Genomic DNA, 576716 nt, shown 5'->3' on the forward strand with positions numbered 1-576716 from the left:
AACACAATTAACACAATCAGCGCCTCTTCAGCTGGAGCTTTTCATACATCTTCAACCAGCTCTCTCTCTCTCTCTCTCTCACTAGGCCTTAACATTTCTTTGTTTCTACAAAGTCTTTTAAGGAAAATCAAAGCATGAAAACAAGTCTTTCCACCAGGCAACATCTTCCATACTGCCTCTCGATGGTTAATACCACTCAAGTGGGCTTACCTGGTTCACAGGACGAGAAACCTGTTTCCAGTTGACAGTCCTTGGCACTTGACTCGGTTCACCAAGTGTCTCGTACGTCAGCATCACAGGCCTCCTCACTTCTTGAGACGACAGCTTCCTGGTGGGTTGTTCTTCAGATACCACGCATTCTTCAGTAACAGGACTTTCTTCCACCCCACTCATTTCCTGTGTTTCCTCAGATGATCTTGGAGATGCCTTTCTAAGTTCCTGTACTTCTCCTGAGTCACCTGTTTCCGCACGGTCTAGTAATTCCGCTCCTCCTGAGTGTCAATCGGTCTCTTCAGGGGCCGGTGTTCGATCATCAGATCTAAATTGGACTTCATCTGTACGCCTTGGTAAAAACTCTAGAGCCCGGGGACTTAGTTCACTCTCCTGAGGATGGTACATCCCTCTCCTTGCTGGTCTGAGAAATACAGCGGTGTATTTTTCCTCATCAGAAATTTCAAGGTCACTATCCACCTAAGGAGCTTCAGTCTGTGGTGGTCCCTTAATCGATCTCGGACGATGTTGGTCTATTTCTGGGAAGGCTAGTTGTGGTGGGAGATAATCACAGGGTATTAGTAAATTCCGATGGACTATTCTGGTTTTCTTGTCTCCCGTTTCCAATCGGATTCATACACTGGGCTGTCATCAGCTTTCCTCCTTACGACCACATACACTTTGTCTTCCCAGTATGAACAAAGTTTTCCTGGACCGCCTTTCTCAAAAAACGTTCTTCACTAGCGCCCGGCTTCCTAGTGCCACTTCTGCTCCATAACATTTTTTGTCATAGTACTCTTGCTCTGTCCTTGCGTAACCACTTTGGACACTATGTTGTATGCCTCTGCCATCCGTTCCTTCCATTTCCGAATGTACTCCGGATACATTCTGTAAGTCTCTGACACCAAAGTATCGAACATGATGTCTTGGCGATCGTCCATACAATAGGAAAAAGGGTCAGTAACCCGTTGCATCACTCTTTGTACAGTTATAGGCATGTACCACTTTTGACAGAGAACTCTTCCAGTCTTTCTTCTTGTCTAGAGATGAGCGTTGTTCTACTCGAACTGTTCGCCAATCTCAAATTCGAGCTGTTTTGGGCAGTGTTCGAGCCATTCGGCGAACACGAACAATTTGAGAAAAATTCAGCTGTTCGAGGTTATGTTCGATAACTGTTCGTGCACCAAAATCATAACTGGATTTTTTCTCAGTAATGATGAAAATTAATGTTAATACGCAGTTTGAGTGTACAGCGGGGTGGGGGGAGGGGCAGGGGATGGATCTCTGCAGGAACAATGAAGATCTCCATTTTTTTTTCTCTTTCCCGCATTTGCAGTGGGGAGGTGCAATCTGTCAGCCTATCAGCAGCGCACACACCGAGCGAAGTGCTTTTTTTCACACAAGCAAGGACATGTGTCATTGGCAGTGTATGTCACATGTCCTTGCCCTATAAGACCAAGCCATTTTCCCCGTCGCCACCATTTTCTCACTGCTGCAGCTGCGTGTTAGACGGCACCGCTGTTGCTGTGTGCGCTATACCTTGTTAATTTCAAGCCAATTTTCGCACAAATATACAGATAGCTTGGGAGTAGGGAATAGTTGTGATTGCAGTCCTTTTAAGGACTAGGTTACAGCATTTCCTACGACTTTTATCAGGGAGGTCTGTGCTCTTAAATAGACAGGTTGTGGGAGTAAAGACTAATTGTAATTGGAGTCCTTTTCAGGACTAGGTTACATCAGTTCCTATCAGTTTTTGCCAGGCAGGTCTGTGCCAGTGCTGTGCAAGTTTTTTTCACAGCATTTGGCTGAATCTAGCAAAGCTAATCCTTTTTGGCCTATTGCAGAGTGTGTTAGTCAGTGGAGTAGCCTATCTCTGTTGCAAGATATACCACCTGTGTATAGAATACCAATTTTTTTACTGCACCTAGTGAAGTAAAATCTTTTGGGCATAGCATCATTCTATTAGTCCATCTATACTGACCTCCATCAGGTTGCAAATTAAAACAAATTTTTATCTGCATCTACAGTACCTCTGAAAAAATATTTGGGCTTCTACCTGTGTGTGGGACTTGTTGTATTAGTCCATCTATACTGACCTCCATCAGGTTGCAAACTGAATATATTTTTTTCCTGCATCTACCTCTGAAAAAATATTGGGCTTCTAGCTGTGTGTGGGTCTTGTTCTATTAATCCATCTATACTGACCTCCATCAGGTTGCAAACTGAATATAATTTTTTTCTGCATCTAGCTCTGAAAAAATATTTGGCCTTCTAGTAGTGTGTCGGACTTTCTCTATTAGTCCATCTATACTGACCTCCATCAGGTTGCAAACTGAATATAATTTTTTTCTGCATCTAGCTCTGAAAAAATATTTGGCCTTCTAGTAGTGTGTCGGACTTTCTCTTTTAGTCCATCTATACTGACCTCCATCAGGTTGCAAATTAAAACTAATTTTTATCTGCATCTACAGTACCTCTGAAAAAATATTTGGGCTTCTAGCTGTGTGTGGGACTTGTTGTATTAGTCCATCTATACTGACCTCCATCAGGTTGCAAACTGAATATATTTTTTTCTGCATCTACCTCTGAAAAAATATTGGGCTTCTAGCTGTGTGTGGGTCTTGTTCTATTAATCCATCTATACTGACCTCCATCAGGTTGCAAACTGAATATAATTTTTTTCTGCATCTAGCTCTGAAAAAATATTTGGCCTTCTAGTAGTGTGTCGGACTTTCTCTATTAGTCCATCTATACTGACCTCCATCAGGTTGCAAACTGAATATAATTTTTTTCTGCATCTAGCTCTGAAAAAATATTTGGCCTTCTAGTAGTGTGTCGGACTTTCTCTATTAGTCCATCTATACTGACCTCCATCAGGTTGCAAATTAAAACTAATTTTTACCTGCATCTACAGTACCTCTGAAAAAATATTTGGGCTTCTAGCTGTGTGTGGGACTTGTTGTATTAGTCCATCTATACTGACCTCCATCAGGTTGCAAACTGAATATATTTTTTTCTGCATCTACCTCTGAAAAAATATTGGGCTTCTAGCTGTGTGTGGGTCTTGTTCTATTAATCCATCTATAATGACCTCCATCAGGTTGCAAACTGAATATAATTTTTTTCTGCATCTAGCTCTGAAAAAATATTTGGCCTTCTAGTAGTGTGTCGGACTTTCTCTATTAGTCCATCTATACTGACCTCCATCAGGTTGCAAATTAAAACTAATATTTATCTGCATCTACAGTACCTCTGAAAAAATATTTGGGCTTCTACCTGTGTGTGGGACTTGTTGTATTAGTCCATCTATACTGACCTCCATCAGGTTGCAAACTGAATATATTTTTTTCTGCATCTACCTCTGAAAAAATATTGGGCTTCTAGCTGTGTGTGGGACTTGTTGTATTAGTCCATCTATACTGACCTCCATCAGGTTGCAAACTGAATATATTTTTTTCTGCATCTACCTCTGAAAAAATTTTGGGCTTCTAGCTGTGTGTGGGTCTTGTTCTATTAATCCATCTATACTGACCTCCATCAGGTTGCAAACTGAATATAATTTTTTTCTGCATCTAGCTCTGAAAAAATATTTGGCCTTCTAGTAGTGTGTCAGACTTTCTCTATTAGTCTATCTATACTGACCTCCATCAGGTTGCAAATTAAAACTAATTTTTATCTGCATCTACAGTACCTCTTAAAAAATATTTGGGCTTCTAGCTGTGTGTGGGACTTGTTGTATTAGTCCATCTATACTGACCTCCATCAGGTTGCAAACTGAATATATTTTTTTCTGCATCTACCTCTGAAAAAATATTGGGCTTCTAGCTGTGTGTGGGACTTGTTGTATTAGTCCATCTATACTGACCTCCATCAGGTTGCAAACTGAATATATTTTTTTCTGCATCTACCTCTGAAAAAATATTGGGCTTCTAGCTGTGTGTGGGTCTTGTTCTATTAATCCATCTATACTGACCTCCATCAGGTTGCAAACTGAATATAATTTTTTTCTGCATCTAGCTCTGAAAAAATATTTGGCCTTCTAGTAGTGTGTCGGACTTTCTCTATTAGTCCATCTATACTGACCTCCATCAGGTTGCAAATTAAAACTAATTTTTATCTGCATCTACAGTACCTCTGAAAAAATATTTGGGCTTCTAGCTGTGTGTGGGACTTGTTGTATTAGTCCATCTATACTGACCTCCATCAGGTTGCAAATTGAATATATTTTTTTCTGCATCTACCTCTGAAAAAATATTGGGCTTCTAGCTGTGTGTGGGACTTGTTGTATTAGTCCATCTATACTGACCTCCATCAGGTTGCAAACTGAATATATATTTTTCTGCATCTACCTCTGAAAAAATATTGGGCTTCTAGCTGTGTGTGGGTCTTGTTCTATTAATCCATCTATACTGACCTCCATCAGGTTGCAAACTGAATATAATTTTTTTCTGCATCTATCTCTGAAAAAATATTTGGCCTTCTAGTAGTGTGTCGGACTTTCTCTATTAGTCCATCTATACTGACCTCCATCAGGTTGCAAACTGAATATATTTTTTTCTGCATCTACCTCTGAAAAAATATTTGGCCTTCTAGTAGTGTGTCGGACTTTCTCTATTAGTCCATCTATACTGACCTCCATCAGGTTGCAAATTAAAACTAATTTTTATCTGCATCTACAGTACCTCTGAAAAAATATTTGGGCTTCTAGCTGTGTGTGGGACTTGTTGTATTAGTCCATCTATACTGACCTCCATCAGATTGCAAACTGAATATATTTTTTTCCTGCATCTACCTCTGAAAAAATATTGGGCTTCTAGCTGTGTGTGGGTCTTGTTCTATTAATCCATCTATACTGACCTCCATCAGGTTGCAAACTGAATATATTTTTTTCTGCATCTACCTCTGAAAAAATATTGGGCTTCTAGCTGTGTGTGGGTCTTGTTCTATTAATCCATCTATACTGACCTCCATCAGGTTGCAAACTGAATATAATTTTTTTCTGCATCTAGCTCTGAAAAAATATTTGGCCTTCTAGTAGTGTGTCGGACTTTCTCTAATAGTCCATCTATACTGACCTCCATCAGGTTGCAAATTAAAACTAATTTTTATCTGCATCTACAGTACCTATGAAAAAATATTTGGGCTTCTAGCTGTGTGTGGGACTTGTTGTATTAGTCCATCTATACTGACCTCCATCAGGTTGCAAACTGAATATATTTTTTTCTGCATCTACCTCTGAAAAAATATTGGGCTTCTAGCTGTGTGTGGGACTTGTTGTATTAGTCCATCTATACTGACCTCCATCAGGTTGCAAACTGAATATATTTTTTTCTGCATCTACCTCTGAAAAATATTGGGCTTCTTGCTGTGTGTGGGTCTTGTTCTATTAATCCATCTATACTGACCTCCATCAGGTTGCAAACTGAATATAATTTTTTTCTGCATCTAGCTCTGAAAAAATATTTGGCCTTCTAGTAGTGTGTCGGACTTTCTCTATTAGTCCATCTATACTGACCTCCATCAGGTTGCAAACTGAATATAATTTTTTTCTGCATCTAGCTCTGAAAAAATATTTGGCCTTCTAGTAGTGTGTCGGACTTTCTCTATTAGTCCATCTATACTGACCTCCATCAGGTTGCAAATTAAAACTAATTTTTATCTGCATCTACAGTACCTCTGAAAAAATATTTGGGCTTCTAGCTGTGTGTGGGACTTGTTGAATTAGTCCATCTATACTGACCTCCATCAGGTTGCAAACTGAATATATTTTTTTCTGCATCTACCTCTGAAAAAATATTGGGCTTCTAGCTGTGTGTGAGTCTTGTTCTATTAATCCATCTATACTGACCTCCATCAGGTTGCAAACTGAATATAATTTTTTTCTGCATCTAGCTCTGAAAAAATATTTGGCCTTCTAGTAGTGTGTCGGACTTTCTCTATTAGTCCATCTATACTGACCTCCATCAGGTTGCAAATTAAAACTAATTTTTATCTGCATCTACAGTACCTCTGAAAAAATATTTGGGCTTCTAGCTGTGTGTGGGACTTGTTGTATTAGTCCATCTATACTGACCTCCATCAGATTGCAAACTGAATATATTTTTTTCCTGCATCTACCTCTGAAAAAATATTGGGCTTCTAGCTGTGTGTGGGTCTTGTTCTATTAATCCATCTATACTGACCTCCATCAGGTTGCAAACTGAATATATTTTTTTCTGCATCTACCTCTGAAAAAATATTGGGCTTCTAGCTGTGTGTGGGTCTTGTTCTATTAATCCATCTATACTGACCTCCATCAGGTTGCAAACTGAATATAATTTTTTTCTGCATCTAGCTCTGAAAAAATATTTGGCCTTCTAGTAGTGTGTCGGACTTTCTCTAATAGTCCATCTATACTGACCTCCATCAGGTTGCAAATTAAAACTAATTTTTATCTGCATCTACAGTACCTATGAAAAAATATTTGGGCTTCTAGCTGTGTGTGGGACTTGTTGTATTAGTCCATCTATACTGACCTCCATCAGGTTGCAAACTGAATATATTTTTTTCTGCATCTACCTCTGAAAAAATATTGGGCTTCTAGCTGTGTGTGGGACTTGTTGTATTAGTCCATCTATACTGACCTCCATCAGGTTGCAAACTGAATATATTTTTTTCTGCATCTACCTCTGAAAAAATATTGGGCTTCTTGCTGTGTGTGGGTCTTGTTCTATTAATCCATCTATACTGACCTCCATCAGGTTGCAAACTGAATATAATTTTTTTCTGCATCTAGCTCTGAAAAAATATTTGGCCTTCTAGTAGTGTGTCGGACTTTCTCTATTAGTCCATCTATACTGACCTCCATCAGGTTGCAAATTAAAACTAATTTTTATCTGCATCTACAGTACCTCTGAAAAAATATTTGGGCTTCTACCTGTGTGTGGGACTTGTTGTATTAGTCCATCTATACTGACCACCATCAGGTTGCAAACTGAATATATTTTTTTCTGCATCTACCTCTGAAAAAATATTGGGCTTCTAGCTGTGTGTGGGACTTGTTGTATTAGTCCATCTATACTGACCTCCATCAGGTTGCAAACTGAATATATTTTTTTATGCATCTACCTCTGAAAAAATATTGGGCTTCTATCTGTGTGTGGGTCTTGTTCTATTAATCCATCTATACTGACCTCCATCAGGTTGCAAACTGAATATAATTTTTTTCTGCATCTAGCTCTGAAAAAATATTTGGCCTTCTAGTAGTGTGTCGGACTTTCTCTATTAGTCCATCTATACTGACCTCCATCAGGTTGCAAATTAAAACTAATTTTTATCTGCATCTACAGTACCTCTGAAAAAATATTTGGGCTTCTAGCTGTGTGTGGGACTTGTTGTATTAGTCCATCTATACTGACCTCCATCAGGTTGCAAACTGAATATATTTTTTTCTGCATCTACCTCTGAAAAAATATTGGGCTTCTAGCTGTCTGTGGGTCTTGTTCTATTAATCCATCTATACTGACCTCCATCAGGTTGCAAATTAAAACTAATTTTTATCTGCATCTACAGTACCTCTGAAAAAATATTTGGGCTTCTACCTGTGTGTGGGACTTGTTGTATTAGTCCATCTATACTGACCACCATCAGGTTGCAAACTGAATATATTTTTTTCTGCATCTACCTCTGAAAAAATATTGGGCTTCTAGCTGTGTGTGGGACTTGTTGTATTAGTCCATCTATACTGACCTCCATCAGGTTGCAAACTGAATATATTTTTTTATGCATCTACCTCTGAAAAAATATTGGGCTTCTATCTGTGTGTGGGTCTTGTTCTATTAATCCATCTATACTGACCTCCATCAGGTTGCAAACTGAATATAATTTTTTTCTGCATCTAGCTCTGAAAAAATATTTGGCCTTCTAGTAGTGTGTCGGACTTTCTCTATTAGTCCATCTATACTGACCTCCATCAGGTTGCAAATTAAAACTAATTTTTATCTGCATCTACAGTACCTCTGAAAAAATATTTGGGCTTCTAGCTGTGTGTGGGACTTGTTGTATTAGTCCATCTATACTGACCTCCATCAGGTTGCAAACTGAATATATTTTTTTCTGCATCTACCTCTGAAAAAATATTGGGCTTCTAGCTGTCTGTGGGTCTTGTTCTATTAATCCATCTATACTGACCTCCATCAGGTTGCAAACTGAATATAATTTTTTTCTGCGTCTAGCTCTGAAAAAATATTTGGCCTTCTAGTAGTGTGTCGGACTTTCTCTATTAGTCCATCTATACTGACCTCCATCAGGTTGCAAACTGAATATATTTATTTCTGCATCTACCTCTGAAAAAATATTTGGCCTTCTAGTAGTGTGTCGGACTTTCTCTATTAGTCCATCTATACTGACCTCCATCAGGTTGCAAATTAAAACTAATTTTTATCTGCATCTACAGTACCTCTGAAAAAATATTTGGGCTTCTAGCTGTGTGTGGGACTTGTTGTATTAGTCCATCTATACTGACCTCCATCAGGTTGCAAACTGAATATATTTTTTTCCTGCATCTACCTCTGAAAAAATATTGGGCTTCTAGCTGTGTGTGGGTCTTGTTCTATTAATCCATCTATACTGACCTCCATCAGGTTGCAAACTGAATATATTTTTTTCTGCATCTACCTCTGAAAAAATATTTGGCCTTCAAGTAGTGTGTCGGACTTTCTCTATTAGTCCATCTATACTGACCTCCATCAGGTTGCAAATTCAAAATAATTTTTTTCTGCATCTAACCCAGCCAATAGTTTTGGCCTAATACCACAGTTTGGCCACTCAGCTCTGCTCGGTTACCATCCATTGTTTTTTTGTGCAAACAACTCCAGAGTTGTGAATTAGTTAACCACCAAAATGAGTGGAAAAATGCCTGCTGCTGGTGGAAAGGGGAATAAGCGTGTTGGGAAGGGGAAAAAAGGTTGTGTCCGTGGGGTAGGTGTTAAAGCAACAGTAACATCTGCAGAAGAAAGACCATCTTCCAGCCAAACTAAAATGTCTACTTCTTTTAGCGGACAATGTGATAAGATCCCTTTCTTACGGCCACGCCAATCGCTACAAATTCCAGATGAGGCACAAAAACAGCAGGTGCTTCAACGGATATCAAGTGCTCCTTTAAGTGGGCTCTCCTCCACATCAACTTCAACATCACAAATACTCCAGTCCTCAAAGGTGTCACCCAAATCGCACTTGCTTCCTCACAGCTCCCAAATCTCCAGCTGCCCGTCTGAGTATGAGGTAGAACAGATGGTTGAGTCTGCAGAGCTGTTTACTCATACTATAGCCTGGGAATCAGAGGTCGACTCCAGCGCTTCTGTGAATCCAGACGAGGAAATGATCTGCACTGATGCCCAGAATCTTTATGAGTCGGATCCAGGACCAGACGCAGAAGGTTCTGACCATAATGTAGACCCTCATTCCCAAACTGTAACTCCTGTTGGTGGAGACAATGAGGAAGACGATGATAAGACTCAAATACCTGATTGGAGCGACAACTTTAGTTTTTTGTCAGGGCAGGAACAGGTTGGCTCTGAGGACGACGGGTGTGATAACGCACAGGGTGATGATGATGAGGTCGGAGATCCCACTTACTGTCAACCCACAGTCAGCCAAGAGATGAGGTCAGCAGAAGAGGTGGAGGAAGATGCTAGTGACGACGAGGTCAGGTTGCGCCTTCCTGGACAGAGACGTAGTACTGGAAGCACGTCAACAACTGCATCCTCAAACACAACTCTGCCTCTCACCACAAGTCGTGGTGGCTCTTCAGGTCGCATGGGTGCTAAGCCTTGCATAGCCTGGGCATTTTTTCAGATCGATAAAGATGACCCAACTCGTGTTATCTGTAACATTTGTCAACAAAAGCTAAGTAGAGGCCAAAAAATACATAGTTTGAGTACTTCATGCATGAACCGGCACATGGACATGAAGCATAAGTTGCAGTGGGAAGCTCAGTGTGCTACAATGCGGCCTAGCCGGCCGGGCCAACCACCGTCTGCCATATCTTGTGCATCCGTGGCCTCTTCATCCTCTGTGACTGGGGGGACAGCAGTCACACCTGTTTTGGGGCGCAGACCTGCCACCTCTTTACCCGCAACAGCCAGCGTGATTGGCAGGTCATCATTTTCTTTGGAGGTGGTAACACCAGCTGGTGTTGAGCGCTGTCCGACATCGATAGCACCACCTTTGGATCAAGGCAACCTAACATGTCCGCCTGCATCTTCCTCACAGACCGGCAGTTTGCCGGGGACACCCTTATCAACCCCGTCTAAGCACAATAGCCAGCCCTCGGTTCCTCAGATGTGGACAAGTAAAAGACGATTTCCTCCTAGCCATGAGAAAGCTAAGAGGTTGAATTTCACCATCTGCAAGCTCTTGGCTACAGAAATGCTGCCTTTCCGCCTGGTGGACACAGAGGATTTTCGAGACCTTATGTCCGTCGCAGTGCCCCAGTACCAGATGCCCAGTCGGCACTACTTCTCAAAGAAAGGTGTGCCTGCGCTCCACCAGCATGTCGCACATAACATCACCGCTTCTTTGAGAAACTCTGTGTGTGACAGGGTGCATTTCACCACAGACACTTGGACGAGTAGGCATGGACAGGGGCGTTACATGTCGCTGACTGGGCACTGGGTAACTATGGTGACAGCAGGACAAGGGGCTGCTGTCCAAGTCTTGCCGTCCCCACGAGTTGTGCGTCAATCCTCTTTATGTCAAAGTTCCTCCACTGCTTCTGCCTCCTCAACCTCCTCTCGGTCTTCCACCTGCACCCAAAGCCTGTCTGGTCATGCCACAAGCTTTCTAACTGCGCAGAAGGGATCCTGCACACCTCCTTACTATGCTGGCAGTAGGGCTCAACGTCATCAGGCGGTTTTTACATTGAAATGTCTGGGAAATGTGAGTCACACAGCTGAGGAGTTGTGGTCAGCTCTGGAGAACCAATTTCATGAATGGTTGTCTCCACTGGACCTGAAACCAGGGAAGGCCGTGTGCGACAATGCTGCAAACCTGGGTGCGGCCCTTCGCCGGGGCAATGTCACACACGTGCCTTGTATGGCTCACGTGTTGAACCTGGTTGTCCAGCAATTTTTAGCCCACTATCCCAGACTAGATGGCCTTCTGCAGAGGGCACGGTCGCTGTGTGCTCACTTCCGCCGTTCGCATCCCGCAGCTCAGCGACTTACATCTCTACAGAAGTCGTTGGGCCTGCCACTTCACCGGCTAAAATGCGATGTGCCTACCCGGTGGAATTCAACTCTGCACATGTTGCAGCGACTGTGGCAGCACCGACAAGCCCTGGTGCAATACGTTCTGACGTATAGCCTGGGCCAACGAGATTCAGAGGTGGGCAAATCACGCTGGAGGAGTGGTCTCAGATCAGGGACCTATGCACCCTTCTGCACAGTTTTGAAATGGCGACGAAGATGTTTAGTGCTGACGATGCCATTATCAGCATGACTATTCCGGTGATTTACATGCTGGAGCACATGTTAAACAGAATTCTTAGTCAGGTGGTGGCACAAGAGGAGGTGGAGGAAGTAGAGGAGGAGGAGTTGTACGCGGAAGGGCTAACATCTGCAAGGTCCAGACGGTCGGCAGCACCAAGGCGGCAGGCATGTGAGGGTGGGGGAGATGGTTTTACCAGGGCGCATGGTAGCAGCCAAACTAGTGAGGAAGGTGCAGGAGCCCAGGAAGAAGTGGAGGACGAACTGATGGAAGACTCATCAGATGAGGGAGACCTTGATCACATTTCTGTTGTGCGAGGTTGGGGGGAGAGGACAGAGGAAGGAAGCATGATTGTTACCTCGCCACCAACACAACAGGGACTTGGTGCTCCTGGATGCGCAACACACATGAGTGCCTTCTTGCTGCACTACCTGCAACATGACCCTCGAATTGTGAGAATTAGAAATAATCCTGACTACTGGGTTGCCACACTGTTAGATCCCCGGTACAAAAGTAAATTTGCAGAAATTATTCCTGCCATAGAAAGGGATGCACGCATGCAGGAGTATCAGCAGAGACTGTTGCAGAATCTTACATGTGCTTTTCCACAAAATACCAGTGGTGCACGTAGTGAATCTCACAGTTCCAACTTGCCAACCGTGGGACCGTCAAGTGTTCAGCACTCAAACCGTAACAGAACCACAGTATCTGCTGGTAACATCAATTTTGCGGAATCATTTCACAACTTTTTTAGCCCATCCGTTGCAAGGCCACAGGAGACAAGAAGTCTGACACATAGTCAACGCCTAGAGACGATGGTACAGGAGTATCTCCAAGTAAACATTGAAGCCACGACTGTGTCACTGGACCCTTGCTCTTTTTGGGCTTCCAATCTGGATAAATGGCCGGAGCTAGCCACTTACGCCTTGGAGATCTTATCATGCCCCGCAGCCAGCGTTCTGTCTGAACGTGTGTTCAGCGCTGCTGGTGGTGTGCTGACAGATAAGCGCACGCGGCTCTCCACTGATAATGTAGACAGACTCACGTTCATAAAGATGAACAAATCATGGATCCGAAACGACTTTTCTACCCCTGTGTCATCCTGGGGAGAGTAAAAGCTTGATGATTGGTTAAAATCACCCTACCAACCGTTTTAAGCTTTCAAATTACTAATCATGTTTATCTGTATCTTGACTGGAAAATCATTTGGGCTTTGTAGCAGTGTGCAGCACTGATCCTATTAGGCCATCTATACTAAAGCTTCACCAGATTTAAAATTAAAAATAATTTTTAGCTGCATCTAGCCCGGAAAATAATTTTGGGGCTCCGAGATGCGCAAGGCACATAAGTGCCTTCTTGCTGCACTACCTGCAGCATGACCCTCATATTGTCAGAATTCGAAGTAATCATGACTACTGGGTTGCCACACTCTTAGATCCCCCAAACTTTTCGATCAACCTTTTCATTTTAATAAAGACCAAAAAAATGGTCATTTTTGAAATTATAAGCATTAGCAGGTTGTTAGAAACTGAAATCAAACAGTTTTCAACTCAAAACTTTATTCTAGGTGATGTTACATTTTCACATAGGACCCCTTGTTCGAAAGGAGCTTCTGAACTCTCTCGTCATTGAATTTGTCAGGTTTTGGATGGTTTCTGCTTCAATTGTTTTGCATGAGGACAGAATACCCTCCCAGAGCTGTTGCTTAGATGTGAACTGCCTCCCGCCATCATAGACACTCCTTTTAATGATGCTCCAAAGGTTCTGAATGGGGTAGAGGTCAGGGGAGCATGGGGGTCACACCATAAGTTTGTCCCCCTTTATGCCCATATCAGCCAGAGATGCAGATGTTTTATGTGCAGCATGAGATGGTGCATTATCATGCAGAAAAATGATCTTGCTGTGAAATACACGGTTCTTCTTCTTGAACCATGGCAGGAAGTGCTGTTTGAGAAAATCCACATACATTATGGAGTTCATCTTTAGCGCCTTCAGGGATCCTAAAGGGGCCGACAATCTCTCTCCCCATGATTCCAGCCCAAAACATTACTCCACCTCCTCCTTGTTGGCGCTGTAGCCGTGTTTGCGTGGGGTGTCCATCAACCAGCCATCCTCCACTCCATCCATCTGGACCATCGAGCGTTGCACGGCACTCATCCGTGAACAAAACAGTTTTGAAATCAGTCTTCATGTAATGTTTGGCCCACTGGAGCCGTTTCTGCTTGTGTGAAGTGGATAGAGGAGGTCGACAGGATGGCGCATGCACAGCTGCAAACCTCTGAAGGACCCTGCATCTTGTTGTTCGGGGGACGTTGGAGGCACAAGCAGCTTCAAAAACTTGTCTGCTGCTATGACAAGGCTTTTTTGCCGCTGCTCTTTCAACCTGACGTAATTGCCTGTAGGAAAGAGTCCTCAATTTGCCCTTATCAGCACGCACACGTGTGTACTGTGAATCAGCTACATACTTCTTGATTGCCAAGACACTTCATCCTGATCATCGCACAATGTTGATTGCAGTCAGGCCTTGACCTAAACACTCCACAATTTGTTGCTTCTCCGCAGCCGACACATCCTTTTTCTTTCCCATTTTGGCAGAAAATGTAGGCTGCTTAATAATGTGAGAGAGCCTTCTTAAGTAGTCTTGCCTTTCATTGGACACACCTGCCAAACTAATTAGCACAGGTGTCTGCAATTGCTTACAGTGATATAAAGAGCCCTGACACACATCACCATCAATGAGTTTAACTGACAAACAAACAAATTCTTCCCTTATCACTCCTAAACACTTTTTGCATAATAATTTGGAACGCAGTGTACATGTGCTTTTCCACAAAACACCAGTGGTTCACGTAGTGAATCTTACAGTTCTAACTTGCCAACCGTGGTCTGTATGGAGTTGTTCAATAAAGGGCCCAAAATTAAGATAACATAGATGGGAGAGGTCTCTATGAATAGGAATTCCTAAGTATTTGATACCCTGTGAGGGCCAGGCAAAGGGAAAGTTGGACTGGATGGAATCCTATATGGATTTGGGGAGGGAGACATCGAGGGCCTCAGACTTCGCTGCATTGATTTTAAAATTTTACCATGTAACAAAGTGATCTATTTCAGCCATAACAGCATGCATGGATATATGTGATTGAGTAATATATACTAGGACATCATCAGCAAATAGAGAGCACTTGTACTCGGTGCCTCCAACCTCAATCCACCTAATATTGGGGTTATGGCGAATTGATGAGAGCAGGTGCTCCGTCACTAGGATGTATAAGAGAGGGGACAGAGGACATCACTGCCTTGTCCCATTGGTGATTGTGAAAGGTGATGAAAATGTTCTGACGCACCCCCTGGGCCTTGGGACACCTGGAGCCGGACCCTTTTTGGTGGATGCTGGTGGTTGTAGTCTTCGTGGCGGCGACCCGGTTCCGTGGCTCAGGGCGGTCAAACCAGTGGCGGAACTATTTATGTGGTTTTGATGTTTAAATGTCCGACTACGCCACCCGTGGATTGCGGTCAGAGTGAACCGCCGCTACAGGGCAGACCGCTGAGGCTGGTGTTGTGGGTGCAGCAGAGCGTAGCATAACTCCCCACGGGAGGAGTATAGCCTCAGGGCAGTGTATGCGGAGGATGGGGGTGATGGTGCAGGGCAGCAGCAGTAACGACATGGAGTCAGTGATGCAGTTCAGGGCCTTTACTCACAGTTCTTATTATCCAGACCACGTCTGCAGGTAACGGCTGCCCACGTCGTACTGTGCTCACCAGGTGAGGGGCTCCGACAACTCCCAGATAACTTTGGAGCACTTCACAGGACCCCCTTTGTGTGTCCTTTGTCTGTCCTTTCTTACCAACACTTCTGTCCGGCTGCCTCGGGCCTCCTCTTGGTAAACTTGGCGCCAGTTTCCCTGACCCTATGTGGTGCCTTCCTAGCGGGTGTAGCGAGGGGCTGCGCCACATAAAATGTCAGAGCCTCCGGTTTCTAGCTGAGGGTCGTTTCCTGCCTCCACTAGTTCGGGGACCGGTCTCCCCCTTTGGCCTGACCCCTCCACGCAGGTGGATTCGGGCGTGCGGTGGCGACTCGCCCGTCCGCACCCCTGGGATCCCTTCATTCCTCGTTCCTGGAGCCTTCTCCGCTCCTCTTCCTTCCTTCTCCCTCTTCCAGGCCTGGGCCTCTGTTACTAGGCCCGCCTCCGGAGCAGAGCTCATGCAGAGCCCCTGCTCCCTGCCACTTCTGCTCAGACTTCTCTGCACTGAACTAAGATGGTGCCCACCTTTTATACTCCCTTCTCAATGCACCCAGGAACTGCTTCCTCCCTGCTCCTGCACTACAGGGTTCCCCTTCCTCAGTGTTCCCTCCCCCCACTCCAGCCAGGGACAGGGACTGTCGTGCCCATCTCAGGGGCATATTGGTCGCCCTGCCCCACGGCAATGTGGTGTAATGCATGCAGGTGTCGGGTCCTGATCCACACTCCATCCTTACCTGAGAGTGAGATATCACACCTCTGGGTGAGGTGCAATACGTCTGTAGCAACCGAGCCCTCAGGGTGCTACAGTTCCATTTATCTTCAGCCTAGGTGACGTATTGCGATACAGGGCCGTGATTTTGGCTATAAAAGGGTCCCCTAGACCCTACCCCAAGCTTTTTAAGAGAATCATATATGGCGTGCCAGGAGACTCTATGGAATGCTTTCTCAGCATCCAACGAGAGTATCTAATTACAAATTTTTAACTGCATCTAGCCCAGGAAATACTTTGTGCCTACTAGCAGTGTCTGCTAGTCAGCGTATTATCCCGGCTGTTAAGCAAGCTGCACCACCTGTAGTTTAGACACTTAATTTTTTCAAAGGAAATGCTTCGGGACCATGGGATACTTAGTGAAGAGCATCAGGAGGCACCCCAAGGCATAGGGGCTGGGACTGGCAGTAGGATGCCTTGCGGTGGACAGCCGAGCTCGATCCTTATAAAAGCTTTTTAACTGCAGCAGCTTTAGTGGACGCTACTGGAGCTGGAATTACCGCGGCTGCTGGCATGAGACTTGCCCTCCAATAGATCCTTGTAAATGGATTTAAAGTGTATTCATTCAAATTAGAGAGACAATTTAAATTAAAAAGCTTAGAGCTGCCTCCACCACAGGGGGGCTCGCTCGACCCACCAGCGGACAGGCACCAGTATTGGGAGAGGGGGGCTGGCCGTCATGGTTTACCGCGGCTCTGGCACAAACCCGGCGACACGGAGGTGGCACGGGCAGGAGCGGACTGGCCGTGTCGGCTTCTCACTTTTTGGATTTTCGAAGGGCATGACATGCCTATATCTGTGTCTCCCCCTCCTTTTACTCCTCCACCTCTTTTATTTTCGCATGACTATATGTACTTGTCACTTTTCCATGTGTTAGTTATGTCTTCTGAGCAGTTTGTCAGCTTTTGGACACCTTTGAAGGTGTTTTCTATGTGTTTCTATGTGTTTTTGTTTGCCTGCCATTGGTTTTAACGGTGTTCGAAGTTGTTCGACGAACAGTTCGACGAACAGTTCGGCGAACACACGGGTGTTCGACGAGCCAAACCGAACTCGAACACTACGGGGGTGGCTCAACACTATTCTTGTCAGCTGCTAAAGTGCGCAACATCGACAATAATGTCGGGTTAAATTGTTCCACTTGTCCATTACCTTCTGTGTGATAGGGCGTTGTGTGGAATCTCTGAATTCTACAATACTTTTCTGGCTTGGCAAAGAGCTGGTTTTCAAATTCTCTTCCTTGGTCGTGATGTAACCTCGTAGGGAACCCAAATCTCAAAGCAAAATCATTGAAGATCTTCTCTGCCGCTGTTCGACCCGCTTTATTGATGGTGGCATATGCTTGAGCAAATCAAGTAAAATGGTCCATCACCACCAATATGTATTCATAACCACCCTTGCATGTCTCGAGATGTAGAAAGTCTATTGAGACCATCTTAAACAGATACGTAGTTTGGATGTCGCCCATAGGTGCCCGGATGTGTTGGGACGTTTATCTTTCAGACACCCACACTCCATGGTCACATACCTCTCAATATCTCTCTTCATGTATGGCCAGAAGAAACGTTCATAGATTTGTTGTCCTTTCCACTCCCAGGTGTCCCATGTTTTCATGGAGTTCTTTGAAGACCAACCTACGGAATACTCTGGGTATTACCAACTGCCGGTTTTGTCCTCCATTACAATACAGGATACCGTCTTCACTGAGGTAGAGCTTTGTCCATTCTTTAATTAAAACAGAAACTGCTGATGACTCATTGTCTCTCTCCCGTTTACTTGGAAACAAATTTTGGTCCACATAAAGTAGTATTCTACCAATTATCTGATCTTCCCATTGTGCTCTACGGATTTTCCCTTTTGGTAGTTGTTGAATAGATAGGGGGTGATCTTGTTCTCTCGCTTTTATGGTGGTGTCCACTGTCAAGGACAGCACAATGGTATGTCTTCCTCCTGGTAACTTGTACTGCTTGGGTAGTGCTCTCAATTGCTTCCAGATTGACTTCCTCCGAGCATTCTTGCATGGACTCCTCAGGCTCTAGTGATATTCTCGACAATCCGTCAGCATCAGCATTGCATTTTCCTGGCCTGTACTTGATGCTGAAATTGAAGTTGGCTAGTTCAGCGACCCATCTCTGACCCATTGCATTCAGTTTGGCTGTAGTGAGGACATAGGTCAAAGGGTTGTTGTCAGTGTATACCTCAAACTCTTTGCTGTAGTAGAGATAGTCTCTAAATCATTCACAGATAGCCCATTTCAATGCCAGGAACTCCAATTTTCCGGAATGTAGATGGTAATTCTTCTCGGCATCTGTCAACGTTCTAGAACCGTAACCGATGACTCTCAATTTTCCATCTTGATGCTGATACAGGGCAGCTCCCAGTCCAACTTGAGAAGCGTGACAATGAAGAACAAATGGTAAATTGAAATCAGGATATTCCAAGATGGGTGGTTTTACCAGGTAGTCTACTAGTTCTTCCAATACCTCCTGGTGGTCTGCTATCCAGAGAATGGGCTTTTGGGACAAAATGGCGTTGCTTCTTTAAAGCCCGATCCTACCCGCATTCTTCTTTTTCTCCGAGGATGTTGTTGACTCTGTCGTCGTTCCCAAGAGGAGGTATTGTGGGGCGGCAATCCTGGATAAGTTCTGAAAGTAAGTCTGATAGTAGGAGAGGAATCCTAAGATCTGCCTCAAATCCCTGATAGTAGAGGGCCACTTGTATTTTAAGGCCAATTCGGAGCGATTTCTGCTGGGTCCATGGTATATTCTTCTCCAGACACAATTTTCTCTAGATATCAGACTTGCCTTTTGAACACTTCACACTTCTTTGGGGTCAACTTAACTCTGTGTTGTTGATACCGCTGTAATACGGTTCTCACGTGTTCAACATGCTCCCTGAAGGTTTTGCTGTGTACCACATTGTCATCCAAGTACGGCTGGCAGATATCGTCCCTCAATCCTTCTAAACATGTCTCCATGCTCCTCTGGAATTCTGCTGGAGCTGAACTGAGCCCAAACGGTATGCGGATCCACTCATATAATCCCCACGGTGTTATGAATGCTGTCAAGGGTATACTGGACTCTTCGACAAACCCTTGGTGGTATGCCTTACTCTGATCGAGGAGAGAGAACCTGGTACTTCCTGATAGGCTATCCAGCATATCTTGTATCTTTGATACCGGGTGTCGATCAGGTACTGACTTTTGGTTTAGTTCCCGGTAATCTCAACGTACCGTCCTTCCTCCTAAAACAGACAATAGGAGAGGAATAAGATGACTTCGACTTTTGGACCCAACCTCTGTTGATGAGATCTTGTAAATATTCTTTCACTTCACGATGTAATAGTTTTGGCTCAGACATGTAACTTCTGGTTACTGGGGTCATGTCTTTCAAATTTATTTTCAATTGCAATGATGGGATACGGCCTATATCAGAGTCATCTTTAGAGAATGCATGACACTCTTCTCTCAGCATCTGTTTTGCTATCGATATATCTTCAGTAGTGTTGAGCGAGCACTAAAATGCTCGGGTGCTCGAAGCTCGGGCCGAGCTCGCCGTGATACTCGGGTGCTCGACCCGAGCAACGAGCCCAATGTTAGTCTATGGGAGACTCGAGCATTTTTGCGGTTGCACCCCCGGCAGTCTTTTAAAAGCCTAACAAGTGCCCAAAACGATAGTGACAGTGCTCAAATGACATGGGGACAGCATGGGGATTGCCGCAGGAAGCATTTCTGACCCCCAGGTCACTGCTGTCAACAACGTGGTCAGAGGTATTAAGCCACTTTTAAGGGCTCACAATAAAACGTTCATAAACGAAATTGAAACTTTTTTCCTGTGAAATATGTTAAGGATAGTGTTGAGCGATACCTTCCGATATCAGGAAATATCGTATCGGATTGGATCGGACCGATACCCAAAAAGTATCGGATATCGCCGATTCCGATACCAGTAACCAATGCAAGTCAATGGGACACAAATATCGGAATGAAAATAAACCCTTTCTTTCCTTGTAGGTTAATTCTACAGGAAGTAAAACAACTAAGAATAATGTAGAATGTATTACGCGAAAAGCCGGCAATCCATCAGCGGCATACACCGGTACCCGACAATTTACAACAGAAAGAATAGAGCTTCACACATAGATTAGATAGATAGAAACATGTCAGTCACATATATATGAAGTACAGTGACAGTGTTGCTTACTGTACTTGTCATTTAGTGTAAAGGATTTATTTAAAAATATAATAGTGTTTTAAAAAAGCCAGCCGGCAATTCAGCAGCGGTACCTGACAATTTAGAATAGAAGGAATAGAGAATCATACATAGATTAGATAGATAGAAACATGTCAGTCACATATATATGAAGTACAGTGACAGTGTTGATTACTGTACTTGTCATTTAGTGTTAAAATAAAGGATTTATTTAAAAAAAAATTGGTGTGGGGTTCCCCTTAATTTTATTCTCTAGCGGAGGTTAAGCAGACGGCTGGGGCAGATGTTTGAAGCCTGGGAAGGGGGTAATACCCACGGAGCTTCCGAGGCTACTAATATGAGCCCCCAGCTGAATACCTAGCCTTTACTAGCTATTAAAATGGGGGACCCCCTCAAAAAAATGACGTGGGGTCCCCCCTATTTTAATAGCTAGCAAAGGCTAGGCAGACAGCTGGGGGCTGATATTAATAGCCCAGGAAGGGTGCCATGAATATTGGCCCCCTCCCAGGCTAGAAACACCAGCCGTCAGCCGCCCCAGAAATGATGCGCCAATTCTGGCACTTAGCCTCGCTCTTCCCACTGCCCTGTAGCGGTGGCAGTGGGGTAATAGGGTTGGGGTTGATGTCAGCTTATAATGCCAGCTGACATCAAGCCCAGGTTAGTAATGGAGAGGCGTCTATAAGACAACCCCATTACTAACCCCATAGTCAAAGTTAAAAAAAAAACACAAAACACCCAGAATAAAGTCCTTTAATTGAAATAAACACAAAATTCTTTATTGTTCTAAATTAAACTCTACTTACCATCACGCCCATTCCAGCTGAAGCCAACGATCTCCTGCAATAAAAGAAAAATAATAAAGCAACCTCATCCTTACCTTTCCATGGTTCCCAGGACAGCTTCAGCTCTGCTACATCGAGATGACAGGCTGGACCGCAGCAGAACGCTGCCATCCAGCCTGTCATCCCACAGACACTGAGAAGCGCAGGCATGCTTGTGCTCCTCAGTGTCTCTCTGTGACGGCATCCAGATGAGCCGAGTTCATGTCCAATGAACTCAGCTCACCTCATGCACGTCACTGACAGCGTGGGAGAATTCTCCTGCACTCAGCGCTTCAGCGTGAGAATTTTCCCACGCTGTCAGTGACGTGCATGAGGTGAGCCGAGTTCATTGGGCATGACCTCGGCTCATCTTTATGCCGTCACAGAGAGACACTGAGGAGCGCAAGCAAGCCTGCGCTTCTCAGTGTCTGCGGGATGACAGGTTGGATGGTAGCGTTCTGCTGCGGTCCAGCCTGTCATCTCGATGTAGCAGAGCTGAAGCTGTCGTGGGAACCATGGAAAGGTAAGGATGACGTTGCTTTATTATTTTTCTTTTATTGCAAGAGATCGTTGGCTTCAGCTGGAATGAGCGTGATGGTAAGTATAGTTTAATTTAGAACAATAAAGAATTGTGTGTTTATTTCAATTAAAGGACTTTTTTCTGGGTGTTGTGTTTTTTTTAAATACTTTACTAGAAATTCATGGTGGTCATGTCTAATATTGGCGTGACCCCATGAATTTCGGGCTTAGGGCCAGCTGATAATGCCAAGCTGGCCTTAACCCCTTTATTACCCAGTGAGCCACCGCACCAGGGCCCTGGATGAGTTGGGTACAGCGCCAGAGGATGGCGCTTCTATGAACGCGCCATTTTCCGGGGTGGCTGCGGACTGCAATTTGCAGCGGGTGGGGCCCAGAAAGCTTGGGCCTCCCTGCGCTGCGGATTCCAGCCCCCAGCTGCCTAGTTGTACCTGGCTGGACAAAAAAATAGGGCGAAGCCCCACGTATTTTTTTTTTAATTATTTCATGAAATTCATGAAATAATTAAGAAAAAAAGGGCTTCCCTATATTGTTGTGTCCGGCCAGGTACAAATAGGCAGCTGGTGGTTGGGGGCAGCCCGTTCCTGCCTGCTGTACCTGGCTGGACACAAATATAGTGCGAAGCCCCACGTCAATTTTTTTTTAATTATTTCATGAAATAATTTTTTAAAAAAAGGGCTTCCCTATATTGTTGTGTCCGGCCAGGTACAAATAGGCAGCTGGTGGTTGGGCGCAGCCCGTTCCTGCCTGCTGTACCTGGCTGGACACAAATATAGGGCGAAGCCCCACATGAATTTTTTTTTAATTATTTCATGAATTTCCTGAAATAATTAAAAAAAATTGACGTGGGGCTTCGCACTATATTTGTGTCCAGCCAGGTACAGCAGGCAGGAACGGGCTGCGCCCAACCACCAGCTGCCTGTTTGTACCTGGCCGGACACAACAATATAGGGAAGCCCTTTTTTTCTTTATTATTTCATGAATTTCAAGAAATAATTAAAAAAAAAAAATACGTGGGGCTTCTCCCTATTTGTGTGTCCAGCCAGGTACAACTAGGCAGCTGGGGGATGGAATCTGCAGCGCAGGGAGGCCCAAGCTTTCTGCCCCCTCCACCCGATGCAAATTGCAGTCCGCAGCCACCCCGTAAAATGGCGCGTTCATAGAAGCTGGATGCTGTACCTGGCTGGCATACAAAAATATGTCAATGCCCACGTCAAAATTTTTGGGAAAAATTAATTAAAAAATAAATAATAATTTAGGGACTGCATCTTTATTAACTCCTCAAATGTCATTTAGTGTTAAAATAAAGGATTTATTTAAAAAAAAATTGGCGTGGGATCCCCCATAATTTTAGGCTCTAGCGGAGGTTAAGCAGACGGCTGGGGCAGATGTTTGAAGCCTGGGAAGTGGGTAATACCCACGGAGCTTCCCAGACTACTAATATCAGCCCCCAGCTGAATACCTAGCCTTTACTAGCTATTAAAATGGGGGACCCCCCCAAAAAATGACATGGGGTACCCCCTATTTAATAGCTAGCAAAGGCTAGGCAGACAGCTGGGGGCTGATATTAATAGCCCAGGAAGGGTGCCATGAATATTGGCCCCCTCCCAGGCTAGAAACACCAGCCGTCAGCCGCCCCAGAAATGGCGCATCCATAGGATGCGCCAACTCTGGCACTTAGCCTTGCTCTTCCACGCTGCCCTGGTGCGGTGGCAGGGGGTAATAGGGTTGGGGTTCATGTCAGCGCCAGCTGCCATGAAGCCCAGGTTAGTAATGATGGGCGTCTATAAGACACCCCCATTACTAACCTACAAAGTGTTAAAAAGAAAAAACACACTACACCCAGAAAAAAATAATTTATTTGAAATAAAACACACAATTTTATTTAATTCTTAGTTTACTAAAAAAAAATAGTTACCTGTCCACGTTCCTGCGCTGATCTCCCATGCACAGCTGTCACATCTGGAGATGGTGACAGCTGTGCATGGCTGCTGTAAGCTCACACTGCCGGGAACACGTCTGCTCCCGGCAGCGGAAGCCACTGACTGAGGTCACCGGAGTGCATTCAGGCAGCGCAGCTCCGGAGACCTCCTTTACGGCACTGCTGTACCTTGGGAATTTCTCACGATACAGCAGGGCCGTAAAGGAGCTAACCGGAGCAGCGCTGCCTGAACTCCGGCGAACCCGCTTATGCAATGACGGGGCTGCTTTACGGCCCCATCATTCTAGCGGCGGCAGCGGTTCAGAGCGGTCACATTCTATGTGGCTGCTCTAAACTGGAGATCATCGTGGGACACTCGTGGACTACTACGGAGGGGTAAGGATAAGGTTGTGGTTTATTATTTTATATTTTATTACAGGAGATCGATGGCTTCGGGGAATTAGGTGTCTAGGTGAGTATAAGTGTAGTTTTTTATTTTTTACTTTATTTTAGGTGGCGATCGGCGGGGACAGGTAATGTATGAACTAATTTATTGTAGGCAACCACTGGCCACCAATGACATGTATTTAAAATTTATTGGGGACACAGTAGGGCAATTTACATAGCAGGATCAGGCTGATGGGAACTACTGCTCCCATCGAGCTGATCCTGCTGGCACGAGTGGACGGGGGACAGACATAGGCCGATGGGAGTAGTACTGTCACATTGGCCTATGTCTGCCTGCAAACACACACATGCAGACATCGCACATACTCGCAGACATCGCACAGACACCGCACACACCCGCAGACATCGCACACACTCGCAGACATCGCACAGACACCGCGCACACCCGCACACACCCCCACACATCGCACAGACACCGCACAGACACCGCACACACCCGCAGACATCCCGCACACACTCGCAGACACACGCACAGACACCCCGCACACACTCGCAGACACACGCACAGACACCCACACACACCAATCATGACGGGCTGATCGTCTGGGAGGTGAGGCTGACCTGTGCGGCCGTGGGAAAGTTCATGTGAGTTCATGCAATGCAGTCAAGCATGAACTCACGTGAACCCTCTAAGGGCACCGCGGCTACTTCAAATGAACAGCTGATCAGCATCACCTGATACCTCAGCTGTTCATTTGAAATAACCGGCGGGAAAGCGCAGCACAGAACGGGAAAGCCGGCGGTGAAGTCTTTTCACTGCCGGCTTTCCCGCCCCGGTCCTTCGCTCCCCGCTCCTTGGTGCTGCGCTCCCCGCCCGGTCCTAACTTACGATCAGGATGGGAGGTGGCGAGGGGAGCGGAGAATCGGGGTGGGAGGCTGCGGGGAAGCAGTATGGGGCTGTGTGATTGTTTAAAAGCCGGCGGCTTTTTACCGCCCGCCGGCTTTTAAACGATCAGGAGAATTCTCCCACGCTGGGATGGCATTCTGATGACAGGCTGGATCTCAGCTGAGCGCTGCCATCCAGCTTGTCATACTTCAGAGACACTGCAGAGCGCAGGCATTATGGGAACTTCCGATTCCGGTATTCGATATTGTAAAAGTATCGGAATTAAGTATCGGAATTCCGATACCGCGAATATCGGCCAATACCCGATATTTCAGTATCGGAATGCTCAACACTAGTTAAGGAACATCCTTTCCAGGGAAAAGACTTGTGTATAAGTTAAAATAAATGACCAAAAGCAAAAATACTCCTCCACACCTTCGGCTATGTTCACAAGTAGAATTTTTTATGCGTTTTTGCACTTTTGTATTGCTTTCAACTATGACAAATGCATTCACCGTGAAATGTCATTTTAACATTTTACAACCTTATCTGGCCATGTGCTGTGTGACACATGCATAAAGTGCTGAAAAGACAAGGGAACAGCATGGGGAAGACCCCTGGAAGCATATCTGACTCCCAGGTCACTGTCTAAAAGTGTGCCCATCATAAGTGATCCTTACCGCATCAGAAGATGCAGACTTGCAACTATCCCCATGCAAATTCTAGTCCCAGGGCAGTGTTCAATTGTACCTCCCCCATTCCTTGCAATACAAGCTCAAGTATGCTGCCTGCCACCCACCCACCCCCAGGCTGCAATACCATACTGCTTGCTTGCTTGCACTTTAAATTGGGCCTTTTAGGCATGTGGAGGCGGAATCTGGCCACCACGCCATGGCTGTGTCGGCGGTCTGGTATCCATACTCAGTCCCCAGCCTCCTGGTGGCCGGGTGTCCCCGCTTGCTCCCCAGCCTCCAGGGGGTGGCCGGGTGTCCATACTCGGTCCCCAGCCACCCCTATTTGTCCCGGTAACCTTTCCCACACTTTTCTTAGCCTGGCCTGCTTTAGGGCAGCATTGGCCGAGCCAACCGGACTTTCAGACTCCTCCGGTGGGCCCTGGCTTCTCCATCAGGGGAGTTGAGAGTGCCAAGGTGAGGAGCATGATGAGGATGATAGAAGTTAGCATCTGCTTTGTTTTGTTGTAATGCAAGCGCATGTATGTAGTAGCGGCTAGGCCTGAGGTGGTCAGCGTTTTGGCGCATATCCTACCTCCTCCGAGGATTGCTGGATGTTTTCCTGCTACTATTCAATTTCTATGACTCCCGTTAAAACAAAGCTTCAGGTGATAAATGATGGATGAGGTAGTGGCAAAGGAGAAAGAGCAGGAGGAACAGCGACCATTCACATCAATATCAGGCCAGTCAACCAGATATGTCTTGTAGGATATGTTTCTGTAACAAAAGGAGCGGTTCGGCTACACAGTTATAGGGCATACAGTGAGTGCAATGCCTACCAAAAATTTCGAGCCACTCCAATGCCCCTTGGAAATGACATGGAGGTCAGAGGGCATTAACTAAACCTTTTTTTCCATTTATAGCAACTGGGTCTCCCGTGCACTGTTGGCCTAAGCAGTGAATGGAAGGCTTTCCAAAAATTATGAGGAACTGCAATGCCCCTTACAAGAGCCATGTGTGGCACCCCAGGGGTCTGGTCACCACAGTAATAGAGATATTACGTCGGAGAGCAAGTGGGAGGTTTCCTGGTCAGGATCCCTTAAACATGCAACATCCTCCTGCCCCAATCCTGGGAGGGGAGAATTCTGCCCTTATAAACTGGATCTGGGGCGGGGTTGAGTGAGTCAGAGAACAGTCAGAGTCAGAGTGAGAGCAAGGGAAAGTAACAGCAAGGAGCTCTGTAGGAGCTAGGAGCTAAAGACCAGGGGCTGGAAGCTGAGCAGAGCTCGCCCTGGCAGAAGACAATAGGAACCGGACACAGGAGTCCGAAGCTGTGAGGACTTATATATCCAGCAGCAGAAACCAGCCGGCAGGGGATTTCAGGTCCTCTGGCCATAGAAGCCCGGAGGCTCAGTCACAAGCAAGGGACCAGCACCGCCGTCGTGGAGCGGAGGCTAACAGAAGGCCCCAAGTCACCAGCCATATGGGTGAGCACTACACGGTACACTCAGGGATGTGGGCTACTTCTACCCTCTTACAGCAAGGTAGCCAGGAAGAGTGCAGACAGACGGGGAGGCATACAACTCCACCTGGCCAGGGGAACTCCTGCTTGCTCACAGACTGACCAGGCCTCTTATGCTAGCCAGTACTCCCGGGAGGGTCTACATTATAATCATCAGTAAAGACCCTGAACTGCACTGCAAAGACTCTGAGTCATTCCTGCTGCGCTCGTGCACCATCACCCCCATCATCCACACTCACTGCCCTGAGGCTATACTCCTCCCAAGGGGAGTTATCCCATTTTATGCTGCGCACACAACACCAGACTCAGCGGTCTGCCTCACAGCGGTGGTACTCCCTGACCGCAATCCACGGGTGGCGCAGTCGGACACTTAACCTCAAAACCTAAGAAAGATTGCCACTGGTTTGACCAGCCTGAGCCATGGGACCGGGTCACCGCCAGGGAGACTACAGACCCCAGAAACCCGGCACCGGGTATCCCACACACGTGTACACACGGCCCAGGGGGCACGTCACTTGCAGTACAGCATATTAGAAACATAAGTCCCATTATTGGGGAGTGGGTGTCCCATAGTATTTGCTTATGCCTTGCAAGCAAAAGCTGCCAAAAATTAGGACGGAGCAACTTGCAAAGCCCCTTACAAGAGCCATGCAGTACAGCATATTACAAACATAAGTCCCATAATTGGGGAGTGGGTCTCCCATAGTATTTGCTTATGCTTTCCCAGCAAAAGCTGCCAAAAATTAGGACGGAGCAACTTGCAATGCCCCTTACAAGAGCCATGCAGTACAGCATATTACAAACATAAGTCCCATAATTGGGGAGTGGGTCTCCCCATAGTATTTGCTTATGCTTTCCCAGCAAAAGCTGCCAAAAATTAGGACGGAGCAACTTGCAATGCCCCTTACAAGAGCCATGCAGTACAGCATATTACAAACATAAGTCCCATTATTGGGGAGTGGGTGTCCCATGGTATTTGCTTATGCTTTCCCAGCAAAAGCTGCCAAAAATTAGGACGGAGGAACTTGCAATGCTGGCACCCTGGTGGTATAGTGGTGGTGGAGGCTGAGGATAAGGAGAAGAAGATTAAACAGTCGAAACGAGGAAGCGTGTACCCATGTGTGGGTGTGAAGCGGTGCATGTGAATACACCTCCCGAAATAACACAGTGGATTTGACTTTATGTTACTCTGCTGTCATTTGGTGGTGATGAGAAGTCTGGCCCAATCCAGCCCTTGTTCATTTTGGTAAGGGTCAGCTTGTCAGCATTGTCAGTTGACAGGCGAGTGCGCTTATCAGTTATAATTCCCCCAGCGGCACTAAAAACACGCTCCGATAACACGCTAGCGGCAGGGCAGGCCAGGACCTCCAAGGCGTACAGAGCGAGTTCATTCCAAGTGTCCAGTTTGGATACCCAATAATTAAAAGGCACAGAGGAATCACGGAGGACGATTGTACGATCGGCAAGGTACTCCCTCACCATCTTTTGAAACTTTCCACTCCTTGTGAGAGTACCCCGCGCCTCAGGGCCTGTAAGCTGGGCGGGTGTCAGAAAACTGTCCCAGAACGTTGACAGTGTTCCCCTGCCTCTGCTGGATTGGAGTTGCATCTCTCTCGCCTGTACGCCTTGGTTGGGCAACGAACTGTGACCTCTGCCGCTAGCGTGTTCAGATGGGAATTTTTTTAAGAGTTCTGCAGCAAGGGCCTTCTGGTATTGCCCCATTTTTGTAGACCTCTCCACCTCAGGAATAAGAGAGTGAAAGTTCTCCTTGTAGCGGTGGTCTACAAGTGTCACCAACCAGTAATGACTGTCACCCAACATTCTAACAACGCAAGGGTCACGGTTAAGGCAGCGTAACATAAAGTCAGCCATGCGTGCCAGACTGGTAACGGGCAAGATTTCCGTGTCCTCACCAAGATGACGACTGACCATGCTCTCCTCTTCCTCCTCCTCTTCCTCCTCCCCCCTGTCCTCAGGCCACCCACGCTGAACCGACGGTATGACACTTGTACAGGTACTACCGTCTACAACGCATGATAGCAGCTCCTGTTCTTCCTCCTCCTCCTCCTCCTCTCCCTCATTGTCCCCCAATGCATGTTGGGATGAGATGAGGCTGGGCTGTGTGTAATCGCCCGCTATGGCTTCTTGATCCATCTCATCATACTCTGGCTGCAATGCCTCCTCTTTAATTCTCTGCAGAGAGCGTTGCAAAAGACAGACAAGTGGGATGCTGACACTAATGATGGCGTCATCGCCACTCACCATCTTGGTGGCCTCCTCAAAGTTTGTCAGGATGGTACATATGTCAGACATCCAGGTCCACTCCTGATGTCTTATGTGTGGAGTCTGACCTGAATATCAACGGCCTTGTTGCAGCTGGTACTCCACAACTGCTCTCTTCTGCTCACAAATCCTTTGCAACATGTGGAGGGTAGAGTTCCAACGTGTGTGGACATCACACACCAGTCGGTGTGCCGGAAGCTGCAAACGCTGCTGCAACACAGCAAGGGCGACGGAAGCTGTAGCCGACTTACGAAAATGAGCTGACAGGCGGCGTACTTTCACGAGCAGATCTGGCAACTCGGGGTATGATTTAAGAAACCGCTGAACCACGAGGTTAAGCACATGAGCCAGGCATGGTACGTGTGTGATCTCACTTCGCCTCAGAGCCGCCACCAGGTTACGGCCATTGTCACACACGACCATGCCGGGATGTAGGTTCAGCGGTCTCAGCCACAGATCTGCCTGCTCTTTCACAGTTGTCCACAACTCACAAGCAGTGTGAGGTTTATCACCTAAGCTTATGAGTTTCAGCACAACCTGTTGCCGCTTGGCGGAGGCAGTACTGCAATGCTTCCAGCTTGTAACTGATATGGTGATATCTGACATGGAAGCTGAACATGAGGAGGAGGAGGAGGATGCGCAGGAGCTATACACGGTGGGGGCAACTCTGACTGACATAGGGCCCGCAATCCTCGGTGTGGGGAGGATGTGTTCGGTCCCAAGGTCCGACTGGGTCCCGGCTTCCACTATGTTTACCCAGTGTGCCGTCAGAGAGATGTACCATCCCTGGCCACAAGCACTTGTCCACGTGTCCGTTGTCAGGTGGGCTCTCCCAGTAACTGCGTTGTTGAGGGCACGGCAGATGCTTTGGGACACGTGCTTGTGTAGTGCGGGGATGGCACACCGGGCAAAATAGTGTCGGCTGGGGACCGAGTACCGAGGGACGGCCACCGCCATAAGATTGCGGAAGGATTCCGTCTCCACCAGCCTAAAAGGCAGCATTTCCAATGCAAGCAGTCGTGAAATGTGCGAATTTAGGACTGTGGCCTGTGGGGCGTTAGCTGCGAATTTCCGCTTTCGTTCAAAGGTCTGGGATATGGACAATTGAACGCTGCGGTGGGACGTGGACGTGGACGTTGATGCTGTTTCTTGAGAAACTGCCATAACAAGTGAAGACTGAGAGGAGGGGGCATCTTTACATGCAGTATGGACAGGGGATTGCCTTGCACACACAACAGGGGGTTCTATTGCACGCACAACAGTGGAAGAAGCAGTGGTGACACCAGCTGACACTGGTCGTGGACCCTGGGTTTCGCCCCACAAAGTCGGGTGCTTTGCTGCCATGTGCCTGATCATGCTGGTGGTGGTCAGGCTGGAAGTTTTGTCACCCCTGCTGATGCTGGCATGGCAGGTGGAACATATGGCCTTTTTGGGGTTATCAGCAGAGTCTTTAAAAAAATTCCAGACTCTGGAAGACCTACCGCTTGTACTGGCAACGTCCCTCATGTTGGTGTTACGGGGAACGGTTGCCTGCCTTCTGTCTGCGGCCACCACACTGCTTCTTCCTGCCTGTTGGGGTACTCTGCCTCCCTCCCCCTGTGTGCTGCTGGCCTCACTCTGCATGTCCTCCTTCCACGTTGGGTCAGTTACTAGATCATCCACCACCTCCTCGTCTTCCACTTGCGCACCACGATCCTCCTCCTCACTTCCTGGCAATTGTGTCTCGTCATCGTCCACCTCTTGTGACAGATTGCCAACGTCGACTTCCTGTGGCCGTGGCTATTCAAATATTTGGGCATCGCAACATGGGATCTCCTCTTCCACCACTTCAAGCGTATCAGGCGAGGGGCCCAAATATGGAAATGGACCAGTGAACAGCTTTTCAGAGTGTCCAAGTGTGGGATCATTTGCTGTCTGACGACACTCGGCATGGTGGGAGGAAGGAGCATCAGGGTGAGGAGGAGTATGCAGTCGAGACTCACAGCTACTAAGAGTTGACCGGGTGGAAGACAGACCGGAGGTGGTGGTGCCCAGGTAACTGGAAGTATTGTCTGCTATCCAATTAATAACCGGTTCACACTGATCAGTTCTCAATACTGGTGTTGTTCTGTGCTTCCCTAGTAATTCGGTCAAGAAGTGGGAGCGAGAAGATGTGGCTGTTGGTTGTGGCACATTTTCACCTTGGCCACGGCCCCGTCCTCTGCACGAACCATCACCAGAACGTCCACTTCCACGTCCCTTGCCACGCGCCTTGCCCATTGTAAATGAAGTAAAATAGCTTACATTTGCACTATCAATGGAAAAAGGGTAATAAAGAGTAGATTAGAACCGTGGAAGAGGAAAACAACAGTTATTGTTTACTGGGGTATATCACACTTTTTTAAATAGAGATATTTGCGGCTGAACAGTGAGCGACAGACTCAAACTGCTTTTTTTTTAGATACCAAAGGCCCAAAACTGGATAGTACAGCGATTTGACCCGTGGAACTGCGAAACCACACTGGGATGTTGGGCCTACACAAGACTATTTTCAACAGATATATTTTTGTGTCACAACAGTCAGGAGACACTACTGTTTTTCTTTACGGAAAAAACTACGAAAACCTGAATAATATAGATTTTTTACCGCGGAACAGAAAAAAACCACAGTTATAATTTACTGGTGTAAACCAGGTTTTTTAAAATATATATATATTTGCGGCTGAACAGTGAGCGACACACTCAAACTGTTTTTTTTAGATGCAAATGGCCCAAAAGTGGATAATACAGAGGTTTGTACCGTGGAACTGCAAAACCACGCTTGTATTTCTTGGGCCTACACCAGACTATTTTCAACAGCTATATTTGTGTCTGAAAAATCAGGGAGACACAATTTTTTTTTTTTTTACAGCAAAAAATGCAAAAAGCAGGATAATAGAGATTTTTACTGTGGAACAGCAAAAGCACACTTCTGTCTCTCTGGCCTACACCAGACTATTTTCAACAGATATATTTGTGTCTGAAAAATCAGGGAGACACTATTATTATTTTTATACAGCAAAAAATGCCAAAAACAGGATAATAGAGATGTTTTACCGTGGAACATCAAAACCACAGTAATAATTTACTGGTGTATACCAGGCTTTTTAAAATATATATATATTTGCGGCTGAACAGTGAGCGACACACTCAAACTGTTTTTTATAGATACAAATGGCCCATAGAACTGCAAAACCACACTTCTATTTCTCTGGCCTACACCAGACTATTTTCAACAGATATATTTGTGTCTGAAAAATCAGAGGCACACTTTTTTTTGGGGGGGGGGGGGGCACCAAAAGGTTAATAAGATGGGTATTTGTACATTGTGAAGGAGGAAAAAAAAAAGAGGATTTAGATTAAAAAAAAAGAATTTTTCCTGGCCCCCGGGACCTGGAGCTAAGTCCAGCAACTTCAGCAACAGGAGCAGCACACAGGACTGTAATGCAGCGTTTGCTGGTATAACCACTGCGTCTCCTATACAGCCTGCCTGCCTGCCTGATATACCTGGGATGGATATTAGTCCTGAGAAGGACTGTTTGTTTGTTCTGGCAGCCTTTACAGACCCTACATTAACTATTTTGCAGGATATATCTCTCCCTAAATCAGCAGCGCTGTCCCTACACTGTCTGATCCGGAGCGACTGTGTCCAAGATGGCGGCGCCCGGTTTTAAATACTCGAGGTGACGCTGTGCGGCCAGCCAATCACTGTAATGCCACAAACAACATGGCTGCGGCATTACAGTGACTGGCTGGCAATCCCTGCATGTTCATTGGCTCTGTAAAGAGCGCCAAACATGCAGGGCGGAGACCCGAGCTCCCGCCCGAGTAACCCGGAAATGCTCGGTGCTCGCTGAACATCCCGAGTAGCGTGATGCTCGGGCGAGTACCGAGCAGTGTCGAGCATGTTCGCTCAACACTAATCTTCAGCACACAAGTGTTCCAGGGAAACTGGGGGATACAAGGACCCTGAGGTGGGTCGTGCAATTTCCTCCCCTTGGCAACTCCTGTTCCTTGGTGGGGAGACTGAATTCACGGCAAACCCCTGGGCGGGTCTCACACTGGCTGGATATGCCATTTTAGCAGTTTCAATGTGACCTAACACAGTCTTTGGATACAGTCTAATTTCGTGTTTCGTAGTATTCATCACCGGTACTGTCACTAGAGCAAACCCACCAGTAGGAATCGTAAGCACAGTCTCACCTTGAACTAGGCCTTCTTGAAATTCTGAGTAATCTTTTGGCATGAACAGTCTTTTCTGGACTTTTCTTCCCGGTTCTACCCAGACTCCACACCTCACCTCCACCATTTGGTTTGCAGGGATGATGGTTGGGCACCAGCCTACCTTGACTTCTTTTAGGTCCATTGTATTCTGTGCTTTCTTTACCCTATGAATCACATTTTCCACCATGGCATTGGGTATGGCAAGTGATGTGGAAATTGCATCCACCACCAGCGTCCCTGACTTGTGTTTCGTGATGACCTCACTGATTACATTATAACCCAGGATAGGATCCTCTGCCATGTTCTGATCACTGGTGATGAGAAAAGGTACCAAAAGCTCAATGGAGTTGCTGTTCTTCATGGCCCTCAGTTGGAAAGTCACTTCCACCCAGCCTATGAAAGGGATTTCGGTCTGGTTGACAGTTTTGCCGTGGAGTTCCATTGGTCCTAAGAGTTCTTTTAGCGACCGAAGGCAGGTATGTGGCAGGTAGCACCTTCTCCATTCCTCATTTAAAAGGTTTGCTTGGGCTCCTATGTCCCACAGTGCTTTTACCAGGAGTCAATCTAGCTGGCACTGTATAAAGCACCTTTCACAGATTAGGCTGATGATGAGGCCATCTTTACTGACTGAGGAATTCTCCTCCCACGAGTACATCGTTTGACCTCTGCACTGGGCATTAAGTATCTGATGCCCCTGTCTCTCTTGCAGCTGTTGTAGAAGGGAACACACTTGGGAATAGTACTGACACAGCCATTTTACCTCATTCGCCATTCTGGGGTTTGGTGAAATTTGGATTTGCTTCTGGGGCTTCCTCCGTGTGGCAGTTACTGATCGCCCTGCACTGGCAATCTCCTGTCTTTTAACCCAAACGACCATGACCATTGGCACTCCTTGGCATAATGTCCTTCCTCACCACACCTTAGACAGTGGACACATATCGTACTCTGATTTGATGAACGGCACGCTTCACAAGCCGGATATCTTTTGTTTTGGAACCCACTCCTGGGTCTGAGGGATACAGGTTCTGGCATGGAACGTATCAACTTTTTCACCTGAATCAACTCGGTTCGCAGTTCTCCTATTACTTCCTCCCAGTCAGCGCTGGCGGTCCTCTCTTTTGTTGGTGATTTAAGGTTCCCTATCAGAGGTGGCACAGGAGGGTCTTCATGATGATCTTCAGACTGGCCACCGGGGGTCTCCAACTTTAGCTGACTCATTTTGGTGATTTTAGGAGCAGAGCCTTTCTTTAACTTCTGTTCGCTCTCTGACTCCAAACTAGCTGCCTCATTCATTTTTTCAATTAGGACTTTGTCCAGAATCCCAGGATCTTCTATATATTGTTTCAGCTGCAACTTGATGTCTTTGATCATTAACCCCTGTTATGATCTGCTACAAGAACTAAGGAAAGAAAGGGAATCTGTCCCTACAATAAGACTAAGCTGATTCCCTACGTTATAGCGGGCGACCTGTTCCTTGTGAACAGACCTGCCTTCATCCTCAGCTAGTCTGAACGCAGACCTATAGAAAAAAGGGAGAGGTCCCTAAAAGAACTAAGGACTGGGACAAAATTGGACACCTCCTAGCAGAAGTTGTAGCAGAGCAAAAAGACAAACAGACAAAAAGTACTTAGAGGTCCAAAGGACCAAACGAACTAGAGAGATAGGTACAGAAGCACCTGGCTAGATAGAGAGTCAAATAACACTGAAGTCCAGCAAATCCAGAAGGGCGGAGCTGAAATAAATAGGCAGCAGGTCACGTGACCACAAAATAGAAAGAAAACTAACAGGAGGGTTCTAACAGTACCCCCTCTTCTATGAGGATCCTCCGGATCCTCCATGCCCAGGCCTATCAGGAAACCTCCTGTGGAATGCTCTGACAAGTCTAGGGGCAGAGACATCATCCGCCCTTACCCAGGAGTAATCCTCGGGACCGAAACCTTTCCAAGCGACGAGATACTGCAATCTCCCTCTATGCCTTCTGGAATTCAGAATACAAGAAATTTCATACTTGCCGTCTTCCACCACCGGAGGAACTGTGACAGTAGCATCCCTTTCCGATACATCTGCCTTTTTCAATAAGAAAACATGAAACACAGGATTAATCTATCAGCAATAAGGTACTCCCTGAAATAAATACTCCCTTAGAATTCAAACAAGCAATACGGGCGTAACTGACCATTTTTTTTCTTTGCTTAAACGAAGCTCACAGTTCTTAATCAAATGGTCAGATTTACCACAGTAAAAACACAATCCCTTGGAAAACCTGCGGTCTCTTTCCTGAGAGCGGAGTAACATCGCCCCAACCTCCATCGGTTCTCTGCCGTCCGAGCAGACCCTCTGAGGACTAAGAGCTGCCATTGCAGGAATTTTCTCATCATTAACCCTGGCACGCAGTCTCCTGTCCACACGTATAGCTAATTGCATGGCTTCTTGCAAGGTCACAGGTGCAGGGAATGCAATCAGCAGATCTTTAACCCTTTCACTTAGACCGGCAAGAAACAAACATTTTAACGCCGAATCATTCCATTTCACTTCTGAAGACCACCTTCTGAAGTGTGTACAATAATTTTCAACATCACCTGACTCCTACTTCAAATGTCTCAGTTCTGTCTCAGCAGATGAGACTCCATCAGGATCGTCATACAATAACCCCATAGCAGAAAAAAAATCCTCCACTGATCTAAAACATGGATCATTAGGATGGAGAGAAAAGGCCCACCCCTGTGGTTCTTTGCACAAAAGTGACATGATAAACCCAATGCGCTGTGATTCATTCCCAGAGGACCTGGGTCTCAAACGAAAATATAATAAACAAGCATTTTTAAAGAAAAAAAAATCTTGCTGTTTACTATCAAAAATATCAGGCAGTCCTACCTTTGGTTCCACAAAATGCGCTCCAGGACAGCTACTCACGTGTTGCTGGAGCTCGGCCACCTCTAGAGACAATCCCTGCAGGTGTTGAGCCAACTCTTGAACAGACACCATACTGATCCCCGGAATTCTTCCCTAAGTTTTAGTTTGGGCTGGACTTACTGTTATGATCTGCTACAAGAACTAGGGAAAGAAAGGGAATCTGTCCCTACAATAAGACTAAGCTGATTCCCTACGTTGCAGCGGGCGACCTGTTCCTTGTGAACAGACAAACCTTCGTCCTCAGCTAGTCTGAACGCAGACCTATAGAATAAAGGGAGGGGTCCCTAAAAGAACTAAGGACTGGGACAAAATTGGACACCTCCTAGCAGAAGTTGTAGCGGAGCAAAAAGACAAACAGACAAAATGTACTTAGAGGTCCAAAGGACCAAACGAACTAGAGAGATAGGTACAGAAGCACTTGGCTAGATAGAGAGTCAAATAACACTGAAGTCCAGCAAAGCCAGAAGGGCGGAGCTGGAATAAATAGGCAGCAGGTCACGTGACCACAAAATAGAAAGAAAACTAACAGGAGGGTTCTAACAACCCCATTCCCAATGATCTCAAGAACTTCTTCTGGACGAGTCCAGCATCAAACTTCTCCTCCGCTTCTACATCGCTGGATGCAACAACAGTCTATCCTTAAGTTTAATTGCTCTGAACAAGAAACTTTGGAGTGATTCATTATTTTTCTGTGAGATGTTAATGAATCGGTGGAACAATTTTGAATTACTCTCTTCTTTATAGTACCCTGTTAAAATCATCTTCTGCTGTGGAAAGGTCAATTGACTCTTCATTTCTAGCATACTATGGAGGTCCAGTCCTGGGCTGATCACTTTCATCACCCCCTCAATGATCTCATCTGGCTGGTAGCCTTTCTGTAATCCTGCATCGATCTGGTGCAACAAGTTCATATAAGACAGTTTCTCTTTCTGTTCACACTCTCCAATCTGTCCCAGGATCTTGAATTCTTTCCTTATGGTGATTTGTGGTGTTAGAGAGGACTGTCTACCTGATTTATCTAACCCAAGCAGGTTAAAGGTTCTGTCTGAGTCTGTCACCCGTTCAGAGGTTTTGGTCGATTCCTGCAGGGCTGTTATTAGGGCTTTGAGTTGTTCTTTTAATTCCTGTAGTTTTTTCTGCGGACGGAGATTCCCGCTTTTGATATTTTGTACCGCCCCTCCATCCTCCAACTTCTACCCGGTTAGAAACTGTGTTAGCTCCTGGAGGAACATCCCCATGACTTCTTCAGCTTCTTTCTCCCCAGCTCATCCATTTTTGCACTAATGGCAGCTAACAGTTGCCTGCGATTGTGTGCTTTAGAAATCTGTTCTTCTGACATCTTTATATGTTCTGATACTGTTTATTCTGCCACCGATGTACGTGGGGCGAGATGTGTCTGAGGGATGTGACACGGATCTCTGTATAAGCAGTGGCGGATAGCGTCAACTCACTGACCTACGCTCCTGTTCCTCATGAACTGCACGTGGTAATCCGGAATGATGATGCAGTGATGAATTCAACAGATTTATTTACAGTTCTTGATGAGGTGAGATGAGGGAAGTTGAAGGATGAGGAAAGGGTAGGAATTGTAGGTATTAGAAGCGCCAGGTAAAGTGGTAACAAGAGAATCCTTTCTCCAGTCCTGCAGCATGTGTAGTCAGGATGGATGTGATGAAAAAGAAGGAGGTGAGGAGAAGGAGATAGGAGGAGTTACAGACCAAAGGGGTTTGTGGGTAAAACACAAGAATAATACATGTTATAACATACAGTATTATAACAATGGCCAGTAGATGGCAGCAAAGTACAACAATACAATAATCCTGTAACATTAGGTAATACCAAAATGGCTGAAAGTCTTTTCAAACAAAAGCTGGACAGCACACTGTTCTCAATTCTTCACAGGTTAACTGAAGAAGCAGCTCACTAATTCTGTCCATTTGCATTTCCACATCCATTGCTGCCAGTTAGTTTTCTTTAGGGCTTGTCCCCTTTAACTGGTGTAGCAGAGTTGAATTGAGGTGCTGTGCTGCTGTGTTTTTCCAGACACTTTTCCTCTTCTCCCTCTAAACGCTAATTCCTGCTCAGGATTGCCCGCACGGGCCACCAATGTTACACGCACACCGCCTAAGTTCAGATAGGAGTGAGACCGGTTACATGAATTAGCTGGAATCCTGGAGGAACCGTTATTCCAGGCAACCATAGGCTGCAGCTTCTCTCAGGCACAGGACAGATTCAATTGCTGACCAGACCCATTTGACAAGAATCCTCATAAATGGTAGAAGAATAACATTTAATGAGGCACGGCCAGTGCAATATAAATTTCTCTTTGAGCAACAAGCTCCAGTAATAACAGTACAATCTCCTTTGCAGTACAGCAGTACACAGTCTATTATCCTGTAGTACAATACAGCACAGTTTTAATGCATACACAACCACATGATTTTCCTTCACAAGGACTCAATTGTGCACAGCATTCTTTATCCTGCATGGAGATGGACGGGGGTAGGGTGTGATGAGGGAGATTATCTCTGTGACACAATTCCTTCCAGTCCTTATCTTCCTGCGTGATGATAGACTCCCTGAACTAACAGTGCTGGGTATCTGACCTGTGTTGAGCTTCACCCTGGACTTGAATCCTGTTCTCTTTCCTGCACTTCTGTGAGATATAGATCACACACACACCCCTTCTCCCTTTGTCTGCAGCCAGAATAGTAAACAAGCTCCCCACAATCCTCCTGGGGCTCTGCTAACTACTCTATGTTAACTCTTATAGTTGCTGGATGCTTTTGAAGCAACAGCACTACTTCTGCATGTCACACAAATACACAAGATGGTGCAAATGACAGAGGCTCACTCTTCCACTGGCCCGCCGGGAATTAGAACATATGAGACTTCGGGGCTTCTAGAGCCAACTACTCCAATCCATGGCAGCCCATATTTTGCGGGCACCCAAAGAGAGGAGGTAGCGGCAAGCATAGGAAGCTGACAGAATCCATTGAGGTATGTGGCCAGGTGACCTGATGTCCCAACCTGAGTTTTCCAAACATCTCCATGAGTTCAATGATGGGCAGTGGATCAAATCTGTATTTCATGGTGCCTTGGTTGCTGTCCTCTAGAGTCTCTCTTTAGGAGAGAGGTCCCCTTTCATCCTCACAGCTGTCCTGCAGAGCATTATCCATAGCTTTGTGGGGAGGTGGGAGGAGGTCATCTCTCATTGTTCAAAAGTTCAATTTACCACCACATATTATCTTTCAATGTTTGCAGACCAACAAGCTGCATGGATTGATGCAATAGGCAGTCAGCAGGCATTCACCAAATTAACAAACATTGATTGTTCAATTAAGCTGCGGCATTGCCCTCAAGGATAGCACAACAATAAGCTGTAGGGACATATACAATAGGTAGCGAATAGCCAATCAGCAAAGCAGCAAAAATCAATTCAACCTACAAGAGTCAATGTTCAGGCTCATTTGAACAATGGCTTATGTCTCTTGATCTGCTGAATAATATGCGTCTTAATTAAGAATAAATGTGGTGTCATCTCACTTGTCTACTTGAAAAATTCAACATGGACTTCAGCAAAGAGCAGTGGCAATAGGGGAAGGGAGCATTGACTGGTCCTGCAGCTGAGACATGTTAATAACAAGAATTCTGAAAAAATATATATTTTATTTTAAAAAGCTCATTTACAAAGATAACATTTTAACTGCCAACATTAGGAATTTAAGTCCTATCCCTAGGCACATTGGGTACCTTACTAAATCGACCAGGACCATTCATTTTTGATTGGACTTGACTGGGCCCCGTAGCGTTTGCTTCCTGTGACTGTCCAGGAAAAATTGGTACCATTGCCAAGTGAGTAATTTCATGGTGAAAGGAATTTGTAATAAGGGATGATCTAAACTCTTCTATGCAAAAGTTTTTGTATACAGAGATCTGAGTTTTAGTTATAAAACAATAATTGTGTATTTTTAACCCAATGCACTCGATACTACAGTCAACTCATCCTTGTGATGCTAGTCACTACTTACGCACACCATGAGGTGGGAAAGTCAGGAAGTCCAAGGTCAAAGCCAAGAGGGTATAACATAAACAGAGGGGTGAGGCAAATGTGTAGTCAGGTCACAGTTCTGGGTAGTGATGAGCGAGCATGTTTGCTACTGCTCGGTGCTCGCCTGAGCATCTCACTGCTCGACATGCTTGGCGGGATCTTGGTTCTCCTCCCTGCATGTTTGGCGCTCTTTAGAGAGCTAATGAACATGCAGGGATTGCTTGCTACTCACTGTAATGGCCTAGCCATGTTGGTTGTGGCATTACAGTGATTGGCTGGCCGCACAGCTTCATCAGGTTTATATCAGACCTGGCGCCACCATGCTCGTCACAGTCTACCCCGGAATCAGACAGTGTAAGGAGAGGTGCTGCTGAGCTAGGGAGAGATTTGGTTGTTTATTAGGTAGTGTAGGTATTGTACAAGATTGTCTACATATCTGACGCGCCCCCTGGGCCGTGGGGATACCCGGAGCAGGGCCTGTAGATGCTGGAGGTTGTAGTCACCGTGGCGGTAACCCGGTCCGTGACCCAGGGCGGTCAAACCAGGGTAGTCTATGTGTCTCTGTTGTATATGGTCCGACTACGCCACCTGTGGAATGCGGTTATTGGGAACCGCCGCTGCGGAGCAGTCCGCTGAAGCTGGTGGTATGTGCAGCAAGGTAGTGTAACTCCCCACAGGAAGAGTGTAGCTTCAGGACAGCGTGTATGGATGATGGTGGTGATGGTGCCAGGTGTCACGGTGCAAGAATAATCACAGAGTCCACACAATGCAGTCCCAGATGCTTTACTCACAGTTTAAGTAGTTCCAGTTACAGGTCCAGTGTAAGAGCCCATGGCGTCCTGTGCTCACGCAGTAAGGGGCTCGGTCGACCCTCAGGTATCTCTGGAGCATTTAGCAGGACCCCCTTCAGTGTGTCCTCTCTGGCCCCTCTCCTTGTACCTTACACCTAGCGGCACCTCTGTCCAGTGTCCTTGGAAAGTGTCCCAAGAGGTGGTCGATGATGAGACACAATTGCCAGAAAGTCAGGAGGAGAACCAAGGTGCGGAAGTGGAAGACGAGGTGGTAAATGATATAGTAACTGACCCAACCTAGCAGGAGGACATGCAGAGTGAGGACAGCACCACACAGGGGGAGGGAGGCAGAGCACCCCAACAGGCAGGAAGAAGCAGTGTGGTGGCTGCAGAGAGAAGGCAAGCAACTGTTCCCTGTAACACCAACACGAAGGAAGTTGCCAGTACAACTGTTAGGTCTTCCTGAGTCTGGTTCTTTTTTAAGGACTCTACCGATAACCCCAAAAAGGCCATTTGCGCCACCTGCCAGGCCAGCATCAGCAGGGGTGGCCAAATGACCAGCCTGACCACCACCAGGATGACAGCAAACCACCCGACTTTGTGGGCTGAACCCCAGGGTCCAGGAACAGTATCTCCGGGTGGCACCATTGCTTCTTCCTCTGTTGTGCATGCAAGCCAATCATCTGTCCATGGTGCATGCGAAGATGCCTCCTGCCCTGTACCTGTCATTGCACACTCAAGTAGCAGCATCAGGAAGCACGTCCACGTCCTTGTCCCAGCGCAGCGTTCAGTTGTCCATACCCCAGTTCTTGGAACGCAAGCTTAAATACGCAGCCAATGCCGCACAGGCCACAGTACTAAATTCTCACATTTCACGACTACTTGCGCTCAAAATGTTTCCTTTTAAGCTCATGGAGACAGAAGCATTCCGCAACCTGATGGCGGCGGCGGTCCCTCGGTACTCAGTCCCCAGCCGCCACTATTTCTCCTGGTGTGCCGTCCCCGCATTGTACATGAACGTGTCCCAAAACATTAGCCTTGCCCTCAACAACGCAGTTACCGGGAAAGTCCACCTAACCATGTACAAGTGCCTATGGGCAGGGACTGTACATCTCGCTGACGGCACACTGGGTTAACATAGTGGAAGCCAGGACCCAGTCGGACCTTGGGACTGAACACGTCCTCCCGACGCCGAGGATTGCGGGCCCCAGGTCCATCAGGGTTGCCCCCACAGTCTACAGCTCCTGCACCTAATCCTCCTCATCTTCAGCCTCCATCTCAGAAATGACCACATCAGTCACAAGCTGGAAGCACTGCAGCACTGCCTCGGCCATCTGTATTCAGTTCAGACTCCACACATAAGACCTCAGAAGTGGACATGGATGTTAGACATATGTATCATCCTCCAAAACTTTGAGGACTCCACCAAGATAGTGAGCGGCGATGACGCCATAATTAGCGTCACCATCCCGCTTCTTTGTCTTTTGAAACGCTCTCTGCTCACAATCAAAAAGGATGCATTACAGGCGGAGCATGATAATATAGAGCAAGGAACCATACAGAATAGGAGCTAGTTTCATGCGCTAATGACGGTACTACCTGCACAACTGTCATACCGTCTATTTCGCGTGGATGGCCAGAGGACAGAGAGGAGGAAGAGGAGGAGAGCATGGTCAGTCATCCTCTTGGTGAGGACAAGGAAGTCTTGCCTGTTAGCAGTCTGGCATGCATGGCTGAGTTTATGTTAGGCTGCCTTTCCCATAACCCTCGCGTTCTCAAAATTTTAGGTGACAGTCATTAGTGGTTAGTGACACTTCTAGACCCACGCTACAAGGAGAACTTTATATTTCTTATTCCTGAGGCGGACAGGTCTACAAAAATGGGGCAGTACCAGAAGACCCTTGTTATGGAACTATTAAAAAAATTCCCATCTGAAAACGCTGGCGACAGAGGTCACACTTCGTTGGATAACCAAGGAGTACATGCGAGAGAGACACCACTTCAATCCAGCAGAGGCAGGGGAACACTGTCAAAGTTCTGGGAGAGTTTTCTCAGACCCTCCCATCGCACAGGCCCTGAGGCGCGGGGTACTCTCACAAGGAATGCAAAGCTTGGGAAGATGCTGAGGGAGTACCTTGCTGACTGTACCAATGTCCTCCGTGATTCCACTGTGCCTTATAATTATTGGGTATCCAAACTGGATACGTGGGATGAACTGGCTCTCTATGCCTTGGAGGTCCTTGCCTGCCCTGCCGCCAGCGTTTTATCAGAGCCAGTTTTTAGTGCCGCTGGTGGTATTATAACTGATAAGCGCATCCGCCTGTCAACTGAAATTGCTGACAGGCTGACTCTTATAAAAATGAACAAGGGCTGGATTGGGCCAGACTTCTCAACACCACCGAATGATAGCAGCATAACATAAACTCAAATCCAGTGTCTTTTTTTGGGAGGTGTATTCCCATGCACCTCTTCACACCCACACAAGGGTATACTCTTCCTGATTTTGGCTATTTGCTCTTGTCCTCCTCCTTCTCCTCATCCTCCACCACCATATCACCAGGGTGACCGTGGTCCATGATGCAACACCCACATAATATTTTTAAAGGGTGTTTATGATGCCCATAAAAAAAAAAATTATACAGTATGTTCATGTATACCCCCAGGGGTAAATGTTTGTCAGCCCATACACTTGTGAATGGGCATTCCAAGTATAGGAGACCAGCTCCTTTCTAATGGGAACATTTTTTTATGAGGCCCTCTAAGTCTCTTCCAAGGGGCATTAGAGTGCCTCCCAATTTTTGGCAGCCCTTGCATTCACCGCATAGGCCAACACTATGGGAGACCCAATCCTTTCTAATGAGAATTTGTCATTACTGTGGCCCTGCTCTATGTGTCTTTAAATTCTTAGTGGGTTTTTTCCTAAAATTGGTCAGCCGTTGGACTCACTGCATACCCTATAACTGTATAGCAGACCCTCTCCTTTGTAATGGGAACATGTCGTACTTGTTACTATGGCCCTGCTCTGTGTGTCTTTAAATTCTTAGTGGGTTTTTTCCTAAAATTGGTCAGCCGTTGGACTCACTGCATACCCTATAACTGTATAGCAGATTCTCTCCTTTCTAATGGAAATTTGTTGTTACTGTGGCCCTGCTCTTTGTGTCTTTAAATTCTTAGTGGGGTTTTTACTAAAATTGTTTAGCCGTTGGACTCACTGCATACTCTATAACTGTATAGCAGACCCTCTCCTTTGTAATGGGAACATGTCGTACTTGTTACTATGGCCCTGCTCTGTGTGTCTTTAAATTCTTAGTGGGTTTTTTCCTAAAATTGGTCAGCCGTTGGACTCACTGCATACCCTATAACTGTATAGCAGATTCTCTCCTTTCTAATGGAAATTTGTTGTTACTGTGGCCCTGCTCTATGTGTCTTTAAATTCTTAGTGGGGTTTTTCCCAAATTTTGGCAACCCTTGCAGTCACAGCATGGGCATTACCACTATAGGAGACCCGCTCCTTTATAATGGGAACATTTTTTTTACTGAGACCCTCCTCTATGTCTCTTCAAAGGGGTATCTGGTTGCGTCCAAATTTTTGGCAGCCCTTGCAGTCACTGCATATGCAATAACAGTATAGGAGACCTACTTGTAAATAATGTGAACAACAAAGGATAGCCGGCTGATGGCTCTCTAAGAATAGAGAGGGCCGACTGCTGGCCTTTTAAGAATAGTAAGGGACGTCTGATGGCCCTATAAAATTAGGCTTAATGACTTTCAGAGTCTCTCCATCATAAATAAAACAGGATGTGTATGATGATGTGTCACACACCACATTGCCAGATAAGGTTGCAAAATGTTAAAATGACATTTCACGGTGATTGCATTTGTCTTAAAAAATAAAGTGAAAAAAACAAAACAATGGGATCTTTCTTTAGTATAAAAAACAGCGTCACCAATTTAACCTCAATGTAATCACATTGTTCAGCTCCTGCACCTCCACCTCCATCTTCGAAATGACCACATCAGTCACAAGCTGACAGCACTGCAGCACTGCCTTTGCCAAGCGGCAACAGGCTGTGCTGAAGATAACATGCTTAATGCTTAGGTGACAAACCTCTCAGCGCTGCAGAGTTGTTGAAAGCTGTAACACAGCAGCCTGATCTGTGGCTCTCACCACTGAACATACAGCCAGGCATGGTCGTGTGTGACAATGGGCGGAACCTGGTGACGGAGAAATGACAGCAGGAGTAGATACGGTTTACCTCTATGCCTGTCCTTTCACCGAACTAAAGTATATGGCTGTGGTGAAATACAACTCCCACTGAGAAGCTGTTTCAGATTGAAAAACATTGTGCCCACCAGAGGTTTTGAATCTGAGGGCTTACCTTTCATCCTCTCTCAATAGCCCCATAGCAGCTGCAAAGTTAACGCTATCATGAACTCTCCTGAGGTGGAAGCCAAGGCACACCAGAGGATTCTCTGGTGGGACCGCCCAACCCTGCCGAGAAGCAGTCCTGGCTAAGAAAAGTGTGGGATAAGGTTCCCGGACACTATGGCTGCTTTTTTAATGTGGATTGGACGTGCTTATGCATGTTACTTCTCAAGCCGCATTGCAGATCAGGCCATTGCCCAACTCTGTAGTCATGAAATTAAATGCGCAAAGAAAGATGTGTGTGTGTCAAAGCACCACCAACAATTGAAAATTGATGTTGGACAGGCTGCCATTGCTTCTGCAACAAGCTGCATTAGAGGACTTCCTGGGAGAAATGACACCCAGAGTAGATACGGTTTCCCTCTATGCCAGTCCTTTCAGCGAGCTAAATACAACTCAGCAAAAAAAGCTGTGGACTGGCTCCATACTGTCCCTGGCCACATTCACCTGTCCACGTGTTTGTGGTTAGGCAGTCCTTCGCAGTAAGTGCAGTGGGGAGGGCACGGGTAATGTCGTGGGACCCGTGCTTGTGTTTGGCGGAGATGATACCGGGAAAAATAATGGCGGCTGAGGACCGAGTATGGATACCCAGTCGCCGCCGCCATAAGATTGTCGACAGCTTCCGCCTCCACGAGCCTAAAAGGCCACATTTCAAGTGCAAGCAGCTGCCCAGAAATCTAGCAGTTTAATATTGCGGCCTATGGGTGGGCGGGTGGGTGGCTGGCTGCATACTTGTGTGACACCCAAGGCCTGGATGCCACAAATATTAAAGGCTGTGTCTGAAAGCAGGAGGGAGGTTCCCTGGTCAGGGACAATTAGCATACAGCACCTCCTGTCCCAGGCCAGTAGGGGGAGCTGGCTGCCCCTATAAAAGCTGGAACTGGGGGCAGGGTTAGAGAGAACTGGACGACCTAGCTCAGGACTGAGACTGGTCCCAGAGAAGCAGGGACAGTTCAGCTGCAGCTGAGGAGTCGGGGAGGCAGAGGAGGAACAGCGGGCCAGGGACAGAGGCGAAGAGAGCCGGTCCTGGCTGAGAGAGAACTACACAACCGGACACTGGGGTCCGAGGCTGTCAGGGTTGCAAGCCCTGCAGCAGAAAACCAACCCGCAAGGGATTTCAGGTTCCTTGGCCTAAGAAGCCAGGAGGCTCCGCCACACAGAGGGACCGGTACAGCAAGGAGAAGCAACAGGTACCTAAGGCCCCAGTCGCAAGCCATACAGGCGTAGTACACAGCCAGCTCAGGGACATGGGCTATCACACCACGAAAAGGGGGATACTCAGCAAGGGAAGAGAGAGAACGGTAGGCCTACCCACTCACCCTGACCAGTGGGGCTTGCCCGAATGCTCTCAGACACCCAGGCCCATTCCTACCTTGTACTCCTATTTGGTCATTAGTACTAACTACAATAAAGACCCTGGACTGTTTGAAGCAGACTCTGAACCCTTATTATTGCGGCCTGCACCATCACCCCAGCATCATATTACACTGCCCTGAGGCTACACTCTTCCCGTGGGGAGTTATCCTATCCCTGTGCTGCATACCAATATCAGCCTCAGCGGTCTGCCTTGCAGCGGCGGTCATCCCTGACCGCAATCCACGGGTGGCGTAGTCGGATATTCAAAACCCTACAAATAGACTGCCACAGCATTTGGTCTGACCACCCTGAGCCACGGGATCGGGTTGCCACTACTACCCCCAACATTGCACTGAAGCCCGGTTCCGGGTGCCCCACAGCCCTTTGGGCGAGTCACTTGCACTTGCATTCCAAGAAACAGAAAACTAAGCAGATGGTGGTCTCCATCATCATCATGGCCTCACCTCGGCACTTTGAACTCTCCTGAAGGAGAAGCCAGGGCCCGCCTGAGGAGTCTCCGGTTTTCTGGTGGGTCCATCCATCCCTGCTGAGCAGCAGTCCTGGCTAAGAAAAGTGTGGGGGAAGGTTCCCAGACACTATGGCTGCTTTTTCAATGTGGATCGGATGTGCTTATGAATGTTATTTCTCAAACCGCATTGCAGATCAGGCCATTGCCCAACTCTGTAGTCATGAAATTAAATGCGCAAAGAAAGATGTGTGTGTGTCAAAGCACCACTGACAAGTGCGAGTTGATGTTGGGCGGGCTGCTATTGCCTCTGCAACAATCTGCATTAGAAGGCTTCCTGGGAGAAATGACACCCAGAGTAGATACGGTTTCCCTCTATGCCAGTCCTTTCACCGAGCTAAATGCAACTCAGCAAAAAAAAGCTGTGGACTGGCTCCTTACCATCCCTGGCCACATTCACCTGTCCACATGTTTGTGGTTAGGCGGTCCTTCCCAGTAAGTGCACTGGGGAGGGCACAGGTAATGTTGTGGGACCCATGCTTGTGGAAGGTGGAGACGATACCGGGAGAAATAGTGCCGGCTGGGGACAAAGTATGGACACCCGGCCGCCGCCGGCATAAGATTGTGGACAGCTTCCGCCTCCCCAAGCCTAAAAGGCCACATTTCAAGCGCAAGCAGCTGCCCAGAAATCTGGCAGTATAGTATTGCAGCCTGTGGGAGGGTGGGTGGCTGGCTGCATACTTGCGCTTGCATTCCAAGGAATGGGGTACGGACAACTGAACGCTCCACTGGGACAAGAACGTGGACGGTGATTGTTGCAAGTCTGCAATGACAGGTGCATGGCGGGAGGCATCTTTGCATGCGACAAGGATCACTTATGATAGGCACACTTTTAGGCAGTAATCTGGGAGTCAGAAATGCTTCCAGAGGTCTTCCCCATGCTGTGTCTGATGATGTGATGATGTGTCACACACCACATGGCCAGATAAGGTTGTAAAATGTTAAAATGACATTTCCCAGTGAATGCATTTTTCTTTGTTGAAAGCAATGCAAAAGTGCCAAAACGTATCAAAAATGCTACGTGTGAACATAGCCTAAGGTGTGGAGGAGTATTTTTGGTTTTGGTTATTTATTTTGCCTTATATACAAGTCATTACCCTGGAAAGGATGTTCCTTAACATATTTCCCAGGAAAATCCATTTTGGTTTTGTTTTGGTATGTTTTATTGTGAGTCCGTAAAAGTGGCGTAATACTCTGACAATGTTGTTGACAGCAGTGACCTGGGAGTCAGAGATGCTTCCAGGGGTCTTTCCCATGCTGTTCCCATGTCATTTGAGCACTGTTCCCATCGAATTGGGCAATTTTTAAGCCCTCTGCAGACCGCCGGCGGGAGCCATCTGAAAAATGCTGGAGTTTCCTATAGACTTACATTGGGCTCGTTGCTCGGGTTGAGCACCCGAGTATTCCAATTTCCTCGACCCGAGCAACGAGTACCTGAGCATTTTAGTGCTCACTCATCACTAGTTCTGGGTCAAAACTCCAAGAAGGTAGGAAGACAAAGGGGCTAAGCAAGTGGATGGTCAAACACAAATCCAAGATTGTTCAACAAAGATCAAAGTACTAAAACTCAAAGCTCTGGGAAAACACTCCAAATTGAACAGAGCTACAACGGGCAGAGATAAGAGGCATGCAAGAGAAAAAATAGAAATCATTCTTTGTGCAGGTCAACTGGGTAAATCAATAACAGTGAATGTCAGTGCTCACCTGGATTATTTGTGCAGCTGTAATAGTGGGGGAAGGACGTAGCCTTCCCTAGGCATTGAAGTAGTTAAGGAAAGTGTTCCCTTAATTAATCCTCTCTGAACTGTGGTAGGCCAAGCCAAGGGGTTAGCTCTGGCATAGTTCCTTGTGGGCAGCAGTACCTGTAATCAGCCACAAGATGCCACTGTCCTGGGTGCAGATGTCAGGTGGAGTCTGCTAGCAATGTTATAGACAGTGATGGGTTTAAGTTCTGTGATGACAGCTCACAGAGGGTGGGCACATTAGCAAAAAGCCTCTGTTTTAGTGTCCAGAGGGCAGTAAGAGATAGGACAGTGAATTGTACGGGCAGCTAATATATGTGGCTGCTAGGGTAGACGGGAGCTCCATACCCTCAGACAGTGGGATCACCAGTGTGAAAGTCTCCCTACGCAAGAGCAAGAGTCCTGTTAGCCGGCCGGAGAAACTCAACAAAGGTAGTGAGGACCCGGGGCACTTCTAGTCTGCAGGAAGCAGAGGAAGATAAATAGGACTCCAAGCAAAGATGTGGGGGAGAGATATCGGATCCAGATCACTGTTGGTATTTCAGAAGAGTCTCTTGGGCCAGAGATTAGAGTCACAGAGATGCTTCACTTAAAGAGGGAACCAGGGCTGAAGGAGTTGCCAGCGCCTGTGAGAGAGATGATAACCTGTCGGGCCTTATCCATTATATCTGCCTGTAAATATTGTACATATTCCTCTTCCCCAAGTAAAGTTTAAGTTCTGGTTAAGAACCTCGTGTCCTCTGAATTTATTGCTGCCCTGGTCCCAGAAGAGAAATGCCTGGAGACAGCCGCGATCAGATGGTTTGAAGTAAGTGGAGAGCCCCACATACACAGCCACACATCAGAGGGAGGACACGTATTGTCTGTAGGGTGCCAGAGCGAGAGGGGGCTACAGCTCGCCCACGACTACGTCGCTGGGGCACCTTACACGGCGTCAGGCAAAATAGTGATGATCGCAGGAAACACTTCTCTACTGGCTGCAGCTATGCCCACTGGATCCCACGGACTGGGAATCGAGATAAAAAATGGGGAATGGAAAAGTGAATGCTCAGGGCTCCAAAGCAGCACTGCAAATTATTGGAGATAGAAAGTCAACATAAAATTGGTTTCTTTATTCCAGTTATGCATTTCAATGCTGGTCTAGGTCCTTCCTCAGGCTTATCCAGACAAAAAATACACCTTATTTTTTTATATCGTCCACAGCAACGTTACAAATCAGGTTAATCGGTTGCCACATGTAATACAATATACTAAAAAATACTAAAAAACTGTCACGCCAGGGGTGGAAAAGACTTAGTGCAACACAGAGGGAAGAGGGAAAGGGTGCCCAGACTCTAGGGAAAGGGGGAGTGGAGACCTCCTACTCTGGTCTAGTGTCACCCTGTCTCAACTACCGTCCCTATATGGCCTCTTCAGAAATCACCGCACGCATGCTTCACCCTGTCTTTCCCTGGCGTATAGCTAAGGATAGGGATGGGAGGAGATGAGCACTATTCGATCTCCACTAAACTCTATAGACAACAAGGGTAGACAAACAGGGGGAGAATGCTTAGCTTTAGACGACTCCAGACAAATGCGAACTCGGCTTCAAGCTCCAGAGAGGACAAAGTACTGCTCTTGCTAAGCCTTCACAAGTAGAAATTAATATAGAAGGCACCTCCCCCTCAGACACACCAGGAATTTATACACCCAGGCCAGGGAACTAATTAGCCAGAGGGAGGTAGCCGCTGGGTCCTAAAGACAGCCTCTCATCTAAGAAGATATCTGTAATGCCAAAAGCAGAGATCTCCTGCAACCAACTGCAGGGCGACTGTCACTTCTCACATTCCCGTGACAAAAACATCAACAATTAATGTTAGCTATATAATATCAATAGGAATATAAAATACATAGTCAAAGCATATACTAAAAATTTAGTCTGAAGAAAAAAAATCCCCCCCCAAAAAAAAAATCAACCTTATAGCACTGTTCATTGAATATTGTTGTTTATACATTCATTAAGGCCCTCAGGGGTAAATGTGGACAATTTGAATATCCAATAGGATTCTCTGTTAATGAGTCTTTGGAATCTGTTGGGTACATTCTCTAATACTTGTTCAAGGATGATGAGTATTAAGCCACTAGAATCTCTTCTGTCTTCTGTTAGGAAACGCCTTGACAAACTATGACACGTTACACGATTCCTCATGTTGTATCTATGGCTGTTCATCCTTTTATGAATTGCTTATGTTACACGACCAACATATTGAATATTACAATCGCATTGTAATAAATAAATTTGTGAAGTTAGTATTGCAATTCACAAATTAATGAATGTTAAATCCTTCTCCTGTGGTCTTGAAAAAAAAATCAGTATAGCCATGTATAATCATTTTGCAGCAGAGACATTTGTTTGCCCCACAGAGATATGATCACTTGATAGGGACTGATGAACCAGATGTGGGAGATGTCTGCAGTGTATTAGATTTCACCCTACTTGGAGAGATATCATTTTTCAGATTCATGCTCCTGCAATAAATATTAGGTTTATGGCGATATAAAAGGTTAGGGCGTATTATTTGCCTGTATAAGCCTGAGAAAAGAGCTAGACCAGCACTGAAATGTGCAGCTTGAATAAAGAAAACAATTTTATGTAGCCTTTCCCCTTTCCCACTAGATGAGGTAGGTCTTCTAAGCCCAATGTCCGGATGGCCACACAGGTCACAGGCATTGGTATAGCAGAGCAGGCAGATGTTGCACGCAGGAAGCAGGCAGCAGAGTCACTGGAAGCCGCAGGCAAACAGGAGACATCCGGGAGACCGCAGACAAGCAGCAGAGTTTCTGGAAGCAGTAAGCAGACAGGAGACTTCCTTAAGACTACAGACAGGCAGCTGGCGTACTGCAAACCATAAGCAGGCAGGAGACATTCAGCAGACCATGGACAGGCAGCTGGGATACTGGGAACCATAGGCAGGCAGGAGATATATAGGAGACCATGGATAGACAGCTGGAATGCTGGAAACCATAGGCAGACATGAGATGTCTAGGAAACCATGGAAAGGGGGCTGGGATTGTGGAGACTATAGGCAGGCAGGAGATGTCCAGGAGACCTTGTACAGGCTGCATGGATTCTGGAAACCGCAGGCAGGCAGGAGATGTCCTCTAGACTGCAGTCAGCCAGCAAGACAGTTCAATGTATACTGACAAACTCAGTCTTTTGTAGCACTAAAGTCTTAATACCAAGTCACAGGTGTGTGTCCTTATATAAGCCCAGGCAGATTGTCACATGGGAACACGTTGGGTCATCTGTGAAGCCCAACATGGAGCACCACAGAGTTTAGCGGACTGAGATGAGGGAAGCAAAGCATGGATCCGTGACTGGTGCATAACAGTTATTCCTTTAATTTTTTATTGTGGTAGCAGTCAAGTACCTATGATCACAATTCACAACTAGTATTAAGGGGATAATAATGCATGATCACTTGGTTTAGAGAACAATTCATCAGAACATTTTCTATATATATGCACATTGAATTTTCTCTTTTATGATATTTTCCAAATGTACCTTTCAAACATTCTTTTAGTGAATTAATCAGAACTATAGTTAAAGGATTCGGAATGAAAAACTCAACCACATCAATCTTAAAGCATTGTAAGCTTCTGAAGCCGCTTCAGCTCTTACGGTTTAATGTTCTCTAATGAGAAGACGTCATCTATGTAGCGAGTCCATGACCCGGTCTATGTAAAAATAAATACATAGATAAAACAAGAACGCTCAATGAGGTGGATCGCTATTCTAATGTAAACAGACGTGACCTACTTCTATTATAAAGAAAGAACTGTTGAATAATCGAACATATATTATTGTTAATATTTCAATGCAACTTGGTGGAAGAACTAAATCACGATGAAACTGTCAAAACAATTCAACAGAGCGCTCCCTTTGAACATGAATAATTATTGCTTTGGTATGTCTAGATATTAAATGACTGCTTACAATGGCAACCACTCGATACTGAAGCAATGCATTATGTATTGTTCGAAAACAAATCACAATTCATATTTCATCCAGACCATGGTTTATGATTTTATACATATCCCCAACCCATCTGTCGGCTTCAATTAGAAACTATTGTTTCACGGGATCTTGGTAAGAATTTTTCTGACATATGATAGAGGTAGAAAAATAAAATAAATCAACAAAAAAATATATATAAAAAATTAAAATAAAAGTTTGGTTTCTGTGTCAGTGTATATAAGAAGGCGATATTCTGTTATGTATTATGCATAAGCATTTTTGTGTTTAATGTATGAGTTTCATCTGTTGTTTAGCGTCTGTGCTGTTTGCAGTTCATTTGCATAGAATCTCAAATATTTAAAACAAGGTCGTCTTGCCAAGTGCTGTTGGCATTGTTCACATATGCTAAATAACGATGGCAGATACTATCATAAGAAAGAGCCAATGTATTATTTATCGTCTGTTTATAGGTCAGTAACTCAACACACTAAGGGGACTTAGAGAGTTACATCATATAATGACTTATGACTTACAATGACTAATGTAGTTTTATGCTATAGCGGTATAACAAAGCGCTCTTGTAACATTGGAAATAGTTCTGTGAATGTTAATGTATGAATTTGAATAATGCTGAAGAAGAGACGATCATTGCCAGAATCTAAATTGCATGCTTTGTATCGAGATACTTGACTAGGTGTAACAGGTAATACGTGAATGACTTAAGTGATGGTCAATTGCCTGTATACGATAAAGACCTTTTTACATTGGGATTACTTTACATTTGGCAGCATGAAACAACCATGGATTGGTAAATATTTACCAAACGGAAGACGGTTCATAGCCTGATTTGCATGAAGGGTGTGTAAACAGTTTATACAAGGGAACAGACTTAGAAGAAAATTTTGAAGGGGCAAAATGGCAATAGTTAAATAAGAGAGGCGAGGTGATGGGCAGTTTAAAGAAATACATTTTTAGGGCACACTAAAAACTGAGAGTATTGGTGAGTTAATCGATTTGTCCAGGGTAGTGCATTCCAGAGAATTGGCATAGCTCGAGTGAAGTCTTGGAGACGGGAGTGAGAGTTTCGGATTATAGGATGACGTTAATCTTAGGTCATTAGTGGAAGGGAGGGCACAAGTATGGTGATAGACAGAGATGAGGTAGGAGATGTAGGGCAGTGCAGCACTGTGGAGAGGACAGGTAGGATGGTAGACAAAGATGAGGGAGGAAATGTAGGGTGGTGCAGCACTGTGGAGAGGATGGGTAGGGTGGTTGACAAAGAGGAGGGAAGAGATGTAGGGCAGTGCAGCACTGTGGAGAGGATAGGTAGGGTGGTAGACAAAGAGGAGGGAGAAGATGTAGGGCGGTGCAGAACTGTGGAGGGCACAGGTAGGGTGATAGACAGAGATGAGGAGGAGATGTAGGGCGGTGCAGCACTGTGGAGAGGACAGGTAGGATGGTAGACAAAGATGAGGGAGGAGATGTAAGGTGGTGCAGGACTGTGGAAAGGATGGGTAGGATGATAGACAAAGATGAGGAGGAGACTATGGTGGTACAGAACTATGCAGAGCTTTGTGGGTGTGAGAGATAAGTTTATATTGTATTCTACAGGAAATGGGCAACCAGTTCAATGACTGGAACAGTTTGGAGGCATCAGTGTAGTAGCTGGAATATGATCCTGGCTGCTGCATTCAGGATGGATTAGAGAGGGTGAGTTTAGTAAGAGAGAGACTGATTAGTAATTAGTTCAGTAGTCCAGATGAGAATGAATAAGAACAACAGTAAGAGTTTTTGCATTATTACAGATCATGTAGCACGTAGGCTACACAAGTTTTGTTTAACAGGACAATGCACTACCAAAACTAATGATCTTATGTGAAAACCAAAAAATCATTTCACCCGATGTTTTGCTTGTTCTTTGGGCGATCGGCAGCCTGTTTAGAGATCAAATCAACACTCATTCCCTATAACTGGCAAATGTAAATGTGGCACCCCAGGAGTCCGGTTGCCACAGTGGCATTGCCTCCCTCACAAGGGGGTGATGCCATGCCTGGAAGCAAGGAGGGGTCCCCTAATCAGGTTTTGCTAGCATGCAATACTTTCCTGGCTCCAGACCAGCAAGGGGAGCTCCTCCCCTTAGCAACTGGGATTTCGAGGCGGGGTTAGTTAGTGTGAGGAGAACAGACAGGAGTTGAAGTCAGGACATCGACGAGGAAAGACCTAGGGAGTGCAGCTGCATGGCAGTTCACCCCAGAGGGAAGTGCAGAAGAACCGAACACCGGAGTCCGAGGTTGTGGGGCACCGAAAGCCCAGCAGCAGAAACCGGAGGGCTGGAGACTGCAGGTCTCCTGGCCCCATCAGACGCCCGGAGGCTCAGCAGCATGATAGGGCCCATCTCCGCCACCTGGGAGCGACACTCCAGGAAGGCCCGTGCTGCCTGCCATACGGCTGAGCACAAAGACGTTTTACTCAGGGACGAGGGCTGCAGCATAGCTATATGCAGCAGGGCCAAAGAGAATAGCGCAAAGGGAAGACCTACAACTTCACCTGGCGAGATGGATCCCGAAACTTGCTTCCAGGCCGCCCGGACCACTACTACCAGCTAGTACCCGTGCCCCGGTATGACTAACCACCGCAAGTAAAGATAAGAGGAAACCGCCGTTAAGTTGTGGACTAATTATTAACTGCGCCATCCTCTGCACTACACCGCACAGCAACATCTATAAAATCACTACTTCCTGCCCTGGATCTAAGCTCTGCCTGTGGAGAGCTGAACCAACTCTGCTGCATTAACAGAGCAGAGGTTCTGCACCGCAGCGGCGGCTCCACATAGCCGCATACCACAGGTGGCGTCACGAACTGTGTATAAAAACTATAAATCCCCCCTTTTATTGACCGCCCTGGGTCACGGACCGGGTCACCGCCACTGTGACATCTCCGATAGCAACGACCGGCCCGGCACCGAGTACCCCACGGCGCAGGGGGTGCGTCATAAACAGGCCCACTGAACAAATAAATGATAAAATTGCACTGATCGCAGCTTTTATGCACATGTGAAAGCCCCCATTGGTCAGCACTGTGGTGAATGTACCCATCTAAAAAGGGGATGTGTTTCCAACAAGGGTTTCATGTAAAAGATCTCACAAACAAAATTGTAATGAAAAAGGACCATTAGGTCACGCGGAAATGCTGCAGACCATGGTGTATTGCAGTAAAGGATGGTACAGCTTTGTCAGCCTGTAGGAAAGTTTTAAATGTTATTCAAAAATATCCGTAACCAGTATGATATCCAACATAAAGCCGAGGTGTTACTATAACAGTTAAATAACAAGGTTCCCTATTTCCCTGCAGAATCAATCATTCAGGGGTGTAAGAATACAGCTGAACGCGCTTATCAATGCAGCATTAGGCAGCAAATGAACAAATAGGTCCTAAGATTGATGGGTTGGAACCAGGAAAAATGGGGTTTAAGCATCAAAGTGACTTTGACAAGGGTTCAGTTGTGATGGCTAAATGTCTGGGCCCGAGCATCCACTATGGAGTAGATATTACATGCCAAAGTGGACCATGAAGCAATGAGAGAACGTGGCGCGCTCCAATAAATCACATTTTCTTTTACTGCACTTTGGGAAAACAAACAAGCCTGTAGAGTCAATGTGATGGGACCAGATTTGGGCAAGAATCTTGGTTCATGGCAACATGTGGTTGTGACACGTACTACTATCCTAAACTCAGACCAGTCACTCCACTCAAAATTCCCTTTTATTCAGCACCATATGGCAGCACATAAAATGCTAACTATTCTAACATACACAGCAGTAAGATTTTTGGTTTGGCATTATACAAGGTCAATTTAAAGAATCACTCCTCCTTCCATGAAAATCTTCATGCTCTTAAAATATTGCAATAATCATATTAGCAATCATCATATTATACAGCACTGTGCACTTACAATTGCTCATTATCCCTTTCCACCCAGCTAATTCTTTTCTTTTCCATTATGTCCATGATATCATGTGATTAAAAACAGACTAGCTGAATCCTTCTAAGCTCTATATAGAAACAGGAGGTCAATTTCCCCATATGAGTCATCACTGCAAAAGTCCCTGGCAGGGGAGAGGAGGGACCAGCTGGGTCAGGGGCAATGGTGTAACTAGAGTCTGATGGGCCACGGTGCAAGATTTGGACCAGGAGGATGGAGGATGCATATACTGTATATAATTTATCCTGGATGGGGGGCATCAAGGATAAATTATATATATATGCATCCTCCATCCTTTTATATATGCCCCTCATCCTGGCTGCATTCTGTTATATATATAGTTCATTATATATGAAAATAAACTATTATACTCACCAGGGACACACATAGAAGTCATAAGGCTCCATAGAAGAAGTATCTCATAGTCTTCCATATAATATACTGCGCAGCTCATAGTCATCAATGTAGTATAATACACAGCAAAAATCCTGCATAAAGTAAAATGCACAGCCCATAGTCCTCCATAAAGTATAATGCACCCCCAAAGTCATTCATAAAGTATATTACACCCCCATAGTTATTTATAAAGTGTAATTCACCCCAATAGTCACCAATAGTAGTAAAATACAACTCTATAGTCATCCACAGTGGCGTACTGCCAATAGCGGCAGGCCAAGCAGCTGCTATAGGGTCCGTGAGCCTGGGGGGGCAGCATTGGGCCCTCCCCGCTCCGGGCTCCGCCTCCTCCCATTAGCACCCGCACTGCCCGGCCGCACGCACAGAATGATGGAGTGGAAGAGTCTGCTGATGCTCCCTCCTCCATCATAATTGCTGCGCTGATGGCCAGAAGGGGGCCCAGCATGGAGGGGGCATAGAGAGCTGTGTGGGGGTCACAGTTGGGGGATCATACTGTGATGGGGTGACCATACTTTGCCTTGGGAGTTGAGGTGGAGTGGAGTAGGGTCATTATACTCTGCATATGGAGGAATTCACCATGAGTGTATCATACTGTGTTTGGGGGCACTTTTGTTTGCATAATATTTATGGGGCAATCATAGAGGAATCTTGGACTACAGCAGGAGGAAACTTACTATGTAAAAGATGAAAAGTTGTGATATTGTGGCCCTCCAGGGGTCCGGTTGCCACAGTGGCATTGCCTCCCTCACAAGAGGTGATGCCATGCCTGGAAGCAAGCAGGAGTCCCCTAATCAGGTTTTACTAAGCATGCAACACTTTCCTGGCTCCAGACCAGCAAGGGGAGTCCCTCCCCTTGGTAACTGGATCTGGGGGCGGGGTTAGTTAGTCTTAGTGTGAGGAGTTGAAGTCAGGACGTCGAGGAGAGAGGAGCTGGGGACTGGAGCTGCGCTGCAGCTCACCCCAGAAGAACCACCACAGAAGAACCGGACACGGGAGTCTGAGGCTGTGGGGCACTGAAGGCCCAGCAGCAGAAACCAGAGGGCAGGAGACTGCAGGTCTCCTGGCCCCATCAGATGCCCGGAGGCTCAGCAACACAGCAGGGCCCAGCACCGCCACGTGGGAGCGACGCACCAGCAAGGCCCGAGCTGCCTGCCATATGGGTGAGCACAGAAATGTTGCACTCAGGGACGAGGGCCACTGCACAGCTACAAGCAGCAGGGCCAAAGAGTTTAGTGGAAAGGGAAGGCCTGCAACTTCACCTGGTGAGGTGGATTCCTTACTTGCTTCCAGGCTGCCCGGACTTCCACTTCTAGTCAGTACCCTAGTCCCGGCTTGTCTAATCACCACCAGTAAAGCTAAGAGGAAACCGCCATTAAGTTGTGGACTGATTATTGCTGCGCCATCAATCCCTGCACTACAACGCCCAGCATAACCCATAATATCTACACTGCCCTGGAGCTAAGTTCTACCTGTGGAGAGCCACACCATCCCTGCTGCAGTAGCATCAGCTCCAGAGGACCTGCTCTGCAGCGGCGGCTCCCTTAGCCGCATACCACAGGTGGCGCCACAAACTTTATACAATCCCTATAAATCCTCAATCAATAACCCCTTTTAATTGACCGCCCTGGGTCACGGACCAGGTCACCACCACTGTGACATCCCCCAGCATCTACCGGCCCGGCACCGGGTACCCCACGGCCCAGGGGGCGCGTCAACTTGGTGTCACGAACAGGATTCACAAAGCCCGGTATAACCGGGTCCTGTGTGCCATAGACTTTATTGAACTGTGTTATCACGTGGTTTGCCGCCCGCCGAGGGGGAAGAAAGAAGCCCTGATCCGGAACCGCCAGGTAAGAGTTCCTTCCGCCTGCAGAGCAGCATACTGGTACGTCAGGATACGCCCAGGACCTGGCTGAGGTTCACTAGGGGGGAGGAAGATGCCCAACATGGAGAAGAGTTCAGCCGCAGGCACGGCCGCTGCCACTGTAATGCCGTTATCAATGCCATACATACCGGGGAGGCGTGGTTGGCCCAGTACTCAGGAGAGTCGCACACCCTGAACGACTTTGAGGAGAGACTGCGCGGTTTGTTTAAAGTATAGCCCCTGTCGGAGGAGCAGAAAGTCAGCATCCTCATAGTCCAGCTAATCGGTGCAGCCCAGGGAGAAGTGAAGTCCTGGCCGGGCAGAGACAAAGGCACTGTAAAAGAAATACTGGCCCAATTAAAGGATACTTTTGACACATGCACTGCAGCAGAAATTAAAATGAAGTTTTACGGGTGCAAACAAAGAATGCAGGACAGTGTACGGGACTATGCTCTAAACCTGCAGGAGTCGCTGTGGGCCATCAAACAGGTAGACCCTGACAGTGTGCATGATGACGACAGATTGCTAACTGAGCAGTTTATTGAGAGGCTCCTGTCCAGCGCTCACAGGACACAGCTGCGCATTATGGCTCAGGAAAACCATGATCTGGACTTTGCGCAATTTAAAGACAGAGCCATCCGGGTGCTGCGAGAATCAATGCCAAGTGGCACTGCATCCCTCCGGCGTCCAGCTATCACATATCACCAAGAGGTGGCGTCCTTTCCCCAGCACATGTGGAGGCTGATGCGCAGACCCTAGATAATGATCCATCTGCAGACCTACGCCTTCAGGTCCAGGAGCTGACCAAAAGTGTGGCTACACTAACTAAAACCGTGCAGGCCATGCAAGTGTTTCCAAAGGAAAAAATCCAGCTGGCTTCCAGTCCAGATGACGTCCCGTGGCGACGACAGAGAAGAATTCCACCGATCAGAGGGAGGAACAGCGATCGCTACGACAAGGATGGACAACCCATCTGCCGCCGCTGTCAAAAGGCGGGACACTACGCAAGATTCGGCAATGTAAACGAGCAACACCTGGGGCAGAGGGCCAACCCCCAGGAGTAAGATGACCAGGCCCACAAAGTTGGCGAGACAAGTACTTGCTTGATGGCATCCCAATGAACGCGTTGCTGGACACTGGGTCCCAGGTGACCACGATGCCGTATATCCTTTATAAACAATACTGGACTGATTCAGACATTACCCGCCGTCCAGATGATCATCTTAGTGTCTAAGTGTCTAAGTGCCAGCAATGGTCAGCCCTTGCCTCAGGTGGGGTATAAAGAGGTGACCATAAAAGTTGGCAAAGTAGAATTGCCATCACAAGGAATGATTATTATTGTTGATATTGATCGCTGAGAAAGTCATCCCATGATAACCTTAGGCACCAATGTGTTAGAAAATTGTCTTGGAAAAATTATTGTTTTGTTGCAACAGATCACAGAGACTGCCAGTTCCAGTCAGCAGCAAGTTCTGCAGAAGGAGATCAGAGCCGTGATGAAAAGACAACAGGTAGAGCTGTATGGAGGGGAAATTGGCAGTGTCAGGATGAGTGATCCATTCCCCATTGCAATGCCCCCTAGGAGTGAAATGTTGATATGGTGTCGAGCAGCAATTGTTCTCAGGGGTCAATACTATCAGGCCCTGGTAGAACCCGTGTACTCTGACAGTAGGCCCACCATCTTGACAGCCAGGGGGATGGTCGATGTCCGCAAAGGGAGAGTACCGATACGCATCCTGAATTGTTGGGAGAAAGAGGTCCATTTACCCCGGTATGCTACCATTGCTAAGCTGTTCACTGTCAGTAACAATTCTATAAGGACAGTGGAACCCTTGCCTCCATCCAAACCGGCAGAGGATTGGTGTCAGAAGCTACAAGTGAGCACTGTCTCCACCCCGTTGCACCAAAAGCATGGAGTATACCGGGTGGTCCGAGAGTATGAGCGGGTCTTCAGCAAACACCCACTAGATTTTGGGCAGGTAAAAGGGGTCCAACATCATATCCCCACGGGAGATCATCTGCCCAATAAAGAGAGGTACCGGCCTGTACCCCCAGCTCACTATCAATGTGCCAAAGGGATGTTACGGGAGATGAAGGAGGCTGGGGTGAAAAGGGATAGTTGTAGCCCCTGGGCAGCTCCATTAGTTATCGTTAGAAAGAAGGATGGTACAATGAGGATGTGCGTTGACTACAGGCAGATTAACCACATTACACATAAGGATGCCTACCCATTACTCAGAATTGAGGAGTCACTAGCTGCATTAAGATCTGCTAATTATTTCTCCACTTTGAATCTCAGCAGTGGGTACTGGCAGGTTCCTGTGGCAGAGGCGGACAAAGAAAAGACCGCGTTTAGAACACCAATGGGCCTCAGCGAGTTCAACTGCCTGCCATTCGGGCTCTGCAACGACCCAGGAACCTTCCAGCGGTTAATGGAGTGCTGCCTAGGAAACAAGAACTTCGAAACTGTCTTGCTGTACCTGGTCAACGTAATTGTCAACTCGAAAACATATGAAGACCACCTGGAGCACCTGGCCAAGGTGTTCGAAGCCCTATCTGGTTTTGGCCTGAAGGTAAAGCCGTCCAAATGCCACCTGTTGAAGCCCAAGGTGCAATACCTAGGTCATGTGGTAAGCGCCGAAGGTGTAGCGCCAGACGCTGAAAAAGTCACCGTGATCAAGGACTGGCCAAGACCCTCCACTATTAAGGAAGTGCAGCAGTTCCTCGGGCTGGTAGGCTACTACAGAAGACTTGTCCAGGGTTTCACCAAGATAGCAGCACCCATGCAGGACCTCCTAGTAGGCCAGTCCAAGAAGGCCAAGAACCCGAAACCTCCGTTCAAATGGGGTAACCCAGAAGACGAATCTTTCACCCGACTGAAGATGGCTCTGATCGGAGACGAAGTCCTGGCCTACCCCGACTATGGCCAACCCTTTATACTTCATACAGATGCCAGCAACGTGGGATTGGGAGCGGTGCTGTCCGAGGTACAACAAGGCAGAGAGAGAGTGATTGCCTATGCCAGCAGGAAGCTCCGGCCCACGGAGAGGAACCCCGACAACTACAGTTCCTTCAAGTTGGAGTTTCTCGCCATTGTCTGGGCTGTAACAGAGCGCTTCAAGCACTATTTCGCCTCCTCCAAATTAACAGCCTTCACAGATAACAACCCGCTGACGCACCTGGAGACTGCGAAGCTTGGTGCCCTAGAGCAACGATGGATGGCCCGACTGTCTAACTACGAGTTTACCATCAAGTATCGGGCAGGGCATAAAAATGCAAATGCTGATGTGCTGTCCAGGATGCCCAACTTGCCAGATGGGGGAGAAGACCCTGAAGAGTTGGAGGAGATAGAGATACCCACTTTCCATCATCATGGGGTGACCCAGTGCTCCCACTGTGTGAGGGACAAGCGCTCCGCCAACAGAGCGGCCATGTTCAACCCATTGCCCCACCATGGATGGGCAGAGACGCAGGATAGCCACCCGGCTGTCCACCTAGTCAAGGAGTTGCTGATGCAAGCTGACTCGCACCCTGATCCAGATGCTCCACAGGAGACCCAAAAGTTGTGGAAGGAGAAGGGCAAACTGTTCATCTACGAAGGAAAGCTGTGTCGAAGAAGCATCAACTCCCGGACACATGAACTGGTCTGGCAGGTGGTAGTCCCGAGGCGGGATGCTTCAATGGTCTTAGAAGCGTACCACGATGGAGCAGGACACGTCGGGTGGAAGAAGCTGGAAGTCCGGCTACGTGAGCGATTCTACTGGGCTGGCATGAGGAAAGCAATCGAGAGATGGTGTCGAGAATGTGGTCCATGCAACCAGAGACGAAAAGACCGTGACAGCCAGAGGGCTCCCCTGCAGCCCATCATCACCAAACAGCCACTAGAACTGGTAGCCTTGGACCACGTGAAGCTAGCCCCAAGCAGGTCAGGCTATGTCTACGCTCTAACCATAGTAGACCACTACTCCCGGTTCCTGGTAGTAGTGCCAGTGAAAGACCAGACGGCTCAGACGGCAGCCAAAGCATTCCAACAGCACTTTTGTCGCCCGCACGGTTACCCTGAACGGGTACTTACCGACCAAGGTCCTGCCTTTGAAGCAGAGGTGTTCCAGGAATTCTGTAACTTGTACGGCTGCAAGAAAATAAGGACGATGCCGTATCATCCCCAGACCAACGGGCTGTGTGAGAAGATGAACCAGGTGGTAATAGACCTATTGAAGATGTTGCCCCTTGAAGAACGTAGCCTGTGGCCAGAGAAGATACCAGATTTGTTGGACTTATATAACCACATCCCTGTGAAATCCACCAATTGTACACCCGCTTACCTGATGAGAGCAAGACCTGGTAAGCTACCAATCGACTTAGACATGGGAGTCCTAACACCAGAGACCCCGGCACTCACGTGTATTCGATCAGTTCATTTATTCCACATGTAGGAAAACTACAACAAGACGTTTCAGCCCCTCACAGGCTTTTTTCAATTGTGGATAACAAAAAAACTTTCACACATATATAAAGGAATTCAAAGGAAATGACTTCATAAAAAAATTTAACAAAAAAATACAAAAGAATATACAGAAACCACAACAGAATATAACACAAAATACAACATGTACAAAATAATAAAGTATCATAAAAAACAAATAATATCTCCATACTAATACAAAAACAAAAATCAAAATATCCCATTTTAAATAGTCCAATCCACCCAATCAAAATGTATGAGTGAACAATCCACAAATTACTATAAATGGTATAATTTCATAGATATTTTATAACATCGCTAATTATAGTTTATATATAAAAAACTGTCTTTCCATTTTTCCTTATTTTTTATTTTTATTAATTTTATAATTTTTATTATTAATTTTATAATGCTCACTCTATATAATTAGTAGCCCCAACATATTGACTCCAACTCCTAATAGTATTTTTACGATTGGAGTCAATATGTTGGGGCTACTAATTATATAGAGTGAGCATTATAAAATTAATAATAAAAATTATAAAATTAATAAAAATAAAAAATAAGGAAAAATGGAAAGACAGTTTTTTATATATAAACTATAATTAGTGATGTTATAAAATATCTATGAAATTATACCATTTATAGTAATTTGTGGATTGTTCACTCATACATTTTGATTGGGTGGATTGGACTATTTAAAATGGGATATTTTGATTTTTGTTTTTGTATTAGTATGGAGATATTATTTGTTTTTTTATGATACTTTATTATTTTGTACATGCTGTATTTTGTGTTATATTCTGTTGTGGTTTCTGTATATTCTTTTGTATTTTTTTGTTCAAATTTTTTATGATGTCATTTCCTTTGAATTCCTTTATATATGTGTGAAAGTTTTTTTGTTATCCACAATTGAAAAAAGCCTGTGAGGGGCTGAAACGTCTTGTTGTAGTTTTCCTACATGTGGAATAAATGAACTGATCGAATACACGTGAGTGCCGGGATTTCTTTATTTTACTTGTAATTTCTCCACGTGCACCACTATTACTAACGAGGACTACGGAGTGCCGACTATTTCTTTGTATTTCTAACACCAGAGACGACTTCACCAGATGCGGATTGGGATACCGAGCGGCAGCAACAATACCGCAAGGTGCAAGAATGTGTTGAGAGAAGTTTGTCCCATGTGAGACAGAAGCAAGAGAAAACTTACAATCAGCACACACCTGCCATTCCCTTATCACCTGGAGAACAGGCACTTAAGAAGAAGAGACGAGTCCATAAATTAGATGACCAGTGGGAGGTTGAGCCATACACCATCCTACCCTCGAATTACGACAACACCAAAGTGTGCCTCATCAGTAAAGATGGAGGGGAAACTTCAGCGGCAGTCTCAAGAGACCACTTGAAGGTATGTCCGGAACAGTTGAAGCACAAAGAAGATCAGGACAGCGCTCAGCCCACCGAAGAAGTGGAAGAAACGGTCCAAACAGTACTCGGAGAATTTCCCCGGTCTTGGACGCAGGTGAACAGTGCAATTGTAGTACCGGTCCTTACCTTTCTCCAAGCGGCCTCACCGGAAGCTGCAGAAGTCCCAGAACAACTGGAAGACCAGTCGGCCCCATTGACAGATGCTTCCTCATCAGCAGACCAGGAGAATCGACCCTCTGCTACCAGTGAACCTGTTGTGCCCATGGTGAGCCAAAGAATTCGTAGGAGATTACCCAGCCTACCGGTGTTACCTCAGACTACCTGTAGTGTAGTTCTCACTGAACCCACCACACCAGGGGTAGACACTAGGGACCAGTGTAAGGCAGTGACTACCAGGTTCTACGTAGATCAACCAGGAGTACAAAAGGTCAGCTCCCTGCCCGCTGGAGGAAATAAAGTATAAGAGAACTAAAGTGTATGTTGTATATAGTTGTACCCATTAAATAATCTTGGAAAAGTATATTTGTTGAATTTATGGACAATTGGGCCACAGGACTAGGTGTGGTCAGGACAATATTGAAAATAGTTACTAATCGGCCTAGAAAATAAACCGCAGGCGTGGCTGAAGACCAGGCCCAACGAAAGAGTGCCCTGAAGCCACGCCCAGGAACGATTCACAAAGTGGGTTGATGCAGTTCCCACCAGCCAAATTACAGCTACCAGGATTGTGACGTAAGGACTAAGCGCCACAGTGACTGCTTTCAATTTTTGTTGGGTTTTTGTAATTTTTGACTTTGTAACCTGTTTGTAATGTGAATTGTAAATTGTTAATTTTAAAAGGTATCCTCAGTCCAGGAGTACTGAAGTTAACTAGGGGGGAATGTGGCACCCCAGGGGTCCGGTTGCCACAGTGGCATTGCCTCCCTCACAAGAGGTGATGCCATGCCTGGAAGCAAGCAGGAGTCCCCTAATCAGGTTTTACTAAGCATGCAACATTTTCCTGGCTCCAGACCAGCAAGGGGAGTTCCTCCCCTTGGCAACTGGGATCTGGGGCGGGGTTAGTTAGTCTTAGTGTGAGGAGTTGAAGTCAGGACATCGAGGAGAGAGGAGCTGGGGACTGGAGCTGCATGGCAGCTCCCCAGAAGAACCACAACAGAAGTACTGGACATGGGAGTCTGAGGCTGTGGGGCACTGAAGGCCCAGTAGCAGAAACCAGAGGGCAGGAGACTGCAGGTCTCCTGGCCCCATCAGATGCCCGGAGGCTCAGCAACACCGCAGGGCCCAGCACCGCCACGTGGGAGCGACGCACCAGCAAGGCCCGAGCTCCCTTCCATACGGGTGAGCACAGAAACGTTGCACTCAGGGACGAGGGCCACCGCACAGCTACAAGCAGCAGGCCCAAAGAGTTTAGTGGAAAGGGTAGGCCTCCAACTTCACCTGGTGAGGTGGATTCCTTACTTGCTTCCAGGCTGCCTGGACTTCCACTTCTAGCCAGTACCCTAGTCCCGGCTTGTCTAATCACCACCAGTAAAGCTAAGAGGAAACCGCCATTATGTTGTGGACTGATTATTGCTGCGCCATCAATCCCTGCACTACAACGCCCAGCATAACCCATAACATCTACACTGCCCTGGAGCTAAGCTCTACCTATGGAGAGCCACACCATCCCTGCTACAGTAACATCAGCTCCAGAGGACCTGCTCCACAGCGGCGGCTCCCTTAGCCGCATACCACAGGTGGCGTCACGAACTTTATACAATCACTATAAATCCCCAATCAATAACCCCTTTTTAATGGCCGCCCTAGGTCACGGACCGGGTCACCGCCACTGTGACATCCCCCAGCATCTCCCGACCAGGCACCGGGCATCCCACGGCCCAGGGGGCGCGTCAATATATACTCTTCTGTTTTTTTTTGGGGGGTGGGAGGGGGCTCAATTAGAACTTCTGCTATAAGGGCTTCATGATTTCTATGTATGCCCCTGGTCATTTATGAAGTATAATGCACACCCATTGTCATCCTATAAAGCATAATGCACCCTCATAATCATCCATAATAGTATAATGCACCCCATAGTCATCCTATAGTGTATAATGCACCCCATAGACATCCATAAACTATAATGCACCTGCATAGTCATCCATAGTAGTATAATGCACCCTCATTGTCATATATAGTAGTATAGTCCACCCCAATCATCCTAAAGTATAAAGCACACCCATAGTCATCCTGTAAAGTTTAATGATCCATATTAGTATAATTCACCTCATAATCATCCTATAAAGTATAATTTACCCCATAGACATCCATGAAGTATAATGCACTCCCATAGTCATCCTATAAAGTATAATGCACCTCATAGTCATCTTATAAAGTATAATGCACCCTAAACTCATCCATAGTAGTGTAATGCACCCTATAGTCATCCTATAAAGTATAATACACCCCCATAGTCATCCATAAAATATTATGCACCCCCATAATCACCCATAGTAGTATAATGCATCTCCATAGTCATCCTATAAAGTATAATACACCCCCATAGTCATCTCTAAAGTATAATGCAGCAATATAGTCACAAACAGTAGTATAATTCAACCCAATAGTCATCCTATAAAGTATAATGCACCCCATAGTCATTCTATAAAGTATAATGAACCCCATATTAATCCATAGTAGTATAATGCACCCCATAGTCATCCTATGAAGTATAATACGCAGTCTTCCATAAAATATAATGCACCACCATAGTCATCCTATAATAATAATAATAATCATTTTTATTTTTATAGCGCCAACATATTCCGCAGCACTTTACAATTTTAGAGGGGACTTCTACAGACAATACAGAATAAGCATATCTCATATCAAAAGGAGTGAGGGCCCTGCTCGCAACCGCAAGCTTACAGTTTATGAGGAGATGGGGGAGACACAAAAGGTAGAATGTACATATATATTGTATAATGCAGCCTTGATATACTATATAGGATAAATAATAATACATGAACTGGTCGCCAGCCAGTATGTGTACAGTCCAGACCGAGGCTATTAAGTGCATGGTTGTTATGAACCTGAAATTGAAGAAGATTTTAATATGGGCCAAAACTGGGACTGTTAGATAATGTGTTGAGGCGATAGGCCAGTGTAAAGAAATGGGTTTTTAGGGTCCGCTTGAAACTGTGGGTATTGGGAATTAATTGAACAGTTGTGGGGAGTGCATTCCAAAGAATTGGCGCAGCACGTGAGAAATCTTGGATATGGGAGTGAGAAGTTCGGATTATTAGTTCTAAGTCATTGGCAGAACGGAGGGCACGTGTAGGGTGGTAGACTGAGACAAGGGAGGAGATGTAGGGGGGTGCTGAAGCATGGAGTGCTTTGTGGGTAAGCGTGATAAGTTTATATTGAACTCTATATTGCATGGACAACCAATGCAATGAATGGCACAGGGAAGAGGCATCAGTGTAGCGGTTGGTGAGGAATATGATCCTGGCTGTTGCGTTAAGGACAGATTGGAGAGGGGAGAGTTTAGTAAGAGGGAGACCGATAAGTAAAGAGTTGCAGTAGTCCAGACGAGAATGAATAAGAGCTACAGTAAGAGTCAAAGGTAAGAAAAGTCCTGATTCTTGAGATGTTTTTGAGGTGTAGATGACATGAGCGAGTGAGTGATTTGATGTGAGAAGTGAAGGAAAGATCTGAATCAAAAATGACCCCCAAGACAGCAGGCTTGTTGCTGGGGAGTAATGGTTGAGCCACAAACGGAAATAGCAATATCGGGCACAGGTAGGTTAGTGGAGGAAATACGAGTAGTTCAGTTTTTGACAGATTCAGTTTTAGGCAGAGGGAGGACATATTGTTAGACACAGCAGAAAGACAATCACTGGTCTTTTGTAATAATGCAGGGGTGATGTCCGGAGCAGAGGTGTATAATTGGGTGTCATCAGCATAGAGATGGTACTGAAAACTGAATTTGCTGATGGTTTGTCCAATAGGAGCAGTGTATAAGGAGAAAAGAAGGGGGCCTAGGACTGATCCTTGAGGAACCCCGACAGTAAGGGGAAGGAGAGAGGAGGAGGAGCCGGCAAAAGACACAGAGAAGAAGCGGTCAGAGAGATAGGAGGAGAACCAGGAGAGAACAGTGTCTTTGAGGCCAATAGAGTGGAGCATAGTGAGGAGGAGCTGATGATCCACAATGTCGAATGCTGCGGAAAGATCCAGGAGAATCAGCAGTGAGTAGCGACCATTAGATTTAGCTGCTAGTAGATCATGAGAGAGTTTAGTGAGGGCAGTTTCAGTAGAATGTAAAGAGCGGAAACCAGATTGTAGAGGGTCAAGAAGAGAGTTGTCTGAGAGATAGCGGATTAGACGGGAATGGACCAGGTATTCCAGGAGTTTAGAGATAAAGGAAAGATTGGAAACAGGTTTGTAGTTGGCCGTGCAGTTCTGGTCAAGGGATGGTTTTTTAAGTAATGAATGTATGCTGGCGAGTTTAAAAGAAGAGGGAAAGATACCAGATGAGAGGGAGAGGTTGAAAATTTTAGTTAGGTGAGTGGTGACAGCTGGAGAAAGGGACTGAAGGAGATGTGAGGGAATAGGGTCACTGGTGCAGGTGGTATGGCGAGAAGATGCAAGGAGCCTGATCACTTCATCACTTCATCTTCCGTGACTGGTTCGAAGTCAGAAAGTGAGCAAGATACAATGTGGGGGGGGGGATGCATAACATTTGGGGATTGGGAGAAAATTTCCTGTCAGATATGGTCAATTTTTTCTTTCAAATAATGGGTCAGATCGTCAGCGCTGAGGTCGGTGGTCGGGGCCTGTGCTGTTTGATTGAGGAAAGAGTGAAACGTGTCAAAGAGGCGTTTAGGGTTATTGGAAAGTGAGATTATGAGGTTCTTAAAGTAGGTTTGTTTGGAGAGGTGAAGAGCAGATTAACATTTTTTCAGCATAAATTTATAATGGAGGAAATCTTTGGGCAGATTAGATTTTCTCCACAACCTTTCAGCGCACCTGGAGGACCGCTGGAGAAAACGTGTTTGCGGCATGTGCCAGGGTTGTCGCCGTCTATGCCGAATTGTTCTTTGTGTAGGAGGTGCGGCTTCATCCAGGGCGCATAGCAATATTTTGTTAGAATGCTTCAATGCAGCGTTGGGACATGAGAGGGAGAAGAATGGGGCCAATGATGATTGCAACTTTTTCATAAATTTCTGGGTGTTAATGGCCCATATATTTCTATAAGTGAGGAAGGTGGGGTTTTCTTGATTAGAGTCACAGTTCTTGACAGAGAATGAAAGAAGATTTTGGTCAGAGAGTGGAAGGGGAGAGTTGGTTAAGTCATGTACTGAGCAAAGCCGGTAGAAGATCAGGTCCAATGTGTTCCTGTCTTCATGTGTAGGAGAATTAGCAAGCTGTGAAAGGCCGAAGGAGAAGGTTAGCGATAAAAGAGGAGAGGCAGATGGGGAAAGGGGAGCCCCAATTGGGATGTTAAAATCTCCCATGATTAGAGTGGGGATGTCGCAGGATAGAAAATTTGGAAGCCAGGCAGCAAAGTGATCCAGGAACTGACGGGAGGGACCTGGAGGGCGATAGACCACTGCCACTCGCAGGAAGAAGGGCCGGTAGAGTCTGACTGTGTGGGCCTCAAAAGAAGGGAAGATAAGGGAGGGTACTGGGGGATAACCTGAAAAGTACATTTTGTTGAAAGAAGCAGACCAACACCTCCACCTGATCTATTGTTAGGTCTCAGGGTATGAGAGAAGTGTAGGCCACCATTTGAGAGAGCAGCAGTGGCTGTGGTGTCCGACTGCTGGATCCAGGTTTCGGTGAGAGCCAGAAGATTGAGGGAATTAGAGAGGAAAAAGTCATGGATGTAAGAGAGTTCATTACATGCTGAGCGCGCATTCCAAAGGGCACAGATGAAAGAGACAGAAGGCATGCAAGGAATATTAATAAGATTAGCAGGGTTTCTTAATGTAACAGGGAAAGGGTAAGTGTTATTATTACTGGAGGGTCCTGGATTAGGAGAAATATCACCTGCCACTAACAGAAGGAGGATATAGAGAAGGAGCAGATGGTTGAGTGATTTGTGAGAGAGTTTCCTGTGTTGTATTGTGGGAATGAATGGATCTGTGTGGTATAACATTGTGAAGAGAGCATGACAGCTGTACATAGGAGAAGGGAGGAGAGAGGGGTTAATATGGATGAGAACAGTGAATGTGGATGATTGCAGCAGCCAGAACATAAATGGCACAGATACAAATGGTGAATACTATAAAGTGTAATTCATCCCATAGACATCCATAAAGTATAATGCACCCCCATTGTCATCCATAGTAGTATAATGCACCCCCATTGTCATCCATAGTAGTATAATGCATCCTCATTGTCATCCATGGTAGTATAATGCACCCCCATTGTCATCCATAGTTGTATAATGCATCCTTATTTTCACCCTATATAGTATAATGCTCCCCATATTTAAAATGAATAAATACTCACAGTTCCTTCACTCACACACAGTGCGCATCCTCTTGTGAAGCCAGCAGCTGACTCTGGCATGTGACGGGAGCATGTGACATCACTGCCATGTGACCCCATCACGTGCACGTGACGTCATTTGCTAGCTTCTGATTGGCCGGCAGCATGTATTGTGGTGCATGGACGCCCGCTGCAATGCACTTCAACTGTATGTGCATCCTAGGACGCACATTCAGATGAAACTTTTACTGGCTTTGGTGGGCCCTGGCCCTCACGCGCTGGGCCAGGTCACAGCGGTGACCGCTGCGACCACAATCATTATGCCACTGGTCAAGAGTTGAAGAGGGGAAAGATAAATGCAGGGAAAAGAGATTTCCTCTTTCTACATAGAGCAGAGAAAATAGAATAATTAGCTGGGTAGAAAGGCAAAATGAGCAATTGTAAGTACACAGTGCTATATAGTATGATGACTGCAATATATTAAGAGGACAAAAACTTTGATGGGAGGAGGAGGAGTGCTTATTTGATGCATCAATCCTTCGGATAAAGTCCTACTAAGGTTTTTTTTTGAGACTTTCAAATCCAACATGATTTTCAAGAGATATTCACATCAGGAATCCATGTACTTATTGATGAGCTTTTCGGGTCTGATGCAGCTTTTATAGTTTTCTTTGTGCTGTTTTGATTTTTGAGGCATTATTTCAACCTAGATTTTTGGAACCATTTTACTTAAAAGTGTGAAGTTTCCAGCTTTGTTCACAAAACATCTTTTTCAGGTGGATTCCACCATGGAAAGAATGAACATTCTGTAAGCACTTGTATGTGAAAACAACATGCAGTGCATGTGTTCAGGCTTTTGAACATCATGTAACCAACTCAAGTTTCTAAAAACACCATTTAAAAGAAAAGAATCGTTCATTCTTTTGCGTTTTTTGCTCAAAGAAAATCAGTATTTTATAATACAAGTCAATAGGAAAGCTTAAAAGATGCCCAGAAGACACCCGGACATATTTTGAAGGGTTTTGTCATCATTTATGGTTTAGAACTTGCTATCAGTTTCTTATTTATTCAATGCAATGAAAAAAAAAGATGCAACAAGAACCCTCTAAAAAACCCTCTAGAGTGAAAACCCTCTAAATACTGTAGCACTTGCAGCAAAAACCATTGGAAAAATGCTGTGGAAACAACAAAAAAGTGACAAAAATGACGTTTCAGGGAAAAAAATACCATAAATTTCCGAAACGTCTTTAGCTTGGAAATTTCATCGTGTGTGCCTGAATAAAAGGCCTTAGTTGGCAATTTTGGGAGACCATTTTTTTCTTTACTTAAATGTATGTATTTTGGGCTAAAAATAAGTTTTGCATTTGGGTTTCATTACAAATTTTTAACTATTTTTGCTTTTCCAAGCTGTTTGTTTCCCTGCATATTCAACGTTAATAGTCCATGGTCATAATTCAGTTGTGAGGAGCTCAGAAAAAAAACAGATAAAAATGAATTGCAAACTATATTTTTAGCCCAAAATGCATAAATGTAAAAAAATTGTTTCCAAAGATGGCCAACCTCTTTAAGTGGATTTCTCAAGGAATATGCATCAAAAATGCAATGTTATTTATTTTTTCCACAATGAGGACGCCAATAACTTGTTGGAAAAATATCTAAAAAAAAACTAGCTGTGGATTCCCCATTTAAATGAATGGAAAGCGCATTCAAAGAGTATTTTTTTATTTGAATTTTGGAGCAGATCCACTTCAAAAACAATTCAACAAATGTGAACCTAGTCTATTCATGTGGATTTTGTTTTTAAATGCACATCAAAAACTTTTTTGAAACTTGACAAGTCGAAAAAAGAAAAACAGAAAAAGTAAAATATCATGTGGTATAATGGTTCTAATACAGTACTCTTTGATGTAAATTTTAAGAGGATCCACTTAAAAAATCCATTTGAACATACAAAACCACTGAAAAAAAACATAACAAATCTGACCACTTTGTCAAAAACTACATGGATTCCTAAGAGTATGTGCACATGATACAGTTTAAATTCAGGCAAAACTTGACAAGCTTTTCTAGCAGAAGACTTATCAGGAAACTTTGGACTTTTTTATTGCTTTCTTGGTTGTTTCCTGAGCATTTTTCAGTCTTTTTTTTTCAGCTGGCTTTTTTTTCTCATGGTTTTTGTTACGTCTTTTTTTCTTTCATTTTCACTTATTTTTATCACTCCATTGAATATTGAAGAAACTGCTTGTGTGGCGCCCCTGAGGGTTCGGTCGCCACAGAGGTACTGCACCTCACCCAGAGGTGTGGTGTCTCCCTTTCTCTCAGGTAAGGAGGAAGTGCTGCCCGGAACCCCAACACCTGCATCCAACACTACACTGCTCCAGGCCAGCAGGAGGGGCAAGACGCAATGTAGTTTTATGCTGAGCTCTGACCCTGGCTGGGGTGGGGGAAACCCAAAGTTAGGGGGAACCAGTAGTGGGTGTGGGTGGAGGAAGTAGTTCATGGGAGCACTCATACAGTAGATATATAAATAGGTAAACATCTTAACAGTAAGGGAGTTGGTGTAGGGACAGTTCAGAGGAACAGTCTGGGAACAGAGTCTCTGTAGGAGCTCTGCTCCACTACAAGGGCCCAGAACTGAGGCCCAGGAGGGGAGCAGGGAGTAAGCTCAGTTCTACAGAAGGGATCCTAGGGGGTACGGCGAGTGCAGGTGACACCCGTACACCCCGAACCTGCCAAGTGTCAGGAGGATCTAGGCCGCAAGAAGGGGACCGGCCCCTGGCCTAGTCGTGCAGCTCCAGGCCTCGACTGGAAAAACCGGAGGCTTCTGGCTTCTATAGCCACCAGCCAAACCCTCACTTCAATCCAAAAGTAAGGTCAAGCAGGTCTGTGCAACTCCGACGGACAGGGGGGACCTCGCAGCACCCGAACAGGATTCACAGTGGGAAGCGCAGGGCAGGAGGGAGAAAAGACCCAGCGTGAAGTCGGTCTAGGAAGGAACACGAGAAAGTGGGGTTCTGCCAGGCAAACCCGAGCTGCCTGAGGAGGGACTGAACCCCTGCCCAGTGAACGCAGTGCGACGCGGGAGGCTGGCACCAGTACTGTGCACCTGTGGACTAGAGATGAGCGGTGTTCAACTCGAACTGTTCGTCAATCTCAAATTCGAGCTGTTTTGGGCGGTGATCGATCCGTTCGGCGAACACAAACAATTTGAAAAAAATTCGGCTATTCGAGGTTATGTTCGATAACTGTTCGTGCACCCAAATCATAACTGGATTTTTTCTCAGTAATGCTGAAAATTATTGTTAATACGCAGTTTGAGTGTACAGCGGGGTGGGAGGAGGGGCAGGGGATGGATCTCTGCAGGAATAATGAAGATCTTCATTTTTTTTTCTCTTTCCCGCATTTACAGTGGGGAGGTGCAATCTGTCAGCCTATCAGCAGCGCACACACGGAGCGAACTGCTTTTTTTCACACAAGCAAGGGCATGTGTCATTGGCAGTGTATGTCACATGTCCTTGCCCTATAAGACCAAGCCATTTTCCCCGTCGCTACCATTTTCTCACTGCTGCAGCTGCGTGTTAGACCGCACCGCTGTTGCTGTGTGTGCTATACTTTGTTAATTTCAAGCTAATTTTTGCACAAATCTACAGATAGCTTGGGAGTAGGGAATAGTTGTAATTGCAGTCCATTTAAGGACTAGGTTACATCATTTCCTACGACTTATATCTGGCAGGTCTGTGCTCTTAAATAGATAGGTTGGGAGTAAAGACTAATTGTAATTGCAGTCCTTTTCAGGGCTAGGTTACATCAGTTCCTATCAGTTTTTGCCAGGCTTGTCTGTGCCAGTGCTGTGCAAGTTTTTTCACAGCATTTGGCTAAATCTAGCAAAGCAAATCCATTTTGGCCTCTTGCAGTGTGTGTTAGTAAGTGGAGTAGCCTATCTGTGTTGCAAGCTACACCTCCTGTGTAAAGAATACATTTTTTTTTACTGCACCTAGTGAAGTAAAACCTTATGGGCATAACATCATTCTATTAGTCCATCTATACTAACCTCCACCAGGTTGCAAATTCAGTATAATTTTTATCTGCATCTAACCCAGCCAATACTTTTGGGCTAATACCACAGTTTGGCCACTCAGCTCTGCTCGGTTCCCATCCATTGTTTTTTGTGCAAACAACTCCAGAGTTGTCAATTAGTTAACCACCAAAATGAGTGGAAAAAGGCCTGCTGCTGGTGGAAAGGGGAATAGGCGTGTTGGGAAGGGAAAAAAAGGTTGTGTCCGTGGGTTAGGTGTTAAAGCAACAGTAACATCTGCAGAAGAAAGACCATCTTCCAGCCAAACTAAGATGTCTGCTTCTTTTAGCGGACAATGTGATAAGAACCCTTTCTTATGGCCACGCCAATCACTACAAATTCCAGATGAGGCACAAAAACAGCAGGTGCTTCAACGGATATCAAGTGCTCCTTTAAGTGGGCTCTCCTCCACCTCAACTTCAACATCACAAATACTCCAGTCCTCAGAGGTGTCACCCCAATCGCACTTGCTTCCTCACAGCTCCCAAATCTCCAGCTGCCCGTCTAAGTATGGGGTAGAACAGATGGTTGAGTCTGCAGAGCTGTTTCCTCATACTATAGCCTGGGAATCAGAGGTCGGCTCCAGAGCTTCTGTGAATCCAGACGAGGAAATGATCTGATGCCCAGAATCTTTATGAGTCGGATCCAGGACCAGACGCAGAAGGTTCTGACCATAATGTAGACCCTCGTTCCCAAACTGTAACTCCTGTTGGTGGAGACAATGAGGAAGACGATGATGAGACTCAAATACCTGATTGGAGCAACAACTTTAGTTTTTTGTCAGGGCAGGAAGAGGTTGGCTCTGAGGACGACGGGTGTGATAACAGACAGGGTGATGATGACGAGGTTGGAGATCCCACTTACTGTCAACCCACAGTCAGCCAGTCAATGAGGTCAGCAGAGGAGGTGGAGGAGGATGCTAGTGACGACGAGGTCAGGTTGTGCCTTGATGGACAGAGACGTAGTACTGGAAGCACGTCAACAACTGCATCCTCAAACACAACTCTGCCTCTGACCACAAGTCGTGGTGGCTCTTCAGGTCGCATGGGTGCTAAGTAGTGTTGAGCCACCCCCGTAGTGTTCGAGTTCGGTTCGGTTCGTCGAACACCTTCGAACACCGTTAAAACCAATGGCAGGCAAACAAAAACACATAGAAACACATAGAAAACACCTTCAAAGGTGTCCAAAAGCTGACAAACTGCTCAGAAGACACAACTAACACATGGAAAAGTGACAAGTACATATAGTCATGCGAAAATAAAAGAGGTGGAGGAGTAAAAGGAGGGGGAGACACAGATATAGGCATGTCATGCCCTTCTAAAATCCAAAAAGTGAGAAGCCGACACGGCCAGTCCGCTCCTGCCCGTGCCACCTCCGTGTCGCCGGGTTTGTGCCAGAGCCGCGGTGAACCCTGATGGCCAGCCCCCCTCTCCCAATACTGGTGCCTGTCCGCTGGTGGGTCGAGCGAGCCCCCCTGTGGTGGAGGCAGCTCTAAGCTTTTTAATTTAAATTGTCTCTCTAATTTGAATGAATACACTTTAAATCCATTTACAAGGATCTATTGGAGGGCAAGTCTCATGCCAGCAGCCGCGTAATTCCAGCTCCATTAGCGTCCACTAAAGCTGCTGCAGTTAAAAAGCTTTTATAAGGATCGAGCTCGGCTGTCCGCCACAAGGCATCCTACTGCCAGTCCCAGCCCCTATGCCTTGGGGTGCCTCCTGATGCTCTTCACTGAGTATCCCATGGTCCCGAAGCATTTCCTTTGAAAAAATTAAGTGTCTAAACTACAGGTGGTGTAGCTTGCTTAACAGCCGGGATAATCCGCTGACTAGCAGACACTGCTACTAGGCACAAAGTATTTCCTGGGCTAGATGCAGTTAAAAATTTGTAATTAGATACTCTCGTTGGATGCTGAGAAAGCATTCCATAGAGTCTCCTGGCACGCCATATATGATTCTCTTAAAAGCTTGGGGTAGGGGTCTAGGGGACCCTTTTATAGCCAAAATCACGGCCCTGTATCGCAATACGTCACCTAGGCTGAAGATAAATTGAACTGTAGCACCCTGAGGGCTCGGTTGCTACAGACGTATTGCACCTCACCCAGAGGTGTGATATCTCACTCTCAGGTAAGGATGGAGTGTGGATCAGGACCCAACACCTGCATGCACTACACCACATTGCCGTGGGGCAGGGCGACCAATATGCCCCTGAGATGGGCACGACAGTCCCTGTCCCTGGCTGGAGTGGGGGGAGGGAACACTGAGGAAGGGGAACCCTGTAGTGCAGGAGCAGGGAGGAAGCAGTTCCTGGGTGCATTTAGAAGGGAGTATAAAAGGTGGGCACCATCTTAGTTCAGTGCAGAGAAGTCTGAGCAGAAGTGGCAGGGAGCAGGGGCTCTGCATGAGCTCTGCTCCGGAGGCGGGCCTAGTAACAGAGGCCCAGGCCTGGAAGAGGGAGAAGGAAGGAAGAGGAGCGGAGAAGGCTCCAGGAACGAGGAATGAAGGGATCCCAGGGGTGCGGACGGGCGAGTCGCCACCGCACGCCCGAATCCACCTGCGTGGAGGGGTCAGGCCAAAGGGGGAGACCGGTCCCCGAACTAGTGGAGGCAGGAAACGACCCTCAGCTAGAAACCGGAGGCTCTGACATTTTATGTGGCGCAGCCCCTCGCTACACCCGCTTGGAAGGCACCACATAGGGTCAGGGAAACTGGCGCCAAGTTTACCAAGAGGAGGCCCGAGGCAGCCGGACAGAAGTGTTGGTAAGAAAGGCCAGACAAAGGACACACAAAGGGGGTCCTGTGAAGTGCTCCAAAGTTATCTGGGAGTTGTCTGAGCCCCTCACCTGGTGAGCACAGTACGACATGGGCAGCCGTTACCTGCAGACGTGGTCTGGATAATAAGAACTGTGAGTAAAGGCCCTGGACTGCATCACTGACTCCGTGTCGTTACTGCTGCTGCCCTGCACCATCACGCCCATCCTCCGCATACACTGCCCTGAGGCTATACTCCTCCCGTGGGGAGTTATGCTACGCTCTGCTGCACCCACAACACCAGCCTCAGCGGTCTGCCCTGTAGCGGCGGTTCACTCTGACCGCAATCCACGGGTGGCGTAGTCGGACATTTAAACATCAAAACCACATAAATAGTTCCGCCACTGGTTTGACCGCCCTGAGCCACGGAACCGGGTCGCCGCCACGAAGACTACAACCACCAGCATCCACCAAAAAGGGTCCGGCACCGGGTGTCCCAAGGCCCAGGGGGTGCGTCAGAACATTTTCATCACCTTTCACAATCACCAATGGGACAAGGCAGGGATGTCCTCTGTCCCCTCTCTTATACATCCTAGTGACGGAGCACCTGCTCTCATCAATTCGCCATAACCCCAATATTAGGTGGATTGAGGTGGGAGGCACCGAGTACAAGTGCTCTCTATTTGCTGATGATGTCCTAGTATATATCACTCAATCACATATATCCATCCATGCTGTTATGGCTGAAATAGATCACTTTGTTACATGGTAAAATTTTAAAATCAATGCAGCGAAGTCTGAGGCCCTCGATGTCTCCCTCCCCAAATCCATATAGGATTCCATCCAGTCCAACTTTCCCTTTGCCTGGCCCTCACAGGGTATCAAATACTTAGGAATTCCTATTCATAGAGACCTCTCCCATCTATGTTATCTTAATTTTGGGACCTTTATTGAACAATTCCATACAGACCACGGTTGGCAAGTTAGAACTGTAAGATTCACTACGTGAACCGCTGGTGTTTTGTGGAAAAGCACATGTACACCGCGTTCCAAATTATTATGCAAAAAGTGTTTAGGAGTGATAAGGGAAGAATTTGTTTGTTTGTCAGTTAAACTCATTGATGGTGATGTGTGTCAGGGCTCTTTATATCACTGTAAGCAATTGCAGACACCTGTGCTAATTAGTTTGGCAGGTGTGTCCAATGAAAGGCAAGACTACTTAAGAAGGCTCTCTCACATTATTAAGCAGCCTACATTTTCTGCCAAAATGGGAAAGAAAAAGGATGTGTCGGCTGCTGAGAAGCAACAATTTGTGGAGTGTTTAGGTCAAGGCATGACTACAATCAACATTGTGCGATGATCAGGATGAAGTGTCTTGGCAATCAAGAAGTATGTAGCTGATTCACAGTACACACGTGTGCGTGCTGATAAGGGCAAATTGAGGACTCTTTCCTACAGGCAATTACGTCAGGTTGAAAGAGCAGCGGCAAAAAAGCCTTGTCATAGCAGCAGACAAGTTTTTGAAGCTGCTTGTGCCTCCAACGTCCCCCGAACAACAAGATGCAGGGTCCTTCAGAGGTTTGCAGCTGTGCATACGCCATCCTGTCGACCTCCTCTATCCACTTCACACAAGCAGAAACGGCTCCAGTGGGCCAAACATTACATGAAGACTGATTTCAAAACTGTTTTGTTCACGGATGAGTGCCGTGCAGCGCTCGATGGTCCAGATGGATGGAGTGGAGGATGGCTGGTTGATGGACACCCCACGCAAACACGGCTACAGCGCCAACAAGGAGGAGGTGGAGTAATGTTTTGGGCTGGAATCATGGGGAGAGAGATTGTCGGCCCCTTTAGGATCCCTGAAGGCGCTAAAGATGAACTCCATAATGTATGTGGATTTTCTCAAACAGCACTTCCTGCCATGGTTCAAGAAGAAGAACCGTGTATTTCACAGCAAGATCATTTTTCTGCATGATAATGCACCATCTCATGCTGCACATAAAACATCTGCATCTCTGGCTGATATGGGCATAAAAGGGGACAAACTTATGGTGTGACCCCCATGCTCCCCTGACCTCTACCCCATTCAGAACCTTTGGAGCATCATTAAAAGGAGTGTCTATGATGGCGGGAGGCAGTTCACATCTAAGCAACAGCTCTGGGAGGGTATTCTGTCCTCATGCAAAACAATTGAAGCAGAAACCATCCAAAACCTGACAAATTCAATGGACGAGAGAGTTCAGAAGCTCCTTTCGAACAAGGGGTCCTATGTGAAAATGTAACATCACCTAGAATAAAGTTTTGACTTGAAAACTGTTTGATTTCAGTTTCTAACAACCTGCTAATGCTTATAATTTCAAAAATGACCATTTTTTTGGTCTTTATTAAAATGAAAAGGTTGATCGAAAAGTTTGGGGGATCTAAGAGTGTGGCAACCCAGTAGTCATGATTACTTCGAATTCTGACAATATGAGGGTCATGCTGCAGGTAGTGCAGCAAGAAGGCACTTATGTGTCTTGCGCATCTCGGAGCCCCAAAATTATTTTCCGGGCTAGATGCAGCTAAAAATTATTTTTAATTTTAAATCTGGTGGAGCTTATTATAGATGGCCTAATAGGATCAGTGCTGCACACTGCTACAAAGCCCAAATTATTTTCCAGTCAAGATACAGATAAACATGATTAGTAATTTGAAAGCTTAAAACGTTTGGTAGGGTGATTTTAACCAATCATCAAGCTTTTACTCTCCCCAGGATGACACAGGGGTAGAAAAGTCGTTTCGGATCCATGATTTGTTCATCTTTATGAACGTGAGTCTGTCTACATTATCAGTGGAGAGCCGCGTGCGCTTATCTGTCAGCACACCACCAGCAGCGCTGAACACACGTTCAGACAGAACGCTGGCTGCGGGGCATGACAAGATCTCCAAGGCGTAAGTGGCTAGCTCCGGCCATTTATCCAGATTGGAAGCCCAAAAAGAGCAAGGGTCCAGTGACACAGTCGTGGCTTCAATGTTTACTTGGAGATACTCCTGTACCATCGTCTCTAGGCGTTGACTATGTGTCAGCCTTCTTGTCTCCTGTGGCCTTGCAAAGGATGGGCTAAAAAAGTGGTGAAATGATTCCGCAAAATTGATGTTACCAGCAGATACTGTGGTTCTGTTACGGTTTGAGTGCTGAACACTTGACGGTCCCACGGTTGGCAAGTTGGAACTGTGAGATTCACTACGTGCACCACTGGTATTTTGTGGAAAAGCACATGTAAGATTCTGCAACAGTCTCTGCTGATACTCCTGCATGCGTGCATCCCTTTCTATGGCAGGAATAATTTCTGCAAATTTACTTTTGTACCGGGGATCTAACAGTGTGGCAACCCAGTAGTCAGGATTATTTCTAATTCTCACAATTCGAGGGTCATGTTGCAGATAGTGCAGCAAGAAGGCACTCATGTGTGTTGCGCATCCAGGAGCACCAAGTCCCTGTTGTATTGGTGGCGAGGTAACAATCATGCTTCCTTCCTCTGTCCTCTCCCCCCAACCTCGCACAACAGAAATGTGATCAAGGTCTCCTTCATCTGATGAGTCTTCCATCAGTTCGTCCTCCACTTCTTCCTGGGCTCCTGCACCTTCCTCACTAGTTTGGCTGCTACCATGCGCCCTGGTAAAACCATCTCCCCCACCCTCACATGCCTGCCGCCTTGGTGCTGCCGACCTTCTGGACCTTGCAGATGTTAGCCCTTCCGCATACAACTCCTCCTCCTCTACTTCCTCCACCTCCTCTTGTGCCACCACCTGACTCCGAATTCTGTTTAACATGTGCTCCAGCATGTAAATCACCAGAATAGTCATGCTGATAATGGCATCGTCAGCACTAAACATCTTCGTCGCCATTTCAAAACTGTGCAGAAGGGTGCATAGGTCCCTGATCTGAGACCACTCCTCCAGCGTGATTTGCCCCACCTCTGAATCTCGTTGGACCAGGCTATACGTCAGAACGTATTGCACCAGGGCTTGTCGGTGCTGCCACAGTCGCTGCAAAATGTGCAGAGTTGAATTCCTCCGGGTAGGCACATCGCATTTTAGCCGGTGAAGTGGCAGGCCCAACGACTTCTGTAGAGATGTAAGTCGGTGAGCTGCGGGATGCGAACGGCGGAAGTGAGCACACAGCGACCGTGCCCTCTGCAGAAGGCCATCTAGTCTGGGATAGTGGGCTAAAAATTGCTGGACAACCAGGTTCAACACGTGAGCCATACAAGGCACGTGTGTGACATTGCCCCGGCGAAGGGCCGCACCCAGGTTTGCAGCATTGTCGCACACGGCCTTCCCTGGTTTCAGGTCCAGTGGAGACAACCATTCATGAAATTGGTTCTCTAGAGCTGACCACAACTCCTCAGCTGTGTGACTCACATTTCCCAGACATTTCAATGTAAAAACCGCCTGATGACGTTGAGCCCTACTGCCAGCATAGTAAGGAGGTGTGCAGGATCCCTTCTGCGCAGTTAGAAAGCTTGTGGCATGACCAGACAGGCTTTGGGTGCAGGTGGAAGACCGAGAGGAGGTTGAGGAGGCAGAAGCAGTGGAGGAACTTTGACATAAAGAGGATTGACGCACAACTCGTTGGGACGGCAAGACTTGGACAGCAGCCCCTTGTCCTGCTGTCACCATAGTTACCCAGTGCCCAGTCAGCGACATGTAACGCCCCTGTCCATGCCTACTCGTCCAAGTGTCTGTGGTGAAATGCACCCTGTCACACACAGAGTTTCTCAAAGAAGCGGTGATGTTGTGTGCGACATGCTGGTGGAGCGCAGGCACACCTTTCTTTGAGAAGTAGTGCCGACTGGGCATCTGGTACTGGGGCACTGCGACGGACATAAGGTCTCGAAAATCCTCTGAGTCCACCAGGCGGAAAGGCAGCATTTCTGTAGCCAAGAGCTTGCAGATGGTGAAATTCAACCTCTTAGCTTTGTCATGGCTAGGAGGAAATGGTCTTTTACTTGTCCACATCTGAGGGACCGAGGGCTGGCTATTGTGCTTAGACGGGGTTGATAAGGGTGTCCCCGGCAAACTGCCGGTCTGTGAGGAAGATGCAGGCGGACATGTTAGGTTGCCTTCATCCAAAGGTGGTGCTATCGATGTCGGACAGCGCTCAACACCAGCTGGTGTTACCACCTCCAAAGAAAATGATGACCTGCCAATCACGCTGGCTGTTGCGGGTAAAGAGGTGGCAGGTCTGCGCCCCAAAACAGGTGTGACTGCTGTCCCCCCAGTCACAGAGGATGAAGAGGCCGCGGATGCACAAGATATGGCAGACGGTGGTTGGCCCGGCCGGCTAGGCCGCATTGTAGCACACTGAGCTTCCCACTGCAACTTATGCTTCATGTCCATGTGCCGGTTCATGCATGAAGTACTCAAACTATGTATTTTTTGGCCTCTACTTAGCTTTTGATGACAAATGTTACAGATAACACGAGTTGGGTCATCTTTATCGATCTGAAAAAATGCCCAGGCTATGCAAGGCTTAGCACCCATGCGACCTGAAGAGCCACCACGACTTGTGGTGAGAGGCAGAGTTGTGTTTGAGGATGCAGTTGTTGACGTGCTTCCAGTACTACGTCTCTGTCCAGGAAGGCGCAACCTGACCTCGTCGTCACTAGCATCTTCCTCCACCTCCTCTGCTGACCTCATCTCTTGGCTGACTGTGGGTTGACAGTAAGTGGGATCTCCGACCTCATCATCATCACCCTGTGCGTTATCACACCCGTCGTCCTCAGAGCCAACCTGTTCCTGCCCTGACAAAAAACTAAAGTTGTCGCTCCAATCAGGTATTTGAGTCTTATCATCGTCTTCCTCATTGTCTCCACCAACAGGAGTTACAGTTTGGGAATGAGGGTCTACATTATGGTCAGAACCTTCTGCGTCTGGTCCTGGATCCGACTTATAAAGATTCTGGGCATCAGTGCAGATCATTTCCTCGTCTGGATTCACAGAAGCGCTGGAGTCGACCTCTGATTCCCAGGCTATAGTATGAGTAAACAGCTCTGCAGACTCAACCATCTGTTCTACCTCATACTCAGACGGGCAGCTGGAGATTTGGGAGCTGTGAGGAAGCAAGTGCGATTTGGGTGACACCTTTGAGGACTGGAGTATTTGTGATGTTGAAGTTGATGTGGAGGAGAGCACACTTAAAGGAGCACTTGATATCCGTTGAAGCACCTGCTGTTTTTGTGCCTCATCTGGAATTTGTAGCGATTGGCGTGGCCGTAAGAAAGGGATCTTATCACATTGTCCGCTAAAAGAAGTAGACATTTTAGTTTGGCTGGAAGATGGTCTTTCTTCTGCAGATGTTACTGTTGCTTTAACACCTACCCCACGGACACAACCTTTTTTCCCCTTCCCAACACGCCTATTCCCCTTTCCACCAGCAGCAGGCCTTTTTCCACTCATTTTGGTGGTTAACTAATTCACAACTCTGGAGTTGTTTGCACAAAAAAACAATGGATGGTAACCGAGCAGAGCTGAGTGGCCAAACTGTGGAATTAGGCCAAAACTATTGGCTGGGTTAGATGCAGAAAAAAATTATTTTGAATTTGCAACCTGATGGAGGTCAGTATAGATGGACTAATAGAGAAAGTCCGACACACTACTAGAAGGCCAAATATTTTTTCAGAGGTAGATGCAGAAAAAAATATATTCAGTTTGCAACCTGATGGAGGTCAGTATAGATGGATTAATAGAACAAGACCCACACACAGCTAGAAGCCCAATATTTTTTCAGAGGTAGATGCAGAAAAAACTATATTCAGTTTGCAACCTGATGGAGGTCAGTATAGATGGACTAATAGAACAAGTCCCACACACTGCTAGAAGCCCAAATATTTTTTCAGAGGTACTGTAGATGCAGATAAAAATTAGTTTTAATTTGCAACCTGATGGAGGTCAGTATAGATGGACTAATAGAGAAAGTCCGACATACTACTAGAAGGCCAAATATTTTTTCAGAGCTAGATGCAGAAAAAAATTATATTCAGTTTGCAACCTGATGGAGGTCAGTATAGATGGACTAATAGAGAAAGTCCGACACACAGCTAGAAGCCCAATATTTTTTCAGAGGTAGATGCAGAAAAAACTATATTCAGTTTGCAACCTGATGGAGGTCAGTATAGATGGACTAATAGAACAAGTCCCACACACTGCTAGAAGCCCAAATATTTTTTCAGAGGTACTGTAGATGCAGATAAAAATTAGTTTAATTTGCAACCTGATGGAGGTCAGTATAGATGGACTAATAGAGAAAGTCCGACACACTACTAGAAGGCCAAATATTTTTTCAGAGCCAGATGCAGAAAAAAATTATATTCAGTTTGCAACCTGATGGAGGTCAGTATAGATGGACTAATAGAGAAAGTCCGACACACTACTAGAAGGCCAAATATTTTTTCAGAGGTAGATGCAGAAAAAAATATATTCAGTTTGCAACCTGATGGAGGTCAGTATAGATGGATTAATAGAACAAGACCCACACACAGCTAGAAGCCCAATATTTTTTCGGAGGTACTGTAGATGCAGATAAAAATTAGTTTTAATTTGCAAACTGATGGAGGTCAGTATAGATGGACTAATAGAATGATGCTATGCCCAAAAGATTTTACTTCACTAGGTGCAGTAAAAAAATTGGTATTCTATACACAGGTGCTATATCTTGCAACACAGATAGGCTACTCCACTGACTAACACACTCTGCAATAGGCCAAAAAGGATTAGCTTTGCTAGATTCAGCCAAATGCTGTGAAAAAAACTTGCACAGCACTGGCACAGACCTGCCTGGCAAAAACTGATAGGAACTCATGTAACCTAGTCCTGAAAAGGACTGCAATTACAATTAGTCTTTACTCCCACAACCGATCTATTTAAGAGCACAGACCTCCCTGATAAAAGTCGTAGGAAATGCTGTAACCTAGTCCTTTAAAGGACTGCAATCACAACTATTCCCTACTCCCAAGCTATCTGTATATTTGTGCGAAAATTGGCTTGAAATTAACAAGACATAGCGCACACAGCAACAGCGGTGCCGTCTAACACGCAGCTGCAGCAGTGAGAAAATGGTGGCGACGGGGAAAATGGCTTGGTCTTATAGGGCAAGGACATGTGACATACACTGCCAATGACACATGCCCTTGCTTGTGTGAAAAAAAGCACTTCGCTCCGTGTGTGCGCTGCTGATAGGCTGACAGATTGCACCTCCCCACTGCAAATGCGGGAAAGAGAAAAAAAAATGGAGATCTTCATTGTTCCTGCAGAGATCCATCCCCTGCCCCTCCCCCCACCCCGCTGTACACTCAAACTGCGTATTAACATTAATTTTCATCATTACTGAGAAAAAATCCAGTTATGATTTTGGTGCACGAACAGTTATCGAACATAACCTCGAACAGCCGAATTTTTCTCAAATTGTTTGTGTTCGCCGAACGGCTCGAACACCGCCCAAAACAGCTCGAATTTGAGATTGGCGAACAGTTCGAGTAGAACAACGCTCATCTCTAGTGCTAAGCCTTGCATAGTCTGGTCATTTTTTCAGATCGATAAAGATGACCCAACTCATGTTATCTGTAACGTTTGTCAGCAAAAGCTAAGTAGAGGCCAAAAAATCCATAGCTTGAGTACTTCATGCATGAACCGTCACATGGATATGAAGCATAAGTCGCAGTGGGAAGCTCACTGTGCTACAATGCGGCCTAGCCGGCTGGGCCAACCACCGTCTGCCACATCTTGTGCATCCGCGGCCTCTTCATCCTCTGTGACTTGGGGGACAGCAGTCACACCTGTTTTGGGACACAGACCTGCCACCTCTTTACCCGCAACAGCCAGCGTGATTGGCAGGTCATCATTTTCTTTGGAGGTGGAAACACCAGCTGGTGTTGAGCGCTGTCCCACATCGATAGCACCACCTTTGGATCAAGGCAACCTAACATGTCCGACTGCATCTTCCTCACAAACCGGCAATTTGCCGGGGACACCCTTCTCAACCCCGTCTAAGCACAACAGCCAGCCCTCGGTCCCTCAGATGTGGACAAGTAAAAGACCATTTCCTCCTAGCCATGAGAAAGCTAAGAGGTTGAATTTCACCATCTGCAAGCTGTTGGCTACAGAAATGTTGCCTTTCCGCCTGATGGACACAGAGGATTTTTGAGACCTTATGTCCGTCGCAGTGCCCCAGTACCAGATGCCCAGTCGGCACTACTTCTCAAAGAAAGGTGTGCCTGCGCTCCACCAGCATGTCGCACACAACATCACCGCTTCTTTGAGAAACTCTGTGTGTGACAGGGTGCATTTCACCACAGACACTTGGACGAGTAGGCATGGACAGGGGCATTACATGTCACTGACTGGGCACTGGGTAACTATGGTGACAGCAGGACAAGGGGCTGCTGTCCAAGTCTTGCCGTCCCAACGAGTTGTGCGTCAATCCTCTTTATCTCGAAGTTCCTCCACTGCTTCTGCCTCCTCAACCTCCTCTCGGTCCTCCACCTGCACCCAAAGCCTGTCTGGTCATGCCACAAGCTTTCTAACTGCGCAGAAGGGATCCTGCACACCTCCTTACTATGCTGGCAGCAGGGCTCACCGTCATCAGGTGGTTTTTACTTTGAAATGTCTGGGAAATGTGAGTCACACAGCTGAGGAGTTGTGGTCAGCTCTGGAGAACCAGTTTCATGAACGGTTGTCTCCACTGGACTTGAAACCAGGAAAGGCAGTGTGCGACAATGCTGCAAACCTGGGTGCGGCCCTTCGCCGGGGCAATGTCACACACGTGCCTTGTATGGCTCACGTGTTGAACCTGGTTGTCCAGCAATTTTTAGCCCACTATCCCGGACTAGATGGCCTTCTGCAGAGGGCACGGTTGCTGTGTGCTCACTTCCGCCGTTCGCATCCTGCAGCTCAGCGACTTACATCTCTACAGAAGTCATTGGGCCTGCCACTTCACCGGCTAAAATGCGATGCGCCTATCCGGTGGAATTCAACTCTGCACATTTTGCAGCGACTGTGGCAGCACCGACAAGCCCTGGTGCAATACATTGTGACGTAAAGCCTGGACCAATGAGATCCAGAGTTGGGGCAAATCACGCTGGAGGAGTGGTCTCAGATGAGGGACCTATGCACCCTTCTGCACAGTTTTGAAATGGCGACGAAGATGTTTAGTGCTGACGATGCCATTATCAGCATGACTATTCTGGTGATTTACATGCTGGAGCACATGTTAAACAGAATTCTGAGTCAGGTGGTGGCACAAGAGGAGGTGGAGGAAGTAGAGGAGGAGGAGTTGTATGCGGAAGGGCTAACATCTGCAAGGTCCAGACGGTCGGCAGCACCAAGGCGGCAGGCATGTGAGGGTGGGGGAGATGGTTTTACCAGGGCGCATGGTAGCAGCCAAACTAGTGAGGAAGGTGCAGGAGCCCAGGAAGGAGTGGAGGACGAACTGATGGAAGACTCATCAGATGAGGGAGACCTTGATCACATTTCTGTTGTGCGAGGTTGGGGGGAGAGGGCAGAGGAAGGAAGCATGATTGTTACCTCGCCACCAACACAACAGGAACTTGGTGCTCCTGGATGCGCAAGACACATGAGTGCCTTCTTGATGCACTACCTGCAACATGACTCTCGAATTGTGAGAATTAGAAATAATCCTGACTACTGGGTTGCCACACTGTTAGATCCCCGGTACAAAAGTAAATTTGCAGAAATTATTCCTGCCATAGAAAGAGATGCACGCATGCAGGAGTATCAGCACAGACTGTTGCAGAATCTTACATGTGCTTTTCCCCAAAACACTAGTGGTGCACATAGTTAATCTCACAGTTCCAACTTGCCAACAGTGGGACCGTCGAGTGTTCAGCACTCAAAACGTAACAGAAACACAGTATCTGCTGGTAACATCAATTTTGCGGAATCATTTCACCACTTGTTTAGCCCATCCTTTGCATGGCCACAGGAGACAAGAAGTCTGACACATAGTCAACGCCTAGAGACGATGGTACAGGAGTATCTCCAAGTAAACATTGAAGCCATGACTGTGTCACTGGACCCTTGCTCTTTTTGGGCTTCCAATCTAGATAAATGGCCGGAGCTAGCCACTTACGCCTTGGAGATCTTGTCATGCCCCGCAGCCAGCGTTCTGTCTGAACGTGTGTTCAGCGCTGCAGGTGGTGTGCTGACAGATAAGCACACGAGGCTCTCCACTGATAATGTAGACAGACTCACGTTCATAAAGATGAACAAATCATGGGTTCGAAATGACTTTTCTACCCCTGTGTCATCCTGGAGAGAGGAAAAGCTTGATGATTTGTTAAAATCACCTCACCAACCGTTTTAAGCTTTCAAATTACTAATCATGTTTATCTGTATCTTTGCTGGAAAATAATTTGGGCCTTGTAGCAGTGTGCAGTACTGATTCTATTAGGCCATCTATACTAAACTCCACCAGATTTAAAATTACTAATCATGTTTATCTGTATCTTGGCTGGAAAATAATTTGGGCCTTGTAGCAGTTTGCAGTACTGATTCTATTAGGCCATCTATACTAAGCTCCACCAGCTTTCAAATTAATAATAATTTTTATCTGCATATAGCCCGGAAAATAATTTTGGGGCTCCTAGATGCGCAAGACACATGAGTGCCTTCTTGCTGCACTACCTGCAACATGACCCTCAGATTGTCAGAATTCGAAATAATCCTGACTACTGGGTTGCCACACTCTTAGATCCCCCACACTCTTCGATCAACCTTTTCATTTTAATACAGAACAAAAAAATGGTCATTTTTTTAAATTATAAGCATTAGCAGGTTATTAGAAACTGAAATCAGTTTTCAACTCAAAACTTTATTCTAGGTGATGTTACATTTGCACATAGGACTCCTTTTTCAAAAGGAGCTTCTGAACTCTCTCGTCCATTGAATTTGTCAGGTTTTGGATGGTTTCTGCTTCAATTGTTTTGCATGAGGACAGAATACCCTCCCAGAGCTGTTGCTTTGATGTGAACTGCCTCCCGCCATCATAGACACTCCTTTTGATGATGCTCCAGAGGTTCTCAATGGGGTTGAGGTCAGGGGAGCATGGGGGTCACACTATAAGTTTGTCCCCTTTTATGCCCATATCAGCCAGAGATGCAGATGTGTTATGTGCAGCATGAGACGGTGCATTATCATGCATGAAAATGATCTTGGTGCGGAATACACGGTTCTTCTTCTTGAACCATGACAGGAAGTGCTGTTTGAGAAACTCCACATACATTATGGAGTTCATCTTTACCTCTTCAGGGATCCTAAAGGGGCCGACAATATCTCTCCCCATGATTCCAGCCCAAAACATTACTCCACCTACCCTTGTTGGCGCCGTAGCCGTGTTTGTATGGGGTGTCCATCAACCAGCCATCCTCCACTCCATCCATCTGGACCATCGAGCGTTGCACGGCACTCATCGGTGAACAAAACAGTTTTGAAGTCAGTCTTCATGTATTGTTTGGCCCACTGGAGCCGTTTCTGCTTGTGTACCGTGGATAGAGGAGGTCGACAGGATGGCTTCTGCACAGCTGCAAACCTCTGAAGGACCCTGCATCTTGTTGTTCGGGGGACCTTGGAGGCACCAGCAGCTTCAAAAACTTGTCTGCTGCTATGACAAGGCTTTTTTGCCGCTGCTCTTTTAACCTGACGTAATTGCCTGTAGGAAAGAGTCCTCAATTTTCCCTTATCAGCACGCACACGTGTCTACTGTGAATCAGCTACATACTTCTTGATTGCGTGATGATCAGGATGAAGTGTCTTAGCAATGTTGATTGTAGTCATGCCTTGACCTAAACACTCCACAATTTGTTGCTTCTCAGCAGCCGACACATTCTTTTTCTTTCCCATTTTGGCAGAAAATGTAGGCTGCTTAATAATGTGGGACAGCCTTCTTAAGTAGTCTTGCCTTTCATTGGACACACCTGCCAAACTAATTAGCACAGGTGTCTGCAATTGCTTACAGTGATATAAAGAGCCCTGACAGACATCACCATCAATGAGTTTAACTGACAAACAAAAAAATTCTTCCCTTATCACTCCTAAACACTTTTTTGCATAATAATTTGGAACACAGTGTACATGTGCTTTTCCACAAAACACCAGTGGTTCATGTAGTGAATCTTACAGTTCTAACTTGCCAACCGTGGTCTGTATGGAGTTGTTCAATAAAGGGCCCAAAATTAAGATAACATAGACGGGAGAGGTCTCTATGAATACGAATTCCTAAGTATCTGATACCCCGTGAGGGCCAGGCAAAGGGAAAGTTGGACAAGATGGAATCCTGTATGGATTTGGGGAGGTAGACATCGAGGGCCTGAGACTTCGCTGCATTGATTTTAAAATTTGACCATGTAACAAAGTGATCTATTTCAGCCATAACAGCAGGGATGGATATATGTGATTGAGTGATATATACTAGGACATCATCAGCAAATGCAGAGCACTTGTACTCGGTGCCTCCCACCTCAATCCACCTAATATTGGGGTTATGGCAAATTGATGAGAGCTGGTGCTCCATCACTAGGATGTATAAGAGAGGGGACAGAGGACATCCCTGCCTTGTCCCATTGGTGATTATGAAAGGTGATGAAAATGTTCCGTTTATCTTCAGCCTATGTGACGTATTGCGATACAGGGCTGTGATTTTGGCTATAAAAGGGTCCCCTAGACCCCTACCCCAAGCTTTTTAAGAGAATAATATATGGCGTGCCAGGAGACTCTATGGAATGCTTTCTCAGCATCCAACGAGAGTATCTAATTACAAATTTTTAACTGCATCTAGTCCAGGAAATACTTTGTGCCTAGTTGCAGTGTCTGCTAGTCAGCAGATTATCCCAGCTGTTAAGCAAGCTACACCACCTGTAGTTTGGACACTTAATTTTTTCAAAGGAAATGGTTCTGGCCCCCGGGACACTCAGTGAAGAGCATCGGGGAGGCACCCCAAGCATAGGGGCTGGGACTGGCGGTAGGACGCCTTGCGGTGGTCCGCCAAGCTCGATCCTTATAAAAGCTTTTTAACTGCAGCAGCTCTAGTGGACACTACTGGAGCTGGAACTCTTTTTTTTTATAAAAGTACAAAAACACAAAAACAAAACACAAATACAAACATTATACAAGAAAAACCAAAAACCCCAGCAAGACAAGCCCAAATCCAAAATTATACAGAGTCCAACAACTAACACATGACACTTGAACAAAACGTCCTCATTTTTCCAAAAGACCCCCCAGCAAGGGAAGACCTTCCGTACCTACCAGCCAGGCCATGCCCTAAAGCGCACAAGACACCTAACATCCGCAACATTCATACCTGCACATTCACACCTAACCCCTAAAAGGAAAACTAAATAACTGGCCCACCGCCCAAAATAAGAGATGGGCCACCCGGCCAAAACTAACACCCTACACACACAATTTTCTTTTTTTTTTTTTTCTTTTTTTTTCTTTTCTTTTCTTTTTTTTTTTTTTTCCACCACCATTTTTAAACACCCAAGGTCCCACGAAAGTCTGTGGCCTCTTAACACCAACAAGGTCCCACGAAAGTTTGTGGCCATATACACGCAAAAAGGGTCCTTTTTCCCGCATCCCGGAGGACGTCCTTTTACAAAACACCCCTTCCCCCTCCCCCCCTGAAACCCCCCACCCAACCTAAAACTACACCCCCCCACGCGCAATACACATAAATATACATACAATACACATATACATACAATACACAACATAACAAGTCTGTTTTAGCAATATACTTAGCAATGACATGATAATATAAACTAACCACAAAGAATCAACCATAAATCAAAAATCAGACCCAAGTTCAGTGCTTGCAGGCCCTATATTCCGATTCCGATACCGCAAAACAAAAACCTTCAATGTGAGGGGAGCAGCCCACCACCAGGGATCTGGAGACTACAGAGGCTCTCACCCTAATCTAGCACACAACACCCTGTCCCTCCCTATTAAAGAAAAAGAAAACCATGTCCCTACCGCCCTACCAATCTTTCCCTACCTGTCCCTCACTGACCCTCACTACCAACTTAATACTAACTAACTATCCCTAAGGACTGTCCCTATCTGTTCCTCCCTGACCTTACACAACTATCTGACCCTACAAATAAATATAAAATATAGAAAGGGACTAAACTAACCCTATCACAGACACACGTACCCTAACTCTCCCTAGGGCACATTAAATGAGAACCCCCTCCATAGATGGGAAGCCCTCCCTGCACCCAGCCTCTCATGCTCCAGCGAACGCACTTTTGCCTGGTCACCCAGGATGTTCCTAATCACCTCTTCCCGGGGGAGGGCTTTCTGCTGGGTGGACACTAAACACCGTGCATTCCACGTGTAAAACCTAGTCACTAGGCTAACTAAGAAAACAGTGCCCCGATCTCGGCCCCCAAGGGACCTGAATGCCCGATAGGCCCACTCCGCATAGGAAAGGCCTGCCTGCCTGGATCAGCCAATGGATGCACCAACCCTACTGTAGACTTCTGTATTAAAGGGGCACTGAAGCAGGAAGTGCTCCATGCTCTCGAGCATGCCGCCACACTCCTCGCGGGGACAATCCCGGTCATCAGAGTTCCTGTACTTCAGGTTGTCCCTCACATACAATCTCCCATGGAAGCAGCGCCAAGCCAAGTCCCAAAACTTCAAGGGGATCCGCTTAGAGTTCAATAACCCAAGCCCTACCTCCAGATCCCGGCTCGGGCAATCCTTCAGAGCCAGGGGCTTCTGAAAGTGGGTCAACAGGACCCTATTGTCAAGTAACCTCCTTGACAAGGTTCTGATCTCCCACACTCCCAGACCCCACCGGCGGATCTCCTTCAGAACCGGGGTAGCATAAGCCGGAAGATGCCCATGAGGCGTTCGAGGGTCCTTCACCTGCCCTCCTGTCTCCCATTCCTGGAAGAAAGGCCGAAACCACCCCCTACAGGAGAATACCCACGGAGGAGCCCTCTCTAACCAGAGGTTGGCGATGTTTGCCTTAATAAAGGTGTTTACTAGGAACACCACTGGGTTGACCATACCCAACCCTCCTAGTCTCCTCGTGCGGTACGTGACCTCCCTCTTGATTAGGTTCAGCCTATTCCCCCATAATAGTTGGAAGAACAGGCTGTAGACCCATGTCCAAAGAGGCTCTGGCAAGATGCAGACGCTGCCCAGATATATTAATAAAGGGAGCAAATAACCCTTGGGCAGGCTAACCCTTTCCCTCAGGGTCAAGGACCAACCCTTCCACTGATCCACCTTCTGGGCGGCGATCTTAAGTCTGCCCTCCCAATTTTGCTGCGGATAGTCCCCCGGGCCGAAACTGATGCCTAAAATTTTTGCTGTGGCCTGAGGCCCTGGAAGGGTGTCCGGGATATCAAAACTAGGATCTCCCCCTCCCAGCCAGAGACTCTCACACTTATACCAGTTGATCATGGACCCGGATGCCACCGAGTAGCGCTCAACCTCAGACATGACCCAATCTGCCTCCCCTCTCGAGGATACAAAAAGGGAAACATCATCGGCGTACGCCACTACCCTCAAGGTGGCCTCTGGCTCCGCCTGGTCCATCCTGACTCCCACCAATGGTCCACGCTCCACCCTCCTTAGAAGGGGGTCGATCGCGAACACGTATAACAGTGGGCTCAGAGGACAGTCCTGGCGGACACCAGAATTCGCCTCAAAAGGGTGCCCGACCCAACCGTTCACAAGCGGAAAAGTCTCTACCCCATTGTATAACACTCTCAACCAATCAACAAACCTCCCGGGCAGACCGTACCTCAGAAGGACGGACCAGAGGTACTCATGGTTAACCCGGCCAAAGGCTTTCGCCTGGTCTAAGGACAGCAAGTACCCCTTCCAGTGACCTGCCCTGCTCTGCTCCACTGCCTCCCGGACACCGAGCACAGCACTAAATGTACTGCGGCCTGGAACAGAGCAGTGCTGGGCCCCCGAAAGGAGCCGGGGTGCAAAATTTCACCAACCGATTAAAAAGCACCTTTGCCAGAACCTTTCGGTCCGTATTGAGAAGGGACGCCAATTCTCAATACGGGACGAGTCTTTACCCTTTGACAGGATAATCAGGGCTGACTTCCTCATTGAACTGGGCAGAGTGTCCGAGGAGAGACACTCATTAAACACCTCAGTCAAGAGGGGGACCAAAGAGTCATAGAATCATAGAATGGTAGAGTTGGAAGGGACCTCCTGGGTCATCTGGTCCAACCCCCTGCTCAAAGCAGGATTCACTAGATCATCTCAGACAGATGTCTGTCCAGCCTCTGTTTGAAGACGTCCATTGAAGGGGAACTCACCACCTCTCGTGGCAGCCTGTTTCACTCATTAATCACCCTAACTGTCAAAAAGTTTTTTCTAATATCTAATCTGTGTCTCCTCCCATTTAGTTTCATCCCATTGCTTCTAGTCTTTCCTTGTGCAAATGAGAATAAAGATGATCCTTCTACAATGTGACAGCCCTTGACATATTTGTAGACAGCTATTAAGTCTCCTCTCAGTCTTCTTTTTTGCAAGCTAAACATTCCCAAATCCTGCAACCGTTCCTCATAGGACATGGTTTGCAGACCAGTCACCATTCTGGTCGCTCTTCTCTGAACTTGCTCCAGTTTGTCTATGCCTTTTTTAAAATGTGGTGCCCAAAACTGTACACAGTATTCCAGATGAGGTCTGACCAAAGAGGAGTAAAGACCGATAATGACTTCACGTGATCTAGACTGTATGCTTCTGTTAATACATCCCAGAATTGTATTTGCCTTTTTTGCTGCTGCATCACACTGTTGACTCATGTTCAGTCTATGATCTATTAGTATACCTAAGTCTTTTTCACATGTACTGTTGCTTAGCTCTATTCCTCCCATTCTGTATATGCTTTTTTCATTTTTATTGCCCAGATGTAGTACTTTGCATTTTTCCCTGTTAAAAACCATTCTGTTGGTTGCTGCCCACTGCTCCAGTTTATTTAGGTCTTTTTGAATCCTCTCTCTCTCTTCTCTAGTATTAGCTATCCCTCCTAGCTTTGTGTCATCAGCAAATTTAATCAGTTTACCCTCAAGTCCCTAAAGGTCTTGTAAAACTCGGATGTTAAGCCATCCGGACCAGGTGACTTTTTGGGCCGAAGACCATCAATCGCCCGTCTCACTTCCTCTTCCCTGATTACTTCTGCCAAAACATGAAGAGAGGGGTCATCCCCTTGCTCGGGGATGGTTTCAGCCAGGAAAGCCGACATCTCATCCCGATCAGGTACCCTCCTCCCCAAGAGGTGAGAGTAGAAGGATCTGACCGCCTCCAGGATCCCTGATTTGGATCTGTTCAGGGACCCCGTACTGTCGATCAGTCCTATTACCACCTTACAACTCACTGACATCCTGCAGTTCCTGTAAGGGTCGGGCGAGCGGTACCTCCCGAAATCCCTCTCAAAAACCAAGGATGTGTGCCTATCATACTGACACCCCTTGAGCAAGGTCTTCACCCTGGAGATTTCCTCACGGTCCCCTCAAGTCGAGACGAGCTGCTCGAGTTTCCTCCCCAGATCCCGATACAGGCGGTACCTGTTCAGGCCCCTGAGGCTCGAGAGCTGACGGAAGAACCTTGCAACCCTTCTTTTGAAGATCTCCCACCACTCAGACTTAGTACTACAGAGACCCAAAAGAGGTACCTGGCTCTGAAGAAATTCCTCAAAGGATTGTCTTACATCCGCTTCTTCCAACAGGGACGAATTCAGCTTCCATAGGCCTCTCCCCATCCGGGGGGTCTCTGTAACATTCAAGGAAAAGAAAATTAAACAGTGGTCGGAGAATTCCACCTCAACAGCGGACACTGCAGAAGAGACGGCCTCCTCCTTTAAAAAAAACCTATCTATCCTAGACCTACTGCTACCCCTATGAAAGGTGAAACCCCCATGACCTGGGGTGTGCCAGATGTGGACATCCACCAGGCGAGCTTCACTTGCTATGCAATTCAGGGCTATGCTATCATAAGCCAGCCGGTCTCCGGGGCCTCCCCTATCACGGGATCTCGTTATAGTGTTAAAATCCCCACCAAAGACCACCTGCCGGCTCGTAAAAAGATAGGGCTTGACCTTCATGAAGAGACTTTTACAGTCCCACTTAGACTGCGGTCGGTAGATATTAATGAGCCAGAGCTCCTGTCCCCTCATGAAGACGTCAAGAACCAAGCACCTCCCCATTTCTACCTCAATCACCCGTCTGCATTCCACCGAAGCGGCCTTAAAAAGGACCGCTACCCCGCTATACGGCTCGGCCGCAAGAGACCAGTATGAGGGCCCACACCTCCACTCCCTCTTTGCTTTATAAATGGCCCCCATGTCCGTTAGTCTGGTCTCCTGCAAAAATAAAATGTCAGCCTCAAATCGGGTGAAAAAATCAAAGGCCGTAAATCTGGCTGCATCTGACTTTATACTGGCGACATTAATCGACGCCAGAGTCAACGGGGTAGGTTCTGACATCATGGGTGATTGAGTTAGATGGCCTTCTTTTTCACCATACCCCCCTTCTTCCTCTCGCTGTCTGAGGAGGAGCCCGAGTCACCCCTCCTCTTTAGAGATACCGAGGTGTCCATGCCCGCCCCTCCAGCATCGGACACCTCCTTCCCAGCACAGGTTTCCTCACCTCTGGACCCCGGGGCAGTCCCCCCCCCAGGGGCAACCGAGAACCCCGGGGGATGGACCCCGCCGCCCTCTGAAGGCACCTCAGATGTTGTCTCCGGCTCCTTACCCCCGACCTCCGACACAGCAGAGTCATCGAGGGCTTGGAACCGATTGGAGAGGGGGATCAGAGGGGAGCCGGTAAGCCCTTCCGTAGGCACCGTAGCGGTCGGGGGGGGGGGCTTTAGATTTTTTTACCCTTTTCCTGTTCTTTTTCCTCCGACTACTGGTACTTTTGTCACCCAATTTTTTTGGCTGCTCCACCACCTCCTCATCCAGACTTTCATTCTGGGAGGAGTTATCGGAAGCAGCCGCCTCCTCTCTCTCCATCCTCCAGGCCCCCACGGCTCTCCCCCTCCAGGCCAGAGATGGTGTTGGAAAAGGAACAGGGGCAGCGGCTATACGGGTGACCTAGATCACCACACAGGTGACACCTAATGTCACCACAGGCCGCGGCCAGATGACCTACCCCGCCACACAAGGCACATTTCTGCACCTTGCAGCCCGCGCTGAAGTGGCTGGGGTCACCGCACCTGTGGCAGACCTTCGTTTGCCCCTGGTAGAAGATCAGGATTCTGTCCCTCCCCAGAAAAGCTGAGGAGGGGATGTGGGTGACAGTACCACCTGAAACCTTCAACCTCATCATGAAGGTCCAGCCCCCTGACCAAATGCCGAACTCGTCCCTGTTCTTCTTTGGGACCTCCGTGACTTCCCCATAGCGAGAAAGCCACGTCATTATATCGATCCCAGAGAGTGACTCGTTACTTGTTAGAACGGTCACCCTCTTTACGCCATTTTGGCGAGACACTGCCTGCACAGCAAAGTCTCGCCAGCCGGGCTTCCCCTTCACCAGTTCAAAATTTGACCAGAAAAGCTCTAAGCCCTCCGGCCGAACAAAACTGATGTCAAAGATGGGGGTACCAAACGGATGGATCAGGGCAAAGATGTCAGTCGCCCTAAAGTCCATCTTCAGGAGGAGCTCCACGACCCTCGCTCTTGGCGGGCACGCTTCACTGCCCCTCCACCGAAGACGGACCACATTCCTCCTGGCCACCCCCTGCCCGGCTGTTGGGAGGGACCATACCATTTCACCCTCCCTTTTATCTTGGAAGGCAGCCTGGCCATGCCTATCCAGCCAAAAGGCCAGGTCCACCTCTCTTCCCTCTACCATGATCGTCCGTTCTCCCTTTTTGAGAGCCTCCAGGAAACGGCGTCGCAAGTCACCATCCCTGAGGTCCAGGGGCGAGGAAACCCCCCGAGAAGACCCCGAGGCCCTGGCCACTACCCCCGCAAAACTCCGGCGACTCGCGGCCGGGGGGGCAGATGGACCAGCCCCCTCCCCGTGCTCCCCGCTACCCACAGACGCTCCATTCATGCCCCCTACTGCAGACACAGCCACTTCCAAATCCACACCATCACCATTTGTATCCACGATCACCCCACTCGCCCTGCTCCCACTCCCATGCGCTCTGGGGTCAACGTTTTTCTTTTTCTGGGTGCACTTTCTGGGCACAGTTTCACCACCGTCCATATTATCAGTGACAGTACTGCCACCTGCTGGTGGCGTCTTCCCTGCTGGGGGGTTCTGCACACTCAGTGCTGCTGGCCCTTTAAGTACCACACTGCATGGTTTAAGTAGGGCAGCACTACTGCTCCAAGTATGCCTGGAGCTTCCTGTCTTACAGGCAGGAAAAGAGCCAGGTGTAGCTCCTCTCCCTGCACCAACCAGCCCTGCTGCAGCCCTTTTGGAGACCTGCACTGCCGGAGCCCCTGCCCCAGGTAAGCCCCCAGACACAGGGGACCCCGACACGCAGGCACCTGTATTCACCACGGCTGCAGCCCCCCCACTGGCACTGACCGCAGCTGTGGTCTCTGCTGCTCCAGGAGCAGCCACCGGCGCTAAGCCCCGCCCCTGGCCGTGGCCACACCCACATGGGCGGATCCGGCCCAGTAAGCCACGCCCTCAGCATCCAGCAGCACAGTACTGCTCACTGTGGCCACTCCTACATGGGCAGGCCCTGCCCGGGAAGCCACGCCCCCTGCACCCGACAGTGCATTGCGACCCTCTGAGGCCACTCCCACATGGGCGAGGGATGCCAGAGGGGCCACGCCCCCCAAAAACGGGTCTACTCTCAGGGGTCCCCGATCCAGCGGCACCAATTCCCGGAGGCACAGCACCCCCCACTGTCACTCCCTTGGCCACAAAGAGCTTGGCCACAGCAACTCCGGCGGCCGGCCCCAAGCTAGGCCACTCCCCCTCGGCATCCACCGGTGGCGGAGCCCCCAGCACCGACCCATTACTGGGCCCCTGCGCCGGGGGCCCCGACTTTGCCACGGACCCCGCCAGGGGAGCAGGCCCCACCACCTTCCCTTTACGAACCGGCGCTGCCAGAGTCGCCGGCCCAGCACTTTTTGCCCTGCCAGATGCCGTACCAGGTGCCTGGGTCCCCAAAAGCGATCCAGATTTTTTAACGGATCCGTGAGTGAGGGACCCAGACACTTTCCCAGCACACGCCGCCGGAGATGCGGCCCCGGCTGCCGGTGTGCCGCCAGCAGTGCAGATGGCAGTGGCAGTTACGCTCGCCGCCCCCCGCATGCCAGCAGGCACACCAGGTGCCAGGCCAGCCCCCTCTCTCACAGGGGACCCAGCCTGAGCACCACCATGGTTTTTGCCCGCAGCCGGGCCGCCCTCCGTACCATGCTCCATGTCAGACACATCCGACACACCACCTTCATTACTGCAAACAGAGGCGGCGCTCTGCGTGCCATGGCCTATAGTCTCCCCGCTCCCTCGCTGCGGACCCACAACAGGGCCCGAGCCGGGGTGGGTAGCGGGTGCCGCACAACGGGACCGGGGGGCCCCAGAGAGGGGGACAAACACAAATTTATGTGCAACAGATGATATTTTTTTTTTCCTTGCCTTCTTTGTTTTCCTCTTCATCCCCCTCCCGGTTGCCTCCTACTCGCAGATCTCATCCCCGAACATCAGCTGATTAAAACGTACCGGGGACTCGATCTGCCGGATCTGCTTCATGACGAGGCAGCCCCCCTCACTGCTGGTACTACCACCCTCCTCACCTCCCCCTCGCTCCCGCTGCCCTCTGAAGGGCTAGAATCTGACGGGAGAGCCATCTGCACGGGGGCTATCCCGCTATGCGATGCCTGGAGATCACTTACCAGGCCACCAGATGGCGGGTAGGGCGAGACTTCCTTCTCAGAGTCCTCTTCCTCCTCCTCATCCTCTACCGCCACTATCTGGCAGGAGCTCCGTGACCCCTCCAGAGATCCACCAGCCATGGCTCTGAACCGGTCATCATTCACGAGTTTTTCTCGGAATGGCCCGCTGACGGCCAGGATGGTACACCGCCGATTCTCCACCTCCTCAATCGTTTTCTTGATCTTCCTGACCGCAGCGGATAGCTCAGGCTTCTTGCTGCTAGAGGCCCTGTCGGACCTCTCCTGAGCTACCCTCAACTCCCCCCAGAGGGATTTTTGCTTCCTAGAGGCGTCCTCATACTCGCAGAGGTGCGCATGAATGCAGGAGCCATAGCTGACCGTGGACTCCTTCGCCACCTTGGTGCCCCATTCAAGGGGAACCGCTGCAGCACCCCTGCTCGTACTCGGCCTACCTCCGGGGAGAGGAGCCGCCGCGACCGTGGCCTCGGGGGTCCCTCTGGTCTTCATGCTGGACCCCCTGCCTTTTCCGGACCTGGTCATCCCGGCCGGGATGGTATTCCTCCCGCCCCCCTCCGGCTTGGACAAGCCTGCTTTCCTGGGAAGGGGGCAGACAAAAAGTACCAGATGGAAAAGCAAAACCTCCCTTCCCAGGAGCTCTCTCCACACCCCAAGCACAGCAGCACATGGCAGGCTCCACCACTTCCTCTTCCTGCTACCGCGGCTGCTGGCATGAGACTTGCCCTTCAATAGATCCTTGTAAAAGGATTTAAAGTGTACTCATTCAAATTAGAGAGACAATTTAAATTAAAAAGATTAGACCTGCCTCCACCGCAGGGGGGCTGGCTCGACCCACCAGCGGACAGGCACCAGTATTGGGAGAGGGGGGCTGGCCGTCAGTGTCCACCGTGGCTCTGGCACAAACCCGGCGACACGGAGGTCACACGGGCAGGAACGGACTGGCCGTGTCGGCTTCGCACTTTTTTGGTTTTAGAAGGGCATGACATGCCTATATCTGTGTCTCCCCCTCCTTTTACTCCTCCACCTCTTTTCTTTTCGCTTGACTATATGTACTTGTCACTTTTCCATGTGTTAGTTGTGTCTTCTGAGCAGTTTGTCAGCTTTTGGACACCTTTTGAAGGTGTTTTCTATGTGTTTCTATGTGTTTTTGTTTGCCTGCCATTGGTTTTAACGAACAGTTCGGCGAACATACGGGTGTTCGACGAACCGAACCGAACTCGAACACTACGGGGGTGACTCAACACTACTGTGGACTGTCTAAGAATTGTGAGTAAATCTTGGATGACTGCACTGAGCTGCCTCCTCTCATTTATTTCGCCGGTGCCATTTCCCTCCCTGCACTACAACTCCCAGCGCACCTCCTTCATCTATGCTACACTGCCCTGAGGTCTGCTCCACCTGTGGGGAGCCGTTTCATCTCTAGCTGCCCTATCATCTGCCTCAGAGGACTGTCGCAGCGCTGGTGATCCTCACCAGACACCACAGGTGACGTCACGACAAATCCCCTATAAATATCCCCTTTTTGCACTGACCGCCCTTGGTCACGGACCGGGCCAGCCACCGTGATCTCCCCCGAAAGCAGCCATAAGGCCCGGCTGCCGAGCACCCCACGGCCCTAGGGGCGAGTCACTTGCATTCTTTTGAAGCTAACAATGTGGAAAAACTCTCCAAAATACGTCTAGGCATCTGTGCAGTCACAAGGTCTTCCGTGGGCATAATACTACTCAGACAACACAAGGTGCGGGTAAAACAGGGTGGCAATACTTTATTGAACCACCAAACAAATAATAAACATATAGAACGGTCCCAGCAAATACCCAAGATGGTGAAAATTACACAGTCTCACCCTTTCGGCAGCCTGCCGGGAATAGAGCAGCTGAGACTTTGGGACTTCCAGGGCCAACTACTTCAACCAGTGCCTCCCCACTTTGGGTGGACACCCAAAAAGAGGAAGTAGCAGCAAGCTTAGGAAGCTGACAGTCCATTAAAGTATGTGGCAAGGAGACCTGAGGGTTCCAAAATGGCTCCTCCAAACATATCCATAAAACCAGGTAAGCAGATGATTCCAACCTGGCTTTCTTCAAACATATCCATGGAACCAGGTGACCGGATGGTCCCAACCTGGCTTTCTCCGAGCATATCCATGGAACCAGGTGCCCGAATGGTCCCAACTTGGCTTTCTCTGAACATATCAATGGAACCAGGTGACTGGATGGTCCCAACCTGGCTTTCTCCTAACATATCCATTGAACCAGGTGACCGGATGGTCCCAACTTGGCTTTCTCTGAACACCTCCTTGGAACTAGGTGACCGATGGGTCCCAACCTGGCTTTCTCCCAAATATATCCATGGGTTCTGTGATAGTCAATGGAGCAGATCTGTATCCCTCAGGAAGGAGCCATGCTGTCCTGTAGAGCTATCACTTAGGCTGTGTGCCCATGATGCATTTTTTAAGCATTTCCGCAGCGGCAAAAACGCTGCAGAAACACTTAAAAAATGCATGGTAGAAGGCCTGCCATGTTCCCCAATGATAATCCGCATATGCTGTGCACATGCTGCGGAAATTTCCGCTGCGGATTATCATTGCGGAAAAAAACGCAGCACTACCAATTGTTTTGCAGAAGTGCTGAGTTTTCGCCACCATTGACTTGCATTAGAACGCATGGATTACGCATCACTGTATATGTAGATGCGCATTCCATGCGTTCTAATGATGGTACCCAGGTCTAGAGAAGAGGAGACTTTCCTCCGGACCTGGGTATCAGAGAACCTGTAAAAAAAAAAGAATAAAATAAAAAATAAATATATACTTACCTTCTGGCGGCCGCCAATGCGCTCCTCCTCGCATGCCAGCAGTTCGCAATGGACTGAAGGACCTGCGGTGACGTCATAGTCATGTGACAGGTCACACGACGCTGACATCGGCAGGTCCTTCAGTGTATCGCTGCCGGCAAGGGAGAACGGAGCGAAGCAAGACACCGGGGTCATCAGAGGGTAAGTATATATTTATTTTTTTATTTTTTGACATTCTCTCGGGTCACAATATATAAATCCATGCAGTTTGCATGGATTTATATAGTGTGACCAAGTTGACAAGCACTTTCCAAGTGATGCTAAAATCACCTGGAAAGCGCTTGTCAATCCGCATGCAGAAACGCATGTGAAAACGCTTCAAATCCGCTTGTCCATGGCAGGAAAAACGCATGTACAATCCGCATGTACAATCCGCATGTACAATCCGCATGCGTTTTTTTCTGCCAGGGAGATGCAGAAACCCTCAGGAAAAAATCCTGAGCATTTCTGCATCGTGGGCACATAGCCAAAGAGTGTTCCTTTCTGTGGTTTTGTAAAAGAAACCTGATACAGAAGCATAACCCCTTTATATAGTTCACAACTCTCGTTCAAGACATTATCTACAGGTCAGTGGGGAGATGAGATAAGTTTAACTCTCCATTGCTTGAGCATTTAATCCATCTGCATAGCTTATATTCCTCTGCTCTGTGAGTCAACAAACCACAGGGCCCAAACAATGGTTAATCAACATATTTAGCAAGCATTCATTGTTCAAAGACCTTGTGCAAAGATAACAGTAAAATAAACTGTAGGAGTGGATATAAGATGTAAATAACAGCTACTCATCAATTAACAAATATCAACTCAACCTACAGGTGAAGTCAACATTAAAATAATGGCGTATTTCTCCTGGCCTACTTAATTTAGACGTCTGGATAATTAAGATTAAAAGATGTTTCGCCACAGCATCTTTTGTTTTGTTTTTTTATCTTTCCCATTGACTTGTAAAATGTAGAGTGTCTTCCAAGCGGAAAACACCAGAAGACCAGTAAAGTCATTTTTTTATCTGATTAGTATTTTTAAAAACCTGAAGTGGTTAAAAGACAATCAGAAGCCTGAACATGTGCACAGCGAGTCTGTTTTACATAGCAATGCATTTGTTCATTCTTTTGAATGTTTTCTGATAAGATTTTCAGGCGGTTTTCATAGCAGAATCAACCTGAAACAGACATTGTGTGCACATCCTCTTAGACTATGTGCACACTGAGTTTTTCGAGGAGTTTTTTGAGCAGAAACTGTCTACGTGCACTTGACAGATTTTAAACTCAGACGATCTAGGTGAGTTTTTCATGAAGAAAATTCTTCAGGAATTTCAGCAGTATTTTTTTCCTGAAGCATTTTTTGTGTTATTTTTTCCAATCGTTTCCTGAGGTTTTTTTCGACATGTTTGTCAGCCGGCAATTTTTTGGTGGGCTTTCTCTTGGTTTTTGAGAAATCTTTTTTACTGTTATTTTCCGTAGTTTTTTTCACTCCATTGAATAATGAAGAAACTGCTAACATTATTTTAAAGAAAAAAACAATGGAAAAACTCTCCAAAATACATTGGGGCATCTATGACGACCTTTGACTATTGATTTAGGCGAAAAACACCAGAAGACTAATCAGGTCACTTCTTATATCCACCTGGTGTTTTTAGAAACCTGAAGTGGTTAAAAGACGTTCAAGAGCTTGAACAGCACACAGTTCATTCTTTTGAACATTTTCTGATAAGATTTTCAGGCAGAATCCACCTGAAAAAAGAAGTTGTGGGCACATTTCTTAGGTTGTGCGCACGCCGAGTTTTTGGAGCAGAAACTGTGCAGAAATTCTCCAAAACTCCTCAAAATTTGGAGTTTCTGCTCAGTTTCTGCTCTGAAAACTCAGAAAAAGGACTCTGTGTGAACATAGTCCAATGTGGATTTTTCTTGAAAACCAAGTTAAACTTTAAAAAAAAAAACATACCCCTGCCGTTTTCATTGTTTTCTTTAAATCCATCAGTGTTTCTGTATGTCCTATGCAAATAATATTTTTCGTAAAGATGCAGAGATAATTGGCCAATACTTCTTTAAAAATTATATTTTATCTCTTTTCACCTAGAGAACTTTGATGCTTTCAAATTGCCTTTCGTGCTCTCTTAAGAAATGAGTCCTTGTCACGCTGACATCCTTCTAAAAGACCCGGGTCACCTTCTTGTCAAACTCTTGTTAACTACACACTTAAAGTTTGCTGCAAATCAGCAATGATAATAGCAGGTACGGAGTCAGCAGTCTACCCTTTAACATTTGCTCAGCCCTGCTCCATCACAGAAATTGCAACTCTTTGTCAACCAGGAAAATGTCAATACATCTAGTTTTTGTAAAACAAAGAAACCTTCAAGTCATTGTTTGATTGTTATCTATAGAAGACACATCCTTAGGAGATTACATTAAAATAATTGCCAAATGCCATCAGGTTTTATTCTCCACGTCTCTCTGTGCTTAACCTTACGGTTTGAATTGTTTTTTCTTTTCTTTTTTTTCATCTTTCTCCTCTATTCACCACAAAAGCCTTTGCGGAGGCTTTGTTTATGGGATTTCCTGCTGATCCAGGATTATTGGAGAAGAATAGGGCTGGACAATGGGAAAGTTGTGCATCGAATAATTTAGAAATTTCCTTAAGTTTTCGGTGCAGAAAAAAAGTTGATTTGCATCAAAAAACAGGAAAAATTTCAGCGTAACGATAATATTCATCATAAAAGGGTTAGCAAAGGACAACACCGTGACTTGGCCTGAGGAGCGGATGAGCATCAGAGTCTTCCCCAGGAATTGAAAGTCATTCCACACCCTTAGCTGCGTGCTCACTACCTGGAGATTCAGTGTGTGATGAAGTCTTCGCTGCCCTACCTTACCTATTTATTGTGCCCCCCACCTATGTCGATACCATGCCATTTTTTTTTTAGATCTGTCTAATGCAGACCTGGGCAAACTGCGGCCCATGGACCGAGACAGCCATAGGGCTGATGCAGTAGCCAACGAGCCGCACCATGCCCTTTCCCGCCCTCAGTCCATCCGCCACCATCTCTCACTACCATTGCTCTCTGCATCCTCAGGATGCAGACAGTGGTGAATACATTGGTGGAGGATGTTGCCGCCAGCTCCATCTTCCATCAATCAGCATGTGAGACAACTTTATTCTTAACTATGCCTGACGTATTTTCCAGTAGGTCAAGAGACATAAGTCATTGTTCATATGAGCCTGAACGTCGACTCTTAAATTGATATTTGTCGAAATCTTGTTGACTACCTCTTGCATCCACCCCTGCAGCGTATTATTCTGCTATCCTTGGGAAGCAAAGGCATAGGTTAAATGAACAATCAATGTTTGTTAATATGTTGATTACCCATTGTATCAGTCCATGCAGCTTGTTGTTCTGCAAACATTAGAGGACAAAATATGCACTTGAACAATGAGAGATGACCTCCTCTCACCTTCCCTCAATCCTGAGGAAAAATGCCTGATTAAGAGCTGTGAACTATAAAAGGGGATCTGCCTCTGTTTCCAGTGAGAATCTACAGAACAGCAGCCAGGAGACCATGGCACCAACAGGAGGAATAAAGATCTGCTCCATTGACCATCACTGAACCCTCAAAGACATTTGGAGAACCCAGGTTGGGACAATCAAGTCACCTAGCAACACATACTGTATCAATGTACTCTATCAGCTTCCTAAGCTTGCTGCTACCTCCTCTCTGTGGGTGCCCATCAAAAGTGGAGTGCCTCTGATTGGGGTAGTTTGCCCTGGAAGCCCCGAAGACATAGATGCTCCAATTCCCGGTGAGCCAGTGGAAGGATGAGACTCTGTAATTTTCACCATCTTGTGTACTTGCTGAAATTGTACTATAATGTTATTTACTCTTGGTGATCCAATAAAGTATCACGTCATTGTGTTGCCCTCACCCTATGTTATCTGAGTGGTATTATGCCCATGGGGAAGGAGTACCAGGCATTTAGTGGGATGAGCCCTGGTCTATGCAGTCTTTCTAAAGACAGCCAGGCTAGCATACGAGAGAACCCACTGATCCTCATGTTTCCACACATGTATTATATTCCAGAGCTGTGCTCGCTATTCTGCAGATGCAGTCACTGTGAGCATACATTACATTACTGATCCTGTACTGATCCTGAGGTACATCCTATAATATACTCCAGAGCTGCACTCATTATTCTGCTGGTGCAGTCACTGTGTACATACATTACATTACTGATCCTGAGCTACATCCTGTATCATACTCCAGAGCTGCACTCACTATTCTGCTGGTGCAGTCACTGTGTACATACATTACATTACTGATCCTGAGCTACATCCTGTATCATACTCCAGAGCTGCACTCACTATTCTGCTGGTGCAGTCACTGTGTGCATACATTACATTACTGATCCTGTACTGATCCTAAATTACCTCCTGTATTATACTCCAGAGCTGCACTCACTATTCGGCTGGTGCAGCCACTGTGTACATACATTACATTACTGATCATGTACTAATCCTGAGTTACATCTTGTAAAATAATCCAGAGCTGCACTCACTATTCTGCTGGTGCAGTCACTGTGGACATACATTACATTACTGATCCTGAGTTACATCCTGTATTATACTCCAGAGCTGCACTAACGATTCTGCTGGTGTAGTCACTGTGTACATACATTACATTACTGATCCTGTACTGATCCTTAGTTACATCCTGTATTATACTCCAAAGCTGCACTCACTATTCTGCTGCTACAGTCACTGTGCACGTACATTACATTACTGATCTTGTACTGATCCTGAGTTACATCCTATATTATACTCCAGAGCTGCACTCACTATTCTGCTGGTGCAGTCACCGTGTACATACATTACATTATTTATCCTGTACTGATCCTGAATTACATCCTGTATTATACCCCAGAGCTGCACTCACTATTTTGCTTGTGCAGTCACTGTGTACATACATTACATTACTTATCCTGTACTGATCTTTAGTTACATCCTGTATTATACTCCAGAGCTGCACTCACTATTCTGCTGGTACAGTCACTGTGTACATACATTACGTTACTGATCCTGTCCTGATCCTGAGTTACATCCTGTTGTAACAATCCTGGTGGCGTGCTTGCATGGTGCACCACCTCCCACCATGCAAGACCGCGATCTTACCTGTCAGTCCATGCTGCACTCTTTGTTTCAGTTCCGGCTGTGTCCATGTCTCTTGTCTGATTGCTTAGGGCGTCGGCGCGGCTTTCTGCTTGTTTCTTATAGCTACTGTGTGCGCAGTCCTAATGCATCCCCAGCCTATTGCTGTGAGTCACTGGATACTTAAACCTCCTCCACCCAGTAGGAGGTGCCTGAGCAACACCTTCACTAAGTTTGTCTTTGCAACTGAGTTGCCAGGTCCTGTCCTGTATTTAGTCTGTTTCTGCCACCCTGGGGGCTGTATACCCAGACCTGTTACCTGTACTTGTGACTTTAGTCAGTTTCCGCCACCCTGGGGGCTGAGTTCCCAGGCTCGTTCCTGTATCTTGTTCCTGGTTCAGATCCTATCTGAACAGTGTCCTAGTCTGTTACCTGTTTGTCTCTATGTCTGTACCTTTCCCCTTTTCCTGCAGTATCTGATCCTGCACCTAACTCCAACTTGTTGTCTCTGTACTTCTGTTTGTGAGTTTTGTGTCCACTCTCTGCTTCATTGCAAGTACTTTGTGTGTATCTGGTTCTGCTCGTTCTGTTTCCCTGCCTCTGTATCTCTGTAGCTCTGCTTTGCTTGTTCACCGCATCTGCGGATTTTGCTCTGCTTTGCTCGTCTACCGCATCTGCGGTTTTGCTCAGCTTTGCTTGTTCACCGCATCTGCGGGTTTTGCTCTGCTTTGCTTGTCTACCGCATGTGCAGTTTTGCTCTGCTTTGCTTGTTCACTGCATCTGCGGTTTTTCTCTGCTTTGCTTGTCTACCGCATCTGCGGGTTTTGCTCTGCTTTGCTTGTTCACCGCATCTGCGGGTTTTGCTCTGCTTTGCTTGTCTACCGCATCTGCGGTTTTGCTCTGCTTTTCTTGTTCACCGCATCTGCGGATTTTGCTCTGCTTTGCTTGTCTACTGCATCTGCGGTTTTGCTCTGCTTTTCTTGTTCATCGCATCTGCGGGTTTTGCTCTGCTTTGCTTGTCTACCGCATGTGCAGTTTTACTCTGCTTTGTTTGTTCACTGCATCTGTGGTTTTGCTCTGTTTTGCTTGTCTACCGCATCTGCGGGTTTTGCTCTGCTTTTTCACCGCATCTGCGGTTTTGCTCTGCTTCGCTTGTTCACCGCATCTCCGGTTTTGCTCTGCTTTGCTTGTTCACCGCATCTCCGGTTTTGCTCTGCTTTGCTTGTTCACCGCATCTGCGGTTTTGCTCTGCTTTGCTTTTTCACCGCATCTGCGGGTTTTGCTCTGCTTTGCTTGTCTACCGCACCTGCAGCTCCGTTCCTGTATCCCAGTCTGTACTGGTCCCTATCCTGCCTGCATTTCTACCTGCCAGTACCCGCCTCTCTGCATGTCAGCCGTGCCTGCCTGTGCCCACCTGTCTGCATACCAGCTGTGCCTGTCAGTATCCACCTGTCTGCCTACCAGCCGTGTTTGCCAGCACCCATCTGTGTGCATGCCAGTCTAACCTGCCTGTTCCTGCATTCCCTGGTGTGGGTCAACAGCTGTGACCGGGGTCTGACCTGGAGTAGCACCTGGTCCCTCTGCTCGGTTCCTCCCTGGTTCTCGGAGTCGACTGAGCCGCCGTGCGACCTTGGTCGGATCGGGTTGATACTTAGTTACGACCCTCCAGGCACTCCTCAGTTCATGGTACAGTGGGATCCCTAATCACGCTCACACCAGTCAGCCCGGGCGCGAGCATAACAGTTTGCTCAGGCCATGGTTCCAGTTGAGCCCCATGGCCCTTCGCTCTCAGAGACATTTTGAATAATTGTCTGGTGTACACGTGCACCAAGAATTTTTTTTTCTCAAGCTGTGGCCCAGGCGATTTACGCACCAGCCCAAATGGATCTATCAGCACTCATTCCAGCGCATCCACCATGGTACTATGGGGATCCAAAACGAAGCCGTGCATTTGTGGAGCAATGCATGCTGCATTTCAAATTCTATGCTCACTATTTTCCTACTGATCGGGTTAAAGTAGCATTCATGATGTCCTACCTAGTGGGTGATGCCTTGAAATGGATCACACCACTATGGGAAGCATGGGATCCTATCATCTCTGACCTGCAAGCCTTCCTCGTTGCCTTTCTAATGGTCTTCGATGACCCTAACCCTGAGGCTTCTGCTAAAGCTTCCCTTCCCAGTATCCCGGAGCAGACCTGATGGGTAATGTGTGTAGGTAGCCTACCAGTTCTCCAGCCTGAAGAGACTACTGCCCACACAGAATCCACACAGGATGACAATGCTCCACAGAATACTTTCCTTCCCAACCTCAAGAGGCAGTCCAGACGTGCAAGGCATAGAGGTAAACTCTCATGCCAGGTTCTGTCCTCCCGAAGACCTCCTGTTCCCCAGCCTGTAGAGGCAGCTCTCCGCACAGAATCCATGAAGGATGACTATGTTCGTCAGGCAAAGCAGAGGCCAGAACCCAGTCACAAAATCGGATTGCGGTCCTGCTGCGGTTGTTTGGGACCCCCTGACGGTCTTTGTCCAGTAAAGGTTGGAGAATCCCAAGACATTAGGCCTGTAGGAGAGGCTGCCCTTGGCGTCAGTGTTTCCTCTCCACAGATGACCATGACTATCTCCATGGCAAGTGAAGGCCTCGGATAAACCGGAAGTTTCGGGCTTAAAGCCTTGAAGAGTCGGTGACTGATTCCCGTCCGACAATTCCAGAAGCCGGTTTGGGCATTGTCAGCTGAACGACAAGCCCTACTCAGAAACTGTCAAAATATGTCGGTACAAATTAAGCTCCAGATTGTAGCATTACACATGAAGAAGTTCACATTCCAGGTGCTGTCTGGTTTACCCACAGGTCGTCTAGAGCCGAGAGACCTAGTGCCCGCTCAGGTCTGGAGATCCTGTATGGTGTTTCCTGGGGGACTGTTGATGTGTAAAAGGTGTCCAGTCCTTATATCTTCAGGACAGTCAGCAATTTCTTCTTCTTCTTCTGTGAGTCGCTGACTCGCTGTGCGCTGAAGTCTCCGAAGGAAGGGAAGTGGAGGCATTGTTCCCACACAGTCTCGACGATTGTACCAATGATCTGGCTTTAGGCACCGCCCCGCCTCGCAGACATGTCATCTCAGAAACCAGACTGAAGTTGGTCCCTAATCAAGGATCCTCAATCTCTAACAAATCTGGCAATAAGTCCATCAAGGTGATGGCTACCTCCAAGTATCTGCACCCCTCCAACCAGTTGGAGGACCTCCAGTTGCCTCTTGAATCCTCCGGGGTGCTATCTGATAGCAAATGGAGAGAGACTTTTCTGCACCCTGTACCTGGTACTTCGCCCACTTCATCGAATAAGCTTGACAAAGTGTACGTCAAAGCGGTGGTTAACCCCTAGTCTCTGCATCCCTCCAACCTGGTGGAAGACCTCCAGTTGTCCTGTGAATCCTTTGGGGTACTTCCCGATGATAACAAATGGAAAGAGACTTTTCTGCACTCTGTACCTGGTACTTCGCCCACTTCATCCAGTAAGCTTGGCAAAGTGCACGTCAAGGCGGTGGTTTCCCCCGAGTCTTTGCACCCCTCCAAACCGGTGGAGGATTTCCAGTTGTCCTGTGAATCCTTTGGGGTGCTACCCGCTATTAATAAGTGGAGAGAGACTTTCCTGTGTCCTGTTCCTGGTACCTCGCCCACTTCATCTGTTGCTGAGGATGGCCCAGTGGAAGGAAACATCCTAGTTACCAAGATGATGAGACAAGCTTTGATCCCTCTAGTGGACAGAAGAGGAAATCTTCTTGAGGAGAAGGATCGGCCTCCAAATTCTTTGCAGAAAATCCTTGCTGGCTGGAGGAAGAGGTGGCGTAAAGGGGGTGGGGGTACTGTAACATTCCTGGCGGCGTTCTTGCATGGTGCACCACCTTCCACCATGCAAGACCGCGATCTTACCTGTCAGTCCATGCTGCACTCTTTGTTGCAGTTCCTGCTGTGTCCATGTCTCTTGTCTGATTGCTTAGGGCGTCGGCGCGGCTTTCTGCTTGTTTCTTATAGCTACTGTGTGCACAGTCCTAATGCATCCCCAGCCTATTGCTGTGAGTCACTGGATACTTAAACCCCCTCCACCCAGTAGGAGGTGCCTAAGCAAGACCTTCACTCAGTTTGTCTTTGCAACTGAGTTGCCAGGTCCTGTCCTGTATCTAGTCTATTTCTGCCACCCTGGGGGCTGTATACCCAGACCTGTTCCCTGTACTTGTGACTTTAGTCAGTTTCCGCCACCCTGGGGGCTGAGTTCCCAGGCTCGTTCCTGTATCTTGTTCCTGGTTCAGATCTTGCCTGAACAGTGTCCTAGTCCTCTACCTGTTTGTTTCTATGTCTGTACCTTTCCCCTTTTCCTGCAGTGTCTGATCCTGCACCAAACTCCAACTTGTTGTCTCTGTACTTCTGTTTGTGAGTTTTGTGTCCACTCTCTACTTCCTTGCAAGTACTTTGTGTGTATCTGGTTCTGCTCATTCTGTTTCCCTGCCTCTGTATCTAACGCCTATGTTCTAGCTATCTTCTTGTGTTCTCCAGTCTGTTCCATGTGAACAGTGGCCTGTCCTGTCTACTGCATCTGCGGTTTTGCTCTGCTTTGCTTGTTCACCGCATCTGCGGGTTTTGCTTTGCTTTGCTTGTCTACCACATCTGCGGTTTTGCCCTGCTTTGTTTGTTCACTGCATCGGTGGTTTTGCTCTGCTCTGCTTGTCTACCGCATCTGTGGGTTTTGCTCTGCTTTGCTTTTTCACCGCATCTGCGGTTTTGCTCTGCTTCGCTTGTTCACCGCATCTGCGGGTTTTTCTCTGAGATGCTTGTTCACCGCATCTATGGTTTTGCTCTGCTTTGCTTGTTCACCGCATCTGCGGGTTTTGCTCTGCTTTGCTTGTCTACCGCACCTGCAGCTCCGTTCCTGTATCCCAGTCTGCACTGGTCCCTATCCTGCCTGCGTTTCTACCTGCCAGTACCCGCCTCTCTGCATGTCAGCCGTGCCTGCCTGTGCCCACCTGTCTGCATACCAGCTGTGCCTGCCAGTGCCCACCTGTCTGCATACCAGCTGTGCCTGTCAGTATCCACCTGTCTGCCTACCAGCCGTGTTTGCCAGTACCCACCTGTGTGCATGCAAGTCTAACCTGCCTGTTCCTGCATTCCTCGGTGTGGGTCAACAGCTGTGACCAGGATCTGACCTGAAGTAGCACCTGGTCCCTCTGCTCGGTTCCTCCCTGGTTCATGGAGTCGACTGAGCTGCCGTGCGACCTTGGTCGGATCGGGTCGATACTTAGTTACGCCCCTCCAGGCACTCCTCGGTTCATGGTACAGTGGGATCCCTAATTACGCTCACGCCAGTCAGTCCGGGTGCGAGCGTAACACCTGTATTATACTCCAGAGCTGCACTTACTATTCTGCTGGTGCAGTTGTGGCGCCCCTGAGGGTTCAGTCGCCACAGAGGTACTGCACCTCACCCAGAGGTGTGGTGTCTCCTTCTCTCAGGTAAGAGGGAGTGCTGCCCGGAACCCCAACACCCGCATCCAACACTACACTACTCCAGGCCGGCTGGAAGGGCAAGATGCACTGTGTTTCTGCTAAGCCCTGTCCCTGGCTGGAGTGGGAGGAACCAAAAAGAGGGGGAACCAGTACTGGGTGATGGTGGAGGATGTAGAGTAGGGGAGCACCATAATAGGAGGTACATAAAGGGAAGCCATCTTAGGGTGGCCGGTAGAGAGAGAGAGTGTGAGTGTGATTCAGTGAGAGGAGAGGAGGGAGCAGAGTCTCTTCAGGAGCTCTGCTCCAAAACGGGGCCTAGTAATAGAGGCCAAGGAGGGGAGCAGAGGAGACAGGCTCCGGTAACACAAGGGATCCTAGGGGGAACGGTGAGTGCAGGACGGCACCCGTACGCCTGAATCTGCCAAGTGTCAGAGGGATCAGGCCGCAAGAAGGGAACCGGTCCCTGGACCAGCCGTGTTACTCCAGGTCTCGGCTGGAAAACCGGAGGCTTCTGCACTTCCATGGTGCAGTTGCCACAGTCTCACCCTAGTCACCGTGAAGGGCATAAAGTAGGTCTGGGAATTCTAGGTTGCCCAGAGGGACTTCAGAGCACCCGATCGGGACTGTGTGTGGGGAAGCATAGGGCAGGAGGGAGAAGACCCGGCGCAAGAAGTCGGTCTAGTAAGGAACACAAAGAAAGCGGGGTTCCGTCAAGCGCTCCTGATATACTTGAGAAAGTGCTGGACCCCTTGTCTGGTAGACGCAGTGCGATGCGGGAGGCTGACACCCGTACAGTGTACCTGAGGAACTTGAACAGAACTGTGAGTAAACTCGGATGACTGCACTCCATTGCCTCTGTCAGTTATTTCCGCTACGCCATCTCTCCTGCACCACAAGCCCCAGCACCACCATCATCTGCACCTATACTGCCCTGGGGCCGGCTACACTGACAGGCAACTGAACAGGATTCGGATCAGGAGAGAAACTAAACACAGGTCAGATAAACTCCCTGAAATAACAGTGTATTATCGGGCAAGAAGATAAGGACTGGAAGGAATTGTGTCACAGGGATCATCTCCCTCATCAAACCCTCCCCCTCCATCTCCACCCAGGATAAAGAATGCTGTGTACTATTGTGTCCTTCACAAGGAAAAGCCTGTGATTGTGTATGCATAGAAGTGTGCTTCTAAGAGATCTAATCTATGCTGAATTATGCTACTGAAGAGACTTTAATACTGTGCCTTGTGAAGAAACTACTGTATTGTTACTGGAGCCGTTTGCTCAAGAAACTCAGACTGTACTGTAATGAAGATTATTGCTGTAATATCCTGGAATTGCACTGGCCGTGCTTCATATTAAATTCCACTGTTAAACTGTTGAAAAAGACTCTTGTCAGATGTGTCTGGTCAGCAATTGAATCTATCATGTGCCTGAGAGAAGTTGCAGCCTATGGTCACCCTGAGTAACAGTTCCTTCAGGATTCCAAAGAATTCATGAAACCAGTCTCACCCTATCTGAACCTAGTGGCGTGCCTGTAACATTGGTGGCCTGAACGGGGAGTCCTGAGAGGGAATAGAGAGAGAAGAGGAAAAGTGTCTGGAAAAACACAGCAGCACAGCACCTCAATTCCACTCTGCTACACCAGTTAAAGGGGACCAGCCATAAAGAAAACTCACTAGCAGCAATGGATAAGAAAAGAATTTGGGTGAGTCCCAAAAATAATTAAAATCCTCAATTTATTTCAAAATAATCTAAAAGATCATAAATTATTCCCAACCTGTATAATCTTTTAAATTATCTTGAAATAAATTGAGGATTTTAATTATTTTTGGGACTCACCAAAATTATTTTCTCATGTGAAGCCGTAAGTCATGGCTACTGGTTGGAGACCAATAACATTGTAAGACGGACTGAGTTATATAAATAGGACATGGGGAGGCTGCTTTTTTGTTTATTTACCTAACAGCAATGGATGTGGAAATACAAATGGACAGAATAAGTGAGCTGCTTCTTCAGTTAACCTGTGAAGAATTGAGAACAGTAGCAGAACATATGAAGATGTCAGAAGAACAGATTTCTAAAGCACACAACTGCAGGCAACTGTTAGCTGCCATTAATGCAAAAATGGATGAGCTGGGGGAGAAAGAAGCTAAAGACGTCATGGTGACATTCCTCCAGGAGCTAACACAGTTTCTAACCAGGTTGAAGTTGAAGGATGGAGGGGTGGCATCAATTGCCAAAAGCAGGAATCTCCATCCGCAGACAGAACTACAGGAAATGAAAGAATTCAAAGCCCTAACAACAGGGCCAGCAGGAATCAACCAAAACCTCTGAATGGGTGACAGACTCAGACAGTGTAGAACCCTCCTGTTAGTTTTTTCTATCTTGTGTTTTGCGGTCATGTGACCATCTGCCTTTATATTCCAGCTCCGCCCTTCTGGCTGTGCTGGACTTCAGTGTTGTTTGACTGTTTTGCTAGCCTGGTGCTTCGGTGCCCATCTTTGTCAGTTCGCTTGGTCCTCTTGGACCTCTAGTACTTTATGTCAGTTTGTCTTTTGTGTTCTGCAACAACTTCTGTTTAGGAGGTGTCCCATTTTTGTCCCAGTCCTTAGTACTTTTAGAGACCCCTCCATTATTTCTATAGGTCTTCGTTCAGACTAGCCGAGGACTAAGGCGGGTCTTTTCTCAAGGAACAGGCAGCCCGCTACATTGTAGGGATTCAGCTTAGTCTTACTGTAGGGACAGCTTTCCCCTATCTTTCCTTAGTACTTGTTGCAGATCATAACAGTAAGTCCAGCCCAAAAAAACTTATAGGAAAGAAATCCGGGGATCAGTATGGTTTCCGTACAGGATCTGGCTCAATGCCTGCAGGGATTGTTTCTGGAGGTGGCCGAGCTTCAGCAACACGTGAGTAGCTGTCCTGGAGCGCATTTTGTCGAACTCAAGGTAGGACTGCCTGATGTTTTTATGGTAAACCGCAAGATTATTTTTCCTTTAAAAATGCTTGTTTGTTATATTTTCGTTTGAGACCAAGGTCCTCTGGGAATGAATCACAGCGCATTGGTTTTATTATGTCACTTTTGAGCAATGAACCACAGTGGTGGGCCTTTTCTCTCCAGCCTAATGATCTGTGTTTAAGGTCTGTTGAAGAATTTTTTTCTGCTATGGGGCTATTATATGACGATACTGATCGAATCTCATCTGCTGAATCAGAACTCAGATGTTTGAATCAGGGGTCAGATGATGTTGAAATTTATTGCACACACTTTAGAAGGTGGGCTTCAGAAGTTAAGTGGAATGATCCGGCGCTGAGATGTTTATTTCTTGCTGGTCTGAGTGAAAGGGTTAAGGATTTCCTAATTGCATTCCCTGCACCTGAGACTCTGCAGGATGCTATGCAGTTAGCTGTTCCTATTGACAGGAGACTGAGGTGCAGGCTCAATTAAGTAAAAACTCCTGTAACATCAGGTCCTATTCCCCAGAAAATCTGCTCTGATGGCGGAGAACCGATGGAGGTTGGGGCGATGTCACTCCGCTCTCAGGAAAGAGACAAAGGTTTATCGAGGGTTTGTGTCTTTATTGTGGTAAAGCTGACCATTTGAATAAGTATTGTGAGCGTCGTTTAAGTAAAAAAAAAAAAAAAGGTCAGTTACGCCCATATAGCTTGTTTACGCTCTGCAGGAGTATTTCTTTCAGGGAGTACTACTCTGCAGGGAGATTTGATTGAATTTCAGGTTTTTGTGGATTGTGGTTCAACACTTAATGTGATTGATAAAGGGTTTTTGGAAAACCTTAAATTGAAAGCCAAACCTTTATCATCACCTATTTCTGTGATTGCAATTGATAACACTCCTTTGAAATGTATTACTCACAAGACTGCTGCATTTCCTCTCACTATCAATGGAGTTCATCAAGAAATTTTGGACTTGGTTGTTTTGGACAATTTGCCCTCTCCAGTTGTTTTAGGTTTGCCTTGGTTAAAACTGCACAATCCTTTACTGGACTGGTCTACTAATGTGATTAAGTCTTGGAGCCCGAAGTGCTATGATAAATGTTGTAATGGTCGCATTGCGGCTGTGGAAAAAGGGGAATTACCGGAACCTATTCAAGATTTTTGGAGGGTTTTTTCGGAGGAGGTGTCGCAAGTTTTACCTCCTCATAGGGATTATGATTGCGCCATTGAGTTTGTTCCTGGAGCTACTCTTCCCAAGAGTCGCTTGTTTAATCTGACTATCCCTGAAAGAAAGGCCTTGGAGGAGTACATACAGACTAGCCTGGCTGCTGGTCACATTAGACCTTTTAAGTCGCCTGTGGCAGTTGGATTTTTCTTTGTTAAAAGAAAGGACGGCGGTTTACGTCCATGTCTGGATATTCGTGAAATTAATAAGATTACCATACGTAATTCCTACCCATTGCCTTTAATTCCTGACTTGTTTAACCAGTTAGTGGGGGCCAAGTGGTTCTCCAAAATTGATCTCCGGGGGGCATACAATTCGTTACGAGTGAAGGAGGGTGATGAATGGAAAACTGCTTTTAACACTCCGGTAGGTCATTTAGAGAATCTGGTGATGCCTTTTGGTCTTACCAATGCACCTGCATTTTTTCAGAACCTGATTAATGACATCCTGAGACCTTTGATTCGTAATATTGTGGTTGTGTATTTGGATGACATTTTGATTTATTCACTAGATCTGGAGTCCCATTGGCAGAGTGTACGTGAAGTTTTGCAGTTATTGAGTGATAATTCACTCTTTGCTAAGCTGGAGAAATGTGAGTTCACTGTGCAGAAAATTAGTTTTTTGGGCTACATTATCTCCAGCGAGGGCTTTGAGATGGACCCTGTGAAGGTTCAGGCTGTGCAGGATTGGCCTAGGCCTGTTGGCTTGAAATCTATACAGAGATTTTTGCATTTTGCCAATTATTACAGGAAATTCATTAAGAATTTTTCTGTAAATGTTAAACCTCTAACCGATCTCACCAGGAAAGGTGCGAATACGGCCCAGTGGACTACTGAGGCCATTGAAGCATTTGAGTATCTCAAAGAGAGGTTCAGTTCTGCCCCTATCCTTATGCAGCCTGATGAGACCAAGCCTTTTTTGGTCGAGGTCGATGCATCATCGGTGGGGGTCGGAGCAGTTTTGTCTCAGGAGAACAAGGGTGGAGTACACCCTTGTGCCTTCTTTTCGAAAAAAATTTCAGAAACCAAACTGAATTATGATGTTGCAAATCAGAAGTTGCTGGCTATTAAACTTGCATTTGAACATTGGCGTCATTTTTTGAAGGCGCTAGCTTTCCTATTCAGGTTTTCACAGATCATCTGGATGCTGCAAAGCGCTTGAATGCCCGTCAAGCTAGGTGGGCACTTTTTTTTTCTCGGTTTCATTTTTATGTTACCTATATCCCTGGTACTAAGAATGTTAAAGCCAATGCTTTATCTCGCAGCTTCTCTCCTACGGTCGGTGCTGAGGAGGAGGAGAGCATTTTACAGAAAAGAGTTGTGGTGGTGGCATTGGACTCCATTTTGGAGAATGGGATTCTGAAAGCTCAAGATGATGCTCCATCTAACACTCCCCATGGGAGGTTGTTCATGCCTAGAGCCTTTAGGAGAGATTTGTTTGTGGAGTGTCATGAGTCTTGGTTGGCAGGTCATCCAGGAATTTCGGAGCATAAGAGACTTATCAGTCACAGTTTTTGGTGTCCTGGATGGCAGAAGGAAGTCATCAAGTGGGTGCGTCAGGGTACTGTGTGTGCTTGGTCAAAGGCTTCACATACTCCTGCTGCGGGGTTGCTTTGCCCTCTGGAGGTTCCTAGTGCACCTTGGATGCATCTCACAATGGATTTTATTACTGATGTTCCTGTGTCCGAGGGTTTTACTGTCATCTGGGTGGTCGTGGACCGTTTTAGTAAGATGTGTCATTTGGTTCCATTCATTAAGTTGCCCTGCGCCAAAACACTCGCTAAGGCGTTTGTTAAGGAGATTGTCAAGCTCCATGGCGTTCCCACGGATATTGTTTCTGATAGAGGACCTCAGTTTGTGGCTCACTTTTGGCGTGCTTTTTGTGACAGGTTGGGAGTCCATTTGTCATTTTCGTCTGGTTATCATCCTGAGTCTAATGGAAAGACTGAAAGAAAGAACCAGGATGTTGAACAGTTTTTGCGTTGTTTTGTGGCTGACAATCAAGAAGTTTGGTCTGAGTTTCTGCCTCTCGCAGAATTTGCTCTTAACAATCATACATCCTCCTCTGCTGGGTGTTCTCCTTTTTTTTGTTGTACTGGGAGACATCCGTTTTTTGGTTTGTTATCCAAAATGGGGTCGGCGGTGCCGGAGGAGGAGAATTTTTCCGGTGATTTGGAGAGAGTTTGGACTAATGTACAGTACAGACCAAAAGTTTGGACACACCTTCTCATTTAAAGATTTTTCTGTATTTTCATGACTATGAAAATTGTACATTCACACTGAAAGCATCAAAACTATGAATTAACACATGTGGAATTATATACTTAACAAAAAAAGTGTGAAAAAACTGAAAATATGTCTTATATTCTAGGTTGTTCAAAGTAGCCACCTTTTGCTTTGATGACTGCTTTGCACACTCTTGGCATTCTCTTGATGAGCTTCAAGAGGTAGTCACAAGAAATGGTCTTCCAACAATCTTGAAGGAGATCCCTGAGATGCTTAGCACTTGTTGGCCCTTTTGCCTTCACTCTGCGGTCCAGCTCACCCCAAACCATCTCGATTGGGTTCAGGTCTGGTTGATTGTGGAGGCCAGGTCATCGGGCGTAGCACCCCATCACTCTCCTTCTTGGTCAAATAGCCCTTTCACAGCCTGGAGGTGTGTTTGGGGTCATTGTTCTGTTGAAAAATAAATGATGGTCCAACTAAACGCAAACCGGATGGAATAGCATGCCGCTGCAAGATGCTGTGGTAGCCATGCTGGTTCAGTATGCCTTCAATTTTGAATAAATCCCCAACAGTGTCACCAGCAAAGCACCCCCACACCATCACACCTCCTCCTCCATGCTTCATGGTGGGAACCAGGCATGTAGAGTCCATCCGTTCACCTTTTCTGCGTCGCACAAAGACACGGTGGTTGGAACCAAAGATCTCAAATTTGGACTCATCAGACCAAAACACAGATTTCCACTGGTCTAAGGTCCATTCCGTGTGTTCTTTAGCCCAAACAAATCTCTTCTGCTTGTCGCCTTTCCTTAGCAGTGGTTTCCTAGCAGCTATTTTACCATGAAGGCCTGCTGCACAAAGTCTCGTCTTAACAGTTGTTGTAGAGATGTGTCTGCTGCTAGAACTCTGTGTGGCATTGACATGGTCTCTAACCTGAGCTGCTGTTAACCTGCGATTTCTCAGGCTGGTGACTCAGATAAACTTATCCTCAGGAGCAGAGGTGACTCTTGGTCTTCCTTTCCTTGGGCGGTCCTCATGTGAGCCAGTTTCTTTGTAGCGCGTGATGGTTTTTGAAACTGCACATGGGGACACTTTCAAAGTTTTCACAATTTTTCGGACTGACTGACCTTCATTTCTTAAAGTAATGATGGCCACTCGTTTTTCTTTACTTAGATGCTTTTTTCTTGCCATAGTGCAAATTCTAACAGTCTATTCAGTAGGACTATCAGCTGTGTATCCACCTGACTTCTGCACAACACAACTGATGGTCCCAACCCCATTTATAAGGCAAGAAATCCCACTTATTAAACCTGACAGGGCACACCTGTGAAGTGAAAACCATTTCCGGTTACTACCTCTTGAAGCTCATCAAGAGAATGCCAAAAGTGTGCAAAGCAGTCATCAAAGCAAAAGGTGGCTACTTTGAAGAGCCTAGAATATAAAACATATTTTCAGTTGTTTCACACTTTTTTGTTAAGTATATGATTCCACATGTGTTAATTCATAGTTTTGATGCCTTCAGTGTGAATGTACAATTTTCAAAGTCATGAAAATTCAGAAAAATCTGTAAATGAGAAGGTGTGTCAAAACTTTTGGTCTGTACTGTATGTCGCAACCTTCAAGAGGCTAACAAGAAGTCCTAGATCTATTTTGACAGGAAACGTAAAGAGGTTTTGCTTACTGTGGGTGACATGGTTTGGTTGTCCTCGAAGAACCTGCGGTTGAGGATTCCCTCTAAAAAACTGTGTCCTAAGTTTGTGGGTCCATTTAAAGTGCTTCAGGTTGTTAACCCGTCGGTTGTTATGTTGGATGTCCCTACTTCCTGGAAGATTAATCCTGTGTTTCATGTTTCCTTGTTGAAAAAGGCTGACGTATCTGATAGGGACGCCACTGTCACAGTTCCTCCTTTGGTGGAAGATAACGAACTTGAAATTTCGCGTATCTTGAATTCTAGATGGCATAGAGGGAGATTACAGTATCTTGTCTCCTGGAAGGGTTTCAGTCCCGAAGACCACTCCTGGGTAAGGACGGATGATGTCTCTGCTCCTAGGCTTGTTATAGCTTTCCACAGGAGGTTTCCAAATAGGCCTGGGACTGTAGGATCCGGAGGATCCTCATAAAAGAGAAAAGAGGGGGTACTGTTAGAACCCTCCTGTTAGTTTTTTCTATCTTGTGTTTTGCGGTCGTGTGACCATCTGCCTTTATATTCCAGCTCTGCCCTTCTGGCTGTACTGGACTTCAGTGTTGTTTGACTGTTTTGCTAGCCTGGTGCTACGGTGCCTATCTCTGTCAGTTCGCTCGGTCCTCTTGGACCTCTAGTACTTTTTGTCAGTTTGTCTTTTGTGTTCTGCAACAACTTCTGTTTAGGAGGTGTCCCATTTTTGTCCCAGTCCTTAGTACTTTTAGGGACCCCTCCCTTATTTCTATAGGTCTTCGTTCAGACTAGCCGAGGACTAAGGCGGGTCTGTTCACAAGGAACAGGCAGCCCGCTACATCGTAGGGATTCAGCTTAGTCTTACTGTAGGGACAGCTTTCCCCTCTCTTTCCTTAGTACTTGTTGCAGATCATAACAGACAGAACCTTTAACCTACTCGGGTTAGATACATCAGGAAGACAGTCCTATCTAACACCACAAATCACCATAAGGAAACAATTCAAGATGCTGGGACAGATTGGAGAGTGTGGACAGAAAGAGAAACTGTCTTATATGAACTTGTTGCACCAGATCGATGCAGGCTTACAGAAAGGCTACCAACCAGATGAGATCGTTGAGGGGGTGGTGAAAGAGATCAGCCCAGGACTGAACCTCCGTAGTATGTTAGAAATGAAGAGTCAATTGACCCTGCAACAGCTGAAGATGATTTTATATAGGGAACTATAAAGAAGAGAGTACTTCAGAATTGTTCCATTGACTCATTAACCTCTCACAGAAAAATAATGAATCATTCCAAAGTTTCTTGTTCAGAGCAATTGAACTGAAGGATAGACTGTTGTTTGCATCCAGAGATGTAGAAGCGGAAGAGAAGTTTGATGCTGAACTAGTCCAGAAGAAGTTCTTGAGATCATTGGGAATGGGGTTAATCAGCAAAGACATCAGGTTGCAGCTGAAACAGTACCTAGAAGATCATGGCACTCTGGATGAAGTCCTAATTGAAAAAATGAATGAGGCAGCTAGTTTGGAGTCAGAGAGCAAACAGAAGTTAAAGAAAGGCTCTGCTCCTAAAATCACCAAAATGAGTCAGCTGAAGTTGGAGACCCCTGGTGGCCAGTCTGAAAATCATCATGGAGACCCTCTAGTGCCATCTCCGAGAGGGAGGAAGTAATAGGAGAACTGCGAGCCGAGTTGATTGAGGTGAAAAAGTTGATTCGTTCCAGGCTAGAACCTGTATCCCTCAGACCCAGGAGTGGGTTCCAAAACAGAAGATACCCGGCTTGTGAAGCGTGCCGTTCATCAAATCAGAGTACAGTGTGTGTCCACTGTCTAAGATGTGGTGAGAAATGCCAATGGTCACGGTCATTTGGGTTAAAAGACAGGAGGTTGCCACTGCGGGGCTACTGGTAACCGCGACACGGAGGAGGCCCCAAGAGCAAATCCAAATCTCACCAAACCCGAGAACGGCGCATGAGGTAAAACGGCGGTGTCAGTACTATCCCCAAGTGTGTTCCCATCTACAACAGCTCAAGAGAGACAGGGGCATCAGTTACTTAATGCCTAGTGTGGAGGTCAAACGATGTACTCCTGGGAGGAGGATTCCTTGGTCAGTAAAGATAGCCTCATCAGTCTAATCGGTGAAAGGTGCTTTATACAATGCCAGCGAGATGGACTCCTGGTAAAAGCACTGTGCGAACCAGGAGCCCAAGCAAGACTTTTAAATAAAGAATGGAAAAGGCGCTACCTGCCACATTACTGCCTTCGGTCATTAATAGAATTGCCACATCACTTGCCATAACCAACACTGTGGTGGAAAATGTGATTCATAGAGTAAAGAAAGCACAGAATACAATGAACCTAAAAGAAGTCAAGATAGGCTAGCGTCCAACCATCATCACTGCAAACCAAATGGTGGGGGTGAGGTGTGGAGTCCAGGTAGAACCAGAAAGAAAAGTCCAGAAAAGACTGTTCGTGCCAGAAGACTCCTCAGAACTTCCGGAAGGCCTAGTTAAAGGTGACTGTGCTTACGATTCCTACTGGTGGGTTTGCTCGAGTGACAGTACCGATGATGAATACTGCGAAACACGAAATTAGACTGGATCCAAATACTGTGTTAGGTCACATTGAAATAGTTAAAACGGTATATCCAGCCAGTGTAATACCCACCCAGGGGTCTATCATGAATTCAGTCTCCCCACCCAGGAACAGGAGTTGCCCAGGGGAGGAAATAGCACGACCCACCTCAGGGTCCTGGGTTCCCCCATTACCACTGGAACACTTGTGAGCTGAAGATATAGCGATAGTAAAACAGATGCTGAGAGAAGAGTGTCGTGCATTCTCTAAAGATGACTCTGATATAGGCTGTATACCGTCATTGCAAATGAAAATTAATTAGAAAGACATGACCCAGTAACCAGAAGTTACATGCCTGTGCCGAAACCATTACACCATGAAGTGAAAGAATATTTACAAGATCTAATCAGCATAGGTTGGGTCCAAAAGTCAAAGTCATCTTATTCCTCTCCTATTGTCTGTGTTAGAAAGAAGGATGGTACGTTGAGATTCTGTTGTGATTACCGGGAACTAAACCGAAAGTCAATACCTGATCGACACCCGATACCAAAGATACAAGAACTGCTGGATAGCCTATCAGGAAGTACCTGGTTCTCTGTCCTTGTTCAGGGTAAAGCATACCATTATGGGTTTGTTGAAGAGTCCAGTAGATCCTTGACAGCATTCATCACACCGTGGGGTTTATATGCTTGGGTTCGCATACCGTTTGGGCTCAGTTCAGAGCAAGAAGAATTCCAGAGGAGCATGAAGATATGCTTAGAAGGATTGAGGGACAATATCTGTCAGCCGTACTTGGATAACAATGTGGTACAAAATCTTCTGGGAGCATGGTGAACACGAGAGGACCGTATTACAGCGGTATGAATAACACAGAGTTAAGTTGACCCCAAAGAAGTGTGAACTGTTCAAAAGGCAAGTCCGATTTCTAGGGAAAATTGCGTCCGGAGAAGGATATACCATGGACCCAGCAGAAATCGCTCTGGTACTGGCCTTAAAAGACAAGCGGCTCTCTACTGTTGGGGAGTTGAGTCAGATCTTAGGATTCCTCTCCTACTATCGTACTTATGTTCGGAACTTCTCCAGGATTGCCGCCCCACTATACCTCCTCTTGGGGATGACAGAGTCAACAACACCCATGGAGAAAAAGAAGAAAGCGGGAAGGACCGGACAATGCCGTTTCCTCCCAACAGCCCATTCTCTGGACAGCAGACCACCAGGAGCTTTGGAACAACTAATAGATAACCTGGTAGAATCACCCATCTTGGGATATCCTGATTTCAAATTACCATTTGTTCTTCATTGTGACGCTTCTCAAGTTGGACTGGGAGCTGCCCTGTATTAGCATCAAGACAGAAAATTCAGTGTCATCGGTTACAGTTCTAGAACGTTGACAGACGCCGAGAAGAATTACCATCTACATTCCGGAAAATTGGAGTTCCAGGCATTGAAATGGGCTATCTGTGAAAGATTTAGAGATAATCTCTACTACAGCAAAGAGTTTGAGATATACACTGAAAACAACCCTTTGACCTATGTCCTCACTACAGCCAAACAGAATGCAATGGGTCATAGATGGGTCGCTGATGTAGCTGACTTCAAATTCAGCATCAGGTACAGACCAGGAAAATGCAATGCGGATGCTGAGGGATTGTTAAGAATGGCAATAGAGCCTGAGAAGTTCATGTAAGAATGCTCGGAGGAAGTCAGCCTGGAAGCAATTGAAAGCACTACCCAAGCAGTGCAAGCTTATCAAGAGGAGGACACACCATTGTGGTGTTCGTTAACGGTGGAAACCACCATAAAAGTGAGAGAACAAGATTACCCCCTGTCCATTCAACAACTACCAAAAGGAAAAATCCATAGAACACAACGGGAAGATCAGATAATTGGTAGAATACTACTTTATGTGGACCAAAATCGATTTCCAAATAAACGGGAGAGAGATAATGAGTCACCAGCAGTATCTGTTTTAGTTAAAGAATGGACGAAGCTCTACCTCAGTGAAGACGGTATCTTGTATCGTAAAGGGGGACAAAACCGGCAGTTGGTACTACCCAGAGTATTCCGTAGGTTGGTCTTCAAAGAACTCCATGAAAATATGGGACACCTGGGAGTGGAAAGGACAACCAAATTGATCCATGAGCGTTTCTTCTGGCCATACATGCAGAGAGTTATTGAATGGTACATGACCTGGGAGTGTGGGTGTCTTAAAGATAAATGTCCCCACACATCAACCCCGGCACCTATGGGCAACATAAAAACTCTGTATCCATTTGAGATGATCTCAATAGACTTTCTACATCCTGAGAAATGCAAGGGTGGTTACGAATGCATATTGATGGTGATGGACCATTTTACTCGATTTGCCCAAAATATGCCACCACCAATAAAGCTGGTCGAACAGCGGCAGAGAAGATCTTCAATGATTTTGTTTTGAGGTTTGGGTTCCCTATGAGGTTACACCACGACCAAGGAAGAGAATTTGAGAACCAGCTCTTTGCCAAGCTAAGAAAGTACTGTAGAATTCAGAGATCCCACACAACGCCCTATCACCCAGAGGGTAATGAACAAGTGGAACATTTTAACCGGACATTATTGTAGATGTTGCGCACTTTCACAGCTGACAAGAAGAAAGACTGGAAGAATTCTCTTTCAAAAGTGGTACATGCCTATAACTGTACAAAGAACGATGCAACGGGTTACTCAACCTTCTTCTTATTGTATGGAAGACCGCCAAGACTACAAATCGACATCATGTTCGATACTCCGGTGTCAGAAAATTACAGAACTTATCCGGAGTACGTTCAGATATGGAAGGAACGGATGTCAGAGGCATACAACATAGCGTCCAATGTGGTTACGCAAGGACAGAGCAATAGTAAGGAGTACTATGATCAAAAATGTTATGGAGCAGAATTGGCACCGGGAAGCCGGGTGCTAGTCAAGAGCGTATGTGAGAAAGGTGGTCCAGGAAAACTTTGTTCATATTGGGAAGACAAGTTGTATGTGGTGGTAAAGAGGAAAGCCGATGACAGTCCAGTGTATGAAATCTGATTGGAAAAAGGGAACAAGAAAAACAGAATAGTCCATTGGAATTTATTACTACTCTGTGATTATCTTCCACCACAACAAGACTTCCCAGAAGCAGAACGACATCGACCGAGATCGACTAAGAAACCATTACAGATTGAAGCTCCGGTGGTGGATAGTGACCTTGAAAGTTCCAATGAAGAAGAGCACACCGTTGTATTTCTCGGACCGGCATGGAGAGGGATGTACCATCCTCAGGAGGGTGAACTAAGTCCTGAGGCTCCAGAGTTTGTACCAAGGAGTTCATATGGAGTCCAATTCAGGTCTGATAATCGAACATCGGTCACTGGAGAGACCGATCGACACTCAGGAGAAGCAGAATTACCAGACCGTGTGGAACCAGGTGATTCCGGAGAAGTACAGGAACTTACAGAGGCAGTTCCAGGAGCATCTGAGGAAGCACGGGGAATGAATGCGGCGAAAGAAACTTCTGTGACCGAAGAACCCGTGGTATCTGAGGAACAACCCACCAGGAGAATGTCGACTCAAGAAGTGAGGAGACCCGTGATGCTAACGTATGAGACACTTGGTGAACTGAGTCAAGTGCCAAGGACTGTCGACTGGAAACAGGTATCTCCGCCTACGGACCAGAAAAGCCCACTGGAGTGGTATTCACCACCGAGAGGCAGTATGGAAGATGTTGCCTGGTGGAAAGGCTTGTTTTCATGCTTTGATTTTCCCTAAAGGACTTTGAAGAAACAAAGAACTGTTAAGGCCTAGTGAAAGAGAGCTGGTTGAAGACGTACAAAAAGCTACAGCTGAAGAGACGTTGATTGTGTTAATTGTTTATTTCTTACAGGAGTACTGCAAGAAAAAGGTCGTAGAATAGGTTGTTATAAATGTTTACAAATGTTATGCCAATTTGTATATAAAGTTACTCAACTTTCACCACTGTCTCAGAATTGGTCAGATTGACCAATTAATACGAATGTCGAGGACGACATTCAAAATGTATGGAAGAGTGTGACATGCTGAAGTAGTGCTTTTGCTTCAAAAGAATCCAGCAACTGTTACAAATAACACAAGCACAGGAGACAGGAAGTGTTGTGCTTCAGAAGCATCCAGCAACTAGAGTGATTAACACAGTCACAGGAGACAGGGAGTGTTTTAGCAGAGCCCCAGGGGGATTGTGGGGAACTTGTTATTGTATTCTGGCTGAAGCTGAAGAGAAAGGTTGTGTGTTATCTGTATTTAAAAGAAGTCAACTGAACAGGATTCAGATCAGGAGAGAAACTAAACACAGGTCAGATAAACTCCCTGAACTAACAGTGCAGAGTATTATCAGGCAGGTAGATAAGGACTGGAAGGAATTGTGTCACAGGGATCATCTCCTTCATCAAACCCTCCCCCCCATCTTCATGCAGGATATAGAATGCTGTGTACTATTGTGTCCTTCTGAAGGAAAAGCCCGTGGTTGTGTATGCATAGAAGTGTGCTGCTAAGAGATCTAATCAATGCTGAATTATGCTACTGAAAAGACTGTAATACTGTGCATTGTGAAGAAACAACTGTATTGTTACTGGAGCCGGTTGCTCATGAAACTCAGACTGTACTGTAATGAAGATTGTTGCTGTAATATCCCTGAATTACACTGGCCGTGCTTCATATTAAATTCCACTGTTAAACTGTTGAAAAAGACTCTTGTCAGATGTGTCTGGTCAGCAATTGAATCTATCGTGTGCCTGAGAGAAACTGCAGCCTATGTTGGCCCTGAGTAATGGTTCCCCCAGGATTCCAAAGAATTCATGAAATCCGTCTTGTCCTATCTGAACCTAGCAGCGTGCGTTTTACGCTGTTATTATGGGGATTTATTGACTAGGCTAAATGTTCATTTATTCTGCAGTCTCCTCTCCCGGGGAAATGTAGCAGCTCATGATGACCATTCAACCATTAATATGAGTGCACATCCACATATGACATGAATCTGCCATAAGGAAAAGGGTTCTTGTCCTCATAAAACCGCTTTTAATTTATTCTTAGCTAAGTGAAGGATGACCAGATCTGAAATGTCACCTCTGTATCAAATATCTTACTAGTACAATACCATTAATGCTGGAGTATTTAATGGAAAACATTGGCATCTGCAAAAAGTTTGTACGTTCTCCCCATGTTTGTTTGGGTTTTCTCTGGTTTCTTCCCCCACTCCAAAGACATACTGATAGGGGATTTAGATTGTGAGCCCCAATGGGGACAATGATGATGGAATTAATGACGTTATATTAGTGAGTAAAATAAATAAATAAAACAAAGTAGGTACATATTAATCACATACAATACTTAAAACTGCACACTATCTTGTTAAAACATTTTTCTCTTAGTACAAATGTCCTTTGGTTTCCCTTTCCATGAACATCCCATGACCTCTGAGACAATTTTCCAACCATTTTTTGTAAAGTGAGTTCTAAACAAATTCTTGACACCCAACCGCAAAAAGAATAGATCAAAGTCCATCAAAAGACCCTACAGTAGCTGTCGAAGCTGCTTTCATGAAAGTTATGCACCCATGACTCCCGTCCTTAAACTTTTGCCATTGACACCAGCCCTAAAAACTTGTTTGCCTAATGATAGATTCCATCTGTTCTCGAAGTGAAAGATTATTGTTTTGTGAAATTTCCTTAAATGGCTGAAAACGTCTTCCAACATTTGGAGCTTCGAACAGACGCATAATTAATTTGTCCATTTGAATAAAAAGAAAATATGCAATTAAATGTTTGGGTCAAAATCAATCTATTTCACTGTGAAATATTAAATTAGTTCAGTTGTCCCGAGATGTAAACTACAAACTATTACATTGCTGGTCTTTTCAGGTTTATTTTTTTTCCATCCAAATTGAAAACATTTGTGTAGATGCGCACAAACCAGATTTCCTATGCTTACTATCATTACAACTAATTGATGCAATTAAATACAGTTATTGGATCATTCAATAAAGAAATTCATCTTAGGCCAGATGGTCCAGCTCCTCTGTGTCAGCAAAGGAAGTCTGATGTGTTTATAGCTAGAACAGCTTATTTTTCCTGTAGTAATATATTCAACTAGATAGAAAGTGATAGACATGATACCATGTGAGGCGGGAAGGACATACTGCAGAAAACCGAGAGACAGTTTCCTATTGGAGTTTCAACACTGTAAGCTCTAGAGGTTATAGTTACATCCTCGTTGGGGGCTCCATACACAATAAATACTGCAGCTGTTGGCCGAACAATGGTTTGGCCAATTGTTCAGCCATTGCCGCAGCTATCTCTTCTTCTGACTCCTCCATACATGGTCTCGTTCTGCCGAGCACTCCTCTGTTCTCTACGAAAAAGCCATTCCCGTTCTCCATGCTTAGAAAAAAATGCATTGGTGGTTGAAAATCAGACAAGCATTCATTGGGGTCATGGGAGGGTCAGAAGGCAGATCAGATTGTTGGCCGAGTCCTCCAATATCGGTGGGTTCAAATAATGTCAAAAGCTGACAAACTGCTCAGAAGATACAACACATGGAAAAGTGACAAGTACATATAGTCATGCGAAAAGAAAAGAGGTGGAGGAGTAAAAGGAGGGGGAGACACAGATATAGGCATGTCATGCCCTTCTAAAATCAAGAAAGGCTAGAGTAAAAATCTAAAATCAGCCTACCAACACCCGTCATGACAAGAAAATAAAAAAAAGACATATCTTTAGGTAAAATGGCGGTTCCATTCAGAACACTTTCCTTACAAGACGTAGTGGTATCCCCCTTGTGAGTTGTGCCAAAAACGGAACCCAATACATTCGGACTAATCCACCATTTGTCATATCCAAGGGGCCGGTCCGTAAACGACAACAACGACGCAGAACCAAGAACAGTAGTATATGCTGTACATCCTTTGACAAGGGAATCAGGCGGATCAAGAAGTTGGGAAGGTGTTATGTTCTGCTACCAGAGCTAAGGAAAGAGAGGAGATCTGTCCCTACGATAGAACTCAGCTGAATCCCTACGATGTAACAGGGAACCTGATCCTGCGATCAGACCTGCTAAAGTCCTAAGCTAGTCTGTACGGAGACCTATAGATGTGGGGAAGGAATCCCTACAAGTACTAAGGACTGGGAGGAATATGGGACACCTCCTAACAGAAATAGTAGCAGACAAACAAACAGACAAAATATATAGAACATAGAGGTCCGTAGACCAAGCAAACTAACAGAGTAAGATACAGAGAACAGGCTAGCTAGAAAGTAGTTATACAATGAAGTCCAGCAAAGCCAGAAGGGCGGAGCAGGCTTAAATAGGCCAACAAGGTCATGTGACCAGCAAAGGAAAAAAAAACCTAAGAGCAAGGTTCTAACAGTACCCCCCCTTCTAAGAGGATCCTCCGGATCCCCTAGGACCAGGCTTATCAGGAAATCTCCTGTGAAACGCTCTGATAAGTCTGGACGCGGAAACATCATCCGACCTCACCCAAAAGTTATCCTCGGGTCCGAAACCTTTCCAGGCCACAAGATACTGCAAACTACCTCTATACAGTCTAGAGTTAAGGATGCGAGAAATTTCATATTCCCCGTCCTCCACCACCGGAGGAACAGAGGCAGAGGCGTCACAATCCGATACAACAGCTTTTTTCAACAGAGAGACATGAAATACCGGATTAATTCTCCAGGAGGTAGGAACCTCCAACCTAACAGCAGATTGGTTGACAACCTGAAGCACCTTAAAGGGCCCTACAAACTTGGGACCCAATTTCTTAGAAGGAATCCTCAACCGCAGATTCCTAGAGGACAACCAAACCATGTCACCAACAGCGAACAAAACCTCCTGTCGTTTCCTATCAAAGTAGTCCTTAGATTTTCTGTTGGCCTCCTGAAGATTACCACGCACATCCGTCCAAACTCTCTCCAAATCACCGGAAAAATTCTCCTCCTCAGGCACGGCAGATCCCAACTTGGAGAACGACCCAAACGACGGATGTCTACCAGAACAACAAAAAAAAGGCGAACAACCAGCAGAAGAAGATGTATGATTGTTCAGAGCAAATTCAGCAAGTGGCAGAAACTCAGACCACCCCTCTTGATTGTCTGCCACAAAACAACGCAAGAACTGCTCAACATCCTGGTTTTTCCTTTCTGTCTGGCCATTAGATTCAGGATGATATCCGGACGAGAACGATAAATGAACTCCCAACCTGTCACAAAAGGCACGCCAAAAACGAGCCACGAACTGAGGACCCCTATCAGAAACAATGTCAGTAGGAACGCCATGAAGTCTGACAATTTCCTTGACAAAGGCCTTAGCGAGAGTTTTAGCGCAGGGCAGTTTGACAAAGGGAACCAAGTGACACATCTTGCTAAAACGGTCCACGACCACCCAGATGACAGTAAAACCCTCAGAGGGGGGAAGGTCAGTTATAAAGTCCATAGCCAAATGTGTCCAAGGAGCACTGGGAACCTCCAAAGGACAAAGCAACCCCGCAGCAGGAGTATGTGAGGACTTAGATCTAGCACATATAGTACATTGACGCACCCACTTAATGACTTCCTTCTGCCATCCAGGCCACCAAAAACTGCGACCCACCAGTCTCTTGGTCTCAGAGATTCCGGGATGACCTGCCAACCGAGATTCGTGACACTCAACAAATAAATCTCTCCTAAAGGTCCCAGGCACAAACAACCTCCCATGGGGAGTGTTAGATGGGGCATTCTCCTGTGCTTTAAGAATCTCATCTTCCAAAACGGAGTCCAAAGCAGCTATCACAACACCTTCTTGTAAAATGTTCTCCTCTTTCTCAGCACCGACTATGGGAGAAAAACTGCGAGACAAGGCATCCGCCTTAACATTCTTAGTACCAGGGATGTAAGTAACGGAGAAATTAAACCGCGAGAAAAACAGTGCCCACCTAGCCTGACGGGCATTCAGGCGCTTGGCAGCATCAAGATATATCAGATTTTTATGATCCGTAAGAACCTGAACGGGAAATTCCGCACCTTCCAAGAAGTGACGCCAGTGTTCAAATGCGAGTTTAATAGCCAATAATTCCCGATTACCAATATCGTAATTCAGTTCAGTCTCCGAAAAAATTTTTGAAAAAAAGGCACAGGGATGTAATCCATCCCCGTTATCCTGAGACAATACTGCGCCAACCCCCACAGAGGAAGCATCAACCTCAACCAAAAACGGCTTAGTCACATCAGGCTGCATAAGGATGGGAGCAGAGGTGAACCTCTCCTTGAGATACACAAAAGCTTCAATGGCCTCAGAAGACCACTGAACCGCATCAGCACCTTTCCTGGTGAGATCGGTCAGAGGTTTGACAATACTAGAAATTTTTTTTATGAATTTTCTGTAATAATTGGCGAAACCTAAAAACCTCTGTATCGATTTCAAACCAATAGGCCTAGGCCATTCCTGTACAGCTTGAACTTTAACCGGGTCCATCTCAAAACCTTCACTGGAGATAATGTAGCCCAAAAAACTAATTCTCTGTACAGTGAACTCACATTTCTCCAGCTTAGCAAAAAGCGAATTGTCCATTAATAACTGTAATACCTCACGTACGCTCCGCCAATGAGACTCCAGATCCGGCGAATAAATCAAAATGTCATCCAAATACACAACCACATTTTTGCCGATCAAAGGTCTCAGGATGTCATTAATAAGATTCTGAAAAAATGCAGGAGCATTAGTAAGACCAAAAGGCATAACCAGATTCTCAAAATGACCCACAGGAGTGTTAAAAGCAGTCTTCCATTCATCACCCTCCTTCATGCGCAACAGATTGTATGCCCCCTTAAGGTCAATTTTAGAGAACCACTTGGCCCCCATTAACTGGTTAAACAGATCAGGAATCAATGGCAGTGGGTAAGGATTGCGTACAGTAATTTTGTTAATCTCACGAAAATCCAGACAAGGACGTAAACCGCCGTCCTTTTTTTTTACAAAAAAAAATCCAACCGCCACAGGAGACTTAGAGGGCCTAATGTGACCGGCGGCCAAACTTGTCTGTATGTATTCCTCCAAAGCCTTCCTCTCAGGAATAGTAAGGTTAAATAAACGACTTTTAGGAAGAGTCGCTCCAGGGACAAATTCAATAGAACAATCATAGTCTTTATGGGGAGGCAAAACCTGCGATTCCTTCTCAGAAAAAACTCTCCAATAATCCTGAATAGGAACAGGCAATTCTCCCCTATCCAAAGCTGCAATACGCCCGTTACAACACTTGTCATAACATTTATGGCTCCAGGATTTAATTTCATTGGTAGACCAATCCAGTACAGGATTGTGAAATTTTAACCAGGGCAATCCCAATATTACTGGAGAAGGCAAGTTATTCAAAACTACCAAATCCAATTTCTCATGGTGAACACCATTAATAGTGAGAGGAAATTCACAGACCTTGAGAGTAATATTCTTCAAAGGGGAACCATCCACAGAAACCACAGCAATGGGGGATGATAAAGGTTCGGGTTTTAAATTGAGTCTTTCCAAGAATTCCCCATCAATTACATTCAGAGTAGACCCACAATCAACAAACACCCGAAATTCCATTAATTTTTCCTGAGCAATCGTGGAAGCAGCTAAAAATACACCCTTGGAATTTAAACAGGCAATACGGGCATGACTGACCATTTTTTTTTCTTTTTTCATACGAAGCTCACAGCCTTTAATCAAATGACCAGATTTTCCGCAATAGAAACACAAGCCTTCAGAAAATCGACGGTCTTTTTCTTGAGAGCGAGGTGCCACCGATCCAATCTCCATTGGTTCACCACTGTTAGTACACACATTCTCATAACCAGAAACTGACATACCAGAGGATTTGCTCTCATTAACCCTTGCACACAGTCTCCTATCCACCCGTATAGCTAATTGCATAGCCTGTTGCAAATCTTCAGGTGTAGGATAAGCAATTAGCAGGTCTTTAACCCTTTCACTGAGCCCAGCAAGAAATAGACTTTTCAGAGCAGAATCGTTCCACCCTATTTGAGTAGACCAACGACGGAAATGAGTACAATATTTTTCCACATTACCTGATCCCTGTTTCAAACGTCTCAACTCAGTCTCAGCTGATGCGACACGGTCAGGATCATCATATAATAGTCCCAAAGCAGAAAAAAAACTATCCACTGATCTGAAGCATGTATCACTAGGTTTCAAAGAAAAGGCCCACTCCTGAGGCTCTTTGCGCAAAAGTGACATTATGAACCCTATGCGCTGGGATTCATCCCCAGAGGATTTGGGTCTCAAACGAAAATACAATAAGCAAGCAATTTTAAATGAAAAAAATTCTCGATGTTCACCAAAAAATAAATCCGGCAAACATACCTTAGGCTCCAAGAAATGTGCTCCAGGACAGTTACTCACGTGCTGACGGAGCTCGGCCACCTCCAGAGAGAGTCCCTGCAGGCGATGAGCCAAATCCTGAACCGACACCATGATGGAACAGAAAAATCTTTCCTTAGAGAATTTGTAGGCTGGACTTACTGTTATGTTCTGCTACCAGAGCTAAGGAAAGAGAGGAGATCTGTCCCTACGATAGAACTCAGCTGAATCCCTACGATGTAACAGGGAACCTGATCCTGCGATCAGACCTGCTAAAGTCCTAAGCTAGTCTGTACGGAGACCTATAGATGTGGGGAAGGAATCCCTACAAGTACTAAGGACTGGGAGGAATATGGGACACCTCCTAACAGAAATAGTAGCAGACAAACGAACAGACAAAATATATAGAACATAGAGGTCCGTAGACCAAGCAAACTAACAGAGTAAGATACAGAGCACAGGCTAGCTAGAAAGTAGTTATACAATGAAGTCCAGCAAAGCCAGAAGGGCGGAGCAGGCTTAAATAGGCCAACAAGGTCATGTGACCAGCAAAGGAAAAAAAAACCTAAGAGCAAGGTTCTAACAGAAGGGTCACCCTAATGGCCAAAACAGACATTGATGCGGCGTTCCGGTTACTTACTACCTGTGCCTCCGAATAGTTTCCACCTATTGGGCTGCTTCTGGGAAGGAGCATACTATATAGATCGCTGTTTGCCCATGGGGTGCTCCAGATACTGCTCACTATTTGAGGCGTTTAGTTGCATCCTCGAATGGGTTGTAATGGACGTTTCTAAGGGGGCACATATTGTCCATTACCTCGACAACTTCTTATGCCTGGGCCCAAAAGATTCGCCACAGTGTGAATACACACGGTAGTCCACCTGTGAGAAGGAGAGAGCTGGAGGGAGAGCGGACACCACAGAGCCGAGGGGTTAGATGGAGAAAGGAAGAAGGAAAGAGGGCGAGGGAGGTAAGGGAGTACAGTGGAAGGCCGACATGAGCTCCCTCACGTTCCTGCTGGGCGGGGAACAGCCCTGGGAAGAAAAGCCACTTGCGCATCCCTTTGAGGTTACGGGCGCGAGCGGGCAGAGGGACTACGCTGGAGTGCCAAGCCGACACGGCCAGTACGTTCCTGCCCGTGCGATCTCCGTGTCGCCGGGTTGGTGCCAGAGCCGCAGTGGACCCTGACGGCCAGCCCCCCTCTCCCAATACTGGTGCCTGTCCTCTGGTGGGTCGAGCCCCCCCGCGGTGGGGGGGAGTAACATCTGCAGAAGAAAGACCATCTTCCAGCCAAACTAAGATGTCGACTTCTTTTCGTGGATAATGTGATATGATCCCTTTCTTACGGACACGCCCATCGCTACAAATTCCAGATGAGGCACAAAAACAGCAGGTGCTTCAACAGATATCAAGTGCTCCTTCAAGTGGGCTCTCCTCCACCTCAACTTCAACATTACAAATACTCCAGTCCTCAGAGGTGTCACCCCAATCGCACTTGCTTCCTCACAGCTCCCAAGTCTCCAGCTGCCCGTCTGAGTATGGGATAACACAGATGGTTGAGTCTGCACAGCTGTTTACTCATACTATAGCCTGGGAAACGGAGGTCTGCTCCAGAGCTTCTGTGAATCCAGACGAGGAAATGATCTGCACTGAGTCGGATCCAGGACCAGATGAAGAAGGTTCTGAGCATAATGTAGACCCTCGTTCCCAAACTGTAGCTCCTGTTGGTGGAGACAATGATGAAGACGATGATGAGACTCAAATACCTGATTAGAGCGACAACTTGACTTTTCGGTCAGGGCAGGAAGAGGTTGGCTCTGAGGACGACGGGTGTGAGAACACACAGGGTGATGATGACGAGGTTGGAGATCCCACTTACTGTCAACCCACAGTCAGCCAGTCGATGAGGTCAGCAGAGGAGGTGGGGGAGGATGTGACTAGCCCAGGGGATCGGGATGACTCGGTACCCGGGCCTTTGCCTGGCCTTGGGGATGTCGCGGTGGTCCGCTCCCGGGCCCGTACCCTGGGGTCACTCTTTAAAAGGGTGGATAATTGTTAATTTTATAAGAGTTTGTGACGTCACTGTGGTATCTGGTGAGAAGCACCAGCGCTGCAGAAGTCCACTGAGGCCGGTGATAAGGCAGCACGATGGTATAGCTCCCCACAGGTGGAGCTAGGCCTCAGAAAAGCGTATGCAGGGGGAATGCCGGACAGGCGAGACACAGCTGGGTCAGAGCAAGAACGGAAACGGACACGGTAGTCACTTCAGTACCTTTTACCGGTGGAAAATCAGGCACATCTCGGAGCACTGTAGGGTGAAGGGTGCATATCAGGATCCTCCCCAATGAGCGGGTGTAGGGCCTCCTGTTTCTTGCCTCTGCGTAGTAAGTTTCTGACCTGCCTGGAGCTAGGCCTAACTTTGTCTCTGTCCTGCGCTGGCTGACCTTATGGTAGGGCCTTGTCTTGGAGTTCACGCTCCCAGTATGCGGGGCCTAAGCGTCTCCTGGCTCTGTTACGTATCAGCACCTTAGCGATCCTGGGACTTGTAGTTCTCCAGGGATTCCGGCTATGCCTTACTGGGTCATAGAGATCCCGGTAAGCTCGGATCCGGTATCCGGTAAATGCTTCGGGGTGAGCTGGTTAAGCTCCTCTGCCCCCTATGTACTAACTCTCCACTCGCCTTCGGCCTACTCTGGCCCTCACTAGGCTATACACACTAATGGCAGCTTGCCGCGCTTCACCGATCTTATGGCGCTGGCACACCTTAAGCTCTAACTGGGCTCCCTGATTCTAGCTAACAGGAGCCTCGTGCTCCACTGCTGAACTATTAACTGAGTTCTCTAGACTACACTGAGCTCCACTGCAGACTGACCTCTCTTAGGCTTCTCTACTGCAGGAACTCTTCAGAGGAACTGAACTGCCTAGCTCCACCTTCCCTATTTATATCCCTAACGGGCTCCCTCTGCTGGTCTGAGGTGGAAGGTGGAGATGTGTGAATGATTAAGGGGGCCTCTTGTGGAGGATTCCATCAATGCACTCTTCTAGGATCTGTGATACCAAGCGCAGCTGGGCGTCACAGATGCTATTGATAACGAGGTTAGGTTGCGCCTTCCTGGACAGAGAAGGAGTACTGGAAGCACGTCAACAACTGCATCCTCAACCACAATCTGCCTCTGACCACAAGTCGTAGTGGCTCTTCAGGTCGCATGGGCTCTAAGCCTTGCATAGCCTGGGTATTTTTTCAGATCGATAAAGATGACCCAACTCGTGTTATCTGTAATATTTGTCACCAAAAGCTAAGCAGAGGCCAAAAAATCAATAGTTTGAGTACTTCATGCATGAACCGTCACACGGATATGAAGCATAAGTTGCAGTGGGAAGCTCACTGTGCTACAGTGCGGCCCAGCGGGCCGGACCAACCACCGTCTGCCCCATCTTGTGCATCCACGTCCTCTTCATCCTCTCTGACTGGGGGGACAGCAGTCACACATGTTTTTGGACGCAGACCTGCCACCTCTTTACCCCCAACAGCCAGTGTGATTGGCAAGTCATGATTTCATTTGGAAGTGGAAACACCAGCTGGTGTTGAGCGCTCTCCAACATCGAGAGCACCACCTTTGGATCAAGGCAGCCTAACTTTTCCGCCTGCATCTTCCTCACAGACTGGCAAGTTTGCCGGGGACACCCTACTCAACCCCATCTAAGCACAACAGCCAGCCCTCGGTCCCTCAGATGTGGACAAGTAAAAGACCATTTCCTCCTAGCCATGACAAAGCTAAGCGGTTGAATTTCACCATCTGCAAGCTGTTGGCTACTGAAATGCTGCCTTTCCGCCTGGTGGACACAGAGGATTTTGCGAGACCTTATGTCCGTCGCAGTGCCCCAGTACCAGATGCCCAGTCGGCACTACTTCTCAAAGAAAGGTGTGCCTGCGCTCCACCAGCATGTCGCACACAACATCACCGCTTCTTTGAGAAACTCTGTGTGTGACAGGGTGCATTTCACCACAGACACTTGGGCAAGTAGGCATGGACAGGGGCGTTACATGTCACTGACTGGGCACTGGGTAACTATGGTGACAGCAGGACAAGGGGCTGCTGTCCAAGTCTTGCCGTCCCCACGAGTTGTGCGTCAATCCTCTTTATCTAGAAGTTCCTCCACTGCTTCTGCCTCCTCAACCTACTCTATGTCCTCCACCTGCACCCAAAGCCTGTCTGGTAATGCCACCCGCTTTCTAATTGCGCAGAAGGAATCCTGCACACCTCCTTACTATGCTGGCAGCAGGGCTCAACGGCATCAGGCGGTGTTTACTTTGAAATGTCTAGGAAATGTGACTCACACAGCTGAGAAGTTGTGGTCAGCTCTGGAGACCCAGTTTCATGAATGGTTGTCTCCACTGGACCTGCAACCAGGGAAGGCCGTGTGCGACAATGCTGCAAACCTGGGTGCGGGCCTTCGCCGGGGCAATGTCACACAAGTGCCTTGTATGGCTCACGTGTTGAACCTGGTTGTCCAGCAATTTTTAGCCCACTATCCCGGACTAGATGGCCTTCTGCAGAGGGCACGGTCACTGTATGCTAACTTCCGCCGTTCGCATCCCGTAGCTCAACTACTTACATCTCTACAGAAGTCGTTGGGCCTGCCAGCTAACCGGCTGAAATGCGATGTGCCGACAAGGTGGAATTCAACTCTGCACATGTTGCAGCGACTGTGGCAGCACCGACAAGCCCTGGTGCAATACGTTCTGACATATAGCCTGGGCCAACGTGATCCAGAGGTGGGGCAAATCACGCTGTAGGGGTGGTCTCAGATCAGGGACCTATGAAGTTGACACGCCCCCTGGGCCGTGGGGTACCCAGAGCCGGGACGGTAGACGCTGGGGGTTGTAGTCACTGTGGCGGCGACCCGGTCCGTGACCCAGGGCGGTAAATCCAAGGGTAATTTGTATATATGCGTTTTAGAATGTCCGACTACGCCACCTGTGGAGTGCGGCCAAAGGGGCCGCCGCTGCGGAACAGTCCTCTGATGCTGGTGGTTTTGCAGCAATGGTATTATTACTCCCCACAGGAAGAGTGTAGCTTCAGGGCAGTGTGGGTGGATGATGGTGGTTGTAGTGAATGGAGTCAGTAATGAACACAGAGTCCGTGTGATGCAGTCCCAAATCTTTACTCACAGTTGTTGCAGTCCAGATTACAGGTACCAGAGCAATCTCCCCCGTCGTGCTGTGTGTACTCAGTGAGGGGCTCAGTCCACCCCCAGATAGCTCCGGAGTACTTAGCAGGACCCCCTTCTGTGTGTCCTTTCTCTGGCCTTCTCCCTGCACCTCACACCTAGTGACACTTCTTTCCGGTATCCTCTGGCCTTGGCGGGCGACTTGTGTTCCGTCCCCTGGGTCCTATGTGGCTACCTTCTTAGTGAGACTGGTGTGGACTTTGGCCTGCAGTACATGAAATGCTGCAGACTCCGGTTTCTAGTTGAGCCTTGCTGTTTCTCCGCTAGTTGAGGGACCGGTTCCCCTTATCTGGCCTGACCCCTCTACCTCCTCGTAGCAGCGGGCGTACGGGTGGCCTTCTGCACGGCCCGTACCCCTAGGGTCCCTTCGGTTCCTGGAGCCTTCCTGCTTCCTCTCCTCTCTTCTCTCCTTCAGTCCTGGGCCTCCCAGGCTAAGCCTGCCTCCGGAGCAGAGCTCATGCAGAGCCTCTGCTCCTGTCACTTCTCCTCTGACTGGCTTGCTCTTTCTAAGATGGCTTCCTATTTATACTCTCCCTGTCGTGTGCTCCCCTAAGCTGATTTCTCCACCCACACCCACTACATAGGACCCTCCCACCAGCTAGGGACCTGGGACTGTGCTCTCCCTTAGATGCAATCTCGCCCTACCCCCACTGCGGGTATGTGTTGGATGCAGGTGTTAGGGTCCCGAGCCATACTCCTTCCTTACCTGAGGGTGAGATACCACACCTCTGGGTGAGATGCAGTACCTCTGTGGCGACTGAACCCTCAGGGGTGCCACAAAACCCTTCTGCAGAGTTTTGAAATGGCGACGAAGATGTTTAGTGCTGACGACGATGCCATTATCAGCATGACTATTCTGGTGATTTACATGCTGGAGCACACGTTAAACAGAATTCAGAGTCAGGTGGTGGGACAAGAGGAGGTGGAGGAAGTAGAGAAGGAGTCTTATGTGGAAGGGATAACATCTCCAAGGTCCAGACGGTCGGCAGCACCAAGGCGGCAGGCATGTGAGGGTGGAGGAGAGGAATTTGACGCGCCCCCTGGGCCATATTCTTTAGGGGGAATATCCGGAGCCGGATCAGATGGGGGTTGTAGTCTTCCGAGTGGCTGTGACCCGGTCCGTGCCCAGGGTGTCAAACTCAGTTGTATGTGGCAGTCCTACAGATGTTACTAAGTTCTTAATGTCGACTACGCCACCCGTTGTGTTGCGGTCACTGTGGCCGCCGCTGCAGCAGGGTCCGCTGAGGCTGGTGGTGTAGGTGCAGCTTTGGGTGATATAACCCCCAACGGGTGGGGTATAGCCTCAGGGGGATCAGGTGCAGAGGATGGGGGTTGTGGTGATGCAGTGTAGACGGCAATCAGAGACAGAGTCGGGTTATGCAGTTTAGGATGTTTACTCACTGCCGATGTTCCGGTCACTCCAGCTTCGAGTGACCTCCCGAGCCGTGCTGCGTCCACCAGGTTCTGGATCCAGCCAACCCCCAAATAAGTCCGGAGTGTGACCCTGAGCTCTCCTTCTGTCCTTTCTCTGGCCGTCCCCACTATTGATCCACCCAGGTCCAGCTCCCTCGGGCCTTCTGTTGGGAGACCCTTGGCCTTGGGTTCCCTGACCCTCCACGTGGTATGCCTTCGTGGTGGATGTGGTGGGTGGCCGTGGCAAACACTGCCCACGGCCTCCGGTCTCTGGCTGGGGTTTGTTTTTGCCCCCACCAGCTTGGGTTCCGGTACCCTGTGCCGACTCTTCACCCGGGGATTTAATTTGGGTTCTTAGAGTCCTCTTCTTCTGTTTCCCCCTCTGGGTCTCTCTTTCTCCTCTCTCACTCTGGGTCTCTCTTCTCCTCTGCTCGCTGACTTTCTCTCTGCAACTGACCCTGTTCTTAGTTGGTGCCCACCTTATATACACCCTCTATGTGTGAGCTCAGGTGACCAGCACCCAATGAGCTCCTATCTTTACCCAGGCTGCTCCCCCTATCTGCCCCTACACTACTTGGGATGTACCACCCCCCTCCCACTCCAGCCAGGAACAGACTCGGTCGTACCTGCACATTTCTAAGTGGGAGTACCGTCGGTCTGCTCCTCGGAAATGGGATGTGTGTAGTGCATGCAGCCTACCGAGCTCAGTTCCACACTCCTTCCTTACCCGGGAGTGGAATATCACACCTCTGGGTTGAGGTGCAATACCCCTGTAGCAGCCGAATCCTCAGGGTGCTACATTCCCCCCTGGTAAATCACAGCACGTCCTCGGGCTGTAAGACAAAAACATCCAAACATACAAATTTTTTTTCATAAACATATAAAACATATAAAACATATAAAACATTATATAAATTAGCAGCATTAAACATTCTCGTCGTCTCTTGTTCCTCCTCCGGTCACTGGGCAACTGTTGACCGGGCAAAGTGCGACAGTCTTTGGAACTCGTGGCTTTCCTATAAAACCGGTAGGGGGCGCTTTAGGACGCGCAACTATTTACAAGGGACAGTGTGGCCGCTCTCAGTCCTCGGCCAGGTATTGGGGAGGAATGACCGCTCTCAGTCCTCGGTCAGTGGGATTAAGGGTAAACGGGTGAACAGTTCACTTCTCTGGTCCCAACGGGGACTATATTTTAACTAGCAGCAGTAACAGTTCACTGTGCCCCGACGGGCAACTATATACAGCTCTTCACTACCGTGCTCAACGACGGCGTCCTCCTGCTCTTTCTTTGGGGATCTTAGCTTCAGACCCGTCCGGGTCCTCTTGCTCTTCCTCCTCACATCGCAGCTCCTCCTCTGTCAGGCGATGCACATGGAGGGCATAAGGTCCTTTGGCACACTTGTGCCGGGTAAAGGTGACCTCGTCCCCGATGTAAAGGTCACGACCTCTGTGCCCCTCCGGCAGATGGGACTCCACGTCTCTGCGCGTGACAAAGACGTCGCCGGGGGTGTTGTGGTCTCGGATGAAGCCCCACCCGTGCTGCATGTTGAACTTGATTACAGTCCCGGTGGTGCGGGGACTGTGCGCTGCACGGGGGTCCCTCCTGGTCCGGCTCTTCTGCTCGGCGCTCCTTATTTGGGCCTGTTGTTCCCGGACCCGCCTCTCTCTCCGCTCCTTCGCAAACTCCTCGAGCTGCTGTCGGCAGCACTCAGCACGCTCCGCTGCAGCTGCCCGGGTTTCTTGAGTGAACCCCATTAGATCTTCTCCGGTGGGGTCCCACTCAAATTGGGTCTCTTCAAGCGGGGGCGAGATCCTTATCACGGGCTTCGGAGCCGGAATCAGGGGTGCACACATGGCCCCAACCCTCCTCTGGTGCTCCAGTCCATAATATTCCTGGGGCCAGATGAAAGGCTGCCCGTCCGGCCACGTGTGCTGGGCAAACAAGTCCTCTCCCAGACGCGGCACCCTCGGTTTTACGGGCGCGGGCGCGGTGGTGGTGGCGCCCGGGTTGCCCAGGCCTTGCGGCCAGGCCTGGGGCACCTGGAAGGTGAAGGGCACCGTTAGGACGGCGGCGCCCTGGGCTACCTGGCCTTGCGGCCAGGCCGGAGGCTCCGCGGAGGTAGGGGGCGCTGTTGGTGATGCGACGCCCGGGAATTCTAGGCCCTGCGACCAGGCTGGTGTTGCTTCCTGTTTTGCCACGCTCAGGGTCGTTGCGCATGGCGTCACAGGGGTCGCGGCGGCGGCTTCCGGTTGGGGCCTAGTCTGCGTCGGTGACATGGCGTTTTCGGGCACAGCAGGGGGACTTTCGGGCTCTGCGACGGGGAGCTGGGGCAGGTACGCGGTTTCCCGGTCTGGGGTATAGACGTCCCCTTTACCTGCCTCCACTCGTTCGGCTCCCTTCTCGGCGCCGTCTCCGGCCTTCAGTCCTCCCGCGCCATCCTCAGAGGCGGTCTGTCTCCTCATCTTGGCTGGCGTGCTCCGTTGACAGGTCTCGGTCTGCTGGGCCATCTCTCGGCTCCACTCCGCCAATGTCTCTCGCTGTACCCGGGCCATCCTCCGTGCGAGGCCCTCCAGGGCAGTCTGTGCACACTCCCGGTCTCGGGGGAGCTGTGCGAGGACCTCCACTAGGCCTAGTGGGGTCGTGGTTTCCAGCAGGCTCCTGACCAACGGGTCGGTGCTGCTCTGCTCTTCTTCCAGCAGGCTCCTGGCCAGCGGGCCGGTGCTGCTCTGCTCTCCTTCCTCTGTCTCTAGCAGGCTCCTGGCCAACGGGCCGGTGCTGCTCTGCTTTCTGGCCATCTCCGGGTAAGCTCCTCCGATACTCTTCTCCAGGCTTCTTGCCTCCGGGTGCGCTCGCTCCAGACTGCTCCAGGCGGCACCCATCTTTGTTCTCTCCTTTCGTCTCCTCCCACCTCGAGGGCGGTTCCGGGGCCACTTGGTGACTGTCAGCTCCAGGGGCGGTTCTTTCACGCTGACAGACACCTCTAGCATCACAGTCTCTGTTGGTGGGGGCGGTTTCCACTTTTGGCGCCATTTTCGGTCCTGGCCCACGATGGGAGGTGGCCTCTTGCCACCCTCTGGCACGCCCATAATGGCGTCCGCTTTTCCAAGGCGGGAAACCTTTGGAAATGGCGGGAATCGTCTCCCAGTGGCGGGAAACTCTGCAGATGGCGGGAAAAAGCTGTTAATGGCGGACAACCGGCGGGAATTGACCTGTGATGGAGTCCGATGGCGGGGACCCTCCGGAACCGGCAGGAGACTTCTTTTTGAGGTAAACTTGTTCTTTTCTTCAGGCACGCAGTACCCGGGTGTTGCGGGCACGTAATCCTGCCGACTACGCCAAAGTTGACGCGCCCCCTGGGCCATATTCTTTAGGGGGAATATCCGGAGCCGGATCAGATGGGGGTTGTAGTCTTCCGAGTGGCTGTGACCCGGTCCGTGCCCAGGGTGTCAAACTCAGTTGTATGTGGCAGTCCTACAGATGTTACTAAGTTCTTAATGTCGACTACGCCACCCGTTGTGTTGCGGTCACTGTGGCCGCCGCTGCAGCAGGGTCCGCTGAGGCTGGTGGTGTAGGTGCAGCTTTGGGTGATATAACCCCCAACGGGTGGCTTATAGCCTCAGGGGGATCAGGTGCAGAGGATGGGGGTTGTGGTGATGCAGTGTAGACGGCAATCAGAGACAGAGTCGGGTTATGCAGTTTAGGATGTTTACTCACTGCCGATGTTCCGGTCACTCCAGCTTCGAGTGACCTCCCGAGCCGTGCTGCGTCCACCAGGTTCTGGATCCAGCCAACCCCCAAATAAGTCCGGAGCGTGACCCTGAGCTCTCCTTCTGTCCTTTCTCTGGCCGTCCCCACTATTGATCCACCCAGGTCCAGCTCCCTCGGGCCTTCTGTTGGGAGACCCTTGGCCTTGGGTTCCCTGACCCTCCACGTGGTATGCCTTCGTGGTGGATGTGGTGGGTGGCCGTGGCAAACGCTGCCCACGGCCTCCGGTCTCTGGCTGGGGTTTGTTTTTGCCCCCACCAGCTTGGGTTCCGGTACCCTGTGCCGACTCTTCACCCGGGGATTTAATTTGGGTTCTTAGAGTCCTCTTCTTCTGTTTCCCCCTCTGGGTCTCTCTTTCTCCTCTCTCACTCTGGGTCTCTCTTCTCCTCTGCTCGCTGACTTTCTCTCTGCAACTGACCCTGTTCTTAGTTGGTGCCCACCTTATATACACCCTCTATGTGTGAGCTCAGGTGACCAGCACCCAATGAGCTCCTATCTTTACCCAGGCTGCTCCCCCTATCTGCCCCTACACTACTTGGGATGTACCACCCCCCTCCCACTCCAGCCAGGAACAGACTCGGTCGTACCTGCACATTTCTAAGTGGGAGTACCGTCGGTCTGCTCCTCGGAAATGGGATGTGTGTAGTGCATGCAGCCTACCGAGCTCAGTTCCACACTCCTTCCTTACCCGGGAGTGGAATATCACACCTCTGGGTTGAGGTGCAATAACCCTGTAGCAGCCGAATCCTCAGGGTGCTACAGATTAACCAGGGCGCATGGTAGCAGCCAAACTGTTGAGGAAGGTGCAGGAGCCGAGGAAGAAGTGGAGGACGAACTGGCGATGGGCATGTAAGACTCATCAGATGAGGGAGACCTTGATCACATTTCTGTTGTGCGAGGTTGGGGGGAGAGGGCAGAGGAAGGAAGCATGATTCTTACCTCGCTACCAACACAACAAGGACTTGTTCCTCCTGGATGCGCAAGACACATGAGTGCCTTCTTGCTGCACTACCTGCAACATGACCCTCGGATTGTCAGAATTCGAAGTAATCCCGACTACTGGGTTGCCACACTCTTAGATCCCCGGTACAAAAGTAAATTTGCCTAAATAATTCCTACCATAGAAAGGGATTCACGCATGCAGGAGTATCAGCAGAGGCTGTTGCAGAATCTTACATGTGCTTTTCCACAAAACACCAGCGGTGCACGTAGTGAATCTCACAGTTCTAACTTGCAAACCGTGGGACTGTCGAGTCTTCATCACTCAAACCGTAACAGAAACACAGTATCTGCTGGTAACAGCAATTTTGTGGAATCGTTTCAACACTTTTTTAGACCATCTTTTGCAAGGCCACAGGAGACAAGAAGTCTGACACATAGTCAACGCCTAGAGAGGATGGTACAGGAGTATCTCCAAGTGAACATCGAAGCCATGACTGTGTCACTGGACCCTTGCTCATTTTGGGCTTCCAATCTGGAAAAATGGCCAGAGCTCGCCACTCACGCCTTGGAGATCTTGTCATGCCCTACAGCCAGCATTCTCTCTGAATGTGTGTTCAGCGCTGCTGGTGGTGTGCTGACAGATAAGCGCACGCGGCTCTCCACTGATAATGTAGACAGACTCACGTTCATAAATATGAACAAATCATGGATCCACAAGGACTTTTCTACCCATGTGTCATCCTGGGGAGACTAAAAGCTTGAGGATTTGGTAAAATCACCTCACCGACCATTTTAAGCAACTCTGGGGCAATTGATGCCACTTAAGTGGTGTCTGTGCCACAATTTTTGGAAAAAATGGAGACTCTTTTTGGAGCCCCCTTGCTGTGTTTTACGTGACATTGGCATCGTCAATTCCAGGTGGGTTGGGTCGCCCCCCCCCCCTTTAACTGTAATAAACTACATACACTATGCAGGGGCGGACACAGACTGTAGTGGGCCCCTGTGCAAGAATTTTTTGGGGGGCCCCCCCTGCCCTTTATAGGGGGCATGAAGGCCCCCCCCCCCCGTGCATCTCTCATCCCCCCGTGCATCTCTGATTCCCCCGACTCCTAGTTAATTAATTGTATTTAAAAAAAATAAAACTTGTTATACTTACCCCCAGGGATGGCTCCAGGTTTTTGTGGGCCCTGGGCGACAGAGCTTCAGTGGGCCCCTTTAACACATACCATGATTCATGATGCACAGATACCACAGAGAAATATATATATATACATAGTACAAGGATTTCACTTACTACATAACATGAGCGATATCTATTGTAAATTCTACAATAGCTCAGAAACCGGCGAATCCTCACAGCGCACAGTGCAGACCGGACAGTATAGTCCTCCATACAGTATTATGGGCACCATATAATGCTCCATACAGGATACTGACCCCCTTATAATGCTCCATACAGGATACTGATCCCCATATAAAGCTCCATACAGGATACTGGCCCCCATATAACGCTCCATACAGAATACTGCCCCCCATAAAATGCTCCATACAGAATACTGACCCCCATATAACGCTCCATACTGAATACTGGCCCCATATAACGCTCCATACAGAATACTGGCCCCCATATAACGCTCCATACAGAATACTGGCCCCCCATATAACGCTCCATACAGAATACTGACCCCCATATAACGCTCCATACAGAATACTGTCCCCCATATAACGCTCCATACAGAATACTGACCCCCATATAACGCTCCATACAGAATATTGGCTCCCATATAACGCTCCATGCAGGCTGTTTCCCCCTTATAATGCCCCATTACCCGAGCGATATCTATTGTAAATTCTACAATAGCTCAGAAACCGGCGAATCCTCACAGCGCACAGTGCAGACCGGACAGTATAGTCCTCCATACAGTATTATGGGCACCATATAATGCTCTATACAGGATACTGACCCCCTTATAATGCTCCATACAGGATACAGGTCCCCATATAATGCTCCATATAGGATATTGGTCCCCATATAACGCTCCATACAGGATACTGTCCCCCATATAACACTCCATACAGAATATTGGCCCCCATGTAACGCTCAATGCTGGCTGTTCCCCCCTTATAATGCCCCATGCAGGACGACACCCCCCTTTTAATGCCCTATGCAGGATGTCACCTCTACCCCCCATAAAATGCCCCATGCAGGATGTCACCCCCCCATATAATGCCCCTTGCAGGATGTCACTTCCCCCCTTTTCAATGCCCCATGCAGTATGTCAGACCACCCCCTCCCTTATAATGCCCCAATGCAGGAGGTCACACTTCCCCCAACTTATAATGCCCCATGCAGTATGTCACACACACACCCTCCTTATAATGCCCCATGCAGGATGTCAATTCCCCCCTCCCCCTCTTATAATGCCCCATGCAGGATGTCACTTCCCCCCTTCCCCTCTTATAATGCCCCATGCAGGATGTAAATTCCCCCCTCCCCCTCTTAAAATGCCCCATGCAGGATGTCACCCCCCATATAATGCCCCATGCAGTATGTCACTTCCGCCCTTCCCCTCTTATAATGCCCCATGCAGGATGTCAAGCCCACTCTCCCCCCACCATATAATGCCCCATGCGGTATCTCACCCCCCCATATAATGCCCCATGCAGTATGTCACACACACCCCATATAATGCCCTATGCGGTATGTCACCCCCCCATATAATGCCCCATGCAGGACGTCACATTCACTCTCCCCCCACCATATAATGCCCCATGCGGTATGTCACCCCCCCATATAATGCCCCATGCAGTATGTCACACACACCCCATATAATGCCCCATGCGGTATGTCACCCCCCCCATATAATGCCCCATGCAGGACATCACACCCACTCTCCCCCCACCATATAATGCCCCATGCCCCCATACATAAAAAACAAAATCAAATACTCACCTCACTTCTTACCTGATGCTGATCCGGACTCCACAGCGTCGCCCGCGTCTTCCCGCTGTGACAGCTCAGGAGAGATCGCGCGGGCTGTAAACATATCATCTGAGACATCATAGTCAGAGGACGCGGAAGACGCTGAGGAGGCACGGGGAGGGGTAAGTATTGTGCCGGCGCCGTCACATGACCAGAGATGTCCCTGCGCTCAGCATGGGGACGGGGGCCCATGCTGAGCGCAGGGACATCTCCGGTCATGTGACGGCAGGGGGTCCTGCGGGGGGTCCCCCATGAGGAGACGCACAAGACGGGGGCCCCAGCGGGGCTCCGAGGGGGCCCCGACAGCCCGGGTCCCATGCTGGAGTCAGGGCAGTCATGCCCTGATGGCGGCCCTGCTGGAGGCTGGAGGGGCCCCCTCTCCCTCAGGCCCCCATTCAATGATCCGGCTGCACGGGCAGTAGGTCCGCCCCTGACACTATGGCTTGGGGTAACACAGATGGTTGAGTCTGAAGAGCTGTTTACTCAGAGGTCTGATCCAAAGCTTCAGCATCTGCTAGTCAGCGTAGAATTTTTAACTGCATCTAGCCTAGGCAATACTTTGGCCGTAGTAGCCCAGCTGCGAAGCAAGCTGCACCGCCTGTGTATCTAATCAGAATTTTTAAATGCATCTAGCCTAGGCAGACTGTGGGGACCCCCAACCAAACCCAGACGCTCAGCCCCCCTACCGCCCCCCTTTCCTTGACAATACAATAATGTAACTCTTACAACTGGATGGGTGAGGATCGGTCACAGCTTTATTAACTCTTTATACTCATTCCATTAGAAGTGCATTTTATTTCTAAAATAATTCAGCTTGTTGCAGCATGCCCTGGGTCTACACACCGGCAAGTTGGCCAACAAGTGTAACTCTCCAACATGTCCTTTCTATTTCCAAGCCACGGAGGATCCTGCGTACTTGTATGCAGGACTCTGACCCCCATCCATCACTCTTAACGCTTCTTCCACTCCATCCTGGAGTACTGACAGGAATATGTCCAGTCCAATATCCATTAAGTGAACACCGTCGGGCCGTATGAGGCCTGCTTTATCTCCTTCCAGTTGTCGGTGTTGTATCACTACACCGCCTCTGTCTCTTCTAAATTTTGCCATCCGAATATTTATTACCTGCCTTGTCCGTTCGATGGCCGTGATGTCTCGCGCAACTTGCCATACCGCTATCGGCACAATCTCTGACCATACTATAGTTAGTTTTGTGAAAAATTCTCTGAAGCGCTCAGTGTCTAGTTTCATTATTGCCATTAGTTATGCGCTCTTGTGATGACCTAGGTCGTTTCCCCCGGCCTGTATAACTAAGATGACCGGACCTCTTGCCTCTCTCCCTACCTTGATTACCTCCATTAGTACCTGTGGCTATAGCAGGCCTCTAATACCTCTCCAGTTTAATTATGTGTTATGAAACTCTAATTTCCTCCCACCTGGGCGGACTTTCGCCCTTTTTTCTGCCCAATATATATACGAGTGGCCTATCACCCATACTGTTGGCTTAGCGTCACGTGTAAAAGAAACAAACCACGATAGGATAACAAGTCCGGTCTTATGTATCTCGCCAAACACGTGGATCGCCATCTCCCTATCCTCTGAACTTCCGTTTCTGACAGTCCTGCTCTTGCTGCTTCCGTGGCCGCGCCTATGCGGAATGAGTGTGTGCCGTAATCTTTGGGGTGGTTCCCTGCCGATGTTATGCATTTATTAAATATAGCTTGGAACTGGTATCTTGATAATAGCGTTCCATCAATGTGTGATAGGAAGAAATTACTTTGTGATCTGATGGTTAGATATGTTTTTACTATTGTTACCCGACTCAGTGTACCGTTTGTGGGTTGTAGAAGTACCCAAGTGCCCCTGCCCGCTGGAACCGTTTTCGATTGGCGTATGCGTACACGTATTGCATTATTGGCTATGACTACGTCCTGGTGTAATAAGCCTCTACTGGTGGTAATTTTGGATTGAGGGACTAATTCGCTTATGCATAGCGCTCCGAAGAAGGCGATCACAAATGCAGTAGACAGTAGTGTTGCTTCAAATTGTGAGTGTCATGTTAATGGTGTTAGGGATATGATGTGAGAAATCAGTTTTAGCGACACGGGACGGGACGTCTACACTCCTGACTTGGCTGACCCCTTTTCCACCCTTTTATGGATTGTCTGATGATGAATCTCTTTGTCACATCTCCCCAATTCAGTAGTTGGAAGTGAAATGCTACTCCGGTCAGACACCGCTGCGCTGATGCCCCTGATATGCCCCTCATCATTAGCTGGTGGAGAAATTCTATGGTGACTTGTAATCTGGCTTGTTCACATTGGTCAACCCGTCTGCCTGCTACTAGTTATGTCCACTCTTCCCATGCCTTACCGTATGCTTGACACGTCGACGGGGCAACTGACGCTCTGATTAATGGCATCAACTATTCGCCACTAGATCCCATAGGGAGAGTGGGCAACTGTTGCCCGATGGGTGGGCGTTGGGGAGGAGCTCTGTGAAAATCTGCCAATTGAATTGTGATAAAGCGTTAGCAGCAGCTTTAGACCCCTCAGCATTGTGGCTAGCGCGGATCCATACATTGTGTTTTAGGCACAGGAATGCTAGCCGGCGTAGTAGGCCTAGCACTGGGAGAGACGATGATGCCATCTTATTAATGCAGTGTGCTAGGCTGGTGTTTTTTGTTATGAAGCGTATATTTTTGTTAGCCAGGAGCGCGTCCCATATTTCTATTGCTACCACTATTGGGAAGAAAAAAATTTTTCCGGGCTAGATGGAGCTAAAAATTATTATTAATTTCAAAGCTGGTGGAGCTTGGTATAGATGGCTTAATACAATGAGTACCACACACTGCTACTATGCCCAAAATTATTTTCCAGGCAAGATGCAGCTAAAAATTATTAATAATTTCAAAGCTGGTGGAGCTTTATATAGATGGCCTAATACAATGAGTACCACACACTGCTACTAAGCCCAAAATTATTTTCCGGGCTAGATGCAGCTAAAAATTATTTTGAATTTACAACCTGGTGGAGGTTAGTATAGATGGACTAATAGAACAAGTCCCACACACTGCTACAAGCCGAAGCCCAAATATTTTTTCAGAGCTAGATGCAGATAAAAATTATATTGAATTTGCAACCTGGTGGAGGTTAGTATAGATGGACTAATAAAACAAGTCCCACACACTGCTACAAGCTGAAGCCCAAATATTTTTTCAATGCTAGATGCAGATAAATATTCTTTTGAATTTGCAACCTGGTGGAGGTTAGTATAGATGGACTAATAGAACAAGTCCCACACACTGCTACAAGCACAAATATTTTTTCAGAGCTAGATGCAGATAAAAATTATTTTGAATTTGATACCTGGTGGAGGTTAGTATAGATGGACTAATAGAATGATGCTATGCCCAAAAGGTTTTACTTGGCTAGGTGCAGTAAAAAAAATTGTATTCTATACACAGGTGGTGTAGCTTGCAACACAGATAGGCTACTCCACTGACTAACACACACTGCAAGAGGCCAAAAAGGATTTGCTTAGCTAGATTAAGCCAAATGCTGTGAAAAAAACTTGCACAGCACTGGCACAGACCTGCCTGATAAAAGTGATAGGAACTGATGTAACCTAGCCCTCAAAAGGACTGCAATTACAATTAGTCCCTACTCCCAACCTATCTTTTTAAGAGCACAGACCTGCCTGATAAAAGTCGTAGGAAATGATGTAACCTAGTCCTCAAAAGGACTGCAATCACAACTATTCCCTACTCCCAAGCTATCTGTAGATTTGTGCGAAAATTGGCTTGAAATTAACACTGAAAGTATAGCGCACACAGCAACAGCGGTGCTGTCTAACATGCAGCTGCAGCAGTGAGAAAATGGTGGCGACGGGGAAAATGGCTGGGTCTTATAGGGCAAGGACATGTGACATACACTGCCAATGACACATACCCTTGCTTGTGTGAAAAAAAAGCACTTCGCTCCGTGTGTGCGCTGCTGATAGGCTGACAGATTGCACCTCCCCACTGTAAATGCAGGAAAGAGAAAAAAAAATGGAGATCTTCATTATTCCTGCAGAGATCCATCCCCTGCCCCCTCCCCCCACCCCGCTGTACACTCAAACTGCGTATTAACATTAATTTTCAGTATTATTGAGAAAAAATCCTGTTATGATTTTGGTGCACGAACAGTTATCGAACATAACCTCGAACAGCCGAATTTTTTTCAAATTGTTTGTGTTCGCTGAACGGCTCGAACACCGCCCAAAACAGCTCGAATTTGAGATTGGCAAACAGTTCGAATCGAACACCGCTCATCTCTAATCCTGATATATTTGTCATTTCAAGAAATGCTACATTTGTAGATGGCTGCTAAAAGTGATGAAGCTTTGGAGACCTCAGCCAAAAAAAAATCAATATATTTTAGAGATTAGAGTATCAATTTGGGTTGAATGATATGAAATTTGCAGGTCTGAATCAATTACATAAGATAAACATGACTGCCCAGGCTTCTCCATAATGACTTGCATCTGTAATTTCACTAAGTGGAGCACAGCCAATCAGAAAGGACTATTACAGCCTGCATAAAAGCCGAGACAGGGAATGCAGCGGCTATTTTATGGTTAGGATGGTAAAAACATATAAGAGCTTACAGCTCAGCAATAGTGATAGCAAGTGAATGTCTGAAAACAATGAAAAACTGCCAAAGAAAATAAAAGCAGTAGTCTAGAAATAATTGATAACAGAAAAATGAGAGGCATGAGTGGTGCCAACAGCAGTGCTAAACTCAATCTGATTGATTGATTGATTAACAATATGGTGTAGGTGGAATTTGGATTACATACTTCTTTATTCATTCTTCATGCACTAAAAAGCATCAGTGAGACAGCACAATATTTAAAAAAAAAAATTTGACACTGTGCTTGCTTGTCACAAGCAATTTTATTAATACATTGAAAACATTTTTTTTCTTTTTTTGCACATTTGTTTTATTAGTCAAATTTTACATTTGTACATACCATATTAATAAAGCACGCAGTTGCAGGTGCTGATGTTTTGGACATGACCTATGTAGCATTTCTTACTACATCATTTTTGGAAAGGTATTTAATTTTGGTGAAAAAAATATAAAAATGTAGACATGTAACTGTGCATGTCTCTTTTTACACATCCGTTTTACTAGTCTGCAATTTGAGAGCTGTATACTGCCACATTTTGATTTCCCTATGTGTACCTACTTACTTAGTATTTCTTAATATATCCTTTTAGGCAAAGGTTGTATAATTGGAGTTGAAAAGATTGTCAAAAGTTAATTATAGTATTGTACAAAATGTATGGTGAAAGAAAAAGTGTAAAAGAAAAAACCAAAACATTAAGGCTATAAATATGGGAGCTGCTGGAAGCAACATATGCACCACCACTGGCACCAGCCACCTGGGCGTTAGTGATACCAAATGCAGAAAGTAAATTAGCAGCAAGTGTGCCGAGGGCATTATGGAATATGTAGCATGTCAATTATCTCAGTCACAGCAGGATAATGTTACCTCTGACAGAAACACTATCAGCTTGAAATGTGTTCAGCACAGAATGGTCTACTTAATGATAAATTGTTAAAATTGATAATTTTTGGACTGTTTTAAGATAAAAATAAGTATGTTATTTCCTTGTTACCATCTGTTTCTAAGGTGAGTTAACTTTGACATTACTAAGGTTTTGTTCATGCCATAGAGCTTGCAAAGGTTGAATACAGTCTTAAATATCCTCAGAATGTTACACAAGACATTTCATTGAATTTGGAGGCTTTTCAGTATTGCAATTTGCAGTAAATTGGCTCATCAGAAATATAATTATTTGGAAAAAATTTCAAAACTGACAAATTCAAATTTCAAAAGATTTGATTTTTTTTTAGTATACTGTATATGCTTTCGTTTAGTTGGAGTTAAAAAGTTGACTGATATTTTATAATTCATATTCTTTTACATATCGTTAGATACCCGGATACGGGGATCTAAAAATCCATAGTGACTCCCAGGCGCCTGCACAATAGAGAACTGCGGCACTGTGCTCAGCCAAACGGGCCCGGGAGGAAACAAAGTGCACTCCCTGTAAGCCGCACTTTGCTCATTCGCCGAGAGGTGAGGGAAAAAAAGTGCACGTCACAGGGACCTTTGACGTGCAAGGAGGGGGAGAAATAAGGTAAACGTGGATATAGGCGGGCAATTGGTGGAATAATAAGTAAATGGGTGGGGATAGCTTATTGTTCGGGGGACACCAAGCCTGTGAAAAACCAAGAAGATAAAACTACATTTCTCTGAATTCAGACCTCTACCATGGGCCATATAGGTAAGTATAGATTTACTTTTCTATACCCTGTATGCCCATAGTAGAGGTCTGATAACTCCCAGGGGGTGACAGATTCCCTTTAAGCATGCTGTTTGTGAAGTTAGAATTTTACTGTCCCCAGTAGCTCTTGTTAATCAGGACAGCTTCATTCCTGTACTGCTTTCTCTCTTTACAGACTTTTATACCCAGGTACAGTTACTGTGTAATATTCCTTCCTCTGTGCTAACACAGACACTGATGTGATCTCTTTTGCCATGCCTCTAGATACTACTCTCTCTATATTGAAGCAGCCAATGTGATTTCTTCCTCTTCCCAGACTCTGTTGTGGGTGCTCTCCTTCCTTCCCCTTGTACTCTTTGATGACCTTTCTCTCCACGCTGGTATCTCTAAAGATCTCCACATATTTGTTTGCTCCGTCGCTTGTTTGGATGGCGTGTTCTGAATGGAAAAAGTGGAATAAGCCACAGTCAGAAAACTCTGATGGCGGCCTTTCTCCCATGATAACAAAGAACCAGACATATTGATATCTAACCTTAAAAACGAGTGGGTTTTTAAGGTTAGTTGATGGCTGTCAACAATTTTGTCCAGCCCATTTTTGGGGTTTTGTGTAAAATTTTGTCCATTTTGACTTTTTTCAGTTTTTCTTTTTGTGTTGGTCCAATACACACAAAGCAAATAAACATATGAATAACAAAACATGCGGAATTGTGATAATTTTCTGGTAGAAATACTTAATTTTCTGGAACAATTTCAAGGATGCCACTGCCAACACTTTCGGCCATGACTGTATGTAGCACTGGTATCAGTCCATTATATGGCTACTGTCACTGTATGACCCCCATTATTGATAATATTAGTGTTTTTTTGGTGGTAAAAGACCAACTGTACGCGATCTATGTGGATTTAACTATTTCTGTCTTATGTTGGTCTCAACAGTTCAACTCCAGGATCTGCTGCACCAACTTATAGGAAACGTTTTTGTCATTTCAGAATTCTCTCAATAGGAAAATGTGAGGTGATCCCTTTAAATCAGAAGGTTTTGGTAATAACTACACAAAAAAGGCAAGAGTTAGTCCAGCTTTTTCTATTGTAGTCTATGGGAAATCCAAGAACAATAGAGCAAGCAATATAACCTCAAATATTTATGGTCTATCCTTTTAAAATGAATGCCCACCATGAAAATATGAGAATTCACAATCGATGACTCTTCATGAGAATAGTTTTGCCATGACAGTCCATATTGGGCCTGAATAATAATAATAATGATAATTGTATTTATATAGCGCCAACATATTCTGCAGCACTTTACAATTAAGCGGGGACATGTACAGACAATAAAGACATAACAGAGTAACACTTAGGTCACCAGTTACATTAGGAGTGAGGTCCCTGCTCGCAAGCTTACAATCTATAAGGAAATTGGGGGGACACAATAGGTAGAAAGTGCTGTCATGTATGGTCCAGCCATCATTACAATAAATAATATGCAAACTGCCTCTTCAGAGGAAAAGAGGACTTGAACTCAATAGCGCCACCTATTGGAAGCAGCAAACCTACAAGTCACAATAAACCCTTTAACGAGTCTTGTAATATGATTTAGTATAAAAGCCAAATCAGAATCTTAATTTGCAGATACGGTGTTTCAGGCTATTGCCCCTCATCAGTGCACAGTATGAGAACTGATTTGGCTAGGTGAGAGGCTCTGGACTGAAGTCTAAGGGGTAACGTTTCTCCTTGTGGAGAGTGACATACTGGCATGCCAAGATAAGGAGGCTTATTCAATGTACAATGCTCCCCTGGGAAATTTAATATGCAAATTGTGGTTGATTGTGACTTGTAGGATGGCTGCTTCCAATAGGTGGTGCTATAAAGTTCAAGTCCTTTTTCTCTCTGAAGAGGCAATTTGCATATTAAATCTCCCAGAGGAGCATTGCATGGTGAATCAGCCTTCTTACCTTGACATTCCAAAGCCGGTATGTCACTCTCCACAAGGAGAAATGTTACCCCTTAGACCTCAGTCCAGAGCCTCTCACCTAGCCAAATCAGTTCTCATACCTTGCACTGATGAGGGCCAACAGCCAGAAACACTGTGTCTGCAAATTGAGATTCTGATTTCGCTATTTTCCTAAGTCTTATTGAAAGACTCGTTAAAGGGTCGATTGTGACTTCTAGGATGGCTGTTTCCAAAAGGTGGCCCTATAGAGTTCAAGCCCTCTTTCTCTCTGAAGAGGCCATTTGCATATTAAATTTCCCAGAGGAGCATTGCACAGTGAATAAGCCTCCTTACCTTGGCATGCCAGAGCTGGTATGTCACTCTCCACAAGGAGAAACGTTACCCCTTTAGACTATAATAAATAAGCCATTTTATATAAAGCTGCATGTTCTGATCACCAGCCAGTATCTGTTTAAGTACAGATACCATGTGCTATTGGTGCATTGAGGATGTGGAAACACATGAATAGGAAGAAGCAGATTCTGAGGAAAATTTAGAAAGAAGGAACAGAGGAGAGTTAGATTAGTGAAGTGAGGTGATAGGCTTGTCTAAAGAGATGTGTTTTTAAAGCATGCTTAAAAATGTGGGTGCTAGGTATTAGTCTGATCATCTGGGGTAATGCATTCCAGGACACTGGCGCAACACGAGAAAAGTCTTGGAGATGGAGGTGGGAGATTCAGATCATGGAGGATGTTTAGTCATAGATCAGTTGCAGAATGGAGGGCACGGAAAGGATGATAGACAGAGATGAGGGAGGAGATATAGAGTGCAAAAATGAGGAACGATTTGCAGGTGAGAGAGGCAAGTTTATTTTATATTCTGTGAGTAACCAGTGCAATCTCTGGCACAGGGTAGAGGCATCGGTGTAGTGGCTGGACAGAAATACGACCCTGGCTGCTGCATTCAGAATGGATTGGAGAGGAGAAAGTTTGATAAGAGGGAAACCGATCAGTACAAAGTTGCAGTAGTTCAGATGAGAGTGATAAGAGCAACAATAAGAGTTTTTGCATTTTCAACGGTGAGAAAAGGTCGGATTCTGGAGAGCCTAGAAGCCAGAGATAAAAATATAGTGATTTCTTTCTACAATAAGAAAGTGCGGACAAATAATTGGAAATCTGCTGCCTGTTGCTTCACGTTAATATACGTATTTAAATCAAAGTCAGTTCTTGGCACAAAAAGAAGCTCCAAAAACCTCTAATTAAAGTAGCAATGTCTAAGAGAAGGTAATAAACAGCCACCTGCAAAAATAGAGACTGTCAGTCACGGTCGCCCTGTCTGGTCATTCTGACCTTACTCAGTTTGTGTATTCACTATATTCATTATATTCCACATATAATGATGAGAACACAAGGAAGAGAAACAAAGACAATAATTATGCTACAACAGCTCACACTCGATTATGCAGAATTGAAGTATACCCAGATGACAGTGACAACCTTTTTTTCCCAAAATCTTCTTAATTGTTAAAGGCATACTGCACAATTCAGGACAGAATATTAGAAGCTGCATATCATGAAGCACTCACAGGATTCTTACAGCATAACATTGTTTTCTTTTTTGAGGGCCGGTGCAGAGGTCCGTGAATTCTCTAATGCGAGGGAATCAGGCCAATTATGCTAATCACAGTTTGATCAGACTCTGATCAGAGTTTAATCAAATTGTGAGCCCAGTGTGATTCAATTCTCTTGAATGATGGAGAAAAACTGCACTCAGATGTCAGTTGAATGTTTTCACAAACTCATTGACTTGCATGGAAGAGTGCGATTAGAATATCGGATCAAACTCGGGCATGTAGGGATTTCTTCCTTGGACATACTGCCCGAAGAATCAATTGGACATGTGTACGGCCCCATAGACTAATATTGGTCCGAGGTTTTGTCGGATTGCACTTGGACTGAAAATATGATCATTTGCACTTGACCTTAATCTGTTGGATTACTGAGTTATAAAAGTAAAGCCCCTACACACATTAAATTAAAGTTAATTTCTTTTATCCCTAAAGGGGAGTTAAGAGAGAGAGCTGTCTGCAAAATGACCGTTTGGCTGACAGTTTTCTAATATGTAGGGTCTAGAGTTGAGTGAATCTTCCAATCAAGAACTACAATGTTGCTGAGAACGACGTACCTCAAGTCCCTGTTCTTAGCTGGAGAGTGTCTTTTTTTATAATCCCTGCCATCTGTATTTATGGGATGTAAACCTCATAGGTGTAACATCATAAGGAAGTGTCTATTAAAGGGAATCTGTCAACAGGTTTCTTGTATGAAATTGTCATGGCTTGACTCCGGGACACAAGCCGATGATCTCTGGCTGTGGGTTGGTTAACCTCTCTGTTGGACCACAGCCTGTGTTGTCTCTGTCCATCTGCTGATAATACCCTTGTCTTTACTTTTCTGTGATGCTTCTGTGCAGGTCTTTTCTCTTCCTCTTTTGGTTTGTCCTATCACATCTTTGGAGGGGCTATTTATACTCTCCTGCCACAAACAGTCTTTTCTGGCTATATTCCAAGTTAGATGGATCTTGGAGTCCAAGTTCCCCAGCGGAGGATTATCTTGCTTAGGTTTTTTCTATTGCTTTTCCTGCAATTTGTTTGCACATTGCCTTTCTCAGTTATTTTCCCATTTTATTACATTCAGGGTCTGAGGGTTTTCAAGTATACCAAAGATATTTTTGGGGTTTCTTTCTTTTCCTTCCGTCTTTCATTTATATCTTGTTTACCCCTGTGTCTCACTCTCTGTGTGCACTCCATTCTGTTGTTGTGGTTTTGGGTTACACTCTGTGTATAGTTGAGGTTTCAGTTAAGAACACTCGGGGTCAGCCGGGAATGAGTGGGGGCGCCATTGCATAATTTTAGGGTACCAACCTCTGCGGTCTGGATCAAATTAGGATTTGCCTAGTCTGTATACGAACCTGTGCAGGTTTAACATCTCCCCTAGTTTGTTCAACCCGGTGTGAGTGTTAGGGCTCAGTCATAACAGTAATCTGAGGACCGCATGACGTAGGGGATGAGAAACAGATATTGAAGATTTGTCATTTATTAGGATGTGTGCTGCTGTTTACATACAATGAAGATTTTATCACCAGGAGATTATCAATTCCTGGACTACAGCTCACAGGAGCCCTGGTCCAACCACTTCCCCTTCTCTGATTAGCAGCTCACTGTCAATACACAATGTACACAGAAAGCTGTGATGTGGGCTGCGGCAACTTTCTGAGATCTACTGCTTGCTACATCTAAAAACTTTGATTGTTTCACAACTGCTGCGCCCAGTAGACTAAGTGATGCATCATTGGAATTAGGGTCTCTTTTCCTACATTTTGCTGCTCTCACATGAGGTATCAAAAACCTGGTGAAAGATTTCTTCTAATGTTGTATTGTAATCGACAGCTTTGTAATGTTGTCTATCTGCTTTGTATAAAATGTGTATGTTATAGTACACTGTATTGTGCTATGTTTTATAGTATCCCATTTATTCTTTGCATATGAAGTCTGCGGCTTTCAGGGAATGGCAATGAAGCCAAATAACACTAACACAACAAAGTTTGTTATCAGTTAAGGCGTAGGATGCATCTTATTATGGTGTTCAGTAGGTGCATATGTTACTTCACAATACTGGTAGAAGATGGCTCAGCAGAAATTAACTTTCTCTTATGTGTTGATGGCTTGCACTCCAACATACAAGAATTTGTTTTTACTGATTTACCGTAACCAATAAAAGGCTTTATCGCAGTAAATTACGGGGAAAAGATATATTAGGAGGTAGTAGCAGGAAGTAAGGCAATGCGTGGCTGAAGTCACTTCTAGCGGTAAGGGAGCCTGCTCCACCTTTACAAGTGACATAGGTCTTGTTCTAGACACTACAAAGTGTTAAAATGAGATGCAGTTTGTTCATGTGCTGTTTCCGAGAACCTATGGTCAGTAACTATTTGGCCTGGGTTTGTCCATTGTGAAAGCAAGAGTGGCCTGTCGATTGTGGAAATGTTGGTGGTAACGAGGTTCAAAAAAAGGGTGTTTTGAGAAGTCTCTTTGCACTTGGTCACCCAATATTTTGTGTCTATATGTAAACAATAAGTGATAAAAAGATGAAAGAAAGAACTGAAGATCAAGTGGTGAGCTGACAGAGATAACCCTTAGTAGTGAGAGTAGTGCGCTGAGGCCAGAGACATTATGTGGAGCTTCCATGTGGGCTGGTTTTAAGGCAGCATAGCATCAGAGTGTTAAAAGTTCAGTAAGAAGTCAGGTCTGGGGGGTTTGCAGAGGGCTGGAAGATACACCCAGAGGAAACAAAGTAAAATTACATTGTGGAACGTTTCAACTTTGGAGCAGATTGGCCATGCTGAGACATATGAAGGGGTTTGATCCTGTAGTGTAGTAAATGAAAAGGAGAACATTAGGAGTTGGCTCAATTGAGGTTCTCAGAAATAAAACCAGGTTTGGAGATTGAATTCCTCCTGAAACCACAATTACAGTAGATGTATTTTGCAAGTTAAATTCTGAGTTTGTGTTTAACAAGTGGGAAAGGCGTGATGGAAGGAAACCCTGACCTGAAGCATTTGTGAAGTTAACTTTCTACCTGTACAATATAGAAGATCAAATCGAATTTGAGTTGAGTTCAATCACTCTCTGAAACTTTAGGCACAACACCAGGTATAACACAATATGTCGGATTAGTCTGGAATGTTCCTTTAAGTACAAATTTCATGATTACTTTCAAAGAAAGTTCTCTTGAAGTGTTTTTCTTTTTCACATCCAGATACTTTTTTCATATAAACAGTTACTAACCCATCAGATTAGATTTAGAAAATTGGCCTTCCAGCCTTGCTCTATTTTCATTTCTCAGCCAGAAACTGTCTCTTTCAATAAAATGAATGGACCATATGTTAACTTGCTTCGAAAGACGACACAATGGTTAGATGCTTCAGAGACTATAATATATTGATGTATTCATTCAGAAAAGCTTTTAAAAACAAGAATAGGACGCAGGCGATGACAATACGGCTTCTTTATTTTTTTAGGCTGCGAATGAGAATGCATAAGTAACCAAAATCTTATTAAACAAGAAATACCGTACTTTCAACCCAATTGAGTCTTGAATCCCCCTGGCTCCATACTATTTCATTGCCCAAATTCACTGTATTATAATGACCCTAAATAGAGGAAGTTCTGACTGTGTCTGCCACAAAATATTCATATCTGATACATTAAGGCTCAACTTTTTTGACTTTGAAATGTCTTCGATCCCCCGATGCTTTATAAGCTGTAAGCCTTTTGGGATACTTGTCTATCAGTGTCACTTTTGTGCTTCTGTTTTTGGCAAATGTTCTACCTCTAAGTATCTTGCTGTGATAAGAGGTAACTGCTAGGAATCAAAATGAAAAGTATGGCATCATGGCCAAATAATAGCATTAAATTTATTTATGTTCACCGTTTGATACAAAATGTTCAGGAGAAATTGCTAATGTTATTACCATTGACCATACGTGAGAAAGTGAAGTTTTTGTCAGACAAAAACTTTAGATCTAAATATTAAAAAGGAATTATTTATTTGAGTAGTTCTGCTATTTAGAAAACCCATATTCATCTTCCTTATTAGGAAATTATGAATTAATAGAGGCAGGTCCTCTGATCGGGATCCTCATCTCTTGGCCGGAGTGTAGAGCTTCTCTCAGGAGGACCAGCATGACATGGACAACCCACTGATCAGAATGGACATTAAGTAGAGTCGAGCAAAGGTATTTGCTGGACCCTGGTTCACTGTTCATCCATGTCAATAGTCCAAAGCTACCAAATCAGAGCCACGCGAACCTCCTTCTACCTGCCAACATCCCAGTACCTCTTCTGATTGGTATGCCTGGCACCAATGTCAGGAGAAGGAGATTTGCAGTCTATAGTCTTGTGGCCACAAACTACCACCATGGCTGCTGGACCAGAGTCCTGAAAATGATTTTGCTCAACTCTAACACTAAATAATATCTAAATTCCCCTATGGTGGCCCTGTAGGGAAATTGATAACTTTCTGTCAAGTTTTCTCCACAAATTACAGTATTTTCTTTGTTCTTCCTATGTTTTATGTTCCTGTCTCTTCTTTCTTTTCTTCTCACATGGTACTCATGGTACTATTTGGGGTTTTTCTGCTGCAGCACATGGGTAGTTACTATAATTCTTGGTACTTTTGTAGTCCACTAGGCCACACGGGAAAGTTTAGTTTAATATAATTGACTGTGTAGGGTTAGTTTTATTTCTACGGGACCTCAGAATGAACTAAAAATTTGCATTAGCATTGTGGCAAAGGAAGCTCGGCAGGAAGCACCAGTGCTGATGATGATATTCCCAGTGAGTAATGTGAGTCCGAAAATGTGATCAGAATAGTAAATTGTAGTGAATTAAAGAGGTTGTGGACCTTAGGCTACAAGTCTGCAGTCACATTATGTGACTGCACACTTGTGAATCCTCACATTGCACGCTCTGCATGCTGTAAATAATCTAAGGTGCCGGCACTAGGAACGGACCGTCATGTGACCACAAATCTAGGCAATGTTCCAACTAGACACATAGTTTCCCCAACGACGTCAAAGGCGTAATTGGTCAAACTCAATAAACATCTATACACACAAAAATCCTTTTTTGAGTGTATGAATATTCCAACTAGACTGTGTCTGGACTAACTCAATACATTTCCATTGAGGGAGGCCACGCCCATGTAGTAGACACATGACCGCATGTATGCAAATCACATACTTGCGGTCAGGCCCCTGCTGCTCCCAGCTCCGGAACCAGAGACTCCTTGCATCATGTAGAGCGCTGCAAGATTGTCATGCAACGAGCATAACTAGGAACTATATTTCACAATAGTATCATAGAGTAAATGGACATTAAGTCACGAGAGTGTGAAAATTGCCAGATGTGCAACTGCAGGGTATTGCTGCAGGTAACGTTGAAGAGGGGCCATAACCAGTACAGCGTGTGTAAGCTGTTCTGCATTGTGAGAATCTCAGAGTCTGAGCCAAAGTGAAGGAAGTGCTGCTGCAAAGATTGCCAGCATACTAGAACAAGTACAAGTAAAGTGTTGCAAGTGTCAACACATAGCTGTATACCAACTCTACGCCTCTGTTCAAGCTTGTTGCCTCATAGAGAATCTGCAACCATCAAGCCATTTGACTTCCAGTGAAGAAAATTGCTAGAAAAACATAACCATCTTTCTTGGCTTGACCCCATTTTCAGGACGCCAAAGTTTCAAGTAGCTTTCTTATTGTAAATTAAGTCAAGTCTTTCTAAGTTCAGCTCAGTTTACCTCTTTCACAGCGTTTCTCTGTCTGAAAGCAATAAAGATGAGGAAATTTGATAAAAATCCATCCTGTCTTTGTCTAAACAGATTGGTGGAAGCATTATGATGGTAAAGAGCTCTTCAGCAACAGTATTTAAAAGTTCGCCGTGAAAACAAGGCAATCATTTCTAGTCACAATGCGTTCTGGGTATGCATTAGATGATGTTCATTTTATGCAAATAGACAACAGTTGTCTGTTTTAATGGTATCATTAAGTGTCATGAGATTATCTGCAAGAGAAAAGTGTACTCGGGATGAAAAGTACACAGAGACGATTCCAGTCGTAGAGGAAATTCAAGAACACTACTAACAAAATGCTTTGTTTGGATGTAAGGATTTAATGTTTCAGCTGTTTACCCGCTCGGCACCTTCTTTTTTTTGTACAAACCATATGGAATTCCAGATGCTTAAATTAAAAATCCCTTCCGGGGCTCATGAGACATTAGTAAAGGATGATAAACGGTCGGGACACAACGCACAACACACCCCATGTTTGCACTGTTCACGCTGTTTTGTACAATGTAGGTAGAATGGGACTTTCTTGTAAATCACAGAAACTAGGTAGAGATCTTGGCAAAGTCTCTCGCTCAAGGCAGTCACTGTTTTAAACAAAATTTGAAAGAATAAAAAAAAAAAAAATTCAAGCTTGGCAAATCTATACAGGGGGAAATAAAGGTTCCCAATGGAGAAAAAAGAGATTTTTTTTTTCCCAAATTCTCTCTCTGCTCTTTATGCCTCGAGAATAGGTTTGTCTAAAATCGACAAAAAAACATTTTTGCCCCTATTCTGAGAAATTTTAATCTTCTTCCTCTCGGGGATGAATAATACACTGTTATTATTGTCACACTGTCACAAATTACATCAATAGTGCCGAGCTGCTAAATAAAGCACTTGTACATACTGTGCTTGATGTGGAAGACATTTTGACAGATCCACGCGCCTTGTCACTAATCCATCAAACGATCTTTGGGAAATAATAAGACTCCGTTAGAAGTCTTTCTCTTTTTTTTTGTAAAATAATGTATTTTTTGTCATGATTGGTTGATAATCATTTAACACTGTGCTGGAGAGATGGCTTTCAGGCTTGATAGTACCATGTATTTTCTATAAATGGCACAGCACCTAGTGGCAAAGAGCTAATTTCTTCATCCTTATTGCTTTTAGTCAAGGGAACGCTGCGTGAATTTTATCTTAGAAATGTTTTTATTCATTTTTTTTTAGATTCACCAAACAGTTGCATTGTATACCAGGCATACTTTAGCCAACAATTAGCTCACATAATTTAGTATTATAAACACCAATAGATTTGGTATTTATATCACTAAATTATGCTTTTAATCAATATCTAATAAATAATTATTTTTTAAGGTATATTTCTTTGAGCTCTAACTACTTTTTTTAAATTTCTAATTGAAAGTATCAAATTTACAATTCTTAAATGTCGCAGTTTTTTTTATACTTCGTGAAAAAAATGGAACAGGTTGAGTGAACCAAAGATTTAGTAATGATTGATTCTAATGTTTCCTATCAACAGACCCAACATTTTTGTTTTCTTTCACTTTGGTTGCTGTCTTGGTGGTCCTTTCAGTCTTAATTATATCTACCTCCATATCTCCCACAAGCTTAAAAAAATGTGGACAGTCCAAATACAGATCATATACATTTTAAAACATCATTGCAGAGTAAGCAGTGGGATAATGATCATAAAGTTGCAGGAGCAAGAATCTTACTGAAGGCAGAGATGATATATAACCACCTCTGCCTTCCTGATATAGACATTAAAGGAGCACTGTATATACAGTAAAGGAATGGCTTCCTGTCCAGACCCAGTGATTATTGGTGATGGGAGGGAGCAGGAGCTGCAAGGTCCTAACAGAACCAGATCAGCTTTGCTCCAGAGACAGAAGGCTAAATTTGTCCCATAACTGGGGCAAATATACTAGACACTAGACAATTTTGTGATTGATGGAATGGGACCTGTAAAACAACTTGGCTCACAAGGAGTTGTAGGATACACATTGGTTCTTCACTTGAGAATGATGCCAGTATGGTGTGGTATTAAAAAAAACTTTGATTTACTATTGGCCAAATACTTTCCTTTCAGCAGCACAGCCCAATTATGTGAATTGTCCCTTCTGGTCTACAATCTGGTCTAGGATCTCAACCCCAGCCAGGGGGCAGCTAACACCTAACGTTTCCTTAGGAGTTGCGCTTTCCACAACTCTATCAAGTGAGGACAACCTATTATCTCCGTTATCTCCCTCTCTAGGGTTTTACCCTATGTTTGTGCACTTTGTCCCTTTTCAGATTATCCTCACAAGGAGTTGTAGACTTTTTCGAGGCTCCTCACTTGAAGTGTAACAAACTATTCAGTATATTTGTAGCTTTCCCAATGTTGGAGGAAACCTTACAAATATGAGTCCAATATACAAAATGTACAGTAGAAATAGGTCTAGTTGCATTAAACTCATAAAATGAGTGCTGGACCCACACAGTACTACCCAAAATTATGGGGCACATTCATGAAAACTGTTACATGTTTTGGATAAGATCAGGAATTGAAAATTGCCAAGGCACTTCTATGGTCTTACTTGAGAATCTTTTCAAATCTTGGAAGAACAGTCTAGATAATATTCTCGCTTAGACTCTGTTCACGTAAAGGAATCACAAAGTTGTGAAGGTTCTGTTGACATATAGACTCCAGCAAAGACAATGTCTTATAATAAACACTGTCAAGTCCGGCCAAAGAGTCTATATTTTTAACAGAAGTTGTTCTTGATAGGGTGTTATTTTTTTTCTCCAAAAACATTTAATAACAGATAAACCAAAGTCACCAAAAGAAACCATAGATATTTTCCATTTTCCTTCCTTTCAGAGAATTCAGACGTTGCAGAAACGTTGACGACAGCAGAGTAGTTCACCAGATTTAGGGAATGCACAAAACATGGAATACATAGAGAAAGCAGATTTCTTGTCCAAAGTCTTGCTTTTAAGCCTGTACATTTTCTACTTATTAGAAATGAGCAAATCAATTTATAACAAATCAAATTTGTTCCAAATTTCCAGAAACAGTTGGATTTGCTAGAATCTGAACTAAAGAATCCTGTCAGTCGTCTCACTTCCAAAATCATTACGGACTCATGTCTTGGGTGAGAGAATTGGCAAAATATTTGGCTTCCATGGTTTCCTCAAAAATGTTGTTTAATATTATACTTCTCATAATACCTATGAGTTGGTCACATTAAGGATGATAGGAAGGAAACTCATCCTTTTCTTAAATAAACATACTTTTCAAAGTGTTAGGCGTCAGTCTGTGGCTGGATTTGAAATATGTCCAGAAACTTCTGTAGTCTCCCATTTCTGTCCAGCCAGGGCTGATGCTGCTCAGCATCATCATCAGCCCCAACACCTAGCTGGTCCACGAGACGTACAGATTGTCTCCTGTGTATTGGTACCTAGCAATGTTAAGCATAGGTTGCAGAGGGAGACAGGGCGTTTGGAGTCTAAGTCGAGGATTCACCGCACTGAGCATGCCCGTGACCTGGCGGATCATGATTGGTGGTTTGGCACCCATCTGACCCGGTGAACTGGCACCACCTGATTGGTCCACAGGTGGCGTCACCAATGGCATGTCAGTGGGCAGGGCTTAGCCTTTAAAAGGCCCGCCCACAAACATGGCGGCGCGCTATGATCATTGAGCAAATGTTGCTTTGTGTGGACAACTGTGATCCACGTAGTTTCTGTCAGGCAGGCTACTTCCATAGAGGCAGGCTAGTTCCATAGAGGCAGGTAGTTTCGTCTAGCAGTCTGGCTCTGCCAAAGGGGTCGCCTAACACCCCGAGCAGCCTGCAGACGTCCTATCGCCTGTCAGCCATGTGGAGTAGTACCCTTCATTCCGGTAGCACACCGGCGTAGTCACACACGCATCTTAGCGCCGCCACTGTAGTCCCTGGTATGTAACAGGACTACAGATAGCAACTCGAGAGATAGGCGGAGAAAAACTAACAGAGATAGAGTGAACCGCTATACCCATTCCTGTGTGCAGCAACACGGAAGGGTTTACCATTTAAGTTGGTTGCTTTACTTTCCACCCAGAAAGTGTTCGGCAGCTGTCCCCCAGGCTGCATCGCGGACCCCGGGGTCGGTTGCGTTCCATTAAAATAAAGTTGTCTGCAACCACCCTCCTAACAGTATCAGAGTGCCAGGGTCTTGCCGAACATGGCCGACAACCAGCAACTTCAGCGTTACATACAGCAGCTGGAGACCAGACTTAGGTCTCTGGAACAAGCTCCGGTCGCTGATATCACTGCAGTAGCTACCCAGGCGGCTTCGCAGGCAGCCAATCTGGTTACCTCGGCTGCGATAAATGCTGCGACAGCTACAACTGCCCATTACCCCATTTTGCTCTCCCAGACAAATTTTCTGGAGACAGTAAATCCTGCAGGGGTTTTATTAATTTATGCTCCATTCAGTTGGAAATGATGGAGGCATGGTTTCCCTCCGAAAGAGCCAAAGTGGGTTATGTCATCTCATTACTCTCCCACAGGGCTCTGGAGTGAGCTACTCCTCTATGGGAGTGGAATGATCCGGTTGTAGCAAATGCGGGTCTTTTCCTTAAGACTCTAAAAAGTGTATTCCTATGTCCTCAAGTCATGCATGATACAGCTCTTAAGCTTCTTGCGTTGGTCCAGGGTTCAGCCACCACCAGCCACTATGCCATCCAGTTTAGAACCCTAGTGGCTGAATTGGATTGGTCTGAGCGGTCGCTTATCCCGGTGTTCTGGAAGGGTCTGGCTGGGCATATTAAAAATCCTCTATCTACCAGAGAGATTCCAACCTCCCTGGAGGAGTTAATCTCGCTTGCTAACCGAATTGATTTGCGGCATGCAGAGCACAATTTAGAGCTGGAGGTCCCCAGACCCCAGTGTCGGTTGGCACCGTCCTTCTCTAGACCCGTTTCCAAACCCGTGACTCCTGGCCCGGAGCCTGAGGCTATGGATATATCCCAGACTGAGTCTAGTCACTCTCGTTCCCGACCTGCACATCTCTTGGAGTACCCCGTTAATAAGGGTTCCAAGCAGTCGGGAAAACGAGTAGGTCTTACCACCGTTGGAGGAGTGGTGTTATATTCTGGGGCTTCTTCCTCCAAATTATTATATAATGTGACATTGTCCTTTGGTACATCTGCAGTTACTGCCAAGGCGTGAGTGGACTCTGGTGCTGATGGCAATTTTTTATCATCTACGTTTGCCCAGAGGCATGCCATGCCTATAGAGTTACTGTCAAGACGCATGAACATTAGTGTTGTCAATGGTTCACTCCTGGACGCGCAAATCATCCACCAGTCGATTCCCCTCACCATGTCATTTCCTCAGGGCCACCGGGAGGTCATCTCATTTCTTATTATTCCCGGTGGATTAGACGAGGTGTTATTGGGCCTCCCCTGGTTACGTTGTCATACTCAACACATTGACTGGAATACGGGGGAAATTTCTTCCTAGAGTGAGAATTGTGTGTCTCAGTGTATGGTCGCAGTCACCCGAAGAGTAGTCTCTGATCCCTCTACCGTTGTGGCTTCCGGTACAGATTCTTTGTCTGTCCCCAGGACCCGGGTCTTGCCAGACTATGTCAAAAGGAACTGTCAGGTAGAGAGGGTGGCTGCTGTGTACTCTAACCAGGTTCCATCGGGGTGGACGTTTGTTTCCCCTAATCTACAGAATATGGTGCTCTCCTGGGCTCATGCTCTAAGATCGGAGCTCATCTGGGGGTTAAACGTACCACTAAGTCACTTCAACGGTCCTATTGGTGGCCCCGGTGGTGCCAGGACATCATGGACTTTGTTCTCTCATGTCCCGTCTGTGCGAGAGATAAATCTTTCCGCCAAAGTCCGGCGGGTCTCCCCCATCTGTCACCCGTGACGGACTCCACACATAGAGAGTCAGTTGTCACTTCTCATCATCCTGCCCCCGTATTCTATCCAGGCGAAAGAGTGTGCCTCACGGCCCGTAATACTACAGTATGCGGGGAATCTGCCAAGTTTGCACTCCGCTTTAAAAAAGGGTACCCTGTACACCGGAGGGGTCACGGTTCTGTGAATCCCCTCTGTGACCCTGTGGACCACATTTTTGCCCCCCTGCTCATGGAGGAAAATGAGCATCAAGTGGAGGGGGATGTTAGAAGGGGGGATAATGTTAGGCGTTGGTCTGTGGCTGGATTCGAAATGGGTCCAGAACCTTCTGTTGTCTCCCATTTCAGTCTAGCCAGGGCTGACGCTGCTCAGCATCGTTGTTAGCCCCAACGCCTAGCTGGTCCACGAGACTTACAGATTGTCTCCTGTGTATTGGTACCTAGCAATGTTAAGCATAGGTTGCAGAGGGAGACAGGGCGTTTGGAGTCTAAGTCGAGGATTCGCCGCACTGAGCATGCCCGTGACCTGGCGGATCGTGATTGGTGGTTTGGCACCCACCAGACCCGGTGACCTGGCACCGCCTGATTGGTCCACGGGTGGTGTCACCAATGGCGCGTCGGTGGGCAGGGCTTAGTTTTTAAGAGGCCCGCCCACAAACATGGCGGCGCGCTCTGATCATTGAGCAAGTGTTGCTGTGTGTGGACGACTGTGATCCACGTAGTTTCTGTCAGGCAGGCTAGTTCCATAGAGGCAGGTAGTTTCGTCTAGCAGTCTGGCGCTGCCAAAGGGGTCGCCTAACACCCCGAGAAGCCTGCAGATGTCCTATCCACGGCTATCGCCTGTCAGCCACGTGGAGTTGTACCCTTCATTCTGGTAGCACGCTGGCTGGAGGCACGTGTACCCGTCGGCGTAGTCACACACGCATCCTAGCGCCGCCACTGTAGTCCCTGTGATGTAACAGGACTACAGATAGTTTTTCTCCGCCTATCTCTCGTGTTGCTAACGGAGATAGAGCGAACCGCTATACCCGTTCCTGTGTGCAGCAACACGGAAGGGTTTACCATTTAAGTTGGTTGCTTTACATTCCTCCTGGAAAGTGTTCGGCAGCAGTCCTCCAGGCTGCATCGCGGGCCCCGGGGTCGGTTGCGTTCCATTAAAATATAGTTGTCTGCAAACGCCCTCCTAACAAGTGATTAATGAGGGGGAAAACTAGGACTTCGAATGTGTTAAAAATGTTACTGTTAGTTAATGACTAGTGATGAGCGAGCATACTTGCAAGTACTTGGTGCTCGCCCAAGGCATCTGAGTACTCGAGATGCTCGGGTCCCCTCCCTGCATGTTTGGCGCTCAACATGCATGGATTGTCTGCCACTTATTGTAATGCCACAGCCATGTAATGCAGCAGCCAGCCATCAGGCAGTGTAGGGAGAGGTGCTGCTGCGTCAGGGAGAGATTTGCTTGTGTATTAGTTAGTATAGGGAGAAAAACCATACATTACACATATCCATCTTAACAAACAGTCATTCTGAGGACTAATCCATCTGCAGAGATATCAGGCAGGCAGGGTAAATAGACAGGCAGGGTATATAGCAGACTGCAGTGCATATTGCACAAGAGGCTCCATTCCAATTCTGCCTTCTACTGCTGTTAGATATTTCTATACAAAGGCTCAGGTCTCAGGGGCCAGGAATACTTTTCTTTGGATCTTAATCCTCACTATTTGCTTAAAAAGCAAACCAGAGAACAACGTTTTACGCATGCAACGCATAATACAGCAGGTCCTTGCCATATTACAGCGCTAGAAATCAAGCTTTTTAAAACTGTGTTTTCTCCGTCACACGGATCACATATACGTTTTCAGAAAATACTGCCATTTTTGGCCCCCATTCCAATTTTTTTTCACTGTGTCAGCGAAGTTTTTGACACCGGTTTGCTGTTCAAACTACAAACCTACAGGCCAGGTATTTTCTCCATCACACGGCTCACATATGCGTTGTCAGAAAATGCTTCCATTTCTGGCCTCCATTAAAAATTTCGTTCAGTGTGTCAGTGAAGCAATTCACACCAGTTTGCTGTTCAAACTACTTACCTACAGGCCAGGTATTTAAAACTGTATTTTCTCTGTCACACGGATCATGTATAAGTTCGCTCCAAATTCAGTCATTTGTAGTGAGCGGGGAAGATATTGTCCTCCATTTAAAATGGGCAAGGGACGGGGAACTGGACGTGTTGGTGATGGTGCATGCAGAGGCCGAGGACAAGGCCGTGGGCAAGTTGAAATTGTGCCACAACAAACACCCACTACTAATGAACCCAGAGCAGTGTCAAAAGGTTGTTGGTTGGATAGCGGATAATGCTTCCAGTCACTCAGCCACCACCACCACCCTGTTTTCCACACTGTCAAGTCTCAGTATCCGTGAGTCTGGACTGCATATTTCTCACCCTGATTCTCCTTCCTCCCACCATGCCGAGTCCCCGGAGACAACTGATCCCACACTTGGACACTCTGAAGAGCTGTTCACTTTTCCATTTATAGATTCGGGCCTCTTGCCCGGTCCACTTGAAGCAGGGCAAGAGGAGATCGCAAAGGCGACGGTGAGAAAGTGTCACAAGAGGTGGACGATGATGAGACACAATTGCCAGGAAGTCAGGTCAGGAGGAGGACCAGGGTGCGGAAGTGGAAGACGAGGTGGTGGATGATATAGTGACTGACCCAACCTGGCAGGAGGACGTGCAGAGTGAGGAGAGCAGCACACAGGGGGAGGGAGGCAGAGCAGCCCAACAGGCAGGAAGAAGAAGTGTGGTGGCCGCAGACAGAAGGCAGGCAACCGTTCCCCGTAGCACCAACACGAAGGAAGTTGCCAGTACAACTATTAGGTGTTCCCGAGTCTGGTTGCTTTTTAAAGACTCTGCCGATAACCCCAAAAAAGGTCATTTGCACCACCTGCCAGACCAGCGTCAGCAGGGGTGGGAAAACGACCAGCCTGACCACCACCAGCATGATCTGTCACATGGCAGCAAAGCACCCGACTTTGTGGGCCGAACCCCAGGGTCCAGGAACAATGTCTGTGGGTGGCACCATTGCTTCTTCCGCTGTTGTGCATGCAAGCCAATCCCCTGTCCATGGTGCATGCGAAGATGCCTCCTGCCCTGCACCTGTCATTGCACACTCTCAAGTAGCAGCATCAGGAAGCATATCCACATCTTTGTCCCAGCGCAGCGTTCAGTTGTCCATACCCCAGTCCTTGAAACGCAAGCGCAAATATGCAGCCAAGGCCCCACAGGCCACAGTAGTAAATTCTCACATTTCACGACTGCTTGCGCTCGAAATGTTACCTTTTAGGCTCGAGGAGACGGAAGCATTCCGCAACCTGATGGCGGCGGCCGTCCCTCGGTACTTGGTCCCCAGCTGACACTATTTTTCCCGGTGTGCCATCCCCGCATTACACAAGCACGTGTCCAAAACATTAGCCGTGCCCTCAACAACGCAGTTACCAGAAAAGTCCACCTAACCAAGGACACGTGGACAAGTGCTTGTGGGCAGGGATGGTACATCTCGCTGACGGCACACTGGGTTAACAAAGTAGAAGCCGGGACCCAGTCAGACCTTAGGACGGAACACGTCCTCCCGACGCCAAGGATTGCGGGCCCTAGGTCAATCAGGGTTGCCTCCACAGTCTACAGCTCCTGCACCTCATCCTCCTCAGCCTCCTCCTCCTCTTCAGCCTCCATCTCCGAAATGACCACATCAGTCACAAGCTGGAAGCACTGCAGCACTGCATCAGTCAAGCGGCAACAGGCTGTGCTGAAGCTAATATTCTTAGGTGACAAACCGCACAATGCTGAAGAGTTGTGAACAGCTCGGAAAGAGAAGGCAGGTCTGTGTCTCACACCGCTGAACCTACAGCCAGGCATGGTCATGTGTGACAATGGCCAGAACCTGGTGGTGGCTCTGAGGCGAGGCGAGCTCACACACATACCATGCCTGGCCCAAGTGCTTAACCTCGTGGATCAGCTGTTTCTCAAATCTTACCTGGAGCTGCCGGATCTGCTTGTCAAAATACGCCGCCTGTGTGCCTATTTTAGAAAGTCACCTACAGCCTACACCGCCCTTGCTGTGTTTCAGCAGTGTTTGCAGCTTCCGGCTCATAGACTGGTGTGTGATGTTCCCATGCGTTGGAACTCTACACTGCAGATGTTGGGAAGGATTTGTGAGCAGAAGAGGGCAGTTGTTGAGTACCAGCATCAACAAGGCCGTCGGTATTCAGTTCAGACTCCACACATAAGACCTCAGGAGTGGACATGGTTGTCAGACATTTGTACCATCCTCCAAAACTTTGAGGACTCCACCAGGATGGTGAGCGGCGATAACGCCATAATTAGCATCACCACCCCCCTTCTCTGTCTTCGGAAATGCTCTCTGCTCACAATCAAAGAGGATGCATTGCAGGCGGAGCACAATGAGATGGAGCAAGGAACCATACAGGGTGATTACACACAACCCAGCCTCATCTCATCCCGACGTGGATTGGGTGACATTGAGGAAGAGGAGGAGGAAGGACAGCTCCTCAGCTCCTGTCCTGCACAGCTGTCAGACCGTCTGTTCAGCGTGGATGGCCAGAGGACAGAGAAGAGGAGGAGGGGGAGGAGGAGAGCTAGGTCAGTCATCCTCTTGGTGAGGACACGGAAGTCTTGCGTGTTAGTAGTCTGACACGCATGGCTGAGTTTATGTTACGCTGCCTTTCCCATGACCCTTGCATTCTCAAAATTTTGGGTGACAGTCATTACTGATTGGTGACACTTGTAGACCTATGCTACAAGGAGAACTTTATGTCTCTTATTCCTGAGGCGGACAGGTCTACAAAAATGGGGCTGTACCAGAAGGCTCTTGTTGCGGAACTATTAAAAAAATTCCCATCTGAAAACACTGGCGGCAGAGGGCACACTTCGTTGGACAACCAAGGAGTACAGGCGAGAGATACACAACTTCAATCCAGCAGAGGCAGGGGAACACTGTCAAAGTTCTGGGAGAGTTTTCTCAGCCCCTCCCATCGCACAGGCCCTGAGGCGTGGGGTACTATCACAAGGAGTGCAAAGTTTGGGAAGATGCTGAGGGAGTACCTTGCCGACCGTACCAACATCCTCTGTGATTCCTCTGTGCCTTATAATTATTGGGTATCCAAGCTGGATGCGTGGAATGAACTGGCTCTCTATGCCTTGGAGGTCCTGGCCTGCCCTACCGCCAGCGTTTTTTCAGACCGCGACCAATCAGCAGAGCAGTGTTAAAATTTGGCGCCAATATTGCTGATTAGTCGCGGTCGCCGGCCGCGACCAATCAGCAGAGCGGTGTTTAAATTTTGCGCCAACACTGCTGATTGGTCGCGGCCGGCGACCGCAACCAATCAGCAGAGCGGGGTTTAAATTTGGCTCCAAAATTGCTGATTGGTCGCGCCCGGCGGTCGCGACCAATCAGCAGAGCGGAGTTTAAATTTGGCGCCAACACTGCTGATTGATTGCGGCCGGCGGCCGCAACCAATCAGCGTCGTATTAGTGAGGATCGGGGAGCGGCGCTGCCTGTGCGGGTACTTCCGCTGCGAGCAGCTGGGAGATGAGCGGCTGCTCGCAGCAGAAGCATCCCGACCGGTGGCGCCGCTCCTCGGTCCTCCGTTCACACTTGCCGTCGGGAGATCAGAGCGTTGTTTAAATTTGGCGCCAATCTCGCTGATTGGTTGCGGTCGGCTGGCAGCCGCAACCAATCAGCAGAGCGTTGCTTAAATTTGGCGCCAATCTCACTGATTGGTCGCGGCTGGCGTCGGCGACCAATCAGCAGAGCGTTGTTTAAATTTTGCGCCAATCTCGCTGATTGGTCGCGGTCATTTCCCGGCTGCATCTCCGTCCCGCAGATGGCGCCGGCGGTCGGGGTCCTTCTGCTGCTACCGGCCGGGAGATGAGCGTCTCGTGACGGTCATCTCCCGGCTGCATCTCCATCCCGCAGATGGCTCCGGCGGTCAGGGTCCTTCTGCTGCTACCGGCCGGGAGATGAGCGCCTCGCGCCGGTCATCTCCCAGCTGCATCTCCGTCCCGCAGATGAGCCGCCGGCAGTCGGGGTCCTTCTGCTGCTACCAGCCGGGAGATGAGCGCCTCGCGCCGGTCATCTCCCGGCTGCATCTCCTTCCCGCAGATGAGCTGCTAACGGCCGCGATCTTTTTTCAGAAATCCCGCAGCGCTGATTGGCCGCTGCCGGACCAATGAGCGACGCGGGATTTCCAGGACAGACAGACAGAAAGACAGACAGACAGACGGGATAAGACGATTATATATATAGATGTTCAGCACAAAGCTTGATTGTGGCAACAACTTGTTGAAGAACAGTTCTGACGTAAGGTCATACAGATTGGCAAAGGATATTTACATGGACAGATTTTAGTATTTTCTCTATAGCACTGGTAATGTAGCTTCTCTTTGGGTCTTGCTGTTTTCATGTGTTGGCATTCATTGTGCTGCATTTTTCCAATCAGACTAACCATTTGCTGCATTGTCATCTGATGAAAACAGCTTCACTGATCATACAAAGCCTCGTGTTTGCTTGGTGAATAGCACAGCCAGTTTCTCTTTTCAACTCTCTACTTGGCAGGCAACAATAAAACGCGGAATTAAAAAAATATCGCTTTTGCTTTCCATGTGCTTGAATTGAGTTTACGATGGTAATATTTTTCATTGTGGCATTATCACTTCCATTCCTAGACAAGTGACACCACATATCCTCAATTACAGTTGGTCACAATTAGAGGTCATGATATAATGTCACAAGAAGGAAATTCAAAGTGGGCATGTATGCTGACTAGCTGGACTTGTGTTTGGTGGCTTCAGTGTTTGAATTTCGACTGCTTTGTAATAACTCACTGGTGATTTGGTTTTTCCAAGCCCTTGTTAAAGGTGTCCAGTTGTTATTGAGCATAGACAGATGACGTTGATGCAATGAGGTGAACAGGTCGGAGCATTGGAAGTTTTAAACGCAGAAGGGCAACTGGACGAGCAGAATAGTAGACCAAAAGGAAACCGGAGACTCAGCACAGGAAGACTAGTGAAGTAGAGTTGAGAAATTGGCATAGCAGAGTGGACCTTTCAAATGGGCTGCACGGTGGCTCAATGGTTAGTACCTTTGTTGCGCTGGCATCCTAGGTTGAAATCCAACCAAGGACAACATCTGCAAAGGTGTTTGTAGGTTCTTCCCATGTTTGTGTGGGTTTCCTCCCACATTCCAAAGATATACTGATAGGGAATTTAGATTGTGAGCCCCATTGGGGACAGAGATGTTGCTTGTAAAGCGATGCGGAAATTAATGGCTCTGTATAAGGAAATACGACTGAGCTGAGTAGGTATGGAAACTAAATGTAGTGACTGATATACAGTGGGTACGGAATGTATTCAGACCCCTTTAATTTTTTCACTCTTTGTTTCATTGCAGCCATTTGGTAAATTCTAAAAAATTCATTTTTTTCTCATTAAAGTACACTCTGCACCCTATTTTGACTGAAAAAAAAAACAGAAATGTAGAAATGTTTGCTAATTTATTAAAAAAGAAAAACTGAATTATCACATGGTCATAAGTATTCAGACCCTTTGCTCAGACACTCATATTTAAGTCACATGCTGTCCATTTCCTTGTGATCCTCCTTGAGATGGTTCTACTCCTTCATTGGAGTCCAGCTGCGTTTAACTAAACTGATAGGACTTGAATTGGAAAGGCACACACCTGTCTATATAAGACCTCACAGCTCACAGTGCATGTCAGACCAAATGAGAATCATGAGCTCAAAGGAACTGCCCAAGGAGCTCAGAGACAGAATTGTGGCAAGGCACATATCTGGCCAAGGTTACAAAAGAATTTCTGAATTACTCAATGTTCCTAAGAGCACAGTGGCCTCCATAATCCTTAAATGGAAGAAGTTTGGGACCGCCAGAAGTTTTCCTAGACATGGCCATCCCTCCAAACTGAGAGGTCGTGGGAGAAGAGCATTGGTGAGAGAGGTTAAGAAGACCCCCAAGATCACTGTGGCTGAGCTCCAGAGATACAGTAGGGAGATGGGAGAATGTTCCACAAAGTTAACTATCACTGCAGCCCTCCACCAGTTGGGCCTTTATGGCAGAGTGGCCCAACGGAAGCCTCTCCTTAGTGCAAGACATATGAAAGCCCACATAGAGTTTGCTCAAAAACACATGAAGGACTCCCAGACTATGAGAAATAAGATGAGACGAAGATAGAACTTTTTGGTGATAATTCTAAGCGGTATGTGTGGAGAAAACCAGGCACTACTCATCACCTGCCCAATACAATCTCAACAGTGAAACATGGTGGTGGCAGCATCATGCTATGGGGGTGTTTTTCAGCTGCAGGGACAGGACGACTGGTTGCAATTGAAGGAAACATGAATGTGGCCAAGTCCTTGATGAAAACCTCTTCCAGAGTGCCCTGGACCTCAGACTTGACTGAATGTTCACCTTCCAACAAGACAATGACCATCAGCACACAGCTAAAATAACAAAGGAGTGGCTTCAGAACTACTCCGCGACCATTCTTGACTGGCCCAGCCAGAGCCCTGACCTAAACCCAATTGAGCATCTCTGGAGAGACCTAGAAATGGCTGTCCACCAACGTTCACCATCCAACCTGACGGAACTGGAGAGGATCTGCAAGGAAGAATGGCAGAGGATCCCCAAATTCAGGTGTGAAAAACTTGTTGCATCACTCCCAAGAAGACTCATGGCTGTACTAGCTCAAAAGGGGCTTCTACTCAATACTGAGCAAAGGGTCTGAATACTTATAATCATGTGATATTTCAGTTTTTTCCTTTTTTAATAAATTTGCAAAAATGTCTACATTTCAGGTTTTTTTCAGTCAAGATGGGGTGCAGAGTGTACTTTAATGAGAAAAAAAAATAACTTTTTAGAATTTACCAAATGGCTGCAATGAAACAAAGAGTGAAAAATTTAAAGGGGTCTGAATACTTTCCGTACCCACTGTTGCAGAGCCCAGTAATGTAGCAGAGTTAAGTAGGTCAGGAGACTCACTGTAGTAGAGCCCTTTGATTTTTAAAAATGTTTTGATTATGTCATTCATAATAAAGATCTTCTTATATAGATCCCCATTCTGGTATATATGCCCCCCGTTCTGCCACTGTTCTTTAATGAATAGAAACCCCAGTCATTCTATAAAGTATAATGAACCCCCATAGTGATCCATAGTAGTATAATGCACCCCATAATCATCCTATAAAGTATAACACACCAGTATACTCATCCATACACTGTGTTCCAAATTATTATGCAAATAATATTTTCTCAGATTTTCCCAAATTACCTATATGAATTGCAGTCATTGTAATTTTCCAGTCAAATAACTATTAGAGTACAATTGAAAGGTTTTTGTACAATCTGCCTATGATAACAGTATATTTTTATAAAAATAAAACATTTTTTAAATTATAAGCATTAGCAGGTTATTACAAACTGAAATCAAACAGTTTTCAACTCAAAACTTTATTCTAGGTGATGTTACATTTGCACGTAGGACCTCTTGTTCGAAAGGAGCTTCTGAACTCTCTCATCCATTGAATTTGTCAGGTTTTGGATGGTTTCTGCTTCAATTGTTTTGCATGAGGACAGAATACCCTCCCAGAGCTGTTGCTTAGATGTGAACTGCCTCCCGCCATCATAGACACTCCTTTTGATGATGCTCCAGAGGTTCTCAATGGGGTTGAGGTCAGGGGAGCATGGGGCCAACACCATAAGTTTTTCCCCTTTTATGCCCATAGCAGCCAGAGACGCAGATGTGTTATGTGCAGCATGAGACGGTGCATTATCATGCATGAAAATGATCTTGCTGCGGAATGCACTGTTCTTCTTCTTGAACCATGGCAGGAAGTGCTGTTTGAGAAACTCAACATACATTATGGAGTTCATCTTTACCCCTTCAGGGATCCTAAAGGGGCCGACAATCTCTCTCCCCATGATTCCAGCCCAAAACATTACTCCACCTCCTCCTTCTTGGCGACGTAGCCGTGTTTGCATGGGGTGTCCATCAACCAGCCATCCTCCACTGCATCCATCTGGACCATTGAGCGTTGCACGGCACTCATCGGTGAACAAAACAGTTTTGAAGTCAGTCTTCATGTATTGTTTGGCCCACTGGAGCCGTTTCTGCTTGTGTGCAGTGGATAGAGGAGGTCGACAGGATGGCACAGCTGCAAACCTCTGAAGGACCCTGCACCTTGTTGTTCTGGGGACGTTGGAGGCACCAGCAGCTTCAAAAACTTGTCTGCTGCTATGACAAGGCTTTTTTGCCGCTGCTCTTCTAACCTGACCTAATTGCCTGTAGGAAATAGTCCTCAATTTTCACTTATCAGCACGCACACGTGTGTACTGTGAATCAGCTACAAACTTCTTGATTGTGTGATGATCACGATGAAGTGTCTTGGCAATGTTGATTGTAGTCATGCCTTGACCTAAACACTCCACAATTTGTTGCTTCTCAGCAGCCGACACATCCTTTTTCTTTCCCATTTTGGCAGAAAATGTAGGCTGCTTAATAATGTGGGACAGCCTTCTTAAGTAGTCTTGCCTTTCATTGGACACACCTGCCAAACTAATTAGCACAGGTGTCTGCAATTGCTTACAGTGATATAAAGAGCCCTGACACACATCACCATCAATGAGTTTAACTGACAAACAAAAAAATTCTTACCTTATCACTCCTAAACACTTTTTGCATAATAATTTGGAACACAGTGTAGTAGTATAATGCACCACCATAGTCCTTCATATAATATAATGCACCCCATAGTCATCCATAGTAGCATAATGCACTCCTATTGTAATCCATAGTAGTATAATGCACCCACATAGTTATCCTATAAAGTATAATGCACCCCAATGTCATCCATAGTTATATAATGCAATCTCATTGTTATCCATAGTAGTATAATGCACCCTATATTAAAAAAATAAATAAATATTCACGGCTCCTTTGCACCCGCACCCACATGCTTCCTCTTGTGAAGCCAGCAGCTGACTCTGGCATGCGACAGGAGCGTGTTATGTCACTGTTATGTGCGCCGTCATATGCACATGCACCGTGGGGCCATGAGAACCCCTCCAAAATTATAACATTCCAACTTATGATGCTAACCAGACCATGTTTGATCTTCTTGTAACTATGAAATTATGATAAGAAATATGACGTCAATATCTGGAATCTTCAAGTACAAAGATATCCTGTAACTTGGGGATATCATAAAATTCTAACATACTCAGCACATCCCTCAATCAGCCCCCCGTCTGAGCTCATCAAGGGGGGGTATCTGGGCATAACCCTGAGTTTATAAAAGGAGTGTTTGGTTGTGGGTCATTTGTCAGCCTGTAAAAGATATGGTTCACTGTGTGTACGGTCCATTTTCTCCATCAGAGTGCTTCCCTCTGCTAAGCTCTGAGCCTCTTCCGTGACCAGGTTTAGTCGTTTTCTTTCATTATTCCTTTTTAATGCATGTAATTGTATATACCATATTGTTTTGTTCACATTTTGTATATTTTTTATAAACAATGCCTATTTTTCTGGAATAAATAAATAAAAATGTAATAGCTCTGTTCCTCTTGCTCCATAAGCCGCAGCCCTGAAACCATACTCTACCTGTAACAAGTGTTCAATAGGCCTGTATAAATGATTGGTGGTGGCAGCTAATCGTTCTTTTGTTATTGTAGAGCAGACAGTGAGCGTATGGAGGGCATATTCATATATTCAATGCGTTGTAATCGGAGGTATATATACCATACGCTCACTGTTAGTTCCCCAATAACCGGCCTAGTATTAAAGGCAGCCACAGTCTCGTACAGCCAATTGCGCAATTGTTCTGATGATTGGAGGCAGAGCAGTTGCATTTCCTTGACATTGTGGTGACAGCAGTGGGATCTGTGTGATCACTCCAGTGTCATCTGTTATCAAGTGGTAACAGTGATGTGTTTTGTGCGACTCCCCCCCACTCCCCCGACTGCGTATCCTTGATATTCTTTAACTTTATTTTTATAGGTAACCTGTGTAATTTCTAAGTTGTGCACTTGTCATATACTGTAGTTACAAAGTTAATACGGTTGAAAAAAGACAAATGTCCATCAAGTTCAACAGAGGAATGGGAAAGGACAAAGGGAAGGACACATGCATAACCACAATACATTGTCCAATGCACCCCAAAGGAGCTAATCTTTCCCTCATTGTCCCAATCAACTCTAGCAAATATTTAGAAAGAAATTTTACAAATTTGCCTCATTATTTATGTTATTTTCTTAAAAAAAAAGCATCTAAACCTTTTTTGTAACTATCATCAGTTCCCTCTGTGACTAGCTTCTGAGGTAGCTGATTGTCTCCTCTAGAGATTAAATCTTTCATTCTCCACGCATGGCCAGCGTCATGTCACCACAGGTTCTGAGCTATGCAGAAGTCTAGAAGAGCTGAAGAATAGGAGACAGGCTGGTATCCTGACCTCTATAGTGTATGTGAATGTATATGTGTATATGTGTTCAAAGTGCTGCCAGTACAGATAGTGTGCACATACCCTAAAAGTTTGGGCACCATGGTAAAAATTACTGTTATTGTGAACAGTTAAGCAAGTTGAAGATGAAATGATGTCTAAAAAGCCTAATGTTAAAGTCAACACATTTCCTTTGCATTTTGAATGTCTGTATGTATGCGCCCTGTGTATCCATATATGTTCATGTATGTGCTCTGTGTATATATATATATGTTCATGTATGTGCTCTGTGTATACATATATGTGTGCTTTGTGTATAATCCAAGAATCCAATGCACCGGGTAGTTTCCTTCAAAAAAGTTTTATTGGCACCAGTGTACACAGAAAAAAAACGGACATTCGACGTTTTCGGCCACACTGGGCCTTTTTCAAGCCAAAAACAAGGTGTAGATATTTTGGCTTGAAAAAGGCCCCGTGTGGCCAAAACGTCGCATGTCTGTTTTTTTCTGTGTACATTGGTGCCAATAAAACTTTTTTGAAGGATACTACATGGTGCCTTGGATTCTTGGATTATTCATAGTCTTTACAAACCGAGTGGAGGGTTGTACCAAGTCTGCACGTTACATGTAGTGGTGCACGGGATATACTTTTAAATGTAAGTGTGCTCTGTGTACAGCTATATGTGTATGTGCTCCCTGTATACATATATGTGTGTGTATGTGCTCTGTGTCTAAGTGTGTGTACTAGTGATGAGGGAGCACACTTGCAAGTACTCGGAACTCGCCTGAGCATCTCAGTACTCGAGATGCTCGGAACTCGCCGAATACTTGCGAGATGCTCGGGGGGATGCTCGAGTCCCCACTTTAGAGTGCCAATCAACATGCAGGGATTGCCTGCCACTCATTGAAATGCCACAGCCATGGTGGTTGTGGCATTACAGTGACTGGCTGGCTGCACAGCGTTATCAGGTCTATATCAGACCTGGAGCCGCTGTGCTGTCACAGTCATTCCGGAATCAGGCAGAGTAGGGAGAGGTGCCACTGAGCTAGGGAGATATTTGCTTGTGTATTAGGTAGTGTAGGGAGAAAACACGTACATTACACATATCCATCTCAACAAACAGTCCTTCTGAGGACTAATCCATCTGCAGAGATATCAGGCAGGCAGTGTACATAGGCAGGCAGTGTATATAGCAGACTGTTGTGCATATAGCACAAGAGGCTCCATTCCAGTTCTGCCTTCTGCTGCTGTTAGATATTTCTAGACAAAGGCCCAGGTCTCAGGGACCAGGAATAATTTTTTGGGGATCTTAATCCTCATTATTTCCTTCAAAAGCAATCCATAGAACACCATTTTTCTGTGCCATTTGTTTGTTGGCACTCCAGAATACAGCCAGGTCCTTTCCATATTACAGCGCTAAAAATCCAGCTATTTAAAACTGTGTATTCTCCGTCACACGGATCACATATACGTTGTCAGAAAATACTGCCATTTCTGACCTCCATTAAAAATTTGTTTCAGTCTGTCAGTGAAGCAAATGACACCAGATTGCTGTTCAAAATAGTTACCTACAGGCCAGATATTTAAAACTGTGGTTTCTCCGTCACACGGATCACATATAAGTTCAGTCATTTGTAGTGAGTGTGGAAGATATTGTCCTCCATTTAAAATGGGCAAGGCACGTGGCAAGGGACGGGGAACTGGATGTGATGGTGATGGTGCTTGCAGAGGCCGAGACCAAGGCCGTGGGCAAGCTGAAATTGTGCCACAAAAAAACACCCACATCTTCTCGTCGGACCTTTCTGTCCTAATTCCTAGGGAACCGCATCACACCACTATTGAACCCAGAGTAGTGTCAAAAGGTTGTTGGTTGGATAGCTGATAATGCTTCCAGTCACTTAGCCAACACCACCACCATGTCTTCCACATGGTCAAGTCTCAGTAGCGGTGAGTCTGGACCGCATATTCCTCACCCTGATCCTCCCTCCTCCCACTATGCTCAGGGCCCGGAGACAAATAATCCCACACTTGGACACTCTGAAGAGCTGTTCACTTTTCCATTTATAGATTCGGGCATCTCACCTGGTCCACTTGAAGCGAGGTAAAAGGAGATCGCATGAAGGCGATGGTGTGAAAGTGTCACAAGAGGTGGACGATGATGAGACACAATTGCCAGAAAGGCAGGAGGAGGACCAGGGTGCGGAAGTGGAAGACGAGGTGGTGGATGATATAATAACTGACCCAACCTGGCAGGAGGACATGCAGAGCGAGGACAGCAGCACACACTGGGAGGAAGGCAGAGCACCCCAACAGGCAGGAAGAAGCAGTGTGGTGGCCGCAAACAGAAGGCAGGCAACCGTTCCCCGTAACACCAACATGAAGGAAGTTGCCAGTACAACTGTTAGGTCTTCCCGAGTCTGGTTGTTTTTTAAAGACTCTGCCGATAACCCCAAAAAGGCCATTTGCACCACCTGCCCAGCCAGCATCAGCAGGGGTGGAAAAATGACCAGCCTGACCACCACCAGTATGATCAGGCACATGGCAGCAAAGCACCCGACTTTGTGGGCCGAACTCCAGGGTCCAGGATCAGTGTCTGCGGGTGGCACCATTGCTTCTTCCGCTGTTGTGCATGCAAGCCAATCCCCTGTCCATGGTGTATGCGAAGGTGCCTCCGGCCCTGCACCTGTCGTTGCACACTCTCAAGTAGCAGCATCAGGAAACACGTCCACGTCCTTGTCCCAGCGCAGCGTTAAGTTGTCCATACCCCAGTCCTTGGAACGCAAGCGCAAATACGCAGCCAACGCCCCACAGGCCACACTACTAAATTCTCACATTTCACGACTGTTTGCGCTCGAAATGTTGCCTTTTAGTCTCATGGAGACAGAAGCATTCTGCAACCTGATGGCGGCGTCCGTCCCTCGGTACTCGGTCCCCAGCCGCCACTATTTCTCCCGGTGTGCCGTCCCCGCATTACACAAGCACGTGTCCCAAAACATTAGCCTTGCCCTCAACAACGCAGATACCGGGAAAGTCCACCTAACCATGGACACGTGGACAAGTGCTTGTGGGAAGGGGCGGTACATATCGCTGATGGCACACTGGATTAACATAGTGGAAGCCGGGACCCAGTTGGACCTTAGGACGGAACATGTCCTCCCGATGCCAAGGATTGCGGGCCCTAGGTTAATCAGGGTTTCCCCCATGGTGTACAGCTCCTGCACCTCATCCTCCTAAGCCTCCTCCTGCTCTTAAGCCTCCATGTTCAAAATAACTACATCAGTCACAAGCTGGAAGCACTTCAGCACGAAGTGGTGGATAATATAATAACTGACCCAATCTGGCAGGAGGACATGCAGAGCGAGGACAGCAGCACACAGGGGGAGGAAGGCAGAGCACCCCAACAGGCAGGAAGAAGCAGTGTGGTGGCCGCAAACAGAAGGCAGGCAACCGTTCCCCGTAACACCAACATGAAGGAAGTTGCCAGTACAACTGTTAGGTCTTCCCGAGTCTGGTTGTTTTTTAAAGACTCTGCCGATAACCCCAAAAAGGCCATTTGCACCACCTGCCCAGCCAGCATCAGCAGGGGTGGCAAAACGACCAGCCTGACCACCAACAGTATGATCAGGCACATGGCAGCAAAGCACCCGACTTTGTGGGCCGAACTCCAGGGTCCAGGATCAGTGTCTGCAGGTGGCACCATTGCTTCTTCCGCTGTTGTGCATGCAAGCCAATCCCCTGTCTATGGTGTATGCGAAGGTGCCTCCGACCCTGCACCTGTCGTTGCACACTCTCAAGTAGCAGCATCAGGAAGCACGTCCACGTCCTTGTCCCAGCGCAGCGTTCAGTTGTCCATACCCCAGTCCTTGGAACGCAAGCGCAAATACGCAGCCAACGCCCCACAGGCCACACTACTAAATTCTCACATTTCACGACTGTTTGCGCTCGAAAAGTTGCCTTTTAGTCTCATGAAGACAGAAGCATTCTGCAACCTGATGGCGGCGTCCGTCCCTCGGTACTCGGTCCCCAGCCGCCACTATTTCTCCCGGTGTGCCGTCCCCGCATTACAAAGGCACGTGTCCCAAAACATTAGCCTTGCCCTCAACAACGCAGATACCGGGAAAGTCCACCTAACCATGGACACGTGGATAAGTGCTTGTGGGAAGGGACAGTACATATCGCAGATGGCACACTGGATTAACATAGTGAAAGCCGGGACCCAGTCGGACCTTAGGACGGAACATGTCCTCCCGACGCCAAGGATTGCGGGCCCTAGGTTAATCAGGGTTTCCCCCATGGTGTACAGCTCCTGCACCTCATCCTCCTAAGCCTCCTCCTGCTCTTAAGCCTCCATCTTCAAAATAACTACATCAGTCACAAGCTGGAAGCACTGCAGCACTGCCTCGGCCAAGCGGCAACAGGCTGCGCTGAAGCTAATATGCTTAGATGACAAACCACACAATGCTGAAGAGTTGTGGCGGCTCTGAGGCGAGTCGAGCTCACACACGTACCATGCCTGGCCCATGTGCTTAACCTCGTGATTCAGCGGTTTCTCAAATACTACATAGAGCTGCCAGATCTGCTTGTTAAAGTATGCTGCCTGTGTGCCCATTTTAGAAAGTCACCTACATCTTCCGCTGCCCTTTCCGTGTTTCAGTAGCATTTGTAGCTTCTGGCTCACAGAATTTTGTGTGATCTTCCCACACGTTGGAACTCTACATTGCAGATGTTGGGAAGGATTTGTGAGCAGAAGATGGCAGTTGTTGAGTACCAGCATCAACAAGGCCATCGGTATTCAGTTCAGACTCCACACATAAGACCTCAGGAGTGGACATGGATGTCAGACATATGTACCATCCTCCAAAACTTTGAGGACTGCACCAAGATGGTGAGCGGCGATGATGCCATAATTAGTGTCACCATCACGCTTCTCTGTCTCTGAAATGCTCTCTGCTCAGAATCAAAGAGGATGCATTGTAGGCGGAGCATGATAAGATGGAGCAAGGAACCATACAGGATGATTACACACAGCCCAGCCTCATATCATCCCAATGTGGATTGGGGTACAATGAGGAAGAGGAGGAAGAACAGGAGCTAGTTTCATACGTTATAGATGGTACTACCTGCACAGCTGTCATACCATTTGTTCAGCGTGGATGGCCAGAGGACAGAGAAGAGGAGGAGGAGAAGGAGAGCATGGTCAGTCATCCTCTTGGTGAGGACACGGAAGTCTTGCCTGTTAGTAGTCTGGCATGCATGGCTGAATTTATGTTACGCTGCATTTCTTATGACCCTCGCGTTCTCAAAATTTTCGGTGACAGTCATTACTGGTTGGTGACACTTCTAGACTGACGCTACAAGGAGTACTTTATATGTCTTATTCCTGAGGCGGAAAGGTCTACAAAAATGGGGCTGTAGCAGAAGGCCCTTGTTGCGGAACTATTAAAGAAATTCCGATCTGAAAAAGCTGGCGGCAGAGGTCACACTTCGTTGGACAACCAAGGAGTACAGGCAAGAGAGACACAACTTCAATTCTGAAGAGGCAGGGGAACACTGTCAAAGTTCTGGAAGAATTTTCTCAGCCACTCCCATCGCACAGGCCCTGAGTCGCGGGGTACTCTCACTAGGAGTGCAAAGTTTGGGAAGATGCTGAGGGAGTACATTGCCGACCGTACCAGCGTCCTCCGTGATTCCTCTGTGCCTTATAATTATTGAGTATCCAAGCTAGACACGTGGAATGAACTGGCTCTGTATGCCTTGGGGGTCATTGGCCTGCCCTGCCGCCAGCATTTTATGAGAGCGGGTTTTTAGTGCCGCTGGTGGAATTATAACTGATAAGCGCATCCGCCTGTCAACTGAAAATGCTAGCAGGCTGACTCTTATAAAAATAAACAAGGGCTGGATTGGGCCAGACTTCTCAACATCACCGAATGATAGGAGTGTAACATAAGCTCAAATCCAGTGTCTTTTCTTGGGAGGTGTATTCCCATGCACCTTTTCACACCCAGACATAGGTACAGTATATGCTTCATGATTTTGGCTATTTGCTATTGTCCTCCTCCTTCTCCTCATCCTCCACCACCATATCACCAGGGTGAACGTGGCCCGTGATGCAACACCCACATAATTTTTTAAAGGGTGTTTATGATGCCCGTATCAAAAAAAAAAATTATACAGTATGTTCATGTATACCCCCCAGCGGTAAATGTTTGTCAGCTCATATACTTAGTGCATGGGCATTACAAGTATAGGAGGCCCGCTCCTTTCTAATGTGAACATTTTTTTATGAGGCCCTCCTTCACGTCTCTTCCAAGGGGCATTGGAGTGCCTCCAAATATTTGGCAACCCTTGCATTCACTGCATAGGCAAACACAATGGGAGACCCACTTCCTAATAATGGGAACATTGTTTTCAGGAGGCCCTCTCACCTCCACGTCTCTTCCAAGGGGCATTGGAGTGCCTCCAAATTTTTGGCAACCCTTGCATTCACTGCATAGGCAAACACTATGGGAGACCCACTTCGTAATAATGGGAATATTTTTTTATGAGGCCCTCTAGGTCTCTTCCAAGGGGCATTGGAGTGCCTCCAAATTTTTGCAACCCTTGCATTCACTGCATAGGCAAACACAAAGGGAGACCTACTTCTTAATAATGGGATCATTGTTTTCAGGAGGCCCTCCTCTAAGTCTCTTCAAAGGGCTATTGGGGTGCATCCAAATTTTCAAAGTGGTATTGGGGTGCGTCCAAATTTTGGGCAGCCCTGGCACTCATTGCATGCGCAATAACAGTATAGGAGACCCAATCTTTAGTAATGGGATCAATAAAACATAGCCGGCTGATGGCTCTCTAATAATAGTGATGGCCGACTGCTGGCCCTTTAAGAATAGTAAAGGCCGCCTGATGGCCCTATAAAAATAGGCTTTGAGTCCCTCCTTCATAAATGAAACATGATGTGTCTGATGATGTCTCACACACCACATGGCCAGATAACGTTGTAAAATGTTAAAATGGCATTTCCTGGTGAATGCATTTGTCACGGTTGAAAGCAATGCAAAAGTGAAAAAATGCATCAAAAACGCTACGTGTGAACATAGCCCATGGTGTGGAGGGGCATTTTTGTTTTTGGTTATTTATTTTGCTTTTGCTTTAACAGCAGTGATCTGGGAGTCAGAAATGCTTCCAGGGGTCTTCCCCATGCTGTCCCCATGTCATTTGAGCACTGTTCCTGTCGATTTGGGCAATTTTTAGGCCCTCTGCAGACCGCCGGGGGCAACCGCCTGAAAAATGCTCGAGATTCCCATAGACTTACATTGGGCTCGTTGCTCGGGTCGAGCACCCGAGTATTCCAATGTGCTTGACCCGAGCATCGAGCACCCGAGCATTTTAGTGCTCGCTCATCACTACTGTGTACTAAGTGTAAATACATATGTGTGTGCAACATGCAGTGTGTGTAACATACAATGTTTGTGTCACATGTAGAGATGAGCGTTGTTCGACTTGAACTGTTCGCCAATCTCAAATTCGAGCTGTTTTGGGCGGTGTTCGAGCCGTTCGGCAAACACGAACGAGTTGAAAAAAATTCGGCTGTTCGAGGTTATGTTTGATAACTGTTCGTGCACCAAAATCATAACTGGATTTTTTCTCAGTAAGGATGAAAATTAATGTTAATACGCAGTATGAGTGTACAGCGGGGCGGGGGGAGCGACAGGGGATGGATCTCTGCAGGAATAATGAAGATCTCCATTTTTTTTTCTCTTTCCCGCATTTACAGAGGGGAGGTGCAGTCTGTCAGCCTATCAGCAGCGCACATGTAGCACCCCGAGGGCTCGGCTGCTACAGGGGTATTGCACCTCAAACCAGAGGTGTGATATTCCACTCCCGGGTAAGGATGGAGTGTGGACCAGGACTCGTTTAGCTGCATGCACCACACACACCCCATTTCCGAGGGACAGGTCAACGGTGCTCCCACTAGACAGAAGTGCAGGCACAACAGCATCTGTCCCTGGCCGGAGTGGGGCGGGGGGTGGAATACCCAGTGGTGTAGGAGCAGATAGGGGTGGGTCTCTGGGCATAGGTAGGAGCCCATTGGTTGCTAGTCACCTGGGCTCGGGTGTTAGAAGGAGGTATTTAAGGTGGGCACCATCTTAGGACAGTAGCCAGTTCAGTCAGTGCAGAGAGTGAGAGGAGAAGACAGGAAGCAGAGCCTCTGCATGGGCTCTGCTCCGCAGGCAGGCCTTGTCAGAAGGCTGGAGCCTGGGAGAGAGAAGAAAGGACAGAAAGGAAAGTAAGAAAGGAACTGGAACAGAGGAGAAAGGAAGCAAGGAACACAGAGAAAGGCCCAGAGACACGAGGACAGAAGGAACCCCATACGCCCAGGAGATACAGGGTGAAGGGTTGGCAGAACAGGGTACCGGAGCCCAAATTGGTGGAGGCAATAGATTCCTCAGCCAAAGACCGGAGGTTGTTACCACATCTTGGTGCGACCCCTCACTACATCCACCAGGAAAGCATACCGCATAGGGTGAGGGAAACCGGAGATAGGTTTCGCCAAGAGAAGCCCGATGGAGCTGGACAAAGGTGGGTCACTTGTGAAGACGGCCAGAGAAAGGAAAGGAAGGGAGCCCTGTGCCACGCTCTGGAATTGCCTGGGTGTTGGTCGAGCCCCTTGCCTGGTGAACGCAGCACGGCTCAGGCGGTCCTTCATGTGCACAAGTGACCTGGATGAGAACTGTGAGTAAAGCATTGGAAACTGCACCACACGTCTCTGTGTTTCATCGCCGCACCAGCACCATTAGTACTGGGACGCTCACACCATCATTCCCAGCATCCACAGTAGCTGCCCTGAGGCAATACTTCTCCCGTGGGGAGTTATTCCATACTCGGCTGCGCAAACTACATCAGCCTCAGCGGTCTGCAGCGCAGCGGCGGTCCCCACTGACCGCAATCCACGGGTGGCGTAGTCGGACACTTAGTATAACACCAATAGACTGCCACTGGTTTGACCACCCTGGGCACGGACCGGGTCGCCGCCACACGGAGACTACAACCCCCAGCATCTTACAGAAGGCCCGGCTCCGGGTATCCCCCTGCACAGCACAGGCCCAGGGGGCGCGTCAACTTTTGGCGTAGTCGGCAGGATCTTTACCAACCCGCCACAAGCGGGTATTGCGTGCCTGAAGAAGATTGTGCATGTACCTTGAAAAGAAGTCTCCCGCCATTTCCAGAAGTTTCACACCGTCCGGAGTCGTTTCCCGCCATCCGGAGCCGATTCCCGCCATCAGATGCCATCTTGGACCGTTTCCCGCCATCTTCATCCGTTTTTCCCGCCCTGGCAGAGCGGACGCCATTATGTGCGCACCAAAAGACAGCAGGAAGCCACCTCCCATCGTGGGCCAGGTCCCAGAATGGCGCCAAAGAAGGAGCCCGCCACCACCAGCCATGAATGCAGCAGTGGAGATGTCCATCAACGTGGGGGGGCTGCCCCTAAAGGTGATTGTCAGCAGATGCCCCCAAGACCACCCCCCATGGGGGCGGATAGGAAAGAAAACTGTGGGGCCGGGCACGGCCTGGATCAGTCTGGACCTGCTGCACCCGGAGATGGAGGGAGCAGCGAACCCCACCAGCACCCTGGCCCGCAGCCTGCTGCAAGCTGAGCCACCCTGCAGCCTGACAGAGTTGCTGGCCCAGCTGCCTAGAGACCCGGACTGCGCGCGCGCGCGGCGCTGGAAGACCTGAACAGGAGGATGGTCCGGGCGCAGCGGGATGTGTTTGCCGGGTGGAGAGAGGAGATGGCCCGGCAGCACGTAGGCAGCCAGCGGAGGACCCCGCCGGGACCGGGCAGCGTGCTTACCGCTGGGCGCGGAGAAGAGGGACCGGCAGCTGCAGACGACGCCGCGGAGGAGGCCACGGAGACCGAGGCAGGTAATGGGGACGCCATCACCCCAAGCCCTGGGAACCCCAGCCTGCCCTTACCCTCCACTGCGGGACCCGAAGCCCCGGGGACCGTACCTGACATCATGCCTCCACCGCCGCCAGCCAGGCCTCAGGCTGCAGACGTCGCTGTCACGCCTCGCCCCGCGCTGTGCCCTCTGAACCCAGGCGCTGTAAAGCAGGAGACGTCACAGGCCATGACGCAAGGCCTAGTACACCCGGGCACCGCTGCCTCACCAGCGCCCCCTGCCTTAGCGGTACCACTCGGACCCCAAGTACCAAGAGGGCCCGGACGGGTCTGAAGATTACGAGCATCAGGAGGACACCGTTACCAGTAAATGGTAAAATGGAACTGTTCCCGTTTGTGAAAGTGTGGTCCCCGTTGGGACAAATAGTGAACTGATGACTGTTTAAAAATTGCCCCTTCCTAAGTTACCAGGCTGAGGACTGTGAGCAGCCATTCCCCTATCCCCACTGGCCGAGGACTGAGAGCGGCCAATCCCTTGTAAATAGTTGCGCTTCTTAAAGCGCCCCCTACTGGTTTTATACAAAAACCGCAACGTCTACCTCAAGGCGGATTAAATGGACTGTTGCACTTAAAAGAAGAGTCAACACCTGGTCGCAAGTTGCACAGCGGCCAGAGCTCAAGAATGTGTTTTTGAAGAAAATGTTTTACTTGAAAATGTCTTAAATTGGAAAGTTTAATATGCTGCTAAAATAATAATGCCAAAGTTTTATATAGTGTTCTATAAAAGAGTTCCGGTGGCATTAATAAAATGTTTTATACCTGTAACGTTAAAAAGAGAAGAATACCTCCCATAAAGGGATGAGTGAAAAGTTAATGTCTTATATGCGAATGCATTCTAAAAATTTGTATGTTTTAAAATTGTTTTATTCTATTCCAGCCCGAGGACGTGCTGTGATTTACCAGGGGGGAATGTAGCACCCCGAGGGCTCGGCTGCTACAGGGGTATTGCACCTCAAACCAGAGGTGTGATATTCCACTCCCGGGTAAGGATGGAGTGTGGACCAGGACTCGTTTAGCTGCATGCACCACACACACCCCATTTCCGAGGGACAGGTCAACGGTGCTCCCACTAGACAGAAGTGCAGGCACGACAGCATCTGTCCCTGGCTGGAGTGGGGCGGGGGGTGGAATACTCGGCTGCGCAAACTACATCAGCCTCAGCGGTCTGCAGCGCAGCGGCGGTCCCCACTGACCGCAATCCACGGGTGGCGTAGTCGGACACTTAGTATAACACCAATAGACTGCCACTGGTTTGACCACCCTGGGCACGGACCGGGTCACTGCCACACTGAGACTACAACCCCCAGCATCTTACAGAAGGCCCGGCTCCGGGTATCCCCCTGCACAACACTGGCCCAGGGGGCGTGTCACACACACGGAGCGAAGTGCTTATTTTCACACAAGCAAGGGCATGTGTCATTGGCAGTGTATGTCACATGTCCTTGCCCTATAAGACCCAGCCATTTTCCCCGTCGCCACCATTTTCTCACTGCTGAAGCTGCGTGTTAGACGGCACCGCTGTTGCTGTGTGCGCTATACCTTGTTAATTTCAAGCCAATTTTCGCACAAATCTACAGATAGCTTGGGAGTAGGGAATAGTTGTGATTGCAGTCCTTTTAAGGACTAGGTTACAGCATTTCCTACGACTTTTATCAGGCAGGTCTGTGCTCTTAAATAGATAGGTTGTGGGAGTAAAGACTAATTGTAATTGCAGTCCTTTTCAGGACTAAGTTACATCGTTCCTATCAGTTTTTGCCAGGCAGGTCTGTGCCAGTGCTGTGCAAGTTTTTTTCACAGCATTTGGCTAAATCTAGCAAAGCTAATCCTTTTTGGCCTATTGCAGAGTGTGTTAGTCAGTGGAGAAGCCTATCTGTGTTGCAAGCTACACCACCTGTGTATAGAATACCAATTTTTTTACTGCACCTAGTGAAGTAAAACCTTTAGGGCATAACATCATTCTATTAGTCCATCTATACTGACCTCCATCACGTTGCAAATTGAATATAATTTTTTTCTGCATCTAGCTCTGAAAAAATATTTGGGCTTCTAGCAGTGTGTGGGACTTGTTCTATTAGTCCATCTATACTGACCTCCATCACGTTGCAAACTGAATATAATTTTTTTCTGCATCTACCTCTGAAAAAATATTTGGGCTTCTAGCAGTGTGTGGGACTTGGTCTATTAGTCCATCTATACTGACCTCCATCAGGTTGCAAATTGAATATAATATTTTTCTGCATCTAGCTCTGAAAAAATATTTGGCCTTCTAGCAGTGTGTGGGACTTGTTCTATTAGTCCATCTATACTGACCTCCATCAGGTTGCAAACTGAATATAATTTTTTTCTGCATCTACCTCTGAAAAAATATTTGGGCTTCTAGCAGTGTGTGGGACTTGGTCTATTAGTCCATCTATACTGACCTCCATCAGGTTGCAAACTGAATATAATTTTTTTCTGCATCTAGCTCTGAAAAAATATTTGGGCTTCTAGCTGTGTGTGGGACTTGTTCTATTAGTCCATCTATACTGACCTCCATCAGGTTGCAAATTCAATATAATTTTTATCTGCATCTAACCCAGCCAATAGTTTTGGCCTAATACCACAGTTTGGCCACTCAGCTCTGCTCGGTTCCCATCCATTGTTTTTTTGTGCAAACAACTCCCGAGTTGTGAATTAGTTAACCACCAAAATGAGTGGAAAAAGGCCTGCTGCTGGTGGAAAGGGGAATAGGCGTGTTGGGAAGGGGAAAAAAGGTTGTGTCCGTGGAGTAGGTGTTAAAGCAACAGTAACATCTGCAGAAGAAAGACCATCTTCCAGCAAAACTAAAATGTCTACTTCTTTTAGTGATAAGATCCCTTTCTTAAGGCCACGCCAATCGCTACAAATTCCAGATGAGGCACAAAAACAGCCGGTGCTTCAACGGATATCAAGTGCTCCTTTAAGTGGGCTCTCCTCCACATCAACTTCAACATCACAAATACTCCAGTCCTCAGAGGTGTCACCCTAATCGCACTTGCTTCCTCACAGCTCCCAAATCTCCAGCTGCCCGTCTGAGTATGAGGTAGAACAGATGGTTGAGTCATCAGAGCTGTTTACTCATACTATAGCCTGGGAATCAGAGGTCGGCTCCAGCGCTTCTGTGAATCCAGACGAGGAAATGATCTGCACTGATGCCCAGAATCTTTATGAGTCGGATCCAGGACCAGACGCAGAAGGTTCTGACCATAATGTAGACCCTCATTCCCAAACTGTAACTCCTGTTGGTGGAGACAATGAGGAAGATGATGATGAGACTCAAATACCTGATTGGAGCGACAACTTTAATTTTTTGTCAGGGCAGGAACAGGTTGGCTCTGAGGACGACCGGTGTGATAACGCACAGGGTGATGATGATGAGGTTGGAGATCCCACTTACTGTCAACCCACAGTCAGCCAAGAGATGAGGTCAGCAGAGGAGGTGGAGGAGAATGCTAGTGACGACGAGGTCAGGTTGCGCCTTCCTAGACAGAGACGTAGTACTGGAAGCACGTCAACAACTGCATCCTCAAACACAACTCTGTCTCTGACCACAAGTCGTGGTGGCTCTTCAGGTCGCATGGGTGCTAAGTACTGTTGAGCGATACCTTCCGATATCGGGAAATATCGGATCGGATTGGATCGGACCGATACCGAAAAAGTATCGGATATCGCCGATTCCGATACCGGAAACCAATGCAAGTCAATGGGACAGAAATATCGGAATGAAAATAAACCCTTTCTTTCCTTGTAGGTTAATTCTACATGAAGGAAAACAACTAAGAATAATGTAGAATGTATTGGGGGAGGTGGGGGAGACAATAAAGGCATAGAGGTTTAGCCCAATCAAATGGAATAGCAGGAATTAATATTTTTTTTAAGACGTTCTGAGTTACGGAAATATTGACTATGTTAAGTATTTTTATATTTTGTCAGATATTTATGTTTCACTACTTCGTTGCTCTTCACCTTCTTTTTTACTTCTCCCACACTTTCTCCTTCATCATCCTCAGCATCTTTTTCATCCTCTTCTTCTTCACCTTCTTCATCTTCTTCTTCTTCACCTTCTTCGTATTATTCTTTTTTTTTACATTCTTCATATTCTACTCCTTCATCTTCTTCATATTCTTCTTCTTCATCATATTCTTATTTGTGACAGGCATTCCTGTAGTTGTTATCTATAAAAGGTTGGACATTACACCTTTCGTTCTGCCCGTCACAAAAGATTTACAACAGGATTTGTCCGCGTTCAGTTTGGCCTGCAGCAGCAGGTCTTTTCCAGGGGCACCACGAGGAGGAACGGACTCACCCCCATACACTGCTTAGTCATCTTCTGCTTATAATTTAGATATTATCTTTTGCTCTGATTTTTAGTCTTATGCTTAATGTTCTTCCGCTTTTTGTTCTGCAGCTTCTTGTATTTCTGCTTCTTGGTTTTCTGTCTCTTGTTCTTCTGTATCTTGGTGCTTGTCTCCTCTTCTTTGTCCTCTTGGTCAACTTCTTCAGGGTCATCTTCTTGGTCTTCTTCGGGGTGGTCTTCAGGGTCGTCGTCTTCGGGGGTCCTCGTCTTCGGGGTCCTCGTGTTCTTCGGGTTGGTCTTCTGGGTCCTCGTCTTCGGGGTCCTCGTCTTCTTCGGGGTGGTCTTCAGGGTCCTCGTCTTCTTCGGGGTGGTCTTCAGGGTCCTCGTCTTCTTTGGGGTGGTCTTCAGGGTCCTCGTCTTCTTCGGGGTGGTCTTCAGGGTCCTCGTCTTCTTCGGGGTGGTCTTCAGGGTCCTCGTCTTCAGGGTCGTTGTCTTCGGGGTCCTCGTCTTCTTAGGGTTGGTCTTCAGGGTCCTCGTCTTCAGGGTCCTCGTCAGGGAGATCCAGAGTGATTACCAAGAACCATTTCAAAAAGCTTGAACTTGGAAATGTAGCAGAAGGTACAAGAAAGCTGAGGAACTAACGAGAACCAGCTGACGGTACTGGAACCCGGATGGGTAGTAGAAGGTACAAGAGCCAATGGAACTGCCGAAGACCAGCTGACGGTACTGGAACTCGGTTACTAAGCAGGAGGTACCTGTGCCAGAAAGCACTACCAAGGACCAGCAGACGTTGGTGGAACTTGGATACCGAGAAGGAGGCACCTAATCAAAAGGCACTGCCGAGAACCAGCTGATGGTACTGGTACCCGGATGGGTAGCAGAAGGTACCCATGTAAAAAAAAGTTCAAGGCCGCGAGCCGGCCGCAGTTACCAAAACCCACAGTCCTACAGGGGGTGCTTGTCCTATTGGCACTATGGAACCAGCCTTCATTGCCTGATCCCGCAGCCCACATAGGAGTCACCTAAACTGCAGGCACCATGGAGTCGGCTAACCCGACCGCAACACGACAGGACAACGCATTGGAGGCAAAGTGACGTTGCCAATACCCGGAAACAGCTGGCGTGCTGGAACCAGGCTGGGCAGGAGGGAGTACCCATGGCAAAGTCACTGCCGAGAACCAGCTGACGGTACTGGAACCCGGATGGGTAGTAGAAGGTACAAGAGACAATGGAACTGCCGAAGACCAGCTGACGGTACTGGAACTCGGTTACTAAGCAGGAGGTACCTGTGCCAGAAAGCACTACCAAGGACCAGCAGACGTTGGTGGAACTTGGATACCGAGAAGGAGGCACCTAATCCAAAGGCACTGACAAGAACGAGCTGACGGTACTGGAACCCGGATGGGTAGCAGAAGGTACCCATATAAAAAAAAGTTCAAGGCCACGAGCCGGCCGCAGTTACCAAAACCCACAGTCCTACAGGGGGTGCTTGTCCTATAGGCACTATGGAACCAGCCTTCATTGCCAGATCCCGCAGCCCACATAGGAGTCACCTAAACTGCAGGCACCATAGAGTCGGCTAACCCGACCGCAACACGACAGGACAACGCATTGGAGGCAAAGTGACGTTGACACTACCCGGAAACAGCTGGCGTGCTGGAACCAGGTTGGGCAGGAGGGAGTACCCGTGCCAAAGTCACTGCCGAGAACCAGCTGACGGTACTGGAACCCGGATGGGTAGTAGAAGGTACAAGAGCAAATTGAACTACCGAGGACCAGCTGACGGTACTGGAACCCGGATGGGTAGCAGAAGGTACAAGAGCCAATGGAACTGCCGAAGACCAGCTGACAGTACTGGAACTCGGTTACTAAGCAGGAGGTACCTGTGCCAGAAAGCACTACCAAGAACCAGCAGACCTTGGTGGAACTTGGATACCGAGAAGGAGGCACCTAATCCAAAGGCACTGCCGAGAACCAGCTGACGGTACTGGAACCCGGATGGGTAGTAGAAGGTACAAGAGCAAATGGAACTACCGAGAACCAGCTGGCGGTGCTGGAACCCAGGGTAAATACTAAAAACAGAGTGGAGCCAGAGGTGTAATTGGAGCAAGTTTTAAATCAGTAGTACAGTGGATGAGGACAAAGCAGGAGAATTTGCCGGACACACAGCAGGGGAACAGCTGACGTTACCGAACCCCAATAACATGGCAGCAAGTGTTGACTGTGCAGACGGCACTTCCGAGTGCCAACTGGCGGTGTTGGAGCTCAGGGATAATACTGAAAACAGAGGAGCCAGAGGTGTATTTGGAGGAGGTTTTAAATCAGTAGTACAGTGGATGTGGACAGAGCAGGAGAAATTGCCGTCCGCACAGCAGGGGAACAGCTGACATTACTGAACCCCAATAACACGGCAGCAAGTGTTGACTTGTGAAGACGGCACTTCCGAGCACCAACTGGCGGTGTTGGAGCTCAGGGATAATACTGAAAACAGAGGAGCCAGAGGTGTAATTGGAGCAACTTTAAAATCTGTAGTAGTGAGAATGTTGACAGAGCGGGAGAAATTGCCGTCCGCACAGCAGGGGAACAGCTGACGTTACTGAACCCCAATGACATGGCAGCAAGTGTTGACTGTGCAGACGGCACTTCCGAGCGCCAACTGGCGGTGTTGGAGCTCATCGATAATACTGAAAACAGAGGAGCCAGAGGTGTAATTGGAGCAACTTTAAAATCTGTAGTAGTGAGAATGTGGACAGAGCAGGAGAAATTGCCGTCCGCACAGCAGGGGAACAGCTGACGTTACTGAACCCCAATAACATGGCAGCAAGTGTTGACTGTGCAGACGGCACTTCCGAGCGCCAACTGGCGGTGTTGGAGCTCAGGGATAATACTGAAAACAGAGGAGCCAGAGGTGTATTTGGAGGAGGTTTTAAATCAGTAGTACAGTGGATGTGGACAGAGCAGGAGAAATTGCCGTCCGCACAGCAGGGGAACAGCTGACGTTACTGAACCCCAATAACATGGCAGCAAGTGTTGACTGTGCAGACGGCACTTCCGAGCGCCAACTGGCGGTGTTGGAGCTCAGGGATAATACTGAAAACAGAGGAGCCAGAGGTGTAATTGGAGCAACTTTAAAATCTGTAGTAGTGAGAATGTGGACAGAGCAGGAGAAATTGCCATCAGCACAGCAGGGGAACAGCTGACGTTACTGAACCCCAATAACACGGCAGCAAGTGTTGACTGTGCAGACGGCACTTCCGAGCACCAACTGGCGGTGTTGGAGCTCAGGGATAATACTGAAAACAGAGGAGCCAGAGGTGTAATTGGAGCAACTTTAAAATCTGTAGTAGTGAGAATGTGGACAGAGCAGGAGAAATTGCCGTCCGCACAGCAGGGGAACAGCTGACGTTACTGAACCCCAATGACATGGCAGCAAGTGTTGACTGTGCAAACGGCACTTCCGAGCGCCAACTGGCGGTGTTGGAGCTCAGGGATAATACTGAAAACAGAGGAGCCAGAGGTGTAATTGGAGCAACTTTAAAATCTGTAGTAGTGAGAATGTGGACAGAGCAGGAGAAATTGCCGTCCGCACAGCCGGGGAACAGCTGACGTTACTGAACCCCAATGACACGGCAGCAAGTGTTGACTGTGCAGACGGCACTTCTGAGCACCAACTGGCGGTGTTGGAGCTCAGGGATAATACTGAAAACAGAGGAGCCAGAGGTGTAATTGGAGCAACTTTAAAATCTGTAGTAGTGAGAATGTGGACAGAGCAGGAGAAATTGCCGTCCGCACAGCAGGGGAACAGCTGACGTTACTAAACCCCAATGACATGGCAGCAAGTGTTGACTGTGCAGACGGCACTTCTGAGCGCCAACTGGCGGTGTTGGAGCTCAGGGATAATACTGAAAACAGAGGAGCCAGAGGTGTAATTGGAGCAACTTTAAAATCTGTAGTAGTGAGAATGTGGACAGAGCAGGAGAAATTGCCGTCCGCACAGCAGGGGAACAGCTGACGTTACTAAACCCCAATGACATGGCAGCAAGTGTTGACTGTGCAGACGGCACTTCTGAGCGCCAACTGGCGGTGTTGGAGCTCAGGGATTACAGTTCAGGTGGTAGAAACATGAACAGAACAGGAGACCTGGATACTTTTGCCAACAATTATTTATTCTGGAAGAGGACTGGCAAATATATGAGAGATCCAGGCCTTGTTCATTTTGAGAAAAGTAAGCCGGTCAACGTTATCGGAGGGTAGTCGCATGCGACGGTCTGTTAGTACACCACCAGCGGCACTAAAGACGCGTTCCGATAATACACTAGCAGCAGGGCAAGCTAGCACCTCCAATGCCTACTGACTTAGCTCTGGCCATGTATCTAGCTTACAGACCCAAAACTTGAAGGGAGAAGAGCCGTCTGGGAGTACACTAAGAGGGCAAGACATGTAGTATGTCACTATCTGACGGAAACGTTGCCTCCTGCTGACTGGAGCCGTCTGTGATGGTGCAGACATTTGTGGCGGCGGGGACACAAAACTTTGCCACATTTCGGCCATACTGGTCTTGCCTTGTGCTGAGTCGCTGCTTCTGCTCTCTCTTTGTGCAGAGCTTCCTCCACTGCCTCGACGCACTGAGCTGCTTTGTAAAGCACTAGCACCACTGCTCTCGGTTGGAATGGAGAACATGATGGAATGCACCAGTGCGTCTTGGTACTCCCGCATTTTACGCTCCCGGTTCAACGGTGTTATGAGGCTTTGTAAGTTGTCCCGGTAGCGAGGATCTAGGAGGGTGGACACCCAATAATCAGCCGTGTTGAGAATGTGGGCGATGCGGCGGTCGTTTCTCAGGCACTGCAGCATGAAATCAACCATGTGCTGCAGACTGCCAACTGGCCAAGAAACGCTGTCCCCTGCTTGAGGCGTGATCTCTGCCTGCTCTGCATCACCCCACCCTCGCTCTAGATACTGACTACTAGAGCATTGTGTACCTCCCTCCTCTGGACAGATGTCTTCCTCATCCATTGACTCCTCCTCATCCTCCTCACAAAGTGTCCCCTGCCTAGGCCTTTGTGAGGAACCACGTTGCGCAGACTGTAGAGAAGCAGATGGCATTTGTGACTCCTCATCCTCTACCTCTTCCAAAACCTCGTCCCTTAGTGCTTGCAGTGTTTTTTCAAGCAGGCAGATAAGGGGGATAGTCATGCTGACTAGTGCATCATCTGCACTCGCCATCCGTGTGGAATAATCGAAGGCACGCAAAACGTGGCAAATGTCCTTCATAGAGGCCCACTCAGTGGTGGTGAAGTGTGAACGGCGCGCACTGCGACTTGTTTGCGCCTGCTGCAGCTGGTACTCCATTACTGCTGCCTGCTGCTCACACAACCTCTCCAACATATGTAACGTTGAATTCCACCTGGTGGGTAGGTCACATATGATGCGATGTTCCGGAAGACGTAATCGGCGCTGCAGAGCTGCAATACGTTACCTTGCATTGCTGGAACGCCGCAAGTGAGCGCACTCTATGCGGACCTTGTGAAGCTGTGCATCAAGATCCGGATAGTCCCTCAAAAAACTCTGCACGACCAAGTTGAGCACATGTGCCAGACATGGGATGTGAGTGAGGTTGCCTAGGCCCAGAGCTGCCACCAGATTTCGGCCATTGTCACACACTACCATGCCTGGCTGGAGATTCGCTGGCACAAACCACACGTCGCTCTGCTGCTTGATGGCATTCCAGAGCTCCTGCGCTGTGTGGCTTCGATTCCCCAAAGAAATTAATTTTAATACGGCCTGTTGACGTTTGGCCACGGCTGTGCTCATATTGGTCACCATAACAGGTAACCGTTCACGGGTCAATGTGGAGGTAGACCGTGACGGCTCCTGCAGCGCTGATTCAGAGGAACTGGAGTATGAGGAGGAGTCAATGTGTACAGACTGGATTCCTGCAATCCTTGGAGTTGGCAGAACACGTACAGCGCCACTCTCAAGATCTGTACCCGGCTCCACAACATTTACCCAATGGGCAGTGAGGGAAAGGTATCGTCCCTGTCCATGCTTACTGGTCCACGCATCGGTGGTCAGGTGGACCTTGCTACTGACGGCGTTTTGTAGCGCATGTTTAATATTTCCCTCCACATGATGTTGCAGGGCAGGGACGGCTTGCCTGCTGAAATAAAATCGGCTGGGCACGTTGTATTGTGGGACTGCCAATGCCATAAAGTTACGGAATGTGTCAGTCTCCACCAGCCTGAATGATAGCATTTCAAGGGCCAGTAGTTTAGCAATGCCAGCATTCAGAGCCTGTGCTCGGGGGTGGTTTGCCGAGTATGGGCGCCTTTTCTCCCATGCCTGTGCTAACGATGGCTGTAGACTGGCCTGGGAGTGTGAGGATGACTGGGAAAGTGGTGCTGTGGGTGGAATTACACTGTGTCTCTGTACAACAGTGCCAGAGATTCTTCCATGGCGATCCTGTGAGGAAGCCGAACCAGCTGTGTGTGAGCTGGAGGAAGAGGCTACAACACGAGCTGAAGAGGTGGTAGGTGGCGCTGTAGGTTGGCCTAGGTCTTCAGTGTGTTTTTGTAACTCCACCACGTGCTTGGTCCGCACATGTTTCCACATATTTGTGGTATTGAGGTTGCTGACACTTTTCCCTCTTTTCACCTTCTGATTACACAGCTTGCATTTGACAAAGCAAATGTCATCTGCAACTGTGTCAAAAAAGGACCAGGCACTGCAAGTCTTGGGAGCACCCGCTTTGGATTTTGGAAGAGCCATGCTCCTAATGGGTGCCGAAGTGGAGGCTACAGGCAACCAAGTCTGCCCCCTCCCTCTCCCTCCTTTTTGGACTGTTCGGGGAATCTCTTCCTCAGAGCTGCTCCCACCACCTTCCTGTCCCTCACGCCATGATGGGTCAAGGACCTCATCATCTACACCACCCTCTTCAAACAACTGCTTCTCCTGGGTAGTCTCGACAGCACAGTACGCACCAGAAAGTGGCACCTGAGTCTCATCATCAGATGCGTACTGAGGTGTGCTGCTGACCATAGGCACTGGCCCACCCGCCTCTTCAGATTCAGAGAGACAAAACGGTTGCGCATCACTGCATACTACTTCTTCTTCAAATTCTCGAATTCTGCTTGGCTGGCCCCCTCTTTCCAAGCCAAGAGATTCAGAGAACAGAAGTAGAGATGGCTCCTGTCCAGGGCTCTCTTAATGCCTGGGAAATTTGGCAGGTGGTGAAGAGACAGATGGGTGCTCTTCAGTGCTCAGGACCTGAGAGGATCTGGAACTAATTGAAGTCGATGCGTTAGCTGCCATCCATCTGACAACGGCTTCAATTTGGTCCTCCCGCAGCAGTGGGGTACGGCTAGCTCCTACAAAGCTGCGCATAAAGGACTGTTCCCTGGTAAAACTAGGGGATGCTGAGTCACTGGTGCCCGCAGCAGGCACAGAATCCCCATGTCCTCTCCCTGCAGGCACAGAATCCTCACGTCCTCTGCCTGCAGAAACTCCACGCCCACGCCCACGACCACATGCCTTACTCCCTGCCTTCTTCATCTTGGTAGACTGATAAAGATAGGCAGAAAAGTACTAAGGGCTTAGTGTGCTTATTCCTGAACAGCTGCTAACAGGTATAAGAAACACTAATTTTATAAAGTGTGGACTAGACTTTAATATGAGCTAATGTGGCCTACACAACTGTAAAGTGGAGTGTTTGGTGAACTTTATTTAGGTTTTTTTTGTCACAAAAAGACACTGGATGTGCCTAAAGATGTAATAACGATAGTATCACAAACTTTTTGTAGCTATTACAATGTAGGAAGGTAACCTACAATGCAATAGATGAGGCTGCAAAAAATAGGCTAATACTAATCTGGCTGGGGCTGCAGGGCCCAATGCTGCAGAAAGGCTCCTCTAACTACTCCTATATAGTGTGTTTGGAACCAATTTAGCTGAATATGGATGGAACCACCACACTAATAGGAGAAATCAGGAAAAATTTTGAATTGGCAAAAAAGGACAATGTATGAGGCAGTGACACACACTGAGTGCACTACAACCAGACGTGGTTGAAGCACACACTACAGGGTGAGCTGCACTCACACACCAGACCTTGCAGACAGCGGTGAACAGTACAGATGCAGAGCACTGTGCACTAGCGCTGCAAGACCAAAAAAATTTCTCTATCTACTCCAATATAGTGTGTTTGGAACCAATTTAGCTGAATACGGATGGAACCACCACACTAATAGGAGATATCAGGAAAAATTATGAATTGGCAAAAAAGGACAATGTATGAGGCAGTGACACACACTGAGTGCACTACAACCAGACGTGGTTGAAGCACACACTGCAGGGTGAGCTGCACTCACACACCAGACCTTGCAGACAGCGGTGAACAGCACAGAGAACTGTGCACTAACACTGCAAGGCACAGCGATTTATAAAGTAGCTTGGGTAAAGCAGAATAGACCAAATAGGTAGCTAAAACTGTCCCTCAGAACAACAGCATCCTATCCCTAACTGAATTCACAGCAGAGTGAGCTCAAAATGGCGGCGGCGGCTTTTATAGTGCATCATGACATCATTTCAGCAGCCAATCACAGCCATGCCATCAGTTAAGATGCCTACATGCCTAACAGGATGTGCCCACACTTCTTAGGATCCTCATTGGCTGAATAAAATGAAAATGGCTCATTGCATTATGGGAACTTCCGATTCCGGTATACGATATTGCAAAAGTATCGGAATTAAGTATCGGAATTCCGATACCGCGAATATCGGCCGATACCCGATATTTCAGTATCGGAATGCTCAACACTAGTGCTAAGCCTTGCATAGCCTGGGCATTTTTTCAGATCGATAAAGATGACCCAACTCGTGTTATCTGTAACATTTGTCAGCAAAAGCTAAGTAGAGGCCAAAAAATACATAGTTTGAGTACTTCATGCATGAACCGGCACATGGACATGAAGCATAAGTTGCAGTGGGAAGCTCACAGTGCTACAATGCGGCCTAGCCGGCCGGGCCATTCGCCGTCTGCCCCATCTTGTGCATCCGCAGCCTCTTCATGCTCTGTGACTGGGGGGACAGCAGTCACACCTGTTTTGGGACGCAGACCTGCCACCTCTTTACCCGCAACAGCCAGCGTGATTGGCAGGTCATCATTTTCTTTGGAGATGGTAACACCAGCTGGTGTTCAGCGCTGTCCAACATCGATAGCACCACCTTTGGATCAAGGCAACCTAACATGTCCGCCTGCATCTTCCTCACAGACCGGCAGTTTGCCGGGGACACCCTTCTCAACCCCGTCTAAGCACAACAGCCAGCCCTCAGCCCCTCAGATGTGGACAAGTAAAAGACCATTTCCTCCTAGCCATGAGAAAGCTAAGAGGTTGAATTTCACCATCTGCAAGCTCTTGGCTACAGAAATGCTGCCTTTCCGCCTGGTGGACACAGAGGATTTTCGAGACCTTATGTCCGTCGCAGTGCCCCAGTACCAGATGCCCAGTCGGCACTACTTCTCAAAGAAAGGTGTGCCTGCGCTCCACCAGCATGTCGCACACAACATCACCGCTTCTTTGAGAAACTCTGTGTGTGACAGGGTGCATTTCACCACAGACACTTGGACGAGTAGGCATGGACAGGGGCGTTACATGTCGCTGACTGGGTACTGGGTAACTATGGTGACAGCAGGACAAGGGGCTGCTGTCCAAGTCTTGCCGTCCCCACGAGTTGTGCATCAATCCTCTTGATGTCAAAATTCCTCCACTGCTTCTGCCTCCTCAACCTCCTCTCGGTCCTCCACCTGCACCCAAAGCCTGTCTGGTCATGCCACAAGCTTTCTAACTGCGCAGAAGGGATCCTGCACACCTCCTTACTATGCTGGCAGCAGGGCTCAACGTTATCAGGCGGTTTTTACATTGAAATGTCTGGGAAATGTGAGTCACACAGCTGAGGAGTTGTGGTCAGCTCTGGAGAACCAATTTCATGAATGGTTGTCTCCACTGGACCTGAAACCAGGGAAGGCCATGTGCGACAATGCTGCAAACCTGGGTGCGGCCTTTCGCCGGGGCAATGTCACACACGTGCCTTGTATGACTCACGTGTTGAACCTGGTTGTCCAGCAATTTTTAGCCCACTATCCCGGACTAGATGGCCTTCTGCAGAGGGCACAGTCGTTGTGTGCTCACTTCCGCCGTTCGCATCCCGCAGCTCAGCAACTTACATCTCTACAGAAGTCGTTGGGCCTGCCACTTCACCGGCTAAAGTGCGATGTGCCTACCCGGTGGAATTCAACTCTGCACATGTTGCAGCGACTGTGGCAGCACCGACAAGCCCTGGTGCAATACGATCTGACGTATAGCCTGGGCCAACGGGATCTAGAGGTGGGGCAAATCACGCTGGAGGAGTGGTCTCAGATCAGGGACCTATGCACCCTTCTGCACAGTTTTGAAATGGCGACGAAGATATTTAGTGCTGACGACGCCATTATCAGCATGACTATTCCGGTGATTTACATGCTGGAGCACATGTTAAACAGAATTCGGAGTCAGGTGGTGGCACAAGAGGAGGTGGAGGAAGTAGAGGAGGAGGAGTTGTATGCGGAAGGGCTAACATCTGCAAGGTCCAGACGGTTGGCAGCACCAAGGCGGCAGGCATGTGAGGGTGGGGGAGATGGTTTTACCAGGGCGCATGGTAGCAGCCAAACTAGTGAGGAAGTTGCAGGAGCCCAGGAAGAAGTGGAGGACGAACTGATGGAAGACTCATCAGATGAGGGAGACCTTGATCACATTTCTGTTGTGCGAGGTTGGGGGGAGAGGACAGAGGAAGGAAGCATGATTGTTACCTCGCCACCAACACAACAGGGACTTGGTGCTCCTGGATGCGCAAGACACATGAGTGCCTTCTTGCTGTACTACCTGCAACATGACCCTCGAATTGGGAGAATTAGAAATAATCCTGACTACTGGGTTGCCACACTGTTAGATCCCCGGTACAAAAGCAAATTTGCATAAATTATTCCTGCCATAGAAAGGGATGCACGCATGCAGGAGTATCAGCAGAGACTGTTGCAGAATCTTACATGTGCTTTTCCACAGAACACCAGTGGTGCACGTAGTGAATCTCACAGTTCCAACTTGCCAACCGTGGGACCGTCGAGTGTTCAGCACTCAAACCGTAACAGAAACACAGTATCTGCTGGTAACATCAATTTTGCGGAATCATTTCACCACTTTTTTAGCTCATCCTTTGCAAGGCCACAGGAGAAAAGAAGTCTGACACATAGTCAACGCCTAAAGACGATGGTACAGGAGTATCTTCAAGTAAACATTGAAGCCATGACTGTGTCACTGGACCCTTGCTCTTTTTGGGCTTCCAATCTGGATAAATGGCCGGAGCTCGCCACTTACGCCTTGGAGATCTTGTCATGCCCCGCAGCCAGCGTTCTGTCTGAACGTGTGTTCAGCGCTGCTGGTGGTGTGCTGACAGATAAGCGCACGCGGCTCTCCACTGATAATGTAGACAGACTCACGTTCATAAAGATGAACAAATCATGGATCCGAAACGACTTTTCTACCCCTGTGTCATCCCGGGGAGAGTAAAAGCTTGATGATTGGTTAAAATCACCTCACCAACCATTTTACGCTTTCAAATTACTAATCATGTTTATCTGTATCTAGGCTGGAAAATAATTTGGGCTTTGTAGCAGTGTGCAGTACTGATTATATTAGGCCATCTATACTAAGCTCCACCAGATTTAAAATTAATAATAATTTTTAGCTGCATCTAGCCCGGAAAATAATTTTGGGGCTCCGAGATGCGCAAGACACATGAGTGCCTTCTTGCTGCACTACCTGCAACATGACCCTCAGATTGTCAGAATTCGAAGTAATCCTGACTACTGGGTTGCCACACTCTTAGATCCCCCACACTCTTCGATCAACCTTTTCATTTTAATAAAGACCAAAAAAAATGGTCATTTTTGAAATTATAAGCATTAGCAGGTTATTAGAAACTGAAATCAAACAGATTTCAACTCAAAACTTTATTCTAGGTGATGTTACATTTGCACATAGGACCCCTTGTTCGAAAGGAGCTTCTGAACTCTCTCGTCCATTGAATTTGTCAGGTTTTGGATGGTTTCTGCTTCAATTGTTTTGCATGAGGACAGAATACCCTCCCAGAGCTGTTGCTTAGATGTGAGCTGCCTCCCGCCATCATTGACACTACTTTTGATGATGCTCCAGAGGTTCTGAATGGGGTAGAGGTCAGGGGAGCATGGGGGTCACACCATAAGTTTGTCCCCTTTTATGCCCATATAAGCCAGATATGCAGATGTGTTATGTGCAGCATGAGACGGTGCATTATCATGCATGAAAATGATCTTGCTGTGGAATACACGGTTCTTCTTCTTGAACCACGGCAGGAAGTGCTGTTTGAGAAACTCCACATACATTATGGAGTTCATCTTTACCCATTCAGGGATCCTAAAGGCGCTGACAATCTACCATGATTCCAGACCAAAACATTACTCCACCTCCTCCTTGTTGGCGCTGTAGCAGTGTTTGCGTGGGGTGTCCATCAACCAGCCATCCTCCACTCCATCCATCTGGACCATCGAGCGTTGCATGGCACTCATCCGTGAACAAAACAGTTTTGAAATCAGTCTTCATGTAATGTTTGGCCCACTGGAGCCGTTTCTGCTTGTGTGCAGTGGATAGAGGAGGTCGACAGGATGGCGTACGCACAGCTGCAAACCTCTGAAGGACCCTGCATCTTGTTGTTCGGGGGACGTTGGAGGCACCAGAAGCTTCAAAAACTTGTCTGCTGCTATGACAAGGCTTTTTTGCCGCTGCTCTTTTAACCTGACGTAATTGCCTGTAGGAAAGAGTCCTCAATTTGCCCTTATCAGCACGCACATGTGTGTACTGTGAATCAGCTACATACTTCTTGATTGCCAAGACACTTCATCCTGATCATCGCACAATGTTGACTGTAGTCATGCCTTCACCTAAACACTCCACAATTTGTTGCTTCTCAGCAGCCGACACATCCTTTTTCTTTCCCATTTTGGCAGAAAATGTAGGCTGCTTAATAATGTGGGACAGCCTTCTTAAGTAGTCTTGCCGTTCATTGGACACACCTGCCAAACTAATTAGCACAGGTGTCTGCAATTGCTTACAGTGATATAAAGAGCCCTGACACACATCACCATCAATGAGTTTAACTGACAAACAAACAAATTCTTCCCTTATCACTCCTAAACACTTTTTGCATAATAATTTGGAACACAGTGTACATGTGCTTTTCCACAAAACACAAGAGGTTCACGTAGTGAATCTTACAGTTCTAACTTGCCAACCGTGGTCTGTATGGAGTTGTTCAATAAAGGGCCCAAAATTAAGATAACATAGACGGGAGAGGTCTCTATTAGTGTTGAGCGAGCACTAAAATGCTCGGGTGCTCGAAGCTCAGGCCGAGCTCGCCGTGATACTCGGGTGCTCGACCCGAGCAACGAGCCCAATGTTAGTCTATAGGAGACTCGAGCATTTTTGCGGTGGCACCCCCGGCAGTCTTTTAAAAGCCAAACAAGTGCCCAAAACGATAGTGACAGTGCTCAAATGACATGGGGATCGCCCCAGGAAGCATTTCTGACCCCCAGGTCACTGCTGTCAACAACGTGGTCAGAGGTATTAAGCCACTTTTACAGGCTCACAATAACACGTTCAAAAACAAAAGTGAAACTTTTTTCCTGTGAAATATGTTAAGGAACATCCTTTCCAGGGTAAAGACTTGTGTATAAGTTAAAATAAATGACCAAAAACAAAAATACTCCTCCACACCTTCGGCTATGTTCACAAGTAGCATTTTTTACGCGTTTTTGCACTTTTGTATTGCTTTCAACATTTTACAACCTTATCTGGCCATGTGCTGTGTGACACATGCATAAAGTGCTGAAAAGACAAGGGAACAGCATGGGGAAGACGCCTGGAAGCATCTCTGACTCCCAGGTCACTGTCTAAAAGTGTGCCCATCATAAGTGATCCTTACCGCATCAGAAGATGCAGACTTGCAACTATCCCCATGCAAGTTCTAGTCCCAGGGCAGTGTTCAATTGTACCTCCCCCATTCCTTGCAATGCAAGCTCAAGTATGCAGCCTGCCACCCACCCACCCCCAGGCTGCAATACCATACTGCTTGCTTGCTTGAACTTGAAATTGGGCATTTTAGGCATGTGGAGGCGGAATCTGGCCACCACGTCATGGCTGTGTTGGCGGCGTGGAATCCATAATCAGTCCCCAGCCGCCCGGCGGCCGGGTGTCCATACTCGGTCCCCAGCCGCCCCGCGGCCGGGTGTCCACACACGGTCCCCAGTCGCCTGGGGGCAGCCGGGTGTCCATAAACGGTCCCCAGCCGCCCCTATTTCTCCTTGGAACATCCCCCACACACTTTTCTTAGCCCGGCCTGCTTTAGGCAGCATTGGACGAGCCCACCAGAGAACCAGACTCCTCCAGTGGGCCCTGACTACTCCATCGGTGGAGTTGAGAGCGCCAAGGTGAGGAGCATGATGATGATGACAGAAGTTAGCATCTGCTATGTTTTCTTTTAATGCAAGTGTAAGTGTGCAGCCTGCCACCCACCCCCAGACTGCAATTCCATACTGCTAGCTTGCACTTGAAATGGGGCCTTTTAGTTTGGAGGAGGCCGAAGCTGGCCACTACCTCATGGCTGCTTCGGCAGCGAGGTATCCATACTCAGTCCCCAGCCGCCCATATTTGTCCTGGTGTGCCTTATACATAAGATTAAGCGCCAGACAATGTGAACTGAGGTCTAAGATGGCAGACATACAAGAAACAGAGGCATGTTCACACTAGCAAAAAAGAAGCAAGACAAAAATATATCTCATACCCTACCATAATTCTATATAAATGTAAAGCAAAATTGCATAATAAATATAGGGTACTTAGTGAACTATTTTTGATCAAAAAAAGTATACAAGCCGTCCCACCAGCGGCAAGGTGACCCTAAATTGGGACGGTACCTATACTGCCTATATTAAAAACCTTACTGTATATCAAAGTTGAAGTAATGCATATAAAAGGGTAGACAAATAGGACCGGGTCCCAACTCCAGACCACCTAGGCCCGTGGTAAGCTACATATATACCAATCAGCTCAACAAAGGGCATGCCACACCCTTAAATTGCACAGAATGCAAACAAGTCAAAAAACCAGACAATGTGAACTGAGGTCTAAGATGGCAGACATACAAGAAACAGAGGCATGTTCACACTAGCAAAAAAGAAGCAAGACAAAAATATATCTCATACCCTACCATAATTATATATAAATGTAAAGCAAAATTGCATAATAAATATAGGGTACTTAGTGAACTATTTTTGATCAAAAAAAGTATACAAGCCGTCCCACCAGCGGCAAGGTGACCCTAAATTGGGACGGTACCTATACTGCCTATATTAAAAACCTTACTGTATATCAAAGTTGAAGTAATGCATATAAAAGGGTAGACAAATAGGACCGGGTCCCAACTCCAGACCACCTAGGCCCGTGGTAAGCTACATATATACCAATCAGCTCAACAAAGGGCATGCCACACCCTTAAATTGCACAGAATGCAAACAAGTCAAAAAACCAGACAATGTGAACTGAGGTCTAAGATGGCAGACATACAAGAAACAGAGGCATGTTCACACTAGCAAAAAAGAAGCAAGACAAAAATATATCTCATACCCTACCATAATTATATATAAATGTAAAGCAAAATTGCATAATAAATATAGGGTACTTAGTGAACTATTTTTGATCAAAAAAAAGTATACAAGCCGTCCCACCAGCGGCAAGGTGACCCTAAATTGGGACGGTACCTATACTGCCTATATTAAAAACCTTACTGTATATCAAAGTTGAAGTAATGCATATAAAAGGGTAGACAAGTAGGACCGGGTCCCAACTCCAGACCACCTAGGCCCGTGGTAAGCTACATATATACCAATCAGCTCAACAAAGGGCATGCCACACCCTTAAATTGCACAGAATGCAAACAAGTCAAAAAACCAGACAATGTGAACTGAGGTCTAAGATGGCAGACATACAAGAAACAGAGGCATGTTCACACTAGCAAAAAAGAAGCAAGACAAAAATATATCTCATACCCTACCATAATTATATATAAATGTAAAGCAAAATTGCATAATAAATATAGGGTACTTAGTGAACTATTTTTGATCAAAAAAAGTATACAAGCCGTCCCACCAGCGGCAAGGTGACCCTAAATTGGGACGGTACCTATACTGCCTATATTAAAAACCTTACTGTATATCAAAGTTGAAGTAATGCATATAAAAGGGTAGACAAATAGGACCGGGTCCCAACTCCAGACCACCTAGGCCCGTGGTAAGCTACATATATACCAATCAGCTCATCAAAGGGCATGCCACACCCTTAAATTGCACAGAATGCAAACAAGTCAAAAAACCAGACAATGTGAACTGAGGTCTAAGATGGCAGACATACAAGAAACAGAGGCATGTTCACACTAGCAAAAAAGAAGCAAGACAAAAATATATCTCATACCCTACCATAATTATATATAAATGTAAAGCAAAATTGCATAATAAATATAGGGTACTTAGTGAACTATTTTTGATCAAAAAAAGTATACAAGCCGTCCCACCAGCGGCAAGGTGACCCTAAATTGGGACGGTACCTATACTGCCTATATTAAAAACCTTACTGTATATCAAAGTTGAAGTAATGCATATAAAAGGGTAGACAAATAGGACCGGGTCCCAACTCCAGACCACCTAGGCCCGTGGTAAGCTACATATATACCAATCAGCTCAACAAAGGGCATGCCACACCCTTAAATTGCACAGAATGCAAACAAGTCAAAAAACCAGACAATGTGAACTGAGGTCTAAGATGGCAGACATACAAGAAACAGAGGCATGTTCACACTAGCAAAAAAGAAGCAAGACAAAAATATATCTCATACCCTACCATAATTATATATAAATGTAAAGCAAAATTGCATAATAAATATAGGGTACTTAGTGAACTATTTTTGATCAAAAAAAGTATACAAGCCGTCCCACCAGCGGCAAGGTGACCCTAAATTGGGACGGTACCTATACTGCCTATATTAAAAACCTTACTGTATATCAAAGTTGAAGTAATGCATATAAAAGGGTAGACAAATAGGACCGGGTCCCAACTCCAGACCACCTAGGCCCGTGGTAAGCTACATATACACCAATCAGCTCAACAAAGGGCATGCCACACCCTTAAATTGCACAGAATGCAAACAAGTCAAAAAACCAGACAATGTGAACTGAGGTCTAAGATGGCAGACATACAAGAAACAGAGGCATGTTCACACTAGCAAAAAAGAAGCAAGACAAAAATATATCTCATACCCTACCATAATTATATATAAATGTAAAGCAAAATTGCATAATAAATATAGGGTACTTAGTGAACTATTTTTGATCAAAAAAAGTATACAAGCCGTCCCACCAGCGGCAAGGTGACCCTAAATTGGGACGGTACCTATACTGCCTATATTAAAAACCTTACTGTATATCAAAGTTGAAGTAATGCATATAAAAGGGTAGACAAATAGGACCGGGTCCCAACTCCAGACCACCTAGGCCCGTGGTAAGCTACATATATACCAATCAGCTCAACAAAGGGCATGCCACACCCTTAAATTGCACAGAATGCAAACAAGTCAAAAAACCAGACAATGTGAACTGAGGTCTAAGATGGCAGACATACAAGAAACAGAGGCATGTTCACACTAGCAAAAAAGAAGCAAGACAAAAATATATCTCATACCCTACCATAATTATATATAAATGTAAAGCAAAATTGCATAATAAATATAGGGTACTTAGTGAACTATTTTTGATCAAAAAAAGTATACAAGCCGTCCCACCAGCGGCAAGGTGACCCTAAATTGGGACGGTACCTATACTGCCTATATTAAAAACCTTACTGTATATCAAAGTTGAAGTAATGCATATAAAAGGGTAGACAAATAGGACCGGGTCCCAACTCCAGACCACCTAGGCCCGTGGTAAGCTACATATATACCAATCAGCTCAACAAAGGGCATGCCACACCCTTAAATTGCACAGAATGCAAACAAGTCAAAAAACCAGACAATGTGAACTGAGGTCTAAGATGGCAGACATACAAGAAACAGAGGCATGTTCACACTAGCAAAAAAGAAGCAAGACAAAAATATATCTCATACCCTACCATAATTATATATAAATGTAAAGCAAAATTGCATAATAAATATAGGGTACTTAGTGAACTATTTTTGATCAAAAAAAGTATACAAGCCGTCCCACCAGCGGCAAGGTGACCCTAAATTGGGACGGTACCTATACTGCCTATATTAAAAACCTTACTGTATATCAAAGTTGAAGTAATGCATATAAAAGGGTAGACAAATAGGACCGGGTCCCAACTCCAGACCACCTAGGCCCGTGGTAAGCTACATATATACCAATCAGCTCAACAAAGGGCATGCCACACCCTTAAATTGCACAGAATGCAAACAAGTCAAAAAACCAGACAATGTGAACTGAGGTCTAAGATGGCAGACATACAAGAAACAGAGGCATGTTCACACTAGCAAAAAAGAAGCAAGACAAAAATATATCTCATACCCTACCATAATTATATATAAATGTAAAGCAAAATTGCATAATAAATATAGGGTACTTAGTGAACTATTTTTGATCAAAAAAAAGTATACAAGCCGTCCCACCAGCGGCAAGGTGACCCTAAATTGGGACGGTACCTATACTGCCTATATTAAAAACCTTACTGTATATCAAAGTTGAAGTAATGCATATAAAAGGGTAGACAAGTAGGACCGGGTCCCAACTCCAGACCACCTAGGCCCGTGGTAAGCTACATATATACCAATCAGCTCAACAAAGGGCATGCCACACCCTTAAATTGCACAGAATGCAAACAAGTCAAAAAACCAGACAATGTGAACTGAGGTCTAAGATGGCAGACATACAAGAAACAGAGGCATGTTCACACTAGCAAAAAAGAAGCAAGACAAAAATATATCTCATACCCTACCATAATTATATATAAATGTAAAGCAAAATTGCATAATAAATATAGGGTACTTAGTGAACTATTTTTGATCAAAAAAAGTATACAAGCCGTCCCACCAGCGGCAAGGTGACCCTAAATTGGGACGGTACCTATACTGCCTATATTAAAAACCTTACTGTATATCAAAGTTGAAGTAATGCATATAAAAGGGTAGACAAATAGGACCGGGTCCCAACTCCAGACCACCTAGGCCCGTGGTAAGCTACATATATACCAATCAGCTCATCAAAGGGCATGCCACACCCTTAAATTGCACAGAATGCAAACAAGTCAAAAAACCAGACAATGTGAACTGAGGTCTAAGATGGCAGACATACAAGAAACAGAGGCATGTTCACACTAGCAAAAAAGAAGCAAGACAAAAATATATCTCATACCCTACCATAATTATATATAAATGTAAAGCAAAATTGCATAATAAATATAGGGTACTTAGTGAACTATTTTTGATCAAAAAAAGTATACAAGCCGTCCCACCAGCGGCAAGGTGACCCTAAATTGGGACGGTACCTATACTGCCTATATTAAAAACCTTACTGTATATCAAAGTTGAAGTAATGCATATAAAAGGGTAGACAAATAGGACCGGGTCCCAACTCCAGACCACCTAGGCCCGTGGTAAGCTACATATATACCAATCAGCTCAACAAAGGGCATGCCACACCCTTAAATTGCACAGAATGCAAACAAGTCAAAAAACCAGACAATGTGAACTGAGGTCTAAGATGGCAGACATACAAGAAACAGAGGCATGTTCACACTAGCAAAAAAGAAGCAAGACAAAAATATATCTCATACCCTACCATAATTATATATAAATGTAAAGCAAAATTGCATAATAAATATAGGGTACTTAGTGAACTATTTTTGATCAAAAAAAGTATACAAGCCGTCCCACCAGCGGCAAGGTGACCCTAAATTGGGACGGTACCTATACTGCCTATATTAAAAACCTTACTGTATATCAAAGTTGAAGTAATGCATATAAAAGGGTAGACAAATAGGACCGGGTCCCAACTCCAGACCACCTAGGCCCGTGGTAAGCTACATATACACCAATCAGCTCAACAAAGGGCATGCCACACCCTTAAATTGCACAGAATGCAAACAAGTCAAAAAACCAGACAATGTGAACTGAGGTCTAAGATGGCAGACATACAAGAAACAGAGGCATGTTCACACTAGCAAAAAAGAAGCAAGACAAAAATATATCTCATACCCTACCATAATTATATATAAATGTAAAGCAAAATTGCATAATAAATATAGGGTACTTAGTGAACTATTTTTGATCAAAAAAAGTATACAAGCCGTCCCACCAGCGGCAAGGTGACCCTAAATTGGGACGGTACCTATACTGCCTATATTAAAAACCTTACTGTATATCAAAGTTGAAGTAATGCATATAAAAGGGTAGACAAATAGGACCGGGTCCCAACTCCAGACCACCTAGGCCCGTGGTAAGCTACATATATACCAATCAGCTCAACAAAGGGCATGCCACACCCTTAAATTGCACAGAATGCAAACAAGTCAAAAAACCAGACAATGTGAACTGAGGTCTAAGATGGCAGACATACAAGAAACAGAGGCATGTTCACACTAGCAAAAAAGAAGCAAGACAAAAATATATCTCATACCCTACCATAATTATATATAAATGTAAAGCAAAATTGCATAATAAATATAGGGTACTTAGTGAACTATTTTTGATCAAAAAAAGTATACAAGCCGTCCCACCAGCGGCAAGGTGACCCTAAATTGGGACGGTACCTATACTGCCTATATTAAAAACCTTACTGTATATCAAAGTTGAAGTAATGCATATAAAAGGGTAGACAAATAGGACCGGGTCCCAACTCCAGACCACCTAGGCCCGTGGTAAGCTACATATATACCAATCAGCTCAACAAAGGGCATGCCACACCCTTAAATTGCACAGAATGCAAACAAGTCAAAAAACCAGACAATGTGAACTGAGGTCTAAGATGGCAGACATACAAGAAACAGAGGCATGTTCACACTAGCAAAAAAGAAGCAAGACAAAAATATATCTCATACCCTACCATAATTATATATAAATGTAAAGCAAAATTGCATAATAAATATAGGGTACTTAGTGAACTATTTTTGATCAAAAAAAGTATACAAGCCGTCCCACCAGCGGCAAGGTGACCCTAAATTGGGACGGTACCTATACTGCCTATATTAAAAACCTTACTGTATATCAAAGTTGAAGTAATGCATATAAAAGGGTAGACAAATAGGACCGGGTCCCAACTCCAGACCACCTAGGCCCGTGGTAAGCTACATATATACCAATCAGCTCAACAAAGGGCATGCCACACCCTTAAATTGCACAGAATGCAAACAAGTCAAAAAACCAGACAATGTGAACTGAGGTCTAAGATGGCAGACATACAAGAAACAGAGGCATGTTCACACTAGCAAAAAAGAAGCAAGACAAAAATATATCTCATACCCTACCATAATTATATATAAATGTAAAGCAAAATTGCATAATAAATATAGGGTACTTAGTGAACTATTTTTGATCAAAAAAAGTATACAAGCCGTCCCACCAGCGGCAAGGTGACCCTAAATTGGGACGGTACCTATACTGCCTATATTAAAAACCTTACTGTATATCAAAGTTGAAGTAATGCATATAAAAGGGTAGACAAATAGGACCGGGTCCCAACTCCAGACCACCTAGGCCCGTGGTAAGCTACATATATACCAATCAGCTCATCAAAGGGCATGCCACACCCTTAAATTGCACAGAATGCAAACAAGTCAAAAAACCAGACAATGTGAACTGAGGTCTAAGATGGCAGACATACAAGAAACAGAGGCATGTTCACACTAGCAAAAAAGAAGCAAGACAAAAATATATCTCATACCCTACCATAATTATATATAAATGTAAAGCAAAATTGCATAATAAATATAGGGTACTTAGTGAACTATTTTTGATCAAAAAAAGTATACAAGCCGTCCCACCAGCGGCAAGGTGACCCTAAATTGGGACGGTACCTATACTGCCTATATTAAAAACCTTACTGTATATCAAAGTTGAAGTAATGCATATAAAAGGGTAGACAAATAGGACCGGGTCCCAACTCCAGACCACCTAGGCCCGTGGTAAGCTACATATATACCAATCAGCTCAACAAAGGGCATGCCACACCCTTAAATTGCACAGAATGCAAACAAGTCAAAAAACCAGACAATGTGAACTGAGGTCTAAGATGGCAGACATACAAGAAACAGAGGCATGTTCACACTAGCAAAAAAGAAGCAAGACAAAAATATATCTCATACCCTACCATAATTATATATAAATGTAAAGCAAAATTGCATAATAAATATAGGGTACTTAGTGAACTATTTTTGATCAAAAAAAGTATACAAGCCGTCCCACCAGCGGCAAGGTGACCCTAAATTGGGACGGTACCTATACTGCCTATATTAAAAACCTTACTGTATATCAAAGTTGAAGTAATGCATATAAAAGGGTAGACAAATAGGACCGGGTCCCAACTCCAGACCACCTAGGCCCGTGGTAAGCTACATATACACCAATCAGCTCAACAAAGGGCATGCCACACCCTTAAATTGCACAGAATGCAAACAAGTCAAAAAACCAGACAATGTGAACTGAGGTCTAAGATGGCAGACATACAAGAAACAGAGGCATGTTCACACTAGCAAAAAAGAAGCAAGACAAAAATATATCTCATACCCTACCATAATTATATATAAATGTAAAGCAAAATTGCATAATAAATATAGGGTACTTAGTGAACTATTTTTGATCAAAAAAAGTATACAAGCCGTCCCACCAGCGGCAAGGTGACCCTAAATTGGGACGGTACCTATACTGCCTATATTAAAAACCTTACTGTATATCAAAGTTGAAGTAATGCATATAAAAGGGTAGACAAATAGGACCGGGTCCCAACTCCAGACCACCTAGGCCCGTGGTAAGCTACATATATACCAATCAGCTCAACAAAGGGCATGCCACACCCTTAAATTGCACAGAATGCAAACAAGTCAAAAAACCAGACAATGTGAACTGAGGTCTAAGATGGCAGACATACAAGAAACAGAGGCATGTTCACACTAGCAAAAAAGAAGCAAGACAAAAATATATCTCATACCCTACCATAATTATATATAAATGTAAAGCAAAATTGCATAATAAATATAGGGTACTTAGTGAACTATTTTTGATCAAAAAAAGTATACAAGCCGTCCCACCAGCGGCAAGGTGACCCTAAATTGGGACGGTACCTATACTGCCTATATTAAAAACCTTACTGTATATCAAAGTTGAAGTAATGCATATAAAAGGGTAGACAAATAGGACCGGGTCCCAACTCCAGACCACCTAGGCCCGTGGTAAGCTACATATATACCAATCAGCTCAACAAAGGGCATGCCACACCCTTAAATTGCACAGAATGCAAACAAGTCAAAAAACCAGACAATGTGAACTGAGGTCTAAGATGGCAGACATACAAGAAACAGAGGCATGTTCACACTAGCAAAAAAGAAGCAAGACAAAAATATATCTCATACCCTACCATAATTATATATAAATGTAAAGCAAAATTGCATAATAAATATAGGGTACTTAGTGAACTATTTTTGATCAAAAAAAGTATACAAGCCGTCCCACCAGCGGCAAGGTGACCCTAAATTGGGACGGTACCTATACTGCCTATATTAAAAACCTTACTGTATATCAAAGTTGAAGTAATGCATATAAAAGGGTAGACAAATAGGACCGGGTCCCAACTCCAGACCACCTAGGCCCGTGGTAAGCTACATATATACCAATCAGCTCAACAAAGGGCATGCCACACCCTTAAATTGCACAGAATGCAAACAAGTCAAAAAACCAGACAATGTGAACTGAGGTCTAAGATGGCAGACATACAAGAAACAGAGGCATGTTCACACTAGCAAAAAAGAAGCAAGACAAAAATATATCTCATACCCTACCATAATTATATATAAATGTAAAGCAAAATTGCATAATAAATATAGGGTACTTAGTGAACTATTTTTGATCAAAAAAAGTATACAAGCCGTCCCACCAGCGGCAAGGTGACCCTAAATTGGGACGGTACCTGGCCTGCTTTAGGGCAGCATTGGCCGAGCCCACCGGACTATCAGACTCCTCCGGTGGGCCCTGGCTTCTCCATCAGGGGAGTTGAGAGTGCCAAGGTGAGGAGCATGATGAGGATGATAGAAGTTAGCATCTGCTTTGTTTTGTTGTAATGCAAGCGCATGTATGTAGTAGCGGCTAGGCCTGAGGTGGTCAGCATTTTGGCGCATATCCTACCTCCTCCGAGGATTGCTGGATGTTTTCCTGCTACTATCCAAGTTCTATGACTCCCGTTCAAACAAAGCTTCAGGTGATAAATGATGGATGAGGTTGTGGCAAAGGAGAAAGAGCAGGAGGAACAGGGACCATTTGTAACGGGTCTGGGAGGCGGAACCTCTGAGCAACTATACAAGGGGGCGGTCCTTGTAAGGAAGCGGGTGGCTCCCAGGGAAGATGGGCAGGTAGTCACGGCAAGTGACAGGGACAGTCTCTGGGTAGAAGGGCAGGTAGTCACGGCAAGTGACAGGGACAGTCTCTGGGTAGAAGGGCAGGTAGTCACGGCAAGTGACAGGGACAGTCTCTGGGTAGAAGGGCAGGTAGTCACGGCAAGTGACAAGGACAGTCTCTGGGTAGACTAGCAGACAGGTAGCAGGTAGACGCTCCCAGGTGAGCGGGCAAGAGTCTCTGGACGGGCAGGTGGTCACGGCAAGTGACGGCAGAGCCTCCAGGTAGGCTAGCAGGCAGGTTGCAGGTGAGCGCTCCCAGGTGAGCGGGCAAGAGTCTCTGGACGGGCAGGTGGTCACGGCAAGTGACGGCAGAGCCTCCAGGTAGGCTAGCAGGCAGGTAGCAGGTGAGCGCTCCCAGGTGAGCGGGCAAGAGTCTCTGGACAGGCAGGTGGTCACGGCAAGTGACGGCAGAGCACAGCGGCCGGGAAGCAGCGCGCGCTGCCAGCAGAGCGGGAGGAGGACGCCGGGCACGGAGCGGAGAGGTGAGGGGAACAGCGTCCCTGCCTAGCAGGAGGCAGGGACGCCGACGCTTCACCATTCACATCAATATCAGGCCAGTCAACCAGATATGTCTTGTAGGATATGTTTCTGTAACAAAAGGAGCGGTTCGGCTACACAGTTATAGGGCATACAGTGAGTGCAATGCCTACCAAAAATTTCGAGCCACTCCAATGCCCCTTGGAAATGACATGGAGGTCAGAGGGCGTTAACTAAACCTTTTTTTCCATTTATAGCAACTGGGTCTCCCGTGCACTGTTGGCCTAAGCAGTGAATGGAAGGCTTTCCAAAAATTATGAGGAACTGCAATGCCCCTTACAAGAGCCATGTGTGGCACCCCAGGGGTCTGGTCACCACAGTAATAGAGATATTACGTCGGAGAGCAAGTGGGAGGTTTCCTGGTCAGGATCCCTTAAACATGCAACATCCTCCTGCCCCAATCCTGGGAGGGGAGAATTCTGCCCTTATAAACTGGATCTGGGGCGGGGTTGAGTGAGTCAGAGTCAGAGTGAAAGCAAGGGAAAGTAACAGCAAGGAGCTCTGTAGGAGCTAGGAGCTAAAGACCAGGGGCTGGAAGCTGAGCAGAGCTCGCCCTGGCAGAAGACAATAGGAACCGGACACAGGAGTCCGAAGCTGTGAGGACTTTTATATCCAGCAGCAGAAACCAGCCGGCAGGGGATTTCAGGTCCTCTGGCCATAGAAGCCTGGAGGCTCAGTCACAAGCAAGGGACCAGCACCGCCGTCGCGGAGCGGAGGCTAACAGAAGGCCCCAAGTCACCAGCCATACGGGTGAGCACTACACGGTACACTCAGGGACGTGGGCTACTTCTACCCGCTTACAGCAAGGTAGCCAGGAAGAGTGCAGACAGACGGGGAGGCCTACAACTCCACCTGGCCAGGGGAACTCCTGCTTGCTCACAGACTGACCAGGCCTCTTATGCTAGCCAGTACTCCCGGGGGGGTCTACCTTATAATCATCAGTAAAGACCCTGAACTGCACTTCAAAGACTCTGAGTCATTCCTGCTGCGCTCGTGCACCATCACCCCCATCATCCACACTCACTGCCCTGAGGCTATACTCCTCCCGAGGGGAGTTATCCCATTCTATGCTGTGCACACAACACCAGCCTCAGCGGTCTGCCTCGCAGCGGTGGTACTCCCTGACCGCAATCCACGGGAGGCGCAGTCGGACAATTAACCTCAAAACCTAAGAAAGAGTGCCACTGGTTTGACCAGCCTGAGCCACGGGACCAGGTCACCACCACGGAGACTACAGACCCCAGAGACCCGGCACCGGGTATCCCACACACGTGTACACAAGGCCCAGGGGGCGCGTCACATGCAGTACAGCATATTACAAACATAAGTCCCATTATTTGGGAGTGGATGTCCCATGGTATTTGCTTATGCTTTCCAAGCAAAAGCTGCCAAAAATTAGGACGGAGCAACTTGCAATGCCCCTTACAAGAGCCATGCAGTACAGCATATTACAAACATAAGTCCCATTATTGGGGAGTGGGTGTCCCATAGTATTTGCTTATGCTTTCCAAGCAAAAGCTGCCAAAAATTAGGACGGAGCAACTTGCAATGCCCCTTACAAGAGCCATGCAGTACAGCATATTACAAACATAAGTCCCATTATTGGGGAGTGGGTGTCCCATAGTATTTGCTTATGCTTTCCAAGCAAAAGCTGCCAAAAATTAGGACGGAGCAACTTGCAATGCCTCTTACAAGAGCCATGCAGTACAGCATATTACAAACATAAGTCCCATTATTGGGGAGTGGGTGTCCCATAGTATTTGCTTATGCTTTCCCAGCAAAAGCTGCCAAAAATTAGGACGGAGCAACTTGCAATGCCCCTTACAAGAGCCATGCAGTACAGCATATTATAAACATAAGTCCCATTATTGGGGAGTGGGTGTCCCATGGTATTTGCTTATGCTTTCCAAGCAAAAGCTGCCAAAAATTAGGACGGAGCAACTTGCAATGCCCCTTACAAGAGCCATGCAGTACAGCATATTACAAACATAAGTCCCATTATTGGGGAGTGGGTGTCCCATAGTATTTGCTTATGCTTTCCAAGCAAAAGCTGCCAAAAATTAGGACGGAGAAACTTGCAATGCCCCTTACAAGAGCCATGCAGTACAGCATATTACAAACATAAGTCCCATTATTGGGGAGTGGGTCTCTCATAGTATTTGCTTATGCTTTCCAAGCAAAAGCTGCCAAAAATTAGGACGGAGCAACTTTCAATGCCCCTTACAAGAGCCATGCCCCTTACAAGAGCCATGCAGTACAGCATATTACAAACATAAGTCCCATTATTGGGGAGTGGGTGTCCCATAGTATTTGCTTTTGCCTTACAAGCAAAAGCTGCCAAAAATAAGGACGGAGGAACTTGCAATGCTGGCACCAGGGTGGTATAGTGGTGGTGGAGGCTGAGGATAAGGAGAAGAAGATTAAACAGCCGAAACGATGAAGCGTATACCCATGTGTGGGTGTGAAGCGGTGCATGTGAATACACCTCCTGAAATAACACAGTGGATTTGACTTTATGTTACTCTGCTGTCATTTGGTGGTGATGACAAGTCTGGCACAATTCAGCCCTTGTTCATTTTGATAAGGGTCAGCTTGTCAGCATTGTCAGTTGACAGGCGAGTGCGCTTATAAGTTATAATTCCCCCAGCGGCACTAAAAACACGCTCCGATAACACGCTAGCGGCAGGGCAGGTCAGGACCTCCAAGGCGTACAGAGCGAGTTCATTCCAAGTGTCCAGCTTGGATACCCAATAATTTAAAGGCACAGAGGAATCACAGAGGACGCTGGTACGATCGGCAAGGTACTCCCTCACCATCTTTTGAAACTTTCCACTCCTTGTGAGAGTACCCCGCGCCTCAGGGCCTGTAAGCTGGGCGGGTGTCAGAAAACTGTCCCAGAACGTTGTCAGTGTTCCCCTGCCTCTGCTGGATTGGAGTTGCATCTCTCTCGCCTGTACGCCTTGGTTGGGCAACGAACTGTGACCTCTGCCGCTAGCGTGTTCAGATGGGAATTTTTTTTAAGAGTTCTACAGCAAGGGCCTTCTGGTATTGCCACATTTTTGTAGACCTCTCCACCTCAGGAATAAGAGAGTGAAAGTTCTCCTTGTAGCGGGGGTCTACAAGTGTCACCAACCAGTAAGGACTGTCACCCACATTTTGACAACGCGAGGGTCACAGTTAAGGCAGCGTAACATAAAGTCAGCCATGCGTGCCAGACTGGTAACGGGCAAGATTTCCGTGTCCTCACCAAGATGACGACTGACCATGCTCTCCTCCTCCTCCTCTTCCTCCTCCCCCCTGTCCTCAGGCCACCCACGCTGAACCGACGGTATGACACTTGTACAGGTACTACCGTCTACAACGCATGATAGCAGCTCCTGTTCTTCCTCCTCCTCCTCCTCCTCTCCCTCTTTGTCCCCCAATGCACGTTGGGATGAGATGAGGCTGGGCTGTGTGTAATCACCCGCTACAGCTTCTTGATCCATCTTATCATACTCTGGCTGCAATGCCTCCTCTTTAATTCTCTGCATAGAGCGTTGCAAATGACAGACAAGTGGGATGCTGACACTAATGATGGCGTCATCGCCACTCACCATCTTGGTGGCCTCCTCAAAGTTTGTCAGGATGGTACATATGTCAGACATCCAGGTCCACTCCTGAGGTCTTATGTGTGGAGTCTGACCTGAATATCGACGGCCTTGTTTCAGTTGGTACTCCACAACTGCTCTCTTCTGCTCACAAATCCTTTGCAACATGTGGAGGGTAGAGTTCCAACGTGTGGGGACATCACACACCAGTCGGTGTGCCGGAAGCTGCAAACGCTGCTGCAACACAGCAAGGGCGGCGGAAGCTGTAGCCGACTTGCGAAAATGAGCTGACAGGCGGCGTACTTTCACGAGCAGATCTGGCAACTCGGGGTACGATTTAAGAAACCGCTGAACCACGAGGTTAAGCACATGAGCCAGGCATGGTACGTGTGTTATCTCACCTCGCCTCAGAGCCGCCACCAGGTTACGGCCATTGTCACACACGACCATGCCGGGATGTAGGTTCAGCGGTCTCAGCCACAGATCTGCCTGCTCTTTCACAGCTGTCCACAACTCACAAGCAGTGTGAGGTTTATCACCTAAGCTTATGAGTTTCAGCACAGCCTGTTGCCGCTTGGCGGAGGCAGTACTGCAATGCTTCCAGCTTGTAACTGATGTGGTTATATCAGAGATGGAGGCTGAACATGAGGAGGAGGAGGAGGAGGATACTCAGGAGCTGTACACTGTGGGGGCAACTCTGACTGACATAGGGCCCGCAATCCTCGGTGTGGCGAGGATGTGTTCCGTCCCAAGGTCCGACTGGGTCCCGGCTTCCACTATGTTTACCCAGTGTGCCGTCAGAGAGATGTACCATCCCTGGCCACAAGCACTTGTCCACGTGTCCGTTGTCAGCTGGACTCTCCCAGTAACTGCATTGTTGAGGGCACGGCAGATGCTTTGGGACACGTGCTTGTGTAGTGCGGGGATGGCACACCGGGCAAAACAGTGTCGGCTGGGGACCGAGTACCGAGGGACGGCCACCGCCATAAGATTGCGGAAGGATTCCGTCTCCACCAGCCTAAAAGGCAGCATTTCCAATGCAAGTAGTCGTGAAATGTGCAAATTTAGGACTGTGGCCTGTGGGGCGTTAGCTGCGAATTTCCGCTTTCGTTCAAAGGTCTGGGATATGGACAATTGAATGCTGCGGTGGGACGTGGACGTGGACGTTGATGCTGTTTCTTGAGAAACTGCCATAACAAGTGAAGACTGAGAGGAGGGGGCATCTTTACATGCAGTATGGACAGGGGATTGCCTTGCACACACAACAGGGGATTCTATTGCACGCACAACAGTGGAAGAAGCAGTGGTGACACTGTTAGAACCTTGCTCTTAGGTTTTTTTTCCTTTGCTGGTCACATGTCCTTGTTGGCCTATTTAATCCTGCTCCGCCCTTCTGGCTTTGCTGGACTTCATTGTATATCTACTTTCTAGCTAGCCTGTGCTCTGTATCTTACTCTGTTAGTTTGCTTGGTCTACGGACCTCTATGTTCTATATATGTTGTTTGTTCGTCTGTCTGCTACTATTTCTGTTAGGAGGTGTCCATTTTCCTCCCAGTCCTTAGTACTTGTAGGGATTCCTTCCCCACATCTATAGGTCTCCGTACAGACTAGCTTAGGACTTTAGCAGGTCTGATCGCAGGATCAGGTCCTCTGTTACATCGTAGGGATTCAGCTGAGTTCTCTCGTAGGGACAGATCTCCTCTCTTTCCTTAGCTCTGGTAGCAGAACATAACAGACACCCGCTGACACTGGTCGTGGACCCTGGGTTTCGCCCCACAAAGTCGGGTGCTTTGCTGCCATGTGCCTGATCATGCTGGTGGTGGTTAGGCTGGTAGTTTTGTCACCCCTGCTGATGCTGGCATGGCAGGTGGAACATATGGCCTTTTTGGGGTTATAAACAGAGTCTTTAAAAAAATTCCAGACTCTGGAAGACCTACCGCTTGTACTGGCAACGTCCCTCGTGTTGGTGTTACGGGGACCGATTGCCTGCCTTCTGTCTGCGGCCACCACACTGCTTCTTCCTGCCTGTTGGGGTACTCTGCCTCCCTCCCCCTGTGTGCTGCTGGCCTCACTCTGCATGTCCTCCTTCCACGTTGGGTCAGTTACTAGATCATCCACCACCTCCTCCTCTTCCACTTGCGCACCACGATCCTCCTCCTCACTTCCTGGCAATTGTGTCTCGTCATCGTCCACCTCTTGTGACAGATTGCCAACGTCGACTTCCTGTGGCCGTGGCTGTTCAAATATTTGGGCATCGCAACATGGGATCTCCTCTTCCACCACTTCAAGCGTATCAGGCGAGGGGCCCAAATATGGAAATGGACCAGTGAACAGCTCTTCAGAGTGTCCAAGTGTGGGATCACTTGCTGTCTGACGACACTCGGCATGGTGGGAGGAAGGAGCATCAGGGTGAGGAGGAGTATGCGGTCGAGACTCACGGTTACTAAGAGTTGACCGTGTGGAAGACAGACCGGAGGTGGTGGTGCCCAGGTAACTGGAAGTATTATCTGCTATCCAATTAATAACCTGTTCACACTGATCAGTTCTCAATACTGGTGTTGTTCTGTGCTTCCCTAGTAATTCGGTCAAGAAGTGGGAGCGAGAAGATGTGGCTGTTGGTTGTGGCACATTTTCACCTGGGCCACGGCCCCGTCCTCTGCACGAACCATCACCAGAACGTCCACTTCCACGTCCTTTGCCACGAGCCTTGCCCATTGTAAATGAAGTAAAATAGCTAACACTTGCACTATCAATGGAAAAAGGGTAATAAAGAGTAGATTAGAACCGTGGAAGAGGAAAACTACAGTTATTGTTTACTGGGGTATACCCTATTTTTTTTACATAGAGATATTTGCGGCTGAACAGTGAGCGACACACTCAAACTGCTTTTTTTTTAGATACCAAAGGCCCAAAACTGGATAGTACAGCGATTTGACCCGTGGAACTGCGAAACCACACTGGGATGTCGGGCCTACACAAGACTATTTTCAACAGATATATTTTTGTGTCACAACAGTCAGGAGACACTACTGTTTTTCTTTACGGAAAAAACTACCAAAAGCTGAATAATAGAGATTTTTTACCGTGGGATGGCAAAACCACAGTTATTGTTTACTGGGGTATACCACACTTTTTTAAATAGAGATATTTGCGGCTGAACAGTGAGCGACACACTCAAACTGCTTTTTTTTTAGATACCAAAGGCCCAAAACTGGATAGTACAGCGATTTGACCCGTGGAACTGCGAAACCACACTGGGATGTCGGGCCTACACAAGACTATTTTCAACAGATATATTTTTGCGTCACAACAGTCAGGAGACACTACTGTTTTTCTTTACGGAAAAAACTACCAAAAGCTGAATAATAGAGATTTTTTACCGTGGGATGGCAAAACCACAGTTATTGTTATTGGGGTATAGCACACTTTTTTAAATAGAGATATTTGCGGCTGAACAGTGAGCGACACACTCAAACTGCTTTTTTTTTTAGATACCAAAGGCCCAAAACTGGATAGTACAGCGATTTGACCCGTGGAACTGCGAAACCACACTGGGATGTCGGGCCTACACAAGACTATTTTCAACAGATATATTTTTGCGTCACAACAGTCAGGAGACACTACTGTTTTTCTTTACGGAAAAAACTACCAAAAGCTGAATAATAGAGATTTTTTACCGTGGGATGGCAAAACCACAGTTATTGTTTACTGGGGTATACCACACTTTTTTAAATAGAGATATTTGCGGCTGAACAGTGAGCGACACACTCAAACTGGTTTTTTTTTTAGATACAAATGGCCCAAAATGGATAATACAGAGGTTTGAACCGTGGAAGTGCAAAACAACACTTCTGTTTCTCTAGCCTACACCAGACTATTTTCAACAGTTATATTTGTGTCTGAAAAATCAGAGACACGCTTTTTTTTGGGGGGGGGGTTACACCAAAAGGTTAATAAGACGGGTATTTGTACAGTGTGAAGGAGGAAAAAAAAAAGGAGGATTTAGATGAAAAAAAAAGGATTTTTCCTGGCCCCCGAGACCTGATGCTAAGTCCAGCAATTTCAGCAACAGGATCACACAGGACTGTAATGCAGCGTTTGCTGGTATAACCACTGTGTCTCCTATACAGCCTGCCTGCCTGGTATCTGGGATGGATATTAGTCCTGAAAAGGACTGTTTGTTTGTTCTGGCAGCCTTTACAGACCCTTCACTAACTATTTCGCAGTTTATATCTCTCCCTAAATCAGCAGCGCTGTCCCTACACTGTCTAATCCGGAGCGACTGTGTCCAAGATGGCGGCGCCCCGTTTTAAATACTCGAGGTGACGCTGTGCGGCCAGCCAATCACAATAATGCCCACAACCAACATGGCTGCAGCATTACAGTGACTGGCTGGCAATCCCTGCATGTTCATTGGCTTTGTAAAGAGCGCCAAACATGCAGGGCGGAGACCCGAGCTCCCGCCCGAGTAACCCGGAAATGCTCGGTGCTCGCCGAACATCCCAAGTAGCGTGATGCTCGGGCGAGTGCAGAGCCGTGTCGAGCATGTTCGCTCAACACTAGTCTCTATGAATAGGAATTCCTAAGAATTTGATACCCTGTTAGGGCCAGGCAAAGGGAAAGTTGGACTGGATGGAATCCAGTATGGATTTGGGGAGGGAGACATCGAGGGCCTCAGACTTCGCTATATTTATTTTAAAATTTGACCATGTAACAAAGTGATCTATTTCAGCCAAAACAGCTTGCTGATGGATATATGTGATTGACATAATCAGCAAATGCAGAGAACTTGTACTCGGTGCCTCCCACCTCAATCCACCTAATATTGGGGTTATGGCGAATTTATGAGAGCAGGTGCTCCGTCACTAGGATGTATAAGAGAGGGGACAGAGGACATCCCTGCCTTGTCCCATTGGTGATTATGAAAGGTGATGAAAATGTTCTGACGCGCCCCCTGGGCCTTGGGACATCCGGAGACGGACCCTTTTTGGTGGATGCTGGTGGTTGTAGTCTCCGTGGCGGCGACCCAGTTCCGTGGCTCAGGGCGGTCAAACCAGTGGCGGAACTATTTATGTGGTTTTGATGTTTAAATGTCCGACTACGCCACCCGTGGTTTGCGGTCAGAGTGAACCGCCGCTGCAGAGCAGACCGCTGAGGCTGGTGTTGTGGGTGCAGCAGAGCGTAGCATAACTCCCCACTGGAGGAGTATAGCCTCAGGGCAGTGTATGCGGAGGATGGGGGTGATGGTGCAGGGCAGCAGCAGTAACGACACGGAGTCAGTGATGCAGTCCAGGGCCTTTACTCACAGTTCTTATTATCCAGACCACTTCTGCAGGTAACGGCTGCCCACTGTGCTCACCAGGTGAGGGGCTCAGACAACTCCCAGATAACTTTGGAGCGCTTCACAGGACCCCCTTTGTGTGTCCTTTGTCTGGCCTTTCTTACCAACCCTTCTGTCTGGCTGCCTCGGGCCTCCTCTTGGTAAACTTGGCGCCAGTTTCCCTGACCCTATGTGCTGCCCTCCTAGCGGGTGTAGCGAGGGGCTGCGCCACATAAATTGTCACAGCCTCCGGTTTCTAGCTGAGGGTCGTTTCCGGCCTCCACTAGTTTCGGGGACCGGTCTCCCCCTTTGGCCTGACCCCTCCACGCAGGTGGATTCAGGCGTGCGGTGGCGACTCGCCCATCCACACCCCTGGGATCCCTTCGTTCCACGTTCCTGAAGCCTTCTCCGCTCCTCTTCCTTCCTTCTCCCTCTTCCAGGCCTGGGCCTCTGTTACTAGGCCCGCCTCTGGAGCAGAGCTCATGAAGAGCCCCTGCTCCCTGTCACTTCTGCTCAGACTTCTCTGCAATGAACTAAGATGGTGCCCACCTTTTATACTCCCTTCTCAATGCACCCAGGAACTGCTTCCTCCCTGCTCCTGCACTACAGGGTTCCCCTTCCTCAGTGTTCCCTCCCCCCACTCCAGCCAGGGATAGGGACTGTCGTGCCCATCTCAGGGGCATATTGGTCGCCCTGCGCCACGGCAATGTGGTGTAATGCATGCAGGTGTCGGGGTCCTGATCCACACTCCATCCTTACCTGAGAGTGAGATATCACACCTCTGGGTGAGGTGCAATACCTCTGCAGCAACCGAGCCCTCGGGGTGCTACAGTTCCATTTATCTTCAGCCTAGGTGACGCATTGCGATACAGGGCCGTGATTTTGGCTATAAAAGGGTCCCCTAGACCCCTACCCCAAGCTTTTTAAGAGAATAATATATGGCATGCCAGGAGACTCTATGGAATGCTTTCTCAGCATCCAACGAGAGTATCTAATTACAATTTTTTAACTGCATCTAGCCCAGGAAATACTTTGTGCCTAGTAGCAGTGTCTGCTAGTCAGCGGATTTACCCGGCTGTTAAGCAAGCTACACCACCTGTAGTTTGGACACTTAATTTTTTCAAAGGAAATGCTTAGGGACCACGGGATACTCAGTGAAGAGCCTCAGGAGGCACCCCAAGGCATAGGGGCTGGGACTGGCGGTAGGACGCCTTGCAGTGGACAGCCGAGCTCGATCCTTATAAAAGCTTTTTAACTGCAGCAGCTTTAGTGGACGCTACTGGAGCTGGAATTACGCGGCTGCTGGCATGAGACTTGCCCTTCAATAGATCCTTGTAAAAGGATTTAAAGTGTATTCATTCAAATTAGAGAGACAATTTAAATTAAAAAGCTTAGAGCTGCCTCCACCACAGGAGGGCTCGCTCGACCCACCAGCGGACAGGCACCAGTATTGGGAGAGGGGGGCTGGCCGTCAGGGTCCACCGCGGCTCTGGCACAAACCCGGCGACACGGAGGTGGCACGGGCAGGAACCGACTGGCCGTGTCGGCTTCTCACTTTTTGGATTTTAGAAGGACATGACATGCCTATATCTGTGTCTCCCCCTCCTTTTACTCCTCCACCTCTTTTCTTTTCGCATGACTATATGTACTTGTCACTTTTCCATGTGTTAGTTATGTCTTCTGAGCAGTTTGTCAGCTTTTGGACACCTTTGAAGGTGTTTTCTATGTGCTTCTATGTGTTTTTGTTTGCCTGCCATTGGTTTTAACGGTGTTCGAAGGTGTTCGACGAACAGTTCGACGAACAGTTCGGCGAACACAAGGGTGTTCGACGAACCGAACCGAACTCGAACACTACGGGGGTGGCTCAACACTAGTCACATGTGTATGTCGCATTCACATTTATAAATACCAGCAGTGCAGATGAGAGATCATAGGTGTAAACATGTCAGCAATTGCCCAACGAATGAGCAAAATGCTGCTTATTCATCGGGTGATTGAATTGTTTATGTCGGAACAAAAATGATTGTTCTCTGCAGCACATCGCCCAGTGTAAACTGTAGATGTGCTGTCGATAACATGATATGTATGGGGACAGACTAATCTACTAGTGATCATTTTGGGGCCATCATTCTTTGTCAGCTGATGTAATGAGGCTGGTAAACAAGCACCGAATGACTTGAATATTGTCGATCACTCTCATTTAACGGCCGAAATTTTGCGCATATAAATGCAACCTAAATGTTTGTGTGTGATGGTGAAATATTCAAGCATAAAGGGCCTCACTTTCCACTTTTGCCCAGGGCTCCACTTTGTCTAAAATCGGCCCTGTCACCAGGTGGAGAGAATGGCCTCTTGACTTTTTACATAAAGCAGCTTTTAGCCTTACTTTTTATGTACAAGTTATTCATGTTCACCGTTGTTTATGTCTTCTCAAAACTAAATAAATGTAATTAATTTAGTCTTTACTCATAACCAAGATCCTTCAAGCCCCTTTCCAGTTTTGTGGCTCTTCTTTGTATCTTTTCTAACTCCAGGGCTTCCTATCTTTGAACTAGTGCCCAGAACTGAATTGCAAATTGCAAATATGGCTACATTAATGCTTTATAATGTGTTAGTACTAGACCCATGTCCCATTTGTCCATTAATAATCTATACTGTCCTGCTGGTTTTAGAATCTGCTGATTGACACTGCATAGTGTAACTAAGTCTGAGATCTTAAAGTACACAAAGATCCTTCTTTACAAGTGACTCTCCTAGTTTTTTTCCATGTAGACTAAAGGTGCACAGACTTTTTTAGTCCAGGGCCACATTTTCATAGTGAATCAATCTGGGGGCCACACTGGAAATTAAAGTGGTATTACCTTCCGTGACATTTATAGCATATCAAAAACACATACAATTAATGTCTGATAGGTACAAATAATACTTACAGGACTGTTACCTCCACCAATCAGCACTCTAAGGCTTCATTCCCACAATGAGCTTTTGATTAGTTTTTGATATTGCAGATTTTCTGCACCTATTAAATAAAATAGGTTACTTGCAGTTCTTCAAAAATATGCAGCATAAAAAAATCATCAAAATCTCATCGTGAGAACTTTGCCTAAGGCTGTGTGCCCAAGATGAGTTTTTGGCGAGCTTTTGACATTGTGCATTTTTGGTGCATCAGAAGTGCAGCGTTTTAAAGGTCCAGAAAAGTGGATAAGTGGATGGGATTTATAGAGATGCAAGAGATATAAGGAGGGCTACAGATATATTATACATATTTAACAAAAACACACCAGAAAAGTGTCCCCATAATATAATAATTATGCAAAAACCCATTGCTGCCCGCTCACAATAATAATGGAAGCTATCCTACTCCTAATATTTGTTGTGATAGCAAACTAATATATTTTTCATTTATATTTTGATAAGTAATTTTTATATCTCATCTAGCAAGTATATATTCTATATTTTGGGGCTCATCCAATGATGTGATGGTATCACTACTAGTATGGTATGTGGACCCATTTGCGTGGCTTTCCGATATTCTCGGCATATTTATGCGCCTGTGCAATGATTACATTTATTCGTAGAATCAGCCAGTTATTAACGTTCACTTGCACGCCTATGGTGACCTTCGAAAATTCATGCGTATCGATAATGTTTGCATGTAGCCTTGCTGTTTTTGGCGCAAGTTTTTGCATCCATATTATTAAAGACATGATGTTAAATGTTTTTCATGCATTTCATCACTATATATTTCAATAAATAATTTTTTAAGTCACTCCTAATTCTTCAGGTGTGTTTCAAATCTGCAACACGTCAATTTCTCTTGCCAGTACGCTGAGTTTTATGCACAGATTTTTCTCATAGAATTGCATTAGATGAGACAATTTACAGGTTAAAAACACAAACAATCCGCACACGACTGTGTCAATAAAGTTTTGTCAAAGCCTAAGTCAAAAAGTAGAGAGAAGAAAAAACAATGCAACTTTATTTAAAACATTATAAATCAAAAAATGGGAGGGTCCAGATACAGTTACAGTGTCGCAAGAAACAGTCAGTTGTAAAGAGCCGCTACAGGTAGGCAATGTGACAACTTGGATAATCTTAAAAAGTTAAATTTTATTGATAACATATATCAGAAGAACATAACAAGAAAAAATAAAAGATTAGGTGTCTCCCATGTGACCAGCCCGACTAACACGTATCTCAAGTATTTTTGATTATACATAGATTTTTAGTACATAGGGTACAAAATTAGCATCAAATTAGAACAAGCACCAAGGTATAAGAGAAAACATTACTTGATATCGTATTGGAAAGTTACTATCTATAGCAGCAACAGGACAAAAGGTCATATACAATGAAGAAAGTCTCCGTGCATATTAGCAGCAAGTCCAGCAAGTTCAACTATAAAGTGTCAAAACAACAGTTAATAAATCAGATATTCAAATCCCCATGTAAACTATAATATAGGGTCACTCTTAATATCAGCAATCAGGTAGTGAATTTATACATTGTAAATAAAGTTCCCTGAGGAAGGATTCACGAAACGTGCGTTGGGGTAGAGGGATGCCTGACTGACAGAGTTCATGCATATACTGATTTGTAGCCCCATACAGGTAGCAATATGGCTATGGACATGCTTCTATTCCTAAATACATGATTATTTAATGCTTTGTGTTGGCATTTTTCATCTGTACGTGCTGCTATTATGCACGGACACTTTATTTACAATGTATAAATTTGTCATCTGATTGCTGACATTAAGAGTGAGCCTATATTATAGTAGTACCAGCCATTTGGTAAATTCTAAAAAGTTCATTTTTTTCTCATTAAAGTACACTCTGCACCCCATCTTGACTGAAAAAAAACAGAAATGTAGAAATTTTTGCAAATTTATTAAAAAAGAAAAACTGAAATATCACATGGTCATAAGTATTCAGACCCTTTGCTCAGACACTCATATTTAAGTCACATGCTGTCTATTTCCTTGTGATCCTCCTTGAGACGGTTCTACTCCTTCATTGGAGTCCAGCTGTGTTTAATTAAACTGATAAGACTTGATTTGGAAAGGCTCACACCTGTCTATATAAGACCTCACAGCTCACAGTGCATGTCAGACCAAATGAGAATCATGAGCTCAAAGGAACTGCCCAAGGAGCTCAGAGACAGAATTGTGGCAAGGCACAGATTTGGCCAAAGTTATAAAATAATTTTTGCATTGCTCAAGGTCCCTAAGAGTACAGTGGGCATCCTTAATCCTTAAATGGAAGAAGTTTGGGACCACCAGAAGTCTTCCTAGACCTGGCTGTCCAGCCAAAATGAACAGTCGTGGGAGAAGAGCCTTGGTGAGAGAGGTAAAGAAGAACCCCAAGATCACTGTGGCTGAGCTCCAGAGATGCAGTAGGGAGATGGGAGAAAGTTCCACAAAGTCAACTATCACTGCTGCCCTCCACCAGTCGGGCACTGCAGTCCTCCACCAGTGGCCCGACGGAAGCCTCTCCTCAGTGCAAGACATGTGAAAGCCCACATAGAGTTTGCTCAAAAACACATGAAGGACTCCCAGACTATGAGAAATAAGATTATTTGGTCTGATGAGATGAAGATAGAACTTTTTGGTGATAATTCTAAGCGGTATTTGTGGAGATAACCAGGCACTGCTCATCACCTGCCCAATACAGTCCCAACAGTGAAACATGGTGGTGGCAGCATCATGCTATGGGGGTGTTTTTCAGCTGCAGGGACAGGATGACTGGTTGCAATTGAAGAAAACATTATTGTGGCCAAGTATAGAGATATCCTGGATGAAAACCTCTTCCAGAGTGCTCTGGACCTCAGACTTGGCCAAAGGTTCACCTTCCAACAAGATAATGACCCTAAGCACACAGCTAAAATAACAAAGGAGGTTCTTCAGAACAACTCTGTGACCATTCTTGACTGGCCCAGCCAGAGCCCTGACCTAAACCCAATTGAGCATCTCTGGAGAGACCTGAAAATGACTGTCCACCAACGTTCACCATCCAACCTGACGGAACTGGAGAGGATCTGCAAGGAAGAATGGCAGAGGATCCCCAAATCCAGGTGTGAAAAACTTGCTGCATCATTCTCAAAAAGACTCATGGCTGTACTAGCTCAAAAGGGGGCTTCTACTCAATACTGAGCAAAGGGTCTGAAAACTTATGACCATGTGATATTTCAGTTTTTATTTTTTAATAAATTTGCAAAACTTTCTACATTTCTGTTTTTTTCAGTCAAGATGGGGTGCAGAGTGTACTAGAAAAAAAAATGAACTTTTTAGAATTTACCAAATGGCTACAATGAAACAAAGAGTGAAAAATGTAAAGGGGTCTGAATACTTTCCGTACCCACTGTAGTAACGTCAGATAATGTTTTAAGGATTGTGTCACAAGATCAAAGGCGGATGTTTTTGGGTGGGTTCATGGCTATCAGTGAATGAGCTACAGTCTGAATTTTCTCAGGTAAAATAATATCTGAGACTAAGAGGTTCTGGCAAATCTTTTCTAATGGACACAGACAACTAACAAGGTACCAATTTTCACCTATCTTTAAGGCAGGGATAAAATAATTAGGCCTAGTTCCTACAGAATTTGGGATGCACTCGATCCATCTAGGAGCAGTTACGACAGCAGACGTCGTAATTTGACAATGATATACTTTAATTAAAGATTTTAAATTATTAAGTTTCAATGTTTTGTCTTGCAGGTCACTTACAGAAAAGAGAGTCAGTGGCTGACCTGGAGTGCTTAATTTAGGTAAGTCGCAGTTGTCAGTTTTATGGAAAGGGGTTAGAGGTCTTCGATGGACTCAGGTTCTCCCAATGATGGTGGAATGTAGCAAGCAGTTTGCTGGTAATGTTATACTGATAATCCATGTGGGTGGCAATGACTTATGCAAGGTAAAAGCTGGGTAAAAGTTGTAAATTTGTTTACCCTAATAAAAAAGGATCTATCAACATGGGTTGAGTTTTTTAACAAAGTCACCATAGTGAGGTCAGTGATAGCCCCCAGCAGAAAGGAGTTTAACAGGAATTTAGAGAGTCAGAAGGCTTTTGAATGTACGGGTGTCTAAACACGTACATTCCATGGGTGGAGTAGTTATGAGACACAAGGCACTGGAAGGAGTCAATATGGATGTACTGCGGAAAGACTGCGTACATTTGAACGACATCAGCACAGATATTTTTTTTGGGCAGGTCTACAGGATGGTCTTGAAAAAGCTCTGATTATTTCTATTGAGGCTGGTCAGAATACAGCGTAGGGATACATTGTTTTCCTTGATTGCAGTTCTCTACCATGGCCTGTTATGTTTCGTTTGCCCGCAGTATAGCAGAGGTTGGCTTTCTGTCAGTAAGAAGAATGGTTTAAAGTTAAAAATAAAGGGGCATGGAGAGAGGTTATCTTTTTTATGTATTTTGTTTAATAAAGCTGTGGCCAACCCAATTAACCCCAAATTTATTTATTTATTTATTTATTTTACTCACTTATATAGCGACATTAATTCCGCAGCGATTTACAGACATCATCATCACTGTCCCAATTGGGGCTCACAATCTAAATTCCCTATCAGTATGTTTTTGGAGCGTGGGAGGAACCGGAGTATCTGGTATGTGTTTGTTGCATTGCAGGTGGGGCCAAAGTAGCCCATTATAAGCATTTTGGTGGGAAAGTTTTAGTTTATGCACAATAGAGGGAGCTGACTGGAGCAGGCAAAAATTGTAGATAGTGGGACAGGAGCTGGGACAGGTAAGCATTCATCAAATTTTTCTAGTTCATGAACAACTTTGGTTTTGTGCAAGCAGTATAGGGTGCAACAGGTAACAATGCCCTGTGTGGGCCCCAATAGATAGACAGATAGATAGATAGATAGATAGATAGATAGATAGATAGATAGATAATAGATGATAAATACATAGATAGAAAGATAGATGGATAGACAAACAGACATACCCAGACTTGTCAAGGTGGGATTCCAAGTCCAACAGAAATATTCCACCTGTAATTCAGTAAGCACCTTCTCCAGGTCCATCGGAGCACCTACAGCACTACCTGTGGGAGAGCTGGGCAGGTTTTCTCTACATCTAACAGTTCTGGAGAGGGCTGTCATTCAGGGCTCACCTACATAGTAGCAATCCAAGCTCCCATCAGCGGAAAGCTGTCACGCACATTGAAGGAAAGACAAAGTGCAAAACGAAGGGATGAGGGGAAGGGAGCCCAGACACTAGGGAAAGGGGGAGTGGATACCTTCTAGGCTGATCTAATACCATCCTGTCTCTCCTACTGTCTATATATTGATTCTTCACCAATCGCTTAAGCCCTGTAAATCCCTAGAGCTAGGCCCTGGATAGGAAAGGGGGGTGGGTGAGCACTGGTCAATCCCCACTATAAACTAAAGACAACAATGGAGACAAACACAGGGGGAAGAAACTTAGCTTGAGACAATTTCAAAGAGATCACACCAAATGTCCTCAAAGCATCAGAGAGAAAGTAAGCATACTGCAATAGGTCCAAGCCTTCATAAGGGAACATGTGAATATCACCAGCCCCTCCCTACAGCAAACTGAAAGTATTTTAACACACAGGCCAGGAGGTCAATCAGAGCAGGAGGGAGGTAGTTGCTGGGTCCTAAAGTAAGACAAATTTAAGAAGGCGTCTATAATGCCAAACGAAGTGACCTTCTGCAACCAGCTGCAAAATGACTGCTACATCTGATACACCCATCACAAAAGCCCACACTTTAACCTGGAGGCCCCTGAGGATGAGACCCACTTCCTGCTACACTGTTCCAAATACTCAGCAGTGAGGGACACTCACTTCAGGAGACTCTCCAATATTTTCTCGAATTTCAGTTCCATGAAGGAGGAAGAGTAAACATATATTCTGCAATAGAGATACAGTAGCTGCTCAGTATGTGAGCGCATGCCATAAGCTGCGAGAAACAGAGATATGATATGCCTTGGACTTCCCTAGTCCCCACCCTGGATGTGCCCCCATCCATCAATCCTACACTCCCTTCTCATTATCACCATAATCCCTATCCCTATTGTCTACTTGCTTTGGCAAAACTAATGTGTATTTAGTCCTGCCAATAAAGCTTCTTTGAATTAAATTGAATTGATATAGGGTAGATTAGATAGATAGATAGATAGATAGATAGATAGAGATAGACGGAACCCCTTTTGCTATGAAGCCCCTAAAAATTTCTGGTGGAAGAAATTCCCTTCATAAGTCCCATGTTTAGTAACAGGAAGTTCACCTGTGTGCAATCTAAGAGTCACATGTCTGTCAGTATATACACTTTACCTTTTCTGAAAGGCCACAGAGGCTGCAACACCATTAACAAGAGGCACCACTAACCAAACAACACCATGAAGACCAAGGAGATCTCCAAACAAGTCAGGGTTCAAGTTATTGAGAAGCACAAGTCAAGGTTGGGTTATAAAAAAATATCCCAATTTCTGATGATCCCCTAGAGACCACGAAATCCATTATCATCACATGGAAAGAACATGGTACCACAACAAATCTGCCAAGAGAGGGCGCTCACCAAAACGCTCAGCCCGGGCAAGGAGGGCATTAATCAAGCAGCAAGCTCGCTGTCTTGGAGTCATGTTTGACACAACTTTCCTTTATTCCCCATATACAATCACTCACTTGCTCATGTCACCTGCACCTTAAAAACATTTCCAGAATCCAACCTTTTCTCACCTTTAATACTGCAAAAACTCTTAGGGTATGTGCACACGATGCAGAAATGAAGCAGAAATTTCAGCATCATTTCTGCATCTCCCTGGCAGAAAAAACGCATGCAGATTGTGCATGCGTTTTTCCTGCGGAATACATGCGGATTCACATGCGTTTCCACATGCGTTTCCGCATGTGGATTGACAAACGCATTCCAGGCGATTTTAGCATCACTTGGAAAGTGCTTGACAATTAGGTCACACTATATAAATCCATGCAGCCGACATGGATTTATATAGTGTGACCTGAGAGAGTGTATATTAGAGATGAGGGGTGTTCGACTAGAACTGTTCGCCAATCTCAAATTCGAGCTGTTTTGGGCGGTGTTCGAGTTGTTCGACGAACCCGAACGATTTGCAAAAAATTCGGCTGTTCGAGGTTATGTTCGATAACTGTTCGTGCACCAAAAGCGTGTCCTGCATGTCTGGCGCTATTTAGAGCACCAATCATGCAGGGATTGTCTGCCACTCACTGTAATGCCACAGCCATGGTGGTTGTGGCATTACAGTGATTGCCCAAATCGATGGGAACAGTGCCAACAGTGAAACATGAAAAGCCGGCAATTCAGCAGCGGCATACACCTGTACCCGACAATTTAGAACCGAAAGAATAGAGCTTCACACATAGATTAGATAGATATAAACATGTCAGCCACATATATACGAAGTACAGTGACAGTGTTACTTACTGTACTTGTCATTTAGCGTAAAGGATTTATCAAAAAAAATAATAGTGTTTTCATGCACCGTCTCTTTAAAAAAGCCGGCCGGCAATTCAGCAGCGGTACCCGACAATTTATAACAGACAGAATAGAGCTTCACACATAGATTAGATAGATAGAAACATGTCAGCCACATATATACGAAGTACAGTGACAGTGTTGCTTACTGTACTTGTCATTTAGCGTAAAGGATTTATCAAAAAAAATAATAGTGTTTTCATGCACCGTCTCTTTAAAAAAGCCGGCCGGCAATTCAGCAGCGGTACCCGACAATTTATAACAGACAGAATAGAGCTTCACACATAGATTAGATAGATAGAAACATGTCAGTCACATATATATGAAGTACAGTGATAGTGTTGGTTACTGTACTTGTCATTTAGTATTAAAATAAAGGATTTATTATTAAAAAAATTGGCGTGGGGTTCCCCTTAATTTTAGGCTCTAGCGGAGGTTAAGCAGACGGCTGGGGCAGATGTTTGAAGCCTGGGAAGGGGGTAATACCCACGGAGCTTCCCAGGCTACTAATATCAGCCCCCAGCTGAATACATAGCCTTTACTAGCTATTAAAATGGGGGACCCCCCAAAAAAAATGACGTGGGGTCCCCCCTAATTTAATAGCTAGCAAAGGCTAGGCAGACAGCTGGGGGCTGATATTAATAGCCCAGGAAGGGAGCCATGAATATTGGCCCCCTCCCAGGCTAGAAACACCAGCCGTCAGCCGCCCCAGAAATGGCGCATTCATAGGATGCGCCAATTCTGGCACTTAGCCTCGCTCTTCCACGCTGCCCTGGTGCGGTGGCAGGGGGTAATAGGGTTGGGGTTGATGTCAGCTTATAATGCCAGCTGACATCAAGCCCAGGTTAGTAATGGAGAGGCGTCTATAAGACACCCCCATTACTAACCCCATAGTCAAAGTTAAAAAAAACACAAACACCCAGAATAAAGTCCTTTAATTGAAATAAAGACACAATTCTTTATTGTTCTAAATTAAACCATACTTACCATCACGCCCATTCCAGCTGAAGCCAACGATCTCCTGCAATAAAAGAAAAATAATAAAGCAACCTCATCCTTACCTTTCCATGGTTCCCACGACAGCTTCAGCTCTGCTACATCGAGATGACAGGCTGGACCGCAGCAGAACGCTGCCATCCAGCCTCTCATCCCGCAGACACTGAGAAGCGCAGGCTTGCTTGCGCTGCTCAGCGTCTCTCTGTGACGACATCCAGATGAGCCGAGTTCATGTCCAATGAACTCGGCTCACCTCATGCACGTCACTGACAGCGTGGGAAAATTCTCACGCTGAAGCGGTGAGTGCAGGAGAATTCTCCCACGCTGTCAGTGACGTGCATAAGGTGAGCTCATGTCCAATGAACTCAGCTCACCTCCTGCACGTCACTGACAGCGTGGGAGAATTCTCCTGCACTCAGCGCTTCAGCGTGAGAATTCTCCCACGCTGAAGCGCTGAGTGCAGGAGAATTTTCCCACGCTGTCAGTGACGTGCATAAGGTGAGCTCATATCCAATGAACTCAGCTCACCTCCTGCACGTCACTGACAGCGTGGGAGAATTCTCCTGCACTCAGCGCTTCAGTGTGAGAATTCTCCCACGCTGAAGCGCTGAGTGCAGGAGAATTTTCCCACGCTGTCAGTGACGTGCATGAGGTGAGCCTGCGCTTCTCAGTGTCTGCGGGATGACAGGCTGGATGGCAGCGTTCTGCTGCGGTCCAGCCTGTCATCTCGATGTAGCAGAGCTGAAGCTGTCATGGGAACCATGGAAAGGTAAGGATGATGTTGCTTTATTATTTTTCTTTTATTTCAGGAGATCGTTGGCTTCAGCTGGAATGGGCGTGATGGTAAGTATGGTTTAATTTAGAACAATAAAGAATTGTGTGTTTATTTCAATTAAAGGACTTTTTTCTGGGTGTTGTGTTTTTTTTAAATACTTTACTAGAAATTCATGGTGGTCATGTCTAATATTGGCGTGACCCCATGAATTTCGGGCTTAGGGCCAGCGGATAATGCCAAGCTGGCCCTAACCCCTTTATTACCCAGTGAGCCACCGCATCAGGGCCCTGGATGAGTTGGGTACAGCGCCAGAAGATGGCGCTTCTATGAACGAGCCATTTTCCGGGGTGGCTGCGGACTGCAATTTGCAGCGGGGGTGGCCCAGAAAGCTTGGGCCTCCCTGCGCTGCGGATTCCAGCCCCCAGCTGCCTAGTTGTACCTGGCTGGATACAAAAACAGGGCGAAGCCCCACGTCAATTTTCTTTAAATTATTTCATGAAATAATTAAGAAAAAAAGGGCTTCCCTATATTGTTGTGTCCGGCCAGGTACAAATAGGCAGCTGGTGGTTGGGGGCAGCCCGTTCCTGCCTGCTGTACCTGGCTGGACACAAATATAGTGCGAAGCCCCACGTCAATTTTTTTTTAATTATTTTATGAATTTCCTGAAATAATTTAAAAAAATTGAAGTGGGGCTTCGCACTATATTTGTGTCCAGCCAGGTACAGCAGGCAGGAACGGGCTGCCCCCAACCACCAGCTGCCTATTTGTACCTGGCCGGACACAACAATATAGGGAAGGCCTTTTTTTCTTAATTACTTCATGAATTTCATGAAATAATTAAAAAAAAAGTACGTGGGGCTTCGCCCTATTTTTGTGTCCAGCCAGGTACAACTAGGCAGCTGGGGGCTGGAATCTGCAGCGCAGGGAGGCCCAAGCTTTCTGGGCCCCCCCCCGCTACAAATTGCAGTCCGCAGCCACCCCGGAAAATGGCGCGTTCATAGAAGCGCCATCTTCTGGCGCTGTACCCAACTCATCCAGGGCCCTGGTGCGGTGGCTCACTGGGTAATAAAGGGGTTAGGGCCAGCTTGGTATTATCAGCTGGCCCCAAGCCCAAAATTCATGGGGTCACGCCAGTATTAGACATGACCGCCATGAATTTCTAGTAAAGTATTTAAAAAAAACACAACACCCAGAATAAAGTCCTTTAATTGAAATAAAGACACAATTCTTTATTGTTCTAAATTAAACCATACTTACCATCACACCCATTCCAGCTGAAGCCAATGATCTCCTGCAATAAAAGAAAAATAATAAACCAACCTCATCCTTACCTTTCCATGGTTCCCACGACAGCTTCAGCTCTGCTACATTGAGATGACTGGCTGAACCGCAGCAGAACGCTGCCATCCAGTCTGTCATCCCGCAGACACTGAGAAGCGCAGGCATGCTTGCGCTCCTCACTGTCTCGCTGTGACGGCATTCAGATGAGCCGAGGTCATGTCCAATGAACTCGGCTCACCTCATGCACGTCACTGACAGCGTGGGAAAATTCTCACGCTGAAGTGCTGAGTGCAGGAGAATTCTCCCACGCTGTCAGTGACGTGCATAAGGTGAGCTCATATCCAATGAACTCAGCTCACCTCCTGCACGTCACTGACAGCGTGGGAGAATTCTCCTGCACTCAGCGCTTCAGTGTGAGAATTCTCCCACGCTGAAGCGCTGAGTGCAGGAGAATTTTCCCACGCTGTCAGTGACGTGCATGAGGTGAGCCTGCGCTTCTCAGTGTCTGCGGGATGACAGGCTGGATGGCAGCGTTCTGCTGCGGTCCAGCCAGTCATCTCGATGTAGCAGAGCTGAAGCTGTCATGGGAACCATGGAAAGGTAAGGATGATGTTGCTTTATTATTTTTCTTTTATTTCAGGAGATCGTTGGCTTCAGCTGGAATGGGCGTGATGGTAAGTATGGTTTAATTTAGAACAATAAAGGATTGTGTCTTTATTTCAATTAAAGGACTTTATTCTGGGTGTTTGTGTTTTTTTTAACTTTGACTATGGGGTTAGTAATGGGGGTGTCTTATAGACGCCTCTCCATTACTAACCTGGGCTTGATGTCAGCTGGCATTATAAGCTGACATCAACCCCAACCCTATTACCCCCTGCCACCGCACCAGGGCAGCGTGGAAGAGCGAGGCTAAGTGCCAGAATTGGCGCATCCTATGAATGCGCCATTTCTGGGGCGGCTGACGGCTGGTGTTTCTAGCCTGGGAGGGGGCCAATATTCATGGCTCCCTTCCTGGGCTATTAATATCAGCCCCCAGCTGTCTGCCTAGCCTTTGCTAGCTATTAAATTAGGGGGGACCCCACGTCATTTTTTTTGGGGGGTCCCCCATTTTAATAGCTAGTAAAGGCTATGTATTCAGCTGGGGGCTGATATTAGTAGCCTGGGAAGCTCCGTGGGTATTACCCCCTTCCCAGGCTTCAAACATCTGCCCCAGCCGTCTGCTTAACCTCCGCTAGAGCCTAAAATTAAGGGGAACCCCACGCCAATTTTTTTAATAATAAATCCTTTATTTTAATACTAAATGACAAGTACAGTAACCAACACTATCACTGTACTTCATATATATGTGACTGACATGTTTCTATCTATCTAATCTATGTGTGATGCTCTATCTTTCTGTTCTAAATTGTCGGGTACCGCTGCTGAATTGCCGGCCGGCTTTTTTAAAGAGACAGTGCATGAAAACACTATTATTTTTTTAAATAAATCCTTTACACTAAATGACAAGTGCAGTAACCAACACTGTCACTGTGCTTCTTATATGTGTGACTGACATGTTTCTATCTATCTAATCTATGTGTGATGCTCTATTCCTTCTTGTCTAAATTGTCGGGTACCGGTGTATGCCGCTGCTGAATTTGCCGGCCGGCTTTTTTAAAGAGAGTGTCTTCTGAGCAGTTTGTCAGCTTTTGGACACCTTTGCAGGTGTTTTCTATGTGTTTCTATGTGTTTTTGTTTGCCTGCCATTGGTTTTAACGGTGTTCGACGGTGTTCTAAGGTGTTCGACGAACAGTTCGACGAACAGTTCCTCGAACATCCCGGTGTTCGACGAACCGAACCGAACCCGAACACTACGGGGGTGGCTCAACACTAGTGTATATACTTACCTCCGATGGCCCGCGCTGTCCTGCTCAATCCATTCTCCCTCGCCGGCAACTTTGAATTGAAAGACCTGCCGACGTCAGCGTCACGTGACCCGTCACATGACTCTGACGTCAGCGCAGGTCCTACAACTCACGGCTAGTGCCGGGAACCAAGAAGGAGCGGTGCGCGGGCCGACAGAAGGTAAGAATACATTTATTTTTTATTTTATTCTTTTTTTACAGCTTTTTTAATGGTACCTGGGTGTGGATGAGACTCTCCTCTCCTCCACACCCGGGTACCATCCACACATTAGGACACGCCAATTACGCAAGTACAGATGCAGTCTTGCGGAATTGGCGCGCTCTAATGCAAGTCAATGGCAGTGAAAACGCCGCGTTTACGCAAAATTAATTGACATGCTGCGGATTTTTGAGCGCAGCGTTTACGCTGCGGAAAAATCCGCATCATGGGCACAGCACATGCGCATTTCAATTGGGGAACATTGCTGCCCTTCTACCATGCGTTTTTAATGCGTTTCCGCTGCGTTTACGCAACTGCAAAAACGCTGCGGAAACGCATTAAATACGCATCGTGTGAACTCAGCCTTACTGTCGCTCTTATTCACTCTCGTCTGGACTACTGCAACTCTCTTCTAATCGGTCTCCCTCTAAACAAAGTGTCTCCTCTCCAATCCATTCTGAATGCAGCAGCCAGGGTCGTATTTCTATCAGGCCACTTCACCGACGCCTCTACCCTGTGCCAGTCATTGCACTGGTTACCCATTCACCACAGAATACAATACAAACTCATATCTCTCACCCACAAAGCTCTCCACAGTTCTGCATCGCCCTATATCTCATCCCTCATTTCTGTCTATCACCCCTCCCGCGCCCTCCATTCTGCAATTGATCTAAAACTAACATCATCCTTAATCCAAACCTCACACCCCCGTCTTCAAGACTTCTCTCGTGCCGCTCCAGTTTTCTGGAATGCACTGCCCAAACGATCCGACTGATATCTAGCCCCCATGTCTTCAAACACGCTTTAAAAAAAAAACACATCTGTTTAGACAAGCCGATCACCTCAACTCACCAACCTAACTCTCCTCTGTCCCCTCCTAAATGTTCATCTTAATCTGCCCCTGCATATTCATCTGCCTCCACATCCTCCATGCACCAAATACCACTCGGTAACTGCTCTTAGACAGATACTGGCTGACGACCATGTTCTACCTATTGTGTCCCCCCATTTCCATATAGATTGTAAGCTTGCGAGCAGGGACCTCACTCCTCATGTAACTGTTGAAATGTGATACATTGTATTGTTTATATTGTCTGTACATGCCTCTACTTAATTGTAAAGTGCTGCGGAATATGTTGATGCTATATAAATAAAAAATATTATTATTATTATTATTATTATTATTATTATTGTCAGAGAAGCAGCACAGAGACCAAAGATAACCCTGGAGGAGCTGCAGAGTTCCCAAACAGACACTGGAGTATCTGTCCATATGACCACAATAATCCATACACTCCATAGAGGTGGCCTTTATGTAAGAATGGACAGATAAAAGCCTTTCCTTACACACAGTAAGGCTTGTTTTGAGTTTGCTAAAAGACATGTGGGAGTCTTGCTACCCACAGTAAAATTTGGTGGAGGTTCCATCATGCTTTGAGGCTGTGTGGCCAATGCCGGCATCGGGAATCTTGTTAAAGTTGAGGGACGCATGGATTCCACTCAGTATCAGCAGATTCTTGACAATAATGTTCAAGAATCAGTGATAAAGTTGAAGTTACGCAGGGGATGGATCTTTCAGCAAGACAATGATCCAAAACACCGCTCCAAATCTACTCAGGCATTCATGCAGAGGAACAATTACAATGTTCTGGAATGGCCATCCCAGTCCCCAGACCTGAATATCATTGAACATCTGTGGGATCATTTGAAGAGGGCTGTCCATGCTCGGCGACCATCAAACTTAACTGAACTGGAATTGTTTTGTAAAGAGGAATGGTCAAAAATACCTTCATCCAGGATCCAGGAACTCATTAAAAGCTACAGGAAGCGACTAGAGGCTGTTATTTTTGCAAAAGGAGGATCTACTAAATATTAATGTCACTTTTCTAGTGAGGTGCCCATACTTATGCACCTGTCAAATTTTGTTTGAATGCAGATTGCACATTTTCTGTTTGTACAATAAACCTCATTTCAAGGCAGAAACATTACTGTGTCCAACAGTTATTACATATATCAAACTGAAATAGCTGCTGCAAAAACACAAATTTTTATAATACATTAAGCTTAAGATTAATAGGGGTGCCCAAACTTTTTCATATAACTGTATATATATGGATAGATAGATGATAGACAAAAGATAGATATATGCAGTGAAGGAAATAATTATTTGATCCCTTGCTGTTTTTGTAAGTTTGCCCACTGACAAAGACATGAAAAGTCTTTCATTTTAAGGGTCGGTTAATTTTAACATTGAGAGATAGAATATCCGAAAAAAATCAAGAAAATCACATTGTATAAATTAGATAAATTGATTTGCATTTTGCAGTGAGAAATAAGTATTTAATCCCTCTGGCAAATAACACTTAATACTTTGTGGCAAAACCCTTGTTGGAAAGCACAGCAGTCAGACGTTTTTTGTAATTGATGATGAGGGTTGTGCACATGTCAGGAGGAGTTTTGGTCCACTCCTCTTTGCAGATCATCTCTAAATCATTCAGATTTTGAGGCTGTCACTTGGCAACTCGGAGCTTCAACTCCCTCCATAAGTTTTCTATGGGATTAAGGTCTGGAGACTGGCTAGACCACTCCATGGCCTTACTGTGCTTCTTTTTGAGCCACTCCTTTGTTGCCTTGGCTGTATGTTTTGGGTCATTGTCTTGCTGGAAGACCAAGCCACAACCCATTTTTAATGTCCTGGCGGAGGGAAGGAGGTTGTCACTCAGGATTTTACGGTACATGGCTCCATCCATTCTCCCATTGATGCAGTGAAGTAGTCCTGTGCTGTTAGCAGAGAAACACCCCCAAAACATAATATTTCCACCTCCATGCTTGACAGTGGGGATGGTGTTCTTTGTGTCATAGGCAGCATTTCTCTTCCTCCAAACACGGCGAGTTGAGTTAATGCCAAAAAGCTCAATTTTTATCTGATCTCACCACAGCACCTTCTCCCAATAACTCACAGAATCATCCAGGTGTTCATTGGAAAACTTCAGACGGGCCTGCACATGTGCCTTCTTGAGCAGGGGGACCTTGCGGGCACTGCAGGATTTTAAACCTTCAAGGCGTAATGTGTTACCAATGGTTTTCTTGGTGACTGTGGTCCCAGCTGCCTAAGTCATTTTGTATTTCTTCCATTTTCTTACTATTGCACCATCAGTTGTCTCCTTCTCACCCTGCGTCTTACTTCTGGTTTTGTAGCCCATTCCAGCTTTGGGCAGGTCTATGATCTTGTCCCTGACATCCTTAGAAAGCGCTTTGGTCTTGCCCATGTTGTAGAGGTTAGAGTCTGACTGATTAATTGAGTCTGTGGACAGGAGTCTTTTATACAGGTGACTATGTAAGATAACTGTCATTAATGCAGGTAACGAGTTGATTAGGAGCGTCTAACTGGTCTGTAGGAACCAGAACTCATAATGGTTTGTAGGGGATCAAATACTTATTTCTCACTGCAAAATGCAAATAAATTTATCTAATGTGATTTTCTTGATTTTTTGGGGGGATATTCTATCTCTCAATGTTAAAATTAACCTACCCGTAAAATTATAGACTGTTCATGTCTTTGTCAGTGGGCAAACTTACAAAAACAGCAAGGGATCAAATAATTATTTCCTTCACTGTAGTTAATAGATAGATGATAGATAAAAAGATAACAGATAGATAATAGATAGATAATAAATAGATGATAGATAATAGATAGATAGATGATAGATAAAAGATAGATAGATAATAGATAGATAGATAATAGATAGATAATAGATACTAGATAGATAATAGATAGATAATAGATACTAGATAGATAGATAATAGATAGATAATAGATAGATAGATAGATAGATAATAGATAGATGATAGATAATAGATAGATAGAGGGATAGATGATAGATAGATGATAGATAGATAATAGATAGATGATAGATAATAGATAGATAGATGATAGATAAAAGATAGATGATAGATAGATAATAGATAGATAAATAATAGATAGATAATAGATAGATAATAGATACTAGATAGATAGATAATAGATAGATAGATAATAGATAGATAATAGATAGATAGATAATAGATAGATAATAGATAGATGATAGATAATAGATAGATAATAGATAGATAATAGATAGATAGATAATAGATAGATAGATAGATAGATAGATAGATAGATGATAGATAGATAGATAGATGATAGATAAAAGATAGATGATAGATAGATAATAGATAGATAGATAATAGATAGATAATAGATAGATAATAGATAGATAGAGGGATAGATGATAGATAGATGATAGATAGATAATAGATGATAGATAGATAGATAATAGATAGATGATAGATAGATAATAGATAGTAGATAGATAATAGATAGATGGATAGATAATAGATTTTGTACACTGTGTCATCTATTATGGGAGCATTAGATATCTGCGCTCTCCGCCTGTCTCACTAATGAGCTGCCTAGTTTCTTTAACTGACTATAGTGATTAGTACAATATATAAGATTTATGGAAAAGACAAGAGGAAAATTGTGAGCGGCGTGTAGGACATCCGTGTGCTTTTACCATTTCATGCTGAGTCTCTTTGTATTTTCAGCTTTTTCATCCAGACGTCATCCTCTATTAGGTTTGATGCAAGTAGGCCATCTAGTGGTGAGAGGGGATGCAGCATGTGATGAGCCTTGGGGAGGATTTGTTGTACTTTTCTCATTGTTACAATCTTTTTAACATATAATATAGATGAAACGCATTAATACAGATCCTTACTTCAACATCTATTGCAATACGTGAGAGAAAAACAGAAATATTGGACATTTACAAATCTTCTTGACTCTAGTATCTCAATTACAGATGTATATGCGACTTTCAAGTTATTCAGGTCTTGTCATTTTTTTTTTGCTCTCCATAGAGCTCAATGCAGAACTGATCCTAATGTTACCAAAGCTGCAGCGGATCCCGATCCCCTGCTATAAATCAGTGTCTTGTAGTTGCCGACTTTCTGGTTTTTATGATTGTGTGTTAGGCTTAAAATCTGTCTTTGTTTTCAGAGCTCTTTAGAAATTATGCCCATTTCCCTATGATTTGTATGTCAGAAAAAGTGGCACCGAGGTCCTGTAAATATGGCACCCATAAAGACATTGTTAAATCTGCATCAGGCAGCCCCAAATCCCCTACATCCTTCAACATAAAATAAGCTAAAAGGCTGACAATCTGAAAACACCACTAGGGGGTTCTCTGTACTTATGTATTCATATAATTACCCTCTTATAGAACTCATTGGAAACTGGAAAAGCCATTGTGTAATCAGAGCCCCCCTAGTGGCGCACTGTAGAACTCAATGGAGATTGGAAAAGACAATATGTAGTCAGAGCCACCTAGTGGCGCACTATAGTACTCAATGGAGACTGGAGAAGCCAATATGTAGCCAAAGCCCCCTAGTGGCGCACTATAGTACTCAATGGAGACTGAAGAAGCCAATATGTAGTCAAAGCCCCCGAATGGCACATTATAGAACACAATGGAGACTGGAAAAGCCAATATGTAGTCAGCACCCCCTAGTGGCCCACTATAGAACTCAATGGAGACTGGAAAAGCCACTATGTAGTCAGAGCCCCCTAGTGGCACACTATAGAACTCAATGGAGACGGGAAAAGCCAATATGTAGTCAGAGCCCCCTAGTGGCACACTATAGAACTCAATGGAGACAGGAAAAGACATTATGTAGTCAGAGCCCTCTAGTGGCCCACTAGAGAACTCAATGGAGACTGGAAAAGCCAATATGTAGTCAGAGCCCCCTAGTGGCACACTATAGAACTCAATGGAGACTGGAAAAGCCATTGTGTAGTCAAAGCCCCCTAGTGGCGCACTATAGTACTCAATGGAGACTGAAGAAGCCAATATGTAGTCAAAGCCCCCTAGTGGCCCACTATAGAACTCAATGGAGAATGGAAAAGCCATTATGTAGTCAGTGCCCCCTAGTGGCCCACTATGAAACTCAATGGAGACTAGAAAAACCATCATGTTGTCAGAGATCCTCATTTGCACTCTGTACAACTTAATGGAAACTGGAAAAACCACTATGCAATGAGAACCTCCTAGTGGCACACTGTTGGATTCAATTGTAGTCAGCACCCCCTAGTGGCCCACTATAGAACTCAATGGAGACTGGAAAAGCCACTATGTAGTCAGAGCCCCCTAGTGGCACACTATAGAACTCAATGGAGACTGGAAAAGCCAATATGTAGTCAGCACCCCCTAGTGGCCCACTATAGAACTCAGTGGAGACTGGAAAAGCCACTATGTAGTCAGAGCCCCCTAGTGGCACACTATAGAACTCAATGGAGACTGGAAAAGCCAATATGTAGTCAAAGCCCCCTAGTGGCACACTATACAACTCAATGGAGACTGGAAAAGCCATTATGTAGTCAGAGCCCCCTAGTGGCTCACTATAGAACTCAATGGAGAATGGAAAAGCCATTATGTAGTCAGTGCTCCCTAGTGGCCCACTATGAAACTCAATGGAGACTAGAAAAACCATCATGTTGTCAGAGATCCTCATTTGCACTCTGTACAACTTAATGGAAACTGGAAAAACCACTATGCAATGAGAGCCTCCTAGTGGCACACTGTTGGATTCAATTGACACTGGAAAAATCATTAAGCAGTGAGAGCCCCCTAGTGACACATTGTAGAACTTAATAAATACTGTAAAAAAAATTATGCAGTGAGAGCCCTCTAGTGGTATAACTTAGAAATCAATGGAGACTGGAAAAGCTTTATGCCCTCAAAGCCCACTAATGTCGCACTTTAGTACTCATTAGAGACTGGAAAGACCAATATGAAGTGAAATCCCCCTGATGGCTTACTGTAGAACTTACTGGAAATTGTAAAAACCACTAAGTAGTCAAAGCCCTCTAGTGGCGTATTAGTGAACTCAATGGAAACTGTTTACAGATCTAGGCAGTGAGAGCCCCTAGTGGCAGCTGCGCAATAACTACATCAAGAAACAGGAGAATTAGTTTTGTGCCTATAATGGGGCTCTTTGTAGTTTACACAATTCCCACAAACATATATCACATGGTCCTCCATTCATTTGTATGGTCGCTATATATTATTACATTGCCCTTGCCCATCCTGGCATTTGGCATCATGTGCAGTTCTAAGACGTCTGCTGTATGCAGTAATTTTGCAGTATAATTTTGATTCAACTGGCCTTATTCTGCAGAACTAGCAATTTTCCCTACAGTGCCTCTGCAGGTGAAAATTTGTATTACATCTTGGACAGTCAAATGAATATGAATATCTGCTTATGTAATTTATGGAGAGCATGAATCCACTATAAGGGACTTTCTTGTACACAGGGGTCCTGAGCTGGAGACCACCTCTCTGTAAAATTCATACACCCTTTAGAGTTTCTCTTTAAAAATGTTGATATATTCACTTGCAATACTACAGCTGACCACAAGGTGTGCTGTAATACCAAGTGGCAAAATATTCCAATTTGTTCTTTTTACATTAAACAATAAATATGTTTTTTTTCCTTAATCTGCTTCCATCAAACATTATATTACAGAGCTACTCTCCTCAAGGAGCATTATTGATTCTAAGGAAAAAAAATGCTTCTCAATAGGGTGCAATACGGTGGAAATATATGGAGGTACATGGAATAGATTCATGTCCCAATATAACTTTGTGCAATAAAATCTAATTAATGAATAAATTAATAAGTTACACATTAAAAGAAAATAATTAAAAATTGCTTTTTTTTTTGCATTTAGCTCTAAACCCAATTTTTATGAAAATAATTTATTTATTTTTATTTTTTTTTTTGCAATCTATGATGTAGTATCCCAAAAGAGGGGTTATCAGAAAAACCTGGAGTAAATGTCACATGTGTTCAGCGACAACAATGCTTCTAATAGATGACATGCGTTCTCACTTGTTTTTTTTTTGTTTTTTTCTGTTTTCCTAAATGTTCTGACCTTTTCATAAAACAAACATTTCTGATTAATTTTTTTTTCTTTTTCCTTCATCGGTGAACAGGTTTTTTCATCAGAAAAGGGTAAAATGAAATACATAACGTGCAACCTTTTCACAGTGCCTTGATGTATTTATTTATGTTTTTTTTTATTATTATTATTTTTTACTATTTTTTTTTTAGCTGTGATATTTTTTTTGCAAGAGCTCGATTGCAAAAAAAAAAAAAAGTGCTTTGTTTCAGAAATAGGATCTGATTATAACTGCAAATTATCCAGATATGGAAATAACGCCTCTGTTATCTTATTAACATATAACCCAGATATTATAGGAATACATTAAATGGAGCTTCTAGATTTAGTATCAATTTTTTTTTCCAAGTTTAAAATTCCATTTCCTGAGGCTTTTTTACTCTTCGATAAGTCCTGAAAAACAAATTATCAACGCGATATTCTGTATTTGCATTGAAAGTTACGACCCTAATAGATGTAAGCTATGAAGGTAATCATAATGTACAGAACTTATGAAAAAAAATAAATAAATTCCGTTCAGGTGAATAAATGCCTCCTACACACGCCAGACCCATGGACAGAAATAATAAGGGTCTGAGAGTGACCCCCAGAATGTCTATATGATAATGTCGGTAAAGCGTTGTGGAAATGAATGGTTCTCTATAAGTCAAATAAATAAAGTTTAATTCGTTCCCGTCATTTCAGTTGACTCTTCAGAATAAGAGGTAAAGTATGTTTGCATGACACATAATATTATTTCTGACCATGATATGACTTGTATCCTGCATCTTTCTTCAGTTTTCCCCTCTGTAGGCTCTTTCTTTAAGTTTCAGTTGTCTCTGAGCTGGTGGGTAGGGACTAGCTGCTATGTTGTCTCCCATACACAGCACATACAGACATGAGGGATTCCTGCTCTCCTGTCTCTATGTAATGCATGTTCCAAAGAAGCAGAGCAGCAGCACAGAGGAGAAAATAAAACTGTACTGAGCAGTGTAGCTGTGAATGCAGCTCTGAATTAAGATAAAATACTTATTAGATGCAGCAGAGGCTTCTCCTATGTCCCAAGACCCCAATGCACTGTGGCAGTCAATATGTAGCTTTATTTCTCAACATTTTTTTTTGCTCCCTGGTGATTATTTGTAACAAAAAGTTTGCTGTTTCTCTGATCAGCCCAATATCTGACAATCTTAGGAGCGGCATCCTCTGTAGACTGGGAACAATTTTTGACTTTTCAAAGTTGGTTAAGTCTCTTTTTTGGTCCATTTTGGTCTGAAAAAAAAAGAAGCTTTTAACAGTTCTGTACACTCTGATAAAGGGTGAGGCATCCTGAGGCTGCACCCTCTCATTACAAAAATACACATCACCTGAGCTGCTTCATTCAATCAGCATTCGCCTTTAAACAGTGCAGAGCTGGAAAATCTGCATAAATGATGATCTGGTCACGAACCACAGTTCTTCAAAGTGTGAGGAGTCCAGGAGGTACGGGAGGAGAAAAAGTTTCTCAAAAGTGGAAAAAGAAGCAGGTTTCTTTGATAAGATAGATAAAAGTTTATATATTAGTTTATATAAAGTTTTTATATTGTTTCTGATATTGTCTTGTATGTACTATCTCTATGTGACTGCAGACTTGTGAGTCCTCACATCACGCGCATCTCTGGTGTCAGCGACTCAAGTATGTGATTAGCATACATGCGGTCATGTGCCTACTAGACATGCGCGGCCTCGCTCAATGCCAGTGTATTGAGTGATACCGGACATGTCTAGTCGGAATGTGGCTGAGAGTCTGCATATCACATACTTGCGGTCACTCGCCCGCCGCTCTGGTTGCCGGCACCAGTGCACATTCTATGAGTGCAGACTTGTAGATTAAGACTAGAAGACCCCTTTAAGACTTGCTGATTTATACTTATCCTTGGCCAGTTTTTGATATTTGAAGAACCATACAGTACGTGTAAATGGTAACCCCATATTCCAGAAACTTTTGTTGAATGAGGTGGATACTGTTGCTTCAGAGGCTTTTGGTCATCCAGCTTTTGGTTTACTGGTGACAAAACTTGTTTCTTGGAACTTATTAAGAAGTTACTACTGCAATGTGACTATTGGGAGGGAAGTATGACAGTTTATTGCTTTTTCATCTTCTTTCCAATCCTCGGAATCTAGCAAAAGGTTTGACATTTTGAAAGATTTGTGCAAAATCGAACTCCAAAAATGCTTGGTACATTCATAAAGAACTTGATTCGTTATGAATTAGAATTCATTTGCTCATCTTAAGCTGAATCAAAAATGGCAAACTTTAAGATTTCTCTCTTTCCCCGAAAGAGTTGGGGTGTTTTCTTACTTTTGAGATTCCAAATATAAATTTTAGCTCTAAAAGTTCACTTAAAGTGCCAATTTCATTTTTATTTTATTGCCGGAGTGGAATAACTAATGTAAGGTCCCTACTAGTGTTGAGCATTCCGATACTGAGATATCGGGTATCGGCCGATATTCGCGGTATCGGAATTCCGATACTTTTGCAATATCGTATACCGAAATCGGAAGTTCCCATAATGCAATGAGCCAGTTTCATTTTATTCAGCCAATGAGGATCCTAAGAAGTGTGGGCACATCCTGTTAGGCATGTAGGCATGTTAACTAAAGGCATGGCTGTGATTGGCTGCTGAAATGAGGTCATGATGCACTATAAAAGCCGCCGCCGCCATTTTGAGCTCACTCTGCTGTGAATTCAGTTAGGGATAGGACGCTGTTGTTCTGAGGGACAGTTTTAGCTACCTATTTGGTCTATTCTGCTTTACCCAAGCTGCTTTATAAATCGCTGTGCCTAGCAGCGCTAGTGCGCAGTTCTCTGTGCTGTTCACCGCTGTCTGCAAGGTCTGTGTGTGTGAGTGCAGCTCAATCTGTAGTGTGTGCTTTAGCCAAGTCTGGTTGTAGTACGCTCAGCGTGCGTCACTGCCTCATACATTGTCCTTTTTTCCTAATTCATAATTTTTCCTGATATCTCCTATTAGTGTGGTGGTTCCATCCGTATTCAGCTAAATTGGTTCCAAACACACTATATAGGAGTAGATAGAGAAGTTTTTTTTGTCTTGCAGCGCTAGTGCACAGTTCTCTGTGCTGTTCACCGCTGTCTGCAAGGTCTGTGTGTGTGAGTGCAGCTCACCCTGTAGTGTGTGCTTCAGCCACGTCTGGTTGTAGTGCACTCAGCGTGCGTCACTGCCTCATACATTATCCTTTTTTGCTAATTTAACATTTTTCCTGATTTCTCCTATTAGTGTGGTGGTTCCATCAGTATTCAGCTACATTGGTTCCAAACACACTATATAGGAGTAGTTAGAGGAGCCTTTCTGCAGCATTGGGCCCTGCAGCCCCAGCCAGATTAGTATTAGCCTATTTTTTTGTAGCCTCATCTATTGCATTGTAGGTTACATTCCTACATTGTAATAGCTACAAAAAGTTTGTGATACTATCAGTATTACATCTTTGGGCACATCCAGTGTCTTTTTGTGACAAAAAAAACCTAAATAAAGTTCACCAAACACTCCACTTTACAGTTGTGTAGGCCACATTAGCTCATATTAAAGTCTAGTCCACACTTTATAAAATTAGTGCTTCTTATACCTGTTAGCAGCTGTTCAGGAATAAGCACACTAAGCCCTTAGTACTTTTCTGCCTATCTTTATCAGTCTACCAAGATGAAGAAGTCAGGGAGTAAGGCATGTGGTCGTGGTCGTGGGCGTGGAGTTTCTGCAGGGAGAGGACGTGAGGATTCTGTGCCTGCAGGGAGAGGACGTGGGGATTCTGTGCCTGCTGCGGGCACCAGTGACTCAGCATCCCCCAGTTTTACCAGGGAACAGTCCTTTATGCGCAGCTTTGTAGGAGCTAGCCATACCCCACTGGTGCGGGAGGACCAAATTGAAGCCGTTGTCAGATGGATGGCAGCTAACGCATCGACTTCAATTAGTTCCAGATCCTCTCAGGTCCTGAGCACTGAAGAGCACCCATCTGTCTCTTCACCACCTGCCAAATTGCCCAGGCAGTCAGAGAGCCCTGGACAGGAGCCATTTCTACTTCTGTTCTCTGAATCTCTTGGCTTGGAAAGAGGGGGCCAGCCAAGCAGAATTCGAGAATTTGAAGAAGAGGTAGTATGCAGTGATGTGCAACCGTTTTGTCTCTCTGAATCTGAAGAGGCGGGTGGACCAGAAGGTGGTGGGAGCAGCTCTGAGGAAGAGATTCCCCGAACGGCCCAAAAAGGAGGGAGAGGGAGGGGGCAGACTTGGTTGCCTGTAGCCTCCACTTCGGCACCCATTAGGAGCATGGCTCTTCCAAAACCCAAAGTGGGCGCTCCCAAGACTTGCAGTGCCTGGTCCTTTTTTGACACAGTTGCAGATGACATTTGCTTTGTCAAATGCAATCTGTGTAATCAGAAGGTGAAAAGAGGGAAAAGTGTCAGCAACCTCAATACCACAAATATGTGGAAACATGTGCGGACCAAGCACGTGGTGGAGTTACAAAAACACACTGAAGACCTAGGCCAACCTACAGCACCACCTACCACCTCTTCAGCTCGTGTTGTAGCCTCTTCCTCCAGCTCACACACAGCTGGTTCGGCTTCCTCACAGGATCGCCATGGAAGAATCTCTGGCACTGTTGTACAGAGACACAGTGTAATTCCACCCACAGCACCACTTTCCCTGTCATCCTCACACTCCTAGGCCAGTCTACAGCCATCGTTAGCACAGGCATGGGGGAAAAGGCGCCCATTCTCGTCAAACCACCCCCGAGCACAGGCTCTGAATGCTGGCATTGCTAAACTACTGGCCCTTGAAATGCTATCATTCAGGCTGGTGGAGACTGACACCTTCCGTAACTTTATGGCATTGGTAGTCCCACAATACAACGTGCCCAGCCGCTTTTATTTCAGCAGGCAAGCCGTCCCTGCCCTGCAACAGCATGTGGAAGGAAAAATTAAACATGCGCTACAAAACGCCGTCAGTAGCAAGGTCCACCTGACCACTGATGCGTGGACCGGTAAGCATGGACAGGGACGATACCTTTCCTTCACTGCCCATTGGGTAAATGTTGTGGAGCCGGGTACAGATCTTGAGAATGGCGCTGTACGTGTTCTGCCAACTCCAAGGATTGCAGGAATCCAGTCTGTACACATTGACTCCTCCTCATACTCCAGTTCCTCTGAATCAGCGCTACCTCCACATTGACCCGTGAACGGTTATCTGTTATGATGACCGATATGAGCACAGCCGTGGCCAAACGTCAACAGGCCGTATTAAAATTAATTTCTTTGGGGAATTGAAGCCACACAGCGCAGGAGCTCTGGAATGCCATCAAGCAGCAGAGCGACGTGTGGTTTGTGCCAGCGAATCTCCAGCCAGGCATGGTAGTGTGTGACAATGGCCGAAATCTGGTGGCAGCTCTGGGCCTAGGCAACCTCACTCACATCCCATGTCTGGCACATGTGCTCAACTTGGTCGTGCAGAGTTTTTTGAGGGACTATCCGGATCTTGATGCACTGCTTCACAAGGTCCGCATAGAGTGCACTCACTTGCGGCGTTCCAGCAACGCAAGATCGCGCATTGCAGCTCTGCAGCGCCGATTACGTCTTCCGGAACATCGCATCATACGTGACTTACCCACCAGGTGGAATTCAAAATTACATATGTTGGAGAGGTTGTGTGAGCAGCAGGCAGCAGTAATGGAGTACCAGCTGCAGCAGGCGCAAACAAGTCGCAGTGCGCGCCGTTCACACTTCACCACCACTGAGTGGGCCTCTATGAAAGACATTTGCCTTCGATTATTCCACGCGGATGGCGAGTGCAGATGATGCCCTAGTCAGCATGACTATCCCCCTTATCTGCCTGCTTGAAAAAACACTGCAAGCACTAAGGGAGGAGGTTTTGGAAGAGGTGGAGGATGAGGAGTCACAAATGCCATCTGCTTCTGTACAGTCTGCGCAAAGTGGTTCCTCACAAGGCCTAGGCAGGGGACACTTTGTGGGGAGGATGAGGAGGAGTCAATGGAGGAGGAAGACATCTGTCCAGAGGAGGGAGGTACACAATGCTCTAGTAGTCAGTATCTAGAGTGAGGGTGGGGTGATGCAGAGCAGGCAGAGATCACGCCTCAAGCAGGGGACAGCGTTTCTTGGCCAGTTGGCAGTCTGCAGCACATGGTTGATTTCATGCTTCAGTGCCTGAGAAACGACCGCCGCATCGCCCACATTCTCAACACGGCTGATTATTGGGTGTCCACCCTCCTAGATCCTCGCTACCGGGACAACTTACAAAGCCTCATAACACCGTTGAACCAGGAGCGTAAAATGCGGGAGTACGAAGACGCACTGGTATATTCCATCATGTTCTCCATTACAACCAAGAGCAGTGCTGCTAGTGCTTTACAAAAGCAGCTCAGTGCATCGAGGCAGTGGAGGAAGCTCTGCACAAAGAGGGAGCAGAAGCAGCGCCTCAGGACAAGGCAAGACCAGTATGGCCCAAATGTGGCAAAGTTTTGAGTCCCCGCCGCCACAAATGTCTACACCATCGCTGACGGCTCCAGTCAGCAGGAGGCAACGTTTCCGTCTGATGGTGACAGACTACATGTCTTGCCCTCTCAGTGTACTCCCAGATGGCTCTTCTCCCTTTAAGTTTTGGGTCTGTAAGCTGGATACATGGCCAGAGCTTAGCCAGTATGCATTGGAGGTGCTAGTTTGTCCTGCTGCTAGTGTATTATCGGAACACGTCTTTAGTGCCGCAGGTGGTGTACTAACAGACCGTCGCATGCGACTATCCTCCGATAACGTTGACCGGCTTACTTTTCTCAAAATGAACAAGGCCTGGATCTCGCATGAATTTGCCAGTCCTCTTCCAGAATAAATAATTAGTTGGCAACAGTATCCAGGTCTCCTGTTGTGTTCATGTTTCTACCACCTGAACTGTAATCCCTGAGCTCCAACACCGCCAGTTGCTGCTCAGAAGTGCCGTCTGTACAGTCAACGCTTGCTCCAGTGTTATTGGCGTTCAGTAATGTCAGCTGATCCCAAGCTGTGTGTCTGGCAATTTCTCCTGCTCTGTCCACATTCACCACACTACTACAGATTTTAAAGTTGCTCCAATTACACCTCTGGCTCCTCTGTTTTCAGTATTATCCCTGAGCTCCAACACCGCCAGTTGGTGCTCAGAAGTGCTGTCTGTACAGTCAACACTTGCTGCCGTGTTATTGGGGTTCAGTAACGTCATCTGTTCCCCTGCTGTGCGGACGGAAATTTCTCCTGCTCTGTCCACATTCACACTACTACAGATTTTAAAGTTGCTCCAATTACACCTCTGGCTCCCCTGTTTTCAGTATTATCCCTGAGCTCCAACACCGCCAGTTGGCGCTCAGAAGTGCTGTCTGCACAGTCAACGCTTACTCCAGTGATATTGGGGTTCAGTAACGTCAGCTGTTCCCCTGCTGTGTGTCCAGCAAATTCTCCTGCTCTGTCCACATTCACACTACTACAGATTTTAAAGTTGCTCCAATTACGCCTCTGGCTCCACTCTGTTTTTAGTATTTACCCTGGGTTCCAGCACCGTCAGCTGTTTCCCAGCATTGTCTTTGGCACGGGTACTCCCTCCTGCCCAGCCTGGTTCCAGCACGCCAACTGTTTCCGGGTAGTGTCAACGTCACTGTGCCTCCAATGCGTTGTCCTGTCGTGTTGCGGTCGGGTTAGCCGACTCTATGGTGCATGCAGTTTAGGTGACTCCTATGTGGGCTGCAGGATCTGGCAATGAAGGCTGGTTCCATAGTGCCAATAGGACAAGCACCCCCTGTAGGACTGTGGGTTTTGGTAACTGCGGCCGGCTCGCGGCCTTGCAACTTTTTTTTACATGGGTACCTTCTGCTACCCATCCGGGTTCCAGTACCATCAGCTGGTTCTCGGCAGTGCCTTTGGCTTAGGTGCCTCCTTCGCAGTATCCAAGTTCCACCAACGTCTGCTGGTCCTTGGTAGTGCTTTCTGGCACAGGTACCTCCTGCTTAGTAACCGAGTTCCAGTACCATCAGCTGGTGCTCGGTAGTTCCATTGGCTCTTGTACCTTCTGCTACCCATCCGGGTTCCAGTACCGTCAGCTGGTCCTCGGTAGTTCCATTTGCTCTTGTACCTTCTACTACCCATCCGGGTTCCAGTACCGTCAGCTGGTTCTCGGCAGTGCCTTTGTCTTAGGTGCCTCCTTCTCGGTATCCAAGTTCTACCAACGTCTGCTGGTCCTTGGTAGTGCTTTCTGGCACAGGTACCTCCTGCTTAGTAACCGAGTTCCAGTACCATCAGCTGGTCCTTGGTAGTTCCATTGGCTCTTGTACCTTCTGCTACCCATCCGGGTTCCAGTACCATCAGCTGGTTCACAGCAGTTCCTCAGCCTTCTTGTACCTTCTGCTACATTTCCAAGTTCAAGCTTTTTGAAATGGTTCTTGGTAATCACTCTGGATCTCCCTGATGAGGACCCTGAAGATGTGGACCCTGAAGATGAGGATTCTGAAGACCACCCCGAAGAAGACGAGGACCCTGAAGATGACAACCCTGAAGACGACGACCTTGATGACCACCCCGAAGAAGACGAGGACCCCGAAGACGACGACCCTGAACACGAGTACCCTGAAGACCACCCCGAAGAAGACGAGGACCCCGAAGAAGACGACCCTGAACATGAGGACCCTGAAGACCACCCCGAATAAGACGAAGATCCCAAAGACGACGACCCTGAAGACGAGGACCCTGAAGGCCACCCCGAAGAAGACGAGGACCCCGAAGATGACGACCCTGAAGACGACGACCCTGAAGACCACGAAGAAGACCAAGAAGATGACCCTGAAGAAGTTAACCAAGAGGACAAAGAGCAAGAAGACAACCACCAAGATACAGAAGAACAAGAGACAGAAAACCAAGAAGCAGAAGTACAAGAAGTTGCAGAACAAAAAGCGGAAGAACATTAAGCATAAGACTAAAAATCAGAGCAAAAGATATTATCTAAATTATAAGCAGAAGATGACTAAGCAGTGTTTGGGGGTGAGTCCGTTCCTCCTCGTGGTGCCCCTGGAAAAGACCTGCTACTGCAGGCCAAACTGAACGCGGACAAATCCTGTTGTAAATCTTTTGTGACGAGCAGAACGAAAGGTGTAATGTTCAAACTTTTATAGATAACAACTACAGGAATGCCTGTCACAAATAAGAATATGATGAAGAAGAAGAATATGAATAAGATGAAGTAGTAGAATATGAAGAAGAATAATAGTTGAATAAGAAGAATATGAAGAATGTAAAAAAAAAGAATAATGCGAAGAAGGTGAAGAAGAAGAAGATGAAGAAGGTGAAGAAGAAGTTGATGAAAAAGATGCTGATGCTGAGGATGATGAAGGAGAAAGTGTGGGAGAAGTAAAAAAGAAGGTGAAGAGCATGGAAGTAGTGAAACATAAATATCTGACAAAATATAAAAAAGCTTAACATAGTCAATATTTCCGTAACTCAGAACGTCTTAAAAAAAATAGTAATTCCTGCTATTCCATTTGATTGGGCTAAACCTCTATGCCTTTATTGTCTCCCCCACCTCCCCCAATACATTCTACATTATTCTTAGTTGTTTTCCTTCATGTAGAATTAACCTACAAGGAAAGAAAGGGTTTATTTTTATTCCGATATTTCTGTCCCATTGACTTGCATTGGTTTCCGGTATCGGAATCGGCGATATCCGATACTTTTTGGGTATCGGTCCGATCCAATCCGATCCGATATTTCCCGATATCGGAAGGTATCGCTCAACACTAGTCCCTACCCCTAGTAAAATACGTCTTCTCCTCTTCACAGCACCACTAAAGCCCCCTTTTGACATCATGTGACTGCAGATCCTGACTTACCGGATGTCAGTCTATTTTACTGTCTTCAGCTGCATTGATATCAGAACATGCTCATTTGGAGTACAGATGATTGCAGTGATGGGTCAGCCCCTGTCTCCTCCTCTGAGTGTTGTGCAAATCACTGCAATCTCCTGTAGCAGCTTATCTCCAGAATCAATGAGCACATGTGCTGAGCTGACCCATCACTGCAATCATCCGCACTCCAAATGAGTATGTTCTGATTTTAATGCAGCAAAAATTTTGGAGAAAAGCATGGGTTTGGATGCCACTTACATGCAAATTTTTCACAGATACGAAGAGAAATCTGTACATAAAGTGATTTGTAAAGTTTCCTAACTTTTGATGCTGAGAAATCCCCTAAATAGGTGATTTGCAAAGTTTACTAACGTTTGATGCTGAGAAATTCCCTAAATAGGTGATTTGCAAAGTTTCCTAACGTTTGATGCTGAGAAATCCCCTATATAGGTGATTTGCAAAGTTTCCTAACTTTTGATGCTGGACAAACTTATTAAAAAAAAGTTTAGTTACTATATATATTTACAGGTTTCCAGGAACCGGCATTCACAACATGGGACAAAAAGTTGATGGTCAAAAATGTATCTTTTATGCTGCTGCATTATTTGGGAGGACAGGGGGTGTAATAAAAATTTTTACAAAAATCGCAACGTTCAGCGTTAGGCTTCACCTTCCAAAAAAATCAGATTACTGTTTGTATGGAATAAGAGCAACTAAAGTGATATGGATCCAAGGCGACAGAAAGAAGCTTCCCTGTCTTTGCAGGCCTGAATTTCTTTATGATTGCATGAGTGATCAGCAACAGAATGCCAGTAGATCTGGCGTGAAAGACACAAGGGGGAAACTGAAATATCTGTGAAGAATCATCTCTTTGTCTGGATGGAGGATGTCGGCGTGCGCTGTGAGTGACATGCTCTGAAATTAGTAGATTTCAAGCACACAGTTCCTGTCATAACAACTCATGTCTCCAAACCACAGTGGGACATTTACCCTTGTCAGGGAATTCTTAGAGGCAAATAGAAAGTGAATGGGTCAGTTTTCTTTTTTTTATTGTAAATTCTATTATATTTTGTAATTTTTTATTATTATTTTGTTTATGTATTTTCTGTTGTATTTTTTTTTTTTTTTATGGTTTACATTTTACACTTTTCTTTATAGTTATTTCAGAATTCAGTTTCTCGAATGTATAATCCGACTTAGAAATAACTCCAAAAGTTACTGTCAAAAGTGGAGAAAAAACGGTCCACTGAATAAGCAGCGATTAGATTTTATTTTTACTAAGTCTACTCCAAATCCTAATCTGGAAGACAATGAAGGATTGTCAGAACTATTTTTTTAATACGTTGTGCGAAGAATATGGGGGATGTAATTTCATACTAATCGACTCTATCATATCTGGTCCGAGATGATAGACCTTCTTTAAAGTGTGAAGCTGAGTTAGGACACCTGGCTCAGCTGGTGGTCCAACGTCAACAGCTCCAAGTGGAAAAGCGCAAACCCCAACAGCCTAGCTGGTAGGAATGCTTTTCTGGCAGGATGAACCCTTGCTTGGAGCCCAAGCTGCTTAACACAAATTCCCCACAAGATGTATGGGAGCCTTAATTTCAGAAGGAGTTATCAACTTATCATATGTCTTAGCCATATATCATATACCAGTTACATTTTCGAGATATTAAGAATCGGCTGAATGTCCTTCGGGGTCTCGACCTGTTCTAGCACCCCAGGGTGGGGAGATTAATAGAATGGCTAGTAGAACCCAGGTGGAAAAGCCGTGTTTACTTTTCAAGCATAACGGGGGCCCGGCTGGTCAGATGGTGCCAAAACTGCCTCCCTATAACATTCTGTGGAGAAGTTATGATTAGTCATGAGCGAGTAAGTTCGGTTATCCCTTTCGCCGAGTATGCTCGGCCGAGCACCGAGTATTTATAGAATGCTGGGGTTTTAAGTTTTCGTCGCTCCGTGAACATAATTTGCAACTGTGTGACAGATTTAATACATGTGAGGAATGTTGGAAAAACAGGCATTCCTCACATGTATTAAATCTGTCAAACAGTTGCAAATCATGTTCACGGAGCGACGAAAACTTAAAGCCCTAGCATTCTATAAATACTCGGTGCTCGGCCGAGTATACTCAGCGAAAGGGTTAACCGAACATACTCGCTCATCACTAGTTATGTTCCATTATAGGTTTTGGAGTTATAGCTACCAGACCCGAGGGGAGCAAATTAGGTCCATCCGGAGGCGGATGTTGTCTTCTAAGGGAAATCATGCTGTGTATCTTGGTGGAAGAAACTGCAAACCATTGGATCCCCACACCTCCAATGTGGCTACCAGCACCAAAACCTAACAACCAATGAGTAACTGACTTTTGTATCATCTGCTTATACTCATTATACTACCACCTGAATTTGCAAATATGACCATTATATATGTATATCCATTGTCAAGAAAGTATTTTGTCTAGTGTGTCCTTAAGGTCATTAAATATCAAATTTAACCTTGATCTGCTCTTTTATTTTGATCTACAAATCCACACGTCCGTGCTCTTGGTTTAAAATCACATGCTACTGCGACTGGTTTCAGACCCAACAAAATCCCATTAATGGACCATGCTTATATCTAATGAGGAACTGGTGGCAGTCCTACCGGTCTGGAAAGGCTCTGTTTCACTGGTGCTTGTGAAAGAAAGGGGTTTATTAGCCTGTCAGGGTTGTGAGTGAGTGTTGTACCAGGCCGGTGGTCACGTGGGCCACCCTCTCTCACTATCCATGTCTCCCTGTGCCCGTATGAACAGGGGGTGTCTGTGGAAAACTGTGCCAAGCTGATCTTACGTATTCTAGGGGATGCAGAAAGTCACATTGGTGAAAGTGGGGAGACCGTAACGCGTGACCCCTGATGTATTAGTGACGTCAAGCGGGGCTGCGAGATGCGGTTCATGAAATGTGGTATTTATTATTACTTATCTTGGTCAGGGGGAAAGGGTTTTTACATGACTGGACGGCATTTGGTATTGAAAAAACAGTGACACTAGGTAGCTCTGTACTGTAAGAGCGTTCACACTATGGAGCTCTGTACTGTAAGAGCGGTCACACTATGGAGCTCTGTACTGTAAGAGCGGTCACACTATGGAGCTCTGTACTGTAAGAGCGGTCACACTATAGAGCTCTGTACTGTAAGAGCGGTCACACTATGGAGCTCTGTACTGTAAGAACGGTCACACTATGGAGCTCTGTACTGTAAGAGCGGTCACACTATGGAGCTCTGTACTGTAAGAGCGGTCACACTGTGGAGCTCTGTACTGTAAGAGCGGTCACACTGTGGAGCTCTGTACTGTAAGAGCAGTCACACTATGGAGCTCTGTACTGTAAGAGCGGTCACACTATGGAGCTCTGTACTGTAAGAGTGGTCACACTGGAGCTCTGTACTGTAATAGCGGTCACACTATGGAGCTCGGTACTGTAAGAGCGGTCACACTATGGAGCTCTGTACTGTAAAAGCGGTCACACTATGGAGCTCTGAACTGTAAGAGCGGTCACACTATGGAGCTCTGTACTGTAAGAGCGGTCACACTGTGGAGCTCTGTACAGTAAGAGGGGTCACAGTGTGGAGCTCTATACTGTAAGAGCGGCCACACTATGCAGCTCTGTACTGTAAGAGCGGTCACACTATGGAGCTCTGTATTGTAAGAGCGGTCACACTATAGAGCTCTGTACTGTAAGAGCGGTCACACTATGGAGCTCTGTACTGTAAGAGCGGTCACACTATGGAGCTCTGTACTGTAAGAGCGGTCACACTATGGAGCTCTGTACTGTAAGAGCGGTCAAACTATGGAGCTCTGTACTGTAAGAGCGGTCACACTATGGAGTTCTGTACTGTAAGAGCGGTCAAACTATGGAGCTCTGTACTGTAAGAGCGGTCACACTATGGAGCTCTGTACTGTAAGAGCGGTCACACTATGGAGCTCTGTACTGTAAGAGCGGTCACACTATGGAGCTCTGTACTGTAAGAGCGGTCAAACTATGGAGCTCTGTACTGTAAGAGCAGTCACACTATGGAGCTCTGTACTGTAAGAGCGGTCACACTATGGAGCTCTGTACTGTAAGAGCGGTCACACTATGAGTTCTGTACTGTAAGAGCAGTCACACTATGGAGCTCTGTACTGTAAGAGCAATCACACTATGGAGCTCTGTACTGTAAGAGCGGTCACACTATAGAGCTCTGTACTGTAAGAGCGGTCACACTATAGAGCTCTGTACTGTAAGAGCGGTCACACAATGGAGCTCTGTACTGTAAGAGCGGTCACACTATGGAGGTCTGTACTGTAAGAGCGTTCACACTGTGGAGCTCTGTACTGTTAGAGCGGTCACACTTTGGAGCTCTGTACTGTAAGAGCGGTCACACTTTGGAGCTCTGTAATGTAAGAGCGGTCACACTATGGAGGTCTGTACTGTAAGAGCGGTCACACTATGGAGCTCTGTACTGTAAGAGCGGTCACACTATGGAGCTCTGTACTGTAAGAGCGGTCACACTATGAGTTCTGTACTGTAAGAGCGGTCACACTATGGAGTTCTGTACTGTAATAGAAGTCACACTGTGGAGCTCTGTACTGTAAGAGCGGTCACACTGTGGAGCTTTGTACTGTAAGAGCGGTCACACTATGGAGCTCTGTACTGTAAGAGCGGTCACACTATGGAGCTCTGTACTGTAAGAGCGTTCACACTATGGAGCTCTGTACAGTAAGAGCGGTCACACTATGGAGCTCTGTATTGTAAGACCGGTCACACTATGGAGGTCTTTAGTGTAAGAGCGGTCACACTATGAAGGTCTGTACTGTCAGAGCGGTCACACTATGGAGCTCTGTACTGTAAGAGCGGTCACACTATGAGTTCTGTACTGTAAGAGCGGTCACACTATGGAGCTCTGTACTGTAAGAGTGGTCACACTATGGAGCTCTGTACTGTAAGAGCGGTCACACTATGAGTTCTGTACTGTAAGAGCGGTCACACTATGGAGCTCTGTACTGTAAAAGTGGTCACACTATCGTGGTCTGTACTGTAAGAGCGGTCACACTATGGAGGTCTGTACTGTTAGAGCGGTCACACTATGGAGCTCTGTACTGTAAGAGCGGTCACAATATGGAGCTCTGTACTGTAAGAGCGGTCACACTATGGAGCTCTGTATTGTAAGAGCGGTCACACTATGGAGGTCTGTACTGTAAGAGCGGTCACACTATGGAGCTCTGTACTGTAAGAGCGGTTACACTATGGAGGTCTGTACTGTAAGAGCGGTCACACAATGGAGTTCTGTACTGTAATAACAGTCACACTATGGAGCTCTGTACTGTAAGAGCGGTCACACTGTGGAGCTCTGTACTGTAAGAGCGGTCACACTGTGGAGCTTTGTACTGTAAGAGCGGTCACACTATGGAGCTCTGTACTGTAAGAGCGGTCACACTATGGAGCTCTGTACAGTAAGAGCGGTCACACTATGGAGCTCTGTATTGTAAGACCGGTCACACTATGGAGGTCTTTAGTGTAAGAGCGGTCACACTATGAAGGTCTGTACTGTCAGAGCGGTCACACTATGGAGCTCTGTACTGTAAGAGCCGTCACACTATGGAGCACTGTTCTGTAAGAGCGGTCACACTATGGAGCTCTGTACTGAAAGAATGGTCACACTGTGGAGGTCTGTACTGTAACAGCGGTAACATTATGGAGCTCTGTACTGTAAGAGCGGTCACACTATGGGAATCTGTACTGTAAGAGCGGTCACACTATGGGAATCTGTACTGTAAGAGCGGTCACACTATGGGAATCTGTACTGTAAGAGCGGTCACACTATGGAGCTCTGTACTGTAAGAGCGGTCACACTATGGAGCTCTGTACTGTAAGAGCGGTCACACTATGGAGCTCTGTATTGTAAGAGCGGTCACACTATGGAGCTCTGTACTGTAAGAGCGGTCACACTATGGAGCTCTGTACTGTAAGAGCGGTTACACTATGGAGGTCTGTACTGTAAGAGCGGTCACACAATGGAGTTCTGTACTGTAATAACAGTCACACTATGGAGCTCTGTACTGTAAGAGCGGTCACACTCTGGAGCTCTGTACTGTAAGAGCGGTCACACTATGGAGCTCTGTACTGTAAGAGCGGTCACACTATAGAGCTCTGTACTGTAAGAGCGGTCACACTATGGAGCTCTGTACTGTAAGAGCGTTCACACTATGGAGCTCTGTACAGTAAGAGCGGTCACACTATGGAGCTCTGTATTGTAAGACCGGTCACACTATGGAGGTCTTTAGTGTAAGAGCGGTCACACTATGAAGGTCTGTACTGTCAGAGCGGTCACACTATGGAGCTCTGTACTGTAAGAGCGGTCACACTATGAGTTCTGTACTGTAAGAGCGGTCACACTATGGAGCTCTGTACTGTAAAAGTGGTCACACTATGGTGGTCTGTACTGTAAGAGCGGTCACACTATGGAGGTTTGTACTGTAAGAGCGGTTACACTATGGAGGTCTGTACTGTAAGAGCGGTCACACAATGGAGTTCTGTACTGTAATAACAGTCACACTATGGAGCTCTGTACTGTAAGAGCGGTCACACTATGAAGCTCTGTACTGTAAGAGCGGTCACACTATGGAGCTCTGTACTGTAAGAGCGGTCACACTATGGAGCTCTGTATTGTAAGAGCGGTCACACTATGGAGGTCTGTACTGTAAGAGCGGTTACACTATGGAGGTCTGTACTGTAAGAGCGGTCACACAATGGAGTTCTGTACTGTAATAACAGTCACACTATGGAGCTCTGTACTGTAAGAGCGGTCACACTATGAAGCTCTGTACTGTAAGAGCGGTCACACTATGGAGCTCTGTACTGTAAGAGCGGTCACACTATGGAGCTCTGTATTGTAAGAGCGGTCACACTATGGAGGTCTGTACTGTAAGAGCGGTCACACTATGGAGGTCTTTAGTGTAAGAGCGGTCACACTATGGAGCTCTGTACTGAAAGAATGGTCACACTGTGGAGGTCTGTACTGTAACAGCGGTAACATTATGGAGCTCTGTACTGTAAGAGCGGTCACACTATAGAGCTCTGTACTGTAAGAGCGGTCACACTCTGGGAATCTGTACTGTAAGAGCGGTCACACTATGGAGCTCTGTTCTGTAAGAGCGGTCACACTATGGAGCTCTGTACTGTAAGAGCGGTCACACTATGGAGCTCTGTACTGTAAGAGCGGTCACACTATGGAGGTCTGTACTGTAAGAGCGGTCACACTATGGAGCTCTGTACTGTAAGAGCGGTTACACTATGGAGGTCTGTACTGTAAGAGCGGTCACACAATGGAGTTCTGTACTGTAATAACAGTCACACTCTGGAGCTCTGTACTGTAAGAGCGGTCACACTATGGAGCTCTGTACTGTAAGAGCGGTCACACTATAGAGCTCTGTACTGTAAGAGCGGTCACACTATGGAGCTCTGTACTGTAAGAGAGGTCACACTATGGAGCTCTGTACAGTAAGAGCGGTCACACTATGGAGCTCTGTATTGTAAGACCGGTCACACTATGGAGGTCTTTAGTGTAAGAGCGGTCACACTATGAAGGTCTGTACTGTCAGAGCGGTCACACTATGGAGCTCTGTACTGTAAGAGCGGTCACACTATGAGTTCTGTACTGTAAGAGCGGTCACACTATGGAGCTCTGTACTGTAAAAGTGGTCACACTATGGTGGTCTGTACTGTAAGAGCGGTCACACTATGGAGGTCTGTACTTTTAGAGCGGTCACACTATGGAGCTCTGTACTGTAAGAGCGGTCACACTATGGAGCTCTGTACTGTAAGAGCGGTCACACTATGGAGGTCTGTATTGTAAGAGCGGTCACACTATGGAGTTCTGTACTGTAAGAGCAGTCACACTATGGAGCTCTGTATTGTAAGAGCGGTCACACTATGGTGGTCTGTACTGTAAGAGCGGTCACACTATGGAGCTCTGTACTGTAAGAGCGGTCACACTGTGGAGCTCTGTACTGTAAGAGCGGTCACACTGTGGAGCTTTGTACTGTAAGAGCGGTCACACTATGGAGCTCTGTACTGTAAGAGCGGTCACACTATGGAGCTCTGTACAGTAAGAGCGGTCACACTATGGAGCTCTGTATTGTAAGACCGGTCACACTATGGAGGTCTTTAGTGTAAAAGCGGTCACACTATGAAGGTCTGTACTGTCAGAGCGGTCACACTATGGAGCTCTGTACAGTAAGAGCGGTCACACTATGGAGCACTGTTCTGTAAGAGCGGTCACACTATGGTGCTCTGTACTGAAAGAATGGTCACACTGTGGAGGTCTGTACTGTAACAGCGGTAACATTATGGAGCTCTGTACTATAAGAGCGGTCACACTATAGAGCTCTGTACTGTAAGAGCGGTCACACTATGGGAATCTGTACTGTAAGAGCGGTCACACTATGGAGCTCTGTACTGTAAGAGCGGTCACACTATGGAGCTCTGTACTGTAAGAGCGGTCACACTATGGAGCTCTGTATTGTAAGAGCGGTCACACTATGGAGGTCTGTACTGTAAGAGCGGTCACACTATGGAGCTCTGTACTGTAAGAGCGGTTACACTATGGAGGTCTGTACTGTAAGAGCGGTCACACTATGGAGCTCTGTACTGTAAGAGCGTTCACACTATGGAGCTCTGTACAGTAAGAGCGGTCACACTATGGAGCTCTTTAATGTAAGACCGGTCACACTATAGAGGTCTTTAGTGTAAGAGCGGTCACACTATGGAGCTCTGTACTGTAAGAGCGGTCACACTATGAGTTCTGTACTGTAAGAGCGGTCACACTATGGAGCTCTGTACTGTAAAAGTGGTCACACTGGTGGTTTGTACTGTAAGAGCGGTCACACTATGGAGGTCTGTACTTTTAGAGCGGTCACACTATGGAGCTCTGTACTGTAAGAGCGGTCACACTATGGAGCTCTGTACTGTAAGAGCGGTCACACTATGGAGCTCTGTATTGTAAGAGCGGTCACACTATGGAGGTCTGTACTGTAAGAGCGGTTACACTATGGAGCACTGTACTCTTAGAGCAGTCACACTATGGAGCTCTGTATTGTAAGAGCGGTCACACTATGGAGGTCTGTGTGTAAGAGCGGTCACACAATGGAGTTCTGTACTGTAATAACAGTCACACTATGGAGCTCTGTACTGTAAGAGCGGTCACACTGTGGAGCTCTGTACTGTAAGAGCGGTCACACTGGAGCTTTGTACTGTAAGAGCGGTCACACTATGGAGCTCTGTACTGTAAGAGCGGTCACACTATGGAGCTCTGTACAGTAAGAGCGGTCACACTATGGAGCTCTGTATTGTAAGACCGGTCACACTATGGAGGTCTTTAGTGTAAGAGCGGTCACACTATGGAGCTCTGTTCTGTAAGAGCGGTCACACTATGGAGCTCTGTACTGAAAGAATGGTCACACTGTGGAGGTCTGTACTGTAACAGCGGTAACATTATGGAGCTCTGTACTGTAAGAGCGGTCACACTATGGGAATCTGTACTGTAAGAGCGGTCACACTATGGAGCTCTGTACTGTAAGAGCGGTCACACTATGGAGCTCTGTACTGTAAGAGCGGTCACACTATGGAGCTCTGTACTGTACGAGCGGTCACACTATAGAACTCTGTACTGTAAGAGCGGTCACACTATGGAGCTCTGTACTGTAAGAGCGGTCACACTATGAGTTCTGTACTGTGAGAGCGGTCACACTATGGAGCTTTGTACTGTAAAAGCGGTCACACTATGGAGGTCTGTACTGTAAGAGCGGTCACACTATGGAGGTCTGTACTGTTAGAGCGGTCACACTATGAGTTCTGTACTGTAAGAGCGGTCACACTATGGAGCTCTGTACTGTAAAAGCGGTCACACTATGGAGCTCTGTATTGTAAGAGCGGTCACACTATGGAGTTCTGTACTGTAAGAGCGGTCACACAATGGAGTTCTGTACTGTAAGAGCGGTCACACTGTGGAGCTATGTTCTGTAAGAGCGGTCACACTGTGGAGCTCTGTACTGTAAGAGCGGTCACACTGTGGAGCTCTGTACTGTAAGAGCGGTCACACTATGGAGCTCTGTACAGTAAGAGCGGTCACACTATGGAGCTCTGTATTGTAAGACCGGTCACACTATGGAGGTCTTTAGTGTAAGAGCGGTCACACTATGAAGGTCTGTACTGTCAGAGCGGTCACACTATGGAGCTCTGTAGTTTAAGAGCGGTCACACTATGGAGCTCTGTACTGTAAGAGCGGTCACACTATGGAGCTCTGTACTGAAAGAATGGTCACACTGTGGAGGTCTGTACTGTAATAGCGGTAACATTATGGAGCTCTGTACTGTAAGAGCGGTCACACTATAGAGCTCTGTACTGTAAGAGCGGTCACACTATGGGACACTGTACTGTAAGAGCGGTCACACTATGGAGCTCTGTACTGTAAGAGCGGTCACACTATGGAGCTCTGTACTGTAAGAGCGGTCACACTATAGAACTCTGTACCTTAAGAGCGATCACAGTATGGAGCTCTGTACTGTAAGAGCGGTCACACTATGGAGCTCTGTACTGTAAAAGCGGTCACACTATGGAGGTCTGTACTGTAAGAGCGGTCACACTATGGAGGTCTGTACTGTTAGATCGGTCACACTATGGAGCTCTGTACTGTAAGAGCGGTCACAATATGGAGCTCTGTACTGTAAGAGCGGTCACACTATAGAGCTCTGTATTGTAAGAGCGGTCACACTATGGGGGTCTGTACTGTTAGAGCGGTCACACAATGGAGTTCTGTACTATAATAGCAGTCACATTATGGAGTTCTGTACTGTAAGAGCGGTCACACTGTGGAGCTCTGTACTGTAAGAGCAGTCACACTATGTAGCTCTGTACAGTAAGAGCGGTCACACTATGGAGCTCTGTACTGTAAGAGCGATCACACTATGGAGCTCTGTATTGTAAGAGCGGTCACACTATGGAGGTCTTTAGTGTAAGAGCGGTCACACTATGAAGGTCTGTACTGTCAGAGCGGTCACACTATGGAGCTCTGTACTGTAAGAGCGGTCACACTATGGAGCTCTGTACTGTATGAGCGGTCACACTATGGAGCTCTGTACTGTAAGAGCGGTCACACTATGGAGCTCTGTTCTGTAAGAGCGGTCACACTATGGAGCTCTGTACTGAAAGAATGGTCACACTGTGGAGGTCTGTACTGTAACAGCGGTAACATTATGGAGCTCTGTACTGTAAGAGCGGTCACACTATAGAGCTCTGTACTGTAAGAGCGGTCACACTATGGGAATCTGTACTGTAAGAGCGGTCACACTATGGAGCTCTGTACTGTAAGAGCGGTCACACTATGGAGCTCTGTACTGTAAGAGCGGTCACACTATGGAGCTCTGTTCTGTAAGAGCGGTCACACTATGGAGCTCTGTACTGAAAGAATGGTCACACTGTGGAGGTCTGTACTGTAACAGCGGTAACATTATGGAGCTCTGTACTGTAAGAGCGGTCACACTATAGAGCTCTGTACTGTAAGAGCGGTCACACTATGGGAATCTGTACTGTAAGAGCGGTCACACTATGGAGCTCTGTACTGTAAGAGCGGTCACACTATGGAGCTCTGTACTGTAAGAGCGGTCACACTATAGAACTCTGTACTGTAAGAGCGGTCACACTATGGAGCTCTGTACTGTAAGAGCGGTCACACTATGAGTTCTGTACTGTAAGAGCGGTCACACTATGGAGCTTTGTACTGTAAAAGCGGTCACACTATGGAGGTCTGTACTGTAAGAGCGGTCACACTATGGAGGTCTGTACTGTTAGAGCGGTCACACTATGAGTTCTGTACTGTAAGAGCGGTCACACTATGGAGCTCTGTACTGTAAAAGCGGTCACACTATGGAGCTCTGTATTGTAAGAGCTGTCACACTATGGAGGTCTGTACTGTAAGAGCGGTCACACAATGGAGTTCTGTACTGTAATAACAGTCACACTATGGAGCTCTGTTCTGTAAGAGCGGTCACACTGTGGAGCTCTGTACTGTAAGAGCGGTCACACTGTGGAGCTCTGTACTGTAAGAGCGGTCACACTGTGGAGCTCTGTACTGTAAGAGCGGTCACACTATGGAGCTCTGTACTGTAAGAGCGGTCACACTATGGGAATCTGTACTGTAAGAGCGGTCACACTATGGAGCTCTGTACTGTAAGAGCGGTCACACTATGGAGCTCTGTACTGTAAGAGCGGTCACACTATAGAACTCTGTACTGTAAGAGCGGTCACACTATGGAGCTCTGTACTGTAAGAGCGGTCACACTATGAGTTCTGTACTGTAAGAGCGGTCACACTATGGAGCTTTGTACTGTAAAAGCGGTCACACTATGGAGGTCTGTACTGTTAGAGCGGTCACACTATGAGTTCTGTACTGTAAGAGCGGTCACACTATGGAGCTCTGTACTGTAAAAGCGGTCACACTATGGAGCTCTGTATTGTAAGAGCGGTCACACTATGAGTTCTGTACTGTAAGAGCGGTCACACTATGGAGCTCTGTACTGTAAAAGCGGTCACACTATGGAGCTCTGTATTGTAAGAGCTGTCACACTATGGAGGTCTGTACTGTAAGAGCGGTCACACAATGGAGTTCTGTACTGTAATAACAGTCACACTATGGAGCTCTGTTCTGTAAGAGCGGTCACACTGTGGAGCTCTGTACTGTAAGAGCGGTCACACTGTGGAGCTCTGTACTGTAAGAGCGGTCACACTGTGGAGCTCTGTACTGTAAGAGCGGTCACACTATGGAGCTCTGTACTGTAAGAGCGGTCACACTATGGGGCTCTGTACAGTAAGAGCGGTCACACTATGGAGCTCTGTATTGTAAGACCGGTCACACTATGGAGGTCTTTAGTGTAAGAGCGGTCACACTATGAAGGTCTGTACTGTCAGAGCGGTCACACTATGGAGCTCTGTACTGTAAGAGCGGTCACACTATGGAGCTCTGTACTGAAAGAATGGTCACACTGTGGAGGTCTGTACTGTAAGAGCGGTCACACTATGGGACACTGTACTGTAAGAGCGGTCACACTATGGAGCTCTGTACTGTAAGAGCGGTCACACTATGGAGCTCTGTACTGTAAGAGCGGTCACACTATAGAACTCTGTACCTTAAGAGCGGTCACAATATGGAGCTCTGTACTGTAAGAGCGGTCACACTATGAGTTCTGTACTGTAAGAGCGGTCACACTATGGAGCTCTGTACTGTAAAAGCGGTCACACTATGGAGGTCTGTACTGTAAGAGCGGTCACACTATGGAGGTCTGTACTGTTAGAGCGGTCACACTATGAGTTCTGTACTGTAAGAGCGGTCACACTATGGAGCTCTGTACTGTAAAAGCGGTCACACTATGGAGCTCTGTATTGTAAGAGCTGTCACACTATGGAGGTCTGTACTGTAAGAGCGGTCACACAATGGAGTTCTGTACTGTAATAACAGTCACACTATGGAGCTCTGTTCTGTAAGAGCGGTCACACTGTGGAGCTCTGTACTGTAAGAGCGGTCACACTGTGGAGCTCTGTACTGTAAGAGCGGTCACACTGTGGAGCTCTGTACTGTAAGAGCGGTCACACTATGGAGCTCTGTACTGTAAGAGCGGTCACACTATGGGAATCTGTACTGTAAGAGCGGTCACACTATGGAGCTCTGTACTGTAAGAGCGGTCACACTATGGAGCTCTGTACTGTAAGAGCGGTCACACTATGGAGCTCTGTTCTGTAAGAGCGGTCACACTATGGAGCTCTGTACTGAAAGAATGGTCACACTGTGGAGGTCTGTACTGTAACAGCGGTAACATTATGGAGCTCTGTACTGTAAGAGCGGTCACACTATAGAGCTCTGTACTGTAAGAGCGGTCACACTATGGGAATCTGTACTGTAAGAGCGGTCACACTATGGAGCTCTGTACTGTAAGAGCGGTCACACTATGGAGCTCTGTACTGTAAGAGCGGTCACACTATAGAACTCTGTACTGTAAGAGCGGTCACACTATGGAGCTCTGTACTGTAAGAGCGGTCACACTATGAGTTCTGTACTGTAAGAGCGGTCACACTATGGAGCTTTGTACTGTAAAAGCGGTCACACTATGGAGGTCTGTACTGTAAGAGCGGTCACACTATGGAGGTCTGTACTGTTAGAGCGGTCACACTATGAGTTCTGTACTGTAAGAGCGGTCACACTATGGAGCTCTGTACTGTAAAAGCGGTCACACTATGGAGCTCTGTATTGTAAGAGCTGTCACACTATGGAGGTCTGTACTGTAAGAGCGGTCACACAATGGAGTTCTGTACTGTAATAACAGTCACACTATGGAGCTCTGTTCTGTAAGAGCGGTCACACTGTGGAGCTCTGTACTGTAAGAGCGGTCACACTGTGGAGCTCTGTACTGTAAGAGCGGTCACACTGTGGAGCTCTGTACTGTAAGAGCGGTCACACTATGGAGCTCTGTACTGTAAGAGCGGTCACACTATGGGGCTCTGTACAGTAAGAGCGGTCACACTATGGAGCTCTGTATTGTAAGACCGGTCACACTATGGAGGTCTTTAGTGTAAGAGCGGTCACACTATGAAGGTCTGTACTGTCAGAGCGGTCACAGTATGGAGCTCTGTACTGTAAGAGCGGTCACACTATGGAGCTCTGTACTGAAAGAATGGTCACACTGTGGAGGTCTGTACTGTAAGAGCGGTCACACTATGGGACACTGTACTGTAAGAGCGGTCACACTATGGAGCTCTGTACTGTAAGAGCGGTCACACTATGAAGCTCTGTACTGTAAGAGCGGTCACACTATAGAACTCTGTACCTTAAGAGCGGTCACAATATGGAGCTCTGTACTGTAAGAGCGGTCACACTATGAGTTCTGTACTGTAAGAGCGGTCACACTATGGAGCTCTGTACTGTAAAAGCGGTCACACTATGGAGGTCTGTACTGTAAGAGCGGTCACACTATGGAGGTCTGTACTCTTAGAGCGGTCACACTATGGAGCTCTGTACTGTAAGAGCGGTCACACTATGGAGCTCTGTACTGTAAGAGCGATCACACTATGGAGCTCTGTACTGTAAGAGCGGTCACACTATGGAGCTCTGTACTGTAAGAGCGGTCACACTATGGAGCTCTGTATTGTAAGAGCGGTCAAACTATGGGGGTCTGTACTGTAAGAGCGGTCACACAATGGAGTTCTGTACTGTAATAGCAGTCACATTATGGAGCTCTGTACTGTAAGAGCGGTCACACTGGAGCTCTGTACTGTAAGAGCGGTCACACTATGTAGCTCTGTACAGTAAGAGCGGTCACACTATGGAGCACTGTACTGTAAGAGCGATCACACTATGGAGGTCTGTACTGTCAGAGCGGTCACACTATGTAGCTCTGTATTGTAAGAGCGGTCACACTATGGAGGTCTTTAGTGTAAGAGCGGTCACACTATGAAGGTCTGTACTGTCAGAGCGGTCACACTATGGAGCTCTGTACTGTAAGAGCGGTCACACTATGGAGCTCTGTACTGTAAGAGCGGTCACACTATGGAGCTCTGTACTGTAAGAGCGGTCACACTATGGAGGTCTGTACTGTAATAGTGGTCACACTATGGAGCTCTGTACTGTAAGAGCGGTCACACTATGGAGCTCTGTACTGTAAGAGCGGTCACACTATGGAGCTCTGTAATGTAAGAGCGGTAACACTATGGAGCTCTTTACTGTAACAGCGGTAACATTATGGAGCTCTGTACTGTAAGAGCGGTCACACTATGGAGCTCTGTTCTGTAAGAGCGGTCACACTATGGGGCTCTGTACTGTGAGAGCGGTCACACTATGGGGCTCTGTACTGTAAGAGCGGCCACACTATAGAGCTCTGTACTGTAATAGCGGTGACACTATAGAGCTCTGTACTGGAAGAGCGGTCACACTATGGAGCTCTGTACTGTAAGAGCGGTCACACTATGGAGCTCTGTACTGTAAGAGCGGTCACAGTATGGAGGTCTGTACTGTAATAGTGGTCACACTATGGAGCTCTGTACAGTAAGAGCGGTAACACTATGGAGCTCTGTACTGTAAGAGCGGTCACACTATGAAGGTCTGCACTGTAAGAGCTGTGACACTATGGAGCTCTGTATTGTAAGAGCGGTCACACTATGGAGCTCTGTACTGTAAGAGCGGTAACACTATAGAGCTCTGTACTGTAAGAGCGGTCACACTATGGAGCTCTGTACTGTAAGCGCGGTCACACTATGGAGGTCTGTAATGTAAGAGCGGTCACACTATGGAGCTCTGTACTGTAAGAGCGGTCACACTATGGAGCTCTGTACTGTAAGAGCGGTCACACTATGGAGCTCTGTACTGTAAGAGCGGTCACATTATTGAGCTCTGTACTGCAAGAGCGGTCACACTATGGAGCTCTGTATTGTAAGAGCGGTCACACTATGGAGGTCTGTATTGTAAGAGCGATCACACTATGGAGCTATGTACTGTAAGAGCGGTCACACTATAGAGCTCTGTACTGTTCGAGCGGTCACATTATTGAGCTCTGTACTGCAAGAGCGGTCACACTATGGAGCTCTGTATTGTAAGAGCGGTCACACTATGGAGCTCTGTACTGTAATAGCGATCACACTATGGATGTCTGTACTGTAAGAGCGGTCACACTATGGAGCTCTGTACTGTAAGAGCGGTCACATTATAGAACTCTGTACTGTAAGAGCGGTCACACTATGGAGCTCTGTACTGTAAGAGCGGTCACACTGTGGAGGTCTGTACTGTAACAGCGGTCACACTGTGGACCTCTGTACTGTAAGAGCGGTCACACTATGGGGCTCAGTACTGTAAGAGCGGTCACACTATAGAGCTCTGTACTAGAAGAGCGGTCACACTATGAAGCTCTGTACTGTAAGAGCTGTCACACTATGGAGGTCTTTACTGTAATAGTGTCACACTATGGAGGTCTGTACTGTAAGAGCGGTCACACTATGGAGCTCTGTACTGTAAGAGCGGTCACACTATGGAGCTCTGTACTGTAAGAGCGGTCACACTATAGAACTCTGTACTGTAAGAGCGGTCACACTATGGAGCTTTGTACTGTAAGAGCGGTCACACTATGAGTTCTGTACTGTAAGAGCGGTCACAATATGGAGGTCTGTACTTTAAGAGCGGTCACACTATGGAGCTCTGTACTGTAAGAGCGGTCACACTATGGAGCTCTGTATTGTAAGAGCGATCACACTATGGAGGTCTGTAGTGTAAGAGCGATCACACTATGGAGCTCTGTACTGTAAGAGCAGTCACACTATAGAGCTCTGTACTGTAAGAGCGGTCACACTATAGAGCTCTGTACTGTAAGAGCGGTCACACTATGGAGGTCTGTACTGTAAGAGCGGTCACACTATGGAGGTCTGTACTGTAAGAGCGGTCAAACTATGGAGCTCTGTACTGTAAGAGGGGTCACACTATGGAGCTCTGTACTGTAAGAGCGGTCACACTATGGAGCTCTGTATTGTAAGAGGGGTCACACTATCCAGGTCTGTACTGTAAGAGCGGTCACACTATGGAGCTCTGTACTGTAAGAGCGGTCACACTATGGAGCTCTGTACTGTAAGAGCTGTCACACTATGGAGCTCTGTACTGTAAGAGCAGTCACACTAAAGAGCTCTGTACTGTAAGAGCGGTCACACTATGGAGCTCTGAACTGTAAGAGCAGTCACACTATGGAGCTCTGAACTGTAAGAGCAGTCACACTATGGAGCTCTGTACTGTAATAGCGGTCACACTATGGAGCTCTGTACAGTAAGAGCGGTCACACTATGGATCCCTGTACTGTAAGAGCGGTCACACTATGGAGCTCTGTATTGTAAGAGCGGTCACACTATGGAGGTCTGTACTGTAAGAGCGGTCACACTATGGAGCTCTGTAGTGTAAGAGCGGTCACACTATGGAGCTCTGTAATGTAAGAGCGGTAACACTATGGCGCTCTTTACTGTAACAGCGGTAACATTATGGAGCTCTGTACTGTAAGAGCGGTCACACTATGGAGCTCTGTTCTGTAAGAGCGGTCACACTATGGGGCTCTGTACTGTAAGAGCGGTCACACTATGGGGCTCTGTTCTGTAAGAGCGGCCACACTATAGAGCTCTGTACTGTAATAGCGGTGACACTATAGAGCTCTGTACTGGAAGAGCGGTCACAGTATGGAGGTCTGTACTGTAATAGTGGTCACACTATGGAGCTCTGTACAGTAAGAGCGGTAACACTATGGAGCTCTGTACTGTAAGAGCGGTCACACTATGAAGGTCTGCACTGTAAGAGCTGTCACACTATGGAGCTCTGTATTGTAAGAGCGGTCACACTATGGAGCTCTGTACTGTAAGAGCGGTAACACTATAGAGCTCTGTACTGTAAGAGCGGTCACACTATGGAGCTCTGTACTGTAAGAGCGGTCACACTATGGAGCTCTGTACTGTAAGAGCGTTCACACTATGGAGCTCTGTAATGTAAGAGCGGTCACACTATGGAGCTCTGTACTGTAAGAGCGGTCACACTATGGAGCTCTGTACTGTAAGAGCGGTCACACTATGGAGCTCTGTACTGTAAGAGCGGTCACACTATGGAGCTCTGTACTTTAAGAGCGGTCACATTATTGAGCTCTGTACTGCAAGAGCGGTCACACTATGGAGCTCTGTATTGTAAGAGCGGTCACACTATGGAGGTCTGTATTGTAAGAGCGATCACACTATGGAGCTCTGTACTGTAAGAGCGGTCACACTATAGAGCTCTGTACTGTTCGAGCGGTCAAAGTACAGAGCTCTATAGTGTGACCGCTCTTACAGTACAGAGCTCCATAGTGTGACCGCTCTTACAGTACAGACATCCATAGTGTGATCGCTATTACAGTACAGAGCTCCATAGTGTGACCGCTCTTAAAGTACAGAGGTCTATAGTGTAAGAGCGGTCACACTATGGAGCTCTGTACTGTAATAGCGATCACACTATGGATGTCTGTACTGTAAGAGCGGTCACACTATGGAGCTCTGTACTGTAAGAGCGGTCACATTATAGAACTCTGTACTGTAAGAGCGGTCACACTATGGAGCTCTGTACTGTAAGAGCGGTCACACTGTGGAGGTCTGTACTGTAACAGCGGTCACACTGTGGACCTCTGTACTGTAAGAGCGGTCACACTATGGGGCTCAGTACTGTAAGAGCGGTCACACTATAGAGCTCTGTACTAGAAGAGCGGTCACACTATGAAGCTCTGTACTGTAAGAGCGGTCACACTATGAAGCTCTGTACTGTAAGAGCTGTCACACTATGGAGGTCTTTACTGTAATAGTGTCACACTATGGAGGTCTGTACTGTAAGAGCGGTCACACTATGGAGCTCTGTACTGTAAGAGCGGTCACACTATGGAGCTCTGTACTGTAAGAGCGGTCACACTATGGAGCTTTGTACTGTAAGAGCGGTCACACTATGAGTTCTGTACTGTAAGAGCGGTCACACTATGGAGCTCTGTACTGTAAGAGCGGTCACACTATGGAGCTCTGTACTTTAAGAGCGGTCACATTATTGAGCTCTGTACTGCAAGAGTGGTCACACTATGGAGCTCTGTATTGTAAGAGCGGTCACACTATGGAGGTCTGTAGTGTAAGAGCGATCACACTATGGAGCTCTGTACTGTAAGAGCAGTCACACTATAGAGCTCTGTACTGTAAGAGCGGTCACACTATAGACCTCTGTACTGTAAGAGCGGTCACACTATGGAGGTCTGTACTGTAAGAGCGGTCACACTATGGAGGTCTGTACTGTAAGAGCGGTCACACTATGGAGGTCTGTACTGTAAGAGCGGTCAAACTATGGAGCTCTGTACTGTAAGAGGGGTCACACTATGGAGCTCTGTACTGTAAGAGCGGTCACACTATGGAGCTCTGTATTGTAAGAGGGGTCACACTATGCAGGTCTGTACTGTAAGAGGGGTCACACTATGGAGCTCTGTACTGTAAGAGCTGTCACACTATGGAGCTCTGTACTGTAAGAGCAGTCACACTATGGAGCTCTGTACAGTAAGAGCGGTCACACTATGGAGCCCTGTACTGTAAGAGCGGTCACACTATGGAGCTCTGTATTGTAAGAGCGGTCACACTATGGAGCTCTGTATTGTAAGAGCGGTCACACTATGGAGGTCTGTACTGTAACAGCGGTAACATTATGGAGCTCTGTACTGTAAGAGCGGTCACACTATGGAGGTCTGTACTGTAACAGCGGTAACATTATGGAGCTCTGTACTGTAAGAGCGGTCACACTATGGAGCTCTGTACTGTAAGAGCGTTCACACTATGGAGCTCTGTACTGTAAGAGCGTTCACACTATGGAGCTCTGTATTGTAAGAGCGGTCACACTGTGGAGCTCTGTACTGTAAGAGCGGTCACACTATGGAGCTCTGTACTGTAAGAGCGGTCACACTATGGAGGTCTGTACTGTAAGAGCGGTCACACTATGGAGCTCTGTACTGTAAGAGCTGTCACACTATGAAGCTCTGTACTGTAAGAGCTGTCACACTATGGAGGTCTTTACTGTAATAGTGTCACACTATGGAGCTCTGTATTGTAAGAGCGGTCACACTGTGGAGCTCTGTACTGTAAGAGCAGTCACACTATGGAGCTCTGTATTGTAAGAGCGGTCACACTATAGAGGTCTGTACTGTAAGAACGGTCACACTATGGAGTTCTGTACTGTAATAGAAGTCACACTATGGAGGTCTGTACAGTAAGAGTGGTCACACTATGGAGCTCTGTACTGTAAGAGCGGTCACACTATGGAGCTCTGTATTGTAAGAGCGGTCACACTATGGAGGTCTGTACTGTAAGAGCGGTCACACTATGGAGCTCTGTATTGTAAGAGCGGTCACACTATGGAGGTCTTTAGTGTAAGAGCGGTGACACTATGAAGGTCTGTACTGTCAGAGCGGTCACCCTATGGAGCTCTGTACTGTAAGAGAGGTCACACTATGGAGCTCTGTACTGTAAAAGCGGTCACACTATGGAGGTCTGTACTGTAAGAGCGGTCACACTATGGAGGTCTGTACTGTTAGAGCGGTCACACTATGGAGCTCTGTACTGTAAGAGCGGTCACACTATGGAGCTCTGTACTGTAAGAGCGGTCACACTATGGAGCTCTGTATTGTAAGAGAGGTCACACTATGGAGGTCTGTACTGTAAGAGCGGTCACACTATGGAGCTCTGTACTGTAAGAGCGGTTACACTATGGAGCACTGTACTGTAAGAGCGGTCACACTATGAGTTCTGTACTGTAAGAGCGGTCACACTATGGAGCTCTGTATTGTAAGAGCGGTCACACTATGGAGGTCTGTACTGTAAGAGCGGTCACACAATGGAGTTCTGTACTGTAATAGCAGTCACACTATGGAGCTCTGTACTGTAAGAGCGGTCACACTGTGGAGCTCTGTACTGTAAGAGCGGTCACACTATGGAGCTCTGTACAGTAAGAGCGGTCACACTATGGAGCTCTGTACTGTAAGAGCGGTCAGACTATGGAGCTCTGTATTGTAAGAGCGGTCACACTATGGAGGTCTTTAGTGTAAGAGCGGTCACACTATGAAGGTCTGTACTGTCAGAGCGGTCACACTATGGAGCTCTGCACTGTAATAGCGGTCACACTATGGAGCTCTGTACTGTAAGAGCGGTCACACTGTGGAGGTCTGTACTGTAACAGCGGTAACATTAAGGAGCTCTGTACTGTAAGAGCAGTCACACTATAAAGATCTGTACTGTAAGAGAGGTAACACTATGGAGCTCTTTACTGTAACAGCGGTAACATTATGGAGCTCTGTACTGTAAGAGCTGTCACACTATGGAGCTCTGTATTGTAAGAGCGGTCACACTATGGGGCTCCGTACTGTAAGAGCGGTCACACTATGGGGCTCTGTACTGTAAGAGCGGTCACACTATAGAGCTCTGTACTGTAAGAGCGGTGACACTATAGAGCTCTGTCCTGGAAGAGCTGTCACACTATGGAGCTCTGTACTGTAAGAGCGGTCACAGTATGGAGGTCTGTACTGTAATAGTGGTCACACTATGGAGCTCTGTACTGTAAGAGCGGTAACACTATGGAGCTCTGTACTGTAAGAGCGGTCACACTATGGAGCTCTGTATTGTAAGAGCGGTCACACTATGGAGCTCTGTATTGTAAGAGAGGTCACACTATAGAGCTCTGTACTGTAAGAGCGGTCACACTATGGAGCTCTGTACTGTAAGAGCGGTAACACTATGGAGCTCTGTACTGTAAGAGCGGTCACACTATGGAGCTCTGTACTGTAAGAGCGGTCACACTATGGAGCTCTGTACTGTAAGAGCGGTCACACTATGGAGCTCAGTACTGTAAGAGCGGTCACACTATGGAGCTCAGTACTGTAAGAGCTGTCACACTATGGAGCTCTGTACTGTAAGAGCGGTCACAGTATGGAGGTCTGTACTGTAATAGTGGTCACACTATGAAGCTCTGTACTGTAAGAGCGGTAACACTATGGAGCTCTGTACTGTAAGAGCGGTCACACTATGAAGGTCTGTACTGTAAGAGCGGTCACACTATGGAGCTCTGTATTGTAAGAGCGGTCACACTATGGAGCTCTGTACTGTAAGAGCGGTAACACTATGGAGCTCTGTACTGTAAGAGCGGTCACACTATGGAGCTCTGTACTGTAAGAGCGGTCACACTATGGAGCTCAGTACTGTAAGAGTGGTCACATTATTGAGCTCTGTACTGTAAGAGCGGACACACTATGGAGCTCTGTAATGTAAGAGCGGTCACACTATGGAGGTCTGTACTGTAAAAGCGGTCAAACTATGGGGGTCTGTACTGTAATAGCAGTCACACTATGGAGCTCTGTACTGTAAGAGCGGTCACACTATGGAGCTCTGTACTGTAAGAGCGGTCACACTATGGAGCTCTGTACTGTAAGAGCGGTCACACTATGGAGCTCTGTACTGTAAGAGCGGTCACACTATGGAGGTCTGTACTGTAAGAGAGGTCACACTATGGAGCTCTGTACTGTAAGAGCGGTCACACTATAGAGCTCTGTACTGTAAGAACGGTCACACTGTGGAGGTCTGTACTGTAACAGCGGTCACACTGTGGAGCTCTGTACTGTAAGTGCGGTCAAACTATGAAGCTCTGTACTGTAAGAGCAGTTACACTATGGAGCTCTGTACTGTAAGAGCGGTCACACTATGGAGCTCTGTACTGTAAGAGCGGTCACACTATGAGTTCTGTACTGTAAGAGCAGTCACACTATGGAGCTCTGTACTGTATGAGCAGTCACACTATGAGTTCTGTACTGTAAGAGCGGTCACACTATGATTTCTGTACTGTAAGAGCGGTCACACTATGGAGCTCTGTACTCTAAGAGCGGTCACACTATGGAGGTCTGTACTGTCAGAGCGGTCACACTATGGAGCTCTGTACTGTAAGAGCGGTCACACTATGAGTTCTGTACTGTAAGAGCGGTCACACTATGGAGCTCTGTATTGTAAGAGCGGTCACACTATGGAGGTCTTTAGTGTAAGAGCGGTAACACTATGGAGCTCTGTACTGTAAGAGCGATCACACTATGGAGCTCTGTACTGTAAGAGCGGTCACACTATGGAGCTCTGTACTGAAAGAATGGTCACACTGTGGAGGTCTGTACTGTAACAGCTGTAACATTATGGAGCTCTGTACTGTAAGAGCGGTCACATTATGGGGCTCTGTACTGTAAGAGCGGTCACACTATGGAGCTCTGTACTGTAAGAGCGGTCACACTATGGAGCTCTGTACTGTAAGAGCGGTCACACTATGGAGCTCTGTATTGTAAGAGCGGTCACACTATGGAGGTCTGTACTGTAAGAGCGGTCACACTATGGAGCTCTGTATTGTAAGAGCGGTCACACTATGGAGGTCTTTAGTGTAAGAGCGGTCACACTGAAGGTCTGTACTGTAATAGTGGTCACACTATGGAGCTCTGTACTGTAAGAGCGGTCAAACTATGGAGCTCTGTACTGTAAGAGCGGTCACACTATGGAGCTCTGTACTGAAAGAATGGTCACACTGTGGAGGTCTGTACTATAACAGCGGTAACATTATGGAGCTCTGTACTGTAAGAGCGGTCACACTATAGAGCTCTGTACTGTAAGAGCGGTCACACTATGGGGCTCTGTACTGTAAGAGCGGTCACAGTATGGAGCTCTGTACTGTAAGAGCGGTCACACTATGGAGCTCTGTACTGTAAGAGCGGTCACACTATGGAGCTCTGTACTGTAAGAGCGGTCACACTATGAGTTCTGTACTGTAAGAGCGGTCACACTATGGAGCTCTGTACTGTAAATGCGGTCACACTATGGAGGTCTGTACTGTAAGAGCGGTCACACTATGGAGGTCTGTACTGTTAGAGCGGTCACACTATGGAGCTCTGTACTGTAAGAGCGGTCACACTATGGAACTCTGTACTGTAAGAGTGGTCACACTATGGAGCTCTGCATTGTAAGAGCGGTCACACTATGGAGGTCTGTACTGTAAGAGTGGTCACACTATGGAGCTCTGTACTGTAAGAGAGGTTACACTATGGAGCACTGTACTCTAAGAGCAGTCACACTATGGAGCTCTCTACTGTAAGAGCGGTCACACTATGGAGCTCTGTACTGTAAGAGCGGTCACACTATGAGTTCTGTACTGTAAGAGCGGTCACACTATGGAGCTCTGTATTGTAAGAGCGGTCACACTATGGAGGTCTGTACTGTAAGAGCGGTCACACAATGGAGTTCTGTACTGTAATAGCAGTCACACTGTGGAGCTCTTTACTGTAAGAGCGGTCACACTGTGGAGCTCTGTACTGTAAGAGCGGTCACACTATGGAGCTCTGTACAGTAAGAGCGGTCACACTATGGAGCTCTGTACTGTAAGAGCGGTCACACTATGGAGCTCTGTACTGTAAGAGCGGTCACACTATGGAGCTCTGTACTGTAAGAGCGGTCACACTATGGAGCTCTGTATTGTAAGAGCGGTCACACTATGGAGGTCTTTAGTGTAAGAGCGGTCACACTATGAAGGTCTGTACTGTAAGAGCGGTCACACTATGGAGGTCTTTAGTGTAAGAGCGGTCACACTATGGAGCTCTGTACTGTAAGAGCGGTCACACTATGGAGCTCTGTACTGTTAGAGCGGTTACACTGTGGAGGTCTGTACTGTAACAGCAGTAACATTATGGAGCTCTGTACTGTAAGAGCGGTAACACTATGGAGCTCTTTACTGTAACAGCGGTAACATTATGGAGCTCTGTACTGTAAGAGCGGTCACACTATGGAGCTCTGTACTGTAAGAGCGGTCACACTATGGGGCTCTGTACTGTAAGAGTGGTCACACTATAGAGCTCTGTACTGTAAGAGCGGTGACACTATAGAGCTCTGTACTGGAAGAGCTGTCACACTATGGAGCTCTGTACTGGAAGAGCGGACACAGTATGGAGGTCTGTACTGTAATAGTGGTCACACTATGGAGCTCTGTACTGTAAGAGCGGTAACACTATGGAGCTCTGTACTGTAAGACCGGTCACACTATGAAGGTCTGTACTGTAAGAGCGGTCACACTATGGAGCTCTGTACTGTAAGAGCGGTCACACTATGGAGCTCTGTACTGAAAGAATGGTCACACTGTGGAGGTCTGTACTGTAACAGCGGTAACATTATGGAGCTCTGTACTGTAAGAGCGGTCACATTATGGGGCTCTGTACTGTAAGAGCGGTCACACTATGGAGCTCTGTACTGTAAGAGCGGTCACACTATGGAGCTCTGTACTGTAAGAGCGGTCACACTATGGAGCTCTGTATTGTAAGAGCGGTCACACTATGGAGGTCTGTACTGTAAGAGCGGTCACACTATGGAGCTCTGTATTGTAAGAGCGGTCACACTATGGAGGTCTTTAGTGTAAGAGCGGTCACACTGAAGGTCTGTACTGTAATAGTGGTCACACTATGGAGCTCTGTACTGTAAGAGCGGTCAAACTATGGAGCTCTGTACTGTAAGAGCGGTCACACTATGGAGCTCTGTACTGAAAGAATGGTCACACTGTGGAGGTCTGTACTATAACAGCGGTAACATTATGGAGCTCTGTACTGTAAGAGCGGTCACACTATAGAGCTCTGTACTGTAAGAGCGGTCACACTATGGGGCTCTGTACTGTAAGAGCGGTCACAGTATGGAGCTCTGTACTGTAAGAGCGGTCACACTATGGAGCTCTGTACTGTAAGAGCGGTCACACTATGGAGCTCTGTACTGTAAGAGCGGTCACACTATGAGTTCTGTACTGTAAGAGCGGTCACACTATGGAGCTCTGTACTGTAAATGCGGTCACACTATGGAGGTCTGTACTGTAAGAGCGGTCACACTATGGAGGTCTGTACTGTTAGAGCGGTCACACTATGGAGCTCTGTACTGTAAGAGCGGTCACACTATGGAACTCTGTACTGTAAGAGTGGTCACACTATGGAGCTCTGCATTGTAAGAGCGGTCACACTATGGAGGTCTGTACTGTAAGAGTCGTCACACTATGGAGCTCTGTACTGTAAGAGAGGTTACACTATGGAGCACTGTACTCTAAGAGCAGTCACACTATGGAGCTCTCTACTGTAAGAGTGGTCACACTATGGAGCTCTGTACTGTAAGAGCGGTCACACTATGAGTTCTGTACTGTAAGAGCGGTCACACTATGGAGCTCTGTATTGTAAGAGCGGTCACACTATGGAGGTCTGTACTGTAAGAGCGGTCACACAATGGAGTTCTGTACTGTAATAGCAGTCACACTGTGGAGCTCTTTACTGTAAGAGCGGTCACACTGTGGAGCTCTGTACTGTAAGAGCGGTCACACTATGGAGCTCTGTACAGTAAGAGCGGTCACACTATGGAGCTCTGTACTGTAAGAGCGGTCACACTATGGAGCTCTGTACTGTAAGAGCGGTCACACTATGGAGGTCTGTACTGTAACAGCGGTAACATTATGGAGCTCTGTACTGTAAGAGCGGTCACATTATGGGGCTCTGTACTGTAAGAGCGGTCACACTATGGAGCTCTGTACTGTAAGAGCGGTCACACTATGGAGCTCTGTACTGTAAGAGCGGTCACACTATGGAGCTCTGTATTGTAAGAGCGGTCACACTATGGAGGTCTGTACTGTAAGAGCGGTCACACTATGGAGCTCTGTATTGTAAGAGCGGTCACACTATGGAGGTCTTTAGTGTAAGAGCGGTCACACTGAAGGTCTGTACTGTAATAGTGGTCACACTATGGAGCTCTGTACTGTAAGAGCGGTCAAACTATGGAGCTCTGTACTGTAAGAGCGGTCACACTATGGAGCTCTGTACTGAAAGAATGGTCACACTGTGGAGGTCTGTACTATAACAGCGGTAACATTATGGAGCTCTGTACTGTAAGAGCGGTCACACTATAGAGCTCTGTACTGTAAGAGCGGTCACACTATGGGGCTCTGTACTGTAAGAGCGGTCACAGTATGGAGCTCTGTACTGTAAGAGCGGTCACACTATGGAGCTCTGTACTGTAAGAGCGGTCACACTATGGAGCTCTGTACTGTAAGAGCGGTCACACTATGAGTTCTGTACTGTAAGAGCGGTCACACTATGGAGCTCTGTACTGTAAATGCGGTCACACTATGGAGGTCTGTACTGTAAGAGCGGTCACACTATGGAGGTCTGTACTGTTAGAGTGGTCACACTATGGAGCTCTGTACTGTAAGAGCGGTCACACTATGGAACTCTGTACTGTAAGAGTGGTCACACTATGGAGCTCTGCATTGTAAGAGCGGTCACACTATGGAGGTCTGTACTGTAAGGGTCGTCACACTATGGAGCTCTGTACTGTAAGAGAGGTTACACTATGGAGCACTCTACTGTAAGAGCAGTCACACTATGGAGCTCTCTACTGTAAGAGCGGTCACACTATGGAGCTCTGTACTGTAAGAGCGGTCACACTATGAGTTCTGTACTGTAAGAGCGGTCACACTATGGAGCTCTGTACTGTAAGAGCGGTCACACAATGGAGTTCTGTACTGTAATAGCAGTCACACTGTGGAGCTCTTTACTGTAAGAGCGGTCACACTGTGGAGCTCTGTACTGTAAGAGCGGTCACACTATGTAGCTCTGTACAGTAAGAGCGGTCACACTATGGAGCTCTGTACTGTAAGAGCGGTCACACTATGGAGCTCTGTACTGTAAGAGCGGTCACACTATGGAGCTCTGTACTGTAAGAGCGGTCACACTATGGAGCTCTGTATTGTAAGAGCGGTCACACTATGAAGGTCTGTACTGTAAGAGCGGTCACACTATGGAGGTCTTTAGTGTAAGAGCGGTCACACTATGGAGCTCTGTACTGTAAGAGCGGTCACACTATGGAGCTCTGTACTGTTAGAGCGGTCACACTGTGGAGGTCTGTACTGTAACAGCAGTAACATTATGGAGCTCTGTACTGTAAGAGCGGTAACACTATGGAGCTCTTTACTGTAACAGCGGTAACATTATGGAGCTCTGTACTGTAAGAGCGGTCACACTATGGAGCTCTGTACTGTAAGAGCGGTCACACTATGGGGCTCTGTACTGTAAGAGCGGTCACACTATAGAGCTCTGTACTGTAAGAGCGGTGACACTATAGAGCTCTGTACTGGAAGAGCTGTCACACTATGGAGCTCTGTACTGGAAGAGCGGACACAGTATGGAGGTCTGTACTGTAATAGTGGTCACACTATGGAGCTCTGTACTGTAAGAGCGGTAACACTATGGAGCTCTGTACTGTAAGAGCGGTCACACTATGAAGGTCTGTACTGTAAGAGCGGTCACACTATGGAGCTCTGTATTGTAAGAGCGGTCACACTATGGAGCTCTGTACGGTAAGAGCGGTAACACTATGGAGCTCTGTACTGTAAGAGCGGTCACACTATGGAGCTCTGTACTGTAAGAGTGGTCACACTATGGAGCTCTGTATTGTAAGAGCGGTCACACTATGGAGGTCTGTAATGTATGAGCGGTCACACTATAGAGCTCTGTACTGTAAGATCGGTCACACTATGGAGCTCTGTACTGTAAGAGCGGTCACATTATTGAGCTCTGTACTGTAAGAGCGGTCACACTGTGGAGCTCTGTACTGTAAGAGCGGTCACACTATGGAGCTCTGTACTGTAAGAGCGGTCACACTATGGAGGTCTGTACTGTAAGAGCGGTCACACTATGGAGCTCTGTACTGTAAGAGCTGTCACACTATGAAGCTCTGTACTGTAAGAGCTGTCACACTATGGAGGTCTTTACTGTAATAGTGTCACACTATGGAGCTCTGTATTGTAAGAGCGGTCACACTGTGGAGCTCTGTACTGTAAGAGCAGTCACACTATGGAGCTCTGTATTGTAAGAGCGGTCACACTATAGAGGTCTGTACTGTAAGAACGGTCACACTATGGAGTTCTGTACTGTAATAGAAGTCACACTATGGAGGTCTGTACAGTAAGAGTGGTCACACTATGGAGCTCTGTACTGTAAGAGCGGTCACACTATGGAGCTCTGTATTGTAAGAGCGGTCACACTATGGAGGTCTGTACTGTAAGAGCGGTCACACTATGGAGCTCTGTATTGTAAGAGCGGTCACACTATGGAGGTCTTTAGTGTAAGAGCGGTGACACTATGAAGGTCTGTACTGTCAGAGCGGTCACCCTATGGAGCTCTGTACTGTAAGAGAGGTCACACTATGGAGCTCTGTACTGTAAAAGCGGTCACACTATGGAGGTCTGTACTGTAAGAGCGGTCACACTATGGAGGTCTGTACTGTTAGAGCGGTCACACTATGGAGCTCTGTACTGTAAGAGCGGTCACACTATGGAGCTCTGTACTGTAAGAGCGGTCACACTATGGAGCTCTGTATTGTAAGAGAGGTCACACTATGGAGGTCTGTACTGTAAGAGCGGTCACACTATGGAGCTCTGTACTGTAAGAGCGGTTACACTATGGAGCACTGTACTGTAAGAGCGGTCACACTATGAGTTCTGTACTGTAAGAGCGGTCACACTATGGAGCTCTGTATTGTAAGAGCGGTCACACTATGGAGGTCTGTACTGTAAGAGCGGTCACACAATGGAGTTCTGTACTGTAATAGCAGTCACACTATGGAGCTCTGTACTGTAAGAGCGGTCACACTGTGGAGCTCTGTACTGTAAGAGCGGTCACACTATGGAGCTCTGTACAGTAAGAGCGGTCACACTATGGAGCTCTGTACTGTAAGAGCGGTCAGACTATGGAGCTCTGTATTGTAAGAGCGGTCACACTATGCAGGTCTTTAGTGTAAGAGCGGTCACACTATGAAGGTCTGTACTGTCAGAGCGGTCACACTATGGAGCTCTGCACTGTAATAGCGGTCACACTATGGAGCTCTGTACTGTAAGAGCGGTCACACTGTGGAGGTCTGTACTGTAACAGCGGTAACATTAAGGAGCTCTGTACTGTAAGAGCAGTCACACTATAAAGATCTGTACTGTAAGAGAGGTAACACTATGGAGCTCTTTACTGTAACAGCGGTAACATTATGGAGCTCTGTACTGTAAGAGCTGTCACACTATGGAGCTCTGTATTGTAAGAGCGGTCACACTATGGGGCTCCGTACTGTAAGAGCGGTCACACTATGGGGCTCTGTACTGTAAGAGCGGTCACACTATAGAGCTCTGTACTGTAAGAGCGGTGACACTATAGAGCTCTGTCCTGGAAGAGCTGTCACACTATGGAGCTCTGTACTGTAAGAGCTGTCACAGTATGGAGGTCTGTACTGTAATAGTGGTCACACTATGGAGCTCTGTACTGTAAGAACGGTAACACTATGGAGCTCTGTACTGTAAGAGCGGTCACACTATGGAGCTCTGTATTGTAAGAGCGGTCACACTATGGAGCTCTGTATTGTAAGAGAGGTCACACTATAGAGCTCTGTACTGTAAGAGCGGTCACACTATGGAGCTCTGTACTGTAAGAGCGGTAACACTATGGAGCTCTGTACTGTAAGAGCGGTCACACTATGGAGCTCTGTACTGTAAGAGCGGTCACACTATGGAGCTCTGTACTGTAAGAGCGGTCACACTATGGAGCTCAGTACTGTAAGAGCGGTCACACTATGGAGCTCAGTACTGTAAGAGCTGTCACACTATGGAGCTCTGTACTGTAAGAGCGGTCACAGTATGGAGGTCTGTACTTTAATAGTGGTCACACTATGAAGCTCTGTACTGTAAGAGCGGTAACACTATGGAGCTCTGTACTGTAAGAGCGGTCACACTATGAAGGTCTGTACTGTAAGAGCGGTCACACTATGGAGCTCTGTATTGTAAGAGCGGTCACACTATGGAGCTCTGTACTGTAAGAGCGGTAACACTATGGAGCTCTGTACTGTAAGAGCGGTCACACTATGGAGCTCTGTACTGTAAGAGCGGTCACACTATGGAGCTCAGTACTGTAAGAGTGGTCACATTATTGAGCTCTGTACTGTAAGAGCGGACACACTATGGAGCTCTGTAATGTAAGAGCGGTCACACTATGGAGGTCTGTACTGTAAAAGCGGTCAAACTATGGGGGTCTGTACTGTAATAGCAGTCACACTATGGAGCTCTGTACTGTAAGAGCGGTCACACTATGGAGCTCTGTACTGTAAGAGCGGTCACACTATGGAGCTCTGTACTGTAAGAGCGGTCACACTATGGAGCTCTGTACTGTAAGAGCGGTCACACTATGGAGGTCTGTACTGTAAGAGAGGTCACACTATGGAGCTCTGTACTGTAAGAGCGGTCACACTATAGAGCTCTGTACTGTAAGAACGGTCACACTGTGGAGGTCTGTACTGTAACAGCGGTCACACTGTGGAGCTCTGTACTGTAAGTGCGGTCAAACTATGAAGCTCTGTACTGTAAGAGCAGTTACACTATGGAGCTCTGTACTGTAAGAGCGGTCACACTATGGAGCTCTGTACTGTAAGAGCGGTCACACTATGAGTTCTGTACTGTAAGAGCAGTCACACTATGGAGCTCTGTACTGTATGAGCAGTCACACTATGAGTTCTGTACTGTAAGAGCGGTCACACTATGATTTCTGTACTGTAAGAGCGGTCACACTATGGAGCTCTGTACTCTAAGAGCGGTCACACTATGGAGGTCTGTACTGTCAGAGCGGTCACACTATGGAGCTCTGTACTGTAAGAGCGGTCACACTATGAGTTCTGTTCTGTAAGAGCGGTCACACTATGGAGCTCTGTATTGTAAGAGCGGTCACACTATGGAGGTCTTTAGTGTAAGAGCGGTAACACTATGGAGCTCTGTACTGTAAGAGCGATCACACTATGGAGCTCTGTACTGTAAGAGCTGTCACACTATGGAGCTCTGTACTGAAAGAATGGTCACACTGTGGAGGTCTGTACTGTGACAGCGGTAACATTATGGAGCTCTGTACTGTAAGAGCGGTCACATTATGGGGCTCTGTACTGTAAGAGCGGTCACACTATGGAGCTCTGTACTGTAAGAGCGGTCACACTATGGAGCTCTGTACTGTAAGAGCGGTCACACTATGGAGCTCTGTATTGTAAGAGCGGTCACACTATGGAGGTCTGTACTGTAAGAGCGGTCACACTATGGAGCTCTGTATTGTAAGAGCGGTCACACTATGGAGGTCTTTAGTGTAAGAGCGGTCACACTGAAGGTCTGTACTGTAATAGTGGTCACACTATGGAGCTCTGTACTGTAAGAGCGGTCAAACTATGGAGCTCTGTACTGTAAGAGCGGTCACACTATGGAGCTCTGTACTGAAAGAATGGTCACACTGTGGAGGTCTGTACTATAACAGCGGTAACATTATGGAGCTCTGTACTGTAAGAGCGGTCACACTATAGAGCTCTGTACTGTAAGAGCGGTCACACTATGGGGCTCTGTACTGTAAGAGCGGTCACAGTATGGAGCTCTGTACTGTAAGAGCGGTCACACTATGGAGCTCTGTACTGTAAGAGCGGTCACACTATGGAGCTCTGTACTGTAAGAGCGGTCACACTATGAGTTCTGTACTGTAAGAGCGGTCACACTATGGAGCTCTGTACTGTAAATGCGGTCACACTATGGAGGTCTGTACTGTAAGAGCGGTCACACTATGGAGGTCTGTACTGTTAGAGCGGTCACACTATGGAGCTCTGTACTGTAAGAGCGGTCACACTATGGAACTCTGTACTGTAAGAGTGGTCACACTATGGAGCTCTGCATTGTAAGAGCGGTCACACTATGGAGGTCTGTACTGTAAGAGTGGTCACACTATGGAGCTCTGTACTGTAAGAGAGGTTACACTATGGAGCACTGTACTCTAAGAGCAGTCACACTATGGAGCTCTCTACTGTAAGAGCGGTCACACTATGGAGCTCTGTACTGTAAGAGCGGTCACACTATGAGTTCTGTACTGTAAGAGCGGTCACACTATGGAGCTCTGTATTGTAAGAGCGGTCACACTATGGAGGTCTGTACTGTAAGAGCGGTCACACAATGGAGTTCTGTACTGTAATAGCAGTCACACTGTGGAGCTCTTTACTGTAAGAGCGGTCACACTGTGGAGCTCTGTACTGTAAGAGCGGTCACACTATGGAGCTCTGTACAGTAAGAGCGGTCACACTATGGAGCTCTGTACTGTAAGAGCGGTCACACTATGGAGCTCTGTACTGTAAGAGCGGTCACACTATGGAGCTCTGTACTGTAAGAGCGGTCACACTATGGAGCTCTGTATTGTAAGAGCGGTCACACTATGGAGGTCTTTAGTGTAAGAGCGGTCACACTATGAAGGTCTGTACTGTAAGAGCGGTCACACTATGGAGGTCTTTAGTGTAAGAGCGGTCACACTATGGAGCTCTGTACTGTAAGAGCGGTAACACTATGGAGCTCTGTACTGTTAGAGCGGTCACACTGTGGAGGTCTGTACTGTAACAGCAGTAACATTATGGAGCTCTGTACTGTAAGAGCGGTAACACTATGGAGCTCTTTACTGTAACAGCGGTAACATTATGGAGCTCTGTACTGTAAGAGCGGTCACACTATGGAGCTCTGTACTGTAAGAGCGGTCACACTATGGGGCTCTGTACTGTAAGAGCGGTCACACTATAGAGCTCTGTACTGTAAGAGCGGTGACACTATAGAGCTCTGTACTGGAAGAGCTGTCACACTATGGAGCTCTGTACTGGAAGAGCGGACACAGTATGGAGGTCTGTACTGTAATAGTGGTCACACTATGGAGCTCTGTACTGTAAGAGCGGTAACACTATGGAGCTCTGTACTGTAAGAGCGGTCACACTATGAAGGTCTGTACTGTAAGAGCGGTCACACTATGGAGCTCTGTACTGTAAGAGCGGTCACACTATGGAGCTCTGTACTGAAAGAATGGTCACACTGTGGAGGTCTGTACTGTAACAGCGGTAACATTATGGAGCTCTGTACTGTAAGAGCGGTCACATTATGGGGCTCTGTACTGTAAGAGCGGTCACACTATGGAGCTCTGTACTGTAAGAGCGGTCACACTATGGAGCTCTGTACTGTAAGAGCGGTCACACTATGGAGCTCTGTATTGTAAGAGCGGTCACACTATGGAGGTCTGTACTGTAAGAGCGGTCACACTATGGAGCTCTGTACTGTAAGAGCGGTCACACTATGGAGCTCTGTACTGTAAGAGCGGTCACACTATGAGTTCTGTACTGTAAGAGCGGTCACACTATGGAGCTCTGTACTGTAAATGCGGTCACACTATGGAGCTCTGTACTGTAAGAGCGGTCACACTATGAGTTCTGTACTGTAAGAGCGGTCACACTATGGAGCTCTGTATTGTAAGAGCGGTCACACTATGGAGGTCTTTAGTGTAAGAGCGGTCACACTGAAGGTCTGTACTGTAATAGTGGTCACACTATGGAGCTCTGTACTGTAAGAGCGGTCAAACTATGGAGCTCTGTACTGTAAGAGCGGTCACACTATGGAGCTCTGTACTGAAAGAATGGTCACACTGTGGAGGTCTGTACTATAACAGCGGTAACATTATGGAGCTCTGTACTGTAAGAGCGGTCACACTATAGAGCTCTGTACTGTAAGAGCGGTCACACTATGGGGCTCTGTACTGTAAGAGCGGTCACAGTATGGAGCTCTGTACTGTAAGAGCGGTCACACTATGGAGCTCTGTACTGTAAGAGCGGTCACACTATGAGTTCTGTACTGTAAGAGCGGTCACACTATGGAGCTCTGTACTGTAAATGCGGTCACACTATGGAGGTCTGTACTGTAAGAGTGGTCACACTATGGAGGTCTGTACTGTTAGAGCGGTCACACTATGGAGCTCTGTACTGTAAGAGCGGTCACACTATGGAACTCTGTACTGTAAGAGTGGTCACACTATGGAGCTCTGCATTGTAAGAGCGGTCACACTATGGAGGTCTGTACTGTAAGAGTGGTCACACTATGGAGCTCTGTACTGTAAGAGAGGTTACACTATGGAGCACTGTACTCTAAGAGCAGTCACACTATGGAGCTCTCTACTGTAAGAGCGGTCACACTATGGAGCTCTGTACTGTAAGAGCGGTCACACTATGAGTTTTGTACTGTAAGAGCGGTCACACTATGGAGCTCTGTATTGTAAGAGCGGTCACACTATGGAGGTCTGTACTGTAAGAGCGGTCACACAATGGAGTTCTGTACTGTAATAGCAGTCACACTGTGGAGCTCTTTACTGTAAGAGCGGTCACACTGTGGAGCTCTGTACTGTAAGAGCGGTCACACTATGGAGCTCTGTACAGTAAGAGCGGTCACACTATGGAGCTCTGTACTGTAAGAGCGGTCACACTATGGAGCTCTGTACTGTAAGAGCGGTCACACTATGGAGCTCTGTACTGTAAGAGCGGTCACACTATGGAGCTCTGTATTGTAAGAGCGGTCACACTAAGGAGGTCTTTAGTGTAAGAGCGGTCACACTATGAAGGTCTGTACTGTAAGAGCGGTCACACTATGGAGGTCTTTAGTGTAAGAGCGGTCACACTATGGAGCTCTGTACTGTAAGAGCGGTCACACTATGGAGCTCTGTACTGTTAGAGCGGTCACACTGTGGAGGTCTGTACTGTAACAGCAGTAACATTATGGAGCTCTGTACTGTAAGAGCGGTAACACTATGGAGCTCTTTACTGTAACAGCGGTAACATTATGGAGCTCTGTACTGTAAGAGCGGTCACACTATGGAGCTCTGTACTGTAAGAGCGGTCACACTATGGGGCTCTGTACTGTAAGAGCGGTCACACTATAGAGCTCTGTACTGTAAGAGCGGTGACACTATAGAGCTCTGTACTGGAAGAGCTGTCACACTATGGAGCTCTGTACTGGAAGAGCGGACACAGTATGGAGGTCTGTACTGTAATAGTGGTCACACTATGGAGCTCTGTACTGTAAGAGCGGTAACACTATGGAGCTCTGTACTGTAAGAGCGGTCACACTATGAAGGTCTGTACTGTAAGAGCGGTCACACTATGGAGCTCTGTATTGTAAGAGCGGTCACACTATGGAGCTCTGTACGGTAAGAGCGGTAACACTATGGAGCTCTGTACTGTAAGAGCGGTCACACTATGGAGCTCTGTACTGTAAGAGCGGTCACACTATGGAGCTCTGTATTGTAAGAGCGGTCACACTATGGAGGTCTGTAATGTATGAGCGGTCACACTATAGAGCTCTGTACTGTAAGATCGGTCACACTATGGAGCTCTGTACTGTAAGAGCGGTCACATTATTGAGCTCTGTACTGTAAGAGCGGTCACACTATGGAGCTCTGTATTGTAAGAGCGGTCACACTATGGAGGTCTGTACTGTAAGAGCGATCACACTATGGAGCTCTGTACTGTAAGAGCGGTCACACTATAGAGCTCTGTACTGTAAGAGCGGTCACACTATGGAGCTCTGTACTGTAATAGCGATCACACTATGGATGTCTGTACTGTAAGAGCGGTTACACTATGGAGCTCTGTACTGTAAGAGCGATCACACTATGGAGCTGTGTACTATAATAGTGGTCACACTATGGAGCTCTGTACTGTAAGAGCAGTCACACTATAGAGCTCTGTACTGTAAGAGCAGTCACACTATGGAGTTCTGTACTGTAAGAGCGGTCACACTATAGAGCTCTGTACTGTAAGAGCGGTCACACTATGGAGCTCTGTACTGTAAGAGCGGTCACACTATGGAGCTCTGTACTGTAAAAGCAGTCACACTATGGAGCTCTGTACTATAAGAGCGGTCACACTATGGAGCTCTGTACTGTAAGAGCGGTCACACTATGGAGCTCTGTACTTTAAAAGCGGTCAAACTATGAAGCTCTGTATTGTAAGAGCGGTCACACTATGGAGCTCTGTACTGTAAGAGCGTTCACAATATAGAGCCCTGTACTATAAGAGCGGTCACACTATGCAGGTCTGTATTGTAAGAGCGATCACACTATGGAAGTCTATACTGTAAGAGCGGCCACGCTAATGAGCTCTGTACTGTAAGAGTGGTCACACTGTGGAGCTCTGTGCTGTAAGAGAGGTCACACTATGGAGCTCAGTACTGTAAGAGTGGTCACACTGTGGAGCTCTGTACTGTAAGAGCGGTCACACTATGGAGCTCTGTCCTGTAAGAGCGGTCACACTATGGAGGTCTGTACTGTAAGAGCGGTCACACTATGGAGCTCTGTACTGTAAGAGCGGTCACACTATGGAGCCCTTTACTATAAGAGCGGTCACACTATGGAGGTCTGTATTGTAAGAGCGGTCACACTATGGAGCTCTGTACTGTAAGAGCGGTCACACTATGGAGCTCTGTACTGTAAGAGCGGTCACACTATGGAGCTCTGTACTGTAAGAGCGGTCACACTATGGAGCTCTGTACTGTAAAAGCAGTCACACTATGGAGCTCTGTACTATAAGAGCGGTCACACTATGGAGCTCTGTACTGTAAGAGCGGTCATACTATGGAGCTCTGTACTGTAAGAGCGGTCACACTATGGAGATCTGTACTATAAGAGCGGTCACACTATGGAGCTCTGTACTGTAAGAGCGGTCACACTATGGAGCTCTGTACTGTAAGAGTGGTCACACTATGGAGCTGTGTACTGTAAGAGCGGTCACACTATGGAGCTCTGTACTATAACAGCGGTCACACTATGAGTTCTGTACTGTAAGAGCGGTCACCGTATGGAGCTCTGTATTGTAAGAGCGGTCACACTATGGAGGTCTGTACTGTAAGAGCAGTGACACTATGGAGGTCTGTACTGTAAGAGAGGTCACACTATGGAGCTCTGTACTATAAGAGCGGTCACACTATGGAGCTGTCTACTGTAAGAGCGGTCACACTATAGAGCTCTGTACTGTAAGAGCCGTCACACTATTGAGCGCTGTACTGTAAGAGAGTTCACATTATTGAGCTCTGTACTATAAGAGCGGTCACACTATGGAGCTCTGTACTGTAAGAGCGGTCACACCATGGTACTATGTACTGTAAGAGCGGTCACACTAGGGAGCTCTGTACTGTAAGAGCGGTCACACTGTGGAGGTCTGTACTGAAAGAGCGGTCACACTAGGGAGCTCTGTACTGTAAGAGCGGTCACACTATAGAGCTCTGTACTGTAAGAGCGGTCACACAATGGAGCTCTGTACTGTAAGAGCGGTCACACTATAGAGCTCTGTACTGTAAGTGCGGTCACACTATAGAGCTCTTTACTGTAAGAGCGGTCACACTATGGAGCTCTGTACTGTAAGAGCGGTCACACTATGGAGCTCTGTACTGTAAGAGCGGTCACACTATAGAGCTCTGGACTGTAAGAGCGGTCACACTATGGAGCTCTGTACTGTAAGAGCGGTCACACTATGGAGCTCTGTACTGTAAGAGCGGTCAAACTAAGGAGCTCTGTACTGTAAGAACGGTCACACTATGGAGCTCTGTAATGTAAGAGCAGTCACACTATGGAGCTCTTTACTGTAAGAGCGGTAACACTATGGAGCTCTGTACTGTAAGCGCGGTCACACTATAGAGGTCTGTACTGTAAGAGCGGTCACACTATGGAGGTCTGTACTGTAAGAGCGGTCACGCTATTGAGCTCTGTACTGTAAGAGCGGTCACACTGTGGAGGTCTGTACTGTAAGAGCGGTCACACTATGGAGGTCTATACTGTAAGAGCGGTCACACTAGGGAGCTCTGTATTGTAAGAGCGGTCACACTATGGAGCTCTGTACTGTAAGAGCGTTCACAATATAGAGCCCTGTACTATAAGAGCGGTCACACTATGGAGGTCTGTATTGTAAGAGCGATCACACTATGGAAGTCTATACTGTAAGAGCGGCCACGCTAATGAGCTCTGTACTGTAAGAGTGGTCACACTGTGGAGCTCTGTACTGTAAGAGAGGTCACACTATGGAGCTCAGTACTGTAAGAGTGGTCACACTGTGGAGCTCTGTACTGTAAGAGCGGTCACACTATGGAGCTCTGTCCTGTAAGAGCGGTCACACTATGGAGGTCTGTACTGTAAGAGCGGTCACACTATGGAGCTCTGTACTGTAAGAGCGGTCACACTATGGAGCCCTTTACTATAAGAGCGGTCACACTATGGAGGTCTGTATTGTAAGAGCGATCACACTATGGAGGTCTATACTGTAAGAGCGGTCACGCTATTGAGCTCTGTACTGTAAGAGTGGTCACACTGTGGAGCTCTGTACTGTAAGAGAGGTCACACTATGGAACTCAGTACTGCAAGAGCGGTCACACTATAGAGCTCTGTACTGTAAGAGAGGTCACACTATAGAGCTCTGTACTGTAAGAGCGGTAACACTATAGAGCTCTGTACTGTAAGAGCGGTCACACTGGAGCTCTGTACTGTAAGAACGGTCACAATATGGAGCTCTGAAGTGTAAGAGCGGTCAGGCTATTGAGCTCTGTACTGTAAAAGTGGTCACACTTTGGAGCTCTGTACTGTAAGAGCGGTCACACTATAGAGCTCTGTACTATAAGAGCGGTCACACTATAGAGCTCTGTACTGAAAGAGCGGTCACACTATAGAGCTCTGTACTGTACGAGCAGTCACACTATGGAGCTCTGTACTGTAAGAGCGATCACACTATAGAGCTCTGTACTGTAAGAGCGGTCACACTATAGAGCTCTGTACTGAAAGAGCGGTCACACTATGGAGCTCTGTACTGTAAGATCGGTCACATTATGGAGGTCTGTACTGTAAGAGCGGTGACACTATGGAGCTCTGTACTGCAAGATTAGTCACACTATAGAGCTCTGTACTGTAAGAACGGTCACACTAAGGAGCTCTGTACTGTAAGAGCTGTCACACTATGGAGCTCTGTACTGTAAGAGCGGTCACACTATAGAGCTCTATACTGAAAGAGCGGTCACACTATGGAGCTCTGTACTGTAAGAGCAGTCACACTATGGAGCTCAGTACTGTAAGAGCGGTCATACTATGGAGCTCTGTACTGTAAGAGCGGTCAAACTATAGAGCTCTATACTGTAAGAGTGGTCACACTATGGAGCTCTGTAGTGTAAGAGCGGTCACACTATGGAGATCTGTACTGTAAGAGAGGTCACACTATGAAGCACTGTACTGCAAGAGCGGTCACACTGTAGAGGTCTGTACTGTAAGAGCGGTCACACTATGGAGGTCTGTACTGTAAGAGCGGTCACGCTATTGAGCTCTGTACTGTAAGAGCGGTCACACTGTGGAGCTCTGTACTGTAAGAGCGGTCACACTATGGAGCTCAGTACTGTAAGAGTGGTCACACTGTGCAGCTCTGTACTGTAAGAGCGGTCAAACTATAGAGCTCAGTACTGTAAGAGTGGTCACACTGTGGAGGTCTGTACTGAAAGAGCGGTCACACTATGGAGGTCTATACTGTAAGAGCAGTCACATTATGGAGCTCTGAAGTGTAAGAGTGGTCACGCTATTGAGCTGTGTACTGTAAGAGCGGTCACACTGTGGAGCTCTATAGTGTTAGAGCGGTCACACTATGGAGCTCTGTACTGTAAGAGCGGTCACACTCTGGGAATCTGTACTGTAAGAGCGGTCACACTATGGAGCTCTGTACTGTAAGAGCGGTCACACTATGGAGCTCTGTACTGTAAGAGCCGTCACACTATGGAGCTCTGTACTGTAAGAGCGGTCACACTATGGAGGTCTGTACTGTAAGAGCGGTCACACTATGGAGCTCTGTACTGTAAGAGCGGTTACACTATGGAGGTCTGTACTGTAAGAGCGGTCACACAATGGAGTTCTGTACTGTAATAACAGTCACACTATGGAGCTCTGTACTGTAAGAGCGGTCACACTATGGAGCTCTGTACTGTAAGAGCGGTCACACTATGGAGCTCTGTACTGTAAGAGCGGTCACACTATGGAGCTCTGTACTGTAAGAGCGTTCACACTATGGAGCTCTGTACAGTAAGAGCGGTCACACTATGGAGCTCTGTATTGTAAGACCGGTCACACTATGGAGGTCTTTAGTGTAAGAGCGGTCACACTATGAAGGTCTGTACTGTCAGAGCGGTCACACTATGGAGCTCTGTACTGTAAGAGCGGTCACACTATGAGTTCTGTACTGTAAGAGCGGTCACACTATGGAGCTCTGTACTGTAAAAGTGGTCACACTATGGTGGTCTGTACTGTAAGAGCGGTCACACTATGGAGGTCTGTACTTTTAGAGCGGTCACACTATGGAGCTCTGTACTGTAAGAGCGGTCACACTATGGAGCTCTTTACTGTAAGAGCGGTCACACTATGGAGCTCTGTACTGTAAGAGCGTTCACACTATGGAGCTCTGTACAGTAACAGCGGTCACACTATGGAGCTCTGTATTGTAAGACCGGTCACACTATGGAGGTCTTTAGTGTAAGAGCGGTCACACTATGAAGGTCTGTACTGTCAGAGCGGTCACACTATGGAGCTCTGTACTGTAAGAGCGGTCACACTATGAGTTTTGTACTGTAAGAGCGGTCACACTATGGAGCTCTGTACTGTAAATGTGGTCACACTATGGTGGACTGTACTGTAAGAGCGGTCACACTATGGAGGTCTGTACTTTTAGAGCGGTCACACTATGGAGCTCTGTACTGTAAGAGCGGTCACACTATGGAGCTCTGTACTGTAAGAGCGGTCACACTATGGAGCTCTGTATTGTAAGAGCGGTCACACTATGGAGGTCTGTACTGTAAGAGCGGTCACACTATGGAGCTCTGTACTGTAAAAGCGGTTACACTATGGAGCTCTGTACTGTAAGAGCAGTCACACTATGGAGCTCTGTATTGTAAGAGCGGTCACACTATGGAGGTCTGTGTGTAAGAGCGGTCACACAATGGAGTTCTGTACTGTAATAACAGTCACACTATGGAGCTCTGTACTGTAATAACAGTCACACTGTGGAGCTCTGTACTGTAATAACAGTCACACTGTGGAGCTTTGTACTGTAAGAGCGGTCACACTATGGAGCTCTGTACTGTAAGAGCGGTCACACTATGGAGCTCTGTACAGTAAGAGCGGTCACACTATGGGAATCTGTACTGTAAGAGCGGTCACACTATGGAGCTCTGTACTGTAAGAGCGGTCACACTATGGAGCTCTGTACTGTAAGAGCGGTCACACTATGGAGCTCTGTATTGTAAGAGCGGTCACACTATGGAGGTCTGTACTGTAAGAGCGGTCACACTATGGAGCTCTGTACTGTAAGAGCGGTTACACTATGGAGGTCTGTACTGTAAGAGCGGTCACACTATGGAGCTCTGTACTGTAAGAGCCGTCACACTATGGAGCTCTGTACTGTAAGAGCGGTTACACTATGGAGGTCTGTACTGTAAGAGCGGTCACACAATGGAGTTCTGTACTGTAATAACAGTCACACTATGGAGCTCTGTACTGTAAGAGCGGTCACACAATGGAGTTCTGTACTGTAATAACAGTCACACTATGGAGCTCTGTACTGTAAGAGCGGTCACACTATGGAGCTCTGTACTGTAAGAGCGGTCACACTATAGAGCTCTGTACTGTAAGAGCGGTCACACTATGGAGCTCTGTACTGTAAGAGCGGTCACACTCTGGATCTCTGTACTGTAAGAGCGGTCACACTATGAAGGTCTGTACTGTCAGAGCGGTCACACTATGGAGCTCTGTACTGTAAGAGCGGTCACACTATGAGTTCTGTACTGTAAGAGCGGTCACACTATGGAGCTCTGTACTGTAAAAGTGGTCACACTATGGTGGTCTGTACTGTAAGAGCGGTCACACTATGGAGGTCTGTACTTTTAGAGCGGTCACACTATTTAGCTCTGTACTGTAAGAGTGGTCACACTATGGAGCTCTGTACTGTAAGAGCGGTCACACTATGGAGCTCTGTACTGTAAGAGCGGTCACACTATGGAGCTCTGTACTGTAAGAGCGGTCACACTATGGAGCTCTGTACAGTAAGAGCGGTCACACTATGGAGCTCTGTATTGTAAGACCGGTCACACTATGGAGGTCTTTAGTGTAAGAGCGGTCACACTATGGAGGTCTGTACTGTCAGAGCGGTCACACTATGGAGCTCTGTACTGTAAGAGCGGTCACACTATGAGTTCTGTACTGTAAGAGCGGTCACACTGTGGAGCTCTGTACTGTAAGAGCGGTCACACTGTGGAGCTTTGTACTGTAAGAGCGGTAACACTGTGGAGCTTTGTACTGTAAGAGCGGTCACACTATGGAGCTCTGTTCTGTAAGAGCGGTCACACTATGGAGCTCTGTACTGAAAGAATGGTCACACTATGGGAATCTGTACTGTAAGAGCGGTCACACTATGGAGCTCTGTACTGTAAGAGCGGTCACACTATGGAGCTCTGTACTGTAAGAGCGGTCACACTATGGAGCTCTGTACTGTAAGAGCGGTCACACTATAGAACTCTGTACTGTAAGAGCGGTCACACTATAGAACTCTGTACTGTAAGAGCGGTCACACTATGAGTTCTGTACTGTGAGAGCGGTCACACTATGGAGCTTTGTACTGTAAAAGCGGTCACACTATGGAGGTCTGTACTGTAAGAGCGGTCACACTATGGAGGTCTGTACTGTTAGAGCGGTCACACAATGGAGTTCTGTACTGTAATAACAGTCACACTATGGAGCTATGTTCTGTAAGAGCGGTCACACTGTGGAGCTCTGTACTGTAAGAGCGGTCACACTATGGAGCTCTGTACTGTAAGAGCGGTCACACTATGGAGCTCTGTACTGTAAGAGCGGTCACACTACAGAACTCTGTACTGTAAGAGCGGTCACACTATAGAACTCTGTACTGTAAGAGCGGTCACACTATGAGTTCTGTACTGTGAGAGCGGTCACACTATGGAGCTTTGTACTGTAAAAGCGGTCACACTATGGAGGTCTGTACTGTAAGAGCGGTCACACTATGGAGGTCTGTACTGTTAGAGCGGTCACACAATGGAGTTCTGTACTGTAATAACAGTCACACTATGGAGCTATGTTCTGTAAGAGCGGTCACACTATGGAGCTCTGTACTGTAAGAGCGGTCACACTATGGAGCTCTGTACAGTAAGAGCGGTCACACTATGGAGCTCTGTATTGTAAGACCGGTCACACTATGGAGGTCTGTACTGTAAGAGCGGTCACACTATGGAGCTCTGTACTGAAAGAATGGTCACACTGTGGAGGTCTGTACTGTAATAGCGGTAACATTATGGAGCTCTGTACTGTAAGAGCGGTCACACTATAGAGCTCTGTACTGTAAGAGCGGTCACACTATGGGACACTGTACTGTAAGAGCGGTCACACTATGGAGCTCTGTACTGTAAGAGCGGTCACACTATGGAGCTCTGTACTGTAAGAGCGGTCACACTATAGAACTCTGTACCTTAAGAGCGGTCACACTATGAGTTCTGTACTGTAAGAGCGGTCACACTATGGAGCTCTGTACTGTAAAAGCGGTCACACTATGGAGCTCTGTACTGTAAGAGCGGTCACACTATGGAGGTCTGTACTGTTAGAGCGGTCACACTATGGAGCTCAGTACTGTAAGAGCGGTCACACTATGGAGCTCCTTACTATAAGAGCGGTCACACTATGGAGCTCTGTATTGTAAGAGCGGTCACACTATGGGGGTCTGTACTGTTAGAGCGGTCACACAATGGAGTTCTGTACTGTAATAGCAGTCACATTATGGAGCTCTGTATTGTAAGAGCGGTCACACTATGGAGGTCTTTAGTGTAAGAGCGGTCACACTATGGAGCTCTGTACTGTAAGAGCGGTCACACTATGGAGCTCTGTACTGTAAGAGCGGTCACACTATGGAGCTCTGTACTGTAAGAGCGGTCACACTATGTAGCTCTGTTCTGTAAGAGCGGTCACACTATGGAGCTCTGTACTGAAAGAATGGTCACACTGTGGAGGTCTGTACTGTAACAGCGGTAACATTATGGAGCTCTGTACTGTAAGAGCGGTCACACTATAGAGCTCTGTACTGTAAGAGCGGTCACACTATGGGAATCTGTACTGCAAGAGCGGTCACACTATGGAGCTCTGTACTGTAAGAGCGGTCACACTATGGAGCTCTGTATTGTAAGAGCGGTCACACTATGGGGGTCTGTACTGTTAGAGCGGTCACACAATGGAGTTCTGTACTGTAATAGCAGTCACATTATGGAGCTCTGTATTGTAAGAGCGGTCACACTATGGAGGTCTTTAGTGTAAGAGCGGTCACACTATGAAGGTCTGTACTGTCAGAGCGGTCACACTATGGAGCTCTGTACTGTAAGAGCGGTCACACTATGGAGCTCTGTACTGTAAGAGCGGTCACACTATGGAGCTCTGTACTGTAAGAGCGGTCACACTATGTAGCTCTGTTCTGTAAGAGCGGTCACACTATGGAGCTCTGTACTGAAAGAATGGTCACACTGTGGAGGTCTGTACTGTAACAGCGGTAACATTATGGAGCTCTGTACTGTAAGAGCGGTCACACTATAGAGCTCTGTACTGTAAGAGCGGTCACACTATGGGAATCTGTACTGCAAGAGCGGTCACACTATGGAGCTCTGTACTGTAAGAGCGGTCACACTATGGAGCTCTGTACTGTAAAAGCGGTCAAACTATGGAGCTCTGTATTGTAAGACCGGTCACACAATGGAGTTCTGTACTGTAATAACAGTCACACTATGGAGCTCTGTTCTGTAAGAGCGGTCACACTGTGGAGCTCTGTACTGTAAGAGCGGTCACACTGTGGAGCTCTGTACTGTAAGAGCGGTCACACTATGGAGCTCTGTACTGTAAGAGCGGTCACACTATGGAGCTCTGTACAGTAAGAGCGGTCACACTATGGAGCTCTGTATTGTAAGACCGGTCACACTATGGAGGTCTTTAGTGTATGAGCGGTCACACTATGAAGGTCTGTACTGTCAGAGCGGTCACACTATGGAGCTCTGTACTTTAAGAGCGGTCACACTATGGAGCTCTGTACTGTAAGAGCGGTCACACTATGGAGCTCTGTACTGAAAGAATGGTCACACTGTGGAGGTCTGTACTTTAACAGCGGTAACATTATGGAGCTCTGTACTGTAAGAGCAGTCACACTATAGAGCTCTGTACTGTAAGAGCGGTCACACTATGGGACACTGTACTGTAAGAGCGGTCACACTATGGAGCTCTGTACTGTAAGAGCGGTCACACTATGGAGCTCTGTACTGTAAGAGCGGTCACACTATAGAACTCTGTACCTTAAGAGCGGTCACAATATGGAGCTCTGTACTGTAAGAGCGGTCACACTATGAGTTCTGTACTGTAAGAGCGGTCACACTATGGAGCTCTGTACTGTAAAAGCGGTCACACTATGGAGGTCTGTACTGTAAGAGCGGTCACACTATGGAGGTCTGTACTGTTAGAGCGGTCACACTATGGAGCTCTGTACTGTAAGAGCGGTCACACTATGGAGCTCTGTACTGTAAGAGCGGTCACACTATGGAGCTCTGTATTGTAAGAGCGGTCAAACTATGGGGGTCTGTACTGTAAGAGCGGTCACACAATGGAGTTCTGTACTGTAATAGCAGTCACATTATGGAGCTCTGTACTGTAAGAGCGGTCACACTGTGGAGCTCTGTACTGTAAGAGCGGTCACACTATGTAGCTCTGTACAGTAAGAGCGGTCACACTATGGAGCTCTGTACTGTAAGAGCGATCACACTATGGAGCTCTGTATTGTAAGAGCGGTCACACTATGGAGGTCTTTAGTGTAAGAGCGGTCACACTATGAAGGTCTGTACTGTCAGAGCGGTCACACTATGGAGCTCTGTACTGTAAGAGCGGTCACACTATGGAGCTCTGTACTGTAAGAGCGGTCACACTATGGAGCTCTGTACTGTAAGAGCGGTCACACTGTGGAGGTCTGTACTGTAACAGCGGTAACATTATGGAGCTCTGTACTGTAAGAGCGGTCACACTATAGAGCTCTGTACTGTAAGAGCGGTCACACTATGGGGCTATGTACTGTAAGAGCGGTCACACTATGGGTCTCTGTACTGTAAGAGCGGTGACACTATAGAGCTCTGTACTGGAAGAGCGGTCACACTATGGAGCTCTGTACTGTAAGAGCGGTCACACTATGGAGCTCTGTACTGTAAGAGCGGTCACACTATGGAGCTCTGTACTGTAAGAGCGGTAACACTATGGAGCTCTGTACTGTAAGAGCGGTCACACTATGGAGCTCTGTAGTGTAAGAGCGGTAACACTATGGAGCTCTGTAATGTAAGAGCGGTAACACTATGGAGCTCTTTACTGTAACAGCGGTAACATTATGGAGCTCTGTACTGTAAGAGCGGTCACACTATGGAGCTCTGTTCTGTAAGAGCGGTGACACTATAGAGCTCTGTACTGGAAGAGCGGTCACACTATGGAGCTCAGTACTGTAAGAGCGGTCACAGTATGGAGGTCTGTACTGTAATAGTGGTCAGACTATGGAGCTCTGTACAGTAAGAGCGGTAACACTATGGAGCTCTGTACTGTAAGAGCGGTCACACTATGAAGGTCTGCACTGTAAGAGCTGTCACACTATGGAGCTCTGTATTGTAAGAGCGGTCACACTATGGAGCTCTGTACTGTAAGAGCGGTAACACTATAGAGCTCTGTACTGTAAGAGCGGTCACACTATGGAGCTCTGTACTGTAAGCGCGGTCACACTATGGAGCTCTGTACTGTAAGAGCGGTCACACTATGGAGCTCTGTACTGTAAGAGCGTTCACACTATGGAGCTCTGTAATGTAAGAGCGGTCACACTATGGAGGTCTGTACTGTAAGAGCGGTCACACTATGGAGCTCTGTACTGTAAGAGCGGTCACACTATGGAGCTCTGTACTGTAAGAGCGGTCACATTATTGAGCTCTGTACTGCAAGAGCGGTCACACTATAGAGCTCTGTACTGTAAGAGCGGTCACACTATAGAGCTCTGTACTATAAGAGCGGTCACACTATGGAGTTCTGTACTGTAAGAGCGGTCACACTATGGAGGTCTGTACTGTAAGAGCGGTCACACTATGGAGGTCTGTACTGTAAGAGGGGTCACACTATGGAGCTCTGTACTGTAAGAGGGGTCACACTATGGAGCTCTGTATTGTAAGAGGGGTCACACTATGCAGGTCTGTACTGTAAGAGCGGTCACACTATGGAGCTCTGTACTGTAAGAGCTGTCACACTATGGAGCTCTGTACTGTAAGAGCAGTCACACTAAAGAGCTCTGTACTGTAAGAACGGTCACACTATGGAGCTCTGAACTGTAAGAGCAGTCACACTATGGAGCTCTGAACTGTAAGAGCAGTCATACTATAGAGCTCTGTACAGTAAGAGCGGTCACACTATAGAGCTCTGTACTGTAAGAGCGGTCACACTATGGAGCTCTGTACTGTAATAGCGGTCACACTATGGAGCTCTGTACAGTAAGAGCGGTCACACTATGGAGCCCTGTACTGTAAGAGCGGTCACACTATGGAGCTCTGTATTGTAAGAGCGGTCACACTATGGAGGTCTGTACTGTAAGAGCGGTCACACTATGGAGCTCTGTATTGTAAGAGCGGTCACACTATGAAGGTCTGTACTGTCAGAGCGGTCACACTATAGAGCTCTGTACTGTAAGAATGGTCACACTGTGGAGGTCTGTACTGTAACAGCGGTAACATTATGGAGCTCTGTACTATAAGAGCGGTCACACTATGGAGCTCTGTACTGTAAGAGCGGTCACACTATGGAGCTCTGTACTGTAAGAGCAGTCACACTATGGAGCTCTGAACTGTAAGAGCAGTCACACTATAGAGCTCTGTACAGTAAGAGCGGTCACACTATAGAGCTCTGTACTGTAAGAGCGGTCACACTATGGAGCTCTGTACTGTAATAGCGGTCACACTATGGAGCTCTGTACAGTAAGAGCGGTCACACTATGGAGCCCTGTACTGTAAGAGCGGTCACACTATGGAGCTCTGTATTGTAAGAGCGGTCACACTATGGAGGTCTGTACTGTAAGAGCTGTCACACTATGGAGCTCTGTACTGTAAGAGCAGTCACACTAAAGAGCTCTGTACTGTAAGAGCGGTCACACTATGGAGCTCTGTACTGTAAGAGCGGTCACACTATAGAGCTCTGTACTGTAAGAGCGGTCACACTATGGAGCTCTGTACTGTAAGAGCAGTCACACTAAAGAGCTCTGTACTGTAAGAGCGGTCACACTATGGAGCTCTGTACTGTAAGAGCGGTCACACTATAGAGCTCTGTACTGTAAGAATGGTCACACTGTGGAGGTCTGTACTGTAACAGCGGTAACATTATGGAGCTCTGTACTGTAAGAGCGGTCACACTATGGAGCTCTGTACTGTAAGAGCGGTCACACTATGGAGCTCTGTACTGTAAGAGCGTTCACACTATGGAGCTCTGTATTGTAAGAGCGGTCACACTGTGGAGCTCTGTACTGTAAGAGCGGTCACACTGTGGAGCTCTGTACTGTAAGAGCGGTCACACTATCGAGCTCTGTACTGTAAGAGCGGTCACACTATGGAGGTCTGTACTGTATGAGCGGTCACACTATGGAGCTCTGTACTGTAAGAGCTGTCACACTATGATTTCTGTACTGTAAGAGCGGTCACACTATGGAGCTCTGTATTGTAAGAGCGGTCACACTATGGAGGTCTGTACTGTAAGAACGGTCACACTATGGAGTTCTGTACTGTAATAGAAGTCACACTATGGAGCTCTGTACTGTAAGAGCGGTCACACTATAGAGCTCTGTACTGTAAGAGCGGTCTCACTGTAGAGCTCTGTACTGTAAGAGCAGTCACACTATGGAGCTCTGTACTGTAAGAGCGGTCACACTATGGAGCTCTGTATTGTAAGAGCGGTCACACTATGGAGGTCTGTACTGTAAGAGCGGTCACACTATGGAGCTCTGTATTGTAAGAGCGGTCACACTATGGAGGTCTTTAGTGTAAGAGCGGTGACACTATGAAGGTCTGTACTGTCAGAGCGGTCACACTATGGAGCTCTGTATTGTAAGAGCGGTCACACTATGGAGCTCTGTACTGAAAGAATGGTCACACTTTAGAGGTCTGTACTGTAACAGCGGTAACATTATGGAGCTCTGTACTGTAAGAGCGGTCACACTATAGAGCTCTGTACTGTAAGAGCGGTCACACTATGGGGCTCTGTACTGTAAGAGCGGTCACACTATGGAGCTCTGTACTGTAAGAGCCGTCACACTATGGAGCTCTGTACTGTAAGAGCGGTCACACTATGGAGCTCTGTACTGTAAGAGCGGTCACACTATAGAACTCTGTACTGTAAGAGCGGTCACACTATGGAGCTCTGTACTGTAAGAGCGGTCACACTATGAGTTCTGTACTGTAAGAGCGGTCACACTATGGAGCTCTGTACTGTAAAAGCGGTCACACTATGGAGGTCTGTACTGTAAGAGCGGTCACACTATGGAGGTCTGTACTGTAAGAGCGGTCACACTATGGAGCTCTGTACTGTAAGAGCGGTCACACTATGGAGCTCTGTACTGTAAGAGCGGTCACACTATGGAGCTCTGTATTGTAAGAGCGGTCACACTATGGAGCTCTGTACTGTAAGAGCGGTTACACTATGGAGCACTGTACTGTAAGAGCGGTCACACTATGAGTTCTGTACTGTAAGAGCGGTCACACTATGGAGCTCTGTATTGTAAGAGCGGTCACACTATGGAGGTCTGTACTGTAAGAGCGGTCACACAATGGAGTTCTGTACTGTAATAGCAGTCACACTATGGAGCTCTGTACTGTAAGAGCGGTCACACTGTGGAGCTCTGTACTGTAAGAGCGGTCACACTATGGAGCTCTGTACAGTAAGAGCGGTCACACTATGGAGCTCTGTACAGTAAGAGCGGTCACACTATGGAGCTCTGTACTGTAAGAGCGGTCACACTATGGAGCTCTGTATTGTAAGAGCGGTCACACTATGGAGGTCTGTACTGTAAGAGCGGTCAGACTATGGAGCTCTGTATTGTAAGAGCGGTCACACTATGGAGCTCTGTACAGTAAGAGCGGTCACACTATGGAGCTCTGTACTGTAAGAGCGGTCAGACTATTGAGCTCTGTATTGTAAGAGCGGTCACACTATGGAGGTCTTTAGTGTAAGAGCGGTCACACTATGAAGGTCTGTACTGTCAGAGCAGTCACACTATGGAGCTCTGCACTGTAATAGCGGTCACACTATGGAGCTCTGTACTGTAAGAGCGGTCACACTATGGAGCTCTGTACTGTAAGAGCGGTCACACTGTGGAGGTCTGTACTGTAACAGCGGTAACATTAAGGAGCTCTGTACTGTAAGAGCAGTCACACTATAAAGATCTGTACTGTAAGAGAGGTAACACTATGGAGCTCTTTACTGTAACAGCGGTAACATTATGGAGCTCTGTACTGTAAGAGCTGTCACACTATGGAGCTCTGTATTGTAAGAGCGGTCACACTATGAAGGTCTGTACTGTAAGAGCGGTCACACTATGGAGCTCTGTATTGTAAGAGCGGTCACACTATGGAGCTCTGTACTGTAAGAGAGGTCACACTATAGAGCTCTGTACTGTAAGAGCGGTCACACTATGGAGCTCTGTACTGTAAGAGCGGTAACACTATGGAGCTCTGTACTGTAAGAGCGGTCACACTATGGAGCTCTGTACTGTAAGAGCGGTCACACTATGGAGCTCTGTAATGTAAGAGAGGTCACACTATGGAGCTCTGTACTGTAAGAGCGGTCACACTATAGAGCTCTGTACTGTAAGAACAGTCACACTGTGGAGGTCTGTACTGTAACAGCGGTCACACTGTGGAGCTCTGTACTGTAAGAGCAGTTACACTATGGAGCTCTGTACTGTAAGAGCGGTCACACTATGGAGCTCTGTACTGTAAGAGCAGTCACACTATGGAGCTCTGTACTGTATGAGCAGTCACACTATGAGTTCTGTACTGTAAGAGCGGTCACACTATGGAGCTCTGTATTGTAAGAGCGGTCACACTATGGAGGTCTTTAGTGTAAGAGCGGTAACACTATGGAGCTCTGTACTGTAAGAGCGATCACACTATGGAGCTCTGTACTGTAAGAGCGGTCACACTATGGAGCTCTGTACTGAAAGAATGGTCACACTGTGGAGGTCTGTACTGTAACAGCGGTAACATTATGGAGCTCTGTACTGTAAGAGGGGTCACACTATGGGGCTCTGTACTGTAAGAGCGGTCACACTATGGAGCTCTGTATTGTAAGAGCGGTCACACTATGGAGGTCTGTACTGTAAGAGCGGTCACACTATGGAGCTCTGTATTGTAAGAGCGGTCATACTATGGAGGTCTTTAGTGTAAGAGCGGTCACACTGAAGGTCTGTACTGTAATAGTGGTCACACTATGGAGCTCTGTACTGTAAGAGAGGTCAAACTATGGAGCTCTGTACTGTAAGAGCGGTCACACTATGGAGCTCTGTACTGTAAGAGCGGTCACACTATGGAGCTCTGTACTGTAAGAGCGGTCACACTATGGAGCTCTGTACTGTAAGAGCGGTCACACTATGAGTTCTGTACTGTAAGAGCGGTCACACTATGGAGCTCTGTACTGTAAATGCGGTCACACTATGGAGGTCTGTACTGTAAGAGCGGTCACACTATGGAGGTCTGTACTGTTAGAGCGGTCACACTATGGAGCTCTGTACTGTAAGAGCGGTCACACTATGGAACTCTGTACTGTAAGAGTGGTCACACTATGGAGCTCTGCATTGTAAGAGCGGTCACACTATGGAGGTCTGTACTGTAAGAGCGGTCACACAATGGAGTTCTGTACTGTAATAGCAGTCACACTATGGAGCTCTTTACTGTAAGAGCGGTCACACTGTGGAGCTCTGTACTGTAAGAGCGGTCACACTATGGAGCTCTGTACAGTAAGAGCGGTCACACTATGGAGCTCTGTACTGTAAGAGCGGTCACACTATGGAGCTCTGTATTGTAAGAGCGGTCACACTATGGAGGTCTGTACTGTAAGAGCGGTCACACTATGGAGCTCTGTATTGTAAGAGCGGTCACACTATGGAGGTCTTTAGTGTAAGAGCGGTCACACTATGGAGCTCTGTACTGTAAGAGCGGTCACACTATGGAGCTCTGTACTGTAAGAGCGGTCACACTCTGGAGCTCTGTACTGTAAGAGCGGTCACACTGTGGAGGTCTGTACTGTAACAGCAGTAACATTATGGAGCTCTGTACTGTAAGAGCAGTCACACTATTGAGCTCTGTACTGTAAGAGCGGTAACACTATGGAGCTCTGTACTGTAACAGCGGTAACATTATGGAGCTCTGTACTGTAAGAGCGGTCACACTATGGAGCTCTGTACTGTAAGAGCGGTCACACTATGGGGCTCTGTACTGTAAGAGAGGTGACACTATAGAGCTCTGTACTGTAAGAGCGGTGACACTATAGAGCTCTGTACTGGAAGAGCTGTCACACTATGGAGCTCTGTACTGTAAGAGCGGTCACAGTATGGAGGTCTGTACTGTAATAGTGGTCACACTATGGAGCTCTGTACTGTAAGAGCGGTAACACTATGGAGCTCTGTACTGTAAGAGCGGTCACACTATGAAGGTCTGTACTGTAAGAGCGGTCACACTATGGAGCTCTGTATTGTAAGAGCGGTCACACTATGGAGCTCTGTACGGTAAGAGCGGTAACACTATGGAGCTCTGTACTGTAAGAGCGGTCACACTATGGAGCTCTGTACTGTAAGAGCGGTCACACTATGGAGCTCTGTATTGTAAGAGCGGTCACACTATGGAGGTCTGTAATGTATGAGCGGTCACACTATGGAGCTCTGTGCTGTAAGATCGGTCACACTATGGAGCTCTGTACTGTAAGAGCGGTCACATTATTGAGCTCTGTACTGTAAGAGCGGTCACACTATGGAGCTCTGTACTGTAAGAGCGGTCACACTATAGAGGTCTGTACTGTAAGAGCGATCACACTATGGAGCTCTGTACTGTAAGAGCGGTCACACTATAGAGCTCTGTACTGGAAGAGCGGTCACACTATGGAGGTCTGTACTGTAAGAGCGATCACACTATGGAGCTCTGTACTGTAAGAGCGGTCACACTATAGAGCTCTGTACTGTAAGAGCGGTCACACTATGGAGCTCTGTACTGTAATAGCGATCACACTATGGATGTCTGTACTGTAAGAGCGGTTACACTATGGAGCTCTGTACTGTAAGAGCGATCACACTATGGAGCTGTGTACTATAATAGTGGTCACACTATGGAGCTTTGTACTGTAAGAGCGGTCACACTATGGAGCTCTGTACTGTAAGAGCGGTCACACTATGGAGCTGTGTACTATAATAGTGGTCACACTATGGAGCTTTGTACTGTAAGAGCGGTCACACCATGGAGCTCTGTACTGTAAGAGCAGACACACTATAGAGCTCTGTACTGTAAGAGCGGTCACACAATGGAGCTCTGTATTGTAAGAGCGGTCACACTATGGAGCTCTGTACTGTAAGAGCAGTCACACTATAGAGCTCTGTACTGTAAGAGCAGTCACACTATGGAGTTCTGTACTGTAAGAGTGGTCACACTGTGGAGCTCTGTATTGTAAGAACGGTCACACTATGGAGGTCTGTACTGTAAGACCGGTCACACTATGGAGATCTGTACTGTAATAGCAGTCACACTATGGAGCTCTGAACTGTAACAGCGGTCACACTATGGAGCTCTGTACTGTAAGAGCGGTCACACTATGGAGCTCTGTATTGTAAGAGCGGTCACACTATGGAGCTCTGTACTGTAAGAGCAGTCACACTATGGAGCTCTGTACTGTAATAGCGATCACACTATGGATGTCTGTACTGTAAGAGCGGTCACACTATGGAGCTCTGTACTGTAAGAGCTGTCACACTATGGAGCTCTGTATTGTAAGAGCGGTCACAATATGGAGCTCTGTACTGTAAGAGCGGTCACACTATAGAGCTCTGTACTGTAAGAGCGGTCACACTATGGAGCTCTGTACTGTAAGAGCGGTCACACTATGGAGCTCTGTACTGTAAAAGCAGTCACACTATGGAGCTCTGTACTATAAGAGCGGTCACACTATGGAGCTCTGTACTGTAAGAGCGGTCACGCTATGGAGCTCTGTACTTTAAAAGCGGTCACACTATGAAGCTCTGTACTGTAAGAGCGGTCACACTATGGAGCTCTGTACTGTAAGAGCGGTCACACTATGGACCTCTGTACTGTAAGAGCGGTCACACTATAGAGCTCTGTACTGTAAGAGAAGTCACACTATGGAGCTCTGTACTGTAAGAGCGGTCACACTATGGAGCTCTGTACTGTAAAAGCAGTCACACTATGGAGCTCTGTACTATAAGAGCGGTCACGCTATGGAGCTCTGTACTGTAAGAGCGGTCATACTATGGAGCTCTGTACTGTAAGAGCGGTCACACTATGGAGATCTGTACTATAACAGCGGTCACACTATGAGTTCTGTACTGTAAGAGCGGTCACCGTATGGAGCTCTGTATTGTAAGAGCGGTCACACTATGGAGGTCTGTACTGTAAGAGCAGTGACACTATTGAGGTCTGTACTGTAAGAGAGGTCACACTATGGAGCTCTGTACTATAAGAGCGGTCACACTATGGAGCTGTCTACTCTAAGAGCGGTCACACTATAGAGCTCTGTACTGTAAGAGCCGTCACACTATTGAGCGCTGTACTGTAAGAGAGTTCACACTGTGGACCTCTGTACTGTAAGAGCGGTCACACTATAGAGCTCTGAACTGTAAGAGCGGTCACACTATAGAGCTCTGTACTGTAAGAGCGGTCACACTATGGAGGTCTGTTCTGTAATAGTGGTCACAATATGGAGCTCTGTACTGTAAGAGCGGTCACACTATTGAGCTCTGTACTGTATGAGCGGTCACACTATTGAGCTCTGTACTATAAGAGCGGTCACACTATGGAGCTCTGTACTGTAAGAGCGGTCACACCATGGTACTATGTACTGTAAGAGCGGTCACACTATAGAGCTCTTTACTGTAAGAGCGGTCACACTATGGAGCTCTGTACTGTAAGAGCGGTCACACTATGGAGCTCTGCACTGTAAGAGCGGTCACACTATGGAGCTCTTTACTGTAAGAGCAGTCACACTATGGAGCTCTGTACTGTAAGAGCGGTAACACTATAGAGCTCTGTACTGTAAGAGCGGTCACAATATGGAGCTCTGTACTGTAAGAGTGGTCACACTATGGAGCTCTGTACTGTAAAAGCGGTCACACTATGGAGCTCTGTACTATAAGAGCGGTCACACTATGGAGGTCTGTACTGTAATAGCGGTCACACTATGGAGCTCTGTACTGTAAGAGCGGTCAAACTAAGGAGCTCTGTACTGTAAGAACGGTCACACGATGGAGCTCTGTAATGTAAGAGCAGTCACACTATGGAGCTCTTTACTGTAAGAGCGGTAACACTATGGAGGTCTGTACTGTAAGAGCGGTCACGCTATTGAGCTCTGTACTGTAAGAGCGGTCACACTGTGGAGGTCTGTACTGTAAGAGCGGTCACACTATGGAGGTCTACACTGTAAGAGCGGTCACACTATAGAGCTCTGTGCTGTAAGAGTGGTCACACTATGGAGCTCTTTACTGTAAGAGCGGTCACACTAGGGAGCTCTGTATTGTAAGAGCGGTCACACTATGGAGGTCTGTTCTGTAATAGTGGTCACAATATAGAGCTCTGTACTGTAAGAGTGGTCACACTATGGAGCTCTGTACTGTAAGAGCGGTCACACTATGGAGCCCTGTACTATAAGAGCGGTCACACTATGGAGGTCTGTATTGTAAGAGCGATCACACTATGGAAGTCTATACTGTAAGAGCGGCCACGCTAATGAGCTCTGTACTGTAAGAGCGGTCACACTATGGAGCTCTGTACTGAAAGATCCGTCACACTATAGAGCTCTGTACTGTAAGAGCGGTCACAATAGTGAGCTCTGTACTGTAAGAGCGGTCACACTATAGAGCTCTATACTGAAAGAGCGGTCACACTATGGAGCTCTGTACTGTAAGATCGGTCACATTATGGAGGTCTGTACTGTAAGAGCGGTCACACTATGGAGCTCTGTACTGCAAGATTAGTCACACTATAGAGCTCTGTACTGTAAGAACGGTCACACTAAGGAGCTCTGTACTGCAAGAGCTGTCACACTATGGAGCTCTGTACTGTAAGAGCGGTCACACTATAGAGCTCTATACTGAAAGAGCGGTCACACTATGGAGCTCTGTACTGTAAGAGCAGTCACACTATGGAGCTCAGTACTGTAAGAGCGGTCATACTATGGAGCTCTGTACTGTAAGAGCGGTCACACTATAGAGCTCCGTACTGTAAGAACGGTCACACTATGGAGCTCTGTACTGTAAGAGCGGTAACACTATGGAGCTCTGTACTGTAAGAGTGGTCACACTATGGAGCTCTGTAGTGTAAGAGCGGTCACACTATGGAGATCTGTACTGTAAGAGAGGTCACACTATGAAGCACTGTACTGTAAGAGCGGTCACACTGTAGAGGTCTGTACTGTAAGAGCGGTCACGCTATTGAGCTCTGTACTGTAAGAGCGGTCACACTGTGGAGCTCTGTACTGTAAGAGCGGTCACACTATGGAGCTCAGTACTGTAAGAGTGGTCACACTGTGCAGCTCTGTACTGTAAGAGCGGTCAAACTATAGAGCTCAGTACTGTAAGAGTGGTCACACTGTGGAGGTCTGTACTGAAAGAGCGGTCACACTATGGAGGTCTATACTGTAAGAGCGGTCACGCTATTGAGCTCTGTTCTGTAAGAGCGGTCAAACTGTGGAGCTCTGTACTGTAAGAGCAGTCACATTATGGAGCTCTGAAGTGTAAGAGCGGTCACGCTATTGAGCTGTGTACTGTAAGAGCGGTCACACTGTGGAGCTCTATAGTGTTAGAGCGGTCACACTATGGAGCTCTGTACTGTAAGAGCGGACACACTATGGAGCTTTGTACTGTAAGAGCGGTCACACTATGGAGCTCTGTACTGTAAGAGCGTTCACAGTATAGAGTTCTGTACAGTTAGAGCGGTCACACTATGGAGCTTTGTACTGTAAGAGCGGTCACACTATGGAGCTCTGTAGTGTAAGAGCGTTCACAATATAGAGCTCTGTACTGAAAGAGCGGTCACACTATAGAGCTCTGTACTGAAAGAGCAGTCACACTATAGAGCTCTGTAGTGTAAGAGCGGTCACACTATACAACTCTGTACTGTAAGAGCAGTCACACGATGGAGCTCTGTACTGTAAGAGCGGTCAAACTATAGAGCTCTGTACTGTAAGAGCGGTCACAATATGGAGCTCTGTTCTGTAAGAGCGGTCACACTATAGAGCTCTATACTGTAAGAGCGGTCACATTATGGAGCTCTCTTCTGTTGAAGCGGTCACAATATAGAGCTCTGCACTGAAAGAGCAGTCACACTATAGAGCTCTGTACTGTAAGAGCAGTCACACTATAGAGCTCTGTACTGTAAAAGAGGTCACAATATGGAGCTCGGTACTGTAAGAGCGGTCACACTATGGAGCTCTGTACTGTAAGAGCGGTCTCAAAATGGAGCTCAGTTTTGTAAGAGCAGTCACACTATGGAGCTCTGTACTGTAAGAGCGGTAACACTATAGAGCTCTGTACTGTAAGAGCGGTCACAATATGGAGCTCTGTACTGTAAGAGTGGTCACACTATGGAGCTCTGTACTATAAGAGCGGTCACACTATGGAGCTCTGTACTGTAAAAGCGGTCACACTATGGAGCTCTGTACTATAAGAGCGGTCACACTATGGAGCTCTGTACTGTAAGAGCGGTCACACTATGGAGCTCTGTACTGTAAGAGCGGTCACACTATGGAGCTCTGTACTGTAAGAACAGTCACACTATGGAGCTCTGTACTGTAAAAGCCGTCACACTATGAGCTCTGTACTATAAAAGCTGTCACACTATGGAGCTCTGTACTGTAAGAGCGGTCACACTATGGAGCTCTGTAATGTAAGAGCTGTCACACTATGGAGCTCTGTATTGTAAGAGCGGTCACAATATGGAGCTCTGTACTGTAAGAGCGGTCACACTATGGAGCTCTGTACTGTAAGAGTGATCACACTATGGAGCTCTGTACTGTAAAAGCGGTCACACTATGGAGCTCTGTACTATAAGAGCGGTCACACTATGGAGCTCTGTACTGTAAGAGCGGTCACACTATGGAGATCTGTACTGTAAGAGTGGTCACACTATGGAGCTCTGTACTATAAGAGCGGTCACACTATGGAGCTCTGTACTGTAAGAGCGGTCACACTATGGAGCTCTGTACTGTAAGAGCGGTCACACTATGGAGCTCTACTGTAAGAGCGGTCACACTATGGAGCTCTGTACTGTAAGAGTGGTCACACTATGGAGCTCTGTACTATAACAGCGGTCGCACTATGAGTTCTGTACTGTAAGAGCGGTCACCGTATGGAGCTCTGTATTGTAAGAGCGGTCACACTATAGAGCTCTGTACTGTAAGAGCGGTGACACTCTGGAGGTCTGTACTGTAAGAGAGGTCACACTATGGAGCTTTGTACTATAAGAGCTGTCACACTATGGAGCTCTGTAATGTAAGAGCTATCACACTATGGAGCTCTGTATTGTAAGAGCGGTCACAATATGGAGCTCTGTACTGTAAGAGCGGTCACACTATAGAGCTCTGTACTGTAAGAGCGGTCACACTATAGAGCTCTGTACTGTAAGAGCGGTCACACTATAGAGCTCTGTACTGTAAGAGTGGTCACACTATGGAGCTCTTTACTGTAAGAGCGGTCACACTAGGGAGCTCTGTATTGTAAGAGCAGTCACACTATGGAGGTCTGTTCTGTAATAGTGGTCACAATATGGAGCTCTGTACTGTAAGAGCGGTCACACCATGGTACTATGTACTGTAAGAGCGGTCACACTAGGGAGCTCTTTACTGTAAGAGCGGTCACACTGTGGAGGTCTGTACTGTAAGAGCGGGCACACTATAGAGCTCTGTACTGTAAGTGCGGTCACACTATAGAGCTCTGTACTGTAAGAGCGGTCACACTATGGAGCTCTGTACTGTAAGAGCGGTCACACTATGGAGCTCTGCACTGTAAGAGCGGTCACACTATGGAGCTCTGTACTGTAAGAGCGGTCACACTATGGAGGTCTGTACTGTAAGAGCGGTCACACTATGGAGCTCTGTACTGTAAGAGCGGTCACACTATGGAGCTCTGTAATGTAAGAGCAGTCACACTATGGAGCTCTTTACTGTAAGAGCGGTAACACTATGGAGCTCTGTACTGTAAGCGCGGTCACACTATAGAGGTCTGTACTGTAAGAGCGGTCACAATATGGAGGTCTGTACTGTAAGAGCGGTCACGCTATTGAGCTCTGTACTGTAAGAGCGGTCACACTGTGGAGCTCTGTACTGTAAGAGCGGTCACACTATAGAGCTCAGTACAGTAACAGTGGTCACACTGTGGAGGTCTGTACTGTAAGAGCGGTCACACTATGGAGGTCTATACTGTAAGAGTGGTCACACTATGGAGCTCTTTACTATAAGAGTGGTCACACTAGGGAGCTCTGTATTGTAAGAGCGGTCACACTATGGAGGTCTGTTCTGTAATAGTGGTCACAATATAGAGCTCTGTACTGTAAGAGTGGTCACACTATGGAGCTCTGTACTGTAAGAGCGGTCACACTATGGAGCCCTGTAGTATAAGAGCGGTCACACTATGGAGGTCTGTATTGTAAGAGCGATCACACTATGGAAGTCTATACTGTAAGAGCGGCCACGCTATTGAGCTCTGTACTGTAAGAGTGGTCACACTGTGGAGCTCTGTACTGTAAGAGAGGTCACACTATGGAGCTCAGTACTGTAAGAGTGGTCACACTGTGGAGCTCTGTACTGTAAGAGCGGTCACACTATGGAGCTCTGTCCTGTAAGAGCGGTCACACTATAGAGCTCTGTACTGTAAAAGCGGTCACACTATGGAGCTCTGTATTGTAAGAGCGATCACACTATGGAGGTCTATTCTGTAAGAGCGGTCACGCTATTGAGCTCTGTACTGTAAGAGCGGTCACACTGTGGAGCTCTGTACTGTAAGAGCGGTCACACTATAGAGCTCTGTACTGTAAGAGCGGTCACACTATAGAGCTCTGTACTGTAAGAGCGGTCACGCTATTGAGCTCTGTACTGTAAGAGCGGTCACACTGTGGAGCTCTGTACTGTAAGAGCGGTCACACTATGGAGCTCTGTACTGTAAGAGCGGTCACACTATGGAGCTCTGTACTGTAAGAGCGGCCACACTATAGAGTTCTGTACTGTAAGAGCGATCACACTATGGAGCTCTGTACTGAAAGATCCGTCACACTATAGAGCTCTGTACTGAAAGAGCGGTCACACTATAGAGCTCTGTACTGTAAGAGCAGTCACAATAAGGAGCTCTGTACTGTAAGACCGGTCACACTATGGAGCTCTGTACTGTAAGAGCGGTCACACTATAGAGCTCTATACTGAAAGAGCGGTCACACTATGGAGCTCTGTACTGTAAGAGCAGTCACACTATGGAGCTCTGTACTGTAAGAGCGGTGACACTATGGAGCTCTGTACTGTAAGAGCGGTCACACTATAGAGCTCTGTACTGTAAGAACGGTCACACTATGGAGCTCTGTACTGTAAGACCGGTAACACTATGGAGCTCTGTACTGTAAGAGCGGTCAAACTATAGAGCTCTATACTGTAAGAATGGTCACACTATGGAGCTCTGTAGTGTAAGAGCGGTCACACTATGGAGATCTGTACTGTATGAGAGGTCACACTATGAAGCACTGTACTGTAAGAGCGGTCACACTGTAGAGGTCTGTACTGTAAGAGCGGTCACGCTATTGAGTTCTGTACTGTAAGAGCGGTCACACAGTGGAGCTCTGTACTGTAAGAGCGGTCACACTATGGAGCTCAGTACTGTAAGAGTGGTCACACTGTGGAGGTCTGTACTGTAAGAGCGGTCACACTATGGAGGTCTATACTGTAAGAGCGGTCACGCTGTTGAGCTCTGTTCTGTAAGAGCGGTCACACTGTGGAGCTCTGTAGTGTAAGAGCGCTCACACTATAGAGCTCTGTACTGTAAGAGCTGTCACATTATGGAGCTCTGTACTGTAAGAGTGGTCACGCTATTGAGCTGTGTACTGTAAGAGCGGTCACACTGTGGAGCTCTATACTGTAAGAGCGGTCACACTATGGAGATTTGTACTGTAAGAGCGGTCACACTATGGAGCTCTGTACTGTAAGAACGTTCACAGTATAGAGTTCTGTACTGTTAGAGCGGTCACACTATGGAGCTTTGTACTGTAAGAGCGGTCACACTATGGATCTCTGTAGTGTAAGAGCGTTCACAATATAGAGCTCTGTACTGAAAGAGCGGTCACCCTATAGAGCTCTGTACTGTAAGAGCAGTCACACTATAGAGCTCTGTACTGTAAGAGCGGTCACACTATAGAACTCTGTACTGTAAGAGCAGTCACACTATGGAGCTCTGTACTGTAAGAGCGGTCACACTATAGAGCTCTGTACTGTAAGAGCGGTCACAATATGGAGCTCTGTTCTGTAAGAGCGGTCACACTATAGAGCTCTATACTGTAAGAGCGGTCACACTGTGGAGCTCTGTACTGTAAGAGCGGTCACATTATGGAGCTCTCTTCTGTTGAAGCGGTCACACTATAAAGCTTTGTACTGTAAAATTGCTCACAGTATAGAGTTCTGTACTGTAAGAGCGGTCACACTATGGATCTTTGTACTGTAAGAGCGTTCACACTATGGAGCTCTGTACTGTAAGATCGGTCACACTCTGGAGCTCTGTACTGTAAGAGCGGTCACACTATAGAGCTCTGTACTGTAAGAGCGGTCACAATATAGAGCTCTGCACTGAAAGAGCGGTCACACTATAGAGCTCTGTACTGTAAGAGCGGTCACACTATAGAGCTCTGTACTGTAAGAGCGGTCTCAATATGGAGCTCAGTACTGTAAGAGCATTCACACTATGGAGCTCTGTACTGTAAGAGCGATCACACTATAGAGCTCTGTACTGTGAGAGCGGTCACACTATAGAGCTCTATACTGTAAGAGCGGTGACACTATGGAGCTCTGTACTGTAAGATCGGTCACATTATGGAGCTCTGTAAAGTAAGATCGGTCACACTATGGAGCTCTGTACTGTAAGAGCGGTCACACTATGGAGCTCTGTACTGTAAGAGCGGTCATACTTTGGAGCGCTGTACTGTAAGAACGGTCACATTATGGAGCTCTGTACTGTAAGAGCAGTCACACTATGGAGCTCTGTGCTGTAAGAGCGGTCACACTATGTAGCTCTGTACTGTAAGAGCGGTCACAATAAGGAGCTCTGTACTGTAAAAGCGGTCACACTATAGAACTCTATATTGTAAGAGATGTCACACTATGGAGCTCTGTACTGTAAGATCGGTTACATTATGGAGCTCTGTATTGTATGATCGGTCACACTATAGAGCTCTGTAATGTAAGAGCGGTCACACTATGGAGCTCTGTACTGTAAGAGCGGTCACACTATGGAGCTCTGTACTGTAAGAGCGGTCACACTATGGAGCTCTGTACTGTAAGAGCGGTCACAATATGGAGCTCTGTACTGTAAGAGCAGTCACACTATTGAGCTCTGTACTGTATGAGCGGTCACACTATGGAGCTCTGTAGTGTAAGAGAGGTCACACTATGAAGCACTGTACTGTAAGAACGGTCACACTGTAGAGGTCTGTACTGTAATAGTGGTCACACTATGGAGCTCTGTACTGTAAGAGCGGTAACACTATGGAGCTCTGTACTGTAAGAGCGGTCACACTATGGAGCTCTGTACTGTAAGAGCGGTCACACTGTGGAGCTCTGTACTGTAAGAGCGGTCACACTATAGAGCTCTGTACTGTAAGAGCGGTCACACTATGGAGCTCTGTACCTTAAGAGCGGTCACACTATGGAGCTGTGTACTATAATAGTGGTCACACTATGGAGCTTTGTACTGTAAGGGCGGTCACACTATGGAGCTCTGTAATGTAAGGGACGTCACACTATGGAGCTCTGTATTGTAAGAGCGGTCACTCTATGGAGCTCTGTACTGTAAGAGCGGTCACACTATGGAGGTCTGTACTGTAAGAGCGGTCACACTATGGAGCTCTGTACTGTAAGAGCGGTCACACTATGGAGCTCTGTACTGTAAGAGAGGTCACACTATGGAGCGCTGTACTGTAAGAGCGGTCACACTGTGGACCTCTGTACTGTAAGAGCAGTCACACTATAGAGCTCTGAACTGTAAGAGCGGTCACACTATGGAGCTCTGTACTGTAAGCAGTCACACTATATAGCTCTGTACTGTAAGAGCGGTCACACTATAGAGCTCTGTACTGTAAGAGCGGTCACACTATGGAGCTCTGTACTGTAAGAACGGTCACACTATGGAGCTCTGTACTGTAAGAGCGGTCACACTATGGAGCTCTGTACTGTAAGAGCGGTCACACTGTAGGGCTCTGTACTGTAAGAGCGGTCACACTATAGAGCTCTGTACTGTAAGAGTGGTCACACTAAGGAGCTCTGTATTGTAAGAGCGGTCACACTCTGGAGGTCTGTAGTGTAAGTGCGGTCACACTATGGAGCTCTGAACTATAAGAGCGGTCGGTCACACTATGGAGCTCTGTACTGTAAGAGCGGTAACACTATGGAGCTCTGTACTGTAAGAGCGGTCACACTATAAAGCTCTGTACTGTAAGAGCGGTCACACTATGGAGATCTGTACTGTAAGAGCGGTCACACTATGGTGGTCTGTACTGTAAGAGCGGTCACACTATGGAGCTCTGTACTGTAAGAGCGGTCACACTATGGAGTTCTGTACTGTAAGAGCGGTCACACTATGGAGCTCTGTTTTGTAAGAGCGGTCACACTATGGAGGTCTGTACTGTAAGAGCGGTCACACTATGGAGATCTGTACTGTAAGAGAGGTCACACTATGGAGCTCTGTACTGTAAGAGAGGTCACACAAAGGAGCTGTGTATGGTAAGAGTGTGTCACCCTGGCCTGGATGCCACAAAATGTATTAAAGCTGTGTCTGAGAGCAAGGGGGAGGTTCTCTAGTCAGGGGAACATTAGCATGCAATGCCTCCTGTCTCAGGCCAGTAGAGGGAGCTGGCTGCCCCTATAAAAGCTGGTACTGAGGGCAGGGTTAGAGAGAACTTGATGGCCTGTCTCAGCACTGAGACTTGTCCCAGAGCAGAGCAGGGACAGACAGTTGCACTGCACCTAAGAGGAAGCGTGGCAGGAGGAGAGCCACAAGCCAGAGACAAGAGGCAAAGAGAGCCTGTCTTGGCAGAAAGAGGACTTCATTTACCAGACTTTGGTGTCTGAGGCTGGAAGGATTCCACATCCCCCAGCAGATAACCAGTCCGCAAGGGACTGTATATTCCTTGGCCTAAGAAGCCTGGAGGCCCTGCCACAACCGAAGGGACCAGTAAAGCCGTACAAGGCTGGGAGCAGAAAGGAACCCACGTCGCAGGCCATACAAGCGAGAATACAGGGAAAGCTCGGAAACGTGGGCTGCTACCCTATCAGGAGGAAATAGCCAGAAGGAGTGCAGAAAGCACGGTAGGCCTACACCCTCACCCTGACCAGGGCCAATTTCCCCGTTGCTCTCAGACATCCAGGTCCCCCTCCTAGCCGGGACTGTTTATGGGTCAATTTACCTGTTCTAGTAAAGACCCTGGACTGCAACCTGTTGTCTGTGTGCTCCTTGCTTCTCCAGCACTATCAGCACTGGGACCCTCACTACCATCACTCCCACCATCCACTATACTGCCCTGGGGCCGCACTCTTCCCGTGGGGAGTCACACTACCCTAGCTGCACACCTCATCAGCCCCAGCGGTCTGCATGCAGCGGCGGTTCCTAATAACCGCAAATCCACGGGTGGCGTAGTCGGACAAAACCAACAGCACAAAACGGACTACCACTGGCCTGACCACCCTGAGCCACGGAACCGGGTTGCCACTACTACTCCCATCGTTCCCCCTATTTCCCCCTATTGCCCGGATCCGAGTGCCCCACGGCCCAGGGGGCGAGTCAGCTTTGGCGTAGTCAGCAGGATTTCGTGCCCGCAACCACCGGGTACTGCGTGCCTGAAAAAGACTTTTGTAACTTACCTGTGGCGAAGTTTCCCGCCGTCCGGAGTCGTTTCCCGCCATCCGGAGCCGATTCCCGCCATCAGACGCCATCTTGAACCGTTTCCCGCCGTCTTCTGCCGTCTTCCCGCCGTCCGCAGCTGTTTCCCGCCATCGGACGCCATCTTCAGGACGCCGCGCGGGAAGAAGAGGGGCGTGGACGTCAAAACCGCGCGAGATCCGAAGCTCCGCCCCACGCACCGACGCTGTGCAAGGTCCGGGAAGGGAGAGAGACCGACACTGACGTCATCAGGACGCGACGCCAGGTCCTCGTCCATAGCAGCAGCAGCGGAGCCGCGGCCTACAGAAGAGGATCATCGGAAGGTAGGCCACGCTTAACTAGGGGGGAGGAAGATGTCGGACACAGAGGCGCCCACTACCACCAACGCAGCTGCAGCAGCGGTGATGCCCTTTTCCCTGCCCTACATCCCTGGAGCGGCCTGGCTGCCCAAGTACTCAGGGGAGCCCCATGCCCTAACTGACTTTAAGGAAAGGCTGTACAGTTTGTTCCAGGTTTATCCCCTGACAGAGGAACAGAAGGTCAGCATACTAGCAGGGCAGTTAACTGGCGCAGCCCAAAGGGAGGTAAAATCATGGCCCACTGAGGAGAAAAGGACTGTGAAGGGTATTCTGGCCCAGCTGCGGGGTACCTTTGACACACGTACCTCCGCTGAGATTAAAATGAGGTTCTATGGATGTAAGCAGCGGGCACAGGACAGCATCAGAGACTATGCCCTAAATCTGCAGGAAGCCTTGAGAGCTATTCAACAAACTGACCCTGGCAGTGTGCAGGAAACGGATAGACTACTAACAGAGCAATTCATAGAAGGTCTGCTGTCTAGTGCCCACAGGGCCCAGCTGCGCCTCATGTTCTTTCAGAACCCCGACCTGACCTTTGCCCAATTTAAGGACAGGGCCATTAGGGTGCTCCGTGAACCTGCAACCAGATGCCCTATAAACCCCCGGCGCCTTGCTCTCACCTACCACCAGGAGGCGGCGCCCTCCTCTATGGACCCCGTGGGGGCTGATGCACAGGCCCTGAACCAAGCCCCGTCGAAAGACCTGCACCATCAAGTCCAGGAGCTGACCAGGAGCGTCGCGGCGTTGACCAGGACCATCCAAGCGTTGCAAGTGGACCCGTCAAGACCCATCGAGCTGGCTTCAAGTCCGGAGGATGTCCCATGGTGTCGACAAAGGAGGATCCCGTCATTCCGAGGGAGGCCCACAGACCGCTACGTAGAGGATGGACAGCCCATTTGCCGTCGATGCAACCAGCCCGGACACATTTCCAGGTACTGTAATTTAAACGGGTCCAACCTGGGGCAGAGGGCCAACCCCCAGGCATAAGATCACCAGGCCCTTATAATTGGCGTGATAAGTACGTTGGGGGGCGCCCGGTTTTACCCGTGGTGCTGGACGGTATCCCCATGAGCGCCTTGCTGGATACTGGGTCGCAAGTAACCACTATCCCTTATGTACTTTTTAAGCAGTATTGGACTGATGCTGATATCACACGGTATCCAGACAGTCACTTGAGCATCATCGCCAGTAATGGCTTACCCATGCCGCAGATGAGGTTCAAGGAGATGACCATTAAAATTGGTAAAGTTGAACTGCCGGCACAGGGAGTGATTATTGTGGACATTGACCGACGTGAAAGTCACCCTAAAATAACTGTGGGAACTAACGTAATTGAAAATTGTCTTTCAGAGGTAATTGTAATTCTACAACAGGTGGCGGTGAATGCTAGTTCCAGCCAACAGAGAGTCCTCAACAAGGAGATAAAAGCCCTGATGAGACGGCAGCAGGTAGAACTGTCTGGTGGTGAGATCGGTAGCGTAAGACTGAGTGACCCATTCCCCATTTCCATGCCTCCCAAAAGTGAAATGATGATCTGGTGTCGGATTGCAATCGGGTTGAGAGGTAGAGACTACCAAGCCATGGTAGAACCCGTGTACTCAGACAGCAGGCCCACCATTTTGACAGCCCGGGGGGTGGTTGATGTCCGTCATGGGAGGGTGCCCGTCCGCATCCTCAACATTGGGGAGAGGGAGGTACACTTACCCAGGTACGCTACACTCGCCAAACTGTTTGTTGTCGAACACAAAGCTATCAGGGCTGTGGAACCCTTGCCTCCATCTCCTCAGGCGGAGGGTAATGGCTCCCAGAAACAAAAAGAGGACTGGTGCCAGAAACTCCATGTGGGTGCTGACTCCACTCCCCTGCACCAAAAACAAGGAGTCTACCGGGTGGTACAGGAGTACGAGAGAGTCTTTAGTAAGCACCCGCTAGACTTCGGCAGAGTAAAAGGGATAGAACACCACATCCCCACAGGGAGCCACCCACCAATAAAAGAGAGACACAGGCCTGTACCCCCTGCACATTATCAGAACGCCAAGGGTATGCTGCGGGAAATTAAAGAAGCTGGGGTCATTAGAGATAGCTGTAGCCCCTGGGCAGCCCCCCTGGTTCTGGTAAAAAAGAAAGACTGCACCATGAGAATGTGCGTGGACTATAGACAAATCAACCGTATCACCCAAAGACGCATATCCGCTGCCTAGAATAGAGGAGTCTTTAGCCGCACTAAAATCTGCTAACTTCTTTTCTACTTTGGACCTTACTAGCGGGTACTGGCAGGTTCCTGTGGCAGAGGCTGACAAGGAGAAGACCGCCTTCACCACCCCGATGGGACTGAGTGAGATCAACTGTATGCCCTTCGGGCTCTGCAACGCACCAGGGACCTTCCAGCGGCTGATGGAATGCTGTCTAGGGCACCGAAACTTCGAGACGGTCCTCCTTTACCTGGACGACGTGATCGTCTATTCGAAGACCTACGAGGACCAACTAAAGCACCTGGCCGAGGTGTTCGAAGCCCTGGCAGGCTATGGCCTGAAGGTAAAACCATCGAAGTGTCACCTGCTGAAACCAAAGGTCCAGTACCTAGGGCACGTGGCAAGCGCGGAAGGCGTGGCCCCCGACCCTGACAAGGTCACGGCAATCAAGAGCTGGCCAAGCCCCTCGAACATCAAAGAGGTGAGACAGTTTCTCGGGTTGGTAGGCTACTACCGAAGGTTCATCCCCGGGTTCACTAAGATGGCGGCTCCTATGCAGGACCTCCTGATTGGACAGTCTAAGTCCCGAAGTCAAAAGCCACCCTTCAAGTGGGATCAACCGGAAGAGGAGTCCTTCCGCCAGTTGAAGATGGCCCTTACGGGGGAAGAGATCCTGGCCTACCCCGATTATGGCCAGCCTTTTATCCTCCACACAGACGCCAGTAATGTGGGACTGGGAGCCGTACTGTCCCAAAACCAACAGGGCAGAGAACGGGTGATCGCGTACGCCAGCCGGAAGCTGAGGCCCACCGAGAGGAACCCGGAGAATTACAGCTCCTTCAAGCTAGAATTCTTGGCGGTGGTGTGGGCCGTGACGGAACGCTTCAAGCATTACCTGGCCTCCGCGAAGTTCACCGTGTACACGGACAACAACCCGTTGACACACCTGGACAATGCAAGACTGGGTGCCCTAGAACAGCGGTGGATGGCCCGTCTCTCCAACTATGACTTCGTGATCAAGTACCGGGCAGGCAAAACCAATGCCAACGCGGACGCCCTATCAAGGATGCCTCACTTACCTGAAGGTGACGAAGACCCAGAAGAGCTGGAGGAGGTAGAACTCCCCGCGTTTCACCGGTAGGGAGCTGCTCAACACTCTCACCGTGTGAAGGAGGAGGATCTAACAACTGTGATGATCAATCCCCTACCTCACCACAGCTGGGCCGAGACCCAAGATAGTGACCCTGCAGTCCGCCTGGTGAAAGATCTGCTGACCCGGGAAGACGCCCGCTTAGATCCAGATGCCCCAGAGGAAGCCAAGCAGCTATGGAAGGAGAAGAGCAAGCTGTTCCTCTACGAAGGCAAGTTGTGCAGAAGGATTGTCAACCACCGGACGCACAAGCTGACCTGGCAAGTCGTGGTCCCAAGGAGGGATGCAGCTATGGTCCTGGGGGCTTACCATGACAGAGCGGGACACTTCGGTTGGAAGAAACTGGAGTTCCTACTAAGAGGAAGATTCTTTTGGGTCGGCATGAGAGGAGCTGTAGAAAAATGGTGCAGTGACTGTGGCCCTTGTCACCTAAGGAGGAAGGACCGTGCCAGCCAGAAGACACCCTTGAGGCCCACCGTCACCACGCAGCCTCTTGAGCTGGTAGCTCTGGACCACGTCAAATTGGCTCCCAGCCAGTCAGGATACATCTATGCCCTGACAATCGTGGACCACTATTCCCGTTTTCTAGTGGTGGTCCCGGTAAAGGACTTGACAGCCCAAACAGCGGCCAGAGCCTTCCAGCAATACTTCTGCCGTTCACACGGGTATCCGGAACAGGTCCTGACAGACCAGGGTCCAGCGTTCGAGGCTGAAATCTTCCAGGAGTTCTGCAACCTCTATGGCTGTAAGAAGATTCGGACAACGTCTTACCATCCACAAATTAACGGGATGTGTGAGAAGATGAACAATATAGTTATCGATCTCCTGAAGACGTTGCCCCTGGAGGAACGCAGCCTGTGGCCAGAAAAACTGCCGGACCTGATAGACCTATACAACAATATCCCGGTGAATGCTACAAACTGCTCCCCGGCTTACCTGATGCGAGCTAGACCAGGTAAGCTGCCCGTAGACCTGGAGATGGGAGTCCTAATACCTGAGGACACCTCCCCGGATGCGGACTGGGATACGGAAAGGCAACTGCAGTACAAGAAGGTACAGGAGAGTGTGGAGAAGAGCCTGGCCCAGGTGAGAGAAAGGCAAGAAAGACTCTTCAACCAACACGCCCCTGCTGGTACCCTAGAACCTGGTGAGCAAGTCCTAAAGCGAAAAAGAAGGCTACATAAGTTGGACGACCAGTGGGAAAGGGAACCCTACACCGTACTGCAGTCTGACCACGACAACCCAAAGGTGTGCGTGATCACCAAGGACGGAGGAGAAACCACTAGTACAGTCTCCAGAGACCACCTCAAAAGGTGCCCCGAGCAACTCCGTAGTGCAGAAGAGGACCAGAGTGACCTTGAACCCGCAGAGGACAAGGAAGAAATGATCAGCACCATTCTCAGAGAGTTCCCTCAGTCCTGGACTCGCATAAATGATGCCATAGTGGTACCCGTCCTGCATTTCCTGCAACCGGCACAGCAACAAACAACACCAGAGCCGGAAGGTGAAGAGGAGCAAGCGGTTCCAGAGGCAGAAGAGCCTGTACCAGCAGCCCAGGAGAGTCAACCCTCTGCTGACAGTGAGCCTGCCATGCCTGCGGTAAGCCAGAGGACCCGCAGACAGCTGCCTGCCCTACCTGTACACCCAGCTGGTAGCTGTACCCCTAACGCTAGTGGGGAAAGCCAGGTTGGTCCACCACCAGACAGTGGGTTAAGGAGGTCAACCAGGAGCACAAAGGGGCAGATACCCGCTCGCTGGAGAATATAGAGTGTACTAAGATTGTAAATAACCTGTAACGTTCTGGGAGGCGGAACCTCTGGGCTACTATACAAGGGAGCGGTCCTTGTAAGGGAGCGGGTGGCGACCAGGCAGGCAGTCACAGCAGGTGACCGGGACAGTCTCTGGGTGTACGGGCAGGAGGTCACGGCAAGTGATCAGGGCAGTCTCTGGAAGAACGGGCTGGAGGTCACGGCAAGTGACCGGGGCAGTCTCTGGAAGAACGGGCTGGAGGTCACGGCAAGTGACCGGGGCAGTCTCTAGGTAAAGGGTAGGTACGACCTGTGATGGCTGAACCTCCAGGTAGGCTAGCAAGGCAGATGGAGGATGTGTGCTCCCAGGTGAGCAAGCGAGAGTCTCTGGAATAGCAGGTGGTCACAGCACGTGACGGCGGAGCCTCCAGGTAGGCAAGCAGGCAGGTAGCGGAGAAGAGCTCCCAGGTGAGCGGGCAAGAGTCTCTGGAATAGCTGGTGGTCCCAGCACGTGACAGCGGAACCCCCGGGCAGGCAAGCAGGCAGGTAGTGGAGAAGCGCTCCCAGGTGAGCGGGCAAGAGTCTGGAATAGCAGGTGGTCACAGCACGTGACAGCGGAGCCTCCGGGCAGGCAGGTAGCGGAGAAGCGCTCCCAGGTGAGCGGGCAAGCTGGTTCATAGACAGACTGACCGGAGTTGTAAGGCAGACCGTCGGACCTCAGGCAAGCAGGCAGGTAGCTGATGTGCGCTCCCAGGTGAGCGGGCAAGTTGGTCCTTAGACAGACTGACCGGAGTTGTAAGGCAGACCGTCGGACCTCAGGCAGGCAGGCAGGTAGCTGATGTGCGCTCCCAGGTGAGCGGGCAAGTTGGTCCTTAGACAGACTGACCGGAGTTGTAAGGCAGACCGTCGGACCTCAGGCAAGCAGGCAGGTAGCTGATGTGCGCTCCCAGGTGAGCGGGCAAGTTGGTCCTTAGACAGACTGACCGGAGTTGTAAGGCAGACCGTCGGACCTCAGGCAGGCAGGCAGGTAACAGGAAATCAGGCAGGATTAGGACAGCAAGCTGGCAGGAATCTGGCAGGAATCTGGCAGGTAACTGGCAGGTAACTGGCAACGGGACATGAGGGCTGAAGCAGAGTAGAACGGTGCAACAACATTGCTCGGGCACCTCCATTTTGGAGGAGGTGCCTAATATATGGTAAAGTCCTCCGGCCATTGGCCGGGGACTCCTTAGGACGGCGCGCGCGGCCCCTTTAAGAGGGAGGGAGGGCGCGCGCGCGCGCCCTAAGCACAGTGGCCGGGAAGGAGCGCGCGCTGCCAGCAGAGCGGGAGAGGGACGCCGGGCACGGAGCAGAGCGGTGAGGGGAACAGCGTCCCTGCCTAGCAGAGGGCAGAGACGCCGGCACTACAGTACCCCCCCCTTTAGGCCCCCCCTTTTTTAGACCAGATAGAAATTTAGCTAGGATGAGAGGGGCATGGATGTTCTCCCGGGGCTCCCACGTTCTCTCCTCAGGACCAAACCCCTTCCAATCTACCAGAAAAAAGGTCTTTCCTCTTACCCTTTTGGTGGCAAGAATGTTCTCTACCTCAAACTCGTCCTCAGCAGAAACCGGAGCAGGAGGCGTACCTGTAGACTTGGAAAAAGAGTTAAGCACCACGGGTTTGAGGAGAGATACATGGAAGGAGTTAGGGATCCGTAAGTTGGCCGGGAGTTTCAATTTATAGGCCACCGGGTTGATCTGACTGATGACCTCCAGAGGACCGATGAACCGAGGCCCTAACTTGTAAGAAGGTATCTTGAGTCGAACATATTTAGATGAGAGCCAGACTTTATCTCCTGGACGAAATTGTGGAGGATCCAGGCGTTTTTTGTCAGCGTGTCTTTTCATACGCTCTGATGACAGAAGGAGTGCGGACCGGGTACTCTCCCATATGGAGGAAAATTTGCTAACGAGAGATTCCGCAGCCGGGTTGTCCACAGAGGTGGAGACAGGAAAATGAATCCGAGGATGCTGACCAAACACTACAAAAAACGGGGATTTGGAGGAGGATTCGCTCTCGTGATTATTATAAGAGAACTCGGCCCATGGCAGGAGATCCACCCAGTCAGAATGGTGGGCATTAACGAAGTGCCGGAGGTAACTGGTCAGGTTCTGATTGATCCGCTCCACTTGACCATTGGACTGTGGGTGGTAAGCGGAAGAGAAGTCCAGGGTGACGTCTAGTAGTTTACAAGTGGCTCTCCAGAAACGTGAGGTGAACTGTACCCCACGATCCGACACGATGTGGAGGGGCAGGCCATGAAGACGGAAGATGTGGCGGATAAAGTCTTTAGCCAGCTCGGGTGCAGACGGAAGGCCTGGCAGGGGAATAAAGTGAGCCATCTTGGAAAAGCGGTCAGCGACCACCCAAATGACCGTACAACCGGCAGAGACGGGGAGATCAGTTATAAAGTCCATTGCTATATGCTGCCAGGGGGCAGCAGGTACAGGAAGCGGAAGGAGGCGTCCGGCTGGCAGATGTCTCGGGACTTTGTTGCGGGCGCAGGACACACAGGCAGAAACAAAGTCTATTATGTCCTTGTGCAGGGTAGGCCACCAATAGTGCCGGGCAATAAGCTGGAGGGTCTTTTTCTGACCGGCGTGGCCAGCTAGTTTAGACGAATGGCCCCAGTGTAGGATCTTCTCCCGATCAGGTACTGAAACAAACGTCTTACCGGGAGGGAGACGATTTAGACTCACGGGAGCCACCTGCATTACTCTGGCGGGATCGATGATATGTTTAGGTTCTTCCTCGAGATCGGACACCAGAAAGGATCGGGACAAGGCGTCTGCTTTGACGTTTTTGTCAGCCGGGCGAAAATGAAGAACAAAATCAAAGCGAGCAAAAAACAAGGACCACTGGGCTTGGCGCGGGTTAAGTCTCTGGGCATGCTGGAGGTAAGCCAAGTTCTTGTGGTCAGTGTAAATTATTACCGGATGAAGAGCCCCCTCGAGTAGGTAACGCCACTCCTCCAACGCCAGCTTGATGGCCAATAACTCTCGGTCTCCTATGGAATAGTTGCGCTCAGAAGAGGAGAAGAGTTTGGAGAAGAAGCCACAAGTTACCATTCTCCCGGAAGATGATTTTTGAGTAAGTACCGCTCCGGCTCCAGAGGAGGAGGCGTCAACTTCCAGGAAGAACTGCTTGTTGCCGTCCGGGCGATGCAGCACCGGGGCGGAAGAGAAGGCCTGTTTTAGGGAAAGAAAGGCCTCCTCTGCTTCGGGCGGCCACTCTTTGGGATTAGTACCCTTACGGGTGAGCGCGGAAATTGGGGCAGTCCGGGAAGAGAAGTGCGGGATGAAGAGGCGGTAATAGTTGGCGAAGCCCAGGAACCGTTGAATAGCCTTCAACCCCTCTGGTCGGGGCCATTTCTCGATGGCAGACAGTTTCTCAGGATCCATTTGTAGGCCGGTCTGAGAGATAATGTAGCCCAGAAACGGAAGCGAGGTCTGCTCAATGAGGCACTTCTCATATTTAGCGTAGAGATGGTTCTGCCTGAGCCTGAGCAGGACCTGACGAACATCTCTCCGGTGAGTCTGGAGATCCGGAGAGAAGACCAAGATGTCGTCCAGGTACACCACTACGCAGGAGTCGAGAAGGTCCCGGAAGAGGTCATTGACCAACTCTTGAAAGACGGCAGGAGCGTTACAGAGGCCAAAGGGCATTACCAGATATTCAAAGTGGCCGTCCCGGGTGTTGAATGCCGTCTTCCATTCATCCCCCTGACGGATACGAACCAGGTTGTACGCCCCACGGAGGTCCAGTTTGGTGAAGATTCTAGCCCCCCTCAGACGATCAAATAACTCCGGAATGAGCGGAAGGGGGTACTTATTCTTCACCGTGATCTGGTTAAGGCCTCTATAGTCTATACAGGGACGGAGAGAGCCGTCCTTCTTTTTGACGAAAAAGAAGCCTGCTCCCGCCGGGGAGGTAGATTTCCGGATGAATCCCCTGGCCAGATTCTCCTCAATATATTCGGACATCGACCGGGTCTCAGCAGCGGATAATGGATAAATACGCCCACGGGGAGGAGAAGTACCAGGTAACAGGTCGATAGGGCAGTCGTATGGTCTATGAGGGGGTAGTGTCTCTGCCTCCTTTTTATTAAAGACATCAGCATAAGACCAATAAGGAATCGGAAGTCCAGGTAGATTAGCTGGGGTAGGAGAAGGACGGACGGGATGAACGGGAACCAGACAGGTCTTATGGCAGCCCTGTCCCCAGCGAAGGACTTCTCCGGTCTGCCAGTCAAGAACGGGTACATGTTTCTGGAGCCAAGGTAGGCCTAGCAAGAGGGCGTGAGAGAGTCCAGGCAGAACATGGAAGGAGATACTTTCAGAATGCAGCATTCCCACCTGCAGAGTAATGGATTCGGTGATGAGTTGGATGGGGCGTGGTAAGAGCCCCCCATCCACGGCAGCAACAGACAAGGGTACAGCCAGAGGTTTGGTGGGGATGCGGTATTTCTCTACCAGGGACTGTGAAATAAGATTCCCGGCTGCTCCAGAGTCCAGTTGGGCTAGTTCGAAATAACGGTTCTCCCCGTAGACGATTGAAACTGACAACAGCAGGAATGGAGAGGATTTATTCTTGTCTAGGTGGTCCTCTCTGAGCGAACCTAGACACAGGCGTTTCCCGACCTCTCCGGGCAGGCACGGATCCGGTGCTCCTTACTGCCACAGTAGAAGCAGGTCCCCTCGGCACGGGTCTTGACCATCTTGGTTTGGTCGACCTGCATAAGCTCAGGAGGGTGTACCTGGTTAGAGACAGAAGGAGTGACGGGTTTCTGAAAAGTAGGAGCTAGACGTGGTAACCTCCTCTCACGGGTGACCTCTCTGGCACGCTCATGGAACCGTAGGTCAATCCGGGTGGCAAGAGTTATTAAGTCATCGAGAGTGGTAGGAATGTCCCGACCGGCAAGTTCATCTTTAATACGGCCGGACAGACCCTCCCAGAAGACGGAAACCAGAGCGTCGTTATCCCAGGCCAGCTCCGAGGCAAGGGTACGGAACCGTATGGCATATTGGCCCACGGTGAGACTTTCCTGACGGAGGCGTAGCAACGATGATGCGGATGAGGTCTTCCGTCCGGGTTCGTCGAAGACTTTCCGGAAGGCCGTGAGAAAAGCAGGCAAGTTGGACACCAGGGGGTCTCCTCTCTCCCATAGAGGATTTAGCCAGGCCAGGGCCTCCCCGGTGAGATGGGACATGATGAATGCAATTTTGGCTCGGTCGGAGTTAAACTGGTGGGACAATAGTTCAAAGTGCAGGGTGCACTGATTTATGAAGCCCCGAGCCTGGGCTGAGTTGCCTCCGAAGCGAGGAGGTGCAGAAAGCCGAGGTCCGGGGTAGGATATCATGGTGTTAGTGGACAGCGGAGCTGCCGGATTGCGAGACATGGCACTGGCGGAGGTTGTTGGTGGAACAGTCAGAGTGTCCAGGCGAGTATTGACATTCCGCAGGTGACCCAGGATGGACTCCTGTTGGGATCTTTGACGGGACAGTTCATGACACAGGTCCGAGAGCGAGGGAGCTTGGGTGCCACCGGGTTCCATGGCCCGAGCAAACTGTAACGGGTCTGGGAGGCGGAACCTCTGGGCTACTATACAAGGGAGCGGGTGGCGACCAGGCAGGCAGTCACAGCAGGTGACCGGGACAGTCTCTGGGTGTACGGGCAGGAGGTCACGGCAAGTGATCAGGGCAGTCTCTGGAAGAACGGGCTGGAGGTCACGGCAAGTGACCGGGGCAGTCTCTGGAAGAACGGGCTGGAGGTCACGGCAAGTGACCGGGGCAGTCTCTAGGTAAAGGGTAGGTACGACCTGTGATGGCTGAACCTCCAGGTAGGCTAGCAAGGCAGATGGAGGATGTGTGCTCCCAGGTGAGCAAGCGAGAGTCTCTGGAATAGCAGGTGGTCACAGCACGTGACGGCGGAGCCTCCAGGTAGGCAAGCAGGCAGGTAGCGGAGAAGAGCTCCCAGGTGAGCGGGCAAGAGTCTCTGGAATAGCTGGTGGTCCCAGCACGTGACAGCGGAACCCCCGGGCAGGCAAGCAGGCAGGTAGTGGAGAAGCGCTCCCAGGTGAGCGGGCAAGAGTCTGGAATAGCTGGTGGTCACAGCACGTGACAGCGGAGCCTCCGGGCAGGCAAGCAGGCAGGTAGCGGAGAAGCGCTCCCAGGTGAGCGGGCAAGCTGGTCCATAGACAGACTGACCGGAGATGTAAGGCAGACCGTCGGACCTCAGGCAAGCAGGCAGGTAGCTGATGTGCGCTCCCAGGTGAGCGGGCAAGTTGGTCCTTAGACAGACTGACCGGAGTTGTAAGGCAGACCGTCGGACCTCAGGCAGGCAGGCAGGTAACAGGAAATCAGGCAGGATTAGGACAGCAAGCTGGCAGGAATCTGGCATGAATCTGGCAGGTAACTGGCAGGTAACTGGCAACGGGACCTGAGGGCTGAAGCAGAGTAGAACGGTGCAACAACATTGCTCGGGCACCTCCATTTTGGAGGAGGTGCCTTATATATGGTAAAGTCCTCCGGCCATTGGCCGGGGACTCCTTAGGACGGCCCCCTTAAGAGGGAGGGAGGGCGCGCGCGCGCGCCCTAAGCACAATGGCCGGGAAGGAGCGCGCGCTGCCAGCAGAGCGGGAGAGGGACGCCGGGCACGGAGCAGAGCGGTGAGGGGAACAGCGTCCCTGCCTAGCAGAGGGCAGGGATGCCGGCACTTCATAACCCTGTTGCCAAATGTTGAATTGTTTGCCAAGTTACATGCATGTTTGGTAATTCTGTGTTTCAGTTTCTTGCAGCTACCATAAGGACTCAAAGGTTATGGACTTTTTTATAACCACTACCTTGTATGGACTGCATTCAGGGCCTAACCCAGGAATGAACTAAGACTGTGAAGGACTTGGGGTAGGACAGACCCCCACCTGGTTAAGGCTCCCCGTTGTATTGGTGATATGGACACCCGGTCACAGGCCACACTGTGATCTTAAGAACTCAATCTGTGCGTCGTCTGTCTATTAATGTTTTATGGTTATGCATATTGTCTTTGTTTATTGTTTAGTCCCGGAGTACTAAATTTCACTAGGGGGGAATGTGTCACCCTGGCCTGGATGCCACAAAATGTATTAAAGCTGTGTCTGAGAGCAAGGGGGAGGTTCTCTAGTCAGGGGAACATTAGCATGCAATGCCTCCTGTCTCAGGCCAGTAGGGGGAGCTGGCTGCCCCTATAAAAGCTGGTACTGAGGGCGGGGTTAGAGAGAACTTGATGGCCTGTCTCAGCACTGAGACTTGTCCTAGAGCAGAGCAGGGACAGACAGTTGCACTGCACCTAAGAGGAAGTGTGGCAGGAGGAGAGCCACAAGCCAGAGACAAGAGGCAAAGAGAGCCTGTCTTGGCAGAAAGAGGACTTCATTTACCAGACTTTGGTGTCTGAGGCTGGAAGGATTCCACATCCCCCAACAGATAACCAGTCCGCAAGGGACTGTATATTCCTTGGCCTAAGAAGCCTGGAGGCCCTGCCACAACCGAAGGGACCAGTAAAGCCGTACAAGGCTGGGAGCAGAAAGGAACCCACGTCGCAGGCCATACAGGCGAGAATACACGGAAAGCTCGGAAACGTGGGCTGCTACCCTATCAGGAGGAAATAGCCAGAAGGAGCGCAGAAAGCACGGTAAGCCTACACCCTCACCCTGACCAGGGCCAATTTCCCCGTTGCTCTCAAACATCCAGGTCCCCCTCCTAGCCGGGACTGTTTATGGGTCAATTTACCTGTTCTAGTAAAGACCCTGGACTGCAACCTGTTGTCTCTGTGCTCCTTGCTTCTCCAGCACTATCAGCACTGGGACCCTCACTACCATCACTCCCACCATCCACTATACTGCCCTGGGGCCGCACTCTTCCCGTGGGGAGTCAAACTACCCTAGCTGCACACCTCATCAGCCCCAGCGGTCTGCATGCAGCGGCGGTTCCTAATAACTGCAAATCCACGGGTGGCGTAGTCGGACAAAACCAACAGCACAAAACGGACTACCACTGGCCTGACCACCCTGAGCCACGGAACCGGGTTGCCACTACTACTCCCATCGTTCCCCCTATTGCCCGGATCCGAGTGCCCCACGGCCCAGGGGGCGAGTCAAGAGCGATCACACTATGGAGCTCTGTACTGTAAGAGCGGTCACACTATGGAGGTCTGTACTGTAAGAGCGGTCACACTATGGAGGTCTGTACTGTAAGAGGGGTCACACTATGGAGCTCTGTACTGTAAGAGAGGTCACACTATGGAGCTCTGTACTGTAAGAGAGGTCACACAAAGGAGCTGTGTATGGTAAGAGCGGTCACACTATGGAGGTCTGTACTATAATAGTGGTCACACTATGGAGCTCTGTACTGTAAGAGCGGTCACACTATGGAGCTCTGTACTGTAAGAGCGGTCACACTATGGAGCTCTGTACTGTAAGAGCGGTCACACTATAGAGCTGTGTACTGTAAGAGCGGTCACACTATGGAGCTCTGTACTGTAAGAGCGGTCACACCATGGAGCTCTGTAATGTAAGAGCTGTCACACTATGGAGCTCTGTATTGCAAGAGCGGTCACAATATGGAGCTCTGTACTGTAAAAGCGGTCAAACTATGAAGCTCTGTACTGTAAGAGCGGTCACACTATGGAGCTCTGTACTGTAAGAGCGGTCACACTATGGAGCTCTGTACTGTAATAGCGGTCACACTATGGAGGTCTGTACTGTAAGAGGGGTCACACTATGGAGCTCTGTACTGTAAGAGAGGTCACACTATGGAGCTCTGTACTGTAAGAGAGGTCACACAAAGGAGCTGTGTATGGTAAGAGCGGTCACACTATGGAGGTCTGTACTATAATAGTGGTCACACTATGGAGCTCTGTACTGTAAGAGCGGTCACACTATGGAGCTCTGTACTGTAAGAGCGGTCACACTATGGAGCTCTGTACTGTAAGAGCGGTCACACTATAGAGCTGTGTACTGTAAGAGCGGTCACACTATGGAGCTCTGTACTGTAAGAGCGGTCACACCATGGAGCTCTGTAATGTAAGATCTGTCACACTATGGAGCTCTGTATTGTAAGAGCGGTCACAATATGGAGCTCTGTACTGTAAAAGCGGTCAAACTATGAAGCTCTGTACTGTAAGAGCGGTCACACTATGGAGCTCTGTACTGTAAGAGCGGTCACACTATGGAGCTCTGTACTGTAATAGCGGTCACACTATGGAGCTCTGTACTATAACAGCGGTCACACTATGAGTTCTGAACTGTAAGAGCGGTCACCGTATGGAGGTCTGTACTGTAAGAGAGGTCACACTATGGAGGTCTGTACTGTAAGAGCGGTCACACTATGGAGGTCTGTACTGTAAGAGAGGTCACACTATGGAGCTCTGTACTATAAGAGCTGTCACACTATGGAGCTCTGTACTGTAAGAACAGTCACACTATTGAGCTCTGTACTGTAAGAGCGGTCACACTATGGACCTGTCTACTGTAAGAGCGGTCACACTATGGAGATCTGTACTGTAAGAGCGGTCACACTATGGAGCTCTGTACTGTAAGAACAGTCACACTATGGAGCTCTGTACTGTAAGAACAGTCACACTATTGAGCTCTGTACTGTAAGAGCGGTCACACTATGGAGGTGGGTACAGTAAGAGCGGTCACACTGTGGAGCTCTATACTATAAGAGCGGTCACACTATAGAGCTCTGTACTGTAAGAGGGGTCACACTTGGGAGCTCTGTATTGTAAGAGCAGTCACACTATGGAGGTCTGTTCTGTAATAGTGGTCACAATATGGAGCTCTGTACTGTAAGAGCGGTCACACTATTGAGCTCTGTACTGTAAGAGCGGTCACACCATGGAACTATGTACTGTAAGAGCGGTCACACTAGGGAGCTCAGTACTGTAAGAGCGGTCACACTGTGGAGGTCTGTACTGTAAGAGCGGTCACACTCTGGAGGTCTGTACTGTAAGTGAGTTCACACTATGGAGCTCTGAACTATAAGAGCGGTCGGTCACACTATGGAGCTCTGTACTGTAAGAGCGGTCACACTATATTGCTCTGTACTGTAAGAGCAGTCACACTATGGAGCTCTGTACTGTAAGAGCGGCCCACTATAGAGCTCTGTACTGTAAGAGCGGTCACACTATGGAGCTCTGTACTGTAAGTGCGGTCACACTATAGAGCTCTGTACTGTAAGAGCGGTCACACTATAGAGCTCTGTACTGTAAGAGCAGTCACACTATAGAGCTCTGCACTGTAAGAGCTGTCACCGTATGGAGCTCTGTATTGTAAGAGCGGTCACACTATGGAGGTCTGTACTGTAAGAGCGGTGACACTATGGAGGTCTGTACTGTAAGAGTGGTCACACTATGGAGCTCTGTACTATAAGAGCGGTCACACTATGGAGCTCTGTACTGTAAGAGCGGTCACACTATGGAGCTGTCTACTGTAAGAGCAGTCACACTATGGAGCTCTGTACTGTAAGAGCGGTCAAACGATGAAGCTCTGTACTGTAATAGTGGTCACACTATGGAGCTCTGTAATGTAAGAGCGGTCAAACGATGAAGCTCTGTACTGTAAGAGCGGTAACACTATGGAGCTCTGTACTGTAAGAGCGGTCACACTATGGAGCTCTGTACTGTAAGAGCGGTCACACTATGGAGCTCTGTACTGTAAAAGCAGTCACACTATGGAGCTCTGTACTATAAGAGCGGTCACACTATGGAGCTCTGTACTGTAAGAGCGGTCACACTATGGAGCTCTGTACTATAACAGCGGTCACACTATGAGTTCTGTACTGTAAGAGCGGTCACCGTATGGAGCTCTGTATTGTAAGAGCGGTCACACTATGGAGGTCTGTACTGTAAGAGCGGTGACACTATGGAGGTCTGTACTGTAAGAGAGGTCACACTATGGAGCTCTGTACTGTAAGAGCGGTCACACAATGGAGCTGTCTACTGTAAGAGCGGTCACACTATGGAGCTCTGTATTGTAAGAGCGGTCACACTATGGAGGTCTGTACTGTAAGAGTGGTCACACTATAGAGCTCTGTACTGTAAGAGCGGTCAAACTATGAAGCTCTGTACTGTAAGAGCGGTCACACTATGGAGCTCTGTACTGTAAGAGCGGTCACACTATGGAGCTCTGTACTGTAAGAGCGGTCACACTATGGAGCTCTGTACTGTAAGAGCGGTCACACTATGGAGCTCTGTACTGTAAGAGCGGTCACACTATAGAGCTCTGTTCTGTAAGAGCGGTCACACTATAGAGCTCTGTACTGTAAGAGCGGTCACACTATGGAGCTCTGTACTGTAAAAGCAGTCACAATATGGAGCTCTGTACTATAAGAGCGGTCACACTATGGAGCTCTGTACTGTAAGAGCGGTCACACTATGGAGCTCTGTACTGTAAGAGCGGTCACACTATGGAGATCTGTACTATAACAGCGGTCACACTATGAGTTCTGTACTGTAAGAGCGGTCACCGTATGGAGCTCTGTATTGTAAGAGCGGTCACACTATGGAGGTCTGTACTGTAAGAGAGGTGACACTATGGAGCTCTGTACTGTAAGAGCGGTCACACTATGGAGCTCTGTACTGTAAGAGCGGTCACACAATGGAGCTGTCTACTGTAAGAGCGGTCACACTGGAGCGCTGTACTGTAAGAGCGTTCACACTGTGGACCTCTGTACTGTAAGAGCGGTCACACTATAGAGCTCTGTACTGTAAGAGCGGTCACACTATAGAGCTCTGTACTGTAAGAGCGGTCATACTATGGAGCTCTGTGCTGTAAGAGTGGTCAAACTATGAAGCTCTGTACTGTAAGAGCGGTCACACTATGGAGCTCAGTACTGTAAGAGCGGTCACACTATGGAGCTCTGTACTGTAAGAGCGGTCACACTATGGAGCTCTGTACTGTAAGAGCGGTCACACTATGGAGCTCTGTACTGTAAAAGGGGTCACACTATGGAGCTCTGTACTATAAGAGCGGTCACACTATGGAGCTCTGTACTGTAAGAGCGGTCACACTATGGAGGTCTGTACTGTAAGAGCGGTCACACTAAGGAGCTCTGTACTATAACAGCGGTCACACTATGAGTTCTGTACTGTAAGAGCGGTCACACTATGGAGATCTGTACTGTAAGAGCGGTGACACTATGGAGGTCTGTACTGTAAGAGAGGTCACACTATTGAGCTCTGTACTATAAGAGCTGTCACACTATGGAGCTCTGTACTGTAAGAACAGTCACACTATGGAGCTCTGTACTGTAAGAACAGACACACTATTGAGCTCTGTACTGTAAGAACAGACACACTATGGAGGTCTGTACAGTAAGAGCGGTAACACCATGGAGCTCTGTAATGTAAGAGCTGTCACACTATGGAGCTCTGTATTGTAAGAGCGGTCACAATATGGAGCTCTGTACTGTAAAAGCGGTCAAACTATGAAGCTCTGTAATGTAAGAGCTGTCACACTATGGAGCTCTGTATTGTAAGAGCGGTCACAATATGGAGCTCTGAACTGTAAGAGCGGTCACCGTATGGAGCTCTGTATTGTAAGAGCGGTCAGACTATGGAGGTCTGTACTGTAAGAGCGGTGACACTATGGAGGTCTGTACTGTAAGAGAGGTCACACTATGGAGCTCTGTACTATAAGAGCTGTCACACTATGGAGCTCTGTACTGTAAGAGCGGTCACACTATGGACCTGTCTACTGTAAGAGCGGTCACACTATGGAGATCTGTACTGTAAGAGCGGTCACACTATGGAGCTCTGTACTGTAAGAACAGTCACACTATGGAGCTCTGTACTGTAAGAACAGTCACACTATTGAGCTCTGTACTGTAAGAGCGGTCACACTATGGAGGTGGGTACAGTAAGAGCGGTCACACTGTGGAGCTCTATACTATAAGAGCGGTCACACTATAGAGCTCTATACTGTAAGAGGGGTCACACTTGGGAGCTCTGTATTGTAAGAGCAGTCACACTATGGAGGTCTGTTCTGTAATAGTGGTCACAATATGGAGCTCTGTACTGTAAGAGCGGTCACACTATTGAGCTCTGTACTGTAAGAGCGGTCACACTATGGAGCTCTGTACTATAAGAGCGGTCACACTATGGAGCTCTGTACTGTAAGAGCGGTCACACCATGGAACTATGTACTGTAAGAGCGGTCACACTAGGGAGCTCAGTACTGTAAGAGCGGTCACACTGTGGAGGTCTGTACTGTAAGAAAAGTCACACTATGGAGGTCTGTACTGTAACAGCGGCCCACTATAGAGCTCTGTACTGTAAGAGCGGTCACAATATAGAGCTCTGTACTATTAGAGCGGTCACACTATGGAGCTCTGTACTGTAAGAGCGATCACACTATAGAGCTGTGTACTGTAAGAGCGTTCACACTATGGAGCTCTGTACTGTAAGTGCGGTCACACTATAGAGCTCTGTACTGTAAGAGCGGTAACACTATGGAGCTCTGTACTGTAAGTGCGGTCACACTATAGAGCTCTGTACTGTAAGAGCGGTAACACTATGGAGCTCTGTTCTGTAAGAGCAGTCACACTATAGAGCTCTGCACTGTAAGAGCGGTCACACTATGGAGCTCTGTACTGTAAGAGCGGTAACACTATGGAGCTCTGTACTGTAAGCGCGGTCTGGTCACACTATAGAGGTCTGTACTGTAAGAGCGGTCACACTATGGAGGTCTGTACTGTAAGAGCGGTCACACTATGGAGCTCTGTACTGTAAGAGCGGTCACACTATGGAGCTCTGTACTGTAAGAGCGGTCACACTATGGAGCTCTGTACTGTAAAAGCAGTCACACTATGGAGCTCTGTACTGTAAGAGCGGTCACACTATGGAGCTCTGTACTGTAAGAGCGGTCACACTATGGAGCTCTGTACTATAACAGCCGTCACACTATGAGTTCTGTACTGTAAGAGAGGTCACCGTATGGAGCTCTGTATTGTAAGAGCGGTCACACTATGGAGGTCTGTACTGTAAGAGCGGTGACACTATGGAGGTCTGTACTGTAAGAGAGGTCACACTATGGAGCTCTGTACTATAAGAGCGGTCACACTATGGAGCTCTGTACTGTAAGAGCGGTCACACTATGGAGCTGTCTACTGTAAGAGCGGTCACACTATAGAGCTCTGTACTGTAAGAGCGATCACACTATAGAGCTCTGTACTGTAAGAGCGGTCACACTATGGAGCTCTGTACTGTAAGAGCGGTAACACTATGGAGCTCTGTATTGTAAGAGCGGTCACACTATGGAGGTCTGTAATGTAAGAGCGGTCACACTCTGGAGGTCTGTACTGTAAGTGAGGTCACACTATAGAGCTCTGTACTGTGAGAGCGGTCACACTATGGAGCTCCGTACTGTAAGAGAGGTCACACAAAGGAGCTGTGTACTGTAAGAGCGGTCACACTATAGAGCTCTGTACTGTAAGAGCGGTCACACTATGGAGGTCTGTACTATAATAGCGGTCACACTACGGAGCTCTGTACTGTAAGAGTGGTCACACTATGGAGCTCTGTACTGTAAGAGCGGTCACACTATGGAGCTCTGTACTGTAAGAGCGATCACACTATAGAGCTCTGTACTGTAAGAGCGGTCACACTATGGAGCTCTGTACTGTAAGAGCGGTCACACTATGGAGCTCTGTACTGTAAGAGCGGTCACACTATGGAGCTCTGTACTGTAAGAGCGGTCACACCATGGAGCTCTGTAATATAAGAGCTGTCACACCATGGAGCTCTGTAATATAAGAGCTGTCACACTATGGAGCTCTGTATTGTAAGAGCGGTCACAATATGGAGCTCTGTACTGTAAAAGCGGTCAAACTATGAAGCTCTGTACTGTAAGAGCGGTCACACTATGGAGCTCTGTACTGTAAGAGCGGTCACACTATGGAGCTCTGTACTGTAAGAGCGGTCACACTATGGAGCTCTGTACTGTAAGAGCGGTCACACTATGGAGCTCTGTACTATAACAGCGGTCAAACTATGAGTTCTGTACTGTAAGAGCGGTCACCGTATGGAGCTCTGTATTGTAAGAGCGGTCACACTATGGAGGTCTGTATTGTAAGAGCGGTGACACCATGGAGGTCTGTACTGTAAGAGAGGTCACACTATGGACCTGTCTACTGTAAGAGCGGTCACACTATGGAGATCTGTACTGTAAGAGCGGTCACATTATGGAGCTCTGTACTGTAAGAACAGTCATACTATGGAGCTCTGTACTGTAAGAACAGTCACACTATTGAGCTCTGTACTGTAAGAGCGGTCACACTATGGAGGTCTGTACAGTAAGAGCGGTCACACTGTGGAGCTCTATACTGTAAGAGCGGTCACACTATAGAGCTCTGTACTGTAAGAGTGGTCACACTATGGAGCTCTTTACTTTAAGAGCGGTCACACTTGGGAGCTCTGTATTGTAAGAGCAGTCACTCTATGGAGGTCTATACTGTAAGTGAGGTCACACTATGGAGCTGTGTACTGTAAGAGCGGTCACACTATAGAGCTCTGTACTGTAAGAGCGGTCACACTATGGAGGTCTGTACTATAATAGCGGTCACACTACGGAGCTCTGTATTGTAAGAGCGGTCACACTATGGAGCTCTGTACTGTAAGAGCGGTCACACTATGGAGCTCTGTACTGTAAGAGCGGTCACACTATGGAGCTCTGTATTGTAAGAGCGGTCACACTATGGAGCTCTGTACTGTAAAAGCGGTCAAACTATGAAGCTCTGTACTGTAAGAGCGGTCACACTATGGAGCTCTGTACTGTAAGAGCGGTCACACTATGGAGCTCTGTACTGTAAGAGCGGTCACACTATGGAGCTCTGTACTGTAAGAGCGGTCACACTATGGAGCTCTGTACTATAACAGCGGTCACACTATGAGTTCTGTACTGTAAGAGCGGTCACCGTATGGAGCTCTGTATTGTAAGAGCGGTCACACTATGGAGGTCTGTACTGTAAGAGCGGTGACACCATGGAGGTCTGTACTGTAAGAGAGGTCACACTATGGAGCTCTGTACTATAAGAGCTGTCACACTATGGAGCTCTGTACTGTAAGAGCGGTCACACTATGGACCTGTCTACTGTAAGAGCGGTCACACTATGGAGATCTGTACTGTAAGAGCGGTCACACTATGGAGCTCTGTACTGTAAGAACAATCATACTATGGAGCTCTGTACTGTAAGAACAGTCACACTATTGAGCTCTGTACTGTAAGAGCGGTCACACTATGGAGGTCTGTACAGTAAGAGCGGTCACACTGTGGAGCTCTATACTGTAAGAGCGGTCACACTACAGAGCTCTGTACTGTAAGAGTGGTCACACTATGGAGCTTTTACTGTAAGAGCGGTAACACTTGGGAGCTCTGTATTGTAAGAGCAGTCACACTATGGTGGTCTGTTCTGTAATAGTGGTCACAAAATGGAGCTCTATACTGTAAGAGCGGTCACACTATTGAGCTCTGTACTGTAAGAGCGGTCACACTATGGAGCTCTGTACTGTAAGAGCGGTCACACTATGGAGCTCTGTACTGTAAGAGCGGTCACACTATGGAGCTCAGTACTGTAAGAGCGGTCACACTAGGGAGCTCAGTACTGTAAGAGCGGTCACACTAGGGAGCTCAGTACTGTAAGAGCGGTCACACTGTGGAGGTCTGTACTGTAAGAGCGGTCACACTATGGAGCTTTGTACTGTAAGAGCGGCCCACTATAGAGCTCTGTACTGTAAGAGCGGTCACAATATAGAGCTCTGTACTGTTAGAGCGGTCACACTATGGAGCTCTGTACTGTAAGAGCGGTCACACTATAGAGCTCTGTACTGTAAGAGCGGTCACACTATGGAGCTCTGTACTGTAAGAGCGGTCACACTATGGAGCTCTGTACTGTAAGAGCGGTCAAACTATGGAGCTCTGTAATGTAAGAGCAGTCACACTATGGAGCTCTGTACTGTAAGAGCGGTAACACTATGGAGCTCTGTACTGTAAGAGCGGTCACACTATGGAGGTCTGTACTGTAAGAGCGGTCACACTATGGAGCTCTGTACTGTAAGAGCGGTCACACTATGGAGCTCTGTACTGTAAGAGCGGTCACACTATGGAGCTCTGTACTGTAAAAGCAGTCACACTATGGAGCTCTGTACTATAAGAGCGGTCACACTATGGAGCTCTGTACTATAAGAGCGGTCACACTATGGAGCTCTGTACTATAAGAGCGGTCACACTATGGAGCTCTGTACTGTAAGAGCGGTCACACTATGGAGCTCTGTACTGTAAGAGCGGTCACACTATGAGTTATGTACTGTAAGAGCGGTCACCGTATGGAGCTCTGTATTGTAAGAGCAGTCACACTATGGTGGTCTGTACTGTAAGAGAGGTCACACTATGGAGCTCTGTACTATAAGAGCGGTCACACTATGGAGCTCTGTACTGTAAGAGCGGTCACACTATAGAGCTCTATACTGTAAGAGCGGTCACACTATGGAGCGCTGTACTGTAAGAGCGGTCATACTATGGAGCTCTGTACTGTAAGAGCGTTCACACTGTGGACCTCTGTACTGCAAGAGCGGTCACACTATAGAGCTCTGTACTGTAAGAGCGATCACACTATAGAGCTCTGTACTGTAAGAGCGGTCACAATATGAAGCTCTGTACTGTAAGTGTGGTCACACTATGGAGCTCTGTACTGTAAGAGCGGTCACACTATAGAGCTCTGTACTGTAAGAGCGGTCACACTATAGAGCTCTGTACTGTAAGAGCGGTAACACTATGGAGCTCTGTATTGTAAGAGCGGTCACACTATGGAGGTCTGTACTGTAAGAGCGGTCACACTCTGGAGGTCTGTACTGTAAGAGCGGTCACACTCTGGAGGTCTGTACTGTAAGTGAGTTCACACTATGGAGCTCTGAACTATAAGAGCGGTCGGTCACACTATGGAGCTCTGTACTGTAAGAGCGGTCACACTATATTGCTCTGTACTGTAAGAGCGGTCACACTATGGAGCTCTGTACTGTAAGAGCGGCCCACTATAGAGCTCTGTACTGTAAGAGCGGTCACACTATGGAGCTCTGTACTGTAAGTGCGGTCACACTATAGAGCTCTGTACTGTAAGAGCCGTCACACTATAGAGCTCTGTACTGTAAGAGCAGTCACACTATAGAGCTCTGCACTGTAAGAGCGGTCACACTATGGAGCTCTGTACTGTAAGAGTGGTCACACTATGGAGGTCTGTACTGTAAGAGCGGTCACACTATGGAGCTCTGTACTGTAAGAGCGGTCAAACTATGGAGCTCTGTACTGTAAGAGCGGTCAAACTATGGAGCTCTGTAATGGAAGAGCAGTCACACTATGGAGCTCTGTACTGTAAGAGCGGTCACACTATGGAGCTCTGTACTATAACAGCGGTCACACTATGAGTTCTGTACTGTAAGAGCGGTCACCGTATGGAGCTCTGTATTGTAAGAGCGGTCACGCTATGGAGATCTGTACTGTAAGAGAGGTCACACTATGGAGCTCTGTACTATAACAGCGGTCACACTATGAGTTCTGTACTGTAAGAGCGGTCACCGTATGGAGCTCTGTATTGTAAGAGCGGTCACGCTATGGAGATCTGTACTGTAAGAGAGGTCACACTATGGAGCTCTGTACTATAAGAGCGGTCACACTATGGAGCTCTGTACTGTAAGAGCGGTCACACTATAGAGCTCTATATTGTAAGAGCGGTCACACTATGGAGCGCTGTACTGTAAGAGCGGTCACACTATGGAGCTCTGTACTGTAAGAGCGCTCACACTGTGGACCTCTGTACTGTAAGAGCGGTCACACTATAGAGCTCTGTACTGTAAGAGCGATCACATTATAGAGCTCTGTACTGTAAGAGCGGTCACACTATGGAGCTCTGTAATGTAAGAGCGGTCACACTATGAGTTCTGTACTGTAAGAGCGGTCACACTATAGAGCTCTGTACTGTAAGAGCGGTAACACTATGGAGCTCTGTATTGTAAGAGCGGTCACACTATGGAGGTCTGTACTGTAAGAGCGGTCACACTATGGAGGTCTGTAATGTAAGAGCGGACACACTATGGAGCTCTGAACTATAAGAGCGGTCGGTCACACTATGGAGCTCTGTACTGTAAGAGCGGTCACACTATAGAGCTCTGTACTGTAAGAGCGGTCACACTATAGAGCTCTGTACTGTAAGAGTGGTCACACTATGGAGCTCTTTACTGTAAGAGCGGTCACACTTGGGAGCTCTGTATTGTAAGAGCAGTCACACTATGGAGGTCTGTAATGTAAGAGCGGTCACACTATGGAGCTCTGTACTGTAAGAGCGGTCACACTATAGAGCTCTGTACTGTGAGAGCGGTCACACTATGGAGCTCCGTACTGTAAGAGAGGTCACACAAAGGAGCTGTGTACTGTAAGAGCGGTCACACTATAGAGCTCTGTACTGTAAGAGCGGTCACACTATGTAGGTCTGTACTATAATAGCGGTCACACTACGGAGCTCTGTACTGTAAGAGTGGTCACACTATGGAGCTCTGTACTGTAAGAGCGGTCACACTATGGAGCTCTGTACTGTAAGAGCGGTAACACTATGGAGCTCTGTACTGTAAGAGCGGTCACACTATAGAGCTGTGTACTGTAAGAGCGGTCACACTATGGAGCTCTGTACTGTAAGAGCGGTCACACTATGGAGCTCTGTATTGTAAGAGCGGTCACAATATGGAGCTCTGTACTGTAAAAGAGGTCAAACTATGAAGCTCTGTACTGTAAGAGCGGTCACACTATGGAGCTCTGTACTGTAAGAGCGGTCACACTATGTAGCTCTGTACTGTAAGAGCGGTCACACTATGGAGCTCTGTACTGTAAGAGCGGTCACACTATGGAGCTCTGTACTGTAAGAGCGGTCACACTATGGAGCTCTGTACTATAACAGCGGTCACACTATGAGTTCTGTACTGTAAGAGCGGTCACCGTATGGAGCTCTGTATTGTAAGAGCGGTCACACTATGGAGGTCTGTACTGTAAGAGCGGTGACAACGTGGAGGTCTGTACTGTAAGAGAGGTCACACTATGGAGCTCTGTACTATAAGAGATGTCACACTATGAAGCTCTGTACTGTAAGAGCGGTCACACTATGGACCTGTCTACTGTAAGAGCGGTCACACTATGGAGATCTGTACTGTAAGAGCGGTCACACTATGGAGCTCTGTACTGTAAGAACAGTCACACTATTGAGCTCTGTACTGTAAGAGCGGTCACACTATGGAGGTCTGTACAGTAAGAGCGGTCACACTATGGAGCTCTATACTGTAAGAGCGGTCACACTACAGAGCTCTGTACTGTAAGAGTGGTCACACTATGGAGCTCTTTACTGTAAGAGCGGTCACACTTGGGAGCTCTGTATTGTAAGAGCAGTCACACTATGGAGGTCTGTTCTGTAATAGTGGTCACAATATGGAGCTCTATACTGTAAGAGCGGTCACACTATTGAGCTCTGTACTGTAAGAGCGGACACACTATGGAGCTCTGTACTGTAAGAGCGGTCACACTATGGAGCTCTGTACTGTAAGAGCGGTCACACTATGGAGCTCAGTACTGTAAGAGTGGTCACACTATGGAGGTCTGTACTGTAAGAGCGGACACACTATGGAGCTCTGTACTGTAAGTGCGGTCACACTATAGAGCTCTGTACTGTAAGAGCGGTCACACTATGGAGCTCTGTACTGTAAGAGTGGTCACACTATGGAGGTCTGTACTGTAAGAGCGGTCAAACTATGGAGCTCTGTAATGTAAGAGGAGTCACACTATGGAGCTCTGTACTGTAAGAGCGGTAACACTATGGAGCTCTGTACTGTAAGAGCGGTCACACTATAGAGGTCTGTACTGTAAGAGCGGTCACACTATGGAGCTCTGTACTGTAAGAGCGGTCACACTATGGAGCTCTGTACTGTAAGAGCGGTCACACTATGGAGCTCTGTACTGTAAGAGCGGTCACACTATGGAGCTCTGTATTGTAAGAGCGGTCACACTATGGAGCTCTGTACTGTAAGAGCGGTCACACTATGGAGCTCTGTGCTGTAAGAGAGGTCACACAAAGGAGCTATGTATGGTAAGAGCGGTCACACTACGGAGGTCTGTACTATAATAGTGGTCACACTACGGAGCTCTGTACTGTAAGAGTGGTCACACTATAGAGCTCTGTACTGTAAGAGCGGTCACACTATGAAATTGTACTGTAAGAGCGGTCACACTATAGAGCTCTGTACTGTAAGAGCGGTCATACTATAGAGCTCTGTACTGTAAGAGCGGTCACACTATGGAGCTCTGTACTGTAAGAGCGGTCACACTATGGAGGTCTGTACTGTAAGAGCGGTCAAACTATGGAGCTCTGTAATGTAAGAGGAGTCACACTATGGAGCTCTGTACTGTAAGAGCGGTAACACTATGGAGCTCTGTACTGTAAGCGCGGTCACACTATAGAGCTCTGTACTGTAAGAGCGTTCACACTGTGGACCTCTGTACTGTAAGAGCGATCACACTATAGAGCTCTGTACTGTAAGAGCGGTCACACTATGGAGCTCTGTACTGTAAGAGTGGTCACACTATGGAGCTCTGTACTGTAAGAGCGGTCACACTATGGAGGTCTGTACTGTAAGAGCGGTCACACTCTGGAGGTCTGTACTGTAAGAGCGGTCACACTCTGGAGGTCTGTACTGTATGTGAGGTCACACTATGGAGCTCTGAACTATAAGAGCGGTCGGTCACACTATGGAGCTCTGTACTGTAAGAGCGGTCACACTATAGAGCTCTGTACTATAAGAGCGGTCACACTATGGAGCTCTGTAATGTAAGAGCGGTCACACTATAGAGCTCTGTACTGTAAGAGCGGTCACACTATGGAGCTCTGTACTGTAAGAGCGGTCACACTATAGAGCTCTGTACTGTAAGAGCGGTCACACTATGGAGTTCTGTACTGTAAGAGCGGTCACACTATGGAGGTCTGTACTGTAAGAGCGGTCACACTATGGAGCTCTGTACTGTAAGAGCGGTCACACTATGGAGTTGTGTACTGTAAGAGCGGTCACACTATGGAGCTCTGTACTGTAAGAGCGGTCACACTATGGAGGTCTGTACTGTAAGAGCGGTCACACTATGGAGCTCTGTACTGTAAGAGCGGTCACACTATGGAGGTCTGTACTGTAAGAGCGGTCACACTATGGAGCTCTGTACTGTAAGAGCGGTCACACTATGGAGCTCTGTACTGTAAGAGCGGTCACACTATGGAGCTCTGTACTGTAAGAGAGGTCACATTATGGAGCTCTGTACTGTAAGAGAGGTCACACAAAGGAGCCGTGTATGGTAAGAGCGGTCACACTACGGAGGTCTGTACTATAACAGTGGTCACACTACGGAGCTCTGTACTGTAAGAGTGGTCACACTATAGAGCTCTGTACTGTAAGAGCGGTCACACTATGAAACTCTGTACTGTAAGAGCGATCACACTATGGAGCTGTGTACTATAAGAGGGGTCACACTATGGAGCTCTGTACTGTAAGAGAGGTCACACTATGGAGCTCTGTACTGTAAGAGCGGTCACACTATGGAGCTCTGTACTGTAAGAGCGGTCACACCATGGAGCTCTGTACTGTAAGAGCGGTCACACCATGGAGCTCTGTACTGTAAGAGCGGTCACACCATGGAGCTCTGTACTGTAAGAGCGGTCACACTATGGAGCTCTGTACTGTAAGAGCGGTCACACTATGGAGCTCTGTACTGTAAGAGCGGTCACACTATGGAGCTCTGTACTGTAAGAGCGGTCACACCATGGAGCTCTGTACTGTAAGAGCGGTCACACTATAGAGCTCTGTACTGTAAGAGCGGTCACACTATGGAGCTCTGTACTGTAAGAGCGGTCACACTATGGAGCTCTGTACTGTAAGAGCGGTCACACTATGGAGCTCTGTACTATAACAGCGGTCACACTATGAGTTCTGTACTGTAAGAGCGGTCACCGTATGGAGCTCTGTATTGTAAGAGCGGTCACACTATGGAGGTCTGTACTGTAAGAGCGGTGACACCATGGAGGTCTGTACTGTAAGAGAGGTCACACTATGGAGCTCTGTACTATAAGAGATGTCACACTATGAAGCTCTGTACTGTAAGAGCGGTCACACTATGGACCTGTCTACTGTAAGAGCGGTCACACTATGGAGATCTGTACTGTAAGAGCGGTCACACTATGGAGCTCTGTACTGTAAGAACAATCATACTATGGAGCTCTGTACTGTAAGAACAGTCACACTATTGAGCTCTGTACTGTAAGAGCGGTCACACTATGGAGGTCTGTACAGTAAGAGCGGTCACACTGTGGAGATCTATACTGTAAGAGCGGTCACACTACAGAGCTCTGTACTGTAAGAGTGGTCACACTATGGAGCTCTTTACTGTAAGAGCGGTCACACTTGGGAGCTCTGTATTATAAGAGCAGTCACACTATGGAGGTCTGTTCTGTAATAGTGGTCACAATATGGAGCTCTATACTGTAAGAGCGGTCACACTATTGAGCTCTGTACTGTAAGAGCGGTCACACTATGGAGCTCTGTACTATAAGAGCGGACACACTATGGAGCTCTGTACTGTAAGAGCGGTCACACTAGGGAGCTCTGTACTGTAAGAGCGGTCACACTAGGGAGCTCTGTACTGTAAGAGCGGTCACACTATGGAGCTTTCTACTGTAGGAGCGGTCACACTATGGAGCTCTGTACTGTAAGAGCGGCCCACTATAGAGCTCTGTACTGTAAGAGCGGTCACAATATAGAGCTCTGTACTGTAAGAGCGGTCACACTATGGAGCTCTGTACTGTAAGAGCGGTCACACTATAGAGCTTTGTACTGTAAGTGCGGTCACACTATAGAGCTCTGTACTGTAAGAGCGGTCACACTATGGAGCTCTGTACTGTAAGAGCGGTAACACTATGGAGCTCTGTACTGTAAGAGCGGTAACACTATGGAGCTCTGTACTGTAAGAGCGGTCACACTATAGAGGTGTGTACTGTAAGAGCGGTCACACCATGGAGCTCTGTAATGTAAGATCTGTCACACTATGGAGCTCTGTATTGTAAGAGCGGTCAAAATATGGAGCTCTGTACTGTAAAAGCGGTCAAACTATGAAGCTCTGTACTGTAAGAGCGGTCACACTATGGAGCTCTGTACTGTAAGAGCGGTCACACTATGGAGCTCTGTACTGTAAGAGCGGTCACACTATAGAGCTCTGTACTGTAATAGCGGTCACACTATAGAGCTCTGTACTGTAAGAGCGGTAACACTATGGAGCTCTGTACTGTAAGAGCGGTCACACTATGGAGGTCTGTACTGTAAGAGCGGTCACACTATGGAGGTCTGTACTGTAAGAGCGGTCACACTATGGAGCTCTGTACTGTAAGAGCGGTCACACTATGGAGTTCTGTACTGTAAGAGCGATCACACTATGGAGGTCTGTACTGTAAGAGCGGTCACACTATGGAGCTCTGTACTGTAAAAGCGGTCACACTATGGAGTTCTGTACTGTAAGAGCGGTCACACTATGGAGCTCTGTACTGTAAGAGCGGTCACACTATGGAGGTCTGTACTGTAAGAGCGGTCACACTATGGAGCTCTGTACTGTAAGAGCGGTCACACTATGGAGGTCTGTACTGTAAGAGCGGTCACACTATGGAGCTCTGTACTGTAAGAGCGGTCACACCATGGAGCTCTGTAATGTAAGAGCTGTCACACTATGGAGCTCTGTATTGTAAGAGCGGTCACAATATGGAGCTCTGTACTGTAAAAGCGGTCAAACTATGAAGCTCTGTACTGTAAGAGCGGTCACACTATGGAGCTCTGTACTGTAAGAGCGGTCACACTATGGAGCTCTGTACTGTAAGAGCGGTCACACTATGGAGCTCTGTACTCTAAAAGCGGTCACACTATGGAGCTCTGTACTATAAGAGCGGTCACACTATGGAGCTCTGTACTGTAAGAGCGGTCAAACAATGGAGCTCTGTACTGTAAGAGCGGTCACACTAAGGAGCTCTGTACTATAACAGCGGTCACACTATGAGTTCTGTACTGTAAGAGCGGTCACCGTATGGAGCTCTGTGTTGTAAGAGCGGTCACACTATGGAGATCTGTACTGTAAGAGCGGTGACACTATGGAGGTCTGTACTGTAAGAGAGGTCACACTATGGAGCTCTGTACTATAAGAGCTGTCACACTATGGAGCTCTGTATTGTAAGAGCAGTCACACTATGGACCTGTCTACTGTAAGAGCGGTCACACTATGGAGATCTGTACTGTAAGAGCGGTCACACTATGGAGCTCTGTACTGTAATAACAGTCACACTATGGAGCTCTGTACTGTAAGAACAGTCACACTATTGAGCTCTGTACTGTAAGAGCGGTCACACTATGGAGGTTTGTACAGTAAGAGCGGTCACACTGTGGAGCTCTATACTGTAAGAGCGGTCACACTATAGAGCTCTGTACTGTAAGAGTGGTCACACTATGGAGCTCTTTACTGTAAGAGTGGCCACACTAGGGAGCTCTGTATTGTAAGAGCAGTCACACTATGGAGGTCTGTTCTGTAATAGTGGTCATAATATGGAGCTCTGTACTGTAAGAGCGGTCACACTATTGAGCTCTGTATTGTAAGAGCGGTCACACTATGGAGCTTTGTACTATAAGAGCGGTCACACTATGGAGCTCTGTACTGTAAGAGCAGTCACACCATGGAACTATGTACTGTAAGAGCGGTCACACTAGGGAGCTCTGTACTGTAAGAGCGGTCACACTGTGGAGGTCTGTACTGTAAAAGCGGTCACACTATGGAGCTTTGTACTGTAAGAGCGGTCACACTATGGAGATCTGTACTGTAAGAGCGGTCACACTATAGAGCTCTGTACTGTAAGAGCGGTCACAATATAGAGCTCTGTACTGTTAGAGCGGTCACACTATGGAGCTCTGTACTGTAAGAGCGGTCACACTATAGAGCTCTGTACTGTAAGTGCGGTCACACTATAGAGCTCTGTACTGTAAGAGCGGTCACACTATGGAGCTCTGTACTGTAAGAGCAGTCACACTTTAGAGCTCTGCACTGTAAGAGCGGTCACACTATGGAGCTCTGTACTGTAAGAGCGGTCACACTATGGAGGTCTGTACTGTAAGAGCGGTCACACTATGGAGCTCTGTACTGTAAGAGCGGTCAAACTATGGTGCTCTGTTCTGTAAGAGCGGTCACACTATGGAGCTCTGTAATGTAAGAGCAGTCACACTATGGTGCTCTGTACTGTAAGAGCAGTCACATTATGGAGCTCTGTACTGTAAGAGCGGTAACACTATAGAGCTCTGTACTGTAAGCGCTTTCACACTATAGAGGTCTGTACTGTAAGAGCGGTCAAACTTTGGAGCTCTGTACTGTAAGAGCGGTCACACTATGGAGCTCTGTAATGTAAGAGCAGTCACACTGTGGAGCTCTGTACTGTAAGAGCGGTCACACTATGGAGGTCTCTACTGTAAGAGCGGTCACGCTATTGAGCTCAGTACAGTAACAGTGGTCACACTGTGGAGGTCTGTACTGTAAGAGCGGTCACACTATGGAGGTCTATACTGTAAGAGCGGTCACACTATAGAGCTCTGTGCTGTAAGAGTGGTCACACTATGGAGCTCTTTACTGTAAGAGCGGTCACACTATGGAGCTCTGTACTGTAAGAGCGGTCACACTATGGAGCCCTGTACTATAAGAGCGGTCACACTATGGAGGTCTGTATTGTAAGAGCGATCACACTATGGAGGTCTATACTGTAAGAGCGGTCACGCTATTGAGCTCTGTACTGTAAGAGTGGTCACACTGTGGAGCTCTGTACTGTAAGAGAGGTCACACTATGGAGCTCAGTACTGTAAGAGTGGTCACACTGTGGAGCTCTGTACTGTAAGAGCGATCACACTATAGAGCTCTGTACTGTAAGAGCGGTCACACTATGGAGCTCTGTAATGTAAGAGCAGTCACACTATTGAGCTCTGTATTGTAAGAGCAGTCAAATTATGGAGCTCTGTACTGTAAGAGCAGTAACACTATAGAGCTCTGTACTGTAAGCGCTTTCACACTATAGAGGTCTGTACTGTAAGAGCGGTCAAACTATGGAGCTCTGTACTGTAAGAGAGGTCACACTATGGAGCTCTGTACTGTAAGAGCAGTCACACTGTGGAGCTCTGTACTGTAAGAGCGGTCACACAATGGAGGTCTGTACTGTAAGAGCGGTCACGCTATTGAGCTCAGTACAGTAACAGTGGTCACACTGTGGAGGTCTGTACTGTAAGAGCGGTCACACTATGGAGGTCTATACTGTAAGAGCGGTCACACTATAGAGCTCTGTGCTGTAAGAGTGGTCACACTATGGAGCTCATTACTGTAAGAGCGGTCACACTATGGAGCTCTGTACTGTAAGAGCGGTCACACTATGGAGCCCTGTACTATAAGAGCGGTCACACTATGGAGGTCTGTATTGTAAGAGCGATCACACTATGGAGGTCTATACTGTAAGAGCGGTCACGCTATTGAGCTCTGTACTGTAAGAGTGGTCACACTGTGGAGCTCTGTACTGTAAGAGAGGTCACACTATGGAGCTCAGTACTGTAAGAGTGGTCACACTGTGGAGCTCTGTACTGTAAGAGCGGTCACACTATGGAGCTCTGTCCTGTAAGAGCGGTCACACTATAGAGCTCTGTACTGTAAGAGCGGTCACACTATGGAGCTCTGTACTGTAAGAGCGGTCACACTATGGAGCCCTGTACTATAAGAGCGGTCACACTATGGAGGTCTGTATTGTAAGAGCGATCACACTATGGAGGTATTTACTGTAAGAGCGCTCACGCTATTGAGCTCTGTACTGTAAGAGTGGTCACACGGTGGAGCTCTGTACTGTAAGAGAGGTCACACTATAAAGCTCTGTACTGTAAGAGAGTTCACACTATGGAGCTCAGTGCTGTAAGAGCGGTCACACTATGGAGCTCTGTACTGTAAGAGCGGTCAAACTGGAGCTCTGTACTGTAAGAGCGGTCATACTATAGAGCTCTGTACTGTAAGAGCGGTCACAATATGGAGATCTGAAGTGTAAGAGCGGTCACGCTATTGAGCTCTGTACTGTAAGAGTGGTCACACTATGGAGCTCTGTACTGTAAGAGCTGTCACACTATGGAGCTCTGTACTGTAAGAGCGGTCACACCATAGAGCTATGTACTATCAGAGCGGTCACACTAAAGAGCTCTGTACTGAAAGAGCGGTCACACTATAGAGCTCTGTACTGTACGAGCAGTCACACTATGGAGCTCTGTACTGTAAGAGCGGCCAAACTATGGAGCTCTGTACTGTAAGAGCGATCACACTATAGAGCTCTGTACTGTAAGACCGGTCACACTATGGAGCTCTGTACTGTAAGAGCGATCACACTATAGAGCTCTGTACTGTAAGAGCGGTCACACTATGGAGCTCTGTACTGTAAGAGCGATCACACTATAGAGCTCTGTACTGTAAGAGCGATCACACTATAGAGCTCTGTACTGTAAGAGCTGTCACACTATGGAGCTCTGTATTGTAAGAGCGGTCACAATATGGAGCTCTGTACTGTAAAAGCGGTCAAACTATGAAGCTCTGCACTGTAAGAGCGGTCACACTATGGAGCTCTGTACTGTAAGAGCGGTCACACTATGGAGCTCTGTACTGTAAGAGCGGTCACACTATGGAGCTCTGTACTCTAAAAGCAGTCACACTATGGAGCTCTGTACTGTAAGAGCGGTCACACTATGGAGCTCTGTACTGTAAGAGCGGTCACACAATGGAGCTCTGTACTGTAAGAGCGGTCACACTAAGGTGCTCTGTACTATAACAGCGGTCACACTATGAGTTCTGTACTGTAAGAGCGGTCACCGTACGGAGCTCTGTGTTGTAAGAGCGGTCACACTATGGAGATCTGTACTGTAAGAGCGGTGACACTATGGAGCTCTGTACTGTAAGAGCGGTCACACTATGGAGCGCTGTACTGTAAGAGCGGTCACACTATGGAGCTCTGTACTGTAAGAGCGTTCACACTCTGGACCTCTGTACTGTAAGAGCGGTCACACTATAGAGCTCTGTACTGTAAGAGTGATCACACTATAGAGCTCTGTACTGTAAGAGCGGTCACACTATGGAGCTCTGTACTGTAAGAGTGGTCACACTATGGAGCTCTGTACTGTAAGAGTGGTCACACTATGAGTTCTGTACTGTAAGAGCGGTCACACTATAGAGGTCTGTACTGTAAGAGCGGTCACACTATAGAGCTCTGTACTGTAAGAGCGGTAACACTATGGAGGTCTGTACTGTAAGTGAGGTCACACTATGGAGCTCTGAACTATAAGAGCGGTCGGTCACACTATGGAGGTCTGTACTGTAAGTGAGGTCACACTATGGAGCTCTGAACTATAAGAGCGGTCGGTCACACTATGGAGCTCTGTACTGTAAGAGCGGTCACACTATGGAGCTCTGTACTGTAAGAGCGGTCACACTATGGAGGTCTGTACTGTAAGAGCGGTCACACTATGGAGCTCTGTACTGTAAGAGCGGTCACACTATAGAGCTCTGTACTGTAAGAGCGGTCACACTATGGAGCTCTGTAATGTAAGAGCGGTCACACTATAGAGCTCTGTACTGTAAGAGCGGTCACACTATGGAGCTCTGTACTGGAAGAGAGGTCACACTATGGAGCTCTGTACTGTAAGAGCGGTAACACTATGGAGCTCTGTACTGTAAGAGCGGTCACACTATAGAGCTGTGTACTGTAAGAGCGGTCACACTATGGAGCTCTGTACTGTAAGAGCGGTCACACTATGGAGCTCTGTACTGTAAGAGCAGTCACACAATGGAGCTCTGTAATGTAAGAGCTGTCACACTATGGAGCTCTGTATTGTTAGAGCGGTCACAATATGGAGCTCTGTACTGTAAAAGCAGTCAAACTATGAAGCTCTGTACTGTAAGAGCGGTCACACTATGGAGCTCTGTACTGTAAGAGTGGTCACACTATGGAGCTCTGTACTGTAAGAGCGGTCACACTATGAGTTCTGTACTGTAAGAGCGGTCACACTATAGAGCTCTGTACTGTAAGAGCGGTCACACTATAGAGCTCTGTACTGTAAGAGCGGTAACACTATGGAGCTCTGTATTGTAAGAGTAGTCACACTAAGGAGGTCTGTACTGTAAGAGCGATCACACTCTGGAGGTCTGTACTGTAAGTAAGGTCACACTATGGAGCTCTGAACTATAAGAGCGGTCGGTCACACTATGGAGCTCTGTACTGTAAGAGCGGTCACACTATAGAGCTCTGTACTGTAAGAGCGGTCACACTATGGAGCTCTGTAATGTAAGAGCGGTCACACTATAGAGCTCTGTACTGTAAGAGCGGTCACACTATGGAGCTCTGTACTGTAAGAGCGGTCACACTATAGAGCTCTGTACTGTAAGAGCGGTCACACTATGGAGCTCTGTAATGTAAGAGCGGTCACACTATGGAGGTCTGTACTGTAAGAGCGGTCACACTATGGAGCTCTGTACTGTAAGAGCGGTCACACTATGGAGTTCTGTACTGTAAGAGCGATCACACTATTGAGCTCTGTTTTGTAAGAGCGGTCACACTATGGAGGTCTGTACTGTAAGAGCGGTCACACTATGGAGCTCTGTACTGTAAGAGCGGTCACAATATGGAGCTCTGTACTGTAAGAGAGGTCACACTATGGAGCTCTGTACTGTAAGAGCGGTAACACTATGGAGCTCTGTACTGTAAGAGCGGTCACACTATAGAGCTGTGTACTGTAAGAGCAGTCACACTATGGAGCTCTGTACTGTAAGAGCGGTCACACTATGGAGCTCTGTACTGTAAGAGCGGTCACACCATGGAGCTCTGTAATGTAAGAGCTGTCACACTATGGAGCTCTGTATTGTAAGAGCGGTCACAATATGGAGCTCTGTACTGTAAAAGCGGTCAAACTATGAAGCTCTGTACTGTAAGAGCGGTCACACTATGGAGCTCTGTACTGTAAGAGCGGTCACACTATGGAGCTCTGTACTGTAAGAGCGGTCACACTATGGAGCTCTGTACTCTAAAAGCGGTCACACTATGTAGCTCTGTACTATAAGAGCGGTCACACTATGGATCTCTGTACTGTAAGAGCGGTCAAACAATGGAGCTCTGTACTGTAAGAGCGGTCACACTAAGGAGCTCTGTACTATAACAGCGGTCACACTATGAGTTCTGTACTGTAAGAGCGGTCACCGTATGGAGCTCTGTATTGTAAGAGCGGTCACACTATGGAGATCTGTACTGTAAGAGCGGTAACACTATGGAGGTCTGTACTGTAAGAGAGGTCACACTATGGAGCTCTGTACTATAAGAGCTGTCACACTATGGAGCTCTGTATTGTAAGAGCGGTCACACTATGGACCTGTCTACTGTAAGAGCGGTCACACTATGGAGATCTGTACTGTAAGAGCGGTCACACTATGGAGCTCTGTACTGTAATAACAGTCACACTATGGAGCTCTGTACTGTAAGAACAGTCACACTATTGAGCTCTGTACTGTAAGAGCGGTCACACTATGGAGGTTTGTACAGTAAGAGCGGTCACACTGTGGAGCTCTATACTGTAAGAGCGGTCACACTATAGAGCTCTGTACTGTAAGAGTGGTCACACTATGGAGCTCTTTACTGTAAGAGTGGCCACACTAGGGAGCTCTGTATTGTAAGAGCAGTCACACTATGGAGGTCTGTTCTGTAATAGTGGTCATAATATGGAGCTCTGTACTGTAAGAGCGGTCACACTATTGAGCTCTGTATTGTAAGAGCGGTCACACTATGGAGCTTTGTACTATAAGAGCGGTCACACTATGGAGCTCTGTACTGTAAGAGCAGTCACACCATGGAACTATGTACTGTAAGAGCGGTAACACTAGGGAGCTCTGTACTGTAAGAGCGGTCACACTGTGGAGGTCTGTACTGTAAAAGCGGTCACACTATGGAGCTTTGTACTGTAAGAGCGGTCACACTATGGAGATCTGTACTGTAAGAGCGGTCACACTATAGAGCTCTGTACTGTAAGAGAGGTCACAATATAGAGCTCTGTACTGTTAGAGCGGTCACACTATGGAGCTCTGTACTGTAAGAGCGGTCACACTATAGAGCTCTGTACTGTAAGTGCGGTCACACTATAGAGCTCTGTACTGTAAGAGCGGTCACACTATGGAGCTCTGTACTGTAAGAGCAGTCACACTTTAGAGCTCTGCACTGTAAGAGCGGTCACACTATGGAGCTCTGTACTGTAAGAGCGGTCACACTATGGAGGTCTGTACTGTAAGAGCGGTCACACTATGGAGCTCTGTACTGTAAGAGCGGTCAAACTATGGTGCTCTGTTCTGTAAGAGCGGTCACACTATGGAGCTCTGTAATGTAAGAGCAGTCACACTATGGTGCTCTGTACTGTAAGAGCAGTCACATTATGGAGCTCTGTACTGTAAGAGCGGTAACACTATAGAGCTCTGTACTGTAAGCGCTTTCACACTATAGAGGTCTGTACTGTAAGAGCGGTCAAACTTTGGAGCTCTGTACTGTAAGAGCGGTCACACTATGGAGCTCTGTAATGTAAGAGCAGTCACACTGTGGAGCTCTGTACTGTAAGAGCGGTCACACTATGGAGGTCTGTACTGTAAGAGCGGTCACGCTATTGAGCTCAGTACAGTAACAGTGGTCACACTGTGGAGGTCTGTACTGTAAGAGCGGTCACACTATGGAGGTCTATACTGTAAGAGCGGTCACACTATAGAGCTCTGTGCTGTAAGAGTGGTCACACTATGGAGCTCTTTACTGTAATAGCGGTCACACTATGGAGCTCTGTACTGTAAGAGCGGTCACACTATGGAGCCCTGTACTATAAGAGCGGTCACACTATGGAGGTCTGTATTGTAAGAGCGATCACACTATGGAGGTCTATACTGTAAGAGCGGTCACGCTATTGAGCTCTGTACTGTAAGAGTGGTCACACTGTGGAGCTCTGTACTGTAAGAGAGGTCACACTATGGAGCTCAGTACTATAAGAGTGGTCACACTGTGGAGCTCTGTACTGTAAGAGCGATCACACTATAGAGCTCTGTACTGTAAGAGCGGTCACACTATGGAGCTCTGTAATGTAAGAGCAGTCACACTATTGAGCTCTGTATTGTAAGAGCAGTCAAATTATGGAGCTCTGTACTGTAAGAGCGGTAACACTATAGAGCTCTGTACTGTAAGCGCTTTCACACTATAGAGGTCTGTACTGTAAGAGCGGTCAAACTATGGAGCTCTGTACTGTAAGAGAGGTCACACTATGGAGCTCTGTACTGTAAGAGCAGTCACACTGTGGAGCTCTGTACTGTAAGAGCGGTCACACAATGGAGGTCTGTACTGTAAGAGCGGTCACGCTATTGAGCTCAGTACAGTAACAGTGGTCACACTGTGGAGGTCTGTACTGTAAGAGCGGTCACACTATGGAGGTCTATACTGTAAGAGCGGTCACACTATAGAGCTCTGTGCTGTAAGAGTGGTCACACTATGGAGCTCTTTACTGTAAGAGCGGTCACACTATGGAGCTCTGTACTGTAAGAGCGGTCACACTATGGAGCCCTGTACTATAAGAGCGGTCACACTATGGAGGTCTGTATTGTAAGAGCGATCACACTATGGAGGTCTATACTGTAAGAGCGGTCACGCTATTGAGCTCTGTACTGTAAGAGTGGTCACACTGTGGAGCTCTGTACTGTAAGAGAGGTCACACTATGGAGCTCAGTACTGTAAGAGTGGTCACACTGTGGAGCTCTGTACTGTAAGAGCGGTCACACTATGGAGCTCTGTCCTGTAAGAGCGGTCACACTATAGAGCTCTGTACTGTAAGAGCGGTCACACTATGGAGCTTTGTACTGTAAGAGCGGTCACACTATGGAGCCCTGTACTATAAGAGCGGTCACACTATGGAGGTCTGTATTGTAAGAGCGATCACACTATGGAGGTATTTACTGTAAGAGCGCTCACGCTATTGAGCTCTGTACTGTAAGAGTGGTCACACTGTGGAGCTCTGTACTGTAAGAGAGGTCACACTATAAAGCTCTGTACTGTAAGAGAGGTCACACTATGGAGCTCAGTGCTGTAAGAGCGGTCACACTATGGAGCTCTGTACTGTAAGAGCGGTCAAACTGGAGCTCTGTACTGTAAGAGCGGTCATACTATAGAGCTCTGTACTGTAAGAGCGGTCACAATATGGAGATCTGAAGTGTAAGAGCGGTCACGCTATTGAGCTCTGTACTGTAAGAGTGGTCACACTATGGAGCTCTGTACTGTAAGAGCTGTCACACTATGGAGCTCTGTACTGAAAGAGCGGTCACACCATAGAGCTATGTACTATCAGAGCGGTCACACTAAAGAGCTCTGTACTGAAAGAGCGGTCACACTATAGAGCTCTGTACTGTACGAGCAGTCACACTATGGAGCTCTGTACTGTAAGAGCGGCCAAACTATGGAGCTCTGTACTGTAAGAGCGATCACACTATAGAGCTCTGTACTGTAAGACCGGTCACACTATGGAGCTCTGTACTGTAAGAGCGATCACACTATAGAGCTCTGTACTGTAAGAGCGGTCACACTATGGAGCTCTGTACTGTAAGAGCGATCACACTATAGAGCTCTGTACTGTAAGAGCGGTCACACTATGGAGCTCTGTACTGTAAGAGCGATCACACTATAGAGCTCTGTACTGTAAGAGCAGTCACACTATGGAGCTCTGTACTGAAAGATCGTTCACACTATAGAGCTCTGTACTGTAAGAGCGGTCACAATAGGGAGCTCTGTACTGTAAGAGCGGTCACACTATAGAGCTCTGTACTGTAAGAGCGGTCACACTATAGAGCTCTATACTGAAAGACTGGTCACACTATAGAGCTCTGTACTGTAAGAGCGGTCACACTATGGAGCTCTGTACTGTAAGATCGGTCACATTATGGTGCTCTATACTGAAAGACTGGTCACACTATAGAGCTCTAAACTGAAAGACTGGTCACACTACAGAGCTCTGTACTGTAAGATTAGTCACACTATAGAGCTCTGTACTGTAAGAACGGTCACACTATGGAGCTCTGTACTGTAAGAGCTGTCACACTATGGAGCTCTGTACTGTAAGAGCGGTCACACTATAGAGCTCTGTACTGAAAGAGCGGTCACACTATAGAGCTCTGTACTGTAAGAGCAGTCACACTATAGAGCTCTGTACTGTAAGAGCAGTCACAATAAGGATCTCTGTACTGTAAGACCGGTCACACTATGGAGCTCTGTACTGTAAGAGCGGTCACACTATAGAGCTCTATACTGAAAGAGCGGTCACACTATGGAGCTCTGTACTGTAAGATCGGTCACGTTATGGAGCTCTGTACTGTAAGAGCGGTCACACTATAGAGCTCTGTACTGTAAGAGCGGTCACACTACAGAGCTCTGTACTGTAAGAGCGGTCAAACTATAGAGCTCTATACTGTAAGAGTGGTCACACTATGGAGCTCTGTAGTGTAAGAGCGGTCACACTCTGGAGCTCTGTCCTGTAAGAACGGTCACATTATGGAGCTCTGTACTGTAAGAGCAGTCAAACTATGAAGCTCTGTACTGTAAGAGCGGTCACACTATGTAGCTCTGTACTGTAAGAGCGGTCACAATAAGGAGCTCTGCACTGTAAAAGCGGTCACACTATAGAGCTCTATATTGTAAGAGCTGTCACACTATGGAGCTCTGTACTGTAAGATCGGTCACATTATGGAGCTCTGTAATGTAAGATCGGTCACACTATAGAGCTCTGTGCTGTAAGAGCGGTCACACTATGGAGCTCTGTACTGTAAGAGCGGTCACACTATAGAGCACTGTAATGTAAGAGCGGTCACACTATGGAGCTCTGTACTGTAACAGCGGTGACACTATGGAGCTCTGTACTGTAAGAGCGGTCACACTATGGAGCTCTGTACTGTAAAAGCGGTCACACTATTTAGCTCTGTACTGTAAGAACAGTCACACTATGGAGCTCTGTACTGTAAGAGCGGTAACACTATGAAGCTCTGTACTGTAAGAGCGGTCACACTATGGAGCTCTGTAGTGTAAGAGCGGTCACACTATGAAGCACTGTACTGTAAGAACGGTCACACTGTAGAGATCTGTACTGTAGGAGCAGTCACACTATGGAGGTCTGTACTGTAAGAGCGGTCAGGCTATTGAGCTCTGTACTGTAAGAGCGGTCACACTGTGGAGCTCTGTACTGTAAGAGCGGTCACACTATAGAGCTCAGTACTGTAACAGTGGTCACACTGTGGAGGTCTGTACTGTAAGAGCGGTCACACTATGGAGGTCAATACTGTAAGAGCGGTCATGCTATTGAGCTCTGTACTGTAAGAGTGGTCATACTGTGGAGCTCTGTACTGTAAGAGCGGTCACACTAAAGAGCTCAGTACTGTAAGAAAGTGGTCACACTGTGGAGCTCTGTACTGTAAGAGCGGTCACACTAAAGAGCTCAGTACTGTAAAAAAGGTCACACTATGGAGCTCAGTACTGTAAGAACGGTCACAATATGGAGCTCTGAAGTGTAAGAGAGGTCACGCTATTGAGCTCTGTACTGTAAGAGCGGTCACATTGTGGAGCTCTGTACTGTAAGAGCTGTCACACTATGGAGCTCTGTACTGTAAGAGCGGTCACACTATAGAGCTCTATACTGTAAGATTGGTCACACTATAGAGTTCTGTACTGTAAGAGCGGTCACACTATGGATCTCTGTACTGTAAGAGCTGTCACACTATGGAGCTCTGTACTGTAAGAGCGGTCACACTCTAGATCTCTGTACTGAAAAAGCGGTCACACTATAAAGCTCTGTACTGTAAGAGCAGTCACACTTTGGAGCTCTGTACTGTAAGAGCGGTCACACTATAGAGCTCTGTACTGTAAGAGCGGTCACAATAAGGAGCTCTGTACTATAAGAGCGGTCACACTATGGAGCTCTGTACTGTAAGAGCGGTCACACTATAGAGCTCTATACTGAAAGAGCGGTCACACTATGGAGCTCTGTACTGTAAGAGCGGTCACAATATGGAGCTCTGAAGTGTAAGAGAGGTCACGCTATTGAGCTCTGTACTGTAAGAGCGGTCACATTGTGGAGCTCTGTACTGTAAGAGCGGTCACACTATGGAGCTCTGTAATGTAAGAGCGGTCACACTATGGAGGTCTGTACTGTAAGAGCGGTCACACTATGGAGCTCTGTACTGTAAGAGCGGTCACACTATGGAGTTCTGTACTGTAAGAGCGATCACACTATTGAGCTCTGTTTTGTAAGAGCGGTCACACTATGGAGGTCTGTACTGTAAGAGCGGTCACACTATGGAGCTCTGTACTGTAAGAGCGGTCACAATATGGAGCTCTGTACTGTAAGAGAGGTCACACTATGGAGCTCTGTACTGTAAGAGCGGTAACACTATGGAGCTCTGTACTGTAACAGCGGTCACACTATAGAGCTGTGTACTGTAAGAGCAGTCACACTATGGAGCTCTGTACTGTAAGAGCGGTCACACTATGGAGCTCTGTGCTGTAAGAGCGGTCACACCATGGAGCTCTGTAATGTAAGAGCTGTCACACTATGGAGCTCTGTATTGTAAGAGCGGTCACAATATGGAGCTCTGTACTGTAAAAGCGGTCAAACTATGAAGCTCTGTACTGTAAGAGCGGTCACACTATGGAGCTCTGTACTGTAAGAGCGGTCACACTATGGAGCTCTGTACTGTAAGAGCGGTCACACTATGGAGCTCTGTACTCTAAAAGCGGTCACCCTATGGATCTCTGTACTATAAGAGCGGTCACACTATGGAGCTCTGTACTGTAAGAGCGGTCAAACAATGGAGCTCTGTACTGTAAGAGCGGTCACACTAAGGAGCTCTGTACTATAACAGCGGTCACACTATGAGTTCTGTACTGTAAGAGCGGTCACCGTATGGAGCTCTGTGTTGTAAGAGCGGTCACACTATGGAGATCTGTACTGTAAGAGCGGTGACACTATGGAGGTCTGTACTGTAAGAGAGGTCACACTATGGAGCTCTGTACTATAAGAGCTGTCACACTATGGAGCTCTGTATTGTAAGAGCGGTCACACTATGGACCTGTCTACTGTAAGAGTGGTCACACTATGGAGATCTGTACTGTAAGAGCGGTCACACTATGGAGCTCTGTACTGTAATAACAGTCACACTATGGAGCTCTGTACTGTAAGAACAGTCACACTATTGAGCTCTGTACTGTAAAAGCGGTCACACTATGGAGGTTTGTACAGTAAGAGCGGTCACACTGTGGAGCTCTATACTGTAAGAGCGGTCACACTATAGAGCTCTGTACTGTAAGAGTGGTCACACTATGGAGCTCTTTACTGTAAGAGTGGCCACACTAGGGAGCTCTGTATTGTAAGAGCAGTCACACTATGGAGGTCTGTTCTGTAATAGTGGTCATAATATGGAGCTCTGTACTGTAAGAGCGGTCACACTATTGAGCTCTGTATTGTAAGAGCGGTCACACTATGGAGCTTTGTACTATAAGAGCGGTCACACTATGGAGCTATGTACTATAAGAGCAGTCACACCATGGAACTATGTACTGTAAGAGCGGTCACACTAGGGAGCTCTGTACTGTAAGAGCGGTCACACTGTGGAGGTCTGTACTGTAAAAGCGGTCACACTATGGAGCTTTGTACTGTAAGAGCGGTCACACTATGGAGATCTGTACTGTAAGAGCGGTCACACTATAGAGCTCTGTACTGTAAGAGCGGTCACAATATAGAGCTCTGTACTGTTAGAGCGGTCACACTATGGAGCTCTGTACTGTAAGAGCGGTCACACTATAGAGCTCTGTACTGTAAGTGCGGTCACACTATAGAGCTCTGTACTGTAAGAGCGGTCACACTATGGAGCTCTGTACTGTAAGAGCAGTCACACTTTAGAGCTCTGCACTGTAAGAGCGGTCACACTATGGAGCTCTGTACTGTAAGAGCGGTCACACTATGGAGGTCTGTACTGTAAGAGCGGTCACACTATGGAGCTCTGTACTGTAAGAGCGGTCAAACTATGGTGCTCTGTTCTGTAAGAGCGGTCACACTATGGAGCTCTGTAATGTAAGAGCAGTCACACTATGGTGCTCTGTACTGTAAGAGCAGTCACATTATAGAGCTCTGTACTGTAAGAGCGGTAACACTATAGAGCTCTGTACTGTAAGCGCTTTCACACTATAGAGGTCTGTACTGTAAGAGCGGTCAAACTTTGGAGCTCTGTACTGTAAGAGCGGTCACACTATGGAGCTCTGTAATGTAAGAGCAGTCACACTGTGGAGCTCTGTACTGTAAGAGCGGTCACACTATGGAGGTCTGTACTGTAAGAGCGGTCACGCTATTGAGCTCAGTACAGTAACAGTGGTCACACTGTGGAGGTCTGTACTGTAAGAGCGGTCACACTATGGAGGTCTATACTGTAAGAGCGGTCACACTATAGAGCTCTGTGCTGTAAGAGTGGTCACACTATGGAGCTCTTTACTGTAAGAGCGGTCACACTATGGAGCTCTGTACTGTAAGAGCGGTCACACTATGGAGCCCTGTACTATAAGAGCGGTCACACTATGGAGGTCTGTATTGTAAGAGCGATCACACTATGGAGGTCTATACTGTAAGAGCGGTCACGCTATTGAGCTCTGTACTGTAAGAGTGGTCACACTGTGGAGCTCTGTACTGTAAGAGAGGTCACACTATGGAGCTCAGTACTGTAAGAGTGGTCACACTGTGGAGCTCTGTACTGTAAGAGCGGTCACACTATGGAGCTCTGTCCTGTAAGAGCGGTCACACTATAGAGCTCTGTACTGTAAGAGCGGTCACACTATGGAGCTCTGTACTGTAAGAGCGGTCACACTATGGAGCCCTGTACTATAAGAGCGGTCACACTATGGAGGTCTGCATTGTAAGAGCGATCACACTATGGAGGTATTTACTGTAAGAGCACTCACGCTATTGAGCTCTGTACTGTAAGAGTGGTCACACTGTGGAGCTCTGTACTGTAAGAGAGGTCACACTATAAAGCTCTGTACTGTAAGAGAGGTCACACTATGGAGCTCAGTACTGTAAGAGCGGTCTCACTATGGAGCTCTGTACTGTAAGAGCGGTCACACTGGAGCTCTGTACTGTAAGAGCGGTCATACTATAGAGCTCTGTACTGTAAGAGCGGTCACAATATGGAGATCTGAAGTGTAAGAGCGGTCACGCTATTGAGCTCTGTACTGTAAGAGTGGTCACACTATGGAGCTCTGTACTGTAAGAGCTGTCACACTATGGAGCTCTGTACTGTAAGAGCGGTCACACCATAGAGCTATGTACTATCAGAGAGGTCACACTAAAGAGCTCTGTACTGAAAGAGCGGTCACACTATAGAGCTCTGTACTGTACGAGCAGTCACACTATGGAGCTCTGTACTGTAAGAGCGGCCAAACTATGGAGCTCTGTACTGTAAGAGCGATCACACTATAGAGCTCTGTACTGTAAGACCGGTCACACTATGGAGCTCTGTACTGTAAGAACGATCACACTATAGAGCTCTGTACTGTAAGAGCGGTCACACTATGGAGCTCTGTACTGTAAGAGCGATCACACTATAGAGCTCTGTACTGTAAGAGCGGTCACACTATGGAGCTCTGTACTGTAAGAGCGATCACACTATAGAGCTCTGTACTGTAAGAGCAGTCACACTATGGAGCTCTGTACTAAAAGATCGTTCACACTATAGAGCTCTGTACTGTAAGAGCGGTCACAATAGGGAGCTCTGTACTGTAAGAGCGGTCACACTATAGAGCTCTGTACTGTAAGAGCGGTCACACTATAGAGCTCTATACTGAAAGACTGGTCACACTATAGAGCTCTGAACTGTAAGAGCGGTCACACTATGGAGCTCTGTACTGTAAGATCGGTCACATTATGGAGCTCTATACTGAAAGACTGGTCACACTATAGAGCTCTATACTGAAAGACTGGTCACACTATAGAGCTCTGTACTGTAAGATTAGTCACACTATAGAGCTCTGTACTGTAAGAACGGTCACACTATGGAGCTCTGTACTGTAAGAGCTGTCACACTATGGAGCTCTGTACTGTAAGAGCGGTCACACTATAGAGCTCTGTACTGAAAGAGCAGTCACACTATAGAGCTCTGTACTGTAAGAGCAGTCACACTATAGAGCTCTGTACTGTAAGAGCAGTCACAATAAGGAGCTCTGTACTGTAAGACCGGTCACACTATGGAGCTCTGTACTGTAAGAGCGGTCACACTATAGAGCTCTATACTGAAAGAGCGGTCACACTATGGAGCTCTGTACTGTAAGATCGGTCACGTTATGGAGCTCTGTACTGTAAGAGCGGTCACACTATAGAGCTCTGTACTGTAAGAGCGGTAACACTACAGAGCTCTGTACTGTAAGAGCGGTCAAACTATAGAGCTCTATACTGTAAGAGTGGTCACACTATGGAGCTCTGTAGTGTAAGAGCGGTCACACTATGGAGCGCTGTACTGTAAGAGCGGTCACACTCTGGAGCTCTGTCCTGTAAGAACGGTCACATTATGGAGCTCTGTACTGTAAGAGCAGTCACACTATGAAGCTCTGTACTGTAAGAGCGGTCACACTATGTAGCTCTGTACTGTAAGAGCGGTCACAATAAGGAGCTCTGTACTGTAAAAGCGGTCACACTATAGAGCTCTATATTGTAAGAGCTGTCACACTATGGAGCTCTGTACTGTAAGATCGGTCACATTATGGAGCTCTGTAATGTAAGATCGGTCACACTATAGAGCTCTGTGCTGTAAGAGCGGTCACACTATGGAGCTCTGTACTGTAAGAGCGGTCACACTATAGAGCACTGTAATGTAAGAGCGGTCACACTATGGAGCTCTGTACTGTAAGAGCGGTGACACTATGGAGCTCTGTACTGTAAGAGCGGTCACACTATGGAGCTCTGTACTGTAAGAGCGGTCACACTATTTAGCTCTGTACTGTAAGAACAGTCACACTATGGAGCTCTGTACTGTAAGAGCGGTAACACTATGGAGCTCTGTACTGTAAGAGCGGTCACACTATGGAGCTCTGTAGTGTAAGAGCGGTCACACTATGAAGCACTGTACTGTAAGAACGGTTACACTGTAGAGGTCTGTACTGTAGGAGCTGTCACACTATGGAGCTCTGTACTATAAGAGCGGTCACACTATGGAGCTCTGTACTGTAAGAACGGTCACACTATGGAGCTCTGTACTGTAAGATCGGTCACACTATGGAGCTCTGTACTATAACAGCGGTCACACTATGAGTTCTGTACTGTAAGAGAGGTCACCGTATGGAGCTCTGTATTGTAAGAGCGGTCACACTATGGAGGTCTGTACTGTAAGAGCGGTGACACTATGGAGGTCTGTACTGTAAGAGAGGTCACACTATGGAGCTCTGCACTATAAGAGCGGTCACACTATGGAGCTCTGAACTGTAAGAGCGGTCACACTATGGAGCTGTCTACTGTAAGAGCGGTCACACTATAGAGCTCTGTACTGTAAGAGCGGTCACACTATGGAGCGCTGTACTGTAAGAGCGGTCACACTATGGAGCTCTGTACTGTAAGAGCGTTCACACTCTGGACCTCTGTACTGTAAGAGCGGTCACACTATAGAGCTCTGTACTGTAAGAGCGATCACACTATAGAGCTCTGTACTGTAAGAGCGTCACACTATGGAGCTCTGTACTGTAAGAGTGGTCACACTATGGAGCTCTGTACTGTAAGAGCGGTCACACTATGAGTTCTGTACTGTAAGAGCGGTCACACTATAGAGCTCTGTACTGTAAGAGCGGTCACACTATAGAGCTCTGTACTGTAAGAGCGGTAACACTATGGAGCTCTGTATTGTAAGAGTAGTCACACTAAGGAGGTCTGTACTGTAAGAGCGGTCACACTCTGGAGGTCTGTACTGTAACAGCGGTCACACTATGGAGCTCTGTACTGTAAGAGCGGTCACACTATGGAGCTCTGTACTGTAAGAGCGGTCACACTATGGAGCTGTCTACTGTAAGAGCGGTCACACTATAGAGCTCTGTACTGTAAGAGCGGTCACACTATGCAGCGCTGTACTGTAAGAGCGGTCACACTATGGAGCTCTGTACTGTAAGAGCGTTCACACTCTGGACCTCTGTACTGTAAGAGCGGTCACACTATAGAGCTCTGTACTGTAAGAGCGATCACACTATAGAGCTCTGTACTGTAAGAGCGTCACACTATGGAGCTCTGTACTGTAAGAGTGGTCACACTATGGAGCTCTGTACTGTAAGAGCGGTCACACTATGAGTTCTGTACTGTAACAGCGGTCACACTATAGAGCTCTGTACTGTAAGAGCGGTCACACTATACAGCTCTGTACTGTAAGAGCGGTAACACTATGGAGCTCTGTATTGTAAGAGTAGTCACACTAAGGAGGTCTGTACTGTAAGAGCGGTCACACTCTGGAGGTCTGTACTGTAAGAGCGGTCACACTATGGAGCTCTGTACTGTAAGAGCGGTCACACTATGGAGCTCTGTACTATAACAGCGGTCACACTATGAGTTCTGTACTGTAAGAGAGGTCACCGTATGGAGCTCTGTATTGTAAGAGCGGTCACACTATGGAGGTCTGTACTGTAAGAGCGGTGACACTATGGAGGTCTGTACTGTAAGAGCGGTCACACTATGGAGCTCTGTACTGTAAGAGCGGTCACACTATGGAACTGTCTACTGTAAGAGCGGTTACACTATAGAGCTCTGTACTGTAAGAGCGGTCACACTATGGAGCGCTGTACTGTAAGAGCGGTCACACTATGGAGCTCTGTACTGTAAGAGCGTTCACACTCTGGACCTCTGTACTGTAAGAGCGGTCACACTATAGAGCTCTGTACTGTAAGAGCGATCACACTATAGAGCTCTGTACTGTAAGAGCGGTCACACTATGGAGCTCTGTACTGTAAGAGTGGTCACACTATGGAGCTCTGTACTGTAAGAGCGGTCACACTATGAGTTCTGTACTGTAAGAGCGGTCAAACTATAGAGCTCTGTACTGTAAGAGCGGTCACACTATAGAGCTCTGTACTGTAAGAGCGGTAACACTATGGAGCTCTGTATTGTAAGAGTAGTCACACTAAGGAGGTCTGTACTGTAAGAGCGGTCACACTCTGGAGGACTGTACTGTAAGTGAGGTCACACTATGGAGCTCTGAACTATAAGAGCGGTCGGTCACACTATGGAGCTCTGTACTGTAAGAGCGGTCACACTAAAGAGCTCTGTACTGTAAGAGCGGTCACACTATGGAGCTCTGTACTGTAAGAGCGGTCACACTATGCAGCTCTGTACTGTAAGAGCGGTCACACTATGGAGCTCTGTACTGTAAGAGCGGTAACACTATGGAGCTCTGTACTGTAAGAGCGGTCACACTATAGAGCTGTGTACTGTAAGAGCGGTCACACTATGGAGCTCTGTACTGTAAGAGTGGTGACACTATGGAGCTCTGTACATTAAGAGCGGTCACACCATGGAGCTCTGTAATGTAAGAGCTGTCACACTATGGAGCTCTGTATTGTAAGAGCGGTCACAATATGGAGCTCTGTACTGTAAAAGCGGTCAAACTATGAAGCTCTGTACTGTAAGAGCGGTCACACTATGGAGCTCTGTACTGTAAGAGCGGTCACACTATGGAGCTCTGTACTGTAAGAGCGGTCACACTATGGAGCTCTGTACTCTAAAAGCGGTCACACTATGGAGCTCTGTACTGTAAGAGCGGTCACACTATGGAGCTCTGTACTGTAAGAGCGGTCACACAATGGAGCTCTGTACTGTAAGAGCGGTCACACTAAGGAGCTCTGTACTATAACAGCGGTCACACTATGAGTTCTGTACTGTAAGAGCGGTCACCGTATGGAGCTCTGTGTTGTAAGAGCGGTCACACTATGGAGATCTGTACTGTAAGAGCGGTGACACTATGGAGCTCTGTACTGTAAGAGCGGTCACACTATGGAGCGCTGTACTGTAAGAGCGGTCACACTATGGAGCTCTGTACTGTAAGAGCGTTCACACTCTGGACCTCTGTACTGTAAGAGCGGTCACACTATAGAGCTCTGTACTGTAAGAGTGATCACACTATAGAGCTCTGTACTGTAAGAGCGGTCACACTATGGAGCTCTGTACTGTAAGAGTGGTCACACTATGGAGCTCTGTACTGTAAGAGTGGTCACACTATGAGTTCTGTACTGTAAGAGAGGTCACACTATAGAGGTCTGTACTGTAAGAGCGGTCACACTATAGAGCTCTGTACTGTAAGAGCGGTAACACTATGGAGGTCTGTACTGTAAGTGAGGTCACACTATGGAGCTCTGAACTATAAGAGCGGTCGGTCACACTATGGAGGTCTGTACTGTAAGTGAGGTCACACTATGGAGCTCTGAACTATAAGAGCGGTCGGTCACACTATGGAGCTCTGTACTGTAAGAGCGGTCACACTATAGAGCTCTGTACTGTAAGAGCGGTCACACTATGGAGCTCTGTAATGTAAGAGCGGTCACACTATAGAGCTCTGTACTGTAAGAGCGGTCACACTATGGAGCTCTGTACTGTAAGAGCGGTCACACTATAGAGCTCTGTACTGTAAGAGCGGTCACACTATGGTGCTCTGTACTGTAAGAGCGGTCACACTATGGAGGTCTGTACTGTAAGAGCGGTCACACTATGGAGCTCTGTACTGTAAGAGCGGTCACACTATAGAGCTCTGTACTGTAAGAGCGGTCACACTATGGGGCTCTGTAATGTAAGAGCGGTCACACTATAGAGCTCTGTACTGTAAGAGCGGTCACACTATGGAGCTCTGTACTGGAAGAGAGGTCACACTATGGAGCTCTGTACTGTAAGAGCGGTAACACTATGGAGCTCTGTACTGTAAGAGCGGTCACACTATAGAGCTGTGTACTGTAAGAGCGGTCACACTATGGAGCTCTGTACTGTAAGAGCGGTCACACTATGGAGCTCTGTACTGTAAGAGCAGTCACACAATGGAGCTCTGTAATGTAAGAGCTGTCACACTATGGAGCTCTGTATTGTTTGAGCGGTCACAATATGGAGCTCTGTACTGTAAAAGCAGTCAAACTATGAAGCTCTGTACTGTAAGAGCGGTCACACTATGGAGCTCTGTACTGTAAGAGTGGTCACACTATGGAGCTCTGTACTGTAAGAGCGGTCACACTATGAGTTCTGTACTGTAAGAGCGGTCACACTATAGAGCTCTGTACTGTAAGAGCGGTCACACTATAGAGCTCTGTACTGTAAGAGCGGTAACACTATGGAGCTCTGTATTGTAAGAGTAGTCACACTAAGGAGGTCTGTACTGTAAGAGCGATCACACTCTGGAGCTCTGTACTGTAAATAAGGTCACACTATGGAGCTCTGAACTATAAGAGCGGTCGGTCACACTATGGAGCTCTGTACTGTAAGAGCGGTCACACTATAGAGCTCTGTACTGTAAGAGCGGTCACACTATGGAGCTCTGTAATGTAAGAGCGGTCACACTATAGAGCTCTGTACTGTAAGAGCGGTCACACTATGGAGCTCTGTACTGTAAGAGCGGTCACACTATAGAGCTCTGTACTGTAAGAGCGGTCACACTATGGAGCTCTGTAATGTAAGAGCGGTCACACTATGGAGGTCTGTACTGTAAGAGCGGTCACACTATGGAGCTCTGTACTGTAAGAGCGGTCACACTATGGAGTTCTGTACTGTAAGAGCGATCACACTATTGAGATCTGTTTTGTAAGAGCGGTCACACTATGGAGGTCTGTACTGTAAGAGCGGTCACACTATGGAGCTCTGTACTGTAAGAGCGGTCACAATATGGAGCTCTGTACTGTAAGAGAGGTCACACTATGGAGCTCTGTACTGTAAGAGCGGTAACACTATGGAGCTCTGTACTGTAAGAGCGGTCACACTATAGAGCTGTGTACTGTAAGAGCAGTCACACTATGGAGCTCTGTACTGTAAGAGCGGTCACACTATGGAGCTCTGTACTGTAAGAGCGGTCACACTATGGAGCTCTGTACTGTAAGAGCGGTCACACTATGGAGCTCTGTACTGTAAGAGCGGTCACACTATGGAGCTCTGTACTCTAAAAGCGGTCACACTATGGAGCTCTGTACTATAAGAGCGGTCACACTATGGAGCTCTGTACTGTAAGAGCGGTCAAACAATGGAGCTCTGTACTGTAAGAGCGGTCACACTAAGGAGCTCTGTACTATAACAGCGGTCACACTATGAGTTCTGTACTGTAAGAGCGGTCACCGTATGGAGCTCTGTGTTGTAAGAGCGGTCACACTATGGAGATCTGTACTGTAAGAGCGGTGACACTATGGAGGTCTGTACTGTAAGAGAGGTCACACTATGGAGCTCTGTACTATAAGAGCTGTCACACTATGGAGCTCTGTATTGTAAGAGCGGTCACACTATGGACCTGTCTACTGTAAGAGCGGTCACACTATGGAGATCTGTACTGTAAGAGCGGTCACACTATGGAGCTCTGTACTGTAATAACAGTCACACTATGGAGCTCTGTACTGTAAGAACAGTCACACTATTGAGCTCTGTACTGTAAGAGCGGTCACACTATGGAGGTTTGTACAGTAAGAGCGGTCACACTGTGGAGCTCTATACTGTAAGAGCGGTCACACTATAGAGCTCTGTACTGTAAGAGTGGTCACACTATGGAGCTCTTTACTGTAAGAGTGGCCACACTAGGGAGCTCTGTATTGTAAGAGCAGTCACACTATGGAGGTCTGTTCTGTAATAGTGGTCATAATATGGAGCTCTGTACTGTAAGAGCGGTCACACTATTGAGCTCTGTATTGTAAGAGCGGTCACACTATGGAGCTTTGTACTATAAGAGCGGTCACACTATGGAGCTCTGTACTGTAAAAGCAGTCACACCATGGAACTATGTACTGTAAGAGCGGTCACACTAGGGAGCTCTGTACTGTAAGAGCGGTCACACTGTGGAGGTCTGTACTGTAAAAGCGGTCACACTATGGAGCTTTGTACTGTAAGAGCGGTCACACTATGGAGATCTGTACTGTAAGAACGGTCACACTATAGAGCTCTGTACTGTAAGAGCGGTCACAATATAGAGCTCTGTACTGTTAGAGCGGTCACACTATGGAGCTCTGTACTGTAAGAGCGGTCACACTATAGAGCTCTGTACTGTAAGTGCGGTCACACTATAGAGCTCTGTACTGTAAGAGCGGTCACACTATGGAGCTCTGTACTGTAAGAGCAGTCACACTTTAGAGCTCTGCACTGTAAGAGCGGTCACACTATGGAGCTCTGTACTGTAAGAGCGGTCACACTATGGAGGTATGTACTGTAAGAGCGGTCACACTATGGAGCTCTGTACTGTAAGAGCGGTCAAACTATGGTGCTCTGTTCTGTAAGAGCGGTCACACTATGGAGCTCTGTAATGTAAGAGCAGTCACACTATGGTGCTCTGTACTGTAAGAGCAGTCACATTATGGAGCTCTGTACTGTAAGAGCGGTAACACTATAGAGCTCTGTACTGTAAGCGCTTTCACACTATAGAGGTCTGTACTGTAAGAGCGGTCAAACTTTGGAGCTCTGTACTCTAAGAGCGGTCACACTATGGAGCTCTGTAATGTAAGAGCAGTCACACTGTGGAGCTCTGTACTGTAAGAGCGGTCACACTATGGAGGTCTGTACTGTAAGAGCGGTCACGCTATTGAGCTCAGTACAGTAACAGTGGTCACACTGTGGAGGTCTGTACTGTAAGAGCGGTCACACTATGGAGGTCTATACTGTAAGAGCGGTCACACTATAGAGCTCTGTGCTGTAAGAGTGGTCACACTATGGAGCTCTTTACTGTAAGAGCGGTCACACTATGGAGCTCTGTACTGTAAGAGCGGTCACACTATGGAGCCCTGTACTATAAGAGCGGTCACACTATGGAGGTCTGTATTGTAAGAGCGATCACACTATGGAGGTCTATACTGTAAGAGCGGTCACGCTATTGAGCTCTGTACTGTAAGAGTGGTCACACTGTGGAGCTCTGTACTGTAAGAGAGGTCACACTATGGAGCTCAGTACTGTAAGAGTGGTCACACTGTGGAGCTCTGTACTGTAAGAGCGATCACACTATAGAGCTCTGTACTGTAAGAGCGGTCACACTATGGAGCTCTGTAATGTAAGAGCAGTCACACTATTGAGCTCTGTATTGTAAGAGCAGTCAAATTATGGAGCTCTGTACTGTAAGAGCGGTAACACTATAGAGCTCTGTACTGTAAGCGCTTTCACACTATAGAGGTCTGTACTGTAAGAGCGGTCAAACTATGGAGCTCTGTACTGTAAGAGAGGTCACACTATGGAGCTCTGTACTGTAAGAGCAGTCACACTGTGGAGCTCTGTACTGTAAGAGCGGTCACACAATGGAGGTCTGTACTGTAAGAGCGGTCACGCTATTGAGCTCAGTACAGTAACAGTGGTCACACTGTGGAGGTCTGTACTGTAAGAGCGGTCACACTATGGAGCTCTGTACTGTAAGAGCGGTCACACTATAGAGCTCTGTGCTGTAAGAGTGGTCACACTATGGAGCTCTTTACTGTAAGAGCGGTCACACTATGGAGCTCTGTACTGTAAGAGCGGTCACACTATGGAGCCCTGTACTATAAGAGCGGTCACACTATGGAGGTCTGTATTGTAAGAGCGATCACACTATGGAGGTCTATACTGTAAGAGCGGTCACGCTATTGAGCTCTGTACTGTAAGAGTGGTCACACTGTGGAGCTCTGTACTGTAAGAGAGGTCACACTATGGAGCTCAGTACTGTAAGAGTGGTCACACTGTGGAGCTCTGTACTGTAAGAGCGGTCACACTATGGAGCTCTGTCCTGTAAGAGCGGTCACACTATAGAGCTCTGTACTGTAAGAGCGGTCACACTATGGAGCTCTGTACTGTAAGAGCGGTCACACTATGGAGCCCTGTACTATAAGAGCGGTCACACTATGGAGGTCTGTATTGTAAGAGCGATCACACTATGGAGGTATTTACTGTAAGAGCGCTCACGCTATTGAGCTCTGTACTGTAAGAGTGGTCACACTGTGGAGCTCTGTACTGTAAGAGAGGTCACACTATAAAGCTCTGTACTGTAAGAGAGGTCACACTATGGAGCTCAGTACTGTAAGAGCGGTCACACTATGGAGCTCTGTACTGTAAGAGCGGTCACACTGGAGCTCTGTACTGTAAGAGCGGTCATACTATAGAGCTCTGTACTGTAAGAGCGGTCACAATATGGAGATCTGAAGTGTAAGAGCGGTCACGCTATTGAGCTCTGTACTGTAAGAGTGGTCACACTATGGAGCTCTGTACTGTAAGAGCTGTCACACTATGGAGCTCTGTACTGTAAGAGCGGTCACGCCATAGAGCTATGTACTATCAGAGCGGTCACACTAAAGAGCTCTGTACTGAAAGAGCGGTCACACTATAGAGCTCTGTACTGTACGAGCAGTCACACTATGGAGCTCTGTACTGTAAGAGCGGCCAAACTATGGAGCTCTGTACTGTAAGAGCGATCACACTATTGAGCTCTGTACTGTAAGACCGGTCACACTATGGAGCTCTGTACTGTAAGAGCGATCACACTATAGAGCTCTGTACTGTAAGAGCGGTCACACTATGGAGCTCTGTACTGTAAGAGCGATCACACTATAGAGCTCTGTACTGTAAGAGCGGTCACACTATGGAGCTCTGTACTGTAAGAGCGATCACACTATAGAGCTCTGTACTGTAAGAGCAGTCACACTATGGAGCTCTGTACTGAAAGATCGTTCACACTATAGAGCTCTGTACTGTAAGACCGGTCACAATAGGGAGCTCTGTACTGTAAGAGCGGTCACACTATAGAGCTCTGTACTGTAAGAGCGGTCACACTATAGAGCTCTATACTGAAAGACTGGTCACACTATAGAGCTCTGTACTGTAAGAGCGGTCACACTATGGAGCTCTGTACTGTAAGATCGGTCACATTATGGAGCTCTATACTGAAAGACTGGTCACACTATAGAGCTCTATACTGAAAGACTGGTCACACTACAGAGCTCTGTACTGTAAGATTAGTCACACTATAGAGCTCTGTACTGTAAGAACGGTCACACTATGGAGCTCTGTACTGTAAGAGCTGTCACACTATGGAGCTCTGTACTGTAAGAGCGGTCACACTATAGAGCTCTGTACTGAAAGAGCGGTCACACTATAGAGCTCTGTACTGTAAGAGCAGTCACACTATAGAGCTCTGTACTGTAAGAGCAGTCACAATAAGGAGCTCTGTACTGTAAGACCGGTCACACTATGGAGCTCTGTACTGTAAGAGCGGTCACACTATAGAGCTCTATACTGAAAGAGCGGTCACACTATGGAGCTCTGTACTGTAAGATCGGTCACGTTATGGAGCTCTGTACTGTAAGAGCGGTCACACTATAGAGCTCTGTACTGTAAGAGCGGTCAAACTATAGAGCTCTATACTGTAAGAGTGGTCACACTATGGAGCTCTGTAGTGTAAGAGCGGTCACACTCTGGAGCTCTGTCCTGTAAGAACGGTCACATTATGGAGCTCTGTACTGTAAGAGCAGTCACACTATGAAGCTCTGTACTGTAAGAGCGGTCACACTATGTAGCTCTGTACTGTAAGAGCGGTCACAATAAGGAGCTCTGTACTGTAAAAGCGGTCACACTATAGAGCTCTATATTGTAAGAGCTGTCACACTATGGAGCTCTGTACTGTAAGATCGGTCACATTATGGAGCTCTGTAATGTAAGATCGGTCACACTATAGAGCTCTGTGCTGTAAGAGCGGTCACACTATGGAGCTCTGTACTGTAAGAGCGGTCACACTATAGAGCACTGTAATGTAAGAGCGGTCACACTATGGAGCTCTGTACTGTAAGAGCGGTGACACTATGGAGCTCTGTACTGTAAGAGCGGTCACACTATGGAGCTCTGTACTGTAAGAGCGGTCACACTATTTAGCTCTGTACTGTAAGAACAGTCACACTATGGAGCTCTGTACTGTAAGAGCGGTCACACTATGGAGCTCTGTAGTGTAAGAGCGGTCACACTATGAAGCACTGTACTGTAAGAACGGTCACACTGTAGAGGTCTGTACTGTAGGAGCTGTCACACTATGGAGGTCTGTACTGTAAGAGCGGTCACGCTATTGAGCTCTGTACTGTAAGAGCGGTCACACTGTGGAGCTCTGTACTGTAAGAGCGGTCACACTATAGAGCTCAGTACTGTAACAGTGGTCACACTGTGGAGGTCTGTACTGTAAGAGCGGTCACACTATGGAGGTCAATACTGTAAGAGCGGTCATGCTATTGAGCTCTGTACTGTAAGAGTGGTCACACTGTGGAGCTCTGTACTGTAAGAGCGGTCACACTAAAGAGCTCAGTACTGTAAGTAAGTGGTCACACTGTGGAGCTCTGTACTGTAAGAGCGGTCACACTAAAGAGCTCAGTACTGTAAAAAAGGTCACACTATGGAGCTCAGTACTGTAAGAGCGGTCACAATATGGAGTTCTGAAGTGTAAGAGAGGTCACGCTATTGAGCTCTGTACTGTAAGAGCGGTCACATTGTGGAGCTCTGTACTGTAAGAGCTGTCACACTATGGAGCTCTGTACTGTAAGAGCGGTCACACTATAGAGCTCTATACTGTAAGATTGGTCACACTATAGAGTTCTGTACTGTAAGAGCGGTCACACTATGGAGCTCTGTACTGTAAGAGCTGTCACACTATGGAGCTCTGTACTGTAAGAGCGGTCACACTCTAGATCTCTGTACTGAAAAAGCGGTCACACTATAAAGCTCTGTACTGTAAGAGCAGTCACACTTTGGAGCTCTGTACTGTAAGAGCGGTCACACTATAGAGCTCTGTACTGTAAGAGCGGTCACAATAAGGAGCTCTGTACTATAAGAGCGGTCACACTATGGAGCTCTGTACTGTAAGAGCGGTCACACTATAGAGCTCTATACTGAAAGAGCGGTCACACTATGGAGCTCTGTACTGTAAGAGCGGTCACAATATGGAGCTCTGAAGTGTAAGAGAGGTCACGCTATTGAGCTCTGTACTGTAAGAGCGGTCACATTGTGGAGCTCTGTACTGTAAGAGCGGTCACACTATGGAGCTCTGTAATGTAAGAGCGGTCACACTATGGAGGTCTGTACTGTAAGAGCGGTCACACTATGGAGCTCTGTACTGTAAGAGCGGTCACACTATGGAGTTCTGTACTGTAAGAGCGATCACTCTATTGAGCTCTGTTTTGTAAGTGCGGTCACACTATGGAGGTCTGTACTGTAAGAGCGGTCACACTATGGAGCTCTGTACTGTAAGAGCGGTCACAATATGGAGCTCTGTACTGTAAGAGAGGTCACACTATGGAGCTCTGTACTGTAAGAGCGGTAACACTATGGAGCTCTGTACTGTAAGAGCGGTCACACTATAGAGCTGTGTACTGTAAGAGCAGTCACACTATGGAGCTCTGTACTGTAAGAGCGGTCACACTATGGAGCTCTGTACTGTAAGAGCGGTCACACCATGGAGCTCTGTAATGTAAGAGCTGTCACACTATGGAGCTCTGTATTGTAAGAGCGGTCACAATATGGAGCTCTGTACTGTAAAAGCGGTCAAACTATGAAGCTCTGTACTGTAAGAGCGGTCACACTATGGAGCTCTGTACTGTAAGAGCGGTCACACTATGGAGCTCTGTACTGTAAGAGCGGTCACACTATGGAGCTCTGTACTCTAAAAGCGGTCACACTATGGAGCTCTGTACTATAAGAGCGGTCACACTATGGAGCTCTGTACTGTAAGAGCGGTCAAACAATGGAGCTCTGTACTGTAAGAGCGGTCACACTAAGGAGCTCTGTACTATAACAGCGGTCACACTATGAGTTCTGTACTGTAAGAGCGGTCACCGTATGGAGCTCTGTGTTGTAAGAGCGGTCACACTATGGAGATCTGTACTGTAAGAGCGGTGACACTATGGAGGTCTGTACTGTAAGAGAGGTCACACTATGGAGCTCTGTACTATAAGAGCTGTCACACTATGGAGCTCTGTATTGTAAGAGCGGTCACACTATGGACCTGTCTACTGTAAGAGTGGTCACACTATGGAGATCTGTACTGTAAGAGCGGTCACACTATGGAGCTCTGTACTGTAATAACAGTCACTCTATGGAGCTCTGTACTGTAAGAACAGTCACACTATTGAGCTCTGTACTGTAAAAGCGGTCACACTATGGAGGTTTGTACAGTAAGAGCGGTCACACTGTGGAGCTCTATACTGTAAGAGCGGTCACACTATAGAGCTCTGTACTGTAAGAGTGGTCACACTATGGAGCTCTTTACTGTAAGAGTGGCCACACTAGGGAGCTCTGTATTGTAAGAGCAGTCACACTATGGAGGTCTGTTCTGTAATAGTGGTCATAATATGGAGCTCTGTACTGTAAGAGTGGTCACACTATTGAGCTCTGTACTGTAAGAGCGGTCACACTATGGAGCTTTGTACTATAAGAGCGGTCACACTATGGAGCTCTGTACTGTAAGAGCAGTCACACCATGGAACTATGTACTGTAAGAGCGCTCACACTAGGGAGCTCTGTACTGTAAGCGCGGTCACACTGTGGAGGTCTGTACTGTAAAAGCGGTCACACTATGGAGCTTTGTACTGTAAGAGCGGTCACACTATGGAGATCTGTACTGTAAGAGCGGTCACACTATAGAGCTCTGTACTGTAAGAGCGGTCACAATATAGAGCTCTGTACTGTTAGAGCGGTCACACTATGGAGCTCTGTACTGTAAGAGCGGTCACACTATAGAGCTCTGTACTGTAAGTGCGGTCACACTATAGAGCTCTGTACTGTAAGAGCGGTCACACTATGGAGGTCTGTACTGTAAGAGCGGTCACACTATGGAGCTCTGTACTGTAAGAGCGGTCACACTATGGAGCTCTGTAATGTAAGAGCAGTCACACTATGGTGCTCTGTACTGTAAGAGCAGTCACATTATGGAGCTCTGTACTGTAAGAGCGGTAACACTATAGAGCTCTGTACTGTAAGCGCTTTCACACTATAGAGGTCTGTACTGTAAGAGCGGTCAAACTTTGGAGCTCTGTACTGTAAGAGCGGTCACACTATGGAGCTCTGTAATGTAAGAGCAGTCACACTGTGGAGCTCTGTACTGTAAGAGCGGTCACACTATGGAGGTCTGTACTGTAAGAGCGGTCACGCTATTGAGCTCAGTACAGTAACAGTGGTCACACTGTGGAGGTCTGTACTGTAAGAGCTGTCACACTATGGAGGTCTATACTGTAAGAGCGGTCACACTATAGAGCTCTGTGCTGTAAGAGTGGTCACACTATGGAGCTCTTTACTGTAAGAGCGGTCACACTATGGAGCTCTGTACTGTAAGAGCGGTCACACTATGGAGCCCTGTACTATAAGAGCGGTCACACTATGGAGGTCTGTATTGTAAGAGCGATCACACTATGGAGGTCTATACTGTAAGAGCGGTCACGCTATTGAGCTCTGTACTGTAAGAGTGGTCACACTGTGGAGCTCTGTACTGTAAGAGAGGTCACACTATGGAGCTCAGTACTGTAAGAGTGGTCACACTGTGGAGCTCTGTACTGTAAGAGCGGTCACACTATGGAGCTCTGTCCTGTAAGAGCGGTCACACTATAGAGCTCTGTACTGTAAGAGCGGTCACACTATGGAGCTCTGTACTGTAAGAGCGGTCACACTATGGAGCCCTGTACTATAAGAGCGGTCACACTATGGAGGTCTGTATTGTAAGAGCGATCACACTATGGAGGTATTTACTGTAAGAGCACTCACGCTATTGAGCTCTGTACTGTAAGAGTGGTCACACTGTGGAGCTCTGTACTGTAAGAGAGGTCACACTATAAAGCTCTGTACTGTAAGAGAGGTCACACTATGGAGCTCAGTACTGTAAGAGCGGTCACACTATGGAGCTCTGTACTGTAAGAGCGGTCACACTGGAGCTCTGTACTGTAAGAGCGGTCATACTATAGAGCTCTGTACTGTAAGAGCGGTCACAATATGGAGATCTGAAGTGTAAGAGCGGTCACGCTATTGAGCTCTGTACTGTAAGAGTGGTCACACTATGGAGCTCTGTACTGTAAGAGCTGTCACACTATGGAGCTCTGTACTGTAAGAGCGGTCACACCATAGAGCTATGTACTATCAGAGCGGTCACACTAAAGAGCTCTGTACTGAAAGAGCGGTCACACTATAGAGCTCTGTACTGTACGAGCAGTCACACTATGGAGCTCTGTACTGTAAGAGCGGCCAAACTATGGAGCTCTGTACTGTAAGAGCGATCACACTATAGAGCTCTGTACTGTAAGACCGGTCACACTATGGAGCTCTGTACTGTAAGAACGATCACACTATAGAGCGCTGTACTGTAAGAGCGGTCACACTATGGAGCTCTGTACTGTAAGAGCGATCACACTATAGAGCTCTGTACTGTAAGAGCGGTCACACTATGGAGCTCTGTACTGTAAGAGCGATCACACTATAGAGCTCTGTACTGTAAGAGCAGTCACACTATGGAGCTCTGTACTGAAAGATCGTTCACACTATAGACCTCTGTACTGTAAGAGCGGTCACAATAGGGAGCTCTGTACTGTAAGAGCGGTCACACTATAGAGCTCTGTACTGTAAGAGCGGTCACACTATAGAGCTCTATACTGAAAGACTGGTCACACTATAGAGCTCTGTACTGTAAGAGCGGTCACACTATGGAGCTCTGTACTGTAAGATCGGTCACATTATGGAGCTCTATACTGAAAGACTGGTCACACTATAGAGCTCTATACTGAAAGACTGGTCACACTATAGAGCTCTGTACTGTAAGATTAGTCACACTATAGAGCTCTGTACTGTAAGAACGGTCACACTATGGAGCTCTGTACTGTAAGAGCTGTCACACTATGGAGCTCTGTACTGTAAGAGCGGTCACACTATAGAGCTCTGTACTGAAAGAGCGGTCACACTATAGAGCTCTGTACTGTAAGAGCAGTCACACTATAGAGCTCTGTACTGTAAGAGCAGTCACAATAAGGAGCTCTGTACTGTAAGACCGGTCACACTATGGAGCTCTGTACTGTAAGAGCGGTCACACTGTAGAGCTCTATACTGAAAGAGCGGTCACACTATGGAGCTCTGTACTGTAAGAACGGTCACGTTATGGAGCTCTGTACTGTAAGAGCGGTCACACTATAGAGCTCTGTACTGTAAGAGCGGTCACACTACAGAGCTCTGTACTGTAAGAGCGGTCAAACTATAGAGCTCTATACTGTAAGAGTGGTCACACTATGGAGCTCTGTAGTGTAAGAGCGGTCACACTATGGAGCGCTGTACTGTAAGAGCGGTCACACTCTGGAGCTCTGTCCTGTAAGAACGGTCACATTATGGAGCTCTGTACTGTAAGAGCAGTCACACTATGAAGCTCTGTACTGTAAGAGCGGTCACACTATGTAGCTCTGTACTGTAAGAGCGGTCACAATAAGGAGCTCTGTACTGTAAAAGCGGTCACACTATAGAGCTCTATATTGTAAGAGCTGTCACACTATGGAGCTCTGTACTGTAAGATCGGTCACATTATGGAGCTCTGTAATGTAAGATCGGTCACACTATAGAGCTCTGTGCTGTAAGAGCGGTCACAATATGGAGCTCTGTACTGTAAGAGCGGTCACACTATAGAGCACTGTAATGTAAGAGCGGTTACACTATGGAGCTCTGTACTGTAAGAGCGGTGACACTATGGAGCTCTGTACTGTAAGAGCGGTCACACTATGGAGCTCTGTACTGTAAGAGCGGTCACACTATTTAGCTCTGTACTGTAAGAACAGTCACACTATGGAGCTCTGTACTGTAAGAGCGGTAACACTATGGAGCTCTGTACTGTAAGAGCGGTCACACTATGGAGCTCTGTAGTGTAAGAGCGGTCACACTATGAAGCACTGTACTGTAAGAACGGTCACACTGTAGAGGTCTGTACTGTAGGAGCTGTCACACTATGGAGGTCTGTACTGTAAGAGCGGTCACGCTATTGAGCTCTGTACTGTAAGAGCGGTCACACTGTGGAGCTCTGTACTGTAAGAGCGGTCACACTATAGAGCTCAGTACTGTAACAGTGGTCACACTGTGGAGGTCTGTACTGTAAGAGCGGTCACACTATGGAGGTCAATACTGTAAGAGCGGTCATGCTATTGAGCTCTGTACTGTAAGAGTGGTCACACTGTGGAGCTCTGTACTGTAAGAGCGGTCACACTAAAGAGCTCAGTACTGTAAGAAAGTGGTCACACTGTGGAGCTCTGTACTGTAAGAGCGGTCACACTAAAGAGCTCAGTACTGTAAGAAAGGTCACACTATGGAGCTCAGTACTGTAAGAGCGGTCACAATATGGAGCTCTGAAGTGTAAGAGAGGTCACGCTATTGAGCTCTGTACTGTAAGAGCGGTCACATTGTGGAGCTCTGTACTGTAAGAGCTGTCACACTATGGAGCTCTGTACTGTAAGAGCGGTCACACTATAGAGCTCTATACTGTAAGATTGGTCACACTATAGAGTTCTGTACTGTAAGAGCGGTCACACTATGGAGCTCTGTACTGTAAGAGCTGTCACACTATGGAGCTCTGTACTGTAAGAGCGGTCACACTCTAGATCTCTGTACTGAAAAAGCGGTCACACTATAAAGCTCTGTACTGTAAGAGCAGTCACACTATGGAGCTCTGTACTGTAAGAGCGGTCACACTATAGAGCTCTGTACTGTAAGAGCGGTCACAATAAGGAGCTCTGTACTATAAGAGCGGTCACACTATGGAGCTCTGTACTGTAAGAGCGGTCACACTATAGAGCTCTATACTGAAAGAGCGGTCACACTATGGAGCTCTGTACTGTAAGATTGGTCACATTATGGAGCTCTCTACTGTAAGAGCGGTCACACTATAGAGCTCTGTACTGTAAGAGCGGTCACAATAAGGAGCTCTGTACTGAAAGAGCAGTCACACTATAGAGCTCTGTACTGTAACAGTGGTCACACTGTGGAGGTCTGTACTGTAAGAGCGGTCACACTATGGAGGTCAATACTGTAAGAGCGGTCATGCTATTGAGCTCTGTACTGTAAGAGTGTTCACACTGTGGAGCTCTGTACTGTAAGGGCGGTCACACTAAAGAGCTCAGTACTAGTGGTGAGCCACCCCCGTAGTGTTCGAGTTCGGTTCGGTTCGTCGAACACCCGTGTGTTCGCCGAACTGTTCGTCGAACTGTTCGTCGAACACCTTCGAACACCGTTAAAACCAATGGCAGGCAAACAAAAACACATAGAAACACATAGAAAACACCTTCAAAGGTGTCCAAAAGCTGACAAACTGCTCAGAAGACACAACTAACACATGGAAAAGTGACAAGTACATATAGTCATGCGAAAAGAAAAGAGGTGGAGGAGTAAAAGGAGGGGGAGACACAGATATAGGCATGTCATGCCCTTCTAAAATCCAAAAAGTGAGAAGCCGACACGTTCAGTCCGCTCCTGCCCGTGCCACCTCCGTGTCGCCGAGTTTGTGCCAGAGCCGCGGTGAACCCTGACGGCCAGCCCCCCTCTCCCAATACTGGTGCCTGTCCGCTGGTGGGTCGAGCGATCCCCCCTGTGGTGGAGGCAGCTCTAAGCTTTTTAATTTAAATTGTCTCTCTAATTTGAATGAATACACTTTAAATCCATTTACAAGGATCTATTGGAGGGCAAGTCTCATGCCAGCAGCCGCGTAATTCCAGCTCCAGTAGCGTCCACTAAAGCTGCTGCAGTTAAAAAGCTTTTATAAGGATCGAGCTCGGCTGTCCACCGCAAGGCATCCTACTGCCAGTCCCAGCCCCTATGCCTTGGGGTGCCTCCTGATGCTCTTCACTGAGTATCCCGTGGTCCCGAAGCATTTCCTTTGAAAAAATTAAGTGTCCAAACTACAGGTGGTGTAGCTTGCTTAACAGCCGGGATAATCCGCTGACTAGCAGACACTGCTACTAGGCACAAAGTATTTCCTGGGCTAGATGCAGTTAAAAATTTGTAATTATATACTCTCGTTGGATGCTGAGAAAGCATTCCATAGAGTCTCCTGGCACGCTATATATGATTCTCTTAAAAAGCTTGGGGTAGGGGTCTAGGGGACCCTTTTATAGCCAAAATCACGGCCCTGTATCGCAATACGTCACCTAGGCTGAAGATAAATGGAACTGTAGCACCCTGAGGGCTCGGTTGCTATAGAGGTATTGCACCTCACCCAGAGGTGTGATATCTCATTCTCAGGTAAGGATGTAGTGTGGATCAGGACCCGACACCTGCATGCATTACACCACATTGCCTTGGGGCAGGGCGACCAATATGCCCCTGAGATGGGCACGACAGTCCCTGTCCCTGGCTGGAGTGGGGGGAGGGAACACTGAGGAAGGGGAACCCTGTCGTGCAGGAGCAGGGAGGAAGCAGTTCCTGGGTGCATTGAGAAGGGAGTATAAAAGGTGGGCACCATCTTAGTTCAGTGCAGAGAAGTCTGAGCAGAAGTGGCAGGGAGCAGGGGCTCTGCATGAGCTCTGCTCCGGAGGCGGGCCTAGTAACAGAGGCCCAGGCCTGGAAGAGGTAGAAGGAAGGAAGAGGAGCGGAGAAGGCTCCAGGAACGAGGAACGAAGGGATCCCAGGGGTGCGGACGGGCGAGTCGCCACCGCACGCCCGAATCCACCTGCGTGGAGGGGTCAGGCCAAAGGGGGAGACCGGTCCCCGAAACTAGTGGAGGCAGGAAACGACCCTCAGCTAGAAACAGGAGGCTGTGACATTTTATGTGGCGCAGCCCCTCGCTACACCCGCTAGGAAGGTACCACATAGGGTCAGGGAAACTGGCGCCAAGTTTACCAAGAGGAGGCCCGAGGCAGCCGGACAGAAGGGTTGGTAAGAAAGGCCAGACAAAGGACACACAAAGGGGGTCCTGTGAAGCGCTCCAAAGTTATCTGGGAGTTGTCTGAGCCCCTCACCTGGTGAGCACAGTACGACGTGGGCAGCCGTTACCTGCAGACGTGGTCTGGATAATAAGAACTGTGAGTAAAGGCCCTGGACTGCATCACTGACTCCGTGTCGTTACTGCTGCTGCCCTGCACCATCACCCCCATCCTCCGCATACACTGCCCTGAGGCTATACTCCTCCCGTGGGGAGTTATGCTACGCTCTGCTGCACCCACAACACCAGCCTCAGCGGTCTGCCCTGGAGCGGCGGTTCACTCTGACCGCAATCCACGGGTGGCGTAGTCGGACATTTAAACATCAAAACCACATAAATAGTTCCGCCACTGGTTTGACCGCCCTGAGCCACGGAACCGGGTCGCCGCCACGGAGACTACAACCACCAGCATCCACCAAAAAGGGTCCGGCTCCGGGTGTCCCAAGGCCCAGGGGGCGCGTCAGAACATTTTCATCACCTTTCACAATCACCAATGGGACAAGGCAGGGATGTTCTCTGTCCCCTCTCTTATACATCCTAGTGACGGAGCACCTGCTCTCATCAATTCGCCATAACCCCAATATTAGGTGGATTGAGGTGGGAGGCACCGAGTACAAGTGCTCTCTATTTTCTGATGATGTCCTAGTATATATCACTCAATCACATATATCCATCCATGCTGTTATGGCTGAAATAGATCACTTTGTTACATGGTCAAATTTTAAAATCAATGCAGCGAAGTCTGAGGCCCTCGATGTCTCCCTCCCCAAATCCATATAGGATTCCATCCAGTCCAACTTTCCCTTTGCCTGGCCCTCACAGGGTATCAAATACTTAGGAATTCCTATTCATAGAGACCTCTCCCATCTATGTTATCTTAATTTTGGGCCCTTTATTGAACAACTCCATACAGACCACGGTTGGCAAGTTAGAACTGTAAGATTCACTATGTGAACCACTGGTGTTTTGTGGAAAAGCACATGTACACTGTGTTCCAAATTATTATGCAAAAAGTGTTTAGGAGTGATAAGGGAAGAATTTGTTTGTTTGTCAGTTAAACTCATTGATGGTGATGTGTGTCAGGGCTCTTTATATCACTGTAAGCAATTGCAGACACCTGTGCTAATTAGTTTGGCAGGTGTGTCCAATGAAAGGCAAGACTACTTAAGAAGGCTGTCTCACATTATTAAGCAGCCTACATTTTCTGCCAAAATGGGAAAGAAAAAGGATGTGTCGGCTGCTGAGAAGCAACAAATTGTGGAGTGTTTAGGTCAAGGCATGACTACAATCAACATTGTGCGATGATCAGGATGAAGTGTCTTGGCAATCAAGAAGTATGTAGCTGATTCACAGTACACACGTCTGCGTGCTGATAAGGGCAAATTGAGGACTCTTTCCTACAGGCAATTACGTCAGGTTGAAAGAGCAGTGGCAAAAAAGCCTTGTCATAGCTGCAGACAAGTTTTTGAAGCTGCTGGTGCCTCCAACGTCCCCCGAACAACAAGATGCAGGGTCCTTCAGAGGTTTGCAGCTGTGCATACGCCATCCTGTCGACCTCCTCTATCCACTTCACACAAGCAGAAACGGCTCCAGTGGGCCAAACATTACATGAAGACTGATTTCAAAACTGTTTTGTTCACGGATGAGTGCCGTGCAGCGCTCGATGGTCCAGATGGATGGAGTGGAGGATGGCTGGTTGATGGACACCCCACGCAAACACGGCTACAGCGCCAACAAGGAGGAGGTGGAGTAATGTTTTGGGCTGGAATCATGGGGAGAGAGATTGTCGGCCCCTTTAGGATCCCTGAAGGCGCTAAAGATGAACTCCATAATGTATGTGGATTTTCTCAAACAGCACTTCCTGCCATGGTTCAAGAAGAAGAACCGTGTATTTCACAGCAAGATCATTTTTTTGCATGATAATGCACCATCTCATGCTGCACATAAAACATCTGCATCTCTGGCTGATATGGGCATAAAAGGGGACAAACTTATGGTGTGACCCCCATGCTCCCCTGACCTCAACCCCATTCAGAACCTTTGGAGCATCATTAAAAGGAGTGTCTATGATGGCGGGAGGCAGTTCACATCTAAGCAACAGCTCTGGGAGGGTATTCTGTCCTCATGCAAAACAATTGAAGCAGAAACCATCCAAAACCTGACAAATTCAATGGACGAGAGAGTTCAGAAGCTCATTTCGAACAAGGGGTCCTATGTGAAAATGTAACATCACCTAGAATAAAGTTTTGAGTTGAAAACTGTTTGATTTCAGTTTCTAACAACCTGCTAATGCTTATAATTTCAAAAATGACCATTTTTTTGGTCTTTATTAAAATGAATAGGTTGATCGAAAAGTTTGGGGGATCTAAGAGTGTGGCAACCCAGTAGTCATGATTACTTCGAATTCTGACAATATGAGGGTCATGCTGCAGGTAGTGCAGCAAGAAGGCACTTATGTGTCTTGCGCATCTCGGAGCCCCAAAATTATTTTCCGGGCTAGATGCAGCTAAAAATTATTATTAATTTTAAATCTGGTGAAGCTTTAGTATAGATGGCCTAATAGGATCAGTGCTGCACACTGCTACAAAGCCCAAATTATTTTCCAGTCAAGATACAGATAAACATGATTAGTAATTTTAAATCTGGTGGAGCTTATTATAGATGGCCTAATAGAATCAGTGCTGCACACTGCTACAAAGCCCAAATTATTTTCCAGCCAAGATACAGATAAACATGATTAGTAATTTGAAAGCTTAAAACGGTTGGTAGGGTGATTTTAACCAAACATCAAGCTTTTACTCTCCCCAGGATGACACAAGGGTAGAAAAGTCGTTTCGGATCCATGATTTGTTCATCTTTATGAACGTGAGTCTGTCTACATTATCAGTGAAGAGCCGCGTGCGCTTATCTGTCAGCACACCACCAGCAGCGCTGAACACACGTTCAGACAGAACGCTGGCTGCGGGGCATGACAAGATCTCCAAGGCGTAAGTGGCTAGCTCCGGCCATTTATCCAGATTGGAAGCCCAAAAAGAGCAAGGGTCCAGTGACACAGTCATGGCTTCAATGTTTACTTGGAGATACTCCTGTACCATCGTCTCTAGGCGTTGACTATGTGTCAGACTTCTTGTCTCCTGTGGCCTTGCAAAGGATGGGCTAAAAAAGTGGTGAAATGATTCCGCAAAATTGATGTCACCAGCAGATACTGTGGTTCTGTTACGGTTTGAGTGCTGAACACTTGACGGTCCCACGGTTGGCAAGTTGGAACTGTGAGATTCACTACGTGCACCACTGGTATTTTGTGGAAAAGCACATGTAAGATTCTGCAACAGTCTCTGCTGATACTCCTGCATGCGTGCATCCCTTTCTATGGCAGGAATAATTTCTGCAAATTTACTTTTGTACCGGGGATCTAACAGTGTGGCAACCCAGTAGTCAGGATTATTTCTAATTCTCACAATTCGAGGGTCATGTTGCAGGTAGTGCAGCAAGAAGGCACTCATGTGTGTTGCGCATCCAGGAGCACCAAGTCCCTGTTGTGTTGGTGGCGAGGTAACAATCATGCTTCCTTCCTCTGTCCTCTCCCCCCAACCTCGCACAACAGAAATGTGATCAAGGTCTCCCACATCTGATGAGTCTTCCATCAGTTCGTCCTCCACTTCTTCCTGGGCTCCTGCACCTTCCTCACTAGTTTGGCTGCTACCATGCGCCCTGGTAAAACCATCTCCCCCACCCTCACATGCCTGCCGCCTTGGTGCTGCCGACCGTCTGGACCTTGCAGATGTTAGCCCTTCCGCATACAACTCCTCCTCCTCTACTTCCTCCACCTCCTCTTGTGCCACCACCTGACTCCGAATTCTGTTTAACATGTGCTCCAGCATGTAAATCACCGGAATAGTCATGCTGATAATGGCATCGTCAGCACTAAACATCTTCGTCGCCATTTCAAAACTGTGCAGAAGGGTGCATAGGTCCCTGATCTGAGACCACTCCTCCAGCGTGATTTGCCCCACCTCTGGATCTCGTTGGCCCAGGCTATACGTCAGAACGTATTGCACCAGGGCTTGTCGGTGCTGCCACAGTCGCTGCAACATGTGCAGAGTTGAATTCCACCGGGTAGGCACATCGCATTTTAGCCGGTGAAGTGGCAGGCCCAACGACTTCTGTAGAGATGTAAGTCGCTGAGCTGCGGGATGCGAACGGCGGACGTGAGCACACAGCGACCGTGCCCTCTGCAGAAGGCCATCTAGTCTGGGATAGTGGGCTAAAAATTGCTGGACAACCAGGTTCAACACGTGAGCCATACAAGGCACGTGTGTGACATTGCCCCAGCGAAGGGCCGCACCCAGGTTTGCAGCATTGTCGCACACGGCCTTCCCTGGTTTCAGGTCCAGTGGAGACAACCATTCATGAAATTGGTTCTCCAGAGCTGACCACAACTCCTCAGCTGTGTGACTCACATTTCCCAGACATTTCAATGTAAAAACCGCCTGATGACGTTGAGCCCTACTGCCAGCATAGTAAGGAGGTGTGCAGGATCCCTTCTGCGCAGTTAGAAAGCTTGTGGCATGACCAGACAGGCTTTGGGTGCAGGTGGAAGACCGAGAGGAGGTTGAGGAGGCAGAAGCAGTGGAGGAACTTTGACATAAAGAGGATTGGCGCACAACTCGTGGGGACGGCAAGACTTGGACAGCAGCCCCTTGTCCTGCTGTCACCATAGTTACCCAGTGCCCAGTCAGCGACATGTAACGCCCCTGTCCATACCTACTCGTCCAAGTGTCTGTGGTGAAATGCACCCTGTCACACACAGAGTTTCTCAAAGAAGCGGTGATGTTGTGTGCGACATGCTGGTGGAGCGCAGGCACACCTTTCTTTGAGAAGTAGTGCCGACTGGGCATCTGGTACTGGGGCACTGCGACGGACATAAGGTCTCGAAAATCCTCTGTGTCCACCAGGCGGAAAGGCAGCATTTCTGTAGCCAAGAGCTTGCAGATGGTGAAATTCAACCTCTTAGCTTTCTCATGGCTAGGAGGAAATGGTCTTTTACTTGTCCACATCTGAGGGACCGAGGGCTGGCTATTGTGCTTAGACGGGGTTGATAAGGGTGTCCCCGGCAAACTGCCGGTCTGTGAGGAAGATGCAGGTGGACATGTTAGGTTGCCTTGATCCAATGGTGGTGCTATCGATGTCGAACAGCGCTCAACAACAGCTGGTGTTACCACCTCCAAAGAAAATGATGACCTGCCAATCACGCTGGCTGTTGCGGGTAAAAAGGTGGCAGGTCTGCGCCCCAAAACAGGTGTGACTGCTGTCCCCCCAGTCACAGAGGATGAAGAGGCCGCGGATGCACAAGATATGGCAGACGGTGGTTGGCCCGGCCGGCTAGGCCGCATTGTAGCACACTGAGCTTCCCACTGCAACTTATGCTTCATGTCCATGTGCCGGTTCATGCATGAAGTACTCAAACTATGTATTTTTTGGCCTCTACTTAGCTTTTGCTGACAAATGTTACAGATAACACGAGTTGGGTCATCTTTATCGATCTGAAAAAATGCCCAGGCTATGCAAGGCTTAGCACCCATGCGACCTGAAGAGCCACCACGACTTGTGGTGAGAGGCAGAGTTGTGTTTGAGGATGCAGTTGTTGACGTGCTTACAGTACTACGTCTCTGTCCAGGAAGGCGCAACCTGACCTCATCGTCACTAGCATCTTCCTCCACCTCCTCTGCTGACCTCATCTCTTGGCTGACTGTGGGTTGACAGTAAGTGGGATCTCCAACCTCATCATCATCACCCTGTGCGTTATCACACCCGTCGTCCTCAGAGCCAACCTGTTCCTGCCCTGACAAAAAACTAAAGTTGTCGCTCCAATCAGGTATTTGAGTCTCATCATCGTCTTCCTCATTGTCTCCACCAACAGGAGTTACAGTTTGGGAATGAGGGTCTACATTATGGTCAGAACCTTCTGCGTCTGGTCCTGGATCCGACTCATAAAGATTCTGGGCATCAGTGCAGATCATTTCCTCGTCTGGATTCACAGAAGCGCTGGAGTCGACCTCTGATTCCCAGGCTATAGTATGAGTAAACAGCTCTGCAGACTCAACCATCTGTTCTACCTCATACTCAGACGGGCAGCTGGAGATTTGGGAGCTGTGAGGAAGCAAGTGCGATTGGGGTGACACCTTTGAGGACTGGAGTATTTGTGATGTTGAAGTTGATGTGGAGGAGAGCCCACTTAAAGGAGCACTTGATATCCGTTGAAGCACCTGCTGTTTTTGTGCCTCATCTGGAATTTGTAGCGATTGGCGTGGCCGTAAGAAAGGGATCTTATCACATTGTCCGCTAAAAGAAGTAGACATTTTAGTTTGGCTGGAAGATGGTCTTTCTTCTGCAGATGTTACTGTTGCTTTAACACCTACCCCACGGACACAACCTTTTTTCCCCTTCCCAACACGCCTATTCCCCTTTCCACCAGCAGCAGGCCTTTTTACACTCATTTTGGTGGTTAACTAATTCACAACTCTGGAGTTGTTTGCACAAAAAAACAATGGATGGGAACCGAGCAGAGATGAGTGGCCAAACTGTGGTATTAGGCCAAAACTATTGGCTGGGTTAGATGCAGAAAAAAATTATATTCAATTTGCAACCTGATGGAGGTCAGTATAGATGGACTAATAGAACAAGTCCCACACACAGCTAGAAGCCCAAATATTTTTTCAGAGGTAGATGCAGAAAATTTTTTTATTCAGTTTGCAACCTGATGGAGGTCTGTATAGATGGATTAATAGAACAAGTCCCACACACAGCTACAAGCCCAATATTTTTTCAGAGGTAGATGCAGAAAAAAAATATATTCAATTTGCAACCTGATGGAGGTCAGTATAGATGGATTAATAGAGAAAGTCCCACACACAGCTAGAAGGCCAAATATTTTTTCAGAGGTAGATGCATACAAAAAATTATTTTGAATTTGCAACCTGATGGAGGTCAGTATAGGTGGACTAATAGAACAAGTCCCACACACTGCTAGAAGGCCAAATATTTTTTCAGAGCTAGATGCAGAAAAAAATGATATTCAGTTTGCAACCTGATGGAGGTCAGTATAGATGGATTAATAGAACAAGTCCCACACACAGCTAGAAGCCCAAATATTTTTTCAGAGGTAGATGCAGATAAAAATTATTTTTAATTTGCAACCTGATGGAGGTCAGTATAGATGGACTAATAGAGAAAGTCCCACACACTGCTAGAAGGCCAAATATTTTTTCAGAGCTAGATGCAGATAAAACTTATTTTTAATTTGCAACCTGATGGAGGTCAGTATAGATGGACTAATAGAGAAAGTGCCACACACTGCTAGAAGGCCAAATATTTTTTCAGAGCTAGATGCAGATAAAAATTATATTCAATTTGCAACCTGATGGAGGTCAGTATAGATGGACTAATACAACAAGTCCCACACACAGCTAGAAGCCCAAATATTTTTTCAGAGGTACTGTAGATGCAGATAAAAATTATTTTTAATTTGCAACCTGATGGAGGTCAGTCTAGATGGACTAATACAACAAGTCCCACACACAGCTAGAAGCCCAATATTTTTTCAGAGGTAGATGCAGAAAAAAATATATTCAGTTTGCAACCTGATGGAGGTCAGTATAGATGGAGTAATAGAACAAGTCCCACACACAGCTAGAAGCCCAAATATTTTTTCAGAGGTAGATGCAGATAAAAATTATTTTTAATTTGCAACCTGATGGAGGTCAGTATAGATGGACTAATAGAGAAAGTCCCACACACTGCTAGAAGGCCAAATATTTTTTCAGAGCTAGATGCAGATAAAAATTATATTCAATTTGCAACCTGATGGAGGTCAGTATAGATGGACTAATAGAATGATGCTATGCCCAAAAGATTTTACTTCACTAGGTGCAGTAAAAAAATTGGTATTCTATACACAGGTGGTATATCTTGCAACACAGATAGGCTACTCCACTGACTAACACACTCTGCAATAGGCCAAAAAGGATTAGCTTTGCTAGATTCAGCCAAATGCTGTGAAAAAAACTTGCAAAGCACTGGCACAGACCTGCCTGGCAAAAACTGATAGGAACTGATGTAACCTAGTCCTGAAAAGGACTCCAATTACAATTATTCTTTACTCCCACAATCTATCTATTTAAGAGCACAGACCTGCCTGATAAAAGTCGTAGGAAATGCTGTAACCTAGTCCTTAAAAGGACTGCAATCACAACTATTCCCTACTCCCAAGCTATCTGTAGATTTGTGCGAAAATTGGCTTGAAATGAACAAGGTATAGCGCACACAGCAACAGCGGTGCCGTCTAACACGCAGCTGCAGCAGTGAGAAAATGGTGGCGACGGGGAAAATGGCTTGGTCTTATAGGGCAAGGACATGTGACATACACTGCCAATGACACATGCCCTTGCTTGTGTGAAAAAAAGCACTTCGCTCCGTGTGTGCGCTGCTGATAGGCTGACAGATTGCACCTCCCCACTGTAAATGCGGGAAAGAGAAAAAAAAAAATGGAGATCTTCATTGTTCCTGCAGAGATCCATCCCCTCCCCTCCCCCCGCCCCGCTGTACACTCAAACTGCGTATTAACATTAATTTTCATCATTACTGAGAAAAAATCCAGTTATGATTTTGGTGCACGAACAGTTATCGAACATAACCTCGAACAGCCGAATTTTTCTCAAATTGTTCGTGTTCGCCGAACGGCTCGAACACCGCCCAAAACAGCTCGAATTTGAGATTGGCGAACAGTTCGAGTAGAACAACGCTCATCTCTACTCAGTACTGTAAGAGTGGTCACACTATAGAGCTCTGTACTGTAAGAGCGGTCACACTATGGATGTCTGTTCTGTAAGAGCGGTCACACTATGGAGCTCTGTACAGTAAGAGCGGTCACACTATGGAGCTCTGTACTGTAAGAGCGGTCACACTATAGAGCTCTGTATTGTAAGAGCGGTCCCACTGTGGAGCTTTGTACTGTAAGAGCGGTCACTCTATAAAGCTCTGTACTGTAAGAGCGGCCACACTATGGAGCTCTGTACTGTAAGAGCGGTCACACTATGGAGCTCTGTACTGTAAGAGCGGTCACACTATGGAGCTCTGTACTGTAAGAGTGGTCACACTATAGAGCTCTGTACTGTAAGAGCGGTCACACTATGGAGCTCTGTACTGTAAGAGCGGTCACACTATGGAGCTCTGTACTGTAAGAGCGGTCACAATATGGAGCTCTGAAGTATAAGAGCGGGCACGCTATTGAGCTCTGCACTGTAAGAGCGGTCACATTGTGGAGCTCTGTACTGTAAGAGCTGTCACACTATGGAGCTCTGTACTGTAAGAGCGGTCACACTATAGAGCTCTATACTGTAATATTGGTCACACTATAGAGTTCTGTACTGTAAGAGCGGTCACACTATGGAGCTCTGTACTGTAAGAGCGGTCACACTCTAGAGCTCTGTACTGAAAGAGCGGTCACACTATAGAGCTCTGTACTGTAAGAGCGGTCACAATAAGGAGCTCTGTACTGTAAGAGCGGTCACACTATGGATCTCTGTACTGTAAGAGCGGTCACACTATAGAGCTCTATAATGAAAGAGCGGTCACACTATGGAGCTCTGTACTGAAAGATCGGTCACACTATAGAGCTCTGTACTTTAAGAGCTGTCACACTATGGAGCTCTGTACTGTAAGAGCTGTCACACTATAGAGCTCTGTACTGTAAGAGCGGTCACACTATAAAGCTCTGTACTGTAAGAGCGGCCACACTATAGAGCTCTGTACTGTAAGAGCTGTCACACTATGGAGCTCTGTACTGTAAGAGCGGTCACACTATGGAGCTCTGTACTGTAAGAGCGGTCACACTATAGAGATCTGTACTGTAAGAGCGGTCACACTATGGAGCTCTGTACTGTAAGAGCGGTCACACTATAGAGCTCTATACTGTAAGATTGGTCACACTATAGAGTTCTGTACTGTAAGAGCGGTCACACTATGGAGCTCTTTACTGTAAGAGCGGTCACACTCTAGAGCTCTGTACTGAAAGAGCGGTCACACTATAGAGCTCTGTACTGTAAGAGCAGTCACACTATGGAGATCTGTACTGTAAGAGCGGTCACACTATAGAGCTCTGTACTGTAAGAGCGGTCACAATAAGGAGCTCTGTACTGTAAGAGCGGTCACACTATGGAGCTCTGTACTGTAAGAGCGGTCAACTATAGAGCTCTATACTGAAAGATCGGTCACACTATGGAGCTCTGTACTGTAAGATCGGTCACATTATGGAGATCTGTACTGTAAGAGCGGTCACACTATAGAGCTCTGTACCGTAAGAGCGGTCACAATAAGGAGCTCTGTACTGTAAGAGCGGTCACACTATGCAGCTCTGTACTGTAAGAGCGGTCACACTATAGAGCTCTATACTGAAAGAGCGGTCACACTATGGAGCTCTGTACTGTAAGAGCGGTCACACTATTGAGCTCTGTACTGTAAGAACGGTCACACTATAGAGCTCTGTACTGTAAGAGTGGTCACACTATAGAGCTCTGTACTGTAAGAGCGGTCACACTATGGAGCTCTGTACTGTAAGAGCGGTCACACTCTAGAGCTCTATACTGAAAGAGCGGTCACACTATGGAGCTCTGTACTGTAAGAGCAGTCACACTATGGAGCTCTTTACTGTAAGAACGGTCACACTGTAGAGCTCTCTACTTTAAGAGCGGTCACACTATAGAGCTCTGTACTGTAAGAGCGGTCACACTATAGAGCTCTGTACTGTAAGAGCGGTCACACTATAGAGCTCTGTACTGTAAGAGCGGTCACACTATAGAGCTCTGTACTGTAAGAGCGGTCACACTGTGGAGCTCTGTGCTGTAAGAGCTGTCACACTATGGAGCTCTGTACTGTAAGAGCTGTCACATTATGGAGCTCTGTACTGTAAGAGCGGTCACACTATGGAGCTCTGTACTGTAAGAGCGGTCACACTATGGAGCTCTGTACTGTAAGAGCGGTCACACTATAGAGCTCTGTACTGTAATAGCGATCACAATAAGGAGCTCTGTACTGTAAGAGCGGTCACACTATAGAGCTCTGTACTGTAAGAGCACTCACACTATGGAGCTCTGTACTGAAAGATCGGTCACACTATAGAGCTCTGTACTTTAAGAGCTGTCACACTATGGAGCTCTGTACTGTAAGAGCTGTCACACTATAGAGCTCTGTACTGTAAGAGCGGTCACACTATAAAGCTCTGTACTGTAAGAGCGGCCACACTATAGAGCTCTGTACTGTAAGAGCTGTCACACTATGGAGCTCTGTACTGTAAGAGCGGTCACACTATGGAGCTCTGTACTGTAAGAGCGGTCACACTATAGAGATCTGTACTGTAAGAGCGGTCACACTATGGAGCTCTGTACTGTAAGAGCGGTCACACTATAGAGCTCTGTATTGTAAGAGCAGTCACAATATGGAGCTCTGTACTGTAATAGCGATCACACTATGGAGCTCTGTACTGTAAGAGCGGTCACACTATGGATCTCTGCATTGTAAGAGCGGTCACACTATGGAGCTCTGTACTGTAGGAGCGATCACACTATGGAGCTCTGTACTGTAAGAGCGTTAACACTATGGAGCTCTGTACTGTAAGAGCGGTCACACTATGGAGCTCTGCACTGTAAGAGCGGTCACACTATATAGCTCTGTACTGAAAGATCGGTCACATTATAGAGCTCTGTACTGTAAGAGCGGTCACAATAAGGAGCTCTGTACTGTAAGAGCGGTCACACTATGGAGCTCTGTACTGTAAGAGCGGTCACACTATAGAGATCTATACTGAAAGAGCGGTCACACTATGGAGCTCTGTACTGGAAGAGCAGTCCCACTATAGAGCTCTGTACTGTAAGAGCGGTCACACTATGGAGCTCTGTACTGTAAGAGCTGTCACACTATAGAGCTCTGTAGTGTAAGAGCGGTCACACTATGAAGCACTGTACTGTAAGAGCGGTCACACTGTAGAGGTCTGTACCGTAAGAGCGGTCACACTATGGAGGTCTGTACTGTAAGAGCGGTCACACTATAGAGCTCTATACTGTAAGAGCGGTGACACTGTGGAGCTCTGTACTGTAAGATCGGTCACATTATGGAGTTCTGTACTGTAAGAGCGGTCACATTATAGAGCTCTATACTGTAAGAGCGGTCACACTATAGAGCTGTGTACTGTAAGAGCGGTCACACTATAGAGCTCTATACTGTAAGAGCTGTCACAATATGGAGCTCTGTACTGCAAGATAGGTCACACTATAGAGCTCTGTACTGTAAGAGAGGTCACACTATGGAGTTCTGTACTGTAAGAGCGGTCACACTATGGAGCTCTGTACTGTAAGAGCGGTCACACTATAGAGCTCTGTACTGTAAGAGCGGTCACACTATGGAGCTCTGTACTGTAAGAGCTGTCACACTATAGAGCTCTGTATTGTAAGAGCAGTCACACTATGGAGCTCTGTACTGTAAGAGCGGTCACACTATGGAGCTCTGTACTGTAAGAGCGGTCAAACTATGGAGCACTGCATTGTAAGAGCAGTCACACTATGGAGCTCTGTACTGTAGGAGCGATCACACTATGGAGCTCTGTACTGTAAGAGCGGTCACACTATGGAGCACTGTACTGTAAGAGCGATCACACTATGGAGCTCTGCACTGTAAGAGCGGTCACACTATATAGCTCTGTACTGAAAGATCGGTCACACTATAGAGCTCTGTACTGTAAGAGCGGTCACAATAAGGAGCTCTGTACTGTAAGAGCGGTCACACTACGGAGCTCTGTACTGTAAGAGCGGTCACACTATAGAGCTCTATACTGAAAGAGCGGTCACACTATGGAGCTCTGTACTGGAAGAGCAGTCACACTATGGAGCTCTGTACTGTAAGAGCGGTCACACTATGGAGCTCTGTACTGTAAGAGCGGTCACACTATAGAGCTCTGTACTGTAAGAGCGGTCACACTATGGAGCTCTGTACTGTAAGAGCGGTCACACTATAGAGCTCTGTACTGTAAGAGCGGTCACACTATAGAGCTCTGTACTGTAAGATCGGTCACACTATGGAGCTCTGTACTGTAAAAGCGGTCACATTATGGAGCTCTGTACTGTAAGAGCGGTCACACTATAGAGCTCTGTACTGTAAGAGCGGTCACACTATGGAGCTCTGTACTGTAAGAGCTGTCACACTATAGAGCTCTGTAGTGTAAGAGCGGTCACACTATGAAGCACTGTACTGTAAGAGCGGTCACACTGTAGAATTCTGTACCGTAAGAGCGGTCACACTATGGAGGTCTGTACTGTAAGAGCGGTCACACTATAGAGCTCTATACTGTAAGAGCGGTGACACTGTGGAGCTCTGTACTGTAAGATCGGTCACATTATGGAGCTCTGTACTGTAAGAGCGTTCACACTATAGAGCTCTGTACTGTAAGAGCGGTCACACTATAGAGCTTTGTACTGTAAGAGCGGTCACACTATAGAGCTCTATACTGTAAGAGCTGTCACAATATGGAGCTCTGTACTGCAAGATAGGTCACACTATAGAGCTCTGTACTGTCAGAGAGGTCACACTATAGAGCTCGGTACTGTAAGAGCGGTCACACTATAGAGCTCAGTACTGTTAGAACGGTCACACTATGTAGCTCTGTACTGTAAGAGCGGTCACATTATAGAGCTCTGTACTGTAAGAGCGGTCACACTATGGAGCTCTGTACTATAAGAGCGGTCACACTAAGGAGCTCTGTACTGTAAGAGCAGTCACACTATGGAGCTCTGTATTGTAAGAGCGGTCACACTATGGAGCTCTTTACTGTAAGAGCGGTCACACTCTGGAGCTCTGTACTGTAAGAGCTGTCACACTATGGAGCTCTGTACTGTAAGAGCGGTCACACTATGTAGCTCTGTACTGTAAGAGCGGTCACACTATGGAGCTCTGTACTTTAAGAGCGGTCACACTATGGAGCTCTATACTGTAAGAGCGGTCACACTATGGAGCTCTGTACTGTAAGAGCAGTCACACTATGGAGGTCTGTACTGTAAGAGCGGTCACACTATGGAGCTCTGTACTGCAAGAGCGGTCACACTATGGAGCTCTGTACTTTAAGAGCAGTCACACTATGGAGCTCTGTACTGTAAGAGCGGTCACACTATAGAGCTCTGTACTGCAAGAGCAGTCACACTATGGAGGTCTGTACTGTAAGAGCGGTCACACTATAGAGCTCTGTACTGTAAGAGCTGTCACACTATAGAGCTCTGTATTGTAAGAGCAGTCACACTATGGAGGTCTGTACTGTAAGAGCGGTCACACTATAGAGCTCTATACTGTAAGAGCGGTCACACTATAGAGCTCTGTACTGTAAGAGCAGTCACACTCTGGAGCTCTGTACTGTATGAGCGGTCACACTATAGAGCTCTGTACTGTAAGAGCAGTCACACTCTGGAGCTCTGTACTGTAAGAGCGGTAACACTATAGAGCTCTGTACTGTAAGAGCAGTCACACTATAGAGCTCTGTACTGTAAGAGTGGTCACACTATGGAGCTCTGTACTGTAAGAGCGGTAACACTATAGAGCTCTGTACTGTAAGAGCGGTCACACTAAAGAGCTCTGTATTGTAAGAGTGGTCACACTATAGAGCTCTGTATTGTAAAAGCGGTCACACTATAGAGCTCTGTACTGTAAGAGCGGTCACACTAAGGAGCTCTGTACTGTAAGAGCGGTCACACTATGGAGCTCTGTATGGTAAGAGCGGTCACACTATGGAGGTTTGTACTGTAAGAGCGGTCACACTATGGAGCTCTGTACTGTAAGAGCAGTCACACTATGGAGCTCTGTACTGTAAGAGCGGTCACACTATAGAGCTCTGTACTGTAAGAGCAGTCACACTATGGAGGTCTGTACTGTAAGAGCGGTCACACTATAGAGCTCTGTACTGTAAGAGCTCTCACATTATGGAGCTCTGTACTGTAAGAGCTGTCACATTATGGAGCTCTGTACTGTAAGAGCGGTCACACTATGGAGCTCTGTACTGTAAGAGCGGTCACACTATGGAGCTCTGTACTGTAAGAGCGGTCACACTATAGAGCTCTGTACTGTAATAGCGATCACAATAAGGAGCTCTGTACTGTAAGAGCGGTCACACTATAGAGCTCTGTACTGTAAGAGCACTCACACTATGGAGCTCTGTACTGAAAGATCGGTCACACTATAGAGCTCTGTACTTTAAGAGCTGTCACACTATGGAGCTCTGTACTGTAAGAGCTGTCACACTATAGAGCTCTGTACTGTAAGAGCGGTCACACTATAAAGCTCTGTACTGTAAGAGCGGCCACACTATAGAGCTCTGTACTGTAAGAGCTGTCACACTATGGAGCTCTGTACTGTAAGAGCGGTCACACTATGGAGCTCTGTACTGTAAGAGCGGTCACACTATAGAGATCTGTACTGTAAGAGCGGTCACACTATGGAGCTCTGTACTGTAAGAGCGGTCACACTATAGAGCTCTGTATTGTAAGAGCAGTCACAATATGGAGCTCTGTACTGTAATAGCGATCACACTATGGAGCTCTGTACTGTAAGAGCGGTCACACTATGGATCTCTGCATTGTAAGAGCGGTCACACTATGGAGCTCTGTACTGTAGGAGCGATCACACTATGGAGCTCTGTACTGTAAGAGCGTTAACACTATGGAGCTCTGTACTGTAAGAGCGGTCACACTATGGAGCTCTGCACTGTAAGAGCGGTCACACTATATAGCTCTGTACTGAAAGATCGGTCACACTATAGAGCTCTGTACTGTAAGAGCGGTCACAATAAGGAGCTCTGTACTGTAAGAGCGGTCACACTATGGAGCTCTGTACTGTAAGAGCGGTCACACTATAGAGATCTATACTGAAAGAGCGGTCACACTATGGAGCTCTGTACTGGAAGAGCAGTCCCACTATAGAGCTCTGTACTGGAAGAGCGGTCACACTATGGAGCTCTGTACTGTAAGAGCTGTCACACTATAGAGCTCTGTAGTGTAAGAGCGGTCACACTATGAAGCACTGTACTGTAAGAGCGGTCACACTGTAGAGGTCTGTACCGTAAGAGCGGTCACACTATGGAGGTCTGTACTGTAAGAGCGGTCACACTATAGAGCTCTATACTGTAAGAGCGGTGACACTGTGGAGCTCTGTACTGTAAGATCGGTCACATTATGGAGTTCTGTACTGTAAGAGCGGTCACATTATAGAGCTCTATACTGTAAGAGCGGTCACACTATAGAGCTGTGTACTGTAAGAGCGGTCACACTATAGAGCTCTATACTGTAAGAGCTGTCACAATATGGAGCTCTGTACTGCAAGATAGGTCACACTATAGAGCTCTGTACTGTAAGAGAGGTCACACTATGGAGTTCTGTACTGTAAGAGCGGTCACACTATGGAGCTCTGTACTGTAAGAGCGGTCACACTATAGAGCTCTGTACTGTAAGAGCGGTCACACTATGGAGCTCTGTACTGTAAGAGCGGTCACACTATAGAGCTCTGTATTGTAAGAGCAGTCACACTATGGAGCTCTGTACTGTAAGAGCGGTCACACTATGGAGCTCTGTACTGTAAGAGCGGTCAAACTATGGAGCACTGCATTGTAAGAGCAGTCACACTATGGAGCTCTGTACTGTAGGAGCGATCACACTATGGAGCTCTGTACTGTAAGAGCGGTCACACTATGGAGCACTGTACTGTAAGAGCGGTCACACTATGGAGCTCTGCACTGTAAGAGCGGTCACACTATATAGCTCTGTACTGAAAGATCGGTCACACTATAGAGCTCTGTACTGTAAGAGCGGTCACAATAAGGAGCTCTGTACTGTAAGAGCGGTCACACTATGGAGCTCTGTACTGTAAGAGCGGTCACACTATAGAGCTCTATACTGAAAGAGCGGTCACACTATGGAGCTCTGTACTGGAAGAGCAGTCACACTATGGAGCTCTGTACTGTAAGAGCGGTCACACTATGGAGCTCTGTACTGTAAGAGCGGTCACACTATAGAGCTCTGTACTGTAAGAGCGGTCACACTATGGAGCTCTGTACTGTAAGAGCGGTCACACTATAGAGCTCTGTACTGTAAGAGCGGTCACACTATAGAGCTCTGTACTGTAAGAGCGGTCACACTATGGAGCTCTGTACTGTAAAAGCGGTCACATTATGGAGCTCTGTACTGTAAGAGCGGTCACACTATAGAGCTCTGTACTGTAAGAGCGGTCACACTATGGAGCTCTGTACTGTAAGAGCTGTCACACTATAGAGCTCTGTAGTGTAAGAGCGGTCACACTATGAAGCACTGTACTGTAAGAGCGGTCACACTGTAGAATTCTGTACCGTAAGAGCGGTCACACTATGGAGGTCTGTACTGTAAGAGCGGTCACACTATAGAGCTCTATACTGTAAGAGCGGTGACACTGTGGAGCTCTGTACTGTAAGATCGGTCACATTATGGAGCTCTGTACTGTAAGAGCGTTCACACTATAGAGCTCTGTACTGTAAGAGCGGTCACACTATAGAGCTGTGTACTGTAAGAGCGGTCACACTATAGAGCTCTATACTGTAAGAGCTGTCACAATATGGAGCTCTGTACTGCAAGATAGGTCACACTATAGAGCTCTGTACTGTAAGAGAGGTCACACTATGGAGTTCTGTACTGTAAGAGCGGTCACACTATGGAGCTCTGTACTGTAAGAGCGGTCACACTATAGAGCTCTGTACTGTAAGAGCGGTCACACTATGGAGCTCTGTACTGTAAGAGCGGTCACACTATAGAGCTCTGTATTGTAAGAGCAGTCACACTATGGAGCTCTGTACTGTAAGAGCGGTCACACTATGGAGCTCTGTACTGTAAGAGCGGTCAAACTATGGAGCACTGCATTGTAAGAGCAGTCACACTATGGAGCTCTGTACTGTAGGAGCGATCACACTATGGAGCTCTGTACTGTAAGAGCGGTCACACTATGGAGCACTGTACTGTAAGAGCGGTCACACTATGGAGCTCTGCACTGTAAGAGCGGTCACACTATATAGCTCTGTACTGAAAGATCGGTCACACTATAGAGCTCTGTACTGTAAGAGCGGTCACAATAAGGAGCTCTGTACTGTAAGAGCGGTCACACTATGGAGCTCTGTACTGTAAGAGCGGTCACACTATAGAGCTCTATACTGAAAGAGCGGTCACACTATGGAGCTCTGTACTGGAAGAGCAGTCACACTATGGAGCTCTGTACTGTAAGAGCGGTCACACTATGGAGCTCTGTACTGTAAGAGCGGTCACACTATAGAGCTCTGTACTGTAAGAGCGGTCACACTATGGAGCTCTGTACTGTAAGAGCGGTCACACTATAGAGCTCTGTACTGTAAGAGCGGTCACACTATAGAGCTCTGTACTGTAAGAGCGGTCACACTATGGAGCTCTGTACTGTAAAAGCGGTCACATTATGGAGCTCTGTACTGTAAGAGCGGTCACACTATAGAGCTCTGTACTGTAAGAGCGGTCACACTATGGAGCTCTGTACTGTAAGAGCTGTCACACTATAGAGCTCTGTAGTGTAAGAGCGGTCACACTATGAAGCACTGTACTGTAAGAGCGGTCACACTGTAGAATTCTGTACCGTAAGAGCGGTCACACTATGGAGGTCTGTACTGTAAGAGCGGTCACACTATAGAGCTCTATACTGTAAGAGCGGTGACACTGTGGAGCTCTGTACTGTAAGATCGGTCACATTATGGAGCTCTGTACTGTAAGAGCGTTCACACTATAGAGCTCTGTACTGTAAGAGCGGTCACACTATAGAGCTTTGTACTGTAAGAGCGGTCACACTATAGAGCTTTATACTGTAAGAGCTGTCACAATATGGAGCTCTGTACTGCAAGATAGGTCACACTATAGAGCTCTGTACTGTAAGAGAGGTCACACTATAGAGCTCGGTACTGTAAGAGCGGTCACACTATAGAGCTCAGTACTGTTAGAACGGTCACACTATGTAGCTCTGTACTGTAAGAGCGGTCACATTATAGAGCTCTGTACTGTAAGAGCGGTCACACTATGGAGCTCTGTACTATAAGAGCGGTCACACTAAGGAGCTCTGTACTGTAAGAGCAGTCACACTATGGAGCTCTGTATTGTAAGAGCGGTCACACTATGGAGCTCTTTACTGTAAGAGCGGTCACACTCTGGAGCTCTGTACTGTAAGAGCTGTCGCACTATGGAGCTCTGTACTGTAAGAGCGGTCACACTATGTAGCTCTGTACTGTAAGAGCGGTCACACTATGGAGCTCTGTACTTTAAGAGCGGTCACACTATGGAGCTCTATACTGTAAGAGCGGTCACACTGTGGAGCTCTGTACTGTAAGAGCAGTCACACTATGGAGGTCTGTACTGTAAGAGCGGTCACACTATGGAGCTCTGTACTGCAAGAGCGGTCACACTATGGAGCTCTGTACTTTAAGAGCAGTCACACTATGGAGCTCTGTACTGTAAGAGCGGTCACACTATAGAGCTCTGTACTGCAAGAGCAGTCACACTATGGAGGTCTGTACTGTAAGAGCGGTCACACTATAGAGCTCTGTACTGTAAGAGCTGTCACACTATAGAGCTCTGTACTGTAAGAGCAGTCACACTATGGAGGTCTGTACTGTAAGAGCGGTCACACTATAGAGCTCTATACTGTAAGAGCGGTCACACTATAGAGCTCTGTACTGTAAGAGCAGTCACACTCTGGAGCTCTGTACTGTAAGAGCGGTCACACTATAGAGCTCTGTACTGTAAGAGCAGTCACACTCTGGAGCTCTGTACTGTAAGAGCGGTAACACTATAGAGCTCTGTACTGTAAGAGCAGTCACACTATAGAGCTCTGTACTGTAAGAGTGTTCACACTATGGAGCTCTGTACTGTAAGAGCGGTAACACTATAGAGCTCTGTACTGTAAGAGCGGTCACACTAAAGAGCTCTGTATTGTAAGAGTGGTCACACTATAGAGCTCTGTATTGTAAAAGCGGTCACACTATAGAGCTCTGTACTGTAAGAGCGGTCACACTAAGGAGCTCTGTACTGTAAGAGCGGTCACACTATGGAGCTCTGTATGGTAAGAGCGGTCACACTATGGAGGTTTGTACTGTAAGAGCGGTCACACTATGGAGCTCTGTACTGTAAGAGCAGTCACACTATGGAGCTCTGTACTGTAAGAGCGGTCACACTATAGAGCTCTGTACTGTAAGAGCAGTCACACTATGGAGGTCTGTACTGTAAGAGCAGTCACACTATAGAGCTCTGTACTGTAAGAGCTCTCACATTATGGAGCTCTGTACTGTAAGAGCGGTCACACTATGGAGCTCTGTACTGTAAGAGCGGTCACACTATGGAGCTCTGTACTGTAAGAGCGGTCACACTATAGAGCTCTGTACTGTAATAGCGATCACAATAAGGAGCTCTGTACTGTAAGAGCGGTCACACTATAGAGCTCTGTACTGTAAGAGCACTCACACTATGGAGCTCTGTACTGAAAGATCGGTCACACTATAGAGCTCTGTACTTTAAGAGCTGTCACACTATGGAGCTCTGTACTGTAAGAGCTGTCACACTATAGAGCTCTGTACTGTAAGAGCGGTCACACTATAAAGCTCTGTACTGTAAGAGCGGCCACACTATAGAGCTCTGTACTGTAAGAGCTGTCACACTATGGAGCTCTGTACTGTAAGAGCGGTCACACTATGGAGCTCTGTACTGTAAGAGCGGTCACACTATAGAGCTCTGTACTGTAAGAGCGGTCACACTTTGGAGCTCTGTACTGTAAGAGCGGTCACACTATAGAGCTCTGAATTGTAAGAGCAGTCACAATATGGAGCTCTGTACTGTAATAGCGGTCACACTATGGAGCTCTGTACTGTAAGAGCGGTCACACTATGGATCTCTGCATTGTAAGAGCGGTCACACTATGGAGCTCTGTACTGTAGGAGCGATCACACTATGGAGCTCTGTACTGTAAGAGCGTTAACACTATGGAGCTCTGTACTGTAAGATCGGTCACACTATGGAGCTCTGCACTGTAAGAGCGGTCACACTATATAGCTCTGTACTGAAAGATCGGTCACACCATAGAGCTCTGTACTGTAAGAGCGGTCACAATAAGGAGCTCTGTACTGTAAGAGCGGTCACACTATGGAGCTCTGTACTGTAAGAGCGGTCACACTATAGAGATCTATACTGAAAGAGCGGTCACACTATGGAGCTCTGTACTGGAAGAGCAGTCCCACTATAGAGCTCTGTACTGTAAGAGCGGTCACACTATGGAGCTCTGTACTGTAAGAGCTGTCACACTATAGAGCTCTGTAGTGTAAGAGCGGTCACACTATGAAGCACTGTACTGTAAGAGCGGTCACACTGTAGAGGTCTGTACCGTAAGAGCGGTCACACTATGGAGGTCTGTACTGTAAGAGCGGTCACACTATAGAGCTCTATACTGTAAGAGCGGTGACACTGTGGAGCTCTGTACTGTAAGATCGGTCACATTATGGAGTTCTGTACTGTAAGAGCGGTCACATTATAGAGCTCTATACTGTAAGAGCGGTCACACTGTAGAGCTGTGTACTGTTAGAGCGTTCACACTATAGAGCTCTATACTTTAAGAGCTGTCACAATATGGAGCTCTGTACTGCAAGATAGGTCACACTATAGAGCTCTGTACTGTAAGAGAGGTCACACTATGGAGTTCTGTACTGTAAGAGCGGTCACACTATGGAGCTCTGTACTGTAAGAGCGGTCACACTATAGAGCTCTGTACTGTAAGAGCGGTCACACTATGGAGCTCTGTACTGTAAGAGCGGTCACACTATAGAGCTCTGTATTGTAAGAGCAGTCACACTATGGAGCTCTGTACTGTAAGAGCGGTCACACTATGGAGCTCTGTACTGTAAGAGCGGTCACACTATGGAGCACTGCATTGTAAGAGCAGTCACACTATGGAGCTCTGTACTGTAGGAGCGATCACACTATGGAGCTCTGTACTGTAAGAGCTGTCACACTATGGAGCACTGTACTGTAAGAGCGGTCACAATATGGAGCTCTGCACTGTAAGAGCGGTCACACTATATAGCTCTGTACTGAAAGATCGGTCACACTATAGAGCTCTGTACTGTAAGAGCGGTCACAATAAGGAGCTCTGTACTGTAAGAGCGGTCACACTATGGAGCTCTGTACTGTAAGAGCGGTCACAATATAGAGCTCTATACTGAAAGAGCGGTCACACTATGGAGCACTGTACTGGAAGAGCAGTCACACTATGGAGCTCTGTACTGTAAGAGCGGTCACACTATGGAGCTCTGTACTGTAAGAGCGGTCACACTATAGAGCTCTGTACTGTAAGAGCGGTCACACTATGGAGCTCTGTACTGTAAGAGCGGTCACACTATAGAGCTCTGTACTGTGAGAGCGGTCACACTATAGATCTCTGTACTGTAAGAGCGGTTACACTATGGAGCTCTGTACTGTAAGAGCGGTCACACTATGGAGCTCTGTACTGTAAGAGCGGTCACACTATAGAGCTCTGTACTGTGAGAGCGGTCACACTATAGAGCTCTGTACTGTAAGAGCGGTCACACTATGGAGCTCTGTACTGTAAGAGCTGTCACACTATAGAGCTCTGTAGTGTAAGAGCGGTCACACTATGAAGCACTGTACTGTAAGAGCGGTCACACTGTAGAGGTCTGTACCGTAAGAGCGGTCACACTATGGAGGTCTGTACTGTAAGAGCGGTCACACTATAGAGCTCTATACTGTAAGAGCGGTGACACTGTGGAGCTCTGTACTGTAAGATCGGTCACATTATGGAGCTCTGTACTGTAAGAGCGGTCACACTATAGAGCTCTGTACTGTAAGAGCGGTCACACTATAGAGCTTTGTACTGTAAGAGCGGTCACACTATAGAGCTCTATACTGTAAGAGCTGTCACAATATGGAGCTCTGTACTGCAAGATAGGTCACACTATAGAGCTCTGTACTGTAAGAGAGGTCACACTATAGAGCTCGGTACTGTAAGAGCGGTCACACTATAGAGCTCAGTACTGTTAGAACGGTCACACTATGTAGCTCAGTACTGTAAGAGCCGTCACATTATAGAGCTCTGTACTGTAAGAGCGGCCACACTATGGAGCTCTGTACTATAAGAGCGGTCACACTAAGGAGCTCTGTACTGTAAGAGCAGTCACACTATGGAGCTCTGTATTGTAAGAGCGGTCACACTATGGAGCTCTTTACTGTAAGAGCGGTCACACTCTGGAGCTCTGTACTGTAAGAGCTGTCACACTATGGAGCTCTGTACTGTAAGAGCGGTCACACTATGTAGCTCTGTACTGTAAGAGCGGTCACACTATGGAGCTCTATACTGTAAGAGCGGTCACACTATGGAGCTCTGTACTGTAAGAGCAGTCACACTATGGAGGTCTGTACTGTAAGAGCGGTCACACTATGGAGCTCTGTACTGCAAGAGCGGTCACACTATGGAGCTCTGTACTTTAAGAGCAGTCACACTATGGAGCTCTGTACTGTAAGAGCGGTCACACTATAGAGCTCTGTACTGTAAGAGCAGTCACACTATGGAGGTCTGTACTGTAAGAGCGGTCATACTATAGAGCTCTGTACTGTAAGAGCTGTCACACTATAGAGCTCTGTACTGTAAGAGCAGTCACACTATGGAGGTCTGTACTGTAAGAGCGGTCACACTATAGAGCTCTATACTGTAAGAGCGGTCACACTATAGAGCTCTGTACTGTAAGAGCAGTCACACTCTGGAGCTCTGTACTGTAAGAGCGGTCACACTATAGAGCTCTGTACTGTAAGAGCAGTCACACTCTGGAGCTCTGTACTGTAAGAGCGGTAACACTATAGAGCTGTGTACTGTAAGAGCGGTCACACTAAAGAGCTCTGTATTGTAAGAGTGGTCACACTATAGAGCTCTGTATTGTAAAAGCGGTCACACTATAGAGCTCTGTACTGTAAGAGCGGTCACACTAAGGAGCTCTGTACTGTAAGAGCGGTCACACTATGGAGCTCTGTATGGTAAGAGCGGTCACACTATGGAGGTTTGTACTGTAAGAGCGGTCACACTATGGAGCTCTGTACTGTAAGAGCAGTCACACTATGGAGCTATGTACTGTAAGAGCGGTCACACTATAGAGCTCTGTACTGTAAGAGCAGTCACACTATGGAGGTCTGTACTGTAAGAGCGGTCACACTATAGAGCTCTGTACTGTAAGAGCTGTCACACTATAGAGCTCTGTACTGTAAGAGCAGTCACATTATGGAGGTCTGTACTGTAAGAGCGGTCACACTATAGAGCTCTGTACTATAAGAGCCGTCACACTATAGAGTTCTGTACTGTAAGAGTGGTCACACTCTGGAGCTCTGTACTGTAAGAGTGGTCACACTATATAGCTCTGTACTGTAAGAGTGGTCACACTATGAAGCTCTGTACTGTAAGAGCGGTCACACTATAGAGCTCTGTACTGTAAGAGCGGTCACACTATAGAGCTCTGTATTGTAAGAGTGGTCACACTATAGAGCTCTGTATTGTAAGAGCGGTCACACTATGGAGCTCTGTATTGTAAGAGCGGTCACACTGTGGAGATCTGTACTGTAAGAGCGGTCACATTATAGAGCTCTGTACTGTAAGAGCTGTCACACTATAGAGCTCTGTACTGTAAGAGCGGTCACACTATGGAGCTCTGTACTGTAAGAGCAGTCACACTATAGAGCTCTGTACTGTATATGCGGTCACACTATCGAGCTCTGTACTGTAAGAGCAGTCAGACTATAGAGCTCTGTACTGTTAGAGCGGTCACAATATAGAGCTCTGTACTGTAAGAGCAGTCACACTATGGAGCTCTGTACTGTAAGAGTGGTCACACTATGGAGCTCTGTACTGTAAGAGCGGTCACACTATAGAGCTCTGTACTGTAAGAGCTCTCACACTATGGAGCTCAGTACTGTAAGAGTGGTCACACTATAGAGCTCTGTACTGTAAGAGCGGTCACACTATGGAGCTCTGTACTGTAAGAGCGGTCACACTATGGAGGTCTGTACTGTAAGAGCGGTCACACTATGGAGCACTGTACTGTAAGAGCGGTCACACTATGGAGCTCTGTACTGTAAGAGCGGTCACACTATAGAGCTCTGTATTGTAAGAGCGGTCACACTGTGGAGCTCTGTACTGTAAGAGCGGTCACTCTATAAAGCTCTGTACTGTAAGAGCGGCCACACTATGGAGCTCTGTACTGTAAGAGCGGTCACACTATGGAGCTCTGTACTGTAAGAGCGGTCACACTATGGAGCTCTGTACTGTAAGAGTGGTCACACTATAGAGCTCTGTACTGTAAGAGCGGTCACACTATGGAGCTCTGTACTGTAAGAGCGGTCACACTATGGAGCTCTGTACTGTAAGAGCGGTCACACTATAGAGCTCTGTACTGTAAGAGCGGTCATACTATAGAGCTCTGTACTGTAAGACCGTTCACACTATAGAGCTCTGTACTGTAAGAGCGGTCACACTATGAAGCTCTGTATTGTAAGAGCGGTCACACTATGGAGGTCTGTACTGTAAGAGCGGTCACACTATGGTGCTCTGTACTGTACGAGCGGTGACACTGTGGAGCTCGGTACTGTAAGAGCGGTCACACTATAGAGCTCTCTACTGTAAGAGCGGTCACACTATGGAGCTCTGTATTGTGAGAGCGGTCACACTATGGAGGTCTGTACTGTAAGAGCGGTCACACTATGCGCTGTACTGTAAGAGCGGTCACACTATGGAGCTCTGTACTGTAAGAGCGGTCACACTATAGAGCTCTGTATTGTAAGAGCGGTCACACTGTGGAGCTCTGTACTGTAAGAGCGGTCACTCTATAAAGCTCTGTACTGTAAGAGCGGCCACACTATGGAGCTCTGTACTGTAAGAGCGGTCACACTATGGAGCTCTGTATTGTAAGAGCGGTCACACTGTGGAGCTCTGTACTGTAAGAGCGGTCACACTATAAAGCTCTGTACTGTAAGAGCGGCCACACTATGGAGCTCTGTACTGTAAGAGCGGTCACACTATGGAGCTCTGTACTGTAAGAGCGGTCACACTATGGAGCTCTGTACTGTAAGAGCGGTCACACTATAGAGCTCTGTACTGTAAGAGCGGTCACACTATAGAGCTCTGTATTGTAAGAGCGGTCACACTGTGGAGCTCTGTACTGTAAGAGCGGTCACTCTATAAAGCTCTGTACTGTAAGAGCGGCCACACTATGGAGCTCTGTACTGTAAGAGCGGTCACACTATGGAGCTCTGTACTGTAAGAGCGGTCACACTATGGAGCTCTGTACTGTAAGAGTGGTCACACTATGGAGCTCTGTACTGTAAGAGCGGTCACACTATGGAGCTCTGTACTGTAAGAGCGGTCACACTATGGAGCTCTGTACTGTAAGAGCGGTCACACTATAGAGCTCTGTACTGTAAGATCGGTCATACTATAGAGCTCTGTACTGTACGACCGTTCACACTATAGAGCTCTGTACTGTAAGAGCGGTCACACTATGGAGCTCTGTATTGTAAGAGCGGTCACACTATAGAGGTCTGTACTGTGAGAGCGGTCACACTATGGAGCTCTGTACTGTAAGAGCGGTGACTCTATGGAGCTCTGTACTGTAAAAGCGGTCACACTGTAGAGCTCTCTACTGTAAGAGCGGTCACACTATGGAGCTCTGTATTGTGAGAGCGGTCACACTATGGAGGTCTGTACTGTAACAGCGGTCACACTATGGAGCTCTGTACTGTAAGAGCGGTCACACTATGGAGCTCTGTACTGTAAGAGCGGTCACACTATAGAGCTATGTATTGTAAGAGCGGTCACATTGTGGAGCTCTGTACTGTAAGAGCGGTCACTCTATAAAGCTCTGTACTGTAAGAGCGGCCACACTATAGAGCTCTGTACTGTAAGAGCGGTCACACTATGGAGCTCTGTATTGTAAGAGCGGTCACACTGTGGAGCTCTGTACTGTAAGAGCGGTCACACTATAAAGCTCTGTACTGTAAGAGCGGCCACACTATGGAGCTCTGTACTGTAAGAGCGGTCACACTATGGAGCTCTGCACTGTAAGAGCGGTCACACTATGGAGGTCTGTACTGTAAGAGCGGTCACACTATAGAGCTCTGTACTGTAAGAGCGGTCACACTATGGAGCTCTGTCCTGCAAGAGCGGTCACACTATAGAGCTCTGTATTGTAAGAGCAGTCACACTATGGAGCTCTGTACTGTAAGAGCGGTCACACTATGGAGCTCTGTACTGTAAGAGCGGTCACACTATGGAGCTCTGCACTGTAAGAGCGGTCACACTATAGAGCTCTGTACTGAAAGATCGGTCACACTATAGAGCTCTGTACTGTAAGAGTGGTCACAATAAGGAGCTCTGTACTGTAAGAGCGGTCACACTATGGAGCTCTGTACTGTAAGAGCGGTCACACTATAGAGCTCTATACTGAAAGAGCGGTCACACTATGGAGCTCTGTACTTTAAGAGCAGTCCCACTATGGAGCTCTGTACTGTAAGATCGGTCACTTTATGGAGCTCTGTACTGTAAGATTAGTCACAATATAGAGCTCTGTACTGTAAGAACGGTCACACTATGGAGCTCTGTACTGTAAGCGCGGTCAAACTACAGAGCTCTGTAGTGTAAGAGCGGTCACACTATGGAGCTCTGTAGTGTAAGAGCGGTCACACTATGAAGCACTGTACTGTAAGAGCGGTCACACTGTAGAGGTCTGTACCGTAAGAGCGGTCACACTATGGAGGTCTGTAGTGTAAAAGCGGTCACACTATAGAGCTCTATACTGTAAGAGTGGTGACACTGTGGAGCTCTGTACTGTAAGATCTGTCACATTATGGAGTTCTGTACTGTAAGAGCGGTCACACTATGGAGCTCTGTACTGTAAGAGCGGTCACACTATGAAGCTCTGTACTGTAAGAGCGGTCACACTATGGAGATCAATACTGTAAGAGCGGTCACACTATGGAACTCTGTACTGTAAGAGCAGTCACACTATGGAGGTCTGTACTGTAAGAGCGGTCACACTATGGAGCTCTGTACTGTAAGAGCGGTCACACAATGGAGCTCTGTACTGTAAGAGCAGTCACACTATGGAGCTCTGTACTGTAAGAGCGGTCACACTATAGAGCTCTGTACTGTAAGAGCAGTCACACTATGGAGGTCTGTACTGTAAGAGCGGTCACACTATAGAGCTCTGTGCTGTAAGAGCTGTCACACTATAGAGCTCTATACTGTAAGAGCGGTCACACTATGGAGCTCTGTACTGTAAGAACGGTCACACTATGGAGCTCTGTACTGTAAGAGCGGTCACACTATGGAGCTCTGTACTGTAAGAGCGGTCACACTATGGAGCTCTGTACTGAAAGAGCGGTCACACTATAGAGCTCTGTACTGTAAGAGCAGTCACACTATGGAGGTCTGTACTGTAAGAGCGGTCACACTATAGAGCTCTGTACTGTAAGAGCGGTCACTCTATAAAGCTCTGTACTGTAAGAGCGGCCACACTATGGAGCTCTGTACTGTAAGAGCGGTCACACTATGGAGCTCTGTACTGTAAGAGCGGTCACACTATGGAGCTCTGTACTGTAAGAGTGGTCACACTATGGAGCTCTGTACTGTAAGAGCGGTCACACTATGGAGCTCTGTACTGTAAGAGCGGTCACACTATGGAGCTCTGTACTGTAAGAGCGGTCACACTATAGAGCTCTGTACTGTAAGATCGGTCATACTATAGAGCTCTGTACTGTACGACCGTTCACACTATAGAGCTCTGTACTGTAAGAGCGGTCACACTATGGAGCTCTGTATTGTAAGAGCGGTCACACTATGGAGGTCTGTACTGTGAGAGCGGTCACACTATGGAGCTCTGTACTGTAAGAGCGGTGACTCTATGGAGCTCTGTACTGTAAAAGCGGTCACACTGTAGAGCTCTCTACTGTAAGAGCGGTCACACTATGGAGCTCTGTATTGTGAGAGCGGTCACACTATGGAGGTCTGTACTGTAACAGCGGTCACACTATGGAGCTCTGTACTGTAAGAGCGGTCACACTATGGAGCTCTGTACTGTAAGAGCGGTCACACTATAGAGCTATGTATTGTAAGAGCGGTCACACTGTGGAGCTCTGTACTGTAAGAGCGGTCACTCTATAAAGCTCTGTACTGTAAGAGCGGCCACACTATGGAGCTCTGTACTGTAAGAGCGGTCACACTATGGAGCTCTGTATTGTAAGAGCGGTCACACTGTGGAGCTCTGTACTGTAAGAGCGGTCACACTATAAAGCTCTGTACTGTAAGAGCGGCCACACTATGGAGCTCTGTACTGTAAGAGCGGTCACACTATGGAGATCTGTACTGTAAGAGCGGTCACACTATGGAGGTCTGTACTGTAAGAGCGGTCACACTATAGAGCTCTGTACTGTAAGAGCGGTCACACTATGGAGCTCTGTCCTGCAAGAGCGGTCACACTATAGAGCTCTGTATTGTAAGAGCAGTCACACTATGGAGCTCTGTACTGTAAGAGCGGTCACACTATGGAGCTCTGTACTGTAAGAGCGGTCACACTATGGAGCTCTGCATTGTAAGAGCGGTCACATTATGGAGCTCTGTACTGTAGGAGCGATCACACTATGGAGCTCTGTACTGTAAGAGCGGTCACACTATGGAGCTCTGTACTGTAAGAGCGGTCACACTATGGAGCTCTGCACTGTAAGAGCGGTCACACTATAGAGCTCTGTACTGAAAGATCGGTCACACTATAGAGCTCTGTACTGTAAGAGCGGTCACAATAAGGAGCTCTGTACTGTAAGAGCGGTCACACTATGGAGCTCTGTACTGTAAGAGCGGTCACACTATAGAGCTCTATACTGAAAGAGCGGTCACACTATGGAGCTCTGTACTTTAAGAGCAGTCCCACTATGGAGCTCTGTACTGTAAGATCGGTCACTTTATGGAGCTCTGTACTGTAAGATTAGTCACAATATAGAGCTCTGTACTGTAAGAACGGTCACACTATGGAGCTCTGTACTGTAAGCGCGGTCAAACTACAGAGCTCTGTAGTGTAAGAGCGGTCACACTATGGAGCTCTGTACTATAAGAGCGGTCACACTAAGGAGCTCTGTACTGTAAGAACAGTCACACTATGGAGCTCTGTATTGTAAGAGCGGTCACACTATGGAGCTCTGTACTGTAAGAGCGGTCACACTATGGAGCTCTGTACTGTAAGAGCTGTCACACTATGGAGTTCTGTACTGTAAGAGCGGTCACACTATGGAGCTCTGTACTGTAAGAGCGGTCACACTATGAAGCTCTGTACTGTAAGAGCGGTCACACTATGGAGATCAATACTGTAAGAGCGGTCACACTATGGAACTCTGTACTGTAAGAGCAGTCACACTATGGAGGTCTGTACTGTAAGAGCGGTCACACTATGGAGCTCTGTACTGTTAGAGCGGTCACACAATGGAGCTCTGTACTGTAAGAGTAGTCACACTATGGAGCTCTGTACTGTAAGAGCGGTCACACTATAGAGCTCTGTACTGTAAGAGCAGTCACACTATGGAGGTCTGTACTGTAAGAGAGGTCACACTATAGAGCTCTGTGCTGTAAGAGCTGTCACACTATAGAGCTCTATACTGTAAGAGCGGTCACACTATGGAGCTCTGTACTGTAAGAACGGTCACACTATGGAGCTCTGTACTGTAAGAGCGGTCACACTATGGAGCTCTGTACTGTAAGAGCGGTCACACTATGGAGCTCTGTACTGAAAGAGCGGTCACACTATAGAGCTCTGTACTGTAAGAGCAGTCACACTATGGAGGTCTGTACTGTAAGAGCGGTCACACTATAGAGCTCTGTACTGTAAGAGCGGTCACACTATGGAGCTCTGTACTGTAAGAGCTGTCACATTATAGAGCTCTGTAGTGTAAGAGCGGTCACACTATGAAGCACTGTACTGTAAGAGCGGTCACACTGTAGAGGTCTGTACCGTAAGAGCGGTCACACTATGGAGGTCTGTACTGTAAGGGCAGTCACACTATAGAGCTCTATACTGTAAGAGCGGTGACACTGTGGAGCTCTGTACTGTAAGATCGGTCACATTATGGTTTTCTGTACTGTAAGAGCGGTCACACTATAGAGCTGTGTACTGTAAGAGCGGTCACACTATAGAGCTCTGTACTGTAAGAGCGGTCACACTATAGAGCTCTATACTGTAAGAGCGGTCACAATATGGAGCTCTGTACTGCAAGATAGGTCACACTATAGAGCTCTGTACTGTAAGAGAGGTCACACTATGGAGCTCTGTACTGTAAGAGCGGTCACACTATAGAGCTCGGTACTGTAAGAGTGGTCACACTATAGAGCTCAGTACTGTTAGAACGGTCACACTATGTAGCTCTGTACTGTAAGAGCGGTCACATTATGGAGCTCTGTACTGTAAGAGCGGTCACACTATGGAGCTCTGTACTATAAGAGCGGTCACACTAAGGAGCTCTGTACTGTAAGAACAGTCACATTATGGAACTCTGTATTGTAAGAGCGGTCACACTATGGAGCTCTGTACTGTAAGAGCGGTCACACTATGGAGATCTGTACTGTAAGAGCTGTCACACTATGGAGCTCTGTACTGTAAGAGCGGTCACACTATGTAGCTCTGTAATGTAAGAGCGGTCACACTATGGAGCTCTGTACTGTAAGAGCGGTCACACTATGGAGCTCTATACTGTAAGAGCGGTCACACTATGGAGCTCTGTACTGTAAGAGCGGTCACACTGTGGAGTTCTGCACTGTAAGAGCGGTCACATTATAGAGCTCTGTACTGTATGAGCGGTCACACTATAGAGCTCTGTACTGTAAGAGAGGTCACACTATGGAGCTCTGTACTGTAAGAGAAGTCACACTATAGAGCTCTGTACTGTTAGATCGGTCACACTATAGAGCTCTGTACTGTAAGATCGGTCACACTATGGAGCTCTGTACTGTAAGAGCAGTCACAATATGGAGCTCTGTATTGTAAGAGCGGTCACACTATGGAGGTTTGTACTGTAAGTGCGGTCACACTATGGAGCTCGGTACTGTAAGAGCAGTCACACTATGGAGCTCTGTATTGTAAGAGCGGTCACACTATGGAGGTTTGTACTGTAAGAGCGGTCACACTATAGAGCTATGTTCTGTAAGAGCAGTCACACTATAGAGCTCTGTACTGTAAGAGCGGTCACACTATAGAGCTCTGTACTGTAAGAGCGGTCACACTATGGAGCTCTGTACTGTAAGATCAGTCACACTATGGAGCTCTGTATTGTAAGAGCGGTCACACTATGGAGGTTTGTACTGTAAGAGCGGTCACAATATGGAGCTCTGTACTGTAAGAGCAGTCACACTATGGAGGTCTGTACTGTAAGAGCGGTCACACTATGGAGCTCTGTACTGTAAGAGCGGTCACACTATGGAGCTCTGTACTGTAAGAGCAGTCACACTATGGAGCTCTGTACTGTAAGAGCGGTCACACTATAGAGCTCTGTACTGTAAGAGCAGTCACACTATGGAGGTCTGTACTGTAAGAGCGGTCACACTATAGAGCTCTGTACTGTAAGAGCTGTCAAACTATAGAGCTCTGTACTGTAAGAGCAGTCACACTATGGAGGTCTGTACTGTAAGAGCAGTCACACTATAGAGCTCTGTACTGTAAGAGCGGTCACACTATGGAGCTCTGTACTGTAAGAGCGGTCACACTCTGGAGCTCTGTACTGTAAGAGTGGTCACACTATAGAGCTCTGTACTGTAAGTGTGGTCACACTATGGAGCTCTGTACTGTAAGAGCGGTCACACTATTGAGCTCTGTACTGTAAGAGCGATCACACTATAGAGCTCTGTATTGTAAGAGTGGTCACACTATAGAGCTCTGTATTGTAAGAGCGGTCACACTATGGAGCTCTGTATTGTAAGAGCGGTCACACTGTGGAGCTCTGTACTGTAAGAGCGGTCACATTATAGAGCTCTGTACTGTAAGAGCGGTCACACTATAGAGATCTGTACTGTAAGAGCGGTCACACTATGGAGCTCTGTACTGTAAGAGCAGTCACACTATAGAGCTCTGTACTGTTAGAGCGGTCACACTATGGAGCTCTGTACTGTAAGAGCGGTCACACTATAGAGCTCTGTACTGTATGAGCGGTCACACTATGGAGCTCTGTACTGTAAGAGTGGTCACACTATAGAGCTCTGTACTGTAAGAGCGGTCACACTATGGAGCTCTGTACTGTAAGAGCGGTCACACTATGGAGCTCTGTATTGTAAGAGAAGTCACACTATGTAGCTCTGTACTGTAAGAGCGGTCACACTCTAGAGCTCTGTACTGTAAGAGCGTTCACACTATGGAGCTCTGTACTGTAAGAGCGGTCACACTATGGAGCTCTGTACTTTAAGAGCGGTCACACTATGGAGCTCTGTACTGTAAGAGCGGTCACACTATGGAGCTCTATAATGTAAGAGCGGTCACACTATGGAGCTCTGTACTGTAAGAGCAGTCACACTATGGAGGTCTGTACTGTAAGAGCGGTCACACTATGGAGCTCTGTACTGTAAGAGCGGTCACACTATGGAGCTCTGTTCTGTAAGAGCAGTCCCACTATGGAGCTCTGTATTGTAAGAGCTGTCACACTATAGATCTCTGTACTGTAAGAGCAGTCACACTATGGAGGTCTGTACTGTAAGAGCGGTCACACTATAGAGCTCTGTACTGTAAGAGCGGTCACACTCTGGAGCTCTGTACTGTAAGAGTGGTCACACTGTAGAGCTCTGTACTGTAAGAGTGGTCACACTATGGAGGTGTGTACTGTAAGAGCGGTCACACTATTGAGCTCTGTACTGTAAGAGCGGTCACACTATAGAGCTCTGTATTGTAAGAGTGGTCACACTATAGAGCTCTGTACTGTAAGAGCGGTCACACTATGGAGCTCTGTATTGTAAGAGCGGTCACACTGTGGAGCTCTGTACTGTAAGAGCGGTCACATTATAGAGCTCTGTACTGTAAGAGCGGTCACACTATAGAGCTCTGTACTGTAAGAGCGGTCACACTATGGAGCTCTGTACTGTAAGAGCAGTCACACTATGGAGCTCTGTATTGTAAGAGCGGTCACACTATGGAGGTTTGTACTGTAAGAGCGGTCACAATATGGAGCTCTGTACTGTAAGAGCAGTCACACTATGGAGGTCTGTACTGTAAGAGCGGTCACACTATGGAGCTCTGTACTGTAAGAGCGGTCACACTATGGAGCTCTGTACTGTAAAAGCAGTCACACTATGGAGCTCTGTACTGTAAGAGCGGTCACACTATAGAGCTCTGTACTGTAAGAGCAGTCACACTCTGGAGCTCTGTACTGTAAGAGTGGTCACACTATAGAGCTCTGTACTGTAAGTGTGGTCACACTATGGAGCTCTGTACTGTAAGAGCGGTCACACTATTGAGCTCTGTACTGTAAGAGCGATCACACTATAGAGCTCTGTACTGTAAGAGTGGTCACACTATAGAGCTCTGTATTGTAAGAGCTGTCACACTATGGAGCTCTGTATTGTAAGAGCGGTCACACTGTGGAGCTCTGTACTGTAAGATCGGTCACATTATAGAGCTCTGTACTGTAAGAGCGGTCACACTATAGAGGTCTGTACTGTAAGAGCGGTCACACTATGGAGCTCTGTACTGTTAGAGCGGTCACACTATGGAGCTCTGTACTGTAAGAGCGGTCACACTATAGAGCTCTGTACTGTAAGAGCGGTCACACTATGGAGCTCTGTACTGTAAGAATGGTCACACTATAGAGCTCTGTACTGTAAGAGCGGTCACACTATGGAGCTCTGTACTGTAAGAGCGGTCACACTATGGAGCTCTGTATTGTAAGAGAAGTCACACTATGTAGCTCTGTACTGTAAGAGCTGTCACACTCTAGAGCTCTGTACTGTAAGAGCATTCACACTATGGAGCTCTGTACTGTTAGAGCGATCACACTATGGAGCTCTGTACTGTAAGAGCGGTCACACTATGGAGCTCTGTACTGTAAGAGCGGTCACACTATGGAGCTCTATAATGTAAGAGCGGTCACACTATGGAGCTCTGTACTGTAAGAGCAGTCACACTATGGAGCTCTGTACTGTAAGAGCGGTCACACTATGGAGCTCTGTTCTGTAAGAGCAGTCCCACTATGGAGCTCTGTACTGTAAGAGCTGTCACACTATAGATCTCTGTACTGTAAGAGCAGTCACACTATGGAGGTCTGTACTGTAAGAGCGGTCACACTATAGAGCTCTGTACTGTAAGAGCGGTCACACTCTGGAGCTCTGTACTGTAAGAGTGGTCACACTATAGAGCTCTGTACTGTAAGAGTGGTCACACTATGGAGCTCTGTACTGTAAGAGCGGTCACACTATTGAGCTCTGTACTGTAAGAGCGGTCACACTATAGAGCTCTGTATTGTAAGAGTGGTCACACTATAGAGCTCTGTATTGAAAGAGCGGTCACACTATGGAGCTCTGTATTGTAAGAGCGGTCACACTGTGGAGCTCTGTACTGTAAGAGCGGTCACATTATAGAGCTCTGTACTGTAAAAGCGGTCACACTATAGAAGTCTGTACTGTAAGAGCGGTCACACTATGGAGCTCTGTACTGTAAGAGCAGTCACACTATAGAGATCTGTACTGTTAGAGCGGTCACAATATGGAGCTCTGTACTGTAAGAGCGGTCACACTATAGAGCTCTGTACTGTAAGAGCGGTCACACTATGGAGCTCTGTACTGTAAGAGTGGTCACACTATAGAGCTCTGTACTGTAAGAGCGGTCACACTATGGAGCTCTGTACTGTAAGAGCGGTCACACTATGGAGCTCTGTATTGTAAGAGAAGTCACACTATGTAGCTCTGTACTGTAAGAGCGGTCACACTATAGAGCTCTGTACTGTAAGAGCGGTCACACTATGGAGCTCTGTACTGTAAGAGCGGTCACACTATGGAGCTCTGTACTGTAAGAGCGGTCACACAATGGAGCTCTATACTGTAAGAGCGGTCACACTATGGAGCTCTGTACTGTAAGAGCAGTCACACTATGGAGGTCTGTACTGTAAGAGCGGTCACACTATGGAGCTCTGTACTGTAAGAGAGGTCACACTATGGAGCTCTGTTCTGTAAGAGCAGTCCCACTATGAAGCTCTGTACTGTAAGAGCGGTCACACTATAGAGCTCTGTACTGTAAGAGCAGTCACACTATGGAGGTCTGTACTGTAAGAGCGGTCACACTATAGAGCTCTGTACTGTAAGAGTTGTCACACTATAGAGCTCTGTACTGTAAGAGCGGTCACACTATGGAGCTCTGTACTGTAAAAACGGTCACACTATGGAGCTCTGTACTGTAAGAGCGGTCACACTATGGAGCTCTGTACTGTAAGAGCGGTCACACTCTGGAGCTCTGTACTGTAAGAGTGGTCACACTATAGAGCTTTGTATTGTAAGAGTGGTCACACTATGGAGCTCTGTACTGTAAGAGCGGTCACACTATAGAGCTCTGTACTGTAAGAGCGGTCACACTATAGAGCTCAGTATTGTAAGAGTGGTCACACTATAGAGCTCTGTGTTGTAAGAGCGGTCACACTATGGAGCTCTGTACTGTAAGAGCGGTCACACTGTGGAGCTCTGCACTGTAAGAGCGGTCACATTATAGAGCTCTGTACTGTAAGAGCGGTCACACTATAGAGCTCTGTACTGTAAGAGCGGTCACACTATGGAGCTCTGTACTGTAAGAGCAGTCACACTATAGAGCTCTGTACTGTTAGAACGGTCACACTATGGAGCTCTGTACTGTAAGAGCGGTCACACTATAGAGCTCTGTACTGTAAGATCGGTCACACTATGGAGCTCTGTACTGTAAGAGTGGTCACACTATAGAGCTCTGTACTGTAAGAGCGGTCACACTATGGAGCTCTGTACTGTAAGAGCGGTCACACTATGGAGCTCTGTATTTTAAGAGCGGTCACACTATGGAGGTTTGTACTGTAAGAGCGGTCACACTATGGAGCTCTGTACTGTAAGAGCAGTCACACTATGGAGGTCTGTACTGTAAGAGCGGTCACACTATGGAGCTCTGTACTGTAAGAGCGGTCACACTATGGAGCTCTGTACTGTAAGAGCAGTCACACTATGGAGCTATGTACTGTAAGAGCGGTCACACTATAGAGCTCTGTACTTTAAGAGCAGTCACACTATGGAGGTCTGTACTGTAAGAGCGGTCACACTATAGAGCTCTGTACTGTAAGAGCTGTCACACTATAGAGCTCTGTACTGTAAGAGCAGTCACACTATGGAGGTCTGTACTGTAAGAGCGGTCACACTATAGAGCTCTGTACTGTAAGAGCGGTCACACTATAGAGCTCTGTACTGTAAGAGCGGTCACACTCTGGTGCTCTGTACTGTAAGAGTGGTCACACTATAGAGCTCTGTACTGTAAGAGTGGTCACACTATGGAGCTCTGTATTGTAAGAGCGGTCACACTATAGAGCTCTCTACTGTAAGAGCGGTCACACTATAGAGCTCTGTATTGTAAGAGTGGTCACACTATAGAGCTCTGTATTGTAAGAGCGGTCACACTATGGAGCTCTGTATTTTAAGAGCGGTCACACTGTGGAACTCTGTACTGTAAGAGCGGTCACATTATAGAGCTCTGTACTGTAAGAGCGGTCACACTATAGAGCTCTGTACTGTAAGAGCGGTCACACTATGGAGCTCTGTAGTGTAAGAGCAGTCACACTATAGAGCTCTGTACTGTTAGAGCGGTCACACTATGGAGCTCTGTACTGTAAGAGCGGTCACACTATAGAGCTCTGTACTGTAAGAGCGGTCACACTATGGAGGTCTGTACTGTAAGAGCGGTCACACTATAGAGCTCTGTACTGTAAGAGTTGTCACACTATAAAGCTCTGTACTGTAAGAGCGGTCACACTATGGAGCTCTGTACTGTAAGAACGGTCACACTATGGAGCTCTGTACTGTAAGAGCGGTCACACTATGGAGCTCTGTACTGTAAGAGCTGTCACACTATAGAGCTCTGTACTGTAAGAGCAGTCACACCATGGAGCTCTGTAATGTAAGAGCCGTCACTCTATAAAGCTCTGTACTGTAAGAGCGGCCACACTATGGAGCTCTGTACTGTAAGAGCGGTGACACTATGGAGCTCTGTACTGTAAAAGTGGTCACACTATGGAGCTCTGTACTGTAAGAGCGGTCACACTATGGAGCTCTGTACTGTAAGAGCTGTCACACTATGGAGCTCTGTACTGTAAGAGCGGTCACACTATGGAGCTCTGTACTATAAGAGCTGTCACACTATAGAGCTCTGTACTGTAAGAGCAGTCACACTATGGAGCTCTGTACTGTAAGAGCGGGCACACTATAGAGCTCTGTACTGTAAGAGCGGTCACACTATGGAGCTCTATACTGTAAAAGCGGTCACACTATGGAGCTCTGTACTGTAAGAGCTGTCACACTATAGAGCTCTGTACTGTAAGAGCAGTCACACTATGGAGTTCTGTAATGTAAGAGCTGTCACACTATAGAGCTCTGTACTGTAAGAGCGGTCACACTATGGAGCTCTGTACTGTAAGAGCGGTCACACTGTGGAGCTCTGTACTGTAAGAGCGGTCACACTATGGAGCTCTGTACTGTAAGAGCGGTCACACAATGGAGCTCTGTACTGTAAGAGCGGCCACACTATGGAGCTCTGTACTGTAAGAGCGGTCACACTATGGAGCACTGTACTGTTAGAGCGGCCACACTATAAAGCTCTGTACTGTAAGAGCGGTCACACTGTGGAGCTCTGTACTGTAAGAGCGGTCACACTCTGGAGCTCTGTACTGTAAGAGTGGTCACACTATAGAGCTTTGTATTGTAAGAGTGGTCACACTATGGAGCTCTGTACCGTAAGAGCGGTCACACTATAGAGCTCTGTACTGTAAGAGCGGTCCCACTATAGAGCTCAGTATTGTAAGAGTGGTCACACTATAGAGCTCTGTATTGTAAGAGCGGTCACACTATGGAGCTCTGTACTGTAAGAGCGGTCACACTGTGGAGCTCTGCACTGTAAGAGCGGTCACATTATAGAGCTCTGTACTGTAAGAGCGGTCACACTATAGAGCTCTGTACTGTAAGAGCGGTCACACTATGGAGCTCTGTACTGTAAGAGCAGTCACACTATAGAGCTCTGTACTGTTAGAGCGGTCACACTATGGAGCTCTGTACTGTAAGAGCGGTCACACTATACAGCTCTGTACTGTAAGATCGGTCAAACTATGGAGCTCTGTACTGTAAGAGTGGTCACACTATAGAGCTCTGTACTGTAAGAGCGGTCACACTATGGAGCTCTGTACTGTAAGAGCGGTCACACTATGGAGCTCTGTATTGTAAGAGTGGTCACACTATGGAGGTTTCTACTGTAAGAGCGGTCACACTATGGAGCTCTGTACTGTAAGAGCAGTCACACTATGGAGGTCTGTACTGTACGAGCGGTCACACTATGGAGCTCTGTACTGTAAGAGCGGTCACACTATGGAGCTCTGTACTGTAAGAGCAGTCACACTATGGAGCTCTGTACTGTAAGAGCGGTCACACTATAGAGCTCTGTACTGTAAGAGCAGTCACACTATGGAGGTTTGTACTGTAAGAGCGGTCACACTATAGAGCTCTGTACTGTAAGAGCTGTCACACTATAGAGCTCTGTACTGTAAGAGCAGTCACACTATGGGGGTCTGTACTGTAAGAGCGGTCACACTATAGAGCTCTGTACTGTAAGAGCGGTCACACTATAGAGCTCTGTACTGTAAGAGCGGTCACACTATAGAGCTCTGTATTGTAAGAGTGGTCACACTATAGAGCTCTGTATTGTAAGAGCGGTCACACTATGGAGCTCTGTATTTTAAGAGCGGTCACACTGTGGAGCTCTGTACTGTAAGAGCGGTCACATTATAGAGCTCTGTACTGTAAGAGCGGTCACACTATAGAGCTCTGTACTGTAAGAGCGGTCACACTATGGAGCTCTGTAGTGTAAGAGCAGTCACACTATAGAGCTCTGTACTGTTAGAGCGGTCACACTATGGAGCTCTGTACTGTAAGAGCGGTCACACTATAGAGCTCTGTACTGTAAGAGCGGTCACACTATGGAGCTCTGTACTGTAAGAGTGGTCACACTATAGAGCTCTGTTCTGTAAGAGCAGTCCCACTATGGAGCTCTGTACTGTAAGAGCGGTCACACTATAGAGCTCTGTACTGTAAGAGCAGTCACACTATGGAGGTCTGTACTGTAAGAGCGGTCACACTATGGAGCTCTGTACTGTCAGAACGGTCACACTATGGAGCTCTGTACTGTAAGAGCGGTCACAATATGGAGCTCTGTACTGTAAGAGCTGTCACACTATAGAGTTCTGTACTGTAAGAGCAGTCACACCATGGAGCTCTGTAATGTAAGAGCTGTCACTCTATAAAGCTCTGTTCTGTAAGAGCGGCCACACTATGGAGCTCTGTACTGTAAGAGCGGTGACACTATGGAGCTCTGTACTGTAAAAGTGGTCACACTATGGAGCTCTGTACTGTAAGAGCGGTCACACTATGGAGCTCTGTACTGTAAGAGCTGTCACACTATGGTGCTCTGTACTGTAAGAGCTGTCACACTATAGAGCTCTGTACTGTAAGAGCAGTCACACTATGGAGCTCTGTACTGTAAGAGCGGGCACACTATAGAGCTCTGTACTGTAAGAGCGGTCACACTATGGAGCTCTATACTGTAAAAGCGGTCACACTATGGAGCTCTGTACTGTAAGAGCTGTCACACTATAGAGCTCTGTACTGTAAGAGCAGTCACACTATGGAGTTCTGTACTGTAAGAGCTGTCACACTATAGAGCTCTGTACTGTAAGAGCGGTCACACTATGGAGCTCTGTACTGTAAGAGCGGTCACACTGTGGAGCTCTGTACTGTAAGAGCGGTCACACTATGGAGCTCTGTACTGTAAGAGCGGTCACACAATGGAGCTCTGTACTGTAAGAGCGGCCACACTATGGAGCTCTATACTGTAAGAGCGGCCACACTATAAAGCTCTGTACTGTAAGAGTGGTCACACTATGGAGCTCTGTACTGTAAGAGCGGTCACACTCTGGAGCTCTGTACTGTAAGAGTGGTCACACTATAGAGCTTTGTATTGTAAGAGTGGTCACACTATAGAGCTCTGTACTGTTAGAGCGGTCACACTATGGAGCTCTGTACTGTAAGAGCGGTCACACTTTAGAGCTCTGTACTGTAAGATCGGTCAAACTATGGAGCTCTGTACTGTAAGAGTGGTCACACTATAGAGCTCTGTACTGTAAGAGCGGTCACACTATGGAGCTCTGTACTGTAAGAGCGGTCACACTATGGAGCTCTGTATTGTAAGAGTGGTCACACTATGGAGGTTTGTACTGTAAGAGCGGTCACACTATGGAGCTCTGTACTGTAAGAGCAGTCACACTATGGAGGTCTGTACTGTACGAGCAGTCACACTATGGAGCTCTGTACTGTAAGAGCGGTCACACTATGGAGCTCTGTACTGTAAGAGCAGTCACACTATGGAGCTCTGTACTGTAAGAGCGGTCACACTATAGAGCTCTGTACTGTAAGAGCTGTCACACTATGGAGGTTTGTACTGTAAGAGCGGTCACACTATAGAGCTCTGTACTGTAAGAGCTGTCACACTATAGAGCTCTGTACTGTAAGAGCAGTCACACTATGGGGGTCTGTACTGTAAGAGCGGTCACACTATAGAGCTCTGTACTGTAAGAGCGGTCACACTATAGAGCTCTGTACTGTAAGAGCGGTCACACTCTGGAGCTCTGTACTGTAAGAGTGGTCACACTATAGAGCTCTGTACTGTAAGAGTGGTCACACTATGGAGCTCTGTACTGTAAGAGCGGTCACACTATAGAGCTCTGTACTGTAAGAGCGGTCACACTATAGAGCTCTGTATTGTAAGAGTGGTCACACTATAGAGCTCTGTATTGTAAGAGCGGTCACACTATGGAGCTCTTTATTGTAAGAGCGGTCACACTGTGGAGCTCTGTACTGTAAGAGCGGTCACATTATAGAGCTCTGTACTGTAAGAGCGGTCACACTATAGAGCTCTGTACTGTAAGAGCGGTCACACTATGGAGCTCTGTACTGTAAGAGCAGTCACACTATAGAGCTCTGTACTGTTAGAACGGTCACACTATGGAGCTCTGTACTGTAAGAGCGGTCACACTATAGAGCTCTGTACTGTAAGAGCGGTCACACTATGGAGCTCTGTACTGTAAGAGTGGTCACACTATAGAGCTCAGTACTGTAAGAGCGGTCACACTATGGAGCGCTGTACTGTAAGAGCGGTCACACTATGGAGCTCTGTATTGTAAGAGAAGTCACACTATGTAGCTCTGTACTGTAAGAGCGGTCACACTATGGAGCTCTGTACTGTAAGAGCGGTCACACTATGGAGCTCTATACTGTAAGAGCGGTCACACTATGGAGCTCTGTACTGTAAGAGCGGTCAAACTGTGGAGCTCTGCACTGTAAGAGCGGTCACATTATAGAGCTCTGTACTGTAAGAGCGGTCACACTATAGAGCTCTGTACTGTAAGAGCGGTCACACTATGGAGCTCTGTACTGTAAGAGCAGTCACACTATAGAGCTCTGTACTGTTAGAGCGGTCACACTATGGAGCTCTGTACTGTAAGAGCGGTCACACTATAGAGCTCTGTACTGTACGATCGGTCAAACTATGGAGCTCTGTACTGTAAGAGTGGTCACACTATAGAGCTCTGTACTGTAAGAGCGGTCACACTATGGAGCTCTGTACTGTAAGAGCGGTCACACTATGGAGCTCTGTATTGTAAGAGTGGTCACACTATAGAGGTTTGTACTGTAAGAGCGGTCACACTATGGAGCTCTGTACTGTAAGAGCAGTCACACTATGGAGGTCTGTACTGTACGAGCGGTCACACTATGGAGCTCTGTACTGTGAGAGCGGTCACACTATGGAGCTCTGTACTGTAAGAGCAGTCACACTATGGAGCTCTGTACTGTAAGAGCGGTCACACTATAGAGCTCTGTACTGTAAGAGCAGTCACACTATGGAGGTTTGTACTGTAAGAGCGGTCACACTATAGAGCTCTGTACTGTAAGAGCTGTCACACTATAGAGCTCTGTACTGTAAGAGCAGTCACACTATGGAGGTCTGTACTGTAAGAGCGGTCACACTATAGAGCTCTGTACTGTAAGAGCGGTTACACTATAGAGCTCTGTACTGTAATAGCGGTCACACTCTGGAGCTCTGTACTGTAAGAGTGGTCACACTATAGAGCTCTGTACTGTAAGAGTGGTCACACTATGGAGCTCTGTACTGTAAGAGCGGTCACACTATAGAGCTCTGTACTGTAAGAGCAGTCACACTATGGAGGTTTGTACTGTAAGAGCGGTCACACTATAGAGCTCTGTACTGTAAGAGCTGTCACACTATAGAGCTCTGTACTGTAAGAGCAGTCACACTATGGGGGTCTGTACTGTAAGAGCGGTCACACTATAGAGCTCTGTACTGAAAGAGCGGTCACACTATAGAGCTCTGTACTGTAAGAGCGGTCACACTATAGAGCTCTGTATTGTAAGAGTGGTCACACTATAGAGCTCTGTATTGTAAGAGCGGTCACACTATGGAGCTCTGTATTTTAAGAGCGGTCACACTGTGGAGCTCTGTACTGTAAGAGCGGTCACATTATAGAGCTCTGTACTGTAAGAGCGGTCACACTATAGAGCTCTGTACTGTAAGAGAGGTCACACTATGGAGCTCTGTAGTGTAAGAGCAGTCACACTATAGAGCTCTGTACTGTTAGAGCGGTCACACTATGGAGCTCTGTACTGTAAGAGCGGTCACACTATAGAGCTCTGTACTGTAAGAGCGGTCACACTATGGAGCTCTGTACTGTAAAAGTGGTCACACTATAGAGCTCTGTTCTGTAAGAGCAGTCCCACTATGGAGCTCTGTACTGTAAGAGCGGTCACACTATAGAGCTCTGTACTGTAAGAGCAGTCACACTATGGAGGTCTGTACTGTAAGAGCGGTCACACTATGGAGCTCTGTACTGTCAGAACGGTCACACTATGGAGCTCTGTACTGTAAGAGCGGTCACAATATGGAGCTCTGTACTGTAAGAGCTGTCACACTATAGAGTTCTGTACTGTAAGAGCAGTCACACCATGGAGCTCTGTAATGTAAGAGCTGTCACTCTATAAAGCTCTGTTCTGTAAGAGCGGCCACACTATGGAGCTCTGTACTGTAAGAGCGGTGACACTATGGAGCTCTGTACTGTAAAAGTGGTCACACTATGGAGCTCTGTACTGTAAGAGCGGTCACACTATGGAGCTCTGTACTGTAAGAGCTGTCACACTATGGTGCTCTGTACTGTAAGAGCTGTCACACTATAGAGCTCTGTACTGTAAGAGCAGTCACACTATGGAGCTCTGTACTGTAAGAGCGGGCACACTATAGAGCTCTGTACTGTAAGAGCGGTCACACTATGGAGCTCTATACTGTAAAAGCGGTCACACTATGGAGCTCTGTACTGTAAGAGCTGTCACACTATAGAGCTCTGTACTGTAAGAGCAGTCACACTATGGAGTTCTGTACTGTAAGAGCTGTCACACTATAGAGCTCTGTACTGTAAGAGCGGTCACACTATGGAGCTCTGTACTGTAAGAGCGGTCACACTGTGGAGCTCGGTACTGTAAGAGCGGTCACACTATGGAGCTCTGTACTGTAAGAGCGGTCACACAATGGAGCTCTGTACTGTAAGAGCGGCCACACTATGGAGCTCTATACTGTAAGAGCGGCCACACTATAAAGCTCTGTACTGTAAGAGCGGTCACACTATGGAGCTCTGTACTGTAAGAGCGGTCACACTCTGGAGCTCTGTACTGTAAGAGTGGTCACACTATAGAGCTTTGTATTGTAAGAGTGGTCACACTATAGAGCTCTGTACTGTTAGAGCGGTCACACTATGGAGCTCTGTACTGTAAGAGCGGTCACACTATAGAGCTCTGTACTGTAAGATCGGTCAAACTATGGAGCTCTGTACTGTAAGAGTGGTCACACTATAGAGCTCTGTACTGTAAGAGCGGTCACACTATGGAGCTCTGTACTGTAAGAGCGGTCACACTATGGAGCTCTGTATTGTAAGAGTGGTCACACTATGGAGGTTTGTACTGTAAGAGCGGTCACACTATGGAGCTCTGTACTGTAAGAGCAGTCACACTATGGAGGTCTGTACTGTACGAGCAGTCACACTATGGAGCTCTGTACTGTAAGAGCGGTCACACTATGGAGCTCTGTACTGTAAGAGCAGTCACACTATGGAGCTCTGTACTGTAAGAGCGGTCACACTATAGAGCTCTGTACTGTAAGAGCTGTCACACTATGGAGGTTTGTACTGTAAGAGCGGTCACACTATAGAGCTCTGTACTGTAAGAGCTGTCACACTATAGAGCTCTGTACTGTAAGAGCAGTCACACTATGGGGGTCTGTACTGTAAGAGCGGTCACACTATAGAGCTCTGTACTGTAAGAGCGGTCACACTATAGAGCTCTGTACTGTAAGAGCGGTCACACTCTGGAGCTCTGTACTGTAAGAGTGGTCACACTATAGAGCTCTGTACTGTAAGAGTGGTCACACTATGGAGCTCTGTACTGTAAGAGCGGTCACACTATAGAGCTCTGTACTGTAAGAGCGGTCACACTATAGAGCTCTGTATTGTAAGAGTGGTCACACTATAGAGCTCTGTATTGTAAGAGCGGTCACACTATGGAGCTCTTTATTGTAAGAGCGGTCACACTGTGGAGCTCTGTACTGTAAGAGCGGTCACATTATAGAGCTCTGTACTGTAAGAGCGGTCACACTATAGAGCTCTGTACTGTAAGAGCGGTCACACTATGGAGCTCTGTACTGTAAGAGCAGTCACACTATAGAGCTCTGTACTGTTAGAACGGTCACACTATGGAGCTCTGTACTGTAAGAGCGGTCACACTATAGAGCTCTGTACTGTAAGAGCGGTCACACTATGGAGCTCTGTACTGTAAGAGTGGTCACACTATAGAGCTCAGTACTGTAAGAGCGGTCACACTATGGAGCGCTGTACTGTAAGAGCGGTCACACTATGGAGCTCTGTATTGTAAGAGAAGTCACACTATGTAGCTCTGTACTGTAAGAGCGGTCACACTATGGAGCTCTGTACTGTAAGAGCGGTCACACTATGGAGCTCTATACTGTAAGAGCGGTCACACTATGGAGCTCTGTACTGTAAGAGCGGTCAAACTGTGGAGCTCTGCACTGTAAGAGCGGTCACATTATAGAGCTCTGTACTGTAAGAGCGGTCACACTATAGAGCTCTGTACTGTAAGAGCGGTCACACTATGGAGCTCTGTACTGTAAGAGCAGTCACACTATAGAGCTCTGTACTGTTAGAGCGGTCACACTATGGAGCTCTGTACTGTAAGAGCGGTCACACTATAGAGCTCTGTACTGTAAGATCGGTCAAACTATGGAGCTCTGTACTGTAAGAGTGGTCACACTATAGAGCTCTGTACTGTAAGAGCGGTCACACTATGGAGCTCTGTACTGTAAGAGCGGTCACACTATGGAGCTCTGTATTGTAAGAGTGGTCACACTATAGAGGTTTGTACTGTAAGAGCGGTCACACTATGGAGCTCTGTACTGTAAGAGCAGTCACACTATGGAGGTCTGTACTGTACGAGCGGTCACACTATGGAGCTCTGTACTGTGAGAGCGGTCACACTATGGAGCTCTGTACTGTAAGAGCAGTCACACTATGGAGCTCTGTACTGTAAGAGCGGTCACACTATAGAGCTCTGTACTGTAAGAGCAGTCACACTATGGAGGTTTGTACTGTAAGAGCGGTCACACTATAGAGCTCTGTACTGTAAGAGCTGTCACACTATAGAGCTCTGTACTGTAAGAGCAGTCACACTATGGAGGTCTGTACTGTAAGAGCGGTCACACTATAGAGCTCTGTACTGTAAGAGCGGTTACACTATAGAGCTCTGTACTGTAATAGCGGTCACACTCTGGAGCTCTGTACTGTAAGAGTGGTCACACTATAGAGCTCTGTACTGTAAGAGTGGTCACACTATGGAGCTCTGTACTGTAAGAGCGGTCACACTATAGAGCTCTGTACTGTAAGAGCAGTCACACTATGGAGGTTTGTACTGTAAGAGCGGTCACACTATAGAGCTCTGTACTGTAAGAGCTGTCACACTATAGAGCTCTGTACTGTAAGAGCAGTCACACTATGGGGGTCTGTACTGTAAGAGCGGTCACACTATAGAGCTCTGTACTGAAAGAGCGGTCACACTATAGAGCTCTGTACTGTAAGAGCGGTCACACTATAGAGCTCTGTATTGTAAGAGTGGTCACACTATAGAGCTCTGTATTGTAAGAGCGGTCACACTATGGAGCTCTGTATTTTAAGAGCGGTCACACTGTGGAGCTCTGTACTGTAAGAGCGGTCACATTATAGAGCTCTGTACTGTAAGAGCGGTCACACTATAGAGCTCTGTACTGTAAGAGAGGTCACACTATGGAGCTCTGTAGTGTAAGAGCAGTCACACTATAGAGCTCTGTACTGTTAGAGCGGTCACACTATGGAGCTCTGTACTGTAAGAGCGGTCACACTATAGAGCTCTGTACTGTAAGAGCGGTCACACTATGGAGCTCTGTACTGTAAAAGTGGTCACACTATAGAGCTCTGTTCTGTAAGAGCAGTCCCACTATGGAGCTCTGTACTGTAAGAGCGGTCACACTATAGAGCTCTGTACTGTAAGAGCAGTCACACTATGGAGGTCTGTACTGTAAGAGCGGTCACACTATGGAGCTCTGTACTGTCAGAACGGTCACACTATGGAGCTCTGTACTGTAAGAGCGGTCACAATATGGAGCTCTGTACTGTAAGAGCTGTCACACTATAGAGCTCTGTACTGTAAGAGCAGTCACACCATGGAGCTCTGTAATGTAAGAGCTGTCACTCTATAAAGCTCTGTTCTGTAAGAGCGGCCACACTATGGAGCTCTGTACTGTAAGAGCGGTGACACTATGGAGCTCTGTACTGTAAGAGCTGTCACACTATGGAGCTCTGTACTGTAAGAGCGGTCACACTATGGAGCTCTGTACTGTAAGAGCTGTCACACTATAGAGCTCTGTACTGTAAGAGCAGTCACACTATGGAGCTCTGTACTGTAAGAGCGGGCACACTATAGAGCTCTGTACTGTAAGAGCGGTCACACTATGGAGCTCTATACTGTAAAAGCGGTCACACTATGGAGCTCTGTACTGTAAGAGCTGTCACACTATAGAGCTCTGTACTGTAAGAGCAGTCACACTATGGAGTTCTGTACTGTAAGAGCTGTCACACTATAGAGCTCTGTACTGTAAGAGCGGTCACACTATGGAGCTCTGTACTGTAAGAGCGGTCACACTGTGGAGCTCTGTACTGTAAGAGCGGTCACACTATGGAGCTCTGTACTGTAAGAGCGGTCACACAATGGAGCTCTGTACTGTAAGAGCGGCCACACTATGGAGCTCTATACTGTAAGAGCGGTCACACTATGGAGCTCTGTACTGTAAGAGCGGCCACACTATAAAGCTCTGTACTGTAAGAGCGGTCACACTATGGAGCTCTGTACTGTAAGAGCGGTCACACTCTGTAGCTCTGTACTGTAAGAGTGGTCACACTATAGAGCTTTGTATTGTAAGAGTGGTCACACTATAGAGCTCTGTACTGTTAGAGCGGTCACACTAGGGAGCTCTGTACTGTAAGAGCGGTCACACTATAGAGCTCTGTACTGTAAGATCGGTCAAACTATGGAGCTCTGTACTGTAAGAGTGGTCACACTATAGAGCTCTGTACTGTAAGAGCGGTCACACTATGGAGCTCTGTACTGTAAGAGCGGTCACACTATGGAGCTCTGTATTGAAAGAGTGGTCACACTATGGAGGTTTGTACTGTAAGAGCGGTCACACTATGGAGCTCTGTACTGTAAGAGCAGTCACACTATGGAGGTCTGTACTGTACGAGCGGTCACACTATGGAGCTCTGTACTGTAAGAGCGGTCACACTATGGAGCTCTGTACTGTAAGAGCAGTCACACTATGGAGCTCTGTACTGTAAGAGCGGTCACACTATAGAGCTCTGTACTGTAAGAGCAGTCACACTATCGAGGTTTGTACTGTAAGAGCGGTCACACTATAGAGCTCTGTACTGTAAGAGCTGTCACACTATAGAGCTCTGTACTGTAAGAGCAGTCACACTATGGGGGTCTGTACTGTAAGAGCGGTCACACTATAGAGCTCTGTACTGTAAGAGCGGTCACACTATAGAGCTCTGTACTGTAAGAGCGGTCACACTCTGGAGCTCTGTACTGTAAGAGTGGTCACACTATAGAGCTCTGTACTGTAAGAGTGGTCACACTATGGAGCTCTGTACTGTAAGAGCGGTCACACTATAGAGCTCTGTACTGTAAGAGCGGTCACACTATAGAGCTCTGTATTGTAAGAGTGGTCACACTATAGAGCTCTGTATTGTAAGAGCGGTCACACTATGGAGCTCTTTATTGTAAGAGCGGTCACACTGTGGAGCTCTGTACTGTAAGAGCGGTCACATTATAGAGCTCTGTACTGTAAGAGCGGTCACACTATAGAGCTCTGTACTGTAAGAGCGGTCACACTATGGAGCTCTGTACTGTAAGAGCAGTCACACTATAGAGCTCTGTACTGTTAGAACGGTCACACTATGGAGCTCTGTACTGTAAGAGCGGTCACACTATAGAGCTCTGTACTGTAAGAGCGGTCACACTATGGAACTCTGTACTGTAAGAGTGGTCACACTACAGAGCTCAGTACTGTAAGAGCGGTCACACTATGGAGCGCTGTACTGTAAGAGCGGTCACACTATGGAGCTCTGTATTGTAAGAGAAGTCACACTATGTAGCTCTGTACTGTAAGAGCGGTCACACTATGGAGCTCTGTACTGTAAGAGCGGTCACACTATGGAGCTCTATACTGTAAGAGCGGTCACACTATGGAGCTCTGTACTGTAAGAGCGGTCAAACTGTGGAGCTCTGCACTGTAAGAGCGGTCACATTATAGAGCTCTGTACTGTAAGAGCGGTCACACTATAGAGCTCTGTACTGTAAGAGCGGTCACACTATGGAGCTCTGTACTGTAAGAGCAGTCACACTATAGAGCTCTGTACTGTTAGAGCGTTCACACTATGGAGCTCTGTACTGTAAGAGCGGTCACACTATAGAGCTCTGTACTGTAAGATCGGTCAAACTATGGAGCTCTGTACTGTAAGAGCAGTCACACTATGGAGGTCTGTACTGTACGAGCGGTCACACTATGGAGCTCTGTACTGTGAGAGCGGTCACACTATGGAGCTCTGTACTGTAAGAGCAGTCACACTATGGAGCTCTGTACTGTAAGAGCGGTCACACTATAGAGCTCTGTACTGTAAGAGCAGTCACACTATGGAGGTTTGTACTGTAAGAGCGGTCACACTATAGAGCTCTGTACTGTAAGAGCTGTCACACTATAGAGCTCTGTACTGTAAGAGCAGTCACACTATGGAGGTCTGTACTGTAAGAGCGGTCACACTATAGAGCTCTGTACTGTAGGAGCGGTCACACTATAGAGCTCTGTACTGTGAGAGCGGTCACACTCTGGAGCTCTGTACTGTAAGAGTGGTCACACTATAGAGCTCTGTACTGTAAGAGTGGTCACACTATGGAGCTCTGTACTGTAAGAGCGGTCACACTATAGAGCTCTGTACTGTAAGAGCGGTCACACTATAGAGCTCTGTATTGTAAGAGTGGTCACACTATAGAGCTCTGTATTGTAAGAGCGGTCACACTATGGAGCTCTTTATTGTAAGAGCGGTCACACTGTGGAGCTCTGTACTGTAAGAGCGGTCACATTATAGAGCTCTGTACTGTAAGAGCGGTCACACTATAGAGCTCTGTACTGTAAGAGCGGTCACACTATGGAGCTCTGTACTGTAAGAGCAGTCACACTATAGAGCTCTGTACTGTTAGAGCGGTCACACTATGGAGCTCTGTACTGTAAGAGCGGTCACACTATAGAGCTCTGTACTGTAAGAGCGGTCACACTATGGAGCTCTGTACTGTAAGAGTGGTCACACTATAGAGCTCAGTACTGTAGGAGCGGTCACACTATGGAGCGCTGTACTGTAAGAGCGGTCACACTATGGAGCTCTGTATTGTAAGAGAAGTCACACTATGTAGCTCTGTACTGTAAGAGCGGTCACACTATGGAGCTCTGTACTGTAACAGCGGTCACACTATGGAGCTCTATACTGTAAGAGCGGTCACACTATGGAGCTCTGTACTGTAAGAGCAGTCACACTATGGAGGTCTGTACTGTAAGAGCGGTCACACTATGGAGCTCTGTACTGTAAGAGCGGTCACACTATGGAGCTCTGTTCTGTAAGAGCAGTCCCACTATGGAGCTCTGTACTGTAAGAGCGGTCACACTATAGAGCTCTGTACTGTAAGAGCAGTCACACTATGGAGGTCTGTACTGTAAGAGCGGTCACACTATAGAGCTCTGTACTGTAAGAGTTGTCACACTATAGAGCTCTGTACTGTAAGAGCGGTCACACTATGGAGCTCTGTACTGTAAGAACGGTCACACTATGGAGCTCTGTACTGTAAGAGCGGTCACACTATGGAGCTCTGTACTGTAAGAGCGGTCACACCACGGAGCTCTGTACTGTAAGAGCGGTCACACTATAGAGCTCTGTACTGTAAGAGCAGTCACACTATGGAGGTTTGTACTGTAAGGGCGGTCACACTATGGAGGTCTGTACTGTAAGGGCGGTCACACTATAGAGCTCTGTACTGTAAGAGAGGTCACACTATAGAGCTCTGTATTGTAAGAGTGGTCACACTATGGAGCTCGGTACTGTAAGAGCGGTCACACTATAGAGCTCAGGACTGTTAGAACGGTCACACTATGTAGCTCTGTACTGTAAGAGCGGTCACATTATGGAGCTCTGTACTGTAAGAGCGGTCACACTATGGAGCTCTGTACTATAATAGCGGTCACACTAAGGAGCTCTATACTGTAAGAACAGTCACACTATGGAGCTCTGTATTGTAAGAGCGGTCACACTTTGGAGCTCTGTTCTGTAAGAGCGGTCACACTATGGAGCTCTGTACTGTAAGAGCTGTCACACTATGGAGCTCTGTACTGTAAGAGCGGTCACACTATGTAGCTCTGTACTGTAAGAGTGGTCACACTATAGAGCTCTGTATTGTAAGAGTGGTCACACTATAGAGCTCTGTATTGTAAGATCGGTCACACTATAGAGCTCTGTACTGTAAGAGCGGTCACACTATGGAGCTCTGTACTGTAAGAGTGGTCACACTATAGAGCTCTGTACTGTAAGAGCGGTCACACTATGGAGCTCTGTACTGTAAGAGCGGTCACACTATGGATCTCTGTATTGTAACAGCGGTCACACTATGGAGGTTTGTACTGTAAGAGCGGTCACACTATGGAGCTCTGTACTGTAAGAGCGGTCACAGTATAGAGCTCTGTACTGTAAGAGCGGTCACACTATAGAGCTCTGTACTGTAAGACCGTTCACACTATGGAGCTCTGTACTGTAAGAGCGGTCACACTATGGAGCTCTGTATTGTAAGAGCGGTCACACTATGGAGGTCTGTACTGTAAGAGCGGTCACACTATGGAGCTCTGTACTGTAAGAGCGGTGACACTATGGAGCTCTGTACTGTAAGAGCGGTCACACTATAGAGCTCTGTACTGTAAGAGCGGAAACACTATGGAGCTCTGTATTGTAAGAGCGGTCACACTATGGAGGTCTGTAGCGGTCACACTATGGAGCTCTGTACTGTAAGAGCGGTCACACTATGGAGCCCTGTACTGTAAGAGCGGTCACACTATAGAGCTCTGTATTGTAAGTGCGGTCACACTGTGGAGCTCTGTACTGTAAGAGCGGTCACACTATGGAGCTCTGTACTGTAAGAGCGGTCACACTATGGAGCTCTGTACTGTAAGAGCGGTCACACTATGGAGCTCTGTACTGTAAGAGCAGTCACACTATAGAGCTCTGTACTGTAAGAGCAGTCACACTATGGAGCTCTGTACTGTAAGAGCGGTCACACTATGGAGCTCTGTACTGTAAGAGCTGTCACACTATAGAGCTCTGTACTGTAAGAGCAGTCACACCATGGAGCTCTGTAATGTAAGAGCTGTCACTCTATAAAGCTCTGTACTGTAAAAGCGGCCACACTATGGAGCTCTGTACTGTAAGAGCGGTGACACTATGGAGCTCTGTACTGTAAGAGCGGTCACACTATGGAGCTCTGTACTGTAAGAGGGGTCACACTATGGAGCTCTGTACTGTAAGAGCTGTCACACTATGGAGCTCTGTACTGTAAGAGCGGTCACACTATGGAGCTCTGTACTGTAAGTGCTGTCACACTATAGAGCTCTGTACTGTAAGAGCAGTCACACTATGGAGCTCTGTACTGTAAGAGCGGGCACACTATAGAGCTCTGTACTGTAAGTGCGGTCACACTATGGAGCTCTGTACTGTAAAAGCGGTCACACTATGGAGCTCTGTACTGTAAGAGCTGTCACACTATTGAGCTCTGTATTGTAAGAGTGGTCACACTATAGAGCTCTGTATTGTAAGAGCAGTCACACTATAGAGCTCTGTACTGTAAGAGCGGTCACACTATGGAGCTTTGTACTGTAAGAGCAGTCACACTGTGGAGCTCTGTACTGTAAGAGCGGTCACACTATGGAGCTCTGTACTGTAAGTGCGGCCACACTATAAAGCTCTGTACTGTAAGAGCGGTCACACTATAGAGCTCTGTACTGTAAGAGCGGTCACACTATGGAGCTCTGTACTGTAAGAGTGGTCACACTATAGAGCTGTGTACTGTAAGAACGGTCACACTATAGAGCTCTGTACTGTAAAAGCGATCACACTATAGAGCTCTGTACTGTAAGAGCGGTCACACTATGGAGCTCTATACTGTAAGAGCTGTCACACTATGGAGCTCTGTACTGTAAGAGCGTCACACTATGGAGCTCTGTACTGTAAGAACGGTCACACTATGGAGCTCTGTACTGTAAGAGCGGTCACACTATAGAGCTCTGTATTGTAAGAGTGGTCACACTATAGAGCTCTGTATTGTAAGAGCAGTCACACTATGGAGCTCTGTATTGTAAGAGCGGTCACACTGTGGAGCTCTGTACTGTAAGAACGGTCACATTATAGAGCTCTGTACTGTAAGAGCGGTCACACTATAGAGCTCTGTACTGTAAGAGCGGTCACACTATGGAGCTCTGTACTGTAAGAGTGGTCACACTATAGAGCTCAGTACTGTAAGAGCGGTCACACTATGGAGCTCTGTATTGTAAGAGAAGTCACACTATGTAGCTCTGTACTGTAAGAGCGGTAACACTATGGAGCTCTGTACTGTAAGAGCGGTCACACTATGGAGCTCTATACTGTAAGAGCGGTCACACTATGGAGCTCTGTACTGTAAGAGCAGTCACACTATGGAGGTCTGTACTGTAAGAGCGGTCACACTATGGAGCTCTGTTCTGTAAGAGTAGTCCCACTATGGAGCTCTGTACTGTAAGAGCGGTCACACTATAGAGCTCTGTACTGTAAGAACGGTCACACTATGGAGCTCTGTACTGTAAGAGCGGTCACACCACGGAGCTCTGTACTGTAAGAGCGGTCACACTATAGAGCTCTGTACTGTAAGAGCAGTCACACTATGGAGGTTTGTACTGTAAGGGCGGTCACACTATGGAGGTCTGTACTGTAAGGGCGGTCACACTATAGAGCTCTGTACTGTAAGAGAGGTCACACTATAGAGCTGTCTATTGTAAGAGTGGTCACACTATGGAGCTCGGTACTGTAAGAGCGGTCACACTATAGAGCTCAGTACTGTTAGAACGGTCACACTATGTAGCTCTGTACTGTAAGAGCGGTCACATTATGGAGCTCTGTACTGTAAGAGCGGTCACACTATGGAGCTCTGTACTATAAGAGCGGTCACACTAAGGAGCTCTATACTGTAAGAACAGTCACACTATGGAGCTCTGTATTGTAAGAGCGGTCACACTATGGAGCTCTGTTCTGTAAGAGCGGTCACACTATGGAGCTCTGTACTGTAAGAGCTGTCACACTATGGAGCTCTGTACTGTAAGAGCGGTCACACTATGTAGCTCTGTACTGTAAGAGTGGTCACACTATAGAGCTCTGTATTGTAAGAGTGGTCACACTATAGAGCTCTGTATTGTAAGATCGGTCACACTATAGAGCTCTGTACTGTAAGAGCGGTCACACTATGGAGCTCTGTACTGTAAGAGTGGTCACACTATAGAGCTCTGTACTGTAAGAGCGGTCACACTATGGAGCTCTGTACTGTAAGAGCGGTCACACTATGGATCTCTGTATTGTAAGAGCGGTCACACTATGGAGGTTTGTACTGTAAGAGCGGTCACACTATGGAGCTCTGTACTGTAAGAGCGGTCACACTATAGAGCTCTGTACTGTAAGAGCGGTCACACTATAGAGCTCTGTACTCGAAGACCGTTCACACTATGGAGCTCTGTACTGTAAGAGCGGTCACACTATGGAGCTCTGTATTGTAAGAGCGGTCACACTATGGAGGTCTATACTGTAAGAGCGGTCACACTATGGAGCTCTGTACTGTAAGAGCGGTGACACTATGGAGCTCTGTACTGTAAGAGCGGTCACACTATAGAGCTCTGTATTGTAAGAGCGGTCACATTATGGACCTCTGTATTGTAAGAGCGGTCACACTATGGAGGTCTGTAGCGGTCACACTATGGAGCTCTGTACTGTAAGAGCGGTCACACTATGGAGCCCTGTACTGTAAGAGCGGTCACACTATAGAGCTCTGTATTGTAAGTGCGGTCACACTGTGGAGCTCTGTACTGTAAGAGAGGTCACACCATGGAGCTCTGTAATGTAAGAGCTGTCACACTATGGAGCTCTGTACTGTAAGAGCGGGCACACTATGGAGCTCTGTAATGTAAGAGCTGTCACTCTAAAGCTCTGTACTGTAAGAGCGGTCACACTATGGAGCTCTGAACTGTAAGAGCGGTCACACTATCGAGCTCTGTACTGTAAGAGCGGGCACACTATAGAGCTCTGTACTGTAAGTGCGGTCACACTATGGAGCTCTGTACTGTAAAAGCGGTCACACTATGGAGCTCTGTACTGTAAGAGCTGTCACACTATTGAGCTCTGTATTGTAAGAGTGGTCACACTATAGAGCTCTGTATTGTAAGAGCAGTCACACTATAGAGCTCTGTACTGTAAGAGCGGTCACACTATGGAGCTTTGTACTGTAAGAGCAGTCACATTGTGGAGCTCTGTACTGTAAGAGCGGTCACACTATGGAGCTCTGTACTGTAAGTGCGGCCACACTATAAAGCTCTGTACTGTAAGAGCGGTCACACTATAGAGCTCTGTACTGTAAGAGCGGTCACACTATGGAGCTCTGTACTGTAAGAGTGGTCACACTATAGAGCTGTGTACTGTAAGAGCGGTCACACTATAGAGCTCTGTACTGTAAAAGCGATCACACTATAGAGCTCTGTACTGTAAGAGCGGTCACACTATGGAGCTCTATACTGTAAGAGCTGTCACACTATGGAGCTCTGTACTGTAAGAGCGTCACACTATGGAGCTCTGTACTGTAAGAACGGTCACACTATGGAGCTCTGTACTGTAAGAGCGGTCACACTATAGAGCTCTGTATTGTAAGAGTGGTCACACTATAGAGCTCTGTATTGTAAGAGCAGTCACACTATGGAGCTCTGTATTGTAAGAGCGGTCACACTGTGGAGCTCTGTACTGTAAGAACGGTCACATTATAGAGCTCTGTACTGTAAGAGCGGTCACACTATAGAGCTCTGTACTGTAAGAGCGGTCACACTATGGAGCTCTGTACTGTAAGAGTGGTCACACTATAGAGCTCAGTACTGTAAGAGCGGTCACACTATGGAGCTCTGTATTGTAAGAGAAGTCACACTATGTAGCTCTGTACTGTAAGAGCGGTAACACTATGGAGCTCTGTACTGTAAGAGCGGTCACACTATGGAGCTCTATACTGTAAGAGCGGTCACACTATGGAGCTCTGTACTGTAAGAGCAGTTACACTATGGAGGTCTGTACTGTAAGAGCGGTCACACTATGGAGCTCTGTTCTGTAAGAGTAGTCCCACTATGGAGCTCTGTACTGTAAGAGCGGTCACACTATAGAGCTCTGTACTGTAAGAACGGTCACACTATGGAGCTCTGTACTGTAAGAGCGGTCACACCACGGAGCTCTGTACTGTAAGAGCGGTCACACTATAGAGCTCTGTACTGTAAGAGCAGTCACACTATGGAGGTTTGTACTGTAAGGGCGGTCACACTATGGAGGTCTGTACTGTAAGGGCGGTCACACTATAGAGCTCTGTACTGTAAGAGAGGTCACACTATAGAGCTGTCTATTGTAAGAGTGGTCACACTATGGAGCTCGGTACTGTAAGAGCGGTCACACTATAGAGCTCAGTACTGTTAGAACGGTCACACTATGTAGCTCTGTACTGTAAGAGCGGTCACATTATGGAGCTCTGTACTGTAAGAGCGGTCACACTATGGAGCTCTGTACTATAAGAGCGGTCACACTAAGGAGCTCTATACTGTAAGAACAGTCACACTATGGAGCTCTGTATTGTAAGAGCGGTCACACTATGGAGCTCTGTTCTGTAAGAGCGGTCACACTATGGAGCTCTGTACTGTAAGAGCTGTCACACTATGGAGCTCTGTACTGTAAGAGCGGTCACACTATGTAGCTCTGTACTGTAAGAGTGGTCACACTATAGAGCTCTGTATTGTAAGAGTGGTCACACTATAGAGCTCTGTATTGTAAGATCGGTCACACTATAGAGCTCTGTACTGTAAGAGCGGTCACACTATGGAGCTCTGTACTGTAAGAGTGGTCACACTATAGAGCTCTGTACTGTAAGAGCGGTCACACTATGGAGCTCTGTACTGTAAGAGCGGTCACACTATGGATCTCTGTATTGTAAGAGCGGTCACACTATGGAGGTTTGTACTGTAAGAGCGGTCACACTATGGAGCTCTGTACTGTAAGAGCGGTCACACTATAGAGCTCTGTACTGTAAGAGCGGTCACACTATAGAGCTCTGTACTCTAAGACCGTTCACACTATGGAGCTCTGTACTGTAAGAGCGGTCACACTATGGAGCTCTGTATTGTAAGAGCGGTCACACTATGGAGGTCTATACTGTAAGAGCGGTCACACTATGGAGCTCTGTACTGTAAGAGCGGTGACACTATGGAGCTCTGTACTGTAAGAGCGGTCACACTATAGAGCTCTGTATTGTAAGAGCGGTCACACTATGGACCTCTGTATTGTAAGAGCGGTCACACTATGGAGGTCTGTAGCGGTCACACTATGGAGCTCTGTACTGTAAGAGCGGTCACACTATGGAGCCCTGTACTGTAAGAGCGGTCACACTATAGAGCTCTGTATTGTAAGTGCGGTCACACTGTGGAGCTCTGTACTGTAAGAGCGGTCACACCATGGAGCTCTGTAATGTAAGAGCTGTCACACTATGGAGCTCTGTACTGTAAGAGCGGGCACACTATGGAGCTCTGTAATGTAAGAGCTGTCACTCTAAAGCTCTGTACTGTAAGAGCGGTCACAATATGGAGCTCTGAACTGTAAGAGCGGTCACACTATGGAGCTCTGTACTGTAAGAGCGGTCACACTATAGAGCTCTGTACTCTAAGAGCGGTCACACTATGGAGCTCTGTACTGTAAGAGCGGTCACACTATGGAGCTCTGTACTGTAAGAGCGGTCACACTATAGAGCTCTGTATTGTAAGAGTGGTCACACTATAGAGCTCTGTATTGTAAGAGCGGTCACACTATGGAGCTCTGTATTGTAAGAGCGGTCACACTGTGGAGCTCTGTACTGTAAGAACGGTCACATTATAGAGCTCTACTGTAAGAGCGGTCACACTATAGAGCTCTGTACTGTAAGAGCGGTCACACTATGGAGCTCTGTACTGTAAGAGCAGTCACACTATAGAGCTCTGTACTGTTAGAGCGGTCACACTATGGAGCTCTGTACTGTAAGAGCGGTCACACTATAGATCTCTGTACTGTAAGAGCGGTCACACTATGGAGCTCTGTACTGTAAGAGTGGTCACACTATAGAGCTCAGTACTGTAAGAGCGGTCAAACTATGGAGCGCTGTACTGTAAGAGCGGTCACACTATGGAGCTCTGTATTGTAAGAGAAGTCACACTATGTAGCTCTGTACTGTAAGAGCGGTAACACTATGGAGCTCTGTACTGTAAGAGCGGTCACACTATGGAGCTCTATACTGTAAGAGCGGTCACACTATGGAGCTCTGTACTGTAAGAGCAGTCACACTATGGAGGTCTGTACTGTAAGAGCGGTCACACTATGGAGCTCTGTACTGTAAGAGCGGTCACACTATGGAGCTCTGTTCTGTAAGAGCAGTCCCACTATGGAGCTCTGTACTGTAAGAGCGGTCACACTATAGAGCTCTGTACTGTAAGAGCAGTCACACTATGGAGGTCTGTACTGTAAGAGCGGTCACACTATAGAGCTCTGTACTGTAAGAGTTGTCACACTATAGAGCTCTGTACTGTAAGAGCGGTCACACTATGGAGCTCTGTACTGTAAGAACGGTCACACTATGGAGCTCTGTACTGTAAGAGCGGTCACACTATGGAGCTCTGTACTGTAAGAGCGGTCACATCAAGGAGCTCTGTACTGTAAGAGCGGTCACACTATAGAGCTCTGTACTGTAAGAGCAGTCACACTATGGAGGTTTGTACTGTAAGGGCGGTCACACTATGGAGGTCTGTACTGTAAGGGCGGTCACACTATAGAGCTCTGTACTGTAAGAGAGGTCACACTATAGAGCTCTGTATTGTAAGAGTGGTCACACTATGGAGCTCGGTACTGTAAGAGCGGTCACACTATAGAGCTCAGTACTGTTAGAACGGTCACACTATGTAGCTCTGTACTGTAAGAGCGGTCACAATATGGAGCTCTGTACTGTAAGAGCGGTCACACTATGGAGCTCTGTACTATAAGAGCGGTCACACTAAGGAGCTCTATACTGTAAGAACAGTCACACTATGGAGCTCTGTATTGTAAGAGCGGTCACACTATGGAGCTCTGTTCTGTAAGAGCGGTCACACTATGGAGCTCTGTACTGTAAGAGCTGTCACACTATGGAGCTCTGTACTGTAAGAGCGGTCACACTATGTAGCTCTGTACTGTAAGAGTGGTCACACTATAGAGCTCTGTATTGTAAGAGTGGTCACACTATAGAGCTCTGTATTGTAAGATCGGTCACACTATAGAACTCTGTACTGTAAGAGCGGTCACACTATGGAGCTCTGTACTGTAAGAGTGGTCACACTATAGAGCACTGTACTGTAAGAGCGGTCACACTATGGAGCTCTGTACTGTAAGAGCGGTCACACTATGGATCTCTGTATTGTAAGAGCGGTCACACTATGGAGGTTTGTACTGTAAGAGCGGTCACACTATGGAGCTCTGTACTGTAAGAGCGGTCACACTATAGAGCTCTGTACTGTAAGAGCGGTCACACTATAGAGCTCTGTACTGTAAGACCGTTCACACTATGGAGCTCTGTACTGTAAGAGCGGTCACACTATGGAGCTCTGTATTGTAAGAGCGGTCACACTATGGAGGTCTATACTGTAAGAGCGGTCACACTATGGAGCTCTGTACTGTAAGAGCGGTGACACTATGGAGCTCTGTACTGTAAGAGCGGTCACACTATAGAGCTCTGTATTGTAAGAGCGGTCACACTATGGAGCTCTGTATTGTAAGAGCGGTCACACTATGGAGGTCTGTAGCGGTCACACTATGGAGCTCTGTACTGTAAGAGCGGTCACACTATGGAGCCCTGTACTGTAAGAGCGGTCACACTATAGAGCTCTGTATTGTAAGTGCGGTCACACTGTGGAGCTCTGTACTGTAAGAGCGGTCACACCATGGAGCTCTGTAATGTAAGAGCTGTCACACTATGGAGCTCTGTACTGTAAGAGCGGGCACACTATGGAGCTCTGTAATGTAAGAGCTGTCACTCTATAAAGCTCTGTACTGTAAGAGCGGTCACACTATGGAGCTCTGTACTGTAAGAGCGGTCACACTATCGAGCTCTGTACTGTAAGAGCGGTCACACTATGGAGCTCTGTACTGTAAGAGCTGTCACACTATAGAGCTCTGTACTGTAAGAGCAGTCACACTATGGAGCTCTGTATTGTAAGAGCGGTCACACTATGGAGGTCTGTAGCGGTCACACTATGGAGCTCTGTACTGTAAGAGCGGTCACACTATGGAGCCCTGTACAGTAAGAGTGGTCACACTATAGAGCTCTGTACTGTAAGAGTGGTCACACTATAGAGCTCTGTACTGTAAGAGCGGTCACATTATGGAGCTCTGTACTGTAAGAGCGGTCACACTATGGAGCTCTGTACTATAAGAGCGGTCACACTAAGGAGCTCTATACTGTAAGAACAGTCACACTATGGAGCTCTGTATTGTAAGAGCGGTCACACTATAGAGCTCTGTATTGTAAGAGTGGTCACACTATAGAGCTCTGCATTGTAAGAGCAGTCACACTATGGAGCTCTGTATTGTAAGAGCGGTCACACTGTGGAGCTCTGTACTGTAAGAACGGTCACATTATAGAGCTATGTACTGTAAGAGCGGTCACACTATGGAGCTCTGTACTGTAAGAGCAGTCACACTATAGAGCTCTGTACTGTTAGAGCGGTCACACTATGGAGCTCTGTACTGTAAGAGCGGTCACACTATAGAGCTCTGTACTGTAAGAGCGGTCACACTATGGAGCTCTGTACTGTAAGAGTGGTCACACTATAGAGCTCAGTACTGTAAGAGCGGTCACACTATGGAGCTCTGTATTGTAAGAGAAGTCACACTATGTAGCTCTGTACTGTAAGAGCGGTAACACTATGGAGCACTGTACTGTAAGAGCGGTCACACTATGGAGCTCTATACTGTAAGAGCGGTCACACTATGGAGCTCTGTACTGTAAGAGCAGTCACACTATGGAGGTCTGTACTGTAAGAGCGGTCACACTATGGAGCTCTGTTCTGTAAGAGTAGTCCCACTATGGAGCTCTGTACTGTAAGAGCGGTCACACTATAGAGCTCTGTACTGTAAGAACGGTCACACTATGGAGCTCTGTACTGTAAGAGCGGTCACACCACGGAGCTCTGTACTGTAAGAGCGGTCACACTATAGAGCTCTGTACTGTAAGAGCAGTCACACTATGGAGGTTTGTACTGTAAGGGCGGTCACACTATGGAGGTCTGTACTGTAAGGGCGGTCACACTATAGAGCTCTGTACTGTAAGAGAGGTCACACTATAGAGCTGTCTATTGTAAGAGTGGTCACACTATGGAGCTCGGTACTGTAAGAGCGGTCACACTATAGAGCTCAGTACTGTTAGAACGGTCACACTATGTAGCTCTGTACTGTAAGAGCGGTCACATTATGGAGCTCTGTACTGTAAGAGCGGTCACACTATGGAGCTCTGTACTATAAGAGCTGTCACACTAAGGAGCTCTATACTGTAAGAACAGTCACACTATGGAGCTCTGTATTGTATGAGCGGTCACACTATGGAGCTCTGTTCTGTAAGAGCGGTCACACTATGGAGCTCTGTACTGTAAGAGCTGTCACACTATGGAGCTCTGTACTGTAAGAGCGGTCACACTATGTAGCTCTGTACTGTAAGAGTGGTCACACTATAGAGCTCTGTATTGTAAGAGTGGTCACACTATAGAGCTCTGTATTGTAAGATCGGTCACACTATAGAGCTCTGTACTGTAAGAGCGGTCACACTATGGAGCTCTGTACTGTAAGAGTGGTCACACTATAGAGCTCTGTACTGTAAGAGCGGTCACACTATGGAGCTCTGTACTGTAAGAGCGGTCACACTATGGATCTCTGTATTGTAAGAGCGGTCACACTATGGAGGTTTGTACTGTAAGAGCGGTCACACTATGGAGCTCTGTACTGTAAGAGCGGTCACACTATAGAGCTCTGTACTGTAAGAGCGGTCACACTATAGTGCTCTGTACTGTAAGACCGTTCACACTATGGAGCTCTGTACTGTAAGAGCGGTCACACTATGGAGCTCTGTATTGTAAGAGCGGTCACACTATGGAGGTCTATACTGTAAGAGCGGTCACACTATGGAGCTCTGTAATGTAAGAGCGGTGACACTATGGAGCTCTGTACTGTAAGAGCGGTCACACTATAGAGCTCTGTATTGTAAGAGCGGTCACACTATGGAGCTCTGTATTGTAAGAGCGGTCACACAATGGAGGTCTGTAGCGGTCACACTATGGAGCTCTGTACTGTAAGAGCGGTCACACTATGGAGCCCTGTACTGTAAGAGCGGTCACACTATAGAGCTCTGTATTGTAAGTGCGGTCACACTGTGGAGCTCTGTACTGTAAGAGCGGTCACACCATGGAGCTCTGTAATGTAAGAGCTGTCACACTATGGAGCTCTGTACTGTAAGAGCGGGCACACTATGGAGCTCCGTAATGTAAGAGCTGTCACTCTATAAAGCTCTGTACTGTAAGAGCGGTCACACTATGGAGCTCTGAACTGTAAGAGCGGTCACATTATGGAGCTCTGTACTGTAAGAGCGGTCACACTATAGAGCTCTGTACTCTAAGAGCGGTCACACTATGGAGCTCTGTACTGTAAGAGCGGTCACACTATGGAGCTCTGTACTGTAAGAGCGGTCACACTATAGAGCTCTGTATTGTAAGAGTGGTCACACTATAGAGCTCTGTATTGTAAGAGCGGTCACACTATGGAGCTCTGTATTGTAAGAGAGGTCACACTGTGGAGCTCTGTACTGTAAGAACGGTCACATTATAGAGCTCTGTACTGTAAGAGCGGTCACACTATAGAGCTCTGTACTGTAAGAGCGGTCACACTATGGAGCTCTGTACTGTAAGAGCAGTCACACTATAGAGCTCTGTACTGTTAGAGCAGTCACACTATGGAGCTCTGTACTGTAAGAGCGGTCACACTATAGAGCTCTGTACTGTAAGAGCGGTCACACTATGGAGCTCTGTACTGTAAGAGTGGTCACACTATAGAGCTCAGTACTGTAAGAGCGGTCAAACTATGGAGCGCTGTACTGTAAGAGCGGTCACACTATGGAGCTCTGTATTGTAAGAGAAGTCACACTGTATCGCTCTGTACTGTAAGAGCGGTAACACTATGGAGCTCTGTACTGTAAGAGCGGTCACACTATGGAGCTCTATACTGTAAGAGCGGTCACACTATGGAGCTCTGTACTGTAAGAGCAGTCACACTATGGAGGTCTGTACTGTAAGAGCGGTCACACTATGGAGCTCTGTACTGTAAGAGCGGTCACACTATGGAGCTCTGTTCTGTAAGAGCAGTCCCACTATGGAGCTCTGTACTGTAAGAGCGGTCACACTATAGAGCTCTGTACTGTAAGAGCAGTCACACTATGGAGGTCTGTACTGTAAGAGTTGTCACACTATAGAGCTCTGTACTGTAAGAGCGGTCACACTATGGAGCTCTGTACTGTAAGAACGGTCACACTATGGAGCTCTGTACTGTAAGAGCGGTCACACTATGGAGCTCTGTACTGTAAGAGCGGTCACACCACGGAGCTCTGTACTGTAAGAGCGGTGACACTATGGAGCTCTGTACTGTAAGAGCGGTCACACTATAGAGCTCTGTATTGTAAGAGCGGTCACACTATGGAGCTCTGTATTGTAAGAGCGGTCACACTATGGAGGTCTGTAGCGGTCACACTATGGAGCTCTGTACTGTAAGAGTGGTCACACTATGGAGCCCTGTACTGTGAGAGCGGTCACACTATAGAGCTCTGTATTGTAAGTGCGGTCACACTGTGGAGCTCTGTACTGTAAGAGCGGTCACACCATGGAGCTCTGTAATGTAAGAGCTGTCACACTATGGAGCTCTGTACTGTAAGAGCGGGCACACTATGGAGCTCTGTAATGTAAGAGCTGTCACTCTATAAAGCTCTGTACTGTAAGAGCGGTCACACTATGGAGCTCTGTACTGTAAGAGCGGTCACACTATCGAGCTCTGTACTGTAAGAGCGGTCACACTATGGAGCTCTGTACTGTAAGAGCTGTCACACTATAGAGCTCTGTACTGTAAGAGCAGTCACACTATGGAGCTCTGTATTGTAAGAGCGGTCACACTATGGAGGTCTGTAGCGGTCACACTATGGAGCTCTGTACTGTAAGAGCGGTCACACTATGGAGCCCTGTACTGTAAGAGCGGTCACACTATAGAGCTCTGTACTGTAAGAGTGGTCACACTATAGAGCTCTGTACTGTAAGAGCGGTCACATTATGGAGCTCTGTACTGTAAGAGCGGTCACACTATGGAGCTCTGTACTATAAGAGCGGTCACACTAAGGAGCTCTATACTGTAAGAACTGTCACACTATGGAGCTCTGTACTGTAAGAGCGGTCACACTATGTAGCTCTGTACTGTAAGAGTGGTCACACGATAGAGCTCTGTATTGTAAGAGTGGTCACACTATAGAGCTCTGTATTGTAAGATCGGTCACACTATAGAACTCTGTACTGTAAGAGCGGTCACACTATGGAGCTCTGTACTGTAAGAGTGGTCACACTATAGAGCACTGTACTGTAAGAGCGGTCACACTATGGAGCTCTGTACTGTAAGAGCGGTCACACTATGGATCTCTGTATTGTAAGAGCGGTCACACTATGGAGGTTTGTACTGTAAGAGCGGTCACACTATGGAGCTCTGTACTGTAAGAGCGGTCACACTATAGAGCTCTGTACTGTAAGAGCGGTCACACTATAGAGCTCTGTACTGTAAGACCGTTCACACTATGGAGCTCTGTACTGTAAGAGCGGTCACACTATGGAGCTCTGTATTGTAAGAGCGGTCACACTATGGAGGTCTATACTGTAAGAGCGGTCACACTATGGAGCTCTGTACTGTAAGAGCGGTGACACTATGGAGCTCTGTACTGTAAGAGCGGTCACACTATAGAGCTCTGTATTGTAAGAGCGGTCACACTATGGAGCTCTGTATTGTAAGAGCGGTCACACTATGGAGGTCTGTAGCGGTCACACTATGGAGCTCTGTACTGTAAGAGCGGTCACACTATGGAGCCCTGTACTGTAAGAGCGGTCACACTATAGAGCTCTGTATTGTAAGTGCGGTCACACTGTGGAGCTCTGTACTGTAAGAGCGGTCACACCATGGAGCTCTGTAATGTAAGAGCTGTCTCACTATGGAGCTCTGTACTGTAAGAGCGGGCACACTATGGAGCTCTGTAATGTAAGAGCTGTCACTCTATAAAGCTCTGTACTGTAAGAGCGGTCACACTATGGAGCTCTGTACTGTAAGAGCGGTCACACTATCGAGCTCTGTACTGTAAGAGCGGTCACACTATGGAGCTCTGTACTGTAAGAGCTGTCACACTATAGAGCTCTGTACTGTAAGAGCAGTCACACTATGGAGCTCTGTACTGTAAGAGCGGTCACACTATGGAGCTCTGTACTGTAAGAGCTGTCACACTATAGAGCTCTGTACTGTTAGAGCAGTCACACCATGGAGCTCTGTAATGTAAGAGCTGTCACTCTATAAAGCTCTGTACTGTAAGAGCGGCCACACTATGGAGCTCTGTACTGTAAGAGCGGTGACACTATGGAGCTCTGTACTGTAAGAGCGGTCACACTATGGAGCTCTGTACTGTAAGAGCGGTCACACTATGGAGCTCTGTACTGTAAGAGCTGTCACACTATGGAGCTCTGTACTGTAAGAGCGGTCACACTATGGAGCTCTGTACTGTAAGTGCTGTCACACTATAGAGCTCTGTACTGTAAGAGCAGTCACACTATGGAGCTCTGTACTGTAAGAGCGGGCACACTATAGAGCTCTGTACTGTAAGAGCGGTCACACTATGGAGCTCTGTACTGTAAAAGCGGTCACACTATGGAGCTCTGTACTGTAAGAGCTGTCACACTATAGAGCTCTGTACTGTAAGAGCAGTCACACTATGGAGCTCTTTACTGTAAGAGCTGTCACACTATAGAGCTCTGTACTGTAAGAGCGGTCACACTATGGAGCTTTGTACTGTAAGAGCAGTCACACTGTGGAGCTCTGTACTGTAAGAGCGGTCACACTATGGAGCTCTGTACTGTAAGAGCGGTCACACTATGGAGCTCTGTACTGTAAGAGCGGCCACACTATGGAGCTCTGTACTGTAAGAGCGGTTACACTATGGAGCTCTGCACTGTAAGAGCGGCCACACTATAAAGCTCTGTACTGTAAGAGCGGTCACACTATAGAGCTCTGTACTGTAAGAGCGGTCACACTATGGAGCTCTGTACTGTAAGAGTGGTCACACTATAGAACTGTGTACTGTAAGAGCGGTCACACTATAGAGCTCTGTACTGTAAGAGCGATCACACTATAGAGCTCTGTACTGTAAGAGCGGTCACACTATGGAGCTCTATACTGTAAGAGCTGTCACACTATGGAGCTCTGTACTGTAAGAGCGGTCACACTATGGAGCTCTGTACTGTAAGAGCGGTCACACTATGGAGCTCTGTACTGTAAGAGCTGTCACACTATGGAGCTCTGTACTGTAAGAGCGGTCACACTATGGAGCTCTGTACTGTAAGAGCGGTCACACTATAGAGCTCTGTAATGTAAGAGCGGTCACACTATGGAGCTCTGAACTGTAAGAGCGGTCACACTATGGAGCTCTGTACTGTAAGAGTGGTCACACTATAGAGCTCTGTACTCTAAGAGCGGTCACACTATGGAGCTCTGTACTGTAAGAGCGGTCACACTATGGAGCTCTGTACTGTAAGAGCGGCCACACTATAAAGCTCTGTACTGTAAGAGCGGTCACACTATAGAGCTCTGAACTGTAAGAGCAGTCACACTATGGAGGTCTGTACTGTAAGGGCGGTCACACTATGGAGGTCTGTACTGTAAGGGCGGTCACACTATAGAGCTCTGTACTGTAAGAGATGTCACACTATAGAGCTCTGTATTGTAAGAGTGGTCACACTATGGAGCTCGGTACTGTAAGAGGGGTCACACTATAGAGCTCAGTACTGTTAGAACGGTCACACTATGTAGCTCTGTACTGTAAGAGCGGTCACATTATGGAGCTCTGTACTGTAAGAGCGGTCACACTATAGCGCTCTGTACTATAAGAGCGGTCACACTAAGGAGCTCTGTACTGTAAGAACAGTCACACTATGGAGCTCTGTATTGTAAGAGCCGTCACACTATGGAGCTCTGTACTGTAAGAGCGGTCACACTATGGAGCTCTGTACTGTAAGAGCTGTCACACTATGGAGCTCTGTACTGTAAGAGCGGTCTCACTATGTAGCTCTGTACTGTAAGAGTCGTCACACTATAGAGCTCTGTATTGTAAGAGCGGTCACACTATAGAGCTCTGTACTGTAAGAGCGGTCACACTATGCAGCTCTGTACTGTAAGAGTGGTCACACTATAGAGCTCTGTACTGTAAGAGCGGTCACACTATGTAGCTCTGTACTGTAAGAGCGGTCACACTATGGAGCTCTGTATTGTAAGAGCGGTCACACTATGGAGGTTTGTACTGTAAGAGCGGTCACACTATGGAGCTCTGTACTGTATGAGCGGTCACAGGTCACACTATAGAGCTCTGTACTGTAAGAGCGGTCACACTATGGAGCTCTGTATTGTAAGAGCGGTCACACTATGGAGGTATGTACTGTAAGAGCGGTCACAATACGGAGCTCTGTACTGTAAGAGCGGTGACACTATGGAGCTCTGTACTGTAAGAGCGGTCACACTATAGAGCTCTGTACTGTAAGAGCGGTCACACTATGGAGCTCTGTATTGTAAGAGTGGTCACACTATGGAGATCTGTACTGTAAGAGCGGTCACACTATGGAGCTCTGTACTGTAAGAGCGGTCACACTATGGAGCTCTGTACTGTAAGAGCGGTCACACTATAGAGCTCTGTATTGTAAGAGCAGTCACACTGTGGAGCTCTGTACTGTAAGAGCGGTCACACCATGGAGCTCTGTAATGTAAGAGCTGTCACACTATGGAGCTCTGTACTGTAAGAGCGGGCACACTATGGAGCTCTGTAATGTAAGAGCTGTCACTCTATAAAGCTCTGTACTGTAAGAGCGGTCACACTATTGAGCTCTGTACTGTAAGAGCTGTCACACTATGGAGCTCTGTACTGTAACAGCGGTCACAATATGGAGCTCTGTACTGTAAGAGCTGTCACACTATAGAGCTCTGTACTGTAAGAGCAGTCACACCATAGAGCTCTGTAATGTAAGAGCTGTCACTCTATAAAGCTCTGTACTGCAAGAGCGGCCACACTATGGAGCTCTGTACTGTAAGAGCGTTGACACTATGGAGCTCTGTACTGTAAGAGAGGTCACACTATGGAGCTCTGTACTGTAAGAGCGGTCACACCATGGAGCTCTGTAATGTAAGAGCTGACACACTATGGAGCTCTGTACTGTAAGAGCGGGCACACTATGGAGCTCTGTAATGTAAGAGCTGTCACTCTATAAAGCTCTGTACTGTAAGAGCGGTCACACTATTGAGCTCTGTACTGTAAGAGCTGTCACACTATGGAGCTCTGTACTGTAAGAGCGGTCACACTATGGAGCTCTGTACTGTAAGAGCTGTCACACTATAGAGCTCTGTACTGTAAGAGCAGTCACACCATGGAGCTCTGTAATGTAAGAGCTGTCACTCTATAAAGCTCTGTACTGTAAGAGCGGCCACACTATGGAGCTCTGTACTGTAAGAGCGGTGACACTATGGAGCTCTGTACTGTAAGAGCGGTCACACTATGGAGCTCTGTACTGTAAGAGCTGTCACACTATGGAGCTCTGTACTGTAAGAGCGGTCACACTATGGAGCTCTGTATTGTAAGAGCGGTCACACTATGGAGGTATGTACTGTAAGAGCGGTCACAATACGGAGCTCTGTACTGTAAGAGCGGTGACACTATGGAGCTCTGTACTGTAAGAGCGGTCACACTATAGAGCTCTGTACTGTAAGAGCGGTCACACTATGGAGCTCTGTATTGTAAGAGTGGTCACACTATGGAGATCTGTACTGTAAGAGCGGTCACACTATGGAGCTCTGTACTGTAAGAGCGGTCACGCTATGGAGCTCTGTACTGTAAGAGCGGTCACACTATAGAGCTCTGTATTGTAAGAGCAGTCACACTGTGGAGCTCTGTACTGTAAGAGCGGTCACACCATGGAGCTCTGTAATGTAAGAGCTGTCACACTATGGAGCTCTGTACTGTAAGAGCGGGCACACTATGGAGCTCTGTAATGTAAGAGCTGTCACTCTATAAAGCTCTGTACTGTAAGAGCGGTCACACTATTGAGCTCTGTACTGTAAGGGCTGTCACACTATGGAGCTCTGTACTGTAAGAGCGGTCACAATATGGAGCTCTGTACTGTAAGAGCTGTCACACTATAGAGCTCTGTACTGTAAGAGCAGTCACACCATGGAGCTCTGTAATGTAAGAGCTGTCACTCTATAAAGCTCTGTACTGTAAGAGCGGCCACACTATGGAGCTCTGTACTGTAAGAGCGTTGACACTATGGAGCTCTGTACTGTAAGAGCGGTCACACTATGGAGCTCTGTACTGTAAGAGAGGTCACACCATGGAGCTCTGTAATGTAAGAGCTGACACACTATGGAGCTCTGTACTGTAAGAGCGGGCACACTATAGAGCTCTGTACTGTAAGAGCGGTCACACTATGGAGCTCTGTACTGTAAAAGCGGTCACACTATGGAGCTCTGTACTGTAAGAGCTGTCACACTATAGAGCTCTGTACTGTAAGAGCAGTCACACTATGGAGCTCTTTACTGTAAGAGCTGTCACACTATAGAGCTCTGTACTGTAAGAGCGGTCACACTATGGAGCTTTGTACTGTAAGAACAGTCACACTGTGGAGCTCTGTACTGTAAGAGCGGTCACACTGTGGAGCTCTGTACTGTAAGAGCGGTCACACTATGGAGCTCTGTACTGTAAGAGCGGCCACACTATGGAGCTCTGTACTGTAAGAGCGGTTACACTATGGAGCTCTGCACTGTAAGAGCGGCCACACTATAAAGCTCTGTACTGTAAGAGCGGTCACACTATAGAGCTCTGTACTGTAAGAGCGGTCACACTATGGAGCTCTGTACTGTAAGAGTGGTCACACTATAGAGCTGTGTACTGTAAGAGCGGTCACACTATAGAGCTCTGTACTGTAAGAGCGATCACACTATAGAGCTCTGTACTGTAAGAGCGGTCACACTATGGAGCTCTATACTGTAAGAGCTGTCACACTATGGAGCTCTGTACTGTAAGAGCGGTCACACTATGGAGCTCTGTACTGTAAGAGCGGTCACACTATGGAGCTCTGTACTGTAAGAGCTGTCACACTATGGAGCTCTGTACTGTAAGAGCGGTCACACTATGGAGCTCTGTACTGTAAGAGCGGTCACACTATAGAGCTATGTAATGTAAGAGCGGTCACACTATGGAGCTCTGTACTGTAAGAGCGGTCACACTATGGAGCTCTGTACTGTAAGAGCGGTCACACTATAGAGCTCTGTACTCTAAGAGCGGTCACACTATGGAGCTCTGTACTGTAAGAGCGGTCACACTATGGAGCTCTGTACTGTAAGAGCGGCCACACTATAAAGCTCTGTACTGTAAGAGCGGTCACACTATAGAGCTCTGAACTGTAAGAGCAGTCACACTATGGAGGTCTGTACTGTAAGGGGGGTCACACTATGGAGGTCTGTACTGTAAGGGCGGTCACACTATAGAGCTCTGTACTGTAAGAGATGTCACACTATAGAGCTCTGTATTGTAAGAGTGGTCACACTATGGAGCTCGGTACTGTAAGAGGGGTCACACTATAGAGCTCAGTACTGTTAGAACGGTCACACTATGTAGCTCTGTACTGTAAGAGCGGTCACATTATGGAGCTCTGTACTGTAAGAGCGGTCACAATATAGAGCTCTGTACTATAAGAGCGGTCACACTAAGGAGCTCTGTACTGTAAGAACAGTCACACTATGGAGCTCTGTATTGTAAGAGCCGTCACACTATGGAGCTCTGTACTGTAAGAGCGGTCACACTATGGAGCTCTGTACTGTAAGAGCTGTCACACTATGGAGCTCTGTACTGTAAGAGCGGTCTCACTATGTAGCTCTGTACTGTAAGAGTGGTCACACTATAGAGCTCTGTATTGTAAGAGTCGTCACACTATAGAGCTCTGTATTGTAAGAGCGGTCACACTATAGAGCTCTGTACTGTAAGAGCGGTCACACTATGCAGCTCTGTACTGTAAGAGTGGTCACACTATAGAGCTGTGTACTGTAAGAGCGGTCACACTATGGAGCTCTGTACTGTAAGAGCGGTCACACTATGGAGCTCTGTATTGTAAGAGCGGTCACACTATGGAGGTTTGTACTGTAAGAGCGGTCACACTATGGAGCTCTGTACTGTATGAGCGGTCACAGGTCACACTATAGAGCTCTGTACTGTAAGAGCGGTCACACTATGGAGCTCTGTATTGTAAGAGCGGTCACACTATGGAGGTATGTACTGTAAGAGCGGTCACAATACGGAGCTCTGTACTGTAAGAGCGGTGACACTATGGAGCTCTGTACTGTAAGAGCGGTCACACTATAGAGCTCTGTACTGTAAGAGCGGTCACACTATAGAGCTCTGTATTGTAAGAGTGGTCACACTATGGAGATCTGTACTGTAAGAGCGGTCACACTATGGAGCTCTGTACTGTAAGAGCGGTCACGCTATGGAGCTCTGTACTGTAAGAGAGGTCACACTATAGAGCTCTGTATTGTAAGAGCAGTCACACTGTGGAGCTCTGTACTGTAAGAGCGGTCACACCATGGAGCTCTGTAATGTAAGAGCTGTCACACTATGGAGCTCTGTACTGTAAGAGCGGGCACACTATGGAGCTCTGTAATGTAAGAGCTGTCACTCTATAAAGCTCTGTACTGTAAGAGCGGTCACACTATTGAGCTCTGTACTGTAAGAGCTGTCACACTATGGAGCTCTGTACTGTAAGAGCGGTCACAATATGGAGCTCTGTACTGTAAGAGCTGTCACACTATAGAGCTCTGTACTGTAAGAGCAGTCACACCATGGAGCTCTGTAATGTAAGAGCTGTCACTCTATAAAGCTCTGTACTGTAAGAGCGGCCACACTATGGAGCTCTGTACTGTAAGAGCGTTGACACTATGGAGCTCTGTACTGTAAGAGCGGTCACACTATGGAGCTCTGTACTGTAAGAGCGGTCACACCATGGAGCTCTGTAATGTAAGAGCTGACACACTATGGAGCTCTGTACTGTAAGAGCGGGCACACTATGGAGCTCTGTAATGTAAGAGCTGTCACTCTATAAAGCTCTGTACTGTAAGAGCGGTCACACTATTGAGCTCTGTACTGTAAGAGCTGTCACACTATGGAGCTCTGTACTGTAAGAGCGGTCACACTATGGAGCTCTGTACTGTAAGAGCTGTCACACTATAGAGCTCTGTACTGTAAGAGCAGTCACACCATGGAGCTCTGTAATGTAAGAGCTGTCACTCTATAAAGCTCTGTACTGTAAGAGCGGCCACACTATGGAGCTCTGTACTGTAAGAGCGGTGACACTATGGAGCTCTGTACTGTAAGAGCGGTCACACTATGGAGCTCTGTACTCTAAGAGCGGTCACACTATGGAGCTCTGTACTGTAAGAGCTGTCACACTATGGAGCTCTGTACTGTAAGAGCGGTCACACTATGGAGCTCTGTACTGTAAGAGCTGTCACACTATAGAGCTCTGTACTGTAAGAGCAGTCACACTATGGAGCTCTGTACTGTAAGAGCGGGCACACTATAGAGCTCTGTACTGTAAGAGCGGTCACACTATGGAGCTCTGTACTGTAAAAGCGGTCACACTATGGAGCTCTGTACTGTAAGAGCTGTCACACTATAGAGCTCTGTACTGTAAGAGCAGTCACACTATGGAGCTCTGTACTGTAAGAGCTGTCACACTATAGAGCTCTGTACTGTAAGAGCGGTCACACTATGGAGCTCTGTACTGTAGGAGCGGTCACACTGTGGAGCTCTGTACTGTAAGAGCGGTCACACTATGGAGCTCTGTACTGTAAGAGCGGTCACACTATGGAGCTCTGTACTGTAAGAGCGGCCACACTATGGAGCTCTGTACTGTAAGAGCGGTCACACTATGGAGCTCTGTACTGTAAGAGCGTCCACACTATAAAGCTCTGTACTGTAAGAGCGGTCACACTAGAGAGCTGTGTACTGTAAGAGCTGTCACACTATAGAGCTCTGTACTGTAAGAGCGATCACACTATAGAGCTCTGTACTGTAAGAGCGGTCACACTATGGAGCTCTATACTGTAAGAGCTGTCACACTATGGAGCTCTGTACTGTAAGAGTGGTCACACTATGGAGCTCTGTACTGTAAGAGCGGTCACACTATAGAGCTCTGTACTGTAAGAGCGGTCACACTATGGAGCTCTGTACTGTATGAGCGGTCACACTATGGAGCTCTGTACTGTAAGAGCTGTCACACTATGGAGCTCTGTACTGTAAGAGCGGTCACACTATGGAGCTCTGTACTGTAAGAGCAGTCACACTTTAGAGCTCTGTAATGTAAGAGCGGTCACGCTATGGAGCTCTGAACTGTAAGAGCAGTCACACTATGGAGCTCTGTACTGTAAGAGCGGTCACACTATAGAGCTCTGTACTCTAAGAGCGGTCACACTATGGAGCTCTGTAATGTAAGAGCGGTCACACTATGGAGCTCTGTACTGTAAGAGCGGTCACACTATGGAGCTCTGTACTGTAAGAGCGGTCACACTATAGAGCTCTGTACTGTAAGAGCGGTCACACTATGGAGCTCTGTACTGTAAGAGCGGTCACACTATAGAGCTCTGTACTGTAAGAGCGGTTACACTATGGAGCTCTGTACTGTAAGAGCGGTCACACTATGGAGCTCTGTACTGTAAGAGCAGTCACACTATAGAGCTCTGTAATGTAAGAGCGGTCACGCTATGGAGCTCTGAACTGTAAGAGCAGTCACACTATGGAGCTCTGTACTATAAGAGCGGTCACACTATAGAGCTCTGTACTCTAAGAGCGGTCACACTATGGAGCTCTGTAATGTATGAGCGGTCACACTATGGAGCTCTGTACTGTAAGAGCGGTCACACTATGGAGCTCTGTACTGTAAGAGCGGTCACACTATAGAGCTCTGTACTGTAAGAGCGGTCACACTATGGAGCTCTGTACTGTAAGAGCGGTCACACTATAGAGCTCTGTATTGTAAGTGCGGTCACACTGTGGAGCTCTGTACTGTAAGAGCGGTCACACCATGGAGCTCTGTAATGTAAGAGCTGTCACACTATGGAGCTCTGTACTGTAAGAGCGGGCACACTATGGAGCTCTGTAATGTAAGAGCTGTCACTCTATAAAGCTCTGTACTGTAAAAGCGGTCACACTATGGAGCTCTGTACTGTAAGAGCGGTCACACTATCGAGCTCTGTACTGTAAGAGCGGTCACACTATGGAGCTCTGTACTGTAAGAGCTGTCACACTATAGAGCTCTGTACTGTAAGAGCAGTCACACTATGGAGCTCTGTACTGTAAGAGCGGTCACACTATGGAGCTCTGTACTGTAAGAGCTGTCACACTATGGAGCTCTGTACTGTAAGAGTGGTCACACTATGGAGCTCTGTACTGTAAGAGCGGTCACACTATAGAGCTCTGTACTGTAAGAGCGGTCACACTATGGAGCTCTGTACTGTAAGAGCGGTCACACTATGGAGCTCTGTACTGTAAGAGCTGTCACACTATGGAGCTCTGTACTGTAAGAGCGGTCACACTATAGAGCTCTGTATTGTAAGTGCGGTCACACTGTGGAGGTCTGTACTGTAAGAGCGGTCACACCATGGAGCTCTGTAATGTAAGAGCTGTCACACTATGGAGCTCTGTACTGTAAGAGCGGGCACACTATGGAGCTCTGTAATGTAAGAACTGTCACTCTATAAAGCTCTGTACTGTAAGAGCGGTCACACTATGGAGCTCTGTACTGTAAGAGCGGTCACACTATCGAGCTCTGTACTGTAAGAGCGGTCACACTATGGAGCTCTGTACTGTAAGAGCTGTCACACTATAGAGCTCTGTACTGTAAGAGCAGTCACACTATGGAGCTCTGTACTGTAAGAGCGGTCACACTATGGAGCTCTGTACTGTAAGAGCTGTCACACTATAGAGCTCTGTACTTTAAGAGCAGTCACACCATGGAGCTCTGTAATGTAAGAGCTGTCACTCTATAAAGCTCTGTACTGTAAGAGCGGCCACACTATGGAGCTCTGTACTGTAAGAGCTGTGACACTATGGAGCTCTGTACTGTAAGAGCGGTCACACTATGGAGCTCTGTACTGTAAGAGCGGTCACACTATGGAGCTCTGTACTGTAAGAGCTGTCACACTATGGAGCTCTGTACTGTAAGAGCGGTCACACTATGGAGCTCTGTACTGTAAGTGCTGTCACACTATAGAGCTCTGTACTGTAAGAGCAGTCACACTATGGAGCTCTGTACTGTAAGAGCGGGCACACTATAGAGCTCTGTACTGTAAGAGCGGTCACACTATGGAGCTCTGTACTGTAAAAGCGGTCACACTATGGAGCTCTGTACTGTAAGAGCCGTCACACTATAGAGCTCTGTACTGTAAGAGCAGTCACACTATGGAGCTCTTTACTGTAAGAGCTGTCACACTACAGAGCTCTGTACTGTAAGAGCGGTCACACTATGGAGCTTTGTACTGTAAGAGCAGTCACACTGTGGAGCTCTGTACTGTAAGAGCGGTCACACTATGGAGCTCTGTACTGTAAGAGCGGTCACACTATGGAGCTCTGTACTGTAAGAGCGGCCACACTATGGAGCTCTGTACTGTAAGAGCGGTTACACTATGGAGCTCTGCACTGTAAGAGCGGCCACACTATAAAGCTCAGTACTGTAAGAGCGGTCACACTATAGAGCTCTGTACTGTAAGAGCGGTCACACTATGGAGCTCTGTACTGTAAGAGTGGTCACACTATAGAGCTGTGTACTGTAAGAGCGGTCACACTATAGAGCTCTGTACTGTAAGAGCGATCACACTATAGAGCTCTGTACTGTAAGAGCGGTCACACTATGGAGCTCTATACTGTAAGAGCTGTCACACTATGGAGCTCTGTACTGTAAGAGCGGTCACACTATGGAGCTCTGTACTGTAAGAGCGGTCACACTATGGAGCTCTGTACTGTAAGAGCTGTCACACTATGGAGCTCTGTACTGTAAGAGCGGTCACACTATGGAGCTCTGTACTGTAAGAGCGGTCACACTATAGAGCTCTGTAATGTAAGAGCGGTCACACTATGGAGCTCTGAACTGTAAGAGCGGTCACACTATGGAGCTCTGTATTGTAAGAGCGGTCACACTATAGAGCTCTGTACTCTAAGAGCGGTCACACTATGGAGCTCTGTACTGTAAGAGCGGTCACACTATGGAGCTCTGTACTGTAAGAGCGGCCACACTATAAAGCTCTGTACTGTAAGAGCGGTCACACTATAGAGCTCTGAACTGTAAGAGCAGTCACACTATGGAGGTCTGTACTGTAAGGGCGGTCACACTATGGAGGTCTGTACTGTAAGGGCGGTCACACTATAGAGCTCTGTACTGTAAGAGATGTCACACTATAGAGCTCTGTATTGTAAGAGTGGTCACACTATGGAGCTCGGTACTGTAAGAGGGGTCACACTATAGAGCTCAGTACTGTTAGAACGGTCACACTATGTAGCTCTGTACTGTAAGAGCGGTCACATTATGGAGCTCTGTACTGTAAGAGCGGTCACACTATAGAGCTCTGTACTATAAGAGCGGTCACACTAAGGAGCTCTGTACTGTAAGAACAGTCACACTATGGAGCTCTGTATTGTAAGAGCCGTCACACTATGGAGCTCTGTACTGTAAGAGCGGTCACACTATGGAGCTCTGTACTGTAAGAGCTGTCACACTATGGAGCTCTGTACTGTAAGAGCGGTCTCACTATGTAGCCCTGTACTGTAAGAGTGGTCACACTATAGAGCTCTGTATTGTAAGAGTCGTCACACTATAGAGCTCTGTATTGTAAGAGCGGTCACACTATAGAGCTCTGTACTGTAAGAGCGGTCACACTATGAAGCTCTGTACTGTAAGAGTGGTCACACTATAGAGCTCTGTACTGTAAGAGCGGTCACACTATGGAGCTCTGTACGGTAAGAGCGGTCACACTATGGAGCTCTGTATTGTAAGAGCGGTCACACTATGGAGGTTTGTACTGTAAGAGCGGTCACACTATGGAGCTCTGTACTGTATGAGCGGTCACAGGTCACACTATAGAGCTCTGTACTGTAAGAGCGGTCACACTATGGAGCTCTGTATTGTAAGAGCGGTCACACTATGGAGGTATGTACTGTAAGAGCGGTCACAATACGGAGCTCTGTACTGTAAGAGCGGTGACACTATGGAGCTCTGTACTGTAAGAGCGGTCACACTATAGAGCTCTGTACTGTAAGAGCGGTCACACTATGGAGCTCTGTATTGTAAGAGTGGTCACACTATGGAGATCTGTACTGTAAGAGCGGTCACACTATGGAGCTCTGTACTGTAAGAGCGGTCACACTATGGAGCTCTGTACTGTAAGAGCGGTCACACTATAGAGCTCTGTATTGTAAGAGCAGTCACACTGTGGAGTTCTGTACTGTAAGAGCGGTCACACCATGGAGATCTGTAATGTAAGAGCTGTCACACTATGGAGCTCTGTACTGTAAGAGCGGGCACACTATGGAGCTCTGTAATGTAAGAGCTGTCACTCTATAAAGCTCTGTACTGTAAGAGCGGTCACACTATTGAGCTCTGTACTGTAAGAGCTGTCACACTATGGAGCTCTGTACTGTAAGAGCGGTCACAATATGGAGCTCTGTACTGTAAGAGCTGTCACACTATAGAGCTCTGTACTGTAAGAGCAGTCACACCATGGAGCTCTGTAGTGTAAGAGCTGTCACTCTATAAAGCTCTGTACTGTAAGAGCGGCCACACTATGGAGCTCTGAACTGTAAGAGCGGTGACACTATGGAGCTCTGTACTGTAAGAGCGGTCACACTATGGAGCTCTGTACTGTAAGAGCGGTCACACCATGGAGCTCTGTAATGTAAGAGCTGACACACTATGGAGCTCTGTACTGTAAGAGCGGGCACACTATGGAGCTCTGTAATGTAAGAGCTGTCACTCTATAAAGCTCTGTACTGTAAGAGCGGTCACACTATTGAGCTCTGTACTGTAAGAGCTGTCACACTATGGAGCTCTGTACTGTAAGAGCGGTCACACTATGGAGCTCTGTACTGTAAGAGCTGTCACACTATAGAGCTCTGTACTGTAAGAGCAGTCACACCATGGAGCTCTGTAATGTAAGAGCTGTCACTCTATAAAGCTCTGTACTGTAAGAGCGGCCACACTATGGAGCTCTGTACTGTTAGAGCGGTGACACTATGGAGCTCTGTACTGTAAGAGCGGTCACACTATGGAGCTCTGTACTCTAAGAGCGGTCACACTATGGAGCTCTGTACTGTAAGAGCTGTCACACTATGGAGCTCTGTACTGTAAGATCGGTCACACTATGGAGCTCTGTACTGTAAGAGCTGTCACACTATAGAGCTCTGTACTGTAAGAGCAGTCACACTATGGAGCTCTGTACTGTAAGAGCGGGCACACTATAGAGCTCTGTACTGTAAGAGCGGTCACACTATGGAGCTCTGTACTGTAAAAGCGGTCACACTATGGAGCTCTGTACTGTAAGAGCTGTCACACTATAGAGCTCTGTACTGTAAGAGCAGTCACACTATGGAGCTCTGTACTGTAAGAGCTGTCACACTATAGAGCTCTGTACTGTAAGAGCGGTCACACTATGGAGCTCTGTACTGTAGGAGCGGTCACACTGTGGAGCTCTGTACTGTAAGAGCGGTCACACTATGGAGCTCTGTACTGTAAGAGCGGTCACACTATGGAGCTCTGTACTGTAAGAGCGGCCACACTATGGAGCTCTGTACTGTAAGAGCGGTCACACTATGGAGCTCTGTACTGTAAGAGCGTCCACACTATAAAGCTCTGTACTGTAAGAGCGGTCACACTAGAGAGCTGTGCACTGTAAGAGCTGTCACACTATAGAGCTCTGTACTGTAAGAGCGATCACACTATAGAGCTCTGTACTGTAAGAGCGGTCACACTATGGAGCTCTATACTGTAAGAGCTGTCACACTATGGAGCTCTGTACTGTAAGAGCGGTCACACTATGGAGCTCTGTACTGTAAGAGCGGTCACACTATAGAGCTCTGTACTGTAAGAGCGGTCACACTATGGAGCTCTGTACTGTAAGAGCGGTCACACTATGGAGCTCTGTACTGTAAGAGCTGTCACACTATGGAGCTCTGTACTGTAAGAGCGGTCACACTATGGAGCTCTGTACTGTAAGAGCAGTCACACTTTAGAGCTCTGTAATGTAAGAGCGGTCACGCTATGGAGCTCTGAACTGTAAGAGCAGTCACACTATGGAGCTCTGTACTGTAAGAGCGGTCACACTATAGAGCTCTGTACTCTAAGAGCGGTCACACTATGGAGCTCTGTAATGTAAGAGCGGTCACACTATGGAGCTCTCTACTGTAAGAGCGGTCACACTATGGAGCTCTGTACTGTAAGAGCGGTCACACTATAGAGCTCTGTACTGTAAGAGCGGTCACACTATGGAGCTCTGTACTGTAAGAGCGGTCACACTATAGAGCTCTGTACTGTAAGAGCAGTCACACTATGGAGCTCTGTACTGTAAGAGCGGTCACACTATGGAGCTCTGTACTGTAAGAGCAGTTACACTATAGAGCTCTGTAATGTAAGAGCGGTCACGCTATGGAGCTCTGAACTGTAAGAGCGGTCACACTATAGAGCTCTGTACTCTAAGAGCGGTCACACTATGGAGCTCTGTAATGTAAGAGCGGTCACACTATAGAGCTCTGTACTCTAAGAGCGGTCACACTATGGAGCTCTGTAATGTAAGAGCGGTCACACTATGGAGCTCTGTACTGTAAGAGCGGTCACACTATGGAGCTCTGTACTGTAAGAGCGGTCACACTATAGAGCTCTGTACTGTAAGAGCGGTCACACTATGGAGCTCTGTACTGTAAGAGCGGTCACACTATAGAGCTCTGTACTGTAAGAGCGGTCACACTATGGAGCTCTGTACTGTAAGAGCGGTCACACTATGGAGCTCTGTACTGTAAGAGCAGTCACACTATAGAGCTCTGTAATGTAAGAGCGGTCACGCTATGGAGCTCTGAACTGTAAGAGCAGTCACACTATGGAGCTCTGTACTGTAAGAGCGGTCACACTATAGAGCTCTGTACTGTAAGAGCGGTCACACTATAGAGCTCTGTACTGTAAGAGCGGTCACACTATGGAGCTCTGTACTGTAAGAGCGGTCACACTATAGAGCTCTGTACTGTAAGAGCGGTCACACTATGGAGCTCTGTACTGTAAGAGCGGTCACACTATGGAGCTCTGTACTGTAAGAGCAGTCACACTATAGAGCTCTGTAATGTAAGAGCGGTCACGCTATGGAGCTCTGAACTGTAAGAGCAGTCACACTATGGAGCTCTGTACTGTAAGAGCGGTCACACTATAGAGCTCTGTACTCTAAGAGCGGTCACACTATGGAGCTCTGTAATGTAAGAGCGGTCACACTATGGAGCTCTGTACTGTAAGGGCGGTCACACTATGGAGCTCTGTACTGTAAGAGCGGTCACACTATAGAGCTCTGTACTGTAAGAGCGGTCACACTATGGAGCTCTGTACTGTAAGAGCGGTCACACTATAGAGCTCTGTACTGTAAGAGCAGTCACACTATGGAGCTCTGTACTGTAAGAGCGGTCACACTATAGAGCTCTGTACTGTAAGAGCGGCCACTCCATGGAACTCATTAAGTTTCACTGTTATTATTACTTTTTTATCTTACTGCTGGCTTCCCATTGATTGATATCAGGGACATCCCCACATTTTATCCTAATTGTGTATAACTTAAATGGGTATTTCTTATTTTCTTTGAGTTCATGGGGAGAAATATTTATTCCAATTGTCTATTTTTAATAATTAAAATATTATGTATTGATAATATCATTTAAAAAAATATAATTTTTAAATTTTACTTAAACAAAATGAGCACCTGTCTTTTCAGAAAACCTTTGTGGCATTTATTGGCAACCCCAGTGCCAAGGCTATCACCAACTGTTTAAAAGAAGAGTAAAACGCATAGAAAGGTCACTGACGCCGACAATTTGAAAGGTTTTTATATCGACAGTTACACTTTGAAGTCTGCAAATCAGTAAAAATTTTAAAATCGGATTTCACCCCTAACTTTTGTAAATAAGTTGAAAAATAATAGGTGATGACATACGATAAAACAAGCAAAATTTATATGTCTTAGAAATGTTAAAAGTCCAATTAGAAGGAAGTAGTCTGTGTGGTGGGTGACAAGAAAAGCGAGCAAAGTTCGGAGATGTACAGAAAATTTCACTTCTAATGTAGGGGTGACGTTATTTTTGCCCACAAAATACCAGAAGCTTTCACAATAATAAATTAAATGAACCGTTAAAAAAAGGCAATAAAATATATATATATATTTAATCGCAAAAAAGATTTCTTGACAATGGTTCTGTGAGCTATCAAAGCTGACGGCACAGCAAGGGCCCAGAGTTCAGTACTTTATAAAAATGCAACATATAGATCAATAAGGTGAAGACTCATACTTAAAATGTGAGCATGGGGTGTGGAGATCACGACCTCTGATCCACAGCTCCGCCAGCCATGACAGCAGATGATTGATCAGAGACCGGTAGACTTCAATAATGTCAATCTGCAGGATGATTTTAATAATGAAGGACTCTTAAAGTCAATGTGAGCAGAAAAGATTAATGGATTTTTTTTGTTTCTTTCTTTATTTCACTCCATTTTTAAATATTTGTCAGTTGTGCGTGGCAGAGATCTCGTCATAAGTTTGATTTTGTATAAATATTTTAAGGTCAAGCAGGAGCCTGTTAACATGGAGTCTGTTTGTAAATTGAAAAAAAAAAAAATTGCCGAAAATTATTAGAAATAATGCTGAATTTAAAAAAATAAATACGCAAAAATATTTTGGAAACCTAAATAAGATTTAATAAAATAAAAATTGCAGGAAATGATATTACAAATTGCAGGAGATTTTACTAGGAGTAAGTCATCTCCATTCTGTAACTGAGGTTAGACTAACATCCTCCATAATCCCAAACTCCCATTTCTGTCTGCAAGCCTTCTCTCGTGCTGCGCCAGTTTTCTGGAATGAACTACCTCGGGCAATCCGACTAATACCTAGCCCCCACATTTTTATGTATGCTTTAAAAACATACTTTTTTAGACAGGCCTATGACTAGCCCCAAGGGCCGTGGGGTACTCGGCAGCCGGGCCTTATGGCTGCTTTTGGGGGGAGATCACGGTGGCTGGCCCGGTCCGTGATCCAGGGCGGTCAGTGAAAAAAGGGGATATTTTATAGGGGATTTGTCGTGACGCCACCTGTGGTGTCTGGTGAGGATCACCAGCGCTGCGACAGTCCTCTGAGGCAGGTGTTAGGGCAGCTTGCGATGGAACGGCTCCCCACAGGTGGAGCAGGCCTCAGGGCAGTGTAGATAAATGGAGGTGCGCTGGGCGTTGTAGTGCAGGGAGGGAGAAGCCACCGACGAAAGAAAGGAGCGTAGGCAGCTCAATGCAGTAATCCAAGATTTACTCACAGTTCTTAGACAGTCCACAGGTGCACTGTACTGGTGCGAGCCTCCCGCGTCGCGCTGCGTTCACCGGGCAGGGGTTCAGTCCTTCCTCAGGCAGCTCGGGTGTACCTGGCAGAACCCCACTTTCTTATGTACCTCTCTAGACCGACTTCATGCTGGGTCTTACTCCCTCCTGCCCTGCGCTTCCCACTGTGAATCCTGTTCGGGTGCTGCGAGGTCCCCCCTGTCCGTCGGAGTTGCACAGACCTGCTTGACCTTACTTGGATTGAAGTTGGGGTTTTGCTCCTGGCTGTAGAAGTCAGAAGCCTCCGTTTTTTTCCAGCCGAGGCCTGAAGCTGCACGACTGGGCCAGGGGCCAGTCCCCTTCTTGCGGCCTAGATCCTCCTGACACTTGGCAGGTTCGGGGTGTATGGGTGCCGCCTGCACTCGCCGTACGCCCCTAGGATCCCTTCTACAGAACGGAGCTTACTCCCTGCTCCCCACCTGGGTCTCAGTCCTGGGCCCTTGTAGTGGAGCAGAGCTCCTACAGAGACTCTGTTCCCAGACTGTTCCTCTGAACCACACTCTCTCCAACTACCGTTAAGATGTCTACCTTTTATATATCTACTATATGAGTGCTCCCATAAACTGCATCCTCCACCGACACCCACTACTGGTTCCTCCTAACTTTGGGTTCCCGTCACCCCAGCCAGGGTCAGGGCTCAGCAGAAAACTACATTGCGTCTTGCCCCTCCTGCTGGCCTGGGGTAGTGTAGTGTTGGATGTAGGTGTTGGGGCCCCGTGCAGCACTCCCGCCTTACCTGAGAGAAGGGAGACACCACACCTCTGGGTGAGGTGCAGTACCTCTGTGGCGACCGAAAACTCAGGGGCGCCACACCTATCATCTCAATTCACTAGTCTAGCTCTTCCCTATCCCTATTCCCCCTTTTTAAATTTTCCTCAAAATCCTCTCTCTCCTATTCATCAGTGTTTACATTTTCCATGCACCCAGTAGCACTTGGTAGCTGTACTTAGACCAATACTGGGTGGTGACCGGATCATGCAGCTTATTTATTATTATGATGGCTAGTAGAGATGAGCGGTGTTCGACTCGAACTGTTCGCCAATCTTAAATTCGAGCTGTTTTGGGCGGTGTTCGAGCCGTTCGGCAAACACGAACGATTTGAAAAAAATTCGGCTGTTTGAGGTTATGTTCGATAACTGTTCGTGCACCAAAATCATAACTGGATTTTTTCTCAGTAATGCTGAAAATTAATGTTAATACGCAGTTTGAGTGTACAGCGGGGCGGGGGGAGGGGCAGGGGATGGATCTCTGCAGAAATAATGAAGATCTCCATTTTTTTTTCTCTTTCCCGCATTTACAGTGGGGAGGTGCAATCTGTCAGCCTATCAGCAGCGCACACACGGAGCAAACTGCTTTTTTTCACACAAGCAAGGGCATGTGTCATTGGCAGTGTATGTCACATGTCCTTGCCCTATAAGACCCAGCCATTTTACACTTAGCCACCATTTTCTCACTGCTGCAGCTGCGTGTTAGACGGCACCGCTGTTGCTGTGTGCGCTATACTTTGAGTGTTAATTTCAAGCTAATTTTCCCACAAATCTACAGATAGCTTGGGAGTAGGGAATAGTTGTGATTGCAATCCTTTTGAGGACTAGGTTACATCATTTCCTACGACTTTTATCAGGCAGGACTGTGCTCTTAAATAGAAAGGTTGGGAGTAGGGACTAATTGTAATTGCAGTCCTTTTGAGGGCTAGGTTACATCAGTTCCTATCACTTTTTGCCAGGCAGGTCTGTGCCAGTGCTGTGCAAGTTTTTTTCACAGCATTTGGCTAAATCTAGCAAAGCTAATCCTTTTTGGCCTCTTGCACTGTGTGTTAGTCAGTAGAGTAGCCTATCTGTGTTGGAAGCTACACCACCTGTGTATGGAATACAATTTTTTTACTGCACCTAGCCAAGTAAAATCTTTTGGGCATAGCATCATTCTATTAGTCCATCTATACTAACCTCCACCAGGTTGCAAATTAAAAATAATTTTTATCTGCATCTAGCTCTGAAAAAATATTTGGGCTTGTAGGAGTGTGTGGGACTTGTTCTATTAGTCCATCTATAATAACCTCAACCAGGTTGCAAATTAAAAATGATTTTTATCTGCATCTAGCTCTGAAAAAATATTTGGGCTTGTAGCAGTGTGTGGGACTTGTTCTAATAGTCCATCTATACTAACCTCCACCAGGTTGCAATTTAAAAATAATTTTTATCTGCATCTAGTTCTGAAAAAATATTTGGGCTTGTAGCAGTGTGTGGGACTTGTTCTATTAGTCCATCTAAACTAACCTCCACCAGGTTGCAAATTAAAAGTAATTTTTATCTGCATCTAGCTCTGAAAAAATATTTTGGCTTGTAGCAGTGTGTGGGACTTGTTCTCTTAGTCCATCTATACTAACCTCCACCAGGTTGCAAATTAAAAATAATTTTTATCTGCATCTAGCTCTGAAAAAATATTTGGGCTTGTAGCAGTGTGTGGGACTTGTTCTATTAGTCCATCTATACTAAACTCCACCAGGTTGAAAATTAAAAATAATTTTTATCTGCATCAAGCTCTGAAAAAATATTTTGGCTTGTAGCAGTGTGTGGGACTTGTTCTATGAGTCCATCTATACTAACCTCCATCAGGTTGAAAATTAAAAATAATTTTTATCTGCATCTAGCTCTGAAAAAATAATTGGGCTTTTAGCAGTGTGTGGGACTTTTTCCATTAGTCCGTCTATACTAACCTCCACCAGGTTGCAAATTAAAAATAATTTTTATCTGCATCTAGCTCTGAAAAAATATTTCGGCTTGTAGCAATGTGTGGGACTTGTTCTATTAGTCCATATATACTAACTTCCACCAGGTTGCAAATTAAAAATAATTTTTATCTGCATCTAGCTCTGAAAAAATATTTTGGCCTGTAGAAGTGTGTGGGACTTGTTCTATTAGTCCATCTATACTAACCTCCACCAGGTTGCAAATTAAAAATAATTTTTATCTGCATCTAGCTCTGAAAAAATATTTGGGCTTGTAGCAGTGTGTGGGACTTGTTCTATTAGTCCATCTATACTAAACTCCACCAGGTTGCAAATTAAAAATAATTTTTATCTGCATCTAGCTCTGAAAAAATATTTTGGCTTGTAGCAGTGTGTGGGACTTGTTCTATGAGTCCATCTATACTAACCTCCATCAGGTTGCAAATTAAAAATAATTTTCATCTGCCTCTAGCTCTGAAAAAATATTTGGGCTTTTAGCAGTGTGTGGAACTTTTTCTATTAGTCCGTCTATACTAACCTCCACCAGGTTGCAAATTAAAAATAATTTTTATCTGCATCTAGCTCTGAAAAAATATTTCGGCTTGTAGCAATGTGTGGGACTTGTTCTATTAGTCCATATATACTAACTTCCACCAGGTTGCAAATTAAAAATAATTTTTATCTGCATCTTGCTCTGAAAAAATATTTCGGCTTGTACCAGTGTGTGGGACTTGTTCTATTATTCCATCTATACTAACCTCCACAAGGTTGCAAATTAAAAATAATTTTTATCTGCATCTAGCTCTGAAAAAATATTTTGGCTTGTAGCAGTGTGTGGTACTTGTTCTATTAGTCCATCTATACTAACCTCCATCAGGTTGCAAATGAAAAATAATTTTTATCTGCATCTAGCTCTGAAAAAATATTTTGTCTTGCAGCAGTGTGTGGGACTTGTTCTCTTAGTCCATCTATACTAACCTCCACCAGGTTGCAAATTAAAAATAATTTTTATCTGCATCTAGCTCTGAAAAAAATATTTGGGCTTGTAGCAGTGTGTGGGACTTGTTCTATTAGTCCATCTATTCTAAACTCCACCAGGTTGCAAGTTAAAAATAATTTTTATCTGCATCTAGCTCTGAAAAAATATTTTGGCTTGTAGCAGTGTGTGGGACTTGTTCTATTAGTCCATCTATACTAACCTCCACCAGGTTGCAAATTAAAAATAATTTTTATCTGCATCTAGCTCTGAAAAAATATTTGGGCTTGTAGCAGTGTGTGGGACTTGTTCTATTAGTCCAGCTATACTAAACTCCACCAGGTTGCAAATTAAAAATATTTTTTATCTGCATCTAGCTCTGAAAAAATATTTTGGCTTGTAGCAGTGTGTGGGACTTGTTCTATGAGTCCATCTATACTAACCTCCATCAGGTTGCAAATTAAAAATAATTTTTATCTGCCTCTAGCTCTGAAAAAATATTTGGGCTTTTAGCAGTGTGTGGAACTTTTTCTATTAGTCCGTCTATACTAACCTCCACCAGGTTGCAAATTAAAAATAATTTTCATCTGCCTCTAGCTCTGAAAAAATATTTGGGCTTTTAGCAGTGTGTGGAACTTTTTCTATTAGTCCGTCTATACTAACCTCCACCAGGTTGCAAATTAAAAATAATTTTTATCTGCATCTAGCTCTGAAAAAATATTTCGGCTTGTAGCAATGTGTGGGACTTGTTCTATTAGTCCATATATACTAACTTCCACCAGGTTGCAAATTAAAAATAATTTTTATCTGCATCTTGCTCTGAAAAAATATTTCGGCTTGTACCAGTGTGTGGGACTTGTTCTATTATTCCATCTATACTAACCTCCACAAGGTTGCAAATTAAAAATAATTTTTATCTGCATCTAGCTCTGAAAAAATATTTTGGCTTGTAGCAGTGTGTGGTACTTGTTCTATTAGTCCATCTATACTAACCTCCATCAGGTTGCAAATGAAAAATAATTTTTATCTGCATCTAGCTCTGAAAAAATATTTTGTCTTGCAGCAGTGTGTGGGACTTGTTCTCTTAGTCCATCTATACTAACCTCCACCAGGTTGCAAATTAAAAATAATTTTTATCTGCATCTAGCTCTGAAAAAAATATTTGGGCTTGTAGCAGTGTGTGGGACTTGTTCTATTAGTCCATCTATTCTAAACTCCACCAGGTTGCAAGTTAAAAATAATTTTTATCTGCATCTAGCTCTGAAAAAATATTTTGGCTTGTAGCAGTGTGTGGGACTTGTTCTATTAGTCCATCTATACTAACCTCCACCAGGTTGCAAATTAAAAATAATTTTTATCTGCATCTAGCTCTGAAAAAATATTTGGGCTTGTAGCAGTGTGTGGGACTTGTTCTATTAGTCCAGCTATACTAAACTCCACCAGGTTGCAAATTAAAAATATTTTTTATCTGCATCTAGCTCTGAAAAAATATTTTGGCTTGTAGCAGTGTGTGGGACTTGTTCTATGAGTCCATCTATACTAACCTCCATCAGGTTGCAAATTAAAAATAATTTTTATCTGCCTCTAGCTCTGAAAAAATATTTGGGCTTTTAGCAGTGTGTGGAACTTTTTCTATTAGTCCGTCTATACTAACCTCCACCAGGTTGCAAATTAAAAATAATTTTTATCTGCATCTAGCTCTGAAAAAATATTTGGGCTTGTAGCAGTGTGTGGTACTTGTTCTATTAGTCCATCTATACTAACCTCCATCAGGTTGCAAATGAAAAATAATTTTTATCTGCATCTAGCTCTGAAAAAATATTTTGTCTTGCAGCAGTGTGTGGGACTTGTTCTCTTAGTCCATCTATACTAACCTCCACCAGGTTGCAAATTAAAAATAATTTTTATCTGCATCTAGCTCTGAAAAAAATATTTGGGCTTGTAGCAGTGTGTGGGACTTGTTCTATTAGTCCATCTATTCTAAACTCCACCAGGTTGCAAGTTAAAAATAATTTTTATCTGCATCTAGCTCTGAAAAAATATTTTGGCTTGTAGCAGTGTGTGGGACTTGTTCTATTAGTCCATCTATACTAACCTCCACCAGGTTGCAAATTAAAAATAATTTTTATCTGCATCTAGCTCTGAAAAAATATTTGGGCTTGTAGCAGTGTGTGGGACTTGTTCTATTAGTCCAGCTATACTAAACTCCACCAGGTTGCAAATTAAAAATATTTTTTATCTGCATCTAGCTCTGAAAAAATATTTTGGCTTGTAGCAGTGTGTGGGACTTGTTCTATGAGTCCATCTATACTAACCTCCATCAGGTTGCAAATTAAAAATAATTTTTATCTGCCTCTAGCTCTGAAAAAATATTTGGGCTTTTAGCAGTGTGTGGAACTTTTTCTATTAGTCCGTCTATACTAACCTCCACCAGGTTGCAAATTAAAAATAATTTTTATCTGCATCTAGCTCTGAAAAAATATTTCGGCTTGTAGCAATGTGTGGGACTTGTTCTATTAGTCCATATATACTAACTTCCACCAGGTTGCAAATTAAAAATAATTTTTATCTGCATCTTGCTCTGAAAAAATATTTCGGCTTGTACCAGTGTGTGGGACTTGTTCTATTAGTCCATCTATACTAACCTCCACAAGGTTGCAAATTAAAAATAATTTTTATCTGCATCTAGCTCTGAAAAAATATTTTGGCTTGTAGCAGTGTGTGGTACTTGTTCTATTAGTCCATCTATACTAACCTCCATCAGGTTGCAAATGAAAAATAATTTTTATCTGCATCTAGCTCTGAAAAAATATTTTGTCTTGCAGCAGTGTGTGGGACTTGTTCTCTTAGTCCATCTATACTAACCTCCACCAGGTTGCAAATTAAAAATAATTTTTATCTGCATCTAGCTCTGAAAAAAATATTTGGGCTTGTAGCAGTGTGTGGGACTTGTTCTATTAGTCCATCTATTCTAAACTCCACCAGGTTGCAAGTTAAAAATAATTTTTATCTGCATCTAGCTCTGAAAAAATATTTTGGCTTGTAGCAGTGTGTGGGACTTGTTCTATTAGTCCATCTATACTAACCTCCACCAGGTTGCAAATTAAAAATAATTTTTATCTGCATCTAGCTCTGAAAAAATATTTGGGCTTGTAGCAGTGTGTGGGACTTGTTCTATTAGTCCATCTATACTAAACTCCACCAGGTTGCAAATTAAAAATAATTTTTATCTGCATCTAGCTCTGAAAAAATATTTTGGCTTGTAGCAGTGTGTGGGACTTGTTCTATGAGTCCATCTATACTAACCTCCATCAGGTTGCAAATTAAAAATAATTTTTATCTGCATCTAGCTCTGAAAAAATAATTGGGCTTTTAGCAGTGTGTGGGACTTTTTCCATTAGTCCGTCTATACTAACCTCCACCAGGTTGCAAATTAAAAATAATTTTTATCTGCATCTAGCTCTGAAAAAATATTTCGGCTTGTAGCAATGTGTGGGACTTGTTCTATTAGTCCATATATACTAACTTCCACCAGGTTGCAAATTAAAAATAATTTTTATCTGCATCTAGCTCTGAAAAAATATTTTGGCTTGTAGCAGTGTGTGGGACTTGTTCTATTAGTCCATCTATACTAACCCCCACCAGGTTGCAAATTAAAAATAATTTTTATCTGCATCTAGCTCTGAAAAAATATTTGGGCTTGTAGCAGTGTGTGGGACTTGTTCTATTAGTCCATCTATACTAAACTCCACCAGGTTGCAAATTAAAAATAATTTTTATCTGCATCTAGCTCTGAAAAAATATTTTGGCTTGTAGCAGTGTGTGGGACTTGTTCTATGAGTCCATCTATACTAACCTCCATCAGGTTGCAAATTAAAAATAATTTTTATCTGCCTCTAGCTCTGAAAAAATATTTGGGCTTTTAGCAGTGTGTGGAACTTTTTCTATTAGTCCGTCTATACTAACCTCCACCAGGTTGCAAATTAAAAATAATTTTTATCTGCATCTAGCTCTGAAAAAATATTTCGGCTTGTAGCAATGTGTGGGACTTGTTCTATTAGTCCATATATACTAACTTCCACCAGGCTGCAAATTAAAAATAATTTTTATCTGCATCTAGCTCTGAAAAAATATTTCGGCTTGTACCAGTGTGTGGGACTTGTTCTATTAGTCCATCTATACTAACCTCCACAAGGTTGCAAATTAAAAATAATTTTTATCTGCATTTAGCTCTGAAAAAATATTTTGGCTTGTAGCAGTGTGTGGTACTTGTTCTATTAGTCCATCTATACTAACCTCCATTAGGTTGCAAATGAAAAATAATTTTTATCTGCATCTAGCTCTGAAAAAATATTTTGTCTTGCAGCAGTGTGTGGGACTTGTTCTCTTAGTCCATCTATACTAACCTCCACCAGGTTGCAAATTAAAAATAATTTTTATCTGCATCTAGCTCTGAAAAAATATTTGGGCTGGTAGCAGTGTGTGGGACTTGTTCTATTAGTCCATCTATACTAACCTTCACCAGGTTGGAAATTAAAAATATTTTTTTTCTGCATCTAGCTCTGAAAAAATATTTGGGCTTGTAGCAGTGTGTGGGACTTGTTCTATTAGTCCATCTATACTAACCTCCACCACCTGTGTATGTAATAAAATTGTTTTGCTGCATCTAACCCAGCCACTTTTGGGCTAGTACCACAGTTTGGCCACTCAGCTCTGCTCGGTTCCCATCCATTGTTTTTTGTGCAAACAACTCCAGAGTTGTAAATTAGTTAACCACCAAAATGAGTGGAAAAAGGCCTGCTGCTGGTGGAAAGGGGAATAGGCGTGTTGGGAAGGGAAAAAACGGTTGTGTCCGTGGGGTAGGTGTTAAAGCAACAGTAACATCTGCAGAAGAAAGACCATGTTCAAGCCAAACTAAGATGTCTACTTCTTTTAGCGGACAATGTGATAAGATCCCTTTCTTACGGCCACGCCAATCGCTACAAATTCCAGATGAGGCACAAAAACAGCAGGTGCTTCAACGGATATCAAGTGTTCCTTTAAGTGGGCTCTCCTCCACATCAACTTCAACATCACAAATACTCCAGTCCTCAAAGGTGTCACCCCAATCGCACTTGCTTCCTCACAGCTCCCAAATCTCCAGCTGCCCGTCTGAGTATGGGGTAGAACAGATGGTTGAGTCTGCAGAGCTGTTTACTCATACTATAGCCTGGGAATCAGAGGTCGGCTCCAGAGCTTCTGTGAATCCAGACAAGGAAATGATCTGCACTGATGCCCAGAATCTTTATGAGTCGGATCCAGGACCAGGCGCAGAAGGTTCTGACCATGATGGAGACCCTCATTCCCAAACTGTAACTCCTGTTGGTGGAGACAATGAGGAAGACGATGATGAGACTCAAATACCTGATTGGAGCGACAACTTGAGTTTTTTGTCAGGGCAGGAACAGGTTGTCTCTGAGGACGACGGGTGTGATAACACACAGGGTGATGATGATGAGGTTGGAGATCCTACTTACTGTCAACCCACAGTCAGCCAGTCAATGAGGTCAGCAGAGGAGGTGGAGGAGGATGCTAGTGACGATGAGGTCAGGTTGCGCCTTCCTGGACAGAGATGTAGTACTGGAAGCACGTCAACAGCTGCATCCTCAAACACAACTCTGCCTCTGACCACAAGTCGTGGTGGCTCTTCAGGTCGCATGGGTGCTAAGCCTCGCATCGCCTGGGCATTTTTTCAGATCGATAAGGATGACCCAACTCGTGTTATCTGTAACATTTGTTAGCAAAAGCTAAGTAGAGGCCAAAAAATGGAAAGTTTGAGTACTTCATGCATGAACCGGCACATGGATATGAAGCATAAGTTGCAGTGGGAAGCTCACTGTGCTACAATGCGGCCTAGCGGGCTGGGCCTACCACCGTCTGCCACATCTTGTGCATCCATGGCCTCTTCATCCTCTGTGACTGGGGGGACAGCAGTCACACCTGTTTTGGGACGCAGACCTGCCACATCTTTACCGGCAACAGCCAGCGTGATTGGCACATCATCATTTTCTTTGGAGGTGGAAACACCAGCTGGTGTTCAGCGCTGTCTGACATCGATAGCACCACCTTTGGATCAAGGCAACCTAACATGTCCGCTTGCATCTTCCTCACAGACCGGCAGTTTGCCGGGGACACCCTTCTCAACCCCGTCTAAGCACAACAGCCAGCCCTCGGTCCCTCAGATGTGGACAAGTAAAAGACCATTTCCTCCTAGCCATGAGAAAGCTTAGAGGTTGTATTTCACCAGCTGCAAGCTCTAGGCTACAGAAATGCTGCCTTTCCGCCTGGTGGACACAGAGGATTTTCGAGACCTTATGTCCGTTGCAGTGCCCCAGTACCAGATGCCCAGTCGGCACTACTTCTCAAAGAAAGGTGTGCCTGCGCTCCACCAGCATGTCGCACACAACATCACCTCTTCTTTGAGAAACTCTGTGTGTGACAGGGTGCATTTCACCACAGACACTTGGACAAGTAGGCATGGACAGGGGCGTTATATGTCGCTGACCGGGCATTGGGTAACTATGGTGACAGCAGGACAAGGGGCTGCTGTCCCAGTCTTGCCATCCCCACGAGTTGTGCGTCAATCCTCTTTATCTCGAAGTTCCTCCACTGCTTCTGCCTTCTTAACCTCCTCTCGGTCCTCCACCTGCACCCAAAGCCTGTCAGGTCATGCCACAAGCTTTCTAACTGCGCAGAAGGGATCCTGCACACCTCCTTACTATGCTGGCAGCAGGGCTCAACATCATCAGGCGGTTTTTACTTTGAAATGTCTGGGAAATGTGAGTCACACAGCTGAGGAGTTGGGGTCAGCTCTGGAGAACCAGTTTCATGAATGGTTGTCTCCACTGGATCTGAAACCAGGGAAGGCCATGTGCGACAATGCTGCAAACCTCGGTGCGGCCCTTCGCTGGGGCAATGTCACACACGTGCCTTGTATGGCTTACGTGTTGAACCTGGTTGTCCAGCAATTTTTAGCCCACTATCTCGGACTAGATGTCCTTCTGCAGAGGGCATGGTCACTGTGTGCTCACTTCCGTCGTTCGCATCCCGCAGCTCAGCGACTTACATCTCTACAGAAGTCGTTGGGCCTGCCACTTCACCGGCTAAAATGCGATGTGCCTACCCGGTGGAATTCTACTCTTCACATGTTGCAGCAACTGTGGCAGCACCGACAAGCCCTGGTGCAATACGTTCTGACGTATAGCCTGGGCCAACGAGATCCAGAGGTGGGGCAAATCACGCTGGAGGAGTGGTCTCAGATCAGGGACCTATGCACCCTTCTGCACAGTTTTGAAATGGCGATGAAGATGTTTAGTGCTGAGGATGCCATTATCAGCATGACTATTCCGGTGATTTACATGCTGGAGCACATGTTAAACAGAATTCAGAGTCAGGTGGTTGCACAAGAGGAGGTGGAGGAAGTAGAGGAGGAGGAGTTGTATGCGGAAGGGCTAACATCTGCAAGGTCCAGACGGTCGGCAGCACCAAGGCGGTAGGCATGTGAGGGTGGGGGAGATGGTTTTACCAGGGCGCATTGCAGCAGCCAAACTAATGAGGAAGGTGCAGGAGCCCAGGAAGAAGTGGAGGACGAACTGATGGAAGACTCATCGGATGAGGGAGACCTTGATCACATTTCTGTTGTGCGAGGTTGGGTTGAGAGGGCAGAGGAAGGAAGCATGATTGTTACCTCACCACCAACACAACAGGGACTTGGTGCTCCTGGATGCGCAACACACATGAGTGCCTTCTTGCTGCACTACCTGCAACATGACGCTCTAATTGGAAGAATTAGAAATAATCCTGACTACTGGGTTGCCACACTGTTAGATCCCCGGTACAAAAGTAAATTTGCAGAAATTATTCCTGCCATAGAAAGGGATGCACGCATGCAGGAGTATCAGCAGAGACTCTTGCAGAATCTTACATGTGCTTTACCACAAAACACCAGTGGTACACGTAGTGAATCTCACAGTTACAACTTGCCAACCGTGGGATCATCGAGTGTTCAGCACTAGTGTTGAGCCACCCCCGTAGTGTTCGAGTTCGGTTCGGTTCGTCGAACACCCTTGTGTTCGCCGAACTGTTCATCGAATTGTTCGTCGAACACTTTCGAACACCGTTAAAACCAATGGCAGCCAAACAAAAACACATAGAAACACATAGAAAACACCTTCAAAGGTGTCCAAAAGCTGACAAACTGCTCAGAAGACATAAATAACACATGGAAAAGTGACAAGTACATATAGTCATGCGAAAAGAAAAGAGGTGGAGGAGTAAAAGGAGGGGGAGACACAGATATAGGCATGTCATGCCCTTCTAAAATCCAAAAAGTGAGAAGCCGTCACGGCCAGTCCGTTCCTGCCCGTGCCACCTCCGTTTGTGCCAGAGCCGCGGTGGACCCTGACGGCCAGCCCCCCTCTCCCAATACTGGTGCCTGTCCGCTGGTGGGTCGATCGAGCTCCCCTGTGGTGGAGGCAGCTCTAAGCTTTTTAATTTAAATTGTCTCTCTAATTTGAATGAATACACTTTAAATCCTTTTACAAGGATCTATTGAAGGGCAAGTCTCATGCCAACAGCCGCGTAATTCCAGCTCCAGTAGCGTCCACTAAAGCTGCTGCAGTTAAAAAGCTTTTATAAGGATCAAGCTCGGCTGTCCACCGCAAGGCGTCCTACCGCCAGTCCCAGCCCCTATGCCTTGGGGTGCCTCCTGATGCTCTTCACTGAGTATCCCGTGGTCCCTAAGCATTTCCTTTGAAAAAATTAAGTGTCCAAACTACAGGTGGTGTAGCTAGCTTAACAGCCGGGATAATCCGCTGACTAGCAGACACTGCTACTAGGCACAAAGTATTTCCTGGGCTAGATGCAGTTAAAAATTTGTAATTAGATACTCTCGTTGGATGCTGAGAAAGCATTCCATAGAGTCTCCTGGCACGCCATATATTATTCTCTTAAAAAGCTTGGGGTAGGGGTCTAGGGGACCCTTTTATAGTCAAAATCACGGCCCTGTATCGCAATGCGTCACCTAGGCTGAAGATAAATGGAACTGTAGCACCCCGAGGGCTCGGTTGCTGCAGAGGTATTGCACCTCACCCAGAGGTGTGATATCTCACTCTCAGGTAAGGATGGAGTGTGGATCAGGACCCCGACAACTGCATGCATTACACCACATTGCCGTGGCGCAGGGCGACCAATATGCCCCTGAGATGGGCACGACAGTCCCTGTCCCTGGCTGGAGTGGGGGGAGGGAACACTGAGGAAGGGGAACCCTGTAGTGCAGGAGCAGGGAGGAAGCAGTTCCTGGGTGCATTGAGAAGGGAGTATAAAAGGTGGGCACAATCTTAGTTCAGTGCAGAGAAGTCTGAGCAGAAGTGACAGGGAGCAGGGGCTCTGCATGAGCTCTGCTCCAGAGACGGGCCTAGTAACAGAGGCCCAGGCCTGGAAGAGAGAGAAGGAAGGAAGAGGAGCGGAGAAGGCTCCAGGAACGAGGAACGAAGGGATCCCAGGGGTGTGGACGGGCGAGTCGCCACCGCACGCCCGAATCCACCTGCGTAGAGGGGTCAGGCGAAAGGGGGAGACCGGTCCCCGAAACTAGTGGAGGCGGGAAAAGACCCTCATCTAGAAACCGGAGGCTGTGACATTTTATGTGGCGCAGCCCCTCGCTACACCCGCTAGGAGGGCAGCAGATAGGGTCAGGGAAACTGGCGCCAAGTTTACCAAGAGGAGGCCCGAGGCAGCCGGACAGAAGGGTTGGTAAGAAAGGCCAGACAAAGGACACACAAAGGGGGTCCTGTGAAGCGCTCCAAAGTTATCTGGGAGTTGTCTGAGCCCCTCACCTGGTGAGCACAGTATGACGTGGGCAGCCGTTACCTGCAGAAGTGGTCTGGATAATAAGAACTGTGAGTAAAGGCCCTGGACTGCATCACTGACTACGTGTCGTTACTGCTGCTGCCCTGCACCATCACCCCCATCCTCCGCATACACTGCCCTGAGGCTATACTCCTCCCGTGGGGAGTTATACTACGCTCTGCTGCACCCACAACACCAGCCTCAGCGGTCTGCCCTGCAGCGGCGGTTCACTCTGACCGCAATCCACGGGTGGCGTAGTCGGATATTTAAACATCAAAACCACATATATAGTTCCGCCACTGGTTTGACCGCCCTGAGCCACGGAACCGGGTCGCCGCCACGGAGACTACAACCACCAGCATCCACCAAAAAGGGTCCAGCTCCGGATGTCCCAAGGCCCAGGGGGCGCGTCAGAACATTTTCATCACCTTTCATAATCACCAATGGGACAAGGCAGGGATGTCCTCTGTCCCCTCTCTTATACATCCTAGTGACGGAGCACCTGCTCTCATTAATTCGCCATAACCCCAATATTAGGTGGATTGAGGTGGGAGGCACCGAGTACAAGTGCTCTCTATTTGCTGATGATGTCCTAGTATATATCACTCAATCACATATATCCATCCCTGCTGTTATGGCTGAAATAGATCACTTTGTTACATGGTCAAATTTTAAAATCAATACAGCGAAGTCTGAGACCCTCGATGTCTCCCTCCTCAAATCCATACAGGATTCCATCCAGTCCAACTTTCTCTTTGCCTGGCCCTCACAGGGTATCAAATTCTTAGGAATTCCTATTCATAGAGACCTCTCCCGTCTATGTTATCTTAATTTTGGGCCTTTTATTAAACAACTCCATACAGACCACGGTTGGCAAGTTAGAACTGTAAGATTCACTACGTGAACCACTGATGTTTTGTGGAAAAGCACATGTACACTGTGTTCCAAATTATAATGCAAAACGTGTTTAGGAGTGATAAGGGAAGAATTTGTTTGTTTGTCAGTTAAACTCATTGATGGTGATGTGTGTCAGGGCTCTTTATATCACTGTAAGCAATTGCAGACACCTGTGCTAATTAGTTTGGCAGGTGTGTACAATGAAAGGCAAGACTACTTAAGAAGGCTGTCCCACATTATTAAGCAGCCTACATTTTCTGCCAAAATGGGAAAGAAAAAGGATGTGTCGGCTGCTGAGAAGCAACAAATTGTGGAGTGTTTAGGTCAAGGCATGACTACAATCAACATTGTGCGATGATCAGGATGAAGTGTCTTGGCAATCAAGAAGTATGTAGCTGATTCACAGTACACACGTGTGCGTGCTGATAAGGGCAAATTGAGGACTCTTTCCTACAGGCAATTTCGTCAGGTTAAAAGAGCAGCGGCAAAAAAGCCTTTTCATAGCAGCAGACAAGTTTTTGAAGCTGCTGGTGCCTCCAATGTCCCCCGAACAACAAGATGCAGGGTCCTTCAGAGGTTTGCAGCTGTGCGTACGCCATCCTGTCGACCTCCTCTATCCACTGCACACAAGCAGAAACGGCTCCAGTGGGCCAAACATTACATGAAGACTGATTTCAAAACTGTTTTGTTCACGGATGAGTGCCGTGCAACGCTCGATGGTCCAGATGGATGGAGTGGAGGATGGCTGGTTGATGGACACCCCACGCAAACACGGCTACAGCGCCAACAAGGAGGAGGTGGAGTAATGTTTTGGGCTGGAATCATGGGGAGAGAGATTGTCAGCCCCTTTAGGATCCCTGAAGGGGTAAAGATGAACTCCATAATGTATGTGGAGTTTCTCAAACAGCACTTCCTGCCATGGTTCAAGAAGAAGAACCGTGTATTCCGCAGCAAGATCATTTTCATGCATGATAATGCACCGTCTCATGCTGCACATAACACATCTGCATCTCTGGCTGATATGGGCATAAAAGAGGACAAACTTATGGTGTGACCCCCATGCTCCCCTGACCTCTACCCCATTCAGAACCTCTGGAGCATCATCAAAAGGAGTGTCTATGATGGCGGGAGGCAGTTCACATCTAAGCAACAGCTCTGGGAGGGTATTCTGTCCTCATGCAAAACAATTGAAGCAGAAACCATCCAAAACCTGACAAATTCAATGGACGAGAGAGTTCAGAAGCTCATTTCGAACAAGGGGTCCTATGTGCAAATGTAACATCACCTAGAATAAAGTTTTGAGTTGAAAACTGTTTGATTTCAGTTTCTAATAACCTGCTAATGCTTATAATTTCAAAAATGACCATTTTTTTGTTCTTTATTAAAATGAAAAGGTTGATCGAAGAGTGTGGGGGATCTAAGAGTGTGGCAACCCAGTAGTCAGAATTACTTCGAATTCTGACAATCTGAGGGTCATGTTGTAGGTAGTGCAGCAGGAAGGCACTTATGTGTCTTGCGCATCTCGGAGCCCCAAAATTATTTTCCGGGCTAGATGCAGCTAAAAATTATTATTAATTTTAAATCTGGTGGAGCTTAGTATAGATGGTGTAATAGAATCAGTACTGCACACTGCTACAAAGCCCAAATTATTTTCCAGCCAAGATACAGATAAACAAGATTAGTAATTTGAAAGCTTAAAATGGTTGGTGAGGTGATTTTAACCAATCATCAAGCTTTTACTCTCCCCAGGATGACACAGGGGTAGAAAAGTCGTTTCTTATCCATGATTTGTTCATCTTTATGAACGTGAGTCTGTCTACATTATCAGTGGAGAGCCGCACACCACCAGCAGCGCTGAACACACGTTCAGACAGAACGCTGGCTGCGGGGCATGACAAGATCTCCAAGGCGTAAGTGGCGAGCTCCGGCCATTTATCCAGATTGGAAGCTCAAAAAGAGCAAGGGTCCAGTGACACAGTCATGGCTTCAATGTTTACTTGGAGACACTCCTGTACCATCGTCTCTAGGCCTTGACTATGTGTAAGACTTCATGTCTCCTGTGGCCTTGCAAAGGATGAGCTAAAAAAGTGGTGAAATGATTCCGCAAAATTGATGTTACCAGCAGATACTGTGTTTCTGTTACGGTTTGAGTGCTGAACACTCGACGGTCCCACGGTTGGCAAGTTGGAACTGTGAGATTCACTATGTGCACCACTGGTGTTTTGTGGAAAAGCACATGTAAGATTCTGCAACAGTCTCTGCTGATACTCCTGCATGCGTGCATCCCTTTCTATTGCAGGAATCATTTCTGCAAATTTACTTTTGTACCGGGGATCTAGCAGTGTGGCAACCCAGTAGTCAGGATTATTTCAAATTCTCCCAATTCGAGGGTCATGTTGTAGTTAGTGCAGCAAGAAAGCACTCATGTGTGTTGATCATCCAGGAGCACCAAGTCCCTGTTGTGTTGGTGGCGAGGTAACAATCATGCTTCCTTCCTCTGTCCTCTCCCCCCAACCTCGCACAACAGAAATGTGATCAAGGTATCCCTCATCTGATGAGTCTTCCATCAGTTCGTCCTCCACTTCTTCCTGGGCTCCGGCACCTTCCTCAATAGTTTGGCTGCTACCATGCGCCCTGGTAAATCCATCTCGCCCACCCTCACATGCCTGCCGCCTTGGTGCTGCCGACCATCTGGACCTTGCAGATGTTAGCCCTTCCGCATACAACTCCTCCTCCTCTACTTCCTCCACCTCCTCTTGTGCCACCACCTGACTCCGAATTCTGTTTAACATGTGCTCCAGCATGTAAATCACCGGAATAGTCATGCTGATAATGGCATCGTCAGCACTAAACATCTTCGTCGCCATTTCAAAACTGTGCAGAAGGGTGCATAGGTCCCTGATCTGAGACCACTCCTCCAGCGTGATTTGCCCCACCTCTGGATCCCATTGGCCCAGGCTATACGTCAGAACGTATTGCACCAGGGCTTGTCGGTGCTGCCACAGTCGCTGCAACATGTGCAGAGTTGAATTCCACCGGGTAGGCACATCGCATTTTAGCCGGTGAGGTGGCAGGCCCAACGACTTCTGTAGAGATGTAAGTCGCTGAGCTGCGGGATGCGAACGGCGGAAGTGAGCACACAGCGACCGTGCCCTCTGCAGAAGGCCATCTAGTCCGGGATAGTGGGCTAAAAATTGCTGGACAACCAGGTTCAACACGTGAGCCATACAAGGCACGTGTGTGACATTGCCCCAGCGAAGGGCCGCACCCAGGTTTGTAGCATTGTCGCACACGGCCTTCCCTGGTTTCAGGTCCAGTGGAGACAACCATTCATGAAATTGGTTCTCCAGAGCTGACAACAACTCCTCAGCTGTGTGACTCACATTTCCCAGACATTTCAAAGTAAAAACCGCCTGATGACGTTGAGCCCTACTGCCAGCATAGTAAGGAGGTGTGCAGGATCCCTTCTGTGCAGTTAGATAGCTTGTGGCATGACCAGACAGGCTTTGGGTGCAGGTGGATGACCGAGAGGAGGTTGAGAAGGCAGAAGCAGTGGAGGAACTTTGACATAAAGAGGATTGATGCACAACTAGTGGGGACGGCAAGACATGGACAGCAGCCCCTTGTCCTGCTGTCACCATAGTTACCCAGTGCCCCTGCCCATGTCAGCGACATGTAACGCCCCTGTCCATGCCTACTCGTCCAAGTGTCTGTGGTGAAATGCACCCTGTCACACACAGAGTTTCTCAAAGAAGCGGTGATGTTGTGTGCGACATGCTGGTGGAGCGCAGGCACACCTTTCTTTGAGAAGTAGTGCCGACTGGGCATCTGGTACTGGGGCACTGCGACGGACATAAGGTCTCGAAAATCCTCTGTGTCCACCAGGCGGAAAGGCAGCATTTCTGTAGCCAAGTGCTTGCAGATGGTGAAATTCAACCTCTTAGCTTTCTCATGGCTAGGAGGAAATGGTCTTTTACTTGTCCACATCGAGGGACTGAGGGCTGGCTGTTGTGCTTAGACGGGGTTGATAAGGGTGTCCCCGGCAAACTGCCGGTCTGTGAGGAAGGTGCAGGCGGACATGTTAGGTTGCCTTGATCCAAAGGTGGTGCTATCGATGTCGGACAGTGCTCATCACCAGCTGGTGTTACCACCTCCAAAGAAAATGATGACCTGCCAATCATGCTGGCTGTTGCGAGTAAAGAGGTGGCAGGTCTGCGTCCCAAAACAGGTGTGACTGCTGTCCGCCCAGTCACAGAGGATGAAGAGGCCGCAGATGCACAAGATGGGGCAGACGGTGGTTGGCCCGGCCAGCTAGGCCACATTGTAGCACAGTGAGCTTCCCACTGCAACTTATGCTTCATATCCATGTGCCGCTTCATGCATGAAGTACTCAAACTATGTATTTTTTGGCCTCTACTTAGCTTTTGTTGACAAATGTTACAGATAACACGAGTTGGGTCATCTTTATCTATCTGAAAAAATGCCCAGGCTATGCAAGGCTTAGCACCCATGCGACCTGAAGAGCCACCACGAATTGTGGTCAGAGGCAGAGTTGTGTTTGAGGATGCAGTTGTTGACGTGCTTCCAGTACTACGTCTCTGTCCAGGAAGGCGCAACCTGACCTCGTCGTCACTAGCATCCTCCTCCACCTCCTCTGCTGACCTCATCTCTTGGCTGACTGTGGGTTGACAGTAAGTGGGATCTCCAACCTCATCATCATCACCCTGTGTGTTATCACACCCGTCGTCCTCAGAGACAACCTGTTCCTGCCCTGACAAAAAACTCAAGTTGTCGCTCCAATCAGGTATTTGAGTCTCATCATCGTCTTCCTCATTGTCTCCACCAACAGGAGTTACAGTTTGGGAATGAGGGTCTACATTATGGTCAGAACCTTCTGCGTCTGGTCCTGGATCCGACTTATAAAGATTCTGGGAATCAGTGCAGATCATTTCCTCGTCTGGATCCACAGAAGCGCTGGAGGCGACCTCTGATTCCCAGGCTATAGTATGAGTAAACAGCTCTGCAGACTCAACCATCTGTTCTACCTCATACTCAGACGGGCAGCTGGAGATTTGGGAGCTGTGAGGAAGCAAGTGCGATTGGGGTGACACCTCTGAGGACTGGAGTATTTGTGATGTTGAAGTTGATGTGGAGGAGAGCCCACTTAAAGGAGCACTTGATATCCATTGAAGCACCTGCTGTTTTTGTGCCTCATCTGGAATTTGTAGCGATTGGCGTGGCCGTAAGAAAGGGATCTTATCACATTATCCGCTAAAAGAAGTAGACATTTTAGTTTTGCTGGAAGATGGTCTTTCTTCTGCAGATGTTACTGTTGCTTTAACACCTACACCACGGACACAACCTTTTTCCCCTTCCCAACACGCCTATTCCCCTTTCTACCAGCAGCAGGCCTTTTTCCACTAATTTTGGTGGTTAACTAATTCACAACTCTGGAGTTGTTTGCACAAAAAAACAATGGATGGGAACCGAGCAGAGCTGAGTGGCCAAACTGTGGTATTAGGCCAAAACTATTGTCTGGGTTAGATGCAGAAAAAAATTATATTCAGTTTACAACCTGATGGAGGTCAGTATAGATGGACTAATATAAGAAGTCCCACACACAGCTAGAAGCCCAAATATTTTTTCAGAGGTAGATGCAGAAAAATATTATATTCAATTTGCAACCTGATGGAGGTCAGTATAGATGGACTAATAGAACAAGTCCCACACACAGCTAGAAGCCCAAATATTTTTTCAGAGGTAGATGCAGAAAAAAATTATATTCAATTTGCAACCTGATGGAGGTCAGTATAGATGGACTAATAGAGAAAGTCCCACACACTGCTAGAAGCCCAAATATTTTGTCAGAGGTAGATGCAGAAAAAAATTATATTCAATTTGCAACCTGATGGAGGTCAGTATAGATGGACTAATAGAACAAGTCCCACACACTGCTAGAAGGCCAAATATTTTTTCAGAGCTAGATGCAGAAAAATATTATATTCAATTTGCAACCTGATGGAGGTCAGTATAGACGGACTAATAGAATGATGCTATGCCCAAAAGGTTTTACTTCACTAGGTGAATTGGTATTCTATACACAGGTGGTGTAGCTTGCAACACAGATTGGCTCCACTGACTAACACACTCTGCAATAGGCCAAAAAGGATTAGCTTTGCTAGATTTAGCCAAATGCTGTGAAAAAAACTTGCACAGCACTGGCACAGACCTGCCTGGCAAAAACTGATAGGAACTGAAGCAACTTAGTCCTGAAAAGGACTGCAATTACAATTAGTCTTTACTCCCAACCTATCTATTTAAGAGCACAGACCTGCCAGATAAAAGTCGTAGGAAATGCTGTAACCTAATCCTTAAAAGGACTGCAATCACAACTATTCCCTACTCCCAAGCTATCTGTAGAATTGTGCGAAAATTGGCTTGAAATTAACAAGGTATAGCGCACACAGCAACAGCGGTGCCGTCTAACACGCAGCTGCAGCAGTGAGAAAATGGTGGCGATGGGGAAAATGGCTGGGTCTTATAGGGCAAGGACATGTGACATACACTGCCAATGACACATGCCCTTGCTTGTGTGAAAAAAAGCACTTCGCTCCGTGTGTGCGCTGCTGATAGGCTGACAGATTGCACCTCCCCACTGTAAATGCGGGAAAGAGAAAAAAAAAAGGAGATCTTCATTATTCCTGCAGAGATCCATCCCCTGCCCCTCCCCCCACCCCGCTGTACACTCAAACTGCGTATTAACATTAATTTTCATCATTACTGAGAAAAAATCCAGTTATGATTTTGGTGCACGAATAGTTATCGAACATAACCTCGAACAGCCGAATTTTTTTCAAATCGTTCGTGTTCGCCGAACAGCTCGAACACCGCCCAAAACAGCTCGAATTTGAGATTGGCGAACAGTTCAAGTCAAACACCGCTCATCTCTATTCAGCACTCAAAACGTAATAGAAACACAGTATCTGCTGGTAACATCAATTTTGCGGAATCATTTCACCACTTTTTTAGCCAATCCTTTGCAAGGCCACAGGAGACAAGAAGTCTAACACATAGTCAACACCTAGAGACGATGGTACAGGAGTATATCCAAGTAAACACTGAAGCCATGACTGTGTCACTGGACCCTTGCTCTTTTAGGGCTTCCAATCTGGATAAATGGCCGGAGCTCGCCACTTACGCCTTGGAGATCTTGTCATGCCCCGCTGCCAGCATTCTGTCTGAACGTGTGTTCAGCGCTGCTGGTGGTGTGCTGACAGATAAGCGCACGCGGCTCTCCACTGATAATGTAGACAGACTCACGTTCATAAAGATGAACAAATCATGGATCCGAAATGACTTTTCTACCCCTGTGTCATCCTGGGGAGAGTAAAAGCTTGATGATTTGTTAAAATCACCTCACCAACCATTTTAAGCTTTCAAATTACTAATCATGTTTATCTGTATCTTGGCTGGAAAATAATTTGGGCCTTGTAGCAGTGTGCAGTACTGATTGTATTAGGCCATCTATACTAAACTCCACCAGATTTAAAATTACTAATCATGTTTATCTGTATCTTGGCTGGAAAATAATTTGGGGCTTGTAGCAGTTTGCAGTACTGATTCTATTAGGCCATCTATACTAAACTCCACCAGATTTAAAATTACTAATCATGTTTATCTGTATCTTGGCTGGAAAATAATTTGGGCCTTGTAGCAGTTTGCAGTACTGATTCTATTAGGCCATCTATACTAAGCTCCACCAGCTTTCAAATTAATAATAATTTTTAGCTGCATCTAGCCTGGAAAATAATTTTGGGGCTCCTAGATGCGCAAGACACATGAGTGCCTTCTTGCTGCACTACCTGCAACATGACCCTCAGATTGTCAGAATTAGAAATAATCCTGACTACTGGGTTGCCACACTCTTCGATCCCCCACACTCTTCGATCAACCTTTTCATTTTAATAAAGAACAAAAAAATGGTAATTTTTGAAATTTTAAGCATTAGCAGGTTATTAGAAACTGAAATCAAACAGTTTTCAACTCAAAACTTTATTCTAGGTGATGTTACATTTGCACATAGGACCCCTTGTTCGAAAGGAGCTTCTGAACTCTCTCGTCCATTGAATTTGTCAGGTTTTGGATGGTTTCTGCTTCAATTGTTTTGCATGAGGACAGAATACCCTCCCAGAGCTGTTGCTTAGATGTGAACTGCCTCCCGCCATCATAGACACTCCTTTTGATGATGCTCCAGAGGTTCTGAATGGGGTTGAGGTCAGGGGAGCATGGGGTTCACACCATAAGTTTGTCCCCTTTTATGCCCATATCAGCCAGAGATGCAGATGTGTTATGTGCAGCATGAGACGGTGCATTATCATGCATGAAAATGATCTTGCTGAGGAATACACGGTTCTTCTTCTTGAACCATGGCAGGAAGTGCAGTTTGATAAACTCCATATACATTATGGAGTTCATCTTTACCCCTTCAGGGATCCTAAAGGGGTCGACAATCTCTCTCCCCATGATTCCAGCCCAAAACATTACTCCACCTCCTCCTTGTAGGCGCCGTAGCCGTGTTTGCATGGGGTGTCCATCAACCAGCGATCCTCCACTCCATCCATCTGGACCATCGAGCATTGCACGGCACTCATCCGTGAACAAAACAGATTTGAAGTCAGTCTTCATGTATTGTTCGGCCCACTGGAGCCGTTTCTGCTTGTGCACAGTGGATAGAGGAGGTCGACAGGATGGCTTACGCACAGCTGCAAACCTCTGAAGGACCCTGCATCTTGTTGTTCGGGGGACGTTGGAGGCACCAGCAGCTTCAAAAACTTGTCTGCTGCTATGACAAGGCTTGTTTGCCGCTGCTCTTTTAACTTGACGTAATTGCCTGTAGGAAAGAGTCCTCAATTTTCCCTTATCAGCACGCACACGTGTGCACTGTGAATCAGCTACATACTTCTTGATTGTGCGATGATCAGGATGAAGTGTTTTGGCACTGTTGATTGTAGTCATGCCTTGACCTAAACACTCCACAATTTGTTGCTTCTCAGCAGCAGACACATCCTTTTTCTTTCCCATTTTGGCAGAAAATGTAGGCTGCTTAATAATGTGGGACAGCCTTCTTAAGTAGTCTTGCCTTTCATTGGACACATATGCCAAACTAATTAGCACAGGTGTCTGCAATTGCTTACAGTGATATAAAGAGCCCTGACACACATCACCATCAATGAGTTTAACTGAGAAACAAAAAAATTCTTACCTTATCACTCCTAAACACTTTTTGCATAATAATTTGGAACACAGTGTACATGTGCTTTTCCACAAAACACCAGTGGTTCACGTAGTGAATCTTACAGTTCTAACTTGCTAACCGTGGTCTGTATGGAGTTGTTCAATAAAGGGCCCAAAATTAAGATAACATAGACGGGAGAGGTCTCTATGAATATGAATTCCTAAGTATTTGATACCCTGTGAGGGCCAGGCAAAGGGAAAGTTGGACTGGATGGAATCCTGTATGGATTTAGGGAGGAAGACATTGAGGGCCTCAGACTTCGCTGCATTGATTTTAAAATTTGACCATGTAACAAAGTGATCTATTTCAGCCATAACAGAAGGGATGGATATATGTGATTGAGTGATATATACTAGGACATCATCAGCAAATGCAGAGCACTTGTTCTCGGTGCCTCCCACCTCAATCCACCTAATATTGGGATTATGGCGAATTGATGAGAGCAGGTGCTCCATCACTAGGATGTATAAGAGAGGGGACAGAGGACATCCCTGCCTTGTCCCATTGGTGATTATGAAAGGTGATGAAAATGTTCCATTTATCTTCAGCCTAGGTGACGTATTGCAATACAGGGTCATGATTTTGGCTATAAAAGGGTCCCCTAGACCCCTACCCCAAGCTTTTGGAGAGAATAATATATGGCGTGCCAGGAGACTCTATGGAATGCTTTCTCAGCATCCAACGAGAGTATCTAATTACAAATTTTTACCTGCATCTAGCCCAGGGAATACTTTGTGCCTAGTAGCAGTGTATGCTAGTCAGCGGATTATCCCAGCTGTTAACCAAGCTACACCACCTGTAGTTTGGACACTTAATTTTTTCAAAGGAAATGCTTCGGTCCCCCGAGACACTCAGTGAAGAGTATCGGGAGGCACCCCAAGGCACAGGGGCTGGGACTGGCGGTAGGACGCCTTGCAGTGGACCCCCAAGCTCGATCCTTATAAAAGCTTTTTAACTGCAGCAGTTTTAGTGGACGCTACTGGAGCTGGAATTCCCGCAGCTGGTGGTATCAGACTTGCCCTCCAATAGATCCTTGTAAAAGGATTTAAAGTGTACTCATTCAAATTAGAGAGATAATTTAAATTAAAAAGCTTAGACCTGCCTCCACCGCAGGGGGGCTGGCTCGACCCACCAGCGGACAGGCACCAGTATTGGGAGACGGGGGCTGGCCGTCAGGTTCCACCGCAGCTCTGGCACAAACCCGGCGACACGGAGGTCGCATGGGCAGGAACGGACTGGCCGTGTCGGCTTCTCACTTTTTTGGTTTTAGAAGGGCATGACATGCCTACATCTGTGTCTCCCCCTCATTTTACTCCTCCACCTCTTTTCTTTTCGCATGATTATATGTACTTGTCACTTTTCCATGTGTTAGTTGTGTCTTCTAAGCAGTTTGTCAGCTTTTGGACACCTTTTGAATTGTTTTCTATGTGTTTTCTATGTGTTCCTATGTGTTTTTGTTTGCCTGCCATTGGTTTTAACGGTGTTCGAAGGTGTTCGACGAACAGTTCGGCGAACATTCGGTTTTTCGACGAACCGAACCAAACTCGAACACTACGGGCGTGGCTCAACACTAATGGCTAGACCATACAGGAAAGGCACTTTGTCCCCAGTGTTTGAAAAACCCTCACTGTCTCTCTTATTCATTCTTGTCTGGACAACTGTAACTCTCTATGGATCGGTCTTCCTCTAATCAAACTTTCTCCTTTCCAATCTGTCCTGAATTAAGGAGCCAGGGTCAAATTTCTGTCCAGCCTCTACACCAATGCCTCCACCCTGTACCAGTCATTGCACTAGTTGCCCATCTGCTACAGAATACAATATAAACTTATCTCTCTCACTCACAAAGCTCTCCACAGTTCAGCACCACCCTACATCTCCTCATTCATCTCTGTCTATCACCCTACCCGTGCCCTCTGCTCTGCAACTGATCTAAGACTAACGTCTTCCATAATCTGAACCTCCCAACGCTGTCTCCTAGATTTCTTTAGTGCAGCACTAGTTTTTTGGGATGCACTTCTCCGAAAAATCTGACAAATACCTAGCACCCATCTTTTTAAGCGTGCTTTAAAAACACATCTCTTTAGACAAGCCTATCACCTAAATTCACTAACCTAACTCTACCCTGCTCCCTCTTTCTAAACTTTCCTCAGAATTTGCTCCCTCCTTTTCATCTGTCCCCATGCCCATGCACCAAATAGCATTTGGTAACTTTCCTTCGGCACAAACTGGCTGGTGATCGGATCATGTTGCATTAAGAGAAATGCCCTATTTATCATAATGATGGATGGGCTGTAGATAAAAATCACTTTATACCTATTGTGTACCCCCAATTTCCTTTTTATTGTCTGTATATGTCCATGCATAATTTTAAAGAGGAGCAGAATATGTTGGCGCTGTAGAAATAAAATTATTATTATTATCTCAGATTTCTTTATATCTTAAGGCTATATGAGCATTGATTTTTTTTTTGCTGAGTTTTCATTGAAGAACCTTAGGGTATATGCACCTGTTGTCTTTTTTTCTGGCAAATTCCGCAAGGAAACTGCATGAAAATAGTGCTGCAAAAGCATCCCATAAACTGGACATAATGCACAGCAATGTCGAAACGACCTGCTGTGCACATGTTCCGTCTTATGTCAATTCTTCAAATCGCTTCAGGGTTCGGAAACCTGATTAAAAGAAGTAACTTGCTCATTCTTCGGGTTCCTCTCACTAAAAAGCTGCCTAATATCTATACTTAACAGTACAGAGTGGAAGTCGCCGCGAGAATGTTGGTGAAGGCACTCTCAGGAAAACGACTATCACTTTTTTACTGAAGTGACCTTGCCTGGGAAAACTCTTCGGCTGTGCCAGCTCCAAAATTACGCTGTCTGTATGTTCCCTGAGTGGAAACCAGAGGCATAGCTTGGGGTTCACCTCAGGGAGGGCGAAGCATCTGAGTGGGCACCTAACTGGTAACTCTGATTACAACTATGATGGCGCAGCCTAAATGTGAGTATAGGGGAACATCAGATGATGACCGCACTGTTACTGGATATAATTCTTTACACAAAGGCCAACACTGATATTACTGCCATATGGTTACCATATTGTGGTAGATACCAGCTCTGGAGAACATATAAGAGATTACAGTACAGTGATAGATAGTGACTTACAGCTAACATTCTTTCTGATGGAGTTGTTCACTTTTCCTGTTTTTTCCATCTAGCCCAGACCGACATGACAACTTCTTACAGCCAGGACTCATCGGCAGAGATTACATCAAATACACATTCCACTTCTCACTTTCCCAGCCCCGTCCCCATCTATTCCCAACCTGCACAACCTCCTCATCCTGCTGGTACCCCAATACTGAGCCACTGCGGCCAGATGTGTAATATATATACATATAATAGTCCTGCATTATCCCCCAAACTGTATAATGACCCCCACAATAGCCCTAAACTATATAATGACCCCCCACAGTAGTTCACAAACTATAACAGCCCCTGCCTTTGCTCCCAAACTGTCTAATGACCTCCCACATTAGCCCCCAAACTGTATAACGGCCTTCATATTAGTCCCCAAACAGGATAATTGCCACCACATTAGCCCCCAAACTGTATAACGGCCTTCATATTAGTCCCCAAACAGGATAATTGCCACCACATTAGTCCTCAAACTGTTTAATGACCCCCACATTAGCCCTCAAACTGTATAATGGTATTAGGAATAGTGATTCTGTGCTCCCACCTGGGAATGGATCAGTTCAAGCTTTCTCATTTTCTCTTCTGGTTTCACTTCCTATGGTTCTTGCAGAGGTACTCACCTGGTTCTTGATTAGGCACCAGCCACGCCACCAGACGCCAGCCATCCGGCGACAGTGAGCCTGGGAAGGGCTCTGCCAAAGTCCCAATCCACTTACTTGGAGCTGGGTGAAGAGAATTCCCAGCCCTCAAGGGCTTGCCTAGTTGGGCAGCTTGAGCCAAGTGCGTCTGTGCTTTTGCTGGTTTGGTACAAGTCTTGCTTTGTCCCTCTGCAAAGTGCATAACAAATGGCCCCCACATTAGCCCCCAAACTGTACAATGGTCCCACATTAGACCCCAAACTAATGTGGGGTCCCCAAACTGAATAATGGCCCTAACATTTTATAAGGGCCCCCACAGTACTCCCTACATTTGTACACAATCAGAACCATGGTCAGTATATAAATCCATTACCAGATCAATAATCAGTGCATAAATCCAACTTCTCCATACTGAGCCCCCACTTCTTCATATTGTCCCCTATGTTCCCACCTCTCCATACTGTCCCCTGACTTATTCATATTGTACCCCTACTTCTCCATATGGTCCCCCCATGCTCCCTTTTCTCCATACGATCCTCTCACATCTCCATATTATCCCCTATATCTCCATACTGTCCACCCACTTCTCCATACTATGCCTCCACTTCTCCATATGGTCCCCCCCCACTCCTCCATGTTGTCCACCATGCTTCCACTTCTACATACTCTGACCCCGCTTCTCCACATGGTCTACCCATTCCCACGCTGCTCTCTCTCCCAATTTTACCCATTGCTCCATAATGTGCACTCTCAGCAATACTACAAGCTACAATTTACAAACTCTGTACAGTGACTTTTTGTCACCATAGAGTTCCCCGACACGTCATTTCTGACTCTGCGACATAGCGATCACATGTAGCAGAGTGATGACGTCAGCAGCCTGCTACCCTCAAAAATAAATGGCACGTCGAGCGCTCCCCTTCCTCCCAGAGCCACATTGTGGTTGAAATATATTCACATCTGAGAGACGTGGATACATCTGAATACATGGAAAAAGGACCCGGTCGCAAGAGATCCTCTGGCGGACCGTATGTTGTGCATGCCTGGCTTAACTATATCGATGTCCTGAGCACGCAGATATAGTTAAGGGTGATGTAACGCCGGGTGGGCCCCCCTGAGCATGGGGCCTGAGGCAACCGTCCCTCTGCCCCCCCCGGGTAGTTACGCTACTGATGAAAACTCAAAGTTTTTAGTAGTTTTGATATTTTGAGAAAGTTTTAAAGATTTTCTGCTTAGTTTCTGCTTCAAAAACTCTTTCATAAACTCTGTGTCTTTACCCCTACTCAGCAGCGTAATATGATTCCTAGGGTTTGACATATCATTGGTGCAACCTGTGCAGTTGCACAGGGGCCCAAGATGTAAGGAGGCCACTACCAGCTCCAAAGCAGGTGAAGTTGTACATTATGATGATAATCTGATACCTGCATTTTTTGCTGCATTTTTGCACTTACTCATTGCTTTCTATGGGTGAAAAACTGCAAAACTCTGCAAAAACGCTGAAAGAAGTGACATGCTGCAGTTTTCAAAAACGCAGCTCTTTTCCAATTCAGGAAAAGAAAACAATGTGTTTTCTGAAATCTCCTAGCTTTTGCTAGTGTGTCACCCTACCTGGATGCCACAAGTGTAATTAAAGCTGTGTCTGAGAGCAAGGGGGAGGTTCTCTGGCCAGGGGAACATTAGCATGCAATGCCTCCTGTCTCAGGCCAGTAGGGGGAGCAGGCTGCCCCTATAAAGCTGGTACTGGGGGCAGGGTTAGAGAGAACTGGATTGCCTGTCTCAGCTTTGAGACGTGTCCCAGAGTGGAGCAGGGACAGAAAGTTGATTGCACCTAAGAGGAAGTGTGGCAGTAGGAGAGCCACAAGCCAGAGACAAGAGGCGAAGAGAGCCTGTCTTGGCAGAGAAAAGACTTAATTTTACCAGACTTTGGTGTCTGAGGCTGGAAGGATTCCACATCCCCCAGCAGAGAACCAGCCCGCAAGGGACTGTACATTCCTTGGCCTAAGAAGCCTGGAGGCCCTGCCACAACCGAAGGGACCAGTAAAGCCGTACAAGGCTGGGAGCAGAAAGGAACCCACGTCGCAGGCCATACAGACGAGAAAGCACGGAAGCTCGGAAACGTGGGCTGTTACCCTATAACGAGGAGATAGCCAGAAGGAGCGCAGAAAGCACGGTAGGCCTACACCCTCACCCTGACCAGGGCCAATTTCCCCGTTGCTCTCAGACATCCAGGTCCCCTCCTAGCTGGGACTGTTTGTGGGTCAGTTTACCTGTTCAAGTAAAGACCCTGGACTGCAACCTGTTGTCTGTGTGCTCCTTGCTCCTCCAGCACTATCATCACTGGGACTCTCACTACCATCACTCCCACCATCCACTATACTGCCCTGGGGCCGCACTCTTCCCGTGGGGAGTCACACTACCATAGCTGCACATCTCATCAGCCCCAGCGGTCTGCATGCAGCGGCGGTTCCTAATAACCGCAAATCCACGGGTGGCGTAGTCGGACATAATCAATATAACGGACTACCACTGGCCTGACCACCCTGAGCCACGGAACCGGGTTGCCACTACTACTCCCATTGTCCCCTATTGCCCGGATCCGAGTGCCCCACAGCCCAGGGGGCGAGTCACTAGTACTGTAAAATGCAGCTTAAAGCTTGTGTAACGAAAACGCAGCAAAAACGCAATGTATAAACATAGCCTTAGACTGCAAAGGGAGCATGTACTGTCCTTGCACAGGAGCCTTCTTCTGTCTGTGCCAGTGGATTATTCGCTCATTCAGACATTGTTTTTTGCATGCAAATAAAGCCAGACACATTTTTAAAAATATGCTGGACCCGATTTTCACCCATTTTTGATCCGTTTCCCTGTCACATCCAATTTTCTCGCATGCAAAAAAAAAAACCTCGAAGCTTCTTTTATCCAGCTGAACAGTTGAAATACAGACAGCACTAGGACGACACATGGTTGACTTTGCAGTCTGCTTTTCCACAGACCCATTGGTTTGAATGGGTGATTAGAATCTGCAAATTAGATCATAATCGGACATGTGTCCATTTTATTTTTGGAGACACTTGGCCCACAAAAAACTCCAAATGTGAACATGTTCATAGACTTTAAAGAGTACGTGTTATATCTGTGAACAAACCGCATTTTTAAATGAGACTAACTAGCAAGAGTTGTTAAAAGCTTATTTGCTTCTTGTATACGGAGAGTCTGAGACATAGGGATAATTTCCTTTAATCCATTTTTACAAATGTCCACATGGGTAAAACTGTAAGTCTGTGCTCGAATAAGCTTTACCTTAAAGTCATCCCTCTGAAATCAATTTACTCAGTCTTAAGACAGTTTCCAATTATATCAGGTAGTCATTTGTGGGGTCAGCTTGTAGAGTCTCATATGTATTTCTATCCTTTAGCAAAGCCATCACCATTCGTTTATAGTCCTCCATATCCATGATGACCACATTGCCCCCTTTTTACCTATTGGTCACCAAAGTTTTGAATTGGTAAGATCATTTTGTTTGGTCATCGTGTTATATGATGTCACAAGCTAACCTTTAAAAGATCTGCTTGTTCAGAAGATTATAAGTCTCATTCTCCTGAAGACACCAGTGTGGTGAAGCACATTGAAGAGGTTAATAATTGCTAAATTGTAGGATTAGCATTGAGTGAGGACATGCCTATTTACTACAGTATGTAGCTATAGAAATACTGATATTATTCTATTAAGATTCAAATGATAGAAATCAATTTTACAGATAGCTTCTATCCCATTTATCAGTTATTGTGGTTTTATTATCGATGCGTTTTGAAGTTGACACACTTCTTCTTCAGGGTATAACCACTTGTAAAAAATGTGATTATATCCTGAAGAAGTGTGTCAACGCTGACACTTGTCAAACATGTGGTTTAATCCTGAAGAAGTGTGTCAACTTCGAAACTTGACAATCATGTGGTTATATCTAGTGATGAGCGAGCATACTCGCAAGTACTCGGTACTCGCCCGAGGATCTCAGTACTCGAGATGCTCGGAGCTCGCCGAGTACGTGCGTGATGCTCAGGCGGATGCTCGGGTCCCCTCTCTGCATGTCTGGCGCTCTTTAGAGTGCCAATCAACATGCAGGGATTGCCTGCCACTCATTGTAATGCCGCAGCCATGTTGGTTGTGGCATTACACTGATTGGCTGGCCGCACAGCGTCATCAGGTCTATATCAGACCTGGCACGGCCATGCTCGTCACAGTCTACCCCGGAATCAGGCAGTGTAGGGAGAACTGCTGCTGTATCAGGGAGAAATTTGGTTGTGTATTAGGTAGTGTAGGGAGAAAACACGTACATTACACATATCCATCTTAACAAATAGTCCTTCTGAGGACTAATCCATCTGCAGAGATATCAGGCAGTGTATATAGGCAGGCAGGTAGGGTATATAGCAGACTGCAGTGCATATAGCACAAGAGGCTCCATTTCAGTTCTGCCTTCTTCTGTTGTTAGATATTTCTACACAAAGGCCCAGGGGGTCTCAGGGGCCAGGAATTATTTTTTTGGGATCTTAATCCTCATTATTTGCTTAAAAAGCAATCCAAAGAACACCATTTTTCTGCGCCATTTGCTTGTTGGCGCTGCAGTATACAGCTAGGTCCTTTCCATATTACAGCGCTAAAAATCCAGCTATTTAAAATTGTGGTTTTCAGAAAATACTGCCATTTTTGGCCTCCATTCAAATTTTTTTTCAGTGTGTCAGCGAAGTTTTTGACACCGGTATGCTGTTAAAAATAGTTACCTACAGGCCAGGTATTTAAAACTGTGTTTTCTCCGTCACACGGATCACATATACGTTTTCAGAAAATACTGCCATTTCTGGCCTCCATTAAAAATTTGTTTCAGTGCGTCAGTGAAGCAATTGACACCAGATTGCTGTTCAAAATCGTTACCTACAGGCCAGATATTTAAAACTGTGGTTTGTCCGTCACATGGATCACATATAAGTTCGCTCCAAATTTAGTCATTTGTAGTGAGCGTGGAAGATATTGTGATGGTGATGGAGCATGCAGAGGTGGAGGACAAGGCCGTGGGCAAGCTGAAATTGTGCCACAACAAACACCCACATCTTCTCGCCCGACCTTCCTGTCAAAATTCCTAGGGGACCGCAGCACACCACTATTGAACCCAGAGTAGTGTCAAAAGGTTGTTGGTTGGATAGCGGATAATGCTTACAGACACTTAGCCACCACCACCTTGTCTTCCACACGGTCAAGTCTCATTAGCCGTGAGTCTGGACCGCATATTCCTCACCCTGATTCTGCTTCCTCCCATCATGCCAAGTGCCCGGAGACAAATGATCCCACACTTGTACACTCTGAAGAGCGGTTCACTTTTCCATTTATAGATTTGGGCCTTTCTCCCAGTCCACTTGAAGCGAGGCAAGAGGAGATCGCATTTAGCGATGTCCAAATATTTGAGCAGCCACGGTCACACGAAGGTGACAGTGGGAAAGTGTCACAAGAGGTGGACGATGATGAAACACAATTGGCAGAAAGTCAGGAGGAGAACCAGGGTGCGGAAGTGGAAGATGAGGTGGTAGATGATATAGTAACAGACCCAACCTGGCAGGAGGACATGCAGAGAGAGGAGAGCAGCACACAGGGAAGGGAGGTAGAGCACCCCAACAGGCAGGAAGAAGCAGTGTGGTGGCTGCAGAAAGAAGGCAGGCAACCTTTCCCCGTAACACCAACACGAAGGAAGTTGCCAGTACAATTGTTAAGTCTTCCCGAGTCTGTTTTTTAAAAACTCTGCCGATAACCTCAAAAAGGCCATTTGCACCACCTGCCAGGCCATCATCAGCAGGGGTGGCAAAACGACCAGCCTGACCACCACCAGCATCATCAGGCTCATGGCAGCAAAGCACCCGACTTTGTGGGCTGAACCCCAGGGTCCAGGAACAGTGTCTGCGGGTGGCACCATTGCTTCTTCTGCTGTTGTGCATGCAAGCCAATCCCCTGCCCATGGTGCATGCGAAGATGCCTGCTGCCCTGCACCTGTTGTTGCACACTCTCAAGTAGCAGCATCAGGAAGCACGTCCACATCCTTGTCCCAGCGCAGTGTTCAGTTGTCCATACCACAGTCCTTGGAAAGCAAGCGCAAATGCGCAGCCAATGCCCCACAGGCCACACTACTAAATTCTGACATTTCACGACTGCTTGCGCTCAAAATGTTACCTTTTAGGTTCGTGGAGACGGAAGCATTCCACAATCTGAAGGCGGCAGTCGTCCCTCGGCACTCAGTCCCCAGCTGTCACTTTTTCTCCCGGTGTGCAGTCCCCGCATTACAAAAGCACGTGTCCCAAAACATTAGCCGTGCCCTCAACAACGCAGTTACCGGGAAAGTCCACCTAACCATAGATACGTGGACAAGTGTTTGTGGGCAGGGATGGTACATCTCGCTGACGGTGCACTGGGTTAACATAGTGGAAGCCGGGACCCAGTCGGACCTTGGGATGGAACATGTCCTCCCGACGCCAAGGATTGCGGGCCCTAGGTCAATCAGGGTTGCCCACACGGTCTACAGCTCCTGCACCTCATCCTCCTCAGCCTCCACCTCCTCTCCAGTCTCCATCTCCGAAATGACCACATCAGTCACAAGCTGGAATCACTGCAGCACTGCCTCGGCCAAGCGGCAACAGGCTGTGCTGAAGCTAATATACTTAGGTGACAAACCACACAATGCTGAAAAGTTGTGGACAGCTCTGAAAGAGCAGGCAGATCTGTGGCTGACACCGCTGAACCTACAGCCAGGCATGGTCGTGTGTGACACTGACCGGGACCTGGTGGTGGCTCTGAGGCGAGGCGAGCTCACACAGGTACCATGCCTGGCCCATGTGCTTAACCTCGTGGTTCAGCGGTTTCTCAAATCCTACCCAGAGCTGCCGGATCTGCTTGTCAAAGTGCGCCGCCTGTGTGCCCATTTTAGAAAGTCACCTACAGCTTCCGCCTCCCTTGCCGTGTTTCAGCAGCATTTGCAGCTTCCGGCTCACAGATTGATGTGTGATGTCCCCACATGTTGGAACTCTACACTGCAGATGTTGGGAAGGATTTGTGAGCAGAAGAGGGCAGTTGTTGAGTACCAGCATCAACAAGGCCGTCGGTATTCAGTTCAGACTTCACACATAAGACCTCAGGGGTGGACATGGATGTCAGACATATGTACCATCCTCCAAAACTTTGAGGACTCCACCAAGATGGTGAGCGGCGGTGACGCCATAATTAGCGTCACCATCCCACTTCTCTGTCTTTGGAAATGCTCTCTGCTTACAATCAAAGAGGATGCATTGCAGGCGGAGCACAATGAGATGGAGCAAGGTACCATACAGGGTGATTACACACAGCCCAGCCTCATCTCATCCCAACATGGATTGAGAAAGAGGAGGAGGAGGAAGAACAGGAGCTAGTTTCATGCTCTATAGATGGTACTACCTGCACAGCTGTCATACCGTCTGTTCAGCGTGGATGGCCAGAGGACAGAGAGGAGGAGGAGAGCATGGTCAGTCATCCTCTTGGTGAGGACACGGAAGTCTTGCCTGTTAGTAGTCTGGCACGCATGGCTGAGTTTACGTTACGCTGCCTTTCCCATGACCCTCGTGTTCTCAAAATTTTGGGTGACAGTAATTACTGGTTGGTGACACTTCTAGACCCACCCTACAAGGAGAACTTTATATCTCTTATTCCTGAGGAGGACACGTGTACAAAAATGGGGCTGTACCAGAAGGCCCTTGTTGCTGAGCTATTAAAAAAAATTCCCATCTGAAATCAATGGCGGCAGAGGTCACATTTCATTGCACAACCAAAGAGTACAGGCGAGAGAGACACAACTTCAATCCAGCAGAGGTAGGGGAATACTGTCAAAGTTCTGGGAGAATTTTCTCAGCCCCTCCCATTGCACAAGCCCTGAGGCACAGAGTACTCTCACAAGGAGTGCAAAGTTTGGGAACATGTAGAGGGAGTACCTTGCCGACCATACCAAAGTGCTCAGTGATTCCTCTGTGGCTTATAATTATTGGGTATCCAAGCTGGATACGTGGAATGAACTGACTCTCTATGCCTTGGAGGTCCTGGCCTGTCCTGCCGCCAGCGTTTTATCAGAGCGGGTTTTTAGTGCCGCTGGTGGAATTATAACTGATAAGCGCATCTGCCTGTCAACTGAAAATGCTGACAGGCTGACTCTTATAAAAATGAACAAGGGCTGGATTGGGCCAGACTTCTCAACACCACCGAATGAGAGCAGCGTAAGATAAACTCAAATCCAGTGTCTTTTCTTGGGAGTTGTATTCCCATGCACCTTTTCACACCCAGACATGGGTATATGCTTCCTGATTTTGGCTAATTCCTCTTGTCCTCCTCCTTCTCCTCATCCTCCACCACCATATCACCAGGGTGACAGTGGTCCATCATGCAACACCCACATAATTTTTTTTAAAGGGTGTTTATGGTGCCCGTAAAAAATATTTTTTATACAGTATGTTCATGTATACCCCCCAGGGGTAAATGTTTGTCAGCCCATACACTTAGTGCATGGGCATTACAAGTATAGGAGGCCCGCTCCTTTCTAATGGGAACTTTTTTTATGGGGCCCTCCTCCACGTCTCTTCCAAGGGGCATTGGAGTGCCTCCAAATTTTTGGCAACCCTTGCATTCTCTGCATAGGCAAACATAATGGGAGACCCACTTCTTAATAATGGGAACATCGTTTTCAGGAGGCTCTCTGACCTCCACGTCTCTTCCAAGGGGCATTGGAGTGCCTCCAAATTTTTGCAACCCTTTCATTCACTGCATAGGCAAACACAATGGGAGACCCACTTCCTAATAATGGGAACATTGTTTTCAGTAGGCCCTCCTCTAAGTCTCTTCAAAGGGGTATTGAGGTGCATCCAAATTTTCAAAGTGATATTGGGGTGCATCAAATTTTGGGCAGCCCTGCCACTCACTGCATACGCAATAACAGTATAGGAGACCCACTCTTTAGTAATGAGAACAATAAAACATAGCCCGCTGATGGCTCTCTAAGAATAGTGTGGGCCGACCGCTGACCCTTTAAGAATAGTAAAGGCCGCCTGATGGCCCTATAAAACAGGCTTTGTGACTTTCAAAGTCTCTCCTTCATAAATGAAACATGATGTTTCTGATGATATCTCACACCACATGGCCAGATAAGGTTGTAAAATGTTAAAATTACATTTCCTGGTGAATGCATTTGTCACGCTTGAAAGCAATGCAAAAGTGAAAAAACGCTACGTGTGAACATAGCCCATGGTGTGGAGGATCATTTTTGGTTATTTATTTTGCTTTATATACAAGTCATTAGCCTGGAAAGGATGTTCCTTAACATATTTCCCAGGAAAATCCATTTTGGTTTCGTTTTGGTATGTTTTGTTGTGAGTCCGTAAAAGTGGCGTAATACCTCTGACAACGTTGTTGACAGAAGTGACCTGAGAGTCAGAAATGCTTCCAGGGGTCTTTCCCATGCTGTCCCCATGTCATTTGAGCACTGTTCCCATCGATTTGGGCAATTTTTAGGTTCTCTGCAGACCGCCGGGGGGAGCCGCCTGAAAAATGTTTCCCATACACTTACATTGAGCTCTTTGCTCGGGTCGAGCACCTGAGTATTCCAATGTGCTCAACCCGAGCATTGAGCACTTGAGCATTTTAGTGCTCGCTCATCACTGGTTATATCCTGAAGAATTGTCAACTTCGAAACTTGTCAACCATGCGGTTTAATCCTGAAGAAGTGTGTCAACTTCGAAACTTGTCAATCATGTGGTTATTTCCTGAAGAAGTATGTCAACTTCGAAACTTGTCAACCATGTGGTTTAATCCTGAAGAAGTGTGTCAACTTCGAAACTTGTCTACCATGTGGTTATATCCTGATGAAGAATTGTGTCAAATTCAAAATGTGTCAAACATGTGGTTTCACCGTGAAGAAGTATGTCAACTTGGAAACTTGTCAATCATGTGGTTTAATCCTGAAGAATTGTCAACTTCAAAACTTGACAATCATGTGGTTATATCCTGAAGAAGTGTGTCAACTTCGACATTTGTCAGTCATGTGGTTATATCCTGAAGGAGTATGTCAATTTTGAAACTTTTCAAACATGTGGTTCAATCCTGAAGTAGTGTGTCAACTTCGACACTTGTCAAATGTGTGACTTTATCCAGAAGAACTGTCATCTTCGAAACTTGTCAACCATGTGGTTATATCCTGATGAAGAAGTGTGTCAAATTCAGAATGCGTCAAACATGTGGTTTAATCCTGAAGAAGTATGTCAACTTTGAAACTTTTCAATCATGTGGTTTAATCCTGAAGAAGTGTGTCAACTTCAAAACTTTACAATCATATGGTTATATCCTGAAGAAGTGTGTCAACTTCGACATTTGTCAATCATGTGGTTATATCCGGAAGGAGTGTGTCAACTTTGAAACTTTTCAAACATGTGGTTTAATCCTGAAGAAGTGTGTCAACTTCGACACTTGTCAAACGTGTGACTTTATCCTGAAGAACTGTCAACTTCGAAACTTGTCAACCATGTGGTTACATCTAGTGTTGAGTGAGCACTAAAATGCTCGGATGCTCAAAGCTCAGGCCGAGCTCACCGTGATACTCGGGTGCTCGACCGGAGCAAAGAGCCCAATGTTAGTCTATGGGAAACCTGAGCATTTTTGCGGCGGCACCGCCGGCAGTCTGTAGAAAGCCTAAAAAGTGCCCAAAACGATAGTGACAGTGCTCAAATGACATGGGGACAACATGGGGATCGCCCCAGGAAGCATTTCTGACCCCCAAGTCAACAACGTGGTCAGAGGTATTAAGCCACTTTTACGGGCTCACAATAAAACATTCAAAAACTAAACTGAAACTGTTTTCCTGTGAAATATGTTAAGGAACATCCATTCCAGGGTAAAGACTTGCGTATAAGGTAAAATAAATAACCAAAAACAAAAATACTCCTCCACACCTTGGGCTATGTTCTCAAGTAGCATTTTTTATGCGTTTTTGCACTTTTGTATTGCTTTCAACCGTGACAAATGCATTCCCCGGGAAATGTCATTTTAACATTATACAACCTTATCTGGCCATGTGCTGTGTGACACATGCATACTGTGCTGAAAAGACTTGGGAACAGCATGGGGAAGACCCCTGGAAGCATCTCTGACACCCAGGTCACTGCCTAAAAGTGTGCCCATCAGAAGTGATCCTTGCCGCATCAGAAGATGTAGACTTGCATCTAACCCCGTGCAAGTCCTTGTCCCTGGGCAGTGTTCAATTGTACCTCCCCCATTCCTTGCAATGCAAGCGCGAGTATGCAGCCTGCCACCCACCCACCCCCAGGCTGCAATACCATACTGCTTGCTTGCACTTGAAATTGGGTTTTTTAGGCATGTGGAGGCGGAATCTGGCCACCACGTCATGGCTGCGTTGGCGGCCTGGTATCCATACTCAGTCCCCAGCCACCTGGCGGCCGGGTGTCTACGCTTGGTCCCCAGCCGCTAAGGGGCAGCCGGGTGTCCATAAACGGTCCCCAGCCGCCCCTATTTGTCCCGGTGCACCTTATACACAAGCGCGCATACCAAAACATTACCTGTACCCTCCCCAGTGCATTTAGTGGGAAGGACAGCCTAAACACAAACATGTGGACAAGTGAATGTGGCCAGGGATGGTCCATCTCACTGACGCCTTCACACTGGGTTAATATTGTGGAAGCCGGGACACAGTTGGACACTGGGATGCAACACGTCCTCTAGACATAGAGGATTGCGGGTCCTGGGTCAATCAGGCTTCAACACAAAGTTCAGAAGTTAGACATCAGTAGTGGTCTGCCTCCTACACAACGAGTAAATTACTCATGATCATGAGGCCATCCATCTCCTTAGCTTTCTGTTCCTTGGAATGCAAGCGCAAGTATGTAGTAGCGGCTAGGCCTGAGGTGGTCAGCGTTTTGGCGCATATCCTACCTCCTCCGAGGATTGCTGGATGTTATCCTGCTACTATCCCAGTTCTATGACTCCCGTTAAAACAAAGCTTCAGGTGATGAATGATGGATGAGGTGGTGGCAAAGGAGAAAGAGCAGGAGGAACAGGGACCATTCACATCAATATCAGGCCAGTCAACCACACATGTCTTGTAGGATATGTTTCTGTACCAAAAGGAGTGGTTCGGCTACACAGTTATAGGGCATACAGTGAGTGCAATGCCTACCAAAAATTTTGAGGCACTCCAATGCCCCTTGGAAGTGACATGGAGGTCAGAGGGCCTTAACTAAACCATTTTTTCTATTTATAGCAACTGGGTCTCCTGTACACTGTTGGCCTAAGCAGTGAATGGAAGGCTTTCCAAAAATTATGAGGAACTGCAATGCCCCTTGAAACAGAAGTGGATTACAGCGTACTAAAAATACCCATTATTGGGGAGTGGGTCTCCCTTAGTGTTCGCCTATGCATTGAAAAGCAAAAGCTGACTAAAATTAGGAGGAAATGCAATGCCCGTTGGAAGAGTCGTGAAGGTTAGAGGTAATTAAAAACAACATTTCAATGTCCCTTGGAAGAGCTGTGGAGTTCAGAGTGGTTTAACAAGACGGTTTTAATGCCCTTTGGATGAGACATGGAGGTTACAGTAGCTTAACAAAATGGTTTTAATGCCCCTTGGAAGAGACGTGGAGGTCCCTGGGAAAAAAAAGACAATATCAATGCCCCTTGGAAGAGTGGTGGAGGTCCCAGTGGAATAAAAATACAATATCAATGCCCCTTGGAAGAGTGGTGGAGGTTACAGTGGAATAAAAAGACAATATCAATGACCCTTGGAAGAGACGTGGAGGTCACAGTAGCTTAACAAGACGATTTTAATGCCCCTTGGAAGAGACGTAGAGTTCAGAGTGGTTTAACAAGACGGTTTTAATGCACCTTGGAAGAGACGTGGAGGTCACAGTGGAATAAAAATACAATATCAATGACTCTTGGAAGAGACGTGGAGGTCACAGTAGCTTAACAAGACAATTTTAATGCCCCTTACAAGAGCCATGCAGTACAGCATATTAAAAACATTATTCCAATAATTGGGGAGTGGGTCTCCCATAGTCTTTGCCTATGCCTTCCAAGCAAAAGTTGCCAAAAATTAGGACGGAGGAACTTGCAATGCCCCTTACAAGAGCCATGCAGTACAGCATATTAAAAACATTATCCCCATTATTGGGGAGTGGGTCTCCCATAGTCTTTGCCTATGCCTGCCAAGCAAAAGCTGCCAAAAATTAGGACGGAGGAACTTGCAATGCCCCTTACAAGAGCCATGCAGTACAGCATATTAAAAACATTATTCCCATTATTGGGGAGTGGGTTTCCCATAGTCTTTGCCTATGCCTTCCAAGCAAAAGCTGCCAAAAATTAGGACGGAGGAACTTGCAATGCCCCTTACAAGAGCCATGCAGTACAGCATATTAAAAACATTATTCCCTTTATTGGGGAGTGGGTCTCCCATAGTCTTTGCCTATGCCTTCCAAGCAAAAGCTGACAAAAATTAGGATGGAGGAACTTGCAATGCTGGCAACACGGACCATGGTCACCCTGGTGGAAGAGTAGTGGTGGAGGCTGAGGATAAGGAGAAGAGCAAAAAACAGCCGAAATGAGGAAGCGAAGACCCATGTGTGGTTGTGAAGTGGTGCATGGGAATACACCTCCCGAAATAACACAGTGGATTTGACTTTATGTTACTCTACTGTCATTTGGTGGTGATGAGAAGTCTGGCCCTATCCAGCCCTTGTTCATTTTGATAAGGGTCAGCTTGTCAGCATTGTCAGTTGACAAGCGAGTGCGCTTATCAGTTATAATTCCCCCAGTGGCACTAAAAACGCGCTCCGATAACACGCTAGCGGCAGGGCAGGCCAGGACCTCCAAGGCGTACAGAGCGAGTTAATTCCAAGTGTCCAGCTTGGATACCCAATAATTAAAAGGTACAGAGGAATCATGAAGGACGCTGGTACGGTCGACAAGGTACTCCCTCACCATCTTTTGAAACTTTCCACTCCTTGTGAGAGTAACCCGCGCCTCAGGGCCTGTAAGCTGGGCGGGTCTCAGAAAACTGTCCCAGAATGTTCACAGTGTTCCCCTGCCTCTGCTGGATTAGAGTAGCGTCTCTCTCGCCTGTACGCTTTAGTTGGGTAATGAACTGTGACCTCTGCCGCTAGCATGTTCAGATGGGAATTTTTTTAACAGTTCTGCAGCAAGGGCCTTCTGGTACTGCCCCATTTTTGTAGACCTCTCCACCTCATGAATAAGAGAGTAACAGTTCTCCTTGTAGCGGGTGTCTAAAAGGGTCACCAACCAGTAATGACTGTAACCCAACATTTTGACAATGCGCGGGTCACGGTTAAGGCAGCGTAACATAAAGTCAGCCATGCGTGCCAGACTGGTAACGATCAAGACTTCCGTGTCCTCACCAAGATGACGACTGACCATGCTCTCCTCCTCCTCCTCCTCCCCTGTCATCAGGCCACCCACACTGAACCGACGGTATGATAGTTGTAGAGGTACTACCGTCTACAGCGCATGATACCAGTTCCTGTTCTTCCTCCTCCTCTCCCTCATTGTCCCAATGCACGTTGGGATGAGATGAGGTTGGGCTGTGTGTAATCGCCCGCTACGGCTTCATGATCCATCTCATCATACTCTGGCTGCAATGCCTCCTCTTTAATTCTCTGCAGAGAGCGTTGCAAAAGACAGACAAGTGGTATGCTGACACTAATGATGGCATCATTGCCACTCACCATCTTGGTGGACTCCTCAAAGTTTGTCAGGATGGTGCATATGTCAGACATCCAGGTCCACTCCTGAGGTCTTATGTGTGGAGTCTGACCTGAATATCGACAGCCTTGTTGCATCTGGTACTCCACAACTGCTCTCTTCTGCTCACAAATCCTTTGCAACATGTGGAGGGTAGAGTTCCAACCTGTGGGGACATCACACACCAGTCGGTGTGATGGAAGCTGCAAACGCTGCTGCAACACAGCAAGCGCGGCGGAAGCTGTAGCCGACATCCAAAAATGAGCTGACTTGCGGCGCACTTTGATGTGCAGATCTGGCAACTCGGGGTACGATTTAAGAAACCGCTGAACCACGAGGTTAAGCACATGAGCCAGGCATGGTAAGTGTGTGATCTCGCCTCGCCTCAGAGCCGCCACCAGGTTACGGCCATTGTCACACACGACCATGCCTGGATGTAGGTTCAGTGGTCTCAGCCACAGATCTGCCTGCTCTTTCACAGCTGTCCACAACTCACAATCAGTGTGAGGTTTATCACCTAAGCTTATGAGTTTCAGCACAGCCTGTTGCCCTTGGCTGAGGCAGTACTGCAGTGCTTCCAGCTTGTAACTGATGTGGTGATATCTGAGATGGAGGTTGAACATGAGGAGGAGGAGGAGAATGATGCACAGGAGCTGTACACTGTGGGGCAACTCTAACTGACATAGGACCCGCAATCATCGGTGTGGGGAGGATGTGTTCCGTCCCAAGGTCCGACTGGGTCCCGGCTTCCACTATGTTTACCCTTTGTGCCGTCAGGTAGATGTACCTTCCCTGGGCACAAGCACTTATCCACGTGTCCGTTGTCAGGTGGACTCTCCCAGTAACTGCATTGTTGAGGGCACGGCAGATGTTTTGGCACACCGGGCAAAATAGTGTCGGCTGGGGACCGAGTACCAAAGGACGGCCACCGCCATAAGGTTGCGGAAGGATTCTGTCTCCACCAGCCTAAAAGGCAGCATTTCCAACGCAAGCAGTCGTGAAATGTGTGAATTTAGGACTGTGGCCTGTGGGGCATTGGCTGCGAATTTGCGCTTTCGTTCAAAGGTCTCGGATATGGACAATTGAACGCTGCAGTGGGACGTGGACGTGGACGTTGATGCTGTTTCTTGAGAAACTGCCATAACAAGTGAAGACTGAGAGGAGGGGGCATCTTTGCATGCAGTATGGACAGGGGATTGCCTTGCACGCACAACAGGGGGTTCAGTTACATGCACAACAGCGGAAGAAACAGTGGTGACACCCGCTGACACTGGTTGTGGACCCTGGGGTTCGCCCCACAAAGTCGGGTGCTTTGCTGACTTGTGCCTGATCATGCTGGTGGTGGTCAGGCAGGTAGTTTTGTCACCCCTGCTGATGCTGGCCTGGTAGGTGGTACAAATGGCCTTTTTGGGGTTATCAGCATAGTCTTTAAAAAAATTCCAGACTTTGGCAGACCTACCGGTTATACTGGCAACGTCCCTCGTGTTGGTGTTACGGGGAACGGTTGCTCGCCTGCTGTCTACAGCCACCACACTGCTTCTTCCTGCCTGTTGGGGTACTCTGCCTCCCTCCCCCTGTGTGCTGCTGGCCTCGCTCTGCGTGTCCTCCTGCCACGTTGGGTCAGTTACTAGATCATCCATCACCTCCTCCTCTTCCACTTCCGCACCACGGTCCTCCTCCTCACTTCGTGGCAATTGTGTCTCGTCATCGTCCACCTCTTGTGACAAATTTCCAGGGTCGCCTTCCTGTGGCCGTGTTTGTTCAAATATTTGGCCATCGCTAGATGGGATCTCCTCTTCCACCACTTCAAGCGGAGCAAGCGAGGGGCCCAAATATGGAAATGGACCAGTTAACAGCTCTTCAGAGTGTCCAACTGTGGGATCAGTTGCTGTCTGATGACACTCAGCATGGTGGGAGGAAGGAGCATCAGGGTGAGAAGGAGTAAGCGGTCGAGACTCACGGCTACTAAGACTTGACCGTATGGAAGACAGACCAGAGTTGGTGGTGCACAGGTGACTGGAAGTATTATCTGCTATCCAATTAATAACCTGTTCACACTGATCAGTTCGCAATAGTGGTGTTGTTGTGTGCTTCCCTAGTAATTCGGTCAAGAAGTGGGAGCGAGAAGATGTGGCTGTTGGTTGAGGCACATTTTCACCTTGGCCACGGCCCCGTCCTCTGCACGCACCATCACCAGAACGTCCAGTTCCACGTCCCTTGCCACGCGCCTTGCCCATTGTAATTGAAGTAAAATAGCTTACACTCGCAATATCAATGGCAAAAGAGTAATAAAAAGGAGATTAGAACCGTGGAAGAGGAAAACCACAGTTCTAGTTCTCTAGCCTACCCCAGAATCTATTAAACAGATATATTTGTGTCTGAACAGTCAGTGAGACACTCAAACTTTTATTTTTTATGTAAAAAAGGCAAAAAGGTGGATTACACCCAGATTTGAACCGTGGAAGAGGAAAACCACAGTTCTATTTCTCTCGCCTACACCAGAATCTTTTAAATAGATATATTTGTGTCTGAACAGTCAGCGAGACACTCAAACTGTTTCTTTTCATGGAAAAAAGGCAAAAAAGTGGATAATACAGAGATTTGAACCGTGGAACTGCAAAACCACAGTTCTAGTTATCTGGCCGAAACCAGACTCTTTTAAACAGATATATTTGTGTCTGAACACTCACAGACACACTCAATTTTTTTTACCAAAAGGTAAATAAGATGAGTATTTGTACAGTCTGACTGAGGGGAAAAAAAAAAGGATTTAGATGAAAAAAAAAGGATTTTTCCTGGCCCCTGGGACCTGGGGCTAAGTCTAGCAATTTGAGCAGCAGCAGCACACAGGACTGTAATGCAGTGTTTGTTGGTATAACCACTGCGTCTCCTATACAGCCTGCCTGCCTGATATCTGGGATAGATATTAGTCCTCAGAAGGACTGTTTGTTTGATTTTGCAGGCTTTACCTATTTCGCAGTATAAATCTCTCCCTAGCTCAGCAGCACTCTCCCTACACTGTCTGATCCAGAGCGACTGTGTCCAAGATGGCGGCGCCCGGTTTTAAATACTCAAGGTGACGTTGTGCAGCCAGCCAATCACTGTACGGCCCACAACCAACATGGCTGCGGCATTACAGTGACTGGCTGGCAATCCCTGCATGTTCATTGGCTCTGTAAAGAGTGCCAAACATGCAGGGTGGAGACCCGAGCTCCCGCCCGAGTAACCCGAAAATGCTCGGTGCTCGCCGAACATCCCGAGTAGTGAGATGCTCGGGCGAGTACCGAGCAGTGTCGAACATGCTCGCTCAACATTAGCTATATCCTGATGAAGAAGTGTGTCAAATTCAGAATGCGTCAAACATGTGGTTTAATCCTGAAGAAGTATGTCAACTTTGAAACTTGTCAATCATGTGGTTTAATCCTGAAGAAGTGTGTCAACTTCAAAACTTGACAATCATGTGGTTATATCCTGTAGAAGTGTGTCAACTTTGACATTTGTCAATCATGTGATTATATCCTGAAGGAGTGTATCAACTTTGAAACTTTTCAAACATGTGGTTTAATCCTGAAGAAGTGTGTCAACTTCGACACTTGTCAAACATGTGACTTTATACTGAAGAACTGTCAACTTCAAAACTTGTCAATCATGTGGTTATATCCTGAAGAAGAAGTGTGTCAACTTTGAAACTTGTCAAACGTGGTTTTATCCTGAAGAAGTGTGTCAAATTCGATACGCGTCAATCATGTGGTTTCATCCTGAAGAAGAAGTGGGTAAACTTCGACATTTGTCAAATGTGTGGTTATAGCCTGAAGAAATGTGTCAACTTTGAAACTTGTCAATCATATGGTTATATCCTGATTTAGAAGTGTGTTAATTTCGAAATGCGTTGATAATAAAACCACAATAATTACATTTCTTGTGTATCCTAGACCCTTTCATCAGTTCACCAGCAGCTCAGAAAAGTAATTTTTTTTCCTTCATCGCTCCTAATATCAGCAATGTAACCTCAACTTTCTTTTTTTAAAAAAAGTAAAAAATAGCCTAACATTTATTGCAAAAAGCCGTCATGGTCAGATTTTAAATTTTTTTGCTTTGGTCACACTTTTTTTTCCATTGACTTATATGATTATGATTTTACCAGCGTGTCAGATAATGTGTTGTTGTGAAGTCCGTGACTTAGCGCACACAAGACTGAAAGCGTATCACTGCGTCCATAATAAGGGAAACCAATGCACGATGGCCATTTGATGTGTGCTACATCTGTACCTGCTGCATCAGGCCGATTCTTACAAAAGCTCTCAGATGTAATCGGTTTTTATTTCTGGATTTCCCATAAGGCTTTGATAGTTCTTTTCTTTCAGATTGAAAATAGTTGAAAAGGCTTTCTCCGGTGTAAAGAACAAAGCGTGAATCATCGGAAAGATCTAGAGAAGAGCAAATGATCTAAAGATAGTCCAAAATGAAATGTGAGCCTGAGATTAGACGATATTGATCACTAGATCTAACTTCAATGCAAAGGAAATTAATAGAAACAGTCACAGACTAAATAATTGATAAAGAGTAAGACCTGAAATAGTTGTTTTCTTTGTTTTCTCTCCTTTTTATTTTTTTCTCAGCCAACTGGGATTTAAAAGAGAAACATCTTCGCAGAAATCTGATTGATTGCTCTGACCGCTGTAGAGCAAGGAGGGATCAGCATGATGTCCTGTTTTCCAATGTGTTGCAATATTTAGTCTTGTCTCCCGTGGAGTTACCGTCCATGTGTTGCACACTGTCCGGAGGGCACCGAACAAATTTAACACAAAAAGTTGACTCAACTCAAAAGTATAAAATTGGAATTGTTATATTATTTTAAGAATATTTCGTAGTGACCATTTCCAGCAATGGTTTGCACTGAAAAATGTCTTTGCTTTTAAATATTTGTTAACAAATTTGGATGTTTGTGCCAAAATCAATAAGGCCTAAAAAGGAATTGTCAAGGCAATAAAAATCCAGCGTCAAGGAATTAATAAAGTCTTCAAACTTATTTAGTGCATTCCATAAAGTTAATGGAAAATGGAGTTTGGAACGCATTTGTCCCTTACTCATAGCGGTCCTAATTTAAATTTAGAAACTTTGCGATTCGATTTGCAAAGATCGAAAAAAAAATTGTCTGGCGCCATTTCACACACTGCTGAAAACTGCAGCAACTACACAGTGGACTAATGACATCAGCCGGCTCACCCCTAATGGCTGGCTCAGTCAATCATGAGGGGTTATTACTAGTGATGAGCGAGCACTAAAATGCTCAGGTACTCGTTGTTCGAGTCGAGCAAATTTGGAAGCTCGAGTGCTCAGTCCGAGTAACGAGTAGAGATGAGCGTTGTTCTACTCGAACTGCTCACCAATCTCAAATTCGAGCTGTTTTGGGCGGTGTTCGAGCCGTTCGGCGAACACGAACAATTTGAGAAAAATTCGGCTGTTCGAGGTTATGTTCGATAACTGTTCGTGCACCAAAATCATAACTGGATTTTTTCTCAGTAATGATGAAAATTAATGTTAATATGCAGTTTGAGTGTACAGCGGGGTGGGGGGAGGGGCAGGGGGTGGATCTCTGCAGGAACAATGAAGATCTCCATTTTTTTTCCTCTTTCCCGCATTTACAGTGGGGAGGTGCAATCTGTCAGCCTATCAGCAGCGCACACACGGAGCGAAGTGCTTTTTTTCACACAAGCAAGGGCATGTGTCATTGGCAGTGTATGTCACATGTCCTTGCCCTATAAGACCAAGCCATTTTCCCCGTCGCCACCATTTTCTCACTGCTGCAGCTGCATGTTAGACGGCACCGCTGTTGCTGTGTGCGCTATACCTTGTTAATTTCAAGCCAATTTTCGCACAAATCTACAGATAGCTTGGGAGTAGGGAATAGTTGTGATTGCAATCCTTTTAAGGACTAGGTTACAGCATTTCCTACGACTTTTATCAGGCAGGTCTGTGCTCTTAAATAGATAGATTGTGGGAGTAAAGACTAATTGTAATTGGAGTCCTTTTCAGGACTAGGTTACATCAGTTCCTATCAGTTTTTGCCAGGCAGGTCTGTGCCAGTGCTGTGCAAGTTTTTTTCACAGCATTTGGCTGAATCTTGCAAAGCTAATCCTTTTTGGCCTATTGCAGAGTGTGTTAGTCAGTGGAGTAGCCTATCTGTGTTGCAAGATATACCACCTGTGTATAGAATACCAATTTTTTTACTGCACCTAGTGAAGTAAAATCTTTTGGGCATAGCATCATTCTATTAGTCCATCTATACTGACCTCCATCAGGTTGCAAATTGAATATAATTTTTTTCTGCATCTAGCTCTGAAAAAATATTGGGCTTCTAGCTGTGTGTGGGACTTGTTGTATTAGTCCATCTATACTGACCTCCATTAGGTTGCAAACTGCATATATTTTTTTCTTCATCTACCTCTGAAAAAATATTGGGCTTCTAGCTGTGTGTGGGTCTTGTTCTATTAATCCATCTATACAGACCTCCATCAGGTTGCAAACTGAATATAATTTTTTTTCTGCATCTACCTCTGAAAAAATATTGGGCTTCTAGCTGTGTGTGGGACTTGTTCTATTAATCCATCTATACAGACCTCCATCAGGTTGCAAACTGAATATATTTTTTTCTGCATCTACCTCTGAAAAAATATTGGGCTTCTAGCTGTGTGTGGGACTTGTTCTATTAATCCATCTATACAGACCTCCATCAGGTTGCAAACTGAATATATTTTTTTCTGCATCTACCTCTGAAAAAATATTGGGCTTCTAGCTGTGTGTGGGTCTTGTTCTATTAATCCATCTATACAGACCTCCATCAGGTTGCAAACTGAATATAATTTTTTTTCTGCATCTACCTCTGAAAAAATATTGGGCTTCTAGCTGTGTGTGGGACTTGTTCTATTAATCCATCTATACAGACCTCCATCAGGTTGCAAACTGAATATATTTTTTTCTGCATCTACCTCTGAAAAAATATTGGGCTTCTAGCTGTGTGTGGGACTTGTTCTATTAATCCATCTATACAGACCTCCATCAGGTTGCAAACTGAATATATTTTTTTCTGCATCTACCTCTGAAAAAATATTGGGCTTCTAGCTGTGTGTGGGACTTGTTGTATTAGTCCATCTATACTGACCTCCATCAGGTTGCAAACTGAATATATTTTTTTCTGCATCTACCTCTGAAAAAATATTGGGCTTCTAGCTGTGTGTGGGACTTGTTCTATTAATCCATCTATACAGACCTCCATCAGGTTGCAAACTGAATATATTTTTTTCTGCATCTACCTCTGAAAAAATATTGGGCTTCTAGCTGTGTGTGGGACTTGTTCTATTAATCCATCTATACAGACCTCCATCAGGTTGCAAACTGAATATATTTTTTTCTGCATCTACCTCTGAAAAAATATTGGGCTTCTAGCTGTGTGTGGGACTTGTTCTATTAATCAATCTATACAGACCTCCATCAGGTTGCAAACTGAATATATTTTTTTCTGCATCTACCTCTGAAAAAATATTGGGCTTCTAGCTGTGTGTGGGACTTGTTCTATTAATCCATCTATACAGACCTCCATCAGGTTGCAAACTGAATATATTTTTTTCTGCATCTACCTCTGAAAAAATATTGGGCTTCTAGCTGTGTGTGGGACTTGTTGTATTAGTCCATCTATACTGACCTCCATCAGGTTGCAAACTGAATATATTTTTTTCTGCATCTACCTCTGAAAAAATATTGGGCTTCTAGCTGTGTGTGGGACTTGTTGTATTAGTCCATCTATACAGACCTCCATCAGGTTGCAAACTGAATATATTTTTTTCTGCATCTAACCCAGCCAATAGTTTTGGCCTAATACCACAGTTTGGCCACTCAGCTCTGCTCGGTTCCCATCCATTGTTTTTTTGTGCCAACAACTCCAGAGTTGTTAATTAGTTAACCACCAAAATGAGTGGAAAAAGGCCTGCTGCTGGTGGAAAGGGGAATAGGCGTGTTGGGAAGGGGAAAAAAGGTTGTGTCCGTGGGGTAGGTGTTAAAGCAACAGTAACATCTGCAGAAGAAAGACCATCTTCCAGCCAAACTAAAATGTTTACTTCTTTTAGCGGACAATGTGATAAGATCCCTTTCTTATGGCCACGCCAATTGCTACAAATTCCAGATGAGGCACAAAAACAGCAGGTGCTTCAACGGATATCAAGTGCTCCTTTAAGTGGGCTCTCCTCCACATCAACTTCAACATCACAAATACTCCAGTCCTCAAAGGTGTCACCCCAATCGCACTTGCTTCCTCACAGCTCCCAAATCTCCAGCTGCCCGTCTGAGTATGAGGTAGAACAGATGGTTGAGTCTGCAGAGCTGTTTACTCATACTATAGCCTGGGAATCAGAGGTCGACTCCAGCGCTTCTGTGAATCCAGACGAGGAAATGATCTGCAATGATGCCCAGAATCTTTATGAGTCGGATCCAGGACCAGACGCAGAAGGTTCTGACCATAATGTAGACCCTCATTCCCAAACTGTAACTCCTGTTGGTGGAGACAATGAGGAAGACGATGATAAGACTCAAATACCTGATTGGAGCAACAACTTTAGTTTTTTGTCAGGGCAGGAACAGGTTGGCTCTGAGGACGATGGGTGTGATAACGCACAGGGTGATGATGATGAGGTTGGAGATCCCACTTACTGTCAACCCACAGTCAGCCAAGAGATGAGGTCAGCAGAGGAGGTGGAGGAAGATGCTAGTGACGACGAGGTCAGGTTGCGCCTTCCTGGACAGAGACGTAGTACTGGAAGCACGTCAACAACTGCATCCTCAAACACAACTCTGCCTCTCACCACAAGTCGTGGTGGCTCTTCAGGTCGCATGGGTGCTAAGCCTTGCATAGCCTGGGCATTTTTTCAGATCGATAAAGATGACCCAACTCGTGTTATCTGTAACATTTGTCAGCAAAAGCTAAGTAGAGGCCAAAAAATACATAGTTTGAGTACTTCATGCATGAACCGGCACATGGACATGAAGCATAAGTTGCAGTGGGAAGCTCAGTGTGCTTCAATGCGGCCTAGCCGGCCGGGCCAACCACCGTCTGCCATAACTTGTGCATCCGCGGCCTCTTCATCCTCTGTGACTGGGGGGACAGCAGTCACACCTGTTTTGGGGCGCAGACCTGCCACCTCTTTACCCGCAACAGCCAGCGTGATTGGCAGGTCATCATTTTCTTTGGAGGTGGTAACACCAGCTGGTCTTGAGTGCTGTCCGACATCGATAGCACCACCTTTGCATCAAGGCAACCTAACATGTCCGCCTGCATCTTCCTCACAGACCGGCAGTTTGCCGGGGACACCCTTATCAACCCCGTCTAAGCACAATAGCCAGCCCTCGATCCCTCAGATGTGGACAAGTAAAAGACCATTTCCTCCTAGCCATGAGAAAGCTAAGAGGTTGAATTTCACCATCTGCAAGTTCTTGGCTACAGAAATTCTGCCTTTTCGCCTGGTGGACACAGAGGATTTTCGAGACCTTATGTCCGTCGCAGTGCCCCAGTACCAGATGCCCAGTCGGCACTACTTCTCAAAGAAACGTGTGCCTGCGCTCCACCAGCATGTCGCACACAACATCACCGCTTCTTTGAGAAACTCTGTGTGTGACAGGGTGCATTTCACCACAGACACTTGAACGAATAGGCATGGACAGGGGCGTTACATGTCGCTGACTGGGCACTGGGTAACTATGGTGACAGCAGGACAAGGGGCTGCTGTCCAAGTCTTGCCATCCTCACGAGTTGTGCGTCAATCCTCTTTATGTCAAAGTTCCTCCACTGCTTCTGCCTCCTCAACCTCCTCTCGGTCTTCCACCTGCACCCAAAGCCTGGCTGGTCATGCCACAAGCTTTCTAACTGCGCAGAAGGGATCCTGCACACCTCCTTACTATGCTGGCAGTAGGGCTCAACGTCATCAGGCGGTTTTTACATTGAAATGTCTGGGAAATGTGAGTCACACAGCTGAGGAGTTGTGGTCAGCTCTGGAGAACCAATTTCATGAATGGTTGTCTCCACTGGACCTGAAACCAGGGAAGGCCATGTGCGACAATGCTGCAAACCTGAGTGCGGCCCTTCGCCGGGGCAATGTCACACACGTGCCTTGTATGGCTCACGTGTTGAACCTGGTTGTCCAGCAATTTTTAGACCACTATCCCAGACTAGATGGCCTTCTGCAGAGGGCACGGTCGCTGTGTGCTCACTTCCGCCGTTCGCATCCCGCAGCTCAGCGACTTACATCTCTACAGAAGTCGTTGGGCCTGCCACTTCACCGGCTAAAATGCGATGTGCCTACCCGGTGGAATTCAACTCTGCACATGTTGCAGCGACTGTGGCAGCACCGACAAGCCCTGGTGCAATACGTTCTGACGTATAACCTGGGCCAACGAGATCCAGAGATGGGGCAAATCACGCTGGAGGAGTGGTCTCAGATCAGGGACCTATGCACCCTTCTGCACAGTTTTGAAATGGCGACGAAGATGTTTAGTGCTGACGATGCCATTATCAGCATGACTATTCCGGTGATTTACATGCTGGAGCACATGTTAAACAGAATTCGGAGTCAGGTGGTGGCACAAGAGGAGGTGGAGGAAGTAGAGGAGGAGGAGTTGTATGCGGAAGGGCTAACATCTGCAAGGTCCAGACGGTCGGCAGCACCAAGGCGGCAGGCATGTGAGGGTGGGGGAGATGGTTTTACCAGGGCGCATGGTAGCAGCCAAACTAGTGAGGAAGGTGCAGGAGCCCAGGAAGAAGTGGAGGACGAACTGATGGAAGACTCATCAGATGAGAGAGACCTTGATCACATTTCTGTTGTGCGAGGTTGGGGGGAGAGGACAGAGGAAGGAAGCATGATTGTTACCTCGCCACCAACACAACAGGGACTTGGTGCTCCTGGATGCGCAACACAAATGAGTGCCTTCTTGCTGCACTACCTGCAACATGACCCTCGAATTGTGAGAATTAGAAATAATCCTGACTACTGGGTTGCCACACTGTTAGATCCCCGGTACAAAAGTAAATTTGCAGAAATTATTCCTGCCATAGAAAGGGATGCACGCATGCAGGAGTATCAGCAGAGACTGTTGCAGAATCTTACATGTGCTTTTCCACAAAATACCAGTGGTGCACGTAGTGAATCTCACAGTTCCAACTTGCCAACCGTGGGACCGTCAAGTGTTCAGCACTCAAACCGTAACAGAACCACAGTATCTGCTGGTAACATCAATTTTGCGGAATCATTTCACCACTTTTTTAGCCCATCCTTTGCAAGGCCACAGGAGACAAGAAGTCTGACACATAGTCAACGCCTAGAGACGATGGTACAGGAGTATCTCCAAGTAAACATTGAAGCCACGACTGTGTCACTGGACCCTTGCTCTTTTTGGGCTTCCAATCTGGATAAATGGCCGGAGCTAGCCTCTTACGCCTTGGAGATCTTGTCATGCCCCGCAGCCAGCGTTCAGTCTGAACGTGTGTTCAGCGCTGCTGGTGGTGTGCTGACAGATAAGCGCACGCGGCTCTCCACTGATAATGTAGACAGACTCACGTTCATAAAGATGAACAAATCATGGATCCGAAACGACTTTTCTACCCCTGTGTCATCCTGGGGAGAGTAAAAGCGTGATGATTGGTTAAAATCACCCTACCAACCGTTTTAAGCTTTCAAATTACTAATCATGTTTATCTGTATCTTGGCTGGAAAATAATTTGGGCTTTGTAGCAGTGTGCAGCACTGATTCTATTAGGCCATCTATAATAAGCTCCACCAGATTTTAAAATTACTAATCATGTTTATCTGTATCTTGACTGGAAAATAATTTGGGCTTTGTAGCAGTGTGCAGCACTGATCCTATTAGGCCATCTATACTAAAGCTTCACCAGATTTAAAATTAATAATAATTTTTAGCTGCATCTAGCCCGGAAAATAATTTTGGGGCTCCGAGATGCGCAAGACACATAAGTGCCTTCTTGCTGCACTACCTGCAGCATGACCCTCATATTGTCAGAATTCGAAGTAATCATGACTACTGGGTTGCCACACTCTTAGATCCCCCAAACTTTTCGATCAACCTTTTCATTTTAATAAAGACCAAAAAAATGGTCATTTTTGAAATTATAAGCATTAGCAGGTTGTTAGAAACTGAAATCAAACAGTTTTCAACTCAAAACTTTATTCTAGGTGATGTTACATTTTCACGTAGGACCCCTTGTTCGAAAGGAGCTTCTGAACTCTCTCGTCCATTGAATTTGTCAGGTTTTGGATGGTTTCTGCTTCAATTGTTTTGCATGAGGACAGAATACCCTCCCAGAGCTGTTGCTTAGATGTGAACTGCCTCCCGCCATCATAGACACTCCTTTTAATGATGCTCCAAAGGTTCTGAATGGGGTAGAGGTCAGGAGAGCATGGGGGTCACACCATAAGTTTGTCCCCTTTTATGCCCATATCAGCCAGAGATGCAGTTGTTTTATGTGCAGCATGAGATGGTGCATTATCATGCAGAAAAATGATCTTGCTGTGAAATACACGGTTCTTCTTCTTGAACCATGGCAGGAAGTGCTGTTTGAGAAAATCCACATACATTATGGAGTTCATCTTTAGCGCCTTCAGGGATCCTAAAGGGGCCGACAATCTCTCTCCCCATGATTCCAGCCCAAAACATTACTCCACCTCCTCCTTGTTGGCGCTGTAGCCGTGTTTGCGTGGGGTGTCCATCAACCAGCCATCCTCCACTCCATCCATCTGGACCATCGAGCGCTGCACGGCACTCATCCGTGAACAAAACAGTTTTGAAATCAGTCTTCATGTAATGTTTGGCCCACTGGAGCCGTTTCTGCTTGTGTGAAGTGGATAGAGGAGGTCGACAGGATGGCGTATGCACAGCTGCAAACCTCTGAAGGACCCTGCATCTTGTTGTTCGGGGGACGTTGGAGGCACAAGCAGCTTCAAAAACTTGTCTGCTGCTATGACAAGGCTTTTTTGCCGCTGCTCTTTCAACCTGACGTAATTGCCTGTAGAAAAGAGTCCTCAATTTGCCCTTATCAGCACGCACACGTGTGTACTGTGAATCAGCTACATACTTCTTGATTGCCAAGACACTTCATCCTGATCATCGCACAATGTTGATTGTAGTCATGCCTTGACCTAAACACTCCACAATTTGTTGCTTCTCAGCAGCCGACACATCCTTTTTCTTTCCCATTTTGGCAGAAAATGTAGGCTGCTTAATAATGTGAGACAGCCTTCTTAAGTAGTCTTGCCTTTCATTGGACACACCTGCCAAACTAATTAGCACAGGTGTCTGCAATTGCTTACAGTGATATAAAGAGCCCTGACACACATCACCATCAATGAGTTTAACTGACAAACAAACAAATTCTTCCCTTATCACTCCTAAACACTTTTTGCATAATAATTTGGAACACAGTGTACATGTGCTTTTCCACAAAACACCAGTGGTTCACGTAGTGAATCTTACAGTTCTAACTTGCCAACCGTGGTCTGTATGGAGTTGTTCAATAAAGGGCCCAAAATTAAGATAACATAGATGGGAGAGGTCTCTATGAATAGGAATTCCTAAGTATTTGATACCCTGTGAGGGCCAGGCAAAGGGAAAGTTGGACTGGATGGAATCCTATATGGATTTGGGGAGGGAGACATCGAGGGCCTCAGACTTCGCTGAATTGATTTTAAAATTTGACCATGTAACAAAGTGATCTATTTCAGCCATAACAGCATGGATGGATATATGTGATTGAGTGATATATACTAGGACATCATCAGCAAATAGAGAGCACTTGTACTCGGTGCCTCCCACCTCAATCCACCTAATATTGGGGTTATGGCGAATTGATGAGAGCAGGTGCTCCGTCACTAGGATGTATAAGAGAGGGGACAGAGAACATCCCTGCCTTGTCCCATTGGTGATTGTGAAAGGTGATGAAAATGTTCTGACGCGCCCCCTGGGCCTTGGGACACCCGGAGCCGTACCCTTTTTGGTGGATGCTGGTGGTTGTAGTCTCCGTGGCGGCAACCCGGTTCCGTGGCTCAGGGCGGTCAAACCAGTGGCGGAACTATTTATGTGGTTTTGATGTTTAAATGTCCGACTACGCCACCCGTGGATTGCGGTCAGAGTGTACCGCCGCTCCAGGGCAGACCGCTGAGGCTGGTGTTGTGGGTGCAGCAGAGCGTAGCATAACTCCCCACGGGAGGAGTATTGCCTCAGGGCAGTGTATGCGGAGGATGGGGGTGATGGTGCAGGGCAGCAGCAGTAATGACACGTAGTCAGTGATGCAGTCCAGGGCCTTTACTCACAGTTCTTATTATCCAGACCACGTCTGCAGGTAACGGCTGCCCACGTCGTACTGTGCTCACCAGGTGAGGGGCTCAGACAACTCCCAGATAACTTTGGAGTGCTTCACAGGACCCCCTTTGTGTGTCCTTTGTCTGGCCTTTCTTACCAACCCTTCTGTCCGGCTGCCTCGCGCCTCCTCTTGGTAAACTTGGCGCCAGTTTCCCTGACCCTATGTGGTGCCTTCCTAGCGGGTGTAGCGAGGGGCTGCGCCACATAAAATGTCACAGCCTCCTGTTTCTAGCTGAGGGTCGTTTCCTGCCTCCACTAGTTTCGGGGACCGGTCTCCCCCTTTGGCCTGACCCCTCCACGCAGGTGGATTCGGGCGTGCGGTGGCGACTCGCCCGTCCGCACTCCTGAGATCCCTTCGTTCCTCGTTCCTGGAGCCTTCTCCGCTCCTCTTCCTTCCTTCTCCCTCTTCCAGGCCTGGGCCTCTGTTACTAGGCCCGCCTCCGGAGCAGAGCTCATGCAGAGCCCCTGCTCCCTGCCACTTCTGCTCAGACTTCTCTGCACTGAACTAAGATGGTGCCCACCTTTTATACTCCCTTCTCAATGCAACCAGGAACTGCTTCCTCCCTGCTCCTGCACTACAGGGTTCCCCTTCCTCAGTGTTCCCTCCCCCCACTCCAGCCAGGGACAGGGACTGTCGTGCCCATCTCAGGGGCATATTGGTCGCCCTGCCCCACGGCAATGTGGTGTAATGCATGCAGGTGTCGGGTCCTGATCCACACTACATCCTTACCTGAGAGTGAGATATCACACCTCTGGGTGAGGTGCAATACCTCTGTAGCAACCGAGCCCTCAGGGTGCTACAGTTCCATTTATCTTCAGCCTAGGTGACGTATTGCGATACAGGGCCGTGATTTTGGCTATAAAAGGGTCCCCTAGACCCCTACCCCAAGCTTTTTAAGAGAATCATATATGGCGTGCCAGGAGACTCTATGGAATGCTCAGCATCCAACGAGAGTATCTAATTACAAATTTTTAACTGCATCTAGCCCAGGAAATACTTTGTGCCTAGTAGCAGTGTCTGCTAGTCAGCGGATTATCCCGGCTGTTAAGCAAGCTACACCTCCTGTAGTTTGGACACTTCATTTTTTCAAAGGAAATGCTTCGGGACCACGGGATACTCAGTGAAGAGCATCAGGAGGCACCCCAAGGCATAGGGGCTCGGACTGGCAGTAGGATGCCTTGCGGTGGACAACCGAGCTTGATCCTTATAAAAGCTTTTTAACTGCAGCAGCTTTAGTGGACGCTACTGGAGCTGGAATTACGCGGCTGCTGGCATGAGACTTGCCCTCCAATAGATCCTTGTAAATGGATTTAAAGTGTATTTATTCAAATTAGAGAGACAATTTAAATTAAAAAGCTTAGAGCTGCCTCCACCACAGGGGGGCTCGCTCGACCCACCAGCGGACAGGCACCAGTATTGGGAGAGGGGGGCTGGCCGTCAGGGTTCACCGCGGCTCTGGCACAAACCCGGCGACACGGAGGTGGCACGGGCAGGAGCGGACTGAACGTGTCGGCTTCTCACTTTTTGGATTTTAGAAGGGCATGACATGCCTATATCTGTGTCTCCCCCTCCTTTTACTCCTCCACCTCTTTTCTTTTCGCATGACTATATGTACTTGTCACTTTTCCATGTGTTAGTTGTGTCTTCTGAGCAGTTTGTCAGCTTTTGGACACCTTTGAAGGTGTTTTCTATGTGTTTCTATGTGTTTTTGTTTGCCTGCCATTGGTTTTAACGGTGTTCGAAGGTGTTCGACGAACAGTTCGACGAACAGTTCGGCGAACACGCGGGTGTTCGACGAACCGAACCGAACTCGAACACTACAGGGGTGGCTCAACACTAGTAACGAGCCCAATGTAAGTCAATGGGAAACTTGAGCATTTTTCCGGCGGCTCCCCCCGGCAGTCTGCAGCGGGCCTAAATCTATGGGAACAGTGCTCAAATGACATGGAAAAGCATGGGGAAGACCCCTGGAAGCATTTGTGACTCCCAGATCACTGCTGTCAACAATGTTGTCAGAGGTATTGCGCCATTTTTACGGACTCGCAATAAAACATACAAAAACGAAACCAAAATGGATTTTTCTGGGCAATATGTTAAGGAACATCCTTTCTAGGGTAATGACTTGTATATAAGGCAAAATAAATCACAGATACATCCTGTTTCATTTATGATGGAGGTACTCTGAAAGACAAAAAACCTATTCTTATAGGGCCATCAGGCAGCCCTTACTATTCTTAAAGGGCCAGCAGTTCGCCCTCACGATTGTTAGAGAGCCATCAGCCGGCTATGCTTTGTTGTTCCCATTATTAACGAGTGGGTCTCCTATACTGTTATTGCATATGCAGTGACTGCAATGGCTGCCAAAAATTTGGAGGATCTCCAATGCCCCTTGCAAGAGATGTAGAGGTCGGAGGGCCTTCTGAAAACAATGTTGCCATTATTAGGAAATGTGTCTCCCATACTGTTTGCCCATGCAGTGAAGCAACGGCTGTCAAAAATTTGGAGGAACTCCAATGCCCCTTGCAAGAGAAGTAGAGGTCAGAGGACGTCCTGCAAAAAATGCTCCAATTACTAGGAAGTGTGTTTCCCATACTGTTTGCCCATGCAGTGAAGCAATGGCTGCCAAAAATTTGGAGGAACTCCAATGCCCTTTGCAAGAGATGTAGAGGTTGGAGGACGTCCTTAAAAAATGCTCCCATTAATAGGAAGTGTGTCTCCCATACTGTTTGCCTATGCAGTGAAGCAACGGCTGCCAAAAATTTGAAGGAACTCCAATGTCCTTTGCAAGAGACGTAGAGGTCGGAGGACGTCCTTAAAAAATGCTCCCATTATTAGGAAGTGTGTCTCCCATATTGTTTGCCTATGCAGTGAAGCAACGGCTGCCAAAAATTTGGAGGAACTCCAGTGCCTCTTGCAAGAGACATTGAGGTCGAAGGGCCTCCTGCAAAAAATGCTACCATTATTAGAAAGTGTGTCTCCCATGCTGTTTGCCTATTCAGTAAAGTAACGGCTGCCAAAAATTTGGAGGAACTCCAATGCCCCTTGCAAGAGACGTAAATATGTTGATATGGTACATATCGTGGAGATATGGTGGTGGGGGATGAGGATGCGGAGAAGGAAGAGGATTAGAGCAAATAGACAAAATCAGGAAGCGTATACCCATATCTTGGTGTGAAGACAGAGGTACTTGGGAATAGAGTTAGACCTTCCAAAAAAGAGACACTGTACTTGAGTTTATGTTACGCTGCTATCAATCAATGGTGTTGAGTAGTCTGGCCCAGTTCAGCCCTTGTTCATTTTTATAAGAGTCAGCCTGTCAGCATTTTCAGTTGACAGGTGGATGCGCTTATTGGTTATAATTCCACCTGCGGCATTAAAAGCCCTCTCTGACAAAACGCTAGCGACAGGGCAGGCCAGGACCTCCAAGATGTAGAGAGCCAGTTCATGCCACATGTCAAGCTTGGATACCCAATAATTATAAAGCACAGAGGAATCACAGAGGACGTTGGTACGGTCGGCAAGATACTCCCTCACCATCTTTCGAAACTTTGCACTCCTCGTGAGAGTACCCTGTGCCTCAGGGCCTGTGCGATGGGAGGGTCTGAGAAAACTTTTCAAGAACTTTGACAGTTTTCCCCTGCCTCTGCTGGATTGCATTTGTGGCTATCTCGCCTGCACTCTTTGGTTGTCCAACGAAGTGTAATCTCTGCCGCCAGCGTTTTCACATGGTAATTTTTTAAATAATTACACAACAAGGGCCATCTCGAACTGGACCATTTTATTAGGCCTGTCCTCCCCATCCTCAGGCCATCCATGCTGAACAGACAGTATGACTGTTGTGCAGGTTGTACCGTCTATTGATCAGGAAACTACAGTAGTTCCTGTTCTTCCTCCTCCACCTCTTCCTCATTGTCAGTCAATCCACATTGGGCTGAGATGAGGCTGGGCTGTGTGTAATTACCCTGTATGGTTCCTTGCTCCATCTCATCATGCTCCGCCTGCAATGAATCCTCTTTAATTAAGAGCAGGGAGCGTTTAAGAAGACAGAGGAGTGGGATGGTGATGCTAATTATGGCGTCATCACCGCTCACCATCTTGGTGGAGTCCTCAATAGTGTTGAGCCACCCCCGTAGTGTTCGGGTTCGGTTCGGTTCGTCGAACACCGGGATGTTCGAGGAACTGTTCGTCGAACTGTTCGTCGAACACCTTAGAACACCGTCGAACACCGTTAAAACCAATGGCAGGCAAACAAAAACACATAGAAACACATAGAAAACACCTGCAAAGGTGTCCAAAAGCTGACAAACTGCTCAGAAGACACTCTCTCTAAAAAAGCCGGCCGGCAAATTCAGCAGCGGCATACACCGGTACCCGACAATTTAGACAAGAAGGAATAGAGCATCACACATAGATTAGATAGATAGAAACATGTCAGTCACACATATAAGAAGCACAGTGACAGTGTTGGTTACTGCACTTGTCATTTAGTGTAAAGGATTTATTAAAAAAAATATTAGTGTTTTCATGCACCGTCTCTTTAAAAAAGCCGGCCGGCAATTCAGCATCTGTACCCGACAATTTAGAACAGAAAGAATAGAGCTTCACACATAGATTAGATAGATAGAAACATGTCAGTCACATATATAATAAGTACAGTGATAGTGTTGCTTACTGTACTTGTCATTTAGTGTAAAGGATTTATTTAAAAAAATAATAGTGTTTTCATGCACTGTCTCTTTAAAAAAGCCGGCCGGCAATTCAGCAGCGGTACCCGACAATTTAGAACAGAAAGATAGAGCATCACACATAGATTAGATAGATAGAAACATGTCAGTCACATATATATGAAGTACAGTGATAGTGTTGGTTACTGTACTTGTCATTTAGTATTAAAATAAAGGATTTATTATTAAAAAAATTGGCGTGGGGTTCCCCTTAATTTTAGGCTCTAGCGGAGGTTAAGCAGACGGCTGGGGCAGATGTTTGAAGCCTGGGAAGGGGGTAAGACCCACGGAGCTTCCCAGGCTACTAATATCAGCCCCCAGCTGAATACATAGCCTTTACTAGCTATTAAAATGGGGGACCCCCCAAAAAAAATGACGTGGGGTCCCCCCTAATTTAATAGCTAGCAAAGGCTAGGCAGACAGCTGGGGGCTGATATTAATAGCCCAGGAAGGGAGCCATGAATATTGGCCCCCTCCCAGGCTAGAAACACCAGCCGTCAGCCGCCCCAGAAATGGCGCATTCATAGGATGCGCCAATTCTGGCACTTAGCCTCGCTCTTCCACGCTGCCCTGGTGCGGTGGCAGGGGGTAATAGGGTTGGGGTTGATGTCAGCTTATAATGCCAGCTGACATCAAGCCCAGGTTAGTAATGGAGAGGCGTCTATAAGACACCCCCATTACTAACCCCATAGTCAAAGTTAAAAAAAACACAAACACCCAGAATAAAGTCCTTTAATTGAAATAAAGACACAATCCTTTATTGTTCTAAATTAAACCATACTTACCATCACGCCCATTCCAGCTGAAGCCAACGATCTCCTGCAATAAAAGAAAAATAATAAAGCAACCTCATCCTTACCTTTCCATGGTTCCCACGACAGCTTCAGCTCTGCTACATCGAGATGACAGGCTGGACCGCAGCAGAACGCTGCCATCCAGCCTGTCATCCCGCAGACACTGAGAAGCGCAGGCTTGCTTGCGCTGCTCAGCGTCTCTCTGTGACGACATCCAGATGAGCCGAGTTCATGTCCAATGAACTCGGCTCACCTCATGCACGTCACTGACAGCGTGGGAAAATTCTCACGCTGAAGCGCTGATTGCAGGAGAATTTTCCCACGCTGTCAGTGACGTGCAGGAGGTGAGCTGAGTTCATTGGACATGAGCTCACCTCATGCACATCACTGACAGCGTGGGAGAATTCTCCTGCACTCAGCACTTCAGCGTGAGAATTTTCCCACGCTGTCAGTGACGTGCATGAGGTGAGCCGAGTTCATTGGACATGACCTCGGCTCATCTGGATGCCGTCACAGCGAGACAGTGAGGAGCGCAAGCATGCCTGCGCTTCTCAGTGTCTGCGGGATGACAGACTGGATGGCAGCGTTCTGCTACGGTCCAGCCAGTCATCTCGATGTAGCAGAGCTGAAGCTGTCGTGGGAACCATGGAAAGGTAAGGATGAGGTTGGTTTATTATTTTTCTTTTATTGCAGGAGATCGTTGGCTTCAGCTGGAATGGGTGTGATGGTAAGTATGGTTTAATTTAGAACAATAAAGAATTGTGTCTTTATTTCAATTAAAGGACTTTATTCTGGGTGTTGTGTTTTTTTTAAATACTTTACTAGAAATTCATGGCGGTCATGTCTAATACTGGCGTGACCCCATGAATTTTGGGCTTGGGGCCAGCTGATAATACCAAGCTGTCCCTAACCCCTTTATTACCCAGTGAGCCACCGCACCAGGGCCCTGGATGAGTTGGGTACAGCGCCAGAAGATGGCGCTTCTATGAACGCGCCATTTTCCGGGGTGGCTGCGGACTGCAATTTGTAGCGGGGGGGGGGCCCAGAAAGCTTGGGCCTCCCTGCGCTGCAGATTCCAGCCCCCAGCTGCCTAGTTGTACCTGGCTGGACACAAAAATAGGGCGAAGCCCCACGTACTTTTTTTTTAATTATTTCATGAAATTCATGAAATAATTAAGAAAAAAAGGCCTTCCCTATATTGTTGTGTCCGGCCAGGTACAAATAGGCAGCTGGTGGTTGGGGGCAGCCCGTTCCTGCCTGCTGTACCTGGCTGGACACAAATATAGTGCGAAGCCCCACTTCAATTTTTTTAAATTATTTCAGGAAATTCATGAAATAATTTAAAAAAAATTGACGTGGGGCTTCGCACTATATTTGTGTCCAGCCAGGTGCAGCAGGCAGGAACGGGCTGCCCCCAACCACCAGCTGCCTATTTGTACCTGGCCGGACACAACAATATAGGGAAGCCCTTTTTTTCTTAATTATTTCATGAAATAATTTAAAGAAAATTGACGTGGGGCTTCGCCCTGTTTTTGTGTCCAGCCAGGTACAACTAGGCAGCTGGGGGCTGGAATCCGCAGCGCAGGGAGGCCCAAGCTTTCTGGGCCACCCCCGCTGCAAATTGCAGTCCGCAGCCACCCCGGAAAATGGCGCGTTCATAGAAGCGCCATCTTCTGGCGCTGTACCCAACTCATCCAGGGCCCTGATGCGGTGGCTCACTGGGTAATAAAGGGGTTAGGGCCAGCTTGGCATTATCAGCTGGCCCTAAGCCCGAAATTCATGGGGTCACGCCAATATTAGACATGACCACCATGAATTTCTAGTAAAGTATTTAAAAAAAACACAACACCCAGAAAAAAGTCCTTTAATTGAAATAAACACACAATTCTTTATTGTTCTAAATTAAACCATACTTACCATCACGCCCATTCCAGCTGAAGCCAACGATCTCCTGAAATAAAAGAAAAATAATAAAGTAACATCATCCTTACCTTTCCATGGTTCCCATGACAGCTTCAGCTCTGCTACATCGAGATGACAGGTTGGAACGCAGCAGAACGCTGCCATCCAGCCTGTCATCCCGCAGACACTGAGAAGCGCAGGCTTGCTTGCGCTCCACAGTGTCTCTCTGTGAGGGCATCCAGATGAGCCGAGTTAATGTCCAATGAACTCGGCTCACCTCATGCACGTCACTGACAGCGTGGGAAAATTCTCCTGCACTCAGCGCTTCAGCGTGGGAGAATTCTCACACTGAAGCGCTGAGTGCAGGAGAATTCTCCCACACTGTCAGTGACGTGCAGGAGGTGAGCTGAGTTCATTGGACATGAGCTCACCTTATGCACGTCACTGACAGCGTGGGAAAATTCTCCTGCACTCAGCGCTTCAGCGGGAGAATTCTCACGCTGAAGCGCTGAGTGCAGGAGAATTCTCCCACGCTGTCAGTGACGTGCAGGAGGTGAGCTGAGTTCATTGGACATGAGCTCACCTTATGCACGTCACTGACAGCGTGGGAGAATTCTCCTGCACTCACCGCTTCAGCTTGAGAATTTTCCCACGCTGTCAGTGACGTGCATGAGGTGAGCCGAGTTCATTGGACATGAACTCGGCTCATCTGGATGTCGTCACAGAGAGACGCTGAGCAGCGCAAGCAAGCCTGCGCTTCTCAGTGTCTGCGGGATGAGAGGCTGGATGGCAGCGTTCTGCTGCGGTCCAGCCTGTCATCTCGATATAGCAGAGCTGAAGCTGTCGTGGGAACCATGGAAAGGTAAGGATGAGGTTGCTTTATTATTTTTCTTTTATTGCAGGAGATCGTTGGCTTCAGCTGGAATGGGCGTGACGGTAAGTATGGTTTAATTTAGAACAATAAAGGATTGTGTCTTTATTTCAATTAAAGGACTTTATTCTGGGTGTTTGTGTTTTTTTTAACTTTGACTATGGGGTTAGTAATGGGGGTGTCTTATAGACGCCTCTCCATTACTAACCTGGGCTTGATGTCAGCTGGCATTATAAGCTGACATCAACCCCAACCCTATTACCCCCTGCCACCGCACCAGGGCAGCGTGGAAGAGCGAGGCTAAGTGCCAGAATTGGCGCATCCTATGAATGCGCCATTTCTGGGGCGGCTGACGGCTGGTGTTTCTAGCCTGGGAGGGGGCCAATATTCATGGCTCCCTTCCTGGGCTATTAATATCAGCCCCCAGCTGTCTGCCTAGCCTTTGCTAGCTATTAAATTAGGGGGGACCCCACGTCATTTTTTTTGGGGGGTCCCCCATTTTAATAGCTAGTAAAGGCTATGTATTCAGCTGGGGGCTTATATTAGTAGCCTGGGAAGCTCCGTGGGTATTACCCCCTTTCCAGGCTTCAAACATCTGCCCCAGCCGTCTGCTTAACCTCCGCTAGAGCCTAAAATTAAGGGGAACCCCACGCCAATTTTTTTAATAATAAATCCTTTATTTTAATACTAAATGACAAGTACAGTAACCAACACTATCACTGTACTTCATATATATGTGACTGACATGTTTCTATCTATCTAATCTATGTGTGAAGCTCTATTCTGTCTGTTATAAATTGTCGGGTACCGCTGCTGAATTGCCGGCCGGCTTTTTTAAAGAGACGGTGCATGAAAACACTATTATTTTTTTTGATAAATCCTTTACGCTAAATGACAAGTACAGTAAGCAACACTGTCACTGTACTTCGTATATATGTGGCTGACATGTTTCTATCTATCTAATCTATGTATGATGCTCTATTCTGTCTGTTATAAATTGTCGGGTACCGCTGCTGAATTGCCGGCCGGCTTTTTTAAAGAGACAGTGCATGAAAACACTATTATTTTTTTAAATAAATCCTTTACACTAAATGACAAGTACAGTAATCAACACTGTCACTGCACTTCTTATATATGTGACTGACATGTTTCTATCTATCTAATCTATGTGTGATTCTCTATTCCTTCTATTCTAAATTGTCGGGTACCGCTGCTGAATTGCCGGCCGGCTTTTTTAAAGAGACGGTGCATGAAAACACTATTATTTTTTTTGATAAATCCTTTACGCTAAATGACAAGTACAGTAAGCAGCACTTTCACTGTACTTCGTATATATGTGGCTGACATGTTTATATCTATCTAATCTATGTGTGAAGCTCTATTCTTTCGGTTCTAAATTGTCGGGTACAGGTGTATGCCGCTGCTGAATTGCCGGCTTTTCATGTTTCACTGTTGGCACTGTTCCCATCGATTTGGGCAATCACTGTAATGCCACAACCACCATGGCTGTGGCATTACAGTGAGTGGCAGACAATCCCTGCATGATTGGTGCTCTAAATAGCGCCAGACATGCAGGACACGCTTTTGGTGCACGAACAGTTATCGAACATAACCTCGAACAGCCAAATTTTTTGCAAATCGTTCGGGTTCGTCGAACAACTCGAACACCGCCCAAAACAGCTCGAATTTGAGATTGGCGAACAGTTCTAGTCGAACACCGCTCATCTCTAGTCCTCAAAGTTTTGGAGGTTGGTACAAATGTCTGACATCCATGTCCACTCCTGACGTCTTATGTGTGGAGTCTGACCTGAATACCGACGGCCTTTTTGATGCTGGTACTCAGCAACTGCCCTCCTCTGCTCACAAATCCTTCCCAACATCTGCAGTGTAGAGTTCCAATACGTGGGGGCATCACACATCAGTCGGTGAGCCGGATGCTGCAAATGCTGCTGAACCACGGCAAGGGCAGCAGAAGCTGTAGCTGACTTTCTAAAATGGGCACACAGGCGGCGTACTTTGAAAAGCAGATCCAGAAGATCCGGGTAGGTTTTGAGAAACCGCTGAACCACGAGGTTAAGCACATGGGCCAGGCATGGTAAATGTGTGTGCTCGCCTCGCCTCAGAGCCACCACCAGGATCTTGAAATTGACACACACGACCATGCCTGGCTGTAGGATCAGCAGTGTCAGCCACAGATCTGCCTGCTCTTTCAGAGCTGTCCACAACTCTTCAGCAATGTGCGGTTTGTAACCTAAGTATATTAGCTTCAGCTCAGTCTGTTGCCGCTTGGCTGAGGCAGTACGGCAGTGCTTAAAGCTTGTGACTGATGTGGTCATTTCGGAGATGGAGGCTGAAAAGGAGGGGGATGTGGTGCAGGTGCTGTAGACTGTGGGGGCAACCCTGATTGACCTAGGGCCCGCAATCCTCGGCGTCGGGAGAAAGTGTTCTGTCCCAAGGTCCAACTGGGTCCCAGTTTCCACTATGTTAACCTAGTTAGCCATCAGTGAGATGTACCCTCTCTGCCCACAAGCACTTGTGCACGTGTCCGTGGTTAGGTGGACTTTCCCAGTAACTGCATTGTTGAGGGCACGGTAATGTTGTGGGACACGTGCTGGTGTAATGCGGGGATGGCCCACCGGGAGAAATAGTGGCGGCTGGGGACCGAATACCGAGGGATGGCCACCGCCATCAGGTTGCGGAAAGCTTCCGTCTCCACGAGCCTAAAAGGCAACATTTCGAGCTCAAGCATTTGCGAAATGTGTGAATTTAGTAATGTAGCCTGTGGGACAATAGCTGCATATTTGCGCTTGTGTTCCAAGGACTAGCGTAGGGACAGCTGAGCGCTGCACTGGGACAAGGACATGGATGTGCTTGCTGATGGTGCTAGTTGAGAGTGTTCAACGACAGGTGCAGGGCGGGAGGCATCTTGGCATACACCATGGACAGAGGATTGGCGTGCACGCACAACAGTGGAACAAGCAATGGTGTCACCCGCAGACACTGTTGCTGGACCCTGGGGTTCGGCCCACTTAGTCGGGTGCTTTGCTGCCATGTGCCTGATCATGCTGGTGGTGGTCAGGCTGATAGATTTTGTACCCCTGCTGATGCTGGCCTGGCAGGTGGTGCATATGGCCTTGATGGGGTTATTGGCAGAATTTTTATAAAACAACCAGACTCGGGAAGACCTAACAGTTGTACTGTTAAATTCCGTCATGTTGATGTTATGTGAACGGTTGCCCACCTTCTGTCCGCTGCCACCACACTGCTTTTTCTTGCCTGTTGTGGTGCTACGCCTCCCTCCCCCTGTGTGCTGCTGTTCTCACTCTGCATGTTACCTTGCCAGGTTGGTTTAGTGACTTCATTGTTCACCACCTCATCTTCCACTTCCGCACCCTGGTCCTCCTCCTGACTTTCTGGCAATTGAGTCTCATCGTCATCCACCCCCTGTGACAGTTTCCCACCATCGCCTTAATGGACCGTGGCTGCTTAAACATTTGGGCATCGCTATGTGCGATCTCCTCTTGCCCCGCTTCAAGTGGACCGGGCGAGAGGCTTGAATCTATAAATGGAAAAGTGAACAGCTCTTCAGAATGTCCAAGTGTGGGATCAGTTGTCTCCGGGCACTTGGCATTGTGGGAGGAAGGAGGATCAGGGTGAGGAATATGCGGTCCAGACTCACAGCTACTGATTCTTGACTGTGTGGAAGACAGGGTGGTGGTGGTGGTGGCAAAGTGACTGGAAGCATTATCTGCTATCCAACAAATAACCTTTTGACACTGCTCTGTGTTCAATAGTGGTGTTCTGTGGCCCATATTAATTGGGACAGGAAGGTCGAGCGACAAGATGTGGGTGTTTATTGTGGCACAAATTCAGCTTGCCCACGGCCTCGGCCTCGTCCTCTGCATGCACCATCACCATTACATACACTTCCCCGTCCGCCTTGCCCATTTTAAATGGAGGAAAATATTTTCCACGTTCACTACAAATGGTTGGATTTGAACCGCAGTGATATGTGATACGTGTGATGGAAATAGCTGGCCTATAGGTTACTATTTTTCACAGCAACCTCATGTCAATAACTTCACTGACACACTGCAACAAAATTTAAATGGAAGCCAATATTTTCCACGTTCACTACAAATTGCTAGATTTTAATCTCTGTAATATGGAAAGGATCTGACTGTATTCTGCAGTGCCAACAAGAAAGTGGAGCAGAAAAATGGTGTACTCTAGATTGCTTTTTAAGCAAATAACCAGGATTAAGATAAAAAAAAAATTTACCTGGCCCCTGATATTTGGGACTATGTCTACAAATAGCTGTAAGAACATCAACAGCAGGAACGTTCAATGGACCCTCTTGCACTATATGTACTGCAGTCTGCCACATACACTGCCTGCCTGCCTATCACGGATTATATGCAACTGGATTAGTCCTTAGAAGGACTGCTAGTTCAGGTGGATAATATAGTTATATGGTGTGGAACACCTATACTAACTCTAAACAAGCAAATCTCTCCCTGATGCAGCAGTACCTCTCCCTGCTCTGCCTGATTCCGGGGTAGACTGTGACATGGTGGCGCCCGGTCTGATATACACTGTGTTCCAAATTATTATGCAAATAATATTTTCTCAGATTTCCCCAAATTACCTATATGAATTGCAGTCATTGTTATTTTCCAGGCTGTGTAAGGGCTATTTGACCAAGAAGGAGAGTGATGGGGTGCTACGCCAGATGACCTGGCCTCCACAGTCACCAGACCTGAACCCAATCGAGATGGTTTGGGGTGAGCTGGACCGCAGAGTGAAGGCAAAAGGGCCAACAAGTGCTAAGCATCTCTGGGAACTTCTTCAAGATTGTTGGAAGACCATTTCCGGTGACTACCTCTTAAAGCTCATCAAGAGAATGCCAAGAGCGTGCAAAGCAGTCATCAAAGCAAAAGGTGGCTACTTTGAAGAACCTAGAATATAAGACATATTTTCAGTTGTTTCACACATTTTTGTTAAGTATATAATTCCACATGTGGTAATTCATAGTTTTGATGCCTTCAGTGTGAATGTACAATTTTCATAGTCATGAAAATACAGAAAAATCTTTAAATGAGAAGGTGTGTCCAAACTTTTGGTCTGTACTTTTATGTATGTAATAATTATATAGTACAGCTGCTATAAAAGTCTGAGGCCAGTCAAGAAACACTATTTTAGGATTACACAGTGTAAGAGTAGTCAGTCTGAAAATAATAATCCAAATAATAGGGAGGTGCTGCAATAATATAACTACTATAATACTGCACCTAAGTACAAGAGTATAACTACTATAATACTGCCCACTATGTACAATAATATAACTACTATAATACTGCCCCTATGTACAAGAATATAACTACTATAATACTGCTCCTATGTACAAGAATATAACTACTATAATACTGCCCCTATGTACAAGAATATAACTACTATAATACTGCTCCTATGTACAAGAATATAACTACTATAATACTGCCCCTATGTACAAGAATATAACTACTATAATGCTGCCCCTATGTACAAGAATATAACTACTATAATGCTGCCCCTATGTACAAGAATATAACTACTATAATACTGCCCCTATGTACAAGCATATAACTACTACTAGATGGTGGCCCGATTCTAATGCATTGGGTATTCTAGAATAGGTATGCGGACGACCGGGCGCAATCAGCAGAACGTTGTTTAAATTTGGCTCCAAAATCGCTGATTGGTCAGGGGTGGCGGCCGCGACCAATCAGCGAACTGTGTGAGGACCGGAGAGCTTGTTTAAATTTGGCGATAAAATCGCTGATTAGTCGCGACCGCGACCACTCAGCAAAACGGTGATTAAATTTGGCGCCAATAATGGTGATTGGTTGCGGCCGCGACCAATTAGCAGAGCGGTGTTTAAATTTAGTGCCAATCTCGCTGATTGGTCGCGGCTGGCGGTCGCGACCAATCAGCAGAGCGGTGTTTAAATTTGGCGCCAATAATGCAGATTGGTCACGGCCAGCGGTCGCGACCAATCTGCAGAGGGGTGTTTAAATTTGGCGCCAATATCGCTGATTGGTCGCGGCCGGCAACCGCGACCAATCAGCAGAGGGTGTTTAAATTTGGTGCCAATATCGCTGATTGGTCGCGGCCGGCGACCGCAACCAATCAACAGAGGGGTGTTTAAATTTGGCGCCAATAATGCTGATTGGTCGCGGCCAGCGTCCGCGACCAATCAGCAGAGCGGTGTTTAAATTTGGCGCCAATAATGCTGATTGTTCGCGGCCGGCGACCGCGACCAATCAGCAAAGCGGTGTTTAAATTTGGCGCCAATAATGTTGATTGGTCGCGGCCAGCGACCGTGAGCAATCAGCAGAGCAGTGTTTAAATTTGGTGCCCATAATGCTGATTGGTTGTGGCCGGTTGGCGGCCTCGACCAATTAGCAGAGCGGTGTTTAAATTTGGCGCCAATCTTGCTGATTGGTCGCGGCCGGCCGGCAACTGCGACCAATCAGCAGAGCGTTGTTTAAATTTGGCGCCAAAATCGCTGATTGGTCGCGGCTGGCGGCCACGACCAATCAGCAGAGCGTTGTTTAAATTTGGCGCCAATCTCGCTGATTAGTCGCGTCTGGCGGCCGCGACCAATCAGCAGAGCGTTGTTTAAATTTGGCGCCAATCTCGCTGATTCGCCGATTGGTCATGGCCGGCCGGCGGCCGCGCCCAATCAGCAGAACGTTGTTTAAATTTGGCGCCAATCTCGCTGATTGGTCGCGATCGGCTGGCGGCCGCGACCAATCAGCAGAGCGTTGTTTAAATTTGGCGCCAATCTCGCTGATTGGTCGCGGTCGGCCGGCGGCCGCAACCAATCAGCAGAGCGTTGTTTAAATTTGGCGCCAATCTCGCTGATTGGTCGCGGTCGGCTGGCGGCCGCGACCAATCAGCAGAGCGTTGTTTAAATATGACGCCAATCTCGCTGATTGGTCGCGGTCGGCCGGCGGCCGCGACCAATCAGCAGAGCGTTGTTTAAATTAGGCGTCAATCTCGCTGATTGGTCGCGGCTGGCGGCCGCGACCAATCAGCAGAGCGGCGTTTAAATTTGGCTAACGGCCGCAATCTTTTTCTCAAATCCCTCGTCACTGATTGGCCGCGGCCGGACCAATCAGCGACGCGAGATTTCCTGGACAGACAGACAGACAGAAGGGATAAGACGATTGTATATATAGATACTACTGCTCCCCTATGTACAAAAATTTAACTACTATAATACTGCCCCTATGTACAAGAATATAACTACTATAATACTGCTCCCTGTGTACAAGAATATAACTACTATAATACTGCTCCTATGTACAAGAATATAACTACTATAATACTGCCCCTATGGACAAGAATATATCTATAAAATACTGCTCCCTATGTACAAGAATATAACTACTATATTACTGCCACTATGGACAAGAATATAGCTACTATAATACTGCCCCCTATGTACAAGAATATAACTACTATAATACTGCCCCCTATGTACAAGAATATAACTACTATATTACTGCTCCCTATTAGAGAAGAGCGTTGTTCGACTCTAACTGTTCGCCAATCTCAAATTCGAGCTGTTTTGGGCGGTGTTCGAGCCGTTCGGCGAACACGAACTATAATCAGCAGAGTAGGTTTAAATTTGGCGCCCATAATGCTGATTGGTTGCGGCCGGCGGCCGCGATCAATCAGCAGAGCGTTGTTTAAATTTGGCGCCAATCTCGCTGATTGGTCGCGGGCGGCAAGCGACCACGATCAATTAGCAGAGCGGTGTTTAAATTTGGCGCCAATCTTGCTGATTGGTCGCGGTCGGCCGGCGGCCGCGACCAATCAGCAGAGCGTTGTATAAATTTGGCGCCCAGCTCACTGATTGGTCGCGGCTGGCGGCCGCAACCAATCAGCAGAGCATTGTTTAAATTTGGCATCAATCTCGCTGATTGGTCGCGGCCGGCCGGCGACTGCGACCAATCAGCAGAGCGTTGTTTAAATTTGGCGCCAAGCTCGCTGATTGGTCGCGGCTGGTGGCCGTGACCAATCAGCAGAGCGTTGTTTAAATTTGGCGCCAATAATGCTGATTGGTCGCGGCCGGCGACCGCGACCAATCAGCAAAGCGGTGTTTAAATTTGGCGCCCATAATGCTGATTGGTTGTGGCCGGCCAGCGACCGCGACCAATAAACAGAGCGTTGTTTAAATTTGGCGCCAATCTCGCTGATTGGTCATGGCTGACGGCCTCGATCAATTAGCAGAGCGGTGTTTAAATTTGGCGCCAATCTTGCTGATTGGTCGCGGCCGGCCGGCAACTGTGATCAATCAGCAGAGCGTTGTTTAAATTTGGCACCAAAATCGCTGATTGGTCGCGGCTGGCTGCCACAACCAATCAGCAGAGCGTTGTTTAAATTTGGCGCCAATCTCGCTGATTAGTCGCGTCTGGCGGCCGCGACCAATCAGCAGAGCATTGTTTAAATTTGGCGCCAATCTCGCTGATTCGTCGATTGGTCATGGCCGGACAGCGGCCGCGACCAATCAGCAGAACGTTGTTTAAATTTGGCGCCAATCTCGCTGATTGGTCGCGATCGGCTGGCGGCCGCAACCAATCAGCAGAGCGTTGTTTAAATTTGGCGCCAATCTTGCTGATTGGTCGCGGTCGGACGGCGGCCGCGACCAGTCAGCAGAGCGTTGTTGAAATATGGCGCCAATCTCGCTGATTGATCGCGGTCGGCCGGTGGCCGCGACCAATCCCCAGAGCGTTGTTTAAATTAGGCGCCAATCTCGCTGATTGGTCGCGGCTGGCGGCCGCGACCAATCAGCAGAGCGGCGTTTAAATTTGGCTAACGGCTGCAATCTTTTTCTCAAATCCCTCGTCACTGATTGGCCGCTGCCGGACCAATCAGCGACGCGAGATTTCCTGGACAGACAGACAGACAGACAGACGGGATAAGACGATTGTATATATAGATACTACTGCTCCCCTATGTACAAAAATATAACTACTATAATACTGCCCCTATGTACAAGAATATAACTACTATAATACTGCTCCTATGTACAAGAATATAACTACTATAATACTGCCCCTATGGACAAGAATATATCTATATAATACTGCTCCCTATGTACAAGAATATAACTACTATATTACTGCCACTATGGACAAGAATATAGCTACTATAATACTGCCCCCTATGTACAAGAATATAACTACTATAATACTGCCCCCTATGTACAAGAATATAACTACTATAATACTGCCCCCTATGTACAAGAACTACTATATTACTGCTCCCTATTAGAGAAGAGCGTTGTTCGACTCGAACTGTTCGCCAATCTCAAATTCGAGCTGTTTTGGGCGGTGTTCGAGCTGTTCGGCGAACACGAACTATAATCAGCAGAGTAGGTTTAAATTTGGCGCCCATAATGCTGATTGGTTGCGGCCGGCGGCCGCGATCAATCAGCAGAGCGTTGTTTAAATTTGGCGCCAATCTCACTGATTGGTCGCGGGGGGCAAGCGACCACGATCAATTAGCAGAGCGGTGTTTAAATTTGGCGCCAATCTTGCTGATTGGTCGCGGTCGGCCGGCGGCCGCGACCAATCAGCAGAGCGTTGTATAAATTTGGCGCCCAGCTCGCTGATTGGTCGCGGCTGGCGGCCGCAACCAATCAGCAGAGCATTGTTTAAATTTGGCATCAATCTCGCTGATTGGTCGCGGCCGGCCGGCGACTGCGACCAATCAGCAGAGCGTTGTTTAAATTTGGCGCCAAGCTCGCTGATTGGTCGAGGCTGGGGGCAGCGACCAATCAGCAGAGCGTTGTTTAAATTTGGCATCAATCTCGCTGATTAGTCGCGGCCGGCCGGCGACTGCGACCAATCAGCAGAGCGTTGTTTAAATTTGACGCCAATCTTGCTGATTGGTCGCGGCTGGCCGGCGGCCGCGACCATTCAGCAGAGCATTGTTTAAATTTGGCGGCAAAGTCACTGATTGGTCGCGGCTGGCGGCCGCGACCAATCAGCATAGCGTTGGTTATATTTGGCGCCAATCTCGCTAATTGGTCGCGGTCGGCTGGCAGCCGCGACCAATCAGCAGAGCGTTGTTTAAATTTTGTGCCAATCTCGCCGATTGGTCGCGGCCGCGACCCATCAGCAGAGCGTTGTTTAAATTTGGCACCAATCAGCAGAGCGTTGTTTAAATTTGGCGCCAATCTCGCTGATTGGTCGCGGTCGGCTGGCGGCCACGACCAATCAGCAGAGCGTTGTTTAAATTAGGCGCCGATGTCGCTGATTGGTCGCGGCTGCGACCAATAAGCAGAGCGTTGTTTCAATTTGGCGCCAATCTCGCTGATTGGTCGCTGGCGGCCGCGACCAATCAGCAGAGCGTTGTTTAAATTTGGCGCCAATCACGCTGATTGGTCGCGGTCGGCCGGCGGATTAGCGGCTGCTCGCAGCAGAAGTATCCCGACCGGCAGCGCCGCGCTCCGGTCCTCCGTTCACACTTCCCGTCGGGAGATGAGCGCCTCGCGCCGTCTCATCTCCCGGCTGCATCGCCGCTGACCTTCGTCCTGCAGATGAGCCGCTAACGGCCGCAATCTGTTTCTCAAATCCCTCGTCACTGATTGGCTGCGGCCGGACCAATCAGCGACGCGAGATTTCCTGGACAGACAGACAGGCGGGATAAGACGATTATATATATAGATACTACTGCTCCCCTATGTACAAGAATATAACTACTATAATACTGCTCCTATGTACAAGAATATAATTACTATAATACTGCCCCTATGGACAAGAATATAACTACTATAATACTGCCCCTATGGACAAGAATATATCTATATAATACTGCTCCCTATGTACAAGAATATAACTACTATATTATTGCCACTATGGACAAGAATATAGCTACTATAATACTGACCCTATGGACAAGAATATAACTACTATAATACTGCTCCCTATGAACAAGAATATTACTACTATAATACTGCCTCTATTTACAAGAATATAACTACTATAATACTGCTCCCTATGTACAAGAATATAACTACTATATTACTGCCACTATGGACAAGAATATAGCTACTATAATACTGCCCCTATGGACAAGAATATAACTACTATAACACTGCTCCCTAAGTACAAGAATATAACTACTATAATACTGCTCTCTATGTACAAGAATATAACTACTATAATACTGCCCCTATGTACAAGAATATAACTGCTATAATACTGCCCCTATATACAAGAATATAGCTACAATAATAATGCTCCTATGTACAAGAATATAACTACTATAATACTGCCCCCTATATACAAGAATATATCTACTATAATAATGCTCCTATGTACAAGAATATAACTACTATAATACTGCCCCTATGTACATGAGAACAATGGGGATAGGGGAAAATATATGTATGTGGGTTAAGAATTGGCTCAGTGATAGGAAACAAAGGGTGGTTATTAATGGAACACACTCAGACTGGGTCTCAGTTAACAGTGGGGTACCACAGGGGTCAGTATTGGGCCCCCTTCTTTTTAACATATTTATTAATGACCTTGTAGGGGGCATACAGAGTAATATTTCAATATTTGCAGATGACACTAAACTCTGCAGGGTAATTAATACAGAGGAGGACAATTTTATATTACAGGAGGATCTATGTAAACTAGAAGCTTGGGCTGATAAATGGCAAATGAGCTTTAATGGGGATAAATGTAAGGTAATGCACTTGGGCAGAATGTATAATTATATGCTTAATTGTAAAACACTGGGCAAAACTGTAACTGAAAAAGACCTGGGTGTATTGGTGGACGACAAGCTCACGTTTAGTGGCCAGTGTCAGGCAGCTGCTGCAAAGGCAAATAAAATAATGGGATGAATTAAAAGAGGCATAGATGCTCATGAGGAGAACATAATTTTACCTCTATACAAGTCATTAGTGCGACCACACTTAGAATACTGTGTACAGTTCTGGTCTCCTGTGTATAGGAAAGACATAGCTGAACTAGAGCGGGTGCAGAGAAGAGCGACCAAGGTTATTAGAGGACTGGGGGGTCTGCATTACCAAGACAGGTTATTAGAGGACTGGGGGGTCTGCAATACCAAGACAGGTTATTACACTTGGGGTTATTTACTGTGGAAAAAAGAAGGCTTAGGGGTGATCTTATTACTATGTACAAGTATATGAGGGGACAGTACAAAGACCTTTCTACTGATCTTTTTACTCTGAGGCCTGAAACTGGGACAAGGGGGCATCTTCTACGTCTGGAGGAAAGAAGGTTTAATCATAATCACAGACCCGGATTCTTTACTGTAAGAGCAGTGAGACTATGGAACTCTCTGCCGCATGCTGTTGTAATGAGTGATTCACTGTTAAAATTTAAGAAGGGCATGGATGCCTTTCTTGAAAAGTATAATGTTACAGGTTATAAATACTAGATTCCTTGATAGGGTGTTGATCCAGGGAACTAGTCTGATTGTCGTATGGAGTCGGGAAGGAATTTTTTTTCCCAATGTGGAGCTTAGTGTTTGCCACATGGGTTTTTTTTGGCCTTCCTCTGGATCAACAAGTTGGGCTGTGGGTTGGACTAGATGGACTAAGTCTTCCTTCAACCTTAAAAAAAAACTAAAACTATGTTACAAGAATATAACTACTATAATACTGCCTCTATTTACAAGAATATAAATACTATAATACTGCCCCTATGTACAAGAATATAACTACTATAATACTGCCCCCTATTTACAAGAATATAACTACTATAATACTGCCCCTATGTACAAGAATATAACTACTATAATACCGCTCCTATGTACAAGAATATAACTACTATAATACTGCTCCCTATGTACAAGAATATAACTACTATAATACTGCTCCCTATATACAAGAATATAACTACTATAATACAGCCCCTATGGACAAGAATATAACTACTATAATACTGCCTCTATTTACAAGAATATAACTACTAGAATACTGCCCCCTATGTACAAGAATATAACTACTATAATACTGCCCCCTATGTACAAGAATATAACTACTATAATACTGCCCCCTATGTACAAGAATATAACTACTATATTACTGCTCCCTATTAGAGAAGAGCGTTGTTCGACTCGAACTGTTCGCCAATCTCAAATTCGAGCTGCTTTGGGCGGTGTTCGAGCCGTTCGGCGAACACGAACGATTTGAGAAAAATTCGGCTGTTCGAGGTTATGTTCGATAACTGTTCGTGCACCAAAATCATAACTGGATTTTTTCTCAGTAATGATGAAAATTAATGTTAATACGCAGTTTGAGTGTACAGCGGGGCGGGGGGAGGGGCAGGGGATGGATCTCTGCAGGAATAATGAAGATCTCCACTTTTTTTTCTCTTTCCCGCATTTGCAGTGGGGAGGTGCAGTCTGTCAGCCTATCAGTAGTGCACACATGGAGCGAAGTGCTTTTTTTCACACAAGCAAGGCCATGTGTCATTGGCAGTGTATGTCACGTGTCCTTGCCCTATAAGACCCAGCCAATTTCCCCGTCGCCACCATTTTCTCACTGCTGCAGCTGCGTGTTAGACAGCACCGCTGTTGCTGTGTGCGCTATACCTTGTTAATTTCAAGCCAATTTTCGCACAAATCTACAGATAGCTTGGGAGTAGGGAATAGTTGTGATTGCAGTCCTTTTAAGGACTAGGTTACAGTATTTCCTACGACTTTTATCAGGCAGGTCAGTGCTCTTAAATAGATAGGTTGTGGGAGTAAAGACTAATTGTAATTGCAGTCCTTTTCAGGACTAAGTTACATCAGTTCCTATCAGTTTTTGCCAGGCAGGTCTGTGCCAGTGCTGTGCAAGTTTTTTTCACAGCATTTTGGCTGAATCTAGCAAAGCTAATCCTTTTTGGCCTATTGCAGAGTGTGTTAGTCAGTGGAGTAGCCTATCTGTGTTGCAAGATATACCACCTGTGTATAGAATACCAATTTTTTTACTGCACCTAGTGAAGTAAAACCTTTTGGGCATAGCATCATTCTATTAGTCCATCTATACTGACCTCCATCAGGTTGCAAACTGAATATAATTTTTTTCTTCATCTAGCTCTGAAAAAATATTTGGGCTTCTAGCAGTGTGTGGGACTTGTTCTATTAGTCCATCTATACTGACCTCCATCAGGTTGCAAATTGAATATAATTTTTTTCTGCATCTAGCTCTGAAAAAATATTTGGGCTTCTAGCAGTGTGTGGGACTTGTTCTATTAGTCCATCTATACTGACCTCCATCAGTTTGCAAATTGAATATAATTTTTTTCTGCATCTAGCTCTGAAAAAATATTTGGGCTTCTAGCTGTGTGTGGGACTTGTTCTATTAGTCCACCTATACTGACCTCCATCAGGTTGCAAACTGAATATAATTTTTTCTGCATCTAGCTCTGAAAAAATATTTGGCCTTCTAGCATTGTGTGGGACTTGTTCTATTAGTCCATCTATACTGACCTCCATCACGTTGCAAATTCAAAATAATTTTTTGTCTGCATCTAGCTCTGAAAAAATATTTGGCCTTCTAGCAGTGTGTGGGACTTGTTCTATTAGTCCATCTATACTGACCTCCATCAGGTTGCAAATTCAAAATAATTTTTTGTCTTCATCCAGCTCTGAAAAAATATTTGGGCTTCTAGCAGTGTGTGGGACTTTCTCTATTAGTCCATCTATACTGACCTCCATCTGGTTGCAAAATAAAAATAATTTTTATCTGCATCTACCTCTGAAAACATATTTGGGCTTCTAGCTGTGTGTGGGACTTGTTCTATTAGTCCATCTATACTGACCTCCATCAGGTTGCAAACTAAATATAATTTATTTCTGCATCTAGCTCTGAAAAAATATTTGGCCTTCTAGCAGTGTGTGGGACTTTCTCTATTAGTCCATCTATACTGACCTCCATCTGGTTGCAAAATAAAAATAATTTTTATCTGCATCTACCTCTGAAAACATATTTGGGCTTCTAGCTGTGTGTGGGACTTGTTCTATTAGTCCATCTATACTGACCTCCATCAGGTTGCAAACTGAATATATTTTTTTTCTGCATCTACCTCTGAAAAAATATTTGGGCTTCTAGCTGTGTGTGGGACTTGTTCTATTAGTCCATCTATACTGACCTCCATCAGGTTGCAAATTGAATATCATTTTTTTCTGCATCTAACCCAGCCAATAGTTTGGGCCTAATACCACAGTTTGGCCACTCAGCTCTGCTCGGTTTCCATCCATTGTTTTTTTGTGCAAACAACTCCAGAGTTGTGAATTAGTTAACCACCAAAATGAGTGGAAAAAGGCCTGCTGCTGGTGGAAAGGGGAATAGGCGTGTTGGGAAGAGGAAAAAAGGTTGTGTCCGTGGGGTAGGTGTTAAAGCAACAGTAACATCTGCAGAAGAAAGACCATCTTCCAGCCAAACTAAAATGTCTACTTCTTTTAGCGGACAATGTGATAAGATCCCTTTCTTACGGCCACGCCAATCGCTACAAATTCCAGATGAGGCACAAAAACAGCAGGTGCTTCAACGGATATCAAGTGTTCCTTTAAGTGGGCTCTCCTCCACATCAACTTCAACATCACAAATACTCCAGTCCTCAAAGGTGTCACCCCAATCGCACTTGCTTCCTCACAGCTCCCAAATCTCCAGCTGCCCGTCTGAGTATGAGGTAGAACAGATGGTTGAGTCTGCAGAGCTGTTTACTCATACTATAGCCTGGGAATCAGAGGTCGGCTCCAGCGCTTCTGTGAATCCAGATGAGGAAATGATCTGCACTGATGCCCAGAATCTTTATGAGTCGGATCCAGGACCAGACGCAGAAGGTTCTGACCATAATGTAGACCCTCATTCCCAAACTGTAACTCCTGTTGGTGGAGACAATGAGGAAGACGATGATGAGACTCAAATATCTGATTGGAGCGACAACTTTAGTTTTTTGTCAGGGCAGGAACAGGTTGGCTCTGAGGACGACGGGTGTGATAACGCACAGGGTGATGATGATGAGGTTGGAGATCCCACTTACTGTCAACCCACAGTCAGCCAAGAGATGAGGTCAGCAGAGGAGGTGGAGGAGGATGCTAGTGACGACGAGGTCAGGTTGCGCCTTCCTGGACAGAGACGTAGTACTGGAAGCACGTCAACAACTGCATCCTCAAACACAACTCTGCCACTCACCACAAGTCGTGGTGGCTCTTCAGGTCGCACGGGTGCTAAGCCTTGCATAGCCTGGGCAATTTTTCAGATCGATATAGATGACCCAACTCGTGTTATCTGTAACATTTGTCAGCAAAAGCTAAATAGAGGCCAAAAAATCCATAGTTTGAGTACTTCATGCATGAACTGGCACATGGACATGAAGCATAAGTTGCAGTGGGAAGCTCACTGTGCTACAATGCGGCCTAGCCAGCCGGGCCAACCACCGTCTGCCATATCTTGGGCATCCGCGGCCTCTTCATCCTCTGTGACTGGGGGGACAGCAGTCACACCTGTTTTGGGGCGCAGACCTGCCACCTCTTTACCCGCAACAGCCAGCGTGATTGGCAGGTCATCATTTTCTTTGGAGGTGGTAACACCAGCTGGTGTTGAGCGCTGTCCGACATCGATAGCACCACCTTTGGATCAAGGCAACCTAACATGTCCGCCTGCATCTTCCTCACTTCCTCACTTCAATCACTTGGACGAGTAGGCATGGACAGGGGCGTTACATGTCGCTGACTGGGCACTGGGTAACTATGGTGACAGCAGGACAAGGGGCTGCTGTCCAAGTCTTGCCGTCCCCACGAGTTGTGCGTCAATCCTCTTTATCTCAAAGTTCCTCCACTGCTTCTGCCTCCTCAACCTCCTCTCGGTCCTCCACCTGCACCCAAAGCCTGTCTGGTCATGCCACAAGCTTTCTATCTGCGCAGAAGGGATCCTGCACACCTCCTTACTATGCTGGCAGTAGGGTTCAACGTCATCAGGCGGTTTTTACTTTGAAATGTCTGGGAAATGTGAGTCACACAGCTGAGGAGTTGTGGTCAGCTCTGGAGAACCAATTTCATGAATGGTTGTCTCCACTGGACCTGAAACCAGGGAAGGCCGTGTGCGACAATGCTGCAAACCTGGGTACGGCCCTTCGCCGGGGCAATGTCACACACGTGCCTTGTATGGCTCACGTGTTGAACCTCGTTGTCCAGCAATTTTTAGCCCACTATCCCGGACTAGATGGCCTTCTGCAGAGGGCACGGTCACTGTGTGCTCACTTCCGCTGTTCGCATCCCGTAGCTCAGCGACTTACATCTCTACAGAAGTCGTTGGGCCTGCCACTTCACCGGCTAAAATGCGATGTGGCTACCCGGTGGAATTCAACTCTGCACATGTTGCAGCGACTGTGGCAGCACCGACAAGCCCTGGCGCAATACGTTCTGACGTATAGCCTGGGTCAACGAGATCCAGAGGTGGGGCAAATCACGCTGGAGGAGTGGTCTCAGACCAGGGACTTATGCACCCTTCTGCACAGTTTTGAAATGGCGACGAAGATGTTTAGTGCTGACGATGCCATTATCAGCATGACTATTCTGGTGATTTACATGCTGGAGCACATGTTAAACAGAATTCGGAGTCAGGTGGTGGCACAAGAGGAGGTGGAGGAAGTAGAGGAGGAGGAGTTGTATGCGGAAGGGCTAACATCTGCAAGGTCCAGACGGTCGGCAGCACCAAGGCGGCAGGCATGTGAGGGTGGGGGAGATGGTTTTACCAGGGCGCATGGTAGCAGCCAAACTAGTGAGGAAGGTGCAGGAGCCCAGGAAGAAGTGGAGGACGAACTGATGGAAGACTCATCAGATGAGGGAGACCTTGATCACATTTCTGTTGTGCGAGGTTGGGGGGAGAGGACAGAGGAAGGAAGCATGATTGTTACCTCGCCACCAACACAATAGGGACTTGGTGCTCCTGGATGCGCAAGACACATGAGTGCCTTCTTGCTGCACTACCTGCAACATGACCCTCGAATTGTGAGAATTAGAAATAATCCTGACTACTGGGTTGCCACACTGTTAGATCCCCGGTACAAAAGTAAATTTGCAGAAATTATTCCTGCCATAGAAAGGGATGCACGCATGCAGGAGTATCAGCAGAGACTGTTGCAGAATCTTACATGTGCTTTTCCACAAAACACCAGTGGTGCACGTAGTGAATCTCACAGTTCCAACTTGCCAACCGTGGGACCGTCGAGTGTTCAGCACTCAAACCGTAACAGAACCACAGTATCTGCTGGTAACATAAATTTTGCGGAATCATTTCACCACTTTTTTAGCCCATCCTTTGCAAGGCCACAGGAGACAAGAAGTCTGACACATAGTCAACGCCTAGAGACGATGGCACAGGAGTATCTCCAAGTAAACATTGAAGCCATGACTGTGTCACTGGACCCTTGCTCTTTTTGGGCTTCCAATCTGGATAAATGGCCGGAGCTAGCCACTTACGCCTTGGAGATCTTGTCATGCCCCGCAGCCAGCGTTCTGTCTGAACGTGTGTTCAGCGCTGCTGGTGGTGTGCTAACAGATAAGCGCACGCGGCTCTCCACTGATAATGTAGACAGCCTCACGTTCATAAAGATGAACAAATCATGGATCCGAAATGACTTTTCTACCCCTGTGTCATCCTGGGGAGAGTAAAAGCTTGATGATTGGTAAAATCACCTCACCAACTGTTTTAATCTTTCAAATTACTAATCAAGTTTATCTGTATCTTGGCTGGAAAATAATTTGGGCTTTGTAGCAGTGTGCAGCACTGATTCTATTAGGCCATCTATAATAAGCTCCACCAGATTTAAAATTACTAATCATGTTTATCTGTATCTTGGCTGGAAAATAATTTGGGCTTTGTAGCAGTGTGCAGTACTGATTCTATTAGGCCATCTATACTAAGCTCCACCAAATTTAAAATTACTAATCATGTTTATCTGTACCTTGGCTGGAAAATAATTTGGGCTTTGTAGCAGTGTGCAGCACTGATTCTATTAGGCCATCTATACTAAGCTCCACCAGATTTAAAATTAATAATAATTTTTAGCTGCATCTAGCCCGGAAAATAATTTTGGGGCTCCGAGATGCGCAAGACACATAAGTGCCTTCTTGCTGCACTACCTGCAACATGACCCTCATATTGTCAGAATTCGAAGTAATCCTGACTACTGGGTTGCCACACTCTTAGATCCCTCAAACTTTTCGATCAACCTTTTCATTTTAATAAAGACCAAAAAAATGGTCATTTTTGAAATTATAAGCATTAGCAGGTTATTAGAAACTGAAATCAAACAGTTTTCAACTCAAAACTTTATTCTAGGTGATGTTACATTTTCACATAGGACCCCTTGTTCGAAAGGAGCTTCTGAACTCTCTCGTCCATTAAATTTGTCAGGTTTTCGATGGTTTCTGCTTCAATTGTTTTGCATGAGGACAGAATACCCTCCCAGAGCTGTTGCTTAGATGTGAACTGTCTCCCGCCATCATAGACACTCCTTTTGATGATGCTCCAGAGGTTCTGAATGGGGTAGAGGTCAGGGGAGCATGGGGGTCACACCATAAGTTTGTCCCCTTTTATGCCCATATCAGCCAGAGATGCAGATGTTTTATGTGCAGCATGAGATGGTGCATTATCATGCATAAAAATGATCTTGCTGTGGAATACACGGTTCTTCTTCTTGAACCATGGCAGGAAGTGCTGTTTGAGAAACTCCACATACATTATGGAGTTCATCTTTACCCCCTCAGGGATCCTAAAGGGGCCAACAATCTCTCTCCCCATGATTCCAGCCCAAAACATTACTCCACCTCCTCCTTGTTGGCGCTGTAGCCATGTTTGCATGGGGTGTCCATCAACCAGCCATCCTCCACTCCATCCATCTGGACCATCGAGCGTTGCACGGCACTCATCCGTGAACAAAACAGTTTTGAAATCAGTCTTCATGTAATGTTTGGCCCACTGGAGCTGTTTCTGCTTGTGTGAAGTGGATAGAGGAGGTCGACAGGATGGCGTATGCACAGCTGCAAACCTCTGAAGGACCCTGCATCTTGTTGTTCGGGGGACGTTGGAGGCACCAGCAGCTTCAAAAACTTGTCTGCTGCTATGACAAGGCTTTTTTGCCGCTGCTCTTTTAACCTGACGTAATTGCCTGTAGGAAAGAGTCCTCAATTTGCCCTTATCAGCACGCACACGTGTGTACTGTGAATCAGCTACATACTTCTTGATTGCCAAGACACTTCATCCTGATCATCGCACAATGTTGATTGTAGTCATACCTTGACCTAAACACTCCACAATTTGTTGCTTCTCAGCAGCCGACACATCCTTTTTCTTTCCCATTTTGGCAGAAAATGTAGGCTGCTTAATAATGTGGGACTGCCTTCTTAAGTAGTCTTGCCTTTCATTGGACACACCTGCCAAACTAATTAGCACAGGTGTCTGCAATTGCTTACAGTGATATAAAGAGCCCTGACACACATCACCATCAATGAGTTTAACTGACAAACAAACAAATTCTTCCCTTATCACTCCTAAACACTTTTTGCATAATAATTTGGAACACAGTGTACATGTGCTTTTCCACAAAAGACCAGTGGTTCACGTAGTGAATCTTACAGTTCTAACTTGCCAAGCGTGGTCTGTATGGAGTTGTTCAATAAAGGGCCAAAAATTAAGATAACATAGATGGGAGAGGTCTCTATGAATAGGAATTCCTAAGTATTTGATACCCTGTGAGGGCCAGGCAAAGGGAAAGTTGGACTGGATGGAATCCTGTATGGATTTGGGGAGGGAGACATCGAGGGCCTCAGACTTCGCTGCATTGATTTTAAAATTTGACCATGTAACAAAGTGATCTATTTCAGCCATAACAGCATGGATGGATATATGTGATTGAGTGATATATACTAGGACATCATCAGCAAATAGAGAGCACTTGTACTCGGTGCCTCCCACCTCAATCCACCTAATATTGGGGTTATGGCGTATTGATGAGAGCAGGTGCTCCGTCACTAGGATGTATAAGAGAGGGGACAGAGGACATCCCTGCCTTGTCCCATTGGTGATTGTGAAAGGTGATGAAAATGTTCTGATGCACCCCCTGGGCCTTGGGACACCCGGAGCCGGACCCTTTTTGGTGGATGCTGGTGGTTGTAGTCTCCGTGGCGGCGACCCGGTTCCGTGGCTCAGGGCGGTCAAACCAGTGGCGGAACTATTTATGTGGTTTTGATGTTTAAATGTCCGACTACGCCACCCGTGGATTGCGGTAAGAGTGAACCGCCGCTGCAGGGCAGACCGCTGAGGCTGCTGTTGTGGGTGCAGCAGAGCGTAGCATAACTCCCCACGGGAGGAGTATAGCCTCAGGGCAGTGTATGCGGAGGATGGGGGTGATGGTGCAGGGCAGCAGCAGTAACGACACGGAGTCAGTGATGCAGTCCAGGGCCTTTACTCACAGTTCTTATTATCCAGACCACGTCTGCAGGTAACGGCTGCCCACGTCGTACTGTGCTCACCAGGTGAGGGGCTCAGACAACTCCCAGATAACTTTGGAGCACTTCACAGGACCCCCTTTGTGTGTCCTTTGTCTGGCCTTTCTTACCAACCCTTCTGTCCGGCTGCCTCGGGCCTCCTCTTGGTAAACTTGGCGCCAGTTTCCCTGACCCTATGTGGTGCCTTCCTAGCGGGTGTAGCGAGGGGCTGCGCCACATAAAATGTCACAGCCTCCGGTTTCTAGCTGAGGGTCGTTTCCTGCCTCCACTAGTTTCGGGGACCGGTCTCCCCCTTTGGCCTGACCCCTCCACGCAGGTGGATTCGGGCGTGCGGTGGCGACTCGCCCGTCCGCACCCCTGGGATCCCTTCGTTCCTCGTTCCAGGAGCCTTCTCCGCTCCTCTTCCTTCCTTCTCCCTCTTCCAGGCCTGGGCCTCTGTTACTAGGCCTGCCTCCGGAGCAGAGCTCATGCAGAGCCCCTGCTCCCTGTCACTTCTGCTCAGACTTCTCTGCACTGAACTAAGATGGTGCCCACCTTTTATACTCCCTTCTCAATGCACCCAGGAACTGCTTCCTCCCTGCTCCTGCACTACAGGGTTCCCCTTCCTCAGTGTTCCCTCCCCCCACTCAAGCCAGGGACAGGGGCTGTCGTGCCCATCTCAGGGGCATATTGGTCGCCCTGCCCCACGGCAATGTGGTGTAATGCATGCAGGTGTCGGGTCCTGATCCACACTCCATCTTTACCTGAGAGTGAGATATCACACCTCTGGGTGAGGTGCAATACCTCTGTAGCAACAGAGCCCTCAGGGTGCTACAGTTCCATTTATCTTCAGCCTAGGTGACTTATTGCGATACAGTCCCGTGATTTTGGCTATAAAAGGGTCCCCTTGACTCCAATCCTAAGCTTTTTAAGAGAATCATATATGGCGTGCCAGGAGACTCTATGGAATGCTTTCTCAGCATCCAACGAGAGTATCTAATTACAAATTTTTAACTGCATCTAGCCCAGGAAATACTTTGTGCCTAGTAGCAGTGTCTGCTAGTCAGCGGATTATCCCGGCTGTTAAGCAAGCTACACCACCTGTAGTTTGGACACTTCATTTTTTCAAAGGAAATGCTTCGGGACCACGGGATACTCAGTGAAGAGCATCAGGAGGCACCCCAAGGCATAGGGGCTGGGACTGGCAGTAGGATGCCTTGCGGTGGACAGCCGAGCTCGATCCTTATAAAAGCTTTTTAACTGCAGCAGCTTTAGTGGACGCTACTGGAGCTGGAATTACGCGGCTGCTGGCATGAGACTTGCCCTCCAATAGATCCTTGTAAATGGATTTAAAGTGTATTCATTCAAATTAGAGAGACAATTTAAATTAAAAAGCTTAGAGCTGCCTCCACCACAGGGGGGCTCGCTCGACCCACCAGCGGACAGGCACCAGTATTGGGAGAGGGGGGCTGGCCGTCAGGGTTCACCGTGGCTCTGGCACAAACCCGGCGACACGGAGGTGGCATAGGCAGGAGCGGACTGGCCGTGTCGGCTTCTCATTTTTTGGATTTTAGAAGGGCATGACATGCCTATATCTGTGTCTCCCCCTCCTTTTACTCCTCCACCTCTTTTCTTTTCGCATGACTATATGTACTTGTCACTTTTCCATGTGTTAGGTGTGTCTTCTGAGCAGTTTGTCAGCTTTTGGACACCTTTGAAGGTGTTTTCTATGTGTTTCTATGTGTTTTGTTTGCCTGCCATTGGTTTTAATGGTGTTCGAAGGTGTTCGACAAACAGTTAGACGAACAGTTCAGCGAACACACGGGTGTTCAACGAAACGAACCGAACTCGAACACTACGGGGGTGGCTCAACACTACTCCCTATGTACAAGAATATAACTACTATATTACTGCCACTATGGACAAGAATATAGCTACTATAATACTGCCCCTATGGACAAGAATATAACTACTATAATACTGCCCCTATGTAAAAGAACATAACTGCTATAACACTGCCTCTATGTACAAGAATATAACTACTATAATACTGCTCCTATGTACAAGAATATAACTACTATAATACAGCTCGCTATGTACACGAATATAACTACTATAATACTACTCCTGTGTTCAAGAATATAACTACTATAATACTGCCCCTAGGTACAATAATATAACTACTATACTACTGCTTCCCTATGTACAAGAATATAACTACTATAACACTGCCCTTATGTACAAGAATATAACTGCTATAATACTGCTCCTATTTACAAGAATATAACTACTATAATTCTGCCCCTATAGACAAGAATATAACTACTATAATACTGCCCCTATGGACAAGAATATAACTACTATAATACTGCTCCCTATGTACAAGAATATAACTACTATAATACTGCCTCTATGGACAAGAATATAGCTACTATAATACTGCCCCTATGGACAAGAATATAACTTCTATAATACTGCTCCCTATGAACAAGAGTATAACTACTGTAATACTGCTCCTATGTACAACAATATAACTACTATAATACTGCCCCTATGGACAAGAATATAACTACTATAATACTGCCCCTATGTAAAAGAACATAACTGCTATAATACTGCCTCTATGTACTAGAATATAACTACTGTAATACTGCTCCTATGTACAAGAATATAACTACTATAATACAGCTCCCTATGTACACGAATATAACTACTATAATACTACTCCTGTGTTCAAGAATATAACTACTATAATACTGCCCCTAGGTACAATAATATAACTACTATACTACTGCTTCCCTATGTACAAGAATATAACTACTTTAATACTGCCCCTATGTACAAGAATATAACTGCTATAATACTGCTCCTATGTACAAGAATATAACTACTATAATACTGCCCCTATAGACAAGAATATAACTACTATAATACTGCCCCTATGGACAAGAATATAACTACTATAATACTGCTCCCTATGTACAAGAATATAACTACTATAATACTGCCTCTATGGACAAGAATATAGCTACTATAATACTGCCCCTATGGACAAGAATATAACTTCTATAATACTGCTCCCTATGAACAAGAGTATAACTACTGTAATACTGCTCCTATGTACAACAATATAACTACTATAATACTGCCCCTATGTACAAGAATATAACTACTACAATACTGCCTCTATGTACAAGAATATAACTACTATAATACTGCTCCCTATGTACAAGAATATAACTACTATAATACTGCTCCCTATGTACAAGAATATAACTAAAAAAATACTGCCCCTATGGACAAGAATATGACTACTATAATACTGCCCCTATGGACAAGAAAATAACTACTATAATACTGCCTCTACGTACAAGAATATAACTACTATATTACTGCCCCTATGTACAGGAATATAACTACTATAATACTGCCTCTACGTACAAGATTATAACTACTATAACACTGCTCCCTAAGTACAAGAATATAACTACTATAATACTGCTCATATGTACAAGAATATAACTACTATAATACTGCCCCTATGTACAAGAATATAACTACTATAATACTGCCTCTATTTACAAGAATATAAATACTATAATACTGCTCCCTATGTACAAGAATATAACTACTATAATACTGTTCCCTATGTGCAAGAATATAACTACTATAATACTGCCCCTATGGACAAGAATATAGCTACTATAATACAGCCCCTATGGACAAGAATATAACTACTATAATACTGCCCCTATGTACAAGAATATAACTACTATAATACTGCTCCTTTGTACAAGAATATAACTACTATAATACTGCCCCTATGGACAAGAATATAACTACTATAATACCACCCCTATGGACAAGAATATATCTACTATAATACTGCTCCCTGTGTACAAGAATATAGCTACTATATTACTGCCACTATGGACAAGAATATAGCTACTATAATAATGACCCTATGGACAAGAATATAA

The sequence above is a fragment of the Phyllobates terribilis genome, unplaced genomic scaffold, assembly GCF_046119375.1.
Source record: "Phyllobates terribilis strain yellow unplaced genomic scaffold, ASM4611937v1 Scaffold_4__5_contigs__length_816908805, whole genome shotgun sequence".
Taxonomy (NCBI): domain Eukaryota; kingdom Metazoa; phylum Chordata; class Amphibia; order Anura; family Dendrobatidae; genus Phyllobates; species Phyllobates terribilis.